The sequence below is a fragment of the Orcinus orca genome, chromosome 12 (assembly GCF_937001465.1).
Source record: "Orcinus orca chromosome 12, mOrcOrc1.1, whole genome shotgun sequence".
Classification (NCBI taxonomy): Eukaryota; Metazoa; Chordata; class Mammalia; order Artiodactyla; family Delphinidae; genus Orcinus; species Orcinus orca.
In genome coordinates, this window is record NC_064570.1 from 16,155,808 (window position 1) to 16,673,825 (window position 518,018).

General features: G+C 41.8%; 1 protein-coding gene, 1 long non-coding RNA gene and 1 pseudogene across 4 annotated transcripts; 1 reads left to right on the forward strand and 2 right to left on the reverse strand.

Moving 5' to 3' along the window:
- Nucleotides 1-48,717: 48,717 nt before the first annotated feature.
- Nucleotides 48,718-398,508, forward strand: LOC117196481 (uncharacterized). Of its 2 annotated transcripts, XR_007470558.1 has the most exons (3): nucleotides 48,738-48,923; nucleotides 74,977-77,731; nucleotides 398,469-398,508. It is a non-coding gene; the product is annotated as an uncharacterized LOC117196481 (long non-coding RNA). The 2 variants fall into 2 exon arrangements; XR_007470557.1 differs by lacking the exon at nucleotides 398,469-398,508 and having other exon boundaries at nucleotides 48,718-48,923; nucleotides 74,977-80,948.
- Nucleotides 54,829-355,237, reverse strand: UST (uronyl 2-sulfotransferase). 2 transcript variants are annotated; one of them, XM_049695384.1, is made up of 8 exons: nucleotides 354,438-355,237; nucleotides 242,543-242,586; nucleotides 193,514-193,669; nucleotides 181,884-181,963; nucleotides 171,383-171,536; nucleotides 130,590-130,687; nucleotides 128,593-128,750; nucleotides 54,829-55,702 (listed from the first exon to the last, which is right to left on the reverse strand). In XM_049695384.1, exons 1-8 carry the CDS (start codon nucleotides 354,691-354,693, stop codon nucleotides 55,662-55,664), a joined length of 987 nt encoding a protein of 328 aa, XP_049551341.1. In that variant the 5' UTR covers nucleotides 354,694-355,237; the 3' UTR covers nucleotides 54,829-55,661. The 2 variants fall into 2 exon arrangements, with proteins under 2 accessions (XP_049551341.1, XP_004263780.1); XM_004263732.3 differs by lacking the exon at nucleotides 54,829-55,702 and adding an exon at nucleotides 66,308-69,283 and having other exon boundaries at nucleotides 354,438-355,230.
- LOC105748425 (serine/threonine-protein kinase 3-like) lies at nucleotides 154,718-156,691 on the reverse strand (annotated as a pseudogene).
- Nucleotides 398,509-518,018: the final 119,510 nt, after the last annotated feature.

Below are 518,018 nucleotides of genomic sequence, written 5' to 3' on the forward strand. Positions count from 1 at the left end.
CCTATTTCCTCCTCATTTGTTTGGTCTGGTGGGTTTTTACCTTGCTCCTTCATCTGCTGTGTGTTTCTCTTTCTTATTTTGCTTAACTTACTGTGTTTGGGCTGTCCTTTTCACAGGCTGCAGGTTTGTAGTTCCCATTGTTTTCTGTGTCTGACCCCAGTGCCTAAGGTTGGTTCAGTGGGTTGTGTAGGCTTCCTAGTGGAGGGGACTGGTGCCTGTGTTCTGGTGGATGAACCTGGATCTTGTCTTTCTGGTGGGTAGGACCGTGTCCAGTGGTGTGTTTTGTGGTGTCTGTGACCTTATTATGATTTTAGGCAGCCTTTGTTCTAATGGGTGGGGTTGTGTTCCTGTCTTGCTAGTTGTTTGGCATAAGGTGTCCAGCACTATAGCTTGCTGGTCATTGAGTGGAGCTAGGTCTTAGCGTTGAGATGGAGATCTCTGGGAGAGCTTTTGCCGTTTGATGTTGCATGGAACTGGGAGGTCTCTGGTGGACCAATGTCCTGAACTCAGCTCTCCTACCTCAGAGGCAGAGGCCTGACACCCAGCTAGATCACCAAGACCCTGTCAGCCACATGGCTCAGAAGAAAAGGGAGTAAAAAAGAAAGAAAATAAAAGTTATTAAAATAAAAAATTTATTAAATATAAAATTAAAAGTAATTTAAAAAAGAAAGAAAGAAGAGAGCAACCAAACCAAAAAACAAATCCACCAATGATAACAAGCGCTAAAAACTATACTAAAAAAAAAAAAGTACAGGGCTTCCCTGGTGGCGCAGTGGTTGAGAGTCTGCCTGCTGTTGCAGGGGACGCGGGTTCGTACCCTGGTCCAGGAAGATTCCACATGCTGCGGAGCGGCTGGGCCCGTGAGCCATGGCCGCTGGGCCTGCACGTCCGGAGCCTGTGCTCTGCAACGGGAGAGGCCACAGCAGTGAGAGGCCCGCATACCGCAAAAAAGAAAAAAAAAAGAAAAAAAAAAGTACAAAGGACAGATGGAACCCTAGGGCAAATGATAAAAGCAAAGCTCTACAGACAAAATCACACAAAGAAACATATACATACACACTCACAAAAAGGGAAAAAGGAAAAAAGTATATATATATCTATATTAAAAAAAAAGGAAGAGAGCAACCAAATCAATAAACGAATCTACCAGTGATAATAAACTCTAAATACTAAACTAAGATAAACATAAAAGCAGAAACAAATTAGATGCAGAAAGCAAACCCCAAATCTACAGTTGCTCCCAAAGTCCACTGCCTCAGTTTTGGGGTGATGCGTTGTCTATTCAGGTATTCCAGAGATGCAGTGTACCTCAAGTTGATTGTGGAGATTTAATTTGCTGCTCCTGAGGCTGCACGGAGGAATTTCCCTTTCTCTTCTTTGTTCACACAGCTCCTGGGGTTCAGCTTTGGATTTGGCCCCACGTATGCGTGTAGGTCACCTGAGGGTGTCTGTTCTTCACCTAGACAGGACGAGGTTAAAGGAGCAGCTGATTCGGGGGTTCTGGCTCACTCAGGCTGTGGGAGGGAGGGGTACGGATGCGGGGCGAGCCTGCGGCGGCAGAAGCCAGCGTGACGTTGCACCAGCCTGAGGCGCGCCGTGTGTTCTCCTGGGGAAGTTGTCCCCAGATCACGGGACCCTGCCAGTGGTGGGCTGCACAGGCTCCCGGGAGGGGCGGTGTGGAGAGTGACCTGTGCTTGCACACAGGCTTCTTGGTGGCTCCAGCAGCAGCCTTAGCGTCTCATGCCCGTCTCTGGGGTCCGCACTGCTAGCCGTGGCTCGCGCCCGTCTCTGGAGCTCGTTTAGGCAGTGCTCTGAATCCTCTCTCCTCACGCACCCCAAAACAATGGTCTCTTGCCTCTTCTGCAGCTCCAGACTTTTTCCCGGACTCCCTCCTGGCCAGCCGTGGCGCATTAGCCCCCTTCAGGCTGTGCTCACACATCAACCCCAGTCCTCTCCTTGGGATCAGACCTCCGAAGCCCGAGCCTCAGCTCCCAGCCCCCACCCGCCCCGGCAGGTGAGCAGACAAGCCTCTGTGGCTGGTGAGTGCTGGTCGGCACCGATCCTCCATGCGGGAATCTCTCCGCTTTGCCCTCCGCACCCCTGTTGCTGTGCTCTCATCTGTGGCTCCAATGCTTCCTCCCCTCCACCCCCCCCCCGCCCCCGTCTCCACCAGTGAAGGGGCTTCCTAGTGTGTGGAAACTTTTCCTCCTTCACTGCTCCCTCCCAGAGGTGCAGGTCCCATCCCTATTCTTTTGTCTCTGGTTTTTCTTTTTTCTTTTGCCCTACCCAGGTATGTGGGTAGTTTCTTGCCTTTTGGGAGGTCTGAGGTCTTCTGCCAGTGTTCAGTAGGTGTTCTGTAGGAGTTGTTCCACATGTAGATGTCTTTCTGATGTATTTGTGGGGAGGAAGGTGATCTCCACATCTTACTCCTCCGCCACCTTAAGGTCTCCTACAATTTTTATTTGTTAATCGTACCTCAATAAAGCTAAAAAAAAAACCCAAAGCAAACAAAAAAGAAGTTACATATGCACAGAGTTTTATATCGCATCATTGATTGTATTAATAAAAGAATGTAGACAATATAAATATTTATTAGTAGAGGAGTACTTACCTAAATTATGGTACATATATTCATACAATGAAAACCAATACACCCATTAAAAAGACTGAGGAAGTTCCTTATAAACTGATCTGAAAAAGACTTCCTGTTGGGTAAAAAAAAAAAAAAATGTTGCAATCTGGGTGGGGCACGGAATTGGAGGAGAATGTGGGTAAGCAGAAAAATATTATGAAGATATCTTAGTAAATGATTGGGTAAGATGACAGAGACTAAGGTTAAACCAGGGCTCCTCTGGTCGGCCTGTAGCTCGGGTAGTGTTGTTCCCTGCCAGCCCAATGGTACATGGCTGCAGCCAGCCAGAAGTGCTAATGCTGGTCTTCATTGAATAAGTTTGTAAATCCAGGATAAAGAGATTAATGTAATATTGATGTTGTTATGTAAGATATGTATTTGTGGGGATCATATGAACGTAATGTGTTGTCATTACTATGCTACTTTGAATATACTTTATCTGATTTTAAGATAGGTGAGATTAGGATTAATGGTTTCCTATATTTTAAAGTTTATTAGAGTCACGATAGTGACTAACAAAATAAATTTGTTAAATTTACTTGACAGGCATTTGACAAGATGTACTAATTATAGATGTGCTAAATATATAATTGTAGTATGAAATGTCTAAGGAAATTTTGTTGGTAATTTAAGAGAGGAGAAATTAGTCCTTTAATTTACGAGTTAATTTAAATATTAATCAAGAAACATAAAAACAACTTTTTTTATTTTTGGACAGTTACTCTATTTCTTAAAAAAAAGAAACAAGTTTGCAAGTTGAATTTAAATGTTCATAAAAACTGAGATTCTTAATTTATAGCTTTAATAAATTCAGCAGTAATTTTAAGGTCTTCTACAGAAAACTTTTCTTTAGGGACACAAAAATTCTCTTTCAAAATCTCCATTGATCATTCCCATTGTGATATCAGAGATACAGTTACTTAAGTGCTTGAGATGGAAAAAGCTCAGAGAAAACCTTAAGTTAATTGTCTCTGACTTTTAAAATCCCTCTCCTATCTCCAGTTTAGCGTACCTTCCTTCAATATTGGTAATCTTGACACTGAAGCATGACTGACATTGACCTTTGCTCCTTTGCTCCTTTGCTCCTTTCCTCCTTGGGGATGCCACTGGAGGGTGGGCAGAAACATAAGATTTAGTTTCCCCTACCTGGCTTCCTAGAGAGGAATTAATTGTAAACATCTCTATTCCTTTCCTAACTGCTTTATCTCTTTTATTGGCTTTCCAACCTCACTATTCTGCAACTATTCCCAACAAGCAATTAATTCACTTACAGAATTTCTCATTGTTCAAAAAAAGGTATTGAGCAGTGAATTCAGGTATACCAGAAGTCCGCATTAGGGACCCATGCAATGGGGGAGGTATTATGCATCTGCAGTTCCTAAATGGGTCTTGCTGTTCCTTGTCTCTATGACTGCAACATCCTTTCTTCTCTTTGTCTAACTTACTCCTCAGTTTTCAAAATCTCATCTTTTCCTGACTGCTTGAATATAGTTTTTCAGGGACTTATTTTTCCCCCATCAACATTACTGAGATTAATTTAGGCTGCTGTCCACAGCTATTTGGTAGTCCATGCTATGACTGTGTCACATTTTATTTATTCATTTCACTGTTGATGGAAATTTCATGTTGTTTTCAGTCTTTCTATTTATTACAAATAATGCTGTTATAAATAATTGTATACTTGTCTCCTGCTGTACTTGTGCAAGAATTTTGCTAGTGTCTATAAATATGTAGGAATGGAATTGATGGGTCAATTTTAATAGGTGATGCACTGATTTCTACTGTGCTACAGCATATAAGACCTCCTCTTACTAAAGGTCTTTATGAACACTTGATATTGGCAAGATTTTTAAAATTTGCCAATCATGTGGGTCTGAAATTATGTCTCATTAGGGTTCTAATTTGCATTTCTTTGAGTACAAATTAGTTGAGCATCTTAGAATGTTTATTAATATTTGGTTCCCCCCATTATGGAATATGTGTTCTTTTTTTGCCTATTTTTCCATTCAGTTGGTTATTACTTTTTAAATAGAGCTTAGCACATAGAAATATGTATAAATATACATGTTTTTTGAATATATAAAGAACTATACACAGAAGAAACTACCACAACATTGTAAAGCAATTATACTCCAATAAAGATGTTAAAAAAAAAGAACTATACTCCTATATGATAGGAGTTCTTTACATATTCATGATCCTAATCCCTTTGTCAGTTTGTGTGTGGCACATGTCTTCTCCCAGCTGACGGCATGTATTTTTCACCCTCTTTATGGTATCTTTCAATGAACAGAAATTATTTTAATCTAATTTATTTTGTCTATATTTTTCTTTATAAGTTTCATACTTTGAGTTGTATTTAATAATGACTTGGCCTTAAACCAGGTGATAAAGATGTTCTATATTTTCTTCTAAAAGAGCTTTGGGAAAACAAAACTTTTTATTTTGAAATAGTTTCAAGCTTATAGATAAGTTGAAAGGATAACAATAGCACAAAGGACACCTGTATGCTTTATACCCAGATTCACATATTGTTACATTTTTACCTCTATTTCCTTTTGCATTCCCTCTCACTTTTTTACTCTCTCTTCCTCTCCTGAAACATTTGAAGATAAGGTAAATAAATCTTTTTCTTCCCTCTAAATACTTCAGTATATATTTTCTAAAAATAGGGATAGTCTTAAAAGTTTTAAAATTTTGTATTCTTCACTTAAATCCTTTATCCCTCAGAAATTAATTTTTGAGTAAGTTATGAATTAGAGACCCAATATGGCTTTTTATAGAGGTAACTAATAGTCCCCCCCCTATCTGAGAAGAGTCCAAGCTTTCCTCTGTAATGACACTTCCAACAAATATCAAGTTTTTACACATGCATGGCTCTGGGCTGATTAGTGTATCCCGTTGGTCTGTTTGTCCATCCTATTAAGATTGTCCACACTATCTTAACTACTATAGTACTGTAGTGAGCCTTGCTGTCAGGTTGAGAAAGTTCCCCTACCTTCTTTATCTTCTTCTTCAAGAGTGTTTTGACTACCATAAGCTCTTTGACCTTTCATATAAATATTAAAATTAGTTTGTCAACTTCCAAGAAAAATCATTTGGGGATTTTGATTGCAATTTCATTAAATCTATAAATAAGTTTTGTAAGAACTGACATCCTTGCAAAACTGAGCCTTCTGATCTGTGAAGTTAGTAATGTCTTTCCATTTATTCAGATATTTAAAAATGTCTCTTAATACACATTTATAGACCTTTGCTGACAGAAAGATATTGCATCTATTTTTTAGATTTATTACTAATTGATATTATGTATACATATGTATATCTTGATATTGTAAATGGTATCTTTTTAAAATTTAAAACTCGAAATGTTTGTTATTAGTATAGAGAGACTCTTACAAATTGGGATTATGATTAGTAACCTTGCTGGAAGCTCTAATGTTAATAATTTGTATATTTTTTTCAGTTTTTCTATGCATACAATCATAGGATATGCATATAGTAATAATATTGTTTCTTCTTTTCCAATTCTTATATCTTTTATTGTTTTTTGCTTATCTAGGATGATTGCAACAGTTAGAACAATACTGAATAGAAGTGAGAATGGATATCCTTGAATTGTTTCTGATTTCAAAGGAAGTAGTCTTTAATATCTCAACATTAAATAAAATAGTTACTGGAATTTTCTATGGGCACCTTTGTTTCAATTAAGGAAATTCTTTTTTATTCCTAATCTGCTGTGTATTGAATTTTGTTGAATGTTTTTCTGAATCTATTAAGATGATCACATACCCTCCTCCCTTTAATCTTTATGTCAATTATATCAATAGATTCTCTGAGTTTGAACTAACCTTGAATTCCTAAAATAAATCTTACTTGATTATAATATAATATATATTATACTGAATTCAGTTTACCAATTCTTTTTAGAATTTTTGCCTCTATTTTCATGTGTAGGGTATTTTTTCTTGTTTTTTAAAAAATGAATTATACTAAATTTATAAAATAAGTTGAGGTAATATTTCCTCTTTTTCTGCTTTCTGAAAGAGTTTGGTAAGATTGAAAGTATCTGTTCCTGAATTTTGGGAGAACTCACCTGTAAAACCATTGTGGGAAGATTTTAAACTAGAGGTTTAATTTTGTTTGTATTTATCAAACCATTCAGATTTTCTATTACTGCATGAATCATTTTTGGTAATTTATATTTTTCTGGGAATTTGTCCACTTCATCCAAGTTTTCAATTTATTTTTATGAACTTATTTATAATATTCTTCATTATATTTGTAATCTCTGCTACATCCATGGTTTGGTCCTTTTCTTTTCTTAGTCTTAATATTATTAATATCATCTATCTTTTTTCTTGATCACTTTTGCGAGAAGTGTATCCATTTATTTGTGTTTTAAAGATCCAACTTCTGGCATCTTGATCTACTCTACTGTTTTTACTTTTCCTGTTTCATTAATTTCTACTCTTATCTTTATTATTTTCTTTTGCCTATGCTCTTTGGCTGGATTCTGTTGTGTTTTTCATAGTTAACTTCTTAAATGTTTAGCTCAGTAATTTTTTTTAACATAAGCAACATAATGGTTATATTAGTTTATGAGACAAGTTTCCTTCTCTGTATTGTTTTTTCCCCTCTACTAGTTTGGAAGTTATACCATCTATTTCTAGTCTTTCAGTGGCTCTACTAGAAATTTTATCATGCATATCTAATTAACAACTCCAATGTTAATATTTTATCCTTTTGAATAATCCAAGTGTGTCCAGATACCTTACCTACAATTACCTCTCAGTCAATTTCCATGCTCTTTTTGTCAGATATTTAATTCTATTTTGTTTTTATTTCCTAATCTCCACAAATTGGAGCTTTTATTTTTTTATAAATTTATGTATTTATTTTTGGCTGTGTTGGGTCTTCGTTGCTGCACGTGGGCTTTCTCTAGTTGTGGTGAGCAGGGGCTACTCTTTGCTGCAGTGTGCGGGTTTCTCATTGCAGTGCCTTCTCTTTGTTGTGGAGCGCGGGCTCTAGGTGCGCAGGCTTCAGTAGCTGTGGCACGTGGGCTCAGTAGTTGTGGCTCATGGGCTTAGTTGCTCTGTGGTATGTGGGATCCTCCTGGACCAGGGCTCGAACCCATGTCTCCTGCATTGGCAGGCAGACTCTCAACCACTGCACCACCAGGGAAGTCCCTAGACTTTTTTTTTAATATTTAAAAATTTTTGGCTGTGCTGTGAGGCATGTGGGATCTTAGTTCCCAGACCAGGGATTGAACCCGTGCCCCCTGCATTGGAAGCGTACAGTTTTAACCACTGGACTGCCAGGGAAGCCCGGCCCCCCCCACACACACACAAATTAGACCTTATTGTCTCTAAGTGACTCCCTGATAGTAAAATCATCACCACTTTGGGTCCCAAGTTAATTCTTTAAAGTCCTAAGATAATCCACTGACTTATACCGGCTTTCATATCCCTAAACAGTGTGGACTTTCAGTCCAGGCCTGACTGGGAAGATACCACAACCATTTTAAAAATCAAGTTCATGAAATGATTGCTGTTTCTGAGAACTGTTTACTTCAGACAAATTTCCCCTTGATTGAGATGATCAAACAACGGCTACTCTCTCACCCCTTTCCTGTTATCATACCCTGACACATAGTGTTTTCTCTCTAATGAAACAACTCTAGGGGAATTTTCTAGGGCCTTTGAAAACCTGCTTTTAAAAAAAAAATTAATAAAACATCTCCCCTTTTACAGGGATTCCACAGAACCCCTCTCCTTTCCCTGTGGCTGAAGTCTTGAATCTTTATTGGCAAATAAAGTATTTGGGTAAAGGCATGAGATACCTGATACGGGAAAACAAAGAGCCTCAGTAAATAGTGGGAATGTGGGCTTTACTTGTCAGAGTGCATTCCTCGTGCTTCCTGAGTAAACATTTCAGAAAACCCTTTAAGACTCTAATTGGGCCAGCATAGCACAAAAAGGGCCAAGTAAAAGCTTAAGATAAGAGAGAATTATGGGTATTCTCTCTTAAAAGAAAGCTATATTTCTGAAATGGGGTCTTTGGAGTCAAAGCAATTTAATACTTTGTCCATATAGTCCTGCTGTAAGTGAAGAACCACTTGATTTCAGACCCCGGATGGACTGGCCGTCCCACTCTTAAACCCATGGCCTGACTCAAATGGCCCTCTCCATGTTTCCACAGTAAACCACATTAGGCTTTTTTGATTTTGGTCTCTCCCAAAGTTCATTGTGTGCCTAATGTGTAAAAGGGATGGGAGAAGAAAAGGCCGATCTGTGACCATATGAGGAGATGATGCAAATCTCACCGGTTATGATACTGGGAAGCCACTGCCCCACCACAGGGGCAGCTTGACTCCCCTGCAGAACACCTAGGACAGCAGACAACAGGACTGTAGAAGGTGTATCTGCATCGTTAAGCCACAAGCCACAGTGATGACCTCTGATAAGAAAACAAAAACTGGGCCAAGAAAGTTAATATGTAGATAGGAATTCCATTTGCAGTATCTACACTCAAAATGAGATTTTTGGGTTTTTTTAGAACCTATAAAATGAGCTTTTTTAAGATAAACAGCCACCTCTTTGCTCAATAATGGGGAAATTTCTTCCATAAATATGCAATAATAGAGGGGTTTTTTTTCTCTCTCTTTGAGAGTTCATTGCTTATACTATCTCCAAATCTCAACCTCTGAAAATGAGCAATAGTGGGATATTTTGCTTCATCACTAAGTGTCTTAAGTTTTACTTTTTACTTCTTGAATGGGACCTGCTTTATCTACCCTTCTGGTTGTGGTGTCTGTCAGGTGGAGGTTTGAGGCATCTCTTTTGTAAACCTTCCCCAAATCCTTTTAGATCTCATCTTTTCTTAAGACTGAGGGCCGCTGTATTTAACAAATTTTTCTTTCTATGTCTCAAATAGAAAATTCACGTTTATTATCCAAATGAATATAAGGCATTCTTTCTGAGAGTAGACATTTTTGCCCTCTTCGTAATAATTAGTTCAAACTATTTGTGTTTCATGAGAATATAAACTTTATAATTTTACATTTAGACATACGTACCTGTATGTCATTTATTTTAAATTATATTAACATTTGTCCAGAGCAGACCCTGTGCCAGGCACTGTTGTGTTTTACGTTCATTAGCTTATTTGATCCTCACGATAGCCCCACGAATAGGCACTGTAATTATTTCCATTTTACATGTCAGGAAACCCAGGAACAGAGAGTTTAAATGACTCGTCGCAAATCACACAGCTCGGAATGTTGGACCCAGGCTTCACACCAGGCAGTCTGCCTCAACTGCCCACTCTCGTCACGCTCGGCTGTGATATGTCTCTGGCCAGCTGTGCTCTGTATTTAACCTGTTTCCCAGGCTCATAGACATGTGGAAGCTGCATTAACTTCTAAAAACCACCAGGACCTTATGCTAAGTCAAGTAAGCCAGACACATACATACTGTATGATTCCACCTACATGAGGTACCTGGAATATCAAGTTCATAGGGGCAGGTTGGGGGAAAAAACTGGGAGTTGTTGTTTAATGGGGACAGAGTTTCCGTTTGGCAAGATGAAAGGAGTTCTAGAGATGGAAGGCACAACAGTGTGAATGTACTTAACGTCATTGAACTGTGCTCTTAAAAATGACTAAACTGTTAAATTTTATGTTATGTATATTTTTAATCACAATAAAAAAACCCCAAATAACCACCACCACAACAACAAACAAAACCTTACTAGGATTCTCTTTAATAGGCCTGTGATTTACTGAATACAGAGTATCCTCTTGTTACTAGGAGTTGCCAGGTAATGGAAAAATTGTGTTCAATTTCTTTGAACACTTCAGAAGTTGGGGATTGACCTGAGAAATATTTCTAATTTGGAAAAGTCTGTGTGGATCAGATTCAGTCACACACATTTCACCTCTGTGTTTCAAGATGCTGCTGTGTATCAGTGGGAAGGAGGGACTGGAGTGGTCTCTGGGCCAGAAGCCAGGAGACCGTGGCGATGCCAGCTCCCTCCCTGCACTGGGGGCCCACAGGTGGTTTGCCCTTGGGGTCCTCCCGAGGCTTGGCTCTGAGACTGGTTTTCAGAGTTCAGTGCTCCAGCCTTTTGATGCTTTTCCTTCTGAGCGATGGTCTGCAGTCCTATGTGTGTCACAGCTCAGCTACCTTCCTGGCCTTCTTGGCCAGCCCTGCTGGGGGATAGCCTCCCTTCCGTTCAGGGGAGAAGCCATCAGCGCCAATGTCCTTCCTCCTCTGTCCATAACCTGAGCCAAGAGGATACATTCCTGAATGTTCTGCCTTCACCACAATAATATAAGCACTGTTTTATCAGGCACCGTGGTGCACACACAAGCACGTTTAATTGTCACAGCAACCCCGCTGGCTCAGTGCCAATGCTCCCAATTAACATTAGGAAGTTTCCTTCCATTCCTCTGGAGGAAAGTAGCGCCCCCACCCCCCACCAAATATATCCTCTCATAGCATTCTGTACCTTTCAGTCAACATTTTTCTCAGTGTATATTTACAGATTTGGATGATTTGTTTTAACATCTAGCTCCCCTGCTAGACAGTAAGCCCCACCCTTGTTTTGCTCATAAAAGTCACTTTAGCAAAGAAGCATAGTGCTAGGTATATATTAGGCAAACATTTGTAGAATGAAGAAATGAGTTATTTGTCCAAGGTCACATGGTTAATAAGTGACAGGTTGGAACAGGATCCAAATAAAACCCCAAAACACATCTCTTCCTTGTGCTCTATGTTTTTAAAGTTATATATGCACATATGCACATATATATGTGTTTGTGTGTGTGTGTGTATGAAATTTAAAAGAATAGGGCACAAGGAAGAGAAAAGGATGAGGAAAGGAAGACGTGTGTTCCCCTAAGTGATGAAGCGCACAGGGGAGGGGCTCTGATCCTTCACTGACCACCATCCTTCACCGATGGGCAGGTGATGTCACAGAGGATCAGTGCCAGGGCTTAGCTCCTGGCCAGGGCAGCAGAGACCCTGGCGGCTGTCAGCCCTGCTTCCCAAGGCTGGGCTCTGTCCAGCATCAGGGAGAAGTATTGGCTGATATCAGAGCCATGAATTGCCCCCTGCATGAAACTCAGCTCTCGCTCCACTCTGAGTAGCCCATCACGGTCACTGACTCACCCCGCCCCCCTTCACACACTGCTACACATACCCACACATTCATACTCACACATTTACACGTACACCCAGACACATGGCACTCACACACACCCACATATGTAGACATATGCACACACACGCAGACATAGGTAGACATACTCGCACACACCCACACACATCCGCAGACACACACAGAGACCCACACATACACATATGATCTCCCACACAGCCTCGTACTCACACCGAGGTGCACACACACCACACATGCACACACACACAGTCACACACACTTGCACAGGTGTGAGTCTGGAAAGTTAATTTATTATGCCTTCTGAGGCTCCTAATACCCTTGGAATTAGGTTCAAACTCTTTGGCTTGGCATTTGGGATCTGCCACATGGAATCCCAGCATGTTTTTCCAGCCCTTTCTTTTCCCACACCCCTCTGAATATATCCTCCATCAGGAGTCCTGTGGATGACAGCCTGGACCATGCCAGCCAGAAGGGAGGTCATGAGGTGGACGCCTGACCTGACGCTGGGACCCCTCTTTCCTTATCTACACCTTCCAGGCCTTCTATCACTGGTACGTCCCTGAGGGCTGTCTGAGGAACAAGCTCCTGTTAGGACCCTTCTCACCTTTGCTCAACCATTTTGGTCTGCCTTTATCCTCCCTGACCAACCTTATTGAAATCTGACCCTTCTTCAAAACATAGACAAAGGCACTATTTTGTGTATCTGCTCCCAGGCCCTTCATCCAGGAGGGAACTCTTCATAGCCCCAGGTCTCTATCCCTTCCTCACACCACACACCAGCCTTGCATTAAAGTTACTTGGCTTATTTGCCTCAGTAAGTCTCAAATCCTTGGTAACAGGCTGGTTACATGTTGTATGTGTGGGTACCGTTTCAAAGAATTTGGCAGGATACCTTGCACAAATCAGGTGCTCTAAACACTCATTTACTCCTCTAAGATATAAAAGGCTATCAAATTTTTTCAGTCAGTAAATTCATCCATAGTTATTTAGCTCAATTTATAACATTGTGTATTGAAATGTATGTAAAGCAACTATTCAAGTGTAAGTATTATCTGATAGGGATGCATCACTAGGCCTTCCTGTGTTGGTTGATGGGAGAAGCCCTTCCCCGGGCTCGTCCCCAGGGAACAATATCCTGGGGAGATCAGATGTGCAGGCAAGGGTTTCAGGGAAGGGCCAGCTTATGGGATCATAGTTCTTGGTGGGAAACAGGAAGAGGCAGCTAGGTCACAAAATAAAAGTGAGAAATTTCTAGAAAAAGGAATGCATAGAGGGAAGAGAACAGAAAGAAAGTTATAAGAGTTTAAAAAGACCGTTTCTCTTAGTTAAAAATTTTGCCTAGGCTTGACCTGCCAAGCCAAAGGGTCAAACATTAAATTAAGATGTTTATACAAAAGGATTCCCATCACACTCTCTATGCATTTACTGAAGTACACATTTTCTCATTTGAACAGTTTGGTGATTGTTGCTTCTTGTCCATTATTATTATCCCATATGAATAGCTTATCAACTTTATATAAGCTACCATGGGTTATGAGCTCTTCAGAGGAAAATGTCTATCCAAGTGAAAAAATATTATTATTGCTACTTTATTACTTTCAAATTCAGCTGAAGCCTTGCACTGGGGCCGCTAGGGCATCTTACAAGAATTACTTTGATCTCTACATTATTTATTTCCATATCAGCATGAGTGTTTTTTTCCCAGGAATCTCCAGTTTCTGGCTCAGGGATTCTTTGGCAGTACAGATGCTGTACCAAAAAGTGGGACTCTGGGATTTGCCATTTTAGTTCAACGTGTAGAGTTACCTTTGAAAGATTAAAAACTATCCAAAGTGGGGTTAGGAAGGAAAAGGGTTATTTTTTTCCTCCTACCTCTGAGTCCAATTACCAAATAAAGATTCATCATTCCTTTTGTCCGAGGAGCTCTGTGACCTAATTTTGCTCCTTGCCTCGGTTCAGATATCACAACCCATTTTTATGCATTCAGCTTTCCTAATGAAATCCACATGTCTTAAATCAATAAAGCCATTGTTTAGCTTCCTTCTCTTTTCCTTTAGTGTCTTTTGCCTGGTCTATTTTTTTTACATACTTTTTTGGTAGAAAATACAGCTCTTTATCTAGAATCTCTCCCTGTCCCTCCTCTTTTGGGGGTCTTTTTCTTATCTTTCTGTTTAATGAGTATTATTTGGTTAGTGTGCAGCAATTAAATGTACAGTTCTTTCTTTAATGGGTTAGTCTAAAGGAAATTTTGTTTATGCAGGTTTTCTTTTTCATTAATTGTTTGCTTTAGATAGGTTAAGAAATTAACAGTGGAAAACTCAATGTCTTTTTTCAATATCTTTGTATACATGGAGGATGTAAAAGCCTCCCGTGTAAACTTCAGAAACTCAGTTTTATTGCCTGTCAGTGTTCTCTCTTTTCCCCAGAACCCCCAGTGTGTCCCTTCTTTCACTCAAGAGCCAAGCATTACTTAGGATGTAGATCTTTTTATGTTTTGGGGGCCCCCAGATCATGTCAAGACCCTCTTTAGTGGCTTTCTGCTCCTAATGAACTACTGAAAGTAGTTGAAACCCATGAAAGTTGCCTGATGGATAGTCAGACTACTTTTGCTAGTAACATTTTACTTCTCTGAAAATCCAGAGCTTCAAAATAGAAGCCTACGTACAAGTTCCAGAGATGGTACCAAAGGGTGTTTCTCTCTTGAGACTTGGAGCTGTCTTTAAGTCTCTCCCTAAATTCTAGGTAGTCTTCCGTTAACTTGTTACTGCGCCAAACTTGGGTCTGCTCGCTTGCCATGCAGCAAAGCCAATCCAGTGACTCTGTGTGGTGGCGAAGGAAAGTACAGCATTTATTGCAGTGAGCCAAACAAGGAGAATGGGCAGCTCATGCTCAAAATATCCAAACTCCCTGATGGATTTCAGGGAAGGGTTTTTAATGGAACATTTTGGGCGAGGGTTGCAGCTCTTAGACTTTCTTCTGATTGGTTGGTGGTGAGGTAACAGGGTCATATTTTGAGAATCTTAATCATCAACATTTTGGTTCCAACCAGTCTGGGGTTTATGTGCTTTTGGTCAGCAGGTTGTCACCATCCTACACCTGGGTGGGGGGGTCTTAGTTTCTTCAGAATAACTCAAAGATATGCATCAGATTGTGACGTATATTACCTGAGGAGGAACTGGGACTCTGTTTTATCACTGAACTATTGTTTAAGTTGCCATTACTTTTCTTGCTTGACTGCTTTCCCTTGGTTTCTTCATTCCCTCACTTCCCTAATTAGTAACTGCTTAAGTCTGCTCTTTGGAACTCAGGGAAGGCCTAGGAGAACAAAACCTTTTTCTACAAACAAGAAATGGGGGACACGGAGGGGTTTTTGTACCCAGGAGGGCCCCACAGGGTCCTGCTTGGTTTTAATCCACTCCCCTTTTCTTTGATACTCCTCAACCCTGAGGGGAACAGGGGCAAGACAAGAAAGGGAATACAGTTTTTGATAGAGTGGTTAATCATAAACTCAGTTTTAGGGAGACTTGGTTTCACTGTCACTGACTTTCAACAGAGTCAGGCAAGAACCAGCCCAGCAGCATCTCCTGCATTTCTCTGGGAATCTTTCCTCTTCTCATCTTTCCAAGTTATCATGGCAGAAAGTGTGGGCCATCTTAGCAAGCTGAATATAGAAGGCAATGATGATGATGATATGCCAGCTTCCACTCTGAAGTGAAAACATGAGTTTTGACCATTTTATTCCCTGAATTCTCTTGGATTCAACCTAGCCAAATGGGAGACATAAAAGAAGGAATAAAGAGATGGTGGGTCCTGATGTTCAGACATTCTCCATGATTCTGTTCTTTTTTCTTCTTTCATGATCTTTCTTGGTCTTTTTGTGGGTTCTTGCTCATCTCTCTTGCTCCTGTCTCTTTTTCTCATTTTCAGCATTTTGCCAGAGTCATGGCAACTCTTCTCTTCCCATATAATCTGCTTTTTCTGTAGTTTTATTGAAACATATACTAAGGGTGAAAAAATTTTTCTTTTCCTAAAGAGCTCTATTGTTACCATTCTGGACTTTGTCTGAGAAGGTGAACTTGGAATTCAACCTCCACATATAGCAGGGATAGCTAGCTAGCCACTTTAAAGGACAAAAAGAAAAACTCAAACCTGCACACAACTGCTTTATTAACCTCTTTCCTGGAGGGGAAATAGTTGAAAGGCAAAGCAACGAGCAAAAGTTTCCTGCTTTGTCACACTAAGAAATACCATCAGCTTACAAGTCATTTCAGTTTCCCTTGAGGGAGACAAAGGTAGAGAGACTCCTGCTCTATCTGCTGTGACCAAGGGTAGTCGCCAAGCCCCTTTTTTGTCTTATACATTCTCTCCCTCTGGACTCTTCATTCTTCAGAAACATTTCTTCTTTAAGGTCTAGAATTACTTCTCAGTTACTTCTGCAAACTCATTCTGCAAACCAATTGCAAGTCCTTCTGATATGCAGACATTTCCTGTGGGCAGGCTTTCTTTGGTTCTTCAGATGTATTTTTCGTCTTTGAGCTGGGGAGGTAAGAGGTGGCTGGAGCATGTTTTAACTGGGCTGAAGGTCCTTTAATTGAAAAGGTGAACACCATGTCTGAAAAGCTGGGAGAGTCCCCTGGAGTAACGTCCCAGACATTCTCCCTCTGTCTGGTGACGAGATCCTTTGGCTGGTTTGTGGGCTGGAGCAAGGCCGGAAAATCTCTACAAAGGCTCCACTTCCCCTCCCAGCCTGGGTTGGGAGTAGCACCCAGGACTCCCAGCTTGAGGCCAAGACCGCTGGGCCCCTCTCCAGTGCTCTCTTCTCTTTCCACAGGTGTTTGCTTCTACCTCTATCATGAATTGGCCCAGGCAGCCAAAGGGGGTGTCCTTAGAAGAGCACTTCAGAGCGTTATCAGGGGATGCACTAAGGACCCAGGAAGTAGTGGGCGGATCAGCAGAGCTGTGTGTGACCACCTGGTCACACCTTTGCTTTTGTCATCGTGATTTACCGATTGGGCAGTTCTGCTATGATAAGTCTTATGCCTGAGGTGTAAGTGGGTTTGAGATGTTTCAAAAGAAAACCAGCTCTGTGTTAGGTAGGTAAAGTGAAAAGTTTTCAAGTTGACTGCCAGTTCCAGTCCCGGCTGCCTAGAGTACTGTGTTGACAAAGACTGAGATTTTTCCCTGGCTCAGTGAGAGTGGGGTGGTCTCGGGTGGGCCTGGGAGCCAGGAGGGGCAGCAAGAGTTTTGGCCCTTGGGGTCTTACTCCTTCTACCGTCTGCTCTCCCGATTCCCAGAACTGAGCTGGTCTAAGCCTCTTCCTCCTTCCTCTCATCCCTGCGGCTCCTTTGGTGCCTCCTGGTCATGACTATCCAGTCTTACCCCACAAGCTCAGCAAGAGACAAGCCACGAGAGAACCACGGGAGGGGTGACTCAAGAAAGAGAAAAGAGAGACTTGCCAGGCACATCCCAGGGAACACAGTGATTGGACACCCAGCTGCTCCCCTTACCAGCTGTGAGATGTAAGGATTCCTAACCACTTGGTGTAAGAGTTTCCACACAGGGTTTCCTAGAATAGGGATAATGAAGCGTTGTCGTGAGGATGCAATGAGATAACATGTGAAAAGTGCTTGGAATATTTTCCTGGCACATATTAAGTTCTCCATAAATTTTAGCTATTCTTATAAAATTATATATGCTGTCTTTCTGTTCTAGTACATGCTCCACCCCTCTGGTGGCCGCAGGTACCCCTATGGTACCTGCATCCCTTGATGACGCCATTTTGAGCTTATCCACGTCATGGCACCTCCCCCTGGGGACTCTCCGAGCTTCCCTTGAAGACAGAGTTTGTGACTTTTGGGGAAATAGAGACATCCCAGGACCAGAGAATGATAAGTGTGGAGGGAATCTGGACCATCTTCTAATTCTCACATGAGGAATTCACAGCACAGAGCCAGACACAATGGGTAGGAGAGGATGCTCAGGGTTCCTCGGCAGTTGTGTGAGTGGATAGAAGCTTTGATAAAACCATGAAGACGATGATTCTGGGGTCTTCCTGCTTCCCTTTCATCTTCTCCGACTTTATCAGCTCTCTTTCTTTCTGGCACCCAAGGGCCCATCTCACCTTGTAGCCCAGGGTGAACCCAGGCCTTTTCTCCTGAGTCCTTTAAACTTTCATTCCCTGGGCGAAGCAAAGTGGTTGGGCTTTAAGAAGTTATCTGACTCCTGTGATTCACATTGGTAGGAATGGTTGGTTCCTACCATTTGGCATTATTTACCCTTTGAAAGAGAAGGCCTTAACCACAATTTTGGGAGTGTTTGGTACACCGTTTAGTCCAGAGGGCTTTTCATTCTCCACCAATATTTCAGAAAATGAGGAGTAGTAAAAAGGTACCCCCTTTTAGGAAATGGATTGCTGATCACCGATTCAGAGAGCATCATCTCCCCCTCAGTCCATGCTGAGGTTTTTTAAAAAGGATATTCAGAGAAGAGGGCTCTATGCTTCCCCTGTAGCTCTCCCTGACTATTCAACGATTCTCACTGTCAGCATGTTTTCTCTTGTATCTAAGCTAAATCCTGTCTGTGCTGTTTGATCCATTTTATTTCCGCCTGTCCTGCCCTTAGTGGAAACAGAAAACAGCTGGTGACTGTTCCTCATACAACACAAAGGATTCTGGCTTCTCAGGACCTTTGATGAAAAGGTAGCTCACTAGAGCAGCCGTCCCTGATACAGAGGGTTGGGGTAGAGTCTCGCATTTCAGGAAAACCAGGGGCACTGGCATACGCCAGTTTTATGTCATTGCCATGCACGTGTCAAATCCTGTGTTTAGCTTGGGCCAGCTTCAGAAGCTGCTCGCTGCACCACATTCCGACTAAGAGCTGCCACGAAAGGCCTCATTTGAGGCCTGTTAACGTTCTCCACAGCCTTTCAGACTTCCTGAGCACAGCCAACAAAGTAGCCACCGTGGAGGACATGGATAGTGTCACCGTTGTTGAAATGTAGAATTCACCCATTTATTAAAAAGGGGAGTATGCAGAGTGTTGACATGCAGAACCGAGGGGCCCAAGCTCTGAGTGGTCTCATTATACCATTCAGTGTTTCACAGAGCACACATCCTTCGGCAGCTTGGTGAAAAGAGGGAGGCAGTTTTAATTACCAAATAGATTCAGAACTCTCACTTTAACGTGGCCATATTACGTCTATGCCCAAACATTCTTGCCAACACAACAAAAACATATTGCTTTATGTCTAAATTCACTATCCTGAAGTAGGAATCATTTTTCAGGTTTTTTACCTTGCACGTTTATCTCTGCTGTGCTGTCAACTGCTTTTCTAGAGGGATCTATGCACTGGTGTGAAATGCCAGAGAGTAAATCATAGTGATACCAGCTAACATTTATTGAGCATGTGTACCAAGTGTTTGATGCGTATTAACTCTTATTTTCCCAACAAGCTCTGAGATAGGCATTGCTGTAATCCACATAATGTAAATTAGGAAACTGAGGCACAGAAAGATTAGGAACTTGCCCAATCTCATCCAGTTTTCAAGAGGCAGAGGCTGGACTTGCCTCCAGGCAGTTTGGTTCCCAAGCGCAGACCCGCAGCTACAGCACGACACAACCTCTATGTCCATAGCTGAGAGTTGAGTATGGCCATCTCTCTGAAAGATCAGGTTGCTGGATGGTGAGTAATTCAACACATGGCTTTTTTTTTTTTTTACAGTGATAAAACAGGTATGGTATGGAGTTCTGTGCACATAAGCAACCTCAAGGAAATTTTTAGTGTGCAGTGGGCTCAGATGTTGGGTGCTGATAAGAATCTCTCCCATTTGCCTTAGACCTTTGGTCTACCCTTCTTCCCTCTTGGCAATGTGAAGGGTAGGAAGGGGGAAGAGGAAGGTCATGCTAGCAGCCTTGCAGGGTGAGAAAGGAGCATCTCCGTAGACATTGGGACGAGCATCACAGAAGTAGGGGCTGTGTACTGTCACTGGCCAGTCACTCCCTGTGCCTTTCCCAGAGTCATGTCCCCCTGATGCCCCACCCCTGGGTGGGCTGCACTTCCTCCGCAGTGCTCTGGGCAGAAATAAGGAGCGATTCTGCATGTGCACTCATCTCCACCCCATCTGTCTACTGATGATACCGTGAAACTAGGCAGAAGTCAAAGATGAGCTTCTTCTATCATTTAAAGAAGCAAAGGTGGATCTGATGTTTGACTGAAGGATGGTCTTCTCAAATCTTGAAATGTGTTCGTGCCACATTCCCCTTCTTTCCGGGAATCAGGGGCACGGGGCTCACAAAAATAGGACCCTTATCAGCTTCTCTTTCATTACGTGTTTACAAAGAGACACCAACACACGGCTGGGAGGACCTCTTCTGGATAGACTTTGAGTACCACTGAGAGCTACACTCCATTTCTCATTGAAGAGTCAGCTGCTGGTGAGCAAAAAGTTTACCTTAGCAAAACAAATTCCCTCTGCTGATGTCTTATTCCTTATGCTGATGTGGTATTCCTTTCCTTTCCGTATTGAATCAGGCCAAACTAAACTCTAAGAAAGACTGTCATAAAATGCACCAGGGTGATAAATAGTAAGCTGAACCAGAGTCTATATTGAGAATTTTTTTCCTTGTACTGACTTCTTTCTCTCTTCTGTTTTTTTTTTTAATTAAACTTTTTAATTTGAAATAACTGCAGAATCACAGGCAGTTGTAAGAAACAATACAGAGAGATCCAGTGTACCGTTCACCCAGTTTCCCCCAGGGGTAACATTCTACGAAACTATAGTAACAGTGTCACAACCAGGACATTGATATTGACACAGTCAAGGTATAGAACAGTTCCATCACCAGAAGAATCACTTGTGTTGATGTTTCATAGCCAAATTCACTTCTCTTCCTCTTGAGCCATTGTAAACCACTACTCTGTTCTCCATTCTATAATTTTGTCATTTCAGTAATGTTATATATATGGAATCAAATATAGGATTGGCTTTTTTAGCTCAGCATAATTCTCTAGAGATTCAGCTAGGTTGTTGTCTGTATCAAGGTTCATTCTTTTTTTGTTTCTGAGAAATAGTCCATGGTAAGAACATACCAGAGTTTGTTCAACCATTCACTCCCTAAAGGACATATAGGTTGTTTCCAGTTGGGGGCTATTATGAAAAACGCTGCTATAAAAGTTTGTGGCCACGTTTCTGTGTGAACATAAGTTTCATTTCTCTGGGACAAATGCCCAGGAGTGCAACTGCTGAGTCATAAGGTAGCTGCAGGTTTGTCTTTTTTAAGAAACGGCCAAAATGTTTTTCAAAGTGGCTGTACCATTTTGCATTCCCACCAGTATTCTCACCAATATATCTGCATCCTTGTGATCCCTATAGATGTGTAGTGATATCTCATCGTGGTTTTAATCTTCATTTGCCCAATGGCTAATGATGTGGAACATTTTCTTGTGTGCTTATCTGTCATCTGTATATCTCTTTTTGAAATACCCCTTCATGTCTTTTGCTCATTTTCTAAACAAAAAATTTTTTATTGTTGAATTTTGAGAGTACTTTATATATTCTAGATACTAGTCCTTTGTTGGATGTGTAGTTTTCAAATATTTTCTCACTGTCTGTGGCTTGTCTTTTCATTTTTTTAAGTCATTTATAGAACAAAAGTTTTAAATTTTGAAGTCCAATTTATCCATTTTTTCTTTTATGGACTGTGCTTTTGATGTCAAATCTAAGAAGTCTTTGCCTAGCTCTAGATCTCAAATATTTTCTACCTTTTTTCCTAAAAGTTTTGTATTTTTACATTTGAGTCTGTGGTCCATTTTGAGTTATTTTTTGTAGAAGGTGTGAGACTGTGGTCTAGGTTCATTTATTTGCCTACGGATGTCTAACTGCTTTAGCACCATTTGTTGAAGATGGCTGCCTTTACTCCATTGAATTGTTCTTACATCACTGTCAAAAGTCAGTTGGGGGCTTCCCTGGTGGCACAGTGGTTGGGAGTCCGCCTGCCGATGCAGGGGACACGGGTTCGTGCCCCGGTCCAGGAAGATCCCACATGCCGCGGAGCGGCTGGGCCCGTGAGCCATGGCCGCTGGGCCTGTGCGTCCGGAGCCTGTGCTCCGCAGCGGGAGAGGCCACAGCAGTGAGAGGCCCGCGTACAGCAAACAAACAAAAAAGTCAGTTGGGCATATTGTCTATTTCTGGTTTCTATATTCTATTCCATTGATCTGTGTGTCTACCCCTCTACCAATACCACCGTGTTTTGATTACTTATTATGTAGTATTATTTGTTACATAATAAGGCTTGAAATCATATAGACAAACAGATTCTTCCCACTTTATTCTTCTTAAATCATTGTTTTAGCTATTCTACTTCATATATATTTTGGAATAATATTTTATCTATAACTACAAAAAATCTTGCTGGGATTTTGCTATAAGTTTCATTGAACCTGTATATAAATTTGGGAAGAATTAATATCTTTGCTGTTTGAGTCTTCCTATCCATAAGGTGTCTCTCCTCAGCATTGTGTTTTTAGCATACAGATCCTATGCATGGTTTGCTAGATTTATGCCCAAGCATTTCATTTTTTAAGCACCTATAAATGGTATTGTATTTCTAGTTTCAGTGTCAATTGTTTTTTTTTAATATAAATTTATTTATTTTATTGATTGATTTTTGGCTGTGTTGGGTCTTTGTTGCTGCGGGAGGGGTTTCTGTAGTTGCAGTGAGTGGGGCTACTCTTCACTGTGGTGCAGTGTCTTCTCTTGTTGCGGAGCACGGGATCTAGGCACGCAGGCTTCAGTAGTTGTGGCTCGCGGACTTAATTGCTCCGCAGCATGTGGGATCTTCCCGGACCAGGGCTCAACCCTTGGCCCCTGCACTGGCAGGGGGATTCTTAACCACTGCCCCACCAGGGAAGCCCATCAATTGGTTTTTGTATGTTTATTTTGTATCCTGTGACCTTGCCGAACTCACTAATTCGAGGGATTTTGGGGTAGATTCCTGGGATTTCCTATGTAGACATTCATGTAGACATTCAGACAAATTGGGACAGTTTTATTTCTTCCTTTCTTATGTGTATGTCTTTTATTTCCTTTTCTTGTCCACTGCACTAGCTAGAACTTGCAGCACTATGTTGAATTAGAGTAGTGGTTGTGGACATTCTTGCCTTGTTCCCAATCTTAGGTGGAAAACACTCAGTGCTTGCAAATGGTCTAAATACATCAATTAAAAGACAGAGATTGGCAGAGTAAACTAAAAAACATGATCCAACTATATGCTATCTAAAAGAAATCCACATCAGAGAAAATGATGTAAGCAGGTTGGAAACAAACAGATGGAAAAAGATATATCATACAAATATTATTTGAAGGAAAGTAGGAATGGCTATATTAATATCAGATAAAGGAGACTTCAAAGAAAAGGAAAATTACCAGAGACAGATAAGGAGATTATATAATTCTTAAAGGGCCAATCCACTGAGAAGACATAGTAATCAACTGTTAAGTTTCCAAGTGTTTGGAGATTTTCTTGTTATCTTCCTGTTATTGATTTCTAGTTTGATTCCACTATGGCCCCAATATGGTCTATCTTGATACCTGTTCTGTGGGCACTTGTAGAAAATGTGCATTCTGCTGCTGTTGAGTGGTGTTACCACCCAGTGGGGTGAAGTCCCAGCTCCCTATTCAGGCTCCTCTGATATCACCCCCATGCAGATAGGGAAGTGCATGGGGGAGGGGTGCCTCTTTGAAGCCTGTAAAGATGAAAGTCTAAGCTCCCTACTTAGTCTTTCCTGGCATGGCTGGGGTCACAGTTTTTTCTGTCATGTTTGACTGGAGTAGAACAGTTATTGTCTAAAATAACCTGTCGTCCCAGGTGGCCCTGTCCCTGTTCTGTTGGCGAGAGAGAGCATGGAGAGAGCATAGAGAGAAGATAGAGAGGGCATAGAAGAAAGAGAGGGCATGGAGAGGGGATAGAGAGGTTATAGAGAGGTTATGGAGAGGGCATAGAGAGGGCATGAGAGGGCATAGAGAGGACATGGAGAGGGCTAGCTTCACTTGGGACTTTCTCTTATCTGTGCCCATTGGTGTTTCCCAGTTGCCTGCTTCTTCAGCTCAAGTCTGGGACACATGAAGCAAAAAGAAAACTCAGGAACTCACCACTGTGTCATTCTTTGGGTCCCCAGGTCTCTAGCTGATCTGTCCTCTTCTTTCCATCTTTTGTGGTTATACGTAACATCCAGGGTTTCTAGTTGTATTAACAAAAAGAATAGAGAAGATTGCAACTACCCCATCTTCCTGGAAGTAGACATCAGTCTCTTATGGTTTTAACAATGTTGACGTTTTTAAAAAAACACAGCTTTTTGAGACTTCAATACAGTAACATTTAAAATTTTTTTAAATTAAAAAAATACAGCTCTTTGATGCTCTGGACCTCATCTGCTCCATCTCCCACATCTTTTTTTTTTTTTTTTTTTTTTTTTTAAGTCCCCAAATAGGGCAAAACAGTCACTTCCTTTGGGGAGAAGCTTGAAGCTAAGGAGACTGAGACATTGCTTGGGTTACTATGAGCTTGTTAGACTCCATCTCTCTACCTTTTCTTTTTTCCCTCTCTCAGAAAATGGGACTTGGGCTTCCTGTGTTTGCCTAACGTGGTTTGTTCTTGGAGTATATCTTGGGTCTGGAATGCCAAACGTCTTCTGGAACTGAGGTCTGGACACAGATTAACGATAAGTTAAGGCTACTCAGGTGAGACCACCACAGTCAGCAGGAAGCAGGAGCGGGAATGTGAGTCATCTCAACCAGGGGAAGAACTTGTAGTAGTTTGCTTGAGTGCCATAACAAAGCACCACTGATTGGGTGGCTTAACAACAGAAATTTCATTTTCTTACAGTTCTGTAGGCTAGAAGTCTGAACTCAAGGTGTAAGCAGGGTTGGTTTCTTCTGAGGTCTCTCTCTTTGGCTTGCAGATGGCCATCTTCTCCCTATGTCTTCACGTGGTCTGTCCCATGTGTGTCTGTGTCCTAATCTCCTCTTATAAGAACACCAGTCAGGTTGGATCAGGGCCCACCCCCATAACCTCATTTAACCTTAATTACCTCTTTAAAGACTATCTGCAAATACAGTCACATTGGGAGATTAGGTCTACAACGTATAAATTTTGGAGATACAATTCAGTCTATAATAAGCCTCAGATAGGAAAATGTGAAAGTGGAAAGCAGAAGGGGTGGACTGAGCCCCTTGTTGAGACTTCACAATGGGCCAAGTCAGCAGAGGAAGTGTCGGCTGATTTCACCCAATGGTTTTTCCAGTTGATCCTGATGTGATGTTCAATCCCTGCTTCTCTCCCAGAGGGTCCCGGCCTTGCCTGGTTCAACTTCTAATATCTTTTTTTTTTTTTTTAACACAAGGGAAAGTTAAGTCACTAGGGGAATTTTCCTAGGCACTAAATAGATGTGAGATCTATTTTTCCTTTTTTTTAAGTTGAGATATAACAGTAAACAGCATAAAATGTACCAATCTGAAGTGTGCTGCTCCATGTTCAAATACGTGTACACCTTTGTAACCACCACTCAGATCAAGACATAGCACGTGTCCAGCACATGTGTCTAGAAAGTTGCTTGTTCTCCTTCCAGTCAATCCTTGGTTCTCCACCTGGAGGTAACCACTCCAGACATCTGTTCTTGAACGTCATACAAGTGAAATCATACAATGCACCCTCTTTTGTGTCTGGCTTCTGTTGCTCAACATAATGTCTGTGAGATTCATCTATGTTGTTGGGAGTAGTTTGTAGCCTTTCTTGCTGAACTGTATCCCATTATATGGATATAGGACAATTTCTTTTGGGGGGGTGGAATAAGAAACATGTATTTTCTTCGGTGTGTTCACAATATATGTAAGAGTGACGATTAATGGGTAAATAGTTAACCATACAGGATCACGGATATTTTAAATAAAGAAAATGTAGAAAGTGCTGAGGTTTCATCTGTTCTCCTTGGGCCTTAGGGAAGGTTTCAAAGGGAAGGCTAGGGGGAATTCACCACTGGTACAGGGAGGAGGTTATTCTGGTCAGAGCAGAGACCCAAAGTGGGAAGGAGCATGGCATAGGAGTCCGTCCACACAGGGCATCCGGTCTGTGGGATCCCTGCTGGTGGGCCTGTGAGTTGCAAGATCTTGTCAGTTCCAGCCACACTCTCCTCAGAAGGAAAGAGCCAGGCTTGGGAGACCAACTGTTGTTCCCTTCTGGCAGCACCATTCAGCTACCCAGAATTTGACCTCGGACTCCTGTGTGTCTTTGCTGCAAAACTGGGCCTAGTTCTGGAGGCTAGAAGTCAGAGGTCAGGGTGCCAGTATGGTCGGGTTCCGGTGAGGACCCTCTTCAGGGTTGCAGATGGCTGTTTTCTCGTTGTATTGGTGGTGGGAGTGGGGAGAGAGAGAGGCAGGGAGAGACTGGATATAGCACAATTTACTTATCCATTCTCTGGATGTGTGGGTTGTTTCCAATTTAGGTTGTTATGAATAAAGCTGCTTAGAACATTCTTGTGTATGCCTTTTGGCAGGTCTATGCACGAATTGCTCTTGGGTATATAAACCTAGGAGTAGGATTGCTGGGTCATATCAAAACTACTTATTAAGTTAAATTTTATAAACTGATATAAGCACGTTTAGGTCACTTCTTTCCTTTTTTAGGTTATTTTTAGTATGGTTCCACAGACTTCAGTTAGAGATATCACATATCTTTGTGGTATTGAGTTATATCATCAATTTAATTGAAGGTAAAATAAATTATAGAAATATGGCCACTTAAAAATTTATAGATCAACTTTTTACGTTAGACCTGAGATGTGGCAAGGAGGGGATTATCTGAAATAAAATAGAAGATATATTTTGAAACCCTTTGGTGGGATGTTGAATTTCAAAATAAAGCAGCCTTCTTCCAAAGATTTCATGGAAAGAAGAGATTAGGTACAAAATGCCCAGGAGTGATGGGAATCAGAGAAAATTCTTCCTTCATATGCTTTCTCTAGTGCACCGTCAACATTCTGGCTGTTTGAGAGAGACGAAATTGATGCTGTGTTGTCCAGTGGACCCTTCTTCACCATCAGGAGTTCAGTATTGCTGGGGGATTAGACTGAGGTGGGGTTTAGGCTCAGACAAGGGAGGGTTTAAGACCTTGCTCCAGACCCCAGTAGTGTTGGTTCCTGAGCTGCCCGAGGGAGAGATATCCACATCATTAATAGTAATAGGACTGGGCTCCTCTGGCGTTTCAGCAGACCATTCTATTGGCTTGTCCAGAGGTTCCCAAAGGTGTGCCCAGATTTTGGTCCCTCGGTTTTCGGAGTGGTGGGGGTGGGTCTGGGGCTTCCAGAGCCGCCTGGCCTGTTGCTTCTGGCTGTGAGTGGACACAATTTTTACTCTCTCCCCTGGTGTGTGGTTCAGGTATGAACATATTCTCTGTGTACTGTGACAGCAAAGAGGACGGGAAGCACCATATTGGACCATATTCCCTCAAGTGAAGTCGTAGAGCCCACCCCAAAACTCTGTTGGAAGAGCTTAGGTTTCATCGAGCCTCTTTTCAAAGGCTTAATGCACTCAGTCTCCCCTTCTATTATGTCTTCTCTACAGCTACCCACGACCAGTCATTTTGGTAAATAGGTGTAGCAGAGATAATCCTCTGCTTACCTCCCTTAGGGCCAACTACCCCCAGGAGAACTGTGAGATCTGATGGGATAGTTATCTTGGAGGACATGAAAGAATCTGGTAGCCATTGGCTGAGAAGTTGCAAAGACCACTGTGGACACAGCAGTCCTGTTCTGCAGGTTGACAACGTTGCTCCAAGCCGTGAAGCAAAGAGTGATGACCAGAGAGGGCATGGGGGACTTCTAACACTGGTCAGGAGTGAGCGAGGAGCAGGGAGACCTGAGCCCACAGGACCAGCAGATTCCACCTCCCCTTTCTTGGGACACACTGCGAGGGCCACTGTGGGCATCTTTGCTTGGTGGGGATCAGTTAGGGGGCAGCCTGAAGACCCTCTCTGCCCCAGGGCCATTTGCCAAAGGCACGGATGTGTTCTCTTCTCTGTTGTAAATGCTCCGTTTCATTTGCTTCTGATGATTAAATATAAGTCATTTGAGAAAAGAGAGAAAGAGGGAGAGAGAGAGAGAGAACTACCAATGACAGTTTTGATGAGCATGAGGTGACCGTGGTGTTATCTCATTCTCATCAACAACTGGAGTTGATGTGATTCCTGCCAGGAGCAAAGCAAATCAGCACTTTAATCTTATCTGACCTTAGTGCAGACCAAGATGTGATGTCTCTTAGTTCTTATCGAATATCTACACTAGCTCAGGGATTCCCCCGTTACTGCCATTATGGCTAGTAACCCTCTGGGGGAACGATAGCTGTTGTGTGACCACCAGTGATCCTTGTCTGGGCCGATAACTGTCTCCAGGAAAATTCCTTTTAGTAACACAGACCCTGGTGTCCTGGCCTTATCTCAGGTGCCCTACAATATGGTGTCTTTTCTGTCTTCCCCTCTCTATCCCTGCCCACACATGATGGGAACATCTCAGGAATTTAGGACAATTTAGAACTTTCAGGACTCAGCACAGTGTGACTGGAATGATTTCAGGTGTTGGAACCAGACTGACTGAGCCTTCCAGGCCATATAACTTGTTAACATTTCTGAACCTGTTGCCTCATCTACTAAATGGAAATTTCAGTAGGGTCCGTTTCCTAGGTCTTTCTGAGGTTTTGAAGAGAAACTGCATCTAAAGTGCCCAGCAAAGAGCCTGCCACACCACAGGTGTTCAATAATGTCGCGTTCCCACGTCACAGTTTCCCTGAGCTCTTGGCAGAACCTGGGGAGCGAGGAGAAGAGAGAACAGCAAGGAGGTGTTAGGGCTTTATTCAAGCTCCTCGAAACCGAGGGCAGCTCAGAACCGACCCAGAACTCCCCTCCTGAGCCACTGGCAAGTGGAGCAACTTGCGGGGAGGTACCAGGTTAGCCAGTAACAGCCTGAATCCAGAATGGAGCTGGGACAGCTGGAGGGAACCAGTGACCAGCATCAGTCAGCAGCCGTCACAAAACTAAGTAGCCCCTCTAGGATAGTGGATATTAATCTAGAGACCCAGGGCACATTAAATAACCTCCCATCCAAGTAAGCAGTTTGCTTCCTGATAGGATCAACATTTTCGCTTGAAAAATCCTTCCAGCTCCTTGAAAATGATCACTTGCGTAGCCTAACAGTTGGATAACACTGCAATTTTTCAATCCTTTAGGTTAAATATTAAAGTAAGAAATTTTAAACTAGAAAATAACCAACTAGTGACCGGACCACACCAGCACATCAATAAGAAAGTACACCGGAGGACCCAAGGTCCTTTGGCAATGGGCAAAATCATCTGTCTTCATTATCTCCTTAAGAAGACACCCAGCTGGACAATGGTCCCAGGACTGGCTGCTGGTTAAAAATAGGGAGAGGCTGGGGGTAAGATGAGTAGTGAGGGAATTTCTTAGCCAGGATGTCCAGTGGGGAATTAGGAAGAATTGAAGAATCCTTTAACTCTTTGCAACACTGAACACATCGGGGAACCCCACGGCCTGCTCACTGTGGTCACATCCTCGCCTCCTGGTGCTGCTAATGCTTCCGTGGGGCGTCCTCAGACCCTCTCACTTCTTAAACTCCCTCTCCTGTTCCCGGGCTGGGGCAAGGCTCTGCCCAGGGCCTTGATCTGTCTACAGTGGTAGTTTCAGTGCTGGAACCAGGGATGTGTTTGCTTTTCAATCAATTCTTAGAACATAGCTCAGGCCTATATTAAAAGCTTTTGACACACTTAGGATAATATGAAAAGAAACCATCGGTGAGGTCTTCCAAAGTTAACATGGTCGAAAACAATAAAAACACCAAACTCCATTTTCAAACCACTGTAGATAAGCCAAACAGAAAACTGTTTTCAAATGTCTTGGATAGAAACTCACAAAGCTGACATTTAAAAGCAGTCTTGGAAATCTTGATAATGAGTTGAGGCCGTTCCCGTATGGAAGGAAAAAATCCTACCCTCTCTCGGGTGGAGAGATGAAGCGTCTCATTATTCCTGTCTGCACAGGAAGACCCAGCCCTGGGGAAGGCTCAGAAAGTCACCATCTGAATTTTAGGCTGAAGCAATCAACACAAAGTAGAATAAACCTGTCCTGAGAGTAGGTTTTGTTACATGTGAGGCCAGCATTCTCCCAGGAAGAACTTTCTCCATCAAGAAGGCTTAGCTGCACAGCATCTAGGGTGGGGTTGCAGAAATAGGAGGCTGGGTGGGAGGTCTAAGTCAAGGAATTCAAAATCTCTCAGTTGTCAGCTTGCATGCCACGTCCCCTGGGGGACCTAGCTTGACCCCCTCAAACTGAATGCCCCTCCTGTGGGTTCTTATGCGCTGTTTATCCCTATGGAAATATCACACCATATGCTTCCTTTTAAAATATTTTAAAAAGTAAAAATTTTACTTTTTAAAATAAAATATTTTTAAATATTTTTAAATATTTAAATAAATATTTTAAAAAGTAAATATTTTAAAAAGTAAAAATAAAATATTTTAAAAAGTAAAATAAAATATTTTAAAAAGTAAAAATTTCAAATAGGCACACATAGGCATGCACACACACAAATACACACACATAAAACGTTTAAGGGCCATGTGATTTGAACTGCCCAGTGAAGGTTTAGTGGTCTCTTACAGGTTGCTTGGTGCAGGTTGACCAAGCAGCCTTGGAGAGAGAGAGAGACTCTTGCCAGCGTGGCAGGGCAACCTCCCAGCCTGGATCCACTTCCAGGGCCCCTCATGACAATGTCACTGGCCTGGTAAGGAGTCTGAGTCTATGCTCTGTGAAAGCATGTTTCTTGAGAGTTTTTCCACTTCTGAGTAAACACATAACCAGAAAATGCCAATGAACATTGCACGTGGGCTCCCAGATTGAGAAGCAGTGAAAAACAGTCCTGACCAGAGTGAGTAAAAGTTTTCACTTGCTCTGAAAAAGGCCCAGGGATCACGCCACTGACCACGTGAAGTGGTTCACCACACAGACAGACGTCACCAAGGTGAAAGTTCTGAGTTTGGAAAAGCACCCAACCTTCTCTCCAAACATTCCAGTGAGGAAGACTCAGAGCTAGAGGTTGAAGGATGATCTGTGATGTGATCAGACACCGTTAGTGAATTCTGATGCTTATTTTATAAATATTTACTATACTCACGTTTTCCATAAACGGCTTATTGACTGTTCTTGATGATGCAACTGAGCAGACCACTGACATTTTTCAACCTCCTGAGACATATCTCAAGCCCTTTGTTAATTTCTTATGAAAAAAGAAATTTCACCGTAAATCTTTATAAAACACCTGACACATCTATGGATAGAAAACCGTCACACTGTAAACCAGAACCCAGGCATATTGTCATTACATGTGTTGATGTGCATCTCCCCACTGTGAGCTGCTCATGATTCTGCCCTGAGTCTTGCACAGGCCTTGGGACGTGACCGGTGGGTGGAAGAGAAGCTCCAATACTCTATGAGGATGCGTGTGCTCTCATAGGCTGGCGCACATTTGTGATCTTGTTGGCAGTCTTTGTATAGCTGTCTTGGCTTGATGTTCTTTTCTGTGAAGGTCTTCGCTACTGATCTGTGTGAGGCAGTAATGTGTTCAGTTAAAAAACTGCACTTTCCAGCCCCCTTCTTGGCTGGGGTGGGCTTAAACTCAGCTCTGACCACAAGACCTAGGAGAAGTCTGCTGGACATTTCTGGACAAGTTTTGCTTTTCAAAGGCAGGTATTGCCCATTCTTCCTTGGTGTGTCCTGCTCTTTCTCCTTAGAATATGTTTATGATAACAGGATTGCAGCAAAAATTGGCAGAGATCTCAGCCTTACCTCCTTAAGCCTCTCTACCAGTGCTGGTAATGGCTGATAAGGAAAATTAAACCTCCTGATTTGTCGAAGCCATCGGTCAGTCAAGTTTGCTGTTCCTTGGATAGAACATAAACTCTAACTGACCCAGGTTGGGGTGATGGATGAAGGATGTCCTACAAATGGAGGAGCAAAACCAATCAAAGAACAGAGAGAGGTGAAAGAGAGGAGACCTGGATTGGGAAGGGAGGAACAGGGGACAGTCTGCATTGGGGGAGACAGATCTTGTGAACATTCAAAGCTCATTTGAGGGACTTCCCTGGTGGCACAGTGGTTAAGAATCCGCCTGTCAATGCACAGGACACAGGTTTGAGCCCTGGTCCAGGAAGATCCCACATGCCACAGAGAAACTAAGCCCGTGTGCCACAACTACTGAGCCTGTGATCTAGAGCCTGCAAGCCACAACTACTGAGCTCACGTGCCACAACTACTGAAGCCCGCGCGCCTAGAGCCCGTGCTCCACAGCAAGAGAAGCCACTGCAATGAGAAGCATGTGCGCTGCAACGAAGAGTAGCCCCTGCTCACCGCAATTAGAGAAAGCCCTCGAGCAGCAACGAAGACCCAATGCAGCCAAAAATAAATAATAAAATAAAATAAATAAAAATTTTTTAAAAGTTCATTTGTGTAAGTCCTGGAGCCATATGGGTGGCTCAGGGAGAGAAAAGTCACAAGTACTCTGATTGACTGGGCAGTTCTGTTCCCCTGAGTCAATGAACACTTGTCTTTGGACTCAACAGGCCACTGCTAATGATTTTTTTTTTTAGCAATAATGTATGTTTTAATTAAGGTATATACATTGTTTATTTCAGATATAATGCTATTGCACACTTGATAGACTAGTATAGTGTAAGCATAACTTGTATATGCACTGGGAAACCAAAGAATCTGTGTGATTTGCAGTATTGCAATATTCAGTTTATTGTGGTGATCTGGAACAAACCTGCAGTGTTGCTGAGGTCTGCCTGTATTAACCTCCAGTGTTATTCCAGTGTGCCTCATAGGGTCTCATTTTCCATCTCAATTATCTCCTCCATGTATTTCTTCTAAACACATCTGTACAGTTCCCAGCAGAAACTCATAAAAAGTGATTTGCTCCAGGTCTTTATATGTCCACTAATAGCTTGAAACTCAACAATATTGGAAGGTCTCTCATTCATTGGCATCTCCAGATCAACCGTTGTGTTGTCTTGATTCTTAATACGTAACTGCTAATGAATTTAATTTGCCTGAATCTATTTTTTTGAATTTTATTTAATTTATTTTTTTATACAGCAGGTTCTTACTACTTATCCATTTTATACACATCAGTGTATACATGTCTCCCATGTATACCCAGTCTCCCAATTCATCACACCACCACCACTACCCCCTGCCGCTGCTTTCCCCTCTTGGTGTCCATACGTTTGTTCTCTACATCTGTGTCTCAATTTCTGCCCTGCAAACCGGTTCATCTGTACCATTTATCTAGGTTCCACATATATGCGTTAATATACGATATTTGTTTTTCTCTTTCTGACTTACTTCACTCTGTATGACAGTCTCTAGATTCATCCACGTCTCTACAAATGACCCAATTTCCTTCCTTTATATGGCTGAGTAATATTCCATTGTATATATGTACCACATCTTCTTTATCCATTCATCTGTCAATGGGCGTTTAAGTTGCTTCCATGACCTGGCTATTGTAAATAGTGCTGCGATGAACATTGGAGTACATGTGTCTTTTTGAATTATGGTTTTCTCTGGGTATATGCCCAGTAGTGGGATTGCTGGGTCATATGGTAATTCTATTTTTAGTTTTTTAAGGAACCTCCATACTGTTCTCCATACTGGCTGTATCACTTTACATTCCCACCAACAGTGCAAGAGGGTTCACTCTTCTCCACACCCTCTCCAGCATTTGTTGCTTGTAGATTTTCTGATGCTGCCCATTCTAACTGGTGTGAGGTGATACCTCATTGTAGCTTTGATTTGCATTTTTCTAATGATTAGTGATGTTGAGCAACCTTTCATGTGTTTGTTGGCACTCTGTATATCTTTTTTGGAGAAATGTCTATTTAGGTCTTTTGCGCATTTTTGGATTGGGTTGTTTGTTTTTTTAATATTGAGCTGCATGAGCGGTTTATATATTTTGGAGGTTAATCCTTTGTCCATTGATTCGTTTGCAAATATTTTTTCCCATTCTGAAGGTTGTCTTTTCATCTTGTTTGTAGTTTGCTTTGCAAAAGATTTTAAGTTTCATTACATCCCATTTGTTTATTTTTGTTTTTATTTCCATTACTCTAGGAGGTGGATCAAAAAAGATATTGCTGTGATTTATGTGAAAGAGTGTTCTTCCTATGTTTTCCTCTCAGAGTTTTATGGTGTCTGGTCTTACATTTAGGTCTCTAATCCATTTTGAGTTTACTTTTGTGTACGGTGTTAGGGAGTGTTCTAATTTCATTCTTTTACATGTAGCTGTCCAGTTTTCCCAGCACCACTTATTGAAGAGACTGTCTTTTCTCCATTGTATATCCTTGCCTCCTTTGTCATAGATTAGTTGACCATATTTGTGTGGGTTTATCTCTGGGCTTTCTATCCTGTTCCATTATCTATATTTCTGTTTTTGTGCCAGTATCATATTGTCTTGATTACTGTAGCTTTGTAGTATAGTCTGAAGTCAGGGAGCCTGATTCCTCCAGCTCATTTTTTTTCCCTCAAGACTGCTTTGGCTATTCGGGGTCTTTTGTGTCTCCATACAAATTTTAAGACTTTTTGTTCAGTTCTGTAAAAAATGCCATTGGTAATTTGATAGGGATTGCACTGAATCTGTAGATTGCTTTGGGTAGTATAGTCATTTTCACAATATTGATTCTTCCAATCCAAGAACATGGTATATCTCTCCATCTGTTGGTATCATCTTTAATTTCTTTCAACAGTGTCTTATAGTTTTCTGCATACAGGTCTTTTGTCTCCCTAGGTAGGTTTATTCCTAGGTATTTTATTCTTTTTGTTGCAATGGTAAATGGGAGTGTTTCCTTAATTTCTCTTTCAGATTTTTCATCATTAGTGTACAGGAATGCAAGAGATTTCTGTGCATTAATTTTGTATCCTGCAACTTTACCAAATTCATTGTTTAGCTCTAGTAGTTTTGTGATGGCATCTTTAGCATTATCTATGTATAGTACCATGTCATCTGCAAACAGTGACAGTTTTACTTCTTCTTTTCCAATTTGTATTCCTTCTATTTCTTTTCCTTCTCTAATTGCCGTGGCTAGGACTTCCAAAACTGTTGAATAACAATGGCAAGAGTGGACATCCTTGTCTTGTTCCTGATCTTAGAGGATAATTTGCCTGAATCTTCATCCAGGCTTGATCACACCTAGAGACACCTAGCATTGTCAGCTTCCTAATATAATCTAATTTGAAACATATTACTATCGTTCTGAATGTAACCATATGCTCTTAGTTTTCTTCTGCAATGTCCTCGCAAGGCTCCATTACTCTTCCTGGAATTGAGCCCCAGTTGGGCAGTGGAGAAACCAAGGGTTGGAACCATACCCACCTACTTCACCGAGCTCCACAGCTAAGAGCTGGTTCCTCATCTGTCAAAAGTCAACAGTAACCCTGACCTCACTGGATTGTGCTCCAAGAGCCAGTGTGTGCTGTGTCAGCCCTGCCCAAGGCCCCCTCTCCCCTGGCTGCTCATGTTAAATTGACTGAGCTTTTCCTGTCTGTCCCCATCTCACATAAAGTCAGGAATTACCCACTTTGAAACTCTTCCATATGCAGACCCTGGCCGTATCCAAACCTGGGATTGACTTCTCAAGTGTCAAGAGGCTGAGTTTGGCATTCTTCCTCTGTGCTCCCTGAGTTGCCCCAGCTATTTCTTGGCTAGCCCGCATCTGAGGATTGTTATTGGTCAGCATCCCCGTATTCTTGAGAGGTTCCTGAGCTTAGGGACCTGTTGCATTTGTGATTCTATCCACAACCCTTAGAACCGTTCTCAGTGGGTAATAAACCCAAATTTATTTAATGTGTGAATGAATGAACTGAGCATTACATACGTGTGTGTAGCACAGAAGGGTCCTAGTAAAGTGCTTTGTGCAGGCAAATGCTTAGATGACGTTTGTGGAATGAAAACATTCCAGTCCTAACTCCCCAGCTTTTGGAAACTCTCTTTAATTGCTATCAATTTCTTATGACTTTCTTCTCTAGTGTTTTGTAGCCAGGGCAGCACAGAAGCTCCATAGAGCTATATCACCCTGTGACGATGTTTTATAATAGCTTTGTTCTTTCACAGAACTTCTCTTCCTGGCCTACTCAAGGGAAGGAAACTAGGACATTTATCAAACTATCACTCTAATATTATCTCTGAAAAAAACAATTTGCCCTGGCTCACCAAGCTGAACATAGCAAGTTGTACATTTAAGAGATTACAATGAAACCTTGCAATTGCACTTTTTAATAGTGATGATGGGCCACAACTGACATGAACAAGCACCACTAGGTGCCTGGCACTATTCTAAGCATTTCACTCGTCAACTCTTCTCAACAACCTTATAAGGTGGATACTATAATTATGCCCTTTTTCTAGATGAGGAAACAGATTCAAAGAGGTCAAGAAAGTTGCCTCAAGTTAATGGTAATTGGTGAAGCTGGGATTCAAACCAGGGCAATCTGATCCAGAACTGGAATGCTTAACCACTGAGCTACACTAAAATTCATTATGATTTTGGCCAAAGAATTTGGTGACATTGATCCAATCCAAAGAACTCTCAGTTTTAATAGATTGAATGAAACTCCTGAAAGGACGATTTCACTACACGTCACTTCTCTCTCTCCCAGTTGGATCTCAGAGTTGCACATCGGCTTGCCTAGTCTTACTATGGCCTGGACAATATTTTTCTATTTTATTTAGAAGAACCTGTAGACTAGTTCTTTGCAAACTCCCTTTGCATACTTCATAGAATGCATCTTGCTTGCACACCAGTCATGAGCCCACAGTGCTATGTGCATAGTTGGGCCGGGAAAGAAAATGGCTACACCATAGGAACCGTCTGTCATTCTATCCATCTGCTGCCCTAGAGGGATCTTAAAATGGGTTCAATTCACCTTTAAAATCCGTCACTCTATGAGGGGCTTGTAACGCTTGGCAGCCCTGGAAGGCTGCCTGAGAAACAGGACTGCTATTCGGACTACTGGTGTCCAGCTGTAAGTCTTTTCAGAGGGAAACAAGCCATCCATTCATCAGGCCCTTGTCAAATTTTCCTTCCCCACCAGCCCTCCCAGCCAAGGAGGAGAGTACCTGGAGGAATGGCTTCTGGATTTTTGTTGTTTCTAACGTGAGATTTGTTTTTTATTTTTTAAATTGTCTACTCTTTTTTTTTTTCCTGCTCAACCCTCTTCTGCTCCAACTCCCCAACCCTACAACTTTCTCCTCTCTTAGCTTTTCCTTCTTCAGCCCTAAAGCTAGGGGGTTGGGAATAAGTGCATATTTATAATCTAGAAATTTTAAATCAGTTAGTGAGGCGACCATTTACAATTTATCACCCAAACCAGGACACTTTTGAGAATGAAAAGCCCAGACACGTGATCACCGTTTTAACTTTAGCTCCATTGCACAGCACCAAAAGGGCATTTATTTTATTTTATAGTTTTGAAATTCATGTTTATTGAGGTAACATTGATTTATAACCTTATGTGTTTCTTTTTTTAAAATCAATTCTATTTATTTATTTATTCATTTGGCTGCGTCAGGTCTTAGTTGCATCATGCAGGATCTTCGTTGTGGCATGCGGGATCTTTAGCTGCAGCGGGCGGGCTTCTCTCTAGTTGTGGTGTGTGGGCTCCAGAGCACGCAGGCTCAGTAGTTGCAGCGCATAGCCTTAGTTGTTCCACGGCACGTGGAATCTTAGTTCCCCAACCAGGGATCAAACCCACGTCTCCTGCATTGGAAGGCAGATTCTTAACCACTGGACCACCAGGGAAGTCCTCATATAAGTTTCATGTGTACAGCATTGTGTTTCTACTTCTGTATAACCTACAGTATGCTTACCACCAAAAATTTAGTTTCCATCCATCACCATACAGTTGATCCCTTTTACCCATTTCACCCTCCCCCCCACCACCCCTTCCCCTCTGGTAAACACTACTGTGTTTTTCTGTATCTAAGTGTTTATTTTTGTTGGGTTTGGTTTGTTTCTTATTTATTAGTTTTTTATATTCCACATATGAGCAAAATCCTATGGTGTTTGTCTTTCTCCACCTGACTTATTTCACTTAGCATAGTACCCTCAAAGTCCATCTATGTTGTTGCAGATGGCAAGATTTCATCTTTTGTATGGCTGAGTAGTATTCCAGTGTGTGTGTGTGTGTGTGTGTGTGTGTACACATCTTCTTTATCCATTCATCCTCTGATGGGCACTTAGGTTGTTCCCATATATTGGCTACTGTAAATAATGCTGTGATGAACATAGGGGTACATACATATTTTCCAATGAGTGTTTTTGTCTTTGGATACATATCCAGAAATGGGCTAGCTGGATCACATGACCGTTCTAGTCTTAATTTCTTGAGGAATTCCCAAACTGTTTTCCACAGTGGCTGCACAAATTCACATTTGTACCAACAGTGTATGAGGGTTCCCTTTTCTCCACATCCTTGCCAATGCTTGTTATTTATTGTCTTTTTGATTATAGCTAATCTAACAGGCATGAGGTGGTATCTCATTGTGGTTTTGATGTGCATTTCCCTAATAATTAGTGATGTTGAACATCCCGAAAGAGCATTTAAATGCTCACCAGGGAGCAGCTGGAAATAACAGCATCACCCTTTCTTGGCCGTTGTTGACTCGACTGCCTGATTGTGTTCAAGGTCAGCGCCTTGTCAATGGGGATTAAAACAGGACAGAGTGTTCTTTTTTTTTCTTACTGAATCTTCAGTCTATAATGATTCTTTTTTGTTCCAGTTCTTTATTTTTCAGAAAGGTCACAGTCTTAGTATTCAAATAGTTTAGCCTATTAGGTCTCTAGTTTGAATGTGAAAGTTATATTTTAAAATTTCAATTCAAATACGCAGGGGAGGGCTTCCCTGGTGGCGCAGTGGTTGAGAGTCTGCCTGCCGATGCAGGAGACACGGGTTCGTGCCCCGGTCCGGGAGGATCCCACATGCCGCAGAGCGGCTGGGCCCGTGAGCCATGGCCACTGAGCCTGCGCGTCCGGAGCCTGTGCTCCGCAGCGGGAGAGGCCACAACAGTGAGAGGCCCGCGTACCGCAAAAAAAAAAAAAAAAAAAAAAAAAAACAAATACGCAGGGGATTTTTTTTTCATTTCAAATCCCATCTAGGCTGTGAAACTTAGTTTAAAATAAACGTACAGTTAAGCTCCTTAACTATTCTTTGGGATCGATGTTATCAGATCAAGAATATCCTACATATGTAAAGAGTTCTGTATAATTGTGTATATTCTCATTTGATACCCACACTAAAGCTGTGAGATGGGTGGCAGCGTTGAACCTTGTTTTGAACACAGAACATGCCACTTTGAGTTGGAATCAAATTACGGCAACAAAAAACATTGGGGCATGAAGAATCAATAGTGTCAAACAGAGATTAACTGTCCAATGTTTTCATACTTCTGGTTCAAGTATAAACACATAGTTACATCATTCTAAAAGCTATATTTGCTCTTGTTTTTTGTTTTTGCTTGTTATTTGTTCCTGAGAAATCATGCCACGGTGACTAGCAAATGGTTTTGATTGTAAACTATAGCCACCCTCCCCCCATATCTTTGCCAGCAGAGCCCACCTCTACTTAATACTGAAAAGGCTGGCTTTCCCAGCTTCCCTTGTAGCCAAGGGCATCTAAGTAAATTCCCGTGGGCCTCTAATTAAATCTTGGTGAATTCAGCCAGAAGGGAAGTCTTCCCTGGAGCTTCTGGGGACAGTATTCCTCTTTGATAAAAAGAGCCATACAAGGGAAAATCAGTGACTCTTCTTCTTGGAAACAAGCTGAGCAGCCGCAGTTCTCTTGCTTCCATGACGGACAAGCCTGAGGACAAATGCCTGCACACTGTGGGTAGCAGGACGTCATCAGCTGGGTTGTTTTCCGTCTTAAACTGCTAAACCGATGTTGGAACTACCAGCCTCTGGGCTGCTTCTTATATGAAAAAATTGTCTTTGTGTTCTTCTTCTAAGCCAAATTTAGCACACTGTTACTTGCATTTGGGCATCCTTAACGATTCCCCGTATAAATGGTACTGCCATAGTTCACTATCAGACTTATCCCCTTTTTTGTTACATTCCTTTCACTCTCTTGGAATTAAATATCTAGATAATAAAACTTCCCTATACACACAATTTTTAAAAATCAATAGATGCCCTTATTATAATGTAAAGGAGGACTATTAAATAATTTAAAAGAAGAATATGCATTTAAATGTGTAAAGGATTGGGCACAGCTATGCTAGAAGACATGAGGATGTAGTCAGAGCTTGTAGGTCTGTGTAGGATCGCCATGAATGAAACAGCTCTCACGTGCAGCCAGTTGTGCTGTGCTGGTGACTCAAATCTCTTCAGAGGTGTAGACGCTGGTATCGAGATTTTTCAAAGGTGAACAATTCTTAGTGACGCTCCAAACCAAGCAATGTACAATCTTACATTGACTTGCGTGGTAGCCTCATTCTTGGAAAATTCGGTGTACCTTCAAACGTTGCAAAAGATTACTTTGTGTTATGTAACACTGAGCTGACATCGAGGGTCACAGAATTATAAACATGTTTTCACCTACATGAATACCTCATGGCACATGTGGAGGTCATGTGAGATTTCGGACAATTCTTTGCTATGTAAGATTTGCCTGCACATTGCAAAATGTCTGGAGTCCCTCCCAATTAACACTGATAGGCATCCCTAATAATTGTGGCAAGCAAAAAGTACCCCCATAAATTTTCAAATCACCCTCTGGGGCAGTTTTGTTACCTTCCCCCTCACCGCAGAGGACAGCGGACCACAGAGACCAAACTGGTCCGGGGCAGGTGCCTCGGGTCACTGACTCTGCATAACTGTGAGAAGCACCCCTGCTCCCCACTCTGCAAGTTGTAGCAATGCTCTGTTTCTTTGCGTGAGGGTCTGGACAGGTGGAGAGAAAGCACAGAAACTATTGGTCAACGGGACACCCTTTCTTAGCACATGTGCATTTTTTCCCTGACCATTTATTGAGCTCCCACTGCATGCAAGGAGCTGTGGTCATTTCTGGTAGGCACAGGGCCAACCACGATTTCCTTCCTGCCCTCAAGGAGGTAGGAGTCTAAAGTAGAAACTGAGAAAAGTATCCAATTAAGATGGAACAGAGGTTCTTAGTCTGGGATCCAGGAATGTACTTCAGTGGATCCTTTAATCTCTTGACAGTGCAGACAAGAGTGCATGTATCTGTGTGTGTGTGTGTGTGTGTGTGTGTGTTCTCTCATGCATTTTTTTTTCTGGGTAGAGGGTGTTTAGGTTTAATCATATTCTCAAAGCACTCCAGGAAACTGTAAAGGTTACAGATTTTTGCATGGGGAAGGCCTGATAAGTAAATACTATCCTATTTGATGGGTTTTCACCAGTTGCCTCTGCTCAAAATACCTCTCACTCAGATACGTCTTTCACTGAAATTCCACAGGTAGACATTCATTTTGAACAGCTGAAGAGCTAGCATGGGTCTCTGTGAGCAACATCTTTCCAACGGTATTCAGGAAATATTTATTGGGACTAGGGACCCAGCCGTGAGTGGAACAGAGCTGCCAGTCCTGTGGACGATGTGGACTGGGGGAGGGATGCCGGGACAGCAGAAGTGCAGGATCTTTCGGGAACCGAGTGGGGTCCACTCCAGGGCAGCAGAGAAGTTCTTAGGAGATAACAAGCCAGCCTGGGCAGCTAACGCCCTGCATGGATGTGTACCAGCCAGCTGTCCCACGTGGACGAAGAGTCCTGGTCAAGAAGGACGTCGCGTTGGGTCTTCGGACACGGCGAGGCAGGGAGGTAGACAGCCTCCACCAGCATCAGGCCTCAGCTGTCTCACAGTTTTGCTTGGGTCAGCCACTCGGTGAACAGGTCGGGCCTTGTAGGATGACTCTGATAACAGGACCTGCATTTCGGTGCATATTTAAAATTCCAGCTTATCTGGGCTATCGCTATTCGTTGCAAGAGTGTGTTTGGGAAGCAGACTGCAGACTCTCTGGGCTGGAGAATGAGGGGGAGGGTGGTTTTTAACTGGTAAACTATGTGCTGACTATAACCGTGCTGAAAAGCAGTGTGGTTTCTATGGGGTTCATTCTGGAACTAGTACATTTCAGTTTCCCCCTGGAACGGAGCCTCTGCCGAAAAGAAAACATACCTTGGCTTTGAAAATGCAAAACACTCTCCCTCTGCAGCTCTGAGCAGTTCTCTACGGGGAGGGTTAACTTGTCCTAAGGCCATCTTGTCTTTGGAAACCCCTAAGGAGTAAAACACAGATCTTTCTATGCTTTCCCTTCCTTTACTAAAAAGGAACAGGAATAATTGCCAATTCAGTAGGCTCCTTGCGCTTTTGTGCATTTCAAAGGCATTTGCTGTTTGGGATTTGGAAGAAAATCATGAGAAATGAGACTCTCTTGCTGTGTTGGCTGGAAGCAGGCTCATTGTTTGCAGAGAGAGCTGGTTTCCATGCTTTTGGACTAGAGACAGCTGCATTTTTTTTGTTTCAAGAGTAGTTTCTACTTGCAATGGGATCTAATAAACAGCCAAGGTAGTCAGTCTCCCACCAGCGAAAGGTCTCTAAGGTATTTGAAAACATCGTAATACGTTATCATTCACAATCAACTGTACATGTTTTTTAGTTATTACAAGTCACGCATTTCTCTCTGGATAGGCCGTCTTTGGCCCAAATTTCTGCTTTATAAGGGCAGCCAATCATGTTTCAGGCTCAGGGTCCTAGTCTTAAAAGTAAACACATTCCTCTCCTCTAAACTACAGGAGACTCGGGGGATGGTCTGGGCAAGGAGAGCAGGGCAGGAACCTGCAGTTTTCAAGGCCTGAGCACTAGCCCTGGGAGCAGCTGGTGGAGCTGAGACCATCACAGCTGTAAGGGGGTGAGAGGCCACCCCTCCTCCTAGCGCTGGAGCAGGACCTGCCCTCACAGGAACCATAGGGTGCACTGCCCATGAACCAACACGTGGAAACTGCCTATTTTACTTTCTGTCACTAAAACAGGACACAGGACGAATTTTTGCTTCTTTTTTTTTTATGACATAGAAACAAGAACAAATGTGCTAAAATGAAAAAAACAATTGTTTCTTGTCTTACTGGGACACTGGCTTGGAGCTAAGGAGGATCAGGTAATGAATTTAGCCATTTCCATGATTAGTAGCAGCAGTAAAGCAATATATCGGGTCCCCGATATCTAGAGTCGCGGGCTCAGCTCAGTGGATTGACCCTAAAGCTGGGGTCTCACTACCATGTCAACAACACACGTAGTCCTTACGGCCCTTTAGCAAAAACCTATATTCTTTTTAAACAGTGGAAATACATGACCACTCTTAAAACCACTAATATTGTCATAATTTTTTGTGTGTCTTTTCTCCCTTTCCTGAACTTACGGCTCTGGGTCATTTTTCATTTTGTTGGCTTTCTCATCATCTGCCCCCTTATATTGCTGTTTGATTTTTCTTGTGTTTAGACCTTGCCTCCCAACTGATTCATTAGTCCTTTGGGAGCAGAGACAATGGATTTTTTAAATGTTCCTGTGTATCCTGTTTCCCCACATAGAATGGATTTCTGGGTCTCACTCAGGAACCCAAATGGGCCTGTGTTGGGATGTCTTTCCAATAACATTTTCTTCAAATAGAACTACAGATAACCTTTTCCCACATCCCTGCCTCTTCTCTAAGCATCATGGTTGCTGTGGGTGAGAGTTTTTTGAGGCTCACTTAACCACAAATTTCCCTCCAAATGTATAAAATTCAGAACAAGATCCATTGGATAGATTAACTAAAATGATACTAATGGTAGTTTAGAGTGGAGTTTGGGAAATTAAAGGAAAGGATGATACTTTAATCTGTGACGTAAGCATTGCAACATCTTATTTTTTGTAGCCACCGCCCATCCCCTTGGCAATAACAAGATCTCTCCCCTCTGCTGCTTGAATTTTCTCACTCTCAATTGAATAAACATTTGGCTCGGGAGCCATTATTTCTCTTCCATGGGGACCAATCTGAGAATAATAATAATAATAATAATAAGCATTTACTTTCAAGTAACAGAGCACCAAACCTTTCAGGGCCAGGCAGATACGGTCAGAGAAGTTTGACTCACACTCAGAAGAGCATTCCTGGGTGGAAGGAGAAACTCAAGAATGTGTCCTCTGGGGTGAGTGCCCCAGAGACCTGAGGCCCAAGCCCAGCCTTGCCCTTCTTCCAACAACCTCTGTAGCTTGGTTGACAAATGGGGACCAACACCAGGAACGTTGCCCCTAACTCAATTCAGTCTTATAAAATGATATGAAGTCACTTTGTCAAGTGCACTTTCAGGTCATCAATACTATTAAAAAAAAAATCATTGCAAATTCTGCAATGACACTTGAAAATGAGAGTGTTTCAATGTTGCTTTCATAAGGAAACTTCCATTTCTCAGGAATCTAAATACCTCTTACAGTGAGATACAAAGTTTTCTCCTTGGTGGTCTGCTGATGTGTGGAAGAGAAGCCTGCTGATGGGGGAGGGGCTGGGAGAGGGGAGGGGAGTGGAGGAGGGGCGGGAAGAGGAAACGCCAGGAGACGAGGGGGAGAATCTCTGAGTGGACGTGTTTCTATGTGGGACTGATTGTTAGAAAGCAGCTTCCACAATGTGCTTTGAGGTGAGAACTGACTTTAGTCAACTCCCTGTTGTAATGTTGGCATCTTTTGTACTTAAGGATGTTAAGTTATGACCCAGCAATCCCACTCCTGGGCATATACCCTGAGAAAACCATAATTCAAAAAGTCATGCACCACAATGTTCATTGCAGCTCTATTTACAATAGCCAGGACATGGAAGCAACATAAGTGTCCATCAACAGACGAATGGATAAAGGAGATGTGGCACATGTATACATGGAATATTACTCAGCCAAGAAATGAAATTGAGTTATTTGTAGTGAGGTGGACAGACCTAGAGTCTGTCATACTGAGTGAAGTAAGTCAGAAAGAGAAAAACAAATACCGTATGCTGACACATATATATGGAATCTAAAAAAAAAAAAAAAAAATGGTTCTGAAGAACCTAGGGGCAGGATGGGAATAAAGATGCAGACCTACTAGAGAATGGATTTGAGGACATGTGGTTGGGGAAGGGTGAGCTGGGACGAAGTGAGAGTGTGGCATGGACATATATACACTACCAAATGTAAAACAGATAGCTAGTGGGAAGCAGCCGCATAGCATAGGGAGATCAGCTCGGTGCTTTGTGTCCACCTAGAGGGGTAGGATAGGGAGAGTGGGAGGGAGATGCAAGAGGGAGGAGATATGGGGATATATGTATATGTATAGCTGATTCACTTTGTTATAAAACAGAAACTAACACACCATTGTAAAGCAATTATACTGCAATAAAGTTGTTTAAAAAAAAAAACTTACTGGCACCCAACCCAAATGACTGTCATAGAATAGACACTTTTCAATGCATTATTAAATATACAGAAAAAGTTTAGTATCTTGAAATAACTTGAATATACAAAGATGAAATAATATTTTTAAATTTTTAAACATGCATTGCTGTAGCGTGAGAAAAAAAATTAGTTTTTACATTAGTACACGTTTATTGAATGTCTCCTAATGTCAGGCACGGAGTCCCCACCAGGAAGAGCCATGAGGAAAGGCACCTTACAGGCGCTCATAGGATACCTTGAGGAGCCAGACATGAGCACGAACCATGAGAGCAAGAGCCACGGAGCTAAGCAGATAGTTGATGAAATGAATAGACGATTAGCTAGACGGCTTCTTTCTTCAGTCATTTGGGATCAATGGGAGTTTATTTTTGATCTCTGAGTTCTTCACACTGAAGATGGACATAGACCCCCAGATCACTGAGGTCCTCGGTTAAACAGCACTTAGCTGAGCACACGGTGGTCAGAAATCCCAAGAATCTCCTCTGAATTTTCATTTTAAAGTGCTTCGTTCCTAAGATCTCAAAGGGGAGAAACATGTAACTTCTGGTCATTTTTCTCAGCCTGAGAATTAGGCTTCCTGAGTTCTGGGTAGTGTTGAGGTTTGTCCCAGATTTCCTGAATCACAGCCTCCAGTCTGCACACCAGCCCTAGGGCAGTTACATTACTAAGATGTTGACTTCTTTCCAGGAGTAACTCAAAAAGTACATGAAAAGATGGAGTGAGTTGACTTTTAAAAAGTTAAATGAAAGAAATCGTGCTTTTCAACCTAAGTACATTGCTGCTTAACTGTTACGAACATCTAGATTTCCAGTCATAAAATGCTTGGTGACCTTCAGAAGTATGTTTTTCCCCCTAGTAGACAGTGATATTGTACTTGCTAAAGTTGGAATACACAGGTATTTCCAACGGCCGGCACCGTTGCTTGTTCTTGTTCTGTGGTGTAACACAAAGTGTTTTTTTTTCCTTTCCCTTTGAAGAAGCTCTGCTATTGAATTATTGATTTTATGCTTCATGTGCTACTTCTCCATCTCACCCACCACTTCCCTCTAAACATAAATCTGTGATGAAGCAGCTGATGTCTTTAACAAATAAGATCAGCTGAAATTCTAGATGATTTGTAGTTAGTCCTAATTTCAGGTAGCTTTTCCTTTTGCAGAATAGCTTAGGTTATCACCTCGATAACTAAGCATACTGTTTTTGCCTTTAGCTTAACAAAGATTCTAACAAAGCCACTTATTTTTTTTTTTTTTTTTTTTTTTTTGGTACACGGGCCTCTCACTGTTGTGGCCTCTCCCGTTGCAGAGCACAGGCTCCGGACGCGCAGGCTCAGCGGCCACGGCTCACGGGCCCAGCCGCTCCGCGGCATGTGGGATCTTCCTGGACCGGGGCACGAACCCGCGTCCCCTGCATCAGCAGGCGGACTCTCAACCACTGCGCCACCAGGGAAGCCCCAAAGCCACTTATTAACCATTACTTGGCTTCCCTAGAGCTCACCAAACTATAATACTGTTGAAAGACAACTTTCAACTCATGCATGGGTGTTTTACACTTCAAGTTCTTGAAAAACGACTTTCTTTTCCTCTTTTCATTCATTCATTCATGTGGTGTGTCAGATTTCGCTGCTGGAGGTTTTAGGACAGATGTCACTTACAGGCTCTAATGCTTCCAATATGCTGTAGGTTGAAAGTTAGTCACTCTTTTCAAAATTAGTGAATTTAGCATTCTTTTCTTTGTACCCCCCCTGCGCTCCAGCCTACTTTCTTTGAAGCAAAACTTCAAAGTTTTGTGTCAAGGAAACATGGGCTAAACATGGGCTAAATATCTGTAAGTTGACCTGTTACTCTATGACTTCAAGGTTTCACTCGGCTTTGTCACACCTCCCACTCACCGTCCTCCACATCACAAGTCCTCCAAGGTTACGACTACTCAGAGGACCTTTTGCTGGCAGTGACACAGACATGTGGGTGGGGGAACCTCTAATTCAAAGAAATCATCAGACTTTGTTGTTGGTGCCGAATTTACCAAGAAGGGATGGACAAGAGGGGCAGATGTGCCCAAGAAGAGAGACGCGAAACGGCCAAGAGAAGCGTCAGGGTGAAGGGAAAGAACGGGCCTCAGCCCCCACATCCCTGAGGGGCGAGCTGGGGGTGGAGGAGACTGGTACCCTTTAGGGCCCAAGAGCCCAACCCCAATTTCCTTCTAGGCCTAGGAGCCTGGCCTGCATCTTTGCTTGGCTGGATCTAGATTCCTGCTTTGGGTAAATACAGTTTATGTCCCCTAAATACAAGCTGGCTGCATGTTTTCTCTCCACGCTTTGGAATGTTACCAAAACTGAAAAAGAGAATCCCATAAATCTCTGCTCATCCAGATCGTTCTTGTTCTGAAAAGAAGCCCAGTCAAGCTCCCCATCCGGCATGACCTTCTCCAACTCCTCCAGCCCCACACTGAGTTCTCCCCTTGAGCCCCTGCAGATTCGGGGGCTGAACCATGAAATCCAGCCGTTAATCATCCTCCAGCTTAGAGGGGTTGTGAAGCTGGGAAATCCCAGGACCCCCGAGGCCAGGACACCCGGACAGCGAGTGGGTCTTGGTCCGACTCTGCTCCCTCCCACCTGGGTCAGTTTGTGTGGTCTCTGTTTCCTCATCCGGATCATCAGAAACGTGGGCTAAATATCTGTAAGTTGACTGTAAGTTGCTCTGTGACTTCAAGCTCACACATTGCTTTCTCGTTGTTGCTGGTTTCGAGTACAAGAGCAGAAATTGTGTTTTATATTCTGCTTCCTCTTGCTCTCCATATGGTAACAGAGAGCTGGGTATGCAGCACTTTGTCTACTCATGAATTTAACGAGCATTTATTGAAACTCTCCTGTACATCAGGCACCGTGCTGGATGCCGTATGACTGGTACGTGAGACAGAGGCTCTGAGCAGCCTTAGAGCATTCAGTGATCCTCATACTTCAGCATCTCCTGGAGGCTGTTTACACACAGATCGCTGGGTTGCACCTTCAGTTTCTGACCTAATAGGTCTGCAGCCCCCCGATTTGTATTTCTAACAAGTCTCCAGGTGATGCAGGTGTTGTTAGCGAAGAGAACCACCTTTGGAGCCCCGGTTTGTTCTCACAGCAGTTAGTGACAGCGCTATTTTACCCAGGTGTTATTTTAACAGCTGGCACCTGAGCTCCTCTTCAGGGAGAATCCGCCTCTGCTTGAAAAAGCAGGCCTAGATGAGCCTGCTTGGATGGGGTGAGACCCATTGGACGCCAGCCAGCACCAAGATATCAGGAAGAGGAAGTGACTCCTCAGGAGACAATGTGAAGAATGTGTGGGGCTTGCTCCTGAAGGGGAGGGGGAGGGGGATGGAGAGGGTGAGAAGGAGGGCAGGAGAAAAGGAGCAGGTGTGGGGCGTGGCCAGCACTCCGTGGAAGGCTTTTGTGCTGTAAAGCCTCTCTTTGCTTCTTCCCTCTGCCCCATGCACCGGCCCTGTATCTTCAGCACAAAGAGGCAGGAACCCAGGAGAGAAGAGGCCATGAGAAGGTAAGCCTCTCTGGAAAACACAAGGATCCTACAGAGGGTCCGGAGGCCCCATGGGCTGCAGAGCTGAAATTCGTGGTGGTGTCGGAGGCCATGTTGGCTGGTGTTTCGAGAGGCAGGAGACCCTTGAGAGCATCTGGGTTACTCCACGGCTGAAAGCCAAGTTTCCATGAGGTCCTGTAGACTGAGACAAGCATTTATTTTATTTGGTATTTTGTTTGTTTGTTTGTTTGTTTGCGGTACGCGGGCCTCTCGCTGTCGTGGCCTCTCCCGTTGCGGAGCACAGGCTCCGGACGCGCAGGCTCAGCGGCCATGGCTCACGGGCCCAGACGCTCCGCGGCATGTGGGATCTTCCCGGACCGGGGCATGAACCAGCGTCCCCTGCATTGGCAGGCGGACTCTCAACCACTGCGCCACCAGGGAAGCCCCTATTTGGTATGTTGTAATTTTAAACTTCAGGCCTTTAAAGAAAGAACAGAGTTGAAACTCCACTAATATTACCGTGATCACAGTTTTATACCATATTGCATTTTTTCAAATTTACTGTGCTGTGAACTTTTTCAGATCTACAGTGTTCTTTGGTCTTTGCCCCAGTCTTGTCAGAGAGAATCGGCTGGTATTAGTTTTACATTCCTGTTGGGAAACAGAGGCTCAAAGAGATGAACGATCTAGATGCTGTTGAGGGCAGCTCACCTGACAGCCGAGCTGGTACCTCTCCTCAAGGTTACCTGGGAAAGGCCTTGGTTCTTACTGTTCCAGTTTCCTCTACAGAGTTCAGTTCTAATTCTGAGCAAATCAACGTTTAAAACAGCATCTCAGAGTATACCAGTGAGGAGGTGATATCATTTTGCCCAGAACATCTCAAATCCAGAGCCTTAGCTCTTTCCTTTAAAATCTGCTTGTCATTTGTCTGCAGGAGGGAAGTGGGGAGGAGTGTGATCGCACTTAACTCTCGTACATTTTGCGGCCATATCTTCCACTCTGATATAAATCTTGTAGCTAAAAAGGTCTACGGAATGCAAGAACCAGTCACGGCCAAATCCTGTGTTTTTTGGCAACACGTACTCCATCTGTCTTTATGGTCGACAAACAAATCAATTTTATTCTAAATCAAAATGATGGGCTTCTTAGGAGCCCTAGGGGGCTTCCAGCGCTGGCGCAGGAGAATCCCGGGATGGGCAGGACCCAGAGGCCCCTCCCACCTAACTTGTCTCTTCAGGTACCATCTTTAGTCAGATGAGATCAAGTTTAACTGGACTCCCTAACAGGGAAGAGGACAAGATCCCACAGAATCTCGTCTGAGGGGAGGGGTTTGTGGTCCAAAAGAGGCACAGCTTCACGTTAGGGGGGTGGGAGTACCAGGAGTGACCTTTCCTTTCTACCCTTGACCCCAATCCCAACACTTACCTATACTCACGCTTAGTCTTAGAGATAAAGGAGGGTCAAAGGATACACCCAAGAATAACAGCAGATACTATTCATTAAGCCCTGATGTGCCAGGTTCATTTCCTGCTCACAATTGCCCTTAAGTGAGTGTCCCTGCCTCACAGAAGAGGGAGCTATGTCTGGGGGACTTGAAACAACCAGCTCTAGTTAGTTAGTAGGTGGTCAAGTCGGGATTTGACCCTGTATTGCTTCAAAGCCCACATGCTACACTAGTCCATCAGTTTGTTCCCCAAAGCCTGCCTATGAGAAAATGAAAATGAGTGATTTTTTCCATAAATATGAATTCATGTCTTTTTAATTTGGAGATTTTGTTCTTAGCTTTGTGTGTGTGTGTGTGTGTGGTGTGTTACACTGTCCATTCTTTTCTCGAAATCATGGTCATGGTGGACTGAAGTTCTCTCCTCTTCCCCCCACTTCTTTCCCCCTCCCCCTCCTCCTTCTCTCCCCCTCCCCTTCCCCACTTCGTCCTCCACTTCTTATTCCTTCCCTTCCTCTTCCTCCGTTTCTTCTCTTTCTGCTCCTCCCTCTTTGTTTTAACTTGACCAAAAACAAAAACAAAAACCCCTGACAATCCTATTTTGGGTCCATGTCTCCATTAATTTTTTGTTGTTGTTCCCGTCATTCCAGAAGTCTGGGACCTCAACCTTATATGAAGTAACTCTTCATAGTTTAAGACTAGCACAGCCCTCGAATCCAGGGCCACGCCCGCGGCCTAGGTAATGTGCTGAAAATTTGACTTAGGATTCGCTGACACAGTACATTTGGTTCAAGTTTGATGAGAAACTGTAGCTAGAACTTACTAGGGACATTTTAGTGAAAGGTCATCTCTTCTGTAAGCTGCAGCCTCTTGTTCCTTTAAGATTTCCATTTTTCCTTCCTGTATTCTCCCTATGTCTGGCTTCTTGAACTGACAGAATGTGCAAATCAGCTAATATCTCTCGGAGACCACTCTTATTTTGTTTTATACACAGTTATTTTCTTTGTATGTAAAGCCTGAGCGTATTTTTTTTCTATTTCAAGCATTCTAATGATTTTTACAAACAGTATGAAATTGCATTAGGCTGTATCAGGTATGATGGCCCTCTTACATTTGAACGAAATGCTGCAAATTGGGGACCAACGGAGGAAATCTGCAGCCCGATCCACGCCCTCCTCCCCTTTCTGACTTTACATTCCATCGTTTTAATCAGCCATGGACAGAGCTGCTGCTGACGCGTCTCCTCTTTTGAACTCCATCCCCCGTGGACTCAGGGCAACTGTGAACCGTCCATCCCTCAGCCTCAGAGCCACGCCTTCAAATACAACCGTGTCTGCGCCATCCCAGCTCCAGGCCTCTGGAGTGTCTCTCAGCTCAAAGTCCTTTAGTTTGCTTTATGGGTGTCGTAAATCATTCCACACACCATGGAGCCAGAGGAAAAGCCTGATTTATTAGACCTACCTGCTTGGTTCTTTCAGAGTAAGATTCCCATATTGAATGATTTTCTCTCTTCAGATTTTTTCTTTTTATGTGTTTTAAATGTTTAAATAAAATACCGTGGAGTATCCCTTCGAAGCGGACCAGGGGAATTCCAGTCCTGTCAGACCCTTAGTGATAGTTTCCAAGAGGTAACAGGTTATGGTCGCTTTCTTTCTCTCTCCATTTCTCCCATTTTTTTCTCCTTCCTCTGTCTCACTGCATATTTCCCACCCCTCTTTGCTCAGAGAAAAAGGAATAGTTCATTTATTCACTCGTTCATTCATTCATTCATTCGTTCGTTCACTCATTCATTCCAAATGCTGTGTTAGGTGGTGCAGACCCAGAAGTGAAGAAGACAGGCAAGGTCCCTGCCCTCAAAGAGGGTGTGGTCTATAGGGTAAGGTCATGGTTAGATGGGCATTTACAATGTAGAGTGGCGAGTGCTAGGGAGGAGCAGTTTCTTGAGGGTCAGGTGGGGCTTCCAGAAGGTTTCCCCTAAACTGGAGGCTGAACCCTGGGCAGTGGGGAGTGAGCCCTGCCATTCCAAGCTGTCTCCACTGGATTTTCTCAGTTGTTGGGTCTAGTTGCTTTCTGTGTAGTAAAGAACCTATTTGATCAATACATTTTTTCACTCATCAAGGTAAACTCTAAAATCTGCTTCCCATGGGCCGAATGGGAATCCAACAATAAGAAAGAGAGTGTGAGTTTAACCTTGAGAAACTTAAAAGAATTTTATAATTGAGAACTGGATCTTGACATTTCTGAGGAAAATGACTGTGATGAACACCTACCAATCGGGCAAATCAGAGAATGGATCTGAATGAATGGAAACATTGAATGGAGGTGTGGAATTCAGAAACCTCAGCTAAAATTGGAGTCCCAACAGGCCTGTAGGGGTAGCTCTCAAGCCCCCGCCATGCATCTTCAATCACTCTGAATAGGAAGAGATGTACACCTACATCTCCAGCAGGAAGATGTTGCTTACTTCCCTACCCAGCCGGAAGAAGAAAAGTTCTCTCGCGGGACAACAGCCCAGGCAATCAGAGACTAGCAGTCCAACCAATGAGAAGCCTCCATACTTTGGATTCTCAGCTTCCTCCAATGGACTCTTTGGTTACTTCAGCCCCTCCCACTCCCCCTTTTTTCCCTGTAAAAGCAAGTTCCCCTTCCTTGTCTCTGCACTTGCCTGTGCTCCGCCGTATTTCGCGTGTCCCAGATTGTAGTTCTTTTGTCTATTCTTGAATAAACTCGCGTTTGCTGGTTAAATAATCGGCTATTATATATTTGAGGGTGACAGAGGCATTTTAAGTAGCAGCACGATAACACAAAGCAGGTGGAGACCTGGCTCTACCTGAGAATGTACCATTAAAGTGGCAGCTGGGGGTTCTTTACGCTGGACCTGGGCTCCCCTGCAGAATGGAGACCCAAGGCAAGTTTAAATGTGTATGTGGTTTTTGTTGAGGGTGAAAGGGTAGTCCCTTGGGAAACGAAGATTAAGATAAGTGTGTGCCTAGGAACAGAGAACATGACTTGTGTGAGGTGAAGAGACAGTACAAGGCTACACTGGATGGAAGGAAAGTTTGCCGTTATCAAATAGTTTAATCAGAGCAGAATCAAAGAGGGTTAAATCCACTGAAGTTGTATGCAATTCAAGGGGAGACTTGAATAATAGTTGGCTATTTAATTTATGTAGATGAACTTAATACTTTGCCTGAATCCTCTGCTTTTGGCTTTGAATTATCTGAACGATCTTGTCCTGAAGGCACTGCTCCAAGCTCTGTCAGTGCCTAGGAGCCCTAGTCATTCAGGCAGTGAAATAGCTTTAGGCTAAATTGGTTCAGCCAGTTCTATCCATGCCTCTGTAATTCACCAGCAGCACCCTAACCACAAGCCCCTCAGATCTTGTGTTCTCTCTCAGAATCTTAACTCTATAGCACACCACTCCCCTCCCTGCACCTGCCAGCCCCCTTCAACTGTTAACCTTCACAGTTTATAGAAACAGGCGGTTCTCACATTCACAAGTATTAGTCATTATGTGAGGATAAGGGTGCTTGGCTGGGCGGAGATGCTGGTGGACGCCTGCTAGGCTCGCCCACAAGCGAAGGGTCTGGCGTGAACATTTGTGATTCAGATTCATTCATTTACAAGTTGCAGTGTGCCTGTGCCTAATGACACCAACCTTTGCGTCACTTGTGACTAGATGCGAGTAAAATATTAAATATGCAGCAGTTCTGAGTCTATTGTAGTGTGTGTGGAAGTGCTTTGAAAACTTGAATGGCATAGTTCTTAACCATTTTCTTGGTCACAGACCATTTTGAGTATCTGGTGAAAATTTGGACCCCTTCCCAAAAGAAATACACACCAATATGCTTATAAGATTTTGCATATAAAGTCAAGAGGTTCACGCATCTTCTGATGTATTATAGAGCCCCTTATCTAAAGGGATTTATAAGTATAAAATGTTATCAATAATTTTTGTTACATTCAAATGAACAGCACAATATAGAATTGTACATTTGACACGATCTCAGTTATATACTAGATATAGGAAAGAATACATGTATATAGAAAAGACTGGAAAGATATGCCCTAAAATGTGAGATTGTGATTGATTTTAATTTTCTTCTCTAATTTTGTTATATTTTCCCAATTTAAAAATGACATTTTCACTAGTTTATTTTCACAGAAGTATCTGTTCCTTGTGACTGATTATAGAAATACTGAACAGAGCTTTCAAAAGCAAATCTAAAAAGATGCTCCAGTGGACACTCCTTTTTTTTTTTTTAACACCTTTATTGGGGTATAATTGCTTTACAATGGTGTGTTAGTTTCTGCTTTATAACAAAGAGAATCAGTTATACATATACATATGTTCCCATATCTCTTCCCTCTTGCGTCTCCCTCCCTCCCACCCTCCCTATCCCACCCCTCTAGGTGGTCACAAAGCACCGAGCTGATCTCCCTGTGCTATGCGGCTGCTTCCCACTAGCTATCTACTTTACTTTTGGTAGTGTATATATATGTCCATGCCCCTCTCTCGCTTTGTCACAGCTCACCCTTCCCCCTCCCCATATCCTCAAGTCCGTTCTCCAGTAGGTCTGTGTTTTTATTCCTGTCTTACCCCTAGGTTCTTCATGACATTTTTTTCCCCTTAATTTCCATATATGTGTGTTGGCATATGGTATTTGTCTTTCTCTTTCTGACTTACTTCACTCTGTATGACAGACTCTAGGTCTGCATCATTCACAATATTTACCAGTCTCTGGGATCATGTGATCTATACCACGGGAACCTTCCTCCAGGCCTTCTGCGGGGGCTGACTCAGCTAAACCAATCAGTGTCTTTCCCCAAGAATTCTCTGAGTTCTAACAAGGAGCCAGTTTCTCTGTGGTGATAGAAGCTCTGAGTGAGGTCTGGGAGCTTTGGAGCCGAGAGGGGGACACATTCCGGCTGGCCTGTACATGAGAGAGAGGCAGAGAGACACCAGATAGTTCCTGGTTCCAGTTGCCCCGGAGCCCAGCTGCTCCCCAGCCCTTCTTGCATTTTGTTTTTTTCAATTCTTCCTTTGATTTTATACTTTTTACTCTTACAGCAGATTTCCTTTTTGTCTGAACTAGTTAAGGTTGGGTTTCTGGCCCTGAAACCAGCAAGTCCACACAATTAACAGAAGTAGATTTATGAGTAGTCAAGAATAAAATTTGACCCAAGCTGTGAAAGAAATGCAATCAACGATATTTCTGGACACAGAAAGTGGCTGGCTTGGGGTGTCTGGCTCTGTGCGGGAAAGAGGAGGTTCAAAGAGCAGAGACAAACCGGGCTGATTGGCTCAGATCTTTAGATCATTCTGTTCCTTTAGGAGGTAGAACTTGTCTTCTTGGCTCTGTGTAGAAACAGACAATAATGGGATTGTTCAAACCTTCGTGATCACCTTAAAAATTGCAAGTCTCTTCTCTCATTTATGAATGCGATGCTTGGGATAACAAATTTACAAATGAATGAAAGGTAAATGTATTTTGTCACTCAGTGAGCTAGAAATTAATCCCTGCCTGAATCTGGCAACCAGAAGATATCTGAGCTCTGTTAAAGAGAAAAATCTCAGCAAATGGCTAGAGATACTCAGTAAGAATAATCACTTTACATGTGGGTTTGTACCCTCCATAGCCAATTCCATTTCAACAAATCTTTAACTGTGGTGAAAGCAGTTAAAAATTACTGAGACATGGCTTAATTATTCTAAGAATGCTTGACATAGTGAAATTTCACAACTTTTTAAAATTAAAATATAACTCATCCGAGCAAAAAGCTCCAACTTCAAATCCAGTCCTATCCATATCCCCAGTGACAGTGTGCAAAACTGTATTTTCTGTTGGCAAATGTGTGTTTCTGTTGAGTTTAGAAATGGGCTGCCCAGGATGATGTGCTAAGCGGGCCGTCGTGGAGCCGCTTCCGCCGTTGGAGGCTGCTTAGGCTGGCAGTCAGTGGGAAGGAGTTTACATCCAGACTGACTCTAAGATAATGAGACTAATTTAACATTGTTTGATTCAATATACTATAACCTAAATGCTCTAAATCAAATAAAAGCCATGTTCACATTTCTTGGAGATTGAGAGATACTGTTATCACAATATTTTAGACCAAGACTTTGAGTCATTTGCCTGATGTCTTTAGATGATTCTAGATTTTGGTTATGATGCTATGAAATCAGCACTTTCAGCTGAGCTTCCAAACTAGTTAGCATCTCAGTGTTTACTTTATTGTGGGTTTTGGTATGAATTACTAAATTACTTTTCAGAAAGGTACTGATTTTATTGCTATCAGCAGAGTGAGAATGTTTCACCATACTCTGCTCATCCCAGACATTAGCCCACTTTTATGTCTTATGTTTTGTTTGTCACTAAAGTGTCAAAAGTGGCATCACAGTGATTCAGTTCACATTTCTTTGGTTATTTATGAGGATGACAATTTTTTCATGTTTTTAGCTTTTTGTAGAGCTGAGTTCTGAGAACTAACATGTCTTTTGCACATGTTTTACTCTTTTTATTGATTTATGTAAGTTCTTTATGTAGCAGTTTCAATCTTTTATCTGTCATTTCTGCTGCAAGTATTTCCCCCCATTTGTTATTTACCTTTTTTATAATTTTTAAATTTATTTTATTTTTAAAATTTTTTAATATTTTTAGGCTGTGTTGGGTCTTCGTTTCCGTGCGAGGGCTTTCTCTAGTTGTGGCAAGCGGGGGCCCCTCTTCATCGCGGTGCGCGGGCCTCTCACTATGGCGGCTTTTCTTGTAGAGCACAGGCTCCAGATGCGCAGGCTCAGTAGTTGTGGCTCATGGGCCTAGTTGCTCCGCGGCATGTGGGATCTTCCCAGACCAGGGCTCGAACCTGCGTCCCCTGCATTGGCAGGCAGGCTCTCAACCACTGCGCCACCAGGGAAGCCCTGTTATTTACTTTTTAATTGTGATTCTTTTTTTTTTTTTAACCTCAGAGATTCTAATACTTTTTTCTTTGTGAGTTTTCCTAATGTGCTTCTGCTTAAAGTCCTTACTCACCCCCCAATCAGAGTCCTCTATGATTTGTGTTCACTTGCACAAAACAACATAAAGCCTGTCAATTCACTGGAGCATAGAGGCATATACGGGGTAATAAAGTAAAATCATTTTAATTTTTTCTTTTCTTTTTTGAAATTGTAGTATAGTTGACTTGCAATGTGGTGTTTGTTTCAGGTGTACAGCAAAGTGGTTCAGTTATACATATATTCTTTTTCAGATTCTTTTCCATTATAGGTTATTACCTATATGATAATATTGAATATAGTGCCCTGTGCTGTACAGTAGGTCTTTATCTGTTTTACATTCAGTAGTGTGTATCTCTTAATCCCAAATTCCCAATTTATCCCTCTCGCCCCTTCCCCCTTTGGTAACCATAAGTTGGTTTTCTATGTCTGTGAGTCTATCTCTGTTTTGTAAGTAAGTTTATTTGTATCATTTTTTTTAGATTCCACATATAAGTGATATTGAACAGTATTTTTTATTTGTGCTATTTTAAAAAAAGAAAGAAAAGAGAAGACAAGAAAAGAGGGCATAATAGAAGGGCAAATATCCATAGTCCCTGAGATCCGAGAGTGTTTGCTGCATCTGAGTCTCTGCGTAGAGGCCAGCGACTGGCCTCTGCCCTCGTGGTGCTCCTGGGTTTCAGGCTAGCGTTCTGGCCAGAGTCAGGAAGATAGCTAGAGGCCTGGATTTGCCTAAGACAGCCCCAGTGCAAGTTACAACTAGAACACGTATCTCACCTGACCATCACAGGGATTCAGTGCCTGGAAGTCCAGGGATGAAATGAAGGGGAGTCTTTTGGGGAAGGAGGTAAAGTGTGGGGAGACTGGGAAACCTGATTCCTGACATCTTTTCTTTCTGCCCCCGCCTCCTGCTTCCTCATTCTTACAACCTGCCCCCAAGACTTGGACACTAATATACAAGGAATGGGAAAAGGGGACATTTTTAGATTTCCACTCAACTAAGTTTATGTCTTAATCCAATCACATTGCATTTTTTCTCTTTATTTCCATGAAACTAAAATTTACACTAATAGGTAGTATGTAGTAAAGATCAAACCAGGTAAAATATAGGTCTTATTTCAGTAGAATCTCCCCCGTGAAAGGCTTGTGTCTGGATTAAGAGCTTCAAAAAATGCCCCAAATGAGGAGCAGCTGTTTCTATTATGTTAAATCAAACTCTTAGGATAAGAGTTCAAATGTTGCACTCCTATGGACTCCCAGGGGATCCCTGAAGTTATGATGTAGTAAGCATATCTAATGAATGAAGAAAAAAGAATATCGTTTCCTGTATGTTGGCTGTGGAGGCATAATTTAGACAAGAAAGCAACAGACAAAAAATTAGACGTTTCTAGAATCAGTTCAGCTACTCTGTGACTTCAGGTAAATCAATTTGCCTCTTTGAGTTTCAGTTTCCTATACAAACGCCTATCATATAGCTGTCTACACATAGGGCTGATATAACATATATCAAAGTGGTTTTTTTTGTTTTGTTTTGTTTTGTTTTGCGGTACGCGGGCCTCTCACTACTGTGGCCTCTCCCGTTGCGGAGCACAGGCTCCAGACGCGCAGGTTCAGCGGCCATGGCTCATGGGCCCAGCCGCTCCGCGGCATGTAGAATCTTCCCAGACCGGGGCACGAACCCACGTCCCCTGCATCGGCAGGCGGACTCCTAACCACTGCGCCATCAGGGAAGCCCTATGCAAGTGTTTTTAAACATGATTTGGAACTATGCAAATGTGCGGCACAGTATGTGTGACTGAAATAAATGTTTACCTCTGACTCCTAAACTATCCAGTCAAATAAACTACCTTTTGCATTTTTAATTTATGAATTCTAAAATATTAATTTCAAACTATTTTAATTTTAGCATGCATATATTTGAATGCCAAGTAATATATATAAAACCCTCTTTGGGGATGAATATCAAGACTGGATACTGATCATGGTTTAGCTGATCAATACTAAATACCATTTATAATTATGGAAGCGTTTTACGTTTTAATCATTTCAGTGACAGGGAGACTCTAGATGCACAGCTTAATTATTTTCAGCATGAGAATGGTAATAAATGTCTGATTCCTATTTTTCTTTGGATATATGGTTGGCCAGTTTGTTCGAGGCGGGTGCTCATGAAGCTGAAATCAAAGATTTGCTTTTATGTCAATTAGTTTTGCCATGTTCTCCAAATTGGTCTGTAGCAGTCTAAGATGGACATGTTTCTAATCCATTATCTTTGCTAGAAAAATTAAACAGGTCCCCTTGTTGATGGTGAATCAGTGCTCTGGTATCTGTGCATGCTTACTTGGAAGTCAAATAATGATTAGCGTAAAAGAAAAGGAATTGCAGGACCTGGAAAGAAAAGACTTGTGTTAAGAAAAAAAAAATCAAAAGAATTGTGTGTATTTTGGGTAGAGTAAATTAGAAGTGGGCTTCCCAACCTTTTTCTCCACATCATGGCACACCTAGAAATGGTTAGATTTGTACAGCACTCTGGTGCTGACTAGAGGGAATTTGGGACCCAGTCCCAGGTGCTTGTGGCCACACAGAGGGCTGGGGGGAATCCATGTAATGTCCACTAGGAACCCTGCCACTGAGGACAATGAAATAGAGGAAGGGGTGAGCAAGCACATTGATCTCAACACAGCCACACATCTCCAGCTGGACTCCTCTACCCGCTAAGTCAGCTCTTTCACTCCACCATCTCACTTCTATGACTTACATCTCTACCCAAGCTGGAAATATTTGAGTTAATGCTGTATTTTCCCTTAGCTCCTTGTGGTGTATTCAACTCAGCAAATATTTACTGAGCACTTCTATGCAAGGCACTGTTTTCCACTGATTGAAATCAGTCAACTTAAAGTTCTGGCTTCTGTCCTTCCTCTCCAGTCTCATGGCCAACACCGATGAGCCCATCCCCCATGCACACATGGGATGACTAAACCAGAGTTTTGCCTTGTATTTCTTCCCCCATTATATAGTCAGAGGCAGAATTCCATTCAGAAGTTCGCCATTTCCTGCACGCCACCCATTGGTCAAATCTACCAGAGAGGCAGCAGGCAGTGAGGCCAGGTAGACACAATTCACAGGGATCAGCATCTCAGGAGATGGAGTCTGTGAAGAAGGGTAGTGAATGGAAGGGGATGAGGACAAAGGGAGAACAATCAGCTCACCTGTTAATTAATTTAGAAATAGAAAAATGGTTTCCTCATGTTGCTTTCCTTTTCTGAAATGCCCAAGGGAGCTTCTCGTTGCCCTTAGAGTGAAGTACAAATTTCTTCCAAAGTCCTTGGCAGTCAGCCTCCGTCGTATCTTGCCTTTTTGGACATGCATCCTGGCCCTGCTACTTACTGTGCTACCAGGAGCTCATTATTTAACTTCATGGGACCTTTATTTCCTATTATACACACAGGGTACAAGACCCTTCTTGCAGATCTGCTATAAAGGTAGAGTGATCTTTGTGCTTTAGATCTGCCCTGCTATTTTCTGCAAATTCCACTGTCCCTGGGGGTGTAGCACAAATCCCATATGAAACCTTTTTATTCAGGTCTTCACTGATCGTTCACCTCCTCCACATTGAGCCCGTCTGTGTGCCAGTGAGTTTTTGTATATTAAAATAATTTGAATTGAGAATTATCTGAATTTTATGTTTGGGCTGCCTTGATGACAGGGCAATATGGCATTGTTGACTTCTTCTGACATCCATGTTTGTTTCATTGTACTACTTTCTTTTTTCTTTCTTTCTTTCTTTTTTTTTGTTTTTGCGGTACGCGGGCCTCTCACTGTTGTGGCCTCTCCCGTTGCGGAGCAACAGGCTCCGGACGCGCAGGCTCAGCGGCCATGGCTCACGGGCCCAGCCGCTCCGCGGCATGTGGGATCTTCCCAGACAGGGGCACGAACCAGCGTCCCCTGCATTGGCAGGCGGACTCTCAACCACTGCGTCACCAGGGAAGCCCCATTGTACTACTTTCTATTTACCTTTTTAGCTGCAATGACGGGCAATGGCGGGATTGCTTGAGGGTTATGACGATCATCGAGTCATCACATGAGTCACCTCTTGTGACTCATCAAATCAGAGTTTCAATCATGTTGTAATTATACAACACACTCAGGAAAGATTGATAAAGACTGATTTTAAAAATACTATAGTGATTTTAGAACAAGAGCAACAAAACTAAAGTAGGTTACAGAGCCTGGGAGAAATAATAACCTATTGCTGGGTTGACTGTGTATGTTGTGTCTTAAATACCTTAACCATGACTTGCCTCGCCCATACTACCCTAAAGCATTGAAGGAAAATAAGCAGGTATGGGAGAAAAATTAGGTTTGGAAAGACCTCGGCATTTCTTGAGTAAATTGTTATGGATACGGCTCCCCCTAGTGTGCTGAACAACACAGGTGCAAAAGCTGAGCTCAGGTTCAGGAGCTGAGAGTTCTTATCTCCAAACACCAACCTTATCTGAACGACTTGAGATCTCTCCTTTGCCACTGTTTCCTTCCTACTGTATAACCAACCACAGACCAGGGAAGATAGGGTGCAGATGTCTGTTACCCAATTTGATTTGAGCACCATTGTCATGGAAGGACTGAATGGATTTGAGGTACCCAAATCATATTAAAAAGCATAAAAAGTTTTATTTTAAAAAGACTTTCTCATGAGGGAGGGAACTGAAATTAGGGCGAATAAGCAAAATTAGAAGATGATTCCTTGTTAATTATTTTACTAAACATGTTATTGGCCTTCATCTTCTATTTGTCAAAATGTTAATCATCGGTAGATATATTTTCCTCAGGCAGGATACATGGACCATTGGAAGACCAAAACATGAACCACAGCAGAGGGAAAGAAACTCTTCCAATGAGGAGGAAATGACTTACATTAAAACAATGCTTCTCAAAGCATAATCTCCAGAACACTAGTTCCACAGGCTATTAATGGGTCTTAGTTCTGAGAAATGTAGGGTTTGACAAAATAAACTGAGTTTTTTAACTGCAATATTCCTCCAGGCCCTTAGCATGCCCTTAAAATACCGCTGTACTGTATGACAATAGTCTTTGAACTTCGGCATTTCCCAGGTAAACACAAGGGTTTTCTCCACGCCTATCTCACACACCTGGTTCGTGAATTATCCTTTGGGAACATGCACTGGATTAGAATTTCATTAACTTTCAATCAAAGATGGAGAACACATAGGAGAGTGTGCCAAGGAAAGGAGGAAAGAAAGCAGTACATTTGATACAAGCAGCAAATAGGGTGGCTGTAAGGACGTTTGCGGTTAGTGTCGTAGCTCTCCTTTGCATGTGAAACATTAGTAACCAACGTATTAAAGTCTCAAACCATGGCCGTCCTATAGTGGAAGGAAGGCCCTCAGAAGGATGGGCCATGCTGAACACATCAGCAGCCCACAAAATCATTACCAGATTTCTCCCACATCATAGCACTGATGCCACTTCTGAGAATGAGAAATAAGGTTCCAAAAAGTACAGCACCCGTCCTGTCAGGTTTTCAACTTTTATTGAAATTTTCCTTGTGCACAGCCTGTGCTAATTCGCAAGGATGGTCTAAGCTCCTTATTAATAGGATCACAGACACAGGGTCCTTCAAAGGACTTAGAGGAAGGCTGTATTTAGTACAAGCTGTGAGTTAAAGAGGAATCCTATAACTCACAGCTAGATAAACTCCCGAAGGGAGTGTTGAGAAAAATGGAAATCCACAGAGTCGTTTGTCTTGGATAATAACACTGACTCACATCCAGTAGAATGAGCCTCTTCCTATCAGCTCCGTTGACATTTCGGAAGTGCTGCTTTTCGACTCATTGGTACACTGGGCAACTGCACTGGAAGACGTGAGGGACTGGGGGCATCAACGGATCTGGACTTATGTGTAATTCTATTCTCTTTTGCTGGGGACGCAGCCTCAGAAGGACCGTGGTTCTTAGTCTCTTAGCATATGGGGGTAGAGGGTGGGACAAGGTTCAGCCCAGAAGCAGCTCTTCGTTGTCAAGGGACGTCCTATGTTCTTCCTAACGCTTTCCAGCTGGGTTGACTTCAGGCGTGGGGAGGTCAAGTGATTTACTCAAATGCCCAGTGAAACAGACCATCTGAGACTCGGACCTGGGGACTCTGCTGCTTGCCCCAGTCAGTCAACGCTCTGCTTCCTGCTTTTCGCCTCTTCTCTGAGTTGCACCAAGCAGTCAGTGTGCTGCGTCTGGCGCAGCCTGTCCTCCCGGCTGTCCCTGCTCAGGACTGGAATGAGGCGTGTTACAGGTCAAGTCTGAATGTTCTGGCAGTGCAGCGTAAGGCAGATTGCTCCATGCCTGCCCAAAGCATACAGTGTCTGGCAAAAGCCAGATTGAAGATAGCTACACCCACACGCCAAGATTCCAAAAGGAAAAACTTAGCTCACAGTTTTCCTTTGCGTGGTGATTTTTCTTCCCTTCCTTTTTTTTTCTTTTTCTTTCTTTCTTTCTTGCTTTCTTTTTTTAAAAAAGGGAATCCCCATGTTTACAAGTTGAAATCCAAAATGCACAAGTGGTCAGTTCACAATTCTGTGACCCATGAACATCTGTGGGCCTGGGTGTTCCCTGGGAATCAGCAGTGCCCGAGCTGTGAGCCAAGCCTGCCCTAGGCAGAAAGGAATTCTCAAGTGAGTGGAACAGTCGGTGAGCAAGGAGGCCTGCGAGTGATCAGGGCCTGGTTAGCCTCTAGTTCTGGTTTTCCAAGGGCATGTCTGCACTCACCTTCAACTAGTTTTATGAGCTGCGTTTGACTTTATTTTTTGAGATGGGTCCATCTGAAACGCCTTACAGGAAGTAGGACGTGACTTTTCATTTTGCCTCTAAGAAAAATGAAACTCTGTAATTTGAGATCGGCAAACGTGGTTCAAGTCGGTTTATCCAAAAACAAGAACCTCTGAGTAGAGAGAAAAATCTAGAATATCTGACACCAGCTTCTGAGGACGTAAGTGCTTGAAAACCAATAGGGCCTCCCTCTGCGGGAGAGGGTCCTACACCCCCAGCTCCTAGGAGAGCTGCAGAGGGCAGCTTGCTGTGCTCCCTTCAGGTGGCAGGTGGTACTGGGAGCGGCTAAATGCGCCTTATCATTTCCACTCCGGATTCTAGGTCAGTAGGTGGACTCTGGCTCCATCACTATTTTACGGTTTTAATTTGGTAGATACTCAAACGTTAATTAAACTCTGAATGGAAAAAGCCCCTGATGTATTTGCATCTCCCATCTGGACCTTGGTTTCCTCATCTGTAAAATGAGGGAAAGGACCAGATGACTGCTGAGCCCCGTTGCAGCCCTAGTGGTCTGTGATTTTAGGTTTGCTTTTCTCCTAGTTGGAGTTTACTTCATCTGCTCTAACTTTTCTGCTGTCATCTGGGTGTTACAGGCTGATTCGTGTCCCCGTGAAATTCATATATTGATGCCCTAACCCACAGTACCTCAGAATGTGATTATATTTGGAGGTAGGGTTTTTACAGAGGTGATCAAATTAAAATGAGGTCTTCAGAGTGGGCCTTAATCCAGGATGACTGGGATCCTTATAAAAAGAGGAAATTTGGATACAGACATGAACACACATGGAGTGAAGACCACGTGAAGACACAGGGAGAAGACGGCCATGTGCAAGCCAAGGAGAGAGGCCTCAGAAGAAACCAACCCTGCTGACACCTTGAGCTCAGACTTCCAGCCTCCAGAATTGTGAGAAAATAAATTTCTGTTGTTTAAGCCACTCTGTCTGTGGGACTCCGTTATGACAGCTCTAGCAAACGAATACACTGGGTTACACCACAGTGAGTTTTCTGAGCTGTGAAAGAAGTTCCATGTGTTTTTCTTAACAGACTCAATACTGGTAGCCTGAAATAGACTTTTCTTTGGCAGGGTATTCAAAATACTTTAAAAAATCGATTTCTTTGTCATCAGGTGGAAGTAAATTATTTTAGTAAAATAAATCCTCTTTATTTTTATTTGAAGGGGGTTTCACAGTTTTGACGCACAGAATTGTCTTCCTGAATGGCTGTGGAGCATCATTTTGCCTTTTAAGAAAGACTGCCGTTACCTATAAAATTCATTTGAGGCCAAAGAGCTCATTGGATAAGCCCGCAGGTAACAGCACATTTATAACGAACTTCAGAACACACAAGCAGCTCCAGAGGGGGCAGAGTCCTGGTTTTGTGTAGTACTTTTGCCTTTAAAGTTCACTCAGAGTCAAACATCTTGTGACTGGGTTACAGACAAATAACTGATAAAGAAAGGTAACCACTTATCACTTTGCTGTTTAAGACGCTCAGATTCTTACTTGAAGTTAAGGTAAGCAAAATGGATTTTTCTTTCATCTAGTACCAAGATTCTGGTTCTTTTCTTTTACAAAATAGTCACATGGAGTTGGACTGGAGTGTCCAGTATTTAGAAAGCATGGGGATTCCCTCGCTCTCTGTGTGAGTTCCATTTGATGCAGCAGTGAAACTTCTCAGGAAGAGCATTTCTGGATTAGAGCCTGCTCACTTGGGAGGTTAGAATCACCCACCTTTGGAGGCTCTGCATGTCTGAGAAGGAGATCAGAGTACTCGCCGAGCGACGTGGGATGGCATGGCCTTATTTTCCCACGTGACTGCAGGTGGGCAGCGTAGATACCCCACTATCATGGCTGGGGATTCCGACGAAGCACCCTGACACCCAACCAACCAGTGCACATAGCAACGAAGCCAGCAGGTGTTTAGTGTCATCTAATTATAAGAGTTTCTAGATTGTTAAAAATACATCTTTCCCAAAATCACATCTTAAGGAAGGAGCTTGGCCTACTAAGAAGGCTGAGGGGGCAGTGAGGATCTGCAGGCACCTTTATTTCCAGCTATCGACAGAACGGAAAAAATTTCAACTTATTTATATTCATTTATTTATACGGGTAACGAATAAGTTAAGGAACACTTCATCTCAAACACAGATTGCTTTTATTTTAGCTAAGCTAATGTTTCAGTTCCATATATATTTTTGAATTTCCATCAATGTCAAACACCATGTTTTCTTCTTAAAAAAAAAAAACAAAACAATTTACAAGCACTTTTACGGCACTCAAGGAAAGTAGGCTGAAGGTTCATAATAATAATTTTCCTTTTAAAAAACATCCATCAGACCAAAATAAAATCATTTTAATTAACTCCTTCCTGAGTAACTAAAACCTTGGAATGTGCTGAAAGCTTATAATAAATAAGGCAGTCAAAGATCTACCAGCTTAAAATGTATTTTTTAAATTAAACTATGTAAAATGTACAATATATTTCATGAAGTACAAACTGTGTTGGGCTCAGGGCCAAAGAAACGTTGTCGTGTGTGCCAGACAAACTGATGAAGTGCCTCGACTTTTAGGGCCTAGAGGCTGTTTGTTGGGGCAAAATTACATTAAGGCCCTGTAAGTAAATCAGCCAGCCTCGTTCGCTGTGACGCTATAATGATCACTGCTGACAATAAATGCCTTTGAACACACAGGCAGAAGTGCCCATGTGAACTTGCACTGAGAGGATGCATTTTTTTAAATGACGAATTGTCCTGATGTGCTGACAACAGCAGAGAACACTTAGCAGACCTTATTTTCAGATAATGAGATTGCACAGTGTGTAAACTAACGATCATTCTTTATATGCGATTTCAAAGGAATGGACTCACAAGGTACCAGGCAGCAGCTCTTGCTCTGTTGTTAGTATGATAGCTCTTCTCCGGGTTGATTTTTAAAGTAAGCCTAATGGTAGGGCCCTGGTCTCTCTAAACAGGACAAAGGATATTTCCTCTTCTAAGAACATTTCCCTTCATCACTTCCCTGCCCCAGTTCTCTGAGGCAGAAAGGAGGCCCACAAGCGGCCAAATGCTGGACTCTGTGCCTCTGTGGTCCCAGCCTTCACTGGACTCCTGCGGGGTGGAGCCTTCTCAATACATCTCATAATAAAGTAGCTTTAGTGCACACTTGACAGGTTCCAAACGACTTGCTTTATATCTTGGCTACCGTCCAATTTTAGTGAACGAAGAAAAAATTCTAGAGAGACTTGTTGGTTTCTGAAAAGCAGAAAATGTGTAGCTTGTGTAAAGTCAGTCTTATTTACTATTAAGTATTCCCAACTCACACTTTGCTAGTGCTCTTGAAGGGCTGGCTCTAAGGGAAAAAACATGAAGGAGACAAAATTTGTCCCAAGTACCTTGCCTGTCACCAGCACCTGCACCCCTGCTTCTCAGCTGGCTATATATTATCCACCCAAGAGTATATGTATTTTCGGGGCGGGGGTGGTCAAAGATGAAAACATCTCAAATCCAAAGAAACAGATTTCTAATGACTGAACCAAGGCATCACGGAGATGGGCAGGTGATGGGAATGGGATGGGGAAGAGATATTGTGGAGGAATGGAACTGCCCAACTTCTACTCAGATCACTTTGGGGGCAGACAACTACTCATAATTCTAGCCAAGCAGTCTCTTACCCAGAAGCTCCTGCTTCTCTTCCCGATGTCCTAGTAGGGGTTCTCAGCAGGGAGTTGCTTCCCTAATAAGTGGAACTGTATTTCCACTGCTGCCTGCACAGAACTCAGTATCCCTTTCTGAGCCCCCAAAACACCAAAAACAAGTACCTCTTAAGGGATCAGAAGGTAAAAGATACCAGCTGCTTTGGGACACAGCTGGCCAGGGGTGTGCCTGATAGATCGTGCATCGTCTGTGGTCAGACTTGGAACTTACGCCACAGGAGTCAAATGTCAGAGCAAAATTGGTTCCTGGGTTTCCAGTTAAAGCAATGCTGGTAAGAGACATGCTTCATATAGGGTGCAAAGGACACAGCCATGCCATTTTCCTAGGCCACATGTCCTCCAGAGTTGATCTGTCTTGCCTGTGCTCTTCTCTACACAGCCAACAAACTCTTTTCCTGGCTATGCTACTTTGAAATCTGTCAGAATGGTGCTCGGAAATGAAATGTCTCAATGGAGTTTGCTGTGCGCTTTGACCTTGAGAGGTACTCAAGGCTCTGGACTGGTGAAGGGTGCGGCACAAGCCTACTTGCTCTTTCAGAGATAGTAAGCGTGCTGCTCTTGGTGAAAGTGTCCCCTGAGATGGACCAGAGGCAGAATTCTACCCATGTGGGCAGAAACCACTTACCCAGGGACATCCTTCCTTCTGATGTCCTTATCTGTCTGACCGTCTCCTCTTAGATCCTTCTAGAGTAGATTCCCTGGTCTCTGAACTGGTTTTGTGTTTCTACTGAAGTATACAAGTCTGGATGTTTCCTACCACTGAGGTAATATTTTTATAGGTCATCTTACAAATGATAAGTTACTGGGCTATAGGCGCTATTTCTCCGCGTTCTCTCGTTTATGCTGGGGGAAGAAAAGCTATTTTATGACGAGATGCCTTGTGATGGAGCCATGTAGCGTACCTCAGAAGGACCCAAGGAGCCAGAAAAACACAGAATAAAATCAAACAAATAAAACCCGCAAAACCGGGCATCTCCCAATGACCCCAACCTGTGGGAACGTTTTGTTCTTTTTAATGCTGCCGAGCATTAATTTCGTCCCTTAAGGATTTTGCTTCCCCAAACAAAAAACTTTCTGGAAAGGGAGATTAAGCCATTGGAGGCAACACAGAGCTGGCATCACCTCTTATAAATATCTTCGAGCCACTTCTCATCGTCCTGTTCCTCGTCATCAATCGGCTCCTCTGTTTCCAATGGGGTCGGAAGGAAGAAGTGGGGTCTCAGCACGGGGTGGCTGACCCGGGACTTCAGTCCGAACTTGCGCTTCAGCAGGTGGAACTGCTCCTTGACGTAGTGGTAGAACTCGTACTCGTATCGCATTCGCTGGTAGAGAATCTGCACAGCCTCAGGAGAGGGGACGGTCTTCTTCACGGTCACAGTCATGTTTCCAAGTTTCCTATGCTCTGCAAAAGAAGCAGGGTTGCACGTGAGCCGTTGTCTGCAATGCTGCAGCTTAAAGGGGATGATGGTGCGGTCCTGTGTTACCTGCATAATACTGGCAGCTCTTAAGGAAAGAAACTAAACATTCAAGGAATAGAAGGGGTAAATGGCTTCCCAACAACATTGGGAAAGATTTCACCGTATTCCACGTGTTAATATCAACACCAGTTGACTAAAACTAGCTAACATCCCTTTCGTGGGATATGAATAATGAGATTTGACCACAATTCAATGGTAACTATAAGTTATACTTTTTTTTTTTTAAACCCCACATTTATTTATTTTTGGCTGTGTTGGGTCTTCGTTTCTGTGCGAGGGCTTTCTCTAGTTGCGGCAAGTGGGGGCCACTCTTCGTCGCGGTGCGCGGCCCTCTCACTATCGCGGCCTCTCTTGTTGCGGAGCACAGGCTCCAGATGCGCAGGCTCAGTAGTTGTGGCTCACGGGCCTAGTTGCTCCGCGGCATGTGGGGTCTTCCCAGACCAGGGCTCGAACCCGTGTCCCCTGCATTAGCAGGCAGATTCTCAACCACCGCGCCACCAGGGAAGCCCCTATACATTCTTTTGGGCAGCAAAATCTACCTGCTTTTCATTTTTATTTCCTGTTACTTTCAGAAGGAAGCACAGAAAAAAGCTGTCTCGCCACTTGCTAATCATCTTGGTTTTTTATTTTAAAATATCGACATCTATTAGTTAAAGTTAATTTGATACAAACGACATTGCATTTCACTATTTCAGCAAGGTGTCTGCTGAGAAAAGTAAAGGAAGGAATGTTAGATTCCCTAAATACAATTTTAACTGTTGTCAATTCTGAATGGTTATTTTTTTATTGTGGTAAAATATATAACTGAAATTTGTTTAATTTAATATTAAAACTTAATAACATAAAATGCTATTTATATGTTATATATATATATTTATATGACAAAATTTTAAACATTTTGAAGTGTACATTTTGGTGGAATTAATTACATTCATAATGCTGTGCAACTATCACCACTATTTTCAAAATTCTTTCATCACTCCAAACAGGACCTCTGTAGCCATTAAACAATAGCTCCCTTATACCTCTCCTCTTCCCACTCTTCCCCAGGTAACCTCTAATCTACTTTCTGTCTATGAATCTGTCTATTCTAGGTACCTCATATAAGTGGCATCACACAATACTTGCCCTTTTGTGTCTGGCTTTTTTCCACTTACATAATGTTTTCAAGGTTCATCTATTTTGTAACATGTATCAGTACTTCATTAGCTTTTATGGCTGAATAATATTCCATTACATGAAAGTACCATAATTTGTTTATCCATATATCCATTGATGGACATTTGGGTTTCTCTACCTTTTGACTATCGTGAAGAGTGCTGCTATGAACATTTCTGTAAAAGTCTTCATTTGAGTCCCTGTTTTCAATTTTTTCTGGGATTCTACCTAGAAGTGGAGTTGCTGGTTCATACGGTAGTTCTATGTTTAACTTTTTGAGGAACCACCAAACTATTTTCCTCAGTGGCTGAACCACTAAATATTCCTAGCAGCAATGCCTGAAGGTCCCAATTTCTCCAAATCCTCTTCTACAATTGTTATTTTCTATTTTCAAAAAATTGTAGCTATCCCAGTAAGTGTGAACTGGTATCTCATTGTGGTCTTGATTTTCATTTCAGCATCTTTTTCATGTGTTTGTTGGTCATTTGTATATATCCTTTTTTGATGAATGTCTATTCAAGTCCTTTGCTTGTTTTGAATTGGATTGTTTAATTTTTTTGTTGTTAAGTTGGTATTTTTTTTAATATATTCTGGATATTCTACATATATATCAGGAATATGATTTGCAAATATTTTCTCCCATTCTGTAGGTTGTCTTTTTATCTGTTGATAGTTTTCTCTGATACACAAAAATCTTTCATTTTAATGAAGACCAGCTTATCTATTTTTTATTTTTTTGTTACCTGTACAAAGTGGGCTTGTGATAGAACATTTTGTAATATCTGTCTTCAGTAAAGATAACTATAGCTACTCTGAGGCGATACATGTTAATAGGCTTGAAGTATAGATCTCTTTGGGTTTTTAAAAGACAGAGCTTAAAAAGCTGGTATTAAAGATAGACAAGGCACACAGAGGCCCCGGAAAAAAATTTGCTCATTTCCAGACTCCTCTGGTGCCTTCCTCTTGAAGCACTCTAAATGTGTGGGGTCTTGCTATCTCATGCCAGAAAAATATTAGGATTCCTATGATTTTAAAAGAAATTCTTTAGTTAAATGATTTGACCCAAGCTATTCCAAAAAGAATGTAAAGAATTTTACAAAAATACATATGATGCAATTAGCTAAACAGTTAAGGAAATTGGGCAAAGGGAGAATGAAGGTAGGAAAGAAAAAAGGAGAAAGGTCAGTGTTGGGGGTAACGGCTTCCCCTCCCCATATGGGAGGGTCTCCACAGAGCCATGCTCCTGCCTCTTGCCCCAGCCCCTCATTCGGGGAGGTAAGCCAGGTTCCAGGGCCAGATGGTTTTTCTGATTGTGCCTTTGGGACAAAGGATTGAGATGCTCTCTCCTCTGGGGAGAGTGTGCCTGTCTGCAGAGACTTCACATCCTCCTGTAGAGGAGGGCGAGGGCTTTCAGCCACAATCTGTGACTCGATGGGCAAGTCTGTGGAAGTCAGGATGGAATGTTACTGGTCCATTTCTCCTCACACCGCAGCTGAGTTCTCCCACCCAGCTTTACTTGGTAATAAAGCTGACATTTGGACCTCCATCTCTGTCTCCAGTATTGATTTCTCACATAGTTTAGAATCCAGGCAGGAGGAAAGGGGTGTTATTTAGTCATCCATCTCTCAGACCCCAATATCAAGGAACACAAAATATATGTTGTGAAGTCCTAACTGCTTATGTAGGAGGCGGGTCAAGAGTTTGGCCCTAAACTTTCAAGAAGCTAACAAACAGTGTATATTACTCTTCGCGGAAAACAATCCATTCACATCTATTCCTAGTTGTAATGCCACAAAGAAATATATTCTATGAATTTTCATAAGAAAAAATTGTATGGAATTAGCAATATTTTGATAACATCCTTAGAGTAAGTTCAGCCATGGGTTTCATGGGGGCCAGAGGAAAGTGGCACGTGTCAGGTTCTCAACTCTGGCTTGATTGGGGAACACATTACAGAAAATCTAGAGCAGCGGTTTCTAACTCTCCTGAAAACCTGACTGAAGCCCATGTTCAGGAAGACAGGAAGGGTACATGGAAACCCATATATGAAGATCTTAGGCATTTATGGATCTGTAGAAACCCCTGATTTTGAGAAACCAAAACACTGCACTTCCTTCAACAATCCTTCATATACTTTGTTTGTTCTAATATTAGCCCCAGTGTATTGATAAATATTGGAATTAGTTATTTTATGCGCTGGCCTGATATATAGTCATAAACATTGCAACGGCAAAGAGAGGAGGATTTAGATTTACATTTTATGGAAAGGGAGGGGCTTAGCAGTGCCTGGAACTTAAATAGAAGGCCACCCTACCCTGTTCTGGAGGAAGGCCCAAGAGAGTAAGCATAGGGGAGCCTGGTCTTTGTAAAGAAGTAACTTGGGGTCTGCTCTATTGTGGGGCCTCAAAGTTCTTTAAGGTTGAAACACTGTTTTTCTAAAAATAACGTACAGCAAGTGTAATCACTAACTACAAAGTCATCCCAAGAGAGTACCCAGTGAATTTTTAACCTAGAGCAAGATAACTTCTTAGACTAGTCTTCAAAATAAATTAGATACAAAATGTTGATCTATTTAAGGGGGGAGGGATTAATTTGAATATTGGGATTGACATATACACACTACTGTATATAAAATAGATAACTAATAAGACCTGCTGTATAGCACAGGGACCTCTACTCAATACTCTGTAATGGCCTATATGGGAAAAGAACCTTAAAAAAAAAAAAAAAGAGAGAAAGTGGATAGCAGTGCTGTGCGTGGCGCTTATCCCAGACAAGCTGAGTTGTCTGCATAGCCATTTCACACGAGGAACTCTGATCTGAAGTGCTGAGTGCAAGGCCTTTGCACGCGGCACCTGATGAGACAAGAGTTTCAAAAAGTGCATGTGAAAAACCATCACCTGGGATCCACTGTGCTGATTCTGATCAAATAAATTAAAGGTGAGCTGGATGGACCAGAGAAAGCTCCTAGAACAGACTCAGTAGCCATGTGGTGAAAAATGGAAAGACCCCAAATGAAAGGAGCCTGGATCACAGTATCGCAACCAGGAGGACTGCTGTCCATTCTGCAACATCAGTGCTGGGTTGTGAGCACCCCCATAGTGTGTTGACATCGCTCATCTGCTTTCATCTCTTCTTGAGGCTTTATGCCTGTGTATGAGTGCATTCAGAGCGTCAGCATTCCAGCATTAATTACAATATGAATGCACTCCTTCACCTTGTGCAATACAGACTCTGCATGCGTCATTAAAAGAGAAAATCTTTAATACTAAAAACTAAAAAGAGGAGGACCTTCAAAATGGCAGAGGAGTAAGACGTGGAGATCACCTTCCTCCCCACAAATACATCAAAAATACATCTACATGTGGAACAACTCCTACAGAACATCTACTGAACGCTGGCAGAAGACCTCAGACCTCCCAAAAGGCAAGAAAGTCCTCACGTACGTAGGGCAAAAGAAAAAAGAAAAAACAGAGACAAAAGAATAGGGACGGGACCTGCACCTCTGGGAGGGAGCTGTGAAGGAGGAAAAGTTTCCACACACTAGGAAGCTGCTTCACTGACGGGAACAGGGGATGGCAGGGGGGAAGCTTTGGAGCCGCGGAGAAGAGCGCAGCAACAGGGGTGCGGAGGGCAAAGCTAGAGATTCCCACACAGAGGATGGGTGCCGACCGGCACTCACCAGCCCGAGAGGCTTGTCTGCTCACCCGCCGGGGCGGGCGGGGCTGCGAGCTGAGGCTCAGGCTTCGGTCGGATCCCAGGGAGAGGACTGGGGTTGGCTGCGTAACACAGCCTGAAGGGGGCTAGTGCACCACAGCTAGATGGGAGGGAGTCCGGGAAAAGTCTGGAGCTGCCGAAGACGCCAGAGACCATTGTTTCAGGTGCGTGAGGAGAGGGGATTCAGAGCACCGCCTAAACGAGCTCCAGAGGTGGGCACGAGCCACGGCTATCAGCGTGGACCCCAGAGACGGGCATGAGACACTAAGGCTGCTGCTGCCGCCACCAAGAAGCCTGTGTGCGAGCACAGGTCACTCTCCACACCTCCCCTCCTGGGAGCCTGTGCAGCCCGCCACTGCCATAAGAGAAAGGAAAATCTCTCCCAGCAGCCTCAGGAGCAGCGGATTAAATCTCCCCGGTCAACGTGATGTACCCTGCATCTGTGGAATACATGAATAGACAAAGAATCATCCCAAAATTGAGGCGGTGGACTTTGGGAGCAACTGTAGACTTGGGGTTTGCTGTATGTGACTGACTAGTTTCTGATTTTTATGTTTATCTTAGTTTAGTTTTTAGGGCTTGTTATCATTGGATTTGTTTATTGGATTGGTTGCTCTCTCTCTTTTTTTAATACTTTAAAATTTCTTTATTTTAATAATATTTTTATTTTAAATTTTAATAACTTTATTTTATTTATATATTTATTTATTTTTCTTTCTTTTTCTCTCCCTTTTCTTCTCAGCCACGTGGCTAACAGTGTCTTGGCGCTCCAGCTGGGTGTCAGGCCTGAGCCTCTGAGGTGGGAGAGCCGAGTTCAGGACATTGGATCACCAGAGACTTCCCGGCCCAACGTAGTATCAATTGGCGAGAGCTCTCCCAGAGATCTCCATCTCAACACTAAGACCCAGCTCCACTCAACGAACAGCAAGCTCCAGTGCTGGACACCCAATGCCAAACAACTAGCAAGACAGGAACACAACCCCACCCATTAGCAGAGAGGCTGCCTAAAATCATAATAAGTTTCACAGACACCCCAAAACACACCACCAGATGTGGTCCTGCCAACCAGAAAGGCAAGATCCAGCCTCATCCACCAGAACACAGGCACCAGTCCCCTCCACCAGGAAGCCTACACAACCCAATGAACCAACCTTACCCACTGGGGGCAGATACCAAAAACAACAGGAACTACAAACCTGCAGCCTGTGAAAAGGAGACCCCTACACAGTAAGTTAAGCAAAATGAGAAGAGAGAGAAATTTGCAGCAGATCAAGGAGCATGGGAAAAACCCACCAGACTAAACAAATGAAGACGAAATAGGCAGTCTACCTGAAAAAGAATTCAGAGTAATGATAGTAAAGATGATCCAAAATCTTGGAAATAGGATGGAGAAAATACAAGAAACATTGAACAAGGACCTAAAAGAACTAAAGAGCAAACAAACAATGATGAACAACACAATAAATGAAATTAAAAATTCTCTAGAAGGAATCAATAGCAGAATAACTGAGGCAGAAGAACAGATAAGTGACCTGGAAGATAAAATAGTGGAAATAACTACCACACAGCAGAATAAAGAATAAAGAATGCAAAGAATTGAGGACAGTCTCAGAGACCTCTGGGACAACATTAAACACACCAACATTCTAATTATAGGGGTCCCAGAAGAAGAAGAGAAAAAGAAAGGGACTGAGAAAATATTTGAAGAGATTATAGTTGAAAACTTCCCTAATATGGGAAAGGAAATAGTTAATCAAGTCCAGGAAGCACAGAGACTCCCATACAGGATAAATCCAAGGAGAAACATGCCAAGACACATATTAATCAAACTATCAAAAATTAAATAGAAAAAATATTAAAGGCAGCAAGAGAAAAACAACAAATAACATAAAAGGGAATCCCCATAAAGTTAACAGCTGATCTTTCAGCAGAAACTCTGCAAGCCAGAAGGGAGTGGCAGGACATATTTAAAGTGATGAAAGGGAAAAACCTACAACCAAGATTACTCCACCCAGCAAGGATCTCATTCAGATTTGACAGAGAAATTAAAACCTTTACAGACAAGCAAAAGCTAAGAGAATTCAGCTCCACCAAACCAGCTTTACAACAAATCCTAAAGGAACTTCTCTAGGCAAGAAACACAAGAGAAGGAAAAGGCCTACAATAACAAACCCAAAACAATTAAGAAAATGGTAATAGGAACATACATATTGATAATTACCTTAAATGTAAATGGATTAAATGCTCCAACCAAAAGACACAGACTGGCTGAATGGATAGAAAAGCAAGACCTGTATATATGCTGTGTACAAGAGACCCACTTCAGACCTAGGGACGCATACAGACTGAAAGTGAGGGAATGGAAAAAGATACTCCATGCAAATGGAAATCAGAAGAAAGCTGGAGTAGCAATTCTCATATCAGACAAAACAGACTTTAAAATAAAGACTATTACAAGAGACAAAGAAGGACACTACATTGCGATCAAGGGATCAATCCAAGAAGAAGATACAACAACTGTAAATATTTATGCACCAAACATAGTAGCACCGCAATACATAGGCAAAAGCTAACAGCCATAAAAGGGGAAATTGACAGTAACACAATCATGGTAGGGGACTTGAACAAACACCCCACTTTCACCAATGGACACATCCTCCAAAAGGAAAATAAATAAGGAAACACAAGCTTTAAATGATACATTAAACAACATGGACTTAATTGATATTTATAGGACTTTCCATCCATAAATAACAGAATACACTTTCTTCTCAAGTGCTCAGGGAAAGTTCTCCAGGATAGATCATATATTGGGTCACAAATCAAGCCTTGGTAAATTTAAGAAAATTGAAATCGTATCAAGTATCTTTTCTGACCACAACGCTATGAGACTAGATATCAACTACAGGAAAAAAATCTGTAAAAAACACAAACACATGGAGGCTAAACAATACACTACTAAAGAATCAAGAGATTACTGAAGAAATCAAAGAGGAAACCAAAAAATACCTAGAAACAAATGACAATGAAAACGCGATGACCCAAAACCTATGGGATGCAGCAAAAGCAGTTCTAAGAGGGAAGTTTATAGCAATACAATCCTACCTCAAGAAACAAGAAATATCTCAAATAAACAACCTAACCTTACACCTAAAGCAATTAGAGAAAGAAGAAAAAAAGCCCAAAGTTAGCAGAAGGAAAGAAATCATAAAGATCAGATCAGAGATAAATGAAAAAAAAATGAAGGAAACAATAGCAAAGATCAATAAAACAAAAAGCTGGTTCTTTGAGAAGATAAAATTGATAAACAATTAGCCAAACTCATCAAGAAAAAAAGGGAGAAGACTCAAATCAATAGAATTAGAATTGAAAAAGATGTAACAACTGACACTGCAGAAATACAAAGGATCATGAGAGATTACTACAAGAAACTATATGCCGGGGCTTCCCTGGTGGCACAGTGGTTGAGAGTCCGCCTGCCGATGCAGGGGACGCGGGTTCGTGCCCCGGTCCGGGAAGATCCCACATGCCACGGAGTGGCTGGGCCCGTGAACCATGGCCGCTGTGCCTGCGCGTCTGGAGCCTGTGCTCCTCAACGGGAGAGGCCACAACAGTGAGAGGCCCGCGTACCGCAAAGAAAAAAAGAAAAAATAAGACACTATATGCCAATAAAATGGACAACCTGGAAGAAATGGACAAATTCTTAGAAAAGCACAACCTTCCGAGACTGAACCAGGAAGAAATAGAAAATATAAACAGATCAACCACAAGCACTGAAATTGAGACTGTGATTAAAAATCTTCCAACATACAAAAGCCCAGGACCAGATGGCTTCACAGGCGAATTCTATCAAACAGAGAAGAGCTAACACCTATCCTCAAACTCTTCCAAAATATAGCAGAGGGAGGAACACTCCCAAACTCATTCTACAAGGCCACCATCACCCTGACACCAAAAGCAGACAAAGATGTCACAAAAATAGAAAACTACAGGCCAGTATCACTAATGAATATAGATGCAAAAATCCTCAACAAAATACTAGCAAACAGAATCCAACAGCACTGTAAAAGGATCATACACCATGATCAAGTGGGGTTTATCCCAGGAATGCAAGGATTCTTCAATATACACAAATCAATCAATGTGATAAACCATATTAACAAATTGAGGGAGAAAAACCGTATGATAATCTCAATAGACACAGAAAAAGCTTTCTACAAAAATCAACACCCATTCTTGATAAAAACTCTTTAGAAAGTAGGCGTAGAGGGAACCTACCTCAACATAATAAAGGCCATATATGACAAACCCACAGCCAAACATCGTTCTCAATGGTGAGAAACTGAAACCGTTTCCACTAAGATCAGGAAGAAGACAAGCCTGCCCACTGTCACCACTATTATTTAACATAGTTTGGGAAGTTTTAGCCACAGCAATCAGAGAAGAAAAAGAAATAAAAGGAATCCAAATCAGGAAAGAAGTAAAACTGTCACTGTTTGCAGATGACATGATAGTATACAAAGAGAATCATAAAGACGCTACCAGAAAACTACTAGAGCTAATCAATGAATTTGGTAAAGTAAAGTAGCAGGATATAAAATTAATGCACAGAAATCTCTTGCACTCCTATACACTAATGATGAATTATCTGAAAGAGAAATTAAGGAAACACTCCATTTACTATTGCAACAAAAAGAATAAAATACCTAGGAATAAACCTACCTAAGGAGACAAAAGACCTGTATGTAGAAAACTATAAGATACTGATGAAAGAAAACAGATGGAGAGATATACCATACCATGTTCTCGGATTGGAAGAAGTAACATTGTGAAAATGACTATATTACTCAAAGCAGTCTACAGATTCAGTGCAATCCCTATCAAACTACCAATGGCATTTTCCACAGAACTAGAACAAAAAATTTCACAATCAGTATGGAAACACAAAAGACCCCGAACAGCCAAAGCAATCTTGAGAGAGAAAAACGGAACTGGAGGAACCAGGCTCCCTGACTTCAGACTATACTACAAAGCTACAGTAATCAAGACAGTATGGTACTGGCACAAAAACAGAAGTATAGATCAATGGAACAGGATAGAAGCCCAGAGATAAACCCACTCACATATGGTCACCTAATCTTTGATAAAGGAGGTAAGAATATACACTGGAGAAAAGACAGCCTCTTCAATAAGTGGTGTTGGGAAAACTGGACCGCTACATGTAAAAGAATGAAATTAGAACACTCCCTAACACCATACACAAGAATAAACTCAAAATGGATTAAAGACCTAAATGTAAGGCCAGACACTATAAAACTCTTAAAGGAAAACATAGGCAGGAACACTCTATGACATAAATCACAGCAAGATTCTTTTTGATCCACCTCCTTGAGAAATGGAAATAAAAACAAAAATAAACAAATGGGACCTATTGAAACTTAAAACCTTTTGCACAGCAAAGGAAAACATAAACAAGATGAAAAGACAACACTCAGAATGGGAGAAAATATTTGCAAATGAAGCAACTGACAAAGGACTAATCTCCAAAATATACAAGCAGCTCATGTAGCTCAATATCAAAGAAACAAACAACCCAATCCAAAAATGGGCAGAAGACCTAAGTAGACATTTCACCAAAGAAAATATACAGATTGCCAACAAACACATGAAAGGATGCTCAACATCACTAATCATTAGCGAAAGGCAAATCAAAACTACAATGAGATATCACCTCACACCAGTCAGAATGGCCATAATCAAAAAATCTACAAACAATAAATGCTGGAGAGGGCGTGGAGAAAAAGGAGCCCTCTTGCACTGTTGGTGGGAATGTAAACTGATACAGCCACTACAGACAACAGTATGGAGGTTCCTTAAAAAACTAAAAATAGAACTACCATATGACCCAGCAATCCCACTACTGGGCATATACCCTGAGAAAACCATAATTCAAATAGAGTCATGTATCACAATGTTCATTGCAGCACTACTTACAATAGCCAGGACATGGAAGCAACCTAAGTGTCCATCAACAGATGAATGGATAAAGAAGATGTGGCACACATATACAATGGAATATTACTCAGCCATAAAAAGAAACAAAATTGGGATATTTGTAGTGAGGTTGATGGACCTAGAATCTGTCATACAGAGTGAAGTAAGTCAGGAAGAGAAAAACAAATGCCGTATGCAAACACATATATACGGAATCTAAAAAAAAAGAAATGGTTCTGAAGAACCTAGGGGCAGGACAGGAATAAAGACGCAGACGTAGAGAATGGACTTGAGGACATGGGGAGGGAGAAGGGTAAGCTGGGACGAAGTCAGAGAGTGGCATGGACTTATATATACTACCAAATGTGAAATAGACAGCTAGTGGGAAGCAGCTGCATAGCACAGGGAGATCAGCTCGGTGCTTTGTGACCACCTAGAGGGGTGGGATAGGGAGGGTGGGAGAGAGAAGCAAGAGCGAGGGGATATGAGGATATATATATACGTACAGCTGATTCACCTTGTTTTACAGCAGAAACTAACACAGCATTGTAAAATAAATATACTCCAATAAAGATGTTTAAAAAAAAGAGTGGATATATGTATATGTATAGCTGATTCACTTTGCTGTATACCTGAAAGTAACACAACATTGTAAATCAACTATACTCCAATAAAATTTTTTTAAAAATTAAAATAACAAATAAATAAAATGTTGATCTATTTAATGGATTGAGTTGACTTGCTCTAATGGGTTATTAATATCAAGCTAGTAAAATTTTGTGAAGGTTTTTTAAAATGATGGCATGATGGATTTATATGTTTCCCTGTTTGGTTGTGATTAGGTAAACTAGGTCGATAGATTTAAAGCTACTCTTGGTTCATCACAACAAAACTCTCTTCCCTGCATGTTTTTCTCCATGGCTGGGGATGGGCAAGTTGGTGGGTGGGCAGAGCAGGTACGTCAAAGATGACAGTATGTCATTCAAGCACAATGGAAAGAACCAGGATATATTTACATCATTAGTTAATTGATTTGTCAAGAGATGCGGATGGTCTCAGCTGAGCCTGATCCCTTGCGGTGTATTTTTATAGTAACAGTTACATTTAGTGAGGACTAAGGTGTACCAAGCACTAAACTAGGCACTTATACATGGAATCGTATTTAATCCTCACATGAACCCCTCATGGAAGAGCCATGTTATAGATGAAGAAACTGAGGCAGAGCAAGACTCTGACTGGTTCAAGGTCATGTAGCTGAAAAGAGGCAGAGGCAGGAGGGTCTGCATGGTAAGCAATTGTGCTTTTGCTGCAGAAAGGCCAGCAACCTTATCACTGTCCCTCTCATGTTTCTCCAAAAGCAATGGAACATAACGGTAGTCAGCAGGTGGGCCTAAAGCCTACCACTCCTCACGTTGACCGGGGAGTCCAGATTGTAGTAGATCTTGCAGGAAAGAAGCAGGCATTTTAGTAGGGATGGCTAGTGGGTTTATAATCCGGAGGAAGAAAAAGGTTGATTTAAAAAAGGAAACTGGACTAGGTTATCTCTGGGTCCAATAAGAAAGGCCAATGTCCAGAGTCAATGATGAAAATGAACATAATCATCAGTATTTGGAGAGTTCCTCAGTTCCAGGAAACCTCTTCCTGGTGTTTTATTTAGCCTGAACTTTTAAGTGTTTCTAGTAGGAATCATTGTTCAGGAACCCCGTCAGAAAATGACCCAGGATCTACAAAGTCTGGGAAAAGTCAGCCTTCTTGCAATGACCAGAGTCTGAACTTCATAGTGTTCTCCATCAAGTCAGTGCTGGGGATCCCACTTACAGCCCCATTCATTGACTTATTTTATCCAAATTTTATAAGGTAAGGGGAGATCTCTACTAAGATTTATATTTGATAAGATTCCAATTAGCCTTTCCAACCAAATTTCAATGACACATCAGCTCACTCTCCTGATGAAAGTGTTTGGGCTATTGGGTAGTACCAGTAAGAACAAACACTAGCAGACTGAGTCCTGTGCTTGCTAGAAAAACTCAACAGATAGGACAGACTTTTAGGCTAAGAGTAAAGGGAAATGTTTCATTTGTGGCTACAAGACAAAGTTTTGCAAGATCCTTTTTTGGACAGCAACAGATTGCCAAGTGTATGTTGGTTACCTCAACCCTCCTTACCCTCCTTAGCCCCTGTCTAAACATGAGGGGTACTGACAGCTGGTTCAGAGGACACTTATGACAGATGATTTTTTTTTTATTAGGCTCCAGTTTTGCATTGATATCCAATCCTCGCTCCATCCATCTATGCCTTCTCTCTCCCTCACTCTTGCTCTATCTACCTTCTCTCTTCTTCATTGTCAACCTCTCCTTCTCAACTGGCTCCTTACCCCCTGCAAATCAAATGTAGTCAAGTCTCCTTAAAGAAAACCCTTAAGTCTCATGTCCTCCTCTATGTTCTATCTTCTCTCTCTCCTCTCCATCACAACCAGACTTCTTGAAGAGCTGTCTAAATTTGCTGTCACCAGATTTTCAATGTACTCACACGATTGGACTCATCAAAACCTGGTTTCTGTCCTCTCAATGCTCCAGTCCAGTCAAATTGCTCTTGCTTCCTTGTTGATAACTCAGTGGACATTTCTCAGGCCTTCTATGACTTCTTAGCATGACCTCACAACACGGATGGCCACACACGCCATCTTGGAACCATCTACAAGAGCATTTCCCTGGTGGTCTTGGACTCCTGATTGCTTCCCTTCAGTGCTCTATGCCCAGTGCTCTTTCCCTGCTTGTCCCTTAAGTGTCAGCACTCCCAGGGCTCTGGTCCAGCCTCTTCCCTTCTCCCTTCCTTCCTCTCTGGCTAGTGTCATCCAACCCTCCACCCTCTAGTTTTCATACCACTGTGGACACAAAACCAAAAGTTTATATGAAACAATTATAGCTTCTTTGCCCTTTTGTCTTCCACAGAGCTGCCAAATTTGATAGGAAGGTTAATGATATTGCCAGAGGGTTATGTCATGGTCAGAAATAGTGCAATTTCGTGGCAGGAGAAGCAGAGGTTCAGATTCAACCAACACTGATGGCAAATACCTATTGTGGGTTTGGGTTATGCCCACACGTATGTTAGTTTATTCAATATTCCCAATTACCCTTTGAGGTGTCTCGGCCCCTGTTTTGCAGATGGGGGAATAGAAGCTTTTGGAAATTAAATGACTTACCCAAGGTCACATAGCTAGTGAGTAAGCAACAGAGCTGGAATTGGAGCCCAGGTCTCTCATTTGTGATGAGGTTTCCCCTAAGTACTTGGCCATAACCAGCGCAGCCTTCGTGAGCCTGTAGAAAATTATCACCTTCATATGGAAAGAGTAGAGGGCAGTCTGTCTTTTATGGTTAGTGGAGAATTTTTAAAATCACATTTCGAAGACATATGGTTAAGTGTCTTGCTGTACAATAATCAGTGCTATGGAAAAATCATTCCAGTGCTAAGTGTTCCACATTTTTATAAAAGGCCAGACTTTCCCTCCAAACAAAACAAAGCTATGTGAACTATGGAATCAGCCTCTTTCCAGGTTGCCGTAATAGCAGTAGCAGAGGAAGTTGTTAGGAATTGTTGGAGACTGTTGTTATTTCAGCCAGAAAACAATCGTGCTTTAAAAATCCATACTTATTCTCAGTATTCTTTGGGAAATGAAGCAGCCCACGTTAGGTGGGCATATACTGTAGAGCAAACCCATCAAGAAGTGGAGGCCTAAGCCCACGTGCACCCCCTGAAAAGCAGGACCCCCGAGATGACTCCAAGGGGCTCACATCTCTTGTGCCCCTGGTGCACATTTCAGAAGGAAGACACAGATACAGAGCAGCTTCCGTGAAGGCAGGGGCAGCAAGCAGGCAGCCTGAGATCTGACTGCCGGGCTCTGTGTTGTTTGACCTGTGGGTACTTTTTTTAAGAAACTGACTTAGTTGTTGGAGATGTGGTCTGCTTCACAGGGCGTCTGGATTTCTGGCTTCTCTCAAGGTGAGGCGCTATTCTTTAGGAGCCGAGTACGGCCGTCCCCTCCGAGGGGCCAGCGCGCTCTGTTTTGTCTCAGACTCTAAATGCCAGTTCATTCTTTTATGTTACCTGCCTGGCTGCTATAGAAATTTGAGTTTTATGCTTCTGATGAAAAGGTTTTGAAATTCTGGGTTTCATAAAACTAGGAAGCAAGTGCTTTTGTGTCAGAATTTAGGCTTCAGTTCAGCCTCATTTGTGTGTCCAGTGTCACCCCCCTTCCTTTTTATCTGTATTTATTGAATGACTTTTCTGCACCAGGCACAGGAGTTACTAGCAGTGAAGGTAACTTTGTCATCGTCATCATCATCATTAGCAGGTATTTCTGAGCACTTTCTCAGTGCAAGGACTGCAAGTTATCTAACAGTGAGTCAGGCTCTCTTATTATCATCATTTTACAGATGTGACACTGGAATTTGGTAACATGGTCAAGGTCACACAGCTCGTAAGTGGAGATGCCACAGTTTGGGTCTGGGACAGTCAGACGACTGAGCCCAAGCTCTTAACCCTTCATGTTGCTCATGGCTGAAGGGGGCTCACAGTGTAAGAGGAGCACCCCTCCTCACGGGCCTGCTCACCGGCGGGGCAGACGGGGCATCTCCCTCCGGTTGGTTTGATGATATCAGTGTTTCCTCTCCTTGGTCAGAAATCCCTAGAAGAGGGACCAAGCCCAATGGACTTGTCTAACTTCTCCGCACGGAGTTGGGTCTTTCATAACTACTATGATTACTGAATCCTGTAGAGGTGCTGTGTGTGCAAGTCTGAGTGTATAGGGTATGTTTGTGTGTGTGTGTCTGTATGTGTGTGTGTGTTTCAACCAAAAGATGGAAAACTTTTAGGAGGCCTCTGAGGCACCGTGAAACTTTGAAAATATTTCCCCTGGATTTGTTTTCTTCACATGCCCACCAGTTTCATCTAGCTGTTCTCCTAATGCAGCCTATTTTGCTGCGAGTGTCTGGAGAGGGATGGTACCCCCTCTGTCTTTGTACTTCCACAGCTCAGCACCTGGGGAAACGCAGCACCCTCTGTACATGCTCATCGAGTGAATGAAAGAAACCAACAGACGGAAGAGGGTGTAGTCAGACCCGAAGAAGGCTTGGCTGTCTCCGTGAGGTGCAGACAGAGCCAAGTGGAGACAAAGGCAGTATCTGAGTGTGCTTAAGAGAAGATTCTCAAGAGACCCATGAATGCCGGGTGTACCCTCACATCTGGGATTTTTTAGCTCCCACTGGAGTCTATAAATTCCAGTGTTTAGCTTTGTGGTTCAGTTGCCTCTTTGGAACCATAGTGCTGGCCATGTCATGTTTTCCTGCTGCTGTCCTTTAATTAATAAATACATTTTGGCAAAGGGAAGCTGTAGTTTCAGGTGGCTTTTAATTTTTTTTTTCATTTTTCTTATTTACGTTGAGGGATTGGTCAAAGAAGCCCATTAAATCACAATAATTGCTGAAAATTTCCTCAAAGTAAGCACTGGTTTTGAGCTGTGAAATGATCAGAAGGGCAAACAAACAAGCAAACAAAAAACAACTTCTGATCTTCCGATTTGAATAGCAAAAGAAGGATGATTTTTCCTTATAGACATGTCCAAAGTCAGCCACAGAATCAGGACTGTGTGGGGACAGACTCTTCTGGGCTCCCAGACTCTGGCCTCTTCCTGAGAAGTGGCCCTGAATGGGGACCCTTTTTATACTGTTGACCCTCAACAACAGAAAAATCTGCAGTTGGTCATCCAATGCGGGGAGAGAAAAAAAACCAAGACTATATAATAAGGTCAGTTGGGAGACTGCTGAGTTGGGTCAGCTTTCTGCATTATTAAAGCCTTATAGATAGTGGCATAAACAGCTCAATTAGCAACCCAGCCCCCCCCACACACATATTCCTCCCACAGCCCATCAGAATAGCATCCCCTTCGCCTGCACAGAGCTCCGCGGGTTAACATGTTTTCAAATATCCCCTCCTTACTTCATGCAATCCTCACAACCTGTTCCACAGACACGGTGGCCTGAGAAGTCACAGGACTGGCTCGAGGTTGTACAAGTGACTGTCCTGAGACTAGAAATCGAGCTTTCTGACTCCCAGTCTAGCACCTTTTGCTTCATCACTGGCTGTTAATTTCCAAATTGAGTGGAGATCTATTACCACCCACTTCCCCTTGCCCCATGTGTACTCTGGCATTAAGGAGATTGGTTGAAAATAAGGGCTTGAGTGTTCCAAGTCAAGGGGAATGCTTTGGTAAGTCTGGGAGAGTCTGGTGAAAAACCTGCAAGCCAGCAAAAACGCTTTCAGACTGAAAGGGACTGTCTTTTTCATTTTTGGCTCCCAAGTGCCCAGCTCCACGCCTGGCACATAACGACCCTCAATAAAGGTTTGTTGATTTGAAACCTGTATGTTGAATCCATCTGTAAGACTGGATTAACCCAGAGAGCAACTTTTGGTGTCGACTGTACATATGTTGTTTTTGCAAAATTCTTTCCTTAGCAGAAGGTCCTGCCTGAGCAAACTTTCCATTTCTAGAAATTTCTTTAGGGTAGGCAGATAGAGGAGGTTAGGCTTGCTCTGGAGAGGGGGCGGTATTTGCCTTTCTGGGCCCCTCCACTGGAGAGCACCGTGTTATGGTGACAGATCACTTACAAAGACTTAGCAAAGCTTAAGAAATACCTCGATAAGGGACATTTGCTACAAACATAAATACCTTTGTAGAAACATAATATACACCATGACCATGCAGCTAATGAATTTATGCCACATATATTATTTACAGCCATTCACTAAAGAAATCCAAACACTGTTAGGACAATAAGGCATCTGTGTGACCTAATTTTGCTATATTACTTAATTGTAGTTAAGTAATTAAGTTGTTCAATTATTAATTTGTCATCATTTGGGGTGCTTTTTAATTGCTATTTCTCCATCAGCAAAAGAAAATGTGTCATTTGGAAGGAAAACATTCATTCAGATCACATGCGCTTGACCCAAGTGCAAAGAGCTTTGCTGTGGGTATCATTTAAACTGTGGCTCTTTGGCCAGTCTTGTATGCTCCCTGCAGAAAGAACTTCAGGCCAGGCCACTGGGAGTATCTCCAGAAGGCTGGTGTCTCTGGGAAAGGACCGCAAAGGAGAAGTTCTGCAGTGACCTTGGAAAAGCCTCCGCCTGTCTGCACCGAACGCCGGCCAGTGGAAGGCAAGCAGGCTGGGTTCCCCAACTCACTGCTGCTCCCAAGGCACTGCCAAGCAAACACCAAGAGCTTAACTTTTGAATGTGACGCTAAATGTCATTTACCAGTAACCTGTCTGTATGCAAGACTGAGCAGTGACAAACTGTGCTCCCAACACGGCCTCAGGCCGAGGTCATACACGGATTTTGCTTTACTGCCCAAGATCTGGGCATTTTTGCAAAAGCAGTGGCTCCGTCTACCTCTGCCTCACTGACATTATATTTGGACTGGTTCATAACCTTCAGAACTCTTAAAAGTCCCTCTAACGTAAATAAAAAGGAAATCACAGACCTGCCCCGTGAAATCCCCCTTCCCACCCCTCTTCATCTGTCAAATGTGCATAATGGAAAAATGATGTAGCCCTGGCTCTGGGCCAAAATAAACAATCTGGAAATACTGTGTAAACCCAGCTGCTGCACCGGAGGACAGAGTCCTCGCTTTATGACCTCCGAGATGGTTAACCATATGCAAAATAACAAAACCTCACCACAGGCTTGCCATCTATTCTGCTGCTGGGCTGGTTTTGGCATTCCTTCCCTTGATCTAAGTAAATGCACACTCCACACCTACCAAAGCCCCCTTTCCCCAACAACCCGAGCTTGCTTGAACCTGGTCCAGCAGAGATTATGTGCAAGCGATGAATACAAATTGAATAACAACCAGAAGTTGGGCCAAATTTTACCGCTGGAAAAAAAAAAAAGCATCATCAAAAGACAGGCACCAATTCTTCAGCTTCAGGGGAGTCAGTGGTGATCCACCAACAGGCCCTGCTGTTGGAAGAAGTGGTCTGTGTTAAAAACTGGGGTTTACGAATCTCAGGTTAGATTACATCCAGACATTTCCAGCACCCAAGGGATGAGGCATACTTTCTCAGGTGGCAGGTGTGATGAAAGTCACGGTCAGGTGGAGAGGGGCTGGGGCTTTGGCCAGCGTGAGGGAAGCACGGTGGGTACACATCCCTGGGCTGCTGCTGCAGAGCCCCACACCCTGCCGGCTGCTCCCCAAACCGTGTGAACACGATGCTTGTCACAGATACAGTAAACTCATTTCCTGAATTATATAGGGAGGCCACACAGTTCAAACACATGCGGCTCCCCTGCAGCTGCCTGAACCAGAAACGAATGTGTGTCACTGTGGCTCGCAGCAACGAGCTGGGCTGAACGGGCCACATTTGATTTGTCACTGGGATGATGGATGGTATGTTAAGACCAGCTTCTTGGAGGTAAGGCAATTAGGGGAGAAAAGAACAAAAAGCACTTCATGGCTGACTCGGAGCTTGGGGTTGGTAAAGTACACAGAGGGGTTTTTTTCTTTTTTTTGCAATCCTCAGATCTGGAAATATCAATAATTAAAAAATAAATCGAGTTCACTTTGAATTTCAAGAGAACCTTTACTCTCTGTGGCCAAGTGAAAGTAACATGATTTACTTTTTTTTTTAACGCCTGAAACTGCTAGGCTCCTTTGATGGAAGAGAATAAAGACTTTTTATAACGCTTCTACTCTGCTTTGAATTTTGGAAGCTGGAGCAAAGCAGAAGGAACCAGAAAGAAAAAGTCATTGGCCTGTGTGGGGTGGGTCACGAGGGCGCATGAAGGCCAGGGCACTGGCCTCGTTTGGGAAGGCAGCAGGCACCCAGCCCTGCAAGGAGGCATGCATTTCCAGAGACGTTGCTCAGGCAACGTCCTAACCCCGTGGAATCTTGAGGTGAGGGCGGCCCAGCGGAGGAGCTTCTGGGTTCTTTCCTGGGTGAGCCAACTCCACAGCACTTACCCTCAGAATCTGCCCTGATTGCTGGGGTGGGGAGTGGTGGTAATTAGTTACTATCTTGCTGTGGCCTCTGTGTGCTCATTCATTACCTCTGCATTGAGCAACTACTAAGCAGACTGACTTCAGGAAATAAAGGAACCGCTAAAGCTGAAAACACAGGCTCCCTGCTGGAGGAGAAAAAGTAAAAAGTAAAGAGAGAAACAAATGTACAATCCACCCGACAACTTCCCAGGAGATCTGAAAATCCCTGCTTCACTGCGGACCAGGAAGGGCTCCCTCAGAGGGGAGCATCAGAGGATGGATGAGAAGGGGGGCCACCACCAAGGGGTGGGCGTTGAGGGCTACCTCTGGTGTCCTTCTGTAGGACCAACGAACACCTGGCTAGACGAATTTAATATGCAACAATTCACCTGGTGAGATGGGTGACCCCTGCAGTGACTGCCCTACAAGGGTCTGTGGCCAGGCCCCTGAACTTGCATTTCCGATTAGCACCCCAGGTGATTGTGATGTGGGATCTGTCCAACCCCACTCAGATCCTAAAGCTTAGGATGAAACATGTCAGGGCTGGAAAGATGTCCCAGCTCATCTGTCCAGATACTCATGTGCTCTGACTAATCGGGGCGAGGGGCACTCCAGTGCCCACAGGGTCAACTGGCCCAGCTCCCCCGCTTTCCCTGCTGCCCTGGTTCACTGCGTGGAGGGCCATTTGCTCCTCTTTCTTTCTCCCCAACTTTGGCCTCATGACCCAGATCATAAAAAAGCTGCTACTATATTTCTTTGAAAGTATAGCCCACCCAATTATACATGCGTGCTTTCCCCAACACAGCATTTTGCCATCAAAATACTGGCTTGATCGTGAGAATGGCAATAACAGAAGGATTTATTTTCACAGCAACAACTGAACCAAACATTTCTGTTTGAAAATATCTATTTCTGAAAAAAAAAAAAACTTATTGGAAGACTTACTATGGCAATATTAATAAAATGTATTTGTTGGAAATACACTTTTTATTTGAAATCTTTATTGAGAAATGCACTTTGTTACTTTTTCTACTTTATTTGGAATCATATTATGGTGGCCCTTATCAATGACTGATGAGGGCATCCAGATCAAATGGATTTATCTGAACAAAAAAGATCGAGAGAAACACTGACCTGGTAGTTCTATCCAAATTTTTTTGGCATCTGACAATCTCATAAATTCTGCTTTTACTTTCTCTGCAAGATTCCTTTTTTCCCTCTTTCTCACAGTCTGTATATTGTTAGCAGGCCTAGGCTATTTGTCTCATACACACACACACACACACACACACACACACACACGCACGCACATATCCCTTCTTTGACAACACACGCATGCATGCACGCACACATCCCTTCTTTGGCAGGGAAGAGGCCCTCTCCTGGAATCACACTGCATTGTCTGAGTCTAGCCCTGATGGTGTTAAAGACAACTGCTGACACCCACAGTCATTCTGGGCACACTACATATAGTCACATCTTTGTCTCAGTTTTTATGTTGTTCTGTTATTTTTTTCTCCAGGGTTTCATATACATCAAGCTACGTATCTACTTATGTATAGGGTCAAAATAAAGTCCTTGGGTAGTTTAAGTTTTAGCTTTGAATTTTAATTTTTGGAAAGGTCTTTTACAACTTAAAAATTCATTTTTTCGGGCTTCCCTGGTGGTGCAGTGGTTGAGAGTCCGCCTGCCAATGCAGGGGACACGGGTTCGTGCCCCGGTCCGGGAAGATCCCACGTGCCGCGGAGCGGCTGGGCCCGTGGGCCATGGCCGCTGAGCCTGCGCGTCCGGAGCCTGTGCTCCGCAACGGGAGAGGCCACAACAGTGAGAGGCCCGCGTACCGCAAAAAAAAAAAAAAAAAAAAAAAAATCATTTTTTCTGGTTATGATGTACATAATATATACATAACATACACATACACACTCACGTATACATACTTACACATGCAAATGTATAGATTTGGAAAAAAACTAAGTGATAAAATGACTTTAAATCAAGCCACATTTATTGTAGTAATATATATCCTAGTCTTTTTCTTGCTTATGTATATGAGTTGTAAAATAGACCTCTGCTATACTGTTTATTTAGTTTTATAATCTTTTAAAACTTAACTGATGACAAGCATTCGCCTATAGCATTAATTATTTCAAGTCCTATTTTGCAGTGTATTTTTATGTGCTTCATTTTATGGATGCCTTATAGGTCATAAGCGAGTTTGCGATTGTGGGATAACTGAGCTGTTTTTCAGTTTCTGTGACTAAATAATATGCGATGAACATCCATGTTCGTAAGGGATCATGTGCCTCTTTGCTTGTCTCCCTAAAATAACTGGTAACTTCAGGTATTGAGTGGTGCTCTTCCTCTGATAGCTGATAAGGTCTTGAATTCTGACAGTTCTAGGACACCATTTACTTCTTTTGTCAGAGATCCTGAAATTTGTGTAATGCAATTTTCCTAAATTTTAAGACGTTAAATTTACACAACGTCCATCTAACTATAACCTAACTTACTAACTGTAAAATGCACAGGGCTTTTTGAAGATCTTGTATGTACTGTCTGTGAGAATAGGAAGTACTTAAGCATAGCACTTAATATGGGAGTACAGTTGCTTGAAAACATTTAGTGCACAAGAAATTCTTAGTAAATTTCACCATATGATGAGTAAATAGTTCCTCATTCTTGGATTCTATAAACTGGGTACTCAGAATCTAGTTTGATCTTTTTTATCATTCGTTCCAGATAAATTTTCTTCAGCAGAACATAGCCTACTTCATTTTCATCGTTGTTGTTTTAGTAGTATATTTATCACAGCGATCAGTATCCAAAGTCTTTGAATGAAGTAGCTGTTCATGGAAGCCAAATGTGTAGATAAGTGAGATATTTAACCTCTTGCCCAGGCATTAAGAAGTTAGGTTAATAAGAGGTGCTACTCAAAATAACCATTCCCAAGTCAGGAAAGTGTGAAATGTAGTTCCAAGGATGCTGTCAATTCCACCGAGAGAGTTTCCAATGTTAAGTTAAAATTAAATTTACTTTATCTGGGTAACTTATAGCACCCTGGTAGTACCAGGTCTTAGGAGGATGTAAATTAACAGCTTTATCTCCTTCTCCTTCTCCCCCTGTTAGACATCAGATTTTTTTTTTTTTTTTTGCGTTACGCGGGCCTCTCACTGTTGTGGCCTCTCCCGTTGCGGAGCACAGGCTCTGGACGCGCAGGCTCAGCGGCCATGGCTCACGGGCCCAGCCACTCCGCGGCATGTAGGATCTTCCCGGACCTGGGCACGAACCCGTGTCCCCTGCATTGGCAGGCGGACTCTCAACCACTGCGCCACCAGGGAAGCCCTAGATATCAGATTTTTAACTGCATGCTCTATAAGACAGTGTGTACGTCTAAAACGTCCACTTTGCTTTTGCTTTAAGCAAAATCCTAAGAACAGTGAGATGAAATTGCCTCCTGTCCATTTGTATGGAGGAGATCCATTTGTTTACTTAAGGAAGGCCTGATATTGACAGGCTAATACCAGTGGGTACCAAGACCATCTGAAGGGAAAATGCCTGGGTGCCATGGCTACTACTTTGAAGAACAGTAATAGATGTTTGCTATGAATATTTAAATACGGTAAAAATGTTAGACAGTAAAATTTACATTAATTGGAGAAGAAAAAGATAAAATTTTTTCACAATATATTTTTGAAAGGTTTGGTTGTGATATAACTTGTCTTTGTAACTAGAACTTGCCTATGAAAGATGGTCGGCAACAGAAGTTACAGGTTTCCAAGAGAAGATATTTAAATGATTAATTGCCTTTGGGCGGAAGTTACCATTAGAAAGAGATGGTGGGGGAGAAGTATTTTTATTGAGGTAGAATAGAAATGTAAACTTCTTCTGATGAGAAAGATTAAGTTCTTTCATTCTGACAACTGAAAGAGAAAAAGGGAGGAACACTGACCTGTGTTAGGTAGTTAGTGGCTATAAATGAAGGCGTCAGGGGTGATGTCTTGAGCTGAACTTTCCTGGCTAATGGCTGTGAGAAGCTGCAGAAACCGGTGAGGTTTGGTCGAAGGGAGACAGAGGACAGATTGCCAGGGAAGTGTTTGGATGTGGCACGAGCTTGAAATTGTGTAGTTGTGCACCAGATTTCCTCTTCGGCATGATTGGGGCTGAGGGGAAAACTAAAAAGAATCCACCAATGCTGGAAAGACCATACTGGTGCATTAGAAGCAGCCAAGAAGGAGGTGCTAATGTTTCCAAAAATTGTGCATAGGTATCATTAGGTTCTATCAGGATTGGTTCACTTTAGAAACTGCTTTAGAGACAGGTGGAGGAGGTGACAGGAGAAAAGAATAATTTGAATGACATGCAAGACATTGAAAAAAAATCTGTTCAAAGAATGGAAAATCAAAAAAATAACAATAAAAAAATAAAGGGGCTTCCCTGGTGGCGCAGTGGTTGAGAGTCCGCCTGCCGATGCAGGGGACACGGGTTCGTGCCCCTGTCTGGGAAGATCCCACGTGCCGCGGAGCGGCTGGGCCCGTGAGCCATGGCTGCTGAGCCTGCGCGTCCGGAGCCTGTGCTCCGCAATGGGAGAGGCCACAACACTGAGAGGCCCGCGTACCGCAAAAAAAAAAAAAAAATCAAAGATGTTTGAAGGAGAAAAATCAACAAACAGAAAAGCTGTAACCCATTACATTTTAGTTTTATTGGGGCATGAAATGAAGCTTCATGATATTCTAAAAACAACAACTTAAATGCAAAAAAATGAATAAATGAATTAGCATTAAATCCGTACCATATTTTTACCTCATTTTGATATAATAATAGAAACTGGTGAGTTATGTCACAGTCCTCTTCTTAAACCGTACACAGAGAAACATTTAAAAAATTTCAAATGGTTCCTACATTCTAGCAAAACCAGGCATAGACAGGCTGGTTCATTTATGACTTTCCAGTAACATTTCCCTCTAATGGCTTTTACCAAATGATTCATTCACTCAGTCTGTGCTGAGGTAACCTCCTGGCCGCACTGTTTGCAGTTCTCACAGCTCAGACTCTAAGGGCCTGAGTCTCTTCACTAATGTGTCTAGTGAGTTTCTGTGAGGGTTGAGAGTTCTCATGCAGACAAACTAGGAGTCCCGGGTTCATTTGTAAAATGTCCCACTTTCACTGTCATTTCTCTTTGGAGAAAAGAGAAAATCGCGGACACTTTTGACCCACTGAATATTGTAAAGTGGCAAAGTTTCCATACCTTTGCAAAAGGCTGAGTATTTCAAATCTTTGCTGGCTCCGCGGTTCTGATTCACTTTTCTCTTGTCTTTACTGCCTTACTTCCTCTTAGATTACAAGATGAATCTACTAAAAGTCACCTAAAATATCAGGATTTTAAAGTAAGCCCTGTATGGATTCATTAGCTTTCCCATTAGGTATTGGCGTCGCCTCTGGCCCCAGCAGTATCTAGAATTGCAAGAGGTTGTAAAGACAGTGCTAGTATGTCTATGACCTTCTTTAGCTATGAGCTCAAGGTGGCGATGGGGTTGAAGATCAATGATTGTAGAACATGCTAACAGGAATTAGCATGTACTCCTTAACAACTTTACACAATTTCCACCAAAAAAGATTCTAATTCAATGCTACTCAACTTAATCATCAGTTCTTGGGTTTTACTTGAGACAAGAAAATGAAGGCCTGACTTGCAGGAAGTGAAAGTGAGGGAAAGCTCTTTGGCTTTTCTTTGGGTAGATTTAATCTCACGCTCTTTTTCTGAATGTTGCAAAACACTCTGGAGCATAAGAACTTCTCTTTCTCGCCTTCCTTTTTTTTTTTTTTTTTTTGCGGTACGCAGGCCTCTCACTGCTGTGGCCCCTCCCGCCGCGGAGCACAGGCTCCGGACGCGCAGGCCCAGCGGCCATGGCCCACGGGCCCAGCCGCTCCGCGGCACGTGGGATCCTCCCGGACCGGGGCGGGGGGTGGGGGGGTGGGGAAACAGTCCACAAATGATAAATGCTTAAGAGGTTGCGGAAAAAGGGAACCCTCCTACACTGTTGGTGAGAATGTAAACTGGTGCAGACACTATGGAAAACACGTTCCTCAGAAAACTAAAAATAGAATTACCACATGATCCAGCAATCCGACTCCTGGGCATATATTTGGAGAAAACTATAATTTGAAAAGATACATATACCCCCATGTTCACAGCAGCACTATTTACAATAGCCAAGAAATGAAAACAACCTAAATGTTCATCAACAGATGACAGATGAATGGATAAAGAAGATGTGGTATATATATACAATGGAATAAAAACTCAGCCATAAAAGAGAATGAAATAATACCATTTGTAGCAACATGGATGGACCTAGAGATTATCATACTAAGTGATGTCAGACAGAAAAAGACGAACGATACCTTTTTTTTTTTTTTTTTTCCGGTACGTGGGCCTCTCACTGTTGTGGCCTCTCCCGTTGCAGAGCACAGGCTCTGGACGCGCAGGCTCAGCGGCCATGGCTCACGGGCTCAGCCGCTCCGCCACGGCATATGGGATACTCCCGGACCAGGGCACAAACTCGTGTCCCCTGCATCGGCAGGTGGACTCTCAACCACTGCACCACCAGGGAAGCCTCGAATGACACCTTTTATATGTGGAATCTAAAATATGATACAAATGGACTTTTTTATACAACAGAAACAGAATCACAGACACAGAAAACAAACATGTGGTTACCAAGGGGAAAAGGGGGAGAGATAAATTAGGAGTTTGGCATTAGCAGATATGAATTACTATATATAAAACAGATAAACAACAAGGTCCTACTGTTTGGCACAAGGAAATATATTCAATACCTTGTAATAACCAACAATGAAAAAGAATCTGAAAAATAATATATATAAACCGAATCACTTTGCTGTACAGCAGAAAAATAACACAACATGGTAAATCTACTATAGTGCAATTTAAAAAATTAAATTAACTCATTCTACGAGGCCACCATCACCCTGATACCAAAACCAGACAAAGATGTCACAAAGAAAGAAAACTACAAACAAAACACCAAAAAGGAAAACTACAGACCAACATCACTGATGAACACAGATGCAAAAATCCTCAACAAAATACTAGCAAACAGAATCCAACAGCACATTAAAAGGATCATATACCATGATCAAGTGGGGTTTATTCCAGGAATGCAAGGATTCTTCAATATACGCAAATCAATCAATGTGATACACCATATTAACAAATTGAAGGAGAAAAATCATATGACCATCTCAATAGATGCAGAGAAAGCTTTCGACAAAATTCAACACCCATTTATGATAAAAAACCCTCCAGAAAGTAGGCATACAGGGAACTTACCTCAACATAATAAAGGCCATATATGACAAACCCACAGCCAACATCATCCTCAATGGTGAAAAACTGAAACCATTTCCATTAAGATCAGGAACAAGACAAGGCTGCCCACTCTCACCACTGTTATTCAACATAGTTTTGGAAGTTTTAGCCACAGCAAGCAGAGAAGAAAGAGAAATAAAAGGAGTCCAAATTGGAAAAGAAGAAGTAAAGCTGTCACTGCTTACAGATGACATGATACTATACATAAAGAATCCTAAAGACGCTACCAGAAAACTACTAGAGCTAATCAATGAATTTGGTAAAGTTGCAGGATACAAAATTAATGCACAGAAATCTCTTGCATTCCTATACACTAATGATGAAAAATCTGAAAGTGAAATTAAGAAAACACTCCCATTTACCACTGCAACAAAAAGAATAAAATACCTAGGGATAAACCTACCTAAGGAAACAAAAGACCTGTATGCAGAAAATTATAAGACACTAATGAAAGAAATTAAAGATGATACAAATAGGTGGAGAGATATACCATGTTCTTGGATTGGAAGAATCAACATTGGGAAAATGACTATACTATTCAAAGCAATCTACAGATTCAATGCAATCCCTATCAATCTACCATGGACATTTTTCACAGAACTAGAACAAAAAATTTCACAATTTGTATGGAAGCACAAAAGACCCCGAATAGCCAAAGCAATCTTGAGAAAGAAAAACGGAGCTGGAGGAATCAGGCTCCCAGACTTGACTATACTACAAAGCTACAATAATCAAGACAGTATGGTACTGGCACAAAAGCAGAAATATAGATCAATGGAACAGGATAGAAAGCCCAGAGATACACCCACCCACATAAGGTCACCTTATCTTTGATAAAGGAGGCAAGAATATACAATGGAGAAAAGACAGCCTTTTCAATAGTGAGGCTGGGAAAACTGGACAGCTACATGTAAAAGAATGAAATTAGAACACTCCCTAACACCATACACAAGAATAAACTCAAAATGGATTAAAGACCTAAATGTAAGGCCAGACACTATCAAATTCTTACAGTAAAACATAGGCAGAACACTCTGAAATAAATCACAGCAAGATCCTTTTTGACCCAGCTCCTAGAGAAATGGAAATATAAAAAAAAAAATAAACAAATGGGACCTAATGAAACTTAAAAGCTTTTGCACAGCAAAGGAAAACATAAAGAAGACGAAAAGACAACCTTCAGAATGCAAGAAAATATTCGCAAATGAAGCAACTGACAAAGGATTAATCTCCAAAATTTACAAGCAGCTCATGCAGCTCAATATCAAAAAAACAAACAACCCAATCCAAAAATGAGCAGAAGACCTTAATAGACATTTCTCCAAATAAGATATACAGATTGCCAACAAACACATGAAAGGATGCTCAACATCATTAATCAGTAGAGAAATGCAAATCAAAACTACAATGAGATATCATCTCACACCAGTCAGAATGGCCATCATCAAAAAATCTACAAACAATAAATGCTGGAGAGGGTGTGGAGAAAAGGGAACCCTCTTGCACTGTTGGTGGGAATGTAAATTGATGCAGCCACTGTGGAGAACAGTATGGAGGTTCCTTAAAAAAATAAAAATAGAACTACCATACGACCCAGCAAACCCACTACTGGGCATATACCCTGAGAAAACCATAATTCAATAAGAGTCATGTACCCCTATGTTCACTGCAGCACTACTTACAATAGCCAGGACATGGAAGCAACCTAAGTGCCCATCATCAGATGAATGGATAAAGGAGATGTGGCACATATATATAATGGAATATTACTCAGCCATAATAAGAAACAAAATTGAGTTATTTGTAGTGAGATGGATGGATCTAGAGTCTGTCATACAGAGTGAAATAACTCAGAAAGAGAAAAACAAATACCGTATGCTAACACATATATGGAATCTAAAAAAAAAAAAATGCTCATGAAGAACCTAGGGGCAAGATGCGAATAAAGACACGGACCTACTAGACAATGGACCTGAGGACACGGGGAGGGGGAAGGGTAAGCTGGGACAAAGTGAGAGAGTGGTAGTGTATATATGGACATATATACACTACCAAATGTAAAACAGATAGCTAGTGGGAAGCAGTCGCATAGCACAGGGAGATCAGCTCGGTGCTTTGTGACCAGCTAGAAGGGTGGGACAGGAAGGGTGGGAGGGAGGGAGACGCAAGAGGGAAGAGATATGGGGATATATGTATATGTATAGCTGATTCACTTTGTTATAAAGCAGAAACTAACACACCATTGTAAAGCAGTTATACTCCAATAATAATGTTAAAAAAAATTAAATTGATTTCCCTACTTGGTAACCATATTTATTTCTGATAGATTGTATATTTTGATAAATAAATTTAAAAATAAATGTTACTGAAGGTTGACTCACTATAATTTTAACAGTGAATACATCATGGAATATTTTCCTATCTAAGCAACCAGAATAATGATGATAGGATCCAAAAAAGATCTTAAAGAAGTGCTCATTGGGAATTCCTTAGCTGTCCAGTGGTTAGGACTCCCAGCTTCCACTGCACGGGTTTGATCCCTGATTGGGGAACTAAGATCCCGTGTGCCACATGGCACGGCCAAAAAAAAAAAAAAAAACTTAAAAAAAGAAGTGCTCATTAATGACCTTTTTGTTATATGTGATAAATCATGTACTCTAAGAATTTTTAAGACTTCAACAGACATTTGCAGCAACTAGACTGGAAAAGATTCCCATTTTTGCTTTTGCTATTTTAGAAAAATAAGTGATTTTCCTTAGATTGTTTGCTTTCTTAAATTCCATTCCCCGATTCATTAAAATCCTTCTGAAAGCCAAAGTTGTTGACACGACTGAAACAAACGACTTCACCTGTTCACCAGATTGAGGCTTTGCGAGCACTTTATTAAAGCAGTCATTTCTGGTGATTTCAACTAATAAAGAATTTCTCCCAGAAAAAAAACAGAACAAAGTAACATATCTAACAGAACAGTGAACATCATCTCAACAGAATTTCTAAGCTTTCCAGAAACACTGGGTTCTAAGAATTTAGCAGAAAAAAATTTCCTAGAATCATAGGTTTTATTAACTACCCCATCTCCCTCAGAGCTTTATGTTTTTGGTTTTGCTCTTTACATGGAGAGGCAGTAAAGTGGCCAAGAGCAAGGGGTATTGAAAACCCAGGCCAGAGTTTGAGTGCTGGCTCTGTGGATGACCAGCTCATTGACCTAGGAAATCCTCTCTAACTTATCAATTTCCTTATCTGTAAAATTGAGATAATAAGAGTATCTATCTCATAGGAATGTTATTAGGATGAAATGAAATCATATAACTAAAGGATTAAAAAGTGCCTAGGAGACATTTCTCCAAAGATGACATACAGATGGCCAGTAGGCACATGAAAAGATGTTCGTCATCACTAATTATTAGAGAAATGCAAATCAAAACTACAATGAGGTATCATCTCACACTGGTCAGAATGGCCATCATTAAAAAGTCTACAAGTAACAAATGCTGAAGAGGGTGTGAAGAAAAGGGAACCCTCCTACACTGTTGGTGGGAATGTAAGTTGGTGCAGCCACTATGGAAAACAGTATGAAGGTTCCTCAGAAAACTAAAAATAGAATTATCATATGATCTAGTTATCCCACCCCTGGGCATATATCCAGACAAAACCCTAATCCAAAAAGATACATGCACCCCTATGTTCATAGCAGCACTATTCACAATAGCCAAAACATGGAAACAACCTAAATGACAGATGAATGGATAAAGAAGATGTGGTACATATATACAATGGAATATTACTCAGCCATAAAAAAAACCCCAAAATAATGCCATTTGTAGCAACAGTGATAGAACTAGAGATCATCATACTAAGTGAAGTAAGTCCGAAAGAAAAAGACAAATACCATATGATATCACTTACGTGGAATCTAAAATATGGCACAAATGAACCTATCTACAAAACAGAAACAGACTCATAGACATAGAGATCAGACTTGTGGCTGCCAACGGGGAGGCGGGGAGAGAGAGGGATGGACTGGGAATTTGGAGTTGGTAGATGCAAACTATTACATTTAGAATGGATAAACAACAAAGTCCTACTGTATAGCACAGGGCACTATATCCAGTCTCCTGGGATAAACCATAATGGAAAAGAATATTAAAAAAGAATGTATATATCTGTTAAACTGAGTCACTTTGCTGTACAGCAGAGATTGATACAACATTGTAAATCAACTATACTTCAAAAAAAAAGTTCCGGGCTTCCGTGGTGGCGCAGTGGTTGAGAGTCCGCCTGCCAGGTTCGTGCCCCTTCCGGGTTCGTGCCCCGGGCCGGGAAGATCCCACATGCCATGGAGCGGCTAGGCCCATGAGCCATGGCCGCTGAGCCTGTGTGTCTGGAGCCTGTGCTCCGCAATGGGAGAGGCCACAACAGTGAGAGGCCCGCGTACTGCAAAAAAAAAAAAAAAAAAAAAAGGAATCCGCCTGCCAATGCAAGGGACACGGGTTTGAGCCCTGGTCCGGGAAGATCCCACATGTCGCACAGCAACGAAGCCCATGCGCCACAACTACTGAGCCTGTACTCTAGAGCCTGCAAACCACAACTACTGAGCCCACGCGCCACAACTACTGAAGCCTGTGCGCCTAGAGCTTGTGCTCCGCAACAAAAGAAGCCACCGCATTGAGAAGCCCGCGCACCACAACAAAGAGTAGCGCACGCTCGCCGCAACTAGAGAAAGCCCCTGCACAGCGACGAAGACCCAACGCAGCCGAAAAAAAGCTTCCTAGGACACAATAAATTCCCAAACAGTTGTTCACTGTAACAAGAACAATGGTGATGGTGGTGATGATGATTACTATTATTATCTTTCTCAAAATCTGTTCTCTCGGAACAACAGTATTCTGCTACTAAAACAGAAAAATGCTAATCTTCCCAGTTGAAACAGAAGAATTTAAGTTTAAATTTAAATGAAACTTAGCAGATATACTTCCTGCAATTACACACATCAAAACTTCAAGATGCACTTCTTCAAAAGTTTAAGACCTGGTGGTCAATGAAAGTAAAGATTCATATCCTATAGAGTATTCATGCACAGTTATAGATAGACTTTCCCCACCTACATATTAACTAGCTTTATAAATTTCTCAGTGTGCCTTTTGCTTACTAATGCCACACAATCTAGAATTGATTCTATAATGCTTTAAATGTCAAAAATTTATTTTGGATATTTCATGTCTTTTTCTCTCCCCAGAGTTCCATTTGGGTAGGACTATCTCTTTTCTCCCCATTTTCTCTTCTGTTGCATTTTGCCTGGGCTGGGAAAATAACAAACTTTAAAAAAAATATTTCATGACTGCAGCATCTGAAATGCTTTAAAAGAAGAATAAAAGTAATATTTTGTTAGAAACTCATCCCCAACCCATCATTATAATAGTGGGCAGTCTAGGGAAATACAATAAAATGCTCAAGATAGAAAGGACAAAACATGGTCCTGTTGAGATCTGGAGTTATGCCATTCAACCCTCTGCCCAATTCCCTGGGTTATGTAATTTGGCCAAAACCAATTCAGACTTGCTTTCTTTCGGCATGACATGCTATTTAACTGAGTAATAAAACACGAAGAGAATCAATTTGAGTTGGTGGGTCAAAAGACCCAACAATACCCATGAATTGGTGTTAAGAAAATCAGGTCCAGTCCCAGGACTTCTTCTGTTCTGTGTTGACTTTCCCATTTTTTTCCAGAATAAAAACCACTACTTGGTGGAAGACCCCAAAAGGTGCACATGGGCTGCCTAACCCTCGAGGTCTTTTCTGGTCAGCTGCGTCCCCCAGGGCTGACCAAGGGTTGCTGAGGGCAGTTTTGGAGTTCTCTCCTCTTGAACGTAGCTGTTTCCGAATGAATATGGCTGGGCAAGACCTATAACTCAATGTGAAACTGAGAGTTCTCAGCTCGTGGCATCCATATTCCACCATGGAGTCTTCTGGTCTCTGTCGGGCTGTGGCCCTCACTCTTACTACCCACCCACAACACTGTTGTCTTCCTGCGCTGCCTACCTGATCTGTCTCTACACTGCAGCCACCTGACATGCCCAGGGCTTGGGTTCCTTGTGCCTTGTGTCCCAGCCACCATCTTAGCTGGGCTGAACTGCCTGCCCAGGTGTTGCCCTGACTCTGGTTCCTTGACCAGTCTGGTTCCTGACTCTCAACATTTTTGTACAATTAATCATTACTTTTATAAAAAACTCAGAATCAATTTGTATCAACCAGAGGTGTGATGATTACGGCTAATACATATCCAAAGAAAAGTCCGTGGCTTTTATTTTTGCCACTTAATTTTGAAGCAGTTTTGAAAATCGACTTTGAAAAATATCAACAAAATCTAAACTTCACTCCTGAATAACACTAGTGTTTACCTCTCAGAAAGGATCATCGTCAGTCAAGGGGAAAAGTAAACAGGCAAATGTCATCTTAACGTTCCTTTAGAATCGTGCTAAGGAACGCCAGGGAGGGTGACCAGAATTTGGAGTGTCTACACCTACCAAACTTCATCAATCAATGGCCTCAAGATATCACAGCATGAAGACTTCATTAGGTGCCACCTGTAATCACTCAATTAAAAACAAATAAAGGATGCATATTTAAACTTCAGTCCCTGACATGAAAATAATGACACAGTTCACATCTGGTTTGGCTAAACCATGATACTGACATTTACCCTTCATACTACGATGACTTGTGGGGAGGAAGGTGAGTCAGCTACTGCAGAATAAAGTCAATTTGTTTGCAGACTAAGGATGGTCACACTGCAATAGAAAAGATCTATGAGCTAACTTCGTGTAATTAAACCATCTTAAAATTCGTATCGTTGACCCAAATAGTCAAGGATTCAAGCCTAGGAAGCCAATTCCTGCCCTTTTGGTGTTTATACCATAGTTCTTAAAGCAAGATAAAAATTTCAAGACTATTAAAGAGTTAAGTACAGAATTACAGAATTTTAGTATTTCAGAGTTAGAAACCTTTACACAATTTCAGAGCTCCAATATATCCGCAGAAAGAGCTGTGTGTGTGTATGTGTGTGTGTATGTGTGTGTATATGTGTGTGTGTGTGTGTGTGTGTGTGTGTGTGTGTGTGTGTGTGTGTGTGTGTGTGTGTGTGTGTGTGTGTGTGTGTGTGTGTGTGTGTGGCTGGCAATTTAATGAACTCCAAAGGAGAGATGCTGATAATAGACTGAACATCTTTAGGGAGTAAGGCTGATGAAGTGACAAAAAGTTGGGCCCTGGATTCCATCTGCATGAATCTTTATTTATTCCATCTCCATGAATCTTTATTTATGATGCTCTTTATTTGTCCCTTCCCGGTCAATGTTGCTTCATGTGCACAAAAGAACATGGAAGAGAGAAAGGATAAAAGTTCTGTTCAATCCCAGCAATGCCATAGTGATCTAGTGGGTACTGTTTCTGCTTTCACATATAAATTTTATGTGACTATTCAATTATTTTCTGAAAATTAATAATCCTTTTCCAAAATTTAAAATTCTATGTGCTTATTATATATTAGTTGGGAAATAAAGAAAAAAAAGTCACTAGAAATCCCACCACCCAGAGATATGAATAATGACCATGAACACTTTGAGTTATTCCAATTTAATTGTATTCCTGTGTTTATATAGTTTTTCTAATAACATTGGTATCATATTGTAAATACTGTTGGCTATCCTTTTCCCTTGCACTTCATGTCCAATCACACTTTGAGAAATCACCTATGTCATTAAATGTTTTCAAAAGCATGTTTAAAGTATGCAATTCAATGAGTTTTGATAGCCACATATACATGTGAAACCACTGCCACAAATAAGAACAGGACACTTCTATTAGTCTCCCAGCTATGATACCCTGAAGGTTCTTAATATGTATTATTAAATTTCACTTAATATTTATTATTAAGTTACTTTTTACCCCCGTTTGTACTAATTTGTCCTTCTAAAATGCCATTTCTCTACAAAATCCCCATCATCAGGGACTCTCTCATTCTGCTAGAGTTTGTCCATTAACAGACGTATTAATAGAAAATAAGGTGTCATTTTAATGTGCATTTCTTAAATTATTAGTGAGGCTGGGCTTATTTTTTAATATATTTATTGGCCACTTGTATTGTTCTCCACTTTTTTCTGTTGGTTTCTTTCTTATGGATTTATAAAAATTCTTTATATATTAATGGTAAGATAGTAACTATACTATATCTTATCATTGCTGGAAAAAATATTTTTGCCAACTAAGTGTTTTAGACATGCTGACTTTAAAGTTTTAAGTAAGCATATATATTCTTTATTCTCTTTGTATGTATATATGTGTTTTGTTGCTTTTATACTTAGTAAACCCTTAGCAATACCCCACCACCACAAAAATAGCCACCGATTTTTCTTCTATTTCTTCTTCCATTAAACAAAATAACTCTTTAGAACAATCTGGAACTTATTAAGGCTCATGTTATAACGTGAGATTCTATTTTTTTCTCTGAACGTTTAGCCAACTATTTGACACCTTTATTTACTCCTTCTTTGTAATGGTCTCTACATTTGACACCACAACACTTTTTACACTGGCATGTATTTCTTTTCCACTGACTTGTCTGTCAGAGCTTGTGCCTTTACGTCGCCATACTAAACCCAGGAACTTTCTAATATTTTAGAGTCTTGTAGGGCAAATGTCCTCTCATTTCCTTAAAAAAAAAAATCACCAACCATCTCACATGTTTATTTTTCCAGATAAGCTTGAGAATCACTTAAAAAAAATTCTCTTCGAATTATATGCTAATTTGAGAAAAATGACATATTTACAACATTTTACATTTTCAGGCACAAACATGGATTACCTTCCTGTTTTGCATTTGTGGTGGTTGTTTTTCCCCAAGTAAAGCTTGGTGCTCACATTTCAAGTAGAAATTCTGGGGTCTCTCAAGGGCTAGAACTATTGATGAAAAATTTTGAGCTCACGTGAAGCATACTACACACCAATGGCCAAGGGGTGGGAGAAGCACAAAAGATTAAATTTCACCAAGCCAAGAGGATTTTTACGGTTTGAAATGCTCCGTAAATGGTTATGAAAATGTTTCCCTGACTCTGACTAATAAGCTTCGGTGTTAAAATCCTAGTCCTAGCACATTACAGAAATAAGGGTTATGATCACAGTACCATCCTGTACCTATTCCTTAATTCTTCTTAAAAACTCTATGTTAATTTGGCATTAGCAACAACTAGTAAAATATGCCTAAGTATTAGCACCATTCTTTCTTCCACTAGGTTACTTACTCCACTTTACAGATATGTGGGAACACAGCCAGGCTTCAATTTGCATCTGAGATGGGGTGTTTTGTATTTTTACTCTTGGTTTATAATACAAATAAACGGGAAGAACAAGTGGGAATGTGCCGCAGGATGTGGTCAGTCAATTTCATGTGCCCTCAACATCTGCATCAGAAAACAACTCTAACTATTGACTTCAAAGGTGATTTTCAAAATAGTGCAGAAGGAAAATAATTCCTCCTTTATTCCCGACAGAGATGCTTCCTTAAAGTTAAGCTGCCCAGATCAGTAGGCACTAAACGGGCAGTTCCACTACGACAGGAAAAGCTGCAGCCCACAGACAACTCAGGCCACACACCACTACGGAGCATGCCAGCGAATACTGGAACTCAGCACTATGACAAATAGACTTTGGAACCATTGTGTTGGTCTCTCCTTTGAAACTCAAAGACGGGACTGCATGAGCACTTGTTGAAAACACTGCCCTATGAGAGACTGAAAATGAGGAATCAAATGAGGTGGTTTGAAAAGGGCCCTGGAAACTGCATTTGTGCAGGAGTACATTGTCTCCATTAATCTTCTAAACAGCTCGGTTACCATCCTCTTCTTTCAGATGAGGAAACTGAAGTTCAGAGAGGTTAAGAAACTTGCCCAGGGTTAAACAGCTGCTACGAATTAGAGCCGATTTCAAACCCAAGTCTACTGGCTCCAAAGCCCATGACTGTGACCTGTGTCTATACTGCTTTCCCATCTCAGGAAAGGAGAAGCAAACCTTGTTAACAGAAGAAACCCTGGGAATTCCCTGGCGGTCCAGTAGTTAGGACTCAGTGCTTTCACTGTCAAGGGCCTGGGTTCAATCCCTGGTTGGAGAACTAAGACCCTAAAAGCCACGTGGTATGGCGCACATATATATATAGTATATGAAGCCTTTTGTGAAAGAGCAGCTGTTAGCTTCCTAACAGACTGTTGAGGACAAGGTGAAGTGAACCAGGCTCCTAGAAGCTCAGCTAATCCCTTGGCCTGCTATAGGGAAGTGGAGGCCCCAGCCCTAGTCAGTAGACTGGCTGAGGGTCCAACCTGCAACCCTCACCAAGTGTGGCCTGCACGACACAACCAAAAGGCCTCTGAGCCTCCTTTTGTTCAACTTCCGGGATAGGGCTGCAGCCATTACTGCTCACCCATAGACTCTGTCCACCAAGTAAAATTCCAAGCTCCGTAACTAGGGTTGCAATGAGGCACTCCAGGCACATGCACATTCGAAGTGTGCTGAAGCTCTGTATGGATTTAAGAGGAAAATCTCTTTCCAATTCTCTATTGAATATTTCTTGACTGTAGCCTGCAGGAAACAATAGTAATTGAGAGACATATGTCTGGCACCCAGCAATCTGGAATCTGTGCTCTCTATGGTGAGCTGGGAAAATTTCCACAGTGCTCCCAAACAGATTTTCTGGGGGATGGTTCTCTTTAGTTATAACTGAAATGACTTCAAGCTTCTAAACTTGGGTGACTGACAAAATGGTGGTGCTGTAGGGCAATCTATCTCCCTTTAGATAAATAAAACACGAAATTTCACAAAGGTGATTAAAGCAAGCAGAGAACCCGAAGGGGCTGCTCTGCTCCTAAAGACCCCGCTACTTCCTCTTGGAGATTCTGGTTGACTTCAAGCTCAGTCTTTCAATCCCAGGAGAGAGATGCTCAGTGTGGGAGGTGGCGACACTGCACTGGAATCATCTGGGGCTTCCCGGGCTGGCACCTCCTGGCACCTTGCCCCTGGGTGGACAAGAGGTCAGCATGTCCATCATGGGGAGGGGTTCCCCTGGGGACGCTTATCCCACCAAGAAGCCACTTTCCTGAGAGTTCTTCCTGAGCCCAGCAAGGTCAGGCACATAACAGGTGCTCAAAAACATGCTTGTGACACTGAATTGAGTTTGTTCACCAAATAAATCCCTTTTCCTTATTCCTCTATAGTGCTGCATCTTTAGTAAAAAAAAAAAATTACTAAAAAATGAAGGGAAACTTATGGGAAAATAAGGAACATAAAAGCAACCCACAAAAGAGACCAGCTTCATATAAAAAAGATGAACTTCAAATACACAGATTTCTGAGCCCAAAATAAATAATGATAGCCTTCAACAAGCAGAAAATCCTGTCCACACATCCACACTTTAGATAAAGACTTTGTCCTCAGAACCTCAGAACTCCTAAATCTCTCTGAATCTGAAAACAGTACCAGATTAGTTCCACCCCCTCATAAAGAATGATACTTATCAATTTACAGAATTGGGCACACTGTTGATGAGACATTGATTATTTCAGCAATGTGTGCTCTCTACGGGGTAAGACTGATTATTTCAGCAATGTGTGCTCACTACGGGGTAAGATTCTTTTCCATTTTGTAAAACAAAACAAAGCAAAACAAAACACTAAGCCTTTGATGCTGGCACATTGGCCTTTTTCTCTTGGGTGGATTCCTTTTTGCAAGTGTTTCCTGCCGCACATAATCTGATATCCAAAGCACGTGTTATTGGAAGAAGATTTGGCTGTTTGTGTCCAAAACATCAGACTACTGAGCATGTTATTAGGCAAACTTGAAAACGACTTGGATCTTTCTTAGAAGCTCTCCAGATGCCTTACCGCCTTTCAGCGGGGCCCAGCATTCTTGTCTCTGGTGGTATTAAGCTGGAGCCACAGGCACGTAGCAGATGCCATGTTACCGCTAAACCCCATGAATGAGACGTAAAAGGCACCAGTCATGCTCGATATTAAGTTCGACCTATAGATGCAGAATTCTGAATAACACTCCCATCCACTCTCAACACCTTCAGAAAGCAAAATGCAGAAATGCAGAAAACTATAGATGCAGATCATCGTTTGGACACTGTTTCCTCACTGATACTAAGGCAAAAGGAAGTGAGGGAAAAGGGGGAAACTATAACCACAATACTATAATTGAGGCCTCCAATAAGCTACTGTATGTCAATGGAAGTCAGATACTGACAACAGAACTTCTTTTAAATGGAAAAATATTGGCATTTTAAAAGAATACGCTAATACTTCTTAAGGGTTAGGCACTAGCAGAAATCTCGGGCTGAACAGAGGGGACTGTGTAGCAGAACCCTCATGAAATTGATTTAAGTTTTACAAGGAATTAAATTACAGTTTTTGACTCTGGACCATTAAAACCAACTATTCAGCCAAAATTGTATTTGGGATTTAATATTTTCTTTTGGAAAAACGTCTTAGAAGTGTCATACCCTGGTCACTTAAAGGCTGTGAAACTCTAGTTTAACAATATGATGGGGTCCACTTTCAACCAAAGCAAAGTTAATAATAATATGGTTTAAGATCAAGAATAATAACACATGTGGTTTGGTATCTACTTATAGACACTCTGGGATTTGTGTGGTCTTTCTTGATAGCCATGGGGACTGACTCTGGGTTGGTGAACGTAAGCCAATCTTCCATGGTCGATGCCAGGAACCAACTCATATGCCCTATTATACTTAGGCAAACAATATCCTGTGCTAGAATGTGGAAGTCTGGAAGTACGGCAGAGCCAAAAATCACCCTGAAAAAACACAAGGCTTCGTCACCATGTGGCGCTTCAGCTCGATATTCTGGCTCCAAAGAAGATGGCCCACCTCAGGCCGTCAGGCCAGTTCAATAGTCCTCCTGGTCGTTCTCCATCAGATCAGGCCTGTGTCAAAGCTCACAGCCATGGGGCTCCCTCTTCTGTGGTAGGGCTCCACCACAGTCCAGCTGGATGGGCATGTTATCAAGTGGGCAGGCCTTTCCAGAGACCAGCTATTGGAAAGGGAGTATGTGAAACAGCGAGTGTGAGAGGCCCGTGGGGCTGGCCTTACATACAGACTGGGATTCTTACTGTTCGGGGGCTTGGGAACATCTGTGCAAGTGTGAAAATACTTTGCTTCCCAGAGAAAAGAAGGCACACAAAATATTTTCATATTAAATGGATGGGGATGGGGCAGTGTAAGGATTCCCTGAAAACCATGTGACGGAGCTTCAGGTTAAGAACATTTGCTGTGGGCCGAACAGATAGTCCTATAAATGGTAGGTTTTCTGGGGCTAATGAAGATCCATGCCTCTAGAAAAAGCTCTTGTTCTTAGCAGTAGAGCCCATGTCTGGATTTCTACCATTAATAATTTCTCCCCTTGAAGTGGACTAACAACCTCAGGAAGAACACAGTACACCACAGGAGGCAGGATGCATGGTGGTTACATCCAAATCCTGGTGCTCTGTGACCTAGGATGGGCTACTGGCATAAAGAGTATATTACCACACCCCCAGCCAACCAAGAGTTCACCCTCTGTCCTAGCTGCTGATGTGACGAATGAAAGGAAGTGCCAAAGATGTAAAATAACAAACTGACTTAATGACCAACTGAAGTTCACATCCCCTCCCTATGTTTCTAGTGCACTAAATTTAGGTGAGTAAAGCAACATATTTCCTCCTAAGAAGCTCTTTAGAAACCATTTTTAGTTCACATATAATAAAATGTATCTAAAATGATTCTTTTTCATTTGAAAAAGAATAGATACATGTATACATATAACTGAATCCCTTTGCTGTACACCTGAAACTAACACAACATTGTTAATCAGCTATACTCCAAATTGGGTCATTTGTAGAGACGTGGATGGACCTAGAGACTGTCATACAGAGTGAAGTAACCCAGAAAGAGAAAAACAAATATTGTATATTAACACATATATGTGGAATCTAAAAAAATGGTACAGATGAACCTATTTCCAGGGCAGGAATAGAGACACAGACGTAGAGACACGTGGACACGGGGAGAAGGGGAGGGTGGGATGAATTGGGAGATTAGGATTGACATATATACACTACCATGTGTAAAACAGATAGCTAGTGGGAACCTGCTGTATAGCACAGGGAGCTCAGCTCGGTGCTCCGTGATGACCTAGATGGGTGGGAAGGAGGGTGGGTGAGAGGGAGGTCCAGGAGGGAGGGGATGTAGGTATACATATAGCTGATTCACTTCATTGTACAGCAGAAACTAACACAACATTGTAAAGCAATTTATACTCCAATAAAAAAAATTTTTTAATGATTCTTTTTGTAAGGGATCTCCTAATAAAAGAGTGATGTCATCTATATCTCTTTAAACTTCACTTTACTCATCTGTAAAATGGGAATAATGAAAGTATCTACGTCATTGCATTGTTCTGAGGATTAAATTAGAAAGTCCACATAAAAAGCCTTCAATATTACTTCAGTAACATTTTGTTGATTACTCACAATGTGCAAAGCACTGTTCTAGGGGTTGCTATTATTATCATTATTGTTAGAAATTCCCCTGGGCAGCACAAATTGTGTTACAGTCAGCTGTTAAGCCCTTCAAACTTCTAGAATTATTTATCAGGGCTCTAAGGGAGTCATAAGACAGCTAGATTTCGAGAGAGGATAGTTCAGGTACCAAGTGCTATGAGCACGGAGAGGGCAGTTTAGGGTGTGGGAATGGTGTACAGCAGGGGTCCCCAAGCCCCGGAACATGGACTGGTACCCGTCCGTGGCCTGTTAGGAACCAGACTGCACAGCAGGAGGTGAGTGGTGGCGAGTGAAGCTTCATCTGTATTTACAGCCGCTCCCCATCACTCGCATTACCGCCTGAGCTCCGCCTCCTGTCCGATCAGCGGCGGCGTTATTCTCACAGGAGCTCGAACTGTGAATTGCGCATGTGAGGGATCTAGGTTGCACGCTCCTTATGAGAATCTAACGCCTGATGATCTGAGGTGGAGCTGAGGCAGTGATGCTAGCGCTGGGGAGCAGCTGCGAATACAGATTATCATTAGCCGAGAGGTCTGACTGCACAGAGACCATAATAAATCGATTGCTTGCAGACTCATATCAAAACCCTATCAGCGAATGGCAAGTGAAAACAAGCTCAGCGCCCCGCTAATTCTGCATTATGGTGAGTTGTATAATTATTTCATTATATATCACAATGTAATAATAACAGAAATAAAGTGCACAATAAATGTAATGTGCTTGAATCATCCCAAAACCATCCCCCTCCCCCAGTCCGTGGAAAAACTGTCTTCCATAAGACTGGTCCCTGGTGCCAGAAAGGTTGGGGACTGCTGGCTTACAGGGGTACTGGAAGGCTGGAGGCAGGCACAAAGGAAAATGATGCAGGAGGAGGATGCAGAAGAGAAACTTCATTTGCTCACAATGAGGAGGGTCCATTCTGCTCACAGTGACGCATGAGTGAGAGAGGGACCTGATCTCCAGTTATGGGAGAGAATGAACACTGATGAGGCATCCAGACCGTGGCATGTGCGCTTCACAATGACCAGAGACTGTCGTCAATACTCTCCATCGTCGCAGAAAGTCTGCACGACTGGACTGAAGGTTGGTGCAGTGGGTCTCCCTGGAAAGAGGGGGACATCTCCAGAAGAGCAAGGAACATGGACTGGGGGACATAAGACAGGAATGCCACAGCTCCAGGTCCTTTCCTTGGCTATGAACCTCGGGATGCCAGTTAGACCTTGCAGCCAAACTACCCAGGTTTATGCCCCTGTCTCTGTGCCTTTCCCTCTGCTCTCCTGCGGAACATTCCAGACCTACCTCTCTGGGCTGGAGGTTGAAGAGGGAGCACAGGCACCAGAACTCAGCCACAGAGACAAGTGTCACGACTATTAAATGGGTTAATATCTATAAAGTGCTCACATGCTGCCTGGCTCATAGTAAGTGCAAAATTGATGTTTGTTAAGTAAGTGACCCAGTTGCTTCTCTCTATCAGGAAATTTCCTTCCTGGGAATAATGGGCTTTACTTATATTTTAGCAAGGAAGGTGACATTTCTGTACAATTGATACCCACCCAAGCTCTTAGGGGAACGCACAGACTGTCTCAGAGCAAGGAGGAGCAACGGGCACAATTCATTCATTGGGCTGAAGAATGAATCTGCTACAGCATATTAGGAAGATGGGTGAGAAACGTATTCAGATCACGGAAATAGAATCGGGTAAGAAGAGGCCTTGGGAGTCTTTACCAGGATGCTACTGAGCCTTTAAAAAGCTGTGCCATGGAGTTAACACCCAGGGAAGTGGCACACCCTCCTAGAGAGGATGCGTGCGGGTGACAGACTGAATTGAAGGCCTTTCACCGACCTACATAAAAAATAAGATTTGATTTTTACAATGCTTATCTGCTGGTATCTGGAGATATTTTTCAGGAAAAAAATATTAAAAATATAAATAAAAATCAGATCAAAATAATGGAAACAAAAAATCAGACAAATGAGAATTAAAATTCGATGATGAAACTATTTGATATACTAATGGAATAAAACTTGTTTCAATACTCTATTAAAAATCAACAAGTTTTTTATAGTTAAGGTTTGAGTTATTCAAATTGGAATGGTTCAGGGCTATATCAAACAGAGAACAGTATAGCAAATTTTTTTTCATGCTCTAACTAGCCTTCAGGTGTGGGAGTTGGAGGAATAGTACATCTGTGGTCACCCAGGCAGGCACTCCCAGGTATCTGTCCTGGAAATGCTCAGTAAGTAACTGTGCTTTACCTAGTGTTCCCAAAACTTTGCCAGGAGGGGGTTTCAGAGAGAAGGGAAGGATGGGAGGACAGCCAGGCATCACCTCTGATGAGTAGCATTCTACAGTGGGTACTACGGGGCATCAGGAAGGTAGCAGCCATGGTCCCTGTCTTCAAGAAGTCTCTGTAGAGTTAATGCCAAAAGGATAACTCCTCTATTTCATACAAATGACCGAGGATGAGCAAGCCCTGCCTGAAGGGGCCATAGTGACAGTCTCTTCTTGTTTCACCACTGTTCACTTGTGCCCCTTCCCACAATCCTCTTTTTTTCTGATCATGAAAGTGGAAGAGGCCACCAAGCATAGTGGGTTTGGAGCCAGACAGGCTCTGCCTCTCACCAGCTATGAGACCTCAGATAGAGTCCTTAGATTGTCTGGGTGTGTTTTCTCCTCAGTAGAATTTGGATAATAATATCTAATTTGCTGCACCACTGTGATGATTAAGAAGATACATGGAGGGTACAGAGCACAGTGTCGGGACATACCACACTGTGGCATCTGCGATGCATGTGTGTTATAAAAAAGGTAGATAAAACAGAAAAGTCTAAAGGAACAAATGAAAACTACTCAGGGCCCACAAGCACAATTAACAACTGCTATTCTTTTGTTTTTTTCCCTTTTAGATTGTTCTTCTAAGCATATTGTGTGTACACTATAAACATATTGTACAATGTAATAGTGTGTCTGATTTTTCATTAGTGGTTCAGAATGAACAATTCTTCAAAATGAAATTCCAATGGCTTCTTCATATTTCATTGCATGATTGTAAAGTCACTTATTTAACTTTCTCCATATGTTAGATATTTCTTTTCCCCCCAGTTCCTGTGTCCCACAAAGACAGGCAACCTGGTGTATTGGGTAGCGCTCACCTTTGCTTAAATCCAGGTCTTGCTACCTGCTGGCTGCTTCGAACATGGACAGAGCTTATTATCACTGAGTCTCCAGATATTCATCTGGAAATGGGATGAAGATTTCTACTTGTATTAGTTTCCCAGGACTGTCGTAAAATTACCATAAACTGGGTAGCTTAAATAACAGAAATGTATCCGTTCACTGTTCCGGAGGTTAGAAGTCCAAAGTCAAGGTGTCAGCAGGGCCACGCTCCCTCTGAAGCCTCGAGGGAAGAATTTTTCCTGGCTCTTTCTAGTTTCTGACTGTCCGTGCTGACAACCTTTGACATTCCTTGGCTGGTGGCAACATAATTGCAATCTCTGCCTCGGACTTCAAACGGCCTTCTTTCCTGTGTCTCTGAATTTCTCTCTGTATAAGGACACCAGTCATTGGATTTAGGGCCCACCCTAATCCAATGTGACCTCATCTTAACGTGATTATATCTGCAAAGACCCTGTTTCCAAATAAGGTCACGCCCACAGATACATGGGGTTAGGACTTCCGCGTATTCTGGGGGGACACAATTCAACCTACAGCACTACCTAACCAAGTTGTGAGGAAGAAGTGAGTCAACGTAAATCTAAGGTGCTCTGTTAACTGTAAAAGTGCTATCTTAGTGTGAATCATGACTTTTAAAGGTTTTAGGTCAAGGCACCAGTTTTAGGAAGGCAGAGCTTCAAAGTATCACATCTCCTTGAGTTTGGGTGTTCGGCCACTTCTACGGAACAGCAGTCTGAGATGTGAAGCCAAGAAGGCAAAATCATATGGAAGAATCATGGCGCCTCAGAAGCCCCAAATGCCTTAGGACTGGTCTTGTCAATTGGATGACCTCCTACTTGCTGACCTGGGCAGCCCAAGCCGGTGGGAGAATCTACAACACTGCTTCGCAAAAGATCTCTGAATTTTTCCCACCGTAATCCATCTCAGATTGATACTTTTGTAAACTACAATAAAAATGAGTTATTAAGAAAAGAATCAGAGCCATACCAAATTACCATCAAAGTTTCTACAGGCTTACTCTCAATTTCTACCTCGTCTCACCATGGGCTGGTAGCAAGCAGCTTACGGGCTGGCAACAGTCCTTGGACCACACTTTGAGAAGTGGTGCTCGTCTGGAGCCAGGGCCAGTGCCGACACAGGGGCCCCACTGGACCGTCCTGCTCCCAGGCCTCCGAGGAGGGGGGCTAAAGGGTTCCCAGCCTTCAGCCCCATTCCGGGGGTCATGCCTGGCTGGGGAAAACAAACACACCTCCCACACCCACCTGAGTCTCAGTGTTTTCTTTGAGTTTGTTTTCCCACTGACTTACTTTCCTTTCAGTCTGGGCTTTAAAAACAGCCTTCTGAGTGAATGCAGGAGATCCCAGCTGTCCCAACACCACGGCTCATATGGAATGCATTTAGAGAGGGGAAAAACCTTGAACGGAGCAGTGATACGACTCTGAACTGGCTTGGACATGGCGTGGCTGGAATTTCGGAGCTGGCTTTTGCTTGCATTCGTCATGAAACATTTGTTATATGAGCTGCTGCTACTGCTACCAAAGCAGCTGCTGCTGAGAAACCCTCTCAATGGCTGCGTTTTCTCCTGGACGTGTGCTGACTGACAGCGCTCATGGACCGAGGCCCCGGCCTCTCCAGGCTTGGGATACCTGTGTCACTATCCCTGCATTAGGTTAGGGCAACGACACAGGACAGCACACAAAACGGTGGTGCCTGTTTCTGCCAAGTTACACGGGCATGGTATCTTTGGATGGTCGGGTACCGCCTCTGATCAGGAGAGAGTGTCTTTTTGATCAGTTCTTATAATTTACATTCTCTCCCATCAAATAAATCTCCAATATGGCCCTGATCTGTCTTCCAGGTAATTTTAAAAAAACAGTAGTTTGGGGCCTCATCATAGCAAACATCATTCAGTAAAAAGACGTGGATAGATCTAGAGACTGTCATGCAGAGTGAAGTAAGTCAGAAAGAGAAAAACAAATATCGCTTATATGTGGAATCTAGAATAACGGTACAGATGAATTTATTTGCAAAGCAGAAATAGAGACACAGATGTAGAGAACAAACTTATGGATACCAAGACGGGGGGATGAAGTAGGAGACTGGGATTGACCTGTATACACTACTATGTATAAAATAGATAACTAACGACGACCTACTGTATAGCACAGGGAACTCTACTCAGTGCTCTGTGGTGACCTAAACAGGAAGGAAATCCAAAAAAGAGGGGTTATATGTATACGTATAGCTGATTCACTTTGCTATAGAGCAGAAACTAATGCAACGTTATAAAGCAACTCTACTCCAATAAAAAGTAAAAAAAAAAAAAAAAACCACAAAGGAGTTTAACTAATAAACTACCATTAAGGGATCTTGTTTTTGTTTGTTTTGCTTCTGAAATTTCATCAGTACTATAATCCCAAGATACGGATGCTGAAGGCAGTGCTACGGTGGCCCGATTCACATCATGGCTACGCAGATATCACATGAAAGAAACATTTATAACAGATCTAGCTAGAAGCTATACACACAAAACTGGTAATAGAATCGTAAAGTTCAGGTAGTTAGCACTGATAAACGCAGTAGGCTGACTACAGGCCTTCAACACCTCTCCTTTGAAACACTTCACTAAAGTGACAGTAAAGGACGATAATTTTATAAAAAGATTGCAAGGACAAAGAACTGGAGAAGGATTTCAATAGAAGACAAACTTCAAACAACTTCTGGAAGATGAAAAGTGGTTGGAGGAGTGCATTGCACGTGGCAGAGCAGAGTATATGCACTGGAGTGTTGGCAGAGGGGAGACATACATGAGGAGGGTCAGCTCACCCAAAGAACCCTTGAGAGAGAGACGAGTGGCACCAGGTAGCCCAGATGGGAAAGCCGGGCATGAGGCAGGTAGTCTGGCTATGCAGCAGTTGGGCCCCAAATTCCCTCTACACCTGCATGCAGCCAGCTATCCTGCAATGCTTCTTCCCCCATTCTCCACTGCCTGTGATCCGGCAATCTTAGGATTAGTCTCCAAAGAATGTGGCAGAGGCTCCAGACTGATTTGCTAACCCAGCGGAGAGAGGAGAGCATGGGCTAAAATGAGAACAATGAAGTGAATTGTGCCTGGACGTGGGCCTTCAGCTCCTGTCCCTCACCAGCAATCAGACGTGTGTCCTGCTCCCCCATTCCCTCCTCACCTCCCGTCCCCCAAGGGGATATTTGGGGGACTCTTCAGTGGGGAAACTGGATCAACTCCAGCGAAAAAAAGACCTAAAGTCACTAACAAATGTTTTCCCAGCAAAACTTCTATCGCTGCCTGATCATCCCAAGTGGGTCCATTAGTTGATAAGCCTCCCCTACTGCACAGCACTTTCAATGAGCTCTTCAGTGTCTCACCCTCAAATATGAGTTCTGACAAAGATTATCAGAGGAAAGACTTCAGACTGAAAAAGAGATGCCCAAATCAACCAAACAGTGAAAAGGATCCTGGAGCAAGTAGAGATAATGTAAGAAATAGATGAAAACACTTTTCAAAAATCTCTGTACTTTTCAGAGATTTAAGGGGGCATTGTACCCAACAAGCAAGAGCAAGATATTATGCAAAAAGACAAAAAAGATTAAAAAAGAGCTCTTGGAAAAGAGAAAATTCAACAGAATGACTGGAATACACATGGAGGAACTCTTCCAGAGAGAAAAAGTTGAACAAATGGAAATTAAGAGAGGAAAAAAATATAAAGCACATAGAGAGGATGAACCTAGGGATTCAAATACCCGACCAACAGCATTCCAGAAATGACTCAGAGAAAATGGTGCTGATAAAATCGTGGAAGAAGTAAAACAAGAAAAATTCCCAGAAATGGAAAACACGAGTTTTAAGCTTAAATGTATCTACCGAATACTCAGTACCCTGAGGCGTTGCAAACTTTCATAAAAGGAATAAACGGAACACTCCAGGAGAGAGAGAGAGAGAATGAAAAAGTCAGAGAAAAAGATGTGGGAAATGAAGTGCAGGTATGAAGAAATCCATACCCAGCCAAACTGGCAATCAGGTGAGATGGTGGAACACTGAGCTTTTCAGACATGCAGGGACTCAAAGAATTTACTACCTCCCACGCACCTTTTATCAGGAAGCAATTTGGGCCTATCTTGGAATAAAATGAGTTATGAAATCAAGAAATAGAATTTGAGGGATTCAGGAGATCAGGGGTACAATACATTCAGTAAAATGGTAAAGGGAAGTTGCAGGACAGCTGCGAAGGGAGCTTCTGAGTAACCAGCCCAGATGGAAGCAGGAAGTTAGAGCTCTGGATGGGAAGGAGGGTAGCGGTCCTGGGATGGGGGAGCAGGTATACTTATCTGATAAAAATATGGAAAAAAATCAAAAGTAAGATTGATACAACAGATCTAATGGCACATATGAAAATCTTGATAGGTATAAATAAATCTAAGCGGATAAAAAACCCAAGGCAATAACCAATTCTAGAAAAACAATAAGTTATGCAAGAAATGAAACAAGATGATGGTGTACTACTTGGATCAGCATCGAACAAACATATGCAGTCACAGTCACGTAAACAGGGACTACGCATGTAAAACACGGATCGAGCTATACTATGAAGATGGTGGAGGAGAGGAAGTAGAGGTAAGGGTGGTGGAATAAGAGAACTAAATAACATCTCAAATAAATACATCAAGACAATAAAAATAAAACAAGCCTGTGCATACTAGTTATAATTAGTGTGATGACTATCAGAAGAACCAGCTAACTGTGCCGAAAGCGTTTGCCTCTGCAGAACCAGACTTTGCAATGGAGAGGGTTGAAATAGGAAATGACTGCTTTTCATTACATGTCTTGTAGTACTATTTGATTTTTAATTATATACATGCACTACTTTAATATATAAAGTATAGTTAAAAAACAGGAAGGTAAAATTCTAGGAAAACGTGCTTTGAAAAGTAGCCCCAGTAGTGTCTGGCTATGACAAGGCAACAGAAGTACTTAGAAGCATACTGTAAAAACTGGAGAGGTGAGACTTTCCAGTCAGAGTATCTGAACCTCCCACTCAACAAGTAAAACTTCCCTACTCTCATCAGTGGGGAATTAGGTTGGATTTCTCTATGGGTTTGTGGACAGTGAAATGAATATGCTTAATATAGCTCACAAGAAACCACTAAAAACAGCAACGTTCTGTACACAGGTATATTTGCAGTTTTTCACTGTGTTCTTTCACAGTCCAACGCCATTTGCAAGACGTGGAAAGCTAGGACATTATATGTTGATAAAAATGTATGAGATATTAAAAAAATACAGCCCAGGAAATGATATTTTTATTTGAACAAGATTTAGTTGAACAAAAATAGAAGTTTCCATTGTAAAATGTTGAGTCATGCGAAATGGGTAAGGATTGTACTTCGCCCCAGCTGGGGGTACATTTTATAAGCAAAGAATGTCAGCAAGGCAAGACCGTGAGTCAAGGGCACAAAGACAGTTCTGAAATTCTCTGTCTGAGGCCCTTTCCACATCACCACATTAGGCCCTGGGGCGGGTACAGACCTTGGAAGTTTGGGCGTGAAAGAGCAGGAAGCTCACAGGGTCTTTTATAAAAAGATCAACTATCACCCTCTGGGGTCGGGTCTCTAATCTTTGCCCCGGCTCTAGGAGCATTTCAGCTTTGCTGAGTTACCAGGAAAGTCCAAAAATTGAAATTTGTGGTGACTAATTCCACACTTAGTAACATTCTTACTCAATGCAAAGCATATTACTGTCAAGTTCAACTAAAAACTGCTCAAAGTAGAAGTGAATAAATTCCCAAGTAGAAGAAATTCACCTATAAACACAGAAGAATGCTGGTACCTCCACCACACACCCAGATATTATTAGCCATCTTTTTGTCTGGGGAAATGAATCATAAGAAAGAAAACTGCATAGCCCATGCTTGGCCACACTGTGGGGAGCATCTGGGGTTCTCCAGAGGATGAGGTTGGGACCTGGAAGAGATCAATTTCCCAGGGTGCATGGATGGGAGGTGGAGACTGGGGGAAACTTCTGGAAAGATGATTCCAAGGGCTCCTAGTGAGGGAGGCCAGGAAGACCAGAGGCAGCATCAAAGGATACAGCGAGCTCACTGGAGTCAGCGAGTGCCTGGTAACAGAAGGGGAGTCCACGCTGGTGGGCAGAGAGGGGAATCTGGGGGTCAGGCAGGGCAGTAGGTGGTATCTGGAGAGGTGTGGTGGGCTCCCCAGTGGAACAGTGCAGGACCGACTGGAGCCAATGGTTACGCCAGGCCTGGAGAGTGTGGCTGGGTCTTGGGTGCAGAAAAACGGAAAGAAAGCAAGGAGGAAAGATCCCAGCTCTAGGGACCTGGGAACCTGGCAGTATCCTGACACACTGTTAGGAAGTGAGGGATCCTTGGGTGGTGGTCAGGCTTGCAGAGGGCAGGGAAAGCGGGGTTGGGGGAGTGACACATGGCCCTCTGGCAGCTGTGGCTTGGCCACTGGTTCTGGGATTGGTATGAGTGACTCAGTTCCAGGTTGTACCACATAGAGATCTAAGGCTGCAGATACTTTTATAAGAGAACTTTTATAAGAGAACAGGCTGTGGACTGGCTTAGCAGTAGGGTGACTGAGCTGCGAAGAATTGGGGGCTCAGCTCAAAGAGCCAAGGTCAGTAGGCAAGGGCCGAGGTGGGCTGGACGCCCCTCATGCCTCCCAAGTATGGGACTTGGAACTTCTGTGTCTTCACACCTCCAGGTCTGCACTCATGTTATTTTTTTCTGCCTAACTTGCCTCCTTCCACGTCCACCTGGTGAAGAGCGATGCACCCTTCAAGGCCTGGCCCAAATATCTCCAGTAGGAAATGCCCATCCAGTTTGCGATGGCATTTATGCCAGATATGGTTTTCTTTATCTTTATATGGCTGTTGCCCAGGACTGGAGTGTATTGCAGACATGGAAACACTTGCTGAAAGTGCTTGTTGAATTTTTCTAGTATTTTCAGATTATACCTGCTATTTAGATATTAGTCTTCAAAGAAGAGAAATATTTTTGGAACGTTATTACTATCAAATCAGACCATGTGTTGAATAGAGATAATCTATAGATTTTATTTTCAAGCATTTACCTTCAACTGCAATATATAAGAGTGCTTAGTACCCACTTAATGCTCTGTATTAGTGATTAAATATGAAGGATGTTTGGAGGGTCATAGATTCATGGAGTTTGTGGTGGTTCTGGGGACAGAAGCTTGAATGTCTGTGGTCACTTAGGACTTGATAACTGTGGGCAAAGCTATTCTACTCTTTGACTCTCAGCTTTCTTATTTAGAAAGTGAGACAAAGACTAATTGTCCTCCTCAGCTTCAGAGGATTCCTGTAAGAATCAAATGAGGTCATCTTATGGAAGTGCTTTATAAACGGTAAATTGCTATGCAAATTATTATTATTTAGGAACTGTTGCTGGTGTTCGCATGCAAGACTATTTACTAAGATACCATTGTTGTGTAATAAGGAGTTTAGCTGTTTGAACATGAATGGGTGTACACACACACACACACACACACACACACACACACGTAATGCAGTACCAACATGACTAGAATCTGAGCCTAGGACATGACTGGTGATAAACAAATCGTTATGGAGAATATTGATGGTACATGAACGAATAACAGATTGGTATCCTAGTTTTTATAAATGATAATTGAGTTTTTTTTTTTTTTTTTTTTGCGGTATGTGGGCCTCTCACTGCTGTGGCCCCTCCCACCGTGGAGCACAGGCCCTGGACGCGCAGGCCCAGCGGCCACAGCTCATGGGCCCGGCCGCTCCACAGCATGTGGGATCCTCCCGGACCGGGGCACGAACCCGTGTCCCCTGCATCGGCAGGCGGACTCTCAACCACTGCGCCACCAGGGAAGCCCGGTAATTGAGGTTTTTAAATAACTTCATTGGTGCCTGTAGATAGTCTGAATTTCTCCCAACCATCAGTTGTATACCCGTGAAGTTCCAGAATGTTTTTCGGTTTTGTTGTAGCACAAAAGTAATAAGAAGATGGAAATAAAAAATGAGAAATAGCATGTTTAATCCAATCGTTGTAGAATGATGGATGATTTTTATAAAACCGGAGTAGACGGTACATATATTTTTTTAACCCACGCAAACTTAATTGTAAACTATCCCCCAATTCCCGACCCCACTGGCTCTCAGATAATGTGCTTTGGACTACTGCAATCAATTGTACTTGGAATCCTTTTGATACGATCCCATTTTCAGGCCCCATATTGGGCATAGTTGTACATCTGTGTTCAAGCATTCTGTAAACGCCTGTCAGCAGATGCAAACTGTTAGGAAACCACAAGCACTTCCTTGAGAAAATGGAGAGACACTGCCACCTGCTGGACAAAGTTTAATTCATTAACTGCGCTCTGAAGTATGCAATTCTGCATATGGAAAATAAAGGTTTTTCAAGAACTGAATCTTAGGGTCATAGTTAAAATAAAAACGCCATCAAATCACTGAACACCCATCCTATATCTACTAAATAACATGATGCATAACAGGCTGAAAGATTCAACATTCAACTCGAGTTAATGGTAACTGGTCCTGGTCACATCTCAACAGTGGATTTCATTTAAGGTTGAAATTTTAACGCCCTGATATTTCTGCTAAGAGTTCAGGCATACAAATAGATGATTTTTAAAAAACCCTCAGTGACTTGCATGGTGTGTGCTTTTCAGTCCTGAGCATGTCACTGTAGTAATATTTCCATTAAACTTATTCCCTGTGATTGTTTCAGGAATAAAGTATTGGCCAGAATATAATTGTTCCTCTCCTTCTAAGTCAGAAATACTATTTCCTAAAGGCACGCGACTTCACAGTCATAGGTCAGCTGTCACTGATGAAATAAGTGAAGGGTGACCAGTTTTTTCTTCTCCCCCCCCCCTTTCCTTCTTTCATGTAGAAGTTACAGAGAGAGCTGAAGCCCTAGTTCCTCCCAGATAATGGCCCTGTCTCTCTCCTGTAATGTGGTTGGCAGGTTAATAGCTAATTATCGAACACTTAATCATATGTTAAGCTCTGGGCTAAGGGCTTTACATGGATTCGATCAGGTTCATCTCTCACAACCACCCTGTGAAGTAGACAGTACTGTTTATGTGCCTTATACAGATGGGGAAGCTACGGGGTACAGGGGTTACATCTTACCTCTGGTTATCCAGTTAAGTGGAGAACGGGCTTTAATGCCCGGGCTGCCTATTCCAGAGCCTGTGCCCTAATAATTACGATATTCTGTCTTCTGGACAGAAATGCATATGGTATGGAGAGAGAAGGGTGGACAGTGTGACCAGAGAGTGTGTTGGGATCCCTGGCTTAGGGAAGAACGGATTCTGAAGGAATGACCCTGCAGCGAGGATTCGTCATGTCCTCTAGGTGGCGATAGTCTCCATAACTAAACCTGGGAATTACGAAGGCAATGGGGACTGCCTGTGGTTTTTGCGGGGCGGGGGGCGGGGGGAAGCACCGTATAATTGTGCTAACCAACAGAAGGTAGAAAGAGGAGCCTTAAAACCTTCTATGTGATACTTTAGTATCATAATAACATAGACCTTAGCGATCAACCACCCAAAGCTACATTTGCTCAGGTCCTCTGGGCAGAACCACGGCAGAAAGAGGACAAGGAGTCTCTTCAAACTCCCAACTCAGTGTTCTTTCCTTAAAAAATAACTTTTCTTGGGCTTCCCTGGTGGCAAATTTTCTTGGGCTTCCCATGTGGCTTCCCTGGTGGTTGAGAGTCCGCCTGCTGATGCAGGGGACACGGGTTCGTGCCCCGGTCCGGGAAGATCCCACATGCCGTGGAGCGGCTGGGCCCGTGAGCCATGGCCACTGAGCCTGCGCGTCCGGAGCCTGTGCTCCGCAACGGGAGAGGCCACAACAGTGAGAGGCCCGCGAACCGCATAAAAAAATAATAATAATGACTTTTCTTTATGAATAATAGGACAATTTTAATTTTCTATGTAAATATCCTCAGATTTGAATACTGCAATGCAAATGAACTCCAAGAGTACACTGCTATACCCTTAATAGGAGTCTAATTATCATTCATGCCTAGGAAAAAGATATTTAAATTTGTACTTTATTTATCATCGTTGTTAATAAAAAATATTTAAGTATAAGCATTTTTTTTTTAAAAAAAAAAGCACCCAATTTATGAATGAACTTAAATCCTCAAAGTTAGCACGGAAGTCATTTTGTTTGGAATTAGACATTTTTCCTTTGTAGTATAGTTGGTGGCCAGATTCTCAAGACAGCCCACAAAAGTCTTGTAAATTCTCTACTGAGGTTCCAGTGTTTACATTTGTAACAGAAACAAGTTGAAAATGAATACTAATGTAATGCTAGTCACGGAAAGTATTTAGAATACAAGGGAAAAGGATTGGAAAGTATTTAAAATACAAGGGAAAAGGATTAGCTTTCAAGTCCTCACATAGTCCTCACGTAGGAGGGTTAAAATATCAGGTCCTATTGTTCCATATCTGGATGCTAAGTGGCACTGCTGAACTGGAACAGCTGGGTTACTCACCAAGTCAGGGGCGGATATGGGAGACGCTGATATAAGGACTTTTCCTATCACAGATATTCACTTATTCTCTGTCTTTAATTAATTTTCTTATTTATTGTGGTCTTTAACACCACGGTGATTTTAGCTCCTAAAGAAACTATGACTAAGAAAGCGTGTCCCTTTTTAAGAGCTAAGGGGGAAAAGCATTCATGAACACGTTAACGCTTGTGGCTCAGAAACTCTTAAGTTGTAGCCCTTTGGTTCACATTTCGGTGGATGACCATAGAGCTGTCTCTCCAATTCTTTGGGCCGGCTCCAAGCTTCTCGTTTTTGAAAGTTAAGTAATGAGCAAATGTAATCGAGATTAATCAATAAAAAATGAGACCACATAAGTTAAAGAAGTGAGGTCACTCTTACCCAGTAAATCTGTTTCGGCCTTGGTTCCCCCAATTCAAACTCATACCCAGGTTGGGCGGAGTTTACTGAGCCCTCACTCCAAGGTACTGGCCTCAACATTAGCAACTGCCCTTGGGCTGGCGGGAAACACCAGAGTGTGTTCTCCTGGTTATCCACCAGGCTACAACTTTCATTCTTATTTCATCTCGAGTACTTACTATCTTCAACTTCTTCTGAGATACACTACCTGGGTCTCCACAGAATGCAAACATTAATATAAAATGACTAAATTTCAAAAAATTTATGAAGACTAAGTTTCTCAAATATTTTTGGTAGGAGACAAGTTTACTCACCAGCATATACCTTCTTACAGGCAATGAATGGGGTGAGGGAGCACAAACAGTTGACCTATTATTTAGCGAAGTTATTAACTTCTCTAAATGGTGGGTTATTGGAACCCACAGTACTGATTGGAAAGAATTAATGACTACCCTTCCAATCTAGAATAAGTGACAACCCATTTGACTAGCGGACGTTATTTTTACCAGCTCCCCGGTTATTGTTATTAGTGTTTTTTCTTCAGCAGTGAGACTGGTCTAAATACTTTTCGTCTTGCTGGAAGGGGATGACTGAAATCCGCACACACCTGCATTTTTAAAATAACAGGATGAGCACCAAAGAAAAATGGCCAGTGGAATGTTTGCCTCTTAATCCAGCTCCATGGTCAGTTTAATCTACAAATATTTAAAGGTCTCAGATTTTAGTGTTTCTTCCCTCTGTCCTCCAGTCTACTCAGTTATAAAATTCTTGTATAAAGGGCAAGAGCAATGATTTTAGTGGACCATTATCTGTGAGCGTAGATTGAAAATGCACAGGTGATGAGGCTCTGGTGTGAACGATGAAGTGACCTGCTGCTTCTCCTCCTTTAACCTCTTTGATACCAGCTCACTGATTTGTGGCCATGAGGAAACAATACAGGGGCTTAGTCTTTGCAGAGGCTAAAATATACCAGAAAGCTGGCCAGGCGAGGATGCTCAGCTCCTGTCCCCTGCTTCAGGGGATGAGGAAACTCTTTGGGACAGAGCAACTGAGGAGCTACTTGGCCTTCAAGGTTACCATAGAGAAATCTCACAGGAGGTGCCTGAGAGACCACAAAACACAGGGGAAGTTACTGCAGAATCACTCAAATGTTCATTTTGTTGTCTACGTGCCGTGTGGCAGCGGAGACCATTACACTGGAGTGATATGCAAAATATTTAACACCAGTTCCACTCAGGAACTAAATTAGAACAGTTGTTGAGTCCTGGGCCAGAGTCCTGAAGACCCCCTTGCGGTGGTGGGGGAGGAGGCAGTGAGGGGGTGTGTGTGTGTGTGGAAGTGCACCCGGAGGGTGGGAGCCCAGGGCGGTGTAGACGTGTCTTGCTGTTTTAACCACTAGTATAGCTGGACTGTGTGAACTGGTCATGTGTTGGCTGGCCTGCGTTCTCCCTGGGGCAGCAGCCTCAGAAGTATTTCATATATTGCTATGCCAATCTTTATAGGTGGAAAGATCACAGCTAAAGACAAAAGAGCTAACAGTCACTCAATCTTCAAAAATATGTTCTACTTTAATTAATGGGCTTCTAGATCACGGGACGAAGGCCTACAATTCCTGAGAAGTCAGGTATTTAAATGAGGAAAACAGTTGGGAAGTGAAGATGATACATCCTGACAACAGTAGGTAAGTGAGCCCTTGGGGCTAAGATTTTTGTTTGTGGTTTATTTGTATGTAAGAAGAACAAAGATTAAAATGTCCTCTTCTAAGTTATCAGACCTACACTTCTGATGTTGACCCTTGGTGTGCTGGGCTGTGACATCCTGTGAATCGTGTCAATCCCAGATCCCAGGATGGATGAAGTGCGTGGTGTGGCCTCACCCATACTCTTCCCAAGTGCTGGGATAAGAGTGTGTTCTTCTTATCTGACAGCTACGTGTCTCCAAGACCCAGTCAGCCTTTTATCTCATACTGTACATCTCACACCCCCACACCCCCACACACTATACAACAAGATAACGCCGAAGGAGGGAAATAACAATGAATAACGTAAACCTTTTCTTCAAAGGAGCCTCATTTAGGGTGAGACTCCTCCTTGCACAAAGACCAGAGTTTACTTTGTCCTACAGAGCTAAAAACTGGTCCCAGGAGAACTCTTTAAATTCTTTGAACTCTTTAAATTGCCCAGAGTTGAAAGAGCAAAGGAAGGCCCTATTTCAAAAAATGACAATTTAGAGTTTGTTATGCTTCTAGCTGTTCCAACCACACTTCTTGCTGCGGAGACACACCTCGAGGTCCATGGTCATGTAAGTACACGCGAGTTTGCCTCTGAATAAGAGTGTTGGGAGACCAAGGCAAAATCACCTTCCCCCAGCGAGTCCCTGGTAGTGGTAGGGCCACCCGATGGAACCGAAGTCAGGGCTCCTGCAGGCAGAACCAGTTCACCGGGGCATCAGCACCTGTCAGTGATGCAGGTGTGGTACGAGGTCCCTGCCTGGCTGCGTGGCACGTGAGGCAGAGGCTTCGTTGGGGAAGCCCTTCCTCTGTGCCTCGTTTCTACAAAGCAGAATAATACCTTCCATTTCCCGACAACAAAACAAAACCATAAACGGATTAGTGAAGAGGTACTGTTGAGGCAGCAGTAGATTAAGAACAGGAAAGAAACAAACAAAGTTGAGAAAAACAAATGATGGACTTCTGAAAGTAATGATTTTACAGTGACACTATGGGCAACCCTTATAATCGCTTTGCTGCATTCTCCTCCTTCTGTTTGGACACCACTCCATCTATTAGAGCAAAATTATAATTGTATTCTCAATGGACTCTATGTGCCAGGATTTGCTTTTGTCAAATGGAAGTAGGGCCAGAGTTACCTCATCACACTCCCCCAGGGCTCCAACACACACCTGCCTGTTCACTGGTTCACCCCAGCACCAGGACACGGCCCACGGGAATGCTGCCCATCTCACTTTCCAGAGGGAGAAATGGAAGCATCTGGCCTTTAAAACACGGCGAGTTTATGTTTGGCCCTGAAGCTCAAGGTTTTGGTATCTAAATCTCGTGGTTCTAACCTTGCTTTGAAGCCAGGGGAGCTCCCCTTCACTAACAGGAGATATGATTTCACGCCTTTCTTTCCCGAGTCCTTTTCAAGGTGAGTAAGCCTCAAAACAGAGAAGCACTTGCTTACAGACAGACTTACCTGGGTCTTTGTAGATACTGAGCACACCCTTGAAGTAATGAGGTAAAAATCTTTCCAGTAAAAGCAGCACATCTTCCAACTCCTCCAGAATCCCCACAAGCAGGAAGTTTTCATTCACGTTCAGCTTTGCTCTTTCAAGGGCCCACTCACCAGGCTCCCTTTATGGATATAAAAATGATTTTGAAATCAAAGATTGGTTTTCGCATTGCAGCAACAATGTGCTGGAAGCTTCTCCCTTCTCCCACCCATCCCCAGTCACATAAGTCCAAATCCCACTTTCTCCAGGGCCCAGCGAGCCCCACCTAAACGTTTGTTAAGAGAAAATGGGCCCAGGCAGCTAGGTCTCAATAAACGCTGATGAGAATGGCCTTTTAATAGGAGGACCAAACCGAACCCATAAAGTTAGAAGTTTTGAAATATGAAACTTACTGATTTTGATTTCTGTGGAAATCAGAATAGGTGTCAGGTCATGACCACTAATCATATTATTCTTTTGAGGAATTTAAAAACAAACTTTTTTTTTTTTTTCTTCAATTACAGAAGGAAAACAGCCTCATCTTATTTGTAAGGCAGATCTGTGAGCCAACAACACTGATATGAATGTAACGCCTGGCTGGCGTTGACTGTCTGGGGGAATTTGGGCAAGCCAGGATTCTTTTTTGAAAATGTTTAATAATCCTTACTTAGCTCAAATAGTTGTCATCAAGGTGGAACAAGGTGACATTTTGAAAGCATTTTGAAAATCATCACGAGATAAGGCATCAGAAGTCCTCGCCCCAAGATTGGGAAATATATAATTTTAAAAGTACTTTAAGGAGTTAGAATCTTGTTTCTTGGAATAAATATCCTCATTTTGACAGAAAGCGAGTCAACTGGCCCCAAATCTTCCCAGGATCTGAAGCCCTGACCGTGAAGCAGAAGGCATTTACTACAGGGGCCAGGGTGGGTGAGGGAGGCCTCCTGAGCTCAGGAGTTTATAATGAAGCAGAAAACTGACACTTCTAGCCCCAGAATTCTGACCGTAAACCAATTGGTTAACTCGGCAAAACGTCAATAATAACAACACACATAATAACGAAGCAGCAATCACAGTGTAAGCAAAAAGTACGAGTGAGCTGCAACTTGGAAACAGCTATGTCCCCCCCAACCCCCAGTCTCTTAAGGAACACAACGACCTTCTAATCAATGTCTCCTTTCGGGGAAAGTGCCGCTTCTGGCAGCAGGGTTTATTTTCCACCAAGCAAAGATAATATTCATCGTTACTACCATTTCTCCTGGAGGCTACACATTTGTCTAGTACAACGAATTTCAAGTGTAGCTAGACCAGAATCACCTGGGAGGTGGTCACAGATGCCTGGGCCTCACCTCAAAGACTGTGATCAGGTGAGGGTTCCTAACAAGTACCCCAGGGATGCAGATGCAGGAGGTGGGTGGACCACACTGAGGGCCCTTACTATCTGAATAAGTCACTTTCTAAAGAAGGTCTTGCAACCAAGTAAGGTTGAGGAGGGATCACTAGGAAGTACTTTCTTCTCTTTCTACTAAGCATGCCTCAGGAGAGAGACACTCTGGAATTTTGGGTGCGAGCATCTAGTGTTTCAGACCCAATCAGACACACCACACTGGCAAGGACAGCTGTGGGTGCAGCACAGACACTACAGAGGAGCAGGTTGGGCGCACCCCCTGGGCTTCACTATCTCATGGGCTGGGGAGTGACAGGTGTACGTCAAAGGTGAAGAAGAGTTTGGCTGGCATTTCAGTTACACAGCTTTACGGGTGGTTCCCAAGGCCTCTGCCAGACCTTGATTTGTTCATTTCTTTATTTACAGGACATTCAGAATCTCAAATGCCATCTTGAAAGATTAACAGTAAATAGTAACTGAATTCCAGAAGTTAGAGAGACTGGGGACGCAGAAGACGCCCACGCAGTGCCAGTTGGTGGGTTTCCCGTCATTGTTGTCCAAGTGAGCATGTCATGAGCCTGTTTCGGTCCTTACCTGCATCTGGGATGCTGTCCACAAAAGTACGGAATGATGTAAAACAATCTGGGGTTGGAACACTCAGGATAGTTTTCAAGGATACACTCGTTGATGTCCTAGAAGAGAAAACACAGCAGTGAGATGTCTGGCGGTCTCTGCAGGGCTTTGTCTAATGTCATACAGTGTAAGTAAAATTGATACTTTAATGATACGGGAAGGCCTTGAGAAGATGTACAGAACTCATGGATTTCATGAGAAGAAATGAAATCCCTTTTTTGCCTTGCACCAGCCTGCTTCACTGGCCAGGTACACACATGGTCAGAGCATTTCACAGAGTGCTTGGTCTGTTGCGTTAAATGAATTTCTGCATTTCCCAGTGGCCTGAAGTCTCTAGCTAGATGACAAGCATCTTGGAGCAGTTCGACTGACTGTGGCTAGCTGTGGCCCCAGCAGTTATGAGCAACTGGGAAGTATACAGTGGACACTTAACAAATATTTGTTGAATGAATTCAGTATGACTTAATTCATTCAGACTTAATCAGAGATCCCTGTACAGCCAGTCCCGTAGAAATGTGTTTCCCTGTGTATCCACACGTCCAACAAATACTTATTAAGTACCTACAATAGTCACATAGAGGGTCTGTAAATTTTGGAGGGGCTGTAAAACCATTTCTAATGTTATATTAGGTTAGGAAGTGGCCGGATGTTTGTATATAGACATTCTCTCACTTTCAAAAGCAACAGTTGTGATTTTCAAATAGAAAATCTGGAATTTCTGCATAGAAAGTTTCTCTTCTATGAGGTTGAGTGCAGTGTCTTTGTCAGCATTACTAGAGCTTACAATGACATGAAAAGAAGGGCTAAAAATCCTCTTTCATCAAGGCAGATTACACTGGATACCCTAGATAAGACATGTCTGGTTCTTAGGTATTTCTAAGGAGAAAAGATAACCCAATTTACAAACAAACCAAACAGCTATGGGATGTTTCTTCAGACACAATACTGGCAAGGCAAATTAAGAGTGGATATAACTCAGCAAACATGGTCCTATGGTCAATGAAGTTTATGAGTCAGTTGAAGCCACTGAATCTAATACAATTAGGGTAAATGGTTAGTTATTAAAAGGGTTTTTTTAGTTCAAGTTGGGAGTTGGAAAATATAACTTAAATATCTATTTTTTTCAACAACATTTTCTTTTCCCTCTCATGCTTCTTTGGTTTATATACCACTTAAATAAATTACACAATTACAGTAACAAATTCAACCGGAATAAAGAGATTCAGGAACAGACACACTCCAGCTGCGCACCTGAGCCTTGTGTGGGAAGCACAGGTGCACAGTTCGCAGAAAGGAGTATACGAGAAGCACGTGGAATGGTGTACGTCAGCCCATCCAGCCATGCATGAAGTGAAGGCAATAAGAGCACCTCACTGCATATGAAAACCCATTACAAATGCATGATGTTAGACCCCAAATACCTTTCTAAGAAGAAATTGACACAGAGGGATGTATGTATAAGACTATTCATTGCTATAAGATTTATTACAACAAAATATGGCAGAACGTACAGGTCGTTAATGGGGGATTGATTCACAGAGCAGTTATGGCACGTTCCTATGATGAAATACTGGGCACCCAGCAAGGATAAGGAGGAGCTACACGCACTGTCCTGAAAAGTGTCTGTGATGAGTTTTCAGATGAAATAAAGTCAATTATAGGACAATATGAACATGTAGGACAACATAAAAATAAAATGTGTTTACATAAGGACAGAAATATCTGGAAGGGGCTTCCCTGGTGGCGCAGTGGTTGAGAGTCCGCCTGCCGATGCAGGGGACGCGGGTTCGTGCCCTGGTCCGGGAGGATCCCACATGCCGCGGAGCGGCTGGGCCCGTGAGCCATGGCCGCCGAGCCTGCGCGTCCGGAGCCTGTGCTCCGCAACAGGAGAGGCCGTAACAGTGAGAGGCCCGCGTACCGCAAAAAAAAAAAAAAAAAAAAAAAAAAAAAAAAAAATCTGTAAGGATAAACACCAAACTGTTAAAATAAGTCATTTATGGTGGTAGATGTAATGGAAGATGGGAATACATTGAACTTTATTTGTTTTTGAAATGTTAGCTTTAATTATAATATATATATTTTAGTTTTATCATCAGAAAAGTTTAAGGAGATCTACACATTGTAAAACAAACTAAAACTTGTATAGAGGGTGACCAGGCTTTGCCATGAGGATGCTCTGACCTCCCTTCCTCCCTCACCCTCCAGGTATCCTCTGGCAGTTGGCTTCCCCCAGGGACCTGAGCCTTAGGTCAGAGTGACCCAGGAACTGGGCTGGGGTCAGAGGGAGGGAGCTAGGAGCTGGGTGGGAAGCAGAACACAGGAGACTCCGGGCACGGCCAGCGTGGTCAGGAGGGTCTGTCCTCTGAGGTCGAGATTTCACAGCAAATGGCTGAGTAAAATGGTGGTGATTTAGGGGGTGTCCAGAGATCTGCCCCCCACACAGTCAGCCCCCCAGAGACCTGCATTAACACGAGGGGCGGGGCAACTGAGCCCACCCAAGCCTCCTGCAGAGACTCTCACAGCGCCTGCGCTTCTCTGAGTTCACTTTACAGCGGCCTTTTAAGAAGAACTTGTGTAATTGTTTGTTTAGGTGGTGACTCCAGGAGAGCCCAGATGCCTGCTCACTGCATCTCCAGCGCTTAGCACCCTTCCTGGAAAAAGCAGAGGTGCAATAAATACTCAGCGACTGAATGAGCAAATGGCAGAAGGAACAAGCCAAGACACACACCCCTGACTCTGTTCCCAGAGATCCTGGCCTGGGGCTCGCAGGAGGGGGCAGAGGGCATCAGTTGGTGGGGAAGGGGAGGGCTGAGGACTGCAGGGACCTAGGAAAGACGTTTCTCTATTGGAATCCACAAATAACCTCTCAAGGTCAATTTATGGGAAGACATAAATTCCTAGTTTAAGAATTACTGTTAACAATTCTTCCTTTCTTAGAGCAAGGCATGTCGCAGGAGATTTCAAAGGGTTCCATTTGAGCCCATTAGGTTGATGGATGGTGTTGGCCACAAGCATCTTATGGAAATGCTATAGGAGGACATAAATACAAGATGACTCAGATGTAAGACCAAGCGGAAGCAGGAAACGAGCTGTGAAGACCCACGCACTCAGCTGCCTACGGCTTGGCCACAGTGAACACTCATCTGCTTCCCGGCAGCTCAAGGACGCGGGGCTTCGGGAAGCTGCTCCTGGCCACTCACACAGTCCACTCTTACTGGAACCCAGAACTTCAGTGAATGACCTTTCAGTGTTTTGGGCAACCAAATGTGACAAGTGTCAACACAGCTGTTCCTCCAGTGCTCTGCTCCAGTCCCCCCCAGGGCCATACGGTTTCCCCCCAGAATTAATGGTTTTATTTTTGGCATTAGGCTTCGCCATCTTGTGTTGTTTTACAATCCCCTTTTTATACTGAAGTTCTCTTTGTACATATATAGTTTAAAATGATTATGCAATTTCATGTTTTCTTCCCATGCAGTGTTTCTAGGATAAGGTTGTTTTAAACGAAAACCTTAATATTTATTTTAAGACTTGCTCTAAGGTCTTCACGACGGTGATGATTTAGCCAAGCGGGCCCGCTTGCCAGACTGCTTGCCAGTGCTTGATCCACGATTTGCTTATCTGGTCCTTGGATCTTGGCAGCTGCCATGGCACCCCACAAAGTGTCCCCTTGCCCAAGACTAGCCCTCTTGTAAGACTGGGTTTCAACATAAGACCCCACTCTCCCCACATTCTCAATTTATTCGGGAAATGAGATATTCCCTAGGAGCGAACATTCCAGATAACTGAGTCCTTTTAATTGCCAAAACTACAAAAAAAAAAAAAGGCCAATTTTGGTTGAAATTTATTCTAAACTGTGCTATTTTTAAAAGCATACACTTACACCCTCTAGGTTTTCTTAGTGGCTTCACCTTCTTCCACTTTGATCGGACAGCAAAATCACGTTCAATTGATTTTCTCCCGTAACATTTTCACTGGATAGACTGTGATGAATAACACGCACCTGTCAAAGCCAAAGGGCCCTCAGTGCCCAAAGGAAACCCCAGTCACTACAGCCAGATCCCTGGGGGTCACTCCCGAGTCCTCTCTCACCCTCACTGTTCACGTCACTCAGTGGCCCGACCCTGCAACCTGACCCCTAAATGGTTTTCTAACCTGCCTTCTGGCATCCATTCCACACCTCAGGCCCTGCTCAGCTCCTTCGCAGCTGGTTGGTATCTCTTCCTTTCATCTCTTCTCCCTGAACACATTCTACACAAAGTTGCTGCAGTAACTTAGCTGAAATGCAAATTCATCCACTTCACCCCTCTGTTCAAAAGCTTTGAAGTACTCTTAGTGACAGTGCAGTGGCAATAAGGATCAAGGAGGGCACCTGTTAAGAAATGCTAATTCCCGGACCCTACCTTGATTTAACGGAGAGCTTGATTTAACAGGTTTTTCTGGGGACAAGGCTAGAAATCTGCATTTTATTTATTTATTTTTATTTATTTTAACATCTCTATTTGAGTATAACTGCTTTACAATGGTGTGTTAGTTTCTGCTTTATAACAAAGAGAATCAGTCATACATATACATATGTTCCCATATCTCTTCCTTCTTGCGTCTCCCTCCCTCCCACCCTCCCTATCCCACCCCTCTAGGTGGTCACAAAGCACCGAGCTGATCTCCCTGTGCTACGTGGCTGCTTTCCACTAGCTATCTATTTTACATTTGGTAGAGTATATATGTCCATGCCACTCTCTCACTTTGTCCTAGCTTACCCTTCCCCCTCCCCGTATCCTCAAGTCCATTCTCTAGTAGGTCTGTGTCTTTATTCCCATCTTGCCCCTAGGTTCTTCATGACCTTTTTTTTGTTTGTCTTTTAGATTCCATATATATGTGTTAGCATACGGTATTTGTTTTTCTCTTTCTGACTTCCTTCACTCTGTAGGACAGACTCTAGGTCCATCCTGCATCTTAAAGAGGAGCCTTGGTGATTTTGAGAACCTGGTTGCCCTTCATGGGCCTCAACACTGGGCCAGAAGGCAATTCCATGCCTGGCTCATCTGGGTCCCTTGCCTGGAATTTCCTTCTGCCTCCTCCCCTGGTCCCATAGCGGGCCTAGGTTTTGGCGGAGTTCCTGGCAGGACGAGTGTTAGTATATATGCCAGTCCACCTGTAGCGAAAGGAAGGCTCCAGAAGCTGGAGAAGAATTCAGGATCTGACAGCAAGTTCAAGGTCACTCCTGGTGAGCCTTCTGGGTAGACAAAGCACACACAGCCTACACTGTGTGCTTTGCAGCATCCTAAGCATCTACAGTCCCCATTTAAAAGAATCCTCTCACCTCTTACCAAGCTGAGAGTGGTCCTGGGACTCTGTTCTTCTAGTAAGACAAAATAAGTGAAGTCTCTAGTATATTTCTCATTCATTCCACGATCTTTCGTCATCAAGCCCCCTCCAATCCCATGGCTAATCCTGGGCCCAGAAAGGAGGGATTTAAGGAGTTCCAGTAAAAGGAAAAGTTGAGCTACACCTACGGTCCATGGTGAGGTGAGGGCTGTGCCGGATGCGCAGGGCTCCAGCACCCCCCAGCCCTACCAAAACCGGAAGAGCTATGCTTTGCCTGGGTTTATGTATTGGGTTCCGTATAAGATTTCAGCTGATAACAAGGCTCTAAATCTGAAAATCATTGCTTCAGGCCAGCACGCAGCGGCTCAGGGTATTGGAACATGACCCCCATCACACCGCCCCTCCCTTTGCCCTATATAAGCAGGTGATTCTGATTGTAGGGCCCAGGAAGTCGGATCTTACTAGCTGGGTCATGACTGTTTGGGTCCTATGATTAAAGAGCACCTTGTGGAAAAAACCAAAACTATGAGAAAACATTTTTCCTCTTCCTCTCCTTCCTGGGGTCCAGGCTGCTGAGAGTTCTATTCTTCCCCCTATCTCACCCTTTAAGGAAAGAGGGGATACCAAGCCCATGCTAGCAAGGGGAAGAGTAGGTTTCTTATGTGCACAATAGTGTTAAACACTATAGAGTATCTATATTCTAAATGTCAAAAATATCTTTAAAAATGCATGGCATCTTTTATTGAAGAGAAATTTAATTTATTATAATTTTGGTGTATAGTGTCAATCCCTTGATTATTTTAGTTTTCATTATCAATTGTGAATGAATAGAGGCCCTTTGAACCTATGACAAGCTGGGCACGAACGTGGCCTTCAGGAAGGCATACTGTACACAGGTGGGGTGCTGGGCAGACTTCCCGAATTCAACTCTCTGAACGTTTTGAAAGCCACACCTGCTGGGCCAATGCTGTTCCAGGCTCCTGGGCAGGAAGGGTTGCCAAGTATGCAGAATTCTGCCAGATTGTGCAGTTATTTTATTAGGCAAATAAATGTCTACAGATTCTAGCGCAAAACCACTGGGCCCAACCCAGTTTTGTACAAACATTTTCAAAAGTAAAAGTGGAATACATTATCAGTCACTCCTTTTCATAATTATAGTTTTTTTGGCTAACGATCATTTCCCTTCCTTCTACATATAATGTCTGGAGTATTTGCACAAAGAATATCTTTAAGCGGAGGTTAGCCCCAGTGGGAGTTACTTAAGAAACCACTGGATACCCTAACTTTTATACAAGTGGGACACTTTAAGAAAGTCCATCTCGACAAAAAATTTCAGGCATAAATTTTATAGAACCATAAATTATGAGAACTGAATTCAGTGACTAGCTGAAGGAAGACTCAGGAAAAAGAGGTAGAGGAGGGCTATCAATCCTTTAGTGCTCTTTATTAGAAATGAAACACATGATAAACTTCACCTGGGATTCTAATTTTAAACTTTCAACTAGAATTTTCTCATAAAGTTTACATCTATGATGCCACAATATGGTCAAATGCAATCTGATTTCAGAGATTCTTAATTTGGAGTAGCTCAAAATCGGTTGCTTGTTGTGTTTAAATAAATCAAGCTGAAATCTTCAACAAACCAATGCCAAGGTTCTTTAATTATTTTATGAATTAAGGCATCTACTGTACATAAGACATCATGGTAAGCACCCTGGCCTCAAGTAGCTGACAACTAATTGTGCCTGTCTCCCTTTACTTGTAGTTTACAAAATGTAACTTTACTAACATTCATATAGAATATATTCTTGGTAGTGGTTCCCTTTATTTGTATGTGGTTCCCTTTTTATTAATGCTCTTACCTTATATTAAAATTTGTCTTATAAACTTTTTTTTAGCATTTAAATGGTGACCTTTTCTCATCCCTTTACTTCCAGTCTCTATTTTCAACAGATGACTCCCTCCCCCTGTTTAATAGATGAATGTAATCATTTATCTTATTATGATTATTGATATATTTGGATTTATTTTTGCATCTTTCTTTGTGTTTTGTTTGCTATTCTTTTCCTCTTTTTTTTTTCTTTTCCGTTCGTTTTTAAAGTTTTTGATAATACCACCTGCCTTTCTTCTTTTGCTTTAGAATCTAAAGATTTTCTTTCTACTATTTTCACAATTACCCTTACATTTTTTAACGTTCTAAGATTTTTTCCCCCAGATATGTGGTTCTGACAGCTTAAAAAATACAAACGATAACAATGCAGCTTAAAATACTCTCATTACTTGAGAAGTACTGAGGAGAGGTGCAGAATTTTAAGAAATCATTCATAAATGGTCAGAAAGGTGAGTCGATGGAAGAGTCATTTAAAAATGTTTAACGTTCAAACTTGATTAATTTTTTTCTAGTAAAGTCTGAAGTAATTTGGTCTTTCTATATTTCTCCTGAATCTGGAAAGATCTTAGCACTTTTAATTATCCATTAAACACTGCCCATCCCATCTTATCAATGTTGTCCTTTTTTAACACAAAAAACTCTTCGCACTCAGTATTTAACTCATTCTACCGACAGGTGTTAATCAATGGCTATATTCACTGTTGCATCTTGTGTCCTGCACCTTCCTTACTTCTCCTCATAATCCATCTTTTCATGATCCTTTTAGTGAAGTCGTTAAGTGGTTAACTCTTTCTATGTCTGAAAAAGTCTATAGAGTGATTGTGTAGCTGGATATAAAATCCTAGGTTGATGGTTATTTTCCCTCAGCACTGTGAAGATATTACTCTGCTGTCATCTGGTATCTACTGTTGCTGATGGGAAATCTGCTATCAGCCTAATTATGCTTCCTTCACTGGTCATCTGTTTTTCTTCCTTTTCCTTGATATCCTGCAGTTTTACTCTAAAATATCTGAATGTAAATTTAACTTTGTTTATTCTGTTCATAGGCTGTGGCTTTGTTCTTCCACCTCTCTAGGTCTGCCCTTTAAAAGCCATAGTCCCAGTGATGGGTCAGCAGTCGTTTTGTCTGGCTTTCTTGCTTGGCTGTGAGGGAAGTGTGGCTCCCCACCTGAGGCCCTGAAAGCACTGATGCTGGCCCCCCCACTGATGCTGGCCCCCATCTTGACAGAGAACCCAATGCCTGGCTGCCGCTGCCCCATTCTGGACCGGAGCTCGGCTGGCCTGTGATTTCACCACTGCTCATCACTCTGGTATTGTTCCAGGCATGGGGACCCTCTTTGGATTTCCTTTTTAAATATTCTATCATTGCTACGTGTTTGGGGCCAAGGGAGAGTGAAATCTCTATACTGTCTCGCTTGGGGGTCCTGTATGGGCTGTTCATGCTTTTTTTCCTTCAGGGAGTTCTACTGGAGAGAATATGGAGTGCAGAAATGTGTGTGATGGATGTGGGGAGTGCACCTTGCTGAGTCAGAGGAAAGATGCTTGGGAAAATGTCAAGTCCATGCCAAAGCAAGGTCACGTGTTTATTGAAATGTGATCATTTCTGCTTCATGAGGATGTCAGAGGCCAAAGCACAGTTTAAGCCGGACCTCGAACAGTATGATTCCTGAGGATTCTTCTTACAGACCCTGCAAGATATTAATATATTGTAGCAGGGACTTTATTATAATGGTGTTGCTTTGAATCTTTTAATTGCTTCAAGTGTGTCGCCGAAAGTTCCAATATGTGAAGTATACCACGAACACAAAAATGGCATAATCTTCACTCTACATTTTCTTTATTAGTATTATGTAGACTCTAAACTTCTGGAAGGAAAGCTTCCTGTCTCCTGTCTGTATGATGGTACCCACCCAGGGCCAGGCAGGTGCTCTTTTATAGCTCATAAAAGTAGCCTTTGAAGATGATGAGATTTTAATTTGAATTGTGCTATGCCTAGCAAATCACCATGGGAATCTGGTAGAAGCTTTCAGAAGACACTGCTGTTTTTCAATAAACAACATCATAAAAAATTCAGCAGCAGAGTGAAATGCAGAATGAAAGTACTGGTGCATTTTAATCAGAAAATGCTTAAATGATATTGTGGATGAAGATATATCATTATAGATATATTTTTTTAGTAGACATCTGGAGGACTGAAATGTCATTAAATTACCTCTAACCCACTCCCTGCTAGAAAAAGTACATTCCAGATTTGGTCTCCACTTAGAGGAATAATGACTTTGGGGCTTTGTGATTCTAGTCTCCAAGGCCCAGAAAAGCCATGTGGCTGGACCTCTGCCACCAGCAGCTCTGCCGTGAGCTCTGAAAGTGCTATCTTGGTTAACCAGCCCCCTGTGGGCAATTCTGCCCTGTGCATTCGGCCCAGCACATAGATGGCAGCAATCTTTGCAAAAGGGGGCTATGCTGATTCTATTTGGAAGCACAGAGTCAATAGGACTCTCTGTCCTTCTAGCACGACTAATGTTGAGATGCTGATCAAGCCCTTAAAATAAGCAGGAGGACGGGTTTATGGAGAGACCCACCGCCCTCTCTCCTACCTAGTCACATAGAAAAATAGGTCACCACTCTGTGGGCTTCCTGTGGGGTGGTAGTATGATATCATTCGAGTGGATTGCCAGTGGCTCTTATGGGCCTACAGTTTTCCCACTCTAGATCTTAATAAAACCATGGAAATACATTTTAACTTGACTGCTTTCCGTGCAACACCAGAAAGAAAAGATGCCAGTAAAACCTAGGCCAGAGATCAGAAGGACCACTGCAGATTTTACTTCAAAGTTGAATTATGAACTGGAAAGAAATGCATCACTCACCTCATATCTGTTCATTTCACCTGTTAAGAGAAGCCACAGGAGTAGGCTAAGTCCCCACACAGTTCAGTATTTCCTGGAGGTAGGACTAGGCAGACAAATCAGGCTCCAACAGAGCTTCTCCACCGACCTGAGCCTTTGTGAGTGTAAGAATGGCAGGAATTCCTGGGAAACCAAGTACGTTCTTCAAGGGTTTTTACACCATAAAAATTATTTATGACTCCTTTGGGCCACACAAGTTTCTAAAAGCCACAGAAACTGTCTTAACCTCATAGAATTTTGATGATTTTGCCTTCCCAGCTGAAGAGGTTTAGAATTCCCTTCTCTTTCTTTCACATACAATAGTCTAATAGTTTTGGCCTAAGAGGCCAAATCTAACCACAAAAGTCACACTTTCAACTTCTGGTTATCCAGGGCATAAACAACATGTCTGTAGATCTTTGAAGGCTCACAGCCTCTCCTTTCTGTGGCCCTGTAGTCCCAACCCAGAAGGTCATACAGAATCCACAACAGGTTTAATAAAGAGAAATTGAAACTAAAGAGGCAGAATGATTATTTTAGATGAACTGGGAATTTCAGTTTCTTAAGACGGTGTAATCATGAGTGACTAAGAATTGACTGGGTGAGAGAACTATAGGAGTGAATAGGCAGTTTTGTTTTTGAATGCATTGATTAAGGGCTATCAAGGATTCAGCAACATTGGATAAAGCAGTCGTGGAAATACAAGGGCTTGACAGTTCAGCTCACGCCTAGAAGGAAAGCTATGCAGTGAGAAATGCAAGGAAAGCAGGGTGAAAACTAAAAGAGCTTAGTAGTGGGGTCCGGAAGGAGAGCTGTGGTTTATAGAGAGCATGATTCCCTTCGTGAAAAGACTTACTAGGACCACAGTGAAACCCTTGACTGACGAAGTGCTGAACAGCCACCTGGTGGGTTATCTGTGGCAAATTTAAAAGCGCAGGCTGGCTTCCTACTCTCGGGATATTTTCAAATCACCAACTTCCCTCTCCACCCTTAAGTCAAAGAATAAGAATTCATTTCAATATTAGCCCAAGAAAAACACAATCAGAGGAGGTCACAATGCTAGAATACCGTTATTAATTCCAAGACTAAATACAGTTGATTTCAAAGCTTTCACCAGAAGAGTGGAAAATTTCCCCAGGGGGTTATGATTGGTTTCACTCTTTCGGTAACCATACTGTAAATTCTTTCCTTCTTCACTTTTAGCACTAAGGGCTAGAGAGTTTCTCAAAGTACAATAAGCCTAAGGATGCTGCTTTGATTTAAGAAGCAGAGAAAAGGAAGGGAGTTATTGATATGAAACGATTACCGTTTTTCAAAAAGAGTAACCAACATTTTAGAAAGTCCCACTAGAGAACCCTCGGTAGTCCTAGACTATTAGGGAGACAGTGCCCAAGACCTTCCTGTCTGCAGCCCACGACCGTTCTCCTTTAGAGAGAGTCAGGATTTAGCAGGAGGTATGTGCCGCTCAGTCCTATAGAAGGTGGAGGAGAAAATCATTCTCCTTATTCTACATTCTTGCTCTGGACTTGCTAGGTCTAAATCTATCTCATTGATAGTCAGAATTTGGGCATTTAAGATGTCAACTGACATGCAAACAAATGCATTAAAAAACAAATGTCATCCCTAGCTTTCTCCTTGCCAGTAAAGACTGAGGGAAACAGGTGGTTATTAACTTGGAGTACAGAGTACAGACACTCCCCCACCCTCACAAAGGGGTCTGGGGCTATAACTTTTTTATTTCAGTATGATTTGTTTTGCATTTAAAAACATTATTCTGAGAGGTCCGTAGGCTTCACTAGACTGCTAAAGCAGTTCATGACATGAAGGAGGTGAAGACCCTCCGTACTGGATATGGACAGCGGGCATATGTCTCTGCCGTAAGATGTATTTCCTAACTTGTACTACAGCACTGGCCCATCCAAAACTGTCAACAGAAGATTATTTTTTACCAAGATTTAAAAAATTCCATTTCAAAGAGTTGGAGAGCAAACTACAACAACCACCAACAAATATTTTTACGCAAATAGAGTCCCCTTGGTGGTTTCAAGTGCTTAAAAGAACTTCTGTACTTGACACTTAATCTAGCACAGTGGTTCTCAAAGTGCGGTCCACAGATTGCTGGCGGGACTTGAGACCCTTTTAGGGGTCCACAAGATCAAAACTATTTTCATAATCATACTAAGGTGTTATTTGCATTTTTGATGGTGTCAACATCGGCACTGATGGTGCAAAACGGTGGTGATAAGTGGTTGGCTCATTAGCATGAATCAAGACAGTGGACCAGGGGCTTCCCTGGTGGTGCAGAGGTTAAGAATCCACCTGCCAATGCAGGGGACACAGGTTTGAGCCCTGGTCTGGGAAGATCCCACATGCCACGGAGCAACTAAGCCCGTGCACCGCAACTACTGAGCCTGCACTCTAGAGCCAGTGAGCCACAACTACGGAGCCCACGTGCCACAACTACTGAAGCCCGTGCACCTAAAGCCCGTGCTCCACAACAAGAGAAGCCACCGCAATGAGAAGCCTGTACACCGCAACAAAGAGGAGGCCCCGCTCGCCGCAACTAAAGCCCACGTGCATCAACGAAGACCCAACGCAGCCAAAAATTAATTAATTAATTACTTAAAAAAAGAAAAGACAGTGGACCAGACTTGACTAGATATCATGGTACTCTTCACCACTGCACACACTTCAAAAATATTTTTAACTTAAGAATGTCTTTGAAGGAGCAGTAAAAACTATCAGTTGTGCTCAATTCCAGCCCTTTCAACTCTGTGAGGAGATAAGGGAAGACTGCATAAAGCACTTCTGCTACTGACCTCTCAGCAGTCTGGTGGAGTCTAAGGACCCACTTCTCAGATCAATGTGCTTGAATGTGTAAAATAAAACATATGATAGTAGAAGGAAAACCAAATATATTGAATTATTTATCAAAATACTAAAAAGTTGGGGTAAGTAATATATGTGCTTGTTAAAATATTAAATAACAAGATTTCTCAGTGGGTCTAATATCTACCATCATAACAATCCAGGTATTATGGCAGTGTGAATGGTTACTTAAAGAGATCTCCAATAAGAGTAATTGATATAAAACAGAAATGAATTCTATTGGTGACATTATAGGTATTCTGAATACTGCTATAGTTTGTTGCCTATATTCAAAAATGAAGGAAATGCTAAGTTAGTGAAAATAATGACGTATTTTTTTCCTCTATTGGAGTTCATAGACTCTCCTGGACTTTATCCATGGACAATTATCACCACCTGACTACTGCCTATTATTTGTCTATCTATTTGTTTACTATTTGTTTCGCCTCACTAGGGTATCAGCTCCAAGAGAGGTGGGACTTTGTGTTGTTCAGAGCGGTCCCAGGGCTTTGAAGGGTGCCCGGCCCAGAGCAGATATGCAGCCAGCATTTCTCAAGTGAATGAGGAAGTACCATCAGTTCCAGGCCCTACTCAATAAACTTGGCCCATTCTCCTCTTTCCACTTCTAGGTCAGACTCCTAAAAGAACATCACTGCAGATTTCAAATTTACACCTCTTATAAATATTGTGGTTCGCAGCCAGTCTCATTATTTGATCCAAACTGTTTTAGAAAGAAGTTGGTGCTTTAAAAGAACTTCTCAATCAATCAATACAGAGCCTCCTAGCACTGTTCTCTGGGGATGGTCAGCGCCTACTACTGTTCCCTACTGGCTTTCACAGAGAAAAGGCAAATGACTGAAACACAAGAATTTTCTGCAAAATCCCCAAAGTAAAGCTTCTGTGCGCTAAGATGGAAAATATGAATCTGAAAGTCTGTATATCTGGGATTATAATTTTATCCATGAGAACACCCTGGTGTCATGTGAACGAGGTCAGACAAGTAAATGGAGAAGTAGCATCCAGTTAACTTGTCCCTGAATGTTTTCTTTGGCTTCTCAATCTTAATGCACTAATTTGCTTAACTATTCAAATTCCAAAGCAAGAAAGATCTCCTTGGTGTCAAAGCTTAGCCTTGCTCCTCCAATATTTTTATTATAAAATCAACCCATGGGATTCCCTGGTGGCGCAGTGGTTGAGAGTCCGCCTGCCGATGCAGGGGACACAGGTTCATGCGCCGGTCCGGGAAGATCCCACATGCCACGGAGCGGCTGGGCCCATGAGCCATGGCCGCTGAGCCTGCTGCTCCGCAACGGGAGAGTCCACAACAGTGAGAGGGCCGCGTACCGCAAAAAAAAAAAAAAAAAAAAAAGCAACCCATGTTTATTATAGAATATACAGTTAAGCGAAAAAAGGAAAATAAAAAGCAACCATAAATCTGCCACACAAATATAAATATTTTAAAATACAAGATATAAGTAATTAAAATATAATAGATAAAAAGAAAAATATTTTGGTGTATAACCCTTTTTAGTATTTTTTATATGAAAGTCTATTTTGGTTACTGTGGGTTGTCCTGACTCTAATGCCAAATTCCAAATAAAATATTAAAAAGAACAAAGGAAGCAACGGTCTTTGAACTTTATTACCCTACACACATATTTTGCTTTTTATATTTAAGTGTGAAATTTCTTCACAAAGTGGCCCTGTTTCTTTAGTTGCATTTCCATTGACTTAAATGTTCCTCCAGCTACATTACAAATGGAGAGGAGTGGAATTAATAAAGTAAAAACTCACTGATTACCCAAAAGCTCAGGAAAGTTTGTTATTTACCATATGAACTGGCAACTTATTATTAACTCTTGTATTTAAGGAAGAGATGTGAAGATTAGACAAAGCCTTCACCTCTCAAATGAGAATGGTCAATGGCCCCGGCTGGGCTTTGATGTCTCAGTTTTACAGGTCCCGTTTTGGAAGAGTAAACATGGCTGCCTTAATTTAGTAAGTTATCTGTTAACCTGGAAAGACACGGGACAGAGTTGAAGACACATAATCTGCATTTGCTGTTGTTAGAACAGATGCTTCTATTAACGCAATCCAAGTTGTTTTCAGTTTATTTGAACGAGGATAAAGACCAATCATTTTTGTTTATCCATTATTTCGGTAAGGGTCTCATGGGTTACTTTTTTTCCCGCTTAATGCCCTGGCCCTCCGTCAAATCAGTCTACAGTACTGGTAAAATGCTAATGCAGTTTGTAAAAAGTAATGGAGACCCAGGTGTTGGATTTCTGCTGTGGCTTAGCTACTCCTTCACAGAGGGAAGGCCCTGAAATTTCTGACTTCAATAATCCACCTCGGTTCTTCCCTCCCTTCACTGTCCTAAATCCTTTTGAACTTTTGAAACTTTTTAACCAAGGTTTTTATTTGGGGGCACTTACTGAGGTCAAAGAACCCCACCTTCGTGAAGTTCCCACAAAGCCATAAATTGCTTCTTCAGAAGTCTAGAGGCTTCCAATGATAACAAGAACACTGTGAATTACGTGTTTCTTGTATTTTCAAAGCCTTTGAACATCTATTATCCCATTTTTACTGGCTGATGGAGGACTGATGAGGTTCCTACATTTCTAGAAGGGCCATTCCAGAGGAGCAGAAGTGGCTGTAAAGCTCACTCCTGGCTCACTCGCTGGTGGTAAAAGGGTGTTGGAATGTGGGTGGGAGAGAGTGCAGGCTCTGAGCTGCTGACTGACAGACCAGTGAATTACCATGAATTGGCCGGAAGCAGGGCAATGTGGAGGAGGAACCAACTAGCTGCATCCTTGGAAACAGGCAGAGGTCTCCTTTGAAGAGTGGATTTGGCAATGGTAAGAGGCGAGTTGCAGTGTTGAAGTGCAGAGGGCTGGGGCGTGGCTGGGAGGGGGCAGGGAGCATGAGACAGTGCATCACCTCGCAGGTCTACACCTGCAGGTTAGAGACCAGAGAGGCGGCCTCCTCTGGCTTCCTGCCTGTCTTTCAATGCAGAACACCAGCCGAAATGAACATCAGGAAGTTTAGGCTGTCTTGTTTTTTAAATAAATGAAATTAACCAGGGAATTGACATCATGATGCAGGCTCTGCCTACCTGTCCAACCTTGGGTTCCTGTTCCCGCCTCACCCTTTATATGCCCCAGCAACCTTTGCTGTCTTTAGTTCCTCCTATGCAGCAAGCCGTTTCAAGTTATCCCCTCTCTGCCTGGCTGCCTTCTACGTATCCAGCAAGACTCAACTCGTGTCATCTCCTCCAGGAAGCCTCCAGACATGACCTCCACAGCCGTCCACTGATGCTTGTAGATAATGCCCTGGTGTTAGGACCCAAGGGCTATGTGCCTGCCTCTCCCCTTAGACTGTATTTCTAAGAGCAAAGTCTATCTTGTTTCCGCAGCCCTTACCACTGCACGTGGCCCAGAGCAGACGCCCAGTGCCTGTTTGGCTGAATGATACACGTTTGATAAATGAACACATACACATGTGATGAAGATGAAGAGGGTTGAAGCAAGGAATAAAACTTGAACATGGGGCTTGTCTGGTGGCACAGTGGTTGAGAGTCCGCCTGCCGATGCAGGGGACATGGGTTCGTGCCCTGGTCCGGGAAGATCCTACATGCCATGGAGCGGCTGGGCCCGTGAGCCATGGCCGCTGAGCCTGCGCTCCGCAACGGGAGAGGCCACGACAGTGAGAGTCCCGCGTGCAAAAAAAAAAAAAATTGAACGTGAGCTCCACAGTAATAGCAATTTGTGTCCTATTCCCTGATGGTCCCAAGTGCCAAGAAAAGGGCCTCTCTCTTACTTTTTTATTTAAAAAGTGTCTTGTTTTTTTTTTTTTTGCGGTACGCGGGCCTCTCACTGTTGTGGCCTCTCCCGTTGCGGAGCACAGGCTCCGGACGCACAGGCTCAGCGGCCATGGCTCATGGGCCCAGCCGCTCTGCGGCATGTGGGATCTTCCCGGACCGGGGCACGAACCCATGTCCCCTGCATCAACAGGCGGATTCTCAACCACTGGGCCACCAGGGAAGCCCTAAAAAGTATTTTAAAATAATAAGGAAGAAACGTTTTTGAAAGTGGTGCAGAAGTGGTGATTCACAGATTCTTCTGCAATGTCAGGAGATTTCAGAGAGCTTTGCTTGAGGGCAAGGGTTGCTGTCACGACAGACCTGCGTTTTCATCTGGAGGCAGGCTTCCCGGCATAAGCTGCTTCCTCAGCTGGGTCATGTGCACTAGAAATATTTTTAGTAGCTCTCATATTTTGCAGTTTGAAGTGACTCTGAAACCTGCGTCTTCTGACTCTCAGGGACACTTAGGGCACATTACTTTCTACAGTGGCCAAAGTCCCTGGGCTTCTTTTCATCCTAAACTTTCTTGGGTTGTTCTCTACGGATGCTGTGCTCTCAGACTCTGGAGCACATGACACAGGCAGCATGCAAATTTTATTTCCCAGGCTGGAGAGTGCAGAGCTGGGAGGATAAACAATTTCACAATAAGCTGCCAGTGACCAGGCAGGCAGGTAATTAATATATCCTCTGGTCTGTGGGTGGGAGTAGGCAGGAAGAATATCAATTACATCACTGGGCTGTAATGGATGTTACAGTCCTCTTCAAAGGTCATCTTGAGGTTGAAACACACTTTCCAGTAGTGTGTCTGCCTTTATAAATGTAAGATGCAAGAATTCATATGAGTAGTAACAGATATAACTGTACCAGACCCAACATTTTACATAATTTCATAGATTACCAATCCCTAATCATCAGTAGAGGAATGTACGTATATCCGTGCTACCTTCGAAGGTAAATACTTATTCAGCAGGGGCAACTCTGGAGTCAGATGACCTGGATTCAGATCGGTGGCATATGATCTACCACTGATCTGCCATCAGTGGCTATCAGTGGTAAATGTATAACAACCACCCTTCCTGAAAAAAAGAAGACCTGATTTATAGCATTTGCAGATTTCCATGGTGTGAATACGCCTACCATGGCCAAATTCAAGCCACCATCTTGATGTCAACTAAATAGCACAATTCCTGAAAATTTAACAGTTGCTCAGAGCCAGTCCAAGCCAGCTCCAGAGCATCACTGGTTGAAACCCAGGCTCTGCTTCTTACTAGTTGTGTAAACTTAAGCAAGTTACACGGCTTCTGTAGTCCTTAGTGTCTCATCTGTGAAACGGGCATAATAATATTTATCTTAGAGGGATGCTGTAAAGATTACATGAGATAATGTACGTGTGGCAGGTATGAACCTCTCCTGCTGTCGGGAGAGTAACTGACCAATGGTCCGAGATGCTTTGCTCTGAGTCTATGACCCCATTCTTGCTGAGGCCACGGGCTGCTCTAAGCCAAAGACTGGCAGGGAGGTTATAGCAGGTCCATTCCTGCAAGCTGCAGGACTCCTCCGATGGATGACTTCGGCTTAAAGATTCCCCACTGGCTTGGCCAAAACTTTATTAGAGCTGCACTGTAGTCTGAGCTTCTGCCTACCCAATTCTTCCTTCTCTGCTCTTCACGCGGTCAGACCTATAGCAGGTATGATGTCTTTTTCCAATTCCCTTTTCCCTCACGAGCATTTCTCCCAGTAGATCTCTGCATGTCCAATCTCATCTTGGCTTCTGCTTCTCAGAGGAACTTAGCATGCTAGTCACTTTAGACTGTGCATATAGCAAGTTCTCAATAAATATTTATTTTTTTAAAAAGAAGAGTGATGTGGGATTCCCTTGCCCTTGAGGACCTACTTCTTCCCCTGGTAAGTGATCCCGAGAGAGAACATCCTCTTTAGGAGAGACGATGACTATCAACCCAGGGGTGCCTCTGCCTACCTCACCAGGGCAATGCAGACCAACACTTCCATCACTATCTCCATTTTTCTAGTTTTCTTTTGCTTGCCCCTCCCAGCCACTTCCAACAATGATGAACTATCCTCCCTTCTCAAGACTTTTTCCCTCTGATTCTGTGATGCCACATCTCTATGTTATCCTCTTCTTGGGACTGATGCTCTTGTTTCCTTTGTTTCCCACTCCTCAAAGAGTGCTAAAAAATGGGTGACCCACAGGCTTTTTATCCTCATCCCTGATTTCACCAAATGGCTTCAATTCAACAACTTTCAGCAAATAATCAGTGAGCACCGCCATTGCTCCAGACATGATCTCACCCCTCATGGAATACAGATATAGATACAGATGTAGATATATGCAGATAGGTATATATAATTACCCTTTCTCTGGATACTGATAATTTCCAATTCTATATATCTAGCCCAGCCCTCTCTTCTGACTGCTGGATGTCTCCATTCACGTGAGCATCTGAAACTCAGCATATCTCTCCCGCCCCTCTGTACCTGCATTCCCCACCTACAGTAGTACCCTCCATCGAACTGCTCCAACCAGAAACCCAGGATCTTCCTTAACTCCCCTCATCCTCCAGCTCCACATTCAATCACTCAAGGAGCAATGACTGATTCTACCTCAGACATGTGTCTGAATCTTTTCATCCCTATCAGTCTCCTCTGCCATGCCAATTCTATTCCAAACCAAAATAGTTTATCTTGCCCTACTCCAAGCATCTTCCCCTTGCACAAGATTTCAAATGCAAATCCTGTCATGTCATGCCCCCCTCCCTGACCACAATTCGACCTGTCTGAGACTTTCCATTGTTTTCAGAATAAAGCCTCACATACTTATGATATATTTGCCCCTGCCCACCTTTCCATCTGCATAGCATACCCCTGTGCCCTGCCTTCTAAAACTCCATCCATATAAGTTTCGTAGTACCTGGGACTCTTGATTTATGTACATACTATTCCCACAGCCTGATCACCTCTTCCAGTCACTTGTTTAATGTCTGTTTCCCTGACAGATTAGACTCTCCATGAAAGCTGGAACTACACCTGTGCTTTTCAGTACTGCATTCTCAGTATCTGCCAAAGCCCTGGCTACAGAGTAGGTGCTGAATACTTGTTGAAAGAAAGAGAGAATGAATTAACCATATCAGAATATAAATAGTCCAAACATTTATGCACGAGACGTACATAACCTTGTGGATGGGTAGGTTCATTAAAAGATGCTGGTAACAAAATGCCAGACCTACCAGTTTTATTTATAATTAAAGAAAAGAACCCAGGAAGAAGAGTTTAACGTTAAAAAAAAAAAAAAAGCTGTCAATTTCAGTCACTGAGAGGGTGTGAGTGAGCATGTGTAGGGGTGTGTGTGTGTGTGTGTGTGTGTGTGTGTGTGTGTGTGTGTGTGGCAGGGTGGTGACAGGGGGTCCACCATGGTGATCTGGTCATCTTGAGATAACTGTGTCCTCCTTTTCTGCACAAGCATGAAACTGAACTAGGCTGTCATAATAAGGAGACTGGTGAGCAATAGACTGGAAAAGTTTAGGAGATGGCCATCACTTCCGGGCTTTATAATTTTGTTCCAGAACTTAACATACACCCTTTTCAGACTTTCTTATATTTCACAAATTTGTTCATGATATTCTATTTCTAAATTCACTTTCTCTGATAAATATCTGATTTAGCTTAGCCTTTACAGTCAACACCATCATAATGAGGGCAGCTCCTTGTGGTATTTCCAACCTTCACGCTCCAGTCCTAACTCCTTAAATGAGTGGATGAGATGAGATAACCTCTATGTTTCTTTTATTTTATAAATTTATTTATTTATGGCTGTGTTGGGTCTTTATTGCGGTGTGCAGGCTTCTCATTGCGGTGGCTTCTCTTGTTGCGGAGCACGGGCTCTAGGCACATGAGCTTCAGTAGTTGCAGCACACGGGCTCAGTAGTTGTGGCTCACGGGCTTAGTTGCTCTGCGGCATGTGGGATCTTCCCGGACCAGGGCTCGAACCCGTGTCCCCTACATTGGCAGGCGGATTCTCAACCACTGTGCCATCAGGGAAGCCCTCTATGTTTCTTTTCTGCCTTAAAAAGTACTATGATTAATTAAGGTCTGTTTTTTTTTCCCTCCCTTTTCTCAATTCCCTGGGACCCCATGTTAAAAGGGCCCTGATGACAAATCCTGTTCCTACATTTGCCTTCCTCCTTGCTAATCTTTTTTCTTCCTTCTTTGTTTGTAGCCTCTTCTAATTTACCAACGATGGTGTGATTATAAGTCAAGGGCCTACCCAGTATGACACGATTCCAATAGACCCTGGTGAAGATATTTAATTGCTTCTTGCCACAATTTTGTTATTTGCAAAATGGGACTAATAAGGCTATCTTGGAGAACAGCACAATTTTGGAAGACTATAGACTTAATGAGAAGCTTTGAATTTCTCAGAAAAAAAGCCTTTCGAAAACTTGGTGATAATTCAGCCCTTGATGTAAAATCATTTATTTTGACTGAATTTTAAAATTCGCAATGCTAAATGTGGCTTTGCAAATAAATTAAATACAGGTTTTGCTCTGCAGAAGCCTGACTTCCACTAATAACATTTAGAGAGGATTACTTGAGGTATCTTTGAGCCAAAATATTAAAGTTGATACTGGATGAAAAGTAGAAACCAAAGTAGTCTTCAGGAGTAGGGTATGAAGCAAATAATGCCCTTCGCCAGGTTAGAAGAACTTTTTCACGAAGAAGAAACACTTCTAAAAATTAAATTTTGTTGGATTATCGATAACATTTTATTTACTTATAAATAATCAAGTGCTATAGACCTCAAGTTTAAAAGTACTATTTGCTAAGGCAGCTAAACCTAGCAAAAGTGTTTCTTTTTGCTTTTGATAGTAAAATATTAGTCTAATTAAATTGGTGTAAATTAATTTCATCAGCTATAATAGAGAGCTGAACTCCAAGACCTGCCGTGCCCTGGGAAGTGCCTTTAGATCCGTAGAGGCAACAACTAACTTAGCTGATGACAACTAAGCATCCATTTTATCCAGAAAAAAAAATCCAGCTAATCATCAGTCATGGCCTAGAGGCAACTGAGAGACCTGTACATAAAATACAGATGTGCACATTTATATGAATGGAAAAACTTGAGAAGGATACACTGACATGGTCATATATTTATCAAACTGTGAATCAATCCAATATTCATTTAGTCATTTATTCAACAAATAATCTTTGAGCACTTACTATGTGTCAGATCCTGTTATTTTATTTTTAAAAAAACTTTTTTTTAGGTGCTGAAGAAATGCTGGTGAGTAAGGCCGCTAAGTTCCCTGCGCATATGCAGTAAATCCTATTAAGTCCTTCCTACATGACGGGCTCCAGGGAAGCAATAAATGGGATGTATACAAAGCAGGGAAGATGATACGTGACCAACAGCAGATGGAATACTTGACAGTCAGGCTGAGAAAGGACTAAGGAAACAAGCTGAGAGTCACACAGGATGAAAAGAGGCAGTTCAGCATGGTGGTTAGGGACACGGCCTCTGAAGCCAGACTGCCGGAGTCTGAATCCTAGTTTCATCACTTCATGGATGTAACTTAACTCTGGGCAAGTTGCTTAACCTTCCTGAGCAACAGGCTCATCATTAAATTGAGATCATGATAACATAATAATAATCTCATAAGATTGTGTTATGAGGATCGAGTTAAGTATTCAGGTACTAAGGAACAGCGACCCAAAGGTTGGGATCCAGAGAGAATGGTGATGAGATTTTGAAGGATGGATAGGATATGGATGGAGAGAGAAACGAGAAGAAGACTTTCCAGCTTAGGGTAGCAACATAAGGAAAAGAAAGGATATGGGAAGGAGCCTGTTCTCAAGAGAGAATTTGAGAAGCTTGGTTCAATTAGCATTTAATTGGGAAAGCAGTAAGTCAAGGTTGGCAGGATAGGTCCAGATTATTGAGTCTTGAAAGCCGCAGAAAGGACTTGAGAATTCATCACAGAAGGCAGGACACACCAAGCTTCTTGAGCAAGGAATTAAATGACAGGATGTGAAGTGCTGCTTTGGAAAACGAATCTGGCAGCACTATACAGGGTGAAAGGGCGAGAAAGTGGCTAAATCAGAGGAGATTAGTTAGGAGGCTGTTCCAGCACTGAAAAACATTAAAGACAGTGCTAATGGCAGTGGCAACGGAGAGAGGGTGAGCGACGCTGCAGAGACATTCTAAACAAAATAAAAGGGGTTTCAGTGCCGATTGGACTGAATGGATGAAGGAGAAGAACTTTCCAAAAAAAATCAGGGTAGTGGTATATTGATGATGTATGTATATTATTCAAGTGTTTTCAATTGCAGAGTGATCAGATTGGGCAAACAGAGAATAGGCAAGATGCAGGAAACTGGCTGCACAAAACTCTCGCAGGATGCCCACAGAAGACTGAATGCGAGAACCCGATGAAGATGCAGGGCCAAGGTATTAATGGAAAGAAAGAAATATTGTGTGACAGGAGGAGCCCACCTGTGAAGGGCCAGAAACAGAACCCTCCATTCAAAGTAAATGATGAATTACTCAGGCTTTCACGTCTGGGGTTTGCACACAAAGGTAAAAGGCATATACTAATGTATGATATTAGGGATCTGAATTTAATGAGGGGAGCAGCTGGAAGTGACCAAGTTAAAGTCTCAGATGCATATTAAGTCAGAACAATTCAAGTGAGGGGTTTTATCTGCTGACTTCAACTTAGTTCCCACAAGTAAAGGAGAAATAACACTTATCCGGCGAACGTGCTGATCACACAGGGCTAAGAGTGAGCACAGTGGGAGATGCGGTGTCACTCAAGGTCTCCCACGGTGCTTCTCAAGTCCATCTAAAACTTAATGTTTTCTGGGGATGTACGTGGGGGGAGGGAGAGCTGAACAAGCTGATTTTAAAGTTTCTATAGAAAAATCAACAAAGACGAAAGAGCTAGAACAGTTAGGGGAAAGATTAGTGAGAAGAGATTAGAGCCTACCAGATAATAAAATATTTAGTATATAATAGTTATTGTATAGTACATTAATTGTATTGATGATATTATTGTCTATTATATAATAAAATGTATATTATGTGATTATATATTAGTTTACACACAAGAGCACACACACACACACACACACACATATGTAATAGTGTTCTACTATACCTAAAGACACAGATCAATGGAATAACATAAAAAGTCAAAAAATTGATCCCTCCAAAAATAAGAATTTATTACGTGGTAAAGGCGACACTTTAGTGTGAAAAAATAAATTATTCTGTAAAGGTTGTTGAGATAATTTGTTAACCACCTGGGAAAAAAAAGATATTGGATTCATGTTACACCTGACAGCAGGATGGATCAAAGATTTTATACTAGACAACAGGAATTACAACAAAAACTCCGGAAGACACCATGGAGAATTCTTTTAATAGCTTCAGAGCAAAGAAGGTCTTTCTAAGTGTAACACACAACTTAGAAGCAGCATTTCACATCCTGACATTTAATTCCTTGCTCAAGACGCTTGAGTCCTGCCTTCTGTGATGAATTTTCAAGTCCTTTCTGCAGCTTTCAAGACTCTCAGTTATCTGGTCCTGTCCTGCCAGCCTTGACTTACTGCTTTCCTAAATAAATACGTGTTAATCAAACCACGCTTCTCACATCCTGTTTCCAAAACTGGCTCATTCTCACTTGCATTTTTCCTATGCTATTCATTGGTTAACTTATCCTTTTTCTCTTGGTTTGTGAAGCTTCTTTTCATTGAAGTTTTTTACTGAGATAATTGTAGATTCACATGTGGTTGTGATGCTTTTTGGTTAAGTATTATGATAATATATTTTTTAAAATAAATTTATTTATTTTTGGCTGTGTTGGGTCTTCGTTGCCGTGCGCGGGCTTTCTCTAGTTGCGGCGAGCGGGGGCTACTCTTTGTTGCGGTGCGCGGGCTTCTCATTGTGGCGGCTTCTCTTGTTACGAAGCACGGGCTCTAGGCACACGGGCTCAGCAGTTGTGGCGCACGGGCTTAGATGCTCCACGGCATGTGGGATCTTCCTGGACCAGGGAGCGAACCCGTGTCCGCTGCATTGGAGCAGATTCTCAACCACTGCGCCACCCGGGAAGCCCAAAGTCAAAGTCTCCATCTTGAGGAACTTTCCAGTTATCAGGAAAAACATTTTTGGACACAGGGAAGGGTTCATGCATATTCTGATTACAGTTTTCATGACTCTTATTTTGAAGTCCTGTTTATCAAAGTAATCCAAGAAAGATGGTCTTTGTACTTGTGGTGAAGTTGCATTTCTTTTCATAGTTCCATCTCCTTCCTCATCCTCACTGTTTATAACTATGGCCCCAAGTCAGACTCTAACATTGTGCTGTTATGTTCAATCACGGTCTGGGCCCCTTCACTCATCGTGCTTGTGGGCCTCATGGTGCGCACGCTTTCTGAGCTAGTCTTCACCATGGTGTGGGAATACAGCTCATCTTCATCCGAATTTTCTTCTTCCTCTTCCATTTCTCGCTCTATTCCTCATGTCTTTTAGCCTTGATTTCCATAGCTTCTGTGATCAAGTCTCTTAAAATTGATAGAGGTTTTGCATTCCTGATAAAAGGGTGCTGTAAAAGTTGTGTTGCAGTAGCTCTCTGCTCAGGATTCTTCACTAGGCACTTTTTTAAAAAATTGGTGAAATCATCAGAACAAAGTTCTGGCTTCCTGAATGTTGGTGGTGGGTTTGTGGGAATCAAAAAAATAGCCTGGGGGTCTGGCAACAGGAGGAGGAATTCCCAGAGAATCAGACTTTGAAGGCTAGCAGGATTTGACTGCAGGACTTCGACAGGACTGGGGGAAACAGAGACTCCACTCATGAAGGGCACACACAAGGTAGTGTGCGCATCGGGACGCAGGGGGAAGGAGCAGTGACTCCGTAGGAGACTGAGCCAGGCCTCCCTGTTGGTGTTGGAGGGTATCTTGCAGAGGCGGGGGGTGGCTGTGGCTCACTGCCGGGACAAGGACACTGCCAGCAGAAGTTCTGGGAAATACTCCTTGGTGTGAGCCCTCCCGCCATTAGCACCACCAAAGAGCCTGCATGTTCCAGTGCTGGGTCGCTTCAGGCCAAACAACCCTAAATATTATGATAATATTATAACAATATTGATAGCTGACATTACACCTAGGGAACAGAAAGACACAGAAGAGTTTTAAGCAGGAGAAGGACAACAGATTTGCACACTAGAGGCTATGACCGTGGGTTGGAAGATGAACTGGAGCCAGGCTGACCGCCTATGAGGCTTTTGCAGATATCTGGGTAGCACATGAGGAGGGCTTTGTTGATGACCCTGATGGGGAATGATCTGAGAGACGTCAAGGAGGAAGAAGCGACAGTCTTGGCAGCTGGACCGGACACTATTGTGCCCTGCCTCCCGTCCTCTTGGCCACTTTTTCTCTAGCCATTGCTGCAGCCGTGAGATTCATGCAGAAGTAACCTGAGAGCAACCTCGCTTTCTGTTCCCAGTGCTACACCCAGAGGAACCCACGTGGCCCCCCTGTGTGCACAGCCCAGATGTGCGGGGAGTTAAGGCTTCGTGAGGTGAACCTGACAACAAACGATGAAAGCAGTGGGTAAATGCTTTCTGCTTTCCTCAGTCAGAAACATTCTAGGGCAAATTCTACCCTGTCCTCCCACAGTGCTGGCAGGCTTGAGCCTCGGTTTCCACGGGAGTGACCAATGTCAGGACACGCCCTTGTGTTGACCTTCCCTCCTTCCCTCTCTCTCCAGTTCCCCACTCCTAGTCCCTGGGATCACTGTCCAAATTCTAAAACCCTTCCTCCAAACCCTTGCCTCAGGCTCTGCTTTCAGGAGGATTCCAGGTTAAGCTGGTGACTGATTGCATATGGGTTGGGGGGCTGGGGAAAGAAAGCAGGCAGGGATGACTCCAGAGTCTCTTGTATGGGTGACTGAACCGATAGGGGTATCACTCACTATTAATGGAATACAGGAGGAGATGGGTTTCTTTGTGTGCGGTAGAGGCAGAGAGTAGGAACAGATGCTCATCTTGCCACAGCTATTCCCATCACAATGCCTGACGCTTTGCAGGTGTTCAAAATATATTGAAGTTGTAAGTGGAGAGAGGAGGCAAACATTGGTGCTTGGTCCACATTTGTATCTATTGTTAAGTATGTACTGAAAGTTGGGCTGGGTGTTGGCCAGGTGGCTGCGAAGGGTGCTGGGATTAAAAGAGGAGATCATGTCCTATCATCTGAGAGAATTATATTTTAGTTAAACCTAGAAGACATATACAAATGTGAAATAATTTGAAGGATTTTAGAAGCAATATATATTAACAAGTAAAAAATATATATTATTTATATTAGCATGCAAAAACTAAATATAATTCACACCAAGTAATAATTACCTGGAGAAATAAAGATGAGCAGTAATCAAGGTTGGCTGAGGTTAATCTTATTGTCTTGGTTTATTTTTTATTTTTTTGGCCATGCCGTATGGCTTGAGGGATCTCATTTCCCCAACCAGGGATTGAACCCAGGCCGCAGCAGTGAAAGCCCCTAACCACTAAGCCACAAGGGAACTCCCTATTGTCTTGGTTTAGATCACTTTTCTTAATCTCATAGGGTTTTTATTTATTAATAGTGGTCAGATATGGAATGCCATAATTATAGTGAGATTTCATCGCCAACAAAGTTTCCTCTGTCTCGTATTAAACTTGATAACTTTCTTTTATGCATCTGCTGATTCTTTTGACAAGTCTCATCCAAGAGTTTAGTTTATTTCAAAAACTGGCAGTGAGTGTTTAAAACTCTGCAGAGTGGTGAAGGGGCAGCCAGCTCACTATAAAAGTCATACCAGGGGCCGCCCTGGTGGCTCAGTGGTTAAGAATTCGTCAGCCAATGCAGGGGACACGGGTTCGAGTCCTGGTCCGGGAAGATCCCACATGCCGCAGAGCAACTAAGCCCGTGCATCACAACTACTGAGCCTGTGCTCTAGAGCCCACGAGCCATAACTACTGAGCCCGTGTGCCGTAACTACTGAGCCCACGTGCCACAACTACTGAGGCCCGTGCGCCTAGAGCCCGTGCTCGGCAACAAGAGAAGCCACCACAAAGAGAAGCCTGTGCGCCGCAACAAAGAGCAGCCCCCGCTCGCCACAACTAGAGAAAGCCCGAGCACAGGAATGAAGACCCAACACAGGCAAAAATAAAAACAAATTAATTAATTAATTAAAAAAAAAGTCATACCAGTATAACCTTCCTCTTCAATGCAAAAAAAAAAAAGAGTATAGAAACGTTTAGCTACATGTTGATACAATTCCATTGTGTTTTTAGTTTGTAATATGAAATGCAGAGCCATTTTTAAAAAGCTTCATTTGACTTGAAATCGAGTAGGCTTTGGTTAAAATTCTTTCATTTAATCATGAATGAAGATTCATGTCATGTCAGGGAAGAGTCTCCTGACATGGTACCATATCCCTCTGCTTAGTTTCTATCCTCCCTGTAGTCGGAAGTATTTAGCCTTGTCCTTCAACTTCCAGCCATTAGAGGGCAAGGCTGCTGCAGCTAACAGATTCTAAGACTTGTTTTGAGAGAGCCTGAGCGAAGCAAGCGTTTTTCCAATTACACACTATCTAATTCAATTTACAGTTATTAGAAAAACTGCCAGCCATTTCACGTTAATTTTGACATTTTCATAAGTACTTGCAATTAGAATTCAAGCTGAGATTCCAATAAATCTCTTAGATGTTTTACACTTACTTTTCCTGTCTCGAGTTCACGAAATATTTTTCAGAACACGTTTGGAGGTCGTTCTGCCTTTGGGGAATTTATGCTGTGTATGTAAAACAGTTGGGCAGTGAAAAAATATTACAATTTGGCAAAGCAAATTGAGGAAAACGACAGAGGTGTGCCAGGTTCTGGAAAACAAGTGTAGGATATGAGATTCAAAATTTAAAACAGATTAAATCGAGCCGTTAGTTTTTTACTTTATATAAAACTTCACTGCATAACTTCTTTGAATAGCAAGCTCCCTGGCTGCATTTAAAAAACATTATTTTAAAGAACATTTCCTGACTGCATTTAAAGTGTAGTTCTATTCATCCATGTCTTTAAATTTAGCATTTATTGTATTTTATGAACTGGCCTGCATCTAAAGAGTGACGCACGTCTCTGGAAAAATGGCAATGGCTTCTAAATGCCTCATCGGCCAAATAAGAAGATGTCTTCATGCTAAAATATTTTATTCATCAAAGTACTTACTCTGTTTTATTGCCTAAAGCACGCTTCCTAAAGTGAGATCTTAAATGTACAGTATAATATACTCTTTGGTTTCCCACTTCAGTTTAAAAGAAAGCCTGACTTAAGACCTACACAGAGTATTCATAAATACAACAAATCTTACACTATACCATCAAGCTCCTTTAATGACATTTATTTGCACACGCCAACTAAAAGTCTACCAAATACAGAAATTCCTGAGGCGAAGGCAAATAGAGCTTTTCCAAATGTGCAGAGGATATAGAAAGTAAGCTTCTAGAAGATATGCGGGAGGTATATCTCTCAGTAAAAATAGCTCCTGCTAATACAGACAAGAATGGATGTGTTGTTATTTCTCAGTAGTTCTCAGCCTTAGCTACATGTTGGCCTCACTCCCGGCTTTTAAAAAGTCCCAAGGCCCAGCCTGCACCCCTGACCGATTAGACCAGAATCTTTGGGTGTGGGACCCGGGCACTGGTAGTTTGAAAAGCCTCCCAGGTGATTCCAATGAGCGGCCAGGCTGAGAACCACCACCTTCATAAATCTGAGCCATGTGTCCCAGCTGGGGTGCAGGGCTGAGCCCCCAGCAAGGAGGCAGCTGCAGCTGGTCGCTGACTCACAGGGAGACGCGGGGGTCCGGAGCAGATGAGCTCAGCTGACAGGTGGCCAGCGGGATGCACCTGGCTGTGCTCTGGCAGCTTGGATTTGATGCCCCTGATGGGACCTTCCATTGAGAAAGCAGGTCAGGCAAAGCTGATTTGGCAGCCCCCTCGGGGACATCTGGAGAATCGCTTCTCAGTCCCAAAGCTCCTTGCCTCCCTAAACCCTCTGCTCCGGCCAAGCTGGGTGGCTGACCATAGGGCAAGCCTCGGGCTCTCAGGCTTTTACACAAACGCTCTGCTCCTGCGGTCCTCTTGACCCTCACCCCTGCCTGAATCCGCATCCGTCCCCAAAGACTGAGCTCCCACCTCGTCCAGGAAGCCTCCCGCAAAGATCCCACCTCTCACTGATGTTTCTTCTCCTGAATTCTCCGGTGTCTGCATCATTCTTTTGCTAATTAAACATGTCCCAGCCAATGACAACTCCTCAAGTTTGGGTCTTCTGTTGCCAGCCAGGCAGTTAGCAAGTGGAAGGGCAGTGAGGTGGCCCCCGCACTGTAAATGCGTCCCCATCACCGCCCCTGCCCCTAGAGCTGCTCATCACACATGGTCCTCGCTCCATAAATACCTGCTTTTTGATTGTTTATCTCCCCCTTGATCACTGCAGTAGCCTCAGATCAACTGGAGCCCTTTTCTGCTCTGTATATTGAAGCTAAAGTAATTCTTTTCCAAAATGTAAGTTTTAGGATCCCATGTAAACATGCTCCCCCATCCCCAGCCCTGCTTTAAATCCCTTAGTGTCTCCCAGGCCTCTTGAACAAGCCCTGGGAGGTTCTGTGGGGCCCGACCCCTGCCTGCCCACACTGTGGGGTTCAGCTCTCCCTCCCTCCGTCACTCACCAGGCCACTCACCGTCTCCCTCCCTCACCCCACTCCGGCCTCCCTGCTTCTTCCCCCGTGCTCACTTTGCTCCCTTCTGCCACAGGACCTTTACATGTGCTGTTCCCAATGTCTGGATATTCTTCCTTCTCTTCTCTCCCTTCACATCTCAGTTCAACCATCACTTCTCTGACTTCTAGACTTGCCAACTACCCCATTCTATGCCTGGACAGTGGCACATCTCTCTGTGTTATAAAATGTGATGCAGTTACTATTTCACATGAATCTGTGTGGTTTGGGGATTAATACCTGTTTCCTTCTCAGGACTCTGAGCTCTGTGAGGACAGACACGGGGTCTAATTTTGCTCAGCGTTTTATTTCCAGTTATTATTGTGCTTGTCACACAGAATACTAAATCAATATTTATTGAATGAATAAATGAATGATGAATGAGTAGATGGATGGATGAATAAGTCACCCATAGGAGTAAAAATAAAATGTATGACTGGCCCCTTGGTTTTGCAGACCAGAGACAGGAAAGCCATAGTTTGGTGCCACTGCATGGCAGCATGCCACAGTGGAAAGCCAGACGTGGGCTCCCCACTGGTGGCTGGGACAAGCCAAGTTTCTAAATGCCTGTCATGCTCACAACCCCTCCACAGGCCCCTCAGTCCCCGCAGTCCTAGGTGACACTGTGGTGGGCAGGATAATAGACCCCAAAGACGTCTACACCCTTAATCCCTGGGACCTATGAATATGGGACCTTATACAGCAAACAGGATTCTGCAGATGTGATTAACGTTACAGTCCTTGAGATGGGGAGATGATTCTAGACTATCTGGGTGGGCCCAGTCAGTTCACAGAAATCTTTAAAAGTGGAGAACCCTTCTCAGCTGGTTAGAGAAATGAGATGGAAGAAGCGAGGAGGAGAGGACTTCCCTGGTGGCGCAGTGGTTAAGAATCTGCCTGCCAACGCAGGGGACACGGGTTCGAGCCCTGGTCCGGGAAGATCCCACGTGCCGCGGAGCAACTAAGCCCGTGCGCCACAACAACTGAGCCTGTGCTCTACAGCCCGTGAGCCACAGCTACTGAGCCCGCGAGCCACAACTACTGAAACCCGTGTGCCTAGAGCCCGTGCTCCTCAACTGCATTGAGAAGTTCACGTGCTGCAATGAAGAGTAGCCCCCACTCACCGCAACTAGAGAAAGCCCACGTGCAGCAACGAAGACCCAACACAGCCAAAAATAAATAAATAAATAAATTAAATTTAAATAAAAAAAGAAGAAGAAGGGGGAGAAATGTCAAGCTTGGGAGGTACTCAACCCACCACCAGTTACTTGGAAGCTGGGAGGGAGGGAGCCACGGTTTAAGGAGCGTAGATGCCTCTAGAGAATGAGAACAGTACACATCTGACCACCAGCAAGAAAATGGGATCTCAGTCTACAACCACAGGACATGGAGGCTCAACCACCCAAATGAACAGGGAAATGGGTCTTCCCCTCAAGCCTTCAAAAAGGAATCAGTTTTGGAGACTTCCCTGGTGGTCCAGGGGTTAAGAATCCCCCTTCCAATGCAGGGGGTGCAGGTTTGATCCCTGGTCGGGGAGCTAAGATTCCACTATGCCTCGCGGCCAAAAACCCAAAACAAAAAAAACAGAAGCAGTATTGTAACAAATTCAATAAAGACTTAAAAAAATGGTCCACATAAAAAAAAAAATCTTAAAAAAAAAAATCAGCTTTGCCAACACCTTGAGTCTAGCCCAGTGGGACTGGTGTCAGACTGCTGACCTATAGAACTGGAAGATTAGAAATGTCGGTAGTTTAACCGACTAAGTGTGTGGTAAATTGCTACAGCAGTAATGGGAAATTAACACAAACACTATACCTGGAGTTGACTCCATCCTGTCCCATCTGTCTGACCACGCCCTTGAACACAGCACGGATGAGACTTGTCCCAGGGGCAGCCAAACATGACCTATGGCTGGTCAGAGTGACCAAGTGGACGAACAAGTCACTCTTAGAAGCCTGAATGTGAGCTACAGAGGAACACCAGGAAGCATCCGTCGTGGGAGCAGAGAGGAGAGCACAGCAAGCGGCTGAAGTGTGTCAATAACCAGGGAACAGGGAGAAGGGAACCCCTGGGCTGACCGGGTGCCCACATAACCCGGCCGCTGGACCCGGCTCCCGTTCTGAACCACTTCTAGTTTTCCCGCAGGGAGGCTGAGCTGCGCTCTGCTCTTTGCTCTTCCCACGTGGCCTGGCTCTGCGTGGCATCTCCTGGTCTTTGCTGGAAGTTGTGGCCCTTCTGTTCTCATTACCGGATACATCCTAATGATAACTCTTACTTTTCTCTTCCCCTGAGGCAACCTGAGTGGACCTGAACTCCTTGTAACTAATGCAGCCTAACACACTTCCTCATGTTCAAGGTTTGGTCTTATCCACTTAGCCTCTCGGAGTTGCCTTCCTAGTCTACACAGTAAGTCCCCTACACACGAACCTTCAAGTTGTGAACTTTCAAAGATGCGAACGTGAGTTCACATGTCCAATCAGGCAAGTTAGTTCATGTGTCTGGTGTATATTGTCATGTGCGTGCATCCTCTACAAGTGGTTGTGCTTTTCTGTACTTCACTGTACAATACTGTATAGAGTACAGTGGTACAGGGTCTTTATTTCAAGCCCAGGATGTCTGGAAGTAAGCGTAAAAGCAGTGGTGATATAGCTGCTGCGACTGTGCTTTTCAAGGTACTGTACTGTAAGATTAAAAATGTTTTCTTTATATCCTGTGTTTGTTTTTTACGTATTATTTGTGTGAAAAGTATTATAAACCTATTACAGTACAGTACTATTGCTATACATACTGACTGTGTTAGTTGGGTACCTAGGCTAAATTTGTTGGACTTACAAACAAATTGGGCTATGAATGTGCTCTTGGGATGGAACTCGTTCGTATGTAGGGGTCTTACTGTAAAAAGGGGTTGAAGGGGATGCCCTGGGGATGAATGCGCTAATATGGGGACAGCCCGCTGACTGCATCAAGCCACACACTTGGCTGTGTGTGTGGTTATTCGGTGACATCTCAGGTGGTGGCTGGTGGCGTTCTGTTCTCCCCTCACAAAGGCTCCAAGCTCACGGCTCTCTCATGACCCCTCCTTTCCCCCCAAATCCCTTTGTTGTTTTCTTCTCACCTTGTGCCTCTCCTCCTTCTATGCCCATCAACTTCTCTGTCCCAAGCTCCCAGGGATACTCCCTATATTGCTAAACTGCAGAACTGGTCTTTGGTTCTAAACACACCTGCGACCCCTGCTTTCGACATACTTCAGGACAAATGGATGTCAAAGACATCTCTCTCCGGGGGGGCTCCTTTGTCCTCTGCGCGGCTCACAGCATGTCAGAGCCTGCCGGCCCGCCCACCTCTCCTCCCCACCCCTCGGGGGTCAGAATGTGCTGCTTCGGTGACTTTACAACCGCGTGCCTACACCAGCTTAAGTTTCCAAGTAAATAAACACGGGAGAAATGGGTGCCAGCAGGCTAGGATCAAAACGTGTCTCCAGCTGTTGGGAACAAAGAGAAGCTGTTTCCTTAGAAACGGATTCCCAGGAGAAGGGGTCTAGTGGGGCTATCTGAGATCTCAGCAGAAGCCACATGGACCTGACGGTTCAGGACACGGCCCAGAGTGGCCTGAGCCACAAGAGAACAGCAGCCCCTGCTGGCTCCCCGGAGGAGACAAGCTCCCTGGATCTACAGAAAAAAGTGGTCTCGTGGAGCCACTGATAGAGACAGGGGTGTGAAAGCATCAATGCTGAAACGTGTTTTGTAAAGTTTCAGCTTTCAAAGCACCTCTGTATAGAATGTTCAATTGATCTTCTCAAGAAGCCTGTGATACAGGCAAGGTAATATGTTCCCATTGTACAGATGAGAAGAGTAAGGTTTGCAAAGGCTAAATCACTGGCTGAGTCACCCAGCTAGGGCAGCCGAGAGCGCAACCTAAGTACACCATGTCCTGGGCCGTTAGCTCAGCCTGCAATCATAAGCCAAATGTGACCTAGTTGGAGACAAAGAACTTTCTTACCTTCAAAGATTTGGAAAACAGAGATGTTTACTGAAATACGTAGAAAGCAGATGATCCAAATCCCTTATTCGTTTTCTTCCTTTAAGAAAAATGATGCTCTAGGGATGAAGGCACAGCCTGAGGTTTCATTCCCAGGATGGCCTCAGCCAGTCAGGACTGAGTGGAAATTTCCAGAAACGAGTATCTCATACATACACTTCCAAAGCTAAAGGATGCTCAGACTCCAAAGCTTTCAAGCAGATTAAAATGCATAGCTTTCTGAAAATTTTTGCTGACGCTGGCCAGTGTTCAGGCTTCTCCAGAATCCAAATGGGCCAACATGATTTACTGAATTCTTTATGAATTAAGAAGCTGTAAATTACCATCTTTTTTTTTTCAAACATGCATTACTTTCCACGCTTTATAGCCAAGATGAATAAACAGTATCACAGAGGCAGTTTTCTCCCTGGGAAAATGCCCTCCTCCCTCTTCCTGCTCTGCAAATGGAGGGTCACCTAGTGAAGGATGGTCTGGTGAAGTTGCAGTAAGTTTGGGTAAGGAGCCCAACTTGGTATTTTTTGGAGTCTGAAAGTGCTAAGTGCTGTCTCTGCAGAATATTTTACCATGAAACTTTCTCAGGCCAGGTTTTAGGCAAGCAACAAGCACAAATCACACACGTGTAACTGACAGAGTAGAAATGGCAGGTGACTGGAAACTCATGGACTGGAAAAGGGAGTGGCTTCGGCAGGAATGAGATTCTCCCCCCTTGCTTGTAAATCACAACAGTTGCTCTTCATGAGCAGACATTCATTCTCATTAACTGCATTCTGGGTGCCAGGTATTTCCCTGCCCTGGAAATAACGCAGCCTGAACTCCAGCTGGAGAAGAGTCGCAAGTGCTGGAACGTGTCAAAGTGTGCCTGGGCTCAGATCTACCCCACCTCCTGAGTCGAAAACCGAAAAAGGACGCAGCTACATCTGCACTCTGGCTCTGGACAAAGAGAAATGAGCCTAAGAGAATTGCCTTTTCACAGCGTGGCTGCTATAAGTTGAATTTGTATCCGTTCTAGCAATAATTTATTGTAAAATTATTTCCTGATAAATACAAGTGAAGATTGGTTTCGGAAGAAACAGAAACTTTTAGAAAAATCTAATTGTTTCCAGAAAATATGGAAAACAGCTATAAGATGCTTGGGTGTTTGAAAAAAATTGTTGTAACAGCTATGTCTTTGTAAAGATGTGTCAGACAAAATGATTTTGCTCAAAAAGCATGGAACTCGGCCCAGTCCTCCTCTCCCTTTACCATTCAGGAAGTCAAACATAAGGTCCAAGTGATCCAGCAACACAGCGGTGGAGTCAGGACAGCCTCTACGCCTGGCAGGACCCCTAACCCATCACTAGACCCAGGCCCTGTTCCTACATCTGTGAAATGAGAGGTTCCTCATGACCGACCTCCAGGGACCCTGCGAATCCTACGATCCCTGCGCCCTTTTCCATTTTCTTCCCAACCACCCAGCATCAGAGATGATAATATTTCAGCCCCAGAGGCCCCGGCCCTCTCTCAGCTGTATGCTAAGCAGCTCTGCAAGGCTCACGGCCAGGAGCAGAGCTGCCTGATTTTTGGCAACTGGATAAAGCAAGTGGCTTTGGAGCGCTGAGATCTGGAATCATGTGGGGACATCAGTGGACCCGTTTCGGGCGCCCCCCCCACCCCCGTGACTCTGTGTGGTGTAGCGAGCAGAGAGAGGCCTCGCCGCGAGGTCCCCCGAGGGGGTGGCCTGCCCTGCTTGCCCCCTCTGGTGCAGGGTCACCCTGCGTGCATCCCCTTTTGGGCCCTCACGCCCAGGCGGGGCCTCACTGAGGGGACCAGGTCTCCTCACAGCTGCCCTGCACCCCAGCGAGACACAAACAACACCCTCTTTTGAGTGAAACAACTGACCACCCAGGCTTGCCAAAATGAGGACAGGCTCTGAAAGGGGGCAGTTTTATTTCAAGGGTCTGATGGGACCAAGGAGATGGAATGAAAAGTTTCAGCTATTAAAAAAAAAGGCTGTAGACTGTCTTCTTCCAAATAAACAAACCATCCTTTGAACAAGAAAACAGCCCTGCTAACGGGGTCAGGCTGGAGCTGGATCATAAAGGAGTCACGTGTCCCTGGGGCCCCTCTCCACTCCTGCTCCCCTGATTTCTCCCTCTGCTGCTTTTGGGAGCCCAGTGCTCTCCTGCTGGGGTCTTGCCAAGGAATGAGCTGAGCTCATCTGACACCGGCCCTTCCCAGGACACAGTGCTTTACATTTGGAACGGGGGCCCCTGCAAATCTCTAAGGGTAGAATTCCAGGCAGGGAAATTTCCCTGGAATCTCTCATATCACAGCATAAAGGCTCTTCAAAAATATGAGTTGCCTCCATTCCCAACTTTCAACATTTTATGGGCTTTAAAAAAAAAGACTAAACCATGAGTTTTTTCTCGCATGTTTACACAATTTCTCTCGCTAATGATTACAACTTATTGTTTGTGTGAAGACTATGTTATGTGGAATGATTTACAGGATGACAGGGTAGGAAAACGTAGAAGATTCCCCCAACTCCATATTAACTACATTATAACTGTATTCATATTTTTGTTGTTGTTTATTTTATTGATTAAGTGGTGTATTGAGGCTTCTACTAATTCAGCCCCTCTTCTGAGTACCAAGGACATAGATGGAACTCTGATCTTATCTTGTCCTCAAAGAGCTTATAGGCTGTTGGGAGGACAGAAGAGACGTGAAGACATTATATCACCCAGAGAAATGACATGGCCAGCCAGCGTAGAACCTGGTGGGAGCACTGAAGAAGAATATTGGGACATCCATGTACAGCTGTGTAGGTTGTGCACTGCACAACTTTGGGGTCTCCATCCCACAGACCCCATTTTCAATAGAACTCCTGGAAACTTTGAGTGTGAGGAGGCTTGTGAGACTTCAGAACAAGCACCCAGGTGTCAGATACAGGTCTAGAGCAGCAGGGAGGAGCCCTGACTCCCAGAAAGAAGGGGGAGAATTGCTGAGGATGTTTGAAGGCTCATGAGATGACACGTCCCCTGCTGGGAGGAGGGCTCTGCTTTTTAGTGGAGATACGGGGGAAAGAATCACTGATTAAGGTGTGTACAATTTGCGGCAAGGGTTTAATTTCCAAAATATAAAAACACCTCATACAACTCAACAACAACAAAGCAAACAGCCCAATCAAAAAATGGGCAGAAGACCTAAGTAGACATTTCTCCAAAGAAGAAGTACAAATGGCCAATAGGTGCCTGAAAAGATGCTCAACATCGCTAATTATTAGGGAAATGCAAATCAAAACTACAACGAGGTACCACCTCACACCGGTTAGAATGGCCATCATTAAAAAGTCTACAAATAACAAATGCTGGAGACGATTTGGAGAAAAGGGAACTCTCCTACACTGTTGGTGGGAATATAAGTTGGTACAGCCACTATGGAAAACAGTATGGAGGTTCCTCAGAAAACTAAAAATAGAATTACCATATGATCCAGCAATCCCACTCCTGGGCATACATCCAGACAAAACTCTAATCCAAAAAGACACATGCACCCCTATGTTCATAGCAGCACTATTCACAATAGCCAAGACATGGAAACAACCCAAATGTCCATCAACAGATGAATGGATAAAGAAGTTGTGGTACATATATACAATGGAATACTACTCAGCCATAAAAAAGAATGTAATAATGTCATTTGCAGCAACATGGATGCAACTAGAGATTATCATACTAAGTGAAGTAAGTCAGACAGAGAAAGACAAATACCATATGATATCACTTATATGTGGAATCTAAAATATGACACAAATGAATGTATCTACGAAACAGACTCATGGACATAGAGAACAGACTGGTGGTTGCCAAGGGGGAGGGGTTTGGGGGAGGGATGTAGTGGGGGATTGGGGTTAGCAGATGTAAGCTATTCTATACGAAATGAATAAACAACAAGGTCCTACCATATAACACAGAGAACTATATTCAGTATCCTATGATAAACCACGATGGAAAAGGATATTAAAAAAAGAGTGCATAAATATGTATAAATGAGTCACTTTGCTGTACAGCAGAAATTAACACAACATTTTAAATCAACTATACTTCAATAAAAAAGGGTGTGAACGATTTCGGGTTATTCATGTTACTTCCCAACTCAAAGTTACTGCAGTGCCTCACAGGGCCTTATATGATCTGTGGTCTCCAAGACTTACCTGCCACTTCCCTCTCCCCACACCTCACTCTATACCAGCCACTCTGTTCTCCCTGCTGATTTCTGAATGAGCACACAAGTGCCCACTCCAGGCCTTTGGTCCAGCTGCCCCCTCCACCTGGAGCTGCATTCTCCCAACCGACCGAGTGACCAATTCCACTTCTCATTCTAATTGCTGCTTATATGCCAGATGCAATGCCTTCCCTGACCTGCTTATCAACATCGCATGGCAGCCTGTCCCTCATCTCTCCCGCTGCATGATGGATCCCTGGGACTGCCCATCCACTTTCCCGAATCACTTTTCACTTTCTGGTAGACTATGAATTTACTTATTACCTACATTAATATTTGAAGAGTGGGATTCATAAAACTTGTTTTCATATCTTTGGTTTTTCAGCACCTTCTGCTACACTCGGTTCTAACTTCTGTAGTATCGGATTGAGCCAGAAACTTTGTAGTATATTTTGATTACATGTTTCAAAAAAACATATAATGCTAATCAGGTCCAATACAAACTATAAAGACATTATTCCTCTAGTAAGTGGTTCTATACTCTGAATATGTACTTGCCATTGAATAAAAAAATACAGAGCCATATTCATAACATGTATTTTAAAGAAAAAGATCAGAGTTTTTGCCATCAAAAGTGAAAAAGAAAAAGAAATAAAAGTCACTTTAAAAATATACCATCAGAACATTTCACTGAAGCATTAGGTAGCTGAACAAATGCTAAATGGTGAGTGAAAAGCCTTGGTCGCTAGTGATGGCCCATCTATAACTAGTTGTGTAGCACTGGACACGATCCTTAACTTCTGTGTATCTCAGTTTTCTCAACTCTAATTGTGAATTTTAAGACATGAAAGTGACATTATCGAAAAATGCTCCATCCTCCAAACACATACGGTTATCATGCTTTTTAAAATCAAATGAGGAAACAGAAGTTCTGGCGTTGTGCTGGAACCGTGACTAACGATACTCTTCTTTAGCTCGAGGATGCTGCTGCGCACACACCAGCGGTGGCCATGGGCTCTGTGTTACATGCCAGCCGTGGAAGCAGATCTGCACAGAGCCCTCCACACATCCTTCTCTTTCTGCTGTGCCTGACAGCCCGGGACAGTCTGGGTGGACCTGACAGGCTCTCTCAGACACAGGGACCAGCATTTCAGCCTCTTTAACACTTTAGTGGCTGAGGCTCTAAGCCACTCTGCAAGTGTTTGTCAATCTAGGTCACAAACTAGTGGGAAACGCATCGTTTATTCTGGTGCTGGCGGCCAGATGCAATACTTCCATCTGTTACCAACTCCAAGCTGTGGAAACAATTACTGGGATCAAAATGAACATCCCTATGAAGCTGAGGGTCCCCAAACAAGGTCCCGAAAGGCAAACTGATTTTGCCAAGATGCCGGATTCTGTTGTGCTCTGGTGGAAAGGACCTTGGACTTGGAGTCAGAGGACCTGGAAACAGTCAGTCATGGCTGTGCTCACATCCTTTTGGAATCTCAGGGTTCTCGTCTGAAAATACCCCTCCCTCATGGGACTGTCACGGGAACTGAATGGCATGAAGTATGAGACAGTATTTTGTGACCTTTTAAGAGAAATCCCCAAACACACCAAAACGACAATAGTACTGGTCAGGATTCCCTGGGAAAGACTATTTCTTCTCTGGGGCCTAAAACCTAGCTCTAAAGACAAACTGAGGAAAACAAGATTAGAAAGTCATTTGAGAAAATGTTCGTTAAGATCTGGGTCATCTGGAAAATTAATTTTTCACTGGCAAAATCTTGCTCCCTGAGGACGTGCCCTCATCACATGGAGCTCGTGGACAGGACGGCCACGGGGAGGGGAGGGACCAGCTCTTCGATGTGACAGGACTTACCAGGTAGCGCTCTTCCTGCCTCATGCTGGGGGTACGGATCATGTGATTCTGTTCTCCTCTCCAGTCTCCAAATCGACGGAAAAAATAGTTAGATAAAAACCGGTTGACAGGGTCTCTAATGATGTTGATGTAGACAGGCTGGTCTCCTCCAAACCTATGACGCATACAAACATGGAGCTGGTTACAAGCCATCACTTCTGGAGGAAAATCAAGCCCACTTAGATACTGGCTCCCCTCTAGGTTAATACATCATCATCAGAAGACCCTGTCCGCTCAGGTGCCAGTGCACAAACTAATCAGCAAGCAGTGTTTCCTGATGGGCACCTAGTATCCTGCGGGAGGTGCCTGTCCAGGTACCTGCTGAGAGGCGGTGAGGGCTGTGCAAACTGCGGTATTTGTCAACGTGAAGGTATAGGTACGGTCTCCTTTTCTCAGGAGGCTGCAGGTTCCTGAGGGCAGGGCCACGCTGAACTGGGTGTTGTATTTCCACCGGCCCTCATGGAATGTTTTGACTGCCTGGTAAATTCCGAAAGCCTCGTTGGGTGAAATGGTACTTATTCTACATTCTAATTCAAACAGTCTCAGATAAGGGGCTCTGCAGGAAGTGGATAATAACAGCCAACATTTATGAAACGCTCCCTGTTCACCTTGCTGTAAATACTTTGTAACCGACTCACCGAACCCTCCCCACACCTCAGTGGAGTAGAAATCATAATTATCCCCATTTATACGGGGGAAACGGAGGCAGGGAGCTCGTAACTTGTGGCTGAGCCCGGATATGAACCCAGGCAGTCTGACTCCAGAATCTGTGCTCTGAACCATGGAAAGAAGATTCCAAAGCTGAGAAAAATAACAGTGTAACGGATAACATGAACACAACAAAAATCAATATAATTATCCTCAAATGATGGCAAGGAGTTTTAGATAAAAATAAAGCAAATATCTAAGTGTGCCATTTTAATTCCTTCCGCAAAGGGAGTAGACAAATGCACTGAATTGTGGCCCAAGAGCGAGGCCTTCACCAGGCAAAAGGATTAGGTTGGTTGAATTGGTCTTACGGATTCCTCCCCTTTCTCTTTGAACTGCCTGAAAGCAGTGACCCTGAAGGGCCTGGGAGAACTCTCCAGGCTCTGGGTCTTGCTCTGGGGACCTCCTGAGGGACCTACAGGCTTCTCTCACCCCGTGACCTTCCGATGAGGATGCCTAGACATTCTGTCAGGGGTCAGAAAGAGCTCAGAGAAAACAAACTGACACGATCCTGCTGCCACCTCTCCAGCTGGCAGACTGTTCACCTTTGAAGACCCAGCCCAGAATCACCGTCACATCCTTCCGCAGTTGGCTCCCATCCTCATGTCGATCCCTCCCTCCTCTGGCTCAAATGCTCTCTCCACTCTGTGTGTACATGTCTGCCTCTCCCATTAGACTATGGGCCTCCAGAAGCCAGGAACAATGTCCTTTAGACAGTGTGTGGCACACAGTAGGTGCTCAACCAATGAAGGCATGGTCTTAGAAGACACCATGAGTGGATGTTTCTGAGTTTGCAAGTTTCCACCACTATCACAGGGCTCTGTGGTAAAGGAAAGTAGACATAACGAGCCACCAATCGTTTTTTGTGTATTGATACACAGAATGCTTTCCCCAGGTTTTTTTGGGTTTTTTGAATGTGGACAATTTTTTAAGTCTTTATTGGATTTGTTACAATATTGCTTCTGTTTTATGTTTTGGGTTTCTGGCCACGAGTCACGTGGGATCTTAGCTCCCCAACCAGGGATTAAACCCACACCCCCTGCATCGGAAGGCGAAGTCTTAACCACTGGACTGCCAGGGAAGTCCCTCCAGGTCTTTGCATTTTAAAAGAGAATCTTCAGAGAGAAGACTCCAAAGGCACAAGGAGGGATGACTCTCCAGTGGTGTGATTTCAGGCGCCAGGATGCGTGAGTGCGATTCTGGACTCCTCGAATACACCACATCGGAAAACACACCACTCAGGAGCAGGGTTAGCCATGCCAACACGACTCTTTGTCAGATCCCAGATGTACACAAGGTGACGTTCACGCAGCTGGGCGAACAACTAACTAGTTCCAGAAATCAGCTGTGCCAACCACGGCTAACCACCATATCCTGGATGTATCCTCCTCTTTTTAATTAAATTGGGTTTCATATCTATGATAAATAGCAACTAAAGTAACAGGGTTAGGGATTAGAAAGACAAAGCCTGCATACCAGATGAGAATGCAATTCAACCCTCAAATGGCAACATGCTATTAAAAACCTCAACTGTGCTTCCATGGTCATGTGAAGAATGACTATTACCGCCAATTAGCAGAACCGCCTGGTGCGGTGAGTCCATGCACGGCTGCCCACTACGAGATGGTTTTCTCAGCCTGGTCACAGCCACCTTCCACTGAAGGCTGTAGGTGAGAAGAATGACAAGGCTTGTCGAGCCGGGGCGACCTGCTCCTGTGTGCACATTGTGACCCAATGCAAGATTTCCAGAAGAAGTTTTAGACAATATAGGAATTTATTGTCAAATAGTATCAGATACTGCAATAGCCTCTCTAGAAATTTCTAACTGTGAGAGAGGTATCTGATACACAACTTTCCTCTTCCAGAAAATGACAGTAATAATGGTTTCAGACCACCAACCCTCATCCTTTTTCTAGGACACACAGCTCCTTCCCAAACTGGCAAAACCTGGGGTGACATGTCAGTTACACAAAAGGGGCCAAACACCACCCATGTGTCCCTGGGCTTGAGAAGGGAAAAATGTCCCACTCTCATCCCATCCTCTCTCAGGAACAGTTTGTCTTCTCTCAGTAATTTTAAAATTCTGGTCAGAAGTCCAGCTCACCCTTGGAAGGTCTCTGGGTCACCTGAACTGACTGTTCCCCCCGCCCCTCCCCCGCCTTCCCAGGAAGCACAACGCTCTGCCTTATTTTTTTAAAACCCTTGAGAGGAGATTCCACAGCCTCCCTGTGAAGCCCATCAGTTGAGGCGTCCTTGTTACGCTCAACCAAAATTCCTAATCTTCCTTCTGTGCACGTTTCCTTTGGTTTGATCCACTCGACACAAAGGATCAGCTTCTCTTCAGATGCTTTTACAACTTTAAGCCTTCTCAGCTCCTTTAGGGTTCTCTTGCATGTGTTTCTTTTTCTTTTCTTTTTTTCTTTTTTTTTTTTTTGCGGTACGTGGGCCTCTCACTGTTGTGGCCTCTCCCGTTGCAGAGCACAGGCTCCGGACGCGCAGGCTCAGCGGCCATGGCTTACGGGCCCAGCCGCTCCACGGCATGTGGGATCTTCCCGGACTGGGGCACGAACCCGTGTCCCCTGCATCAACAGGCGGACTCCCAACCTCTGCGCCACCAGGGAAGGCCATGTGTTTCTTTTTGAAATCCCTTTAGCATTTGTCTTGAGATTCATTTCCCTTAATTTTATAATCTATAGCTCTAATTTCATCTTTACCAAGTTTTTTAAAAACCTGAGCTGACCACAGCTGATGAGAGGTTCTGTGCTTTGCATGTACTGGAGAGTAGGAGAGTCAGGTCATATTTTGTCTTTCGCTTAACAACACCCCCTCTTCGCCCTTGGTCACCACAATAACCACAGCATATTTCGAGCTCTTTCCAGGCATCCTAAAATAGCAGGTATTTCCAATTTCACTGATATCTGTTCATAGGTCATATTTACCAACTCTTTAATTACCCCTGTGGGTCTCCTTCTGACCGGCTGCAAATTTACCATATTCTGTTTTTGGCTTTTTGATGAGAAGATGAAGGTCCAAAGCAGGACATAATTCTCTAGAAATAATAACCGCATGGTTCTCACTTCTCCCATGCATTCCTGAATATCTCATTCTGAGGATTTTCTTCACCATTCGCCCCACACAGCTACCTCCATGGATCAAACCCTTCAAGCAACACTAGTCACCTCCCAGTAGCTACACAAAGCCCTTGGGAGAGAATTTCATCAGATTGCAGATGATATTCTTCCTGGGCCGTTACTGCATGTATTAAATAACAAGACTTAAGGCCAAAACTATATGCATGACTCCTCTACAAGGCAGAAAACCATTCAAAAGTGACCGTCCCCAAATGCCTTATGTCAAATATAGCAGATTGCACTGAAGGCCATCAGACTTGAAGGAAATGTTTCAAATTTTATATTTAAGGGGGGTGGGGGGGAAATGGGCAAGTAAAGACTGAAAAAGTTTAGTAGCAGTATCAGTAAATCATGTTTACACATGAGATTTATAGGCACGGGAGGGAATAAAGTTCTGTTATATTGCCTTGAGTTTCATACCAGATGCATTGGTCCGCAAAGGATTTGTATCATGAGAGATGGGACAACATTCTGCTCTGAACTAAAAGTAATTCTTTAGAGACGTAACCTGCTTACCAATACCTGTCCTTGATTCATATTTTACTTTCAATAAAGCATGAAAGTGAAAAAAAATTATTCTAGAGAGTTAAGACTATTTTGTCCTCCTACTACAGTAGAGTTTTCTATGAGTGCAAACAGCTTTTGAAAGTATACATATATATAATTTTTACTTGTGCTAAAATACACGTAACATAAAATTTACCCTTTCTGCCAGTTTTAAGGGTCCAGTTCAGTGGCATCAAGTACATTCACACTGCTGTGCCACCATCACCATCATCCAACTCCAGAATCTTCTCATCATCCCCAGCTGAAATTCTGTGCCCAGTAAACAGTAAGTCCCGTTGCCCTCCTTCCTCCTTACCCCTGGCAATTTCCATCCTACTGAAAGTATATCTGTATCTTTCACCTCTGGCCTAAAAGTAGAGGTTATTCCTGCGCTGTCACCCATATCAAAAAAGGAAGAGTGTCCCCAGGCTAGTGGCCCATGCTTTGATCCCTGGCAGTGAGGAAGGAGACACTTTGAAGTGAGAGAAAGGCCACCGTGGAAAAGGATATAGTTGTTTGGGGGGCAGCATGAGGGCTGCCTGTGGGCGGAGGAGGGGCAAGATGGTTAATTAATGGTCATTTGCTGCAACGGGGTGGAAGGGCCACCCTCCATCCTCACCACCTCATTCAGTGGACACTTTGGTCCTTGGTACCCAGGACAGAGCCTCCCATCACGAAACGCAAGCAGAGGCTGAGCTACTCTCTGCTCCCTGAGTGTCCTGAGGGAAGAGAGGTGGGGGCTTCTGCTGAGTGAGGGTGGGGCAGCTGGGACACTGGAGTTAAGGTTCCTGCTGGGAGAGGAAGATGACTTGATGGAAGCCAATAGACAACAAGGAGGAAGCCCTTCGTGGTGTGCAGGGAGGTGGGCTCAGGGCAAGTCCAGATCACACCACGCCCTGACGGGCCAGCCACGAGTGGGGGCTCACGGGGCAGCAGAGTCCACCTGCTGTGAAGGGAAAAGAGAAAAGGGAGGCGGAGAGCGCCATTTCCGGAAGATAAGTCCAGCCATGTCTTCACAGGATAAACTGAGAGAAGACTCTTATTCTGAAAATCAAACTTCTGGGCTCTAAGCAGGTAAAGATAGCATTCACTAAGCGCTAATATCAGTTTTATTTTGACGCTCTCTTCAGAGCTTGAGGTGTCTGTCACTATTACAAAAGATTTGCAGGACACAATTAAAATGGATGACTTTGCTAATGAGAATGAAAACAAAGTCAACATTTAGAAATAAGATGTGGAAACCCGTTTGAATTATGGAATTAGCGAGATCGGATTTGTTTTGTTAAATGATGCCATCAGAGGGCAGACTTTGTTCACATCAGTAACTAAGACCTCCCTTCAAGGGAAGAAAGAAAGTGTCCAAAACTCACATCGTGTCCTTGCACATCACACCCTACTTACTTCTGCAGCGATTGATTGATTTTTAAATGTTTTGCTTTTGCAAGTTAGTTTTGGCATTGGAGCCACCATCAGAGACAAATAAGGAAAGAGAAATGGACACAAAGAAGGGTAAGGGGGTCATGGGTGAGAAAGGAAGAGACACGGAAAAAGGTTAAGAGTAGTGGTAGTTTGAGATCAGTTAGTGTATTGATATCTCATAATTTGCTTGGGCTATTTTCATAGCATGGCGCTCTGACACAAACCTTCACAGTGTTTTCCCTGCAAGACCCAAGTTGGGGGTCGAGGGGAAATGTAGATTGGAAAAAAATTACTTCCCCCCCACTGTCAAAAAATAATCTTAGAAAACAAAACAGGGCAGGAGGGGGGGAAGACAAATTGAATTGTCTGTCACAGTCTTGATGATCTAAGACATACTTAAAGAGGTGATGTTGGGAAGCGGAACTTTTTCAAAAATTCTAATTCTTTAGGTGACTTCAACAACTGGGAACAGACACATGAAACCAGAGTACAAAAATATTAAACATCCTACTTAAACATCACAACAAAGAGTAGCATCTTTTAGGCCGAGGTAATTTTGACTCACTTCTCCAGGTAGACCAGGTGAAAAACACCTGTCTGGCCTGAACTTTCAGGTAGCTCAAAAACCAAAGAGCAGTGGAAAACCTCACGAACCCAAATTGATCTGAGGTTTCTGCTGACCTCGTAGTGTTTATCTCCTCTGGCAGGGAGCCTTCCCCGAGGCAACTACAAAAGCACTCTTTTGGTCTGATAGTATTGCTTTCTATGGTTGAATTAATAAAAATGGATATGGAGAAAGTGTTCCTTCTAGGTCTAAAAAAAAAAAGAGAAAAAATGGGACAGGACAAGATGCCTAGGTTATGAATAAATGAAACTTATTGAATCACCAAAAACTCACAGGAAAGAATTTTACATCACTCAGAGTATCTAAATTCCAGACAAGAATGCCATACTTAATGGAGAAAAAACATAAGGGGTGATTCATTTTGGTATAATGCCGTACACTTCAAGAGTTCAGAACATAAATGTACAAAAGAAGGTGTTGGGAAGGTTAGACTTTCATTCTTACATGCCGCTTCCCAGCAAGTGTTTTGCTGCATGTCAAGAATGTAAGGAAACTTAGACATAAAGCATCAATACAGAATATCAGGTTGCAGCGTCAATTCTTCTCTTAATAACCTCATTATCTTGAAACAATGCGTGTCAGCAACGATCAGGGCAGGTGTCTTAAGAGCAGCTTAATTATCTCTATACCTTATAATTCAAAATACAGACCTCAGTTTTAAAAGTATGTGAAATCCCTCTAAACAAGTCCCAACATAGTTGTTTTTCTCTATTAATTGTGTATTTGGGGGCTTTCCTTGTATGCCCACAGTTTGCCATTTGTACCCAAGAAATTTTCCTTAAATAAAGCTATTCCCTTGAAAAAGAAAAGCTGATGGCTTAAATTCCCATGTTCAATGAGTGTAATATTCTTGTAATGTATTAAAATTCAATGTGTCATTCTGTTTATGCTTATGGAGGTCTCGTAGCTGAGGCCCCGGGCCTTGTGCATGTGGGATGGGAAGAGAAAATGAGATTGAACCCATAGTCAGCGTGAGTTTTTTCGAGCTCAACAGGCCAGTCTCTACTTTTTCCTGCTTGAAACTCTTCACTACTGTTCCATTCCTGCTGTGCTCCCATTTCCGGGATTCCTTTCCATCCTTCTCTTTGTTCAGTTTTTGCTCAGGCTGGCTCCTGGGCCACCAGTGCCCTTCCCCTGCGTTTGTCTAAAGCTGGACCATCCCTCACAGCCCAGCAGCAATGGCTCCTGCTCTAGCAGGGAGGGTCCTGCCCTCCCACTTCCCCTAGGGGACACCCACTGAGTCTTTCTCCTAAAGCTCATCATGTTTCGTTGTTGCTTCTTCCTTAATGGACGAAGAACTTACAGTTCCCTGAAGGCATGGACAGCATTTCTTGTTCACTGCAGAAGCCCCAGTCCTAGCGCAGGGTCCAGAGATAGAGGGTCGTCAATATGTATGTATTTAATTGAACAAAGTGGAATCGAGGGAGGAGAAACCAGAGAGAGCGGGGCCCTGTCCTCAAGGCGTTACATTAGAGACACTGCCAGGCTGCACTGGGACAGGAGCCAAACTTGGGGCTCAGGCTGAGGCTTCTACAGAAATGCCTTTTAAATGCCACTTGGAATACACATAATATCCTTCTCTCCAAGAACTTGGAAGGCTTTCCTTCACGTGTTCAGAGCATCCCTACAAACCAGGGGTGGGCAGGAACTGTCCCTGTCCCTATTTTATAGATGGGAAAACGGAGACCCTCTGCCCTCAAAAGGTTAAACTGTTCGCCGAGCCTATGGTCAGCAGGAAGGTCTGACACCCAGAGGTCCTGACAGCCAGGCTGACACTGCTTCCTGAAATGCGGTGTCTTCTAAAAGGTCTTTACCATTTTTTTTTTCTTTCAGAACTAAATCAATCAAGATTAAACCCTTGGTAGTGTAGGCCATGATAAAATACGGTCACCAGGCTGTGCCCAGCTCTGCTGATCCAGTTAAGATATTGGTGTTGGCTTGTCGTTAGAGTGCTATACCATCCTGATTAAAATTAGTTGTGTTGCAGTTTGTTTGGGTTGTAAAGATTTGCCCTTGAAGCAAGAGGAGTAAATGAATGAGGTTTGACAAACTTATGGTTCCCAGGGAGTAAGGGGCAGGGGGAGGGATAAATTGGGAAACTGAGATTGACATATACACACTACTTATATTAAACAGATAACTAATAAGGACCTACTGTATAGCATGGGGAACTCAACTCAATACTCTGTAATGACCTATATGGGAAAAGAAACTAAAAAAGAGTGGATATATGTATATGTATAACTGATTCACTTTGCTGTACACCTGAAACTAACACAACATTGTAAATCAACTATACTCCAATAAAAAGTTTTAAAAAAAGAAGAAGAAATGAATGAGGTTTGAGGATGTCAGGGGTGACGCAGAAAGGAAGGACGGAAGGAAGCGCATGAGCGAAGCAAGGGGTCAGAGGGTCCGTGCTCTGCCGTCTACAAGTCATAAAACACAAGGCCCGGGCTTCCCTGGTGGCGCAGTGGTTGAGAGTCTGCCTGCCGATGCAGGGGACACGGGTTCGTGTCCCGGTCTGGGAAGATCCCACATGCCGCAGAGCGGCTAGGCCCATGAGCCATGGCCGCTGAGCCTGCGCGTCCGGAGCCTGGGCTCCGCAACGGGAGAGGCCACAACTGTGAGAGGCCCGCGTACCGCAAAAAAAAAACCCAAAAACCACAAGGCCCCAAATAGCTACCCAGTCCTCGTTATCTAATTATGTCTAATTATATGTTCTTGGCCCACCGGAAGTGAGAGGCAAGGCACGTACCCCAAACAGTCCAGTGACAAGCCACTTTAGAAATGTGGTTGGAGACCCACGCAGCTCCCCTGGGCCACTGAGGGCAATCCGCAGGTGTCCTCCTCACCTGTTCACCACCCCGAGGGGACCCTGTGTATCAGACAGGCTGGGGAAACTTCAGAGGAAACTTGCTTTCAAAGATAAGGCAGCAACTCCCTTTGCTGCTTAATAACTTGCTTCGCTGAATCTCATTCTCTCTGCACTTCATTTGCACAGGGCCTGCTGCACAGCAGGAAAGTGCTTTGAAGGCTAAAACCTTCTCCCAGCCCGGCAGACTGTTAGGCATCCTGGGGCTGGGCAGCCAAAGTGCCTGCCCAGTGCAAACTCAGGCCTCCCTGGTGGCCCGGCCCGTGGGGCCATTAAGTCAGCACAGCTAGCAGGACTCTCCTGTGGGCCTATGAGGTCCCGTTATCCCCGTGGGAAAAGCAGTGAGGGAAGTGCTGGTCAGATGACTGATGAGGGAGGCCCAGGGTCCCGGGCTGGTCAGCAGATCTGCCCCTGGACCCAGTGCTCTGTCAGCCCAAACCAACTGTGAGCTCAGACAGGCCAGCCTTCGAGGAGGAATCTGAGAACTCCTAGCACAGTGACAAGGCCACCTGTGCTAATGGATTCCAGGGGAAGAGAGGAACTTGCCCAGAACTTGCAGTTAGCAACCTGACAGGTCAAGGGTCTAAACACATAAATTTGAAGATTTGCATTATTATCAAAAGGTCCCTGCAGCTGAAGAAAAAAGCAGGTTTCTAGAATACCCACCAGCATCAAACACACAAGGCTTAGAGTAATCAAATGGAGTATTAAAAAGGTAGAGAGGCTGGTCCTAACGTTTTGGACCCTATAAAATACACATAATTCCACCACTAAGTTAGTGCCAGAGTCCCGTGAGAGTTCAAACTGTATAAAAATGTGCAATGAAATATGTCTGCTAAAATATCCATCTCTTGCTTATTTTGTTTCAATACAAAACCTAATTTTTTTTTTTAGAGAGAACTATCATGTCAAATGGCTTCTCATTAAAAATAATTTCAAGTTTCCACAAGATTTAAGATCAGTATTCTAGAAAGAAATGAACTTCTGTCCAAATATTTCAAATTTTGATCCCTCTACAGCAAAAATAAATGGATTAAAAATGCCTTTTGAAGGGCAATTACACTACCTTGGAAATGAAGGTAGATTTTAAAGTAATTGTTTGTTAGAAGGAGAGTAAGTACTGAAAAGAAAGAACCATTAAACTGGAAAATATCTTACCTTGAGAAGTTGAGGAAATGAACATGTCGAGTGAATAAATAGGGCTGTTCGGCAGTACTTATATTTTTAATCAGTTCCATCTATTAAAAAAAGTACAAAATTAGCATATATAGGATCTAATTTACCAAGCTATATTAAGCTAAAGGTTATCTCCCCTACTCTTTTGATCCTCATTACCTCTTGGACCAGGGCCAAACAGCTGTGTTTTGTGCAACATTTATGAACTTTACATAAGGCTTCTTACTAAATAAAACACAGCTATCCCAATGTTATAGTCCTGTATTTAATTTAGCTGATTGCCACCATGAACACAAAGTTACAGGTTAAGTAATTTTAGCTGGAGAAGTCAGCCTGTTGCTGTACATGAAAATAAGAAAATGCCTTTAATCCCCTCCTTTAAAGGCAAACCAAGACAGGTTATTATTTTACATTTCTATAATGATCTTACTGGGAAATACAGAAGTATGTGAAACTAGTTCTGCAGAATTGAAAAGTGGGAATAAAATGAGGCAATATTTCATTATTTTTCTCTTTGATTATAAAATTTACAAAGCAAGTATTTCATAGGAAACACACAATCCTCCCACCCCCGGGCCCGCCCCAAACACACACACACAGTCTCGGTTTTTTGGTGGGTGGTCATCTGAATTATTTATTTGCAGTTATCAGCAAAGCAAAAAGTAGTTTTAATTTGTATAAACTAACAGTTACGGTCTTCTGGAACATGTCATGATACAGAAAATGTTTAGTAAAATCTGTTAGAAATTCCAAGCATTCTTATGACTCCCTGACTTCCTGAATTCCACTTTCCTTAGCTTTTCTAATTTGCCCCATCAAAGCTGACACACTGGAATTTTTAAGAAGCACATTGAAAATTGCTACTTTGGATAGACATCAGAAGGGCAGCACTTCACATTTTATAAAATAGTTCAAGTTGAAAACTGGAAACAAAAACGGTCATTCATGTGTAAACTATAATAGCAATAACAATAAAAAAAAATCAGACTCTGGAACTCCAGGTTTGTCTCAAGCATGAGAGGAAACCTGGTCTGCCGTGTTCCCTCCTGTCCAGCTCAGGGCTGACATACACCGAAATGCCCAATGAATATTTCTTAAATGAATTAATTCCAACTAGTGCATGACTTACAGATCGTTACATGAGGACGTCGTTACCTAAACCCTTTCATTAGATATTCCTGCTCACAAGGACTGTTTGAAGAAATGAAATTGAATTTTAAAAGTAAATGACTTGCAGTTCGTAACTAGTGCTTCTGTTCGTCAGTGGCAGGCACGGGTAAATAATGGTCTGCCTGTCCCCAAGCTTGAGCGTAAAAGGAAATTGAATCCTGCCTTTTTATCTACTGTTTACCCTCTACATCCCCCCTGCATGCCCCAGAGCTTGTTTTCGGTAATAAAACTTTCGGTTTCCTTCATGCTGTAAATTTTGACTTTCGTTGATCTACCAGTAGAATCACCGATTCGGAAGCACAACCACAACCAAAGGTAACAATCTGAAAGCGCAACCAAAGGTAACTGATCTCTGAGGATGTCTGCTTAGAAGCATAACCGTGTGGATGTTTAATATAAAGCCCATTTAATGCTTTAATCTTTAGATGATTTTTCTTCAGACATTTCTCTGCACACATAATATGAGAAAGCATCCTAGCATTGCACAAGACTGGAAAAACAGGTCAGAAGAAAACCCATTTCTTTCACATATTCAACATTATATTACATTCTCTAAACACATGTCAATGTGTTAAATTTAATGGAAGAACAGTAGTGGTTAGATTATGAAAACAGTGTCATAATAGTCATAAAGCTGTCTATTTCACGAGGAAAAATGGATTAGCAGTGACAGTGCATAACTCATTCGAGACATATCTTTAAACAAAGAATAAAGGTTACTAATGCTCGCATTTATTGCACTAGTACAGGGAAGTCAGAGAGTACATCTCAGCTCTCATGCATTTGACCCACACACCAAATAGGAAAACCCACGTGAGGTACCATAAGACATCAGGTTCACGGTATCACATGATGGTCTTCAAAAACGCTAACTTTCCCCATGTCTAGTGACAAGGGGGTCTCCTGAGCCCCCGTTGGTCATCACCTGAGTTCCCTCTTGGTCTTCCCATTGCTGCCAGCAGCCTGCCTTTTCTCTCGTTCCACTCTCATCTGCATGGGTGGCAATGGCACTACCTAAAATTATCAAAGAAACTAAGTCTCCTTTTCCTTAGCTCATGCAGGACCACTGCTGGCCTTTATTTTAAATCCACTGCATTCATTCATTCAGCATTTATTGGGTGCTTACTAAGCCCTGGACATCAAAACCTGAATAAGATCAGTGGGAAGACACATAAAGACAAGACAGTGGAATGTGTCCTAATGATGTTCCCAAATCCACCCTGGCCAAAACCACACTCTTGATCTTCGCCCATCTTCACTCCTTTTCCAGTTAATGGTACTCTCCCTATCCTCACATTTGATCTGGGTCTTTCCTGAACTCCCATACTCAATCCCTTGCTGAGTCATGTTAATTCTGTCTTTACTATCTCCCTCAGCTGGTTCTCAAGACCCCACATCCTGTGGCCAGCCAAACTAGACTCCTCCGTATTCCTTCCTCACACCATGTCCAAGACTGATGTCCAAGCTCAGGCTCAAGATTCTTCTTATAGAATGTTCTTCCTCTTCTCTCTGCATGTCCAAATCCTAATCACTTTTACATCTGGCTGAAATGCTCGCCTCCTCCCAGTAGCCTTGCTGGATGTCTCCTTTCATTCACCATCTGTTGATTTCCAACTCTGTCAGGCGATGTGCCACTCCGGGTTGTGGCTATAAAGACAGAAGATTTGGTTCTTGCTTTCAGGAAGCTCAGAGTTTTGGGGGAGAAGTAGACGAGCAGGCAGGGACCATCATGTGATAATCACCATGGGGTAGAAGGCACGGAGGTGAGGCACCTGTCCCTGCTTGCAGATGGAGAGGTGATGTTTCCCCACGGAGGTGTTTCTAAGTGGTTTGCAAGGACGCATAGGAGTTAACAAGGGAAGAAAGGGACTCGCAGCGTGGCAGACAGAGTGAACAGTGGATGCGAAGGACAAAACACAAAAATGACACGGACGTTAAAACTGCCAGGAGGTCCGGCATGGGATCAGCAAGGCAGTAGATAACTAGAGAGGAAGGTAGGACCTGGGTAATTGAGGGTCTTGCAGGTCACATGAAGGATTTTGACATTTATCCTCTGGGCAGTCCACAGCCAGAAAGGATTTTTTTTCTCTCAGATCTAAGGTCAGGTGGAGAACGTGAAGAAAAAGAGGGTGAGGTTTAGAGAGGCAGAAAGCTTAGCTGGGAAGGCGGCAGTAATCCCAACAGGAAATGATGAGGTCATGAACGCATCACTTCTCAGTGTGGGTCCCACACCCGCAGCATCAGCATCAACTGGACATGTGTCCAACAAGAATGCAGATCCTCAGGCCTCATTCCACACCTACGGAATTAGGAGACTCTGGAGGTGGGGCACATCAATCCGCGTTTTGACAAGCCCACCAGGAGAGTCTACGGCTTAACAGTTTCAGAACCACAGAATGAAGTGCATGGAAGTGAAAATAAATGGAGAGATTTGGGTACATTAAGGAGGGGGAATCTGCTGAGCCTTGTGGCAGCAGAAGGGAAGGAGAGGGTGTGGTCAACAGAGCTTCCTTCTCAGAGTCCTGGCTGGGATCTGAACATGTGGTAGCACCCATTGGTGGAGACGGGGAACACTGCAGGAGGAAGCAATCAGGCTCCACAAGTGAGGGAAAATGGGTTTGGTTTCGAACATCTTTGGGTAGAGATGACACTACCTTCTTTAACTTCCCACAGCACTTTGACAATTTTCCAGGACATGATCTGTTTATGTTACATTATCGCTGAGTTTGAGTGCTGGCTTTGAACCAGCTTGAAAACTCCTTGAGGGTTGTGGTCAGGTTTTATTTCTCCCCCAGAAAGCCAAGCCCAGGTGCCTACCCATAATTGTTTATGCAACGAAGTACCCTCTTTAAAAAAATTTTTTTGGAGTTAAGAAATATACAGTTCCCTGAAGACAGAATTAGCACTAAGGCAATGAATTCAGCCTTTCTGGGCCAGATATGTGCCTTCATTACCGTGGTGTCACGTGGAGTTAACAGTTTTACTACTGCAACATTTAGGGTGTAACAACACCAAACAAACTACCATTTACTGAGTGGTTCCCAGGCTATGCACTGTATCAAGATGCTCTTTATACACATACCATCATCTCATCTTCAAACGACTCCGTGAGTTCAGTATTATTATCCAGAGTTTACAGGTTAAGAAACTGAGGCACAGAAAGGCTACATAGATTGCTTATGGTCTCACCACTAGAAGAAGTTGGAGCCAGGATTCAAATCCAAGTCTGTCTGACACCAAAATTCCTGCTACTTATCACTAAGCTACAATCTCCTTATCATTCCCACTGCTTTTCAATCTATATATAACCTATTAAAATGGGAGGAAGGGGTCGGTTAGCAAAACAACTCTGGAGACTAAAGAGGGTTTACGGGGATATGAATTTTCTACCTTTTATGTGATGGGCTGAAAAATTAAAAGAAAGTTCTAACAGGTGGAAATGCATTAAAAATAATTTTTAAAAGAAGAATCAAAATACCAGAGAGAATATTTTTTAAAGTTCTAGGTAGGAAAACAGTATATTATAACAAGCCAGGAATGAATTTAAAATACTAAAAAGAAAAAAGAAAGAAAAAGAACTATGTAACGGAATGGATCTAAACGCAGAAGTTAAATCACAGCACATCTGAGAATGAGACAGAACTGAAGTTTAAAAAAAGAGGCATGAATCAAACAGAATTTATAATGCAGAGGATATGCCAGGCAGTAGCTTTTAATCTTTCGCTCTCAACCTAACTGCCTGAGATGATAGAGCAGAAAACCTTTACACTGCAGTTCTACAAACACAGCTGGTTAGTAAAAGACTTCTTCGGGAAATGCTCAGCAGCGGTAACTGGCAGAGTATTGACCCTACTCTGATCTGAATTCTTGTGTCACTCGTGAACAACTAGATGCCCTATAATTTTGCACAAATCTTAAATGAAAGAAAAGCATGTTTTCACACAGTAAAGCCAAATAAGGAGTAGCTCAGAGGAGAACTCCTTGGTCCTTTAACCTCAGAGGCCAGGAGGATGGCTGTGGGCTCAGGTTATCTCCCCCTCTTCCTCCTGTAAAGAGGAAGCCCTTCTTGCAGGAGGTAGGATGATCTTCCCACCTTCAGCTTGGGGCTGTGCAGTCAGTGCAACACATGCCTGCAATGAAGAAGAAGACCACCAGGGGGAGCAAAGATGCGAACAAGGCTAAGAGGCTGCATCTGAATAGAGAAAAATCAATCTCATGGCTACAACTGGAAGGAGAGGAGAAAACGTCTTAATTTCTCAGGCCTTGTGGCTTCTTTCTTTTCCCGCTTTTCTTTCCACTGAGTTTTCATTAGCAGACTCAGCTTTTGTCTATAGGACTACAAGATAAGACCTCGCTTGCAGAACTGGGTGAACTTAGCCCTGTGGCCTGGAGACGGGCTCAGCTCATCTTTTTGGTTTGCTTCCAAAGTCTGGTTGGAGCACCTCTCATGCCTGTGGACACATCCCTCCTACTCTAAAGTCAGGAAACTCTGAGGGCCATTCTAAGAAGACTTTTCCGAAACGTCTCAAGCAAGGGTAAGGCTTCTGAGATAAATGTGCAGGCTTCTGAGGAGATACCCCTCAATAAGACTTCAGGGGAAATAAGATGTCTTCAGAGTTTTGAGGGATTCTCAGGTAAAAGAGGAATTGTTCTTGCTTAGTGGAGGATTCCCCTTAATAGAGAGAAAACTTTCTAATAATCAGAGGCTTTCATGCAATGATTCTTCACTAGAATTGTGCGTGAGCATCTCTTGGGGAGTTTTTCCCCCCATGATACAAATATGTGGGCTCCACCATTAAGAGTATATAACTCAGTATTTTGTAGTAAGACCTAGAAATATGTGTTGTGAAACAGCTCCCAAGAAGACTCTGATGCCCCTGATAGTTAAGAACCAATTTTTTTATTAACCTCCCACTTCCCATGAATAATGTTCTATCTCCTTAGCCTAACATTCAAGATTCTCCAGGATTTGACCCCAGTTCACTTTCAATTCTTACTCTCCCACATTCTTCTTGAGCACTTCCTTTTTCCTATGAAGAGGGTGATAATACTTTCCTAATAATGTTGCTTAAAGGATTAAAGTAAGATGCACAGACATCTAGTGTGCTGTCTGGTGCTCAGTATACACCAATAACAGTAGGTCCCCAATGAATATACATCACAATGGATAAAGAAACAATGGCGAGACCTGCCGCAAAAACAAATGAGTGAACCTTTGCCTTTAAACAGAGGCCATTGACCCTGCTTTAGGGAAGCCTAGGAGGAATCCCCGTGGCCCCAAGACCCTTTCCAAATCTAACACGGTTTATTTAGGAGCACTTTCTCTTCTCGAGTCGCAATGCTTTGTAGTCACAGTCAGACTTGGACTTTGCAGTAGGTGAGAGCAGTGGGGAAGGGAAGTTAAAACACTATAAAGAAATTCTGTTTCCGACCAAGAGGCTAAAGCAATCTAGAGCACACAGACGTAGGGGCTCTGTCTCCTCTACCGTTTGAATACTTTTCAAGATTTTAGTCATTTGAATGGCTGTTGAACAGAGTCAGAGCAGATGTGGAGTTTATAGTGAAAGAGTAGCCTTTACTGATATGGCTGATGGAACCATGTAGGTTGGTCCACCAGCTCCAAACTGTGAGAGTTCTGTGGGATGCAACTGAGAGCCACAAACACTCATAAGGAGTCCCCTGGCCAACTAAGACTGGGAAACTCTAGGTGAAAGCTGGTTAAACAGATTTTTCATTTTGTTTTTAATTGAAAGAATTCTCAGAGTCTTTTTTTTTTTGCGGTACGCGAGCCTCTCACTGTTGTGGCCTCTCCCGTTGCGGAGCACAGGCTCCGACCGCGCAGCCTCAGCGGCCATGGCTCATGGGCCTAGCCGCTCCACGGCACATGGGATCTTCCCGGACTGGGGCACGAACCCGTATCCCCTGCATCGGCAGGCAGACTCTCAACCACTGCGCCACCAGGGAAGCCCCTCAGAGTCTTTAAAATGTGAATAATTGTCATGACTTTCCTAGAGGGGGACAAGGGGACAACATTTCCCAAATTTATTGAATCATGGTATTTTCTTTTTTTTTTCAGTGTCTTAGGGGACTAGGATACTCAGTAACACACTTAGGGAAATGCTGATATGATGGTTTTGACAGGGATCCTTAACTCTGTAACTCCCGTGGCACTTGATCAAAAAAAAAAACCAAAAGTTTTCTGGACTCTACCCTAGAATCTCCAGGAGAAGGGCCACTGCAACTATATGTTTCAAAAGGCTCAGCTGGGTATTCTGCTGTGCAACCAGAGCAGATAGCCACTGCATAAGGAGAATGGCTCCTGGATTCGGGAGGGCCTAAGTTCAAGTCCAGGTACCATGGATAGTCATTTTATTATATTTGGAAAGTGACTTCATTTGGTTGTCTTAGTTTTCTCATCCATAAAATAGGAAATCATACTCACTCACTGGTACAGTTTTAGGCCCAAAAGAGTTAAATGAAATAATGAAGTAAAACAATGATCACAGAGTAGGTGCTGTTTGCAATTTGGAATCCTCAGTAGCTTCAGTATAAATAAAAATAGAAAAAGTATTTGCTTTCTCCATCTTTTAGGCTCATATGCCAACAATTTTTGCCTTTCTCCAACAGGAATGAAATAATTTTGAACTCTTATGTCTGTGATATGCCTGTGACACTTTGACTTTTGTTATCTTTAGAGCAATGTTCTGAAAGATAGGGTCAGACCATTAACAAAGATGGTTATGAGTCTTTTGGAAATCATGCCCCATGTCTTCTGGAAAATAGTTCTTTATCTTTTAGATTGTACATAATCTCCATTTTCCAAGAAATTATCTAAACTAGACCAAGAAATTGAAATCCGGTTTTAGAGCGTAAATGAAATGATGTCATCCTAGGTTTGCATTATATGCCCTGCAAAGGTCCAACATTTAGCCAGCACCAGCTGTCCATGTTCTTCTGTTGAGGCAGAGTTTTCTAAAATATTAACTTCAAAGGCATTTCTATTTCTATAAGGGCAGATGTAATGGGATTTTTATAGACATTCTAACATTTGCTGTCTTTCGTGTTCTCTTTCCTTTTAAATAATCCCTCAGTGTCTTATCCCATTAAATAGATTTTTAAAATCTAGTACTGAATGGGGATGTGTGGGGATGTGTGTGTGTGTGTGTGTGTGTGTGTGTGTGTGTGTGTGTGTGTGTGTGTGATGACAGCTACCCTCCAGGGAGAAATGTATGTGTGAATTTGACTCTGGCCCAGAGAGATGCCACTGTGTATGAATGCAACGGTACAGATGATTCCAGCCTTATATGTGGATAGTTTTCTGAAGTTCATTTGTAAGTCAGTAGTTTGGAACTTGGAACACATTTTCTCATAAAAGAAATGTTCTACATGGTGGAGAGAGTCCCGGGCCAGCCCACAAGAGCCTGTTTAACTCGTACTGCACCTGAAGCAGAATTGTTATTAACTCCAGAGAACAGTGTTTCCATGGAAACACATTTTCAGAGTTCTACTCTTTAACGTTGAGAACCACTGACTATAAAATTCTAACTTGTCTCCTAAATCACTTACCCCCTTTTCCTTTAATAAATTATCAAGAAGAGGAGCTATTCACACCACAAATTATTTCTTGAATATGTTAGGTTAAAATAATAGTTTTTTCTTTGCTTGTTTCATGCACTTTGAAACTTTAGGAAAAGGATGCACGTAACAAAGAAAAAGAGTTTCTTTAAACATTCTTGAGCTACTTCAAACTTGTTTTTTTTTGTCCTGGCATTTCCTGGCTCTCCTTGTATGTCACAGCCTACTCGTCTAGCTGCAGAGAGGCAACTGTCACTATCCTTATGTTTGTTTTTAAATATATCAAAATTGTTTGTTTTTTTTCTACCATATCTTTACCTTTCCCTTAAGTTTTTAAAACTTGCCTTATAATTTAATAGGAATCTGGAATAACTAAGTAATGAAATATATTCTAGGTCACACTGACCACAGGAATCAGAAATGTTTCAACTAATTATACACAGATTATGGTAGAAGTTGTATAAATATATCACAGAATCACAGGGCTGGAAAGAACCTTAAAAGATTGTCTAGTCTATTCCCTGGCTTCTAGACAGGCCAGTCATTCCAAACAGATGAGAGCTAACCTCTATTTTAGAGAAGAAGGATGACTTTGGCTTTAACCCTTTCTAAAAGATTTAACAATTCATGCACCATTAGTAAATTATTCTTCGTTTTTAATCTAAATTCTTCCCTTGACATTTCCTCATAGGAAACAAAGTAGGTTGATTTGTGTAAAATCCCACAGTATATTTAAATTTCATATTTTGTGCTTGCTCTTCTAGGGCCTTCCTGAACATCTCAGGGTCTAATACTTTTGTTACTTTGCTCCCTCTGGGTCGTTAGACTTTTCAGCAGTGGGAACTAAAATCCAGTTACTGTGTTTTGTTAGGCTTCAAGAACTGAGCATAGTTTCCACACATAGGAACATTTAAGTCTAACCTGATAAGCAAACCCAAAGACTCAAAAGAAAACCAAATTTTATACTTATAATAAAATTGCAATAGCGTAGGCTATTTATTATAGTCACTCTCTTTCAGCCCTAATCTTATTCGTTCTTCAGTAAGGTAAGGAAATCAAAGAGAACCTACCCCTATGAAAATTATTGATAAACTGTGATATCCTTAAATGTCACCAAATATAATTTTTCTATTGAGCACTTACTACAGAACCTGCAAGGGGTAATCTCAAAATATTTTTTGCTGATTGATAATGACTATTTAGACTTGTTACTCAGAGACTCTTTAATGGAAGTTTCCAAAGGAATGGGCATTTTAATCTCTATACTGTGGACAACACTAAACATACAGGCTTTATAGCAAGTACTGCTGGCTGTGTTATGCACTTAAAACAGTCCTACCATCCCCCGTGATAAGAGAGACAGGAAGGCTGATTGCATATTCCATTTGTGTGTGAGATTTTGAATGCCTCAAAGGTGGAGATTATCTCAGAAAGAAGCAGACATGGGTGGAAATTCCCATAATTATGGCCTCAACCTGACACTCAGCCATATACCTTGTTTATTCCCCAAACTTACCTTGTCACTGAGTGGTGTGATGGTTAATTTTATGTGTCAGTTTGACTGGCCAAGGGATGCCCAGATTAAACAATATTTCTGGGTGTATCTGTGAGGTGTTTCTGGATGAGATGAGCATTTGAATCAGTGGACTCAGTAAAGTAGATTTCCCTCCCCAGTATGGGTGGGCCTTATCCAATCCCTCGAAGGCCTGAACAGAACAAAATGTGGAAGAAGGAGGAAGTCGATTTTTTTCCTGCCTCACTGATTAAGCTGGGACATCTCATTTTACATTCCTCTGCCCTTGGACTGGGATTTACATCATCGGCTCCCATGGTTTGCAGGCCTTCACACTCAAGCCCAGACTCAATTACACCAATGGCTTTCCTAGGCCTTCAACTTGCAGATGGCAGATGGTGGGACTTCTCAGCCTCCACTGTTGCATGAGCCAACTCCTCATAGTACATCTCCTTTTCTTTATTCCTATCTATCTATCTATCAATGTATCTCCATCCTACTAGTTCTGTTCTCTGGAGAACCCTGACTTACAGTGGTGGCTACCCATTCAACCTAAATACCTAAGGGGACCGAAGCAACTTTCTGAGAGCAGGCTAACAAACTTGACCCTGTAAAATGACTGTGGGAGCCCTAGGCCTAACTTTTCTGCATTAGCGAAGTATTTCAATGGAGATGGTTAAGGCTACTTCGTGTAAGCTTACAAAAGAATCTGTCTGTACAGCTTCCTGGCAGAACCTAGCACCCCTACACTACCACCAGCATGACCCTTGTATGGTTCAGCTGTATGAGGGCAGATTTATTCCTGGGAAATGGGGTAATTCTTTTGTTACCAGTGAATATGCCAGAAGCTGTTTTGGAGACTCAAGATCCCTTGAACTTACCATAATAGGAAGCTCATGTCCCCATCAACCAACAAAATTCCTGGACCAAAGAGGGTTTTCTCTTTATGATAACCATAAAGACTTAGGACACTTGTGAAAAAACACAGAGGAAGAAATATTAAAATAAAGTCTTCTTACTTTTGCTCCCAAAATGTCAGCATTATTTATACCTCAGTGGTGTAACTCTCTGATATTTACACATTGCTAATGTTAGCTGAATGTACAATGACCGGAGTACTCTAGCCTTCATTGGTCTTAATAAAAGTATCCCTTCAGGTAAACTTCCTGGTTTGAAGACTTCTGTCCGAACCCTTAACTTAAATTTCCTTCCGCACTCTGGCAAAAACACAGTGTGACATTATAACTCCGGTATTCATCTGTTAGGGACTCAAAGGGTCTTCCGGAAGGCACCCACTAATTACACAAATGAATTGCAGCGAAGTACAACTTAACCACGGGCGAAGACAACTTACTTGTTCATTTTTGGTAAGTCTGGTTTTGTTGTGAATGTCTGACGTAACCAAATTGAATCCGTGCTTCTCTGACAGGATTCTCAGAAGCAAGACCACGGTCCGGCTCCCACACTTGCCAACTCTGTTGTACACCACCTGGCTCGGGAAAGGCAGCGCCTGGGCAGAACGAGAGAGCAAATGAGAGGGTGTGGGTTAAAATACTTCGGGTGCTTCCCTCAATTTCTCTAAATGAGAAGTGTCCATACGAAACTAACAAGAGAATGGAAGCGACGAACTCGTATTTATCTTCACAGTATAACTTGAGAGAAACGTTGGACTCCTTATCCATCTGCCCTGATACTTAAAACTGGTAAAATTTCATGCCATCTATAATACCGATTGTGAAACTACTTTTGTTTTTTTCTTAGGAACAAAATATGTAAATATGTGCTTTAATGATAGTGTTCTTTTGCAAGTTATATTATGCTTTATCAGAACTTAATCTGCAGACTGCTCAAGAGAAATATAGTAATTTAAAAAATTGAGACAGGGCTTCCCTGGTGGCGCAGTGGTTTAGAGTCCGCCTGTAGATGCAGGGGACACGGGTTCGTGCCCGGGTCCGGGAAGATCCCACATGCCGCAGAGCGGCTGGGCCCGTGAGCCACGGCCGTTGAGCCTGCGCGTCCGGAGCCTGTGCTCCACAACGGGAGAGGCCACAGCAGTGAGAGGCCCGCGTACCGCCAAAAAAAAAAAAAAAATTGAGACATAATTTCCATACAATAAAATTCACCCTTTTAAAGTATACATTCAGTGAGTTTCAGTACATTCACAAAATTGTGAGCCATCACCCCTACCTAATTCCAGAGCATCTGAAAAGAAACTCCATACCCATAGCAGTCACTTCCATTTACCTCACTACCTTGATCCACTGAAACCATTTATCTACTTTCTGGCTCTGTGGCTTTGCCTGTAGCATTCTGAACATCTCACATAAAAGGAATCACAGGATATGTGGCCTTTCGTGTCTGGCTTCTTTGACTGAGCATAATGTTTTTAAGGTTTACCAGTGTTGTAGCACGAAGTATGTACTTCATCTCTTTATATGGCTGAATAATATTACACTGTACGGATATACTGTATCTTGTTTATACACTCATCAGTTGATGGACATTTGGATTGTTTCCACCTTTTGCCTACTATGAATAATGCTGCTTTGAACGTTTGTCTATAAGACTTTGTGGAGACACATGTTTTTGATTCACCTTGAGTAAATCCTAGGAGTGGAAATGCTGGATCATGTGGTAACTACGTTTAATCTTTAGAAGAACTGCCAAACTATTTTGAATACAGCTGCACCATTTTATATTCCCACCAGCAATGTATGAGAGTTTCAGTTTTCCACATCCTTGCCCACACTTGTTGTTGCCTGTTTTTCTTCTTATTATTATAGCCATCCTAATGGGTGTGAAGCGGTATCTCATTGTGGTTTGGATTTGCATTTCCCTGATGACTAATGATGTTGAGCTTATTTATTTCAAGTATTTATTGGCCATTTGTACAATTTCTTTGGAGAAATGTCTATTCAAATCGTTTGCCCATTTTTAAATTGGGTTATTTGTCTTTTTATTGTTGAGTTTTAAGTTTTATATTTTTTCTGGATTTGCAAATATATGATCTGCAAATATATTCTCCCATTCTATGGAGTGCCTTTTCACTTTCTTGATAGTGTCAAAACACAAGCTTTTAATCTTAATGGAGTCCAATTTATCTAATTTTTCTTTGGTTCCCCACGCTTTCGGTATCATATCTAAGGAACCACTGCCTAATTCCAAGTCACAAAGATATACACCAGTGTTTTCTCCTAAAAGTTTTATAGTCTTAGTGCTAACATGTAGGTCTTTGACTCATTTTGAGTTAATTTTGTGCATGGTGTGAGCTAGTGACCTAACTTCATTGTTTTGCATGTGAATATCCATTTGCCTCAGCAACATTTATTGAAAATACTGTTTTATTTTCCATTTAACTGTTTGGTACCTCACTGAAAATCCACTAAGTATAAATTTATGGGTTTATTTCTGGACTCTCAATTCTATTCCATTGATCCATATGTTTTTATCCTTATGCCAGTACCACAGAATCTTTTTTTTTTAACATCTTTATTGGAGTATTATTGCTTTACAACGGTGTGTTAGTTTCTGCTTTATAACAAAGTGAATCAGCTCTATGTATACATATATCCCCATATCCCCTCCGTCTTGTGTCTCCCTCCCAACCTCCCTATCCCACCCCTCTAGGTGGTCACAAAGCACCGAGCTGATCTCCCTTTGCTATGTGGCTGCTTCCCACCAGCTATCTATTTTACATTTGGTAGTGTGTATATGTCCATGCCACTCTCTCACTTCGTCCCAGCTTCCCCTTCCCCCTCCCTGTGTCCTCAAGTCCATTCTCTACATCTGCGTCTTTATTCCCGTCTTGCTCCTAGTTTCTTCATAACCATTTTTTTTTTTTTTTTAGATTCCATATATATGTGTTAGCATACGGTATTTGTTTTTCTCTTTCTGACTTACTTCACTCTGTATGACAGACTCTAGGTCCATCCACCTCACTACAAATAACTCAATTTGGTTTCTTTTTATGGCTAATATTCCATTGTATATATGTGCCACATCTTCTTTATCCATTCATCTGTCAATGGACACTTAGGTTGCTTCCATGTCCTGGCTATTGTAAAGAGAGCTGCAATGAACACTGAGTACCACAGAATTTTGATTACTATTTCTTTGCTATAAGTTTTGAAATCGGGAAGGGTGAATCCCTGCAACTGTGTTCTTCTTCTTCAAGACTGTTTTGGCTATTCTGGGTCCCTTGCATTTCGGTATGAATTTTAGGATCAGCTTATCAATTTCTGCAAAAAAGGCAGCTGAGGTTTTGATAGGGATTGTGTTGAATCTGTAGATCAATATGGGGACGACTGCCATTTTAATAATATTAAGTCTTTCAATCCATGAATATGGATGTCTTTCCACTTACTGGATTTTCCTTTCATTTGTTTCACAATTTTCAGTGTAGAAACCTTACAATCCTTTTATTTATGTTTTGATGCTATTATAAATGGAATTGTTTTCTTGATTTAATTTTTGGATTGACTGTTAGCTGACAGAAATACAGTTGATGTTTGTATATTGATCTTGTATCCTCCAATCTTGCTGAACTCATTTGTTAGCTTTAATAGTTTTTTGGTGTGGATTCTTTAGGATTTTCAATATACGTGATCATGTCATCTGCAAACAGAGATAGTTTTACTTCTTCCTTTCCAATATGGACGCCTTTTATTTCTTTTTCTCTTTTAATTGCCCAGTTATGACGATTTTGATAGACTAAGAAGTAATTATAACAAGTATCTGATTAAATATTCATATCCCCAATAAAGATATTATTTCCATTTTGAATGCTCAGCATTGAGCAATAATTAACAAATGATAATCAAAAGATTCCTTCATTCAGCACACACCCATAACAGAAGGCCATAAAGAGGCTCAAAGCTAAAGAATATAGTACAACATAAACATAAACATACCCCAAACTTGCCTATGGTATGCAACTTGAATTTTTGCCTTTGTAATTCTAGGTTTAATTTCCTAAAATGTTTTATATGCAGAGCAGCATTTCGTAAATTTGGAGTTTCAAAGCTAATTGTCATTGGAGTAAAATATAATACTTATATCACTCACTTAGCAACCAGTCATGTACCATTCTGATATAATTCTTCATATATATATATTTTTTTAAATGAGCAGTACTTTGTTTCCTTAGGGCCAGTCAGTATGTTCTATTATGTGCCCTCACAGTGCCTAGAAAATGCCTTGGATACACAGGGTCTCAACAGACATTGACTGGTTCTTGGCAGCTCTGATAGGTTTAATGTACTGTTTAACACTAATGCAGTGATTCCAGTAAACTGTGAGACCAGGAGAATCTTCCAATGCAGCTCTGAGCTTTCTGACCAAATGCTAATACAAGTCATCAGGGTAAAAGACCATCATTATAATAGGTCATTTTACTTATGGTTCAATCAGTGAGTACCCCAAAAGTCTATTCTCGGGCAATGACTGCAGAAGTTCAGATATTCAGATAAATTATTTAGTTCTTACTTTATGAGGTTATGACCCAACGAGGTTGAACTGGGCTTCATGTTTAATAGAATGATATTAACAGTGTTTGTAAGTTGAATTTTCCATAATAACCGGGCTGGGGGATAGACTATGGTTGTGACAAAGCTGCCAAAATAAACACAAATTTTAATTTCTTTCAGGAATTAAACTGTTCAAGAATTGGGTGAGTGCATTTTCCCCTGTCTTCTAGCCCAGCATAGAACAGCAAGGGAGAATTTGTTATGACTAAATTGATGACCTAGAAGATGTGAGTTACCACATGTTAAGCACTTTATTTTAAGAGTGCAGAGTATATCTTAGAAGATTTAGATGAAGAACAGAGGCACTTAGAAACCTTAGCTGGAAACACTTAATTTCTCCTGAATTTCTTGGGTAATCAACACAGTAGCAGGCTTAATATCTACCTACTCTCTTTTGCTAATAGCTAAGGACGTTATTTGCCTTTGGGTTATGGGTTAGTTAGTTTTAAAAAATATGTTCACTCCAATTCTTTCGTTCGTTTTGTGGGAAGCTCCCAAATAATGATTATAAATATCTGATATTTAAAAAGAACACATATAAAAACACAAATCCCTGCATCATTCCTGCTGCTATAATACAGTGATATTTGAGAAAAATAGCTACATCTACAAAAATGTTTGAAAAACCCCCAACGTGACTCCAATTTTACCATTTATTTAAATGTCAATGTACAGCTACAGAGTATAAAGATAGAACTAGGAACTGTGTTTTCAGATAAAGCTTCTGGAATCAGTCTTGTGACCTTTAAAGACACAGCATACACCATCACAAACATAAACCTCTCTCAAATTTAGGGTGGGGCCCTTAGGTCCTTTTCTAAAAACCTATGGAATCCACTGGAAATTGGCAAATTTAGTCAGGCCAAATCAATGTGTTGATTTGGTGGTTTGGGATAAGGTGTTAAAATGAACAATGGCAACAAGTTGATTCATCCCTGCTTTTGGCAGATCTATAAATTTGCTCCTGAAGACTGCTTTACCAATCACTGTCATCTTTTGTTGATGACAAAAGACCCTGTCCCAGGCTCTGTGCCACGTAAATGCTCTCAATCCTTGTTAGAGACAGTGAATCAAATAGCATAATTGTCTTCACTCTATTGTGCCTTTCTCTAGGAGTTTAAATTATCAAATGATTTAAGCATCATTCATACACCTAAGTGACTCTCCTGTGTGCCCTCCTCTGTCCCATAGATTCACAGCACGACAGGGTTTGAGGTCTAGAGGCAATGTGGACTAATCCATCCATTCCAACTCCCTCCCCGCCCTGCACGCCCACCCCTATCACCCCCAGCCCCAGCCCAATCTGCGTTTGACTTGGCTGGAGCTTTACCTTGTCTTTATGACCTTGTCTTTTCATCCTCTCAAGTACTCTGTGAGGTAGATAGTAGCACTATATTTAGGTGAGTAAAACGAGGCCAGAGAGATCATTTGGCATGTTCAAGGTGACAAAGCCAAAAAGTGGCACGTAACAACTAAAGCCCAGCTTGCAGCTCTCCTGGCCCCAAAACGACACTCTATTTAATATACTACCACATCAAAGGGTGAAAATGACCTCTAGTTTGGCTTCTGCAACAGAGATGCTCTTTCTTTTTGTCATGTCTTGAACGTGTCCAACCTCATTAAATGCTACTGTTCAACAGTCAACTATCACAACGTGTATCATCGGGCATGACTCATCCATTACTGATATCCCCAGATCCTCAGCTGGAACTGACAGGAGTCGACTGGCCTCTCCTTCTCCTTCCTCTGGACAGATTTTATAAGCTAATGTAAGCCCAGAGTGTCAGAGCAGCTAATGGGAGAAGAGTAGAAGGATATAGTTTTCCCTTTATTCCTTCCCCTAATCTATCATAGGCAGTCACAGCTGCCTTGGATATTGTGACCCACTTCACTAGGAAAGGAAAAAACAGGAAGCAATAAGTCATAGTAAAATATATATAAAATCCTAAATGCACTTGAAATGTCTATCAAGACAAGCAAATGGTAAACTTAACAACTGTGAAAAGATGCCTAAAGACCTGTTAAGATCAACCTCAAATCCCTATTTTCTTCAACAGATATTTGCCAATTGTCAGGCATCTCAACTTTAATGTTCCTATTATCATTTGCACATAAATTTTGAATACTTCCTCTTTCTTTGAGTGTCCTATAAAGACGTACACAACAAAACCCCTCACCCCCCCAGCCCAAATGATTCTTCATTCTTGACAACCATGGTTATACGAATGTTATGTCTGTGGTTTCTATTTTATGGCCAATTTGTAAAAGCAAAGGGAGCTCCAAAATATTTCACTCTATGAATTATATATTTTTATGTTGCCTGCCTTGTAAGTTCTGCAAATGCCACAAATCCCCAGGGCCTGACAGGCTTGTGTGGAGCGTGCCCAATAAACAGAAGTCTGTCCAAAATCCTAAGCACAACAGTAAATACCACCAGATGACGTCCACAATTCAACAGCTTCTCCCAGGTTTGAAATGGGCCGGGGAAAGAAGACTTTTTAGGTAAAAAGCGAACTTGGTCTGCACCGAGACTTTCATAGTCCATGATTATAGGTCTCTCTGTGGACTGGTCTTATTGGAAGAATGAACATCAATCCTGCTTTTAAGTCTTTGCAAAATGATATTTAATACAGTACGTGACAAGCTGTGGTTCCCAAATGGCTATATATATTACCTACGGAACTTTTAAAACTCCAGATTTCTGGGCTCCACTCTTAGACCAACTGAAACAGAAAGTCTAGGGTGATGAGGGTCAGGGGTCTGGCTTTAAGAGCTCCCCTGAGAACCTACTACTTCCAGGTCCGTTCCAAGAACTACTCTTGTAGAGGATTCCTAGCCTTCCATGTTAAGCTGCTGGGTGGTTCCATAGAGCCTGACGGGAGATTAAGGTGGGGAGAGGGTTGCCTGCATGATACTGGAGAAGAGTCTGGGTGAAAGGCACTCTCATGTCCTCCTTGGGTCTCCCTGGAGTGCCACTGGCCTCCCACCCATAGTTCAAAGTCATGATCAACCTGACCAATATGCTTACACTATGGTAAGTGCCTACTCGCCTAGAATGATTAGAGAACAGGTGTGCTGGGTAACTGAATGTGTAGGTTGACTGAAATTTATACTAAACACTGTCAGAGCGTTCGACCCTTAGTACCAATATTATGCTAAAGATGAATGATTTTCTTGGAGGAATAAAATTCACTTTGTGGTTTCACAGCATCTCCGTTCCACGGTTCCTCACGCCAATGCTGGGAAGGGTCACGGCCAGGGCTTTGTGAGGCTTGAACTCAGGGACAGTTCTGGTGTCCACGGTCCACAGGACTTGGAGCAGCTCAAATCCATTCAGCGAATCCCTACTTTAAAGTTTCCGAGGACACTGCGGTGTCGGGAGCTAGTCCCATCACACCTCAGAACCTCAGCATCTTCATCAGTAAGAGGGGAGGGCTGGGTTCAAACCCGGTAAGTGATGCTCTCTTCTGAGGGTATCAAATGATTCATTTCAATCTATATTATCAAGATATCACCTGGAAACGCCTTAAAAATTGACACAAGATTTTTACATTTTTCCTTGTCAAATGTATTCATAAAATAAACAGAAAAAACAGTTCCAGTAATTTGTGCTGCAGACACGGATTCCAGCTCCATGGGCATTCACGGTTCTCTTGGAACCTCTGGCATTTCCGTACATGTCCCACCCTTGTTTGGGCTTGTCATGTAAAAAAACCTTCCTTTGTGCTCCTCTTATGCTTTCTCCTCCCTTCTACAGCTTCAGTCACTTCGAGGTTTCTGGTTTTTTTAAGACCATCCCCAAACACCGAAGTCTGTACAGGGCTCAGCCTTCCAGCAGTGCTGTCCAGAAATCAGCAGTGATTCTCACTGGCTTTTGCCCGTCAAGGCATTCTAGGTCTTCTAACAGATGCATCTCTGTTTTCTAATCACCATCGACTCTCCAGACCCCTAGGCTCATTTCCTCCATTCTAGAGGAGGAAACACATAGGACCCGTTAAAGAACTATCTTTTCCCTCATTGCCACCTCCTGAATGGAAAGCTCTTCCTACCTGCAACTCTCGAATGACATCCTTGTATCTTCTAATTATTCACAACCCATCTTCTTCCAGAAGCCTTGCCAAGTCTGAACCTTATGCTTTCTCCTTTCCCCCGCTCCTACTTGAAACAGTTCCATGTCTAATGTTATCTACAGAAAGACAAATATAGCTATAACTTCTTTACAAATCCATCTGTTTTATTCCTCTGATAGACTGGGTCTACCTGGAATGTGCATAGTCGATAATTAATAAATATCTGTCTATTAAATAGACAAACTGTTGGGATGAAAATACTATTAAACGTTGTTTTAGAACCAATGCTGTCATATTTATTATTTAGAAGATGCTGCTTTGGTTGTTCCCTAAGACTGTAAGGGAAGTTCATCAATTTTTTTCTTCACACTCATATTCTGCAACTTTCCTTTTTTTTTTTTTTTGGCCGCGCTGTGCGGCTTATGGGATCCTAGTTCCCCCACCAGATATCAAACCCGGGCCCCCAGCACTGGAAGCATGGAGTCCTAACCACGGGACCGCCAGGGAATTCCCTGAAACACCCTTATTTGCTATATTACATAAGAAAAAGTATGGTGAAGTGAAGAAAGTCCCCTGGACTGAAAGTCAGGAAATACTCACATGTTTGACAGAAAAGAGAAATGAAGTCCACATGCCATGGGGAGGATGCGCAAGTTTTAGAGGATAAAACATCCTGAAGGAATATTTCAAAGTGTTTACACAGGACTCGGCCGTGCTTCCAAATACATATGGTAGCCCTACTGCACTTGTGTTTGAAACCTCTGACCACTCTTCTAAGAGTCCCTTAAACCTTCTCTACGGTTTTTATAATCAAAACGAAATGGAGTAACCCAATATGGGTTTGGCAATCCATTTAACCCTCATCTTCCTCTGTGTGTGTACATGCATGTGTATATGCCTTATATGCTGCACTCAAAGGCACTATAAGTAATATTGTTGTTGTAGTAAATCTGGACCAATTCTAGCCATCTCTGGCACTTTCTTCTGTGCTATGTATTCAGTGATCCAAAAGTCTTTATTAAACAAAACTCTGGGAATCAGAGTTGCAGATTTCCCAGTAAGAACAGAGAAGAACTCAGGTCCTCAAATTAGTTTTAGATCTGGAGTTGTTCCATTACGATTATTAATCAATTCAAGTGATTTATACATTAACTTCTGAACTAGAATATGTAATTTTGTAGATGCCTTTGGGTTGATAATCTTTCTACCAGACCCACATACTTCATTTAACTTGCCATTCAGATCTATAACACATTTTCTCTTAATCACACACTTCTTCAAATAAAACATGCATAGACACTTTATATAGACCTTTAAGATTAGAAAGTCTGCTTAAAGTTAAGCTTTATTTATTTATAACTGTCCTATTTTTATTTTTAGTTAAGAATTTATACTCTGAAACTAATCTAAAAATTCATTTGTTATAATGCAATAGAGGAGAAGTGGTGGTTACTGATTGTACATGTCCTAATTTATAGCAGGTATTGCTGGGATGGGCCAACCAGTCAGTTTAGAATGGTCTCCTTTGGTTATTGGTAGGGAGAAGAGTCAAATATTCTCACGACAGGCTTCACAAGGGAAGACTGCCCTCATTGTAAATGGTACAAATGCTCTGTGACCAGCCACGCTGGGTTGCCAATACTCCTCTTTCTCATCAAGGCACCATGTAAAATGCTTAAAACCAAAGCCTTAGATTCATCGCTCATTGTGAACCATATCATTTTTTTCCGTTTAAAATGTCTGAATCAAATTTTAGTCTGAGTGTGAATTTGGAGCAAGAACCTTATTCTTGGATTCAGATGACCATCGTTTGAATTCCTTGTCTGAGTTTAAGCTTTTCAAAACATAAACCACACTTTAAAATAGTGTGGCAGATTGGGGCAGTAACTGCCCCCAACCAATTCCACCTGCCTATATAGCCATGAAGAGTATAACGTCCTCCCACACGGACCTTGGGCCTGGCCTTGTTACTTGCTTTGGCCAATGAGGCATCAGCAAGCAAATGTAAGCAGAGGCTTGAAAAGAGCTTGTATACTGGGGCTGAATCTTGCTTGTCCCTGGGAGCCTTTCCCCCACAATATGAACTTAGGCTAGCCTCCGGGAGGATAAGAGACTCTATGGAATATTGAAAATACTGTGACTGAATTCAACAGATAAGTACTGAGTGCCATTCATTTGGTTAATGGCAAGAAATTAATCGGTTATTGTGATGATCTGATTATCTGTCTTGGATTAGAGTCTAAATTCCATGACTATAGGGACACATCTGCTTTTCCTTACTATTGTATCTTCAATACAGCTCAATGCCTGGCACATAGTAGATACAGAATAAATCATTGTTCAATGAGTGAATACGACAAAGGTTACAACTAGTTCCCTGCCCTGTGTGAACTCACAATCTAGCAAGTGAACCAACCACTGGCACCACCTCCTCTGATCACCTGTGGCAAGTGCCCTGCCAGGGATATGGTACAAGAACAGGGAGAAGGAGTGATGAACTTGGCCTTGGGGACTCAGGGGAGGTTTCACAGAGAGCATGACATTTAAGCTGGGTATCTCTAGAAATTTTGTTGCTTTAATTCAGTCATTCTCCCTTTGCCAAAACACCTAACTCTTGTTGGTATGAACCGATAAGGAACTTTCTTGCCCTCCAAGCTTCATTTGGCTACAGAGAGTTGGCTTCTTGGCATCTTTCACATTCAGGAGGGTGTGTGCGCTGCATGTGTGATATGCAAGGAAAACGCACCATGCAAAATTCATCAACTGCTAGCATTGCCCCCTCATGCCCACTGGGCTTAGAAAGACAAGGCAGGAAAACTGAGGAGCTGCAGCCTCTACGAACAATTCATTGAACATGGCTAAGGATTTCCGTGATTGCTTTATGTCTTATCTCCATATATCAGTAAGGATGCTTTTGTTGGCAGGTAACAGAAAATCCAACCCAATTCAAATAATAAGAAAAATACATAGGCATACCTCGTTTTACTGTGATTTGCTTTATTACGCTTCACAGATATTGTGGTTTGTTTTTGTTTTTTTTTTTTACAAATTGAAGGTTTACGGCAACCGTGTACCCAGCAAGTCTATGGGCGCCATTTTTCCAACAGCATTTGCTCACTTTGTGTCTCTGTGTCACACTTTGGTAATTCTTGCAAAATTTCAAACTTTTTCATTATTATTATACTTGTTAATGGTGCTCAGTGATCTTTGATGTGACTACTACAACTTGCTGAACACTCAGAAGATGGTTAGCAGTTTTCAGCAATGAAGTATTTCTAATTAAGTTATGTAATTTGTTTTTTTAGACATAATGCTACTGTACACTTAACAGACTGCAGTATAGTAAACATAACTTTTATACTCACTGGGAAACCAAAAAGATGAATGTGACTCACTTATTGCTATACTCACTTTATTGCAGTAGTCGGGAACCAAACCTGAATATCTCTGTATTCTCTTAGAAATAAATAAACAAAACAAAAATGTATTCTCTTTCGAAACAGAAGTCCTTAGGTATGGAGGTTTCAGGATTCATTCCATACTTTTGTTCCATTTTGCTCTGCTATCCTCGTATGTCAGTATTGTCCTCAGACCAGCCTTCCTCAAGTTGTATCATGGCTGCTGCAATTCTAGCCATCTCATGAAGAATGTCAAACTCCAGAGGAAGAAGAGACTATCTTTCTTGAGTGCTTCCTTTAAGATCTGAAAATCTCACTTAGAAGGTCCTGAGAAAATTTCCCCTCATGTTTCCTTGGTCAGATCTAAGCCACCAGCCCACATCTCAACTAACCATTAGCAAACGAAATGAGACAACCACTACAGGCTTAAATTACTCATGATTCACCTTTGAGCTGGGGATGGGATTACCTTCCCCACAGAGTAAAACTTGAGCAAAATCAGATTTCTGCTAAAGAAGAGGAGACTGAGGGGAAATGAATGTGGGGTAAGCAGCCAAGAGGGCCTGCTGTACAGAGGACTCAAAGGCCCCATTGCTCTTGATTATTCAAACACCCATTCATGAAACCCCATTCCTCAGCTGCAGAAAAGCGAGGAAGAGTGGCAGACATGGAGAACGTTTCTAAACAACAACAAGGCTCTGCTTGCTGGTTGTGGCCCATATACACCCCTGCAGCTTCCTCCCAGGCACAGGTTTGCTGACAGCTGGAGAAGCGGACAGATGAAATACATTCCCCTTCTACATAAAATGACATCAACCCCCACGCGCTGAAATGAGATGGAGAATTAGCAACAAGGTGAACTTGAGCTGGAAGATTAACTCCACACAAGAATCTAGAATTCGTAAGGTATTTTTAGCTAGAGATGGTAATAAAAATTGCTCTCAGATGAAGAAATTTCATACTGCGTACGTATTGGAGGCTTTTTACAACTTTTTCATAAAAGCTGTACTTTTTGGTTCATAATTTTATGAAAATTAATTTTCTTAAAATTAATTTTGAACAAGTGTGGCATGCAGTATCGACCCAATCCATCGGCATGGATCTGACCATGCAGAGTCTGTTTCCATAGTATCTGTAGGCTGGTTTTTATTTGTTTTCACTTGTTACTTGGTGCTGGGTAAACAGCTTTTTCAGAAATCCCCAACAAGATAGATGAAGCATCCCACTTCCTGTAGGGAACTGTTATTACATTCAGGCTATCAAACGCTGCTAAATGAAAGAAATCATTATCTTCCAAAATATTTTTTAATTGACATGAATGTTTGCCATCCCTCAAGACTCTACCATCTAATAGAAAGAGAAAAAAGGAAGACAATTTACAGAGCAACAACTGTCTTAACAGCTAGAAAGTCCCCATCAGATATAAAATTTCTGATTTTCCCTGTAATTGTCAAGGCGTTGACCGGAATAAGCAATAAGAAAACTGTTCTTAGGAGAGTTTATGTTAAGACAGATAAATGTGGTAAAATTAAGAAAACTGAAGAGTGAATAGAGAGGAAGAGGCAGCAGTTTTAAGAGTCCATTGCTGATTCTCTGACTGGAATTTTCCTGGAGCAGTGGGGTTAAATTTAGTCCTTGCCCACAGGATGACCCTCATCCTGGACCAGAGTCTTAGAGAGGCCTGATGTCCAATCTACATCACTGACTCACAGGGGCTTAACATCCGCCAACACCTCCACTCCAGGCCCCCATCAGGGACTATATCATTGAGTGGCTCTCTGTTCAACTCTTTCAAAAGGCTCGCTGATGGACATGATACGTAAGGAAGATTGTTTGAAGAACAGACTCAATCATTTCTCTGTACCCTCCGGATTTTTTGTCTTGGACCAAGTTAGGCCATCACAAGGCTGTTTTTTGGAGCATAATTTCTTAGCTCCATTAAGAGGTGCTTTGACTGAGTGATATTTTGTCATCATGTCCCTGGCGGTCATCAAGGGACACTATAAGATACAGCATCACAGGGCTTCCCTGGTGGCGCAGTGGTTGAGAGTCCGCCTGCCGATGCAGGGGACACGGGTTCGTGCCCCGGTCTGGGAAGATCCCACATGCCGCGGAGCGGCTGGGCCCGTGAGCCATGGTCGCTGAGCCTGCGCGTCTGGAGCCTGTGCTCCGCAGCGGAAGAGGCCACAGCAGTGAGAGGCCTGCGTACCGCAAAACAAAAACAAACAAACAAACAAACAAAAAAGATACAGCATCACGTAATTCAGTTTTGTGTTTGTGATTAGGATGTAATTGACCACACTGTTTCCTAACTTTCTCATTTCTTTCTTATCTCACGGCTCTTATTCGTTGGTATCTTATATGCAGTTATCTTCAATTTGTGAAATAACCCAATACCATGAGCACGAGTACTCCCACATAAAAGACGAAAAAAACGAGAAATAGTGGGATTAAATTATTTGTCCAAGGTCAACTGCAAAGCTAGTATTCAACCCCAAACTCATGCTCTCTATCCCACTCACTACCTGAAAAACTAGTATATTTCTGCTTCATGGAAAATGAGAACTCTGCAACCACTTACAGCCTCGTTCTTCCTTTAGCTACTAGGAAATTCAGAGTAAAGGCTGTTCAACTACAGCAATTTTTTGGAATTTATGGTCTCTCTTATATAGTTTCTATTTTAATTTATATTTTCCATGTCCCTGATATGTTTTCATTTATATTTTATCATTTTCTGTGTTACATTTTCTATAAATAGCCTCAAATTATTTGAAGGTGAGCAAAATATTAAATAAATCCATCAACAAACAAATAAAATGCATTCCCATTACTCTCTTGACTGTTAAAGCATCAGCTTATGATTTACCTTTCTTTGACAACAGTCATATCCACAACCTCATGGTAGACTGCCTGCAAACCTGACTCAGTTCACAGTAGTTTATTAAAATTAACAGTTGTAGTTGTTCTTCTTTCCTGTAGCAACAATACCTCCATTTTTTTTCTGGAGCATCACTCCCTCCCCTGCTGTTCATGGGATTCCGGAGGCCTACCCTCAACTCTTGCTTCAGGGGAAGGTGTTTTAATCAGGCATGGCCAACCGGCACATCCATCCACCGAATATAGTGACCGGTTAAGAAACAGGCACCTGACCCAAGGGTGTCCAGTGAGACTCCATCTCAGGATTTTGTAGGTCTATTGAAAGTCAAGATCTTTTTCCTACTATAGCTTCTAAGTTGGGTGCAGGCCTGGACCGGCAGGGATCCATCTAACTACCAAAAGAGAGGATCTACCTAAGAGTTAGCCTGCCCAAGAACTGGGAGATAAAAATAGACCATATAGCTTTTTCAAACCTAACTGCTATCAACCACATAAGATACTTTGAAATGACTGCCAGCCCTCTGGCAGATTCTGCTTGTTGCCTGCCTAATATCTATTCTTCCTCTCATCTGAATATAATCATGGTTTCATCATAGGTAACAATATAGCCAAGCTAAAAATATTCACTTTCTTAGATTCATTTGAACCTGGAGGTTGAAATATGTCCCCGAAAAGGTTCTCATAAAGTATGCCTGCTTTCTTTCTTCAAGTGCTTCAACTTTATAAGTCCTTCACATAACAGGGTGCTCTCTTTTCCGGGTAGTTTATAAAATATTTATAGTTGGAAGTCAAAGGTAGCTTGGATGAGGAAGCCCGTTTGTTACAAACATACATCTGCACCAGCAGCCTGTCAAATGTAACTCACTGTAGTGTTTTTAATCTGCTCAGTTATGGTAAAGACTTCCTCCTTTACCAGGAGTAAGGTTTACTTACAACACACACACACACACACACACACACACACACACACACACACACTAATTTGCTCAGAAACACAGCTAGAGTCCTTCAGCCCTCATGTCCCCTCCCGCCAACTTCAGTGTAAGTGCATTAAGTATATACTTTGCACCTGGAAACTTATGTGGTCAATAAACAACTTTTGACCTACTTCTGTGAGTTGTTCTCAAGGCCAAACTATGTTCTCGAGTCCGTCACGGGGAGTGATCTCATCCAGAGGATCACTTGCCTCCAAGGATAAAAATGCAATTTTATTTTTCAGGAATTTATAAACATTTCCTTTGAAGTTTCAGAGGAGTAATATTGTGCTTGGTAAGCTTTGACATAAATTGTTTAGAATTGTGACTTGAAAATCTTTTACTCCTTCTACTGGTCAATATGTTTGCAAACAACATGTATGTTGGAAACCTTAGGAAGTGTAATGATTTCTTTTCTTTTTTCTTTTCTTTTTCTTTACTTTTCTTTCTACGTAGAAAGTTAACAGATCATGAGTTGCAAATCCTTCATTTGGGTCCGGCACCTTCCTTTTCAAGAATTCTTCCTTGTCCGTTGAAAAATTCTATACTCATTTTTACCAAAAGTTATAAACTGCACGACTCAGATACCTGAAAGCACCTTGAACATCTGCTCCCTTGAACATGTGCTGCCTTGCTCGCATCTTACGTCTTTTCATCTCAGACCCTCTGGCCTTTCTTCAGGCGACAAGTGGTCAGGGCACAAATCAATCTCGCACTCTCTCTCTCTCTCTCTCTCTCTCTCATACACACAGAGCTTAAAATAAATTTTAAAAATCATGTTTAGAATATAAGAAACCAAACAATGAAGGTATATCATGTCAACATAGTTTGAGCGGCTGATTCCATAAAACTGCAGTGAAAGCTCTAGGGTAAAAGCAAGTCATCTGTTTCTGCACAAGGAATTCAACATAAGCATGAATATTAGACAAATAAGTAGAGGCTTAAGAAATTCTTTTAAAATGCCCCTAAGTCATAGACTCAAGCAGGCAGAGTCATGCCTGCTTCTCTCGTTTAGACCCTCAAACACACTCTCACAACTTCTTTCAGTCCAGCCTTGTCCAAGAGGGTGCAAATCCTGAATTCATGCTGCCTAGTTGAAAGAAAGCCACGGTCCCTTCTCTCTGGGAGCGGCCACAGGGCTATTGGACAGGGACCCGTTCCCCACAGGCCAAGCTTCCTTTCCAGAGGGGAGCTGTGTATCACAGAGAAATGTGTTCCTAGGAAGTCCACACCATGCACATTAGCCAAGGGGGGATTCAGAATGTCTTTCCAACTAAACTACGGGATGGTGTCCCTCATACTGGGGGCCAAAGGTGCTGCTCAGCTAAAATGCAACGCAGAGGAGAACAGCTAAACTAAAGGGCCAGTCTCCTCACGTCAGGACTCAGGCAAAATTGTGAAGTTGACAAAATTGTTCTTCAGTGTCCCCCCTTCCCTCCCCCTTCTTTCCCTGAACTAATGTCTGTTAACTTCCTACTATGTGCCAAGAGATGCAGGGGTGAAGAAGGCGCTGGTGGTCTCGAGGGGGATTCTGTGTGAGAGGCTATGATGGAGTCGGGGCCAAGGTGACTGGGGCCATGAGTGGGAACATCTAGCCCTGGAGTAGGGGTGGGCAGCCTGAGGGGAGGGGGGGCTGTCAGAAAAAGGTTCCAGAGCAGGGGCTAGAAACTTCTACTGTAAGGGGCCAGATAGCAATTATTGGGGGAAATATTTTAGGACATAGAGGACATATTTTCTTTACTGCATATTCTTCTTTGTTTGTTCCACAGCCCCTTAAAAATGTAAAAACCATTCTTAGCCTGTGGGAGGTATGATATAAGGCCGACTTGACCCTTGGGCTATGGTGTTTTCTAGTCTTCCAGAGGAAATAACACTGTGCTGAATCCCTCAGGACAAGACATAAAATTAACTACTGTTGTAAAAGCACTTTGATTTGTCAGGCTCTGGGCGAGTTGCTTTATAAAGTTCATTTCAGTTAAACATCACGATACTGTAAGAGGGTTCTATTATTATCATTATGATTCACTGATGAGGAAACAGGACCAGGGACATTAAATCACTTGCCCAAAGTCACAGGGCTAGGGTTCGGGTGAGACTGGAGCCCAGGTCAATTTGGCTTCAAAGTAGCCAAGTGTAGGCTAAGTACCCTTGTGTAGGCCATGCTCTGGATAAAGGCACCCGCAGAAGAGGGGTGAAGGGCTGAAATCCAGCCCACATCCCACTGGCCAAGCCCCCAGTCTGGGTGAGGAGCTGTGTCCAGCATGAGGAAGGGGAAGATGACCTTTTCTTTACACAGAGATGTCACCTACTCATCAAGCCAGGCATTTGTACGGCTGTGCTGGAGGGATTGGGGTGGGTGCCTATTCCTAACTGGCTCAAAGACTATCATTTTTAGAACCGTAACAAGGAAAATTTAAGGAGGAAGACTAGGGCTTTGCCTAGATCTCTGCACTATAGAACATGCTAATACTTTAAATAATTATTTAAAACTATTGTGTAACCACACTGAGATACCACTTCATACCCAATAGTATGGCTATAATTAATAAGATGGACAATCACAAATATTGGCAAGGATGTGAAGAAATTGGAACTCTCCTACCTTGGTGGTAGATTGTAAAATGGTACAGCCACTTTGGAAAATAGTTTGGCAGTTCCTCAAAAAGTTAAGCATAAAACAACCCAATTAAAAAATGGGCAGAAGACCTAAATAGACATTTCTCCAAAGAAGACATACAGATGGCCAAGAAGCACATGAAAAGCTGCTCAACATCACTAATTATTAGAGAAATGCAAATCAAAACTACAATGAGGTATCCCCTCACACCAGTTAGAATGGGCATCATCAGAAAATCTACAAACAACAAATGCTGGAGAGGGTGAAGAAAAGGGAACCCTCTTGCACTGTTGGTGGGAATGTAAATTGATACAGCCCCTATGGAGAACAGTATGGAGGTTCCTTAAAAAACTAAAAATAGAACTACCATACGACCCAGCAATCCCACTACTGGGCATATACCCTGAGAAAACCATAATTCAAAAAGACACATGCACCCCAATGTTCACTGCAGCACTATTTACAATAGCCAGGTCATGGAAGCAACCTAAATGCCCATCGACAGACGAATGGATAAAGAAGATGTGGTGCATATATACAATGGAATATTACTCAGCCATAAAAAGGAATGAAAGTGGGTCATTTGTAGAGATGTGGGTGGACCTAGTAAAAGAAGCCAGATACAAGATACAAGAGGCCACGTGTTATATGATTCCACTTATATGAAATGTCCAAAATAGGCCAAGTCATCGAAACAGAACGTAGATTAGTGGCTGCCAGAGGCTGGGGGCTGGGGAGAAATGGTAAGAGACTATGGTGGGTAAAGAGCTTCTTTTTGGGGTGATGGAAATGTTCTGAAATTGGATAGTGGTGATGGTTGTATAACTTTGAGATTACACTAAAAACCACTGAAATGTACACTATAAAATGGAGAATTTTATGGTAAATAATATCTCAATTTTTAAAAATACTATTTTCTCTCTCTTCCTCCACCACAAGGCCTTCCAGCCCACCCTCCGCCTCTCCCCTTCATGCCTTCGCTAATCTGAGGTTGTTTGCCATGTCAGGTATCCAAGTTACTGGCCCTGATTCCGATTATCCAGGCGCTGGAGGAGGGGGACAGTGTGGGGGCCATGCTCTAGGCAGCAGTGGGAGCAGCCCTAAGAAACACGATTAACCCCACATGGCTGGAGAGTAGGAAAGCAGAGCTTGGATGGGGATGGTGGGAATAGTAAGATAGAGGGAGATGGGGCTGCAGAGGGACGGGCTCCAGACCATGGCGGGTGGCACTCCATGACTGGCCTGGATGCTGGAGGTCCTCTCCCCCCTTTCATGCTCCCATCACCCACAAGGCTGCTTCAGTCCCTCCTGCCCAGGAAGCTTCTGATCTAAGAGTCCACCCTGGTGTGTGTGTTCCAAAAGAGGACCTGAAAGAGAGCAGTGCTTCACTCTAACACAATACCTTGTTCATGGCCAAATACCAGGCACCGAAGGCCCCTGCAGAAGAAGAAACTTCGCCAGTGGGGTCCCAGCCTAGACACACCATAGGGGTTGAATACTTTTTCACAGGAGACCCATGAAACACCGTCTGTGCTATAAAATCACTAGGAAAAGCAACTTGTGATTTGTGCTGGACCCAAACACCCACATCTTCTCCAGCTCCTGGGGATTTCCTGTTCACCCACTGCACTGACAATCACAAGGACACAGACAGGCACGAAGTTATTCCGTCCTGCATCTACATGTATTTAATCTTCCCCAGTAGGCTGCAGGCTCCCAGAGTCAGTAGCTTTGTCTTCAGAGATCTTTTCTCCCGCTCGGGGAGGAGGGTGACACTCACCCCGGGATACCTCATTCTGCCTGCTGCGTACCACCAGCAATTGGCCATTAACTGATGTTATTTAAACCTTCCTCGTTAGAAATAATTAATAGACTCGTGTGCGATCAAGAAAATGCCTCTGAGATTTCTGCAAGGAACTGCATCTAATTAACTCTCAAGCCATCTATTTTAGGTGCCAGCAGTGCCTAATGAGGAAAGCTTCCAAGCTGGTATGTTGCCCCCCACGGCTCCCTGGTGTGGGATCACGTGGCTGCTGTCTGTCCATTTGACACACTTGATAGGAACACAGCCAAGGTACAAACGGAGATTTGATAAAAATAACCCAGACAAGTCTCCAATCACCATCTCTTAAATATTCGTAGTCTCACTTTTTAAAAAAAGCAGGCAGGACATCACAGCAGCTATTAAAAACAAAAGCAAACAGACAAAAAAACCTGCCCAGGGTAGAGAGAGCGGGAAGGGGTTGGGGGAGGCCCAGAACCACATTGCCGAGAATGTGGAGAACAGGCTGGAGGGGAGGAGGTCTGTGAGATCCAAAAGCCTATTTAAAATGTCACAGTAATTGGGAGCAAGAAACTCACAGTACTGACGTGTCCGTTAAAGATCAATGTAGAACATGAAACCCCTGAAAACGAAACAAAGTCTACCTATATTTAAGCACTTCTATTTAAGCACTTGACATTGCTTTCTCTTTAATGTGTGAGATAAAGCCTCCTGAGGAGATTCCAAGACGATGCGTGAGGGAGGAGGTCAGGGGCTCTGCGGGGAAGCATCCATGGGGCCTCTCAGGGTGGGCATGAGGCTTCGGTGGCTGTTCACTGGGCACGTGGCCGGACTGCTCTGTGCCCACGGGCCTGACCTCACTTACCCCTCGCACCACACCTATGAGGTGGGGCTACTGTCACCCTCAACTTACGGGTGAGGAAACCCTGGAGAGGTCAGTAAGTCACCAGGTTCATACTGCTAGTAGATACACAGCTGGCCTGCAAACCTATGTCTGCCTGACTCTAGACCTCACACTCAATCTCAATTGAGTGTGACCTCACACTCAACACACTCAATTTTCATGGACAACAGTGGTCAGAAATCTCCTAGGGCCACTCTAGAAAGTCTAAAAGGTTTAACTGACACCAAAGCCATAAAACCTGAGATACATGTAAAAAAAATAATGGCCATGATGAAGATTACTTGCTTCTATCAATGATGATGGAATGTTTAGAAGAAAAACCCCAAGAAAAAATTGCTGCTGAGTAACTGTCTTCAGAAGACAAACTATTCTGAAATCTTATGGGTCCTGTATTTTGCCATAACTGCCATGATACTTGTGGGATAATATTATTAGCCTGATTCTTTCATTATACAGAAAAACCTTATATAAATCTTCCTTATTAGACTGTGAACTCACCACGGTAACAGAAGCAGGCATTCATTGTCACCTGTCTGCAGCCCCTACCACCAGAAGTGTCCTTACACACACGCACACACACACACACCACCCTTACACAGAGAACACTGTGGAGAGAGAGAGAGGGGCTCTCCCTGCTCCATGGTGAGCTAACATTTCCCTTTGCTGGGCTGGAGCAGATCTGGGGCGGCAAGAACTTCTACAGTGATGAGCTGGCGTGATTACTGGCCGTGGCAGCCATGTTGGAAGATACCCGGCTTGCTGTGAGGAGGTAGTGGGTCCCAGACAGCATCACTGGAGAGGAGATGGGGGTGCTCCCTGGTGGTAGGGGTGCTGGGAGAAGAAAGACACATCCTGCCTGGGTGGAAGGAGGCGTCTGCATGTAGGGGACACTTGTGATTTGGAGACTGGATATCAAGGGGGCTCAAGTTAATTTTTCTGGGAGAGTTTAGAGTGCTCTGGAGGGATCACAGGCCTATAGCGATGTCCATGCAAAAATAATGCTGTGAATCAAAATGAACCAAAAGTCGGATGAATAGAGATGAATATCTTAGTTTTCTCTATTCATGCGTATTAATGATATTTATTTACACATATTCTAGTTTATTTCAGAAAGGATACAAGATAGGTAGCTCATAAAGATATCTTCCACATATCAAAGAAGCACAAATTAAAAACAGGACAAAATATTTTTAAATTAATAAGAAAAATAAATTGAAGAAAAAAGGTACAAGGCTTGGGATCTGACATGGTACAGGGAGTCAGAGCTAAAATGCACACCATAAGGAGGCTATCGACGGATTTCTGGTGTTCTATTAGCTGTGGCAGGAGCCACCTGTCTGAGCCTAATCATAAGATCTATGGGGTTGGCCAAAAAGTTCGTTCGGGTTTTTGGCGGGATGTTACAGAAACACCCGAACGAACTTTTTGGCCAACCCAATTGTTAGGAAGTACGAACTCAATCACACATTTCCTGTGAAACTTTAATCATCATATGAAAGCAAGTAAGAATAATAAAAAAGAGAGTATTCTGTTTGACAAAGAAAAATCTGAAGAAGATGGCCCTATAAAATTTATATCAAAAGCACCGTGTAGGCCAATTTTTAAAAAACACTCTGCAGACAAATTCAGGCGCCGGCTGATAAAGAACCACTGACGAACGGGGGCCTCGTTAGACACTATATTAAATCAAATGGCTATTCAATAGCTGGAAGTAGCAGAGGAAGATTGGAGAAAACCTATTAGTTCAGATAACATGCGTAGTACAGGATAAAAATGTTTCTCTTCCAAGCCTACTCTTAAAAAAACAAGTCTTTATATGCTTCTTACATGGAAATGGTACCTTAAAACTCACTTAAGGGCATTCAGTGAAGATTCTGAATGGAAAACCAAAGTTCCACTGATTTGGGACTAGTTCCAGCTTATTATTCAATCATAGAGCAATGGTTTTTTTCCTCCTTACAGATTATTCTGAGCAAACCCTAAGCTCTTCTGGACTTTTAACCGCACGAGGACTCAGCTTCCATTCTTAAGGAAGTGGGGACTCAGTCGCAAAGGGCGTATGCACCAGCAGGCCACAGTTGTCAGAAAGATGGAGAAATGCTTCTTAGGTTGTATTTCAAGGTGCGTTTCACAGTCTACCTGCTTTAGAGTCACGTTACAAATTCAGACCCCCAAGCGCCACTCTGCCTGCCCCTGCACCAGGCTCTCTCTCAGCTGGAGCCTGAGAACCTGTATATTTTTTTTTACAAGCTCACAGGTAATGGCTACATCCACGGATGTCTGAGCATCACTGCTGTGGGGTATCCTGAGCAATGCTGGGGGTTTGATATCAGTCAGTGTGTTTATATCCAGTCACTATGTGACTTCAGCTTTACTGCGTTTGAGGGCTATGATAATAACTAATGCATTTTATTCATTATTTGCTGAGGGCCTGCTATGTGCAAGCCTCTGTGGACTAGCATGGGAGTAAATGCAGGTATTCAGGTGTGTAAGATGGTCCCAGCTCTCACAGGAGGGCACACATGTTGGCAGAGGAGAGAGATGCAGATTTTCCAGAAAACTGAGCCAAGGCCTGGGCAGAAGAGCCAGTGAGGGCTGCTCCCCTCGAATCATAAGCAGTCCTTCCTCCCCAAGCCAGTGATCCAATCTGGAGCCCACAGGGCCTGGGGGCCCTGCCAGGACCTGTCTCCTCCTCCCTCCTTCCACTCCCCTCTGCCCTTCACACGCTGCCCAGGAGCCTGGGCCGTGTTACTGGTTCAGATCAGAGGAGCACAGGAACGGGGACGTCGTGGGAGCTGGGAAGGGAGGTGGGGAGGGAGGGAGGGCTTGAGGGATTGACCCTAACTGGACAACGTGATGGGCAAGCAAGAAAACATTTCCTCTGCTCCGGTCTGTTTTTTCCACCAAGGTTGTCTCCTGCTAAATAGCTCAATTAGAATTACTGGTCAGTGAATTTCATGGCCAATTGTAGGCCAAATACAAATCATAACATCGAACTCAAAATCTAAGGCCTGCAAAATCTAAGAAGTGCTGTGCTCCAATGTAAGGTGTTTGGGGTATGTACGTGGTCAGCCTCAGGGAAGGGCCACGGCGTCCCCTGTCAAGACCACCCGCAGAGGTGGAGGAAATGAAGAAGCAGTAGAAGGGAGGGAGGCGGGTTCAGAAGGATGACACAAGTTCTGGGGTCTAAGATCTCCTATTAACTTCCTGGGTTGAGAGCTGCCAGAGTGAGCGCCCTCCTCCCAGCACGGATGATGGAGCATCCAGGACGCAGAGCCATGTCTGTACTCAACTGTGAAACCCAGATAATCTCTTGTCCGTGTCACTACTTATGATGAAACAAAATTAGTGCCAACACCCCATCTACCTCCTCTTGCTTCCTCTAGCAATTCACAAAAAATACTTAAGGCGAATGCGTATTACAACTGATCTATTACAAGACAGCATGGTGCCAGGGTTCAAATTCCAGCCTACCTCTTACCAGCACTGTGACTTTAGGCAAGTTACTTAACCTCTTTGTGCCTCACTTATTCCATCTGTAAAATGGGCTGATAGTAGAACTAATTTCATGGGCTGTGAAGTTTAGACGTAAACTACCCAAAACAGTGAGTACACAGTAAGCACCCAATACACCTTACCTATTATTCTTTCCCTTTCCAAAGTTCCTAACAAAACAAAACAGCTGAATAGGCCACTTACTTGGGAAATATAAGTGCATGAACGTTCCAGTTTCAGTGGAACAAAGGCACATCCTCCATTATTATTATTTTTTTCATTATAGTTTATTATCAGATATTGAATATAGTTCCCTGTGCTATAGAGTAGGACTGTGTTGTTTATCTATTTTATATATAGTAGTTTGTATCTGCTAATCCCAAACTCCTAATTTATCCCTCCCCCACCTTTCCTTTTGGTAACCACAAGTTTGTTTTCTATGTCTCTGAGTCTGTTTCTGTTTTGTAAATAAATTCATTTGTATCATATTTTATTTTCTTTTTGAATTTTGATTTCTGGCTACACTGCTCAACTTGAGGATCCCTGGCCAAGGATCAGACCTGGGCCCCGGCAGTGAAACCGAGTCCTAACTACTGGACCGCCAGGGAATTCCCTCTGTATCATATTTTAGATTCCACATATAAGTGATATTATATGACATTTGTATTTCTCTGTCTGTCTGACTTACTTCACTTAGTATGATAATCTCTAGGTCCATCCATGTTGCTGCAAACGGCATTATTTCATTTTTTATAGCTGAGTAGTATTCCATTGCATATATGTACCACATCTTTTTTATCCATTCATCTGTCATCTGTTGATGGACATTTAGGTTGCTTCCATGTCTTGTCTATTGTAAATGGTGCTACCATGAACACTGCGGGGGCATGTGTCTTTTTGAATTAGAGTTTTCTTCAGATATATATTCAGGAGTGCGATTGCTAGATAGTATGGTAACTCTATTTTTAGTTTTTTAAGGAACTTCCATACCGTTTTCCATAGTGGCTGCACCAATTTACATTCCCACCAAGAGTGTAGGAGGGTTCCCTTTTCTCCACACCCTTTCCAGCATCTATTGTTTGTAGATGTTTTTGATGATGCCCATTCTGACCAGTGTGAGGTGATACCTCACTGTAGTTTTCATTTGCATTTCTCTAATAATTAGCGATGTTGAGCATCTTTTCACATGACTATTGGCCATCTGTATGTCTTCTTTAGAGAAATGTCTATTTAGGTTTTCTGACCATTTTTTGATTGGGTTGTTTGTTTTGTATGTTTTGGAAGTTAAGCCCTTGTCAGCCGCATCATTTGCAAATATTTTCTCCCAGTCAGTAGGTTTTCTTTTCGTTTTGTTTATGGTTTCCTCTGCTGTGCAAAAGCTTATAAGTTTGATCAGGTCCCATTTGTTTATTTTTGCTTTTATTTCTATAAAAGGCACATCCTTGTAAAGGCACATCCTCTTTAGAGATGTGAGAGTCTGTTGAACATAGTTCCTAGAGAAGCTATTAGTTCTGTGTTCCATTGCATCAGTGGGTACATCTATATAACACCTACATCCCCACACCTGGCTTAAGCACCCATTCCCCCCACACCTACCCTCCTGTACCGATTTCTGGAAACCATCTTTCACTCCACCCTTCAAATTGGAAGTACCCTTCCTTTTCTTGGACAAATTTGACTTCAGTTCCCACTTCAGCCTGGCTTTCTTGGATACAATCAGTCAAATTCATCCTACAACAACAAAAACCTATCATATGCTGGCAATATGTTAGCTAAGAATTTCTCTGCATTTTTATGCATGACTTTTTTTTACCTATTTGGATCAATATTTTTTTTCTAGAATTTGGTAATTATGTTCACATAATAGTGGGTTGCACTAGGATACAATTCCATACTATACGTAATGGACATTTATCATTTGTGGCTGCCTGAGATCTTTTGAACACTTTATCAATATTACGACAGCCTTCCGCTGTGTGAACAACTTTTCTTGCTTCCCTTGAAGTTATGGGTGACTATTTAGAAATATACAGAATTCCTTGGTTGGGATTCTGGGACAGCTTCTTAAAGTAGACTGACTTAGCTGGGAGGTAGGCTCTTTATCTACCTCCTCGCCTCCATCCCTGCTACCAGCCTGAGAAGCACATGTGATGTCTGGAGCTTCTGTGGCCATTTTGGACCACGAGGCAATCTTCAGCATGGAAGCCATGCACAAAAATAGTGGCTCCTTGATGATTATGTAGTTGTGATGCCAGTCTAGAACTGCCTATCTTTGAACTTATTTCATAAACAAGGAAAATAAACTTCTATTCTTGAATAGACCACTTTTATTTTGTCTTTTTTATTATATGTAGCCCAATTTAATCTTATATATTTTTATATTATGTATATTAAATATATAATTACATGTTATATATTTAGTCCTATATGCAATATTTCACTTATCAAAGATGGCATCAAACTTTGATTCAGATTTCTGAACTCTCATATGAAAGATAACACTGTATTTAACAATATAGCAAAAAAAGAGATAAAACCAGACATTGTGTATGTCTCCTAATGAGATGCAATGGAAAGCATGCAGCACCACCTATAATGTGTTCTTACCAAAACACTGAATTGGAATCTGAGTAAGCCTCTGCATCTAACCACCGATTTACAGGAAATACAGAAAGCAGAGTAATATGTTCTGTAATACCACAGGAATGCAATCGTCAAAATCCATAATGTAGGAAACTCTAGGAAGACAAATGGTTCAGTTTCTTCAAAATAAATAGCAAGGTCGGGTGAGGAAGAAGGACAAAGAATTTACACATTAAAAGAGATTTGAGAGGGCTTCCCTGGTGGCACAGTGGTTGAGAGTCCGCCTGCCGATGCAGGGGACACGGGTTCGTGCCCCGGTCTGGGAAGATCCCACATGCCGTGGAGCGGCTGGGCCCGTGAGCCATGGCCGCTGAGCCTGTGCGTCCGGAGCCTGTGCTCCGCAACGGGAGAGGCCACAGCAGTGAGAGGCCCGCGTACCGCAAAAAAAAAAAAAAAAAAAAAAAGAGATTTGAGACATATCAACAAATACAGTGCATAGAAACTTCCTCTGATACTGAGTTGAACAAACCAACAGAAAACATTTTGAGGCAATCAGGGAAAAGCAAATGCCATATGGATTTCTGATAATATTAAGGTATTCCTGCTAATTTTAAAAGTTGTAATAATGGTATTGCAATTATATTTTTAGAGTTCTTATATACATGTTTGTAGTGATACATACTGATATATTTATAGATGAAAGGACATGATATCTGACATTTGATACAAAACAATCCAAGGACGAAGTAGGGGATTTGAGGATATATAGGAAATAAAACAGACCATGTGTCGTAGTCAGTTTGGGCTGCTATAACAAAAATACCATACACTGGGTGGCTTAAACAACAGAAATTTATTTCTCACAGTTATGGAGGCTGGGAAGTCCAAGACCACACCATAGGCTGATTGGGTTCCTGGTGAGAGCTCTCTTCCTGCTTTGCAGATGGCTGCCTTCTTGCTATATCCTCACATGGCAGAGAGGGATATCATTTCTCTCATGTCTCTTCCTTATAAGGGTACTAATCTCATTCATGAGGGCTCCACCCTTATTTCCTAATTACCTCCTAAAGGCCCCACCTCCAGATACCACCACACTGGGGATTAGGGTTTCATGTATGAATTTTGAGGGGACACAAACAATCAGTCCACAGCCTCGTGTGTTGGTAACTGGTGCAACTGGGGTATGAGTACTGAAGCAATTTTCTTCTAATATGGCGGATTCTTCTCTACAGAAACAATAATTAATAGAATCAGAAGCTTATTTGAACTGGCATAGGAAAGCCAAAGCATTGGAATCAGGATTTCACATTAAGGAATCAAAATCCCAGGAAATGTATAAACTACTCACTGCTTATGGCTTTCCTCTGAAAATCCTTCTTATCATGTGTCCAAAACTTTTAGGGACATTCATCACTGAAAATGAAATTATCTTTTGATGAATTAGCATAATTACATCTACTCTTATCCAGTTGGTTTTTTGGGTCACCCCAATCCTCACAGCAGTTTTCTGGTCCCTATAAGACTGCACAGCTGCAGAAATTGCTTGCTCATGTAATTACAAGGTTTTATATAGTTCCGGAAGGGAGTCCTGCAGGTGGAGTGGCTCTAGAAAAAAGGCATTCTTCAAGCAACGCTTCCAACAGGTGGGTCAGAACATCAGAACCAATTCAGGTTGGGTGTTTGCACAGGTGCTGCTCTGGCCATAGCAAAGCATTTACAGATTATCCTCGCTTAAACTCTTGGTTTCCAGGTGCAATTTCTTTAATGATGACAAGCTGAGGGGGCCGTAAAAAACACCGGCATTGCAAGTCCCTACTGGCTCCACTAATTCAATAAGAAATTTCTGCACAAAGCTATTTGAAACACCTAAGTTAAGACTTCGCTGTGTAAAGTGAAACCAGGCACCAGCAGTAGTACTGTAACCCGGGAACATGTTGGAAAATGCAGAATCTCGGGTCCCACTCCAGATCTACTGCATTTTAACAAGATTCCCCTTGATTCATATGCATATTATCATTTGATACCCGATCTTTCAGAAAACTACGTCGGTGTCCCCATCTGCTCTGAAATAATGCGCAGTGAACAGTTCATTGTGAAATGACCATCTAGTTGGCATTCTGCAACAGAATTAAGTACTTATTCTCCAAAGAGATTTTCTTTTTTAAGTGCCATCCTCTGTGCTTCTCAGAGGGTGATTCATGGAAAGATAAAAATAAAACAGACTCTCAGGGCTAATCTACCACACCTGATAACTCTGTATCTTCATTTCTTGCCAAACAAACTATGAACAGGTTCTGGCCGGCCAGAGAGGAATTTTTCCAATTGCTTGTTTCTCCCTATGGATAAATTATGGCAGCCATTACAAGCAAAGGCAACGGAGATAAGAGTTGCTTCTCCTTGATCCTTGTGTTCTCTTAAATTATACACCACAGGGTTAGAGTTACTGGTTAACAACAGCAAGGCCTGAAATTCCCCAAAGTACAGAATTTAATGAAACAGCTCAGGACTGATGCAGTGATACCACCTTGCTCTCCCTTTGTCCTTTGCTTCTGTTATGGTTACATGCTGTTGTATGTCATCTGATACACAGCTCTGAGATGAAAAGAAACAATTCATGAATTGAAATTTTCATTGATATATTTTCCAGTGAATTAAATGAAATCAGGAAATGCACACAAGGTGCCACAGGGACTTCCCTGGCGGTCCAGTGGTTAAGACTCCACCTTCCAATGCAGGGGGCACGGGTTCGATCCCTGGTCTGGGAACTAAGATCCCACATGCCGTGCGGTGTGGCCAAAAATTTAAAAAACAAACAAGGTGCCACAAAAAAAGACCCATAGATGGGGCATTTGAATCTATTTTTAAATTCTCATCTCTTTGCTGCTAAAAATTTTTGAGGCAGTTGACCACTGTCTTCTCTACCACCCCCTGCCCCCCAAAAAAGCACAGAACCAATAAAGCAACTAAAACAAGAACAAAAAACCAACAGGTAAGTAAAAAGGAAAGGAGACAATACAGAAAAAAGAAGACAATTTCAGTTTCAGACCTGATTATTTTTCCTGAGAATTTCTTTTTATTTTATGTTTCTCTTTTGAGCTTCTAAGATTTCAGTTGTGACCTACTAAGAAAGCTATTTGCTTTGAAAGCCAAATTTTTCCAACCCTAAGTGATCGAGGGAAGAGTGATTTGGAATTCTAAAAGGCAAAGTCTGAAGGAAGAAGACATCAAGTTTATCAACAAAGTCAAAGATTGGTGAAGGAATACAGTAAGAGTTAGTTCCTTCCCAAAAGGCGATAAAGGTTTAGTTGGCCACTGAGATAAGGATGAAGAGGGTCAAGATTAGATCTTAGAAGCTGTCTGGCTCCCTAGGAAAAGGTCTGGGCCGCAGCCAAGTGGTTTGGGGAGAGTCAGGTTGATCTGTTTCCCCAACTCAATCAAATTAGTTCTAGGCTCCATCGACAGGAAACAAACTTCTAAATCATTAAATAAATAGCAGATAACATCCCTCCCCTCTAAATAAAGCAGAACAGTTGTCTATTGCTCTTCTTCAGTAAGCTCTGTTAGTTCTTTCTACATTTGCATAAGTAAGACAATAATTTTTAAAATAGGATGCACTATTGATTCTGTGAAAATGAAACTTGCCTATTTGGTCATCTGAACCCATCACATCTGCCACCATTTTTGATGGGGGAAAAGGACTTGAGGAATTTCTATCTACCAAAAGATTTTTCTTGACAGGAAAGATAAATCTTCAACCATAGCAAAGTAATCACTTGGAAGGCAGAAGCGGAGGTCGGCAATTTTCTAAGTGAGAATGGAGGTGGTCTACCAGCACACGCCCCCTCTGCTAATGTGCGGTCCCAAGGGCGGCACTGCTAAACAACACCGCGCGAACAATGCAGATTCTGAGAGCTTCTCGGTAGCTAGGGACCTAAAGCCTCCACTGCAAACACAAAAACAAAATGACAAAAACTGCTTGCCCAAACCTCCTCTGGACACCTGAAATGAAATACCAGTAAAGCTCTTTAGAGTGAGATGGAAATTTTCAATCCTTATATATATATACATATATGGAAGAATATTAAATCATACATTAAAAAATCGACCATCTATTTTTAGTGCCATTAGCACAATTATTAGGAAACCATTTCTTTTTCTATGCTTTATGTGGTGACTTCTGAGAAATAGGAAGAGCACTTCTCTCTATGCTGTTGGTGGATCGTTTGGAACTCTTTTTTCTCCCGTTGGCGGACGCGCAGGCTCAGCGGCCATGGCTCACGGGCCCAGCCGCTCCGCAGCATGTGGGATCTTCCCGGACCGGGGCACGAACCCGTGTCCCCTGCATCGGCAGGCGGACTCAACCACTGCACCACCAGGGAAGCCCTGGAACTCTTGTTGACACTTTTCAAGGCCAAAAGCACAAGGCACTACTCATTTACATACTTTAGCATCCATTACTACCAGAGCTTCTTAAATATAAAAAAGCTGAATTACTTATGGTTAAATTTGAGCTTCTGACAAAATAGAGACGTTCCACTAAAATATATTTATTCTTAAAGAGAACATTATAAGATAAATGCAATTTGCAATAAAATAATATTGGAAACACTATACCCATATAACACTTAAAGTGTTACAAAAAGATAATTCTACTTTTAAAATTGTGAAATATAGAATATATACAAAAAATGTATGAATAAACATCTCTATAATCCTTAATTTTGAGTGATTCATGGCTTTGAGCTGTTAAGTATTTAAGGATCATACAACCATAACATCAACTGTAAATAATTAGATTAAGAGTAAACTGTTGAAAATATTTTTGCTAAGGTTAACGAATGAAATCCATGTGAACTGATGGAATAATCTAAGTTCTTAGACATCCCGTAAAGGGATGATTTAGTATTTTCATCAACAGCCTTTTGGTGATGCTGTAAAAAATTGTTCTTCTTTTCAAATATTATATTCCAAAATGTTACAAAATTATTTGGTAATTAAAATAAGGGAAAATTCATCTTTCATTTGCATTTTTTGAATTATATATATGCAGCTGAAAATATATTGTCCGTATAACTCACTCATTCAAATTACTCATGTTCACATCGAGTCAAAAGAAATTTGATATTTATAATTAAAATATAAAATTATAAGTCTATGAATACACACTCAAAATATGAAAAGCATAAGTAAAACAATCAAATACAATAAATAAAATAGAAACTCTTATCATTCTGGATAACAATGGTTGACTTCCACACACACCAAAATAAAAAAAATACACCCTCAAAAGTCCAGGATATTGAAATGAAATTATTCATCTCTGGGACACTTCACTAAAGTGCTAATTGGCTCTGAGTACATACCAATAACCAAGTAGCCCTTTACATTTCTGACTGGATAAAACAATAGCTATAAACGTATCCCAGTGTATCAATGCTTAAAAATATAGTATGTATACCTATTAAAACTGCTCAATGACAAAAAACACTTCTGCTAGGGAAAAAAAACCTGGCTAAGCAGGCTGATCTGGCTTGAACCAAATGCCACAACAAATTTATTTAAAACTTTACCCTGAAAGGCCTCAACGGATATTATAGATGGACATCTGTTAAAATAATATTTACAAATATTTAGCAATTCAGATCAGGATCCAGTAAAACCCAGTTCATCAATTAGTGGCATTAGGGAACACAACTTAGGTAATGTAAATTGTACTAGGACTGTGCTAAGCATTTTATATGGTTTCTTTCAACCAACCCTTTTAGCAATTCCATCAAATAGGGACTTCTCTCTCTATTATACAGAGGAGGAAACTGAATAACAGACATTCAGAAATCGGACCCAAGTGACATAGTAAGAGGCAGAGTCTTAATCTGCATATGCAGGTTCACTAAACTCTAGAGGCTGATCTCTCATCCACTGTGTCACAAGGGCAAACACACTAACAGTATCACTCCTCAGTGACCACCTGTTACCTCAACAAATTGCGTAATTTTAGAAACATCTACTGGATAACCCTCATAACTTGTCTGTTAAGTAGACGAATGACAAACCCAGATCAGCTTATTTTTTCCTCTTCTGATATTTTTACCCACGATGCAGTTAAACTGTAGCACAGAATCAAATTCTTAGAATTTGAATTCCAGGGACCTGAAATCCTCATCCAACTAGAGTCTGCACATTTCCCTTAATGCCCTGACATATATTTCTAACGGGATATTCCTTTGGTCCAAGGCAAGAGGGGCATCCAGTTTTGAAGAGGGGAGGAAAAAAGTGGGAAAGGCATGAGAATAAAAGCTGGAGAAAGAAGTGAGTCCAGGCAAGAAGCATCCGCCATTCCAGGCCACCTCTGATTATGAATACTCCACAGCATCATGCTAAGCTAGCGCTGCACCACGGAACCACGCGGGATACAGCTTATGTAATTGGCAAGCTCATTGGATACCTCTGACCGCCAGATAAAAGGATTCCTCTAGGTACATATAACCAGTACATATCCATTAAACCAAAAGGGATGTATAAAACATGCTCCATGCTCTCAAGGAATTACAATCTAGGTGGGGAGACAAAAACATATTCATGCAGGTAACAGTACAAAGTATAATGGTGTATGCTATCTACTGTTACAGGAGAGTATGATAAGATCATAATTAACACCTGTGGTGCTTTATAGTTTTGCACACTATGATCTCTAACAGGAGCTCAAGACTACCTTCTTCTTCATGGAGGAGGAGGAATCCTAAGGTCATGTATTTCTCAAGGACAAAATTAGGCCATGGTGGCAAGAAATAATGCTCTCAGGGGACAATATAAAGGTTTTTAAAGTCATCTTCCACTTGGCTCCCTATCCTGTCCTCTTCCTGTTGTTGGCCTCCTTCGCGTTGCTCGTTTTCTCTTATGTTCTGTATAGATAGTGAACTAAGTAAATGGTTCCCAATTTCCCTTATTGGGGAAAAAAAAAGGCCAAGAGGGAGTCTGGACACGGCCGCAGGGAAAGGATATGGGAAGAGTCCTGCTGGTTCTGCTGTGCTCTGGGTCTTGGGAAAATAGCTATCATTCCCTCTCTACATTTTCTCACTGTCAGATGAGTGACGTGATAAAAGGTCACCTTCAGATGGTAGAAGCTCAAGGTCAAGATGAAAGTGTGAGCCTGGAAGAGGGTTGTCAGGCTGTCACTCATTCTGCCCTTCACTAGGCTTTAGGCTTCAGGGGCCGAAAGAACCCTGTAGCTCCACAGTCAAGCCAGCTCACCAGAGCAGCAGGCCACACTGGGGTTCATTTGTTGGAGGGGGTTCCCCTCAGGAAGCTGAGAAGAGACAGGCAGCTCCCTGAGGGCTTATAGGTTCGGGAAACAGGCCATCCCCATCTTGACCTATTAGTGACATAGCCAGCACCTTACAGCTTCCAAAGCACTTTTACAAAAACATTATTTCCTTTCACAAAAATGCCAATGTGAAGAATACAGGAAAATCATTATTTCCATTTTTTAAACGAGAAAAACAAAACTCGGAAAGAATAGTTGGCTTTTGCCAGGTCTGAGAACTAGTAAGACCTGGAGCCTGGGCTGGTACCAGGATCTTCAAACACCTTGTTCTAAAGTATTCACACGACAGGGTCTCCAGCTAGGGCAGCCGCTGAAGGTGTAGGATTTAAGCAGAGCCCTACAAGATGGGTAATCTGAACAGTAGCAATCCAGTGAATGATTTAAAGACAGGCATCAATAATGACTAAATTGTAAATAAGAGTCAAAAATTACTAAATGATACTCTAATTGGGGAAAAGAAGAATGTTCATTTTCTATATATAAAATGAGCATGATCTTCCTGGATTCAAGAACATCAACTCTGAAACATTAGGCTGTCCCTCCAAGCAACCTTGTTCTTGACCTAATCCAGTATAGCTTTGTCATCCATGAATTATATAAACTTTTATGAGGACAGATTTATAGTTTTGACCTGCACTGTCAACTGGGCAAATGAAATCCGGGGGTTTACTATCCTCCATAAGAAGCACAATATTCTTCAATTTATCTTTGACCCGCCCTGTTTAAGATTTGCGGGGCATTGTGTCTATTTATTTCAGACCAGAGATGTGTTCAAGGCCTTGGTGAACAGTTTTATATTCACTTCAAACATATACTCCTTCTGGCTTTATAGATTTTGATCATTTTCCCATACCAATGTCTTTCCTGACAAGAATCGTAATCAATTTAGTATTTTCTTCTTCCTTCCAAGATCATTCTAGTTGTTACTCTCTGGATGTACTCCAGCTCAATTATGCCTCTTTTGCTGTTTGTTGATGAAAATTGCATATAATCTTTCGGGTATAGATAAATCATAGCTTGCACAGGGCACAGCTACTATCTCTGCTGGGGGATGTCCAACATTTTGATGGCCTCTTTGGGCTGCAGCATCGTACTAGGTAGAAGTCCCTAGGTGACAGCTGACAAAAGCACTGGGCTTAGCAGATAGTCCTGTGGTTCAGGGCTAGCCCTCAACCTCCGCTCCCCCCAAAAGACTAGAGTACCTGTAAAGCAGAGATTTTTCTGAGCATTTCCTCTTCCAGGTCATCCGTAAAGATAAGACAAATCAAACACTGATAAAAAGTGCCTGTTTATACTTATCAAATATATCTATCTCCCCCCCCATTAAAATTAAAGTGAATTAATTCAATTCAACACGTTTCTAAGTGCAAGGTCACAAGTCACAAAGGGAACATGATTCTTAAATAGCCAGAAAATTAAGAATATTTCATTAACATGATAAAGAATATCTATCTTCCCTGGTGGCGCAGTGGTTGAGAGTCCGCCTGCCGATGCAGGGGACACGGGTTCATGCCCCGGTCCAGGAGGATCCCACATGCCGCGGAGCGGCTGGGCCCGTGAGCCATGGCCGCTGAGCCTGCGCGTCCGGAGCCTGTGCTCCACAACAGGAGAGGCCACAGCGGTGAGAGGCCCGCGTACCATAAAAAAAAAAAAGAATATCTATCTTCAACTAAATGTCAAAATTACACTTAGTAATAAAACACTTGTAGCATTATCATTAAAATTTCAAACAAAACAGAGATGCTTTTATAACCACCATTCATTGATTTGACAAATATTTACTGAGTGCTACTGTGTGCCAGGGACATTTTATAAATGTGGATGACACGGTGAGAATACCCAGTCCCCCTCATGGACTTTATATTACTTAATATTATTCTGGATAATGTTATAAAGCTTGAAACAGAATTAGGTAGAAGGAGATAAAATGAATATTGTTTGTCTGTTACATGAATCCCTATCAAGAAAAAGAGGAAGAACTGAAAAAGTATTGAAATAAAAAGTTCAGGGGCTTCCCCGGTGGCGCAGTGGTTGAGAATCCGCCTGCCGATGCAGGGGACACGGGTTCGTGCCCTGGACCAGGAAGATCCCACGTGCCGCGGAGCAGCTGGGCCCGTGAGCCATGCCCGCTGGGCCTGAGCATCCGGAGCCTGTGCTCCTTAACGGAAGAGGCCACAGCAGTGAGAGGCCCGTGTACCACACAAAAAAAAAAAAAAAGTTCAGTAACGTGAGTATATATAACACACAAAATCAATAATTTTTCAGTATTACAGCAGTCAATTTAAAACATAGTAGAAAACATGTTCCATTCAAAATAACAACCACAAAAAGGTAAAACATCTTGGAATAACCTTTTGTAAGAAATGCAAAGGCCCTTTATGAAACCAAAGAATGCTATAATAAAGAACATTCAGAGAAGAATAACAACAAAGCTCTCGGCCATTAAAAATATGAGAACAATGAAGAAGAAACTCAACAGAAAAGTTGGAAGACCAAGTTGAGAAACTCTTCCAGATTGTAGAGCAAAAACACAAAGAAAATAAAAAATAGCAGGGATAAAGATAAGAAATACAAACAACTAGTTCTGGAGGTTCAACATCCAAATAAGAGGAGATCCAGAAAGACAGAAAGAGAAAATGCAGAGGAAGAAATCATCAGTGAAAAAAGTCAAGGGCTTCCCTGGCGGCGCAGTGGTTAAGAATCCGCCTGCCGAGGCAAGGGACATGGGTTCGAGCCCTGGTCCAGGAAGATCCCATATGCCGCGGAGCAACTAAGCCCGTGAGCCACAACTACCACCGAGCCTGTGCTCTACAGCCTGCAAGCCACAACTACTGAGCCCATGTGCCACAACTACTGAGCCCGCATGCCACAACTACTGAAGCTTGCGTGCCTAGAGCCCATGCTCCACAACAAGGGAAGCCACCACAATGAGAAGCCCGCACGATGCAACGAGGAGTAGCCCCCGCTCGCCGCAACTAGAGAAAGCCCGCACTCAGCAATGAAGACCCAACGCAGCCATAAATAAGTAAATAAATAAATACATACATAAATAAATACATAAATTTATTTGAAAAAAAGAGAGAGAAAAGTCAAGCAAATATCCCAGAATAGGATATCAGTTTCCTGATCAAAAGGTCCACTGAGTATCAACAATAGTACCGGAAAACTGACACATACTAGGCACAAAACTATAAAATTTTAGAACACTAGGCATAAGAGGCTGCAATAGAGACAGATTATATTTTCATATAATGGGCCAACAGTTAGCTTTCTCAACAGAAATACCAGAAGCTAGAGTAAAGTGGAGAAGGACCTTAACATTCAGAGGGGAAATGATTCTGAGGCAGAGACACAATGCTCACAGCACCCATGTGCTCTATTTCTCAGTCCTCTTGCACTTGAGCAGGGCCTTGTGACCAGTTCTGGCCAACAGACTGCTGACATAAGTGACACGTGTCATTTCCAGGATGAAGGAATGAGAAGTCTTCACGCACACACCCAGCTCCCGTCTGCCCTGCCACAGTGACATGAAGGTCCACGTTGAGATGGTGAAGCCATGAGATGGAAACAGCCCAAATCCCTTCGTGAACTCCTAAAATGTGCTTCCCTAAGAACCAGTGGACTCACCGGACTCACTGAGGGTCTTATATAAGCAAGACGTAAACTCTTATGTGTGTAGCCACTGAGATCTTGCATCACTCTAGCCTCTACTGATTAATACAGATTCCCAATCTGGAATTTTATCCTGTCAAACAATTAATCAAGGATACAATAAAGACATTTTCAGAAATGCAATATTTCAGAGAATTTCCATCCCATGCACCTTTTCTCAGTAGGCTGAGGAAAGAGAAAGATATGCATGGAAGGCAGAATAATGGCCCTCCCACAGAGGATATCCAAGTCCTGACCTGCAGAATTTGTGAATATGGTATCTTAACATCACAAAAAGAGATCTTTTGATGGGGAGATTATCCTGGATTCATCAAGTGGGCCCAGTTTAATCACAAGGGTCCTTATGAGTGGAAGAGGGAGAGAAGAGAGACAGAGTTGGAGATTTGAAGATGCTATAAGGCTGGTTTTGAAGTTGGAGAAAGCAGCCATGAGCCAAAGAATGCGGGTGGTCTCTAGAAGCTGGAAAAGGCACGGAAATGGATTCTCTCCTGGAGCTTCCGGAAGAGCCACGCCGACTCCTTGACTTTAGCCCAGCGAGACCCATTTCAGACTTCTGACCTCCAGAACTATAGGGCAATACATCTGCATTGTTTTAAGCCACTAAGTTTGTAGTAAGTTGTTATAGCAGCAACAGGAAACTAATACAGCATGGGATGCAGGAAGTGGGAGCAAACAGAACAGAGTGAAGGGAGCTCCCAAGGCATATCTGAGCGGGATGCTGAACGCAACCAGCCCAGAGGGAATGGGCAAGGAGGCCCAGGACAGACTTCAGCAACTCAACATTGACAGAATACCTAATGTGTCTGGAGGCACTGAGAGGATATTTCCACAACTGGAGAAGAGTTTGAGACAACCTGGGGATCACAGAAAAGCATGAAAATACATGTACAAAACAAGACAATTATTTGTTACAAAGAAAACAAAAAGATGGACAGGAAAGGAAACCTTATCGTAATGGCTCAGCTGCCATTTTATTATTTACTAGTGTCAACAATGAAAACAGTGAGTACGGATTTAGGACTCGCTAAACAACACACACCCAGTTTAGAGGATGGGGAATGAGGAGAGTGCTTGTGTGGTGGCAGGTGGGCTCCAGTGAAAGACCTAAATCCTCCCGTTCACAGAAGGATGTCAGCGGACAATGCCTAAAGCCGGGGAAATCCAAGAGGAAGTAACACAAGCAAGTCATTCAAAGATATGAAAACTAGCACTAAAGACTCAGTTAAAAGAGTTTAAAGTATCAATAGTTGTTTCTCAAGAGCAGAAAGGAATGGGGAAGGGTGTAGTCAGGGTTCACTTTTTCACAATAAGCTAATAAGCTCTGGTGCTTTAAACTCTGTGCATTACGTATGTGCAGAAGGTCACATACAAGGACTGGCAAACTATTTGCAACAAATGGTACATAAGACTTTAATATTCTTAATATTGTCTAAAGACTGGACAGGATTTTGAAAAACTCTTCATTATGGTTTGCCTCTGGGCGGTGGCATTCTGGGTGATTGTTTTTTCCTGCTACTCTATAATTTTCTGTACTTTCCAAATCAAAAAAAAAATAGGAGCATGTATAATTTTTAAAACAAAAAAAAACTGATCAGATGGTCAAGGAAGAAATAAAACAAATAAAAAGAATTAGGTAACTATATTGGGAACTGCTAAGACGATTAAGTTACTACAACTTTGAAAATCCCGAGGCCAACTGTTACCCTGCCAAAGAATGGCAGCATGGGTTTTCTTAATTTACTAAGGCAAATTCTTGATTAAATATGCTTTCCAACAACAATATGCAGTTTTGAAATTTCATGCTTCATTTAAAGCCCTTCCTTTTTGTAAAAGGCAGCCCAAATCCAACTACTAAGTCCATGATTGTAACCGGTGCTGGTTTGGATAAGGTTTGGAGAACATCTATCTTATCAATGATAACTGGCCCTTGGGGAGTGTGGTGGCACAAATGCTAACAGAACAATTACATAAACCACATATTTTTAAACCTGTGGTTTTACAAAAAAAAAATTTTAATTAAAAAAAAAGAAGTGGAAGATGTGTTTAATAGCACTAAACATATGTGGAAGAAGAAATGGATTCATTATGTTCTTGGGAAAAAGAGAACACATTACATGCTCATAAGATTGATAAATTTATAAGTACTGTCTCTGAACTTGGACACAGATCTCCATGGAAAGTTGAAATCTCAAGAGGCCGCTAGCTGGGCCCAAGACTTCCATGTTAATGGTTGAGAACTGTGATGAGTGCAAAGAAGAGTGAAGCAAGAATACAGGTGACTTCGGGATAAGATTACGTAAGGCTGATTTTTCTTTAACCTTCTAAGCTATTGATTACCCATCTTAAACCAAATACCAAAGCGTGAAGTTCTTTATAGCACACGCTGAGCTCAGACACTCTTAAGAGTTATTCAAAAATAAAATACTCAAGTCATTAATTTTCCTATCATTTGCAATGATCAACAAAATGAGGGTGGAAGGGATGCCTTCAAGGTCATGCTCATCAGAGTGAAACTGATTCCTGACTCTCTGCCTCATTCTGTCCTGCTAGTTCTTTCTCTAAACCTAATATACTTACCATGAATCATTAAACACAAACCTATTACCCAGTACAATTGATTTGTCCATAAAATGAAAAATCAGCTGCACTTCTGTAGTTTTTCAAAGGGACTTTGGGTAAGGTCAGGTGTGGACACAGAGAACAATATCGCTTTAAGAAAAGCTAAGTGGCAAGGGGATGGTGGAAGGCCTTGCTTGGTGTGCTAAACTAGCCCAGGGAATAAAAGAAGGGATAACCACAGGACCTGAAAGTTTCCGTAAGTTAAGAGATGGTATCTGGGATGCCAAATGACATGTAATTAATTGCTTTTAAAAATCCAAAGAAAATAAGATTGGGGGTTGGGAGTGAGGCTTACTCTACATTACAGCAAAGTGAGCTACCAGAATTTGTAAAAGGCCATATAAAGGCCTTTTATAGTATATAGTACTAAGGACCCAGTGCTGGGAGCTCACCTGTGTCTGGCATCATGCTAAGTGCTTTCCATTTATCACATTTAAGCCGCACAGCTCTAAGAGGTGGATATAGCTATCCTCTTTTAGAAATAGAAAACTGAAGTTCAAAGAGGTGAAGTTTTTATTGTGGGGTAACTAGGCACATGGCCAGAATTTGAACTGAGGTCCGACTGCAAAATCCATGCTCCTTGACCTCCTGGCCACTAAGAGTAAATACGAAAGTCAACATGAAGAATCTGGCAAGTTAAAAGAGTAACGTGTTTGAAATCTAAGGGGCAGGCATATTGGATATATCAGGCATATATGTATTATTTGTCTCCCTAATATTTTGTGTTTGGAATATTTCATAATTTAAGAATGACTCTAAAGAAACTTCATTGTTTCTGCCTTAGATAAAAATAAGAAGATACAAACTTCTGGGAGAATGCCGATTTTTTTCCCAGAAGAAAACCAGATAACGGGGGTCTTTAACCACATCCGATGCTATTTACAGCAGGACAAAAAGGGGGGCCCTTTTCTCAGCAGCAGTGGCTCCAGCAATTGTGGGAATGGAAGCAGGCAGACAAGGCAAGCCCAGCACACAGCCCAATTCTGTGCCAGAGATTTACTTGCTTCTTGCAGGTCCTCACAGACAAGAGGAAAGCAAGGTGGATGGCCATGCCTATACCCTGAAAAATAGCTTTGGAGGTTTCGGGGGAAGAAAAACAAGCAATTACTGTTCCTCTTGAATCTCAGCTCTACTCTTCCAAGTAAAAAGTGATTCTGACCGAGGGAGACTGTAGGTGCACATAAATCTCAGTAACCTGCCTCAGGGAAAGGGGGAATTTTGGATGCAGAAACCTCTCCAAGTTGGCAGATGTTTGGCCAGGACACCTGAAAGTAATTGTACTCCCAGTATCCTCCGGAAGTCACTTACCTACTATGATTACCAGATATGTGGGGTTTCCTTTGTAGGCTCCAGACGGGGAATGAAAAACATGGTTTCTTCAGTAGAAAACATTAAAATAGCTTCTTTCAGCAGATGTATCTCCAAGTTGAAAGGAGTTATTGAAAGGGAAAAACAAACCTAAGCAAATATGCAGTCTTTCTTAGGGACTCAGTGGTAGTGGTGTTAAAGGGCAGCTGAGACATCCCCGATAGAAATAGGGACATATTTTTTGAAGTGCAACGGACTTCTGTACTATTTTAGCTTCTTGCTCTCATAGCTCCCTGGTCCTGTGAAAATAGGAAGTTTCCTTTAGGTAACTTCCTAAATGCATTGCCGCTGAGATCCTTTCCAGAAAAAAGTATGATGCAATATAAAATGATTTTTGAATATTAAAAAACACAATTTGAACAGCAGAAACAAATGTCAAATAGAAGAATTTGGGGAGAATACTGGGGATAATAAAATAGCTAAGGCATGGGAATTACAAAGAAAAAAATTAACAAAGTGAAGAAGGAATGTTGGGGGAAGATGTGAGTAGTACTGAATGTTGAAAAAAATATGAAAATGCACTTAAATTATCCCAGTGAGAGACATGTAAGGATCGTTTCAATGTTTATTAAGTCAAACCAAATAATGCCTAACAGGGCATAATGCAATGCTATCCTGGTAACTGAAGATATTAAACTCAATGTAGAATTACTTTCTAGGGCTGCCATAACAGAGAATCACAAATTGGGTAGCTTAAGGCAACAGATATTTATTCTCTCACTGTTCAGGAGGCCGTAAGTCTGAAATCAAGGTGTCAGTAGGATGAATTCCTTCTTGGGGACTCACAGGAAGAATGTGTTCCCTGCCTCTCTCCTAGATGCTGGTGTTTGCCAGCAATCATTGGTGCTCCTTGGCTGTGACAGCGTAACTCCAATCTGCCTCCAACGTCACATGGCATTCTCCCTGTATGTCTCTGTCTCTGTGTCCAAATTTCCCTCTTCTTATAAGGACATCAGTCACATGGATTTAGGGCCCAATGTGACCTCATCTTCATTACCTCTGCAAAGAGCCTATCTCCAAAGAAGGCTGCATTCACAGATTCTGGTGGTTTGGACTGCACCAGGTCTTTTGAGGGACCCAATTCAATTCATAACACCATTCAGAACTGCATTTGTCACTCCTTTCCTACTAGTCAAATTTTTCTACTATACAATTATGCCAACATGGTCTCCATCTCCTAGGCTGTCATTTTGTTCACTCTTTCCTGTTAAAGCCAAGCTCCTCAAAGCAGTTCATATCTCCATTTTCCACCCAGCACCCCTCAAATCCCGGAAACGAGGCCTGTCCCTCCTCACCCCATCCATACCAGACTCTTTGACGTGGTTCGTTCACCTTACTCCATTTTCTGGACTCTCACTTGGAAGGAAGGTCAGGCAGAGACTCCTGGGTTCACCCTTATCATAGCGACTAGCCACCTACTTAATGTATTAGAGTGGGCCTGTTTGCTAGCCGGTCCTTCCCACTAGACTCTAAACTCCTTGAGGGCAGCGACTGTGCCTTCTGCAGCCTTATAGCCTCAGCGCCTAGTACAGAGCCCAACACAAATTTGGGGCATAGTAAACACCTCAGTGAATGAATGGTTGTCTATATACGGTCATCTAGACTAAAGAATACATCCACCGCAGAATCATGTGCTCCCACAGTCTTTGCCTCTTTGAAACCTTAAAACGCAACTAGATTATAAAGTATTAGACAGCAGGGGATTATTTTCAAGTTTTATCATGTCCTCCTGATCCCTAGCACAAAGTAGTCACTCATTAATTAATTGATACTAAAGGGAAATTAGCTTCTTGGGGGTGGAGAAGAAGGACTAACCTTTAATGAACAATTGTTCATTGCCAGACACTGCTAGGTGCATATAAATGTCACCTCAATTAATATTACCACTTATTCATTTGGAGGTTTCCCAGCATAATAAATTGTAAACCCCCTTCTAATGAACCCCTTTAAAAACAGAATTTCGAATACTAAATTACCTAGCACATCACTTTATATACAAAAATAACATATAAGTATTATATGTCAAAATACATTTGCATACAAATGTAGACATGAGTAATATATCTTAACCCTCAGTATACCATCAGGATTCCCTGGACTCAATTTTAGTGTTTTAGGTTTTTCTGGGGTTTTTTTGAGCAGTTCTAACCATTTGTATGGATTAATATTTCTTGACTTTATTCTTTCTTGGAGATCTTCCAAAGAGAATGTACTTTTTTAAAATAAAGAGAATAAAACTCATCCTACCTTGTAATTACCATATAATAGGTCCATATAATTATAATTATATAATAATAATAATATGTAGTATGTAATATAATATAATTACCATGTAATAGGATCTACTAGCCTCTTTTAAAAATTTAAGATCCATTATGGAATCTTAATGATTTTATTTTTCCTGTATCTTGAAATGCTTTGCTAGTTCATCATCTTAAAATAATTACCTACCAGCTATGCATTAATTACTCCCAACTATGCTTAAAAAAGACTAAAGTAACAGAAAAATGGAAGGATGATGGAATAGCTTAGAACTACACTGCTGTTCAGTGATGACTGAAATGTTTTATTCTGTGTTTTTCAATACAGTAGCACTAGTCACACATGGCTACAAAGAATTTGATATGTGGCTAGGGCAACTGAAAAAGTGAATTTTTATTTTTTGAATTTTAATGAATTTAAATAGCTACATGAGCCTGATGGCTACTGTACTGAACAGTGCAGGTTTAGAACGATTCATTAGGGAAATAAATTGTCACTATTTCATCACTCTTCATATTTTATTGTGCTGCCTAAAGTGTTACATCATCTTTACAAAAGATATAGCAGAAGACTGGAGATACCATCTTTGTAGTTAACTTTCTTTTTTTTTTAATTTTATTTTTAATTTATTTATTTTTTGGCCATACCGTGCGGGTTGGGGGATCTTAGTTCCCCGACCAGGGATTGAACCCGGGACCCCTGCAGTGGAAGCGTGGAGTCTTAACCACTGGCCGCTAGGGAATTCCCTGCTTTTAACTTTCATTGACCAGAGTGGAGATTAAGAACGTTTCATTCCTGCCTATAATAACAAAGAGAAGAAAATCGACGGAAGGAGAGGTTTCCCAGGCGTTAGAAGAATCAGAGACAAATGCTTAGAGTCAGAGAGCAACACTCAAGACCCTGATGATGATGATGAAATGAAATTAATCATGAAAGTGAAACCTCAGACCATGAGTCTTCCAATGATGACATTCTAGATTAAATCTCTCAAACTCAAGAGTCTATGAGGGAACAATATTTTTTTCTAAGGACAAAAAGAAAACATGGTATTCCCATGCAGTTAGTCATCCAGGGGAAGGACTTCATCAAACATTGTTTTGCAACAAGAACCTGGACCATGCCATTTTGCTAAATGAACGTGGGACAGTCTTCTTTCACCTTTGATGATGTTTGTACACCAAAATTTACTCTGTATACAGTATGTAAATGAACAAATGCCGAAGGTGGGTATGTATAGAAAGGTGATTAGAAAGAAAAAGATGAAAAAAAATCTCTGGATTGGTATTTTTAAAAAGTTAAAAAGGTCCATTGGACCCAACAGTAAACGGTGATGACTTTTTTTCTGGTATTATACTGAGACTTTGTGTACTGTACTAGTTAAAGTACTAGAGAACTTATATAAAAGGGTAAAACTCCAGAAATAAGGTAAAAAATTGTTGTCTTTACATTAAATTAGTAATCTTGGAATGGTTAAAAGCGTGAACCTTGGAGCTACATACACAGCCTTGGGCTGGGATCCCAAGTCCAATTCTTAGTAGCTGGCAAGTTACCCAGCCTCTCTAAGATCCGGTTCCCTCATCTGTAAAATAATGGTTAAATAATTACTTCCTCTTCTATAGAGTTTTATAGAGACTAAACTTCCATGCGAAGTGCTTAGCAGAGTGCTTGCCACATAGGACACGGTAGACATCAGCGATGGATAGTGATTTTATTTTCCTTGAGTTGCTTAGACCAGCTGTCCTTATCTATCGGATCTGGGAACCCAACATATGTGAAATAGTAACTGTATTCTATCTGCTACCTCCAGATTTATCATTGCCGACGCCAGCAGCTCACATCAGGGACCCACATCCTAGGCGAAGTGAAGCCAGGAAGGAGAAGACATCACCTCCAGAGGTCAGGCTGCTCTGCGTGGGGTGGACGGAACCACAGGTGATGCTGCAGAGGCCAGAGCACCTCAGGCTTTTCAGCCCAACTTTAATCTTCTCTTACACAGTATTTCCCCACCACCACCACCGCACACACCCTGATTTTTAGATTGAGCAAGTATTACTTTAATAAACTCAAATTTACACAGAAAATAAGGAAATGAGTAAAAGCCTCCTGAAGTCTCACCATCTGGAGTAAACATCATTATCCTTCCAGGCTTCTCTCTGTACACACACACACATATGCACACAAGTCTTTAAGACATAAGATCACACTATACTGCTGCTTCATGCCTGTTTTTGTACCCAAGAATATCTTTCTCATTCATTCAACAGCGATCTCCACGTCAATCTCAGTAGGGTTCTAACCTTAAACCGCTAAATTTTGTGTACACACAAAGTGGTCGTAAAAAGTGGTCGACAAAAGAAAATATTAACATCCGCCTTTAAATAATGACTTAGATCAAAAACTGGGATGAGCTGTGAGGTTTAAGTAGATTTGAAAAAACAAGTAAAAGTCAGAGGCATTTGGTTCTTTTTCATGAAAATACTGGAGAGAATGAAGACCTGGGCTCTGGACGTGCTGTGTGGCACACACCCCATTCTCTAAATGGCTATTACTTGTGGAATGTGAAACTTGTGGAACTGAATCTTCTAATAAAATGAGAACTTGCCTGTAAACCTCAGTCCGTACATTTTCAGGGTTTAAAACCTTATTTCATCTAGATCACAGCTCTTTCGATCTTGGCATCAAAAAGTTATTTCTGAGCGCTAAACAAATAGGAAAACTGTGGACCTGGACTCAGTCTTGCTTCTCACTGCCAGGCTGGGGGTTCACTCCGGAGGCCACACACGTGTGAGTCCTTATCCCCTGGGTGCCACCGTGTCCCTGAACACACCAGTGGTCTGTAGATTGACATAACCGAGGCTTCACCTCGGGGGACACTTAAGGGACCTTCACCTGGAACCCTGACCTCATCACTTCTGGGGTTTGCTTACACCCTGCCAGAAGTAATGAGCATGGATGAAAGATGTTAACATACCAATATTATTTTTACCTATTTTTATATTCTTCTTATTATTTTGGCTACTGCTTAGAAAGTTGAGTGTTTTTGCCCCTCCACCCCTAGATAATCAGCATCGCTTGGGAGCTTGTTAAAAATGCAAATAGTATTGCTATTATCTGTGTTGTAAGAGAGCTTGGTATCAGCATCTCTTGGGAGCTTGTTAAAAATGCAAATTCTCAAGTCCCACCCTGGACCTACTGCATCAGACACTCAGGGGTCTGGGCCCAGCAATCCATGTTTTAACAAGCCTCCAGGAAACCCTGGTACAAGCTAAAGTTTGAGAATACTGGCCTAGTGGAAAGAACCTGGGATGGGAGCCAGGAGACCCGATTCAGATTCCAGCTCTGGATTCCACGGTTCAGTTCAGTGAGAATTAATGAATAGTCATGATGTGCCTCTCTGTGTGTCGAGGCTAATGCAAGGATGTGAGGATACTGAGATGAGCCAGATGAAGTCCTTATCCTCAGATGGTGTCTAACCCTCTATATTCCTTTGTCTCTCCTGGGTAGGGGCTACCTTATGGTTATTCTTGTTTTGTTTCATATTTGTGTTCCTAGTGCCTGCAGCATCGCAGGCACTCAATACATATGCAGTGGGCCAAGTGGTAACCATTCACCACTGTGATAAATACCACTGTACCATTCATCAATAATCTTAATGCTATTCCAGTCTAGTTAACACTATCCACCGTTTATTTAATGCTTATCACATGCCGGGTGCTGAGTGCTTTTCATATATCAGCTCATTCAATCTTTTTACATGTCCTTACTGTGGGTCATATTTTTAACCCCACCTTGTACATCAAAAAATTGAGGCTTGAAATATTAAGTAATTTGTCTAATGTCATATACTGATAGTGGTAGAGCCCGAGATGAACCCAGAAATAACCTTATTCCAAAGCTCATGGTCTTAAATGTGGTGGAGTTCTTCTTCAAATCCCACAAATGCAGAAGCCAACTTTAGGGTAAATTTCCAACCTCTAAGGTTACTGGTTGATTATCTTTTCACTATGTACTTACAACCGCACTTTGCAGGCATCACCTTAAGTGGTCAAAGAGTGTCTGTATTTTTCCTCATTTTTCAGTAGATTGACATTTGGTTTTCATTGCACTCAAGAAAGTAGAGAGCGGCAGGGGGAACTCCACTAATACTTCACTGGACTGTTCTGACCCTTAAAAGTCAGACCAAAATTGCTGCTAAGAGGGCTTCCCTGGTGGCGCAGTGGTTAGGAGTCCGCCTGCCGATGCAGGGGACACGGGTTCGTGCCCCGGTCCGGGAGGATCCCGCATGCCGCGGAGCGGCTGGGCCCGTGAGCCATGGCCGCTGAGCCTGCGCGTCCGGAGCCTGTGCTCCGCAGCGGGAGAGGCCACGGCGGTGACAGGCCCGCGTACCGCAAAAAAAAAATTGCTGCTAAGAACAAAAGTGATCGTACAGGCCAGGCCACGGCAGACTTGCAAGGGCACTGGCAGAGAAGGCCGGTTCCAGAGGGCTGAGCCTTTGTGGAGTATCCCCAGTAAGGCAGGCCATGGAGAAAGGGGCAGAGGTTAGGCTAGCCCAAAGCGTGAAGACATGAGGAGGCTGGGGTGTGGACATCACATCACAGTCCAACATGGAGAGTAAAGGCAAAGGAGGCAGCAAACAGGAGACGCAACCGAAACTCTGAAGTCAGCTTGAGGTTCCCGTGCCTGGGATAGCTTCAGCTCCTGATGAAATGACGCCTCTTGCTCCCTCACCATTTAGGCTATCTTTGTGCGCTTCCTTTTTCCACCCACTGTTAGTCAAAGATTAACTTGACATCTGCTACCTACTATTTTCTTGTGAACAATTCAGGGCCCGGAGGGATCTGGGTGGGGTTACTGAAGGCGGTAGGTACTGAGAAAAGGAAAAGGGGATTTATACCACAAGCAAAGGTCTTACCTTACTAGGAGGGGGTCCATGGTCATCTAAGTAAGTGGAATTTCCTAGGAAAAAAGAAGAAAACGTTGATGAATTAACAGTCTTAAACCCCAAATGAATTTAGTGCAAAGTCATTGAAAATAAGTACTCTAGATATATTTCTATTCAGACAAAAGTCCCAAAGGAAAATGGGTAATTAATCTCCAGTTTGGTGGGACTTTGCTGATACTACCAGGCTTGGTTAACAGTTTCAGCAGTTACAAACAGTCTACCCATGTGGGTACGTATGCACACGGACATACACATGCAGAAACATGCACCATCATTCTCCACCCAGTATCTGTTGAGTTTACTTTAGACCAGTGGTTCTCAAACTTCAGCGTGCATCAGAATTACCTGCAGAGCTTGCTAAAACACAGACTGCCCGGCCCTGAGGTTCTGATTCAGTAGCTCTGAGAATTTGCATTTCAAGCTCCCAAATGATGCTGATGCTATGCGTCCTGAAACCGCACTTTGAGAACCACTGCATTGTTTCTCCACTTTGTCGTGATTGTCAATTTCCCTTCATCTTTTCAGTCTAGCTTGCTTCCGAAGCTTGATTTGTCTTCCCTAATAGCCACTTAGTGGCATGGGTGTTTTTTCAGAGCACGTGGTTATTGTTTCCTGATGAATAAAGACTCAGGGGGATTCTGACCGGAACTAAAGCTTATTGAATTCCTTCTCTGCTAAGTGTTTTACAGGTACTTATTCACTTAATTCACATATCAGAGGTCAGTTAGAATTACCCCTATTTACAAAGAAGAGAATAGAGGCCTGGAGAAATCCAGTAGTTTGCTGGCAGCCACACAGCTGTTAAGCTGCAGAGAGGAGGGAAGACTGGTTTTTCCAGAAGGTGCTCGGGCATCTGCTCATCTGAAAAGCCCACCTGGAGTGTTGCCATCTCCAGCTTTTGTGCAGCCTGGGCGCCAGCAACATTACCAGCGGGCCACACGTTTGAGTTTGATCGTGTAGGGGAGCCAATGATGTGGTGAGTTTAGGGGAAAGTGAAGATGACCAGACTTTCTAACAGAGCAAAATGTGGGAAATATTGAAAGCAAAAGGAGGCTTATAGAAGACAGTAGATTAGGGAATAAGGTCAATGAAAGGTGCTTTTTCAGGAGAGAGCAAAGTAACTTAAGAAATAGGAATAAAAAAGGGAAGCAGAGTTTAAGCCAGGGACAGTTCAAGTGGGGAAACTTATCCAAACGTAATAAATAAGTGTATTTTGGCTTATAGATTTTTTTTCCATACTGAGGCCTCATCCAACCCCTTTTTCTTCATAGTCTTCTGATTTATCACCCACATGATGTGCGCAATGACTGTACTCTGGCTGTCTGTGTAAGGCAGAGGGAAAATGAGGTCCAATTTTCATGTACAAGACACTCACACACAAACAACTGGAATGCTCGTGACTGGGTTATTTTCAGTAACCTATGAAATGTGAACATGAAGAACAATTTGTAGTTCTTAATTATTGTGCTGCACTCCACTGGGAACACACATGAATAGGAAGTCGATCTATATCTGACTTGGTAAAGAGGACGTGCGGTGAAGAATTCAGAAAAATGGTTGCCTAAGTCTAGAGAAATCCTCAGAACGAATTCCACCATAATGCAGTCAGGATAGCTGCAGAGGGTCCTGTCTGCTCATCGTGTGAATGTGTCTTCCCTAGGAGGGATGTGAGAAATCCCAACACACTCCAGCATGTTCTCCAGGTACTCATCCCAGGAATCAAAGGGAGCTCAAACAACTAAATGTTTCTAAAAGAGTAAAAGTTTCCATAAACCAAAGTTCCCAGGAACTCCTTAAAAGGAACGATCTCAATGCCTGACTGCTACCTCAAACTCCAGACATGGGTATCCCCTGACTCCTTAGCACCTCAGCCTGGATGCTTGGATGTCTGCAGGCATCTCACACCTCACTGTCCAGACAGAACTCTTTATCTGCTCCCATTCCATCCCCCACATCGCTGTCTCTCCTGTCTTCTTCATCAGGTTACACAACACATCCCTTCCCCGACAGGCTCCAAAGCCCAGAGTCATCCTCGATCCATTCCTTTCCCTCACCCCATCCGTACCAACTCATTTGCAAGTCCTGTTGGCTCAGCCTTCAAGATATTCCTCTAATCAGACCACTTCTCACCAACCCCTCTGGGCCACCTGCGAGAGCCCTCTCTTCGCTGATCGCCAATTTTCTCCCTTACCACACAGCAGCCAGAGGGATCTTTTAACCTTATTAATCTGGCCATGTTGGCCCTCTGCTTAAAATCTATTTCTCTAAGAACAAAATAATCAATTCCTTACCATGGTCTCTAACCCTGCATGACTCAGGCCCCGCCCCCTGCCACACCTGACACCAGCACAACAGCCCTCCCTCTGCTCCAGAACAGCCAACCTGTAGTCAGCTAGGAACCTTTTTTTTCTTTTTGCGGTACGCGGGCCTCTCACTGTTGTGGCCTCTCCCGTTGCGGAGCACAGGCTCCGGACGCGCAGGCCCAGCGGCCATGGCTCACGGGCCCAGCCACTCCACAGCATGTGGGATCTTCCCGGACCGGGGCACGAACCCGTGTCCCCTGCATCGGCAGGCGGACTCTCAACCACTGCACCACCAGGGAAGCCCTAGGGACCTTTTGAATGGGCTCTTTCCTCTACCAGAAAAAGCTCTTTCCCAACCCCTTCACTCAGGCTCAGGTCAAATGTCCCTGCTTTCTCAGCTCTTCCTTCCTTCCCTCTCTCCCTTCCTCCCTCCATCCCTCCCTCCCTCATCCTAAAACATCACTTCTTTCTGCACAAAGAAAGGACCAGGGCTGACCAGCGTTGGCACTTGTGCCATAGACCCCATTGTTACTGCCACCAGCAGATCCCTGAGCTCCCATCCACAGCTGTGTTCCTGCGGTTTATTAGAACACAGAGGCTATAAGGGCCTCGCACTTGTAGCAGAGGCACGAAAAGGGAAAAGAAAAGCTACACAAATAAAAAGTATTTCTTTAGCTGGAGACAGCAAGTTTTTATTCTCCTAGGGTATAACCGTGTTATTTTTTGGTGTTTAGGTAGAGCTTTTCATCCTAGGATCTTACACTTTCCGAGTGCAAAATAAACAAGATTGTCAGGATTTTCAAACCTGAAGTTGGTAACTTGTGGGCTGTGGAGATCAAAGGATGAGCGAGCCGAGCGCTCTTATCAAAAGGAGCTCCCAGGCATCAAAGAGGCTTCTTGCTGCACCATCTTAGGGAGGATTCCACGGAAGGTGTCAAGTGGTGGGGAAGGGAGATCAGGCCCTTGGAGCCTTTGAGCTTAGAGCTCACAATGCAAATTCGAAAAGAAAAGGTGGAGGAGGGCTGACGAGGGTCTGGGGCCAGGACAGAGGACAAATGCTTACCTGCCACCACTCTCCACTGCCCTGCGAATGTCCACTTTTGATACCTCCGTCTCCGATCCCTGTCATTTTTGGAGGCCTGGAGGGGTGTATCATTTCATTTCTTTCCAGAAACTAACCTACACCTTTAGAGCTCTGATTTCAGCCTCCTCTTCGTGTCTCAAGTCCTTCCTTTGGGGATCAAGGATTACAGTATCTTGTCAAGTTAGAAAAAAAAAAGAAAGGCATATACCCCACATGGGTCCACTCCTACCATCAGTCAAACTTTCAGAAGGGCCTGTCTCCAAACCTCTTACAGAATGTCAAGCTTGTGGAATCTGCTTAGGTGGGTGCAGGAGGCAGGGTGGTTACTGATTTGAAGCAACACTCCAGCCCTCTGAGCTCTATGCACTGGTCTATATCCTGATGGTGGTAGTGCTTACATGGCTCGATCGGTGGGTTAAAACTGATCGAGTTATACACCAAAACCACCACCAACAAAAGACTCGTGGTTTAATGGTTTTAAAAACACCCTCCCTAGAAGCCAAGTGATCTCAGACTAAATTATAACACATTCTAAATCTCGCCCTGCCCACCTAGCTCTTCCTGGTGGAGACCTCCCAGCGAGGCTGTTAATATAACATGAAAGATCATATGTGAATGTGCAAAGATGTTAGGTCCAAGCACATGGGAGTTACTGTTTGTGCGCTTACTAGAGCAATGATATGAAAAACCAGATATAGTGTACCTAGATGAACAGGTTAAGTCTCACTTTCACAGCAGAGCATATCCCCAAGAAGCATCATTTCACTCTGAATACACTGCTTTACCTCCTCAAAGTTTCCCGTATACGTATCTGGAGAAGTGAAATAAGCTCATAGGTCACTGTAAGGAGGACATGAGGGTAATCTCAGTCTATGAAAAATGCCTAGAACAATACCTGTACATACTAAGCACCTGGCAAGTTGCGGCAGTACGAGCTGTACTGAGTAGCGGCAGCAGTGCAAGGCCACCCCTTCACTGCCTCTCCATCCTCCCAACTCGATAGTCTTCCACCCCCGCTGCACATTCCACTGCCTACAATAATTTTTAAGGAATGTGGATGCCAGGCGCCAGCCTTAGCTATTCCGATTCAATCATCTGGGGACAAGTCATTTGACAATCGGGATTTTCTCGAGTCCTTCAGGTAATTCTAATGTCTGGCCAAGGCTGAGAATCACTGAGCTAAAAAAACAGATTAAAGTTCTTAATTCAGGCTGAATTTCATTTTCCAGAAATAAAAAGTAACAGATCTTATTCAGGCGGATCTTAATCAGAGGTCACCTCCATCATTTCTGGTGAGAGATTATACAACATGAGTTTCCCGTCAAAGGAGGATCGACCTGGTAGTTCCAGTGAGCACCTGCTCCAGGGGGCCGGGCCGGCTCTAGCCACAGAGATTACACTTTAAACCACATGGGTTGCCCAGACCCTTCTGGGACTCCACAGATCTTTTGAAGAATAATTTTCTGAGCTTACACGTTCAGAACATATTTGTTCCTGCACAAATACGTTCCTGTTCACATATATTGTTCTGCTGACCCTCCTGTTTCATGGTAGAAAAGGGGATAAATACATAATTCTCCCTCTGCCCAGAGCCTCTCCAGACCCCACTTGACTTAACAAATAGGGGGTGTTCCATCGGTCTGAGAGACACCCATGTTTGTTCCCTTGAGGGAACCACAAAGATCTACAAGGAAAAAGCCTCTAGAAAACCTGAAGCACAGACACTGGCTGGTCCAAGCCCACTGGGGCTACCTGTCTTTCCAGGCTGGGGGCCTGGAGTGAAGCGGAGGTGAGGGGACCTGGCCAACACAGAGGAGCCCACTGCCACTCCCATGTGAAATCCAACAGAAACCAACACAGCCAGATAAAGAAGAAACTGCCAGAAGCACTGACGTGAAAGCACTGATACTGAAGGACTACTGAAGAGAGTTACCAATGTGCCCTGTACTTTAGGTAGCAATAGTCACTCTAATGTAAGAGGAAGAGTCGAAAGGAGCCCCAGGGGAATCATTTAATGGGTTCAGGAAGACACTGCTAATAGAAGTGACCATCGCTGGTAACAGGGACAGAAGCCCAGGGGTGGCCGAGGGATTACTGTAGGAGCCAGAACAAAGAGACCTGGATTCAAATGTCAGTTCTACCCCTTACTGGTTGAGTGACCTTGGAAATATCACTGAATTTCCCTGAGGGTTAATCTCCCCATTTGCAACTGAGGACATTAATAACAGCACCTAAGTAACAGGGTTGTTATGAAAATGAAACAAGACATGTACAAAGCACTTAGCATAGTGCCTGCCTGGTACATATTAAGCCCTCAGTGAGTGGTAGCTACTTCCTCATCTTATATTACCCAATTGTATCCTTCATATTCAAGTTTGTAATATTATTTATTATTGAGGAAATCAAAGAGAATCCTCAGGCCAGGGGAATAGTTTATCGTATCAAGAATGAATATTACTATAAAATAACTATTTGATATTTTCTATTACTTTCCAATATTGGCTTGATATGTCCTCCAAAACATACAAAAATTCTTTCCCAATTGTCTGAAGTACCTTTAGCGATGCGCAAATGAACTTAGGGACCCTTCAGGGGGTGTAATTTATTCTTGACTCTAAGTCGTGCATTAGCAGATCTATTTTTGTCTGAATTGGTCCCTGAAGAATAAAGCTGTTTTAATTCGAATTCCTCTTATAGAAACCATAACATGCATTAGTGTCAATGTCAAAAAAAGCCGCCTCTACACTGTCAATTTTGATCAAACACCAGCAATTCTCTTCGGAGTCTTTCTTCCAGGGGCCCTTTTAAAATCATAATCATAAGCAATTGAAATCCTTTCTTTTTTTATTCAGAAGCGGGCATTTCACACAGGATTTTGGTTACCTACAGCACAGTCATGTGGCTGCATCTCCCCCCTAGAGTCTGGGTCTCTGATGAGACACTGTTAATGAAGGAGGATAGAAGGCAGCACTGCAGTCCCAGCTCGGTCCTTGCCAAAAAATTATGCTAATGCCACACTTTCCATCATGAACCGCAGGTTACGTTTCCCTAAGAGGCAGCTGTCAGCGCACAGCAGCCATGGTTAACAATGAGGAGTTTGTGCACTGCGTCAACATCTCTAATAGCTCCACTTCTTACAATTAACGTAGCCCCAAGGACGCTGTAATGGAAGAGAACTGCTTGCACAAATTTATTTAAGCCTCAATAAAATTATATTCCACTAAATTCAAACAAATGGTTTTGTTAACTCTCAATACTTAAATATATTTACAAAAATACCTTTAAAAAAATATTGAATGTTCCACCCAACCAGTTAACAAAGGCGAAAAAAGCCTGAAAAAATTTTCTTGAGCCTAAATGATAAAAATGAGCATTCCAGACTATGACAAAAAAATCCAAATTGTTATCAATTATGATTTAGAAAGTGTCTTCCATTTCTAATTAATTTTAAAAGCAAATGAATGCTTTTCTCTGTGTATTTCAGGCTCAAACCACTGCCTTGATTTTTAATACCTCGCTTTTTTTCCCATTAAATCTGAGTATGCATTGTAGGATGTCGAGGGTATACTTGTAGAAGGAAATTACTTTTGAAATCAAATGATCAGTGCAATATTGCTGTAATAACAACCTGAATATAAATATGAATTATTGCCAAATTAGCTCAGGAATTCATCACAATTGTATTATATGATATATGCAGGTAGGAATAAAGTATCAAAGCGAGATGGAATCACTTAGGTTTCTGTTTCACTCCATTAGATTTTCCTCTCAAAGTAATTACTACAGTCAACTGATCCCACCTTTGCGACTCTAATACACCCATTAACAGAGCAGCCCCAGCCCAAGGCTGAAAATCCCAAGGCTCTAACCTGAACCCGATAATCTTCTTCTTCTATTAGGACCTAGCCACCATGAGGATGGACACTTTCCAACAGATGCTTACTGCGTGAAGCACCCTTAAATGTAGTGTAAAATGTAGTGGAAGATGGGCAGGACGAAGATGACTAAGAATCTACGCTGGGAGAAACAAAATAAGGCCAAAAAATTCCATACCTTCCTTATCATCCTCGATGGCTCACATCAATGCCGATCTAAGCTCTGTGCTAAGCACTCGACAGACCTCATCCCATTGCGTTCCTACGACAACCTCTGAGACAGGACTTCTATTATCCCCATTTTACAGCAGAGGACGCTGAGGCTGGGGGAGGTGAAGTGACCCATACCACCTCATACAGCTCATCAGCAGGCGCTCCTGGATCTGAGTCCAGCTGCCTGACTCTGAAGCCCTTTTGCTCACCACACACTCCCTGCCTCGCTCCGAGATTCCAGTCTGGGAGCCACAGGTGCTTTGAGATGCTGAGCCTGTTAGCTCTCAGGGCTCCTCAGGCTGATCAGTCTGGGGCTACTCAGGGATGAAGCAGAGAGGGGTCTGAGCTCTCTGAGCAACACCCAGGCAGGATACTCACTAGTTCACCCATCAAATACTTCTCAAGTGCTTCCTCCGTGCCGGGCACTGTACATGGGGATATAGGCATGAGTCAAAAGATATGATCCCTGTCTGTCTTAGTCAGTTCGGGCTGCTATAACAAATTATAGACTGGGTGGCTTAAACAATAAACACTTATCTCTGACAGTTCTGGAGGCCAGAAGTCCAAGATCTGGGTCCATCGTGGTCCAGTTTTCCTCCTAACTTGCACACGGCTGTGGTCTTGCTGTGTCCTCACATGGTGGAGGAAGACAGTTCTGGTCTCTTCCTCTTCTAATTAGGACACTAATGCCATCATGGGGGCCCCATCTTCGTGACCTCACCTAAACCTGATACCATATGAAGTCCCCACCTCCAAATGCCATCAAATTAGGGGTAGGGCTTCTATATGTAGCTTTTAGGAGTGTATAAACAGTCCATAGCACTAGCCCTCTGAAGTCTGCAATAAAAATGGATGACAGACATTAAACAAATGATTATAAAATAAGTATTCAGTTGTGTTTGTGATGAGTCTTCTAAGAAGTAAAGTACAGGGTGGTATGAGAAGGAACAACAGAGGCTCCTTAACTCAAGGAAGAGAAAGAGTAGGTCAAAGAGGATGGTGAATCTAAATTAAGGATGTCCTGTGACCTTGAAATCAAGACCCAAAGATAAAGTCTCATTTAAGAAGCAAAGGGAAGTTTGCGCAAAGATTCCAAGGGCTTTGGGGCGCATCGGAAATGAGCTTACGTGTGTCTGGAGCTCTAATATTCTCATGCATCTTCTCAGCAGCCCACACCCCCATCAACCCTGGGAGGTCAGCAGGACAGAGTGAGTGAGGGTCCCTTTCCACAGGGAAGATCTGAGCCCAAGGTCACACATCTGGAGGTGTCAGAGCTGGACGTGAACTTGGGTTCAAGCTCATAGGAACCCCAGTCCACGCTTCCTTAGGGCTCTATGCAAGGTGGGACAGTGGGCAGATGGGAGAGTTTCCTACGGCTGCCGTGTGTGCAAAAACGACACCACTGTGAGTCTGGAGGAAGGCTGAACCCAGAATCCAGATGGAAGAACTCTGTGAGGTCTAAGTAGGAAAACACCATGGGAAAGTCATTAGCGGGCCTTGGTGATGTCCTATGAATGAGATAATTCTGCTGAGTTATGGATCACTACTTTCTGAAAGACTGTGTCAAAGCATACATATTTTTTAATGGATAAAAAAAAAGTATGTTTCTAGTTCTGTCTGCTGCTTGATGGGTTTCTGGGCCATGGCCTGAGGCCACTGGTAAATGAGCATCTGTGTCCTCTATATTCTAAACGAAACAGTCATATGTTTGACAGAGAATTACTTGTCACTTGCCAATTCTTTTCATGCTGTAGGGAAATTAGTATGAAAGAGCATTCTATGGGGTGTTTCAAATAAACTGCACTAAAATGATATGCATACAAACAAGAGATTTGAAGAGTTGCTCATAAATGCTGTTCGGATGAAATGGATTTCATGGCGAAGTCAGTCTTACACAGATGTTGTAATGCAGACAGAGCTATCCCATCTGGGATTATACTTTCATATGAACGTTCAAGTAACGCAAGGAAGAGATCATAGTTTCTTGTTTATTAGGTCTTCAAATGTAAAAGAGGATTTTTAATAGAGCAGCAGAAATTATTGATGTCATTCAGAACAGTAATCCTCCCAAAATTAACTAGCAATCGAACATATGAGCCTGGCGGTGACTATTTAAAAAGAGTAGGCTTCAATAAATTCAACATTGCTCCCTTTTCTATCATCTCTCTAGTTCTATTTTGTATCAGATTTAATAGGATTTAGGTGAGATTTTGTGGTTCATGGAACTATAATATTGGAAGATAAAAGAGGGTTCTTATACCACCATATGTTACTCTGTAGGCACAGATAAACACCCCTGCCCCCAAGTAGAAAAGGACAAACAAATAAGTAAGTGCCTAAAAATCGGATATTCTTTGCCAAAGAAGAGCTGAAGTACAGAATGCAGGAGAAAGGATGTGGGCTTTGCAGCAAATCAGTCCAAGGTGGCAATCCACTTATTGAATGTGACCTTGGGCTAGGTCTTGAAGTTCCTGGGTTTTAGTTTCCCCACAGGAAAAGTAGGAAGAATAAAACTTACCTGATAGGACTGGGGGGATTAGAATTACATTTATAAACTGCCTGGCATGCATACAATAAAGTGTAGCTCTGATGATTATATTTAAAATAGAGCTAATTTAAAGACACAGTGCGTTAAATAAAACCTCTTCCAAGTAATCACATACATAAACATCAGTCCCAGCACTGAAATATGCATCTCTCATTATGCACTAGAATGGCCTGTCACTGTCTTCCTCCACAATTTCCAGGATTTATGATGGGAGGTTATACCTGGGCATGAATGAAATGTAATTTTTTAAAACCTGGCAGAATTTGGCTATTCGTATGGTTGCATTATTCGGAAAGATAAAGTATGCTGGAGGTCATAAATACTCTCTAGCACATAGTAGATTGGTTTCTTTTCTAGCAAAGTCTTAATCCTGCCTTTCAACAAAATGAGCTGGGGAGGTGTGCTTTCTTATATCCAGCAAGAGGAGTCTTTCTTAAAAGCCTGGCTGCCTTGAATTCATCATAGATCTGGAAATATTAATGGTCTTTCAAAGTTACAGTGAGTCACTCACTTTTCTGAACCACTGAAGGACTGAGTCTGTGGGTGGAGACAGATATAGAACTTGGGAGCAAAGACCAGCATGAGCTCTGCTGGAAGAAAATTGGAGTCCTTTCCAGCAAAACAAACAGCTAGTTTCCTGGTTTTCATGCTCATGAATTCCAAATATATGCAAGCCTACTTAATATCAATTTGCTTATTGGAAAATACTTCTTAATACAGTTTTCCCCAAGAGCACAAAGCACCAATCAAATGAATGCACGTCCACCCAAAGTAACTTAATTGTATGGTGCAAAGGGAGCCTCTGCTCAGCAAGACAGAACTTTCAGTCTGAAGAGTCGTCTGAAGTGGAATGGGGCCTCGGAGCAGCATCCTTCCAGAGGCATTGCTGAAGCCATGCTGACCAGACCCTGCCTGGCGTCAAGGACAGGATGCCTTCGCTGGATGGAAGGAGGTGCAAGGCGACCTCTCGACCTTCCTTCCAATTCTCAGATTCCCTGAAGACCCTTTATGGCAATGAGCAAATGAAACTGCTCATCTTTCAAAAATCACTTTCTTTATCATGTAGATTTCAATCATCCGTGTAAGTGTGAATAATATCAAGAACAGAGATATCAATGATATCAAGAAGACATTTTAGGGCTTCCCTGGTGGCGCAGTGGTTGAGAATCCACCTGCCAGTGCAGGGGACACGGGTCCGAGCCCGGGTCCGGGAAGATCCCACGTGCTGCGGAGCAACTGGACCCGTGGGCCACAGCTACTGAGCCTGTGCTCTAGAGCCCACGAGCCATAACTACTGAGCCCGTGTGCCACAACTACTGGATCCCGCGCATCTGGTGCCCGTGCTCTACAACAAGAGAAGCCACCGAAACAACAAAGAGTAGCGCCCCCTCCTCGTCGCAACTAGAGAAAGCCCATGCACAGCAACGAAGACCCAACGCAGCCAAAAATAATAAATTTTTTAAAAAAGACATTTTAACATGGGCACGACTCTTTCTAGCACAGAATTTGACATACGAAATGGCTTTTTCAAATTTATATATATATATTTGAAACTTCAATATATATACTGAACTTCAATCCTGCAAAAGAAAGGTAGGAATGGAAGGGAAAGCTGGTGAACGAAAACTGTGTTTTTCTTTTAGGAACAACTTTATGCCAAGCAAATGACATAAGTGTCACAGATTTTTCTCTGTTGCGAATGCCAGGCAGACATGTCCTGATATATGCCCACTGAAGTGGTAGGAACTGGGGCTGCATGAGGATGAGACAGTCTAATTTCAAGACAAAGGACTGAAGTTAGAGTTGAGTATGGGAGAACTGAAAAGTTCTTGTTAAGGATTTTGTAGCTAAGGTTTTACGAAAGAAGGCATAGGCCAGGCAACAATAAGAACGAGACTCCGGTTTGTCTAGAGGCCTTGAACACTTCAGACTCAAGCAAAGCCATTACAAAGGTGAAATTTAAAAATCATGCTCTTTGAGAGCTGTGAAAAGATAAATCATAGGAGGGTATGTGAATGCTTTTCTACGTAACTGAGAACAATTGAAGAAATCACTCGGCAATGGAGAAATATATATTTCATGACAGTGCAAAGAGGCACGGGAACAAAAATAATTTGTAAGGATTATAAAAATAATAATGTACAGTTATAAATAATAGGAGAAATTGAATATGCTAATGAAATTGTGATGATGAAAATTAGAAATAGAGAATTAGATGATACTAGCTAATAGAAATATAAAGCGCTGGAAAATGGATTTTTAGGTAGGGATGTCTTGATCCTTTCCTGAGGTACAGAAAAGTAGGGAAAGGAATGAATATTTATTATGTGCCAATCACAGATTGTACATTAGGCAAATCATTACATATAGCTCTGCCATTCAATCTGCAGGTAGATATTGTTTTCTCATCTTGTAGATAAGGAAACAAACCCTCAGAGAGGTCAAAAAACTTTCCTGAGAAGGAGCAACTAAACAAGGGCAGGGCCAGGACGGAGCAGGACCAGTCCACTTCCAGAACCCTCGGCAGATTTTTCTTGCCACTCAGACCCACCACGCACTACTGGCTCTTCTGCCTGCATACCACCCGTAATTTAATAAAATCAGGGATTTTACAAAGTCTTTCAAATCCATGAAAGAAGTAAGGTTGGGGGCCCATCATAGGTTTTTAAAAATGTTATTTTTTTTTATTACTACATAAAATAACTAATGTTGTCATGGGACATAGTAGGAAAGAACTTTAAAACTCATCTACACCACACATATATTCTAAAGTTCAGTAAATGATGTCGCACAAAGCTGTACATATATGTAAAAGATATTTGTCTTGGGAAGATATTTGTCTCAGTTGAAAAGACTCATTCTATTTTTAAATAAATTCCACGCACATTCCCTAAAACATTTAAGTTTACAAAACCTTTAAGTCAAGTTTACAATGGATAGTTTTTGTTGTTTTCTCATGTAAAGTGTTTGTTTTGTTTTTTTAATGCCCAAGAGCACACATTTAATACTTGGAAAATCCAGGATTTCTTTTTGCCACTAAATCTCATTTGTATCACAAAGACATTCATTAACTGACTGAAAGCATGAGAATTACATGGTCAGATTTTCAACTTAGATAAATCTATGGGGGTAAATACGGGAATGGATCATGTTAGCCATAGGAAGATCGGATGAGAGGCAGATAAAATTCTAGGTGAGAGATGACACGGGCCTCGCCAAAGGCGGTCTTCACCTAAAGTATTTTATCACCACTTTTTATTCATCTAAATTTTAGCCATTCGAGCCCCACCTAACTTCTTTCATTAATTCTATTTTTTTAAACTCAGCTACACTCATTTGTGTCTTATCTGAATTTCCACTATTGGGGCGGGGGCAGGGGAAATATTTTTCTACCTTTAACGTCTATCCTCTCCACCCAAGTGTTGCCCATTTACACTGTGCTCTACACCATCCACATATTAACCTCATTAATGAGGAGACAGAACCTTTCTACCCCCACCCTCGCTCCTTGTCCCCCCCTGATATTTCTATTCTAATGCAACATCTGTCTAAAACTTTATTATACTGACTGCTCCCCAAGCATGGTGATATTCAAACCAAGATATTTCAGGAATAACCTTTTCCTGAAATGAAACACCAGGACAAAACCAGTCTCATTACTAACATGTTAGACAGCATAGCACAGTGGGGAGAGTGTAAGTAACTATGAAGAAAAGCACATTTAGACAAATTGTAACTCTCAGTTCTGCCAGAGGAGAAGAGAAAGCGTGGGCGAGAGCTTTTGGAGGAAATAGGACAGTCTTGAAATAGACTGGGTGAGTTCCTCCCCAGCCATACGTTCAACATCACATCAGCCCTCCATGGCCTTGCAATGCCCAAGTCCATCCCCTAATTTTGAGATCCCACAAAGCAGACTCAGTAGTACAGAGGCCAGTGGTGGGCTCCAGGCCACATGGTGGCAGAGGGGCTGTACTTGGAATGCTCACTTAAGTGTGTCCAAGTCCTATTTCTATAATCCAGTCAAAGTGGTCCTATCCTGAAGACCAGGATCTTATACTGGAGACCACAGGTTTGCTTTTATCTAAACATTTTGTTTGTTTGTTTTTTGATCAATTACCTGCCAGGGGTTATCAGACTTAATCATGTATGGTACCTGTTAGGGAATAAAGAAAGGAGTTTGTTACATGATGAAAAAGTTGCACATTTTGGTCCTTATGTATCTAGCAGAGTAGAAATTGTTTCAACGTCACACCAAGGTTTTGGGTATGCAGGGGACACGGCAAGGGTGGCCCTGGGAGTAGGAAGTGTTAGCAGCACCCAGCAGGTTCCCACTGGAGGACAAATGCCTTTGAGAAGACGGGCATCCTCATTCACTGAACAGATGTTTACTAAAATCCTAGGGCGGGCACTGTCCCAGGTGATGTGCTTCTGACCCTCACCAACCATCCGCTGTAGAGGGATAGAGACAGGGTCCAGGCAACCACAACCAGGTGTGACAAGTGGAAGGATGGAGAAATGCAGAGAAGTAACCAAGTCAGGCTTGGAGGGCTCAGCAAAGGCTTTCTGGGAAAGTACTATCTGTAATCCAACGAGAAAGGTAAATAAAAATTAAGATATCAAGAGTGGTTGGTGAGAGAGAAGCACATTCTTGGCAAAGTGAACAGAGTTCTCTGGGCAATTCCCATCTTACATGCACTGGAGACAATTTCTTATGCTTCCAAAGTTCTGAATATTATGATATGAACATTTCTTCATACAAATGGATGAAGAAAAAATGGGTTTAGTTTATATAGGGACACACAGTAATATCTATTTCAGTAGAATCCCTGGGTTGAAAATCAATAAATTTGAGGATAGGAGCCTCAGTGTAACATAAACAAAAAGACTCTTTTCCTGTGCTCTAACAGTTCAAACATACATTCAGTTCCAGGACATGCACCCCAGGCCTTGGCAGCAGAAGGGTAAACAAGAGATTAGCATTTAACTAAGCACAACATGTGTTTTTAATAGATTCGGTATAATTTGTTTATTTACATGGACTGTCACTTTTTCCCAAAGGAAAGATCAGTAGACTTTGTCTACGTCTGTTTCTAAACATTTTAAACACAATGGTCCTGCCTCTGTTTTGCTTTAGGTCCTTTCTTAATTACAACACTGGCATTTATCACAGATTCATAACATGAGTACAGTTAAAACCGTCCTTTCTGGAGAGAGATGAAAGAATCTAGTTGCTGGTGGGCTTGATTCTTTTTGCTGCTACCTAAAGCAGCACCAGCCACCATCCCAGGATTCCTCACATCTTGTAGGAACAAGAGTAAAAAGTCATCATTCGAAACTTTTCCCAGCCCCACGCAGCGTGTGCCTCACTCTCGAGACCTTGTCAGGGCCAGCTCCAGGGTCAACACCACGGGCAACGCTTGTGAATATCAACCCCTCGGTCTCTTCACTTGCTGGGCCCTAAGTGACCAGCCAGCGAGCTGGAGGGCTCCTCCTGGCTTCGCTCATGCCCTTCCTCGTACTTCCACATTCCATGTCCACATGACGTTTTCAAAGATTTAAGAAAATCTGCACATGACCAGCTGTTCTGATAATTCTATTCCCAGATGTCTCCTTACCTTAAGAAAGCCTAGTCACAATATTCTTCTACCTTCTACTGACTACACTGATGGTTTGGATCAACATATATTGACCATGGGAATTCCCCGGCGGTCCAGTGGTTAGGAATCAGTGCTTTCACTGCTGTGGCCTGGGTTCGATCCCTAGTGAGGGAACTAAGATCCCACAAGCTGCTCAGCTCGGCCCAAAAAAACTACCTATCTACCTACCTATCTATCTATCTAGATATATACACCATGAAAGACCTCCACATAACCTTACTGGGTGGAAAAGTTTACCAATGGCCTTCTTAGGATGAATAAATTCTCATACAAGTGTATGAGTATTACATAGCTATATATGCATAGATATTTGCCTGAAAGGGTGTTTAAATGTTAATGTTCATTTTTTAGTAAATAAAGCAATATCTGTGAGTGACTGGATTTTAGGGGATTTTTACCTATCTACTTTATAAATTTCTGTGATGTCTGAATTGTTTTTATAATGGGAAGGTTTTATTTTATTGTCAATAAAAACCATAAATAAATATGTACATGTAAAAACTATAAAGTTTTACATAGATATATTTATAAAAACCATAAATTTGTATATATGTATGCCGATATTTATATATTTATTTATATGTATAATCACACATATTTATTTATAGTTTTTTTTTTAAAGTAAAGTAAGCCCGGGTAATCTGAAGGGGCAGCTGGCTAGACTGTCCCCAGGCTACATTCCAGCGACAAATGGTGTTAACTGTCCACGACAGTAACTGCTTCTGCAGATGTGCGCGAGGAGTCAGGCCAGCTCCAGCGGGGTCCACATGGCAGGTTGAGCCTTCCTCTGCTCTCACTGCGGTCTCCCCCATCAAGTCCTCCGTACAAGGGCAGGAGGCCCTGAGCTGTCTGCTTTACAAGGATAAGTTCCGGAATGGTACAATGCCATTTCAAGGCCGTTTTGATATGGTAGGCTTCAAAGGAAGAAGGCTCTGCTTCCCCTCCAGCCCAGGAACACCCCAATGCCATGCAAGTCGTCCACAGGGTGTCTATGGATTGAGCAGAAAGTCATCCCTGGCTTCCGAATGTGTCTCTATGGAAGGACTCTTCAGGGCAGGACAACAGGAATTGGGGTGGGGGTGGGTGTTAGGGTAGAGTCCATGACACCGGCCAGGTCACACTGCTCTTCAGGAACTACTCACCTCTCCTCACGGCTTTCCCCTCCTTGGCTGCTCTATAATCCTTATGTCAACCTGGAGACCACACTTCAAGATACCCATTGAGACTTTCTGTAGCGCTCCAATTATTCCTGAAACTTTGGGGGGTGGTTTTTTAATCCATTTGGGAAGCATTTTATATTGTCCTTCAGAATCATAATTAGACCGTTATCGTCATGTTTATTTTTTTTAAATAGTGAGGTATGGGTTGTTTCTTAGATTGCTTGTCCTAACCCAGAGGCTTGGACCAGGCTGGAGGGAGTGTGCTTCTTTGGTTTGTTTGTTTTCCTTAAGCTGGAATGCACTGGTTTGTCTTGGAGTCTTTTGTTGATTCTGCTTCTTTAGTGTTGGTAAGGGTGGCCATGGCCTATGTGTGAAAACAAATTCCTCAAGCCTGGGGAGAGTGTGACAGTTAACAGCAGAGACTCCCTAGTTCTGGCTGCTGGAGTTTGAATGCTGGTTCCACCATGGACCAGCTGTGAAGCCCCAGGCAAGCTGCCCAACTTCTTTGTACCTCTTTTGCCTCATCTGTACACTGGAAATAATAATAATACCTACATCATAGGATTTATCAAAGCATAATTTTGAAAAAGTTAAAACAGCACTCTCAAGAAAATATAAAGTGAGCATGAATGAAATATTTATTTCACTCATTAATAAGAGAACGACCAGGAGGAGAACACTGCTGTCAAAGAGAATAAGTAGGGCTGGTATACATATATTTTGGATTTTTTTAATAGGTGGTTATGAAGATTAAATCAGTATATATATTTTTTACATAGATATATATGTGTGTATGTGTGTATATACTATATATACTATGCTGAGTAGGACTGCACCTAGCACATAATAAACCCTATATAACTGTCACCATTATTAGTATTTTGTAACTAAAATAAAATTGCTCTTTCAATGTGCATCCATCAAAAGAAGATTTTTTTTTGCTTTCAATGTAAAGTGCCTAGAATGTGGCAAAACTAGTTTCCAAATGTCTATTAATATTGTCTTTTTTTTTAACTAGAAGAGATAAATACACTGTTTTCCATTTTGTTGAAATGATTCATTCCTATACTTGAGGAAGGAGGTTATACAGCTTACTGAGGAGATGAATTTTGAAACAAACTTTTTTTTTTTTTAAGTCTAGCTATCTGACCTTTTCCCAAAGCTTTCTAAACAATTAAAGGATTATAATAATGTTTCCCAAAAGTCTGGAAATGAACTTTTGTGCTTGTTTTAAATTCGGAAAAACATTTAGGGCACTCAAACTCCTTAGTGATCAAGGATAGGCAGAATAAATACCACATGGTCAAGGTTGCACGTGGCTCTCCTGTCTTCCTTGACCGTCTAAACTCTCCAGAGCTAAGGGTTAAAGCCTGAACATCTTCCAGGTATCTTTTAACAAGTAAAATATTTTGTTTGCACTGCTCTTCTTTATACGTGTGACTTACATTTTTAATCAAAAAGAATCTTCCCCAAAGTATGGCAATTTAGTCTTTTTCTGTGTTTGATCTGAGTCAATCATTCTATTCCAGATAAGCAAATTCATTGCCAAAAAGTCTGGCTTCCCACACTGGGGGTACAGGCATCACTCTGCCAATCTCTCTCCTTCTTTAATCCACGGCAAATCTCAGAGCAGAAGCTCTGTCCAGTAGCAGGTCATAGAAAAGACTCAATTCATCTACCCTGAATGAACCCACTGAGAAGTATTTATCCAGACATCACTTCATGTTTTCCTATCCATCAGGACAATAACTGCAGATAATTTATCCAGAACAGGGCCTCTCTCTGTTGGGGTAATGTTGGAGCCTCTGAATCTATTCATTAGAACAGTAAAAACATTTAATGCCCTCTTTGGATCAAAACAACTATTTTTCTCATAATATCTGTATTTTTCTTTTTTTTATAAAGAATTTTAATTGACCATCTGTGGCAGACACACTAAGATGGCCTCCCCTTATCCCTACCAAGGTATTCATGTCCTTGTGTAATCTTCTTCCCTTGAATGTGGGCAAGATCTATGACTTGCTTTTTACCAGCAGAATATTGCTAAGGGAACAGGATGTCATTTCCATAATTATATTGCATAAAATTCCAACATCCATCTTGCTGGGAGTTGCTTCCTTGCTGGCTTTGATGAAGCCAGCAGCCATGTCAGGGAAGCCCACATAGCAAGAAACTATGGGTGGCCCGTGGTCAAAAACTAGCAAGGAACTGAGGCCCTCAGTCCACCAACCCACGTGAACCTGAATCCTGCCAGTGACCATGTGAGCTTGGAAGCAAAGTCCCAGCCAACACCTTGATTGCAGTCTTGTGAAGCAGAAGACCCAGGTAAGCCACGCCCAAACTCCTCATCCACAGAAACTCTGCAATAATAAATATGTGCTGTTGTAAGCTGCTAAGTTTGTCGTCATATTGTTATGCAGCAACAGTCCTAAAAGAATGCAGGTCAGAAGTCAACACTTGTGCTTTCAGTGATGTTCAAGTAGACTTTCCATGTCACATGTGCCTAGTGCTGAGGCACAGACTCCCAGCGAAGAGTGGGACCCACCAGGCCACCTCACTCAGGACGACGGATGCCTGACTGGTCACTCCCTTTCTCAACAGGGATCACCCATCTCCACCTCCCTTTGGAAAGGCTGCTACCCTCTGAAGAGAACTGTCCAAAGCCCTTTCAGATAAAACCATCTGCATACCACATGGCATCAGGTTAGAATGACAGATTTTCATTGGTAGAAAGGACCATGACAACCATTTCTGCAATCCTCAAAATTAGTTTCACATGCATCAGATTCGTGCCAGACACTGAGATAAGCCTGGATACAGAAATAATTGGCACCTATCTTCTGACCTTCAAAGGCTCACAGGTAAGTGGGAAAGAGAGCATTTTAAAAGGTAGCATGAAACTTAAAAAGACCAACAGTATCAAATGTTGGAGAAGAAATGGAAAACTAGAACTCTCAGACATTGCTGATGAGAGTGTCAATTGGTACGGCCACTTTGGAAAACTGGTAGTTCCTCATATAGTTAAACACGTTTCCACTCCATGACATAGCAATTCCACACTTAGGTATTTACCCAAGAGAAATGAAAACATATGCCCTCAAAAACACTTGTGGGGCTTCCCTGGTGACGCAGTGGTTGAGAGTCCGCCTGCCGATGCAGGGGACACGGGTTCGTGCCCCGATCCGGGAGGATCCCACATGCCGCGGAGCGGCTGGGCCCGTGAGCCATGGCCACTGAGCCTGCGCGTCCGGAGCCTGTGCTCCGCAACGGGAGAGGCCACAACAGTGACAGGCCCGCGTACCGCAAAAAAAAAAACACTTGTTTACAAGAATGTTTATAGTAGCCTTATTCACAACAGCCAAAACCAGTAAAGAGCCAAATGCCCAACAACAGGAGAATGGATAAATAAACTGTGGTTTATTCATAACATGGACTACTACTCAGCAATTAAAACGAAGGGACCGTTGATACGGTAGATATCATTAGATACCATGACATGGATGAATCTCAAAAATATTTTTTTATTATTTAATTTTTATTGGAGTATAGTTGATTTACAATGTTGTGTTAGTCTCAGTATACAGCAAAGTGAATCAGTAACACATCTACATGTTCAAAAATATGTTGAATGAAAAAAGTGATAGACAAAATATATATATATATATATATATATACACACACTCTCTAGTCAATTTCTATGAAGTTCAAGAACAGGCAGCCTTAATCTTGAGTGGCTGGAACTGACAGAGAAGGGGCATGAAAGAATTTTCTGGGCAGTGAAATGTTCTGTATCTTGATGGGTAGACAGATACACAGATGTGTGCACTTACCAAACTCATCAAACTGTACACTTAAGATATGTGTACTTCACTGTGTGTAAATTTTGCCTCAATTAAAAATAAAACAATACATTGCAAGCACAGGCTTTAGGAATCAGTTAGATCTGGGTTCCCACTGCATCTCTGAAATGCACTCCCTGAGACTGAGGGCAAGTTATTTAATCCCTCTGAGCTTCAGTTTCCTCACCTGTAATATACGATAAGGTTTGTTGTCCCCCAGGGTTGTTTTGAGGATTAAAAAGAGATAACATTTGTATTTAGCTTCATGCCTGGCACAGTGCACAATAAATAGAAGTTAGCATGATCATTCTTAAAAAAAAAAACTACATGAAAGTATATATAAAGTACTAAGTCATACACAGAAGAAGAAATTCTGCCTCAGTGACAAAATGGGTCAGAGAAAGCTATATAAGTGAGATGATGGCATGTACTGGCCTTTGTTATAGGACTTTACCAGGTAGAAAAAAAGGTGGAGGTATTCCATCTCTGTACCTTTTCTAACCAAGGTTACTCTGACCCCTGTAAGCTAAGCAGCTTTTATGGGGCTCAAGATCCATGAAAATGGATTGATTCCAGTATTCATTAATTATGTGCTACATACAGCACATCACGCTCGGAACTATAAATGGGAGAAATAACAAAACACAAAAATAAACCAAAAATACCTGGATGATACTGGAAGCATGATTAACTTCAGGTAAAATGGAAAACTCAGCCACATTACAAATGTATTTGACCCTGCGAGGCCCAGGTCACATTGAATCATGGCTATCCAAGTGTTTTGGGGAGATGATACGGTTTTAGGCAGACACGCTGGGATTGGAATCTGGAATTGAATACCTATTTACCCTGTGGCCTTTGGCAAATTATCTCACCTCTTTAGAGTCTCAGTTTTTTTTACCTGGAAAATACCTAAGAAAGTTATCCTGGAGATTAAATGAGATAGCCTGAGTGAAAACATCTAGGACAGTGTAGTATTTAGTATAGCAGAGACTTGAAAGACATTAGCTGACTTCCCATGCAAATGGCTACCAAAAAAAAATCTAAAGACTTGGGTTAGAATTTATCCACAGGAGAAGGGGTGTCTCTTAACCTCAAACTGTGATAGAACTGATTGGCTCACTGTCATTAAAAAATCAGTCCTTCTAAAAGAAAAACTTATTTTTAGATCTGCATTTTAAGTCACAAAACAATTCCACAGTAATGGTCTACATCTTACGAGATGGCCAAAAATCTCCTAGTGGAAAATACGTGACGACGACCTGGATGGGGTGCTCCTCAGGCTTACTAACCGTAAATGGGCCACTAAGGAGGGAATGTTGCTTTTGTGGGCACCTGTCTCTCTCAACATGTGCTCCCTGTTTCTCCTACAATCAGTCAAAACGTTTTCAAAATATTTGATCTAAATAAGACACTTGAGATAGACATTCTTTCCTGAAATTTTAATCTGGGAAATTATGTTTATCTACAGAATCTTCAGGTGCCTAGACCACATTCAAATTTAGGGTTTCAAATGTTCATTTCTGGCAATAATTACATAGGTGTGTTCTTTATTTTATTGAATATCTCTTTCCTGTGTTTTATTTAGCTTCCAGAACCACACTGAGTATGTCATCACCCCCACTGAGTGGTTTGTAAACCCTCTAAGTGCTACTCACCAGTATCGCCAACAGACCAGCCCTGTTATAAGAAACCTCTTAAAATACACAGAATAGGGCCCCGCTGTATTCGCTGCCCCAAGGGTATGAATTAAGGCTAAGTACAAGCATATGCCTCCTGAGGAAATGGTCTTACACTTTTTAAACATATCAAATACTCCAGCAAAATAAAGTACAAGCTTTAAATAATATTCTCACTTTGTTAGGATAACCACAGAAGAAGGGACGTGCAGATGGGAAGAAAATCCCCACAGCTTTCCTCAGGCTACTCACACCTTTGGGGGAATGATACCTGTTAACTCCCCTCCTGGAAGGCTGCACACCATTCTCCTTAACAAAGTAAGCCAGCAGCCTCCACAAGCCCTAGTGATCAGAACCAATATCTCTTTCTTGCTCTTCTCATTTGTAATTACCAAATAGTAATTCAATCACGGCAGAATATAAAATAACATCTATTAATTATTTACTGGGATTTTCTCTCTTCCTAGTTCCAAAACATAAATATTCTTATCATAGATGGAAATTGGGACAGGGTGAAATTCTGGCAGGAAAAAAAAACTATTTCAATAATTTCTTCTCTTTGTAAGTATTAAATTAATCATGAGAGAGGAAATTATGTAAATAAATGCGGGTATGCGAATTCGCTTTACAGATACAAATTAACTGCTGATACCATAAGAAATTTTCTAACTTCATTTCTTTTAACATCTTTATTGCAGTATAATTGCTTTACAATGGTGTGTTAGTTTCTGCTTTATAACAAAGTGAATCAGCTATATGTATACATATATCCCCATATCCCCTCCCTCTTGCATCTCCCTCCCACCCTCCCTATCCCACCCCTCTAGGTGGTCACAAAGCACAGAGCTGATCTCCCTTTGCTATGCGGCTGCTTCCCACTAGCTATCTATTTTACATTTGGTAGTGTATATAAGTCCATGCTAACTTCATATTTTAATGTACCACTTAATAAGAGGTGATCTTTCTCTGCTTTTTAAAAACATTTTCTTCACAAGTTATGAGAAAGACAATTTTATTCTATTTTAAACCTCACTCGTCTTTATTTTGCATCTGTCAAAATATCTATCAAAAAATCTATCAAAATCTATCAAAATAGGGCTTCCCTGGTGGTGCAGTGGTTGAGAGTCCGCCTGCTGATGCAGGGTACACGGGTTCGTGCCCCGGTCCGGGAGGATCCCACATGCCGTGAAGCGGCTGGGCCCGTGAGCCATGGCCGCTGAGCCTGTGCGTCCGGAGCCTGTGCTCCGCAACGGGAGAGGCCACAACAGTGAGAGGCCCGCGTACCGCAAAAAAAAAAAAAAAAAAAAAAAAAAAGTCTATCAAAATAAAATCTATCAAAATCTATCCAAATATCCGGAAGAGCCATTATACTTTTACAGTTCTTTTCTTTCTTTCTTTGCAGAAGTTTCTTGGTCACTGAAGAAGTTCAGTCAAGCTCAGAAGACAGGCATGGTCAAGCACAAGGGCAAGTCTTCACTAACAAACACCAGCAGGGACAGCACGGTAAGCACACACACTGCACAGCAGAGAAAGGGTAAAATCACCAACCAAGGGAAGACACAGCGAGCACAGCGCGAAGACGGGGGACCTGGCGGCGTCCATCACCAGGGCTCAGCAAGTACAAACGCTCCATGGGGGTAGGGCTCAGAGCAGAAGAGGGTCAGGCTCCAAATACCAAAGAACAATACCTGCTTCCTTTTGATGGTGACCACTAGAACATGACAAATAGCTAAAAGTTTCAGTGTTCCGAACATCATCTATCATATCCTTTTGCATACAGAAGAGGCGCATTCTAGTAAATACAGCCTTCAGACAGAATGCATAAGTCAAACCCCATTTGCCTACCAACAACCCTTTTGAAACAGGGCTTAGATTCAAGTGGGGTCAGGGTTTGGGGGAAGCATGGGTCCAGTGGTTGCAGCGTGACCACAAAAGACAGCATCTCTGGCAGTGCAGTACCAGATGCAAGTTCATAGTTTCCAGCCCAGGACCATGACGGTTTCCTGATCTCAGGGAATATCCTTTCCTTTTGTCTCTTCTGCAACAGTTTCTTCCTTTTTAGCCTTCTGCAACAACTGTTTCTTCCCTTCTGTTCCTTCTGCAACTGCCCCTTCCTTTTTTCCCTCTAGCCCTCTCAGTGCCACTGTAACCAATCACCTGTACTAGATTCCCTCTGTTTGAAATACCTGAGTTTCAGTTTCCTCATTGGACCCTGCCTTATACAATGTTCCCCTCAATATCTAGCACAGTGAGCTTTGCCCAAAACAGGGAAGTACGGAATTAGTATGGTACTATGAAAAAAGCACTAAATTTGGAGTTCGAAGAACTAGGTTGAAATCTCTGCTCTATCATTAAACTGGCCATGTGACCTTGGGCAAGTTAACTAGCACCTATTTACCTCCTCTGTGCAATGGGAACAATAGTACTAGCCACCTCCCCAGAGAAACTGGGTGACCATCGCTAGCTCTGAGGGTCTCGGCCCTAACTACATTAGCATCACCAGGGGAACGTCGAAAAAAAATACACGTCTGGGCTTCCCTGGTGGCGCAGTGGTCGAGAGTCTGCCTGCCGATGCAGGGGACACAGGTTCGTGCCCCGGTCCGGGAGGATCCCACATGCCGCGGAGCGGCTGGGCCTGTGAGCCATGGCCGCTGAGCCTGCGCGTCCGGAGCCTGTGCTCCGCAACGGGAGAGGCCACAACAGTGAGAGGCCCGCGTACTGCAAAAAAAAAAAAAAAATTCACACCTGGGCTCCTTCCCCAGAGAGTTTGAAGATTCATCCTGTGTGATCTAAGCACTGGTAGTTTGAAAATTTCCCAGGTGACTCAGTCTCATAGTATGATTTGAAAACCACCGGGGTAGAGCTCGGAGTATGCTCTGCAGACTAGCACTGTCAATGTTGCCTGTTAGAAAAGCAGACTCCCAGGCCCCACCTCAGACCTATTAAACCAGAATCCACATTTTACAAGATCCCTGAATGATTCCTAGGTACATTACAGCTTGAGGAACACTGATCTGGAATATGGTATGTACTCAATAAACAATGGTAGGAGCTGAATATTAGCCTTATTGAAATACTTATTGAAAAATAATAAATACTTATTGAATTTGAATATTGGGTTGCTGCATATTGGGGCACATATCTGTGCGATACCCTTGAGTTGAACCTACTGGAACCTCTTTTCTGGAATATCAGGCCTCAGTCACACGATCTTAAATGGCCATGCCCTTGTGCGTCCTGCAATAGCTTCACGCTGATCTCCCTGCTTCTACTCTTAACCTTTGCAATTCATTCTCCACCCTCCACAGGGCCAAGTGATCTTTTCAAACATGATTGAGAACCTTGATACTCATCTTGGGTCCATTGAACCAGCAGCAACGGCATCACCTGTACGCTGTTAGAAATGAAGACTCTCAGGCTCCACCCCAGGTCTAATGAACCAAAGTCTTCAGTTTAGCAAGTTCCCCAGATGATTCAGAGGAATCTGCTTAAATACTCCAGTGGCTTTCTATTATACCAGGAGGAGCCTGACTCCCAGAGGACCTGGCGCATCTTTCTTTCCAGCCTTGCATCCCACGCTCACTGTGCTCACACACACTGGCCTTCCTTCTGCTCCTCAAGCCACCAAGCCCATTCTTGCCTCAGGGTCTTGGAACAGGCTGCTCCCCTAACCCTCATCCCCAGGCCCTCAGGTCACCTGTTACCTCCTGAGAGCGGCCTTTCCTGTCCATCCTATCATGGGTCCCCTTTCCCTCACCCCATTCTTAATTGTTCTGTCACATTATCTTGTTTTAATTTCTTATGAATATTTGAAATTATCTTATTTCTGTGTTTATTATTGCCTCGTCCCCCAAGAATGTAAGCTCCGTAAGAAGAGAGACCTTGGATGTCTTGTTCTCTGCTATATCTCAGAGCCCAGAAGAGTGCTGGCTATTTGATAGGCATTTGATAAATACTTGTTGAATATATACTTCTCTCACATTTTTCAACCACAGTTCCCAACACTACACTGAGTTTGATGCTAACTGTTAGCAGTGTCCTTTTCTACATCTTGGGACCCAAGTGAAGGAACTGCAGCCAGAGAACATTCCTGGTCTGACCTCTCCCAACTTTTTTTAGTGACTTGTTTGATAGATGAGTTTTGGAGAAAGTAACTGAATAGTTCCAGCTTTTGGAACCAGCCTATCTCCTCAATTCTGATACCCTCTGCCACTCCCTTCTCTTAATGGCATGGGCTTTGTCCCAGTAAGGGAACATAGCGCATGTTCAGGAGGATATCTTCAATTTAGAGGAGAGTTAGCAAGCCCATGGGGATGCAAACTGAAGCCATTTTGATCTCGAATTGCCTGTTTCCAATGGTTCCGAATTCGTCTAAAATTCAGAAGAGGACTAAAGCAGTGTTATTTATTAAGCCACCTGAAACTCTAACACATATCACTACTCATGCCAGGTATACTGATAATACCTATCAATATAAATGGGTATTTTTGGAGAGCTAAATGGTTTTCTCAAATATCCATGAAACTATCTAGAATTCTGTTTTCTCCTCCAATTTAAGCCCTCATGAGTCATCAACTGAGGAAAATGATTCTGACTCAAGTGGTTTCCCATTACTTCTGAAGAAAATTGTTAATCTCTTCTTCATGGCATAGTAATCCAGTCTCCAACATCTCAGTGCAAGCTATTTCACCTGGGAAGCACCTTGCTTTCTCACCCACCTTGGGGGGAAGTTCTTGCCTCCCCAGGGGATCACCTGTGCACTCCTCAGACTGCCCACCCTCCCATCCTGGATACTTGGTGGACCCAGTGTCCATCCTTTTGCAGGGCCTCTGAGGGGTACCAACGGCATCCGAAGATGGTAACAAGTCTCAGAGAGTTGCAAATTCATCCTGGGAACAACTACATTCATCAAATCCTTCAGAACTAGAGGGAATTTAGAGATTTTCTGACTCAATCCCTGTATCAAGACTCCAATGCTCAGAGAAGTTAAGTGATTCACCCAAGGTGACTCAGCTAGGAGCGTGGCAGGGCCTGAACACACTGTATCAATTCATGATGAGCCATCTTTACTATGAGTGTCAATAAATAAATTAGGTAGTTGTGTGAAACACTGCCAGCTGCCAAGTAGGTCCTATGAACTTTATGTTTGTTTGGGTTTTTGTGACATGGAGTTAACACAAGCTAACATGAGCCAGACATAAGAAAAAATGATGAAATGCTGCCAAGTTATTACAGTACCAATGACAACTATAGCTAAGGAAAGTAACTCATGGCTCAGAATAGATAATTTCCACGCACATTAGCTTCGCAGTGCCTTTTGGCAAGAACACAGCTGAGCTCAGGGAGCTGTGCGGATTAACTGAGAAGGCCATCAAGCAGATGCCCCCGCCGTGCATGCCGGGGACCGCCCCTCCCTCTCCACAGAACGTGAACTCTGCAAGTTCAAATTCAAGAAAAAAATGAAACTCCCAAAAGCTCTGCTTTCAGTCACCACAACCCAGACCTGTAGATCAGCACTGCTCATTTTAGTCAGTTATTGGCTAGACAACAAAAAAGGATGGTTTCTTTTAGTCTTTACTGAAAATAATTATGTGCCACCATGAAAGGAAAACACATACTCATCTTTAAACTAACCCGTTTCTAACATCCCTTTTTAAAAATAGCCATGAAATTGAAAAGGAAAAATATTTTCCAAGGAAAGCTGATTGCTCTGAACTTCCTGCCCTACACACTCCCATATTTTTACACAGATGTCAAAGCTTGAGATTCAGGAATGAATCAACTAGGCGTCATCTTGGAAAACCATACAGGTTCCCAACTAAGCATGCAGGCTGGCCAACACTCTGGGTGCCAGTGAGCTGTCTCGCTCAGTGCAGGGGGGCGGGGCAGGGGTGGTACCCATTTGGAACATGTCAAATGATAGACTAGAGACTCAGAAAATGATGGTACTTGAGCCCTTCGTGAAAAGACAACTTCACCAATAAATCGATTAAATCTTAACAAGCCCTGAGGAGAGCTAAGCAGGGACCAGAGACGGGCTTGATTAAGCTTATTACCTTTCTCCCAACTGAAAAAATAGACCATTGGCCACCTTCCCTTATGTTCTACAGGGATCATAAAATGTTTTGTAATTCCTCTTTAATTCAACAAAAAGTCTTTGAGTTTCCTGGAATGGAATTCAGAGTTGGTATCAACATACTACCTTAAAGATTGACTATTTACCTATATACTATAGGCACTACATGTTGACCGGTCTTATTAAATGGCTGTTTTCCAATAAATGCTGGAAAGGGTGTGGAGAAAAGGGAACCCTCTTGCACTGATGGTGAGAATGTAAATTGATACAGCCACTATGGAGAACAGTATGGAGGTTCCTTAAAAAACTAAACATAGAATTACCATACAACCCAGAAATTCCACTACTGGGCATATACCCTGAGAAAACCATAATTCAAAAAGAGTCGTGTACCACAATGTTCATTGCAGCTCTATTTACAATAGCCAGGACATGGAAGCAACCTAAGTGCACATCGACAGATGAATGGATAAAGAAGATGTGGCACATATATACAATGGAATATTACTCAGCCATAAAAGGAAATGAAATTGAGTTATTTGCAGTGAGGTGGATGGACCTAGAGACTGTCATACAGAGTGAAGTAAGTCAGAAAGAGAAAAACAAATACCGTATGCTAACACATATATATGGAATCTAAAAAAAAAAAAAAAGTTCTGAAGAACCTAGGAGCAGGACAGGAATAAAGATGCAGACTAGAGAATGGATTTGAGGACACGGGGAAGGGGAAGGGGAAGCTAGGACAAAGTGAGAGAGTGGCATGGACATGTGTACACTACCAAATGTAAAATAGATGGCTAGTGGGAAGCCGCATAGCACAGGGAGATCAGCTCGGTGCTTTGTGACCACCTAGAGGGGTGGGATAGGGAGGGTGGGAGGGAGATGCAAGAGGGAGGAGATATGGGGATATATGTATACATATAGCTGATTCACTTTGTTATACAGCAGAAACTAACACACAATTGTAAAGCAATTATATTCCAATAAAGATGTTAAAAAAAAAATGGCTGTTTTCTACTGGCAATCTTCAGTTGAAATTTACCTTTAAATAGTGTGAATTCCATGACAGCAGGATCTGTATTTTATTTATCCCCACACAGAGCACAGCCTCTAGCTCACAGTACTCCCTCAGTAACTGTCTAATAAACAAAGAACTAAATGAATGAGTGGCTTATTTATTGGAAATAGTGCTGTTTCAGCAAAGATAATGCTTTCTCAAAATGGTTTACTTTCACCTAGAAAATCTAAAGGTTACCTCCTAGTAAGGGCTTTCCTGCAAGAAGTGACTAAATGATAATACACTGTTTTTTTAAGGTAGTCAAAGAAGTATTTTATTTTGACATTGGGTATTTTTTTTCTTTTGCTTAAATGTATTGAAGATTAAAATGAAATGAATCTTATAACTGTATGTGGGGTTTTTTTCCCCTTGTATCAGTGCTATTCTTTGGAAGTCCTTTAAAAGCTGTTAAACAACGTAAAACCATAGAGAGAAGAGGTGGAAAAAATTACATGTTTGAGACAGATGCTCACCCATATTGTTTCAATAACAGCACCAATTTCTGAACAAAAAACAAGAGGAGGTAAAGCTCAGCATGGCAAGTGTTTCTCTCAAAGTCAGTCATTTCACAGAACACTCACATTGATAAGAAAAAGACCTTGCTCTTTAACCATCAAGATGTATGCAGGCCCTTAAGACTGTGCTTAAATCTGGAAAAATATATTTTCCCTTAACCTTTTTTGATGAAATGGCTGGTTTCAAAGATATGTTTTTAAAAATTAACATTCAGCTTTGTGCCTGTTGAATTTCAGTCACTCCACTTCTCCGAGCTGTAGATCTCTACGGTAGACTCCATGAAGTTTATAGGTGGGTGGCTCCCTGGAAAGGTGACAATGTTCCCAGCAAGGTTAGAACATCTAAAGCCTACTTGTCTTTCTCCTAAATTTCCTGGACCACAAGGTATCCTTTTCATCTTGGACACACACTTTTTCCAGAGAACTTTCTTGTTCTCATTTCATAAAACCAGGGTTGTTTTTTTTTCCTTTCTTTCTGTAGGCTCCACAATTTTAAAAAACATGTTTGTGATGTTTTCCTATCACTGCAAATAATTGTTGTGTTATGCCCTACCAATAACATCTTCACAGAACTAAATGAAACAGTGTGAGAAGGTCTCCAATAGGCTGGTGCTTTTTGCAGGGAGGACAAAAGGGTCAAGAATGATTCCACCAAATGGTGCTGGAGAAGGGAATTCCTATACCTTCTTTTCTTCTTATTAACATCTGAAGATGAAAGCTTTCTTGCATCCTGTTTTACTATTTGTTCTGACAGTTACGACAAAGAAAAGACAGAAATACAATACTGACTTGGCACTACTTGCTAGTTATAAGACGCAAGTTTAAAAAAATCAAGGAATATAAGTAGTTCATTAGTTTTGAATCCTTGCCTACATATCAAATAAAATTTATCTGCCAAAAGTCCTAATATAAACTGACTACATTTCTCCAATAGGTATCTCAACTCTAATAAGGTATAGGATTCTGCTATGCAATTGGATTTGTGTTTTCTGATTCGCTTTCCTGTACAAGTCAAAGATTACTTTGACTTTTCTCCTGAAAATGCTCCTCAAAACCACTAAATCACCATAATCGTTATCACTAATGCAACATGCAGGAGTCTCACCTTCATTTCCCTATCACCACGTTACTGTAACAGGGCAGTGCAGACCTGGGGAAGTGCTATATGTTGTCCTTTCCCTTTGTGAGATGCTGACTAGTTTTTAGGTGTCTCTCAGTTATACCTTGAAATTAAATTTGCACTGTACTAGGATCCTAAGGGCTTCACACTAAGATATGGAAATTACATCCATAAGCAATATATTCAGGTTATAGATTTCTTAAGGACTAAAGAAAATTAATATGCACAGTATTGTTGTCGACTGAATGCCTATGTCCCCACAAAACTCACGTTGAAGCCCTAAAGCCCCAATGTAACCATATATGGAAGTGGGGCCTTTAGGAGATACTTAGGTTAGATTAGGTCATGATGGGACCCTCATGATAGGATTAGAGCCCTTTTAAGAAGAAGGCAGAGAAATCTTACTCTCTCCAGGCACATACACCAAGAAAAGGCCATGTCATCACACAGCAAGAAAGCAGCTGTCACAAGTCAGGAAGTAGGCCCTCACCAGGAACTGAAACTGCAGGCATCTGGATCTTGGACTTCCCAGCCTCCAGAACTATGAGAAATAAGTGTCTGTTGTTTAAGCCACCCAGTCTATGGTATTTTGTTATAGCAGTCTAAGCTGACTAAGACACTCACCAAATCTTGACATCTAGTTATGGCTGAGTTCGATAGGGATCTAACAATATCCTTAGATACATCCCTGAGTTTTTTAAAAAATGCATTTTATGATGTCTGGTCTAATGTTAATTAAAATTTAATCAAATGCATTTGTATGTATCAGACCCACTAGTTGTAACCAGGGTAGGTAATTGAGTTTAATTGTAATGAGTCAAAACTGAATTTTAATCCACCACGTACTAGCTCTATGACTTAGAGCAAGTACTTAAGCAATCTGGGTCTCAGCGTCCTTATCTTTAAAATGAGGATAACAATTATACCTATCTCTTAGCATTATTATAAGAATTATATGAGTTATTATTTGTAAGGCAGTTAGAACAATGCCTTGCTCTTAATAAGCACTATATAAATGTCTGCTAAATGAAAATAGAAAATATTTTCAATGCCCGGCATTAGAAGGGATTCAATAAATGAGCTAAATCTGAAACCAACAGCAGTACAGCCTTAATAAAACAACATTAAAACTATAAAGCCAATTTCCTGTAATAATGGGCATTGTATAGTCAAAAGAACACTCTCCATGAGTCATGAAATGATTGTCCCAATCACAAATACACCCTGTGATATTTGGATAAGAAACTTCCTCTCTGCATCTGAATTTTTAATCTGCGAATGAGAGAACTGTACTACGTTAATTTCTAAATGCTGGTATGTAGTTGTGAACCAGTCGGTGCTGATCCGGTCTGTGACAAAAGGAGAAAACAAAGGACAATGAATTGACTTTTTTCCATAAGGTTACACTTAATTATTTTAAAGGAATATTCTTTAATCTGAGATCATTCCTCTCCTTTCCTTCCCCCTCCCTTTTATTCTCTTTCCTTCTGTTTTTTTTTTCCTTTTCCTTTCTTCCTTGCTTTTTGATGTGAAAACATCCTTTCGTTTATGCAACAGTTATGAAAGTAGATGGTAGATTATTTTAATTGTGATAAAGTATCCATAATATAAGATTTACCAATTTTACGTGTGCGGTTCAGTGGCATTAAGTACATTTACGGTATTGTGTAACCATCCACCATCCATCTCCAGAACATTTTCATCTTCCCAAACTTTCTTTCTCTGTGAATTTGACTGCTCTAGGTACCTCACATAAGTGATATCATATAATACTTGTCCTTTTGTGTTTGGCTTATTTCACTTAGCATAATATCTTCAAGGTCAGGCTTTTTTTCTAATGTTCTTACTTGGCAGTCCCCAAGCAACATTCTTACCAGTTTCTCATCCAAAAGCTTGGGAACCATTGGACTAGAAAAACTTCAACTTCTCATCTTGCACAAATATTCCACAGTTCTATGATCAAGGGCAATGGTCGCATTTTCGATAGACCGCACATTACAGTGGATGCTCAATAAACCTGAAATAATGTACTAGGACCCTGGGGCTACTGCTCACTGGTCCCTGCAGGGGGAGAATCGGACTGAACCTATGTTGGGTGTATCACTTCCTATATTAATTGCCATCCTCTTTCATGCTCTAAACTAGTTATGCTACAAATGTTAAAAATGAGTGACAATATAAAATACTATTTTTAAACATATACCTCATGTTGCCAACAAAACCTGGCCTACTTGCCATAAACTGGCAAAAGGAGATTGATAGTTTGGTCCAGTTTCCAACTAATTTTACAAAGCACCTCCTCGTGTCTGCCCCCAAATAATTCAGCAAGTTGCTTTATTAAGGGAACTATTTTAGGGAGGCACTTGTTCCACAAATTACCTTCAAAATTATAGACCTTAAGTCTTGCTGCTTTGTACTCACACTTCTTGAAGCACTACCCAGCCTCACAGACAAGATGCTTTAGAACTCACAGCCCTTTATGCAGCAGTTAATCATACATAAAATACCAGTGCCCAGTGGTTTTTCAGTGTTTTGGAGATGGTACGAAAGCCTTTGCCCATGCTACTAACTCCAGGATGTCCTTGCTCTCTAAGTCACAAACTGTGAAATTACTAAAAATAACAGCTTCCAAAATAATATTCCTTAGGTCATACCAAAGTAAGTAGAGAAATACATAATGATGGGTGTGGTAAAATTGTTTCATTTTTGGAACTGAAGCTACGAGTCACTATTAAAAAGAAGAGGAATACAGAGAAGAATAAGAAAACGTCTTAAAATAAATATTTTTGAATTCATAAAAAATCAACCCCCCAAAATTTAAAATAATCAGGGGGTAAAAATAACTAGTGAAGACAAAAAGAACAAAAGAGACTGTGAGGGAAAGGCTGGTACAGAGCCCAGAAAAGAAGTTATGGACTGAAAAAAAGGCAGGTGGAGATGCACAGAACAGGAAAGATTCAAGATGAATCTTGGAAGCAGACTGAACAGAACACAGCATATTTAATAATACTTGCACCTGGTCTTTCACATAGTACACTGTTATCCCATGTGCCCTCCCAGCTTCACTATGAGGTCGGGACATGGCTGACAATTTCTGCATTTTCAAGATTGGGAACTTGGCATGGAGAGGATCATTAAAGCACAAGTGCCCTGCTCCAACAGTTGGGTGGAAGGGGCAGAACCAGGCAACATGCATTCATGGGTTAAAGGGAATTTGAGAGCAGAGGACGCATATACATATTAAGCCCTAAGTAGGGATCTATTTACCCTACCACTCTTAAACATGTGTGGTCTTACATTTAACAACTAAAAGAAAAAAATCCCAGGGTGTAACTTGAAATATCCACTTTGTCCCTGGGAACCCTCAATTAAATAGATCAGGGACATACGTCTTAAATGAATTTTCCACTCCTTACTTCAAGAAATTGGTGGCATTGTGTTTACGGTGGACGACGTATATTTTGAGTAATTTCTGCTTACTCCCTGTCAAATAAATAGCATCTGCTTTCTAATTTTTAAGAAAGAGGAAATTCTGGTTTTAGTTGGCCTATTCAAATGGAGTACTGAGAAAAAGTTAACCACAATATACAACTGGTTATGAAATGTCATTGTAACATTAAATTCTTTCTACTGTCGATCTGATTAATTTCAGGATTTTTTTAAGCCTTGAAAAATGCTTAATAAAGGTTATTTAATGCATAATCTTGCTGTAAGGCTTAAATAGAATCATCACCATTTTCATCACCATCAGCAGCAGCAGTAGCATAACAAATACTTTGTTTCACCTACTCTGGATCAGGCATTTCTCCAAGTGCTTTAGGTACATAAATTTGTTTAGTTTTCTCCTCCATTTTACAGATGAGGAAAATGAAGCCAGGTGGAGGTAAAGTGACCTGCCCAAGAACACATATCTAGCAAATGGCAGAGCCAAGGATTTCAACCCAGACAGACTTGTTCTAGAGTCTGTGCTCTTAATATCACATTATCCTGCCCCTCTTAAGCAAAAGAATTTTTTATTTTAAGGAGCATATGATCACTTAGATGTATTCCCAAATATTATATTCCAATAACTCACTCTGCAAGCTTAATTTTTCCAACAGTAACATGATGGCATTATTAGCTTATGATATTGCTCTTTCCGAGCTCCTTCTTTATATAATTCTTGACTTCAAATCTGGTGATAACAGACCTACTAGAGAATGGACTTGAGGATATGGGGAGGGGGAAGGGTGAGCTGTGACGAAGTGAGAGAGAGGCATGGACATATATACACTACCAAACATAAAATAGATAGCTAGTGGGAAGCAGCCGCATAGCACAGGGAGATCAGCTGCTCGGTGCTTTGTGACCACCTAGAGGGGTGGCATAAGGAGGGTGGGAGGGAGGGAGATGCAAGAGGGAAGAGATATGGGAACATATGTATATATATATATGTATAACTGATTCACTTTGTTATAAAGCAGAAACTAACATACCATTGTAAAGCAATTATACCCCAATAAAGATGTTAAAAAAAATCTGGTGATAAAATAAGAATCAGATTTCTAAACAATCATGGTTTTCTTTGTTTAAAATAACACATAGACTAACAAAGTATTTGAGAATATCAACCTGTCAGACCGAAGTTAAACAAATAGAAATTTAGAAGTCAAAACCCTGTAGGATTATCCAAAATCCAGAAAGTGAATAGCTCAAACTCACTGGTAAGTGCGTGGAAACAACTGACAGCCTCTATGAAAAACTTTCTGTCTCTCAAAATAACAAATGAAAATGGACTGCTATAGACTTTCCCACTCTCCTTAATCCAATCATTTCAAAAAAGGTATAAAAACACTTTAAAAAATATATGCTTGAGGGTAAAATGTTCCTATCCTATGTTTTAGAAAACTACATACGTTCATCTAAATATCATGTCAACATTATTATTTTAATAAATAAAGAGCAAGTTCTTTAATTAACAATTACATTTCTTTTTACAAACTAGAATAATTTAAAAATTGAGAACATGGCAAGATGACCAGGATCATGATGAATATTCTTGTTGAGATCATCTCATTTGAAGTTTAGACATTTTTTGTTCCAATAGGAGGCCACGGACTCCTCTCTCAGAATTAAAGAACAAATCTCATGTAATTCTTTTCATTCAGAATCTTGTTCCACTCTATACGCAGAATAAAAGTTGAATCTGTTTTGATGATAATTGAAACGTCCAAAAGTCCATTTGCCAGCAAACCAGAAGTACATCCTGTTAATTGCTCACACTGCAGAAAGACGAAGATCATCTGCATTTAGCCATTATCAGCAATGCCCTTATTTTTTGTTATTTGTTGGCAGGCAGAATAATGGCCCTTAAAGATATCCATGTCCTAATCCCCAGAACCTGTGAATATGTTACCTCACATGGCAGAAGGGACTTTGCAGGTGTAATGAAGTTGAAGATCTCGAGGTTGAGAGATTATACTGGATTATATAGTTGGTCCTGATGTAATCACTGAGAGAAGCAGAAGAGAAAGTCAGAGAAGGAGTTGTGACCACCAGAGCAAGGTCAGAGGGATACAGTAAGAGAAGGACACAACCTGACATTGCTGGTTTGAAGCTGAAGGAAGGGGGTACGTCTTGTGCTATGATTGAAGCCAAACAAGTGATTTCAAGACAGCCTGGCCAATAAAATGACTTCAGGCTCCAACTAGGGTGGCAGAATATACTGGCCTACCATTAGGGGGGGACATATTAGACCAACCTGCCAACCCACATCTCTCCCACTTTGTCTCCCAATCTTCCAGTTGCCTTTCAAGTCTAGAAAGGAGATGCTGTACACACACATGCACACACACACCAATAACATTCTGCAATGATTCAAGCAACCCAGACAGCTGTACTGACCAGATTCTGGTACTAAGAAAACACAGTCTAGATAGACTTAGAGTCTGTCATACAGAGTGAAGTAAGTCAGAAAGAGAAAGACAAATACCGTATGCTAACACATATATATGGAATTTAAGAAAAAAAAAATGTCATGAAGAACCTAGGGGTAAGACAGGAATAAAGACACAGATCTACTAGAGAATGGACTTGAGGATACGGGGAGGTGGAAGGGTAAGCTGTGACAAAGCGAGAGAGAGGCATGGACATATATACACTGCCAAATGTAAGGTAGCTAGCTAGTGGGAAGCAGCCGCATAGCACAGGGAGATCAGCTGCTCGGTGCTTTGTGACCACCTAGAGGGGTGGGATAGGGAGGGTGGGAGGGAGGGAGACGCAAGAGGGAAGAGATATGGGAACACATGTATATGTATAACTGATTCACTTTGTTATAAAGCAGAAACTAACACACCATTGTAAAGCAATTATACTCTAATAAAGATGTAAAAAAAAAAAAAAAGAAAACACAATCTATCCCCATCAAGTTCGATCCAGAGATAGTGAAAATAAATGAGGAGAATATCTTCTAGCAAAAACCATCTCCCAGTAGCCCATGGTCTCTTCAGTGTATCAGTGCTCTCTAGTGTGACAGTGATTGGATGTTTTCAAATAGTACCCAGCCCATCCATCCAGAAGTTGATCTCTAAAGCCCTCTATTAGTATTATATTGCATAATATAAGCCTTCAAAGAAAATCTGTGTTTTGTGTCAAGTATGTTGGCCCTGAGTTTGTCAAGCAGGAGGCCAAGGAATTGCCTCTTACTATATCTGTGATTGCACAATCACCCAGTAGCTATAGCACAGACCTTGGCCCAATTCATCTTCTTTTCAGAGCTAGAGAACAGCCAGGTTTATCCAACACATTCTTGTGATTCATCCCCCAAAACCTAACTTCTTTGGGCCATCTGAGCACACTTCATCAACATAACTTGAACTTAGAGCTCCAGAAATATGATCTAAAGTTCATGAAGCTAAATGAGCTCAGATGCTCCTAACAGGCCAAAAGATACCGGCTGTAGTGGAAAAATACTCAGAACATTAAGTACATCTTCAGACTTCCCTGGTGTTATTGGTCCTTCATTCTCATTTCCTCCCTGCATTTTAGCTTCCTTCTGTTATCTCCTTGTATCCGTCAAAACCATCCTCAGACTTCCAAATCTTCTCTTTAAACTTAATGTGAATTCTTTTTTTTTTCTGATCATTTATAAGTGATAGGATAATTGCTACAGACAAGTGGTGAAAGACTAGAACTCTACCTTGAGAAATAAAAACATCAAACATAAGCGAATCATCACTTGAAGCTGTATTTGTCAAGTTTTTCCTCTTTCATCCATTCTGAATCTATTTTGTCTAATATAGGTATAGCTCCCCCTGCTACCTTTTGGTTTCCATTTATGTGGAATACCTTCTTCCATCCCTTCACTTTGAGCCTATGTGTGTCTTGGAAACTGAATGAGTCTCTCGCAGGCAGCATATAGTTGGGTCTTATTTTTTTATCCATTCAGTCACTCTGTGCCTTTGGGTTGGATAATTTAATCCATTTCCATTTAAAATAATTATTGGTAGGAAGGACTTACTATTGCCATTTTGTTAATTGTCTTCTGGCTCTCCTGCAATTCCCTTGTTCCTTTCTTCCTCCTTGCTGTCTTCCTTTGTAAATTGATGATTTCGACCCAAAAAGGTCCTATTTTGAGTCGCTTCTCTTTATCTTGTGTATCTTGTGCATATCTACTATACATTTTTGTTTTGTGGTTACTGAGGCTTACCTGAAATAGCTTATAGATATAACAGTCTATTTTAAGCCAATAACAAAACTCCAATTGCATACAAAAATTCTACCCTTTTACTCCCCCCTCCACGTTTTATGTTTTTGATGCCACAACTTAAATCTTTTTATATTGTGCATCCATTAACAAATTATTGTAGGTATTGGTATTTTTCAAGCTTTTGTCCTTTAACCTTTATACTAGAGTTAAGTGGTTAACACACTACCATATTACAGCATTAGAGTATTCTGAATGTGACTGAATACTTACGTTTACATGTTACATGTTACGTGTTACATATTTTCATGCTTCTTGTTAGCATTCTTTCATTTCAGGTTGCAGAACTCCTTTCAGCATTTCCTGTAAGGCAGGCTGAGTGATGATGAACTCCCTCAGCTTTTCTTAGGGAGAACCTTTATTTCTGGGTAAAGTACAGTTCACCTTTGAACAATGCCGGAGCTAGGGTTACCAACCCTCCTCTCAATCGAAAATCTGTGTGTAATTATAGTTGGTCCTCTGTATACGTGTGCCCTCTGTATTCCCTGGCCCTCCATACTCATGGTTCCGCACCCTCAGATTCAACCAACTGCAGATCATGTAGTACTGTAGTATTTACTATTGAAAAAAAATCTGTGGCTAAATAGACCCATGTAGTTCAAACCTGTGTTGTTCAAGGGTCAACTATCGTCTTGGTTGGTGGTTCTTTTTTTTCAGCATTTTGAATATATCATTCCACTCTCACCTGGCCTGCAACATTTCTGTTGAGAAATCAGCTTGTAGCCTCACGGGAGTTCCTTTGTATGAAATAATATTGTTTTTCTCTTACTGCTTTTAATATTCTCTGTCTTTGATTTTAGATGTTTTATTATAATGTGTCTTGGAGAAGAGAGCTTTGGACTGAAATTTTGGTGTGACATATTAGCCTCCTGAAGTTGGATGCCCAAATCTCTCCCCAGGTTTGGAAAGTTTTCAGCCATTATTTCTTTAAATAAGCTTTTAACCCTTTCTCCCCTTCTCCTCTATGACACCAATGATGCATAGATTGCTTCTCTTAATGGTGTCCCATAAATCCTGTAGGCTTTCTTCTTTTCATTCTTTTTTCTTTTTGCTCCTCTGACAGAATAATTTCAAATGATCTGTCTTCAAGCTCATTGATTCTTTCTCGTGCTTGGTCCAGTCTGATGTTGAAGCTCTCTATCGAATTCTTCAGTTCAGTCACTATAGTGTTCAGTTCCAAAATTTGTTTGATTCTTTTTAAATGTTTTCTTAATTTTTTGGTTGAACTTCTTATTTTGTTCTTGTATTGTTTTCCTGATTTCTTTGAATTGTTTATTATCTGTTCTCTTGTAGCTCTCCAAGCATCCTTAAAATAATTATTTTGAGTTTTTTGTCACGTGATTTCTGTATCTCCATTTGTTTAGGTCAGTTACTGAAGGTTTGTTGTGTTCCTTTGGTGGAGTCATGTTTCCCTGAGTCTTCATAACCCCTGTAACCTTGTGTAGATGTTTGAACATTTGAAGAAGCAGTCACCTCTTTCAGACTTTATGGACTGACTTTGTTAAGGAAAGATCTTCACCTGTGGGTGGGGCATGCTAGAGCATGCAGTAACCCTCAGTCTAGGGGTGCAGGGCACTAAACGTGGGGGAGCGTGGTGGCTCCAGGCCCAGGGGGACATGGTGACTCATGCCCTGAGGCCACTAGTGTCCACACCATCTATAACTGTGTGGTGGTTGGTGAGCACTGTGAGTGCTCCACAGAGAGTGCAAAGGCTGTTAGGATGAAACCAAAGCATGTCCTTCATGTGATACCTCAAAAGACTGAGGGAGCTGGCTGCTCACCCTTTCCCAGCAAAGCAAACTCTTTCTATCTGGGGAGTTCCCTCTTCAAATTGAGGAATGCCGGCTTAAGGGATGGCATGATGCAGGCAAAATGAACCCAGTCTTCCTTCCCTTTTGTGTGGTTATTCTCAACTTTTTTGTTCCACTGTGTTGCTCAAGTTTCTTAAGTGGATTATAGAGCTCTCCCAGAGCTGGTTTTGTTTGTGGATAGCTGTCTCATTGTTGATCTTTGTGGTGGGGTCAGAGCTGGGGTCTCCTACTCTGCCATCTTGGTTACATCACTTCATTCTGAATCTAAAATCTGTAAAAATCCCTCTCATTCCAGTCTACAGTACACAAGATAGAATCCACCAGAGAGTAGTGTTAACCGAAACTCTAAATACACTAGTTAATCTTTCTAATTAAGGAGACAAGTTTTAAGAAAGCCTTTATTTCCCACCCTTCCAAATTAAGTTGTACTGTTACCAATCTTAATATCATATTTCTTTTTCTGTGCTATCAACTGAATAATGAAAAGGAAATAAGGGTAACAGAATAAGGCAGCACCAGTAGCTAATAAACTAAGGAAGAAAATATAATCCTCCTCTAAATTATGTTTATCACAAAAGTGCACAGTTCCTCTTTGGCTTAAAGCACAGGAGGGCAACTGTTCTCCGTAGGCAATCAGATTACTATTGATTTCAAGAATACCTGATATTAGCTGGAGATACAAAAGGCTTTCTTAGAGCAAAGGACTGCATATTAACTTATAGATTACCTTTTTTCCCCAAGGGTAAATTTTATATAGTCAGCGATAAACCTCCTTTTTTTCAGCTTGCTATATTTAGGTTTTTTTCTTAAAAAAAAAACTTTTCTAAATCATGCTTTCAGTTTTTGTCATAAACTTTTACGCCGTCCGGAAAAGCATGCCATTACGTCAGAAAAAGTCTCCCCAAATCAGCATTTCGTGTCATATTTCACATTTTTCAACTAAAAGAACGGTTTCTTGCAACCGTCTCTTCTAAAACCAAAGGAAATTATCTATACCTCTCTGGTGATGCGGGAAGATGTGGCAAACTCACCCTCCTCTCAGCGTGTGCAAGTACATGCAGGTACACCCACCCACTCCCACACGCACAAACACAAACACCCATGAGTCTTGTAAGAGCCATGACTACTTTGCATCAGCTCCTTTTAATGGTGAGCTTATTTAATTAGCTTATTAATAAAAACAATTAAAATCTTATTTGCTCTTTCCAAAAAAACTGTTTTCTACTAACCACAGTATATGAAGTTTGCCTTTTCAAGTTCTTCCAGTAAGATTCTGACTTTTGATGCAAAAATAATGTCTTAGGCTTATATATTTATTTTTTACCTTTAAGATTACAAACCCCCTCCCAAAGGAAGGAAAATCAGTTTTGCTCATATCATTTAAGAAATACCAAGTTACTCGTATTCCCCCACAGAAGTGTTTCATGGGCCATGATTACTTAGGCTCTATATGTCAAAAACCTGCCTTGATACCGTATACCAGGCTTGTTTTTACAGACTGTGTGCATTAATAGATATAGATAGATATAGAAATTGGTGTAGAAATGTGTGTGTGTGCGTGTGTGTGTGCGTGTGCATAATGTCACATATTTTCTAGCTCTGTTCATTCACTGATGGCCTAGAAGCAATGACCTTCCAGTAGCAAAGTGCATACCTAGCACCTAGATCTTGGTTTTTAAATACTATTCTCTACTAAAAAGAACCAGATACCATTGGAGAAAATTTTGATTCCAGGGCAGGGAAAGTACAAGGTGAGTCTGGAACATCCTATTGGACCATAAAAAATGGAAGTACACTAAGAATGATGGGGATATGTCAAAGGACACAGAAGCCAGCTTGACGGAGCGATCGCTGGCCAACTCTGGGAAATAAATAATGATAGTAATGAGTTATAATCCACTGAATCAAATAAGACTTCATGAATCTATAGTTAAATAAATAAAGAAGAGGAGAAAATTCTACCTTATAGTGGAGTGTCAAACAATGAAAGTAGAAAAAATGAGAATGTAGAAAATCACCGTTGGTAACAACCTGGTAATAACTCAATACATTTAGTAATAATTGATTTTGTCAAGACTTGTCAATGGATATTAAAATAAGAGCATAAGAATCTGATGAAGAACAGAATATTTATATAATTTTCAATGTCTCCTCATAAAATATTTATTAACTACTTATTAGCTAACAACTACATGATACTTGTTATTTAAATTTATATGTAGAAATCCAGCAGGTGCCATTTTATTGAAGTGCTAAAAGTTAACATCACCAGTGATAAGACAAGTCAACATAATGAACCCAACATGATGCACTGAGAACTCAGAGTCCCTTCTCTGGTATTTATTCCTGTCTCCAAGAAAGCATAACCCGAATCCAGCCAGGAGGAAACATCAGACAACCTCAAATTAAGGGACATTCTACAAAGTTATTGATTTAGAATTGGAAAAAATTGCTACAGAAAGGTACTAAAGACTCATGACAACTAAATGCAATACATGATTCTAAACCAGATCTTGGACCTATAAAGGACATTACTGGGAAAACTGACAAAATTTCAGTGGGGTCAAAGCATTTACTAGTAGAATTATATCTGTGTTAATATTCTGATTTTGACGGTTGTTCTGTGGTTGTATAAGAGAGAACTCTTAATTTTTTAGGAAATATATATTAAAGGTTTAAAGGGTAATGGGACATTGTGTCTTCATCCAGCTCTCAAATAGTTCAGAAAATTAAATAACATATATAGAGGAGATACATGTGTATGTATACATACACAGACATAGAAAGAGAGAAGCAAGTGCGGTTAACTATCAATTTGGGGGGAATCTCAGTGAAAGGTATATGAGAATTTTTGTTTTATTCTTGTAACTCTTCTATAAGTTTGAAATCATTTCTAAAGAAGTATTTTTTACAGGAAAAAGATTCGAGATTTTAATATACTGATACCTTCAGATGGTGCTCACTGAGCACCTATTTTTTGCCAAGCTCTGCAACACACTGGGAATATACAAAGAAACCAGACCTGACCTTGAGGCTAATGAGCAAATACATGCAATATGACGTGAAACACCTGAGACTAAGAGATGGAAGCCACCAGCAGGCATAAATGGACTGCAAGGGCATTCTAGAAAGAAAAAGCAGCACATGGAAGAATACTGAAGGGTAATAAAACCCAAAATAGCTGGGGAATAAGAGTTTCATGGAAGGAGGCGTGGCTAACAAGGCTACTCTTAATCAGAAGAACTTTCAGTGGAAGATGCTATTTTTCCCTTTTCATTCACAGAGAGGTTCCAGGCAGCCTACACTACATTTGGTGCAATGAAAGAAGAGACCATCACTAATCTTGACGATCACACTCACTATTCATGAACATAAATTACTACTAACTCTGCTACCGAATCGGTCTACTAGACCCGCGTTGGGGTCCTAGCCTGGGCCGAGACCCCTTGTCTCAGCCAGGGAAGTTCTTCTTCCGATCGGATTTGTGCAGCCAATAACGAAACCGATGCTGAAACTGGAACAGCACAAGCTCGATTCAATGGGCAGAGAATGGAGAAGTGGGAACCTACCTCGCAAATCAACTTCTCAACCCAACTTGGGCAGAGACACAAATGTATAGGACGGTCAAGGTAAAAGTGAGGGAATTGGAAAGAGTGGAAGGAATACTCATGAGTTATCCAAGAACAAGGTGTGCTTTGGACCCGGAATGAATGCAACACTCCTTTTTAGTCCTTGTTTGGGCTTTTCCGGTTATTGCCATAGCAACTGTCACGGTCAAGTCACGGGTGGGTATGTCATTTAGCATGTTCATGTATTACAATGAGCGTATAATGAGGCTCATGGTCCATTGGAATCTTCCTCCATCTTGGGCCTAATTGGTTCTAACCAGTTCTTGTTTTTTTCTCTTTGCAACTTCCTCCTGAAACTTAGATAAGAGTAACTGGTTTCCATTCGAGGGAGGGGCAGGAGTATGACTCTGGGGCAAGACCCTTGGTAACAATACAAATACAAAATAATGCTTTTTAACACCCACAACATATTGACTTTTAAAAACAATAGGCAAAAAATACAACTCCAATTCTTAACTTCCTTAAGAGCATAAAATGCATTAATATCCACCTGGATACCCTTCTATCAGAAAACATACAAAGCCTGTATAAGTTGTCAGTAGGGAAATAAGAGAAAGTAAGGTAAGAGATTCCAATATCTTTCTATCTCTAAGTCAATAGCTTTACCAGTCCAATTCAAGTCACAGTCTTGATTGCTTTTGTAAATGTAAGAAGTATGAGGTAACAGGCTAGTTTTCTGAGCCCAGGGTAACTACACAGTGAACATTACGTCAAATCATATTTTGTTCTACTGAGTAATGCGAGAGAGTAAACCAAGAAGCTACAGTGGTATGTTACAGTCTCCTTTAACATTTAAGCCATACTCGCTTTGCATTTCATTACTATCTCTGCTAACAGGATCCGCGATTGAATTCAGACTATTTTTCAGGCTGAAAAGCAACCTAAATTGAAATCTACTACCTTCTTTTGCAAATCTGCCCTCTCTTTGTGATGTGAGGTTCACTCACAGAACCCAGCGGGACTCTGCTTCAACTATAGCCTCCCTAAGGAAGTGAAAATTCAGTGAACGTATTAACCCTTCATTTCCTGGGTCCAAACGCATTCTTCCCCCATCCAGTGGTCTTACATTACATAAGAACCCAGATTTTGATTACCCCCCAGATAGAAAACCAAAATTGGACAGAAAGTACTATATGGGTCTGAATACCTTAACAGTTAGGCACTAGAAGACAGGAAAAGAGAAACAAATCCATTTCTTTCCTTTCTCATTTCTCTCTCTCCTTCGAGATAATCCCCTGTGTATGAAGTACCAGCACAAATACACACATATGAATATTCACAAATATATAATTTGAATGGACTCAAATGATGTTAACTTATATCCCAATCACACTCAATGAACAACATAATCCTGTCCTCAAATAATATAATATTCCTTAGAGTAGTTCACATGTTTCTTAATATTTGGCAAATACTCTTTGAACTCGGCTACCAGCCTACAACTTCCTTGCAATCACAGAATTTGCCCCAGGGTTAAAAGCCAGCCACCCACGTTTGAAACATTTATGTCTGAACCTGCAATTTGCTGGCCACCCACACTCGCTTATTAAAATGTTGGAACCAAATTTGCTTTGCCAGCTTAATTATCAGAGCCAAGAAATCCATTTCCTACTAACTGAATTAATGACAGTGTTCTCTGTCAATGGAAAAATGAAGACTTCTGTGTTACCTCCTTCTCTAGGTTAGTTAATGCACCTGTCTACTTCCAGTGAAAGGTGAGATGAGAACACAAGGAGAGTCACACCCAGCAGGGGGCCAGGTAGATCCCTTACTCCAAGCCATGCTTTGGTAAGTGAAATAAATCATTTATTTCAGTGGCCTGAGGCCTATCTTCTCCTTCAAGTTCTATGCCATTTTACTTTAACTTTTTAATTTTCCTGACTAATGGAAACAGACTCCCAACTTGCTAACTAAATATCCCAGTCTTCTGGTGAAGGTCTTATTTGTTCTTAGGGAAATATATGTAATACATTGGGTACATGCTCGTCCTTTAACATGGTGGTCAGCAAACTTTTTCTGTAAGGGGTCAGATAGCAAATATCTTGGGTTTTGCAAGCCATTTTGGTCTCTGTCCCAAACACTCATCTTTGCCCCTGTAGCGCAAAAGCAGTCACAGACAATACGTAAACCAACGGGCATGGTGGTGTGCCAATGAGACTATATCTACACAGACAGGAAGAAAGCTAGATTTGGTCCATGGGCTGTAGGTTGCCGACCTCAGCTTTAATAGTTCTTGGCTTTGCTCTACAGTAAAACTTAGCCTTTCTATAGAAAAACAAAAACAAGAAAACAACAGAAACACAAGAACAGGGTTTCTAAAGGAACAGTCCATACATCATCTGCACCCAAATCTCCTAGCATGTCTGAAGAACATTCATATTCCTGGGTGCCGATCCCAGGTTCCTGAATCAGAATCCCCAAGAGCGAGGCCCAGGAATCTACATGTTTACAAGCTTCCCAGTTAACCCTTAGAACCGCATATGTAAGGGCCACGACTTCAAAGTAAGATAGGCTATAAAATTCTGCATCTACTGGGGGGTGATGGTGTGAGAATAACACAGAAAACTCTATTATCCAAACCTTAAACCCAAAAGAGAGATTCACTCTCATCTCAAGAACCGTTTTTCACCCCACAGATGGGTAACATTTTGCTGTTTGTTTAAGAAAACATTTAAAATACAACAAAAAGGAAATAAATGTTCCATATTCTATTCTCTGTTTCTCCTATATAAAAGCCATTTAATATCAGCTTTGGTTTTCTTATATGTAAATAACTGGATGTAAACCTTAATTGCTTAATACTTTACAATCCATTCTTCATACATCTCTGTTTATATACTTGATAGCATTGCTCTTTTATTTTAGTTTGGTTTTGGTATCTCAAGAAAAATTTTATTCCAACTGGAATTGGCTATATAACATGTATAGACAGCTGCATAGAACTCTATTAATTCCCTTAACATGTTAGAGTTTGTACAGAAGTCCCTACCAGGGGTCACAAAGGACATTTCCTTTTTATCCTATCTCTTCCTTCAGTAATATATGCTCAATTTGGAATTTAATTATCTTCTTGTTCCAGAGTAAGAAAGTCCTCTCATGTGAGCACAAGGGTCCCCTCTGCACATCCGCTTGGATGTCATAGTCATATTTCACCTGAAATGTATTGAATTCTCCCCACACAGTGACGGCAGAGCCGGAATGCACTGTTTGGGACCAACCGGGGACTATGGCGCATAAGTCATTAGCTTACTTTTCTTAGCCTCTCTTGAGAATTTTAACTCAAGTGTGTGAATCTGGGTGAAAACAACACAATATGCAATTTCAATCCCTCCATTTACACCCAGGCTATCCCAAGGACCCAACAGTCCCCTGCATGGCAGAATCATGGCGCCTAGTAGGTCATAGTCAAGCCTCCTTAAAGAGTCTACCATCTGGGGCTTCCCTGGTGGCGCAGTGGTTGAGAGTCCGCTTGCCGATGCAGGGGACAAGGGTTCGTGCCCTGGTCCAGGAAGATCCCACATGCCGCGGAGTCCGGAGCCTGTGCTCCGCAGCAGAAGAGGCCACAACAGTGAGAGGCCCGCGTACCGCAAAAAAAAACAAGAGTCTACCGTCTGGTGGGAGGCCCATCAGGTCCGCCACTCACGAGCAGTGAAATGTCAGCCAGGGAAATAGGGAAGAAGGAGGGAAGCTGAGTGGAAAGAAGGGGACTCAAGACTCAGCCTGCCTTTAACTACAACATCTATAAGCACCTAATTAGTGATAAAATTCTCTCATTCTATAATTTAAGTTCACATAATCAACTATTTACACCTGACAATAGGGCTTTACGCAGAATAGGAAAATTGTTAACAAACATTGATAAAAATATGGTTCCAAATCCAAACTCCTGACCCAGACAACTTTTCACTCTGAATTCCTTTTTTTTTTTTTCTGGCTAAGACAATTTTCGCATTGAACAGCATTGATTTTTAAGAATGTAATATACACTTTAAAATAAAAATGAACGGTGATTTTCCACGTGGTATGTATTTTTCAGTTAACAATATTTTTTAAGATCTACCATGCACCAAGCACTGTGCACTCACTGGGAACATAAAGGCAAAAGAAAAAGGGAGTAGAAGGGGCTTGGTTCTCTGCCCTTCAGGGATTGGTTCACTTCTGCCATCTTTGTTACAACACTGTTTTCTTTCAATATATTTTTTTCATCTTATTTACTTGTTAAGATTCAAAAGGCACAGAAAGCTATACAATGAATAAATAGTACCCCTCCCATTCTGTCTTCCAGCTAGTCACTTTCCTCCCTAGAGGCAACCAATATTATTAGCTCATATATAGCCTTTCAGAAAATGTTATACTACTCAAGCAATCAAGTATTATATACTCTGTCTTTCCTTTACTTTAAATACAATAAATACGTCATTTATATGCTCTGTATTGCACTTTGCTTTTTATACTTGACAGGACTTGGAGTTCATCCCACATTGGCACCTCCTGTTTAGAGTCGTGTCGTATTCCGCTGTGTGGCTCTAACACAATTTATTTAACAAGTGCCTCTTTCCATCTTTTATTATTACAAACTATTGACACGTATTCTATCATTCACGTACACACACACATTCTTTTTTTTTTTTTTCCACGCACACATTCTGACACATAAAGCCATCCTTAATGGGGTTACTTGGCATAGATTAGTCCTTGCATATGCAGGCACTCTCCAACCCATAAGCAGCAACAGTGGGCTGACCCTGACCCCTCCATACGGGTGAAGCCTCCACCACCCCTAAACAGAGATGTCAAAGAGAATGCCATTCAGATACTGGTGTGCTATGTGTCCTGGAAAGTTTCCTTGTGAGAAAGAAAAAGTGAACAAATCTAGTAGAGATGCTGGAAATCTGCAAATTATCATCTTCTTTTCGTGAAGTCTACAAACAACTACAGCAAACTGCATCAGGCCCCAGTGCAGCCAGAAGTTGACCAGATCAGCTACAGGGTTAAGGGCTTGCAAACTGTAACCCTTGTGTCACAGATGGAGTTCAGGCACCGGGTGTCATAAACCTGTAAGAATTTCTTGGTCAAAGGCCCTTCTGGCATGATTTTTTTAATTCTGTCAAATGCTCCGTTTTTCTTTATCCGTCCACTCAGCTGCAAACTCTACTCGCTTGCATGCCCTTACAAGAAGGCAAACTGGAGTGTTTCCTTTTAAACCTTTTAAATCAAACACCTTCTATAGGTACTCTGGCATCTCTTCTAAGTCTTTAAAAGCAGAAGGGGGCAGAGAGAGGACCACCCACACACAGTTGGTTTATTCGTGCAGCATAATCCTCACCGCAAGCTTTAAAATGCAGCCCTTCCTCACATACGCCTCTTACAGGTAGGTACTCTTCCTGGCCCCTCGGTGGCCCGGACTTCATTCTAAATGCAAACCTTGTCATTAGTGTTAACGACCAGAGCTTTATCCTTATTACCCCATCATTTAACTTGGTCATGGCAATTTATTGAGAGCCCACAACATGGAAGGTGCTATAAAATTTATGAAATTTTGAAATGATTGAAAGTACATCATGTAAATGAATCCAATGTATTTCTGGAAAAGCTGGAAAGACTTTTACAGACATGAAAATGAATCAGTTATATTTTATATAAATGGCGAAGGGAGGGGTGTGAACTCACAAAACGTAGGAGCATTCATTTATAACATATTAAATTAGTTCACAGATTGTAATAAAAGCTTTATAAATCACCTGACATAGAACAGTCCTTTCAGTACCCTGGTCTGGAGCACATTTCTTTATGCTGTCTCAAAAGTGGTAAAGATAGCAGAACTATCACAGCCTAAACGGTGAAGAGCATGTTCTATTTTGTAATGGTCAAGTTTCTTGCCAATTAAATTTTCTTCCATTAAACGAGCTATTAATGGCAGTGGCTTATATTAGGTTGGGGTCAAAGTGGCCTAGTTTATGGAAACCAGGAACTAAATTTAAAAGAAAAAGGTATTGAGAGATGATGCACCCAGCAGTTCCCAGCCCCCCCCTTATTTCTCTTTTTCTCAAATCAAAGCTTACTGAGGGCACCAGCAGCTAAATGCTTTGTAAAATGTTCTGAAGTATTTTGTGTACTCATTTGAAATATAAGAATAATTGCAATGCAATTAAATATAAGAATATCCTACAACACAAAAAATATTTATAAGAATACTTTACAATTTTTTTCAAAAGGTGCCATTGAATTGCTGATCTCTACGATCTGCTAATTCCACGCTAGGGGGATATGCCGAGAGTAAATTTCTCCTTTCCATTCATCACCAAAAAGCAATCTGTGCAAAGATGTTTACAGGAATGTGTAGTAAACAAGCTCCAAGAAGACCCCACCAATGACCCCCATCTCCTGGCATTCACACCCATCTGCAGTCCCCTCCCACACTGTACCAGGGTTGGTCTGTGTGATCAACAGAGTATGATAGAAGTAAAGGTATATAACGTTCAAGACTAGGTTATAAAAAAAAACCTCGGCTTCCATTTGGTCAGCATCTCTTTCTCTCTTTCCCTTTCTCTCTCTTTCCTTCTCTCTCTCTCTCCCTCTCATCACTCACTTGGGGAAGCTAGCGGCCATATCTTGGGCAGCCCTGTGAAGAGATCCAAGTGGCCAGAAACGGAAGCGTCCTTACAGCTGCCAAGTGAGTGAAGGTGGAAGTGGAATCTCCAGCCCCAGTGAAACCCTCAGATGAGACCACAGCCCCAGGCAACAGCTGGACTGCAACCTCATGAGAGACCTCATGAACGACCAAGCCATTCCTGGGTTCCTAACCCACAGAAGCTGCATGAGGTAATAAATGGTTATTGTTTCAAGCCACTAAGTTTGGGGGTAATTTGTTACATAGCAATAGATACCCAAACATGGCATCATCAAGTTAGTGTAATTGTAAGTGACTGAGCTACCTAAACTGGGAAACTGCTAAGCCAATTATGCTAGTATTAGCTTGATGAATTCCTAGATAATTAAAATAAACATTACAAGCATTTTTTTGTCTATAAAATAACTTAAAAAACTAAAGCACAAATATATACACTAATTTAACTATGTAGAAAGTACATACGTATGCATTTTCTCAAAGATCATTGAGAATTGGAATGAAGTAAACAGCTACCCTTAATCATTTCTTGGGTTACTTTATAATATACAGAACTATACAAAATAAGAAATCTGAGTATGAAAATTGTAAGTGCACTATTTAATAGGAATGGTGAGTGCTAAAGATGTAAAGATCATAGTATTGTGACTTAACATCACAGAACCAGGGAATTGATTTCTCTCCGTTGAATAACCGCTATAGATTTGTGGAGAGTTTTAAACATGTCTGCAAATTCTCCAGTACTTCTTGCACCAAGAGGTGAGTCTATTTCACCTCCACTTGAATTGGGCAGATATTAGTGGCTTGTTGTTACCAGTAGAAGGTGCTGGAAGTTTAGACATGTGGTTCCCCAGGCTACATCAGACAAGGTCATTCACCTTCTGCCTTATTCACTTGGGATACCACTCCGAGGGAAGCCACTGTCATGTAAGAAGTCTGACTACTTACATGTTGGAAAAGCCACACATAGGCATCAACTGCTTGCCATGTGAGGGAGCCATCCAGGATGTCTCACTGAATCTTCAGATGACTGCAGACCCAGCGCCAGTGACTCCCAAATGAGAACTGCCAAGCTAAGCCCTTCCCAAATGCCTGAACCACCAAATCGTGAGCAAAATCAGATACTGTTTTATATCACTAAGTTTTAGGAAATGTGGAAAAGCGGTAGTAACCAGAACAAGTTGATTGTAAATTTGGTGCCAATTCTCACCAATCCCCTTACGCATACTGTTTGCTATGTGACATAAAGAAGTAGAGTCTCCTTCCCCACTTTTGAACCTGGGCTTGACTTGTGGCTTGCTTTAGCCAACAGAATATGGCAGAAGTAATGGTGTACTGGTTTCAAGCCTAGGCCTCAAATGGCCTTCTGCCCTTCACACTCTCAACATCCTGCTACTGCTGAAAGAACCAGAAGATAAAAGTCCTTGTAGAGGTGAACCCAGTGGTCCTAGGTGCTCCCAGGCAAACCAGCTCCCAGCTGACTCACCAGGTGACCACAAACACATGAGTGAGCCTTCCATGCCAGACCACAAAAACTGCCCAGCACTCATAAATGTATCTTTTTGTATGTCAGTGAGTATTTTGTACTTGTTTGTTACACAGCATCGTGGCAATACATAACTGATACAACAATTGCAGAAAAGCAATGTCTTTGATAAACCTATGTACCCTTTACACAACGTGAAAATGCCAGCTTGCAAAAGTTCAGTAATGCTATATTACATATGTCAAAATTTCTTTCATGACTTAATGCACACTAATTAGTATACAACACTCCCTACTTTGTTTTAAGAATTATTTTGCAGCTTAACTGTAACCTGTAAGTCATGATGTATATGAAGGAATACTGGTTTAAAAGAAGTAGGTTAACCCAAGAGTAAGGATCACTGGCAAAGCACCGCTGGGAATAACAATTTGGTGAGTTTGGGGGTTTTTTTAATTGTTTTTCCTCTCTGGTGACACCTCCTATTGTAGTTTTTAGAATTGAGAGAGAAGAGTTGAACCCACCTCCAAAAAGGCCAACGTCAGAACTATCCTGGTATTTATTTTGACCCCACATTGCTTAGCAGATGGGCAGTAAGGTTCAGACATAACCAAATAGCAGGGCTGATTTTACCCACACAATTTTCCTAATAATAGCCATGTGGTAATTATGTGCATGGCAACCATGTACGAAACTACTATGTTGATCTATTTAAGTAATACAAACGGAAATCTCTACATACAATACTTATTACTCATAGGAAAAGACAAACTTAAACACTATTTACATCAATTCAGATAATGCACTACTACTAAAGCCAATAGCAAACCATATAATGAAATGTCGAGGACATTTTTTGAACCATATTTATGCCCTTTATTCTAATCCTGATCCATGGCAGCTTACCAAAAATTTCCAAAAGCAGCTATAATTCTAAGCAGACTAAAAATACATTGCTCTTCAGTCTGCCCTCCTTCTAACCTTTTAACCTAAAGATGGTCAGCCATAATGTTCACTATTATGGTCAAAGTTCAAAAATTTTAATGTTCAGCTTACTTCTGGCTACTGACTTTTCTCTTCAAGCTACTAATTTAACTCAACTTCATCCTAAAATTGACTCCGGCAATACATTAAGAAAATGTGGTTAAAAACACAAATTCTGCTGTCTGCTCCCTGTCCTCCAGCACAGAACACTCCTTCCCACTCAAACTGATATCAAATTTTCTGTTCATGACATTGTTGTGGACACCAATTGACATACACCAGCAAAGCTGGGCTGAGGATGGACATATATACCCACTGGGCTGAACAATATTAAGATTCAAATAAAAGGTCAAGATAACCGTTGGAAAGATGCCACAGGGCAGAATGTGAATTTGAGAATAAAATGCAGGATTGGACAAAGTGACATTTATTGGCTCTTCAAATCCTGAGACTCACTAATGAGTATCCACACAAATAGGAAAAAAGTTTGGAAGCAAGAGAAACTTCTTTCAGGCTGAGACATTCAAGGAAAGGAAGACCTTCTAGAAACAATGCTGCCACAGTGGACATCAGCATGCCTAGCTCTTTGCTTTCAATTTCTAAACACTATTTCCCAATTCCATTCTGCTTGGGATACACAGAGCTACAAGAGTCTATCACTTTCACCCTAACAATAATAAAAAAAGAGAAAAAAGCAATCCATGAAGTCATCATTTTTGGAGCCCATTAGAATGCTGAGGTCAGATCAGGAAACTTGCAGAAGCCTCTTAGATAGCCTCATCCACCAGAGGGCAGACAGCAGAAGCAGGAAGAACTACAATCCTGCAGCCTGTGGAACAAACGCCACATTCACAGAAACACAGACAAGATGAAAAGGCAGAGGGCTATGTACCAGATGAAGGAACAAGATAAAACCCCAGAAAAACAACAAAATGAAGTGGAGATAGCAACCTTCCAGAAAAAGAATTCAGAGTAATAATAGTGAAGATGATCCAGGACCTCAAAAAAAAAAGGAGGCAACGATGGAGAAGATGCAAGAAATGTTTAACAAAGACCTAGAAGAATTAAAGAACAAACAAACAGAGATGAACAATAAAATAACTGAAATGAAATATACACTAGAAGGAATCAATAGCAGAATAACTGAGGCAGAAGAACGGATAAGTGACCTGGAAGACAGAATGGTGGAATTCACTGCTGCAGAACAGAATAAAGAAAAAAGAATGAAAAGAAATGAAGACAGCCTAAGAGACCTCTGGGACAACATTCAAAACAACAGTCGCATTATATGGGTCCCAGAAGGAGAAGAGAGAGAGAAAGGACCCGAGAAAATATTTGAAGAGATTATAGTCGAAAACTTCCCTAACATGGGAAAGGAAATAGCCAACCAAGTCCAAGAAGCACAGAGAGTCCCATACAGGATTATCCCAAGGAGAAACAAACCGAGACACATAGTAATCAAAGTGGCAAAAATTAAAGACAAAGAAAAATTATTGAAAGCAGCAAGGAAAACACAACAAATAACATACAAGGGAACTTCCATAAGGTTAACAGCTCATTTCTCAGCAGAAACTCTACAAACCAGAAGGGAGTGACATGATATACTCAAAGTGATGAAAGGGAAGAACATACAACCAAGATTACTCTATCTAGCAAGCGTCTCATTCAGATTTGATGGACAAATCAAAAGCTTTACAGACAAGCAAAAGCTAAGAGAATTCAGCACCACCAAACCAGCTCTACAACACATGCTAAAGGAACTTCTCTAAGTGGGAAACACAAGAGAAGAAAAGGACCTACTAAAACAAACCCAAAACAATTAAAAAAAAAGAACATACATATCGATAATTACCTTAAATGTGAATGGATTAAATGCTCCAACCAAAAGACACAGGCTCACTCAATGGATACAAAAACAAGACCCATCTATATGCTGTCTACAAGAGACCCACTTCAGACCAAGGGACACATACAGACTGAAAGTGAGGGGATGGTAAAAGATATTCCATGCAAATGGAAATCAAAAGAAAGCTGGAGTAGCAATACTCATATCAGATAAAATAGACTTTAAAATAAAGAATGTTACAAGAGACAAGGAAGGACACTACATAACGATCAAGGGATCAATCCAAGAAGAAGATATAACAATTATAAATATATATGCACCCAACATAGGAACACCTCAATACATAAGGCAACTTCTAACAGCTATAAAAAAGGAAATTGACAGTAACACAATAATAGTGGGGGACTTTAACACCTCACTTACACCAATGGACAGATCAACCAAAATGAAAATAAATAAGGAAACAGAAGCTTTAAATGACACAATAAACCAGATAGATTTAATTGATATATATAGTACATTCCATCCAAAAACAGCACATTACACCTTCTTCTCAATTGCGCATGGAACATTCTCCAGGATAGATCACATCTTGGGTCACAAATCAAGCCTCAGTAAATTTAAGAAAACTGAAATCATATCAAGCATCTTTTCTGACCAGAATGCTATGAGATTAGACATGAAATACAGGGGATAAAACATAAAAAACACAAACACATGGAGGCTAAACAATATGTTACTAAATAACCAAGAGATCACTGAAGAAATCAAAGAAGAAATCAAAAAATACTTAGAGAAAAATGAGAATGAAAACACGATAATCCAAAACCTATGGGATGCAGCAAAAAGCGGTTCTAAGAGGGAAGTGTATAGCTATACAAGCCTACCTCAAGAAACAAGAAAAATCTCAAATAAAAAATCTAACCTTACAGCTAAAGGAACTAGAGAAAGAAGAACAAACAAAACCCAAAGTTAGCAGAAGGAAAGAAAACATAAAGATCAGAGCAAAAATAAATGAAATAGGAACAAAGAAAACAACAGCAAAGATCAATAAAACTAAAACCTGGTTCTTTGAGAAGATAAACAAAATTGATAATCCATTAGACATACTCATCAAGAAAAAGAGGGAGAGGACTCAAAGCAATAAAATTAGAAATGAAAAAGGAAAGTTACCACAGACACCGCAGAAATACGAAGCATCCTAAGAGATTACTACAAGCAACTCTATGCCAATAAAATGGACAACCTGGAAGAAATGGACAAATTCTTAGAAAGGTATAACCTTCCAAGACTAAACCAGGAAGAAACAGAAAATATCAACAGACCAATCACAGGTCATGAAACTGAAACTGTGATTAAAAATCTTCCAACAAACAAAAGTCCAGGACCAGATGGCTTCACAGGTGAATTCTATCAAACATTTAGAGAAGAGCTAACACCCATCCTTCTCAAACTCTTCCAAAATATTGCAGAGAAGGAACACTCCCAAACTGATTCTATGAGGCCACCATCACCCTGATACCAAAAACAGACAAAGATATTACAAAAACAGAAAATTACAGACCAATATCACTGATGAATACAGATGTAAAACTCCTCAACAAAATAATAGAAAACAGGATCCAACAACATATAAAAAGGATCATACTCCATTATCAAGTGGGATTTATCCCAGGGATGCAAGGGTTCTTCAATATATGCGAATCAATCAATGCGATACACCATTTTAACAAACTGAAGAATAAAAACCATATGATCATCTCAATAGATGCAGAAAGAGCTTTTGACAAAATTCAACACCCATTTATGATAAAAACTCTCCAGAGAGTGGGCATACAGGGAACCTACCTCAACATAATAATGGCCATATATGAGAAACCCACAGCAAACATCATTCTCAATGGTGAAAAACTGAAAGCATTTACTCTAAGATCAGGAACAAGACAAGGATGCCCACTCTCACCACTATTATTCAACATAGTTTTGGAAGTTCTGGACATGGCAATCAGAGAAGAAAAAGAAATAAAGGAATACAAATTGGAAAAGAAGAAGTAAAACTGTCACTGTCTGCAGATGACATGATACTATACATAGAGTATCCTAAAGATGCCACCAGAGAACTACTAGAGCTAATCAATGAATTTGGTAAAGTTGAAGGATACAAAATTAATGCATAGAAATCTCTTGCTTTCTTATACTCTAATGATGAAAAATCTGAAAGAAAAATTAAGGAAACACTCCCATTTACCACTGCAACAAAAAGAATAAAATACCTAGGAATAAACCTACCTAGGGAGACAAAAGACCTGTATGCAGAAAACTGTAAGACACTGATGAAAGAAATTAAAGATGATACCAACAGATGGAGAGGTATACCATGTTCTAGGATTGGAAGAATCAATATTCTGAAAATGCCTATACTACCCAAAGCAATCTACAGATTCAGTGCAAACACTATCAAATTACCAATGGCATTTTTTACAGAACTAGAACAAAAAATCTTAAAATTTGTATGTATACACAAAAGACCCCGAATACCCAAAGCAGTCTTGAGGGAAAAAAACAGAGCTGGAGGAATCAGACTCCCTAACTTCATACTATACTACAAAGCTACAGTAACCAAGACAATATGGTACCGGCACAAAAACAGAAACATAGATCAATGGAACAAGATAGAAAGCCCAGAGATAAACCCACACACCTATAGTCAACTAATCTATGACAAAGGAGGCAAGGATATACAATGGAGAAAAGGCAGTCTCTTCAATAAGTGGTGCTGGGAAAACTGGATAGCTACATGTAAAAGAATGAAATTAGAACACTCCCTAACACCATACACACAAATAAACTCCAAATGGATTAGAGACCTAAATGGAATACTGGATGCTATAAAACTCTTAGAGGAAAACATAGGAAGAACACTCTTTGACATAAATCACAGCGAGATCTTTTTTGATCCACCTCCTAGATTAATGGAAATAAAAATAAAAATAAACAAATGGGACCTAATGAAACTTAAAAGCTTTTGCACACCAAAGGAAACCATAAACAAGACGAAAAGACAACCCACAGAAGGGGAGAAAATATTTGCAAATGAATCAACGGACAAAGGATTAATCTCCAAAATATATAAACAGCTCATGCAGCTCAATATTAAGAAAACAAACAACCCAATCCAAAAATGGGCAGAAGACCTAAATAGACATTTCTCCAAAGTAGACATACAGATGGCCAAGAAGCACATGAAAAGCTGCTCAACATCACTAATTATTAGAGAAATGCAAGTCAAAACTACAATGAGGTATCACCTCACACCAGTTAGAATGGGCATCATCAGAAAATCTACAAACAATAAATGCTGGAGAGGGTGTGAAGTAAAGGGAACCCTCTTGCACTGTTGGTGAGAATGTAAATGGATGCAGCCACTATGGGGAACAGTATGGAGGTTCCTTAAAAACTAAAAACAGAGTTACCATATGATCCAGCAATCCCACTACTGGGCATATACCCAGAGAAAACCGTAATTCAGAAAGAGTCATGTACCACAATGTTCATTGCAGCACTATTAACAATAGCCAGGTCATAGAAGCAACCTAAATGCGCATCGACAGACGAATGGATAAAGAAGATGCGGTACATATACACAATGGAATATTACTCAGCCATAAAAAGGAACGAAATTGGGTCATTTGTTGAGACGTGGTTGGACCTATAGACTGTCATACAGAGTGAAGTAAGTCAGAAAGAGAAAAACAAATATATATTAATGCACATGTGTGGAACCTAGAAAAATGGTACAGATGAACCGGTTTGCAGGGCATAAACTGAGACAGAGATGTAGAGAACAAACATATGGACACTAAGTGGGGAAGCGGCGGGGGGGGTGGTGGGGGTGGTGTGATGAATTAACCAGTTGGGATTGACATGTATACACTGATGTGTATAAAATGGATGACTAATAAGAACCTGCTGTATAAAAAAAAGAAAAAGAATGTTGAGGTCAAAGGCAGCTAGGTGAACTGCGCCCCAAAGGGTGGCCGGTGCCTTTGTGGGGAGAAAGGACACATCTGCTGTCTTACCTTTGATAAAGCCTGAGAGAAAGAGGTGGCAGCCAGAAAAGCAGGTGAGAAACAAAAAACTGAGATTTTAACAAATTCTGTGTAGGTTAGTGTGATAGTTTAGGGATCCCTGGATCCCTACAAGGGATAACTCTTTTTCCACAGACCTCCACTGAATGCCCATGAGCAACTCTGGGGACAGAGCCAAGACTTGACAGGCTCCCTCCGTGCTCAGAGCTGCTGAGGTTTGAGGTGGGGAGCAGAGGGAGCTGGGGAAGCCCACGCATGCTTTGGACCTGACACGAATACAAGGTGGTGAGCAGCTGCAGATGAGGGCCAGTGTCTCAGGCAGCCTGCGCTGCTATAACAGAATACCAGAGACAGGGTGGCTTAAACAATCAACATTAATTTCTCACACTTCTGGAGACTGCAAAGTCCGAGATCAAGGTGCTTACTGGTGCAGTTCTTGGTGAGGGTCTGCTTCCTGGTCTCCGTCTCACTGTGATCTCATAGGGTGGAGAGAGAAAATGGTCTGATGCCTCTTCCTCTTCTAAGGACAGAAGGACACTAACCCCATCATGGGGGCTCCACCCTCATGACCTCATCTAACCCTAACTGCTTCCTGAAGGGCCCACCTCAATACCATCATAGTGGGGTTGGGGGCTTCAACATATGGATCTGGGGGTTGGGGGAGACACACAACCATTCCAACCGTAGCAGACAAGCACAAAACCTGCCTCTGTCCCGACCCATCTCTAACGGCAAGCAAAAGCCATCTGCTGCTGTGCAGGGGCAAGAAACTGCCCAAGTTGCATACCTGACCCGGTTTTGAGGGGAGGCAAATGCAGCATGCCACCGGGGAAGGGGCAGGAAACCCTCCCACCCACCCTATTGCCATCCCAGGTAAGGAGAGCTGCCTTCGGGGAGGGGTGGAAAGCCCCTCCCCTCACTAGGACGGGGCAAAAGCCATTTCCCTTTGGGGATCCTGAACCGGTACAAAACAGAAAAGAAAGAAAAGGCAGGACGACACTGGCCTGTGAGGGTGGAAGACTAGGGCGCCTGTTGCTCTTGCTGTCCCCAAAGCCAGGGCACATGAGTGAGAGGGCAAGAAGACTTAGTGTCCCCAAGGAGACCCTGCTCGTTCACAGACACTTGGTTCCCTCGAGGCCTGCCTGAAACACCCTTCTATGAGTTGACACTCAGGATTCAAGCATTAATGCTCCTTACACCAATCTCCCTAAAACACCCATAGAAACTCCAGCCCCCTCGAGAACAAGGGTGCCTGATCTTTGGAATTTCTCGCCCCTGGTACTAATGGCTCTGAGCCCATACCAGCCCAGCCCTGCCTGCCGTCCAGGCTTCCCACCAGCTCCTGCTTTCACCACTCACAAGTAAGTATTCCTCTACCAGGGCCTGTAGCGTGGTGCTGTGAATCCCAGGAGCGTCTTATCTCTCCTCGCTGGTTGGTTTCTTCTCAGCCAGAAAGAGAGTTCAGAGGGCCTATTCACATTCCTGTCTCACAACTTTAAAAGCACAGCATTGATATCCGTAGCCAGTATCTTCTCCTTACATAACAATCCTCCAGAGTGACCCTGTAATCTCTTTCAGACATACAACACAGGTCACATGTGGTTTCAGGCCACCTTATCACTATTTCTCAATATGAAAATATGGCCTTCCCCTCTGGCTTCTGTTTGCCCAACCCACCCAAACACTCAAGCTAAATAAATCTACAGCTACCTCTATAAATGTCCCATATAATATCTTACCCTGAGTTCCCCTTGGCACAATTCATCTTGCTGGTCCAGCCCCTTGTCTTCCCACTCCTGACCTGCTTACCTCTGTTAAAGAGAAGGAAGCCAGTATTTACTGTACAGGTACTAAGCAACAGGTGCTTTCGTAGACATTCAATTCTTGTAAGTTCATTATTATCCCCATTTCACCTCAAAGAAACAAAGGCTCGAGTAACTTATAAATGATCACAAGGCTGGGAAATTGAGACCTAGGATAGAAACCACTAACCCCATAGCCCATACCTTTCCCTCTACTCCTTGATGGCTCATTTGAAGGCCCAAGGATGGAAGGACAATGAGGAAAATGTAGCATCTCTCCAACCCAATCAGACCATGCAGCAGAGGCTTCATCAGTCATTTCTTCCAGCCACCTGCCCGAATCACCTGCATCCACATATTAGCCAAAAGGTTAATGCTTCCCACTCTGGGCAGGTGATGGAGGTACTGACCAGACCCACAAGAGACGAACTTTCCAGCCTTAACCAAAGTAACTCTTCAACATTTTGGAAAACTTTCAACTGCTCCTCTCTTTTCCACCCTCAAAACTCTAGTACGGCCCAGCTTTCAATATGTAGAGATTACCAAAGAAAAAAGGAAATGAATTAGAAATATTAGGAAAGTAAATTCTTTTCTCTTTTAATTTCAAAAATAAGCTTGGATAGCAATAACTTTTAAAATCATATAATCACAGGGTAAAGGCCTAAAGATTAGCCTGGTTAAAAGAGCAGATCTTCATCTCAATAGATGCAGAAAAAGCTTTCAACAAAATTCAACACCCATTTATGATAAAAACCCTCCAGAAAGTAGGCACAGAGGGAATTTACCTCAACATAATAAGATCATATATGACAAACCCACAGCCAACATCATTCTCAATGGTGAAAAACTGATAGCATGTCCTCTAAGATCAGGAACAAGACAAGGATGTCCACTCTCACCACTATTATTCAACATAGTTTTGGAAGTTTTAGCCACAACAATTAGAGAAGAAAAAGAAATAAAAGGAATCCAAATCGGAAAAGAAGAATTAAAGCTGTCACAGTTTGCAGATGACATGATACTATACATAGAGAATCCTAAAGACGCTACCAGAAAACTACTAGAGCTAATCAATGAATCTGGTAAAGTAGCAGGATGCAAAATTAATGCACAGAAATCTCTTGCATTCCTATACACTAATGATGAAAAATCTGAAAGAGAAATTAAAGAAACACTCCCATTTACCATTGCAACAAAAAGAATAAAATACCTAGGAATAAACCTACCTAAGGAGACAAAAGACCTGTATGTGGAAAACTATAAAACACTGATGAAAGAAATTAAGGATGATACCAACAGATGGAGAGATATACCATGTTCTTGTATTGGAAGAATCAACATTGTGAAAATGACTATACTATTCAAAGCAATCTACAGATTCAGGGCAATCCCTATCAAACTACCACTGGCATTTTTCACAGAGCTAAAACAAAAAATTTCATAACTTGTATGGAAACACAAAAGACCCCGAATAGCCAAAGCAATCTTGAGAAAGAAAAACAGAGCTGGGGAAATCAGGCTCCCTGACTTCAGACTATACTACAAAGCTACAGTAATCAAGACAGTATGGTACTGGCACAAAAACAGAAATATAGATCAATGGAACAGGATAGAAAGCCCAGAGATAAACCCACGCACACATGGTCACCTTATCTTTGATAAAGGAGGCAAGAATATACCATGGAGAAAAGACAGCCTCTTCAATAAGTGGTGCTGGGAAAACTGGACAGCTACATGTAAAGGAATGAAAGTAGAACACTCCCTAACACCATACACAAAAATAAACTCAAAATGGATTGAAGACCTAAATGTAAGGTCAGACTATAAAACTCTTAGAGGAAAACATAGGCAGAACACTCTATGACATAAATCACAGCAAGATCCTTTTGACCCACCTCCTAGAGAAATGGAAATAAAAACAAAAATAAACAAATGGGACCTAATGAAACTTAAAGGCTTTTGCACAGCAAAGGAAAACATAAACAAGACAAAAAGACAACCCTCAGAATGCGAGAAAATATTTGCAAATGAAGCAACTGACAAAGGATTAATCTCCAAAATATAAAAGCAGCTCATGCAGCTCAATATCAAAAAAACAAACAACCCAACCTAAAAATGGGCAGAAGACCTAAATAGACATTTCTCCAAAGAAGATATACAGATTGCCAACAAACACATGAAAGGATGCTCAACATCACTAATCATTAGAGAAATGCAAATCAAAACTACAATGAGCTATCACCTCACACCAGTCAGAATGACCATCACCAAAAAATCTACAAACAATAAATGCTGGAAAGGGTGTGGAGAAAAGGGAGCCCTCTTGCACTGTTGGTGGGAATGTAAATTGATACAGCCACTATGGGAACAGTATGGAGGTTCCTTAAAAAACTAAAAATAGAACTAACATACAGTGCAGCAATCCTACTACTGGGCATATAGCCTGAGAAAACCATAATTCAAAAAGTCATGTACCACAATGTTCACTGCAGCTCTATTTACAATAGCCAGGACATGAAAGCAACCTAAGTGTCCATCAACAGATGAATGGATGAAGAAGATGTGGCACATATATACAATGGAATATTACTCAGCCATAAAAGGAAACGAAATTGAGTTATTTGTAGTGAGGTGGATGGACCTAGAGACTGTCATACAGAGTGAAGTAAGTCAGAAAGAGAAAACCAAAAACCGTATGCTAACACATATATATGGAATCTAAAAATATACATATATATATGGTTCTGAAGAATCTTGGGGCAGGACAGAAATAAAGACACAGACATAGAGAATGGACTTGAGGACACGAGGAGGGGGAAGGGTAAGCTGGGACAAAGTGAGAAAGTGGCATGGACATATATACACTACCAAATGTAAAATAGATAGCTAGTGGGAAGCAGCCACATTGCAAAGGGAGATCAGCTCGGTGCTTTGTGACCACCTAGAGAGGTGGGATAGGGAAGGTGGGAGGGAGACGCAACTGGGAGGAGATATGGGGATGTATGTATATGTATAGCTGATTCACTTTGTTATACAGCAGAAACTAACACACCATTGTAAAGCTCCAATAAAGATGTTTAAAAAAAAAGAGCAGATCCTAAAAGAGGAAAAAAAAAATCACAAGAAAAAAATATTTATAACTATGTGTGGTGATGGGTGTTAACTAGACTTATTGTGGTGATCACTTCGTAATATATACAAACATTGAATAATTAAGTTATACACCTGCAACTAATGTAATGTTATATGTTAATTGTATCTCAACTGTTAAAAATTGGCCTGATTAAGCATGAGCCTACAATAGCAAAAAGGTTAACGAAATTCAGGATTCTTCTCAAAATTCAATCTGGATAAACTTGGTTCAGATTATAAGCAGCAAAGAACCGCTGCTTTCAAACAAAGCATCAATTGCACCGTAAACAGTGATAAGAGGAAAACTTAGCCCTTTGATCTCTCAAAATGTATATTTAGGCCAGCAAAGAAACAGTTCCTGGCTCCTACAAACTTGAGTCCCCACCTTTTTTTTCCCCTTGAATAAGCTCTACAACCTCTGTAAAAATAATAAGAAAAGAACAAGAATTGCTCAGAGCACCTAACGGGGAATCCTGCAGTTTAAATCTCCACTCACTGGCTCCATAAAGTTTTCTTGTAGAGATAAGAATGCAAAAAATGTTCTGAAGTTAGAAAACATGTGTTCTAACTGCCTTCATAATCTGAGTCGTCTGGATATCCACTACTTTTCAGGATACAACGGAGAAAAAATAAAATTTCCAAAGTGACAACTGATTTTAAGGAAATGAAAAGTTTAAGAATATGAAACTTTAAAGCCTGAATTCTGGAATAGTGTTGGAAAATTACATCAGCTTTCAATTTCCACTCCAAATGTGAATAGCCCTAAAAAGAGCTGTAGTCCCTTTTTCTGGGAAACTTATTCTAGAAATCCTGACCATTTTATTGTTACCTTCACTTACAATAAAATGACTTTGAGAACACTAAGTTTTTAAGAGAGAATCATTCCCCCCCACTTTCCTCATGTCTTTTCTACATACCTTTTAGAAGAAAAACAAAACAAAAAACCTCCCCTAATTTTCCAGTGTCTCGGACTTTTTCCAGTTGACTTTGGATGGCTAATCCTGGAATCAAATCTGCAGGCAGATTATTCATTTCCTATTCTTTTCTAATTTACATGATTTCTGCACATTTCTACACAACATAACAAAAACTGAAATAATTCTTCTGCAGAATCCCTTGAAGACGTTTACATAAAAAACCAAATGGCATAATTACTTGGGGATACTGAAGAATGTCCTTCAAAAATGAAATAGGAAATAAACAAAAAAAATATCTGAGAGAACAATTTGAAGCCCTTAGCTACATAAAATGGTCTATTTTATGCACATATTTACACCAACCCTCTGATGGAGAATTTTAGTCATGTGGAATTCCTCAAAATGAATACACACACACACACACACACACACACACACACACACAGGGACACCACCCTGGAAAAATACTACATTTAAAAATTAGAGGGAACATTTAGAAGGGATCATCTTGCAGGGAGGATTTATAAGCATCATCAAATTGAGTTTCCTCCATGTGATGGGAAGGAGGGTTTCCAATCCCTCCATCTCTGAGATCACAGCATGATCACTTGCAAAGCTCTGTATCAGCCACTCCATCTGACCCCTCCTGATGTGAGATTGGCTCAGAGATTCACAGAAGTCATCTCTAGAGTTCCAGAGGATTGCCCAAGAGTGGGCTAGTTGCCCTGTTGCTCAGTTCCTGCATTTCCCTCATTTCCTTTAGTTTATTCATTCAACAAATATTTATTGAATCCTATGTGTGAGGCCACTGTAGGCCCTGAATATAAAGTGAAGACCAAAACCATACATCTTCTCTGGCCTCATGGAGCATATAATTAAGTAGGGGAGATGATGAGGAGCTGGGAAAGCAGTTTATAGGGTAACTTGATCCAGTCAAGGATTCAGGGAAGGCTCTCCTGAGACCTGAAGCTGGGGGACTGGGGACACCAGCCCAGAGAAGGACGTGGGCAGGGCACCCACAACATGCACTACAGGCTGTTTTCCCAGCGTGAATTTGCTTTCTTCTAAAACTTTTCCATATGTGGAGTGCCCATGAGGTTATTATGTTCCTCTCCCTTTACAGAGGAGAAAACAAATTCAGAGAGGTGGAATCAGTCCTACAAAGCTAGAGAATCAATTAGCAGAGCTGGAACTGTAACCCAAATCTTCAAACTTCGACTTCCATTTATTGAACCTGACAGCCTGAAAACTTTCCCAGCATAAAATACCTAGAAATGTTGGATAAAATATAATAAACATTTTACAAGCTTGGTTGAGCTCAGGGAGAGAACAGGATGTGTCCAGAGGCCAAAAAGAAAGAGGCCACTGAATGGGAAGCATGTGCTGCTGCTCAGGCAGCCCACGGGGATGGGGGGCAACCCAGGAGCTTGCATTTTAGTGGCCAAAGAGGATCGAGAGTTTGATCTTAGACCCCAAAATGGGGTAGAATGAAAACTGAGAACCCCATGTAAAGCTGAGAACTTCACAGGGCTACACTAAAAGGATGAACTAGATACAAAGTCTACCCACTAGCACAATGAGACAGTAAGGATGCTTGTCTCAGTGTGAGCTCCAGGTGCGGAAAAAAGAATGACAAAAGAAGTCTCCCTGAGAATAACTAGGAGCTGATTTTCATTTGGGTTTTGAAATCAAATCTACACTAGGGTGAGTCTAGGAACCCTTGGGATAATAGATTAACATAGTGGTCTCAGGTCAGAGATATCCTAGAGCACCACTCAGCAGTAAACACAACACCACTCCGTACAGAAACAGACTTAACCAGACCCCAAGGAATCCCACAGATGAAGTCCACTGAAGATAAGCCCGCAAATCAAAACTACAAAGTACCCAAGTGGGGAACAATCTACCCTGACTGCGTCAATAGACATAATAAACAGCAAAACTAGATCCTCATGCTTTCAAACTCCAAGTGCTCTTCCTGCCATTTAACTTTCCAAAGACTGAGCTGTTAAGACAGCTTCACTCCTGAACTATTATTCATGGAAATGCAAGCCATCCTCTACTATTTTATTAATTAAAAAAAATCTGTTCATTTATTAAAAAAAGTTTCTCTTTGAATTTAGTTTTAAGGGAAAAGGGGGCATAGCTTTCTAATTCTTAAAAACAGAAGGACTTACCAATATCTTTCTTAGATAATTTAAACATAGGCCTCGCTGGAGGAAAGCAAGTGGAAAAGTTGTCTCCTTGAATCCCCTTAGAGTTTTAGGATTCTGTGAGGATTCCTCTAGAGCCATGTGTCTCAATCAGCTGCCCCCCCACCAAAAAAAAAAAAAACTGATCTAAACATGTTATGCAATCATTGGCTGTGATCAAAAAGAGGGTGGGTAAGGAGGCTGAATTGTTTGCCAACCAAAACAGTAACTACAATAGAAAAACACAGCTCCTTCGTATTTGGCAATACTGCTCACTGTGAATCACAGATGATACAAACATCCCTTGAAGAAATCCAAAGCTGCCTGTTGTAAACAAATATATAATCATTCCTCATAACCATTAAGGCAGGCCACAGAGAACAGCCCAAGTCTCATACCATGAGGCAAGGACACTTTCCAGCTCACACCCAAAGCCAGATACTTAAATAAATGGAGGAAAAGGAGTCCTTTCTCTGCATAAAATGATGATTTGACTGATTTTCAATGTTTTGTCCTTAAACAAAAGACGGAAGAGGAAGAAAGTTTAAGTAAAAAATGTGGATTTAGGGAATAAAGGGGACCTTAGTGCTGGTTATGATACAGGCCCTGTGTTAGGTAAGTTACAAATATTATGTCACTGAGTCCTCACAAAATCCTTATGAAGCTGGCTTCTGAACTGACTTACAGGTGAAAACACCTTGGCCCAATGAGGGTCAGTAATTGCCCAGGGCCACAGAGCCACTAAGTGGCAGAGCCTTGGGTCTTTCTGACTCCAAAGCCCAGAATTTTCATTAACCTCTGTTCACGAAGTCCCTGTTCAAATCAAAAGTTCATGAAGGATGAGGTGGACAGACCTAGAGTCTGTCATACAGAGTGAAGTAAGTCAGAAAGAGAAAGACAAATACCGTATGCTAACACATATATATGGAATTTAAGAAAAAAAATGTCATGAAGAACCTAGGGGTAAGACAAGAATAAAGACACAGACCTACTGGAGAACGGACTTGAGGATATGGGGAGGGGGAAGGGTGAGCTGTGACAAAGCGAGAGAGAGAGGCATGGACATATATACACTACAAAACGTAAGGTAGATAGCTAGTGGGAAGCAGACGCATAGCACAGGGAAATCAGCTCCGTGCTTTGTGACCACCTGGAGGGGTGGGATAGGGAGGGTGGGAGGGAGGGAGCCGCAAGAGGGAAGAGATATGGGAACATATGTATATGTATAACTGATTCACTTTGTTATAAAGCAGAAACTAACACACCATTGTAAAGCAATTATACCCCAATAAAGTGTTAAAAAAAAAAAAGTTCACGAAGGATCTTCCTCTTCTGGGTTCAGAAAGTTCTGGTATTCCTCTTTGGGTTTTCAGTTTTAATGAAATTTTTTACATTGACATCTGACAGGTTTGAGAGCATTTATATTTATTGAAACGTGTGTGTGTGTGTGTGTGTGTGTGTGTATGAGAGAGAGTTGCCCTGCTACCTCCTCCTAATTCTACTTCACATACTAGGCCTAACTGAGGCTTCTATATAAATATTTCATAAAGTATTTCACTAACCACCAATGAAAAGGATCCCACCAATCAAAAGGATGCCACCTGTATTTTGCATATGGGCAAAATAAAGATTGAGTACACATATGAGTTTATGGGTACATTCAGATAAGAATGAGCATACAAATAGCAACTGGGATAAGAGGAAAGAGATAAGAAACTGGGAACAAACAAAGAGGGAGGAGGGAAGGAGGGAAGGAGGGGGTAAGGGGATAGGGAGAAAACAAAGGGAAAGGGAGAAAAGGAGAAATGGAGAAAGGGAAAGAGAGAAGAGGAATGAAAGAGACAAACTGCAGATAAAAGAGGCAAAAAGGAACAAGTCTTTTCTTGGATGGTTTAAGTAGGGAGGATGCAGTTGATTTCCCTGAACCAGAAGGAAACCGCGAGAGCGGAGTTTCACCTCTCAGTGTGGTGTCCCACCAGCTCCTGCCACCTCATCAATTCTCTCAACTGGCATCTATTAACTGACCACTTTGCGACAAAACTGTGTCATGTGATTGGCAGATACAGAGAAGAACAAACTACTGCCCTGGCTATTGGGAGCTTAGGGTCACTCTAGGGAGATCTGACTTGTGAACAACTAGCTACAAGACAGAAAGTGCTACACGTCCTGGTGGCATATGGATTAAGTGTTATGGACGATCAATCAGGAAGGAGTGACGGCTCCCAGTTTGCGCAGAGACAAGGCTTCATCGAGATCTAAGAAGGCTGTCCATAAGAGATCAGGCTGCAGTGGCCCTGAGGGCAGAGCTGGCCCTCATTTCCTATGGGTCCCAAAGACATGTCCTCCACTCCGAGTGGACACGTCTCCTCCGAAACCACTGTCACTGGAGACGTCTCCTCCTAAACCACTGTCACTTTGTCACTGCCATGACTGCTAAGTCACTAACTTGACCTGGGATGTCTGCCTACCTTCCCTCCATTATCTAAATTCTATATATAATTTTAAAGTATTTATTTATTTATTATTTTTTTTTTAAATAAATTTATTTATTTTTGGCTGCGTTGGGTCTTCTTTGCTGTGTGCGGACTTTCTCTAGTTGCAGTGAGCAGGGGCTACTCTCCGTTGCGTTGCACAGGCTTCTTATTGCGATGGCTTCTCTTGTTGCAGAGCACGGGCTCTAGGCGCACAGGTTTCAGTAGTTGTGGCATGTGCGCTCAGTAGTCGTGGCTTGCAGGCTCTAGAGCGCAGGCTCAGCAGTTGTGGCACACGGGCTCAGTTGCTCCTCAGCATGTGGAATCTTCCCGGACCAGGGCTCGAACCCATGTCCCCTGCATTGGCAGGTGGATTCTTAAGCACTGTGCCACCAGGGAAGCCCCATTAAAGTCTCTGTTTAAATCCTGCCTCCTCCTTCATTGCTTTTCCTGACCGCACCAAGCCTCAGTCATTTCCCTCTCTTCCGTGCTCCTAAGTCAATAGTAACAAATGCTTGTGAGCATTTACTCGGCCCCAAGCACAGTGCTGAGCATCCCTGCAGTGTCTGACCCTGGTGAGCACCCCTTCTAGAAACTTACCCCTTCCCGGCTTCCATCACATCACTCCCGGTTGGCCGCCTGCACCTAATGCCCTTTAGAGACTCCTCTTGCCCTGCTCATCAATTAAATGTGGGTGGTCTCCAAGGATCCATGCTTGGTCCTAGATCTTCTTAGTACACCCACTTCCAAGGCTACTTCATCTACATCCTCCAATTTATTCAGCAGTAATATGCTGATGTCTCCCCAGTCCATATCTGCCAGCCTGAGCAGATTCCTGAGCCCCTAACCTGACCCAACCATCTCTGGATCATTTCCTCTGAGATGAACTATTTACATCTCAAATTCAATATTCCCCAAATACAACCTATTAGCCTCCCTCCCATTTCCCCATGCTCCTCTTCAAGTATTCTCTATCTTAGCAAAAAGATAACAAACAAACAAAACCTATTCATTCTAAAAATAGCCACTGCTGGGCTTCCCTGGTGGCGCAGTGGTTGAGAATCTGCCTGCTAATGCAGGGGACACGGGTTCGAGCCCTGGTCTGGGAGGATCCCACATGCTGCGGAGCAACTAGGCCCATGAGCCACAGCTACTGAGCCTGCGTGTCTGGAGCCTGTGCTCCGCAACGGGAGAGGGCGCGACAGTGAGAGGCCCGCGCACTGCGATGAAGAGTGGCCCCTGCTTGCCACAACTAGAGAAAGCACTCGCACAGAAACGAAGACCCAACACAGCAAAAATAAATAAATTAATTAATAAAAAAAAAAAAAAGCCACTGCTCTCTCACTTGGCTCTGAGGCAAGCTCAAAGCTAAGTTGTGTAGCGCAGACGTACCCCCAGTCCACAGTCAATCTACCAAGCCCACAGATTCTACTTCTCTAATATCCCATTCTGTTCTTCACCAGCGTGCCTGCCTGGGTTCAGGCTGTTTCCTTTTCTCATCTGGATCACTCCTGTATCTGCGTGCAGTCTCCAGGTCAGCCTTTCACACCATTCCCTACCTTGGCCTCATGGTGAACACTCCAAAACTCAAATCTGACCTTGTTGCCCACCTACTTAATATGATTTGCCATCTTTCAGGATGATGGCCAAACTCCTAACTTCCCAATGGAGTACACTGATGTGCTCCATTATGTACGGCCCACTGCTTACCTACCCAGCCACATCACTTGCCACCCTTCCTACCCTCCCTAACACACATCTCCTTATGCACTAGGCTCTGGACATAATGATGGGCAATCCTCAAGGATCATCACATTGGCCTACACATGCATGTTCCTTCTGTCTGATTGGCTTCCTTCCCTCCTTCATATGAGCAACTCCTCCTCATCCTTCAAAACTCAATGCAAGTATCAACTTCTCTGGGAAGCCCTCCCTGCTTACTCCTTCCACAAAATCCCATTGCCCCTCTGTGCTCGCACAACATCCTATGAGTACAATTTCCATCATATACTTTATTACCCGGTACTCTGCACACTCATTTATCCCCCTGTCTTCCCTTCAGGGCAGGGCAGGGCTTGATTCTTTTTAGATTTTGTATTCCCAATGCATGCCAAAAGACCCAGCATATACTAGGTATTCAATAAAAGTTTGTTGAATAAACAAATAAAATTTTAGGACTGTTTCTTAACATGTTTCTTTGCTTTTCCAATGTATTAACTTTTGGATTAATCTGTGAGAACTAAAATTAACAAAACAGGGCTTCCCTGGTGGCGCAGTGGCTGCAAGTCCGCCTGCCGATGCAGGGGACGCGGGTTCGTGCCCCAGTCCGGGAGGATCCCACATGCCTCGGAGCGGCTGGGCCCGTGAACCATGGCCGCTGAGCCTGTGCTCCGCAACGGGAGAGGCCACAACAGTGAGAGGCCCGCGTACCGAAAAAAAAAAAAAAAAAAATTAACAAAACAATATGTAAGATAGTGCTTTTTAAACTGTTTTAAATTATCACAGAATATTGGCTTTTAAGGAGATACCATGTGGTTAAAATAGCCTGTACTTTAGAGGCAAGTGTCCCTGGGTTTCACTTCTGAGGCCTAGGAGCAAAAGCGGCCTCTCGCTGTTGTAGCCTCTCCCGTTGCGGACCACAGGCTCAGCGGCCATGGCTCACGGGCCCAGCCACTCCACAGCATGTGGTATCTTCCCGGACCGGGGCACGAACCCGTGTCCCCTGCATCGGCAGGCGGACTCTCAACCACTGCGCCACCAGGGAAGCCCTAGGAGCACACTCTTTAAGTTCAGTATGCTTCACTCTCTCTCCCTTTCCGCTCTTAAACTATTTTGATTTGATTTACAAAACTTCAGCTTATAGACAATGATCAAGAAATAATTGTGTCTAAAAAAATGAATTAATATAACAAAACGGAAACAGACTCAAAGATATAGAGAACAAACCAGTGGTTACAAGTGGGGGGGGAAGGGCACGATAGGGGTAGGGGATTAAGAGATACAAATGACCATAAAATAAATGAGCTACAAGGATATACAGCCAATATTTTATAATAACTTTAAATGGAGTATAATCTATAAAAATATTGAATCACTATGCTGTACTCCTGAAACTAATATAATATTGTAAATCAACTATCCTTCAACAACAACAACAAAAATAAAAGTTCAAACTATAAGGATAAATAAAAGTGGCATGGAAACCAAAGCAATAAAATTTTGGAAGCAAGGAAAAAAAAAAGAAATGTGTATTTTTAAATTGAAACCCTACCTCCCTTCTAGGTATGTGGATGCATGTGCTGAAGAAAAGAGCGAAGTCCCATGTGGATTCTTATCTCAATCCTCATCCTGGATAAGAATTCAAAATCACCTTTACATTTCTTGGGCTGTGAAAGTTACAAAGGGGGGCACTCTGCCCTCGCTTCCCTTCTCTGTTAGTGAGATCATCCCCCATGCTGCCCTACCTTGTTTGCTGACTGATTAAACCACAGTTACTTTAGGCCTAAACAAGATAAGGTGAACTATAAATATTTTCCTGGTGATAGTATATGCAGGTGTAGTTAAGAGCCAACCTTTTGTTTTGCTTATAATAAACTACCTCTGAAAACAGAACAAAATGAATGGTTGTATATCACTTTAACCGGCCCACAACGAATGTGCAGAGTGAATGAATCAGTATCATTACATAAAATTTATCACACCTGACATAACAGTTATACAAATCAAGTCCACAGCATGGTTTTATAGCTCCATTAGAAGGCAAAAATATTGAATACATAATTTGAGCAAAGACGGAATATTTTAGAGCAAAACTAACCCCAGACTACAGACCTGCCGAGATCCCTCCCACCCATTCCACAGCCCCACCTGAAGCAGTTATTCCACTTAAGGGTATAATTTTTTTTAATCCCTAGGTAAAATATAGCAGGTGTTGAGAGGAATTTTTTCATATACTGCAGAGAAAGAAACTTCTGAAACCCTAGTAAAGAGTTTTGAGCCCTGCCCAAAACCTAGCCTTTAAGGAAACATGTTCACACCAAGACCAAGAAGTCCAACAAGGAGGCACTTTGCGTCACAATCAGAAGCACGTCCATGACACGCACGCTCTTCTGAGCAAGGCGACCTTTAAAGTTAACCAGAAAGGAAGTCTCACTGCCTCGTCCGAGAACTTGGGGAAGGCCCAAGACGGGATAACTCAGCCTCTTCTCCCACTATGCCTTTACACACGAGCCAGGGACACCCCCTTGTCGTCAGTGCTCCCCACTCAGCTCGCACCTCTACCCCAGCCCTGACACTCCCAAATATTTCTTATGACACCTTTGTAAAGTTCTGAGATTTATTTTTTCATTATAAAAAAAGTATTACAAATCACACTGCAAAAATCAGAGAAACAATTCATTGCAACTTGCCCAGAAACAGAAGTCAAAAAACTCCAGATTCATTATGCTTTGCCTCAACAGCCAGTACCCTGTAATACTTAAAAGCAGTGTGAGTCAGTATTTAGATCGATGACTGATGGCCTTCCCTTAAGATGTAGGAAAGACCAAGCAGCCTGCAAAGAGAACTGTGGGCCTCAGCACTTAGGGACAAGCCCAGAAGGAAGTTTTAAAAGGACGAAGGACACCCATGGCAGTGTAGAGAACGTGGTAAAAACAGATGGAATAAGTGCCCTTGACCTCCACACTTTATTAATTTTTCCAGGTTTTTATGGGCCTCAAATGAAAGCCCTTCCACCCAAAGCTTTTGTGAATTCATCAGATGTTCTAGGACAACACCAGCAGCCAGTCCTGTCCGGGTCCAGCCAGAGCAGGATAATGTTTTGGCTGTCGGTCCAGAGCAAGCATTATACGAATTAAATCTTCTGCCAGTGGATCTTGCTGGCCTTCCAGCAGTTTATCAAGTATTTCTGCTTAGAAGTGGGGGAACACTGGCTAAAAAAATATCATCTATACGATCATCAAATCTTTGGTTCCTAATCCAAGACTGACAATAACTTATAAGTGGATTTTGTACCTCTAGCCATACCACTCCAGAATTTTTTAAAATCAAAAAATCAACCTCAGGGTCTTCCCTGGTGGAGCAGTGGTCAGGAGTCCGCCTGCCAATGCAGGGGACAAGGGTTCGAGCCCTGGTCCGGGAGGATCCCACATGCCGTGGAGCAACTAAGCCCTCGAGCTACAACTACTGAAGCCCGTGCTCTGCAGCAAGAGAAGCTACCGCAATGAGAAGCCCCTGAGCGCAGCAATGAAGACCCAACGCAGCCTAAAATAAATTAATTAAAAAAAAAAAAATCAACTTCCGTGTAAGTACCAATCGGAATGGAAGTGTGGTACCCTTGCAATTCAAATAATACAATTATTAAAAGAAAAACTTTGTCACCTGTTCTTCGAGCACAAGAAGTATAAGAAACTTAAAGCTGTTCTGAGCAAAGAGAAGATTCTAAAAAAATGTAGACAATGACTCAGAGTTTTCTAGAACATTTATTTGATATTCAAAGTATAGTTGCAATCACAACAGAGTAGAAATTATTTCCAGTAAGATGGCATCAAACAATCCAGGAGAGTTCAAAACAGCTTGGGGAAATTTTGTGGTATTAGAAAATACAGAGGGAAAAATACGGAGTGGAAGCGTGAGCTGTTACAGCTACTCTGCAAAACTGCTTGGCAGAAACATACCATGTGAACTAACAGTTCCATTCCTAGGTGTTCTCTAACAGAAATGTGTTAACGAAAGGAGTGTTCACAGCAGCACTACGCATAATAGAGCCAAACCAGAAACAACCCAGATGTCCCTCAACAGCACAATAGATGGATTCAAACTGGTATATTCACACAATGGAATAGTACAGAGCAATGAACCTAAACAAACTGCAGGTACACACAACAATATGAAGGACTCACAAGCACAATGTGAAGCAGAAGAAGCCATCAACCCAACAGCACATATACTGCATGATTTCAATTATATAAAGTTCGAAAACAGGAAGGAACCACTGCAGTTACAAGTCAGGACAGTGATTATCCCTGGTAGAGGATAGTGGGGCAGGTATTAGTGACTGGAAGGTGAGCAATGGGGCTTCCGGGGCCCTGTACATTCTAGCTGAGCTGGGTACTGGCTATATGGGTGTATTTATTTTGTGAGAAAATAAGCTGAACATTTATAATCTGTGTACTTTTCTATATATGTTTCACACATACAACTTTTATTTTGAGTAATTTTTTTTTTTTTTTTACTTATTACAAAAGTAACTCCTATTCAATGTAAAATATATAGAAAACACAGATGAGACAAAAACAACCTGCCTATAATCCTATCATCCAAAGATAACCACTAGCGACATTTTCAGGACGACTACACAGGGATCATTCCCTACCGCCGTAATCTTGTTTCACTTAATGTCATAAATCATTTCGTGTCGTTAAATAGTCTTCTACTATATCTTTTCAACTGCCGTATCACAACCCATCCCATACACGTACAATAAGTTATTTAACAAACACTTGCTTCTCTAGACATTTAGGTTGTTTATAATTAATCATTATTACAGTCAATACTGTAATAAACATAACTGTTAGCTAGATCGTTAACTACATCTAAAATTATTTCCCTAAGATAAATCCCCTAAGGAATATCTGGATCAAAGGGTGTATGAGAAACTACCCCCAGGAAGGAGTTATGCGAATTTACATTCCCAACAGCTGTGTTTAAGAGTTCCTTCTCAGATGACATTAATTTTTGAAGAGTGCAGCAAAAGGTAGTTAAAGCAATGCCGCTTCACATAATAGATTTTTTCCCCCTCACCTATTTTAAAACTAGGTCTCAGAAAATGTAGAAAGACATTAAACCATAAAACTTCCCATAAAATTGAAAACACCAGCTACACGAGACTTAAATGGGTCTCAATCTGAATCATGAGGTCAGGCAGTTTGGGACAGTATCGAGTCATAAGCTGACAGCAGAAAAGGGACAGACGGGAGGCACTTGACGTCCAGACGGCCTCACACGTTCCCTTTTGGAGGATTTTCCAAATCTGTCTTGATCCTTCAATCAGAACTGCCTGGGGAGCAGTTTCCACACTTCAGGCCCGGGGGGGCTTCTGGGTCTTGTTGGACACAGAAGTCCGGGTCCTGGAGTTAGCAGGAAAGTCTGCAAGCCCTCACCGCCAGCACAGGATCATCTCTGGACAAGTGACAGCCTCTTGGCTTTTTCCAGTTTATGAAACTCAATACAACTTGAATATATTTTGGTCTGCATAGTGCCACGGTGCAGTTACTGAAGCAGAGAAAATATTTTTTAAATCCCACTAACAGGAAATAGATTATTCTCCAGGTCATCATCCACAATTAATCCCAATATCTTGAAATTTTACAAAATTTGAATGGAGCTGGGGAGAGCCTGCATCTTCTCCTTCCAGCCACCTGCTGACCCTTCCGCCTCTTGCCCTTCCTTCCAGACATGATTTACCCGCTTCCTTGGAGCACTGTGCGAACTATGTCCTCTTGCGTGCTGCTTTCCAGCACTAGAGTCCGTTAGATTAACTATTTGAGGACGGTGTTCTCATTTGTTTTGTTTAGCTTTTGGCAGCACTGCACGTGAGATCTTAGTTCCCCGACCAGGGATCGGACCCACACATGACCCCTGAATTGCAAGCTCGGAGTCTTTACCACTGCACCAGCAGGGAAGTCCAATGGTGTTCCCATTTGAGTGTCCTAAAGTCAACCTATAAGCTTAGACACAGCATCATACATCCTGTCATATGAATCTTCAGTGCCGACTTCTTCATTGGCTCAACAATGTTTTCTTGAGCTTTGTGCTAATGGATCCAAGTGCCCATTTAACACATGAGACTGTCAAGAAAAAACAGGAAACCTAGACTCCAGGACCTTGATATGGAACTCCTAGGTTCACATTTCCCCTTTATTGTTTCTTAAGACAGAAGCAAGAGGAAGGATTTACTATTTACATCCCAAGAGAGACAGAAAATCTAGGACAAGTAGTCATAAGACCCAGGACAACAGGAGTGTTGTATTTAAATGCTTCTCCACAGGCTTCATGATCAGAACTGCTGCCAGCCTGAAGATTACAGAGTAGACCCCGTTTTCCCCCCAGGGAGCAAAGGAGTGGAAATACTGACTTCGAGTGGCATTTCTACAACCCTACACACTTATGCACCGGCCTTTGGTAAATGGAAACTCTGCAAAACCTATGTAACAAAAATACATTTATCCACGTAATAGTTTTAAAATGGAAGATTTTTTTAAAACACTGAATCCATGGAAGTGCACTTTTTAATTTTTACTTCCCCCGTCTCATGCATCCATTGGGCAGGGTTTCTCAACCTTGGCACTACTGGTATTTGGGGCCAGACAATCCTTGTCATGGAGGCTGTCCTGTGCACGTGGGATGTTTAGCAGCACCCCTGGCCTCCACCCACGAGATGCAGTTAACAACCCCCAAGTCTCCAGACGTTGACAAATGTCTCCTGGAGAATAAAATCACCCTGTTGAGAACCACTGCCTCGGAGTGAGTCAGAACACTGGGACTGGAAAAGCATTCAATTGAGCCAGGCTCCAGTCTAGATTCAGCAGTTAGCTGACTATGTAACCTGGTTATTGAGGTTCACTGAGGTTCACGTAAAGCACCTGTTTTAGCTGATGCTCATACTCTGAGGCAGAGATGTGCATGCTCTCAGGCACGACCTGTAAGACATGAGGGAAGCAGGAATGGGCAGAAGGAGAAGGTCAACTGCAATGCAACTGCAACAGAGACCGCAGCTAGTCAGTCCGGAGCTCCGGAACTGGGATGGCTCTTCAGAGCTGACCCAAATTGAGGCAAGGGGATCGGGCCTTTTCACCCTCACACCAACTAGGCATTGGAGGTGGGCTGCCCCCAGGAAAGAGGCATAACCTTGGGCGAGGAAGGGTGCCTTCAGCACAGAGCAAGGCTGAAGGAGGGGCCCAGCTGTGCACGCTCAGCAGCCAACAACACTCAGGGGATGAAGTGCTGGACGGCACTCCCCAGCTCCACTACAGCATCCGAATGACGGGGAGTGAGATTCACCAGGCACGAACACGTACGTGGAGGGCACTAAGAGCAAGGACCTCAGAATCAGGTTAGAGAGGCAGGAAGCCCAGCTACCCAAGGGCACACGGACCTGTCTCCATCGGAATCACTGGTCTCTTTTTCAGACCCTTGTGGTCCCTACACCACTCCAGTTATATTTTGGTTATATTGTGGTCCCTACCACTCCAGTCCCTACCACTGCTTGTGGTCAGCAAAAAGATAGTGATGGATGTTAGGCTCTGTTAGGCAATGGAGATACACAGTAGGGAACAAAATAGAGTCTCTGCTCACCAGGAGCTGTCATTCTAGCGGAAAGGTATAGAAGGGCAAGGAGTGAGATTAGCACCGGCATGAAGTGAAAGCTAAAATAACTGCTAAATCCACCGAGATAGGCTGCAGCAAAGGAACAGTGAACAAATCACTATAAGCCGCTGAAGTCTGAAATCACTTTAAGGATAAATATGACAACAATGTGAATTTACTGTTTCCAGAGAAAGAAAAGTGCTCAAAGAATCAGCTTTTCCAGAGAAAAACAATAGGAGCTGAAAACTGAAAAAAATCCTGAAATCGTGATGAGTAAGAAAAAGACGTTTGGTGTTTAGCTGACATGTGTCATCTTTATTTCATGAGCTTTCCTTATCAAAATACTTTCAGTGTTACATTATTTTCTTTTAATTCAATGAGCAAAAAGTTTATAAAATTTTTTGGAAAACAGTGCGTGTGTGTGTGTGTGCGCGCGCGTGTGTGTGTGTGTGTGTGTGTGTGTGTGTGTGTGTGTGATCTGTAAAAGGTCTAGATCCTTGGTACTCAAAAGTACTGTCCAAGAGGGAAGGCATCAGGCTTCTGAAGTCCTGCACAGATATGTCGACATTCCTTCTAACATGTGTGCACATATCACTCCACTTTGCTGTGAGGCCTCAGCCCAAACTCCAACGCAACTGAAAATTTCCACTTACCAGTCTCTTATGCTAAGTGCCTCCCGTCAATAAAGAAAACATACCATCTCTTGATTATTCAGATACTGATTAGCTATTTTGGATGGTGATGCTGATAAAGGAATAACAAAATAGTGTGATATCGTAGTGTTTGTACTCCTAGGAGGCATTATCTTTGGAAAAACACACAGACACAGCTGTTGGTTTCAACAACACTTCATTGATAGTCACCCTGGATATTATTTGTTAAAATTTTCAAGCTGCTAACTCTAAAGGGGAAAAACATGCATATTCAAACCGAGCCCAAAACAATATTTTTCTACACATTATCATTAGCATTAGAAGCAGGGGGAACCGTGAAACCATGCATTATAATAAAGTTAATATCGTGCTATCAAAAAAATAAAAGTATGCTCAAATAGTGCATTCTATTGATATTAAATTCAGATTCTAATTCCATGGGTTTGGCTTGGGCCTCAGTCTCCATGGCTAATAAGTTCATAGGTGATCCCACCCTGTTGATTCAAAGACTGCCGGTTGAGGAGCAAGTTTCTAGATCATTCAGGTCAAATGATTGTTAAAGTTCAGGTGAAGAAATAATTGAGCATCCTAGAAAGAAAAAGAAATGTGGAAACAGTATTGCACCAAGAATCTAGTAGCTTAAACTCCGCTGTGTTAGCAGCAAAGTGAACCCTAATTAAAACTTTCAACAAACCAGAGATATTTCCTCCCATATTCAAACATTAGACATCTGGATCTAAGACAACAAGTAGGCTGGTACCATTTGCTGGCGGGCTCAGGTAGTTACATGGACTTTGAAAATATTATTTACAATATAAGTACCATAAAACAAGACCTGAATAATATCACTCCATGTGAAAATGGGCCAGTCCTTAACCACAGCATTTTCCTGAACTGAACTGGCATTCGCAACTGTTCCCTTCAAACGTCACAGCTTAGCCCTTAAGTGAAAATAATCTGCTAACAGACATCATGTTGATGAGATAGTTACAGAACATTTTTAATAAAGGAGTAAGAGTTGGTCCTAAAATTAAGCAAAGGCTGTCAGGGCCAAAAGTAGTTGAGTTTCTCTTGACAGTTTTATTCTAATGTCTGGCATCATTCAAGAATTTTATCATTTTTTAAAGAGCTCATAAGACATATTAAAGCATCTTGGATCATATTTTTTATCAAAGCCATCCAGATTAGATGTGTCAGATAATTATTATAAGAGGATGATGAGTGGATCCTTGGGAATGGTCCAATTGTATGGACATGAGCAGAACTTTATAAAATGAATAATAGCACGATAACAGCATTTTAAAAAGAAATTCCTAATGTATTTTAGGGATCTTTTCATATAATAACTCTTCCTCACAGTGACTTATATCTCTATTATTTAAATACCCATTGAGGCTTATCTGGATTAATTAATAAAACTAAATACATGTATACATATATATATGTATATTTTAGTTTAAAAATCTATTATTAAAACTTAACTAAAATTCAAGAAGGTTAAACTATTAAAATATGACCTAACAGGAAGAAACTACTTAAAAAGATTTACCATGTAATGTTAGTGGCTTTGATTATAATTTTTTTAGTAGCACTGTCACTACTTGAATTACCAAGATTTGTGATGTAAGAATTTATACTAAGCAAAAAAGTCTTAAGATTGGGTTCTAGAGGTATTATATTATGGAAAAAAACTGGCTTAATTTTTTTTGTCTTAACAGGGCAAAATAAACTAATTCTTGTTAAATTCTACTCCCCCAAGATACCCATAAAAAGAGAATTGTATAATTCTACTTTCCGACATCCCATGTCAGGTCCTCAACTCATATACTTTTTATACTCAGGGATCGAGAATAAGTAAATATGTGTTTTATGAACTACTTTTTTTAGAGTAAACTATAGGAAGATAAATGACTAACTGGATGCCCAAACCTTCCTATATTTTTCTACATCCCATTGCAGTGTTCATGTGCTGGTCAAGAAATATACAGCAATATCTGGAATTCTTATCCAAAGGATTAATTGTGTTCAATATAGCTTTGATATTAAGGATATTTTATTGTAATTCTTTTAACTAGAAAGACATTTACAATACCTCTTTTATCCAGAATATTCCAATAATCATAATTCCATGTTTTCCAATCTTTCTCAATAAACTGAGGTTTACTGGTCGTTTTAATGGTATGTAATTTCAATAAAGACAAATGAGTATAGTACTTTAGTCTTCAAAAAGGTATTTTCATATGTATTGCCTTACTAAATCCTCACAAAAACCTTTGAGGTGGGCATTATAATAACCTCACTTTTAGATTCAAGGAGTCCCATAAAAAGATTATGCAGTTCTCCTCAAATCACCTAGCTACTGGGTAGTAAAATCAAGATTCAAATCTGGGTCTTCACTGATCTTCTCAAGATGCACTGCCTCTCTGAGATAACATACAGGAAAGTGTGACATAGACTTTAAAAGATAAAGGGCTAAGTCTTCTTAATGCCTGTATGCAGATGTGCTCTTCACAATTAGTTAAATAGTCCATGGCCATGCTCTGCTGATACTGGGTCTTCCTTACGTCATGCCCACTGCCAAGAATTTTAAGGTGATTTTGGATAAAACACAGCAACTTGCTAGTACCACAGTCTGTTGATTCTACCTGACTTGATATAGCACTATCGCTTTCCATTCATTCATTCATCAACATATATTTATTGGGCTTCTACTATGTAGCAAGCACTGTGTTTTGAGTTTTTCCAGTGGTTCAGTGGATATACACACAACATGAACAGCTAATATCTATTCAACCTCTCACTTGCTCTTCTTTCCAATGGCATATTCTGACTGCAACTAAGTCTATGATCTTATAACTAGTCTGGATACAAACTAAGCTATGATTTGCCACACATGGTCCTCCATTTTGGGAGCCAGCACCCAATATATGGCGCACAGATCACTCATTGGGGGAATCTGAGAGGATTTTAGATGATGTGTGGGTGGGCAAACATTACTTAGACTTAAATATGGAGAATGTTATCGCCTTCAAAATTCTCTTTCAATTTTTCTTATTGCACAAGAAAGGCATAGTTTGGGGCAAATATATATTAACATCTCTATAACTGTATAATCTTTGTAGCAGAGCGAAAGGTTCAGGCTCAGGACGTTGAACAGGTAACTTTACTGATTTAAAATTTAACATATCTTTTCATTGCATTATTTTTAATGTTAGCTTTTTTTCATAGCAAGTGGAACTGGTTGTTATATGTCCAGATAGAACACTGATATAAAGTTTATCTTACAAATTATTTACATATAAAAGTTAGTCTTTGATGGTAGATGGGGGGGTACACGATATGGCATCAATTACAGAAGTAGTTCAAAATTCGCTGACATTTGGGAAAAACTCGGGAAGAAAAGCAGTGGGTTGATCAGCAGCAGCCAGGCTCCAGGCCAAGTTGTGTGACTTTGAACAAGTTACTGAACCTGGCAGCCTCCCCATCTCCATCTGTAAATGTGGGGATGAAATGGATCTGTAATGCACGCTTCTGTCCCCAACCCCTAGGTGTGTGACAGGTTCCTGTTGGGCAGAGAGACCTCACAGTTGCAATGACGGAGGAGGAGAAACTGGAAGATTAGAAGGAAATGTGTGCTTTTTCAAAGTTCCCCAGGCTTTCACTCGCAAGTGTATGTTCTTTGTCATGCTAATAACATGCTTGGGGGTTGAGAGTCACTGGACAAGACAGTCGCTAAGGCCTCTTCCAGCTCTAAAACTCTAAGAAGCTCTAATTTTACATATAAATGTCCGTGCTAAAATAGCAAGACCATTTCTAGAATTCCCTGGAGGTCCAGTGGTTAGGACTCCGCGTACTCACTGCCAAGGGCCGAGGTTCAATCCCTGGTCCGGGAACTAAGATCCCACAAACCGTGGGGTGCAGCCAAAAAAATGAAATGAAATAAAGTAAAATAAAGTATCAAAACCATTTGGTAGCTGTGTGAAGAAAATACGTCCATAATTTCCCCAAAGAAGAAAGAATTCTTAAAAAATAATGATAGTTCTACTTCTTTAGGGAAAAGGTATACGTAAACCAGATTCCAGGAGAAAAATACTCTCTGCAAGGTTGACTGAAACTTGAGCTCTGGCAACAGGGAGAATATGACTTAACTGCATCTGGCAAAACACTCCTACCTAGTTAGAGACATGTGTCTGTATCTGTACATGTATTTGTATATGTACAGTATATCATAAAACATAATAATATCTCACTGATCCAAACTTAGTGCCTGGAGACTTCTCAGGTGGAATAAACCTGAGAATCAGTAAGGAAGCTGCCAAAATAAATAGCATAAAGTCTTTTCACCAAGTTCATGTGCCCTCCAAGAATTCCACTCACAGTAGTTGAAAGAGGCAACTAACAACATGGGAGTGAAGGGGATCAGAATACACCACCCTCCAAATATGCCACTTTGCATTAGGATTATTTTTTTAGCTGAAGGCAATTGAGAGACAGCAGACATAAGAGGAGCTCTCTGTCCTCCAGCTCTCTGCCTAAAAGAACGGCACAAATTTTCCTTTGTAAAGGTGACGCAAAGTTTTACTTGTAAAGATGTCCCCCTCTCCTGTACCAGGAAGAGGAGAATGTTTCTGGAAATGACTTTTATTACCAGAGACAACTGGGTCTGCATAACAAACCTTTACTAAACAACAATTATCATCATACATTTTCTAGTCTCCTTCCCACAATTTACTCACCTGGAAGCCCAAATCCCTATTTCCTTTGTCTAGTCACTTCTCTTCAATTTATCACCCTTTGTTAAAATGGCATATAAGTCCCCAAGTCTAACCACCTCTTTGGGGTTTTACTTCTCTTCTATGAAGCCCCTGCACATGTAAAAACTTTTTAATTTGTACGCCTTTTCTCCTGTTAATCTGTCTGTTGCCAATTTAATTCACAGGCCCCAGTAACATCATATAAAAGGACAGAGGAAAAGTTTTCCATCCTTTATAGGAGGAAAAAAATTGGAGAGAGACTAAAGTTAAATAGAATTAAATAGGACCTCTTATCTGTAGGACTTGGGGGAACCCTTAATATGTTAAAATATGCTGTGAATCTCCAAGAAGAGAATAATTCACTATTTCCTAAACTTATTTAGACCAAAGGTCCTCTTTTATCTCAAAGTCATATTTATATTTCCAGTAAGGATGATACTTACATGTCTAAAGCTTCTGCATTTTTCAAGTGCTTTCACATATACTGCATCAGCTCACAGAATGTGCTGAGTGGGATTTATTTCCCTGTGGCTATGGAAGAAACAGAGGCAGGCCAGAACAAGAACCCCTCAACCCATGCTCTTTCCTCCAGATGCCAGCATCCTCACTGGAGTCAGTTAACTAAATTCTCCTGTCCTTCCATCACATCTCTTCTATAGAGTTGGAGAGTTCCTTGCAAACACCCAGTGAGGAACCTCCAGGAGAAACTAATGTTAAGGAGATTTCCTTGAAAACACCCGAAAAGTCTAAAAGTACTGTCTGAGAGAGTTGTGATGATAATTTGATACTACATAATACTTTCCCTCATGTCTACTTCATTCCCTCAATGAAATGGTGAGTGTCTGAAACCCACACTTGAAAATTAGAACAAAAATGCTGAGTCAGCAGAAGTCCAGTGATGTTTCCGAAATAATGAGGAATTTTCCAGGAGGTTTTAGGTAGTACTTTCTGGCTGGAAAAAAAAAAAAGGTTCCACAAAGAAATGACTTGGTAAAGTAAAAGCTTAGTCACTCTGCAGAAAAAGAGAGAAGTCCCATATGGGCACTACAGCTGGTAAGGACAGCACATCGTGGGCCCAGGGGGGCTGGGGTAGGGCCTTACAGAACAGGGCAGAGGGGCTGGGTTTCTGTGCCCACCATGGGATGGAGGGCAGAGAGAAGAGAGTGGAGGATAAGCTACGGCCAGTGCATTCTGGACAGGATGGAGCGGACAAGACTTGGGCAATGCCAGAAAAGGCCAGAGCTCTGGCTCCAGGCCACACCCCACCGTGTATTGGCTTTATAATCCTCATAAGTTGCCCCAAGGCCCTGGGTTTCGGTCCCTAGGTCAACACAATGTCAGTGATGATGTCTTACGTGCCTGCAGACCACAGGTATCCTGGATGGACCCTGAAAGTGGAGGACTCAGACCTGTGACCCTAGAATGATCCTCCTGCCAAGTCCCCACCGTGACATCGAGGTCCTTGCATGACCACTGTCCACACCAGTGTGCTCTGCACGAGGTGGTCTGCAGTGGGGCGCAGGCAGGGCTGAAAGGGACGCCATGCTCTATCTACCAAGCCATGGTGCCTGCATCCTCCCCGAGGATGGGCACCCTTGTATAACCAGTTATCCCCAAAGGGATACTTCCTTCTGTTTCTCACCAAGGCACAGGATATCCAGCCAGGGCCTGGGATACTCAGGACTTTAAACCATTTAGTCAAATCACTTGATATAAGTAAATAAGACAGAAAGTATCTCAAATAGGCCAAAATCTCCCTACCTTGCTTCTGAAATTATTTTTTAAGAGAGAAAATAAAGAAGTTAACAACATTGCATGAGTCACCTGAAAAAGAAAAAAATTTGGGAACTAGGACTCTGAACTCCTTACAGGAAAAGAGACCAGCCCTATACCCCAGAAAGCCATCTCCTGCCCTCTGTCTACATGGAAAATTAAATTAAAGCTGAAATTTTAAATTATTATTATATTATTTTTATTTTTGAGATCCTGATTTTATTGATATGTAAACATAAGGAAGTCAATTTAAAATAGTCATGCCCTGTTTTAGAAAAAAGAACCTTTAATATTTGTTTGGCTTTATGTTTGATTAGGTATTATCTGAGAAAAACCTATCAAAATCGCGTAATCCAATCAAATCATTTATTTAATCAGAGTTATCCATCAGGCTCCTGCATCTAAAACACAGCTGAAAACAGGAGTTAAACAAATAAAAAAGGCTTCTGATGAGCTCATGGTCTAAAGCCTAGGAGATTAAGGTTCATGAATGCTCATCATTTATTCATTAAATACAGTCTCTACTAAGCTGGTAAGTGAGCCGGGCACTGGGTGCAGATAAAATGACAACAAAATTAGGGCTTCCCTGGTGGCGCAGTGGTTGAGAGTCCGCCTGCTTATGCAGGGGACACGGGTTCGTGCCCCGGTCCGGGAAGATCCCACGTGCCGTGGAGCGGCTGGGCCCGTGAGCCATGGCCGCTGAGCCTGCGCATCCGGAGCCTGTGCTCCGCAACGGGAGAGGCCACAACAGTGAGAGGCCCGCGTACCGCAAAAAAAAAAAAAAAAAAAAAAATCAAACAATGAATAACAGTTCCATGTGAGAAGAAAAGAATGTGTAATATGCTTTAGAGAGATTTCCATCAACGTGGTTAAAGAAAAGGGGCAGCATGATGGTTAAAGGTGCAAACCTTCTCCTTCCAGAAAACATTGTTGTCCGGAGCTGATGTTCTTCTATATACTGGCACTCCAGATAATGAAGCTTTTACAATACTTTTGATTACAAGTATGTCTTTTCAAAATGCTCAACTCCAACTCCTGAGTCTAGTTAAACTTTGTTACACTTTCTGCTAAAACTGGTCGCCACAATAAACCAGCTCTGTTTCCAAGTCCCAGAAATTCTCAGTTACATCACTGACCGCACTCCTACCCTCAACAATCCACCACAAACACTTTTGCTGAGAAAAGGGTTGAACGTGTTGGAAAATGGAAGCTAACGGTCATTCTTTTTTTTTTTTTTTTTAATTTGGAAGAAGATTCACTAAATGCCTGAACGAGAACCAGAAAGCACATCTCTGTAAAGCAGGACCGGAGGGTCTGGAGTAAATGTCACAACTGCCCTGGCCCACAACAGCATCACACTGGGATTTAAAGATAAGATCGGTCCAGAGAAAGACAAACACTGTATGTTATCACCTATGTGTGGAATCTAAATAACTAAACGAATGAACATAACAAAACAGAAACAGACTCACAGATACAGAAAACAAACTAGGGGTTACCAGTGGGGGCAGGGAAGGGGACAGGGGCAAGATAGGGGTAGAGGATTAAGAGGTACAAACTACCATGTATAAACTATAAGGATATACGGCACAGCACAGGGAATTTAGCTAATATTTTATAATAACTTTAAATAGAGTATAATCTATCAAAATATTAAATCACAATGTTGTACCCTTGAAACTAATATAATATCATAAATCAACTGTACCTCAATAAAATAAATGAATAGACAAATGAAAGAAAAAAATTTGTCATTTTTGCTTGTTTCTTTGAGATGAGCTAAATTTGCCCCATTACTTCAGCCAAGAGAAATAAGAACAATTCTCTGAAATTCACATATCCTTTAAAACATACAGAAAAGAAAATATAAATAACAAAGTTTTCAGCTTGTTTTTTCAGTTAAAAAAAAAAAGACAAAGATATATGTCATGTTCTCCTACAGTCCCAAGTATAAAATTCATATTTTATCAAGTGTAGATAATTGTGACATCATAAAAATAGTCCCCATATTTTGGATTCTTTTCCAATAAGGTTAAAACTATGGCCACTGCCTGTCTTTCACTGCCACAGACTGACAATGGAGCAGTTCGTGGTCTGGAGTAATACTGTGTGGATTCAAGTCCCGCATCTCTGCTTACCCAGAAAGGTACTTAACATCTCTAAGCCTCAGCTTTATCCATCAGTAAAATGAATAGGATTTTGTGATGATCAAATTTTTTAAAATGACATTGCCACTGAGCCCACAGTAGACAATTAACATTAGAATTTTTTTTTCACTAGACTACAAGTTCCTTGAAGCCCCCTGGCACATAGTAGGTGTTCAATAAATATTTTTGACTAAATGAATACATCAATGCACTCTAAATTCAGTAAATTTCCAATTTAATTCTATCTATATTGCATTTTCCCTGATAAGTACTAACATGGCACCAGATTCGGTGAGGAATCAAAAAAAGATGTGTAAGGCATAGTCCCTGCCCTGTCATCAAATAATTTACAAACATATTGAAATAAGGTGCATGGCACAGTTAAATAACATCCAATAAATGTTATCAGGATCAAGTTAAGTTCTACCTACCATCACGACCACCACCAAAATGGAACATGATTTTTACTGGGGCAATGAAAAAAAAAATTACGTGCTATTTATAATCCCTGATGCCTCTTAGAAACTGGCAGGCAACTTAAGGGCTCTCTATTCGCTAAGGGATGGGTGTGGGAATGTCAAGTTTAGAAGACTCAGAGTTAAATGCTCCAAATGAGATCTAAGAGCCTTGCAGATAGAAACATTTAATTTTTGTTCTTAATCCAGGGTGTAACTCAGATCAATGACAGGCTGGTCAGGTAGAGGGGAGTAAAGAAGCAGTAAGGGGAAGGAGAGGCAGACGGACGGAGGAAACTGGTTTTCTATGCTTCCCTGGCAAGCAGATGTGAAGCCAGGACATAGCTCAATGTGCAGCCATGCTCTCAAGTAGCAAGACTTGGTGACAGTCTTTGGTGACCAGGACCATTTCCTCCATTCAGAAACCTTCAAATACACTGGGGGATTCATTTCCACCCATGGTGGTGAGGTATGCGTTCTTCTTCTAAGTGTTAGAACAGCATGGACTACCCTGTACCGTGCTGGTCTTCAAACTTTTGTGCTCACATAACCCCATAAGGATTTTGAAAAACTCTATATGCCCTAGCACATTTTAGGTTAACATCCAGAATTTTTCATATGTTTAAAAAGCTGCAAGGGATGTGACTGCCATTTTAAAATACAACAATTACATCATTTTATACATATATCCAACAGAATGCGCACACACAAACACACACACACACACACACACACACACACAGGTAGATTCACAGTGAAATTACTGAAGCTTAAGCCTCAGGAGCCCTTACTTGCATAAATAAACTTACTAGCAGTAAGCACATGGTCACGTGATTTTGTAAACTCTGCAACGGTAAGCTGTGTAACTGCAATGGGTTAAGACCACTGTCACCTTCCTCTCCAATTTCCCGTTCCTCATACAACATCTCGAATTGGGTGACATGGTGCTGGTTGGGCATTTTTAACTCATGATTTTTAATTCTTCTTCTTAAAGAAGGCTCTCAAATTCATAGATTATTCAAGCCCCGCAAAACCTGGCAGAGAACAGAAAATAGATGATTGAGAACACTAGTTACCTCGGTCTCCTGGGAGACCAGGAGAGAGTGGGAGAAGATAACTCAGGTATATGTAAGTTATCCTCAGTACTGGGAAATCCTTGTTAGAGGCGAGTCCATTCTGAAGGAAGGACAAGGCGGAGGAAGGAATTAACTGGCTTTTCTTGCATTCTTTTTTTTCCACTAACACAATGTATTTTCATTCCACTTCCCCGACAGATTTTTGTTCTAACGGAACATATTTTTATGTTTGAGAGCATTTTTTGATCACTCTATTCTATTTTGTTCAATGAAAATACATATGTAAATTGAAGTTTATTTTTAAATTTTTTCTGTGACCAAAATGTCTAAGGGTTTCAAAAATATCTTCTGCATTGAGTTACTGTTAAGATTGCCAGTGGCTCACAACTGATCAACATAAAGGTTTCACAAATTTCACAAATAGTGATTAAAAAGCAAAAGTACAATTTTCTTGAAAATGCATCTATTAATGAGATGAACAGGGCTGTGGTATTTAACTAGTTAATGTATCTATAACTGAATTTTACTTGTTTCACTTTTATTCCATTTTTCATTTTAATAAGTGTGAACACTGAGAAGCCTTGCTCACACAGATTAGTAGATAGGAAAGGGACAAGTTATATTATTGCCCTGCCACTCACTTCTTTAATGCTTTCTAAAGCCCATAGTGATCTGTAGATCATCTACTTGAAGGGATAACTTGATTCCTTGATAACTTGAACTCCTTCACTTTGGTTGAAAAAAAAAAAGAACTGAAACCACCTGACTTGGAAAAAGGTTTATTACCTTTACTAGTCATTCATTTCCTTAACACCAGCCTTTGAATTCTTCCTTTAGCACCTGGCGGTGTTTGGCACCCAGCATAGCAAGATCATGCAAAGTGGGGGAAGGGCATCAAGGGGGAACTGGTGGGAAAGGACAGCCAGCGTGACGTTCTCAGGGACATCAATTTTAGAAAAGAATAACTGGGCAGCTGACGACTGAGAATTTGATTCTCTCAGACAATCCCTTCTCACTCCCTCCTGGAAAGTCGTCGAGTGCACGATGCCCAAAGGCATTTTGAGATGTCACAGAACCCTACACCTGGCATTTGGTGCAAATTCACAAATTTACTCTTACATCTGTCCCTTACACTGTCCCTTTCAAAAGGTAAAAATAGAAAATATGAATGTCCTGCAAAAATGTTTAAACAAAATGTCACCCAATGGAAAAGACTTGAATATTTACCATTCCAGCGTACAAAAAATACGTGCATGTGTGCGTGTGTGTGTAAAACAGTCTTCTTCTGGTTTGCATTTACCTCATGGACACCTGAAAAATAAATTAGACTTCTAATATGCATGTCATCTTATTCCAAACATGAAAAAAATGACCATTTTCTAATTCATATAAATTTGGATGAAATTAAAAGATATGGAAAGAAATTTAAGTACCAAATTCTAACCTCCTTTACAGTTGATTGCCCAATATCCTTTATTTTCTATGATTTTTTCAAAGTTCCTCAGATATTTTGTAAGATCATGTACCCAAGAGGGTCTAAACTATGGCAAGACTAACAAAAGTTTGCTCAGTTGGAAAAAGGGGTCCTCAATAATAATAATAATAATAGCTATTATTATTAAAATTGTAGAAGAAAAACTAGTAAAATGAATTCCATTCTCTCATTGACAAATATGTTAGATTTTTTTTTTTTGAAAAGGCCTTTGAGAGATCAGGCATTAAGGCATTCAAAATATGTTTACTCAGAACTTCTCCCTCGGACAAAGATCCCGGCCCAGATCTCAGCCACCAGAGCCTGATTCCTGCTGATCAGGAGTGATGCTGAGAGTCCGGGAGGGTTCCATCTAAGGCCAGGCCCCCAGCAGGCCCAGCAGCCTCCTCAGCCCAGGGGAGGGTGAATGAACCTGAACTGCTCCTGCTGCCTAAACATCCACCATCTCAACACGCAGACTCACTCAGCCACACTGAAGTTCTACACCCCAGCACGTCCGTCATTCAACAGACTGCTCTCCCCTTCCTGCCAAATATAAGCCCGAAGAAACTGACACTTGAGAGAAACAATCAGGGCCAAGTTCAATATCCATTTTCTAAACACCTAAACCCGCTGAAAAGCAAGACACCTCCACTGTGACAGCTCGCTCCCCAGGGAAATGCAATTGCTGATGAAGGACTTTACAGCACACTTTTCACTTTTTATAAAGGGCCAGTGTACGGCACAGCCTCAAGAAGGACATGTCGCTTTCCGGAAAAAATTACTGTAGAAGACATTGTCTCTTCTAATACTCTAAGATCAAATCAATTTCTCCTATAAGTTGAAGGTAAAAAAAGAGAGGCCACCCGTTCCCAATGAACACCTATGCTTCTTACATTAAATAATGACGACATGACACACTTTATTCCCTTTTGCCTTCAGATATATATTTAATGTTCAGCTACAAAAACTCTCTCATTCCAGGTACATGTTCTAATTACCTTAATAAACATCTATCACCCAGTAAGCGCCAGACCCTGGGCAAGTTCACACAGTCTCGTTCAGGGCATGGAGCCTCCCTCTGGGCTTTTTTCCCTTTGCCCCTTCTCTAAAAAAGTGTCCTGACATTCAAGGGATCAAAAAATCATTTCAAGGACTATCTACCCACCCACCGCAATCTTAGCACAGTTCAATGCTTTTGTGACCTGAACACCTCTCCTCCAACTGTGTTTTCACAAAATTGGAGATTTAGAAACCTGGTTTTGGTTTAAAAAACAAAACCAAAAACAAAACAATTAGACCATTTTGCTTCAAACGTCACAGAGCAGGTGGCAGCACAGGTAGGGCTGGATGTCTTCCAGCAGGGGTTGGAAGAGCTGAACTGCTTCACAAAAAGCTACACTTGGAATGTGAGATCAACAGCCCCAGAATATGGGCCTTCAGGTGAGACATAAATGGAGTCACTTCTAAAGAGTCTTCAGTAAAGCTGCAGAGAAAATAAACCTGCCATACACAGTGAAAAGTCATATTTAAAACAGCAAGAAATCATAGCCTAAACGCCAACTTAATCTATGACAAAATGGCATGATCAAAGTTACTGAAATAAATGAAACATAAAATCAAGATGTTATAACCTATCCTAATAAAAACGCAGTGCGGATTTTTCTTCCCATTTCAGCTACTCAGAGAAAATAAACCATCAACTTGTAGAACGCTATCATAACAGGAAAACGTCAGCAAAGAGGCAACTCGACATGACTATAGTATACTAAATAAACACCTACAGGATAAGAGTTAAGCTGATTTTCCTGTCAAGCTTTCTTTATCAAGATTAAAAGTACTTTGAAAGTTCAAGCTAAAAGAGTGAGAAAAATACTTGAGTACTTTTGTTGAAATACGCTTCCATATGGCATGGGGTGAAACGGAAGAGATTTCTAGGGCCTGGGCAGACCCAAACTGGATGCAAAATTCTCCCCACCCCGTCAGCAGAGCAACTCAGGGCCCTCCAAACGACTCTGGGTTCAGGTTTCTCATCTGCAAAGCAAGCTTAACACCCACGATTCGGGAAAGTAAAGAAGTGAGCTTGGTGACACGTGTGCAAGTATTTTTTGATCTTTAAAACACCATTCAAACCTGAGGACCATTTCAGACACCTGCTTAGCCTCCGCGTGGCTTTCTGTTTCCAGAGCTATCTTCATGAATAACAAATCTGCTATCACACTGTGGTCTGAAAGTGTTCAGTGGTTTCCCCATTGCTTGCCAGGTAGTATAAGATACAAGTTCCTTTACAATCTTTCCCCTAGAAGCCTCCCTGTAGCAATCCCACTTCCCCTCTCTCTGTCACAGTCTCTCAACAGCCACCCGTACTACTCAGTGGACTCAGAGGGGCCACAACTGTGCCCACTGGCTTGCCTTTGCCAGTGCTCTTCCTTCTTTCTGGAATGCCTTTTCCCACATCTCTGTCAGGCAAACTCCTATTTATGCTTCAACACCCAGCTCATGTCACTTCTTCCATGAAGCCCTCCCCTTCTCCCTGTTTTCCCCCCTATGCTCCCCAAGGGATGTGAATGAATCTCTACTACTACAAACTCATACATGAAAGTAATGAATTTATACATCTATATCAGAGACTCGACTAGAAGCTCTTGAGATAATCTTTGTGTCTTTGGCACACTCAATTTTGAAAAATAAAACTGAAAAATTAAAATCTTATCAAATGATCACAGGGTAAATGTTTTAGAAGTTTTAGTCACCAAACTATTCTTTGCAAGAATATTCTTTCAAAGAATAAAAATATCCGATAGACTAAAATGCAATGTACATGATCTTTGGAGGTCTTCTTCCTACACACAAACTATAAATTACAGAAAGGGCAGGAATACACACAACATATAACCACAGTTTGTGAATGCCTAGAGACAGAATTTTGATGGATGTGTTTGTTTGTTTGTCGACACAACGCACACACATCCCACAGTAAGTAACATCCCTCTGGCTCCTACACTCTGGAGTGCCACCTGCTCTGGCTAGGCTTCTGCCTGGATAATTAAAATGAAGATGTGTATTAGCAGATATTAAAAATGCAAATTTTCACAGTATTCCAGTCAGCAGAGTATCAGATAGCATTCTCTTTATAATCTAGTGGTTGTTGTTCTGGAACAGAAAGAGTCCCTCTAAAGTTTCAATGGAGACTCAGAGAGATTAAGTGAATTACCCAAGGTCACACAGCTGCACGCTGGCAAAGCCAGGACTCAAACAGAGGACTTCTGATTTGAAGCCCAATGCTCTTTTACACTACATTGCCTCTTGTAATAGTAAACATCCTGTTAAAGGTAAATTCACAGAAGAAATCTGATTTCCAAAGAAGAAAATGTAGCTCTATTAGACCATAGGGTTGGCCTTTAAATGTCTGTGTCTTCGGGCTTCCCTGGTGGCGCAGTGGTTGAGAGTCCGCCTGCGGATGCAGGGGACACGGGTTTGTGCCCCAGTCTGGGAGGATCCCACATGCCGCGGAGCGGCTGGCCCCGTAAGCCATGGCCGCTGAGCCTGCGCGTCCGGAGCCTGTGCTCGTCAACGGGAGAGGCCACAACAGTGAGAGGCCCGCGTACCGCAAAAAAAAAAAAAAAAAATGTCTGTGTCTTCAAATGTCTGTGTCTTCAAATTGTGGTCTCTTGAATTTTATAAACATTAAAAAGAATAACAACACACAGGAACTAAACTTATTATCCTCTAGCTGCTTATAAAAATAGTGTTTAAAAGAGTGCTGTCCTTATTACAAGGTGCTGCAAAGGGCTGAGGGTGGCTTGAGCCAGGCTGTTGATGAGGAGCTCACCTATCACCACCCCCTAAGGTTTCTAGCTAAACTGAAAATGATGCATGTGTCTGGAGGTGGGGTGTGCTCACTTTTTACTCCAGAGACCCGAAAGGAATCAAGAGACTAAGACCTATCCATTTGCCTCGTCCCACACTCACTCAGGCAACTCAGGCAGCGTGGGCAAGGAGAGTGGTCATGTCTGCCTGGCCTTGCCAGCGACTCCACAATCCACTGACTCTCAAAAGTTCTCTCCAGAAACAATGGCAGTGGGCTGGAAGCTGGGGGACCTTGTTCCCAGAAGTTTAGGAATTAAATGGCAAACAGGGGTTTCAAACCCTCTAAAAGGAGTTAAGCTTGAAATCACTTTCAACGTTTGAAAAATGAATTTAATGTTAAAGAATGACATCACTCAAGTATGACTTCGTCTCCAGCTAGACTTGCAAAACGATTGAGTTAATTTATACCAAAATAAACGCCGAAAGCATGTAAAACAAAGGTGAAACAACAAAAGAATCAGAAGAAAATATAGGGACAGGATATAAGGCCTTTCTAAGCATGAAAGCAAAGGAAAAGTAATAAATGGAAAAAACTTAATTAGCATAAAGGAAAAATAAAAGAAACTGATTTGAAAAACTAAAGAGCAATTCAAAAAAACATATGTGCATGTATGGTAAAGGGCTAATACCCTTCATCTCTAAAGAGTTCTTAAAATTAGTAAGAGAAAGAACACATCTATAGGGAAAACATGGGAAAGGGTAAAACTGTAATTCCCAAAACATAGTCAAATTGTTCAGTTTCACTAATATTCAAACAAATGTGAATTCGAGCTTAAATATCATTTTTCACCAACTGAATGGGTGAGGAGTTTTATAAGATTATATCCAGTGCTTGTAAAATAGAGCAAAGCAGACTGCGGGTGAGACACACCGAGATAAGTGACAGTTTGTACCAAAAGCAATTTTTAAATAGGTGCACACTTCACCCCAGCAATTCCAAGTCTAGGAATTTCTCCCTGGGGGGTAGAGAAGTGTGCAAAAATGTAATACTGCTCATCACAGCTTTATGCAGAATCGTGAAAAACTGGAAATACGCTAAACATCAAAAGGCCTTGCTGGAGGAATGACTGTACATTCACAAGAAACTCTGCTGCTCTGAAAACCAATGTTGTTGAAAAGTAAAGACATGGAATAACATTTGTGGTACTGCTGAGTAGAGGAAGAATGTAACCAAACCAAAGCAGTTCTGAGTAAAGGAATTAACATGCTTTTCACTTTCTTCTTTGGGCTCTTCTCTCTATTTTCCAGTTTTCTACAATGAGCATGTAAGGGTTTTAATTATCTATTAAAATTGTGTTTTCAAAACATTACACCGAGTCATTCTAATTATTTGCTTTATTTATATCCAATTATTCGCTCTGACCATAAAAAAAAAAAAAAACTTTACCTGGAGTATTTGGATAATAGGACACTTAGCAATGAATTCTGACATCGTTAAAATTTAAAACAGTGCAAGAATATGCAATAACTGTTTGAAGAAACTTTACATCAAGACCAATTGTTTAACCTCCTATGCTTATTAATGAACTTGACATTAAGTCAAATCTGTATGTTCACAAATCTCCAAACAGCCTGCATTTTAACACTATGGATTGCAGAAATTAATAAAAGCAGACATTTTAAACTTTAATCAGGCAAGTGTGTGATTCTTAAGAAAAATCTAACTTCTCAAATTCGAACAATCAAATTGGTGAATGAGAATTCAATTAAAAGAAACTTATAAAATGTTTAATTGCACAGATCTTTAGTAGGCTAGGATGAACCCTCACTCATTTTTCTGTTTACAAGTATTAATCACATTCCAAACATGCTACAGTGTAGACGCTTATTACTCAAAGTGTGGTCCTCCGACTGCAGCACCGGTGACACTGGGAGTTTGTTGAGGATGTTGAATCTCAGGCCCCACCCCACACCTACTGCACCTGAATCTACAGTTTAACAAATTCCCAGGTGATCTGGACGCACATTAAAGTTTGAGAAGAGCTGGTATAGAGAAGCTGAAAGCTAAAGTGTTATAAGTCATAGGCTAAGCATCTCTGAATAGTACCACAAGAAGACCTAACGCACACACAAAGCTATCCGGCCACGTATCAACTATACAGGTTCTCCAGTTTGGTTGCCTATCAGAATTGCATGAGGAGCTTTAAACAAATACAGATGCCCAGGCCCCACCCCTGACCAAATGAATGGAAATCAGTATTTTCCAAAGCTCTCCAGGTAATTCTGTCGAACAGCCAGATTTGAGAACCCCTTAGCTACTGGCATTAACAGGGTCTTAACCAAAGACATCATTAGCCTAATCACAGCTAGGCAGATCTAATCCCTGCTTCTACTCTCCTCCTGTGGCTTCCCAGACACCCCTGTTCATCACTCTTTACATTTATCCTAAGTCCTTCTCTGCCCCTCCTAGTAGAATGCAGCCCCCCAAGGGCAGGGACAGAGTTATTAGTCACACGACTTCCAGCACCCAGTGCATAACTGGAGTTTGATGAACATTTGTTGAAGGAATAAACTTGATTAGATAGAAGAGATGACAGGGAGAAGCCAAATGGGAAGGAGGGCGGGCATAGGAAAACAATAGGAAAACTCATGTTCTCTGATCCTTTAAGTCTCATTGATGTGAAACTTCAATGAAGTGTAAGCCTTGTGGGGAAGACTTACTCTGAAATTAACAAAAAGTCACCTATCATTCCAACAAGGTGGCCGGGAAATATCTGGCGAAAGGGAGCTAGCTGTGTTTTGAAACAGCAATGCATTATGTCATAAAAGAAACGAAACACAAAAGTAGAAGCCTGCCCAATAACCAAAGTATGTTCTAGTAGGTTCTCCCTATCCAAGCTAGGGAGCACACCTAAGAATGTGCCCACACCCACACTTTCTATGCCAGAGTGCAGGTCACAAACAGAGTGGCACCACCGTAACTGTGCACACTTCAAGACGCAGGCTCATGAAACCTACACACCTCTCCCCAGCCATAAGGAACAGGAGGGCAAGACGCAAGAAGGCCTGAATAAAGCCTTGTCTAAATGCATTTGAAAAGTTCACCATCAAGCTACAAACTCATGAGACTGGAAATGTTATCACTAAATGGTAGCTGTAGGTATCCTTTGCCCAGGTGAAGAGAGCAGTGAAAAGATAGAGACTATGGCTGCTACCACATATTTCTTTCTCCCTCCCTTTATTTCCGGGAATCTCTTCATCTCACAACAGGACTAGAAGAACATGACCACAAACCTTTCAGACTCCGTAAGGCCTCAGATCTCCGCCGGGCAAGCAAAGAGCAGCCTTCTGAGCTGGGAAAAGCACGAGCAAGAAAATAATACGACCTCAATCCAGTCATCTGCTAAAGCAAACTAAAGACACTGCACCATTTGGCTTTCATGTTTATGGAGCTTTCCAGAATCCGTTTCTCCATTCTTACCTCCTTGTCTTACGTAGCTCTTAGTTAGAGAGCGGCTTCTAAGGAGGGACCCTGGAGAGCACACACACATTTTCAGAAGAAACCAACATTAACCCCACACGGCTTAAACTGGCATCACACGCAGAGTTTATGTCAACATCCTCCTCCCCCAGGCAGGTCTACCACACCGGAACTCCTCACTCGACCTGCTAAGAGGCGACCACACCACAATTCCCAGGCCAGTCTGGCGAGACTGGAGATGCAGGTGTGCCCCAGCCTCGCCTCCTGATTCAGCCCTCCCTTGGATTCTCCGCCAATCATCACTTTCTGTTTTCTTCCCCACTATAGTAAAAATAACTTCCTCTTCAAGCGTCTAAATCTGTATGTGACTTTACACACTTTTTTTGGCACATCGTTGGTTGAATTTTGACACTAAAGCAGAATGAAGTCGCAAAAAATCTGCAATCACATTTCTGTAAAACTCCAACCAGATGAGTCAGTTCCACTGTTCTCTGGAATACTGAGAAAATACTTCCAGGCAAGATGCTGCATTCTAAGCACCACGTCAGTTCCTCCTGTCCTCTGCTTCTTACAGACTCAGCAAAGTCTCAGGGATGGAAGGAAGAAGAGCAGAATGCACGGTGCTATTTGCTGTGAACTGGAAGTGGCTCGCGGGCTGTGCTTCTGAGTGAGGAGAAGGGCATCTCAGGGGGCAGACCATCCAACACAACTGCGGCACCAAAGACTCGGGAAGTCTTGTATTTAGGACCTGAGACAGAGCTCCAGAGAGCTGCACGCCCTCACCTCCCACCCCCCGCTCCAGTCACCTGCCATGACTACAGAACAGGGGTGGATGTGGCACAGTCGTTTCAAAAGAAGACAGTTTAGAAAAGAGTCACTCCTGATACTCCTCCCCATAAAGGAGGCTCACCAGCCAAGGGAACTGGAGAATTCCTCAGTTCTACAGGCCACTGAAGGGCCATATAGACAGAGGAAAGTGATTAAGATGCGTAAGGGAATGAAAATCATTTCATCTTTTTTTTTTTTTTTTTTGCGGTACCCGGGCCTCTCACTGTCGCGGCCTCTTCTGCCGCGGAGCACAGGCTCCAGACGCGTAGGCCCAGCGGCCATGGCTCACAGGCCCAGCCGCTCCGCGGCATGCGGGATCATCCTGGACCGGGACACGAACCCGCATCCCCTGCATCGGCAGGCGGACTCTCAACCACTGCGCCACCAGGGAAGCCCCGTTTCATCTTTTCATGTGCTTATTGGTCAGTTGTGTTTGCTCTTCTGTGAATTGCCTGCTCCTATTCTTCGCCCGTTTATCTCATGAATTCTCCTTCTCTTATTGATTTATTGATCTTTTACATATCTGCATACTAATCCCATTTTCTAGAGAAACATCTGTCTCCAATCTGAGGCTTTCTGCTTTGTTTATGGGATGTTATTGTTCAGAAGGTTTCGCTTTTATGTTGTTCTTTTTTTTTCATTTATTGTTTGTGCTTTCTGCATCTGAAAGTAACTTCAGATGAGGAACTACTGGAAGATAGATCTGTTTTTCTGGACAAGATTTATGGCGGGGGCATTACAGTCACCTTCATAGCTTCAATTTTCTGAAAGAGGGTGAAGTCCAACAGACTATTCTATGTAGCTCCCAGAAGAACTAGCAGAAGTAGAGAGAAGCCACAAAGAAGTAGCCTGCCACACTGTGCGAACTCCCTCAGCCACTGGAGCTGTCCACAATGGAATGGGATGACCAGCAGTAGGCAGCTGGGCCAAGACTGTGAGAATCCTCTTTGAAAACACAGCTTTCTTATCCCTACTTGTTTTCCTTCTTTCTTCCTATCACAATTATACTCTGAATTCTGGAGATCCATGACTTACTCTCTGCTTCCTCTCTCTCTTTGCCTTCCTAAGGACATTCTGCTTCCCACAATTTCTGAAGCAAGATCCTCTCCTTATCGTCCAGATAGGCTGGGGCAAACTGGTGATGGGGGCAGGGATGGGGAGTGCTGCTAATTTTAATTAAGATCAAAACAAAACAAAACGAAACAATGATTAAGACTTTGAAAATGATGGCCTAAAATGTTTCAGCATATTCTACTTGCCTTGGTCACTTGACTACTGAAACCTTTTAAATAACCATTTGGCTCCAAAGGACATACCCTACAGTTTCAGTTGTTACAGTTAAATGGCTTCTTAACTCTTTCAACACATGATTTTAAAGTAGGTGGGACCTTAGAAAGCGCCTAATTCAGTCATTCTAAAGAAAAAAGGGGCACCATCACCTAGAGAGCTTCTTTAAAGAACCCCAGAGCCACACCCATTCTCCCTTTCCTGGCCACTGGGACATATTCCCAGATAGACCATCAAGACCACATGGAAACACTGCTGCTGATGAGGGAGGGTCCCAGGAAAGAAAAACAACTGAGAATCCCGGACCTAATCAAACGTCTTCATTTTGGAGGCAAAGAAACATGAGCTTAGGAGGCTCGTGTGACTTAACAGCACTGACCCCTGAGCTATTTGCGGACTCCCTCCAGACCCAGGTCCGCTGGCCCTGCCAGCCACTCGCACAGCTTTGCGTGACAGTTCTGCTTCTCCAGTGAGAAGGTACTTGTGTCAAACAGCCCACGTGTCAAAACAGGAAGCTCTGTGTTGGAGCTGCAAGGTCACGGTTTCCCTAGACAAAATTTAAGTTTCTATCAAATAATGTAAGATCCCATTTGTTTTCAAGTTCTCAAGGAATTGGGTAACCATCCACACCAGACAGTAACGGCCCTGTGGCTCTGGCCCCTACACTCATCCGTGGCTGGGCAGGTGAAGGCAACGTGAAGAAGCGGAAAATGGAAAACAGAAGCAAGTTCCCCAGCCTTCTGACAAAGGAACGATCCGCTACTTTGGTTCTCTGCTCTTGCCCTGACTTCCAATGGAAGGGAAATGGGAACCGGAGAAAAACCAGTGCCAGGCTACTGGACGCGGTAGTTCCATCACAAGTGGGAGAAGCTCTAGCAGCAGTCCCCGTGTATGCCTGACACTGTGATTGTCTGAAAGGGTCTGATTCGCGTGGATCGCCAGTCCAGTCCTAGAACGGCTGGCGACCGCAGAGAGTGCGCTGCGTCATACTCCCTCTGTACAACTACTTTTCTTTCGTGAATGCGGGGAGGGGGGGGAAACGTGTGGATAAATTCAAAACAGAGGAAAGCAGGCTGTGCAAAGAATACGTTTTTTAAAGATTGTTTCCAGGAGGCAGAAGAGAGGATGAGAAGCAGAAAGGTTTGTGTGTAAAGTTAACAGGGCAAATGACTGGAGCTTATCAGCTGTTGAAGAGCCCTCACCAGGTTGAGGGTGAGGGTGACAAGATAAGCCACAAAAATGCTGATTCAGTCATTTCATATTTCTTGGGTAGAATGGTGCTTTCAAATGGAAGCAAACCATGAATGAATTTGCGTACTCCACTCGTATGTGTGCTTGTGCAAGTGTGTGTGTGCACGGGTGTGTGGGCCAAAAGAAAAGGGCATCTGAGAGAAGCAAAGAATAAGGTGAGAAAATTGGCATTTGCTGAAATCAAATGCCATGCCTTGAGTCAGATAAGTACTTTATAAAATAGCAATTATTAACCCCATCGCATAGACTAAAACATCTAAGGTTCGGAGAAGTTAAGAGAATCGCCCAAGTTCTCCCAGCTAATAAGTGGTAGCACAGTGATCACACCCAGATCTCTGCTCTAAAACCTGTGCTCTTTCTAGTATTGGATGCTTCTGGCCCACAGAAAGCTTTCGATGAATATTTTCTGAGTGACTGAACAAAGGAGTTTATATGTCTCAGAATACTTTCATTTTTATTTTCATCAAGACTGTGAAAGTCATATGCAGAGCTAGAAAAACATCAATGGTGTTTCCAGAAATGCATTACAGCTTAATGTAAATGGTTATTTAAATCATCTATCAATGAATGAACTAAGAATTACTCAATCGAGGCCATGACTTAAGGTTATTTCCATATCTTTCATTAAACAAGGGTCAATGGGTTCGTGCACTGAGCCTTAATCTTATAATCTATCATTTTGCCATTCTAGGTTAAAATCTGCTCAGTCACTATTTCAAAAACCACATAATCTTATGGTCTCATCTCCTTAAAGAGCCAAATTCATGCTTGAAACGTACTAGCTAATTTAGCACAAATTGCTACCTAAGGAAGATGTTGACTTAGAGCAAGAGATAAACTGCTATTCTGCAAACTCCCAAAACTGGTTCAGGGTTCAGGAAAATGACAAGAAACAAGAAGTTTGAATTCTAGTATGCAGCCAGATCTCTAGGCTGACCGCAGGCATTCTTAATTACAGGGAAAGCTCTATAAATGTAAGTCCAAATCCCCACAGGTAAGAGGTGGACAATTATCCCTGTGCACAGAAGGAAATGTTTATAGAAGTATATGTCATAGTGGTTTTAACATCTTTGCTTGTAGCATATGCTTCAAACAGCCAGAAAGAGATGGGTTGTAGAATCAACTGGCTTGAGTCTTTCCTGGCACACTGCACCACGGTCTCTACTTAAAATAAGGGCAAAACAAAGCAGAACCCTAGTAAAGAATAGTCTGCTTAGGGCTTCCCTGGTGGCGCAGTGGTTGAGAGTCTGCCTGCCGATGCAGGGGACGCGGGTTCGTGCCCCGGTCTGGGAAGATCCCACATGCCGCGGGGCAGCTGGGCCCGTGAGCCATGGCCGCTGAGCCTGCGCGTCCGGAGCCTGTGCTCCACAATGGGAGAGGCCACAACAGTAAGAGGCCGGCGTACCGCAAAAAAAAAAAAAAAAAAAAAGAATAGTCTGCTTAGCAAATATATTGAATCAACAGACACTTCCTAAGGGGTCCTGTGGGGTACCCAGCAGAGGTGTCACAGTAGAGATGGAAAGTATTTGAACGAGCGTCCTCCTTTCAAGGAGCTTGCCCACAAGTTATCACAATACAAGGTAGAATGTCAAAACTTCAAAAGTGATCATGAAATAAATACTACAGGAGTTCACAGATCATCACTGGAATTTGCGCTTCCTTAACTATCAGCAAAGAGGCAATAGCAGAAGCAAAGGCAGGTAGTGAGGCAAGAAAAATGAGCCAGTGGCTAGCTTTGGGAAATTACAGACAACCGCTATAAAATCTGAGATAGATGGAGAGGTGCAGCATACCCTCAACACTAAACTGCTATCTGGCTCCCTGATAATTTTAATATGAGAGTGTCACAAATTATTCAAATTGAGTCTCTTTCCAGAAGGCATGGAATTGACTGTACTTATTTTAAAGCTTCTTATTTTGATAATATATATTTTAAAACCTACTGAAAATTTCTAACACTTTTGGAAAAAACAATTTCTTCCTAAAAGTTCCTAACTTATTTTACTAATTTACTGAAGGACTATATATTTGTCCTGTATATTATACCACAGTGTGAATAAAAATGAATTGCACATGAATTCCAATTTTCTCAAGATTTCCTTGGTAGCCTCATAGTACAGTATATAAGGAACATAACGTACGCAACTGTTTCCCTACACTGAGCTCATCAGCTCCTTTCTAGTGAACAAAGACAGAATACTCATTTCCATTGTACTACAGTCTGCTGCTCAAGATTGACTACACTCATATTCCACATATAAGTCACAATAATCTTTGTGACATCTGTAAAATAGTTAAGTGCTACCTATTTATGAATATTCATACATTAGAGCTAAATGCAAAGTGTTTACTATTCAAAGTCATCCATAACTGTAAGACCCCCAAGATTCTTTTAAAGAGGTCTTTGGGTTCAATCATTAGGAATTTATTTAGGTTTTACTCTATACCCAGATACTGTACTTAAAACTCAAAACGAAAAAGACAACTTAGTTCAAAGATGGGCAAAGGGTGTGAATAGACATTTTTCCAAAGAAGATATGTGAATGACCAACAAGCACAGGAAAAGATATCCAACATCACTAATCATTAGGAAAATGCAAAAAAAAAAAGCCACAATATGATGCCACTTCACATCCATTAGGATGTCTACAGTTAAAATAATGGAAAAGAGCAAGTGTTGGTGAGGTTGTACAGAAACTGGAACTCTCGTACATTGTTGGTGGGGATGTGCGATGGTGCAGCCACTGTGGAAAACAGCTCGGCAGTTCCTCGATAAATTAAACATGGAATTACCATATAACCTAGCGATTCACTCCTGGGTATATACCTAAAAGAACAGAAAATACGTGTACATACAAAAACTTACACACAAAAGTTCACAGCAGCACTATGCACAACAGCCAAAAGATAGAAACAACTGAGATGAGAAACACATAAATGGATAAACAAAATGTGGTATATCCATACAATGGAATATTATTCAGCCATAAAAATGAACGAAGTACTGATACATGCTACAATATGAATGAACTCTGAAAACAATGTTCTAAGTAAAAGAAGCCAGTTACAAAAGGCCACATATTATATGATTTCATTTCTATGAAATGTCCAGAAGAGGCAAATCTATAGAGACTGAAAATAGATTAGTTCCTAGGGCTTGGGGAGACGGAGGAATAGTGAAGGGATAACTAAGGGGAACGATGTTTCTCTTTCTGGTGATGAAAATGTTCTAGAAGTGACTATCGTAATAGTTTCCCTTACCTAGGTATATACAAAAAACAATTAAAAGCTATTAAACTATTAAAAACTTTAAGTGGGTGAAATGTATGGTTTGCGAATTATAGCTCAATAAAGCTATTTTAAAAGTTAGTAGCATAGGGCTTCCCTGGTGGTTCAGTGGTTAAGAATCCACCTGCCAATGCAGGGGACACAGGTTCAAGCCCTGGTCCGGGAAGATCCCACATGCCACGGAGCAACTAAGCCTGTGAGCCACAACTACTGAGCCTGCATGCCACAACTACTGAAGCCCGCATGCCTAGAGCCTGTGCTCCACAAAAGAGAAGCCACCGCAATGAAAAGCCCACGCACCGCAACAAAGAGTAGCCCCGGCTCGCCACAACCAGAGAAAGCCCACGCGCAGCACGAAGACCCAATGCGGTGAAAAATAAATAAATAAATAATCTAATTAATTTTTTTAAATTATTCAAAAAAAATTAATAGCATATACTGAAATGTGCTTTGTTTGTAACGTTCTTGCACAATAGTTGCTACATTCTTTTGACTTTTGCAACTAAGGATTTTTGGTGAAATGTTACTGTTTCTGTCCCCATTTCTGACAAATAAAAGGATTTATGTATATCACTGTTTGCTTAAAGTTGAGTTTCTATAATAAAAATAAATATAGGTAAGACAAAATTTATTTGTGGTCAAGTCTCATTTCTTTCCAAAAAAAAAAAAAGCAAGTGACAATTCCTAATCATTCTAGCAGCTACAGTTGTCAAATAAGATGCCTTTTCACTGCCCATCACTGACCCCCTTCAGTACAGCTGCAAGGCAAGCTACAGTTTCTGCTCCTGCAGCTTCCCTGTAGGGAAGCAAAAGATACTCTTTCTTTGGGGACTCAAAAAGCTTGAGCACTTTCATTCTAGTTTCTCAAATACAAAACCAACTAGTGTTTTAAACCTGGACTGATGACAGGGAATTTGAAGAAAGACAGAATCCAGATAATGCATATTTATCTGTATTTTAAAACAATTCATACTGAGACGAGTCTACGTTAAAAACAGTTTACAAGACAGAATGTTTTTCACTATTCATGCTGTGTGTTTACAGAACAGTCTGCCATAGCTGAATTCCATTTTCTGTCTTCTTCTAATACAGTGCTACTGTGTCCCCAACCAACCCTATAAGATAAATTTGCAGCTATGAACAAGAATGTCATTTTCTTTTTATGTCAACAATTTCTATTGATAACATCATATTTTATGCATTCATTTCCTAGATTGCTGTCTGGGGCCTGGAATACTATATTTAAACCATGCGTGATGTGCAGAAGGAAAATTAATTTGACTTTTAAGGTTTAGAGAAACTATTTTGTAACAGATCTGGACCTCAATTTTCACATTTTCCTTTAAATTCATTTAAACTCAGAGAACTTCAATAAAGTTACATCTTTTTCTTTCATTTCTGACTCAAAATTGCCATGCTCATATATAATATACATATCAAGATTAGCAATTCTGGGCTTCCCTGGTGGCGCAGTGGTTGAGAGTCCGCCTGCCGATGCAGGGAACACGGGTTCGTGCCCCGGTCCGGGAAGATCCCACATGCCGCGGAGCGGCTGGGCCCGAGAGCCATGGCCGCTGAGCCTGCGCGTCCGGAGCCTGTGCTCCGCAAACGGAAGAGGCCACAACAGTGAGAGGCCCGCGTACCGCAAAAAAAAAAAAAAAAAAAGATTAGCAATTCTGAAAACTAAAGTAATATATCTCCATTTCAAATAGTATAATTTAAAAATGGAAAGGAAAGCGTATTAACTTGAGATCAATCTGACAGCTTTAGTCCCCATAAAGGATAAATCACATACCCAAGTCCTGATAATAAATCATGAAAGTTTGCCGGTTGTACAGGATCAGTAGTAAGCCATCCGACTTATTCGGTTTACATAGATGTAACGAGTGTTATTCCAAGTTTTTGATATTTCCACAGCTCGTAAGTAATGAGGCTACTGGCAGAGGCTGCATCATAATCTAATTTCTGCGGGAGATTTTATTTGATTTTGGTTGGTTTTCCACAGCAAGTCGAAATCTGAATGCCACTTCAAAATAAATGAAATAATTTCACTGAACTGGAAAGACTATGGTCTCCAAGTTAAGTATAGCAATTTGCTCTATTCAGCTATTTATCCCATTGTGTGTTTTATGCTCTCCTCTCTCCACCTATTTCAAGGAGGAAAAGAATCAAGACAAGAGTTATGCCTGCATAACTTTCCTCTCCCTGACTTACTGACTTCCCTTTTCTTTTGTAATAAATCTGTTGCAGCAAAAAGCATCTTTAAAAAGAACAGACTTTGCCCTTCCCCAAAATGACTAGAAAAAAGAAGCTGTCTGACCCCTGTTCCTGTGAGAAGAAAAAGCATCGTTACCAACTCTTTTCCCTTTTTTTCTCCACACCATGCTTTCTGGTTGCCCCCCTTCACCTCATTCCGTGAATCTTCTAACCTCAGAAACTCGAAAGCCAGCTGGGGCTGCAGCTGTTGGCCGGTCCTTCCCTTGAAACAATGGGGCGTAAGCAGCAAAGCAGATGCATTTTTAAAAGCTGAAGTTTAAAAATGAAACCATGGGGCTTCCCTGGTGGCGCAGTGGTTGAGAATCTGCCTGCTAATGCAGGGGACACGGGTTCGAGACCTGGTCTGGGAAGATCCCACATGCCGCGGAGCAATTAGGCCCGTGAGCCACAACTACTGAGCCTGCGCGTCTGGAGCCTGTGCTCTGCAACTAGAGAGGCCGCGATAGAGAGAGGCCCGAGCGCCACGATGAAGAGTGGCCCCCGCTTGCCACAACTAGAGAAAGCCCTCGCACAGAAACGAAGACCCAACACAGCCAAAAATAAATTAATTAATTAATTTTTTTAAAAAATGAAACCATGTCCATCACTTTTTAAATATTTTATAAATCTCTTCTCCCTCTCATCCCCCCTCTTTCTCTCAAATACATAGGAAACTTTGTGAAAGTAATTGAAAGCAATTGTTTGTGAAAGCAATTGCTTGTGAAAGCAACTCTAGAACAATGTTCTTGAACTTAAGCAGGCATCAGAATCATCTGGAAGACTTGCTAAAATGGATTCCTGGGTCCCACACCCAGACTCTTTCATTCCATAGGTCTGGGATGAGACCTGAGAATCTGCACTTGTAACAAGTGTCCAGGTGATGCTGATGCTGCAGGTCCAGCGACCGCACATTGAGAACGACCCGCCTAGACAGTGAATGACTGCTAAAGAAAGAAATTAGGAATTTAAGATTTAATTTGATTCCAATTCACATCACCTCCAGTTGTGTGGCTCTGGGAGAGTTCATTTGCTTAGTACATGGAAGCAGCAACATGGAGATAAATACAGGAAGGTGGAGTTAAGGGCAGGCCAGCTGCTTGAATTATTTCCCTTCTCTGTTGGCCCCTCAAGATACTCAAAGTATCAAGAAAAGGAAAGTGAAATTATGGAAATAAAAATAATCATTTTTTGCCAGTCAGCCCTTTAGATTTCCACTCGCATCTTGGCTCTATTTCCTTTTTCTCTCAAACTGCTTGTAGTGCTAATGCAATGGGTACTTGATTCAGCCGGATGTGGGTTCAAATCTTGCCTTACTTACTATGCGCCCCTCAGCAAGTCGGTGAACTTCGTTGCCCTCCCTTCTCCCATATCAAAAATGGGAATAACAGCTGCACCTACCTATGATATTGCTATGCTAATACAATTTCATCCTACATGTGCACTGATGGGCACATACCCAATAAATATTAGCTTCTATCATAAATGGTCCTTTTTTTTTTCCTGTGAGAATATTCAATATGTTAAACATCACACTACCTATTTGATACAATAGGTGCAGTCATCACTTTGACAAATATTTATTTAGTAGCTACTATGTCAGATGTAATATATTATACAAGTATATTAAAAATAATATCCTGTCAAGACAAATATTGCTATAAATATTATTTTGATTTGGAAAATTTTGACTTTATATGAACTTTTATTTAAGAAAAATACTTGCCTCCAAAATTGGCTACCTAGGAAAATTGAGAGGATGTGTTTACTAACCACAGTTTTGTTTTCACAGACACTAAAATAATAGAATGGAGGAAACAAGGGGAGAGTAGTTCTGCAGATACCTTGGCCTTATTTTATTAAGGGTATATTTTAGATCCTCTTAAAGACCACAAGCCTGCTTTTCCTGAAAATCATTATGTTTACATAACAAAACAACAGGGAACAAATTTGGCCAAGGGTATCCTATTTTCAGTTCACAATGATGTCATTTTTTAACCTGTTACATCAGTCAGAAACTCAATGGTGAGTTAATAATAGGAGCAATATTCCATCCTTCAGTTCTTCCTGGTTCCCTGAGTGAATGCTGTGAATTCACCCTTCCAGCAAATAAGCCTCCAAATTTATCAGGCCTCATTTTTTGAAATATAGAATGAAAGCACACTAAATTCTGGATACCACACGTTATTTGGTTGAATTTTCAAGAGGTTAACATGCTAGATGCTGCGGTTTCCTGATTTTAGCCTCACTACATGCCTTTGCTCCTTCCTCCTCCCAGGCTCCCCAGCCCCAAGAAGGGTATCAGAGCCATAACATTTCAAGAGCTGCATGGAGGTGTCAGAGACAATCTGGTCCTGACCAGAATTTTACCTATGGAAAAGTTGAGGCCCATGTGGTTCCAGTGCCCTGCCCAAAGCCAAGTGCTCCTCAGGACACCACAGATGTCTTCCTTCCCTGTCCACTGTACTTTCCCTACATCACTTGCCTGCATATTTTGCTTTAAAAGAACCTCACCAAAGAATTCATTATCAGAGTTTATGGAGAAAGGCCCCTGAGCTTCCAAATCACTTCCCTCCCTATGCCAGTTAACAGTGATTGTCGGTAATCGTAACAATTGTGACCTGTGTGGTACTAGCAGGAATCGGAGAGCCTATGAGGCTGTGAGACTTCCTATCACAGAACTCGAAAGAAGAGAGTTCACTCCTTAGCAAAAGTGCATATTACCCCAAATCCTCTAAGAAACCAGATATGTTTGGAAATCTACTTGGGCAATATTTTCCTTTAATTTTCCCTAAAGCATCTTAGAAAAACCGTAGTTCCCTAAAGTTTCTACTGAAAAAGAAGTGTAACTTTTAAAATCTGAGCTTCTCTACGTGGAAAAAAACATTATTTTATCTGCGTGTACATTTGAAAACGCTCTAACACATTTGTCACTTTGTTGAAGTGGTTTTTTCCTTCGAAAACGATCTGCTATCCAGACCTGTGGTTTCTGCGACGAAGGGATTTCTGTGGGTGAGGGTGGCAGCCTCCCGCCGCCGGAGTCGTTTGGCCCATTATGGTGCCAGCGCTCCGGGGGCTTCCCTTTGCGCCTTCGCTCCCGTCACGCAGATGCCGAAGTTTGCCGGGGGCTTAGGTTTATCCCCTTGGACGTTCGCGATTAGCTGAATCCCTCCCAGCCTCTCCCACCGCCCCGGCCCCCGCAAGACTTGTGAGAGATGTGCATCCTCCCTTAGCCAAGGCGCGCACCGGGGGCCTGGGGGTTACTTTCGCTGGGCCCTGGCACCGCTCTCCCCGTGCCTGGACCACCGAGCTGCGGGTCACGCCCTCTCTCTGGAGACGCTCTTTTCTCTCTTCGCACACTCCTTCCTTACCTCTGCTAAAATAGGCGACCTCGCTCCTAATAAGCCAGGCACAACCCGCCACCCCCTCAAAAGTTCAGATTTGAGACACAGCGCTGAGGATCGTTCAGTCGAAGTAGGCGACACTGCTGGCCAGGGTGACTCGCGCCCCGGACCCCGGCTCCCCGCGTCTCACTCGCTGAGGACAGTGGGGTGGGCAAGGGGTGCCCCAAGCACAAGGCAGCTCAGGGACAGCGTGGAGCCCGAAAACTGCCCCTGGGCCACCCAGGCCAGGGGGCAGGAGCTCTCGTGGGGCACAATTCACAGAACAGGCCGTGGGTAGGAGTCAATCCCACCCGCGCGACCCCGAGCGCCGGACGGGACGGGACTGTGGGCGCTAATGCCATGGAGGGGCAGTCGCTGCCCCTCGTCTCTCCCCACTCTGCCAGGCTTGAATATACACACACTCGTACACACTCACTCACACGCCTGCACTCCGCCCAGAGGGGGTGGCGGAGGCGGGGGAAGGTATGCAGCGCCCAGCCCCGGGCTACCTGCCCGGCACATCAACCCCGCGGCGCCCCCGCCTAGGCGCAGACAGACTGACGCGCTGGAGGCAGCAGCAATTCGGGGCCGCCGCACCGAGGCTCCCCAGCGTCCCACCTGGGGAGCCTCGGGGAGGCGGCGGCGGGGGCAGCTCCAGAGTGCCCGGCGCGCCCCACTCTCCCCTGCACAACTTCGAGCAGCGCGCGCCGCCCTCGCTCCCGTCTCCCTTCCTTACCCAAATACTGCCGCAGGTCGAGCAGAAAGCGCGGGGGTCCCCCGCCGAGCTGATAGAAGAGGGAGCCCAGGCAGAAGACCAGCAGGGTGGCCATGCAGAAACCGTAGTCCCGGAGGGAGAAGCGCAGGAGAGGCAGCAGGGAGACCCGGCGCTTCCAGCTGCCCAGGCCGGGAGGGGCGCCCCCCAGAGGGGCCCCATGGGGCCAGGGATCCGCGCCGCTGCCGGGATGCTGCTGCTGCTGCTGCTTCTTCTTCATCGCCTGCTCCGCCGCCTTGCACAGCCTGCCCGTGCCAGGAAAAGGTCACCCATCCGCCTGCGAGGAGGAGAGCCCGGCCGGCCGGCTGCACATGGACAGGGCCGCGCCGAGGGCAGCCCGGGTGGGGGCGGGGAGGGGCCGAAGTTGCCGGGCTCAGGAGACTTTCCTCGGCATGGTCCCCGCCGCCGCGGCCCGAGCGGCCGAGGTGCCCAGCCCCGGCTCGGCGGCACTGCCCGCGCCCGGCCCGCGCCCGCTAGCGCCCCCGTGCCCCGCGCCCCGCCGCGCCTCGGGCTCGCTCGCGGCCGCCGGGGCTCGCCTCCAGCGCCAGCGTGGACCCCCCGGCTTTGTGTCTGTCGGTCTCGGCGTGTTTTGTCCGGGTTCAGGCTCCTCTAAAAAACGGCAGGGAGGAACGGGAGGCGGACACCATCCCCTCGCTCCACCTCCTTGACAGGGGTTTTCCTCCCTCTCCTCCCCTTTCTCCCTCCGGCTCTCCGCCGCTCTCCTCCCTCTTCCCTCCCTCTCTCAGCTCGGGTCTACGGGTTTCTCTCGGGTGTCACGTTACTGCCTCTGCCTGGAGCGGGGGAGGGGGGGTGAGGGGGGGCGGCGATTATTCGCTACAAGGAAGAAAGTTTCTGGGGTTTTTTTTCCTTCCCCCTTTCTCTACAATCTGGCCTCAGTTCCTGCGCCACCAGCGACCTCTTGGGGGCCCCGCTGACTTCCCTCTCGTAAACAGTCACCGGCAGGAAGAAGCACGACTTCTTCTAGTACTATATGGTTTTTGGTTTTTGTTTGTTTGTTTTCTCATTTCAGAAACTCGATTCTCCTTCTGTGTGCCGAGCTGTTTACAAAAGGCCGATGAAAGGTACTCGGAGATAGGTTCAAGACTTTGCTGAGATGGTGAAAGAGCAAGTGGTGTAAATTATAATTAAAACATGACCCCATAGGGCCAGGCTCATCGCCCCAACTCCTGGAAGAGAACCAGAGGAGGACGCTTGCTCCTTGCTCGCCTTCGCTCTACAGCTGCTCATCCAGGAAGCGACCAGAAAGGCAAGGGGGGGCGGGGGTTATAGGGCGGACTCAAGGAGGTCTTTCCTCTAGCAGATATGAAGAGGAAAGAGCCCTTGCATACCCATTTCATCGCTGCCACCCTTCCTTCCAAGGGAAGTTTCTGGACCTAAAAGAGCACCTTCCGGGCAGGGAAGCTGCATCAAACACAGACCCTCTGGCGAGGGTGGGTGATGCACAGAAAGCGCTGCTCTCATCAGCCTCACTTCCAGTAAGAATAATTCATGGCTAGACATAGGAGCTGTGCCACCCGAGACTTAAGTGACTTGCCCAAGGTCACGGAGATGCCAGGAGTCGAGTTGGGTGCCACACTCAAACCTGTTTGACGCTCAAGCCCACTATAATAACCACTGCGTGGTACTATCTCCCAGTCAGGGTGCTTTTCCTAATAACTTGCACGGTGACTGGAAGATGGGATACACGCATTTAGCTCAGGCCACTTTGAGAAACAGAAATGGAAATTTCAGGCTCCTTGTGCCTGCCTCACACCTCTGGTTTTTCCTATTCACTCTGTACATTCCAGTGACTGACAACGGATTAAAGGAAGAACCAGGAGCCAGGGACATCTATGATTCTAAGACTGTTTTCCTGAAAACCTTTATAAAGTTGGGTATCTGAGAAAGTTTCTATGGAAAATCAGGGAGTAGAATCCTGAGATCAAGAGTTTACAATTTAAAAATAATACGGTTTAACCGTCATCCAGACGTGAGTATCTCTGATTCCCGAAGAAGACACATAGATCATGAACTGGAGACAGTTGTGGATGAGGTGAGTGGTGCCACACACATCCACACACACATACTCTACTTCCCAATTTTATGTTGTCCTGGCCCACTTTCTCATGAATGGGAAGGCTGCTTTGAGGCGGAAAGAAAAGGGAAGTCCCTGTGTTCTAGCACAGAAAATCCTAAAATAAAGTGTTAATGGTTTGTTTCACATTTATTCTATGAATCAGATGTATTTGGATTAATATGCACATTTTACAAATGTGAGTGCCCCTGAGAGAATTACGCCAATCAGTCATTGCCCACTAATGTGAATGACTTTAATCAGCATGCTGAGTACCTGAGAATCGGCTCCCAATTAATAATTTTTGAGTTAATGACGAGGGACTAGGAGACGGGAGGAGCAAAGCAATTTGCATAATGTTTCAGAGACCACCTGTGACAAATCGGACCCGCACCTGAGGCCTGGACCTATCATCTGGAGGTTTTTCATTAGATGTAGGATAATGTACAAGATCCTGTGTGCTCACGAGACCCCCAGGGTCTGGAAACTTCTCTCACAGAATGAGTTGGGAAACTTCCCAATTCTTTCTCCTAAGGAAAGGAATCTCAGCAACAGCGAGGTTATAACAGGCAGTTGGAGCAGGAAGAAAGGAAATAAACATCTTAAAAAATAACTAAATATGGGAATAAGAGTTTAGAAAACAGTGAAAAAGTTACGAGGAAAATACGAGGTGGCAACATTTGGCTTAGAGAAAAATAAGCTATGACATGAAGAATTTTAGAGGGGGGACTTCCCTGGTGGCACAGTGGTTAAGAACCCACCTGCCAATGCAGGGGACATGGGTTTGAGCCCTGGTCCGGGAAGATCCCACATGCCGCGGAGCAACTAAGCCCGCGAGACACAACTACTGAGCCCACGTGCCACAACTACTGAAGCCCGTGCACCTAGAGCCCGTGCTCTGCAACAAGAGATGCCACCGCAATGAGAAGCCCATGCACCACAACGAAGAGTAGCCCCTGCTCGCCGCAACTAGAGAAAGCCTGCGCACAAAAACGAAGACCCAATGCAGCCAAAAATAAATAAATAAATAAATTTTAGAGGGGAAAAACCGGGCAGTTTTTAAAAGACTGTGTTAATGGACTAACTGCCTAAAAAACTCACCGAGGGAAAAGGATGGATCTTAAGATACGAAGAAATTTAACACAGAGAAGATTGCTTTATATTTTCACCCCACAAAAACTTAGATGTTTGGGTAAAACTTTGTTCTTTGAAATCCTATAAATGTCCCATCAAAAAAACAAAACTTTGAATTTAAAGTACTTATACTGATGAATGGTATCTTTATTCAAACTAGTTAACAAACCAACTAACTAGAGGAATTTGTGAACAACATTTATTATTAGTCTTATAATTCAACATACTTTATTTAATAGCTTGAGCCTTCTCATCCCTTCTCTCTCTGGTGATTTTCATCTCTCTCACCTGAGCCACACATTGTCAACAATCCCAACCCCTGGCCATCATCACCTTCTCTCCTCTGCTCATGTTACAACCGCCCACACTCGAGCAATTTTCAGTCTTTTCAAGAACCCTCAATTTTTAATCCATCACCCATGTCGTATGTTTCCTTCCTCCTTTGTTCAGTTCTGATTCCTGATCCATCGTTCTGATCCCTATCTTGCAGACACCCTTTCATTCCCATGTTCCTGTCATCTTACATGGTACACACTTGTCTGGCAAAACCCAGATAAACACAGCAGTGCCACTGGACCAGATTGCAGAAGACACCCAGCACTGCTAACTGCTTCACTTTAGCACAAATTTCCTTGGACGCTCACTCATTGCTGTCCAGCAACCCCACTCTCTAAAATGGCTATTTCATACTTCTCTCTTCTACTCCCACTACTTTCATCTCTTCTTTCTCAGCTGACCTGGCCTCATGCTTTATTGAGAAAATAAGAGCAGTAGGACAGGAGTGACCGCATTTCCCCACCAATCTAAACCCTCTCTCTATCCTTCCTTCTGTTTCACTGTGTCCCTCTCTGCTTCTAGCAAGGCTAATCTGTCACTGCCCTAGACTCTTGAATCCACCCAACCCCACACCCAAGCATGCTCTCTCCCAAGGCTTCTGCATCTCTATAAATGATGGCACTATCAAATCACTCAGGGGCAAAACCCAGAAGTCTTCCTTAGTCTTTCTCCTTCTCTCACTCCTGTGTCTAACCCATCTGCAAATCCTATAGGCCCTGCTTTCAAAACAGTATCCAGCATCCAACTTCCTTTGCTACCACTCTGGTCCAAGCCACCATCTTCTCTCATCTGGGTTACTGCAGTGGCCTCCTATGTGAGTTATATTTAGGTTTAGCTGTGTGTAACTGAAAAACCCAAAATAACAATGGCTTAAACAAAATAGAAGTGTCTCTCCCTCTCATATGAAACAAGTCCAGAAGTAGGCAGTGCAGAGTTGGTGAGGCATCTCCACGCTCTCATCAAGGAACCATCGGAGCTTTCACCATCCTCAGCACGTGGTTTCATTCTAAAGGTAACTTTATGACTCAAGATGGCCACTGGAGCTCCACCCCTTATGCTTATATTCCAGGCTGGCAACAGGAGGAAGCAAAAGAAGAAAAAAGTCTTCCTCCAAATGGAGTGGGTTCTTTTAAAGCAGTGTTCCAAAAACGCCATGAATCATCCTCTTACAGATTTTTGGCTGGAACATAGTCACAGGACCATGTCCAGCTGCAGTGGAGGGCTGGGAAATAGAGGTTTCAGCTGGGCACACTGCTGCCACAAACGAATCAGGGTCCTATTACTAAAGTAAGAAAGGACAAGTGACTACTAAGTGGCAACCAGCGGTCCCTGCCATTCCTCCTTCTTGATCCCAGACTTTCACTCTATTTCATCCCCTTCACAACAGCCAGAAGTAACTCCTCTGCACAGAACTTGCTAGTGGCTCCCAACACACTCAGAGTCAAAACCAAAGTTCTTCTAGTGCCCTACAAGTGCCCTTCTATTTGGCCCCATTGTCTCTCTGACCTCATCTCCTGTCACTTTTCCCTACTCGTCCTATCTCATCATTGTTCATCAGACCAACAAAACTTGCCCCTCCATCAGGGCCTTTGCAGTTGTGGTCCCCTCTGCCTCAAAAGTTCTTTTCCCAGATCTCTACCTGGTTTGTTTGCCCTTTGACTTCCTTCAGTCTCTGCACAATGTTACCTTAGCCAAGGAATCTTTTCTGACTACCCTATATAAAATGTACACATGACCTGCATTCTTTATTCCCTTGACCTTCTTTAATTTTCTCTGTAGAACTTACCATAATATGACATGTTGGTATTTTTATCTGTTGTGTATCTCTCCTCACTGGAAAACAAGCATCATGAGGGCCATGATTTTGTCTCACTCATTCACTGATCTTTCCCCAGCACCTAGAATAGTCTGACAGATAGTGGTCACTCAGTAAATATTTATTGAATGAGAAGGTTAGTTTTAATATGAAGGATCTTAAGTTCAATGGGTCGCCTCTCATTATTCCATGTCTGGCCAACTGGGGATGAGAGATGGCGGCACAATGGAGAATAGGTCTGCATCCTCCTGGAACATTCAAATGACCATTAAAGGAGTTGTTTGAGAAATAAAATATATTGTTGAGGGGAAAAAAAAGAATGAATGAAGTAATCCCTCACCACCTCCATGACCCACAGTCTAATTAACAATTCAACTGCTTCCTGTGACTAAGAATGCCTCACGATGTGGAAACAACCCAAGTGTCCATCAACAGATGATTGGCTAAAGAAGATGTGGTTTATATATGCAATGGAAAACTACTCAGCCGTAAAAAAAATGACATATTGCCATTTGTAGCAACATGGATGGACCTAGAGAATATTACACTAAGTGAAGTAAGTCAGCCAAAGACAAATATCATATGATATCACCTATATGCAGAATTTCATAAATAATACAAATGAATCTATACACAAAACAGAAACAAAATGAATCTATACACAAATGAATCTATACACAAAACAGAAACAGAATCTATACACAAAACAGAAATCTATACACAAAACTCGCAGACATAGAAAAACTTATGGTTATCAAAGGGGAAAGGGAGGGGGTAGGGATAAATTAAGAGTATGGGATTAACAGATATAAACTACTATACATAAAATGGATGAAAAACAAGGATTTACTGTATAGCACAGGGAACTATATTCGAATATATATACATATATATATATATATACACATAACTGAATCATTTTGCTGTACACCTGAAACTAACACAATGTTGTAAATCAACTGTACTTCAATTTAAAAAAGAAAAAACAGAATGCCTCATGGAATCACAAAAGGAATATGAACCCATGGGTTTTGCCAGGTGTTACCATCCACCTTGGCAGAAGTATTGCTTGTCTTCAGAATGTTGCTAATTTCAGGGACTGGGGCATTCACTCTTTTGGAGAACCAAGCTCTCTGAGCTTTGGCCTTGGAAGACCACCAGGGTTGTGTTCAGACCCTCTTCTTTTACTGCTCTGCTAAACGTAGGGCTGTTTCAGGAAAGTTGTTGAGTTGGAATGTCCCTATCGTAATAACGAGAAATTACAAGCCAGCCTGTTCTGTTTTTCTGCCTCAGATTTGAAAGTCAAATGAAAGAATAAGGTTTTAATAAAAACAGTAAAACATTGCTGGTTTCCAGTCTTGTGGGTCCCTGGTCCACTGAGTGGACGGGAACTTGGTCTTAGGTTCCCCGTATGCTCCCAGTTTGTAGCAGGCACATCCTTCCGCGCACAGCTACACACACACACAAAGAACAAGAGGTGCTCTCCACCCCTGCTCCCTTATGACTCTTACCCCTCTCCTGAGACAAGGCATAAACAGATAAGCAAGAAAGCAAGCAAACGAATAAGCAGAAAAACAAAGAAAGCATTAAACCAAAGGGCCTTTTACCTCAAGTATTTTGTATTTAAAATGATAGCTAAACTATCTTAGTATTGCTACATTCCTAGCATGTTCTAATCTCTTTACCTGAATTGTCATTTAATCTTCACAACAACCTCATGCTGCAGATACTCTTATTTTCCCCATTTTACAGATGAGGAAATAGAATAAGAATAACGAATATCAGATACGGGAGACTTAGTCTGAAAAGCTTTCCCGAAAAGGTGATACGGGAGCTGGATTGTAGGATAAGGAGGATTTATCGCTGGGCAGTAGCCCAGAGGGCATGCCAAGTAACGAGAACTAACTGAGAAAGAAAGAACACAGAGATGTGTTTGCGGGACAGTGGCAACCCTGCCTGGAGAGGGACAGCGGAGATCTGTGAAACTGCATCATCGCTAAGAATGCTGGACCCCAATCACAGACACCAACTGGAGTTTTGTCTAAAGGTTCTTTAGAGATTCTCCCCTTCGGGCCAGTGCTCACAGGCCTCTTAGCTCTTAGGCAAGTCTTGAGCAGAAATTCTTGATTCTATTATAATTAAACAGATACTGCAGAGAAAACAATATTAATATAGGGCATGCATAAAAGACAGAGATGGCTTAGATTTTGCAGAAAGAAACCACTTATCCAAAAAGGTACTGTTAAGTGCAGACACTGATTCCTAGTCTTAACATAGCACAGTGAAGCCTCATTGCTGCAATTTGCTGATAGCTTCCAACTCTGAGAAAAGGGTGGGCCCACGATGCCTATTTTCTACAGTGAATTTTCTTTAAGAGTCTTCATTCAGTCTACATAAAAAGCCTAAAAAATTAACTCTGTTTACAATTAATGAAAAAAGAAAAACCTTCTTAATATGTCCAGATATTGAATGTGTTACCTTACAGTGCAGATTGCTGTTTGGACCATATATTTGAATCTCTGCAGTACAAATGATTACACTAAATTTAGAGCGGCTTTTCTGGCTGAATTATTTTTCACAGTGCTCCTAAGAGGTTCTAAACTGCATTCAATTTTTTGCTTATCTTTTTCTTTTAAAAATTCTTGACCAGGCTCATCTATGTTAATATAGTATAAAATCAATATGTTCTTTGCAATCATCCAATAAATATATATTTAGCACTATTATGTGCCTACCACTCTGTGAATTGCCATGAAGCAAAACAGAAAAGTGTAAGACCAGCTGTTCAGCCTTCGAAGAATTTGCAATCTTTTCGGGAAGACAGGATTGTTCATAAGTGAAGCAATTTGACAATAATGCAAGGCAGCATGTAATTAAATGATAAATTGTTTGTTACACATTGGAAATAGCAAAGTCATTCAAATCTTTAGAGAAGCTCAATATTCATTTCCAAAAGGAACAATTTTTCTTTGATTTTTAAAATTGTCTTACAAACCTTTGTCCTTTGAGTGTAGAAGTGATTTTGAGAGTTATTTGTAAGCAAATAAGAAAAATAGATGATTGAATTGGTGATTGTTTTTGATCCAAGAGTGCTGTGACTCTGAACTCTTGGATTTGATTTCCTTGAGCAGGTTTTACATTGACTGCATCTGATGCACATTTTCCGTGGGAGGAAGTCGGATGTCCTGGCAGAGAGACCAAGGAGTCTGCAGGGGGCAAGAAAAGCCTGGGAAAGTGGGAAATTACGTGGGACCTCTAAAAACATTATTTCCAATAACTAGTTGAATAATTCTTTTTCAGATGAACTTTGTGTAATGCAGTGTTATTGGTTTATTATGAAATATGCCTGGTGCTTTCCATGTAGCTGAGTACCAATATGAATCCCCAAATATTCATTTATCACAAGATATCTTTTGTGCCTTTAATTAGATCAGTGATTTGATCGACTCATCTGCCTTGCTTAAAAGATATGAAAATAAAGTAATCGGATTTTTTAAAAATTATTAATCCAAATGAGTGTTGTCACATTTAAAGTGTGGATATTTGTTTAAGTCCCAATGCATTGCTTAAAGTATAAAAATATGACCCTTTATTTCCTGTAACTGATCACATCTCACTCAGGTCCTATTTCCTCAGAGGGTAGGGGTTAGGGATGGCAGGAGCTGATCTAGCTCAGCCTTTTTTGGTTGGAAACAATCTCTTTCAGGGCACACTTACTATATTTGGTCATTTGGGGTTAACATTCAGTCAAATTCAAGGTGCAAACTCCCTGCAAAGGCTCCCCCTCTTCCTGGCCAAGATGGTCCCACGCAGGGAGTGTAGTGCTTCACAGGCAGAGGTGCGGGCGCTGTGTCTCACGGCCATTGCAGTCCACGGCTCTCTGTTTGCACCTCTGCTCCTGACTGGTGTGGCTCCTACTTTAGGGCCATCTGCTTAACAGCCTCTGCTTCAAAGTCTCACCCCACATAACGTGACCCCCAGCTCTGAACCTTCTGAGCCCCCTCTGCCACCTCGAGGGACCCAGGAACTTTTCTGGATTTCAGGGCGTCCTGCTTGCCCAAGGCAGACTTGAGGGGCCATCAGGCCATCTCGGCTTCAAATCCTTCCTCAGCCACTTCTAGCCTCTGTCTGATTGGCACTATGTTAACCCAGTGATTCTCCAAGAGGCTTCATATACCCCACATCTGTTCCAAGGAAGAAACCCCACCATTCTGGGAATGCCCTTGTCTTGTAGTTTGTATTTAAAGAAACCCCACCATTCTGCGAATGCCCTTGTCTTAGTCAGTGCAAGCTGCTATAACAAAATACCATGCACTCAATGACTTACATTGAGGCTGGGAAGTCCAAGGTCAAGGTGCCAGCAGATTCCACACCCCGACTTGTATCCTCACATGGCGGGAGGAGGGGAACGCTTTATTCTTCTTATAAGGGCATTAATCTCATGCATGAGATTGACCTAATAATCTCCCAAAGGCTCCACCACCAAATACAGTATCATCACATTGGGGATTAGGGCTTCCACACATGAATTTGTGGGGAACACAAACATTCAGCCCATAGTAGCCCCAAACTATATGGTTGTTTTCAAACTTCCCTGAACAGGATTTGGCCCTGGAGTGGGACAGCTAAGACCAATGTTTCTCATGACTTGCTTTTTTCTCTCTCCTTTTCTCTGTTCTCTGTTCTCCCGCTCAGCCCCCATGAACCCGAAGTGCTTTCTTTGTCCATACTGATGAAACAGCTACAGGGAAAGAAACTAGAAGACAAGGAAAATAATTCAGAGAAATAATTCAAACTATATCATCTTCATTATGCACCTTTGGGCCTTTTTTTTTAATTTCCTTTGGTGTCGGCAGTTCCTTGAAGGGAACTTATTTTCATCCTTTGAAGACTTACTTGATTTTTAGAGATGGCCAAAATTATTCCAAGGCAAATCTGTTGAATAAAGTGTTGAGCTATTTGGTCAAAAGACTAAGGCATTAATAAAAGAGAGGAAGGGGAAGCAAAAGGAAAAGAAAGAGAAAGAAAGCAATCATAGAGCTGCCATGATAGATGGGGCAGAAATGCACTGAAAACAATCAGGGGCTCATAGCTCCTGCCCTTTTCCCAAATGTTCTCTAGAAAGTCTACCTGATCTAGAGGTACATTTGGACGAGAGGATAATAAAAGCCAAACACTAAGCTACCAACAAACTACTGCTTATATTTAAGTGCCTATGCAATGGCACAAACTTTTAAAAACTGAGCTTTTAACTTATAGTTAAGGACAAATGTATTTAAAATCAAATGTTGTACTGCACAGCTGTTTCTTGGGACTGGACAATATGCTATCGTTGGCCACCTAAAGGCTCTGTTGAATATTGTCTTAGTCTGCTACCTATTTCTTACAAAGTGTCATAGACATCGGTATAGATAGAGTGAATGGGAAAAAGTTTAAGTCAAATACTCATCAGTTGCTTTTGTGTTATTTTCAGCTGCCTCTTACTCAGCCATGTACCTGCAGAGTTGACTCTCTACTCAACCTTAATTCCTCATTTCCGAGATCCTTGTCAATTCACAATGTTAAGCTGGTGCTTTCCTCATTCTAGAGGTCATTGTCTGAAGTTAATGTGTAAGAGCCGAAATCGATGCAGAAGTGATATTATTTTTCCCTCCCTGCTTAACAATGCCATTAGTCCCTGTTCAATGGGCATGTCACATACCTCTCTGTCCTCTTAGAGAAAAATATTGCTCAAGCTTTCCAAAGTACTTTAAAATAATTTTCTGAAGAACAGCCAGAAAATGAACTATGAAGATAGGGAGTCAGCTCTCTAGTCAAAACTCTTAGTTAAATAAAGATTCCCAAGGTCATCTTAATAGAAAATTTAAGAAAATATTAGAGTATGAAGTATAGCCTTCCAGCTGTGCAAATTACTAGCTTTCTGACCTAAGGTCAGTTACTTAGCCTCTTTGCACCTCAGTTTTCACTTCTGTAAGGAATGGAACATAAGGTCTGCATTTCTGAACTCACAGTCTTTTCTGGTTCAGGATGACACTTAACCTGTGGAAGAAGCACATCACCAGCGAGCTGCTTTCCTATGGTACTTGCAGTGAAGTGTCCAAGAAATTATCCTGCAGCATGTATGATAGTGCAAACTCTTTTTAAAGAGCAGCCAATTTGGGGCTTCCCTGGTGGCGCAGTGGTTGAGAATCTGCCTGCCAGTGCAGGGGACACGGGTTCGAGCCCTGGTCTGGGAAGATCCCACATGCCTCGGAGCAACTAGGTCCGTGAGCCACAACTACTGAGGCTGCGCGTCTGGAGCCTGTGCTCCGCAACAAGAGAGGCCACGACAGTGAGAGGCCCTCGTACCACGATGAAGAGTGGCCCCCGCTCGCCGCCACTAGAGAAAGCCCTCGCGCAGAAACGAAGACCCAACACAGCCAAAAATAAATAAATTAATTAATTTAATTTTTTAAAAAAAAGAGCAGCCAATTCAGATGGTGGAAGGAGCATGAGTCTTGGTCAAGAACCTCCCTGGGGATGAAGATTGTCTTGAGCGAGTAACCCCAGTGTGCTCTGAGCCCCCATGTCATTATCCATGAGATGCAATAAAGCACCTAGCATTCAGTGATGGAATTAAATACATCTTTACAGTGCCAGGTACATGTAAATTAGAATACAAAAGGTTATTTTTAGAGATGAGGAAACTAGAATGCAAACAGATTACATAATCTGCACAGATTTATATTATTTGTAAGCGGCAATACCAGAACTCAAATACAGATCTTGTGACTCTATCTCAAATACTTTTTCTACAATAAAGTGACCTTTATTTCGGCCACAAACCCCTCTGAGAATCTGACAGATCTATTAACTCACCTCCCAGAAAAATGCATGTAATTTTCACATATAATTTCAGCTCATCCATGGACCTCTAAGCGGACCATGGACCCAGATTAAGAATCTCTACACTACAGACTGCTGTCTCTCCTAAGTACTTCTGGGTGCATCTACCAAATGAGGACATCACTTTTCGTCCTTATGTCAGAAGAGAAGGATAGATTTTATGGTACTAAAGCGGTACAGAAAGTCCTTAAGTGCCATTGGAAATAAACAACCTTTCTTCAGACTGTTATGATCCTTAAAGCACTCCTGAGATGCTGAGAATGGCCCCAAATCGGAGCCATATTCAGGCATTCACTCAGCAAACCCTTCCTGAGGGCCCAAGATTTGTGTGGCCCCGGTGTTACAGTGGAGCCCAAGGCAGAGCCTGCTCCCATGAAATTTATATTCCCTGTGAGGGGAGATGGACAATAGACAAATATATTATGCCAAGAGGGTATAAGACGGGGTGATGTGACAGAGAGTGATGTGCTGATTTACTGAAGGTTGTGTGGAAAAGGAAGACTTCTCTGAGGAGTTGGCATTGGAGATGGGACTGAAAGGATGAAAAGTAACTGTCTGGGGAGGGAACACCTCATCCAAAACCCCCAAATGGAAGTGGACTTGGTATGTGTCTCTGTGGTGGGCGTGGGATCACCCAGAAGGCAAGTGGCAGGAGATGAGCCTGGAGAGGGAGGTGGGGCCGGTCCCTGTACGGCCTTGTAGACCAGGGTAAAGAGTCTGTCTTTTATTCTACAGGAGATGGGAAACATTGGAGAGGCTAGGCGAGTAGCATCTGATTCATGTTTATAAGAGATCGCTCAGGCTGCTGTGTGGGCATGGGTTGTTGGGGAGCAAGAGTGAAAAAAAAGGCTATGAGGGCTTCCCTGGTGGTGCAGTGGTTGAGAGTCCGCCTGCCGATGCAGGGGACCCGGGTTCGTGCCCTGGTCCGGGAGGATCCCACATGCCGCGGAACGGCTGGGCCCGTGAGCCATGGCCGCTGAGCCTGCGCGTCCGGAGCCTGTGTTCCGCAACGGGAGAGGCCACAACAGTGACAGGCCCGCGTACCGCAAAAAAAAAAAAAAAAAGGCTATGAGTAGTCCAGGGATGGTAATGATGATGATAGAGAAAAGCTGGGAGTTCCCTGCAGGCCTAGTGGTTAGGATTCGGTACTTTCACTGCTATGGCCGGGGGTTCAATCCCTGGTCGGGGAACTGGGATCCCACAAGCCACACGGAGCAGCCAAAAATAAAAATTAATAAATATAGATATTAGGGTTTTAAAAAAAAGATAGAGAAAAGCTAACAAATTTGGGATGTTTTCTGGAGGTTAAGAGTATAGGACTGGCCAATAGACTGGATGTGAGGAGGTGAAGGAGAGTAAACCCCTAAGGATGACACTTAGGGATTGGCCAGAGCAACTGGATCAATGGTGCCACTGTTTCCTGAGGTGCAGCCGACTGGAGCTGGAGCAGGGGCAGGCTTGGGGGAGGGGGAGGGGCGGGACAAGCAACCAGGAGGTACGATCTGCTATGTTAGGTTGGAAGTTAGATACATGATGTTAGCGCTCCAGTGAGAGGTCAAGGCTAAAGGTATAGATTCAGAAATTATTTCTATCTAGATGGTATATAAAATCATAAGATTGCATAGAATTCACTAGAGAAGCATGTAAATAGAAAGAATAGAAGATGGCACAGGACATAGCCTTGGAGAAGTCCAACATTTTGAGGTCAAACAGAAGAACTAGAGCCAGCAAAAAAGAATGAGAAAGAGTTGGCAGAGAGTAGGAGGAAACCTAGGAGAGCACTGTGTCACTGAAGCCAAGGGAATCAAAGCATTTCAAGGAGAGAATGATCAACTGCGGCAAATGCTCCTTAGAGGTTATAGCAGAGACTCTCTTTTCCTGGTTCCTATTTGGAATGCAGACATGGAAGTGACCCAGTTTCGATCATGCACATGAAGACAGTACTCTTAGGAATATCAGAGAAACTGAAGAAGGGAAGCTGGATCCCTGAATGCTTTTGTGGAGCAGAACTGCCCCCATCTGCTATGGAATGCCCGCTTCCCTCTGGACTCCACTGTGAAAGAAATTAACTTCTCTCTAGAATGACTGTACTTTGGGGTCTCTATTTTAGCAGCTGAGGCTGTACCATAACCTATTCACATGTCAAGAAAATAGCAGAGAGTAACATGGAGCTGATTGGTAACTTTGACAATTTCAGATGTATCACTGGGACTAAAACCTGATAGGATAGATTGAAGAGCTCATCCATTCATTCACTCTTACATTCATTTAAAATATTTATTGAGTTTTTACCATGTGCCATGCACTGTCCTAAGCCCTGGGATATAGCAGAGAACAAGAGAGATAATGCCCTTGCCTTCATGGAACTCGTATTCTAGTGGAGGAGACAAAGAGTAAACATAAAGACAGGTAACGAATAAACAGATATGAATACCAGGTAGTAACATGTGCTAAGAAGAAAACAAAGCTGAGAATGTAGGTAGGAAGTGCTAGTTAAGATAGAGTGGCTGGGGAAGACTCTTAGAAGAGGTTAATTTTGAGCAGAATTAAGTAAATGGGAATTAAGGGAAAAGCTACATGAAAATCTTAGAGAATAGTACACCAAGTAGAGGGAACAGAAAGCAGAGTCCCCCCAGGCAGGAATTCACTTGTCCCAGGAATAGCAAGCAATCTGAGGTGCTATAGAACATAGCAAATGAGGTAGAAAAAAGCAAGAGATGAAATTAGAGAAAAAGAAAGATGTCAGATTGTGGAAGTCCCTGTAGACCAGGACAAAGGGTTTCAAATTTTTTTTTAATTTTTATTGGAGTATGATTGATTTACAATATTGTGTTAGTTTCAGGTGTAAGGGGTTTCAATTTCATTGTAGGTGTGATAAGAATGATAGAGGTTTTAATCAGGTTTGGCATTTTAAAATATTGATCTTGCTGCCCTTTGAAGAACTAGATGTAGGGGTTGACTGAAGTAATCCAGGCTAGAGATGATGGTGGCTTGGACTTGAATAACAGTGGTGGAGGTGGTCAGAAATGGCCTGATTTGGAGAGTGTGTGTGCTGGGGTTGGCAATAAACGTCTATAGAGGCATCTTTGAGATGATCTGTTTGCTGTGAAAGGGAGCAGGAAAATGGGGCAACAGCTGAAAAGTTCATAGGGGTTTAGAAAGTCTCTCTGTCTCCCTGGTGTCTCTATCTGTCTCTGTCTCTGTCTCTCTGTCTCTTTTGAAGGCAGGAGATATTAGTGTGGTGATAGGAATGATCCAGTAGAAAGGGGTGGATTGATGATCTAGGAAAGACAGGTGATATTTGCAGGAAAAGGATGGATCCAGAATTAAGTAGAGGGTTTGGTCTTTAACAGGAACAGACAGTTTATCCATTGAAAAAGACAGCATATGTTAGAAATTTACTGGCATGGAAATAGAGAAATTCTTGGGTGATGGCATCTGTTTTATCAATGGAATATGAGGTAAGTGAGAATGAAGATGTGGGCAAGAGGAGACGTAGGACGTTTGAAAAAAGAGAACGTGCTGTGGCATGATTGTTTCAGAGAGTGGAAAACACACATGAAGAAAGTGTAGTAAGATTGCTGAACAGTACTGAGCTCATTTGAAATGGGTGGTTCCGAATTTAAAGTGAATCTAGTCGGCACCCGTGTTGTGTTTTCCTGTGGTCCAGTTTGCTTACTTGTGTACAGGTGCTGTGTAGGTGTTTAGTTGTGCTTAACCTGGGCTGGAGTTTTACCAGGGAAAGGGAGGGAAGGCAGTGGTTTTCAGGGTATTTGCAAAGGAGGAGTACAATGTTGGATGCTGGAATCTAAACTGAGTAAGAAGAAAAATAATCAAATGAGGGGACCAATGATGCAGATTTTGTGGGCCCCAAATTAATACAGCTTGGAAGGCCCTCTTAAAGACAAGAATACAAAATTATGAATACAGAATTAAGCATGGGAGTTAATATTCATTTAAGATGACAAAAATAATTACAAGAAGTTATGAACATTATAAAGCTAACTGGGATGGTTAATTTTATTTGCCAACTTGACTGGATAAGGGATACTCAAATAGCTGGTGAAATATTATTTCTGGGTTTGCTGGCAAGGGCGTTTCCAGAAGACAGTAGCATTTGAATTACTGAACTGAGCAAAGCAGGCAGCCCTCCCAATGTGGATGGGCATCATTCAACTCACTGAGGGTCTGAATAGAACAAAAACATGGAGGAAGGGTGAATTCACGCTCTCCTTGCTTGAGCTGAGCCATCCATCTCCTGCCCTGGACACTGGCACTCCTGACTCTCGTGCGTTTGGACGCAGATACGGACTTACACCATCAGTCCCCCAGTTCTCAGTCCTTTGGACTCAGACTGAAGTATACCACCAGCTTCCCTAGTTCTATAGCTTGCAGTCACAGACTGTGACTTCTCGGCTTCCATAATTGCCAGAGTCAATTTCTATAATAAAACTCTTCCTATATATACCTATATATATTCTACTGGTGCTGTTTCTCTGGAGAACCCTGACTAATACATTGATATATACCAGAAACATAACAAAATCCAGAGCATTTACATGATATTTTTATTAATTAACTGACTGAAACATCTCTATTATATTATTTTCCTTACGTTATTTTAGTTGCATAAACTTTGGTCACCTCTTCATGTGACAACAATTTTGTAAAAATTTTTTAATACAGAAAATAGAAAGACAATTCAGTCCTTTCTCTAGCATGGATGACTGAAAAATGTTGATATCTAGGATGTAACCATGTAACATCACACACAGATATACTTGCTCTTGGTAGTATAGCTACAGGTTTCTGCCCTACTACTGTAGGAATTTTGATAAATTCTATTTTACATAGTTTCTGTCATAAGAGAAAAAAGAGAGAAAAGTTTCTCATAAGGGAAAAATGTTTACAGGGCATTTTATATATGTTGCATTATCAAGAATATTCATAACAGGAGACAGCTTCGGTTTTGACTGTGAATTGGTGAGAATCAAAGGCATCACTTACACAATTTCACAGGACAGGCTTCCCTACATTTTTTGTTCGTTTGTTTAATCTTTGTTGGAGTATAGTTGATTTACAATGTTGTGTTAGTTTCAGGTGTACAGCAAAGTGAATCAGTTATACATACACATATATCCACTCTTTTTCAGATTCTTTTCCCATATAGGTCATTACAGAGTATTGCATAGAGTTCCCTGTACTCTACAGTAAGTCCTTAAAGTAAGTCAGACAGAGAAAGACAAATACCATATGATATCGCTTATATGTGGAATCTAAAAAAATGGTACAAATGAACTTATTTACAAAACAGAAATCGAGTCACAGATGTATGATTACCGGGGGGGAAAGGCAGGGAGGGATAAATTGGAGATTGAGATTGACATATACACCCTACCTATACTGTTTCTTTTCCACTACCTGCAGCACAAGGTCAGGTAGCGATCTGTCCCCTTGCCCTGCACTTTCGTTTCATGACATGAGGGGAGGTGGTGTAGCAGGCAGTTGGAAGAATCCTGAAGCCATTGCTACACTAACACCTAGTGACTACATGCCTATAATCACAGGTGACTGTGAATCTTCTATCCCAAGTAAACCAATCTAAATGTGTCCCCAACAACTTTCCCTTAGCTGTGTCTTAAAATGCCCACTGCCACACTGACACCATCATACTTCAGGGAAATGGGATAGAAGGGAAGGCAGGGTGAAAGGAACAGCACTTTTTTTTTTTTTTTTTTTGCGGTACGCGGGCCTCTCACTGTTGTGGCCTCTCCCATTGCGGAGCAGAGGCTCCGGACACACAGGACCAGCGGCCATGGCTCACGGGCCCAGCCGTCCCGCGGCATGTGGGATCTTCCCAGACCGGGGCACGAACCTGCATCCCCTGCATCGGCAGGCGGACTCTCAACCACCGCACCACCAGGGAAGCCCGGAACAGCACTCTTAACTGGTATTGTTAAATATCTAACAGCTTCTATCCAAGGGTCTCAGTTTCTGTCCTTTGCCCATTTATCTCCTGAAGTGACTTTCTCCCGTTCGATTTTTAAGCATTATTAATCTTAAAGCTTTTGTTTGTTATAGTTTAAGACATGTAGAATGGTCCAAAAGTCACTCCAAGACCATACTCACCACAAAAAACAACTGACCACGTGAATGCTTTGCTAGAGCCCTTTCCTGACCTTGCAATGGGCAGTTCTGGGGAAGGCCTTAAAACAGGCCTCATTAGCTTCCTGTAAATCTGCCTCTGGCTTGGACCGAGAGATCAGAGGTAATGGTGAAATTTTAAAAGATTGCTTTTCTTCCTGAGAAATCCAGTCCCCCACAGCTTCCTCTGCTATCCCAGTTGTCCCTTACTTCAGGGGTCCCCAACCCCCGGGCCATGGACCCGGGTTAGGAACCGGGCCACACAGCAGGAGGCGAGCGGCGGGGCGTGTGAGCGAAGCTTCATCTGCCGCTGGCCACCGCTCCCCACTGCCCGCAGTACCGCCGGAACCCCCGCCCACCTCGTCCGTGGGAAAACTGTCTTTCACGAAACCGGTCCCTGGTGCCCAAAAGGCTGGGGACCTCTGCCTAACTTATCTGTCCCTTCCAGCCCCAGAACTGCACGGGGGTGCACGGTGGGCAGTCGAGGGAGGAGGGCGGGTCGGGATGGACTAGGAAAGCATAAATCCAAATCTTTGGGTCCCACACTTGGGCCAACAGTTTCTTTGAGGCTCGTTTTCTGCTTCACTGTGGGCTTGGAGTTCCCTCTGCAGGGTACGGGTGAGGACACCAATGAGAAGAGAAATACATGGGAACAGAAAACCACACTAATACTTTGCAACCGTGACGCAATCGAATAAATGGATTAAAATAGCTCATGGGTATCAGACTTCTCAAAAGATGAACAGCCCCACATAGCTGTTACTGCTGGTCATATCGAGGCTATAACTAAATCCCTCTGCAGGGCCTGTCTTACTGGAAGGGCCCCAACACCCGTTCCATCTTGCTTTATGAGAGCCCTTGAGAACCAGCTTCTTCCGAAATGTCGGCCTCACAGATAGACCTGAAACTCCCCTCACTGGAATATCCCCCTAAGTTCTTCCAGGAGGCTGTTTGTTTCGTTTTATTGAAACATAGTTGATTTACAGTGTTGTGTTAGTGTCAGGCGTACAGTGTCAGGAGTAAAATTCACCTATTTTAATTGCACATTTTGACGAGGTTTAGTAAACTTACACGGTCCTACAACCCATCATTACAATCATGTCTAAGACCAACTCCATCATCCCCCAAATGTGACTGCTGCTGCTCCGCCCCCAGCACCAGGCAACCACTGATTTGCTTTTGTAAATACACAAGTGGAATGGTAGAGCGTACTCCCTTCTCTTACTCCTTTCTGTCAGATTCACCCATGTCATGTAGTAGCATTTTGTTCACTTGGGTTTTGTACTTAATTTTTTTCCTTGTGGTAAATTTTGCATAAAATTTACCATTTTAACCATTTTTATTGTGGTTGTGATGTAATTTATAATAAGAAATACATATTTCGTTCCTCCCAGTTTCTGGCACAGAGCTCCTAAAACCTTTGGAATTTCCTAAGTGAGGAAAGTAATAAAGTTGTCTCTTGTAGTAAAATAGCTAGCTAGTGGGAAGCAGCCGCATAGCACAGGGAGATCAGCTCAGTGCTTTGTGACCACCTAGAGGGGTGGGATAGGGAGGGTGGGAGGGAGGGAGACGCAAGAGGGAGGAGATATGGGGATATGTGTATATGTATAACTGATTCACTTTGTTATAAAGCAGAAACTAACACACCATTGTAAAGCGATTATACTCCAATAAAGATGTTAAAAAAAAAAGTTGTCTTTTGTTATGTTAATGAGGTGACTTTTGGAAAAAGCACCTAGATTTCTTAAGGATGGGGGCTGGATGCCAAGGGACCCAATTAGGTGATCGGAGGGTTGGAACTCTCTGTCTCCCTTCCTCTTCCCCTCTCTCCCCTCCCCTGAGCGGAGAGGGGCTAGAGGATGAATGGATAGCCAATGGCCAACGATTTAATCATCCCGCCTGTTTAATGAAACCTCTGTAAAAACCCAAAAGGATGGGGTTCTGAGAGCTTCTGGATTGGTGAACACTTGGAGATGCTGGAGTATGGTGGTCTCAGAGAGGGCATAGAAGTTCTGCCTTTCCACATGACTTGCCCGAAGTATGCATCTCTTCATCTGGCTGTTGATTCATATCCTTTAATACCCTTTGTAATAAACCCACAGTCTAGTAAGTAAACTGGTTTCTTGAGTCCTATGAGCTGCTCCAGCATTAATCGAACCCAAGGAGGGGGTTGTGGGAACCTCTGATTTATAGCCGCTTAGTCAGAAGCACAGGTAACCTCCTGCACTTGTGATTGGCAGCTGAAGTGGAGGGCAGTCTTGTGAGACTGAGCCTTTAACCTGTGAAATCTGATACTATTTATGTTTCTGAGTAAATGGTGTCAGGATTGAGTTGAATTGTAGGACAGACATCCAGCTGGCGTCTGAGAATTGTTGCTTGGTGTGGGGAAATACTCCCTACATTGGAATTGGGAGAAGAACTCTTAGTGGTAAACTCTACATAACATAAAATTTACCATTTTAACCATTTTTAAGTGTACGGTTCAGTGGCATTAAGTACATTCACAATATTGTGCAGTCATTATCACTAACGACTTCCAGAAATTTTTCATCTTCCCAAATGGAAACTATGTACCCATTAAACACAAATTCCCTATAGCCTCCTTCTAGCTTCTAGGAGCCTCCATTCTACTTTCTGTCTCTATGAATTTGCCTATTCTAGGTCTTTCACGTAAGTGGAATCGTACAGTTATTATCCTTTTATGTCTGGCTCATTTCACTTAGCACAATGTTTTCAAGATTCACTCATGTTGTAGGATGTATTTATTATAATTTCATTCTTTTTTAAGGCTGAATACTATTCCATTGTATGTACATACATTTTTATCCATTCACCTGTTGCTCCTGGACGTTTGGGCTGTTTCTACCTTTTGCCTATTGTGAATAATGCTGCTGTGAACATAGGTGCCCAGCAATATGAGTCCCTGTTTACAATTCTTTTGGGGTATATTCCTAGGAGCGGAATTGCTGGATTATATGGTAATTCTATGTTTACCTTTTTGAGTTCTTTGTTTCTTTATTGGGACTGTTTTAATGGGCGTGTAGAGGTATCTGATTATAATTTTAGTTTGCATTTCCCTAATTTCCAGTGATGTTGAACATCTTTCCACATGTTTGTTTTGGGCTCTTGTATCTTCTACTGTGAAGTATCTATTTTTGCCCATTTGGGGGGGGTGTGTGTCTATTTCATTTATTTTTTAAAACCACTTTATTGAGGTATGATTGACATACATATATTGAGTTGTTTGTCTTGTTATTGAGTTGTCATATTATTGAGCTGTAAGAATTTTTTTTATATTCCTTTTCAAATATATATTTTACAAATATTTTCTCCCAATCTGTACTTGTACTTTCATTTTCTTAACTGTGGTTTTCAACAAGCATGCATTTAAATTTTTGATGCTGTCCAATTTATCAACTTTTTCTTTTGTGGTTAATGCTTCCTATGATCTCTCTAAAAAAATCTTTATTGAACCTAAAGTCACAAAGAGTTTTTTCTTTTAGAAGTTTTATAGCTTTAGCCCTTTTATCTAGGTGCATTATCCATTTTTAATTAATTTTTGTCTATGACATGAGGAAAGAGTATCCATTCCCTCCATATAGATATTCAGTTATTCTAGTTTCATTTATTGAAAGAAACAATCCTTTCCTCCACTGAACTATATGGCAGTTTGTAATTCCTCTTAGTAATATTTTCTGTTTTCAGTGCAAGACTTTGAAATCTTTTCTTACATTTATGTTCAAGCATTTTAAATGTGATTATAAATGGAAAATTTTAAATCCAAGTTTCACATGGTTTCTCATGTATAAACCTCCTAAATTCACTTATGAGTTCTAATAGTGTTCTGTAAATTCTCTACAATATTCTAAATACATAATCATGTTTTCTACAAATAAAAAAGTTTTACTTCCACCTTTTCAAACTACAAGCCTTATAATTCTTTTGATTTTCTTATTTCACTGGCTGGAGCCATCACTACAATTTTGAACAAAAGTGTTAAGAGTGAACATCCTTGTTTTATTCCTGACCCTTGGTAGAAAGTATTCAATCTTTCACCATTACATATGAGATTAGCTGTAATTCTTTGCTGATACCTTTATTAGATGGAGAAAGTTGCTGCCTATTTTTACTTGTTGAAAAAAATTTAATCTTAAATAGGCATTAGACTTTGTCAAGTGCTTCAATGAAAACTGGACATTGTAGATAATATGCTTAAGCAACTCTATATTGTTTTATTTTTTCCAACTTTTTTTTTTTGTACTAGTTTAATGCGGAGGGACAGGGAAGAAATTTTACACAGACTTTGTCATCATACTTAGGAATTTACGAGTAGGGCAGTCTTCCGTTGTCCATGGCGGGGGTACATTCCAAGACCCCCAGTGGATGCCTTAAACCACAGATAGTACGAAACTCTATATATACTATGGTTTTCCTATATATACATACTTATAATAAAGTGTAATTTATAAATTAGGCACAGTAGGAGATTAACAACAGCTAATAATAAAATAGAGCAATGATAATAATATACTGTAATAAATGTTCTATGAATATGGCCTCTCTCAGAATATCTTCTTGTATAAATTTAATGTCTTTTCATCTTAACTAAGCACATATCATGCACTGTGGCTATACTTTTGCAGTTTGAGGTGAAACAGCAAAACTAGTACAGATTTCTTTCTCCTTCTTCACAGTTTCCATAGTGATATCCTGTTTTCATTCCTGATATTGGTAATTATTATCTGTCCTCTTTCTCTTGATCAATCTAGTTAAAGTTTTATCAATTATGTTGACTTCTTTCAAAAAACTGACATTTGGCTTTCTTGATTTTTCTGTATTTTTTAAAATTTTATATTTTATTTATAATGTTGGTCACTATTCATACTGTTGTTCCCTGTATGTGATCTGTCATTTTTCTCTTGCTGCTTTCAAGATTTTCTCTTTGTCTTTCTGCAGTTTAACCATGTCTCTTGGCATGGTTCTCTTTGTTTTTGGCCAACTTGGTATTCTTTGAGCTTCTTGGTCCATAAGTTAATTTTTTTCACAACACTGGGAAATTTGAGAGACTTTGTTTCTTCAAAAATTTTTTCTATCCATTTTTCTCTCTCCTTTTTGGGTGAGCCCATTTATATACATGTTGAAATACTTGATATTGCCCCATATATGTCTGAGACTGTTCATTTGTTTTCATCTGTTTTCTTTTTGTTAGTTTGTTTTTACTGAATAATCTAATTTTATATATATATATATATATTTAAATTCATTGATTCTTTTTCCTGAATATAAAGTTGCATCCATCTAGTGAATTTCTAATTTCAGCTATTGCACTTTTTCAGCTCCAGAATTCCCACGTGGTTCTCTTCATAGCTTGCATTTTTCTATTTCTGACTAATAGTTAACATATTTTACTTTAATTCTTTGAAAATATTTATTTTGAAGTCTTTTTACACTAAAATCCAATATCTGGGTTCACCTGGCATCAGTTTCCGTTAACTTTTTTTTTTTAAACCTGTATATTTGTTTTGTTTCTTTGAATGTCTATGAATTTTCTTACTTGTATTGGTTGTCTACGGAGAAGCCCTCCTCTCCACTCCTTTTCTACTATTAGAAAAGTAATATCAGCACTTTCTATATCAGCATGTGTTCACATATTGTAAGATACATGTTTCATATGCCCCTTCCCAGTCTCAAGTCATAAATACTGATTAATCTTAGCCAATCATGGTCATTCATATCTCTTGAGAGCTATTAGTATAGGCACGGGCTTATGACACAACCCTGGCCAATGAGATAAAAGGAGAATTCTGCCAGGTGGCTTTTGGAAAGGTTTTTCTTTCTCATACAAAGAGATATAGGGAGGTATTCACGAACTGTCCTAATTTTGATAGTTGTCCAATGAAGATATGATGCTTAGAGCTGCTCCAACAGGACAAAAGCCAAAACGGGGCCCTTGATGATATGATAGGGTTACTAACCATCCCAGTTGACCCAAGACTGTCACAGTGTTAGCACTGAAAGTCCCGTGTCCCAGGAAACCCTTCAGCCCTGAGAAAACCAGGAAGATTGATCTCCCTAGATTGCTCTACCACTAAATTAACCAACACAGGCAAAACCCTATCACCAGACTTCTTGAAATAGGAATAATGAACTCCATATCGTTTAAGCTATTTTTAACTGAACGGTCTACACCTTACAACCAAAACAACCTCACTCTTTCAGTACCCAAATCTAAAGAGCTTTAACCAACTCGCCATTGTCTACCCATTCTCAACTAGTTAAAGAAGTCTTGCCAAAAAACTTTTGATCAGTACTAGAGATGAATGTCATGATTGCAGTGGTAGGTCAACGTTAGTTGTCCACTAAGAAAAAACAGCAAAATAAGCTCTGTAAAATTAGAGACCTTATCCATCTTGTAAGGAGCTATATTCCCCACCATTTAGCACAGTGCTCAGCACATGGCGGGTGATCAATAAATATTTGCCAAATTAGTATCGCTCATTACTTTTACTAAAATTTCTCAAGCAAATAAGAAAGTATCCCTAGGTACGAGGAGAGTGAATTAAACAATGAAGTAAACTTCCTTAAGATACTGATTTCTATATCAAGTTTAGATAGATCTGGTATAACACAAATCAGAACAAGCTAGTGAACCTGAAATCTTGTTGGGGATGGTCAACCAAGAGAGGGACAAAGGGGAAAGCATGCTAGGAGTCTTAGAGTTTGAGGGTGAGGAAGGGATATATAGCTAAGTACTAATTCTAGATTGATATAAAGTATACATTTAAATAAGTGTTAAATTTGTGGGTAACTGCTTTTAAATTTATTATGGAATATTGTGATCGAGAAGAGGCAGAGCCTGAGAGCTGGTGGGCCAGCCATGGGCAAGGTGACTCCACAATAAAGACTGGGAGTGGACAACCAGTCTAGCTGGCTGGCTGGAGACCCTGGCAAAGGCTTCAGGGTATGCAGCCAACAGGAGCCAAGGTGAAGCTGTGTCAGCACAGGGAGTGGTGCTGGGAGAAGAGCCTGTGCCCAAAGGACGGATCATGAGTTCAACAACCGCAGACCTCAGCCTCGCAGACCAACAGCGTGCCCAGCAATCAAATGGATAGGACATTGCCCAAGGGACCATAGGACAGCTTACCCAAGGACCCTGAGTCCCCCTTCTCCGCTTGTACCCTGACTTTACCTTAGGGGAGGGGAGGTCTGAGAGACAAAACTATTTGATTTAATAGGGAGTCAACATAGAATACTGGATTGAACTAAGCTTTAAACCATATTGGGCATTCCATTCATTTCTTATGGTTAGTCAGTGATTGGGAGCTGTGGAAGACTGTATGGATGGTATACCAAATAGAGAAACCTTATTTTTTCAGTACATAAGTTATTACTGAGTTAAACTTTTCACCTGCTTCCCTCATATATATAATACATGTGTTCTGTAAGGAAAAAGTAGTCTAGCTTTCCAGGAAAGTTGGAGCTGGAGAGGAAAAGCACTGGAGAAAGAGTGAAATCAGAAGACTTCCTGAATTGTTCAGAATGAAGGTATCTCAGGCCACAGCTGGGGGAGCTTTGATCCCAGAAAATACTGGAGCAAACTTGAATCTGCTTTAGTGATTCATCCCACTGCTTTTGCTCAGTGCTGTTCAGCTTCCCTCTGCCCCTAAGCTCTTCTCTTTATTATTCTTTATCATGAAAGACTGGCTATGTGGGCATTTTCTACTAGTGTGACGAACCACTGGTTGGGTGGAGAGTCAGTGTTCATGCAGTCAAGCTTCCCCCTCCACACTTGGCTTTCTCTTTGGGTCTCATTTCACTGTCTGATAATAATGGTGTTTTCATCTCAAAAATGTTTAAGTGCAAACTTTAGAAAGTCATCAAAATCTATGGACTTTGCTGGTGGCACAGTGGTTAAGAATCCGCCTGCCAATGCAGGGGACATGGGTTCGAGCCGTGGTCTGAGACGATCCCACATGCCATGGAGCAACCAAGCCCGTGCACCACAACTACTGAGCCCGCGTGCCACAACTACTGAAGCTTGCGCACCTAGAGCCCGTGTTCCACAACAAGAGAAGCCACCACAATGAGAAGCCTGCGCACTGCAAGGAAGAGTAGCCCCCGCTCGCCACAACTAGAGAAAGTCCACGTGCAGCAGCGAAGACACAATGCAGCCAAAAATAAATAATAAAATAAATTTTCAAAAAATCTTTTTTTTTTTTTTAATTTGTTAAAGGCTTTACTCAGCTGGTGAGCATTGAGGCTACTGGAAGACCAGATGATTCCAGCACTGAAGTAGGATCAGGCTTTTTTTTTTTTTTTAGGAATTTCATGTAATGTCTGAAACATTTATATTAACATATTTCCATACAAATAACCCAAAGAGAGTTTAGTATTCTTTTTTTTTGAATTTTATTTTATTTTTTTATACAGCAGGTTCTTATTAGTCATCAGTTTTATACACATCCGTGTATACATGGCAATCCCAATTGCCCAATTCAGCACACCACCATCCCCACACTCCCGCAGCTTTTCCCCCTTGGTGTCCATACGTTTGTTGTCTACATCTGTGTCTCAACTTCTGCCCTGCAAACCGGTTCATCTGTACCATTTTTCTAGGTTCCACATACATGCGTTAATATATGATATTTGTTTTTCTCTTCCTGACTTACTTCACTCTGTATGACAGTCTCTAGATCCATCCACGTCTCAACAAATGACTCAATTTTGTTCCTTTTTATGGCTGAGTAATATTCCATTGTATATATGTACCACAACTTCTTTATCCATTCGTCTGTCGATGGGCATTTAGGTTGCTTCCATGACCTGGCTATTGTAAATAGTGCTGCAGTGAACATTGGGGTGCATGTGTCTTTTTGAATTATGGTTTTCTCTGGGTACATGCCCAGTAGTGGGATTGCTGGGTCATATGGGTCATCAAAATCTAGAGTAATGAGTTTGTCAGGTGACTGCTTACCTGGTGGTTTTTTAAGTGTCCAATATACCTGAATATCCTGGGAAATATGTTTTAAAATGCAGATTCCTTGGTCAGTTCTGCCACTCTCCACTCAAGAGTGGGCCTCAGCAAATCCAAAGACAGAAAGTAAAACAGAAGTTACCAGGGTGTGAGGGAGAAGGGAATGGGGAGTTGTTGTTTAACGTGTGTAGAATTCCGGTTTGGGATGATGAGAAAGTTCTGGATTGACTAATGGTGATGGTTTCACAACATTGTGAATGTACTTAATACCACTGAATTGAACATTTAAACATGATTAAAATGATAACTTTTATATTATGTATATTTACCACAAGAAAAAGAAAAAATTTTTTAAGAGTAGAGCTTAGGAATTTGCAACTTAAACAGGTGTCCCTGGTGATTCTAATGCAGGTGGTCCAGAGGCCATGCTGTGAAACATTAGACATCAAGACAAGATCAATGAAGAATTGTTTATGGTCTGGAGACTGATCTGACTCCATTTTACTTCATGTTTCCCAGTACATCAGTGGCCTCACTGGGACCCAGTCCTTTCAAATTCCTTCTTGTTAGTATCTCATAAATTACTATCTTCCACCAGCTTCCCACCTGGCTTCGTGACATCCAAGGTGGCTGCAGCTGGCAGTGCCAGATGCTCCCAATGTGTCAGGTGCCTGCTTCTACCTTTGATGGTTGTCCTCACAATAACCATTGACTCATGTTCCTGCCTCCCTTCAAAGAGATGCTTTTTCCTTATTGCTGGTATGACTGCGTTAAGCTGAAAGCACTATGTCCCATGTCTTCCATCTCACTGAGACGCTGGGGATGCCTTTTGTTCGGGTCACCATACCACAGTCTATGTAGGACTCTGGCCTTGGTCTAAAAAGGAATAGAACTGTCAGTGGTATCACATCAAAACATACGCAACAGGCCCTCCGTGGCAACCCTAAATCATTTCCCCATACTCTTTCTTTCTTCAGGGTGAGCCCTTCCCCACCTGGCGTACTGTGTAGGAGGTGAAAGGATGTCACTGGTTTCCCAGGAGCTGAGGGGGAGCTGGGGGCATCTCAGAAGTCTTGGTCCACTGAGCATCGATTTCTTTTCCCTTCACACACTGTGTGCCTTGGTTCTTCATTCCAATACCTTTCTAGAAGTGCTACCCACACAGCCCTTTACACACGCCTGGGAAGGTGAAGACTTCCGAACCTACACCTTCCAGGCCCACAGTTTGGATTCTAGTTGCATATGTGTCCAAGACTCATGACTCTAAATAGTATTATGTGACTGGTTTGAATATATTGGGAGAATCTGCTTTCAAATAAATATTTAGAAAGTTATTAACAGAAATAGAAGACATTTTCCAAAGTTTTTAACACATTTAATTTGTGATTTAATTTTGTGATTTCAAATTTGCAACTTGATCCAAAAAAAAGCCTTCCAGGTTTAGGCTCCCCCAAATGCAAAATAAACACCCTGTGATTAAATGCAAATTGCTTATAAAATCAATTTATCTTTGGCTGTGAACTAAATCTTACAAATCTGCATTTTGATGAAAGATGTTTCAATTATTTAAAAGTAGACTAATTTAATTCTCACTGAAATAAGCAGGGTTTGAAAATTAAAAGCAATTGCTAGAATGTTTTGAAAGTTTAAGGAACTGAGTACATTGGTTGGTACAAAATATTTTCAAATTTCCCCATGTCTTTTCCCATTTTTCCTAAGCACAAACCCACGTAAAGGATTTATAAGTTGTATTTTGATGAATTATTACCAAATCTGATTTTCTCAATACTTTCCGTTTCTTTTCTGTTTTCAAGGAATTAAGGAGTGAGACTCAGAGAGACGGAGACACAGAGAGACAAAGACTGATTTCCTAACTAGCTGTTCTCATCTTTCCCTTTAAGTTAAGGTTACTCCTGTTTTTACAGGAGTAAAGATAAAAAGAGAGAATACTATAAAAAGATTTTGAAGAACTCTTACTTGGCACTTCTTTATGAAAGTACACTCATATTATGATTTAACAATGCTCTCTTAATACAAAGTTGTTTGAACCAGTGCCTCCATTGCCTATATTCTTAGGACTATATACGTGTTAATATCATAACTCACATGACTAAACTATATGTGCATTCTCTCAAATATCTGAGAGATTATTTTACATAAGAACATGAGAGCTGCCAGACTACTTCTGTCTCATTCATTCAACACTCACTTGTATCAGTGTTCACTCAAAAAATCCTCTTGGGATCCCTCTTACGCCAGTGCCAGGGATATAAGGTCAAATAATCCTGGCTCCTCTTAAGTTGTTTAAAGGCTTTGTATACTCGTCTGTTTTTGATTTGAAATCTTGCAATGCTTTTCATTTAAGAATAACAAAGGACCAATTAAATTACTTAATCTTAGTCGTTTCATTATCCTTTCCACAAGGAAATTTTAAATTTAATCTGTTTATGGGATTCCTCTCCTCTTCTTAGCCAAACCACACATTCTTCAGATCATTATATTTTCAATATGATGTGATAATAGAAATACAACTCAATTGAAGTAAAAATGATTCAGTTATTCATTCATCAACTACTAGTTTTCTGTTAGAGGTCAGGCACTGTTCTAGGCGTTGTGGATATGGAAGTAAAGAAGACAAGTAATGTCCCTGCCCTTCAGGAGTTTACATGCCATGAGGAAAGGAAGACACTACTAGTTACTTGTTCAGTAACCTCATTCTGCCTTATTTTTAACTATCATAGCCCTGATTTAGTTCAGAGCAACAATATACCCAGTCAAATTATCTGCCTAGTCTTCCATGTGGCTAAGGATGGCAAAGTGATCCACTCTTGCCATTGAAATATAATTATAAGTCGCTAGGTAAGACTTCTTTAATTTTAAAAGGCATGCTCCTTTGTCTTTTGCTCTCCACTCTTCTTCTCACCTAGAACATGAAACTGGAAGTGGCGCAACCATCCTCTTATATGGAAATGAAAGCCACAGTCTAATAGTAATACAGCAGGAAGCTAGAAGGAAACTAGTTCCTTGATGCCAGCATGGAGACAATGCAGCACTTATTTAGAGATATATAAAAGCCCAGTTGGTCTAGCTATGGCGGTAGGGTTTCTGTCATATGAAGTCAAGGGTGATTCTAACTGACTGATGCAGGTTGGGCTCCCTGGAAGCAGACTCTGAAACTGGTTTTCATACAGGAAGTTTATTAGGGAGTGCCCTTGGGACCAACTCCTATGCATTGGGCAGTGGGAAAATTTGGGCTATCTTTGAGCCTGGGATGGCCCTTCAGACTTCTTCCAAGTTGAGTAAATGGGGCTGGGCCTTTGTTCACTCACAATGGTCAGTCATTGCACGTGGATTGCCCTGGAAAGGGAGTATGAGTTCAGGTGAGACAGTTCTTTTCAGGTGAGTCACTTCCTAAAGAGGGCCGAAATTATTTTTGTGTATGGTGTTAGAGAATGTCCTAATTTCATTTTTTTTTTAAACATGTAGCTCTCCAGTTTTCCCAGTACCATTTATTGAAAAGACTGTCTTTCCTCCATTGTATAGTCTTGCCTCCTTTGTCATCGATTAATTGAGCTTAGATGCATGGGTTTATCTCTGGGCTTTCCATCCTGTTCCATTGATCTACATTTCTATTTTTGTGCCAGTACCATACTGCTTTGATGACTATAGCTTTGTAGTATAGTCTGAAGTCAGGGAGCCTGATTCCTCCAGCTCCGTTTTACTTTCTCTAGATCGCTTTGGCTATTCAGGGTCTTTTGTGTCTCCAACTAAATTTTAAGATTTTTTTGTTCAAGTTCTGTGAAAAATGCCATTGATAATCTGATAGGGATTGCATTGAATCTGCAGATTGCCTTGTATAGTCATTTTGACAATATTGATTCTTCCAATCCAAGAACATGGTACATCTTTCCAACTCTTTGTGTCATTTTCAATTTCTTTCATCAGCGTCTTATAGTTTTCAGAGTACAGGTCTTTTGTCTGCTTAGGTAGGTTTATTCCTAGGTATTTTATTCTTTTTGATGCGATGGTAAATGAGGTTGTTTCGTGAATTTCTCTTTCTGATCTTTCAGTGTTAGTGTATAGAAATGCAACAGATTTCTGTGCATTAATTTTGTAGCCTGCAAATTTACCAAATTCATTGATGAGCTCTAGTAGTTTCTGGTAGTGTCTTTAGGATTTTCTGTGTATAGTACCACATCATCTGCAAACAGTGACAGTTTAACTTCTTCTTTTCCAAATTGGATTCCTTTATTTCTTTTTCTTCTCTGATTGCCATGGCTAGGACTTCCAAAACTATGTTGAATAAAAGTGGCAAGAGTGGACATCCTTGTCTTCTTCCTGATCTTAGATGAAATGCTTTTAGCTTTTCACCATTGAGTATGATGTTAGCTGTAGGTTTGTCATATATGGCCTTTATTACATTGAGGTATGTTCCCTCTATGCCCACTTTCTGGAGAGTTTTTATTATAAATGTGAGTTGAATTTTGTCAAAAGCCTTTTCTGCATCTATTGAAATGAATATAATGGAATATTACTCAGCCATTAAAAAGAATGCAATAATGCCACTCACAGCAACATGTATGGACCTAGAGATTGTCACACCGAGTGAAGTAAGTCAGACAGAGAAAGAGAAATATCGTATGATATCACTTATAGGCAGAATCTTAAAAAAATGATACAAATGAACTTATATACAAGACAGAAACAGACTCACAGACTTAGAGAACAAACTTATGGTTACCAGGGGGGAAGGGTAGGGGGGAGGGATAATTGAGGAGTTTGGGATCGACATGTACACACTGCTATATTTAAAATGGATAATCAACAAGGGCCTACTGTATAGCACAGGGAACTCTGCTCAATATTCTGTAACAACCTAATTGGGAAAAGAATTTGAAAAAGAATAGATACATGTATATGTACAACTGAATCACTCTGTTGTACACCTGAAACTAACACAACATTGGTAATCAACTATACTCCAATATAAAATAAAAAGTTAAAAAGAAAAAGAGGGCTGACAACAGCAGGGGCTGCTAGCGGCACTTCCAGCAACTGGGGGAATAAGCCCTTCATTCCTAACAGAAACTCTGAGCAGTACATAACAGCATCCACAGCTGTGCATGCTATATGGCCCTTGAATATACTTTTTAATATAAGTTCCATGAGCAGCCCCTTTGGATTCCATCAGACCTCTTTTCTTGGGAGAAACTTGTAAGCAAAAGGTTAAAGGAGTGAACTACAGCCCCCAAAATAGTTTACAGAAGAGAAGAACTGCATCTGGTCTTGATTGAAGTTACAACTGAAGCTCAATGAATCCTTCCTCCACTATCCATTTTATATTCCCCTCGCCTTCAGCTAGCACCTCTGCTGGTCTCAGTGGCTTACCTGGTAGTGTGACCCAGACCCTAATCACTGAGGGATGTGAGCTGCTGGCTACCATGTCTTCCCCAGCCAGCACTGCTGCACATGCCTATTAACCATCAAATCAGACAGGGAACTACCAAGAGATGCCCAGGTGGATCACTAAGTGACAAAATTTTTCTTCCTTTCCCCCATTATATAACAGCAGCCCTACCGTCTTCCAAGGATTAGGGTCAGTTGTCCCTAATAAGATAATAACTACTTTTCATTCCTGCTGGTTCCTTGTTACATGAAGATCAAAGTGCCTAGACAACAGTCATGGCTTATTGATCGGTGGGACTACTGATGTGTCACTTGGTAGAAGTATTTCTCTTTGTGAATCAGAATCCCCAAATCCACAGAACACAGAACTGTGGAGGCAGGAAGCACAGATTCCCTGAGTGGTCACTGAGAGTGATGGTAAACAAGACCCCTCCTGCTTCTACCCACAGGTTCATGGACCCGTGAGCCATGGCCGCTGAGCCTGTGCGTCCGTAGCCTGTGTTCTGCAACGGGAGAGGCCACTACAGTGAGAGGCCCGCGTACCGAAAAAAAAAAAAAAATTCACTGTTTCGTTCTTAATGAATTTGATTTATTGCTAGGGAAACGTGATGAAAATAAACTTTCTCACACAGGAAAAATAAAACATAACTACATAGTAAAGTATTGCAAGAGACTAAATGTTTGTGTCCTCCCAAAATCTACATATTGAAGCCCTAGTCCCTGATGCTATTTGGAGGTAGGGCCTTTGGGAGGTAGTTAGGTTTAGACAAGGTCATAAGCAAAGATAGGATGGATGCCCTTAACAGGGGATGAAGAGGCCGGAGCTTTCTCTCCTTCTCTCTCTGTCTCTCTCTCCCATGTGAGGATACAGCTAGAAGGAGCTCTCTGCAAGCCAGGAAGAGGGCTCTCACCAAGGACTCCACCATGCTGGCACCCTGATCTCAAACTTTCAGCCTCCAGAACTGTGAGAAATATACATTTGTTGTTTAAGCCACCCAGTCTGTGGTATTTGTTATAGCAACCTGAGTTGACTAAGACAAGTTTCTAAAGTATTTTAAAATCAGGGGTACAATTTAAGCTGCAAATACATGTAAAATTCTCAGTTTCAGAATCTGTTATGTTTACATCTTGCTTGTCAAAAGAAATCAAATGTTTATAGGACATTAAAAATTGTGATCATCTTTTCTTTTCTTTTCTTTTTTTTTGCAGTACGCGGGCCTCTGGCTGTTGTGGCCTCTCCCGTTGCAGAGCACAGGCTCCAGACGCGCCGGCTCAGCGGCCATGGCTCACAGGCCCAGCCGCTCCATGGCATGTGGGATCTTCCCGGACCGAGGCACGAACCCGTGTCCCCTGCATCGGCAGGCGGACTCTCAACCACTGCGCCACCAGGGAAGCCCTGTGATCATCTTTTTTAAAAGAAAAGATTCATAAAAGATATTCATAGCATTATATAATTTAATTATATACACTTATGCAAGCATATTAAAGAAAAACACTGTCCTTCACTAGGCTAATTCTTATTTATTGTACAAGTCTCAGCTAAATGTCAGTTCCTGTGGGAATCCTTTCCTGACCCGCTGAGTTTGGGCTGGGTGTCCCTCTGCTGTGCTCCCAGAGCACAATGAATTTTACCTCTAGTGGAGGGGTATTAGAACTGCCTGTTTCCCTGTAACTCTTCCTACTAAATTGTAAACTTTTTGAGGATGGGGTCATGCCTTGTTCAACACGACATCCCTGGCATCTATCCCTGTCCTGCTCCAGATAGGAGTTCTGTGTCTATTTGTTGAATGAATAAGTGAATCATCTCTAGCGAAGCCAGTAGCCAACTGTGTTCATTGTAAAATATACTTTGGAAAATGCAAGGGGTTCCCCTCCTTCTTATTTTTTTGAATCAAAATGAACAGGAAAAAAAGTAAAAGGCCAGAGTTTTAAAAACTGCCCATGTGTTAGAAATGTTGGAAACATTAAAAAAAAAAAAATTAGAACACTAAAGCAAAACAATGAATTTTGCCAAGAAGGAAACAAGAATGGGACATTAAAATTAGAATAGCCATTCCAGAATTTGAAATGGCAAGTATCAGGAATTTTTGAGAAGGATAATAAAAGGTTTTGTTCATATGGAACTGAAGAAGCACACACACAGTTCATATAGAGATTTTATTCAAATCATTTCATTTTATGCAAACCAGATAGTGAGCCCATTCTGGCACTTTTGTTTGTTGTCTTTGTCTAAAATCATGTGCTCTGAGGAAAACTATGAATTGCTTTAAACATTAACAGATGCTGGATTTAAACAGTGATCAACTTCTAAACTGCTGATTTCCACAGAAAAACTAAATACATATTCTCTGTTCTGTATCAAGTTTGAAGCTATTATACTACGAAGCGGTTTCTTATGTTTGAGAAAATGTAAAATAAGTGTCATAAAAAGCAATGGTTTAATGGCTGTTTGTTTCTCCTTTGTATCTGGAGTTGGTTGACATCAACCAATTTTTGCTAAAATGCACCCAGCATGATGATAATAGCTAACAGTTATTGAGGGCTTACTATGTGCCAGGCACTGTTCTAAGGGCTTTATATGTATTAACTCATTTAAGCCTCATAATAACGCCATGAGAGATATTATCCCACTTTTACAGTTGAGGAACCTGAGTCATATACAGAAATTTGCTTAAGGACACAAACTAGTAGGTTTGGCATCTGGGAGTTGACCCAAAGTTGTCTAGCTTCAGAGCCTGAACTCTTCTTAGTTGCAAGCAACAGCCAACTTTGTTCAACTTAGTAGAAAAAGGAGTTTATTCGAAGGATAGTGGGCAACCCACAGAACTCTGGGGAATGCTGGAGAAGTAGGCATGAGGCTAGAGAGCAGGTACAATTCCCGAAACCACAGGGCAGAGCTGCCCTGGTGAGAAAACCACAGCCCTTTCTACCGCCACTGGCCACTGGATGTGCCGTAGAATAGGTGTAATAAACGTTTTCCTTCTTTTTGACATGAGCAGGTAACTGAAAGTCTCGCTTGCTCTTTTTTCTTTTTTTTTTTTTGTATAAACCAAATTAACTGTGTATCACGATTTCACCAATGTCATTCCATCTTCCACTGAGGCAGAAAATTGTACTCATCCACGCTTATTGAATAAACTGGATCATACAGACAGAGTGGAAGTGGTTCTCTATGGAGAAATATTGCTTTTGAACTAAAGAGGTGAGGGATGTGGCCTCGGGGAACAAGGGTGTGGGAAGACTGTCAGATCCTGCTGCATTTTTAAAGCCTTGGTATATTTCCTCCATCATGTTTGGGGAGCTAGAGCACACAGCAGAGATGCATGGTTAGGTGACAAAGGCTGGTTTCAAGGCACAAGGAACCCCTTAGAGCAGGGGTCTAATCAAAGATCTGGTGCAGAGGTTAAATCTCCCTTTCTATGATATAATTAGACCTGGTATTCATACCAAGCAGGAGCCTGAAAGCCAACTGTATGCACCTCTTACCAACACCACATGAGTGACACCCTGTTGGTGGCCTGAAACAGGTGGTGGGGGAGTGTTTATACCATGGATATTGACAAACCCCTCCATAGCACCAACTGCTCAACATTTACCCATTAGGTAGAGGTACCACTGACAGAACTGCCAGAGTGGAAGTAGAGGGGCTTCACACACGGTGTTTCCATTAAATAAAACCTAGTACTGGATTCCAAACCAGGATCTCTACTGTGCTTATTCACTTAACATCTGAAAAGTCATAGAGGCTGAACCTGAAGCTCCTTGGGAATTTATTTTAAAATGAGTAACTAAAGGAGTGTCCCAACTGATATACTTTAACAATGCAAGTAATTAGATTTCAATGTATTGTATTTCAGAAACAATAAACTAAAAATAGATTCAGGGTCAAAGGTCTCTTTGAGAATGTTCATTTGGAGGACAGAAAACAGTAAAGAGACACAACTGAAAGAAAAGAACATTCACAGTAAGCAGTAACAACCAGAGCATGAAACTAAGAATGAATCAATCAACATTTCACTGATTACTGTAAAAAATGAACAAATCACAATCAGCCCAGTGCCTGCAAGCCTCGCTCCCCTCATACAACCTGCGTATACTCCCTCTAAGCTGCTCCTAATGAGAAGGGGCCGTTTAGTCACAACCTTAGCACAGGCTGCAGGTGAGCAAATGAGGTGGCGAGGAGTGTTGGGAAGAACCACAGACTTTCATGGGGTAAAGATGTCAAAATAAATTCTCTACTTTGCTGCCAAAAGTGGCACTCAAGGATCACGCAGAGAAGCAGAGTTCAATTTCCAGTCCCTTGTGGTTTCTTTCCTGATCACCCACAGGTTAGTTAGTTCTGGTGAAAGTTACTGACCATCTGTGTCCCATCTGTAGATGTTATGACAATGCTCAGTGTGTCCAACAGTTGTGTCACGAGGCTTGAACTGCTTTCATAACAAGCTAAGCAGACACAAGGGCAGTCGTTACCCAGAAGTCACACTAAAAATGCTGTCTTATCTTAGGATTTCCAGACACACTTATATGTATAGGAAAAAATGCCATCACTCCAAACATGAAGATCAGTGATGTGGTGTTTTTTATTGCAGGCTTCTGGACTGCCAGGGCTGATACCATCTGTGTCTGACAGAATCTTATGTAATGACTATCTCCCTCTCTGAGGGAATGTTAGTCTGCTGGGGTTGCCATAACAAAACCCAATAGACCGGGTGGCTTAAACCACAGAAATATACTTTCTGACTGCTCTGGAGGTGAGAAGTTCAAGTTCAAGGTTCCAGCTGATCTGGTTTCTGGTGAGAGAGCTCTCTTTCTGACACAAACAGCTGCCTCCTTGCTTTGTTCTCATGTGTGTGGAAAGATGGAGGGTCGGGGTGGGTAGAGGAAGGGAAAGAGAGAGTTCTCCTGTGTCTCTTCTTAAAAGGAAACTAATCCTATCAAATCAGGGCCCCACCCTTACAAACTCATTTGGCTGCACTTACTTCCTTAGAGACCCCATCTCCAAATACAGCCACACTGGGAATTAGGGCTTCAATACATGAATTTTGGGGGAACACAAGCTTTCAGTCCCTAGCAGCCATTGTCCAGACCAGTCTGAGACAGAGGATTGCTCACGATATGGGTCAAGCATTTAGCGCAGCATTTCTCGTGATTGAATATTAGGCCTACTATAGATTTTTCAGCAGAGCTTTCCCTTAGAATAAGGAAAGAGACTGGAGACAGAGATTTCCTTTTCCTTTCCTGGGTAGTCAGGGCTGAGGTAGGTCCAAAGCGGGGACAGGGCAAGTCCTATATAATGATTTTTATCTAGTCCATCATTGTTTTGAGCATCCTTCCCCACAAAAGTGAATTTTCACTCAGGCCCAGAGTCCTTAGGAACTTTTGGCTGGTGACAGAAACTAAGCCAGCCCTACTGTAAAGTCAGGAAGCCTGTGGCCTGGTCTTTCCGAAAAGGTCTGACTACAGAATACAAAGGGGAATTTGTCATGCCATGCAGTGGTACCCTAGGCAGTGGGGCTGACAAAGAACTCAAAGGCTTTAAAAATGATCTACATTTTTTAAAATTAGGAATAAATTTTTTTTTAATTAAAAAAATTTTGTAATTCCCCTTTCAGAGAAATCCTAATTCTGCAACCCCAGTGATAAGTCCCCATTCAAGCCCTTGGAGTTGTCATGGAAACATGCACAGCACCTGCCATCTGAGGGATCTGGGTGTTGCTCTTGGTGTTTTCATTGGGGATCTAAGCCTGAAACCACCTCAGCTGTGCCTCATCAGCTCTTCCATTTTCTTTGAGCAGTCTGATTTTGTGTTGTTGGTGGTTGTTTGCTAACATGTGGGTTTTGCCCACTATATAATTATTACCTTCCATCATTACGGAGGATGAGTCTGTACTAGCTATTGGAATGAAAGGCAATGTTTTATACTGGCATTTTAATCAGTGGAACTTACTGTCATAAAATCTCTGTAAGACAGTAATGATTTGCAAAACCTAATATTACATCTTTTGTAGAGCCTTGCATCTGAGTATAATTGACTGATTTATTAGATGTCTGTGGTTCGTTGATTTTCTAGACAGAAAAAAATTGGATTGCAGTTTCTGGCCGCTATTTTCTTCAAATTGATCATGCTGGCTCTCACAAATGTTCCCTTTATACTCATGTTCTTATTTTTGCACAAAAGGAAGTGTATTATATACAGTGTGGTATCGTTGGCCTTGGAATTAGAGTCAGAGTTTTGTTTCTGGTTTTTCCTGCAGAAGCTCTTTATTTGTTGTTGTCGCAAAGTATTTTGAAGGCAGTTTTATTCAGAGGAATTTTCCTTACAAAAGGCTGCTTATTTTCTGAGCATACATCTCTTCAGTCCAGCATTATCCCTATAAAGGGAAATTTTCTGAAAGCTACTTTGCTCAATTTACAATGATGCCAAACAAACAGACAGGCATTTATTGACAATTAATCTCGGTACTATTGCCAAGGCAAGAATGACTTTCAGAAAATTTTTCTTTATGCTAATGTTGATAATAAGGTATTTCTGGCTTGAACAGGAGTTTAACTAAATGTTAAAACCTAAGGCCACAAAATAATTAAAAGCTAATAGCTGTCCCTGTTCTCTTACATAAAATATGATGCAACATACCAAGTGAGACATATCAGTTTAGGATTATTGACTCTTTTGAGGCTTATGAATAAGTCTAGAAGTAAACAGAGTAAGGAGAAAATAGAAACAGGAAATACTCCCTAACTAATTCTATGAGGCCAACATAATCCTAATACCAAACTAGACAAAGACATTATAAAAAAGAAAACTACAGACCAATATCTCTCATGAACACGAATATTTTGTAGAGGTGCAGAAATCCTCTATAAAATATTAGCAAATTGAATCCAACAATGCATAAAATGATGTATAAACCATGACCAACTGGAATTTATTCCAAGTATGGAAGGCTGGTTCAACATTTGAAAATCAATTAATGTAATCCATCATAACAACAAGTTAAAGACGAAAAATTATATGCTTATATCAATACAAGCTGAACAAGCATTTGACAAAATCCCAATATCCTTTTATGATTAAAAAAAAAAACCTCGGGCTTCCCTGGTGGCGCAGTGGTTGAGAGTCCGCCTGCCGATGCAGGGGACACGGGTTCGTGCCCCAGTCTGGGAAGATCCCACATGCCGCGGAGCGGCTGGGCCCGTGAGCCATGGCCGCTGAGCCTGCGCGTCCGGAGCCTGTGCTCCGCAACGAGAGAGGCCACAACAGTGAGAGGCCCACGTAACGCAAACAAAACAAAAAAACCTCATCAAATTAGGAATAGAGGGGAATTTCCTCAAATTGGTAAAGAACATGTACAAAAACCCTACAGCTAACATCATACTTAATGGTGAGAAAGTAGATGCTTTTCTTCTAATATGAGGAACAAGGCAAGGATAACCACGCTCACCACTCTTTTTCAGCGTCATACTGAAAGTCCTAAACTAACGCAGTAAGACAAGAAAAGGAAATAAAAGGCATATAGATTGAGAAGGAAGAAATAAAACTGTCTTTGTTCACAGATAACATGATTGTCTGTGTAGAAAATCCCAAAGAATCAATCACGACAGCAAAAACCTCCTGGAACTAATAGGCAATCATAGCAAGATTTTAGCATACAAGATTAATATACAAAAGTTAATTGCTTTCTCATATACCAGCAATGAACAATTGGAATATGAAATTTAAAACACAATACCATTTACATTAGCACCCAAAATGAAATCCTTAGGTATAAATCTAACAAAATAGGTATAATATCTACATGAGGAAATTAAAGTCCTCTGATAAAAGAAATCAAAGAAGATATAAATAAATGGCGAGATATTCCATGTACGTGAATATAGGAAGACTTCAATATCGTCAAGATACCAACTGTTCCAACTTGATCTATATATTCAATGCAATCCTAGTCAAAATCCCAGCAAGTTATTATTATTTTTTTAATATTTTTTTAACATCCTTATTGGAGTATAATTGCTTAACAATGGTGTGTTAGTTTCTGTTGTATAACAAAGTGAATCAGCTATACATATACATATATCCCCATATCTCCTCCCTCTTGCGTCTCCCTTCCACTCTCCCTATCCCACCCCTCTAAGTGGACAAACTGGCTCTGAAGTTTATACAGAAAGGCAAAAGACCCAGAATAACCAACACAATATTGAAGGAAGGCACAGGGGACTTATACTACCCAACTTCAAGATTTACTCTAAGGCTATAGCAATTAAGACAGTTGGTATTGGCAAAAGAATAAACAAACAGAAAAATGAAACAGAACAGAGTGCCCAGAAATAGGCCCCCACAAATAAAGTAAGCTGAACTTTAACAAAGGAGCAAAGGCAATTCAATGGAAACAAGACGGTGTTTTCAACATTTGGTGCTGGAACAACTGGACATCCACATGCAAAAAAATTAATCTAGACACAGACCTAATCCTTTCACAAAAATCAACTCAAAACAGATCACAGAATTAAATGTAAAATGCAAAACTATAAGACTTCCAGAAGATAACAAAGGAGAAAATATATAGATGACCTTGTGTTTGACAAGGTCTTTTTAGATACAATACCAAAAGCATGATCCATGAAAGAAAAAAATTGTTAAGTTGGATTTCATTAAAATTTAAAATTCTGCTCTGTGAAAAACATTGTTAAGAGAATGAAAAGACAAGCCGCAGGCTGGGAGAAAATAATTATAAAACACATATCTGATAGGAGACTGGTATCCCAAACAAAGAACTTGTAAAACTTAACAGTAAAAAACCAAAAATCTCAATTTAAAAAATGGGCAAAAGATATGAACAGACACATCACCAAAGAAGACAGACAAATAGCAAATAAGCATGTGAAAAGATGCACAACATCTGGGAATTCCCTTTCGGTCTGGTGGTCAGAGCTCCATACATCCACTGCAGGGGGTACAGGTTTGACCTCTGGTCAGGGAACACAGACAAAAACAAACAAACACAAAAAAACAAAAATAGATGCACGACATCATATGTCATTAGGAACTGCCAATGAAAGCAACAGTGAGCTATTTCTACATACCTATTAAAATGGCTAACATCCACAAAACGGACTCCACCAAATGCTGGTGAGAATGTGCGGCAGCAGGAATGAACTCTCACTCATTGCTGGTGAGATGTAAACTGGTACAGCCACTTTGGAAGACAGTCTGTAGTTTCTTACAAGACTAAACATTCTCTTGCCATATGATCTAGAAATTGTGCTCCTTGATATTCACCTGAATGAACTGAAAACTTATGTCCGCACAAAAACCTGTACGTGAATGTTTACAGAAGCTTTATGCATTTTTTGACGCGCAAGCCCAGCGGCCATGGCTCACGGGCCAGCCGCTCCGCGGCATGTGGGATCCTCCCGGACCGGGGCACGAACCCGTGTCCTCTGCATCGGCAGGCGGACTCTCAAGCACTGCGCCACCAGGGAAGCCCCAGCAGCTTTATTCTTAATTGCCAAAACTTGCAAGTAACCAAGATAGCCTTCAATAGGTGAATAGATAAACTGTGGTGCATCCACACAATGGAGAGTTATTTAGCAATGATAAACTCTCAAGCCACAAATAGACACATGAAAAAATGACTGGGAACATCTATATTTTGCGGTAAATTGGACTGAAAACAAAAAAGGTAGGAAAATAAGCAGCCAGAAAGAAAATAATGTATCTACTCAAAATAGAAAAAAACATAACCACAAGGTAATAAAATGAGCATTCTAAAGGGTTGTGATACAAGCAAAAGCACAAATAACACCCCAAAATCAACCTCACTGAGGTTTTGTGTACAAGTTGGGCCAAAAGCCCACTCTACAGATGTCCCATAAAAGTCAACTGCAGGGCTTCCCTGGTGGCGCAATGGTTGAGAGTCCGCCTGCCGATGCAGGGGACACGGGTTCATGCCCCGGTCCGGGAAGATCCCACATGCCGCGGAGCGGCTGGGCCCGTGAGCCATGGCCGCTGAGCCTGCGCGTCCGGAGCCTGTGCTCCGCAACGGGAGAGGCCACAGCAGTGAGAGGCCCGCGTACCGCATAAAAAAAAAAAAAAAGTCAACTGCAGCAGCCCCTTTCCAGGTCAGCGGACATTCTCTGGGTCCCTGTCCCGATCTCAGTAGAGTATTTGAGAGTGTAGAAGCCTCTGCAGCAGCCAGAGAACGTGACAAGCCTGGATCCCCATGTATCAGTGGATGACCCAGGGCAGGTGACGACCTCTCAAAGACCGGAAACCAGAATGCACTCAAGCATAGATAGGATGTGTACGGGCTCTCTGCTCCCACCACGCAGAGCAGATTCCAGCTCTGTCCCTTTCTGGCCATGAGACTTTGAGAATCAAATGAGAAAAATGAATTACTATATTACGTGTTACTGTTTTCTGGTTTTTACTCCAATGCCTACCAAACGGATTCTCTGCTTGGCTCACTAGGATTGTTAATACTATTGGACAAGATGGATGACTTTTGTTTTGTTTTCCTCTGCAGGGTGCTGTGCCTTAACTCTCTGTTTTTCATCAAATGCTGCTTCTGTCCCCAGCCCAGTTTCTGGGTCTTCGAATTCCAGCCAAGTTTCAGCAAGCCAAGGCTGCTTATTTCCAAAGGGAGAGCAACTCCTTTGCAGCTAACACGCCAATGGCAATATCGCTTCACTGAACCTGCAGGGTTAGGATAATAATTATTTAAATACCATTAGAAAAAGATAAATAGCATTCTCTATGTGGAAGCTGAAGCAAAATGAAAGTGAAACTAACTTTATTTAAACAAGTAAGAGGTTCTAGGTGGTTATCAATAGGCAATTACTTGGCTGGTCCCATAGATGATGCATATTGAACAGGCTCCTGAATCTAAGAAATACAGGGAGAAAAAGGATGCTTTCTTGGATGCTGGTGCCAGTGCCACACAGCTGGGCAGCAGGCAATAGGAACAATTTTGCATCTACTTTCTCACAGCCTAGTGACTGGGCCGAATTTTATAGTCAGTGGCAGTAAAAATGTGGCAACTATACATTTGAAGGCCAGAAACTGAATCACCGAAACAACCCGGGAGAAAAAACAGAGACAGAAAGATAGTAGAAATTCACCTAATAACTGAAAAAATAAAATAAAGAAGATTTTTTAAAAACACAGAGGTTTGGGGCTTCCCTGGTGCGCAGTGGTTGAGAGTCAGCCTGCGGATGCAGGGGACACAGGTTCGTGTCCCGGTCCGGGAAGATCCCACATGCCGCGGAGTGGCTGGGCCCATGAGCCATGGCTGCTGAGCCTGCGCGTCCGGAGCCTGTGCTCCTCAACAGGAGAGTCCACAACAGTGAGAGGCCCGTGTACCGCAAAAAAAAAAACCACAGAGGTTTGGGAAAAGTGCAAACTTTTAGTCAAAAAGAATTTAAAAATGAATAAAGGCTTGGGGAGGAGAGCATTATGCATAAAGAGTTTCCAAGGCTTCAGGAAATGAATGGGATGTACTTTAGAAGATCCAGAAATTGCACAATTGTTCTTTGGAATTAGTACAAGATTAAATTAGAGATGTAACGATAAGGGAACATCTAAGACAGAGTAAAGAATTTCTCTGTATCGGAAATAACTATTTGCTTTGTTAAGAAAAGAAAAGAAAAAAGAAAAGAAGAAAACCACAAGTATTCAAAAAGACGTTTCATTAAAAAAAGTATACACTTAAAGCACTGAAAACTATTCCAATATTTACTGGCATCCAATTAATTAAAATCCTAAGAGGAGAAGACATGAGATCAGCACGCCTAATTCTGAAGAAATCACATTTATTTACTAAATTATTGTATCAGTGGGGTTTATAAACACCAAGTCAGTAAAGTTATTATTTTAGTTATGAGTTACCATGGTAGGAGATGCTGCTTTTTAATGAAAAGTTAGGTTAACAGAGTAAAAGCGTTGACCTAGAGGCTCCAAAATACTGAGTGTCAGAGTATCTGTTCATGTCAGAAGAATTTTTAACACCTAAATAATTTATCTAGGAGGAAACTTCTTGTTGAATAATCACGTTTTATCAGCCTAATCCCAAAACTTCTCCCTACATAGTGGTTCAGAGTACAGATCCTGATACCAGGCTGCCTGGACCCAAGTCCTGGCTCTGTCCCTTGTTTGCTGGGTGACCTCAGGCAAATTACTTATTCTCTGTTCCTGTTTCTTCATCTGTAACCTGAAGGTATTAATGTTACCTACACTAGGTGTTTGCTGGGAAGATTAAAAGAGTTAAAATAGGTAAATCCCTTAAAACAGTGAACTAGGTAGCTGATCATGGACTTAACAATTGAAGAAGCAACTCCCCCTCTACCCACCCCTTCCAGCCAGAGTCCGTGGGTGGTACCTCAGGGGTCCAGACGACACCTCCATGCCCTGGCAGAGTATGCAGACTTAACTGGGTGACAGATCTGCCAGGAAGTGCTCCAGACGAAGTCAAAAGAACCTGAAAGCAAGGCTGGGAGGTGGACCGTCTCAAGCTGGCCTGCTCCTAAATAGAGGTGGGACTCAGAGGGACTGTAGCAGTATGGGAGCCAGGGTGGGGGCAAGATAGCAGGGCAAGTGACTCCTGGGCCTAGAGAATGCTGACAACCCTGGGAGGCGCTCCACTGCAGCCATTTGGGTAGCAGATGCGACAAGGACACGGTTCTGCACCTCATGAACTAGAGGGTTGAGCTGCCCATCAACCAAAGGCCAACAGGCTCAGCAAAGACTGCTGAATGGCCCTTGGACCAGAGGATCCTTGTTTAAATGCGCCATCTTCAGGAAACTTCCCCAACACCCAGATGTTACCAGGAGAAAGAAAGAAGGAGAGATGGGCAAGTCTCTGAGAGCCTGAACATTTGCCTCTAGAGAGACTGGGGTAAGTTTTAAATTGGAATTAGGTTCTTTTTAAATGCCCAAATCAAGTGTTTTCAACTGTCAGCAGAAATAGAGGCTTAGGGAAAAGCTGAGAACAGTCACTAAAAAAAAAAAAAGCAAAGAAAAACTGGCACCGCAGCAGTTCTCATAGTGCCTGTCATCACTGCGATGGTCATCGTTTTGTTTGACTTGACTCCGGTCCCAGCGTTACCAATAGCATCCTTTTCACTCTCAACGGGGTTCCAATTTGGATTTGCAAGGGCACCCTAGTCATAACCCACTCGAGAATTGTTATGCAGGTTTACTAAATAACAGATAACCCTAAATAGCAAAGTGGAGCTGAGCCATTGAGAAATGGGGTGCAGATGAGAGGTGAATTCTCAGAAGCAAGAGAAATGTTGAAAACAAAATGTTGTGGTAACTCCTGGTGAGGTGCTAGAGAAGAGCGTCACCTAGCACAGAGCCCAAGGTGAGTCCAAAAAGCTAGACTAAATATTTAAAGATAAGAATTCTACAAGTAATTAGTTTTGACTGTGCTCCAGGATGCAAAGACTTACTCATGAGGTGAATATGACAGAGTGATGCCCGTGGCCAAAACCAGAGCCGCTGAAAGCCAACCTGGGGCCAGTCAGGAGCCAATCAGGTAGGTGGCTCACCTGGCCCTCGCTGCTTCTGCCCAGGGAGGGACACAAGCAAGTCCCTCGAAACTAGGAGAACCAGAAAGAGGAGCCTGTGTTAGGCGTGAGAAGAGGATGGAAGTCCTGGGATGGAAATTTTTAACTGGCCAGTGACTGATAGAGTATTTGGCTTTGCCTGGTTCACGTGTTGCTCCAGAGCGTGTGGACTGCTGCAACCACAATACTGAAAAGTCATCAATATTGAAAAGTCATCAATATTGCAGGAGCAGCAGTCTTAGAGAGCGTCCAGGAATCTGCACTTGGTGATTCTGACAGGACATTTGGTCTCATGCCCACCCTTGGAGGAACACTGAATGTTGCTGGAATTGAGTTTTGAAATCAAAAGTTAAATATCAAGGCTGGAGAGTCTCCTTTGAATGGGGGGGGGATCCAGAAGTCGTGTTAACATAGGCAATCTTTGTCAGCAAGGTCAGGTTAAACCAAAACAACTTAGTTTTTAATGATTGCCAACAACTTTTTTCCACTTCCACTTTATATCCTTCATTCATTATCTTACTCATTACATTTATATTGCATTGTTACGTTTCTCACACTTTATCTAATTATAAACCATATCTTAAGTGAAAACTATTGAGATATATTTGGCTCTTCCCGTTTATTATTATTTTTTAATCCTTTTCCAAGAAGCGAGATGAACTTCGGGATTTTCCTTCTCAGAGAAGTTTATGTTTCAAAGTCAAGTGAAAGTTGCCTGAAGATAACCTCCCTTTCTGGCTTTTGTTTTTGAAAATTAAAAAACAAAATTAAGAGATTTTGACAGAGGAAAGTGAGACAGGTATCCACTTTGGGAGTGAGGGAGAAGATAAGGGACAAGAGAGGATGGTTAATACAAGAAGGGAACAGTAGTTAAATGTTAACTCTTAGTGACTGAGGAAGGGAACAGAACCTCACAGTACCATGAGTGAGCAGTCCCTAGGCACTGAGTACCCTTCCCAAGGGTGGCACTAAAACTGGAGCAATTTCCAAGGCCTATAAAGTCATAGACAACTGTAATATCAAGCACTTACAGGCCACAGAGCAGTGGAGTTTCCCAAATGTTCTGCTTTGCTGTAAGATCTCAGAAGCCCTCAAAAGGTCCTGGCTAGCAGGAACAGAAGATGGAACACAGAGAATCGAGTCCCAATAATGATTACTATTAACTTTCCTCTGAGTTAGATTTAATTTGATTTTTGAAAAAATAAAGTGAACGATATATTTCATGTCTTAACACTTGGTATGGGAAGGTAGACACCTATCATGCAAAAGGAAAATTCACCAGGAATGGTACAGATAATTGAAGTTCATAAAAAAGTCCCAGGGACTTCCCTGGTGGTGCAGTGGTTAAGAATCCGCCTGCCAATGCAGGGGACATGGGTTCGAGCTCTGGTCCAGGAGGATCCCACATGCTGCGGGGCAACTAAGCCCGTGCGCCACAACTACTGAGCCTGCGCTCTAGAGCCTGTGAGCCACAACTACTGGGCCCACATGCCACAACTACTGAAGCCCATGCACCTAGAGCCCCTGCTCCGCAACAAGAAAAGTCACCAAAATGAGAAGCCCGCGCACGGCAACGAAGAGTAGCCCCTGCTTGCCTCAACTAGAGAAATTCGGCGTGCAGCAATGAAGACCCAACACAGCCAACAATAAATAAATAAATAAATAAATAAATAAAACAGTCCCAAATCTATTAACTTTTTAAATTCAGCTCTTTGAATCAGAGTTCCAAACAACTCTCGAAATTAATGAATTCAAGTTTTAGTTCTTATCATTCTACTCTCCTTCTAGAGCCATGTGTTTAGAAAGAAGGGAAGTCAAGAGTGAAACAGACTAGCAATAGAACAAGACAAGTGGTAGACTGGAAAACCGACGTCTAAATTATTAAGAGGAGGCTAATATTAAGATGTATTGGGGAGGAGAGGAACCAAGATGGCGGAGTAGAAGGACGTGCTCTCACTCCCTCCTGCAAGAACACCAGAATCACAACTAGCTGCTGGACAATCATTGACAGGAAGACACTGGAACCCACCAAAAAAGGTACCCCATATTCAAAGACAAAGCAGAAGCCAAAATGAGATGGTAGGCGGGGCGCAATCACAGTAAAATCAAATCCCATAACCTCTGGGTGGGTGACTCACGACTGGAGAACACTTATACCACAGAACTCCACCCACTGGAGTGAACGTTCTGAGCCCCACATCAGGATTCCCAACCTGGGGGTCCGGCAATGGGAGGAGGAATTCCTAGAGAATCAGACTTTGAAGCCTAGTGGGAACTGATTGCAGGACTTCGACCGGACTTGGGGGAAACAGAGACTCCACTCTTGGAGGGCACACACAAAGTAGTGTGTGCATCGGGACCCAGGAGAAGGAGCAGTGACCCCAGGGGAGACTGAACCAGACCTACCTGCTAGTGTTGGAGGGTCTCCTGCAGAGGCAGGGTGTGGCTGTGGCTCACTGTGGGGACAAGGACACTGGCAGCAGAAGTTCTGGGAAGTACTCCTTGGTGTGAGCCCTCCCAGAGTCTGTCATTAGCCCCACCAAAGAGTTCAGGTAGGCTCCAGCATTGGGTTGCCTCAGGCAAAACAACCAACAGGGAGGGAACCCAGCCCCAACCAAAAACAGTCAAGTGGATTAAAGTTATACTGAGCTCTGCTCACCAGAGCAACAGTCAGCTCTACCGACCACCAGTCCCTCCCATCAGGAAACTTACACAAGCCTCATTGACCAGAGTGCAGACAGCAGAAGCAGGAAGAACTACAATCCTGCAGCCTGTGGAACAAACAACACATTCACAGACAGATAGACAAGATGAAAAGGCAGAGGGCTATGTACCAGATGAAGGAACAAGATAAAACCCCAGAAAAACAACTAAATGCAGTGGAGATAGGTAACCTTCCAGAAAAAGAATTCAGAATAATGATAGTGAAGATGATCCAGGACCTCAGAAAAACAATGGAGGCAAAGATCAAGAAGATACAAGAAATGTTTAACAAAGACCTAGAAGAATTAAAGAACAAACAAAGAGAGATGAACAATACAATAACTGAAATGAAAACTACACTAGAAGGAATCAATAGCAGAATAACTGAGGCGGAGGAACAGAAAGGTGACCCGGAAGACAGAATGGTGGAATTCACTGCTGTGTAACAGAATAAAGAAAAAAGAATGAAAATAAATGAAGACAGCCTAACAGACCTCTGGGACAACATTAAATGCAACAACATTCGCATTATAGGGATCCCAGAAGGAGAAGAGAGAGAGAAAGGACTAGAGAAAATATTTGAAGAGATTATAGTCAAAAACTTCCCCAACATGGGAAAGGAAATAGCCACCCAAGTCCAGGAAGCGCAGCAAGTCCCATACAGGATGAACCCAAGGAGAAACACACAGAGACATATAGTAATCAAATTGACAAAATTTAAAGATAAAGAAAAATTACTGAAAGCAGCAAGGGAAAAACGACAAATAACATACAAGGGAACCCCCATAAGGTTAACAGCTGATTTCTCGGCAGAAACTCTACAAGCCAGAAGGGAGTGGCATGATATACTTAAAGTGATGAAAGAGAAGAAACTACAACCAAGATTACTCTACCCAGCAAGGATCACATTCAGATTCAGAAGCTTTACAGACAAGCAAAGGCTAAGAGAATTCAGCAGCACCAAAACAGCTCTACAAAAAATGCTAAAGGAACTTCTCTTAGTGGGAAACACAAGGGAAGAAAAGGATCTACAAAAACAAATCCAAAACAATTAAGAAAATGGTCATAGGAACATACATATCAATAATTACCTTAAACATGAATGGATTAAATGCTCCAACCAAAAGACACAGGCTTGCGGAATGGATACAAAAACAAGATCCAAACATATGCCGTCAACAAGAGACCCAATTCAGACCTAGGGACACATACAGACTGAAAGTGAGGGGATGGAAAAAGATATTCCATGCAAATGGAAATCAAAAGAAAGCTGGAGTAGCTATACTCATATCAGATAAAATAGACTTTAAAATAAAGAATGTTACAAGAGACAACCAAGGACACTACATAATGATCAAGGGATCAAACCAAGAAGAAGATATAACAATTATAAATATATATGCACCCAACATAGGAGCACCTCAATACATAAGGCAACTGCTAACACCTATAAAAGAGGAAATCAACCGTAACACAGGAATAGTGGGGGACTTTAACACCTCACTTACACCAATGGAAAGATCATCCAAAATGAAAATAAATAAGGAAACAGAAGCTTTAAATGACACAATTGACTAGATAGATTTAATTGATATTTATAGGACATTCCATCCAAAAACAGCAGATTACACTTTCTTCTCAAGTGCACACTGATCATTCTCCAGGATAGATCACATCTTGGGTCACAAATCAAGCCTCAGTAAATTTAAGAAAATTGAACTCATATCAAGCATCTTTTCTGACCACAATGCTTTGAGATTAGAAATGAATTCCATGGAAAAAAACGTAAAAAACACAAACACATGGAGGATAAACATTATGTTACTAAATAACCAAGACATCACTGAAGAAATCAAAAAGGAAATCAAAAAATGCCTAGAGACAAATGACAATGAAAACATGATGATCAAAAACCTATGGGATGCAGCAAAAAGCAGTTCTAAGAGGGAAATTTATAGCTATACAAGCCTACCTCAAGAAACAAGAAACATCTCAAGTAAACAATCTAAACTTACACCTAAAGGAACTAGAGAAAGAAGAACAAACAAAACCCAGTGTTAGTAGAAGGAAAGAAATAATAAAGATCAGAGTAGAAATAAATGAAATAGAAACAAAGAAAACAATAGCAAAGATCAAGAAAACTAAAACCTGGTTCTTGAGAAGATAAACAAAATTGATAAACCATTAGCCAGACTCATCAAGAAAAAGAGGGAGAGGACTCAAATCAATAAAATTAGAAATTAGAAAGGGAAGAAGTTCCAACAGACACCACAGAAATACAAAGCATCTTAAGAGACTACTACAAGCAACTCTATGCCAATAAAATGTTAAAGCTGGAAGAAATGGACAAATTCTTAGAAGGTATAACCTTCCAAGACTGAACCAGGAAGAAATAGAAAATATCAACAGACCAATCAAAAGTCATGAAATTGAAACTGTGATTAAAAATCTTCCAACAAACAAAAGTCCAGGACCAGATGGCTTCACAGGTGAATTTTATCAAACATTTTGAGAAGAGCTAACACCCATCCTTCTCAAACTCAACCAAAAAATTGCAGAGGAAGGAACACTCCCAAACTCATTCTATGAGGCCACCATCACCCTGATACCAAAACCAGACAAAGATACTACAAAAACAGAAAATTACAGACCAATATCACTGATGAACACAGATGCAAAAATCTTCAACAAAATACTAGCAAACAGAATCCAACAACACATTAAAAGGATCATACACCATGATCAAATGGGATTTATCCCAGGGATGCAAGGATGCTTCAGTATACGCAAATCAATCAATGTGATATACCATATTAATAAATTGAAGAATAAAAACCATATGATCATCTCAGTAGATGCAGAGAAAGCTTCTGACAAAATTCAACACCCATTTATGATGAAAACTCTCCAGAAAGTGGGCATAGAGGGAAACTGCCTGAATATAATAAAGTCTATATATGACAAACCCACAGCAAACATAATTTTCAATGGTGACAAACTGAAAGCATTTCCTCTAAGATCGAGAATGAGACAAGGATGTCCACTCTCACCACTATTATTCAACATAGTTTTGGAAGTCCTAGCCACAGCAATCAGAGAAGAAAACAAAATAAAAGGAATACAATTTGGAAAGGAAGAAGTAAAACTGTGGCTGTTTGCAGATGACATGATACTATACATAGAGAATCCTAAAAATGCCACCAGAAAACTACTAGAGCTCATCAATGAATTTGGTAAACTTGCAGGATACAAAATAATGCACAGAAATCTCTTGCATTCCTATACACTAATGATGAAAAATCTGAAAGAGAAATTATGGAAACACTCCCATTCACCATTGCAACAAAAAGAATAAAATACCTAGGAATAAACCTACTTAGCGAAACAAAAGACCTGAATGCAGAAAACTATAAGACACTGATGAAAGAAATTAAAGATGATACCAACAGATGGAGAGATATACCATGTTCTTGGATTGAAAGAATCAATATTGTGAAAATGACTACACTACCCAAAGCAATCTACAGATTCAATGCAATCCCTATCAAATTACCAATGGCATTTATTACAGAACTAGAACAAATCATCTCAAAATTTGTATGGAGACACGAATGACCCCGAACAGTCAAAGCAATCTTGAGGGAAAACAACGGAGCAGGAGGAATCAGACTCCCTGACTTCACACTATATTACAAAGCTACAGCAACCAAGACAATATGGTACTGGCACAAAAACAGAAATATAGATCAATGGAACAAGATAGAAAGCCCAGAGATAAACCCACGCACCTACGGTCAACTAATCTATGACAAAGGAGACAAAGATATACAATGGAGAAAAGACAGTCTCTTCAATAAGTGGTGCTGGGAAAACTGCACAGCTACATGTAAAAGAATGAAATTAGAACACTCACTAACACCATACACAAAAATAAACTCAAAATGGATTAGAGACCTAAATGAAGACCAGACACTATAAATCTCTTAGAGGAAAACACAGGAAGAACACTCTTTGACATAAATCACAGCAAGATCTTCTTTGATCCACCTCCTAGAGTAATGGAAATAAAAATAAACAAATGGGACCTAATGAAACTCAAAAGCTTTTGCACAGCAAAGGAAACCATAAACAAGACGAAAAAAACAACCCTCAGAGTGGGAGAAAATATTTGCAAATGAATCAACAGACAAAGAATTAATCTCCAAAATATATAAAGAGCTCATGCAGTTCAATATTAAAGAAACAAACAACCCAATCCAAAAATGGACAGAAGACCTAAATAGACATTTCTCCAAAGTAGACATACAGATGGCCAAGAAGCACATGAAAAGCTGTTCTACCTCACTAGTTATTAGAGAAATGCAAATCAAAATTACAGTGAGGTATCACCTCACAGCAGTTAGAATGGGCATCATCAAAAAATCTACAAACAACAAATGCGGGAGAGGGTGTGGAGAAAAGGGGACCCTCTTGCAGGGTTGGTGGGAATGTAAATGGATACAGCCACTATGGAGAACAGTATGGAGTTTCCTTAAAAAACTAAAAATAGAATTACCATATGATCCAGCAATCCCACTATTGGGCATATACCCAGAGAAAACCATAATTCAAAAAGACACATGCACCCCAATGTTCATTGCAGCCCTATTTACAATAGCCAGGTCATGGAAGCAACCTAAATGCCCATTGACAGATGAATGGATAAAGAATATGTGGCACATATATACAATGGAATATTACTCAGCCATAAAAAGGAACGAAATGGAGTCATTTGCTAAGACGTGGATGGATCTAGAGACTGTCATACAGAGTGAAGTCAGTCAGAAAAGAGAAAAACAAGTATCGTATATTAATGCATGTATGTGGAACCTAGAAAAATGGTACAGATGAACTAGTTGCATGGCAGAAGTTGAGACACACATGTAGAGAACAAACGTATGGACACCAAGGGGGGAAAACCGCAGTGGGGTGGGGAGTGTGGTGTGCTGAATTGGGCGATTGGGATTGACATGTATACACTGATGTGTATAAAATTGATGACTAATAAGAACCTGCAGTATAAACAAACAAACAAACAAAAACTAATACTAAACTTTCTTTGGGTTATTTGTATGGAAATATCTTAATATAGATGTTTCAGACATTACATGAAATTTCTAAAAGTCTTTTATGTTCTGGTATAATGTTATAAGTCATAATTCTAGCTATTACTTTAAAATGTATATCTCAGAAATAACTAAATTTCCTTGTCAACTGCAGTATTATGAACTTTCATCAAATCTTTAACTGCGGTCATTTTTAAGTCTTTTGTCATTTCCAGACAGTTCTGGGTGTACTCTGATGCTTTTGCAAAAATGTTCCTATAAAAGCATTTCATCTTCAAGGAATTCATGGAAAAGACTCTGACAAGTACAGGTTTCTGGTAACTGACTATACTGCTAACTGAATGAATAAGCATTTTCAGAACTCTAATGGAAAACTGATGAATTCATAAAAGTGCTAACAAAAGATCAAGATGAAAAAAAAATTAATTACATGGGACTGAGTGAACTGATGAGGATGATTATAATTTTTGTGACTTTCTGTCTGAATAAAAAAAAAAATCCGGGGCCTCCCTGGTGGCGCAGTGGTTGAGAGTCCGCCTGCCGATGCAGGGGACATGGGTTCGTGCCCCGGTCCGGGAAGATCCCACATGTCGCGGAGCGGCTAGGCCCGTGAGCCATGGCCGCTGAGCCTGCGCGTCCGGAGCCTGTGCTCCGCAACGGGAGAGGCCACAACAGTGAGAGGCCCGCATACCGCAAAAAAAAAAAAAGAAAAAATCCCACAAGGACTCAGAGGCAAAAAATATACAAATCAATTTTTGCTGCAAAGTAAAGGAGCTGTTACAGTGGAGGATTACTGGACTGAATGTCAATATTATGACATAGTATGAGTGTGTTTCATGTTTGGTAATTGCAATCGTTGTTTTTGTTGTGGTCATCCAAAAAAAAAAAAGACACATGCACCCCAATGTTCACTGCAGCACTATTTACAATAGCCAGGTCATGGAAGCAACCTAAATGCCCATTGACAGTTGAATGGATAAAGAAGATGTGGCACATATATACAATGGAATATTACTCGGCCTAGAAAGGAACAAAATTGGGTCATTTGTTGAGACGTGGATGGATCTAGAGACTGTCATATAGAGTGAAGTAAGTCAGAAAGAGAAAAACAAATATCGTATATTAATGCATATAAATGGAATCTAGAAAAATGGTACAGATGAACCGGTTTGCAGGGCAGAAACTGAGACACAGATGTAGAGAACAAACGTATGGACACCAAGCGGGGAAAGCCGCGGGGTGGTATGATGAATTGGGCGATTGGGATTGACATGTATACACTGATGTGTTTGAAATTGATGACTAATAAGTACCTGCTGTATAAAAAAAATGTGATCAAATGTATTCTATTGGAAAGAAGCAAAAATTGACCATATTTACTGTCTAAATTATGTAGTAAGTTAATGATATTTAGCCTCTATTGAGATGTGTTTATTATTGCAGATTGTATTTGCTTTATCAATGCCTTTGCTTTGGTAAAAAAAAAAAAAAAAAGACTGTCAAATAAATTTTAAAAAGAAAAAATAATAAAAGATATGAACTTAAAAATAAGTGATAAAAACATCATTAATTTTGGGAAAAAATAAAAGTCCACATGTCAAAAAAACAAACAAACAAACAAAAGATGTATTGGGACTTCCCTGGTGATCCAGTGGTTAAGCATCTTACAGCATCGTCTTCCAATGCAGGGGATGTGGGTTCGATCCCTGGTCGGGAAGCTAAGATCCCACATGCCTCACGGCCAAAAGAACAAAACATAAAACAGAAGCAATATTGTAACAAATTCAATAAAGACTTTAAAAAATGGTCCACATCCAAAAAACCGAAAAATCTTTAAAAGAAAATGTATTAATGCTAGCGTTACTTGTATTCCAATAGGGACTAGTAACAATTTAGCCATAGGTCAACCTCCGAATGGCTTTTTTAAAAAAATGTTTTCTGAATTAAAGATTTTTTAAAATTGATGGTATTTTTAAGTACTATTGGCACTAGGCCCTCTAATATAACTTTTCTTTAACATGGAATAGAGTCTCTGACTCTGTGAAGAACGCAACTTCGGCTCTTTTGAATAGAGGTAAAGGTAGCAGCATGGCTTGTCATCAATAAACTCAAACAGCTCATGTTCAGCGGAAACAAAGATCATAGTTTTGTTATAACCTTTTAGGAAAAGTGCTATGGACATGTTAGTCACATTTCACTTTAGCAGCCAATAGCAGACTAAGAAGCAAGGCGCCATGCCCATACAAAAGACTGCCGCTTTCACGTTAGTATGTTAAATATCTAAATATAATTTTTACTCTTTTTTAGAGATATTTGCTCAGTTTCAATGGAATCTCCCCAAGTAAAAAATTATCCAGTTGAAGATTAATCTTTAGCATTAGTCACTTTCCTTACACTTACTCATCAATTTAAGATTATTGTACAGGAGAAAATTGGTTGCAAAATTTAGAGGAAGGTTTAGGTCTAGAGAGAGAGACAAGAGTTCTTAGCAGCTGAATGTGTTTATAATAAATCATTTTTGAGAGAGTTTTTTTTTTAAATAATAGGTTGTTATTAAGTTTTTTGCGAGAAAATAACACCATGATGCATCCATAAGTAAATAAACTGATTTATGCCAGAAGATCATTTCAGCTACCCTTTCAGTAATGTCCACAGTGTGTAAGAACTTAAAAGGTGAATTGCTGGGGCAAAGAAAAAGACGCTTTTCCAAGCATTAGCTTAATTAGTACTTCTCTGTGTATGGCAATGTGAACTATTTAGTCGGAAGCATTTTCTAAGGAAAAAGGACTTTCTAACTGAGGACCCCTGACTTTGGGCAGCCAGGGTTACTCTGGAGAGCTGCTCTTTACTGAGTCTCTATTAAATCTAGGACTGTCATCACGGACCTGTTTCTGTGGGTCTGCAAAGCCTTCATCAAACCTAGCCATGAAGAGATAAACATTGGATGTGAAGCAAGGTGAAAAGTAATTCAACTCATGGCATTCCAGACTCTGTGGGTCCTCAGAAGAGTTTTTTATTGAAGTGAAGTTGATGATGAGCGAGCCACCTAGCCTCATGAACCCCATTTAGCCCCTGCTCTGTCAGAATAAAGTACAGAAAGTCTTCATTATCCAAGAATAATTGGTACCAGAAAAGAACCACTTAAAAGTAAATCTGCACAAAATGGGAACCAACATTTAATAGAAAATCAAAAAGAAAGCTTGATTAGGCTGTTATTTTGAAAATGAAGCCAAAATTATGAAAATTAGTTTTACATTACCTTAAAAATGTTAGCCTATCATTGCATGTATGTGATAATTCTTAGGCTAAAGGAAGAATTAAGTATTTTGTCCCAGCAAGGTTAAGGGGTATAATTTTGTCCCAGCAAAGTTATCTTGTAGCACAGTTTGACATTCTTCACACTGGACTTTCAATGCAAACTAGAAAGGCAGTCATTTTTTTTTCACAAATATATTCAAGGATTTCCTCATGTTTTACAAGATCTTTTCTTAATCCTTTGATATTCAAGTCATTCCTTTTCAAAGCATCATCATCCTTGTCAAGCGTCTCTTCTTCAGTTGTCAAGTCTTCTAACTCTGCCGGAAATTTATTTGCCAGTGGCTTTGTGAGTGAGTGAAGCCATTCTTTGCCATTCATTTCAATGACTTTATGAAACTGTATATATGGCAAGATTTGCCATTTTTCTTTTGAGTGAATTTGCCTTGTAGCATGCTAATAAAAACAAACTATCATCAACATTCAGATAACCAAAGGTTGTGAAACATGTTTTGAAACTGTTTGAGTAGGAATTCTCTTATAAATGTGGTCAGTTTATTGTTAAAGATTTCCAGGTTGTGTCATCTTTTGAACCTCATAACATTAGGGATTCAGTAATGAGTGTTTAGATAATGAGAACACACCTTTTCAACCTAGAAGCTGAGAGGAGTGTGGCTGGATGGGAAAGGACCCAGAGCGAGCCAATTGTTAAGTTTCAAAAAATAAACAAATCAATGAAACACTACGTTTAACCCCTCTGTTAAAAAGAAATTGAAAAACCTTTATTTTTTCTTTCTTTCTATTTTTCATACTCTTAACAAAGGAGTTCATCAACAGGATGGAAAGGAAGCTCTCTTCTATGTTGCCATGGAAGGAGACCATCTGTGCAATGACAAAACACATTTGACTGTTCTTTGAAAGACATTGCCGGTTTTATTTTGTATAGCATACTCTGCTGACATTCCCAGTTGTGGCTATTTTACTTGAAGTAGCATTACCTTGAAAATTTTAAGAACACTGAAAGAAATAGTCCCTAGTTAAAAATGTATAAACGTAAAATTGTTAAGGATTGCCAGATGTCAACATTTCTCTTTGACGTGTATCTATAAAGAGAAAAGGTGGCTTCTGGTTTGGTAACCTCTTGGGAGTTCATTTTAGGAGGACTCATTGTTTGTATCTATAGACACACTGAGTGCAGTGGTTAAGTGCAGGGATGCTAGAGTCACTGTCTGGGTCTGGGTCCCAGATCTGCCTTTTACTAGCTGTGTGATCTTGGACAACAATGTGCAACAATGAATATCAATGTCCTAACCTACCTCCACTCAACCTAGAAAATCATGGTTGAACAGAACACTCTAAATTACATAAATGGGCAAATATACCCTGCCAGTCTCTGCAACAGAATGTGTTTTGAGGTTGCAAACATCACTAAAACCCTTGACAATTTCTCTCTCTCTCTCTCCCTCCTCTCTGTCATCTCTACCTTTTCTACTAGTACTGATGTTCCTGTTTTCAGGTTGTATAGCTTCTGGTGTAATTCTTGTTTTACTGAAACAAGTGTTTACCTGCTAACGTGGGTCCCCAGCTACTACAAAGCCTCACTTTGCAGATTCCCCATATGAGTTTCACACATGCTTAGAATCATGTTTGGTCAGCTTTCAGATCATCTCCCATCTATCCACACTGATGGAGAAGGCCTGGCATCCCTGTTTCTTTAATTCTGAGTATTTCCTCTTTCTCTTCTTATCCCTCTAACCTGTCTGGATCTCTGGCAGTTTGGCCACAGCTCTGTTTCAGAGACGCTTCTTTCTTTGAAAAGAACAGATTCCATTTGGGACTTAGAATGTGTATTAGTCAAGGCACTCTGGAGAAACGGAACTAATAGGAAATATATAGATACAAATATGAAGAGACTTATTATAAGGAATTGGCTCACGGAACTAAAGCGGTTGAAAAGTCCCCGCAATCTGCCATCTGCAAGCTGGAGACCCAGGAAAGCCAGTGGTGTGGTTCAATCTGAATCCAAAGGCCTGAGAACCAGGGGAGCTGGTGGTATAGATTCCAGCTGGGTCTGAAGGCCTGAGAAGTAGAAGCATCAAGGGCAAGAGAAGATGCTCAAGCAGCCAGGCAGGAAGGGCCAAATGCCTCCTTCCTCCACCTTTTTGTTCTACTCGGGCCCTCATGGATTGGGTGATGCCCACCCACACTGCGGGAGGCAAATGCCTTACTGAGTCCACTGATACAAATGCTAATTTCATCTGGAAACACACAGTCACATCTAGAAATAATGTTTAGCCAAATATCTGGGCATGCCATGATCCAAGCTGACACAGAAAATTACCATCACGGAATGGGATGACACGCTCCCCATCAGTTCCCCACAGGAAGCACCTCATGGTGTCTAGAGACACTGAGACATGAGGAAGGAGAGGGAATAAGGGCACCTTAGCCACAGCCCCTCAGCTAGAAAACAGCTCAGCTGGCTCTAAGTCTATTAAATTTGCTCTGTTGTTCTCAACTAAGTGAGCAAGGGTTGGTGGTTTCAGTGTATATGTGAATGGCACTTTATTCAACTTATTTTTTGCTAAATTTTATACTAAAGTTATAGGTTAGCTTTGACATAATTGCAAAATTGTTTTCTGAGCTATTCTAGGAAGCTTAATTATGGAGCCCTAAAGGAAATCAAAACGTCTTCCTGCAACTGACAAAAATCTACTTGCAATTCAAATTCTGAGAAATAATATACACTTACACCACACACACGCTGCACAGGTGTACATTATAACATACAGAGTGTGCTCTACAGAGCCCATTATTGAGATTGGGCGCTGATCATCAGGCTCCTCCCTCCTGCTGTTTTGTTTTTGTTGGTTTTTTTTTTGCGGTACACAGGCCTCTCACTTTTGTGGTCTCTCCCGTTGCGGAGCACAGGCTCCGGACGCGCAGGCTCAGCGGCCATGGCTCACGGGCCCAGCCACTGCGCGGCATGTGGGATCTACCCAGACCGGGGCATGAACCCGCGTCCCCTGCATCAGCAGGCAGACTCTCAACCACTGCGCCACCAGGGAAGCCCCCCGCTGTGTTTTAAACAATTTGATACATACACACAGGCAACAGTTGGGAGGACCCCGCGTGCAGCAGAGTTAGGAGGGTGGGCTGAATCCGGCTTGCTCTTGCAACCAGTAGGCAGTGCAGCTGGAGAACCTCAGGCAGGAGGTGCCCTTCCTGTTGTGCTCACCACAGGGGAAAACGGAATGGGGAGGAGATAGACACCGGCCTGTTTTCTGATGCCGAGTTCCACTTCTGCATTGGCTTCCTTCACAGCCTGATGGGCTCTCCCATCTTTCCAGGCAGAAAGTCACTCCTTCTTCCAAAGTGGGGGAGCTGGTGAAGAGGTGGAAAGCATTCTGAAGCTTCCTTATTCAGTACCTCCTGGAGATGGTGGACATACCGGTGGAGAGGAAGGAAGCTCTTATTTTATACATGAACGTGAGTTCAAGGGTTCAAGGGGAGAAAAGTGCCTTCCTTCAAGATAGATCAAGCTAAGAGGCAAATTTAGTTTTGATATTTTATATAAACTACAGGAGAGTTGGCAAAAGCTGTAGACAGGTGTCTTTAAAGCAATCATGGCACAATAAAACCATATCTTAGGTTTTCATTTTACATCTAGACTGAACCATTCTATTTTAAATTGGGATTTTTTAAAAAATTCTGTCCGATTTGTTATGAACCACACACACACACACACACACACACACACACACACACACGAATAGACAAAGTAATGGAGGGAAAGACACAAAAGCATCTCTGGGAAATTAAATTATATATGGCACTTTTTTCCATTGTTTGGTTCAACTAGTTTTTTCTAAGGTTTCCAAAACATTACTTTTGTAATAGGAGAAAAAAATGTGTGTGTTTAAACAAAGAGTGTACTCTGGAGCATCGGAGCATAATCTGACCTAATACTGGAAAGAGGAAAAAATAAAATAAACCCATCACTGTCCCGGAAAAACCTTGGAGGCAAATGTAGGGCTGGGAAGGGCAAGAAGGTTAATGCCAACAAGATTAAGCAAGAAGAGCCCTTGAAACCCAGAGAATGACGGCGGAGCATTGTCACATGTCCTCACAAGACACGTGGAAGTACATCCAAAGGCTGTGAAAGAAATCAAGTAAGAGATAACAGCTAAATTAGTTCCGACATCTTGGTATGTTTACAAGTTGGGCTTTTATAGCCAGCAGACTTTCCACCCAAATTCTTACATCTCAATAACTTATCTAATCCTTTGTTTTCCCGTTACAGACATATTTTTAATTTAAAAAAAATAGAAATATGCATTTTAAATCTTATTTTTAAGGTGTATTTTTATTATAAAATACAGAAATGTAGAAAGAAGGAATAAATTTTCCCTAGTCTAAACACAACCACTGTTAATATTTTGATATAATTTCTTCAGTTGAGGACGTTTTCTTCCTGCACAGCACGAGTCCATATGCCTTATGTGGTGATGGGCAGGTAAAAGGAGAGAGCATAGAAGTTTAAAGATGAAGAACAGATCAGGCAAAAAAGATTTCCTTCTGGGTAGAAGCTACTGATACTTTTCTGCCTTCTATTTAATATCATTTTCATGACAAAGAGATAGTGGTCTTGGTTGATTTTTCCATGGCTGTTCCAAAGGATGGGAACACAGTGTAGTGGAAAGATAATGAGCTTAAGCTGCGGTCTCAGCCCTACCATTCCTGACTTTGTGTCCTTGAGAAGTTCCCTCAGACACTCTGAGCCTTGGTTTTCTTGTCTGTAAGAAGGAATTCATAATGCCTATTTCATACGGCAACTGAGAGAACTAAGTATGATAAGGCACTAAAATATTGGACACATAGTTCTTCCATATATTTTTTTAAAGATTATAAAAGAAATTTAGTATTGCTGGTAAATTCATCTTTCCACTTCAACTTCTTATGCTTAATTATGGCATTTTAAAACACTGTACTTGTATTCGATATCTAAAGAAAGAATTGCTGTTCTTAACATGGCTTAGCTGCCTTTCACTAGATTCCATATTGAAACGAAAAAACCCTCTCTAAAATTCTGATCTATGCAAATACAACTCCAAACATCTAGGTTAGTAACTAAGGTGTCAGAAAATAGGGACTATTAAGCCAAGTTTCAGCTGCTCCTTTATTTCAAGAAAAAAACCCAGCATTGCTTAATTATAGTTTGAGGATGACCTTTTCCTACATGTTAACAAAATGAAGTTCCTCTTAGTAGTTGAGAGTAAAAAGGAATATTACAGGTACTCTAATTTATATTTATCTCCCCCTTTTAAATGTGTCCTCAAAACTGAGTGATGAATAAAGAGTATCAATAAGCCATTTAGAAAATAAAGTCGGGAAATTAAATTTTATTTTCATCTGAGAGAGTTCACTTTATAAACTCGTTCCAAGGAAAAAGCTCAAATATGATGAAATCAAATATCAGTTGTGAAAGCAATTATTTAGGTGTGGTGGGGCAGTAAGTGGAATATCCGAGCTTTAAGGAGCTGTGGTAGCTGGACTCTCTTCAGATTATCCAGAATCATTCAGAAGACACACTGTTTCTCATCATTTTCTTTATTCCTTAATTTTTTAAATTTCTGAATTGCCTGTCACCAAGGAAAGTCCCAGGGGTCCTCAAAAACTAACTAATACAGAATGCTTTTTTTAAGACCTGGGGGTGAGCAGCTGTAAGTAAACACAAGTGCTTAGCACAGTCAAAGATGCTGTGGCCAAATTAAAATTGTGATGAAAATTTAGAGAAATGAACCTTCATGACCTTGATATATACATGCCTTGGCTGAAACCCAAACTTTTCACAAATCCCAACGCTTACATCGCTAGTATTTATTCTACAGAGAGAAATTTTTTTAAGTTCTCCTTTCCGGGAAACATCACAACCTCCTGCCTGAGTTGATGGTAAAAGTCATTCAGCAATCTTACTAAGAGGCAGGAGCCCTGCAAAGCTGGGTCAGGAGCAGTGTAGCAGCCATGTCGGACGCTACTGCTTGACCGGCCATGTTTATCTCTGGATCCAACCTCTGGCAGTGTCTCTACACAGATGCCTGTTATCAGTAAGTAAAAAGTTTCTTCATGTCCACAGTTTGCTTCTATAATTCTGAGGACTTTTTAAAATTGATAATTATAGTTTAGAAAAGAACTTTCGAATATAATATGAAAATTATTCACCTTTAGAAAATCCTTCCTACCATAATATATCAAATCAAACTATTTTTTCCAGCTTTGAGATAGTATTGACATATATCATTTGTAAGTTTAAGGTGTACAAGGTGGTAGTTTGATACATGTATATATCGCAAAGTGAGTACCACAATAAGGTTAGTTAACCCCTCCAGCACCTCATATAATTACCATTTTTTTTGTGATGATTCACACTTAAGATCTGGTCTCTTAACAACTTTCAAGTATGTAGTACAGTATTGTTAATTACAGTCACCATGGTATATATTAGACTCCCAGAACTTATTCACCTTATAGCTGGGAGTTTGTACCCTTTGACCAACATCTCCCCACTTCCCCCACCTTCCATCCCTGGCAACCACTATTCTACTCTGCCTCTATGAGTTTGGCTTTTTTAGGTTCCATATATAAGTGATAACATACAGTAGTTGTCTCTGTCTGACTTATCTCACTTAGCACAATGCCTTCAAGATCCATTCATGTTGTTGCAAATGGCAGAATTTCCTTTTTTAGAGCTGAACAGTATTCTATTGCCCGTGTGTGCGTGCGTACGTGTGTGTGTGTGTGACATTTTCTTTATCCATTCATGCATTGATGGACACTTAGGTTGTGTCTACGTCTTACCTGTTTTGCATGATGCTGCAGTGAACGTGGAGGTGCAGATGTCTCTTTGACATAGTGATTTCATTTTCTGAGCACTTCTTGTTACTCTTCTTTAGCCTCTATCTTGTCTGGGCCTCTAGCACTCTTTGGATCCCTGAGGGAGATGGAAAGACTATCCTTCTCCCCCTAGGATTCTCTGAGAGCTGAGGGGACAGAATCCACAAAAGAGGCCCCAGAGTTGCTATGAAGTTTATCTTCAGAGTTTAGAACATTATTGCTAATTGTCTCCCCAGGGCCATCCCTGTGCCCCTCTGGAGGTGGCAAAAGCCTGCCTACAATATCGGAGGGCCCTGCTAGAACCTGCAGTGGTGCCAAGTGTCCCGACCGCCCATGACCCTTGAGACCTTTCTGCAGAGAATCTCATCAGAGACAGCCTCTCGCGTAGGGCTAACTGTGAGGAAGTGATCAGCATTCATTCACCCAACTACTTCTGGTAAATCGTGCCCTGAGGAATATGACACAGAGCCAAGAAGGGGAGGAGGTCTGGGAAGGTGCGGAACACAGCCTATCCTATGAGGAGAAAACTGTAACCATGAAAGGAAAGGGTGACCTCCCCAGTTAAAAATCCCCTATTTCCCGGAAGAGCCTCTTCCTCCCATGTTATTGGCCTTTGCTCACTGGATCCCTCAGCACAGCCTTCCAGGATTCCTTCTTTTCTACACATGAGCTAAATTCCTTTAAGCCAGCAACTGTCTCCTGGTTGGCTGCCTCTTTTCTCATATAATGTAATTCTTTCCGATGAAGACAGATTTGAGATGAAATTTTATAATGCTGCTATAATATTTTTCTTACACTCTTCTTCACACTTGCAGTGACATTTGGGCCATTTTTGTCTCAGCATCACGCATGGGCTTGCCATCCATAACGCCAAGGGCAGCTATGAATGAAATGAGCATTAAATGCATTCGTATTTAACGCTATTAAGGCCATTAAGCATATTAGCTGGCCCATTACTTCATTTTCCTACAGATGTTTCAGTCATAGCGCCATGATCTCCAGTCATGAAGAAAATGCAAAGCCTTCCCAAGCAGAAGCTGATATAGATGTGGACAGGAGGTGAAGTTCCCATGGGTCAAACTGGATCATTAATGGAACATTATGCAGGCCCCAGCCTGCCAGATGACACGGGTGAGCATGAGATGAAGGAAGGAGGACACTAACCTGAGCTCACTTTGCCACCCATCTATTTGCATACAGCTCATTAATTTGAAAACTAAAAAGGAAAAGAGAAATTGAAAATTTCAGTCTTGAGCTGCCTCTCTTCTGCCCTTCAGGCGGCAGCTATAGAAGCAGAATAGCCCAAAGGTCTAGAAAAATGTAAGAGCTCCTTGATGTAAGTGTAAAAAAATGGACCAGCAAGATTTAAAGAAGCCAAAAGTAAAGAACCTCTAATTGAAGGAGTCCTTTCAGAACAAGCCTTGGAAACACTTCGCGTATTCTTTTAATTAATTAATTCTAAGGATGGTGCTGAAAATATGTCTACGTACCTCACGGCAGAAGGAAAAGCCTCCAGCTCTGCCTTCTGCCTAGATTTGTTTTCTCCTTGCTGAGATGTCTAGTTTACTCATCATAGGAAAAGCGCCAGGCTCAGTAGCTTTCCGGAAACAATGTGCCCAAATGCAAAAGAGGCATTCTATAGCAAAACTGGCGCCAGTGGAGCTGGGCAGGAATGTTTTAAAACTTTGCAAGTTACTGTTGGAGAAACTTAAACCTAATGTAAAATTTTAAACTGTAGCTTCAGGCTCAAAACTTCTGGTTCCCTGGTATTTCATGTGTAAAAGTGAGAAACACTTTCAGCTGTAGGTAACTGAAGACCTGTCCTTAACCATGATGACATTTATTGTTTGCTTAAGAGGGCAGTGGTCTCGATGTCGGTACAGTAGCCCAATACTGTCATTAGGGAACCAGACGCTTTCTGTACTTCCATGCTACCATTCTTAGTATATTGGCTTCTTGTCCTCACAACTGCTGTTTCATTATCACAACATGGCTACTGAAGCACTTGGTATTACATCTATAGTCAAAGCCAAAAGATGGAGGAAAGAGCAGTCCAGCAGCTGAGGTCCCACCAAAAACAACAGACCCTCTTCACTATATTACAAAGCCCTTAGTACAGAGACTGTGTCTATTTCATCTTTTGTATCCCCATCTTCCCTGGACAGATCTAATAAGGACACACAGTAAATGCTGAAAATGGTGGATTGAAAGAGAAAACCATGTAGAATACCCTAACCATGCTTGTCACCCACTATTTGTCAGTAACTATTTTTCCCCTTGGGTAACTCCTAGAATGCTCTGCCCAGTGCATCCACACTCTTATCAGCCCAGGACAAATAACCATAGAACATGCCATTTAAGGTGACTAGCAGGGCAATTATGGATCACACAGAGTGACCTTGATGAGCAGATCTGCTAAAAGGAAAGTACCTGCTAGAGCAAATTCTGTTTAAAAATAAAAATCATGAATTAACACAAAGCATAGCTGGCTTATTACCACAGCTCAGTGCTCAAGGTGATGTTCCTACTGCAAGGCATAACAAAAATATCTATTCTCAACTCAAATTGTTTTATCCTCAAAGTATTAAAAATAAACATGGGCAACCCTAAGCCAAACCATGAAAATGCATAAAAGTTATGCTCCCTTTCCCCATTTTTAGGCAGTTAGGTCAAAAGCTATGTATGCCTAAGTGGCTTTTGACATATACTGTCAAACCGCCTTCTGGAAAACTCTCTGTAAGCGCTGATAAGAACGTCCCTAAACAGAAAAGTTGTGTATTTATCAATTACTCCTGTGTTTGATGTCCTCACTTTTCTTCAATATGCTAAATTAGGAAGAGAGATCCAGAGAAGGGCCTGACTACAGTTGATAAATACTTCTGGGGGCTTGTTGTGGGTAACTGTTATTTTTAGCTTATCCTCAGATATGGTCACTTAGGCAGAAAATCCTATAGAAACTACAAAAAAGCTACTAGAAATTATGAGATTAGCAAGGTTTCAGGATACAAAGTCACTATAGAAAAATCAATCATATATCCATATAGTAGCAATAACTGGAAATGGAAATTTTAAAAAACATCAGTTATAAAATACTTGGGGATAAACTTGACAAAAGATGTGCAAGACCTGTACATGGAAAGCTATAAAACATCACTGAGAAAAATAAATGAAGACATAAAAAATGGGGAGATACGTCATGCACGTGCACACTGGAAGACTCAATACAGTTAAGATGTCAGTTCTCCATAAACTGATCCACAGTTTCAATGCCTCTTAATCAAAATTCCAGCAGACTTTTGTAGAAATTAGTAAGCTGGCTCTAAACTGTGCATGGAAAGACACAGGATCTAGAATTGCCAAAATCTTTTGCAAAAGAAGAACAAACTTGGACTGTTAACACTGCCTGATTTAAACAGTCATTAAAAAAGGAAGGTAATTAACACAGTGTAGGATTGCCGTAAATATAGACATAGAGATCAATCATATGTATCAGTGGAATAAAGTAGAAATTCCAAGTAGGTCCAGAAATCTATGGCTGATCGGATTTTCGTATACTCATAGAGTTGTACAGTGATTCTAAGTTTAGAACATGTTTTTTACCCCTGAAAGAAACCCACACACATTAGCAGTCACTCCCATTTCCTCTCTTCCCCTAGCCCCTGGCAACTAATAAATTACTTTTTTCTCTATAGATTTGATTGTTCTTGACATTTCATATAAGTAGAATCAAACAATATGTGGCCATTCGTGTCTGACTTCTTTGACTTAACATTTTCAAGGTGCATCCACGTTGTAGCATGTATCCGTACTTTATTCCCCTTTACTGCTAAATAATATTCCATTGTACGATATGCCACAGTTTGTTTATTCATTCATCAGTTGATGGACATGTAGGTTATTTGCACTTTGGGCTATTGTTAAAAATGTTATGAACATTCATGTACAAATTTTTGTTTTACTTTCTTGTTGCTTTATACTTCAGAATGGAATTGATAGATCGTATGCTAACTCTATGCTAAAACGTCTGAGGAAATTCCAGGTGTTTTCCAAAGTTGCTGCACAATTTTACACTCATACCCATAATGACTGAGGGTCCCAATTTCTCCACATCGTCACCAACACATCTTACCATATATTTTTTAAATTACGGCCAACCTAACGGGTGCAAAGTGGCATCTAATTGTGTTTTTGATTTGTATTTCCTCATGACTAATGGCACTGAGCATTTTTTTCTTGTGCATATTGGCCATTTGAAAAATACCTGTTATTTCTGTGCCTATTGAGGTTTTTGCCTTTTATTATAGGACTACAGCATATTATATTTGATTTTCATATATTAGATCAATCTTGAATTCCTGGGAGAAATCCCACTTGGTAATTGTGCACAGTCCTTTTCCTATGTGCTGGATTCAGTTTGATGACATTTTGCTGAGAATTTTTGCATCTGTATTAATAAGGAATAATGATCTGTAATAATTTCTCTTCTTTTCATGTCTCTATCTGGTTTTGGTATCAGGGTAATAGTGACCTCATAGAATAATTTAGAAAATATTTCTGCTTCTTCTATTTTTTGGAAGGGTTTATGAAGAATTGGTATTCATTCTTTAAATGTTTGGAAGAATTCACAGTGAAGCTATCTGAGACTGGGCTTTTCTTTATGGGCAGGTTTTAAATTATTAAATCAACCTCTTTACTTCTTAGAAGTATATTCTGATTTTCAGGGTTTTTTCTGGAGTCAGTTTCAGTAGTTTGTGTTTCTAGTTTATCCATTTCATCTGAGTTATTTAATTTGTTGCCATACAGTTTTCTTAAGGCCTGCCTCTCCCCTTGGGCAGAAACTCTGCACCACTGCACAGGAGCTGGGGTGCAGTTAATGGCCTCCTTATCCTGGAGGATCCATTGCTCTACTAATGGATGCTGGAGGGGGGAGGTAGTAACCTCTGGTGTTTTTGGCTGGCCTTTTCCTTGTGGAATCTCTGCCTCACGAGCGAGCTGGAGAGGAAGCGAAGGGGACTCCACTGTTCTCAGACTGCTGGTCCTGAAATAGTGTTTCCACCCGATGAGTAGAGTCTAGGAAGGGAGCCTCAGTCCTCTAGGCCACATAAGATAGGAACGGAGCTTCTGCAGCACAGGGCTGAGAGGAGATGAGAAATACCGGCAGCCTACCCCTCCCCGGGTGAAGCTATAGCCCTGTTCTGGGACACAGGAGGGAGAGGGAACCCCTATATAGTTCTCTGCCACAGCTGCCTGAAGTAGAGGACCCAGAGCAGTGTTTCCATAAGATGCAGCTTGGCGAGGGAAGGGGGGAAGGGCCGGTCATGGCTCAGATGCCAAAGACTCTTCCTCTTATCAAGATTTAGTAGATTTTCTTGAATGAATGTTTCTTCATTTGCTGTATACACTTGGAACAATTCCCAGAAAACTTAAATGATTGTTTTTAAATATAATTTTCTTCAGTAAAATGACTGTCATACTGAGAAAAGGGACCGTTCCACTTCTCACTTCTGCCTTCTAAAAATCTGCTGCACGTCACCCCATTCCCCACCCAGTCAATTGATCTGATTTTTGACAAAGGTATCAAAGGAATTTGATATGGGGGGATCATCTTTTCAATAAATAACACTGGAACAACTGGCTGTCCATATGCAAAAAAATTACCTTTGTTCCTTACCTCAAATCATATACAAAAATTAATTCAAAACGATTATAGACCTAAAAGGAAGAGCTACAACTATAAAGATTTTAGAAGAAAACATAGAAGACAATCACAGTAACCTCGGGTTAGGAAATGTTTTCTTAATCAGGACACTAAGAGCACAAGTATAAAAGAAAAAAACAGAAAAACTGGATTTCATAAAAGTTAAAAACTCTCAGTCTTCAAAAGACACTTAAGGAAGTGAAAAGGCAAGCCACAGACTGGGCAAAAATATTTTCAAATACTTTCTAATAAAGAATTTGTATTTAAAACGTGTAAAGAACTCACACAGTACAATAATAAGACATAAAGCCCAAAAGGAAATGGGCAAAAGACTTGAACAGATATTTTACTAAATAAGATACACAGATGGCAAATAAACACATGAAAAAATGCTCTACATCCTTGGTCATTACGGAGATGGAAATCAAAACCACAATGACGTACCACTATACACCTATTAAAATGGCTAAAATTTAAGAGACTGATCATTACCAAGTGTCAATGTGTAGGCACAACTGGAATTATCATACACTGCACGTGGAAAAGTAAAATGCAACATCATCAGCAGACTGTCAGTTTCCTAAAAACATAAACCTACTCTACCATCCTGCCATTCCAGCCCTAGGTATTTACCCAAGAGAAATGAAAGCATAAGTTAATATTAAGACTTGTACACAACATGCATAGCTGCTTTACATGTAATAGCCCATAACTGGACAGAACTCAGATGTCCATCAACAGGTAAATAAACGAACAAATTGTGAAGTAGCAATACAAAAAAGTACCATTCAGAAATAAAAAGAAATGGTCTATTGATAAACACAGATGAGCAAGTATCATAAGTATTATGCTAAGTGAAAGAAACCAGAAACAAGCATATATACTGTATAATTCTATTTAGATAAAATTCTTTAAACTTTAAAATTCTTTAAAATTTAAAAGGCAAAACTATGGTCATAGAAAGCATGTCAGTGATTGCAAGGTCAGGTGATCGGTGGGAGAAGTAACTGCAAAGGAGATTTCTATGTCATGATTGCTGTGGTCCTGACACAACTGTGTACATTCATCAAAATGTGTCAGATTTCACACCTAAAACTGGTGGGTTTTATTTTGTATGTATATTATACCTTAATATAGTTGATCAAAATGCATGTATACAGTATGTCATTTATATAAAATTGTAAAATACCAAAATAATACTATATATTGTTTATTAAAGTATGTGTGTGTATATATGTTACAAATGTAAAAAGAAAAATGGGAAAAGACACCAATTTTAGGACGATGGTTACATCTTGAGGGAGAGAGAGGAAGAAGGGATGGGTTTGGGGAACTTCATATGTACTTGTAAAGCTTTCTTCCTCCCTCCTTCCCTCTTCTTTCCTTCCTTCCTTCCTTTTACTTTCTTTCTTTAGTAGACTATATTTTAGAACAGTGTTAGATTTACATAAAAATTGAGCAGGTAGCACAGGGACTTGCTATGGAACCCTGTCCCCTTCACAGTTTCCGCTATTATTAACATCTTGCATTTCTGTTGTACATTTGTTAGAATTAATGAAACAACACCGATACATTATTATCAACTAAAGTCCATAATTTACATTAAGGTTCACTTTTTGCACTGTACAGTTCTATGACTTTGACAAATAGTGTCATGTATCCATTATTAGAGTATTATACAGAACAGTTTCCTAGTTTGCCCTAGAAACCCCTGTGCTTCACCTATTCATCCCTTCCACCTATCCCCCAAAGCTGTGACAAACCCTGATCCTTTTACTCTCTCTATAGGTGGCCTTTTCCAGAATGTCATACAGTTGGAATCATATAGTATGGAGTCTTCTTTCAGATTGGCTTCTTTTACTGAGCAATATGCATGTAAGGTTCCCTCATTTTGGGGGTGGGGGTGGGGGATGATAGCTCATTAATTTTTATTATCAAATACTATTTCATTGTCTGGATGTACCACAGTTTGTATATCCACTTGCCTGTTGAAGGATATCTTGGTTGTGTCTAGTTTTTGGTGATTATGAATAAAGTTGCTATAAGCATGCATACGCAGATTTTTGTGAAGACATAAGTTTTCAACTCAATTGTATAAATAGCTAAGAGCATGATTGCTGCCTTGTATAGTAAGACTATGTTTGTCTTTGTAAGAAACTGCCAAACTGTCTTCCAGAGTGGCTGGACCACTTTGCATCCCCACCAGCAGTGAATGAGAGTTCCTGTTGCTCTGCATCCTTGTCAGCATTTGGTATTGCCAGTGTTTTGGATTTTTGCCATTCTAAGTGGTATCAGGTTGTTTGAACGTGCAATCCTTTGATGAAGAATGATGGTAAATATCTTTTCATATGCGTTTTTACCATCTGTATACCTTCTATGGTGCAGAGTCTGTTCAGATTTTTTGCCCATTTTTAAATTGGGTTGTTTCTTTCCTTATTATTGATTTTCCAGAGTTGTATATTCTAGATACAAGTCCTTTATCAGATACATATCTTGTAACTATTTTCTCCCAGTGTGTGGCTTTTATCTTCATTCTCTTTACAGTGTCTTTCACAGAGTAGAAATTTTTAATTTTAATAAAGTACAACTAATCAATTTTTTCTTTCACGCATCATGCTTTTGGTGTTGTACGTAAAAACTCATCACCAAATCCAAGGTCATCTAGATTTTTCTCCTATATTATCTTCTAGAAGTTTTCACATTTTACATTTAGGTCTATGTTGGATTGGACTTTCTATCATTGTGTTGAGGATATTTTCATCCATGTCCATGAGAGATATTGGTCTGTTGTTTTCCTTTCTTGTAATGTTTTACATGGCTTTGGCATTAGGGTAATGCTGGCCTCATCCAATGAGTGTCCATCTCTCTGCTTACAGTACTCATCAGTTCTTGCATGCTGTCTACTTTTTCCATTAGAGCCCTTAACATATTAGTCATATTTATTTAAAATTAGATATCTGATAATTTTAAAATCTGTGACATAGCTGAGTCTGGTTTCGATGCTTGCTTTCTCTTTTCAGACTATGTGTTTTCTTGCCTTTGAACATGCCTTGTAATTTTTTGTTGAAAGTCAGACATGATGTATTGGGTAATAGGAACTGAGGCAATTAGGCTTTTAGTGTGAGGTTTTATGTTAATCTGGCTAGGAGCCAGGCTATGTTTAATGTTTTCTGTAGCTGCCAGGGACTTCAGTTTCCTCTAGCTCCCTAGTTTGTTTCTCTTTCCTGTTGTCTTTGAATTTCCCTATGACCTCCTTCTTAAATAGAGTCTGTGCCTTACAGCTCCTTCATTGTAATCCACCATTATTATACTGGAGCCCTGTTGATGTGGTTAAGACGTTGGGGAAGGGAAGTATTCCATAATCCTATGATTAGATATCAATCTCTCAGTACCTACAGTCCCTGGGCTTTGACCTTCAGAAGTGTTTCTTAGGCAGTTTTTCTCCCCTTAGGAGACAGAAGAAAGTTAGAGGGGCCTAGAGTTGTCTGACTGCCCTTTCCCCAGGTCAGATAAAGCTTGGTAAAGTAGTTTGCCCTAGAGGACAGGTCTTTGTCATGGAGAACACTCGGTATGTACTGCAAAATGATTACTTTTTCTCTAGGCATAATTCAGAAGGTTACTTTCCCCCTCCTCCTTCCTGAAACAGGGAAGGAGTTTTCTCTGGTCTTCACTGGGAGATCCTGGTGGGACTCCTGGAGGTAAACCCGCAAAAGTGTGACACCTCCTCAAGACTGAACCCCCAGGAGTTTTTAACTCTCAAGCTAGTCTACACTTCAGCCTCCAGCAACTTGTCAAAATTACCATTTTAAGTGTTCCTACCAGTTACTGGCTCTAACAGCTTCTGCTCCCAACAAGCTGATTTTGGCTGTGATTTTCTTTATTTGCCGGTCTCTCCAGTTTGCTGGAGGCAGTATGCCCTGTGACCTCAGTTCTCTGATGGATCTAAGAAAAGTCATTGATTTTCACTTTGTTCACCTTTTTTCTTGTTGTGAGAATGGGAGCTATGACTTCCAAGCTCTTTACATATTGGAAATGAAACCAAAAGTCTCTCTTCTCTCTGTCTGTCTCTCTCCCCTTGCTTCTTCCCTCTCTCCCTCCCTCCTTCCCTCCCTCCCTCCCTCCCTCCCTCCTTCCCTCCCTCCCTCCCTCCCTCCCTCCTTCCCTTCCTTCCTTCCAATGTAAATATAGCAAAATGTTAATGTCTGTCTAATCTCAGTGATTCGTAGTCCTTTAAATTCGGGTTAGAGGTGATGGTGCTGGCCTTCCTTAAGGAGACAATCCTGTTCATTAGAGTGAATTTACATTCCTGCCTCACTTTGCAGTCATTAAAATAAAGTGGGCTTCAGTTTCTATAAAAAGATTCACAGTCAAATCAGCAAGAAAGCACACAGCCCTCCAAAGTTCATTACTCATCCTTTGGCACATTGAAAAGGCATTTTAAAACATTTCAACAGGGCTTCCCTGGTGGCGCAGTGGTTGCGAGTCCACTGCCAATGCAGGGGACACGGGTTCGTGCCCCAGTCCGGGAAGATCCCACATGCCGCGGAGCGGCTGGGCCCGTGAGCCATGGCCACTGAGCCTGCGTGTCTGGAGCCTGTGCTCCGCAACGGGAGAGGCCACAACAGTGAGAGGCCCGCGTACCGCAAAACAAAACAAAACATTTCAACAGCTACACTGAAGTGTGTTCTGGATGAGAAGATACTGTTTTGAAAGCCCTTCCCTGTGCATCCTATTCACCTGCCTTCCCTCCAGGCAGCAGTAAGGTTGATGAGAGTTTTCAATGAGTTAGACTGGTAGGAAAAGATGACTAATGTCCACATGGGGTTTAAATTGAAGCACCTTATTAAAGCAACACACTGGGATTTTTAAGTTAATTAAGATTTCTATTATCGCTTTTAGCCATCATTACAATAATGGCAACAATAACTACAGTTGACCCTTGAACAACACTGGCTTGAGCTGCACGAGTCCACTTATATGTGGATTTGTTTTTCAATGAATGTAGTACTTGTATCTTCATTTTACAGATTTTTAACTGAACTGAGAGTGGGGGAAAGCTTGTGTTCTATTAGAGATCATAACATGTGGAATCAAAAGAACGAGGGTTTGAATCCTATTCTAGCCAAACTGTTTCAGCTTCCTGCCCTTGGATGAGTCATTTATCAATTCCTTTGGGTTTCTGGGGTTTTTTTTTAAGTGAATGGTGGTTTTTTAAAAATTTATTTATTTTATTTTTGGCTGCACTGGGTCTTTGTTGCTACACCCGGGCTTTTCTCTAGTTGAGGCGAGCGGGGGCCACTCTTCGCCGTGGTGCTCCGGCTTGTCCTTGCAGCGGCCTCTCCCGTTGTGGAGCACAGGCTCCGGGTGCACGGGCTCTAGAGCTCAGACTCAGTAGCTGTGGCGCACGGACCCAGCTGCTCCGCAGCATGTGGGATCTTCCCGGACAAGGGCTCAAACCCGCATCCCCTGCGTCGGCAGGCGGACTCTCAACCACTGCACCACCAGGGAAGCCCGATTCCTTTGTTTTTTGACACGGAGATAGCAGTACACGATTTTCGACTGTACCCTGGGTTGGGGGAATAGGTGACCCTAACCCTCACATTGTTCAACGGTCAACTGTACTTTTTAGTCTGTTCAGCACGTAATTCCAATAATGTTTGGTTTTATGTATAAATGGTTTAACACACCCATTATTAAAATTTTTATTTTCTCTTACTCATAAGATAAAGTTTGTTTTATCAGAGATTTATATCTTGCTTGGATAATGTTGACTTACTTCACATTCATGGTATTTGTTTTTCCTTCACATAGTACACACCAAATGGTTTGGCATGAGTCTAGGTGTCCCTGGTATACTATCACCTACAAGCTACGGCTACTTCGGGATGTTAGATTTCTCTCCCCACAGTGGCCATATTTTGCCATGTGCCCTTCTGCTGGAGGTGGGGTAGGGGTTGGTGCTTACATTAGTTTGCTAGGGCTACCATAGCAAAATACCACAGACTGGGTGGCTTAAAAAACAGAAATTTAGTTTCTCACAATTCTGGAGGCTGGAAGTCCTAGGTGGCTATCTTCTCCCTGCTTCTCTACACGGTTTTCCCTCTGTGTACATCTGTGTCCTAATCTCTTCTTCTAAGCACACCAGTCATAGTGGATTAGGGCCTACCTTAATGACCTCATTTTAACTTAATTGTCTCCGTAAAGACCTTTTCTCCTGTGGTGTATGCGCATGTGCACGCACGCACGCACACACACACACACACACACACACACACACACACACAATGGAATACTACTCAGCCATAAAAAAGAATGAAATTTTGCCATTTGCAGTAACATGGATGGACTTGGAGGCTATTATGTTTAGAAATAAGTCCAAGAAAGAAAGATACTGTATGGTATCACTTATATGTGGAATCTAAAAAATACAACCAACTAGTGAATATAACAAAAAAGACGCAGACTCACAGATATAGACAACAAAGTAGTGGTTACCAGTGGGGAGAGAAAAGGGGGGGAGGGACTACTTGGGATGGAGGATTAGGAAGTAAAAACTATCGATATTATATATAAAATGTGCAGCATGGGGAATATAGCCAGTGCTCTGCAGTGGCTACAGATGGAGTATAACTCTTGGAGATTGTGAATCACTATATTGTACACCTGTAACTTATTGAGTGTTATGCATCAACTGTACTTCAATTTAAAAAAGAAAAAATAAAGAAAGACCCTGTCTCCAAATGCAGTCTCGTTCTGAGGCACTGGGGGTTAGGACTGCAGCACATGGATCTGGGGGGACACAATAACATTGCTGGAGGGCAGGGAGAGAAAGATCACTTCTTTTCATGCTCACTGTATTTGAGGCGCTTTACACACGTTATTTCATCCTCACAAGATCTCATGAGGTAGGGGGTATTATTACTGATTTACGGATGAGGAGACTGAAATATAAACCAGGCAGTCAGGAAGCGGGAGAGCCAAGATGAACACCTGACTCTGTCTGGCTTCACAGTCCATGTTCTGTCCACCACTTCACATTGCTTGTCTTTGCTTTAGTCTGACACTCTCTCCTCCTCTGTGTCTTGCCCCTTTTGGCCCCCTCTACTAAGTGACTTGTACTCTTGGTACCACTGCGCCCTCCCCAGCCCAAATTATCAATCAACACGGTTGGAGAAATAAAGATAGCTTGTTATCAGAACGGGTAACGGGCTCTTGTCCTCGACTAACCCAAAGTCTCAGCCCTTCCTCACAAGCTCTATGTCAGCACACACTTAGTAACTCGAGCAGGGCATTCGTTCAGTCAGTTTCCTTTGATGTCTCGTCCCAACTTGGGATGCTCTAGGCATCACTTAAAGAAAACCAGTGCTCAGGGATCTGGTACCATGGTCTGAGGCAGTTGCTATAGGAATGCCTGTTATCCCCAGGCATGGTGTCCTAGAAATACCTCTTCTGAGTTTAGCACATTCCTTGCAACTAGGACTCATGGCAAAATAATCCTTTAGTACAGGCCTATCACACGCCAAACACATTGATGAAACACTTGCATTGCTACTTTTGAAACCTACAAATAGGATGGGGCTTGAATGTAGGCAGAGGAGACAGCTGCCTCTGGGGTGATTTCAGGAACCCCAGGAAAATGTCCTTGGTTAAAGTACTTTGTCTCCCACTGGATACTGCTTTTGTGTTTTGTGGGGTTGTTTTTCTTGTTTGCCTAAATTGCCTAAATTTTGATTGCCTAAATTTTCCACTCTATAATTGAGAGATAAATTATTTTTGTATTATTGAGCAATTAAATCAGATTCTATTTACAGCTCTCAGACTAAGTGCTAAGCAATTGCTTCATCAGAATTTCCCCACTTGCAAATGAGTTAGGTTGATTTGCGAGGGGTTCAGAGCTAATTCAACCATTTGATTAGTACTGATGCTGACACAAAGCAAAAAGAGAGTCATCGGACTTCAGCCTTCAGCTCTGCACACAAACACAAACACAGACATATCATTTCATATCTCTTTATGCAGGCAGTCCTCCCAGGCTGATCTGCTTCAACTCAAGGAGACGTTCTCAGTATTTGTACTAATGGGTAAATATTACTCTATAAGACTGGGCTATTTGCCTCTACACAGAATAAGTTATAAATATAGACAAAAATGATCAGAACTAGAAAGGGATTTAGAGATCATTTATTTCAGTCCCCTGACTTTTATGGTGGAGAAAACCCAAGGTTAGTACACTTAAGAGATCCATCCAGGGCTTCACAATTAGTTAATGACAAAACTAGACATTATCTCTGAGTCCTGGCCTCTCCCTACAACACCATTTTCTACTATACCCTGAATATGTATGTAACTTCGTACATGTGGTTGTTATAAAGTGTCTCTACCCGCCTCCAAAATTGGATTTTAAAAAAACGTTGTTTCTTAAAACTAAGTCAGGAAAAAGCTATGTCTTAGTCTTTAAAGACATTCAGATAACTAAGTTATTACTTCTGCCAGCTTTTAAAAAAGAGGAAATGTGATATTTAAAATAGCATACTAAAATATCATCTATTTCCTAAGTTTTATTCCAATTTACGGTAAATATTTTTAAACCTCTATGTGTACTTCCTATACTTCTATGATGTAGCTCTGAGGTTGAACTGACAGCCAAAAAAGAAAATACTAGGCAATAAATGCGGTGCCAAAACCCAGGTCATTTACAGAAAACACCCTAAAATGTTCTGAGGAGACACTGTCAAGTATTACGGCCCTAAAGTGCGATCTGTTTTGGTCCACGGGCTCACACTGACACATGATGTAAGCGCTTTTCTGCCAAGTTGACTTAACCTTCAGATAGTCTACAACATTCTTGGGAACAGGTGCTCATTAGGATGCAAAGGAGTTTTCTCAGATGCTGCCGTCTGTGGTCCTCCTCATCACATTTGGAAATAAGCACTCACTCCCTTGTACTTTATGGTAGCTGTTATCTGTGACTCCCTGACCCGAGTGATCACACAGACTGACTGGCACCATTCTTATTTACGTCCCTGCCCTAGCTGTCTTATTCGATCTTTAGATGATCATTTTTGGATGTCTGTGCCCATTACAGGACCCAGGACAGAATCTACATGCAATATGTGGCTCAGAAATATTTTCTGAATAAATAAATGACCAAGTGCACGCTGCCTATGATGAAAAATCACATCCGTTACAAACCAGTTGCAAAAGAAAATACAATATATTTAATGTGTTTAAGATGTAAAAGTTTAGTATGAAAGGAAATGTCATTTCTTATAAATGCGTACGAATGTCCATTATCCTTATTCATCACACTTTTCTGTCCAGTTGGTGGGTTTATATGTTGCTTTTGGATCTTGGCTTGTATAAGTGAATATAATTTATGCTGAAGATGTCCATGGGAATGGCTAAAATAGTCATGCTTCTATTGTAGGAAGAGAACCTTAGAATAGTCCAAGCTTCTGAATTTACAGATAAGGCAATCAAGGCCTGGTAAATTATATTTGTTCAAGGCCAAAAAGCAAGGTAATGACAGAGATCGATATTTGTGATAGATATCCATCCAATAGGGATTTTGAAAACATATTTGTGAGCTGTAAAAGGGTGTGCACCTGCCCACACCTCTTCTTGGCCTGTATGTTAAGATTAACTTGCAGAAAATAACTCAAATTACACTGGAAGCGTTAAAGATCCCACATGAATGTACCATTAACCTAACTTTGTGAAGAATGGTCTACTGCTAAAGGGGTTTAAATATTGACATGGATTATTAAGGCTGGGGAAGAAGGACAACACAGAGGGGCAGGCCTGATATTCTAATTTCTCGTGAGGCTGTAGATTTTTTTTTTAAGTAAAAATGAAAAGGGTGGACAGGTTGTCATTACAGGCAATGCCAATTTAAAAAGTTTATCACTTGGAAAAAAGTGAGTCTTGAAGAATGAAAAAAGACAAATTTTGAAAGACTGAACAGTGAATGGATAAAAGACTTTCCTATATGTACATACAACAAACATTAATTTAATTATTTTAATCAAACTTTTAAATAGAAGATGACTGAAAAACACAAACACTAGTCTTTATTTAGTTAGGTGGTGAGACCAAGTAAGGTTTTGGTTTTAGAAACTTCAAACCCAGCTTCCTACATTAGTGGAATTTTCATCACAGTTGACTTACTTTTCTATCATCTCTCACCACGATGCGCTAGTGGCTCTTTTCTTTCCAGCTGATCTATTCCTTTTCTTACCTCTGCTCTTCCCTTGAGTAAAGTGCCTCTCTCCCTGGGATGCCTGATAAAGCCTATTCATCCTTCAAGTCCAACTCAAATGTTCTCTCCCAGTGGGGAATTTACTCTAATCCTCCCTGTTAGAATTACACACTCCCTTCATTATACTTTCATAGATTTCTTTTACTCAGGATTGGCTTTTGTCTAGAGCCCAAGTTCCCCAATATTATAGGGCCCTCACCAGCTCATATCACTCACTCTGAACTTGGTCATCGCCCTAGATGTTAAGTCCTGACTCTGGGCTTCCAACCTCAATTGCTTCCTACCTTCTCCTTTTCCTCCTTCCCAAATTTTTGCACTGTACACTCTGGAAGCCATACTGCAGTAGCTTTGAAGATATTTTGACCACAAACCAGCAAAATACTAAATCTTTTTCTTTTATATAACTCAGAAACCACATGGAATATATACACATTTTATTTTAAAATGTGCAATGCATTCTATTGTCTTTTTTAAACAAATAACACTGCTGTGAGGCAACTGCACACCCACAGGCAAAAAAAAAAAAAAAATGAAGTTATATCCTTACCTCATACCATACACAACATTTAATTCAAAATGAATCAGAGACCTAAATATAACAGCTAAAACTGTAATACTTCTTGAAGAGAATATAAATCTTTGTGACCTTGGGTTGGAAGGAGCTCTTAGATAAAAAACCAAAAGCAAAATCCATAAAAGAAACATTAAGAAATCGGATTTCATTAAAAACTTCTGTGCTTCTAATGTGATACCATTAAGAAAATGAAAAGACAAGCTACAGGGTAGAAGAAAATGTTTGTTATCTTGTATCTAGTAAAGAAATATATCCAGGACTCTCATAATTCAATAATAAGAGGATAACCCAGTTACAAAATGCACAAAAGATATGAAGATATATGAATGGTTAATAAGCTCATTGTGTGCTCAACCACATTAGTCATTAGGGAAATTAGAACCACAATGAGATATCAATACACCCACTAGAAGAGTTATAGTCAGAAAGACTAACACTGCCAGTTGGAGAGTGTGCCGCCACTGAAACACTCACGCATTGCTGCTGGGATGTAAAATGGTACAGCCACTTTGAAAAATAATTTCGCAGTTTCTAAAAAGTTAAACATAAACTTTTCAGATGACACAGAAATTCCACTCCTAGGGATATATCCAAGAGAAATGAAGACGTGTCCACCCAAAGACTTATACACAAATGTTCATAGCAGCATTATTCATAGTAGCCCCAAACTGGAAACTGTCCAAATGTCCATCAACTGGTGAATGGGTAACACAATGTATCCATACAACGGACCATTCAGCAATAAAAGGAACAAACTGTTGATACCTATTCAACGTGGATGAACCTCAAAAATGCCATGCTAAGGGAAATAAGCTAGACACAAAAGACTGCATATTCTATGATTCCATTTATATGAAATGTCCAGAAAAGGCAACTATAAGGAGATAGAAAGATCAATGGTTGCCTAGGGCTGAGGAACTAGGCATGAACTTCAAACAACACAAGGAAACCTGCTAGGTGTTAAAAATGTTCTAATATTGGATTGTGGTCATGGCTTTACAACCACAGTTGACCCTTGAACGGTGCAAGGGTCAGGGATGCTGACCCGCTGGGCAATTTAAAATCCATGTATACCTTTTGACTCCCCCCAGACTTAATTACTAATAGCCTACTGTTGACCAGAAGCCTTACCGATAATATAAACAGTCAATTAACACACATTTCGTATGTTATATGTATTATACACTGTATTCTTACAAAAAGCAAGCTAGAGAAAAGAAGATGTTATTAAGAAAATCATAAGGAAGAGGAAGCACACTTACAGTACTGTACTATACTTATCCATACCATAAATTTACATCATCTGTTTACAAGATGAATCATCTGTCAGTACCTACATCAGTATTGTCTTATATGATACAAAACACTGTAGATGTTATGTGTATTACTAACACTAGACATCAAAAATGAAAAGATAATGTGAAAAAGAAATTCATATTTATTTACAGGTATAACAATTCATGCACTGATAACAAAGAAGCAGCACTATGATTGCTTTATGGTCGCCTAGTTGTAATCAATACAACTGCTTCACAGTAGCCTAGCATATACACTAATGAATGAATCGTTATAAAAAACTTTATGTCATACAATATTACAGTCATATTCATAATACAGTATTGGAAACATTGTTACAGTTTTTAAAAATCCACTTACCTGTGATAATAGGCTCCAATTACAGGAGAGAGAGGCATACTGTACAGTAATATAATTCTTTGAAAGCAAAGTTAAAAATAGTAAAAAGAAAACCCTAACACATTATTGATTTTAGATTAAATATCACTCACTCACCTTACGTGCATGTAAGGACAGGCTAGCATCTACATAAATTTTATGCATCCATGGCATACATTTTCCCTTAATTTTTTTGATATTTCTAGGCTATGTGGTTCATCTGCAAGTTTTTTCGAATTGTTGCAAGTCTCCAAAAAATTTTCCAATATGTTTATTGAAAGAAATCTGTGTATAAGTGGACCTGCGCAGTTCAAACCTCTGTTGTTCAACGGTCAACTGTACAAATTGAAAATCACTGAATTGTACATCTGCAATAGGTGAAGCTATGGTGTGTAAATTATACTTCAAAAAAGCTGCTTTTAAAAGTAAAAACAGGACTTCCCTGGTGGCACAGCGGTTAAGAATCCGCCTGCCAATGCAGGGGACACGGGTCCCTGGTCCGGGAAGATCCCACGTGCCGCAGAGCAACTAAGCCCATGCGCCACAACTACTGAGCCTGCATGCCACAACTACTGAAGCCCGCGTGCCTAGAGCCTATGCTCTGCCACAAGAGAAGCCACCACAATGAGAAGCCCGCGCACAGCAACGAGGAGCAGCCCCCCCCTCGCCACAACTAGAGAAAGCTGGCGTGCAGCAACGAAGACCCAATGCAACCAAAAATTAATTAATTATCTTGAAAAAGTAAGAGTAATGGTAGTCAAAATCCACTAAATTGATTTCTTGACCCACTGATGGGTCATGATCCATTGTGGAAAACATTGTCTTATTGTATAGTAGGCAAACTCCCCTAGATCCTTAAATTCTCCCTGAAAGTTCTCTCCACTTCTTGCCTTAAGTGAAACCAGAACATCAGCATTATTTCCCAGTGTCATGTCCAGATTTCCTCCCAAACATGGGCTCACACCCATCTTCTGCGGAGTCCCAGTCTGGGGTTTTCCCCTTCTCTACCCCTTCCTTGCATCTCATCATTGCCCAAGTTCTCCAACAGTACTTCCTCAGACATGTTCACTTCCCTCCATTTCTACTCCTCTGCCTTAGTTCAGGCCACTATCATCTCTTGCCTTGATTATTGAAACAACTTCCATTGGTGGCTTTGACTCTAATCTTGCCACTTTACAATAGATAGGCCCTTCTAGTCAAGCTAGTGCCTGCTTAAACATTTTAATGGCTTCCAGTGCCCATAGGATAAAGTCTAAACTTCCTAACAAGGCAAGCAGAGTGTCTAGCTGACAACAGATGATCAGCAAAATCTGTTGAAAGAGAGAATGAATGCATGTCATGGCACTAATTTTTTATTTATCTCATTATATCTCTTTGTATGTATGCCTGTCTCCCCTAAAAATTGAACACCCCCCTAAGACAGAGATTTATGTGTTTATATTCCTTTGTCTTCTCTAGCCCTCAGCACAATGCACTTCACACTGCAGGAATCTGATTGCATTTGTCAGTGAAGGAGTGGAAGAGGGCTTTTCAAAGAACAGTATTAGAGCCCAAGAGTTTCTGGTTCCCCAGAACGTTCTTGGTTTTGGTTTAACCTGCAGAGAAAATAAGAGGCTCCTGGTACAATATGCAAACTCACCAAATGCTCTACATTCCTGAAATCTGCCTGGGGACTCATCATTCAGACACTGTTTCGACTTCAGAGAGTTGATTAGTTCGGTTCTGGACTCCAGTCAGCAGCCTCTTCTTGCCGAACGCCCCTAGAATCTTCCAAAGAGAAGGAAGAACACGTTTAATGTTTATGTTGAACATAAGAGGTTTGAAGGATACTATTCACGTGTGTGATAATAGTTTCTATCCCAAATGTCTCTAGAAAGGCTTAGTCCATCTCATTATCAAGTCTGGTGAAGTGACAAATATGCTCTATGGGTAGTACAGGAAAGCATCTCACTGGTAATACAGGGAAGCATCTCACTGTCCTTTCCTTTTCACCAACTTGAAAATAAACTCTGTCAAAGTGCATCTTCTTGGTTCGCTGCTAAAACAAAGCCGGGCATCTTCATGAATTACTTGTCTAAAAAGGTCATTTTCATTTGATTCCAAAAAATCTACTGCATTTTTCAGAAGAGTTGGCATTTTTCAAAAGAAGAGTTGGATAACTATTTTTTTACCCAAAGCTCTTATCAAAAAGAAAAATTACTATTGCATTCAGCCAAATTAAGGCTGCCTTCTGTTATAAAAGAAGAGCATTCTTTTAGGGCTTCCCTGGTGGCGCAGTGGTTGAGAGTCCGCCTGCCAATGCAGGGGACACGGGTTCGTGCCCCGGTCCGGGAAGATCCCACATGCCGTGGAGCGACTGGGCCTGTGAGCCATGGCCGCTGAGCCTGCGCGTCCGGAGCCTGTGCTCCGCAATGGGAGAGGCCACAACAGTGAGAGGCCCGCGTACCGCAAAAAAAAAAAAAAAAAAAGAAGAGCATTCTTTTAAAGGACTTTACATGTGGCCATTTTGACACTTATCTTGGTCTTCAAAATAACAGATTTAATTAGATCATGCTCTTCAGAAAGATAAAGAATAAAACAAAATAGCCAGGATTCATAGAACAAAGAGCTTCATTGAAGTGACTTCTCAGAAGGAATCATTTTTAAATATTAAATTATTTTTTGGGTTATATTTTGAAATGTTTTAAGATATTCTCACAGTTAAATTTCCCGTCACACTCTGTTCTTGCCATCTCTTTGTTTCTGCTTATGCTTTTGCTTTATTCTCAAATACTATTCTCTCTGTCCTCATCCTGGCCAAGCCTTTTCTTCCTTCAGCACCAGTTTAAGTGCCATTTCCTCTAGGAGGCCTGTCACTAAAACTTGAGCCATCACTAATACTTTTCTAGAGAACTATTTATTCCATTTTGAGCAAAGCTTGTCAACTGGGGGTAGGGATGAGGGGGAGAGAAGCACAGAAGAATCCTAGGCATAATTTTTAAAGGATATCATAATGTATTTTAAGATAAAAGATAAAACTATTTGCATTGATTTATAGACGTGAAAAAGGAATGAACTTCTTAGGAGAGTAGACCTCTCTTGCACCCACCCCTCTTTATATCAGAATTTCTAGGTGCAATGTTTTTTTTTTTTAATTGGTAAAAACTAATTTGGAGGCTACCCCACATGGTGCACTTAACATGTAATACTCAACATGCATAAAGTTCTTAACAGTTTATAAAGGGCTCACATGCAGTTCTCAGTTGGTCCTCATTCCAACCTTATAGGTGGGATCAATATTATCATGTCCATCCTAGATAAGATAGCTTAATATCAGACAAGTTAAACCACATCTGTAATGACACATTAGTAGTAAGAGGGAGACCCAGGCTGGGATTTATATTTAGTTTGCTTTTTTTTGCACCATGCTATTGAAGGCTGTCCAAATATGCCACCACCAAAATATGTCACTTTGGCATAAGGATTATTCTGAGCTGAAGGCAACTGAGAAACAGCAGACACAGGAGGAGTTCTCTGCCCTCTCCCTTTCTACCTAAAAGCAGGGCATAAATTTCCCTTTTTGAAACTGTCCCCTCTCCCTTTTCCCATACCAGGTTGAGGAGATGATTCTCATCACTGGAGAAAGCACTGATTTGAGTCTGCACAACAAATCTTACCAAATTACTCTTATCTTCCATTAGTTTCTTCCATGTGTTTACTTCCCCATAATTTACTGCCCTAGAAGCCCAAACCCCTTTTCCTTTGTCTTATCACTTCTCCACACTTTATCATCCTTTGTTAAAACAGTATATAAGCTCCCAGACCTAACCACTTTGGGGGTTTTTACTTTTTTTCTGTGAGGCTCCCCATGTGCATATGAAATAAACCTGTTCTCCCGTTACTCTGTCTTTTGTCAGTTTAATTCACAGTCCTCAGAATAAGAGAGTAAAGTAAGAGGGTAGAGGAAAAGGTTTTCCTCCCTTACACTATGATCTCACATTTTTCATGTCTGGTATCTCCAAATTTCTTGAGAACTTTTTTCCCTCAACTTCCTCATTGTGTCTAGTACAATCATGGGAGAGTGCCTGGCTGGCTGGCTAGATTTGCTACAAGAGACATTTAAGTTGACATATAATTGTTACAGGATTGAGACTAGAGGGATAAACATTTTGACTTCCCCAACACCTTGTTAATATTTTCTAAATTAAGAAATCTGTAAAAACCCTAAAGCTATTTACAGGTTAATCATGATTATTCATTTGATACAGCTGGAAAGATGCAGGAGCCACATTTTCATCAGTGTCACAAGTCATTGGACATTATTATTCAATTGTTCAATTATTGTTATTAGATGCTATTGTTCATTACTGTTCAATGAACATTTACTCTTTATTACAGATTACTTCTCAATACACATTTGAGTATTCTTATTTGTACTTTAAAAAGACTTCTCAAATAAAAACTAATATGGTCTTTGATAAAGACATTAAAACAATCAATAAACTAGTTGTCAGTTATTTTTTCATTTAAATATAAATTTCCTTTCTCTATATGAAAGGGGAAAGATGGGACAAGGTAGTTGGGCTAAGAAACAATAGAATTATCTGACATTTTTGCATGTGAAAATGGAGTACCTGTGCCATCTAGATGTGGCCTCCACATGAATTGAGAAACAGTGGATTCATGTGTTGGCTTTGCCTCCAGATCACTGTTTCACTGAAACTGAAGTATTGCAAGTTTATCAAAGCTGACTCCTCCTTTCTTAGCTGAGGCTAAGAAAACTGGGTCTCTTGTCAGCTCTTGCTAATGAAGACAAAATAAACAATGTTTGCAGTTAATCACTGGCACATGAACTACACTGCTGTGGGAAAACAGCTCGTGGCTCCAAGGTCGCAAATGCATAAGGACACAATATATGTTCGCTGAAAGTTTGGAGCCAAGTAAATTTTTAAGATTTTTGAAAGTAAAATTCCAAATGAATTCTTATTTTCCCCATAAATATCCAGCTCCATGAAGACTTTATGCTTGATTATTGAGATTCTACCACATGCTAGGAGCTTTCAAGTGCATTGTCATATTTTCGCTCAGTTATTACGATAACCTCAGGCTCTTGCTGCAACACTCCATGTTTTCAACCACCAATGGCTGGCAGAAAAAGTGAAGGCATATTTTTTTCAATGCCACCGTTTAGGAGAGCTCTGTAAGTGTTTTTAATTGTCTTATTCGATAGGTGTGTTCCATAAAGGAGAAAAATCAGAACCTCATAATTTTTTTTTTTTTTCCGGTACACGGGCCTCTCACCGCCGCGGCCTCTCCCGTTGTGGAGCACAGGCTCTGGACGCGCAGGCTCAGCGGCCGTGGCTCACGGGACCAGCCGCTCCGCGGCATGTGGGATCCTCCCAGACCGGGGCATGAACCCGTGTCCCCTGCATCAGCAGGCGGACTCTCAACCACTGCGCCGCCAAGGAAGCCCCCATAATTTTTTAAATATGAAAATTATCTTTATTAGAACAACTGGTCCAAATAAAAATGCTGTCAAAATAAATCCTTTTGGACTTCCCTGGTGGCGCAGTGATTAAGAATCCGCCTGCCAATGCAGGGGACACGGGTTCGAGCCCTGGTCCGGGAGGATCCCACATGCTGCGGAGCAAATAAGCTCGTGCACCACAACTACTAAGCCTGCACTCTAGAGCCCATGAGCCACAACTACTGAGCCTGAGTGCCACAACTACTGAAGCCCGTGCACCTAGAGCCCATGCTCCACAATAAGAGAAGCCACCACAATGAGAAGCCCGCGCACCGCAACGAGAGAAAGCCCGTGCGCAGCAACGAAGACCCAACACAGCCAAAAATAAATAAATGAATAAATAAATTTATAAAAAATAAATGAATAAAACCTTTTGCTCCTAAAGGGGATCATAATTTATCAAATTCCCTGCATTTATTTAATACTATTTATTTTATTTCAGAACCGTATGATCTATAGGAATTACATGATAATTATTTTGAACTCAAACAAAGAAATATAGGCAAGTTCCCTAGCATTATAAATCTGTAGTTTTTCTCTCTAAATAGTTTAAAGATTTAACATTAATGTTTAGAAAAGTTTTTCAAATGTCACATTTAAGTACCTTCTCCCCCAAGGACTACATCATCCTTTCAGTAATTAACCAATCTGATTGCTTCTGGTCAAAATCAACTCCTTAGCAAAATTACACTTGTGTGTTTACAATGGTGCAATTATTTAAACAATTGGATTCCAGGAAATGAAGTTGTAAAACATGTTTAGGTAAATACTTTTTAACATTATCGAAATGGTTCTGTTAACTTGATTTACAAAATTTTTAGCAATTTCTGTTGCAAAGCAAATCTTCATTTCAGTAGAAGGCTATTGCACCAATCTCTTAAGAATAACTCTTAATATGGGTCATCCCAATTTTGTTCAGCTCTGGAGAAATTTAAAATTGACCTAAATAATTAATATACAGCTACTTCCCAAGGGCATAGCATAACTAAATTCCAGGCACTAAATCTGGAGTCAGGATACCTGAGTTTGAAAGGAAACTTTTAGTTACAATTGATATTCCTTAACCTAATTGGGAAATGATACCTATTTTACAGAACTGTTGGAGGCTTCAATTTCATAACCTATCTGAAAACTCTTCATAAATAGACAATCAAAAATTATTTCCTTTCCCTGGGGTGAGAGCACCTACAACTGTGACCAAGCCCATAAAAGTCAACTGTAGCAAACAATGGGTTGAAACTCATTCTTTGTCTTTGCCCTTGAGTTGGGATTTCTGCTTTGCCTCAGAATAAATCAGAGCCTATTCATGCCTAAGCAGATACTGACCCCCCTGCCTGCCTCTGGGGCCCCTGGCATAGCCAGACGCTCAGTGAGCCCGCCTATTACTAACTATCCTCCACCCCACCCCCATTCTGCCTTCTCCGAGATAACACAACCTTTCTCACCTGCATTTTCAAATCAGTTCATGTATCAATATGTAAAATATGTACTTATTTTCTATGGCTTTTACAACTGATTCCCCTTGTAATATCTTTTATTATGATTGCCAAAAAATGGTACTATTGGATAATCACTTATTAAATAGTAAATTTCATTACTAAGTCACATACGCCCAATAAAGGATGATAAAATTATTTTTTCCACACCAAGCTCCAAATGGTACCCGAAACAGCATTTTGAAGGATGTCTCATTGACTGTCTACATCATAGTCATACAGGGTACTATATAAAATGCAGGTTTATCTGGAGGACTCAGTAGTCTGCAAGCCATTTTAACTCCCTAGGGAAATGTTACCGCAGTGATGTCTGAGCATGGTGTTAAGTGTACAGTCGGCACTTGAATACCTTTGGATTTACTGAAGAACCAGCATATGTCACTACAGTTTGACACTTCTCCCTTTCGTTTCTCCTTTTCATCCAAAGTACATCCGTTGTTACTCCTAATCCACCACGGACCCTTTGAACTACTTGGTCCAGTCCATGCATGAGCGCACCACGTGGAAGAGGAGCGGGGTCCCGCTTGTAAAGTCAGTCTCAAGCTGCTTGTTTCTATTTGCTCCTCAACCCTCTCCCTGTTCTGCATCTGAACTTCACTGTAGATAAGGGAAGTAAATTAATACTGGAGGCGGAGCTTCCCTGGTGGCGCAGTGGTTGAGAGTCCGCCTGCCGATGCAGGGGACACGGGTTCATGCCCCAGTCCGGGAAGATCCCGCATGCCGCGGAGCGGCTGGGCCCGTGACCCATGGCCGCTGAGCCTGCGCGTCCGGAGCCTGTGCTCCGCAACGGGAGAGGCCACACAACAGTGAGAGGCCCGCGTACCGCAAAAAAAAAATACTGGAGGCGGATGGCACGCCGGAAGTAGCATTTACTCCTGATAGTAGTGCTAGACTTCTACATAAGTGGACAGGGGCAAGCAAGGAGCTTTATAAGAAATTTCAGGTTAATGTGACTCACAAGTTACTCATAAATTAATAACATGTTTTGAGTAACATAAATTAGCAGGTTTATTCCCACTATGTTATTTTGCCAATGATACCATCACCACATTCCTGTAAACAAAAAAAGAATGCTTTAGGACCTCTGAGATAAACATGGAAAAGAGAAAGTGTGAAAGTATTCTAACCAAAGAGCCAAGTGATTTAAGGTGAGATTAAATTAATAAAGTATTATAACTGATTCACTTTGCTGTACACCTGAAACTAACACAACATTGTACATTAAACATACTCCAATAAAAATTTTTTTAAATAAATTAATAAAGTATCATTTATCTCTCAGCTGATTCCGCAAACTTCTCTGTAACATTGCTGGGTGCATGCGGCGCTTTCAGCTTGGTTACTAATTCTAGATAAATAACCTCCAGTCAGGTGTTTGAGCTCTCTTCCTTCATGATTCTGGGAAACACTTTTTAAAGATATCATGGACTGGGCTTCCCTGGTGGCGCAGTGGTTGAGAATCTGCCTGCTAATGCAGGGGACACAGGTTCGAGCCCTGGTCTGGGAGGATCCCACATGCCGCGAAGCAACTAGGCCCATGAGCCACAACTACTGAGCCTGCGCGTCTGGAGCCTGTGGTCCGCAACAAGAGAGGCCGCGATAATGAGAGGCCCGCACACCACGATGAAAAGTGGCCCCCACTTGCTACAACTAGAGAAAGCCCTCGCACAGAAAACGAAGACCCAACACAGCAACAATAAATACATTAATTAATTAAAAAAAAAAAGATATCATGGACCAAATAACATTTGTGCTCTCCGAAGTCCCTGGCTGGGCTTCCGGAGTCATATAATGGGGAATGCCTCTGAGACCTGGACAGCCTAGCTGTGAAAGCAGCAGCTAACATTCAGCTGACAACAGCAACAGATGAAGTTAAACTCTGTGTGGCTGAGATTATATTTGCATCGAGTCACTAAATTCTTGTGCATTTGTTTATTCCTTCATTTGTAAGTTCTAAACGGAGTTTCATTTTGAGAAACTTGCCATGAGAAGATGCGAGCCTGGGCAGAAAGGATACCATCTGGAATAGAGATGGCACAAAGGAAGAACCGTTACAAAGAGCTCACAAGTTTTCTTTGTTTTTATTTTCTATCTTTATGAAAATAAAAACAAAGAAAACAAATGCAAATACGAAATGTAGCTGATGTTATGCTTTTTTGACAAATCTATTAGGGACCTTATCATTATCTGGGAGCTGATATCACAGCCCAGTCTCTAATTATTTCTGTTCTGTTCTTGCTTCCTGGGCTTGTTGCCTTCCCATCCATGACCTTCGTCCACTTCTCCACACTGACTCTGCTCTTTCTTGTGCTGATTCAGCTCAGGACCTTCTTCCCCTGGAACCATTTTAGGAATGACCCTCCCACCCAGAATCCAACTCACTACTACCATTGTAGGACAGTTTCCAGAATGTTCACTGGAAAAAGTCATTGTATTCAGCATGATAAAATTTATGAGGTGTAGATTAAAACATGGAGTAAGATATAAAGAGATCAGACAGACAAATGGAGATTCTGAACACATACTTTAGTAGAGATCCTATACATGTAAATATATATATATACATATATACTGATGTTATATACATAATCCATGAGAATTTAGGGAGATTATTTTGTTTCTTGAATTCTTGATCTACACAATATAACTTAGTACCTCAGATTAATTACAAAGATACAGAGGACCCTGGTTAGCCAGATGCTTCATTTTCTTCTGAACAGGATTAAAAATACAACAGACTTGTTATAAGGCACAGGACACTCTAAGACGATAAGTCATGGTCACTGACCTTTCACTCCATTCTCCTAATCCCTGTCAACTGCTACATAAAATTATGCTCCAGGAAAATGATTCCCCAGCTCCTTTCCCTAATGGTCCCTGGCAGCAGAAAGTGAAGAAACATTGCTCTTAGGGAAATCCTTGAAAATCCATAGGCTAAGAAACAAAAGAACTGTGGGATCACCCAAGGAACTAACAATGTGAAGACAAGGCAGGTGAGGAACTCAGAGGATTTTCTTGCCCCTCTCTGGAACCCCGAGTGGCTGAGCAGAAACTTGATGCTATCAGTTACACCCCAGACCAGCAGAGGGCAGTGTGATAGAAGCTGCCCCCAAGAAAAGACTAGTTCACAGCGGACAGAGTCCAAGACCAATCCAGTCAGGGCTGCGTCCACCATTCTGGATTCCAGAATATAAGAGAAAGTAAAGCACAAGTTTCAGAGGCAGCTTGACTCCACTTCCAATCACTACCGGATAGCTAGGTGACATAACCTTAAACAAGTGACTTCTTGATATTTATCGTCATTTTAAAAATGGAACTATTTATACCTTCTTCACAGGGCTGTTCTGTGATTTAAAGAAGATAACACATATGAAAGCATTTTTGGCACATCGCAGTACTGCTTCTTACAAGTGTGTGAACTTGACAAGCGGTTAAACTCTGCACCTCCATCTGCTCATTGATAACACGACGATAATCCTCATACCTGCCTCATAGGGGTCTTATGAGTATTAAATGAGATAATACATAGAAAGTATTTGGACTCATTCCCAGTAAATGATATCAGCTTTGTTATTGCTATTGCTATTGCTATTTTTAGTAATAGCAATAAATGTTAGCTATTAATATTAGGAGTGAGCACTCAACAAACGAAAGCTATAATCATTATCATCATTCAGAGACTATAAGTGAATGAGAGAAACATTTAATATGGAATTTTCCAAACTCACCAGATCCACTCATTACAAAACTTAAAACTTATCTTCTTTCCTTTTAATCAACTTCCTTTAACCATAATACAGTCAAAGTATTTATAAATGGAAATCTCAAGTCAGGCTATTGGGTGCATTTCTGGGACTTCTTAGTGCTTAAACTTAAGCCATGAAATGCAAAGCTACATGGGCCTTTCCAGCAACAAGAGGTACTTTCATAAAGATTACATTTATACAAATGCTGACACATACCCATGGATACAGGCACTCCTAATTAACTTGGTCAGAGGGTTCAAATTTCTGGCTTTGGCAGTTTGAAATAGCTGGATTCCAACAAAACTGTCTAGGTAATGCACTGGATGCTTGCCATATCATTTAAAATCAAAGAGTTATAGGAACTTAAAGATAAAACAGATATCTTGGTGGTCATTTAATTCAGCTTCCCACCCAATGGAAGCTTCTTCATCAACAGGAATTCATGATCAGTCCCTCCCTTTGGGAAGAGCTTGCTCTGTGACTGACCATGGTTGGACAACATAAGTCATTATAGAATTTTTTTCATATATTGAACTAAAATTAGCTTCCTAGAATCTACTACCCAGTAATCTTATTTCTATCCTCTGAATATAAGAAATCAAGCCAGCGCCCTCTTCTCCAGGAAGACTCTTCACTATTCACAAGCTTTAAAACAGCTCTCACGCCTCCCCTTAGGTTTTTCATCGCAGTTCTTCTAACCATTTTCCATCCCGTCTTATCCAGTATTATTGTGAATAGTACAGTAGGAATATTACCTTCAGGCTGATCATCTGTTGTGTCTGCCTATCTAGTATCCACTTCCCTCTGCTTCTATTCATAGGATGCCTCTTTGTGTGGGAACCTACCTCATGCGGTTTGGATAGAAATGATCCTATCTGCTGCTACTAACCCTTCCAAACCTAGAATGGGAACACGACCTACACATGGCCACCCTACCCTGTCCACAGTGACTGGTGTTGGGATGTGACCTAAGTCAGGTCAATGAGAGCCCACCTTAGGGCTCTGGGGGAACTAATAGGAAAGGGGTTTTCATTCTGCTAAGTTAATAGAATATGTCATAGATGTTGAGGGTCATCTTTATCCCCATATAATGAGAACCAATCTAAGAATAAATACAGCACACAGGAAACAAAAGTCAAGAGATTGAGAGAGGCAGATTTCTCCCTACAGGGAGCACTTGGCTCCAACTATGCTGCACATAGATTTATCTCTGGAATTTGTTAAGTATGACATGCAATGCATTTTGTTTTTTAGTTTTGTTTATGTTATTTTCAACTTCAAACAAAATTGATTAACACACTTCCCTTACCTATGTAGGAAGCCATAGAGTCCAATCTACTCCCCTCATCTACCCCCTAGCAGCTCCACAGTTCTCCCGGGTTAGGCCCCCAAGAACTTGATGCTATCAGCTGTCTCAGTTGGGGATCTCTTAGGTGCAAGAAAAGAAAGTGACATAACCAGCACTAACAGTAAGAATGTTTATAAGGATACAACAGTACAATCATAAATGAAGGCTTCTTCCTTTTTGAAGTTGGATCTGATTTATTTTGATGCTATATCCCAACAGATTGAGATCACTATAAATCTTGATTCCATTATCATTTAAATTAGTTGTTTTGGACAGGTGTGCATCTGCTGCGTACATTTATGAGTATGCCTTCTATGACTTTATTAAACCACTAATACAAAAGCGGAATAAGACAAGGGCTCAGAGCCTTGCAGTCCACCACTAGAAATCTATACAGGTTAACTGACTATTCATTAATATCCTTTGGGTCTAGTGAGCCAGCCAGATGCAAGCTGTCTAACATTTCTCTACTCCAGCTCATATTTCACCATCTTAACCTTAACCTATCTCACAGGAGACACTGAAAAATACTTTTCTTAAAACAGAAAATTACCACTGCACCTGGCATCCACTATCCCCTCACAACTTTCCAGTGGTAACTTCTACTAGAGACTCTGTCATTCTGAACTGTTACTGTCTGTCTTTCCAACAAGACTATGAGTTCCTTGAATGTTTGTGTCCCCCCAAATTCTTATATTGAAATCTCAGCCCCAATATGATGGTATGTGGAGGTAAGGCTTTTGGAAGGTGCTTAGGTCAAGAGGGTGGAGGCCTCATAAATGGGATTTAGCACCCTTATAAAAGAGGCCCCAGAGAGACCCCTTACCCCTCTACCATGCGAGGACACAATGAAAAGACAGCCGTCTATGAACCAGGAAGATGGGCTCACCAGACACTGAATCCTTGGCACCTTGATCTTGAACTTCTCAGCCTCCAGGACTGTGAGAAATATGTTTCTCTTATCTACAAGCCACCCTGTGGTGTTGTGCTATAGCAGCCTGAACAGAGCAAGACACCACTATTTGGATTTTGTAACTTCGGGAGTTGAGTGCAGTTCAGATGAACTGGGATATATAGTCATATATGTGGGAACACCTCTACCAGCAACTATTGAGCTTTTACAAAGGATCTATTTTAATTTCCATATTAATCCTGAGAAATAATCCTACCACTCTCCTTTTTTGCAGATAAACTGAGGCTTGGAGATATTAAGTAACAACCTTAGGTCAATGCCAAAGTTATAATGTCACCAGAATATGATTTCAGGCCATCCCTGCCCGGGCTCACATGATTATCTCAGGCTTTGAGATCTCAGAACTTGATTTACAGCTCACTAGGGACTAACAGGCTAAATGTGTTTATCATTACCTCCTTTTAAAGACGCCCATATTCTTCTTTTAAAAAACTGTGACACTGAACTGTATTTCACCACTCACTGTTTTTTCAATAAGGTTTTTCATCCAAACTTCAAGGTTTGGATTCTCACTTTAAAGCAAGGAACAAACCTCTTTGTAACGGGGGGTGATATTCATCACTCTGAGGTTTGAAGGGTATTGGCTTGCTCACAGATTGAAAGGTAACACAGCTGCCTGCAATGAATCCCTGATCACAGGCTTCGGGAGAGTTGGTGAAAGGGCCCTGGTCAAAACAAACGGAACATCTGACCGAAGAGCTTAGATTTCCTCCTTCCGTTTTTCCCTCCTTCAAGTGCCATTGCATAACCTCTGATGATCACTTATGATCCTTGGAAGTAAAGCCCAGTTGCTGGTCATGCTGTTAATATTTCTTCTGTACTATCATTGTTATCAGGAAAGCCATTATGAAGCAAAAAGATGAAAGAAAAATAAAAAGACCACTTCTCTAAGAAAGTCTGCAACTTACAATACTTATAAAGGCAATGAGTGGACTCTATAGCTGGATGTTACATCATTTCTTTAATAATTAAGCAAGTATTTCATGAATTTATTATTATGGATAACTATTTAATGAAACCATTAGCATAAGTTCCTAAAAGCAGAATGCACACACTTAAACTGTAGCTCAAAGGGTGGGATTTCACCACAGAAACTACTTTATACACAAGGTAGTTGCTGAAAAATAACACCTTCACAGTAAGAAAGCAGCAAATCTGCCGCCATTTTTCCAAGGCCATTTTTCTCCTCTTCCTCTTTTAGGTTCCTACTTCCCCTCTCTGTTTCAGCACTTCGCAAACCACTGCTACAGAAACTGATAACGAATTTAGAGCCATACGACAAGTTCTGATTCTGAGTATCTCCGGGTAATAGAACTGCCCCTAGAAACTTTCCCATCCTGAATACCGGGAAAGAGTCAGCTGGTTCCAATTCTTAGGAATTCGGGTGGCACTCAGCTGCTTTGGGACACAGTTTAAGGTTTCTCTTCATCAGACCCCAGAAGCAACTCAATACGGGGGGTCCCAGATCAATTGTATCATCTTGATTCAGTGCAGTCTGGGCCCACTGGAATCCCTGTCAACCAAGAGCCCCAGAAGTATAGCCCCTGTCCCAGATGTGGGAGACAGGGTTAAGACTGGAGGTTCCCAGTTTGCAGGGCAGAAATAGAGACACAGATGTAGAGAACAAACGTATGGACACCAAGCGGGGAAAGTGGCGGGGGGTGGTGGGATGAACTAGGAGATTGGGATTGACATGTATACACTAATATGTATAAAATAGATAGCTAATAAGAACTTGCTGTATAAAAAATAAATAAAATTAAAAAAAAAAAAAGACTGGAGGTCCCCCAGGCCTACGGCTTGCCTATAGTATTATAATTGTTTGCTTTAAAACTTCATTTTTTTGCTTGTTCTTACTCTGTTTTGCTCCCTGGAGACGTGGGTTATCAGAAGTTGTGTGACATGTGAGCACCTATGGGGTAGAGAAAAGGGACAATGAGCTAAGGGAATAAAGTGGTTAAGAATAAAACAATTGTGACACTTGATGGCAAAGGAAAGGAGACATCTGCTCAGCAGGTATGAGAGAAAAAAGATTTCGTCCAAGCTGTGAAAACCTTGTAAACAAGAAGAAAGCTCATGCGTATAAGAAATAGGACGAGGGCTTCCCTGGTGGCGCAGTGGTTGGGAGTCCGCCTGCCGATGCAGGGGATACGGGTTCGTGCCCCAGTCCGGGAGGATCCCGCGTGCCGCGGAGCGGCTGGGCCCGTGAGCCATGGCCACTGAGCCTGCGCGTCCGGAGCCTGTGCTCCGCAAAGGGAGAGGCCACAGCAGTGAGAGGCCCGCGTACCGCAAAAAAAAAAAGACGAGCCGTAAGCAGTATCTGACAAATTCAAAGTGGCCATAGCAGATCCCCCCAGGAGCAGAGTCAGTATCATGCCAGGCTCAACTCACTCACTATCTCAACAACCCTGTCGGGACTATGAAAGAAAAGTAAGATGGATCTTCCAGTCGGAGCTCACTGGACTGCCAAGAACTAGAAACCCCCTGAAGCTCACTCACGCACACACAGGAGACGCAGAGGGACACGGAGAAGTGTCGCAGAATCTAAGGCTGGTGAACACAACCTAACCCAGCCCCCTAGGGTCTATAAAGCCCCGGGGTAGAATTCCCATTCGCTGGCACGGCGCGGCCTCTCACCTCACTCATCGCCGCGTGCCTCCTCTGCTCTGTCCCCGCTGCAGGCGCATCAGCTTTACATGAGCTCACAAATGCCCGTGTCCCAGGTTCTAGTACCTTCCTGCTTCAAAACTCTCTTGACTGACTACAGAATAGCTCAAATTTTTAGAAAAAAATCTGATAGGGATAGCTCATTGGTCCAAACCAGACAATATATGGCTAGCTGTCTGCTCAGATGCCTTTGGAGTTTATCCCTGGCTCAGTTAGCGTGGTGTTGTGCAGTCCTTCGGGCTACTTCTAGAAGTTATGAGTGGGACAGGCATTGTGGAGCAAGGCTATTGTAGAGCAAAACAAGGTGATGGTGAGATAACTAGTAGTATATAAACATGACGGAGACATGAGAATAAAAGAGAAGAGCCTGTGCTATGCATTCCTTCATGAACTCATGCTGAGATCTTCATGCCTGGTGTTTGGAATACAACCTGTAAAGAGCAGATCATGCAACGAACGTAATACATTTATAAACACTCATCTATAATGTAATGGGATAGATGCTTTAATAGAGGTTTGATCAGTTGCTACGTGAAAACGAAGGAAAGAGAATTAATTCTTATGGGGAGACTCAAGGAAATCTCCAAAGTAGCTGATATTGCTGCTAAGCCTGGAAGAGCCTACAGAATTTTTATAGTAGATAAATATGCAGAAGGCTTTTTTCAAAGCATTATGTTATTTGAATCTCCTAACAGTGCTGTGAAGTATACGGAGCAGGTTATTTCCATTACATAAATGAGAAAACTGAGTCACACAAAAATTAAATTAATTGACCAAGGCCACATACCCAGTGTGGGGTAAATTCCAGACTGGATTCTAAGTCTTCCGACTCCTCGTTTACTGCTTTTTCTTTTTGTTTATGTTGTGCTGTCTGTGGAGACAAAAAGGATAGGCCTGTTCCATTGGCATCGACAACGCTAGAGCCAGAAATAACATTACTATGGTTCTAACCTGCCTTTCCTAAGCTCAATCTCCATCACTTCCTTTGCAAAAACTCTTGTATTTAGAACACGGGTCAATCCAAGTCTTGATGGGAAACCAGTAGCACGCTCAAATAATTTGATTTGGGGAGAGTTTAATAAAGGGATAATTTACTGAGGTGTGGGCAAGGTTTAAGGGAACCAACAGAGGATAGTGTCGGATCCCAGAACTGGCAACAGCAAAGGTCTGTTATCACCATTACCACCCTTAGGTGTGAAAGGCAGAATGGGAGCAAAGTCATGAAATTCCAGAGAGGGTGTCATGGAGAAGCCACCTGGCAGGAGGTGTGGTCTTCATAGGCGGACACACCCTTGCCAACTACAGCTTTACTCTCTTTAGCTTTCAGAACTCCTGCCAGGGCCTTCCAGTGGTTGAAACCATGGGGAGTCAGAGGGCCATGGGAACCTATTGATGAGGTCTATAAAAGGTTGGCTTTCTAGAGCAAGATCACATTAAAAAGGTGGAAAGTGAACCTGGAGAGGTTCCCATGTGGCATCCAGCACAGAGCATAGCAGAGGCGAGGCGTGGTTTCTAATCTGTCTTGTTTTACCCATCTTTCTCACTCACACACCTCTGAAACCACACACACACACACACCATTCTCTTTTCTCCTTTTCCCTTGCTATTTCCTTTTATATTTTGGAAATCTGACCACTCAAGTCACTGCCCTGGGTTTTCGGCCAGGAATCCACTCCAAGCCAGGGAGCCAAATCTACTTTGTCTCAGTCTCTTGATCATTGTACGTCCTGAACTGAACTTGAAGACGTATGCCTGCCAAGGTGAAGGATGAGTTGTGAAGGAAGCACGTATATGATCCTGTGGTGTTCCAAACCCTGCCCTTTTCAGGACCTTCTTGGTATAGTCAGAGCTATCATTGGGATCATTTTGAGGAATAAATCTTAGAGAGCCAGGCTAAAGTTCTTCATAACTTTTGATCGGAGGAGCCAGCGACTCTGTCGTACAGCTGCAATCAATCCAGTCTCTTCCATACTAGGCAGAGAGGACTAAGGTGGGCCAGGCCAGATGTGACAGATGATTGTATCATAGCAGCCAAAAGAGCGCTCTTAGAGAAGACCAGCTAAAAAAAAAATTGTTTTGGCTCTTGATGTACTCAGAGCATCTGAAAGTTTATTTTGGTGGAGAAACAAGTCCTCGGTTTGTTTTGCTAATGAATGAAGTTTGCTTTGATTTCCATTTTTAAAATAAAAATCATAGGCATGTGAATTATATTTGTAACCTTATTCAGTGATATTTTCCCTCTCAGACCCTTGTTGGGAAAGCCAATTTTATTGTAAGGTCGAAGAGTGGCAGTTTGAAAGGGATGAGAGGGTAGTACTGTTTATTTTATATCATGAAGATTAATATCACAAAATCTGATATTTTAACTAATATCTATGTGCCGATTAAAGTAAACCAAAATTTTATATTCAGGTGATACTGAAGTTATGTTTCTTAGGACAGAGGTCTCAAACCAACAGTGGGCGGGAAGGATGTTTCTAGTGAATCATTTGATGTGGTTCATTGTGTGTGTCCCTCTCCTCTACCTCACAAATTCCCACCACAGCTCTGCATACCGCTTCTAGCCAATTATCCATCCATTGGGAGGCCACCCACCCATATTAGTCCCTGTCAGGAGCTTTGCCCAATCACCTCTAAATACTTTTTTAGTTCTCCTGCCGCAGGCAATAAGGAGTTTGGTTATTTTATCCTAGAATACACAGAGAAGTACAGACAGGACTCCAAGTGGCTGTTAAGGTAGAAGTACAAAACCTTTCACAATAGGGCAACATTTTGCAGAAAGGGAGATTTTCTAGACAAAAAAGGAAGTTGATTTTTCTGGAAACGGAACGTCTGCTTTTCATCTTCCTCTTTGCCTTTTGCCCTTTAGCTTCTTTTCTCTTGGCTGAACTTTCAGAGAGTTGGGAGGAAGTTTTGAGTAAGTTTCTAAAGTGTCAATTGGCAAAGCTAAAGGGCTTCACAAAATAATGGTTAGGCTTCAGTCTCGTGACATCTGGTATGGGAAGTCACGAATGTCAGATCAGAGATAGGCAAAGTCATAAAGTAGGAAGTTCCTTCCTCTTCCCTGTTCTCCCTCTTCCCCCCTCATTACTAAGGCTAGCTTCTCAGCATACATCCTTATAACCCTGTTATTTCTAACCAGCAGTATCTCATGGTTATAGCCTTTGCATTTTTGTTTTTATCTTTTTTTTTTTTTTTTTTTGGCAGTACACGGGCCTCTCACTGTTGTGGCCTCTCCCGTTGCGGAGCACAGGCTCCGGACGCGCAGGCTCAGCGGCCATGGCTCACGGGCCCAGCCGCTCCGCAGCATGTGGGATCTTCCCGGATCGGGGCACGAACCCGTGTCCCCTGCATCGGCAGGCAGACTCTCAACCACTGCGCCACCAGGGAAGGCCTACCTTTGCATTTTTGAACCCATCGAAACAACCAACCTACTTGACTTCAATTCCCTCAGGATCCAGCTGGAGGAAGCTAGCTAGCTAGCTCTTACAGATCACAGCAGAGAACTAAGGGGTTAACAGGTAACTAATTCCAGGTAATATATTTGTGTTTAAACTGGGACTTCTCGGAAGTACCACTCAAATATACAGAATAGTATAGGAAGACTCAATAGTAAGAATCTGGAGACCTTTAGCATGTGACTGGGGAATTGTGTTTTGGATAGACAAGGCCTTTTGGAAGCTCTCACCATTTTGACCTCAGTTATGCCTCTTTTGCATGGGGGTGAACCTTGCAGTTTTACCACAGGACTGGTTGGGAGCTGGGGTCAGAACATCCAGACCTCAGACTTAAATATGGGTGATGTTTGTAGTTGTTTAGTTTTGTTTGTTTCGTTTCTCACACATATAATCCAGACGGCACTCAGTAAGATCCAAGATTAGTGGCGCTGCTGCTTGATGACTAATGCAATTAAATAAGTCTTGGTGCTGGTACAGCACCACAATAACAAACCCCATAATGTCAAATGCTTTTGCCAGATGGATTGCTCAAACCTTTGGAAGCATTCTCAAGTACACATACTTAATCACTGCAGGGTGAGTTCGTGGAAAAAAGACATGGTACTTTTGTGGGCGGAAGGTTCCTGTCACTTTCGTTGGGCAGTCAATCCCATTGGTCAGGTTCTATAGCCAATATTGTTCTGACTTCCTCTCCAGTGGGCTAGCAGTGTTTAAGTACTAGAAATATGATGAATTTAGGAGATCTAATGATTTTGTTACAAATATCTTAGATTTTTCTAGAACAGGCCTGATTTCAAATATTCTGTCCCACTGACTTTCAAAATACATTGTGTATTCATTAAACTGGGTCCCAATTTTTACTTTAAAAGTAAATTACAACAATTTCCTCTATTCCTTTTATTTAAAAACACAACTTACTTGCCCAAGAGGAATGTATGTATTGAAAAGTAAGTTAATCGATCGGTTCAAAATGGCGGAGTAGAAGGACGTGCGCTCACTCCCTCTTGTGAGAGCACTAGAATCACAACTAACTGCTAAACAATCATCGACAAGAAGACACTGGAACTGACCAGAAAAGATACCCCACATCGAAGACAAAGGAGAAGCCGCAATGAGATGGTAGGAGGGGCGCAGTCACAATAAAATCAAATCCCTTAAATGTTGGGTGGGTGATTCACAAACTGGAGAACAATTATACCACAGAAGTCCACCCACTGGAGTGAAGGGTCTGAGCCCCATGTCAGGCTTCCCAACCTGGGGGTCGGCAACGGCAGGAGGAATTCCTAGAGAATCAGACTTTGAAGGCTAGCGGGATTTGATTGCAGGACTTCGACAGGACTGGGGGGAAACAGAGACTCCACTCCTGGAGGGCACACACCAATTAGTGTGCACATCAGGACCCAGGGGAAGGAGCAGTGACCCCATAGAAGAGTGAACCAGACCTACCTGCTAGTGTTGGAGAGTCACCTGTGGAGGTGGGGCAGTGGCTGTGTCTCACAGTGAGGACAAGGGCACTGGTAGCAGAAGTTCTGGGAAGTACTCCATGGTGTGAGCCCTCCCAGAGTCCGCCATTAGCCCCACCAAAGAGCTCAGGTAGGATCCAGTGCTGGGTTGCCTCAGGCCAAAAAATCAACAGGGAGGGTACCCAGCCCCACGCCTCAGCAGACAAGTAGATTAAAGTTTTACTGAGCTTTGCCCACCAGAGCAACAGCCAGCTCTACCCACCACCAGTCCCTCCCATCAGGAAACTTGCACAAGCCTCTTAGATAGCCTCATCCATCAGAGGGCAGATAGCAGAAGGAAGAAGAACTACAATCCTGCAGCCTGTGGAACAAAAACCACGTTCACAGAAACACAGACAAGATGAAAAGGCAGAGGGCTACCTGCCCTGAAAAAGATCTAGACTAGATACAGGAATAAAGGGGAAGACTGGGTCACAGGTTATTCAAACCCAGCGACGGTGGCCATGATAATCATGGAAAAAATATAGATACATTGAATTGAGAGAATACTGATGCCACTGATAGAAGATTTTAGAAGGGTCTCTATTTGGGAAAGGAGATGAATAGACGGTCTAAGGCCTCCTCACCACCACTGAATCATAATGGAAATCCAGCCTAAGGATCCTGAAATTAAGCTTTTCATGAAAACCCTTCACTGGTTTCCTATAGACTACACCATTAAGCCTGAATGTTTCTGCCTGTCTTAAGCCTTTCCATATTCTAACCTTACATCTTTACATATTTTCGTTTTGCATCTCATTTCTCACTAGTCAAACCCTCCACTCCTTCACCCTAGCCTCTTTGCTTGCATGTTTTCCTTGCATGGACACTCTTCTTCTGTGTCTATCCAAGTCAGACAAGATCTAAGAGGTCTAGTCATATGCCACCCCGTTTCTAAGGCTTGTCTGACTATTCCTTCCTGTCCTTGTTTCCCTCTTCCTGAACTTCTATAACAGTAACAATCTGTCATGCAGTCATCACGCTGACTTATCCATACTTCTTGTTCACCGTCATTCATGAGTGCCATTTTTGCCTCTTCATCTAAATTATAAGCTCCTTGAGGAGACATTTCACATCATGCTGAATCTCCCTCAAATTCCTTGACTGTGGTAAATATTGACTGAAGGAAAAATGGAATGCCTTGTTGATTTATTTGGATAAGTGAATTGAACAACAGATTCAATTAGATTTTGACAAGGCTTAACTTACTTTGATTTTTTTTGAACTTTTTTTTTATACAGCAGGTTCTTATTAGCTATCTATTTTATACACATTAGTGTATATATGTCAATCCCAATCTCCTAGTTCATCCCACCACCATCGCCCTCCCCCCCCCCACCTTGGCGTCCATACGTTTGTTCTCTACATCTGTGTCTCTATTTCTGCCCTGCAAACTGGTTCATCTGTACCACTTTTCTAGATTCCACATATATGCGTTAATATACGATTTTTTTTTCACTTTCTGACTTACTTCACTCTGTATGACAGTCTCTAGATCCATCCATGTCTCTACAAATGACCCAATTTAATTTGTTTATGGCTGAGTAATACTCCATTGTATATATGTACCACGTCTTCTTTATCCATTCGTCTGTTGATGGGCATTTAGGTTGCTTCTAACACCTGGCTATTGTAAATAGTGCTGCAGTGAACATTGGGGTGCGTGTGTCTTTTAGAATTATGGTTTTCTCTGGGTATATGCCCAGTAGTGGGATTGCTCAGTCATATGGTAATTCTATTTTTAGTTTTTTTTTTTTTTTTTTTTTTTTTGCAATACACGGGCCTCTCACTGTTGTGGCCTCTCCCGTTGCGGAGCACAGGCTCCAGACGCACAGGCTCAGCGGCCATGGCTCACAGGTCTAGCCGCTCCATGGCATGTAGGATCTTCCTGGACCGGGGCACGAACCCGCATCCCCTGCATTGGCAGGTGGATATCCAACCACTGCGCCACCAGGGAAGCCCTATTTTTAGTTTTTTAAGGAACCTCCATACTGTTCTCCATAGTGGCTGTATCAATTTACATTCCCACCAACAGTGCATTCCCACCAACAGTTTCTCCACACCCTCTCCAGCATTTGTTGTTTGTAGATTTTCTGATGATGCCCATTCTAACTGGTGTGAGGTGATACCTCATTGTAGTTTTGATTTGCATTTCTCTAATAATTAGTGATGTTGAACAGCTTTTCATGTGCCTCTTGGCCATTTGTATGTCTTCTTTGGAGAAGTGTCTATTTAGGTCTTCTGCCCATTTTTGGATTGGGTTGTTTGCTTTTTTAATATTGAGCTGCATGAGCTGTTTATATATGTTGGAGATTAATCCTTTGTCCATTGATTCGTTTGCAAATATTTTCTCCCATTCTGTGGGTTGTCTTTTCGTCTTGTTTATAGTTTCCTTTGGTATGCAAAAGCTTTGAAGTTTCATTAGTTCCCATTTGTTTATTTTTGTTTTTATTTCCATTACTCTAGGAGGTGGATCAAAAAAGATCTTGCTCTGATTTATGTCAAAGAGTGTTCTTCCTATGTTTTCCTCTAAGAGGTTTATAGTGTCTGGTCTTACATTACAAGAGAACTCCCATAAGGTAAACAGCTGATTTCTCAGCAGAAAGTCTACAAGCCAGAAGGGAGTGGCATGATATCTTTAAAGTGATGAAAGGGAAGAGCCTACTTCCAAGATTACTCTACCAGGCAAGGATCTCATTCAGATTCGACAGAGAAATCAAAAGCTTTACAGACAAGCAAAAGCTAAGAGAATTCAGCACCACCAAACCAGCTCTATAACAAATGCTAAAGGAATGTCACTAAGTGGGAAACACAAAGAAGAAAAGGACCTACAAAAAGAAACTCAAAACAAATAAATGGTAATAGGAACATAATATCAATAATTACCTTAGGGCTTCCCTGGTGGCGCAGTGGTTGAGAATCTGCCTGCTAATGCAGGGGACACGGGTTCGAGCCCTGGTCTGGGAGGATCCCACATGCTGCGGAGCAACTAGGCCTGTGAGCCACAACTACTGAGCTTGCATGTCTGGAGCCTATGCTCCGCAACAAGAGAGGCCGCGATAGTGAGGGGCCCACGCACTGCGATGAAGAGTGGCCCCCGCTTGCCACAACTAGAGAAAGCCCTCACACAGAAACGAAGACCCAACACAGCAATAATAAATAAATAAATCAATAATTACCTTAAATGTGAATGGATTATATACTCCAACCAAAAGACACAGGCTTGCCGAATGACCCGTATATATGCTGTCTACAAGAGACCCACTTCAGGCCTAGGGACACATACAGACTGAAAGTGAGGAGATGGAAAAATATATTCCATGCAAATGGAAATTAAAAGAAAGCTGGAGTAGCAACACTCATATCAGATAAAATAGACTTAAAATAAAGTATGTTACAACAGACAACAAAGGACACTACATAATGATCAAGGGATCAATCCAAGAAGAAGATATAACAATTATAAATATATATACATCCAACATAGGAACACCTCAATACATAAGGCAAATCCTAACAGCTATAAAAGAGAAAATCAACAGTTACACAATAATAGTGGGGACTTTAACACCTCACTTACACCAATGGACAGATCATCCAGACAGAAAATTAATATGGAAACACAAGCTTTAAATGACACAATAGACCAAATAGATTTAATTCAAATTTGTAGTATATTCCATCCAAAAATGGCAGATTACACTTTCTTCTCAAGTGCACATGGAATATTCTCCAGGATAGATCACATTTTGGGTCACAAATCAAGCCTCAGTAACTTTAAGAAAACTGAAATCACATCAAGCATCTTTCTATGCTTGAAATCAATTACAGGGGAAAAAAATGTAAAAAACACAAACACATGGAGACTAAACAATACATTACTAAATAACCAAGAGATCACTGAAGAAATCAAAGAGGACATCAAAAAATACCTAGAGACAAATGACAACAAAAACATGATGATCCAAAACCTATGGGATGCAGCAAAAGCAGTTCTAAGAGGGAAGTTTATAGCAATACAAGCCTACCTCAAGAAACAAGAAACATCTCAAATAAACAATCTAACCTTACACCTAAAGGAACTAGAGAAAGAAGAACAAACAAAATCCAAAGTTAATAGAAGGAAAGAAATCCTAAAAATCAGAGCAGAAATAAATGAAATAGAAACAAAGAAAACAATAGCAAAGATCAAGCAAACTAAAAGCTGGTTCTTTGAGAAGATAAACAAAATTGATAAACCATTAGCCAGACTCATCAAGAAAAAGAGGGAGAGGACTCAAACCAATAAAATTAGAAATGAAAAAGGAGAAGTTATAACAGACACTGCAGAAATACAAAGCATCCTAAGAGACTACTACAAGCAACTCTATGCCAATAAAATGGACAACCTGGAAGAAATGGACAAATTCTTGGAAAGGTATAACCTTTCAAGACTGAACCAGGAAGAAATAGAAAATATGAACAGACCAATCACAAGTCATGAAATTGAAACTGTGATTAAAAATCTTCCAACAAACAAAAGTCCGGGACCAGATGGCTTCACAGGTGAATTCCATTAAACATTTCGAGAAGAGCTAACACCCATCCTTCTCAAACTCTTCAAAAAATTGCAGAGGAAGAAACACTCCCAAACTCATTCTATGAGGCCACCATCACCCTGATACCAAAACCAGACAAAGATACTACAAAAACAGAAAATTACAGACCAGTATCACTGATGAATACAGATGCAAAAATCTTCAACAAAATACTAGCAAACAGAATCTAACAACACATTAAAAGGATTATACACCATGATCAAGTGGGATTTATCAGGGAAGCAAGTATATGCTTCAGTATATGCAAGTCAATCAATGTAATATACCATATTAACAAACAGAACAATAAAAACCATATGATCATCTCAGTAGATGCAGAAAAAGCTTTTGACAAAATTCAACACTAATTTACGATAAAAACTCTCCAGAAAGTGGGCATAGAGGGAACCTACCTAAATAATAAAGGCCATATATGACAAACCCACAGCAAACATCATTCTCAATGGTGAAAAACTGAAAGCATTTCCTCTAAAATCAGGAACAAGACAAGGACGTCCACTCTCACCACTATTATTCAACATGGTTTTGGAAGTCCTAGCCACGGCAATCAGAGAAGTAAAAGAAATAAAAGGAATACAAATTGGAAAAGAAGAAGTAAAACTGTCACTGTTTGCAGATGACATGATACTATATATAGAGAATCCTAAAGATGCCACCAGAAAACTACTAGAGCTAATCAATGAATTTGGTAAAGTTACAGGATACAAAATTAATGTGCAGAATTCTCTTGAAATCCTATACACTAACAACGAAAAATCGGAAGAGAAATTAAGGAAACAATCTCATTCACAACTGCAACAAAAAGAATAAAATACCTAGGAATAAACCTACCTCAGGAGGTAAAAGACCTGTACTCAGAAAACCATAAGACACTGATGAACGAAATCAAAGATGACACAAATAGCTGGAGAGATATACCATGTTCTTGGATTGGAAGAATCAACATTGTGAAAATGACTACACTACTCAAAGCAATCTACAGGTTCATTGCAATCCCTATCAAACTACCAATGGCATTTTTCACAGAACTGGAATAAAAAATCTTAAAATTTGTATGGAGACACAAAAGACCCCAAATAGCCAAAGCAATCCTGATGGAAAAAAACAGAGCTGGAGGAATCAGGCTTCCTGACTTCACACTATACTACAAAGCTACAGTAATCACACAATATGGTACTGGCACAGAAATAGAAATATAGATCAATAGAACAGGATAGAAAGCCCAGAGATACACCCACATACCTGTGGTCAACTAATCTATGACACAGGAGGCAAGGATATACAATGGAGAAAAGACAGTCTCTTCAGTAAGTGGAGCTGGGAAAACTGGACAGCTAGATATAAAAGAATGAAATTAGAACACTCCTGAACACCATACACAAAAATAAATTCAAAATGGATTAAAGACCTAAATGTAAGACCGGACACTATAAAACTTTTAGAGGAAAACATAGGATGAATACTCTTTGACATAAATCACAGCAAGATCTTTTTTGATCCACCTCCTAGAGTAATGGAAATAAAAACAAAAATAAACAAATGGGAACTAATGAAACTTCAAAGCTTTTGCACACCAAAGGAAACTATAAACGAGACGAAAAGACAACCCACAGAATGGGAGAAAATATTTGCAAACGAATCAATGGACAAAGGATTAATCTCCAACATATATAAACAGCTCATGCAGCTCAATATTAAAAAAGCAAACAACCCAATCCAAAAATGGGCAGAAGACCTAAATAGACATTTCTCCAAAGAAGACATACAAATGGCCAAGAGGCACATGAAAAGCTGTTCAACATCACTAATTACTAGAGAAATGCAAATCAAAACTACAATGAGGTATCACCTCACACCAGTTAGAATGGGCATCATCAGAAAATCTACAAACAACAAATGCTGGACAGGGTGTGGAGAAACTGTTGGTGGGAATGCACTGTTGGTGGGAATGTAAATTGATACAGCCACTATGGAGAACAGTATGGAGGTTCCTTAAAAAAACTAAAAATAGGGCTTCCCTGGTGGCGCAGTGGTTGGGAATCTGCCTGCCAATGCAGGAGACGCGGGTTCGTGCCCCGGTCCGGGAAGATCCCACATGCCGTGGAGCGGCTAGGCTCGTAAGCCATGGCCGCTGAGCCTGCGCGTCTGGAGCCTGTGCTCCGCAACGGGAGAGGCCACAACAGTGAGAGGTCCGTGTACTGCAAAACAAAAAAGAACAAACAAAAACTAAAAATAGAATTACCATATGACTGAGCAATCTCACTACTGGGCATATACCCAGAGAAAACCATAATTCTAAAAGACACACGCACCCCAATGTTCACTGCAGCACTATTTACAATAGCCAGGTGTTAGAAGCAACCTAAATGCCCATCAACAGACGAATGGATAAAGAAGACGTGGTACATATATACAATGGAGTATTACTCAGCCATAAACAAATTAAATTGGGTCATTTGTAGAGACATGGATGGATCTAGAGACTGTCATACAGAGTGAAGTAAGTCAGAAAGTGAAAAAAAATCGTGTATTAACGCATATATGTGGAATCTAGAAAAATGGTACAGATGAACCAGTTTGCAGGGCAGAAATAGAGACACAGATGTAGAGAACAAACGTATGGACGCCAAGGTGGGGGGGGGAGGGCGATGGTGGTGGGATGAACTAGGAGATTGGGATTGACATATATACACTAATGTGTATAAAATAGATAGCTAATAAGAACCTGCTGTATAAAAAAAAAAGTTCAAAAAAAATCAAAGTAAGTTAAGCCTTGTCAAAATCTAATTGAATCTGTTGTTCAATTCACTTATCCAAATAAATCAACAAGGCATTCCATTTTTCCTTCAGTCAATATTTACCACAGTCAAGGAATTTGAGGGAGATTCAGCATGATGTGAAATGTCTCCTCAAGGAGCTTATAATTTAGATGAAGAGGCAAAAATGGCACTCATGAATGACGGTGAACAAGAAGTATGGATAAGTCAGCGTGATGACTGCATGACAGATTGTTACTGTTATAGAAGTTCAGGAAGAGGGAAACAAGGACAGGAAGGAATAGTCAGACAAGCCTTAGAAACGGGGTGGCATATGACTAGACCTCTTAGATCTTGTCTGACTTGGATAGACACAGAAGAAGAGTGTCCATGCAAGGAAAACATGCAAGCAAAGAGGCTAGGGTGAAGGAGTGGAGGGTTTGACTAGTGAGAAATGAGATGCAAAACGAAAATATGTAAAGATGTAAGGTTAGAATATGGAAAGGCTTAAGACAGGCAGAAACATTCAGGCTTAATGGTGTAGTCTATAGGAAACCAGTGAAGGGTTTTCATGAAAAGCTTAATTTCAGGATCCTTAGGCTGGATTTCCATTATGATTCAAGTGGTGGTGAGGAGGCCTTAGACCGACGTGGTATAAGTGAAATAGAAAAGGAAGGACCGATGTGAATGATACTGAAAAAAATCTATCTAGACTAGATACAAGGAATAAAGGGAAGACTGGGTCACAGGTTATTCAAACCCAGTGATGGTGGCCATGATAATCACTGAAAAATCTAGTTACACTGAATTGAGAGAATACTGATGCCACTGATAGAAGATTTTAGAAGGGCCTCTATTTGGGAAAGGAGATGAATTGAGTTTTGAATTCTGGACTGTGAGTTGATGAAGGGAAATTCAAATGAAAATATCACTTATGTAATCAAAGAGGTACACGGATATCAGGTTAGAGGTAATAAAAAAATCACCTGCAAGAATGCAATACTGAAACCATGGTAATAGCTGACCACTCATAGGAAGAGAGCCCACAGCGAGAGAAGAGCAGAGGCCCAAGGCAAAGCTTTACTGCTATTATCCCTTACATCTGAGGACCAGTTACATTCCACACAGAAAGTTTGCCCAGGACTGAGAGATGTTAGAATGACAGAGCTGTGTACATAATCCTACCATACTTGATCAAATGGCATTTTATTATTAAAACTCTAGGAGAGAGCTGTTTTTAAAACGTATTGACTTCTGCTAAATTAAAAAAACAAGTTTTCAAAATTAATGGGATATGTTTCAACCTTCCAGCCTGAATCCCTATGTAAACAAGCCAGAAACATGAAGTGTGGCATAATTTATGTTTTTCACCATCTCTGTTTCTAACCCGACACAGATTATCACACAACAACCTTGCTAAATTGCATGGCTGTTATTATCCTGATTCTTCCATGAGAAAACCAAAAGACCACAGAAACTTGGTAGCTTGATCCAGACCAAATAGTAATGGGCAAGAATAAGACCATTATCAGGGTTTTCTGATTCCAAACGTTGTTGCTCTTTCTGCTATGGGATAAGTCATGTTCAACAGCAATGCAGGAAAGGCGGGACCTCTTCCAGAAAGCCAGATGAACAAATTCCTGTAATGCTTGGTCTCTGGGAAGAATTTTCAAGGGAAGCATACTGCTAACTTCTCTCCACTTCCTGTATCCCACAGTGCACATGCACATACAAACACACATACCCAAGCCTCCCGAAAGGTCTGTCAAGGTTAGGAATTGAACTATAATCCACTGCAGGTACACAGGTGTGGGAAACTTGGAGAATACTTATGCTGCTACATAGACATACTTAATAAATGTAAGTGCTTCTCTACTTACAAACTTTCAATTCACAGCCATCTGTACAGATGAACAAAGCAACTTTTCAGAGCTACACCCCACCAGCCTGCTCTTCACCAACAGAGGGCACCATGGTTGCGCCCAGATATTTTAGTCTCGACTAAAGTTTGTTAGTCTGCGGCTGAAATCATAAGCTCAGGCAGATAAAGTAAATGAATGAAGTGAGACCAGTAAAAGACAACAGGAAAATAAAACTTGTAGCAGACCAAGTAGTGCATGCCCTATCGGAAGAGGGCAGCCAAACCTCAGCTCTGGACAACTGTTATCATGAGGGGTTGAGGGCTCACTGGTGCAAGATATTCTGATTTTTCAAGACAGAAAAAATTCTGATTTTTATGTCAAGTCTCCTGGTTTTAAATATTGCAGCTAATTCACATTTTGGAAAAGCTCCGTGCAGACTAAACACACCCAGATCTGCACGCCAGATCGTGTTTGTGTTTTCTGAGTTAGTTTGTTAACATTATTAACTCCATTATGTCCAAAAAGTACAAAGCTTTTGGAGAATGATGAAAGTGGTAAGAAAGGGGCCAAGAAAGTCCAAAATTCTGAACTAATCCCATCAATGTGTACAGTTCTTTGAAGAAAACTAACTTTACATGATATGGATACATTAACCAATTTAAAAGTAATGCTTTGGACTCATGAACAAATGGACTTAGAAAAAGCTTTTTGGAACTTCATGTGTTCATTAAAACAGAAGCATCAAAAACAAACATTTATATCGTGAACCTTGTTTAGAAAGGGATTCTTCCAACATGTTTATAAAAGCGCGGACCCCAGAGGCGGGCATGAGACGCTAAGGCTGCTGCTGCTGCCACCAAGAAGCCTGTGTGCGAGCACAGGTCACTATCCACACCTCCCCTCCTTGAGCCTGTGCAGCCTGCCACTGCCAGGGTCCTGGGATCCAGGGACAACTCACCCGGAAGAACGCACGGCGCGCCTCAGGCTGGTGCAACGTCACGCAGGCCTCTGCCGCCGCAGGCCCGCCCCGCACTCCGCGCCCCTCCCTCCCCCCCCCCCACCCCGGCCTGAGTGAGCCAGAGCCCCCGAGTCAGTGGCTCCTTTAACCCCGTCCTGTCTGAGCGAAGAACAGACGCCCTCCGGCGACCAACACGCAGAGGCGGGGCCAAATCCAAAGCTGAGCCCCGGGAGCTGTGAGAACAAATAAGAGAAAGGGAAATCTCTCCCGGCAGCCTCAGAAGCAGCGGATTAAAGCTCCACAATCAACTTGATGTACCTGCATCTGTGGAATACATGAACAGACAACGAATCATCCCAAATAGAAGAGGTGGGCTTTGAGAGCAAGATTCATTATTTTTTCTCCTTTTCCTCTTTTTGTGAGTGTGTATGTGTATGCTTCTGTGTGAGATTTTGTCTGTATAGCTTTGCTTCCACTATTTGTCCTAGGGTTCTATCCATCCGTTTTGGGTTTTTTTCCTTCTCTTTTCTTAATAATTATTTTTTATTTTAATAACCTTATTTTATTTTATCTGACTTTATTTTGTTTTACTTTATCTTCTTTCTTTCCTTCCTTCCCTCCTTCCTTCCTCCCTCCCTCCTTTCTTCCTTCCTTTCTTTCTTTCTCTCTCTCTTTCTTTCTTTCTCTCTCTCTTTCTTCCTACTTTTTCTCGCTTTTATTCTGAACCGTGTGGATGAAAGGCTCTTGGTGCTCCAGCCAGGAGTCAGTGCTGTGCCTCTGAGGTGGGAGAGCCAGCTTCAGGAAACTGGTCCACAAGAGACCTCCCAGCTCCGAATAATATCAAATGGCGAAAATCTCCCAGAGATCTCCATCTCAACACCAGCACCCAGGTTCACTTAACGACCAGCAAGCTACAGTGCTGGACACCCTATGCCAAACAACTAGCAAGACAGGAACACAACCCCACCCATTAGCAGAGAGGCTGCCTAAAATCATAATAAGTCCACAGACACCCCAAAACACACCACCAGACATGGACCTGCCCACCAGAAAGACAAGAGCCAGCCACATCCACCAGAACACAGACACTAGTCCCCTCCACCAGGAAGCCAACACAACCCACTGAACAAATTTAGCCACTGGGGACAGACACCAAAAACAATGGGAACTATGAACCTGCAGACTGAAAAAAGGGGATCCCAAACACAGTAAGATAAGCAAAATGAGAAGACAGAGAAACACACAGCAGATGAAGGAGCAAGATAAAAACCCACAAGACCTAACAAATGAAGAGGAAATAGGCAGTCTACCTGAAAAAGAATTCAGAATAATGATAGTAAAGATGATCCAAAATCTTGGAAATAGAATAGACAAAATGCAAGAAACATTTAACAAAGACCTAGAAGAACTAAAGATGAAACAAGCAATGATTAACAACACACTAAATGAAATTAAAAATACTCTAGATGGGATCAATAGAATAACTGAGGCAGAAGAACGGATAAGTGACCTGGAAGATAAAATAGTGGAAGTAACTACTGCAGAGCAGAATAAAAAAAAATGAATGAAAAGAACTGAGGACAGTCTCAGAGACCTCTGGGACAACATTAAATGCACCAACATTCGAATTATAGGGTTTCCAGAAGAAGAAGAGAAAAAGAAAGGGACTGAGAAAATATTTGAAGAGATTATAGTTGAAAACTTCCCTAATATGGGAAAGGAAATAGTTAATCAAGTCCAAGAAGCACAGAGAGTCCCATACAGGATAAATCCAAGGAGAAATACGCCAAGACACATATTAATCAAACTGTCAAAAATTAAATATAAAGAAAACATATTAAAAGCAGCAAGGGAAAAACAACAAATAACACACAAGGGAATCCCCATAATGTTAACAGCTCATCTTTCAGCAGAAACTCTGCAAGCCAGAAGGGACTGGCAGGACATATTTAAAGTGATGAAGGAGAAAAACCTGCAACCAAGATTCCTCTACCCAGCAAGGATCTCATTCAGATTTGATAGAGAAATTAAAACCTTTACAGACAAGCAAAAGCTGAGAGAGTTCAGCAGCACCAAACCAGCTTTACAACAAATGCTAAAGGAACTTCTCTAGGCAAGAAACACAAGAGAAGGAAAAGACCTACAATAATGAACCCAAAACAATTAAGAAAATGGGAATAGGAACATACATATCAATAATTACCTTAAATGTAAATGGACTAAATGCTCCCACCAAAAGACACAGATTGGCTGAATGGATACAAAAAAAAGACCCATATATATGCTGTCTACAAGAGACCCACTTCAGACCTAGAGACGCATACAGACTGAAAGTAAGGGGATGGAAAAAGATATTCCATGCAAATGGAAACCAAAAGAAAGCTGGAGTAGCAATTCTCATATCAGACAAAATAGACTTTAAAATAAAGACTATTAGAAGAGACAAAGAAGGACACTACATGATGATCAAGGGATCAATCTAAGAAGAAGATATAACAATTGTAAATATTTATGCACCCAACATAGGAGCACCTCAATACATAAGGCAAATGCTAACAGCCATAAAAGGGGAAATCGACAGTAACACAATCATAGTAGGGGACTTTAACACCCCACTTTCACCCATGGAGAGATCATCCAAAATGAAAATAAATAAGGAAACACAAGCTTTAAATGATACATTAAACAAGATGGACTTAATTGATATTTGTAGGACATTCCATCCAAAAACAACAGAATACACATTTTTCTCAAGTGCTCATGGAATATTCTCCAGGATAGATCATATCTTGGGTCACAAATCAAGCCTTGGTAAATTTAAGAAAATTGAAATTGTATCAAGTATCTTTTCCAACCATAACGCTATGAGACTAGATATCAATTACAGTAAAAGAACTGTAAAAAATACGAACACATGGAGGCTAAACAATACACTACTTAATAACGAAGTGATTACTGAAGAAATGAAAGAGGAAATAAAAAAATACCTAGAAACAAATGACAATGGAGACACGACGACCCAAAACCTATGGGATGCAGCAAAAGCGGTTCTAAGAGGGAAGTTTATAGCAATACAATCCTACCCTAAGAAACAGGAAACATCTCGAATAAACAACCTTACCTTGCACCTAAAGCAATTAGAGAAAGAAGAACAAAAAAACCCCAAAGTTAGCAGAAGGAAAGAAATCATAAAGATCAAAGCAGAAATAAATGAAAAGAAACAAAGAAAACAATAGCAAAGATCAAGAAAACTAAGAGCTGGTTCTTTGAGAAGATAAACAAAATTGATAAACCATTAGCCAGACTCATCAAGAAAAAGAGGGAGAACTCAAATCAATAGAATTAGAAATGAAAAAGGAGAAGTAACAACTGACACTGCAGAAATACAAAAGATCATGAGAGATTACTACAAGCAACTCTATGCCAATAAAATGGACAACCTGGAAGAAATGGACAAATTCTAAGACATGCACAACCTGCCAACACTGAATCAGGAAGAAATAGAAAATATCAACAGACCAATCACAAGTCATGAAATTGAAACTGTGATTAAAAATCTTCCAACAAACAAAAGCCCAGGACCAGATGGCTTCACAGGGGAATTCTATCAAACATTTAGAGAAGAGCTAACACCTATCCTTCTCAAACTCTTCCAAACTATAGCAGATGAAGGAATACTCCCAAACTCATTGTACGAGGTCACCATCACCCTGATACCAAAACCAGACAAGGATGTCACAAGGAAAGAAAACTACAGGCCAATATCACTGATGACCATAGATGCAAAAATCCTCAACAAAATACTAGCAAACAGAATCCAACAGCACATTAAAAGGATCATACACCATAATCAAGTGGGCTTTATTCCAGGCATGCAAGGATTCTTCAATATAGGCAAATCAATCAACGTGATACACCATATTAACAAATTAGGAGAAAAGAAGGAGAAAAACCATATGATCATCTCAATAGATGCAAAGAAAGCTTTAGACAAAATTCAACACCCATTTATGATAAAAACCCTGCAGAAAATAGGCATAGAGAGAACATTCCTCAACATAATAAAGGCCATATATGACAAACCCGCAGACAACATCGTCCTCAATGGTAAAAACCTGAAAGCATTTCCACTAAGATCAGGAACAAGACAAGGTTGCCCACTCTCACCACTCTTATTCAACATAGTTTTGGAAGTTTTAGCCACAGCAATCAGAGAAGAAAAAGAAATAAAAGGAATCCAAATCGGAAAAGAAGAATTAAAGCTGTCACAGTTTGCAGATGACATGATACTATACATAGAGAATCCTAAAGATGCTACCAGAAAACTACTAGAGCTAATCAATGAATTTGGTAAAGTAGCAGGATACAAAATTAATGCACAGAAATCTCTGGCATTCCTATACACTAATGATGAAAAATCTGAAAGTGAAATCACGAAAACACTCCTATTTACCATTGCAACAAAAGGAATAAAATATCTAGGAATAAACCTACCTAGGGAGACAAAAGACCTGTATGCAGAAAACTATAAGACACTGATGAAAGAAATTAAAGATGATACAAATAGATGGAGAGATATACCATGTTCTTGGATTGGAAGAATCAACATTGTGAAAATGACTCTACTACCCAAAGCAATCTACAGATTCAATGCAATCCCCTATCAAATTACCACTGGCATTTTTCACAGAACTAGAACAAAAAACTTCACAATTTGTATGGAAACACAAAAGACCCCCGAATAGATAAAGCAATCTTGAGAACAAAAAACGGAGCTGGAGGTATCAGGCTCCCTGACTTCACACTATACTACAAAGCTACAGTCATCAAGACAATATGGTACTGGCACAAAAACAGAAACATAGATCAATGGAAAAAGATATAAAGCCCAGAGATAAACCCACACACCTATGGTCAACTAATCTATGACAAAGGAGGCAAGGATATACAATGGAGAAAAGACAGTCTCTTCAGTAAGTGGTGCTGGGAAAATTGGACAGCTACATGTAAAAGAATGAAATTAGAACACTCCCTAACACAATACACAAAAATAAACTCCAAATGGATTAGAGACCTAAATGGAAGACTGGACACTATAAAACTCTTAGAGGAAAACATAGGAAGAACACTCTTTGACATAAATCACAGCAAGATCTTTTTTGATCCACCTCCTAGAGTAATGGAAATAAAAACACAAATAAACAAATGGGACCTAATGAAACTTCAAAGCTTTTGCACACTAAAGGAAACCATAAACAAGATGAAAAGACAACCCTCAGAATGGGAGAAAATGTTTGCAAACGAATCATAAGACAAAGGATTAATCTCCAAAATACATAAACAGCTCATGCAGCTCAATATTAAAGAAACAAACAACCATCCAAAAATGGGCAGAAGACCTAAATAGACATTTCTCCAAAGAAGACACACAGATGGCCAAGAAGCACAGGAAAAGCTGCTCAACATCACTAATTATTAGAGAAATGCAAATCAAAACTACAATGAGATATCATCTCACACCTGTCAGAATGGGCATCATCAGAAAATCTACAAACAACAAATGCTGGAGAGGGTGTGGAGAAAAAAATGGAACCCTCTTCCACTATTGGTGGAAATGTAAATTGATACAGCCACTATGGAAAACAGTATGGAAGTTCCTTAAAAAACTAAAAACAGAATTACCATATGATCCAGCAGTCCCACTACTGGGCATATACCCAGAGAAAACCATAATTCAAAAAGACACATGCAGCCCAATGTTCTTTGCAGCACTATTTACAATAGCCAGGTCATGGAAGCAACGTAAATGCCCATCAACAGACAAATGGATAAAGAAGATGTGGTACATATATGCAATGGAATATTACTCAGCCATAAAAGGAACGAAATTGGGTCATTTGTTGAGACGTGGATGATCTAGAGACTGTCATACAGAGTGAAGCAAGTCACAAAGAGAAAAACAAATATCGTATATTAACGCATATATGTGGAACCTAGAAAAATAGTACAGATGAACCGGTTTGCAGGGCAGAAATTGAGACACAGATGTAGAGAACAAACGTATGGACACCAAGGGGGTAAAGCAGCAGGGGGTGGTGGTGGTGGTGGGATGAATTGAGAGATTTGGATTGACATGTAGACACTCATGTGTATAAAACTGATGACTAATAAGAACTTGCTGTATAAAAAAAATAAATTAAATTAAATTTGAAAAATGATAAAGATAATGAAGAGGCAGAGGAGGAGGATGCAGGGAGTGGAGAGTAAACATATCACATAAAACACATAAAGCAGCAACCATTTGTACTCTGTGAAAGAAATCTCTCCTGACTCTTTTCAGACTGAAAGAAAATACAGACTTCTCAGGGACCTTGCTGTAAAGGACTCTAATTTCAAAATAATGTGAGCATGCGGGGATAGCAACATCACACCAAGGCACCTTAAGCAAAGCTGTCTTCAAAGCTGGGGCACTATAAATCATGGGTAGTGGTTTATAACAGCCCACCCTTACTTTTATAATTAAAATCATTTATATTGCCATTGAAAAAGCTTAACCTGAAGATGGGATATCGTGGGGTGGACACATGGACACCATGACTTGCAATGCAGAAAAGTACAAAAGATAAGAGGAGGCCAACTCGCATTCCCTTGAGAGAGAGTCCAATGCTAGGATATGAGGGAATGAGAGTTAAGTAGATATTATATTCCCCCACTTCTATCATTTTATATGAAATTAATACTTATATCAATTTACATCATTTTATAACATGCATTTCACAGCATATATATCAAGATTTCCTTAGCTAATTTATTAATTTTAAAGATTTTGAGGGAGACTTCCACTCCAGCCATGATTGAATAATGGGGACTAGATTTACCCTCTCACCAGAAACAAGAAAATTGGACAAAATGTATGAGGAAGCAGTTTGGGGATATTAGACAACAGGCAACACAGGACTGTGCTCTCTCAGAGAATGGAAACACACAAGTAATCACCCCAGCTATCTGTTTGGAGTCTTCTCTGGATCATGAATCATGGAGAAAGAGATCACAAGTAGAGTATTTTATTTGAGGAGACAAAAATTGAGCTTGAGAATACTGAGTTGGCTGAACTTCTAGGCAGAGTATTGTGGGAGGTTGGTGGAGAGTGCATGGAGAAAGAATCCATAAGGTTCAACAATCCCATTAAATGTAAATTGTCTAAACACTCTAGTTAAAGATAGAGATTGTCTGGTTGGTTAGAAAGACCCAACTGTATGCTGCCTACAAGAAGTCCATTTCACATATGAAAACAGAAATAAAGAGATGAAACAAGATATATCATGCTAATACTACAAATAAATAGATAAGAAAAAAATTTAACTTGGAGTTCCTATACTAATATCAGGCAAAACAGATTTCATGGCAAAGAGTATTACCAGAGATAAAAAGGTTATTTCATAATGATAAAGGTTAATTACTCAAGAGAACATAATCCTAAATGTGAATGCAACTAATAATAGATCTTCAAAATACATGGAACAAAACTGACAGAACTGCAAGAAGAAATAATCTACAATTGTAATTGGAGAGTTGACCACCCCTTTCTCAATAACTAATCAAATAAGTTGACATAAAATCAGTAAGGATATAGAAAATTTAAACAACTCTATTAACCAGATAGACCTAATTGACATTTCTAGAACACGCCACTGAACAAGAGCAGAATGCATACTCATTCTTCTCAAGTGCACACAACATTTACCAAGTTAGACCATATCCTGGATGCATAAAAGAAGTCTCAACTGGACCTGGAAGGTATTATGCTTAGTGAAATAAATCAGACAGAGAAAGACAAATACTATATGTTATTACTTATATGTGGAATCTAAAAAAAACAAACAAATGAATATAACAAAACAGAAATAGACTCATAGATATAGAGAAGAAACTAGTGGTTACCAATGGGGAGAGGGGTTGGGGAAGGGCAAGATACAGGTAGGGGATTAAGAGATACAAACTACTATGTATAAAATAAATAAGCTACAAGGATATATTGTACAGCACAGGGAATATAGCCAATATTTTGTAATAACTTTAAATAGAATATACTCTATTAAGAGATTGAATCACTATGTTTTACACCTAAAACTAACATAATATTATAAATCAATATATTTCCATTTGAAAGTCTCAAAAAATATAACAGGGCTCAAGTAATACAAAATATGTTCTCTGACCAAAATTAAACTAAAAATCCATAACAGAAGGTTGTCTGGAAAAATAGTCAAATATTTGGAAACTAATTTACTTTAAAAAGTAATCCATGGGTCAGAGAAGAAATCAAAAAATAAATTAGAAAGTATTTTGAACTGAATGAAAATGAAAACACAACATTCCCATACTTGTGGGATGCAACTAAAGCAGTACTAGAAAGTATTTTAAAAGATAATAAGGGATTATCAAGAATTACTTTTTCCTAATAAACACCATGCCAAAAAATATGACAACTGAGATTAATTGGACAAATTCCTTGAAATACAAAATTTATCAAAGTCTACACAAAAAGAAATAGATAACCTGAATAGCTCTATATCTGTTTTTTAAATTAAATTGTATGAATAAACTTTCCCATGAATAAAACTCCAGGCCCACATGGCTTCACTGGGAAATTCTGGCAAATATTTAAGAAAGAAAGAATACCAATTCTACCCAAACTCTTCTAAGAAATTAAGGAGTGATCAGTTCCCAATTCATCCTCTGAGGCCAGCATTACTCTGACAAGGACAATTCAAGTGGGAATAAAAGCCCCATACATATACGATCAATTCATTTTGACAAGGTGCCAAGGCAATTCGATGGAGAAAGACTTTTAAACAAATGGTGCTGGAAAATCTGGTTATCTAAGCGCAAAAGGAAAAAACCCTCAACTCTTGCTTCACACCACATACAAAAATACAAAAAAGTAACTCAAATTGGATCATAGTCCTAAAAAATAAATGTAAACATATCACTTCTAGAGGAAAACACAGGAGAAAAGCCTTGTGAAATGGAGATGGGCAAACTGATATAAACTGTACTATGTCAAAATTATAAACTTCTGGGTTTCCCTGGTGGTGCAGTGGTTGCAAATCCGCCTGCCAATGTAGGGGACACGGGTTCGAGCCCTGGTCCGGGAAAATCCCACATGCCACGGAGCATCTAAGCCCATGTGCCACAACTACTGAGCCCGCGTGCTGCAACTACTGAAGCCCATACGCCTAGAGCCTGTGCTCCGCAACAAGAGAAGCCACCACAACGAGAAGCCCATGCACCGCAACGAAGAGTATCCCTCACTCGCTGCAACTAGAGAAAGCCCACATGCAGTAACGAAGACCCAACACAGCCAAAAATAAATAAATAAACTAAATAAATTTATTTTTAAAAAGTATAAACTTCTGTTCTTTGAAAGATACCTTAAAGAAGATAAAAGAGACAAGCAACAAACTAAGAGAAAATATTTGTAAAACGCACCTCTGAAAAATGACTTGTATTCAGAATATACAAAAAACACTTACAACTGAATAATTTAAAAGAACAGCAAAAAACTTTAGTTCACCAAAGAGATATGGTTAGAAAATGAGCACTTAAAAAGATGCTCAGGGCTTCCCTTGTGGCGCAGTGGTTGAGAATCTGCCTGCCAATGCAGGGGACACGGGTTCGAGCTCTGGTCTGGGAAGATCCCACATGCCGCTGAGCAACTAGGCCCGTGAGCCACAACTACTGAGCCTCCACGTCTGGAGCCTGTGCCCCGTAACAAGAGAGGCTGCGACAGTGAAAGGCCCGCGCACCGTGAAGAAGAGTGGCCCCTGCTCACCGCAACTAGAGAAAGCCCTCGCACAGAAACAAAAGACCCAACACAGCCAAAAAAAAAAAAAAAAAGATGCTCAACATCATTAGTCCTTGGGGACATGCAAACAAACTAAGACCACACTGAGACATTACTACACATCTATTGGAATAAGTAAAATTTTTTAAACTGATAATACCAAGTGCTGATGAGGCTGTAGAACAAATGAAACTTCTGTACATTCCTAGTAAGAAAACAAACGTACAGTCAACTTAGAAAAGAGTTTGGCAGTTTTTTAGAAAGTTATATATACCCTTTGACCTAGCAATCCCATTCTAGGTATTTATCCAAGAGAAATGAGAAAGTATATATTCCAGAAAGACATGTATGCAACTATTTACAGCTGTTTTACTCATAGTTTCCAAAAACAGAAGTTTTTCAAATGTCCATCAACAGACAAATGGCTAAACAATTGTGGTTCATTCATACACTGGAATACTGCTCAGCAATAAAAAGAAACAAACTACTGATATACTCAACATGGATGAATCTCAAATGCATATTACTACGTGAAAGAAATCCATCGGAAAAGGCTACATATTGCATACTTCCAACTATGTGACACCTGGGAAAGGCAAATCAGATCCATGGTTCCAGGAGCTGGAGACGGAGGCAGGGGATTGACTACAGAGGCACAAGGGAAATTTTGGGAATGACATAAATATCATTATTTGATTGTGGTGGTGGTTATAGGACTACATACATTTGTCAAAACGTATTGAACTGTAGTACACCTAAAAGGGTGAATGTTACCATTTGTAAATTATATCAAAATAACCTGACTTTTATGGAAGGAAGAAGATAAAAGGAGAATGGTTGGTACATGGAATGATAGGTACAGAATAGGGAGTCCTACAGGCACATAAAGATTCCCAGGATCTGTATCATGGAAACTATGCTTTGATTACCTCTCATCTTATATTTGAACAAGTCCAGAGCTCCTATTAAACTAGATCCCCCATTTAAACCCAACCACAATAACTTAAATCCCACTCTTGGAAATAATATCCTGAAACATACTATCTGCTGATACCTGGCCTTTCTCTCTCATTCCAGGAAATGAAATAACTGAAAGTCTATGTCAGAGCGAAATCCTTGAAAACAAAAGCATGTTCTGTGTACCTAAAACCAAACAAAACCACACCACAAAGGGAGACCTCCAGGAACTCAAAAGATGAGGTAAAATGTAAAACACGGACAAGACTCACTGGCGCTAACGTGAAATGACTGATGCTCATGTAGTACGTCTCTGGTGAGGATGTAAAACGGTAAAACAATGGTACTGCTTGGTTCTGTTTATTGGTTCTGCAATTCCTTCATAGGGAATCTAATCAGTAGTGACAGAAAGCAGATCACTGGTTGCCTGGCGCTGGGTGTATAGTGGGGCATCCAACGGGGCATAAGGGAACTTTGGGGGATGCTGAAATGTTCTTGATTGTAGTGGTGGTCACATGGGTGAATACATTTGTCAAAACTCATTAAACCTCACACTTAGATGGATGTCTTTAATTATATACAAATTATATCACAATAGCGTAGTGTTCTTTAAAAAAGATTTTTAGTGGTTTCTATCTCCTGCAGTACAATGGACTAGATATACTTTTTAACTCTATCCACGAAAGCAAATAAAAATATGGGTTAATATTTAATGCTTACATTAAAATGTATACATTAATGTAAATTAAACATAATTATGTTATAAACATAAATTAAAATTTATGATTATGAAATTTTTACTCACAGCTAAGTCTCATGATACATTATCATTGCTTTTAAAATCAATGCATTTAAAAATGGCTTTTTTTTGGGGGGGGGGCTTGGGTTTGTGGAAATATGAGAACAAGTAAAGGCTATTTACTCAGAGATCACTATAGCAAGAGTCAGACACCATCACTTGCTTTTCAGCAGACACTCAAAGGCAGGCAGTGGAGTAGGAAAGCTTCATAGTGGAACAAAGGGAAGGCTTCAGGTGTGCCCTGAATAGAGACTCTAGGTCTGGGACAGCTGTAAGTGGACTAACTAGAAGCAGGGCATCCATGTGATTGGTTAGCGGTACGTATTCGGCTTTCTCTGGTTAGTCCTAAGTTGGAAGCAGGAATAAAAGTTAGGAAAGCTGTCAGTCATTCATCAGATCCTGGCTGTTTGAGGCTGATTGTTACAGGGATTATTATTTGACTTCCTGGACCATTTTCTAGAGATGGTAGTCTGACTTCCTACAAGTCTGACTTACAGATAGCACAGCCTGGCTTCCTGGGCCAGTTACTGTAGCTAATGGACAGGTTTTCTGGTCTGATTGCTATAGACTGTGGGTCACAGTTCCATTTTTATATATGGTCTGGCCATTGTCCATTTGTATGTTAAATTTCTCAGGTTTCTATAACCTGATCCTTAATTTAAGCCCCAAATCATCATCAAGTAGCTAAATCTCTTCTCAGGTATTCTATCACTTTAATCTTCATAATGAAAACTACTAGGAATCTTTTAACCTCTCTTTTTAAATTATGTATCCATGTATGTATGTATGTAGTTATTTAAATTGAGATAGAACTGTCATATAACATTGTAGAAGCTTAAGGTGTACACATGTTGATTTGATACGTTTATATATTGCAATATGGTTACCACCTTAGAATTAGCTAACACCTCTATCATCACATAATTATTCCTTTCTTTTTTGTGGTGAGAACAATTAAAATTTGGTCTCTTAGCAACTTTGAAGTTTATAATACAGTATTGTTGACTAAAATCACGACGCTGTGGATTATACCTCCAGGACTTTTTCATCTACTAGCTGCGAGTTTGTACCGTCATACATCTCTCCATTTCCCCCACCCCCCAGGCCCTGGTAGTCACCATTCTACTGTCTGTTTTTATAAGTTTGGTTTTTTAATATTCCTTATATAAGTGAGAGCACACAGTATTTGTAGTCTAAACTTGCCATCTAAGCTGGGCACACTTGTGATCTTGGAATTAACATTCCCTGTCCCCCTAGAGATGCCTTTTTCCTCTTTCCTGTATTGGATCTCTTTCTTCCTACATTCCATGCTCTCCTCTCTCAGTTCATTCCTCTATTTCCGTGATACACATTAACTTCTTGAGAAAAATCGCATGGGAGGTAAATATGGGAGACTTAGAACATCCAAAACTCTTTTTAGGCTGACCTCCCATATAAAGTGACAGCTTGGAAAGGTTGAAATTCTCTATTCAAAAATACATTTTTTCGGGCTTCCCTGGTGGCGCAGTGGTTGAGAGTCTGCCTGCTAGTGCGGGAGACACGGGTTCGAGCCCTGGTCTGGGAGGATCCCACATGCCGCGGAGCAACTAGGCCCGTGAGCCACAACTACTGAGCCTGCGCGTCTGGAGCCTGTGCTCTGCAACAAGAGAGGCCCGCGCACCGCGATGAAGAGTGGCCCCCGCTTGCCACAACTAGAGAAAGCCCTCGCACAGAAACGAAGACCCAACGCAGCCAAAATAAATAAAATAAATTTTTTTTAAAAATACAGTTTTTCAAAAGATTTCCTTCAGAATTTTAAGGCTCCATTGCCTTTTCAATTTCAAATGTTTCTGTAATTCTGATTTCCCATTCTTTACATGCAACCTCGTTTGTTCCTCTCTGGAAATTCACGGGATCTCTTGCTGCCCCTAACATTCTAAAATTTCACACTGATGCATCTTAACGTGGAAGCCTTTTGATCTGGTGCTGGCAAATTATCTTGAATACTTGGTTGTTTAGTTCCTCCCCTTTATATTCTTTGTCCTATTTCTAGAACCCTTTCCTTTGGGGGCTATTTGATTTCAGGGACCAGTTCTTTAATTTTCTTAGAGTTGTCTCTCCTCTTTTTTTCATCTCTTTGCCTTTTTTGTTCCATTTTCCATTAGATTTCCTCAAACTAATCTTCCAACCATTTAATTGAGTTTTTCATTTGTGCTAGTCAAACAATCACCCTGTTTTTAACCCTATCTTCACATCCAGATATTCCTGATACTGACAATTCAGAAACATTTGGGGGGCGGGGCGGGGTGTGCAACATAAACCAGGTTGCTTCTTGGCTTTCCACAAAGCCAGTTAAGGAATTAACCTTCTCAGTCTACCAAGAGTCAGTTTCTGTTCTTTTATTTGCTTTCCAGTTTCTAAAAGTTCTTTACTCTTACCTCCAGTCCTTGTGGTTTTAAGCCTTAACAAAAATATTTTTGCTAGCATTTTATTGGGGTTTTGGGAGAGAGTAAAAGTAAATATATGTGTTTAAACTTCCTTCTTTACCAGAAGTTACTGACCAAGACAACCTTAGCATTCCCCTCAGCTCGACTAAACTTTACACAGTCTTCTTCCTGACCCTTGCCCCCTGACCTCCCTCTGCTTAGAGCATTTACTTTAGAAAATTTGGCATCACAAATTCTTTCTCTCCCACTGAGACATAAATCTTCTCCTAGCCTCTTGCCACACCCAGGAACATCTTCTCTAGGACCTGGGAGCCACTCCTCTGAAATGTAATCTTTAAGAAGGACAGTGTCCCCATATCCCACTCTTTGTGGGAGGGTAGGAGCCTAATAGCAGACACAGATGATCAACCTCCCAACTAACATCCTCCAATATTTGTTCACTAGCTCACCTTAGTGTTCAAAAATTCTCCCCACCTTTTGTTTCAGCAGAGTTGAGTTCAATCTCTCTCCCCAGTTGCAATAGTCTTGAACAAAGTCTTCCTGGACTGTTTGACTCCGGTACACTTTTTCTTTTACAGTATGGATGCATTTTTATTTTTCAAAATTATTTGGATCAGTAACTGATAAAAGCAAATATTGTATCTGGAAACATATCAGATTTTTGAAACATTGTCCAACTCAGTAAACATTCCTTGAGCACTTGTATATTGTGTTTGTATTGTGCCAGGCATTGAAGATACCACAAAAAAAGTAATAAATTCAGGAAGTGGGCAACACATCCAAAAGAATGAATTATAGATATCAAGTTTGATTTGTTTACTTATAACTGAGACAAAGACTAGCTTTGTGATCTCAGGCAAATTCATTCTCTTCTCTACATCTCTTATTCTGAAAAATAACAGTATTGCACTACATGGTTTATAAATTTCCTGTTTGACTCTCAGATTCTGCGACAAGTTTGAAGTAATGCAACAACTTGTTTTTGGCAATAAAGCTACTAAAATATTTAAAAATTTTTACCTTGGTCAGCATGTACTTAAATATGTTAGTAGTTTGTTTCAGTGGTAGGATTGGATACGAATAATACAGGATTCAACTAAGCATAGCTGAGTTCTCTTAGAGGTACTCACAAATCAATACTTGAGCCTTATCTGAAATCCTAGCAATTTTTTCTCTTTACAGGACATAGTTTCAAGGTCCAAAAAGTATCTCTGGAGAGTATTACATTTTGGAGCTTGCTCAAAGTTCTTCTATAAATACTCCAGCAAAGGAAAGAAAACAAGCCATCAGCAATCACTCTGACAGGGATTTATCGAGCAGCCCAGAGTTTTGGACTCCAGTCCAAACTGCTGGCTTGGTTATAAAGGCAGCAGAGTCATCATTCAAGTGGATTTAAGTGCCCATTGTGTGTAATGACCTTCCTTGCCTTTCAGGGCTAACAGGTTAAGATGTATAACAAAAGCCGCTTAGCCTTAGGGGGTGCTTGGCACAGCAAAATTCAAAGGCAGTAAAGATAACTACACCCCAACTGCTGGCTGAGTCCAGCTCAGTCGTCTGTAGTGGGGCTGTGGAGAACCCGTCGAAATCTGTTGTCGTGTAGAGTTGAGTTGGATTCCTGGTCTATTGCCATCTACTAGTTGTGTGATTGTGGGCAGGTTAACTTAACCTCTTTGAGCCACATAGAGTTGTTGAAAGAATTAAATGAAATAAGCTATGTGACATGCTTAGTACATTCACTGGCATATAAATTGTGCTTAATAAGTATTAGTTGAATTTATTAATAGTAAGAGTTAAAGGTAGGGGTAGCAATGGTAGAAATTTGGTCCACCTTATATACATTGTAGCGAATCAGAATATGCCCCCTCAAAGTATGCCACTTTGGCATAAATATTACTTTGAGCTGAAGATACTTCAGACACAGCAACGCAAGAAGGGCTGTGACCTTTCTATCTAAAAGCAGGATCTAGAATTTCTTGTGAGAAAGGTGCCCTCCCTGTACCAGGAAGGGCAAGATGACTCTTCATCACCAGAGATTCTTAGCCCAGAGATGTAATGTACGTAACAAATCTTACTAAAACAGCCCTTATCTTCCATTACTTCCCCCCACATACTTAACCTTCCCACAGCTGGCCACTTCTAGGAGTCTGAACCCCTTTTTCTTTATCCTGTCACTTCTCCACAAATCTATTATTCTTTCTGAAGGTGCTATATAAGCCCCAAGTTGCAAGCACCCCTTTGAGCTATGCATCACTGAGCAACTCCTGAGTCTATTTGCACTGCACAAGTTTATAAACTCTGTTTTTCTCTTGTTAGTCTGACTTTTGTCCATTTAATTTCCAGAGCCCCAGTCACAGAACCTAAGAGGGTAGAGAAAGAGGGGGTTTTTTCCTCCTGTTTTTTTACAGTTTGTACGTATGTAAGTTTGTGATAACTGTGTTTATCCAGAGAGACATTGATCTTATCTATTGATTTAGGAAGGCTTTATAGAGGAGGTAAAAAAAAATCACAGAATGATGGCTTACTAGAATAGAGGGAACTGAGGAATTTCAGGGTATCCTCAAGCAAGAAAGAGATGAAGCAGAAGATGCTTCACATGTTGGAGGAACTACAGAGTCATTATGATTGTGACAGCAAGGGCCAGGAGGAGAGTGGTGGGAGATCAGGTCTGAGGCCAAGGAAAAGTCCTTGAATTTCACCTCAGTGGAAGTGGAAGTCCCCTGAGGGTTTGAGCAGCAACGTGACCTGCTCTGAATACAAGGGAAGTGGAGCTGCTCCTCTGCGGTCAGAGCTGGCTGACTGGAGTTTTGACTGGATGGTTTACATTGACACAAATAAGTAGGGCTAGAGGAGAAGTATTGAGAGAGCTCATTTTTCTCTAGATAGCTTATTTTGTTTTAAAACCTTGCTCTGCCATTGGCTGAGGGACTTACCTGTCATAAACTCAACGTCTGGCCTTAGCATGGCTCCACTAGATGCTCCAGGCTAGGCCCCTAGATGAGGTCTGAGACAGCTGGACGGTGGCCTTACGTCAGTATCCCGCCCCCTCCCTCCATGTGGCAGAAGCAGGTGGAAAGGGAGGGATTGTTCCCTGAGAGAGAGGGTTGAACTGGTGAGTGTGAGAGTCAGCGATGGAAGCAACTGGACAAGTCAGAAGAGGCCTCGGCATAGGGAACAGGTTGTGTTGGTATCATTTCAACCACAGTTCTATTTCATTGCCAAATGCCAGTTCTTGGTGGTCATAAAATGTTAGAGCTGGAACAAAATAGTTTAGAGAATTTCAAGTCCTACAAATGATCAAACTGTGCTGAGGAACCCTGGGATTCCACAAAGGTGATTCAGGGACAATCCAGAAAGGGGTTGTGAGGGAAAAACAGTGGGTGGAGAGGAGTCTCCTCCCTCTTTACCCTACTGCTTCCATCTATGTTAGATTGGATATTTAGCTAAGATTTTGCTTGAAGGAAGGGTTTTGCAGCTAAAAAAAAAAAGTTTGAAAATTAAATTCAGCTTAACCACCTCATTGTAGGGATGAAGAAAAAGGTTCAGATATTAACTACAAATGTTCTGGACAACTGCATCTCAAACCAGACCTCTCAATCACTTACTGCCTAGCAGCAATGCTATTTAATGAGCAGTTACTATGTGCCAGCCACTTGACTAAATTTTTTATAAACTTTATCTCATGAATCCACCAATAACCATATTAAGTAGGTATTAAGGGTCCTATTAATGAGAAAATTGAGATTCAGTGAGGTTAACTAATTTTTAAATGCCTCACAGCTGAGTGCCAAAGCCAAGATTTGAACCCAGGCTAATCCATCTGACACCTAGGCCATAACTCCTAAGTTCTATCCTATCCTCAAACAAACAAACAAACCTGTCACCCAAGGAAATTCTCATTGCCATCCAAGGAAATGTGTGAAAATGTTTAGAACAGCCATAAAAGCTAATATTATAATATTTATAGAGCTTTAATATTTTAACACATTTTTCCTGCAGTGCTCACTATAAACAGAGTACTCTTCTAGGTGATTTACAAATATTAACTCATATAATACTTCCAATAGCTCTAACAATATTTACAAGTTAGTTACAATCAATATTCCCAATTTGCAGATGAGGAAAACTGAGGCACAGAAAAATTAACTAATTTACCCCTTACTGGTAGAGGAGAGATGTAACCTATCAAATGCTACACACAGAAGAATTCATTCAGGAGAGAGACTCCTTTCAAACCTGCATTCTCTTCAATCTGTGCTTCTGAGGGAGAAGAATGTGAGAGATTTTATGAGCCAGCAGTGGATGGGACGTCTTTATTCCTGTCATATCACATTGGCTAGAAGCCAGTCACATGACCTCAACTAATGGTAAGGGAGGCTGGGAAATGAGCTCTGGTTGTGTGCCCTGGGGGGAAGAGGAGAAAACTGGGTGAACATCTGGCAATCCCTTCTACTACAGAGGAAGACACTTTAAATGATATATAAGATACTCAAACTACTTGGAGGAAAAAAGCCAATTTCTGTGGTTAATTTTTTTAAAAACTACATATCTAAGAGATTGGTTCAAGATGGCGGAGTAGAAGGACGTGCTCTCATTCCCTCTTGCGAGAACACCAGAATCACAACTAACTGCTAAACAATCATCGACAAGAAGACACTGGAATTGACCAAAAAAGATACCCCACATTGAAGACAAAGGAGAAGCCGCAATGAGATGGTAGGAGGGGCGCAGTCACAATAAAATCAAATCCCTTAAATGCTGGGTGGGTGATTCACAAACTGGAGAACAATTATACCACAGAAGTCCACCCACTGGAGTGAAGGGTCTGAGCCCCATGTCAGGCTTCCCAACCTGGGGGTCGGCAACGGCAGGAGGAATTCCTAGAGAATCAGACTTTGAAGGCTAGCGGGATTTGATTGCAGGACTTCGACAGGACTGGGGGGAAACAGAGACTCCACTCCTGGAGGGCACACACCAATTAGTGTGCACATCAGGACCCAGGGGAAGGAGCAGTGACCCCATAGAAGAGTGAACCAGACCTACCTGCTAGTGTTGGAGAGTCACCTGTGGAGGCGGGGCGGTGGCTGTGTCTCACAGTGAGGACAAGGACACTGGTAGCAGAAGTTCTGGGAAGTGCTCCTTGGCGTCCTGCTCCTGGAGTCCGCCATTAGCCCCACCAAAGAGCTCAGGTAGGCTCCAGTACTGGGTCGCCTCAGGCCAAAAAACCAACAGGGAGGGTACCCAGCCCCATGCATCAGCAGACAAGTGGATTAAAGTTTTACTGAGCTTTGCCCACCAGAGCAACAGCCAGCTCTACCCACCACCACTCCCTCCCATCAGGAAACTTGCACAACCCTCTTAGACAGCCTCATCCACCAGACGGCAGACAGCAGAAGCAAGAAGAACTACAATCCTGCAGCCTGTGGAACAAAAACCACATTCACAGAAACACAGACAAGATGAAAAGGCAGAGGTCTATGTACCAGATGAAGGAACAAGATAAAACCCCAGAAAAACAACTAAATGAAGTGGAGATAGGCAACCTTCCAGAAAAAGAATTCAGAATAATGATAGTGAAGATGACCCAGGACCTCGGAAAAAGAATGGAGGCAAAGATCGAGAAGATGCAAGAAATGTTTAATAAAGACCTAGAAGAATTAAAGAGTAAACAAACAGAGATGAACAATACAATAACTGAAATGAAAACTACACTAGAAGGAATCAATAGCAGAATAACTGAGGCAGAAAAACGGATAAGTGACCTGGCAGACAGAACGGTGGAATTCACTGCCAGAGAACAGAATAAAGAAAAAAGAATGAAAAGAAATGAAGACAGCCTGAGACCTCTAGACAATATTAAACACACAAATATTTGCATTATAGGGGTCCCAGAAGGAGAAGAAAGAGAGAAAGGACCCAAGAAAATATTTGAAGAGATTATAGTTGAAAACTTACCTAACATGGGAAAGGAAATAGCCACCCAAGTCCAGGAAGCACAGAGAGTCCCAGGAAGGATAAACCCAAGGAGAAATGAGCTGAGACACATAGTAATCAAATGGAAAAAACTTAAAGACAAAGAAAAATTATTAAAAGCAACAAGGGAGGGCTTCCCTGGTGGCGCAGGGGTTGAGAGTCCGCCTGCCAATGTAGGGGACACAGGTTCGTGCCCCAGTCCGGGACGATCCCACATGCCGCGGAGCGGCTGGGCCCGTGAGCCATGGCCGCTGAGCCTGTGCGTCCGGAGCCTGTGCTCCGCAACGGGAAAGGCTACATCAGTGAGAGGCCCGCGTACAACAACAACAACAACAACAAAAAGCACCAAGGGAAAAATGACAAATAGCATACAAGGGAACTCCCATAAGGTTAACAGCTGATTTCTCAGCAGAAACTCTACAAGCCAGAAGGGAGTGGCATAACATATTTAAAGAGATGAAAGGGAAGAACCTACATCCAAGATTACTCTACCCAGCAAGGATCTCATTCAGATTCGACAGAGAAATCAAAAGTTTTACAGACAAGCAAAAGCTAAGAGAATTCAGCACCACCAAACCAGCTCTACGACAAATGCTGAATGGATACAAAAACAAGACCCATATATATGCTGTCTACAAGAGACCCACTTCAGACCTAGGGACACATACAGACTGAAAGTCAGGGGATGGATGGAAAAAGATATTCCATGCAAGTGTAAATCAAAAGAAAGCTGGATTAGCAATACTCATATCAGATAAAATAGACTTTAAAATAAAGAATGTTACAAGAGACAAGGAAGGACACTACATAATGATCAAGGGATCAATCCATGAAGAAGATATAAGAATTATAAATATATATGCACCCAACATAGGAGCACCTCAATACATAAGGGAACTGCTAACAGCTATAAAAGAGGAAATCAACAGTAATACAATAACAGTGGGGGATTTTAACACCTCACTTACAACAATGGACAGATCATCCAAACAGAAAATTAATAAGGAAACAGAAGCTTTAAATGACACAATAAACCAGATAGATTTAATTGATATTTATAGGACATTCCATCCAAAAACAGATTACACTTTCTTCTCAACTGCGCATGGAACATTCTCCAGGATAGATCATATCTTGGGTCACAAATCAAGCCTCAGTAAATTTAAGAAAATTGAAATCATATTAAGCATCTTTTCTGACCACAACGCTACGTGATTAGATATCAATTCCAGGGAAAAAAACATAAAAAACACAAACACATGGAGGCTAAACAATACATTACTAAATAACCAGGAGATCACTGAAGAAATCAAAGAGGAAATCAAAAAAATACCTAGAGACAAATGACAATGATGATACAAAACCTATGGGATGCAGCAAAAAGCAGTTCTAAGAGGGAAGATTATAGCAATACAAGCCTACGTCAAGAAACAACGAACATCTCAAATAAACAATTTAACCTTACACCTAGAGGAACTAGAGGAAGAAGAACAAACAAAATCCAAAGTTAGTAGAAGGAAAGAAATCATAAAAATCAGAGCAGAAATAAATAGAAACAAAGAGGACAATAGCAAAGATCAAGCAAACTAAAAGCTGGTTCTTTGAGAAGATAAACAAAATTGATAAACCATTAGCCAGACTCATCAAGAAAAAGAGGGAGAGGACTCAAATCAATAAAATTAGAAATGAAAAAGGAGAAGTTACAACAGACACCACAGAAATACAGAGCATCCTAAGAGACTACTACAAGCAACTCTATGCCAGTAAAATGGACAACCTGGAAGGAATGGACAAATTCTTAGAAAGGTATATAACCTTCCAAGATTGAACTAGGAAGAAATGGAAAATATCAACAGACCAATCACAAGTCATGAAATTGAAACTGTGATTAAAAATCTTCCAACAAACAAAAGTCCAGGACCAGATGGCTTCACAGGTGAAGTCCATCAAACATTTAGAGAAGAGCTAACACCCAACCTTCTCAAACTCTTCCAAAAACTTGCAGAGGAAGGAACTCTCCCAAACTCATTCTATGAGGCCACCATCACCCTGATACCAAAAACAGACAAAGATACTACAAAAACAGAAAATTACAGACCAATATCACTGATGAATAGATGCAAAAATCCTCAACAAAATACTAGCAAACAGAATCCAACAACACATTAAAAGGATCATACACCATGATGAAATGGAATTTATCCCAGGGATGCAAGGATTCTTCAATATGAGCAAATCAATCAATGTGATACACCATATTAACAAACTGAAGGAGAAAAACCGTATGATCATCTCAATAGATGCAGAAAAAGCTTTTGACAAAATTCAGCACCCATTTATGATAAAATCTCTCCAGAAAGTGGACACAGAAGGAACCTACCTCTACATAATAAAGGGCATATACGACAAAGCCACAGCAAACATCATTCTTAATGGTGAAAAACTGAAAGCATTTCCTCTAAGATCAGGAAAAAGACAAGGATGTCCACTCTCACCACTATTATTCAACATAGTTTTGGCATTCCTAGCAATGGCAATCAGAGAAGAAAAAGAAATAAAAGGAATACAAATTGCAAAAGAAGAAGTAAAACTGTCACTGCAGATGACATGATACTATACATAGAGAATCTTAAAGATGCCACTGGAAAACTACTAGAGCTAATCAATGAATTTGGTAAAGTTGCAGGATACAAAATTAATGCACAGAAATCTCTTGCATTCCTATACACTAATGATGAAGAATCTGAAAAACAAATTAAGGAAACACTCCCATTTACCACTGCAACAAAAAGAATAAAATACCTAGGAATAAACCTACCTAGGGAGACAAAAGACCTGTATGCAGAAAACTATAAGAAACTGATGAAAGAAATTAAAGATGATACCAACAGATGGAGAGATATACCATGTTCTTGGATTGGAAGAATCAATATTGTGAAAATGACTATACTACCCAAAGCAATCTACAGATTCAATGCAATCCCTACCTAATTACCAATGGCATTTTTTACTGAACTAGAACAAAAAATCTTAAAATTTGTATGGAGACACAAAAGACCCCGAATAGCCAAAGCAGTCTTGAGGGAAAAAAACGGAGCTGGAGGAATCAGCTTCCCTGACTTCAAACTCTACTACAAAGCTACAGTCATCAAGACAATATGGTACTGGCACAAAAACAGAAATATAGATCAATGGAACAGGATAGAAAGCTCAGAGATATACCCACGCACCTATGGTCAACTAATCTATGACAAAGGAGGCAAGGATATACAATGGAGAAAAGACAGCCTCTTCAATAAGTGGTGCTGGGAAAACTGCACAGCTACATGTAAAAGAATGAAATTAGAACACTCCCTAACACCATACACAAAAAATAAACTCCAGATGGATTAGAGACCTAAATGGAAGACCGGACACTATAAAACTCTTAGAGGAAAACATAGGAAGAACACTCTTTGACATAAATCACAGCAAGATCTTTTTTGATCCACCTCCTAGAGTAATGGAAATAAAAACAAAAGTAAACAAATGGGACCTAATGAAACTTCAAAGTTTTTGCACAGCAAAGGAAACCATAAACAAGATGAAAAGACAACCCTCAGAATGGGAGAAAATATTTGCAAATGAATCAACGGACAAAGGATTCATCTCCAAAATATATAAACAGCTCATGCAGCTCAATATTAAAGAAACAAACAACCCAATCCAAAAATGGGCAGAAGACCTAAATAGACATTGCTCCAAAGAAGACATACAGATGGCCAAGAAGCACATGAAAAGCTGCTCAACATCACTAATTATTAGAGAAATGCAAATCAAAACTACAATGAGGTATCACCTCACACCAGTTAGAATGGGCATCATCTGAAAATCTACAAACAACAAATGCTGGCGAGGGTGTGGAGAACAGAGAACCCTCTTGCACTGTTGGTGGGAATGTAAATGGATACAGCCACTATGGAGAACAGTATGGAGGTTACTTAAAAAACTAAAAATAGAATTACCCTATGACCCAGCAATCCCACTAGTGGGCATATATCCAGAGAAAATTGTAATTCAAAAAGACACATGCACCCCAATGTTCACTGCAGCACTATTTACAATAGCCAGTTCATGGAAGCAACCTAAATGCCCATCGACAGACGAACAGATAAAGAAGATGTGGTACCTATATACAATGGAATATTACTCAGCCATAAAAAGGAATGAAATTGGGTCATTTGTAGAGATGTGGATGGATCTATAGACTGTCATACAGAGTGAAGTCAGAAAGAGAAAAACAAATATCATATATTAAGGCATATATGTGGAACCTAGAAAAATGGTACAGATAAACCGTTTTGCAGGGCAGAAATTGAGGTACAGATATAGAGAACAAACGTATGGACACCAAGGGGGAAAGCGGCAGGGGGGGAGATGGGGTTGGTGGGATGAACTGGGAGACTGCGATTGACATGTATACACTAATATGTATAAAATGGATGACTAATAAGAACCTGCTGTATAAAAAATAAATAAAATTCAAAAAAAATTAAAAAATAAAAAATAGAAAACTACATATCTAGGAGAGCTATGTGACATTAGGTAGTGAATTTCTTTAGCATATGACAGAGCAGTGCCGGCCGCTCTCAGCCCCAGTGCCCTGCAATGCTGGCTGCCTCGGGACCACTCTGCAGCTCTGAACCTCAGTTTCCCCGCTGGTTTAGGTCTGGGTTTAGACCTGTGTTCTGATCCAGCCTAAGGGGAGAGGTCCCTGGCTTCGTCAGGGAGCCACACAGCAGGTAGTATGAGCTATATTAGAGGCCTGGGGGATGAACATCACATATATTTGGGGATAAGATTCTGCCACACCTCAGGAAGTTGGCAAGGAAAGTGACGAATCAAGGATAAGCAAAGTCCTCGGGAAGAAGTGGTTGACAGCCCCCCAGAACACATAGACACTACCCCCCAACCCTGCTCCCCCAAATCTGACCAAAGCACACAGCCTGTGCTGAGAAGGGGATGAGGCCCTTGCAGGAAAACCTCAGCGCAGGAATCGCTCACACTAAGCAGATGACCAGGTGAGCCCCTAAGATGCTATGCTGGCCAGTGGGGTTTGTGCAGAACTGAGGGGCCCAGGCCCAGTCCACCCTCACAGCTGCCCTGTAGGAATTTGGGGCCATGGTTGCCAGGAATACCTTTTTTTCAAAAGAAACACAAAATCGGGACTTCCTGTGAGTCTTTTCATTCTGAAGTGTTGATACCTTTTTTTTTTTTTTTTTTTTTTTGCGGTACGCGGGCCTCAGCGTTTTGGCCTCTCCCGCCGCGGAACACAGGCTCCCGACGCGCAGGCCCAGCAGCCATGGCTCACAGGCCCAGCCGCTCCGCGGCATGTGGGATCCTCCCAGACCGGGGCACTAACCCGTGTCCCCTGCATCAGCAGGTAGACTCTCAACCACTGCACCACCAGGGAAGCCCTTGATATCTATTTTAAACATTTTGTTTAAAACGACAAGTTAAATAAAGCATGTGCCTAGGCCAGACTGACCCCAGGCAGCTAATTTGTGCCTCGGGATTAGGTCCACAGGGCACAGTCAGCTACAGAGAACTGTCTTTGTCAAATCAGAAGTCACTAAGGACGACTGCTCTCCCAAGTGTTCCAGATGACAGGGTGATGGCTTACCGCTGCGACCAATTTTCATCAGGACAGAGGGGTCCTCATTCTTCCCGAAAAGACTACAGAGCTCAGAGATGCGGCCTCACGGCCGCCGAACTCCCTGCTTCTTCGTAGGCCACAGCTTCCGCAACCCTTTCCTCCGAGCGACCGCTCCGAGCGCCCCCTAGCGCAGCGGCTCCCCCGCTGGCTGGGCTGCGTCAGCCCCACAGCAGGCGGCGGGTAAATCAGGTGGGAAATTCCCAGGTTGATTGTTCCCAGGTTGAATTGAAGACAGTTGGGTTGAATTAAAAATAGACTTAGCTTGATGTTTACACAGATCCCGTGGGGTTACCTTTTGTAGATCAAAGAAAGTGGATAAACCATGCCTCAGCTCAACCCTCCTAATTTCTTGTATACGTTCAGAACGTGAGAATCAGGTTTTCTGAAATCGAGGCTCACACAAACCTCAAACAGAAACACGTGGGTAAGAGATCCAAGGTGACCCATTTGGATTCTGTTGCAGGCGTGGCAATCTCCCTCCCCAATAACCCCATGACCCTCAGGGTGGGGTGGGAGGAAAGAGTTGAGAACCGCATGCGAGTACAAAGGACGAGCTTTTTAAGAAAAACCTAATTTTCTTCAAAAACTATTTATTATTTAAAATATTATTTATTAAAATATAATAAATGGTAGTTATATTTTATATTTAAATTATGTTAACATATAAGCTATCAATATAGATCAATTTTTATAATTCTTAAAGTTATTTTGATTATTTACAATTATTAACAACAGAAAACAAACTTTATAAATATGATAATAGATTTCAGTTATAATAATATAGATATCATGTTGAAGAAGAAGGAATAAAAGAACTGGGAGTGAGCTGGGAAAGAAAGACAAGGAGTCATAGGAGAAAGAGATAAAACACTGCTGATAGTTAGAAAAGTTTACTGTTCAAGCAGTTGAAGCTGCTGACCAGCTAGTGGATTCTCAACAAGTCGTTAAACCTCTCTTAGCCTTTTTTTACCTATAAAAATGGAAATTACACCACTGACCCTATCTATCTACCTATATCTACCTTGTATGCCGTCAGAAGGCTTAATGGGATTTTTGTGAAAGCACTGGAAAATTACAAAGTACTATAAGGCAGTAAGATAGCCATGATAATGTAGTTTCAATAACATAAATGAAAAAGCATAGAAGAGGACAAAAGCACGTGAGGAGGGTCCAAAGAATAGGGAAGTCGGAGCGGGGGCTCCACGGGTCCTGCCTGCTGCGGTGCAGCCACCAGAACAAATTTTCTCCTGTTCTTGCCGCCCTTTGAAATTCAAGTTGTCTTAGTAATCTCTCTTTGTAATGAGAGGTCAGCTTTATTTCCAACTTCAAAGTTTGCATTTTAAGTAAATGCTTGTTCTGACACAGATTTTGGAAAGTGTTAAATGCATAGAGAGATTTAGAGATTTACAATGGCCTGAACTATGAATTTCTGTGACGTTGAAAATTCTTTATCCTCAACTTTTTATCATAGATTGTTTTCCTCCCATTGTAAGTGCCTCAACCTGTAGCTGAGAGCTGAACTTCAGGAAAGACATGATCTCCTTAACCCTGGGTTGCGCTGGTGCAATGACTCTACCAAGCAGATTTCATCTTCTCACTTCATGGGGTCTTCCAATAACTTAATGCAATCCAAACCCCCTATTGTGAAAAACCAGCCCCTTGACAATCTTGCTCCAATCCCTTTTCCATCTAGTCCCCTAATAAGCAGGATGACACAGTGCTGCGGCCTAGAAAGTGACAGTCCAGATTGTATGTGGAGGATGGAGGGTGTTAGGGGTGGGGGTCTCCAGGTAAAAGCAACAGTGATGAAATGATACACCATCTGATATGCTTGAGCATAAAAAAGTTGGTTGATATATAAATCATCTGATGGGGAAAAAAATCAAGTCTCAGTGTATAGAAAGTACAACAATTATATAACTCCAGGGAAAGAAACATTTTGCAAGGATAAAAACTGATAAGATGATAATAGTGGATTACTTCGGTTTTGCTATGAATATTATTTACCAAAGCATACTAATGTCAATACCCTTACTGACCTTACTAAAAATGGGATATAACAATTGGGGGGATGGCAAGAGAGGAAGTGGGGGTGGAGAATATAGGAGCACTAAATCTTCAGCTATCATAACAGAAAATCAATAAGTAATATCCAAGTTTTAAAAAATAGTTCTGTAAGCACACTATTTAGAACTCTAGAAATAAATATCATTCCCTTCCAGTTTACCAATTATAGAGGTTTGTCTTCATGCTCCAGATGCTCGATTTGAAAATGTCTTGCTCTTCCAGGAAACTTTATAGAGCTAATAGCCAACATCCCAAGGCACAACAAATAATACACTTAGGTTAAGTTTCACTATTACAGATAATGGATGTGAATCCCTCTTTTGAGTCTTTTCTTGAAATTTTTGAATTTTTCTGACCAACATTTTATAAGATAGAATTGGATAATCATTATTTTTTATCTTATTATTATGACATAGACAAATCATCCTGAGACCACAGGTCCATTCTGCCACTTTCTGGCTGCCCATTGCACTTGCATTATCAGCGCTCACTTGCCTATTCAGTGAGCGTCATTTCAGTTAAATCCAGTGACATATCTTGAAAACTATTTCCATGGTCACATAGAAACAGCAACACCTTGAAAATTCTTCAGAGAATAAATGAATGAGGGTCATTGTCACCCACCCCTCCCCCCACCGCCTTGTTGTGGAACTCTTTCCTCAGGGTGCCAAGTGACATTGGGCATCTGACCTATGGACCTAGTGATGATGTCAGTGACAGCTCATATAGAACGTTAGTAATGGTTAATTTTTTTTTTTTTTTTTTTTTTTTTTTTTTTGCGGTACGCGGGCCTCTCACTGTTGTGGCCTCTCCCGTTGCGGAGCACAGGCTCCGGACGCGCAGGCTCAGCGGCCATGGCTCACGGGCCCAGCCGCTCTGCGGCATGTGGGATCTTCCCGGACCGAGGCACGAACCCGTGTCCCCTGCATCAGCAGGCGGACTCTCAACCACTGCACCACCAGGGAAGCCCAGTTAATTATTTTTAATCTAAAAATTAAATACACATAGAAGTTCTAATATTTTTACCCTTTATTCTAATAAATTGTCTTTGACACTCCACCAGGGGGTCCCAGGGTATGTCTATAGATGGCTGACCTCAATGCACTCACTTCTCAGCCTCTCCTAAACTGTCCCTGCCAGAAGGGAGGGAGTATGGGCCATCAGGTCTCTAAAGGAAAGGGAAGCTCTGGCCAATGCGGAGCAAGCAAGACACTTCCTTGAGTTTTGTTCTATCTTAACATTTTATGCACATTTTGTCTTCCATGTAAGAACTCTCTATATACCTATGCGTGTTTTAATCAGGCACACGTGCATCAAACTCAGGTAAATCTGATTGAAAGTGACAGTCCAGGCAGAGGCCTGTGTTCGTTCAAGTACTTCATCTTTGTAGCACATTAGTAGGATAAAGGCATAATGTTGACCTGAATTTATCACTGAAGAAAGCTAGCTATTGACCAGAGTGTTCATTGAAATGTTCCCCAGGAGTCTCTGGCTTCCTAGAAATATTCATAAGAACTCTAAGCTTCCAGGTAATAACTTTTAAAAGCCACCCTTTTCATTGCCCAATAACCACAGGCTGCCTTACGCTTCGATAAGGGTGGTTGGCTGCTCATGATAACTCAGCAATCAAAGAACTGAGTTTGAAATACCTAGTGAAGGGCGTGTAAAGGAGACACACAGTTCCAGGTGTCAGTCTGTGGGGAACAGCAAAGACACTGCTCAGATAATCTTTCATTTCAATTTTGCACTGAGCTAATACAATCCTGTTGCAGAAGCCATTCATTTTAGAAGCACATGAGTAGGATAAAGGCGCTAATGGGAATACAGACCTTGTCCTCCAGACATGGACATAAATAATACAAGGCAGACGCTTAAAATGTCATAAATGAAGTGTGGATGCAGGGCTGAGCTGAGCAGAAGGAAAGATTTCTTCTGACTTGGAAGGAGGAGTGGCAGCAGAGCCTAGGTGTTGAAATCTTGGGGAAGGAGGCGTTGTGGAGGTCCTGGCTAAGACAGCCAATATGGGCAGAAAAGGGAAGAAACGTGCAACCAAGGGGCTAAAGCAATGATTTCGAAAAGGGTTGAAAATATTTGGTTTTTATGGATAATTTAAATAGCCATTTATATGTGTATTTCTAATCCTTTTTAGTTCCGATAATTAATTGACTATGTGTGGTACAGTGAAGACATTTTTATATTCATCACAGTGGCAGTTTACTCTCCAGATATATTTGCAGCCATAAGTGTTGTAAGTTCTGAATGTAGAAATTCAGAAATGCTAGTTCCTAGATCATAGGAGATCTACTTTATACATATTGTTTGAATTAGTCTTCTTTTTTATAGGAGCAAAGAAAATTAAATAGTACTAAATGGTTTATAACAAAAAACAGGTGCCCCTGCCTTGCCCCTCCAGCTTCCGCATCCCTGGTTCTGATCCCCAGAGGAGGTGACTTTAAATTCTTTAACCATTTTGTTTGATATTTGTTTCTAGATTTCTAAGTAATGCTTATGTGAGTTTTTTTAACCTTGGACGTTACCTATTGATTTTCTGTTACGTTGGATGAAACTTTAGTGCTTCTGTATTCTCTACTCCTACTTCGTCTCTTGCCATTTTCCTAACAGTTATATTCCATTTTTATTTAGCTAGGTGAATAAAAGTTTTTGACATTAGTATGTTCATGGAAACAATATTCACTGTGAAACCTAAGTAGCATACAATTATTATATTGTCTTTCTGGCAAAATGTTTTGTTCTCCTAGACTTATAACTGTCTTGTTTTTTCCCTTTATAGTATTTTATGTATTGAAGGTTTGATTTTCCTGCATAATTATTAAAATTATACACACTACAATTTTTATAATTATTTGATATATTGTTAAATTAAGCAAGGCGGCCATTAGACTGAGGTGACTCTAATACCATGGAAGCCTACATAAGCAACCCAAAATCGAAGCCTGTAAATGCTTCCAGGTTACGAAAACGCTAAGGACGACCAATCACAAACATCCAAGGAGGCTTCACGCTATAGCCAATCAAATAATTTCCTTTCTTTGCTGCTGCACTTTATCGAAGTCTCCCCTGGCTCCTGTGGGAGAGGGCCCCTAACCACTTCCTGTTTGGTGCTACCAGATTCCAACTGATTTTTTTTAAGAAACTCTTAAAATTTGTAATATACCTCAGTTTATCTTTTATACCAACCACCTTTTAAAAACACTTAAGCACACCAGAGGGTCTTTCTATCTTTTTCTTTATTTATTTTTCCTGGAGGACTCCCGCCTGCCCCCCTCAGCAGACTCCTCATACAGTCTGCTCTGGGTGCTTGTTAAGCCTGCGACACAGTGTCATCCTGGGACTTTTCTGTTACTTTGTTAAGTTGGATCCTCTGTTTTCTGGTTGTCATAGAGATACATATTTTTTTCAGCACCTTCTCTCCTTTTTCTGCCCTATTCTGTGGTAGCCAGCCTCAAACAGTCCGCAGTGATCCACGCTTCCTGATGTTTCTACCCTGTGTCGTTCCCTCCTACGCGGACCCGTGTGGCAAATGGAATACAATGAAAGTACTGGTGTGTGACTTGGGAGGCCAGGTCAGGAAAGGCTCCTGCAGCTCCTACCTTGCCCTCCTGGATGACTCGATTGCTCTGTGGGAAGTCGGCTGCCACGTCAAACAGCAAACCCTGCCAGTGACGGTGAAGGCGGTGCAAAGGTCCATCTGTTCTCAGTGTCAGCTATGAGGACCAACAAAGACACCAGTAAGAGAGTTTTTCATTGCAATTTTGCACCGACTTAATAATTTTACATTTGTTGAACATTGAACACATGAATACCCCTTTCTATGTATTTATTCATTTCTGGGCAAGTCTAGGAAGACAGGGCATTATTATATTGCCGTCAGGCACCATTTGGCCTCACTGAGCTACTGACGGTTATCATAACTTCGTAAACTCAGCCAAGGATGACTTCTTCCATTTGCATCTTTGTGAGGGATCTGCTTCAGCTGCTAATGCCATGAAGACCAGGCTTATATATAAGCCTTCAAATCCCTGTATCACCAAATGTAAATCAAGATTTTTCAGAAGTGAAGTATGTATAATCAGGGTGCTCTCACGAAAAATGGTACTTCTCATGGGAGATAGGTCAAGGGCTTTTGGCATCACTAATAAGTAAAGACAATGGATTTAAATTGTTTATTTAGTCTTCATCTCATACTTTTAAATCTCACTTATGTTTCATAATGGGTACAGTACATTAGTATAGTGATATACTTACGTAATCTGTGTTTGTGGGGTGCATTCAAACTTTGTAACTGACAAGCGTGTGAGGTCAAAAACATACGGGGAACACTGATTCTGTGAAGTATCACTTTTCAAGAATTGCTTAGGAGAGGTAAGACTTGGCCCTCGGCATCTCCAGGCTGGCCTAGCAAAGAGCCACAGTGTGGCCCTTGATACTCCCCCTTGTGCGCAGCTATGATCTTAATATCAGATGTGAACTTTCCGTATTTTATCTCCTTCCACATGAGGACATTGAGAATCTCTAGGTTTGCTGCCTAGCTGACATTCTGGGATCATGACTGTCTATCACAACCGTGCATGGTTTTTGGACCACAGGCATTTTAAAGGCATAGGAATCCTGTGTGTTGAGAAATATATTCGTTTTTATAGGTTTAATGTTCTCAATTCCTTCAACCATTGCTGATACGGTCTCCCTAAGAAACCATGCCCAGTTCTTTTCATGCCTTTGTCCCTACTCTTTCTTCTGTCTGGAATACACTTCCCTCATTCTTCTCCTGGTTTGCTCTTTTCCAAACCTCAGTTCAGGCATCACTTTCTCGGAGAAGCTTTTCCACAGCATCTAACACATGTTTCCCACTTGTCAGCCTCTGCCATTTTAATTTCAGCTCTTGGAGGTCAGGGCTTCAGCCCTCTCTGTGTCCCTTAGCATATGGAACTTAGCATGTAGTAGTAAATATACACAATGTGAATATTTGTTGAATGAATAAATGACTAAATGAAGGAAGCCAACATTTTTGTTGGATGGAGACTGTGACCATCATGGTGGGGACAAGACCAGCCTGCTGGAGACCCACACAGGCATCTTCAGTGTGGAAGCTGCACTGCGCAGTAGAGGATGCTCAGCCTTTGGAATAAAACAAAAAACAAAACAAAAGTTTAAGCTCCAGCACTGCCACTCCCCAAGCGTGGCACTTGGGAAAGCTACATAATCACTTTATCAATGAGTGTGAGAGAAATCCCTACCTCATAAGGTTGAGGAAAGATTAAAAGTAAAGTTCCTGGCACCTCTTCTGTTAGTTTCCTTTACTTTCATATCCATTAGCATTCAGTCAGGAGAAAGGAGAAGTTTAACTTAGAGAAGTTATACTAGTAGAGAATAATTACCTAGTAACAAGGGTGTTAAGATGTAAACTATTATATATAGAACGGATAAACAAGGTCCTGCTGTATAGCGCAGGGAACTATATTCAATATCCTGTAATAAACCATAATGGAAAAGAATATGAAAAAGAATATAGGGCTTCCCTGGTGGCACAGTGGGTAAGAATCTGCCTGCCAGTGCAGGGACATGGGTTTGAGTCCTGGTCCAGGAGGATCCCACATGCCGCAGAGCAACTAGGCCCCTGAGCCAAAACTACTGAGCCTGCGCTCTAGAGCCCACGAGCCACAACTACTGTGCCTAGAGCCTGTGCTCCACAACAAGAGAAGCCACTGCAGTGAGAAGCCTGAGCACCTCCACGAAGAGTAGCCCCCGCTCGCTGCAACTAGAGAAAGCCCGCGTGCAGCAACGAAGACCCAACACAGCCAAAAATAAATAAATAATTTTTTTAAAAAAAGAAAAGGAAGGGCTTCCCTGGTGGCACAGTGGTTGAGAGTCCGCCTGCCGATGCAGGGGACGCGGGTTCATGCCCCGGTCCGGGAAGGTCCCACTTGCCGCGGAGCGGCTGGGCCTGTGAGCCATGGCCGCTGAGCCTGCGTGTCTGGAGCCTGTGCTCCGCAACGGGAGAGGCCACAACAGTGAGAGGCCCGCGTACCGCAAAAAAAAAAAAAAAAAAGAAAGAAAAGAAAAGAAATATATATATGTATGACTGAATCACTTTGCTGTACAGCAGAAATTAACACAACATTGTAAATCAACTGTACTTTAGTAAAATAAATGATAAAACAAACAAAAAAGAGTGTTAGCTATAAAGGGGCAAAAAATATCTCTGAAGAATACCCTAAGGCTGAGTGAGGGAATACTGAGGGGAGGAGCAAATTTAAAAGGGTGGTGGTGTTACGTCCTAGAGAAATGGAAATAAAAACAAAAATAAACAAATGGGACCTAATGAAACTTAAAACCTTTTGCATAGCAAAGGAAACCATAAACAAGACGAAAAAATAACCCTCAGAATGGGAGAAAATATTTGCAAATGAAGCAACTGACAAAGGATTAATCTCCAAAATTTACAAGCAGCTCATGCAGCTCAATATCAAAAAAACAAACAACCCAATCCAAAAATGGGCAGAAGACCTATATAGACATTTCTCCAAAGAAGATATACAGATTGCCAACAAACACATGAAAGAATGCTCAACATCATTAATCATTAGAGAAATGCAAATCAAAACTACAATGAGATATCATCTCACACCTGTCAGAATGGCCATCATCAAAAAAATCTACAAACAATAAATGCTGGAGAGTGGGTGGAGAAAAGAGAACCCTCTTGCACTGTTGGTGGGAATGTAAATTGATACAGCCACTATGGGGAACTGTATGGAGGTTCCTTAATAAACTAAAAATAGAATTACCATACGACCCAGCAATCCCACTACTGGGCATATACCCTGAGAAAACCATAATTCCAAAAGAGTCATGTACCACAATGTTCATTGCTGCTCTATTTACAATAGCCAGGACATGGAAGCAACCTAAGTGTCCATCAACAGATGAATGGATAAAGATGTGGCACATATTTACAATGGAATATTACTCAGTCACAAAAAGAAATGAAATTGGGTTATTTGTAGTGAGGTGGATGGACCTAGAGTCTGTCATACAGAATGAAGTAAGTCAGAAAGAGTAAAACAAATACTGTATGCTAACACATATATATGGAATCTAAAAAAAAAAAAAATGCTCATGAAGAACCTAGGGGCAAGACGGGAATAAAGACACAGACCTACTAGAGAATGGACTTGAGGATTCGGGGAGGGGGAAGGGTAAGCTGTGACAAAGCGAGAGAGTGGCATGGACATATACACACTACCAAACGTAGAATAGATAGCTAGTGGGAAGCAGCTGCATAGCACAGGGAGATCAGCTTGGGGCTTTGTGAGCACCTAGATGGGTGGGATGGGGAGGGTGGGAGGGAGGGAGATGCAAGAGGGAAGAGATATGGGGACATATGTATATGTATAACTGATTCACCTTGTTATACAGCAGAAACTAACACACCATTGTAAAGCAATTATACTCCAATAAAGATGTTTAAAAAAATAGAGAAAAAAATATATCCACATCACCAAAAATAGGTTATACAATTAGTAGGATTTTAATACATTTTTATTAACATAAAAACTAAATATTTATATCTAAAAAAAAGTGTGGTGTTATGGGTTGAACTGTGTCCCCCAAATCCATATGTTGAAGTCCTAAACCCCAGAACCTCGGAATGTGACCTTATTTGGAATGACCTTATGGTCACCGCAGATGCAATTAGTTGTTAGGATAAGGTTATACTGGGGTAGAGTGGGACCCTAAACCAGAATGACTTGTGTCATATATAAAAAGGGGAGGTTTGGGGCGTCCCTGGTGGCACAGTGCTTGGGAGTCCGCCTGCCAATGCGGGGGATGCGGGTTCGTGCCCCGGTCCGGGAAGATCCCACATGCCGTGGAGTGGCTGGGCCCGTGAGCCGTGGCCGTTGGGCCTGTGCGTCCGGAGCCTGTGCTCCGCAACGGGAGAGGCCACAATGGTGAGAGGCCCGCGTACCGCAAAAAAAAAAAAAAAAGGGGGAGGTTTGGACACTGACACAGACACAGGCAGAGCACGTTCCATGTGAAGATGAAGGGAGAGATGCGGGTGATGCTTCTATGAGCCAAGGATTGCCAGAAACTACCAGAAACATGGAATAGATTCGCTCCTGGCTCTCAGAACGAACCAAGCCCGTCGACAGCTTCAGCTCAGACTTCCAGCCTCTAGAAATCTGATACAATACATTTCTGTTTGTTATGGCATCCCTAGGAAATGAATACAGGAAGCCTCCTCCTCAAACTGGAATTCAGACCTCATTGGGGAAGGTGTGGTTGCAGCCCAATTAGTTTGCTGAAGTGCCCCAGTGAACCCCAGAGGATCCCCACCACCACCCCATGTCACTGGTAGCCACACAGAACAGGAGCACGAAGAAAAGAACACAAGCATGCTGGCTGCTAGGAAGAGAAACCCCTTCCTCCTGCAGTGGTCCCTCTATCGCCCTCCACTGACAAGGTTTAGCATCACGCCAGCTACAAAGGAGAAAAGTTTACAGTGCCGGGCTCCATGGCTAAGTCAAGGAAGGTGAGTTCAGAGTTGAGGGGCAATAAATTGATAACTGGCACACCCCTCCTTCCTTTCAATGTATTAAAAGAATATACAACAGAATTTTGAGAGGGATTTGTTTCCTCCAGTCAAGTGGCCAGAGGCTGGTGGCCACACAGCAGAGTTGTTCTCACCTCGGTTCTTAACATTTTTTGGTGTCATAAATTCTTTTGGCTGTCTGGTGAAGTCTGTGTATATCTTCTCAAAATAATGCTTTAAAATGTATATCTAAAATACATAGAATTACAGTTCTTTACATTTTATTTAACTTTGAGGTCAGCACAAAACATCAGAAGATTTACCTTTGAAGGTATATTTTATCATATGCGGCATACATATTCCTAAAAAGTTTGCAGTAAATCATATTTTCATAATTTGAATTATATTCAAATCTATTTGAGTTTATTCTTCCAAGGACCCTTATAATGAATATTTTATAAACAAATTATTGTCTTATTCTTTTAGTGATTTCTTTATAATGTATCATTTTAAAATTAAACATTTAGTTATTATTTTTAAAAACACAAAAACAGAAAAGAGTAGGAGGAAGGGAGAATTCACTCTCTGCCTGACAGGTGAGCTGACATCAGTCTTCTCCTGACCTCAACTGGGACTTACTGTCCTCTGCTTCTGAGAGCTACGCCACCAGGTAGTACCTGACTTTCCTGGGTGTCCAGCTTACAGATGGCAGACTCAGCCTCCATAACTATATGAGCCAATTCTTCATAATAAATACACATACACACACACACACACACACACACATATCCCTTCTCTACTGGTTTTGTTTCTCTGGAGAACCCTGACAAATACCTATAGTAACACGAGGGCTTCTTTAGTCATGCATTAGAAAACAAGATCGACCAGTGGGTCTAATAGTTACAGAATTTCTAAGTACCAATGACTGGAAAAGACATTGTGGAAGATCTGTAGGCACTGTGAAGTGACATGCACACACCTGTAGTTTGTGTTGGTGACAACATCACAGATGGTGTCATTACATTCGTGACTGAAGCAAAGGCTAAATTTCAGTTAGAGGTTAGTAGAAGCAAAAGGATATAATTCTTCTATTCAAGTTTATGGACCCTCTGAGTTCAGAACCCCTGTCCAGAGGTAATTCCAGCATTAGCCTGAGGTTGGCCTAGACCTGTCTACACACCAGGCACGTATCTGTGAGGCTCACGCCAGGGAGGCAGTCACCCCGACACGAGTGTGGGCCCCTAAGCTGCACGTGCTGCTGCTGTGGGATCGCAGGGGCCTCAGCTGTTCTCCCACCTCGCCCCACCACGGCTTCCGCCTCCTGCGGGGCAGTGGGCAAAACACAAATGCATGCGGCCTTAAAAGTCAAGAAAGGGGAAGGTCCTGTCTGCACAATGCCCGCTCACAGGAGAATACAATGGCAGACTTCAGAATCTGTGCTGGATGTTCCTGTGGTCCTGCCCACGCCTTGGTCAAGTGAGTGAGTCAAAGAGGAAACGCTTGTGCATTTGCATGGGCAGTGCTGGATGGGACGACTGACCCACTGACCACTGGGCTACTGACCATAAAGACCAGGCTGTGTGCCCTCATTGGGTTATACTGCTTGTAGACTCATGTCCTGAAATCCAGACCAGAAGACAGGCCACAGCGGCCTCCTAAGGTCCAGAGGCTGCGCATTTGCTTTTTGCCCAATTTCACTCTCCCTTGGGGTAGCCTCTTGAAAAAGAAAACAAAAAGGTGCTGGCATACTTTCCTGATGCGTTCTGTTCATCCAACAAATATCTACTGAGCCCTGGTGTGCGCCAGGCACTGTGCTGGGTGCTGGAGAAATCATGCTGAATCCCCAGCCTCTGTCCTCAGTCTAGCGAGAGAAACAGACGAGTAGACATATCACTGCAGGGTCTCGTGGTAACTATACAGGCTCAGGAGTCCACCCTGATGCTGGGGGAGCCGGGAGGGGCTGACAGGTGCACCTCATTAAGGAAACAAACAAACAAACAAAAACAAACAAAAAACTGACAGGATTTGAAAGTTGCTAAGAGAGTAGAACTTAAAAGTTCTCATCAAAAGAAAAAAAACTCTGCAACTATGCGAGGTGATGGATGTTAACTAAACTTCCTGTGGTGATCATTTCTCAATGTATACATACACCAAATCACCCTGTTGTACACCTAAAGCTAATATAATGTTATATGTCAATTATAGCTCAATACAACTGGAGCAAAAAGGAATGCATGTAAGGCAGATATATTCAAAGTGAACGCTCTCACCTACACACACAAAGAAAGAAAAGAAAAAGATGCTTTTAGGGCTTCCCTGGTGGCGCAGTGGTTGAGAGTCTGCCTGCCGATGTGGGGGATGCGGGTTCGTGCCCCGGTCCAGGAAGATCCCACGTGCCGCGGAGTGGCTGGGCCCGTGAGTCATGGCCGCTGAGCCTGCGCGTCCGGAGCCTGTGCTCCACAACGGGAGAGGCCACAACAGTGAGAGGCCCACGTACCGCAAAAAAAAAACCAAAACAACAAAAAAAAAACAAAACAAACAAAAAAATGCTTTTAATTATTAAAATGAAATCGTCTAAACTCTAGGTTACCTTCCTTCTCAGGGTTTTACCCTATGCGTAAATATAAGCAACGGATATCAAGGTATCAGGAGGAGAGAATGGGGACCGAGCTTCTTGCCATCACCCTTGAGAAAGCACTCCGTTTCTATGCCCTCCCACCGCCAGCCCACCTTTCCCCAGCCCCACTCCCTGCCGATGCCACCAAAAGGCCAAGAAGTAAAGCACAAGGATAAAACGGTTTATAAAATTCCATAAACTTGAAAACTAATTCTGGGTGCCCTCCCTCGGAGAGAAATGAGCAAGTGACTACGGGGGGGACGAAGGAGGGGAAACGGTGCCAGAAACCCCGACCTCTGAGCTACCGCCTGCCACAGCCGCAGCCTCAGTGGTTCAGCAAATGCCCAGAAGCAGGACCGGCTCTGGTGGTTCAGCTGGGAAATCTGCCAGGACGAGATGCACGGATGAGGCTTCGGGTGAAACACAGGGGTGCTTCCGCGAACGTTGATGGCCGGAGCGCCTGTGAGATCTCTGCTGAGCGTTGACCCATTGTTTTTCCGGGGGTGGGGGAAATGGGCGAGAGAAGCTTGGGCTGATACCCCGGGCCGAAGCACAGCTGATCACCTTCATGGCACTCACGAAATGAACATATGCCTGGGAGGGGCTAAGGTAAAAGAACGGGGTCCTGGCAAGTCCTCCTTCCCTCTTCCTGCCCCAAATAAACGAGTAAATGAATCGTCCAATTTGTACGTTTAGAGAGCGCTCTGAAGCAGAACCAGTATTCCTGCATCGGGCAGGTATTTGGCCTCACCAGGCTGTGTTAACCATGATCCTGAAGAAGAAACTTGATTTCATGGTTTGTGAAAATCAGTCTTTCATGCCACCTTTTGAATAGATTTTACAAAATGAACACTACACATTTTCTCCAATTTTGGAGGGAAAAAAATATCGGCAAGGAAAATTTGAGGAAAATTTAAGATCGTCTACAATCCAACCAGCGTGAATCCCTCATCGAACATTCTTTGGTGGGCGACTCCCTTCTACCTCAAAGCCAACAGGGGAGGAATTCCGGGGGTGAGAATGGGAGTTCCCCAATGGCTTGCGTCGCCAGTCTCCATCCATCCTGACAGCACAGAGAAGTACCGCGGTGTGCCTCCCAGCAAAGCCCTATTCCATACATTCTGAGCCTGGGACAAAATAGCAAGTGGTGCAGGTGCCAAAGTAAATGAGGGTCCTCCCTGGAGGGGTGCCAAGGCCCTGCGTTTAGACCACAGCTGAAAGGGGCCTTGGAAAACTTTTGGAAACCTCTCCTAGGAAGATGGAAGAAATTCACACACCGTCCCCGTGTCCAGTGAGATGGCACTGAATCTGCTCTGCAAAGCACTGCAGGCCTTTGCGGGAGCTGCAGCTCTCAGCAGTGAGGCCTTAATCTGAGGAGGTCCTTGACAAACACTTGGGCTGTTTCAGAAGCAGTGAGCGATTCTGCAGCAAAGAGCCCAAACCGGAGAAAGGGGTTTGGGTGACTTGAGTGGCACCTCAGGGTGATTCTGGTTTAAGTCACTAAACCTCTTGTCAAAGGCCCAGGTCCCAGGTCTAGGGCAATGTCTAATCTCTCCCCCTTTATCCTCCTTCTCTCCAACCCCGCCATGACCCACTGCTCCAGAAACACTCCTTTGAAAGAGATTTGGACTTGGCACCTGTGATGGAAGCCAAGAGGAGGGTTCGTGGGGCTAAGTGAGGACTGGCATTCGCCAAAGGGGAAAGGATTGAAATTAACCTCAGAAGAGCTATGCGAGAGGACAAGTGGGGGGCACAGCCCCATCTTCTGATGTACCATCGTGGCCTCGGTGTGACATCCCAAGCCCCATCTTACCACCTATCAATGTGACAGAGAAGAGATGGAGGACAGCGTGCTTTCAGCTGCTTTCCTGGGTCTGCCCCAACCCCCCGGCCTTCTGAGGGAGGGCCACGTCCTTGAAACTGGGGGCTTCCCACGTGTACTCTCCCAGCCCGGCTGCACACAGATCACACCAGGAAGGAGGGATGCCAGGGGAAAGCCCAGCACCTGTTAAAATCCCTGACTTCTGTCATGTGACTCCACTCCGTTCTGACCAGAGTTCCTAGCGGAAGCTTGAGCCCCTTCAGAGTTTAGAGACTGAATTCTTAGGAGCCTGACTAAGCAGTACTTTTAGAAGCTGCCAGGAAAAAAAAAAAAAAAAGGATCAGGTAGTTAGTTCTCTGTCTAGGTGGATACACTAGTCGTCCCTGTACGGTCACTTGAGTGGTACCTCACGGTGATTCTGGTTTAAGTCACTAATTACCCTGGGACCTTTGTGACCTGAACAACTGTCTCCCTATATCCCTTGCTATGCAAAGTGGTCACTTGGAGGAATATGGGTAAAGTTGAATAGGGACCAAGTTGCTACCTGGGAAAGAAAGAGGTATAGTCCCCTAACTTCTTCCCTTTCGAGAATGCAACGTGATAGAATGTCTCCAACAGACTGAGATGAGTCAGAAGGGAAAGGACACCAAGAGCCCCCAGCAAGGAACCCAGTTCTAGGGGAGCCTGAGACTGGACAATAACCTGGGCCCAGTTCCCCCGCTGCAAGGTCCATTTGGGGGCTGGTTTGGCAGATTGTTTGGCCGAGGCCCAAAGTACCCCCAGTAAAGCCACCCAGGCAAAGAGAGCATCTTGTGGTGCTGAGTGTAAACCCCCTTTGGAGGCTATAAGCTTCAGATAGACAGAGCTCTGAGACTGTCTTTTGTCCTCCCTCAAAACAAAATGTCACTATGGCATTTGCCTTCATTGGGAGTGGTGAAAGCAAGGACAGTGAACCACAGGGACACAGTGACCCTGTAGCAAAAGAACTTGGCAGGAGCTGCAGGCTGTCTATAGATGACTGACTTCTCTGGCTCTGATTTTAACCTATTGTTTGGAAGCAAGACAGGCCCCTCTGAGGTGAGTAAATCCTGGGATTCTTGGGCAATTTTTCTCGGGCATGTCTTAGGGAGAGATACAGGATGCCCTGTAATTTGGGCAAGTGGGGACTGAGGCCATTAAATTTGATAGAAAAGGACTAAACCACACTGGTAAAAGAGAGCAAACTGGTTATTTTCAGAAATGGAACAAGCTCGAAGCTGTTAGAAGTATTCTCTTAACTTCTATTACTGGCTCTTTAGATAAATGACATACTTAAGGAAACTGAGAAGCATGTATGAGAGACAGCAAAGTGTCCTTGGACAGAATTTCAGACAATCTGTGACACTTTCAAACATGGTTTTGAATTGATTTACAAGGAATCGATCTATTAGGAAGAAATGACTACCATATGACCCAATAATTCCACTTCTGGTCTGGGATGGGGTTCAAGGAGTCTACTTTTAAAAGCCTTCACAGTACAGTGGTGTTCTTAATGTGTCAACCTGGCCAGGCTACTGTTAAGGACTGAAAATCTGTGCTCCCCCAGAATTCCTAAGTTAAAACCCTACCCTCCAATGTGATGGTGTTAGGAGATGGCACCTCTGGGAGCTGATTAGGATTAGATGAGTCAGGGAGGTGGAGCCCTCATGAATGGAATCTGTGCCCTTACAGGACAAGAAAGAGCTTGTTTCTTCTCTCTTTCTGCCACGTGAAGATGTAAGAAGTCGACAGTCTAACCTGGAAGCAGGCTCTCAATGGAACCTGACAACACTGACACTCTGAACCCGAATTTCCAGCCCCCAGAACCGTGAGAAATAAAATTTCTGTGGTCGATAAGCAGGTCTGTGGTATTGTGTTATGGCAGCCTGAACTGAGACAGCTACAGCCCTCAGTTAGTCAATCAACATTACCTTAGGTGTTGCTGTGAAGGTGTTTTGCAGATGTGATTCAAGTCCTTCATCAGTTAACTTTCAGTAAGGGAGACTAAATCTGGGTGAGCCTGGTTCAATCCGTTGAAAGGTTTTAAGAGCAGAGCTGAGGATTCCCTGATGAAGAAGAAATCCTGCCTGTGGACAACAGCTGCAGCTCATGCCCAAGGGTTCCAGCCTGCAGCTCCTGGTAACATGCCCCGCGGATGTCAGACTTTCCCAGCTGGCCCCCATGACTGCAGAAGCCAATCCGTGAAATACATTTCTGTCTTCTTTTTCCTTTTTTGTGGCTGAGGTGTGCAGCATGCAGGATCTTAGCTCCCCGACCAGGGATCAAACCAACGCCCCTTGCAGCGGAAGTGTGGAGTCTTAACCACTGTACCACCAAGGAAGTCCCCGCATTTAATATATATCTCCAATCGGTTCTGCTTCTTCGGTGGAACCCAGACTAATGCACCAGATGATTTTAATATGTTGCTCAGGCTGAGAACCGGGCAGTTATCCCGTAGTGGTTAAGCCAAAGAGCATCGGAATAAAACAATCCAAGGTCAAATCTCATCTCTTCTGCCTACACCTCTGTGAATTCAGGTCCCTCAGCTGTAAAATGGGGATCACAGTGTCTACTGCAGGGGCACATTGTGAAGGCCAAATGCTCTCATGTATGTCAAGTTCCGTGAACATCTGGACTGCATCCTGGCCCCGGCTCTTATAATGTCAGGCTATTCTGAGCCATGAGCAATGAAATACCATTCAAACAAAAATGAGCCTGGTTTACATCTAATTGCTTGACGTGTAAAGTTTAGGACTTTGTTTCAGAGTCACCAAAATACCTCCTTCCTCCATCCTGCTCCTGTGGCAGGCAGGAGGGCTCCTGCAAACACCCAGACACCCAGCCCCACCGGGAGCAGCAAACACAAGCCGTCATCCCTCTTTGCTAATTAAAGGAGTAAACAGACGGGAGCCAAGAGCCTCTCAGTGCTTATTAAAATGGATTGTGAATTCCACCAGTCTCCATCATAATTCTCCAATGGCATTTTTTTTTAAACATCACTTTTTTTTTTTTTTTTTTGCGGTATGCGGGCCTCTCACTGTTGTGGTCTCTCCCGTTGTGGAGCACAAGCTCCGGACGCGCAGGCTCAGCGGCCATGGCTCACGGACCCAGCCGCTCCGCGGCACGTGGGATCTTCCCAGACCGGGACACGAACCCGCGTCCCATGCATCGGCAGGCGGACTCTCAACCACTGCGCCACCAGGGAAGCCCTCACTTTTATTTTTATTTATTTTTTAATACTTACTTTTTAATTTGGTTGCACCGGGTCTTAGCTGTGGCAGACTGGCCCCTTAGCTGTGGCGTGGGAACTCAGTTGCGGCATGCGTGTGGGATCTAGTTCCCTGACCAGGCACCGAACCGGGCCCTCTGCTTTCGGAGGGCAGAGTCTTAACCACGGTGCCACCAGGGAAGGGAAGCCCCTTCACTGGCGTTTTAATAGGTGGTTTACAGCACTCAAGGTCTGGCTGATATCTTGGAGGGTCGCGGAGGCCCGGCTCTCCCTCACGCCGCCGCATTTCCTTTCCCTGCCCCTCTGGCTGTGCTGAGCGAGCGCGTAACTGCTCCTCCCACCTCCCGCCCTCCGCCGGGTCGGCTTCGGCCTTCAATCTGGCACATCAGTGCCCTCCGGTGGCCAAACGCTGCAGCAACTACTCACTCCGCAAGGGCTTGTTTGCTGGAAGCTCACGTGCTCCTGCGAAGCCTTTGATAGGTAGAGAGGATGTACCTCTTTAGCGATGTACTCTGTCCCTGGCCATGTGAGTATGACCTCAGCTCGTGCCTCTCTGGGTCTGTTTCCTCACCTATAAACTGAAATAAAGGTAGATCATCTCCAGCTTTAACATTCAGGATTCGAAGCCTTGCGATTCAGGGACAGTCATTCATTTAACAAATATCAATATTATGTGTCAAATGTAGAGGTTCAGAATCGTCAGAGAGCCACCTGTGCATTCCTGGACTTGTAGAAGGAGGACACAGCTAATGAGCAATAAACGTAACGAAGAAATAAACTACATAGTGTGTTAGAAGGTGAAAATAAAGCAGGTGTGAGGGTCAGAACTGGTGGCAAAGGTAAAAGCTAAGGGACTGTGCAGTTTTAGGTGACGGACTCACAACAGTGCTCTGAAAGGTCACCTTCTGAACACAGACCCGTGGGAGAAGGATGGGAGGCTGTTAGTCCTGTAGATTTTCCGGGGAAGGGCGTTCCAGGTTGAGGAAAACCCGTACACAGGCTTGAGGTGAGAGCCTGACTGACCTGTGTGAGAACCAATAAGAAAGCCTGTCTGGCTGAGTTAGCGACACGGAGGGTGTAATGGGGGGCGGGGGACACCACATAGGAAATGGGAGACGATTGCATAGAACCTGGCAGGCCACTGCAGAGAATTTAACCTTGACTCTGAAAGAAATGGAAAGGCATGGAAGGGTTGGAGCAGAGGAGTGACATAACCTGCCTTATGTTTTTACAGGGTCTGCTCAGGCTGCCGTAATAAAATACAATAGACTGGGTGGCTTAAACAACAGAAATTAATTTTCTCACAGTTCTGGAGGCTGGAAAGTCCAAGACCAAGTGCTGGCAGGATTGAGCTTCTGGTGAGAACCCTCTTCTTAGTGTGTGGTGGCAGCCTTCTCACTGTGTTCCCACAGGTGAACACAGACGATGCCCTGGAGTCCCTTCCTCTTCTTATAAAGGACACGGATCCTGTGGTGGGTGGGGCTCTGCCCTCATGACCTCATCTAAACCTAGTCACCTTCCAAAGGCCCCATCTCTTCATGCCATCCCCCTGGGGGGCCAGCTTCAACGTTTGAATCGGCGAGGGACACAAACATTCATAGCAGAGTCACTCAGCCTGCTGCGTGGGCTGAACGGCAAGGATGGAGGCTAGGAAGCAGGTGGCTCCGGGACAATCCAGGTGAGAGGAGGTGGTGGCCATGATAAGAATGCAGGTGTTGAGAAGGGGTCAGCTTCTGGAAAGGTGTCGAAAGTAAAGACAAGAGGATTTCCTGACAGATTGAATGTAGACTGTGAGAGAAAAAAGAAGGGTTTTGAGCTAAGTGACCAGCAGGTGCCGTTAACTGAGATGGGAAATGGAGGTGAAGATCAGACATTCCGTCTGTGAGGGGTTGAACTTAACATTATCTATTTGAAAATAGAATTGAAAGTGCAAAGTTCAGGGACTGCAGGGGAGTATCTTTGCTGGAGTCGTTATCATACTACAGGAAGCATGGTTTTAGGGTCAGACAGGCTGGTGTTCAAATGTCAGTCCTGTTACTTACTGGCTGTGTCAGCCTGGAAAACTGTCTTACCTTCTTTGAACTTTGTTATTCAGGTCATATGTATTTATTCTGCACCCCCACGTGTCAGGCACTGTTCTGGATGTGGGAACATAGGAGTAAACACAAAGTCCCTGCTCTCGTGAAGTTTGTGCTCTGGTAAGACAAGGATGATAATAAATGACCGCTTGGAGTTGATTGAATGAATACAATAGGTACACTGCCTTAAGCACTCATTACAGAGCTCTGTCCGGTAATTAGCTGATTTAACCACCCTCTCCGTGCTTTCTACCCATTGGAGGACAAGTAGCGTCACAGGCTCGGATGGACCCGTGAGGGACCAGAGGACGTCTTGAGTGGCAGCCTTCCAGATCTACAGAAACCATAGAACTGACTCCCTAAGAATAGACTGTGGAATATTCTTATAGAAATTAGAGAACGATGCTGCCTCCACAGCTGAATCCAGCCTCTGCCTGTTCTCCTTTGGCTTTATTCTGGAGCCCAGATGCTGGATACACCACAAGGACACAAGAGGAGGCGGTGCCAGAAGAGGCATATTTAGCCTCACAAGCAAATAGCTGGGAAGGTATTTTAACACGTGGTTTGCTCTTGTCTCTTGTTGTACAAGGTATCCTATCAGTTAAAAGCATTACATTTCGGGGGGCTTCCCTGGTGGCGCAGTGGTTGGGAGTCCGCCTGCCGATGCAGGGGACGCGGGTTCATGCCCCGGTCCGGGAGAATCCCACGTGCCGCGGAGCGGCTGGGCCCGTGACATGGCCGCTGGGCCTGCACGTCCGGAGCCTGTGCTCCGCAATGGGAGAGGCCACAGCAGTGAGAGGCCTGCGTACTGCAAAAAAAAAAAAAAAAAAAGCATTACATTTCGGGAATTCCCCGGTGATCCAGTGTTTAGGATTCTGTGCTTTCACTGCTAAGGGCCCAGGTTCAATCCCTAGTCCAGGAACTAAGATCCCACAAGCCCCACAGCCAAAAAAAGAAAAAAAAAGGCATTACGTTTCTTAAACGATCGATGTTTGGGATTACATCTTCTACTCTAAGCAAGCTTTTCAAGGTGAAACAGAGATCACCGTGGGAGAGAAGAGGCCCTGGGATGGATGTCTGAGGTTCCTGAACATTCATTCAAAGGGTGGGGAGAGGGACACGGAGAGGCAGCTGCTGCAGAGGCAGACGGGGTGGGTAGGAGTGGGGAAGCGGAAGCTTGGGAAGGGCAGCGAGAGGACGCTGCAGAGAAGACCAGGAGGATTTGGAAATCAGGGCGTGGCTTCCAACGGTGGCCTCGGGTGCATCCAGGGAGCAGTGGGCTGGGGAATCTATGAAGGATAGCGAAGAAGAGACAATAAGAGCAGGAAAAAAATTCAAGATATTTGTCTGTGAAAATCAAGAGAGGGGTGGGGGGCAGGGGGATTACCTAGGTAAGGGAAATGTGGAGTTGAGAATGTTTTAAATGAGGAATGATGAACACTGATCTGGTTGATGGAATTTTCTTCACGGGTAAAAGCAACAAATAGTTCTGGCAAGAAAAGGGATTTGCTCTAAGAATCCCATGTAGCCCACCGCAAAGGTCTTCAATTTGGGATTCTTTCCCAAGGCTCCATTGCCTGGGATAGCTTTAATAAGGGAATCTGTTTCCAAGTTAATAGAGTCCTAAAGTTGATCTGCCTGAGGATACCTCCTGCTGGCATTCCTTTCCCATCTCTTTCATAAATGCCCTTCTCCCACTTCACACACACACACAAAGCAAAATGTTGTAGAGATGTCTGGGGCTCCCAGCAATTAGTCAAACTTGAAATAACTGGGGTTGCAACATCTTCTATAAACCGGGGGGCCATAAGGCACCTGCCCCCCTCTGCCATCCAACTGAGAGACCTTTCCAATCACACTTTAAGTTTTATATTTTATCATTATTTATCAAAAACTGTGAAATATGTGTATATTGATAACTGATTAATAATAATCATGGTATAACTAAACCCAGGGTTTTCGTTTTTTTTTTTTTTTTTACAAATAGAGCCTAATGATCAAAAGAAATGAAAAAAAAATTGAACTTAAATTCACAAACATTTTTATTACAGGGAAATATGGTAAGATGATCAAAAAGACACACAGATACAAAATATATTGCATCAGGATAAAAATGTGTGGAGGAAGTAGAATGGTTATAGGCTTTGAAGGAGAGTAAAATTTTTTGTTTGCTCTTTCAGTGGACAATGGTAGTATCAAACTGCTGTGGTATTTATTTTCCATTGGATATATTTTTTTAAGTAATGTTGCAGTTGTATTCTAAAATGCAAATATTTACAAAAAGCTAGAAATGTACAGTCTCGCAATTCTTTAAACTTATGATTGGTAACCTTGGGAGGGCAACTTTAAAATGTGCGAGGGAGTCCTTACTTTGGGGATATTATTTTAGGGGTATGTGAGTAAAGATGCTTGATGGTAGTTGGCAAAGGAATCCAAGGAAAGGCAGAACAAGCTTTGGAAAGCCCGGGAAGGCACAGGCAGGCACCTCAGTTCCTGGGCTCCCTGGGCTCTGTGGGCACCACCATCAGCACAGTTCAGCTGCAGCCCCTCTCGTGTATCTGACTTGCAGCTCCAGAGCCCAAGTCTGGGCAAAAGGAGGCTGAATGGAGTTGTGCTCACTGCTCGGAGGGTGCCGGGGATACTGCAGGGAAAGTTGCACCAGGATCCCTTGAAATTTAGGGGATGCTAGTTCTTGCATAGGAAATGCAGAGTGTGCTTATCCAAAAAGGGGCAATCTGGGCCAGCCTGGAAAAGACAGTGACAGTCTATTGCAAACATGTTCAAGGGGGAAGATCCAGAGAAATGAGGGAATATATGATGACTGGGCGGGGCGGGGGGGTCCCAGGACAGGATCCTGAGCACAGGTAGGACTAGACAGATGGAGGGACACCCCTTTTGTCATGGCTGGAACGAGGAGGAAAGACTAGGGGAGGATGCAGGGGAGTTTTGCAAGTGAGCTGAAAGAAGGTCCAGAGAGATGGCCCAATGGATGGTCTCCAATTTTTCTATTAAGTAGGGGAAGCCATGGTCTACTCCCGATGACAGCCAAGTGGATCAGGAGTTTGGGGACACAGAAGATATTTTCTCATGTTTTTCAAGATTTTTGTTTTTTAACAGAGTCTAACATTCTTAGCACACGGATGCACAGTTAGAATCCACGTAACTACCTCCTCCATTTGGGCTCCAACCGCCCCCCCCAACACAACTCCAGACTGAGTCAGTTTCCCCTCTGGCTCCCCCAGCTCTTTGTACACATCTCTTATGGCTCCGACCATATTTATCACTGGAGTGTTGAGGATGAATGGGGATGGTAGTAAATTGCAATCAGATTAGTCGTAACTCCTTTGGCTCCCACACACGTACCCTGGGGTCCTTCCATACTGGGCTCAAACCTGGTTTGACTAGAACTTTCATGTATTTTGCTTAAGTTTTAGAGAGGTGACGGCTAAACTCCCTTTTCAGTGTTCTTCTCTGACAGTGTAGGAGGAGCGCTGTATGAGAAACTGGAATGCTTCCAAATAACGCTGCCCGTGGTCCCCTGACGGACGAGTGGTCCAGACCTACACCTGAGTGAACATCCATCCTCTCCTGTCTCTCACTCCCTCACACACACCCCTAAGAGTCTTGTGTACATACTTTTCTCTGAGTGGGTCCTCAGAGCTGAGTAAAGTCATCATTCTAAGGCCCCCAAATAAGTTGTGGTTAAACGACAACCATCCTTCCCTTTTCTCCTTTCCCTAATCAAACTTACATTCTTTATAGCTTCTAAGTGAATTCAACATAAATATCCAAACATGAAGCCAAGTTAGAACAAATACCAAGAATCCAGTCAAGGCTTCTTAGGAATCATAAGAAAAAAGTATCTTCTGTGAATTGAACGATAGAATCTTAAGAGTCAACCTGAGATAAATAAGATTTGAGGTTTATGGTCAGTTCTTTAAGATAATGCAGCGCTTCAGAGGAATCCCCGACTTTAAGAATATATGAAAGGGGGAGTGGGGAATAAAACAATGATTTGTAAATAAAACCTACCATGGTAGAGCTTCCTATATTGAAATCCACCAGTGGATTTAAACTATTCTATCAAAATTTTAAATACTCGTAAC

Coding starts and splice junctions, on each gene's coding strand:
- UST (XM_004263732.3), bottom strand. CDS start 354,693: ATGAAGAAGAAGCAGCAGCAGCAGCAGCATCCCGGCAGCGGCGCGGAT. Junction 242,587..354,437: donor CGACCTGCGGCAGTATTTGG/GTAAGGAAGGGA, acceptor CTTTTTTCCTAG/GAAATTCCACTTACTTAGAT. Junction 130,688..171,382: donor GGCAGGAAGAGCGCTACCTG/GTAAGTCCTGTC, acceptor TTTCTCTTCTAG/GACATCAACGAGTGTATCCT.